General features: G+C 35.9%; 35 protein-coding genes and 1 long non-coding RNA gene across 50 annotated transcripts; 14 read left to right on the top strand and 22 right to left on the bottom strand.

Moving 5' to 3' along the window:
- Nucleotides 1–5333: 5333 nt before the first annotated feature.
- LOC124636285 lies at nucleotides 5334–8759 on the bottom strand. Of its 3 annotated transcripts, none has more exons than XM_047172317.1 (6): nucleotides 8407–8759; nucleotides 7031–7144; nucleotides 6595–6759; nucleotides 6205–6319; nucleotides 5772–5854; nucleotides 5334–5436 (listed from the first exon to the last, which is right to left on the bottom strand). In XM_047172317.1, the coding sequence occupies exons 2-6, from the start codon at nucleotides 7082–7084 to the stop codon at nucleotides 5425–5427; spliced, it is 429 nt and encodes a 142-aa protein (XP_047028273.1). In that variant the 5' UTR covers nucleotides 7085–7144; nucleotides 8407–8759; the 3' UTR covers nucleotides 5334–5424. The 3 variants fall into 3 exon arrangements, with proteins under 3 accessions (XP_047028273.1, XP_047028275.1, XP_047028272.1); XM_047172319.1 differs by lacking the exon at nucleotides 8407–8759 and adding an exon at nucleotides 7457–7615 and having other exon boundaries at nucleotides 7031–7158; XM_047172316.1 differs by lacking the exon at nucleotides 8407–8759 and adding an exon at nucleotides 7457–7615.
- A 565-nt stretch (nucleotides 8760–9324) lies between these two features.
- On the bottom strand, nucleotides 9325–12326 carry LOC124636277. Its single transcript, XM_047172308.1, has 2 exons — nucleotides 11890–12326; nucleotides 9325–10119 (listed from the first exon to the last, which is right to left on the bottom strand). The coding sequence occupies exons 1-2, from the start codon at nucleotides 12065–12067 to the stop codon at nucleotides 9416–9418; spliced, it is 882 nt and encodes a 293-aa protein (XP_047028264.1). The 5' UTR covers nucleotides 12068–12326; the 3' UTR covers nucleotides 9325–9415.
- Nucleotides 12327–12360: 34 nt separating this feature from the next.
- LOC124636660 lies at nucleotides 12361–18899 on the bottom strand. Its single transcript, XM_047172821.1, has 10 exons — nucleotides 18740–18899; nucleotides 18381–18551; nucleotides 17927–18041; nucleotides 17408–17493; nucleotides 14561–14626; nucleotides 14233–14403; nucleotides 13900–14014; nucleotides 13494–13579; nucleotides 12893–12979; nucleotides 12361–12497 (listed from the first exon to the last, which is right to left on the bottom strand). Exons 1-9 carry the CDS (start codon nucleotides 18797–18799, stop codon nucleotides 12968–12970), a joined length of 882 nt encoding a protein of 293 aa, XP_047028777.1. The 5' UTR covers nucleotides 18800–18899; the 3' UTR covers nucleotides 12361–12497; nucleotides 12893–12967.
- A 1937-nt stretch (nucleotides 18900–20836) lies between these two features.
- On the bottom strand, nucleotides 20837–26860 carry LOC124636659. The gene is made up of 9 exons (XM_047172820.1): nucleotides 26586–26860; nucleotides 26288–26458; nucleotides 25831–25945; nucleotides 25484–25569; nucleotides 21909–21977; nucleotides 21543–21713; nucleotides 21334–21448; nucleotides 21152–21237; nucleotides 20837–20931 (listed from the first exon to the last, which is right to left on the bottom strand). The coding sequence occupies exons 1-9, from the start codon at nucleotides 26643–26645 to the stop codon at nucleotides 20920–20922; spliced, it is 885 nt and encodes a 294-aa protein (XP_047028776.1). The 5' UTR covers nucleotides 26646–26860; the 3' UTR covers nucleotides 20837–20919.
- A 2269-nt stretch (nucleotides 26861–29129) lies between these two features.
- Nucleotides 29130–30812, top strand: LOC124636279 (general odorant-binding protein 69a-like). Of its 2 annotated transcripts, none has more exons than XM_047172311.1 (5): nucleotides 29130–29255; nucleotides 29544–29720; nucleotides 30062–30176; nucleotides 30433–30518; nucleotides 30640–30812. In XM_047172311.1, exons 1-5 carry the CDS (start codon nucleotides 29199–29201, stop codon nucleotides 30661–30663), a joined length of 459 nt encoding a protein of 152 aa, XP_047028267.1. In that variant the 5' UTR covers nucleotides 29130–29198; the 3' UTR covers nucleotides 30664–30812. The 2 variants fall into 2 exon arrangements, with proteins under 2 accessions (XP_047028267.1, XP_047028266.1); XM_047172310.1 differs by having other exon boundaries at nucleotides 29184–29342.
- A 1915-nt stretch (nucleotides 30813–32727) lies between these two features.
- LOC124636571 (general odorant-binding protein 69a-like) lies at nucleotides 32728–34587 on the bottom strand. Its single transcript, XM_047172709.1, has 5 exons — nucleotides 34501–34587; nucleotides 34241–34417; nucleotides 33774–33891; nucleotides 33188–33273; nucleotides 32728–32855 (listed from the first exon to the last, which is right to left on the bottom strand). Exons 1-5 carry the CDS (start codon nucleotides 34570–34572, stop codon nucleotides 32832–32834), a joined length of 477 nt encoding a protein of 158 aa, XP_047028665.1. The 5' UTR covers nucleotides 34573–34587; the 3' UTR covers nucleotides 32728–32831.
- A 774-nt stretch (nucleotides 34588–35361) lies between these two features.
- LOC124636572 lies at nucleotides 35362–36852 on the bottom strand. Of its 2 annotated transcripts, none has more exons than XM_047172710.1 (5): nucleotides 36697–36852; nucleotides 36266–36433; nucleotides 35856–35976; nucleotides 35637–35765; nucleotides 35362–35459 (listed from the first exon to the last, which is right to left on the bottom strand). In XM_047172710.1, the coding sequence occupies exons 1-4, from the start codon at nucleotides 36760–36762 to the stop codon at nucleotides 35674–35676; spliced, it is 447 nt and encodes a 148-aa protein (XP_047028666.1). In that variant the 5' UTR covers nucleotides 36763–36852; the 3' UTR covers nucleotides 35362–35459; nucleotides 35637–35673. The 2 variants fall into 2 exon arrangements, with proteins under 2 accessions (XP_047028666.1, XP_047028667.1); XM_047172711.1 differs by having other exon boundaries at nucleotides 35362–35455.
- Nucleotides 36853–38908: 2056 nt separating this feature from the next.
- On the bottom strand, nucleotides 38909–40519 carry LOC124636347. The gene is made up of 5 exons (XM_047172414.1): nucleotides 40378–40519; nucleotides 39920–40093; nucleotides 39553–39667; nucleotides 39221–39306; nucleotides 38909–39029 (listed from the first exon to the last, which is right to left on the bottom strand). The coding sequence occupies exons 1-5, from the start codon at nucleotides 40435–40437 to the stop codon at nucleotides 39018–39020; spliced, it is 447 nt and encodes a 148-aa protein (XP_047028370.1). The 5' UTR covers nucleotides 40438–40519; the 3' UTR covers nucleotides 38909–39017.
- Nucleotides 40520–43571: 3052 nt separating this feature from the next.
- Nucleotides 43572–47301, bottom strand: LOC124636334 (general odorant-binding protein 72-like). The gene is made up of 5 exons (XM_047172388.1): nucleotides 47224–47301; nucleotides 47068–47143; nucleotides 46816–46904; nucleotides 43882–43993; nucleotides 43572–43685 (listed from the first exon to the last, which is right to left on the bottom strand). Exons 1-5 carry the CDS (start codon nucleotides 47284–47286, stop codon nucleotides 43597–43599), a joined length of 429 nt encoding a protein of 142 aa, XP_047028344.1. The 5' UTR covers nucleotides 47287–47301; the 3' UTR covers nucleotides 43572–43596.
- A 1380-nt stretch (nucleotides 47302–48681) lies between these two features.
- LOC124636333 (general odorant-binding protein lush-like) lies at nucleotides 48682–51406 on the bottom strand. The gene is made up of 5 exons (XM_047172387.1): nucleotides 51203–51406; nucleotides 51043–51118; nucleotides 50857–50945; nucleotides 49136–49247; nucleotides 48682–48851 (listed from the first exon to the last, which is right to left on the bottom strand). Exons 1-5 carry the CDS (start codon nucleotides 51275–51277, stop codon nucleotides 48763–48765), a joined length of 441 nt encoding a protein of 146 aa, XP_047028343.1. The 5' UTR covers nucleotides 51278–51406; the 3' UTR covers nucleotides 48682–48762.
- A 59-nt stretch (nucleotides 51407–51465) lies between these two features.
- Nucleotides 51466–59533, bottom strand: LOC124636658. Its single transcript, XM_047172819.1, has 10 exons — nucleotides 56881–59533; nucleotides 56693–56768; nucleotides 56487–56575; nucleotides 56146–56257; nucleotides 54046–54122; nucleotides 52923–53114; nucleotides 52731–52806; nucleotides 52298–52386; nucleotides 51934–52045; nucleotides 51466–51716 (listed from the first exon to the last, which is right to left on the bottom strand). The coding sequence occupies exons 1-10, from the start codon at nucleotides 57055–57057 to the stop codon at nucleotides 51628–51630; spliced, it is 1089 nt and encodes a 362-aa protein (XP_047028775.1). The 5' UTR covers nucleotides 57058–59533; the 3' UTR covers nucleotides 51466–51627.
- On the top strand, nucleotides 57841–59636 carry LOC124636335 (general odorant-binding protein 72-like). Of its 2 annotated transcripts, none has more exons than XM_047172389.1 (5): nucleotides 57841–58133; nucleotides 58521–58596; nucleotides 58704–58792; nucleotides 59006–59117; nucleotides 59496–59636. In XM_047172389.1, exons 1-5 carry the CDS (start codon nucleotides 58080–58082, stop codon nucleotides 59582–59584), a joined length of 420 nt encoding a protein of 139 aa, XP_047028345.1. In that variant the 5' UTR covers nucleotides 57841–58079; the 3' UTR covers nucleotides 59585–59636. The 2 variants fall into 2 exon arrangements, with proteins under 2 accessions (XP_047028345.1, XP_047028347.1); XM_047172391.1 differs by lacking the exon at nucleotides 57841–58133 and adding an exon at nucleotides 58154–58298.
- Nucleotides 59637–61382: 1746 nt separating this feature from the next.
- LOC124636656 lies at nucleotides 61383–67093 on the top strand. The gene is made up of 9 exons (XM_047172818.1): nucleotides 61383–61637; nucleotides 61924–62091; nucleotides 62373–62490; nucleotides 62811–62865; nucleotides 64039–64069; nucleotides 65891–66061; nucleotides 66366–66483; nucleotides 66774–66859; nucleotides 67005–67093. The coding sequence occupies exons 1-9, from the start codon at nucleotides 61584–61586 to the stop codon at nucleotides 67023–67025; spliced, it is 822 nt and encodes a 273-aa protein (XP_047028774.1). The 5' UTR covers nucleotides 61383–61583; the 3' UTR covers nucleotides 67026–67093.
- An 11-nt stretch (nucleotides 67094–67104) lies between these two features.
- LOC124636184 lies at nucleotides 67105–74502 on the bottom strand. The gene is made up of 5 exons (XM_047172126.1): nucleotides 74074–74502; nucleotides 73208–73350; nucleotides 72654–72732; nucleotides 71020–71229; nucleotides 67105–70128 (listed from the first exon to the last, which is right to left on the bottom strand). Exons 1-5 carry the CDS (start codon nucleotides 74365–74367, stop codon nucleotides 70033–70035), a joined length of 822 nt encoding a protein of 273 aa, XP_047028082.1. The 5' UTR covers nucleotides 74368–74502; the 3' UTR covers nucleotides 67105–70032.
- A 148-nt stretch (nucleotides 74503–74650) lies between these two features.
- On the top strand, nucleotides 74651–80299 carry LOC124636183 (nonsense-mediated mRNA decay factor SMG9-like). The gene is made up of 8 exons (XM_047172125.1): nucleotides 74651–74818; nucleotides 74911–75151; nucleotides 75570–75704; nucleotides 76089–76355; nucleotides 76850–77063; nucleotides 77395–77580; nucleotides 79263–79429; nucleotides 79904–80299. Exons 1-8 carry the CDS (start codon nucleotides 74783–74785, stop codon nucleotides 80104–80106), a joined length of 1449 nt encoding a protein of 482 aa, XP_047028081.1. The 5' UTR covers nucleotides 74651–74782; the 3' UTR covers nucleotides 80107–80299.
- LOC124636185 lies at nucleotides 80201–88484 on the bottom strand. Its single transcript, XM_047172128.1, has 4 exons — nucleotides 88131–88484; nucleotides 83181–83394; nucleotides 82621–82796; nucleotides 80201–81960 (listed from the first exon to the last, which is right to left on the bottom strand). Exons 1-4 carry the CDS (start codon nucleotides 88155–88157, stop codon nucleotides 80311–80313), a joined length of 2067 nt encoding a protein of 688 aa, XP_047028084.1. The 5' UTR covers nucleotides 88158–88484; the 3' UTR covers nucleotides 80201–80310.
- A 6003-nt stretch (nucleotides 88485–94487) lies between these two features.
- On the top strand, nucleotides 94488–97124 carry LOC124636351 (helix-loop-helix protein 1). The gene is made up of 2 exons (XM_047172417.1): nucleotides 94488–94816; nucleotides 96098–97124. The coding sequence occupies exons 1-2, from the start codon at nucleotides 94698–94700 to the stop codon at nucleotides 96393–96395; spliced, it is 417 nt and encodes a 138-aa protein (XP_047028373.1). The 5' UTR covers nucleotides 94488–94697; the 3' UTR covers nucleotides 96396–97124.
- On the bottom strand, nucleotides 96795–100784 carry LOC124636350 (NPC intracellular cholesterol transporter 1 homolog 1b-like). The gene has a single exon (XM_047172416.1). The coding sequence runs from the start codon at nucleotides 100682–100684 to the stop codon at nucleotides 96962–96964; it is 3723 nt and encodes a 1240-aa protein (XP_047028372.1). The 5' UTR covers nucleotides 100685–100784; the 3' UTR covers nucleotides 96795–96961.
- Nucleotides 100785–156425: 55641 nt separating this feature from the next.
- On the bottom strand, nucleotides 156426–158509 carry LOC124636232 (probable splicing factor, arginine/serine-rich 4). Its single transcript, XM_047172214.1, has one exon. The coding sequence runs from the start codon at nucleotides 158183–158185 to the stop codon at nucleotides 157799–157801; it is 387 nt and encodes a 128-aa protein (XP_047028170.1). The 5' UTR covers nucleotides 158186–158509; the 3' UTR covers nucleotides 156426–157798.
- Nucleotides 158510–159115: 606 nt separating this feature from the next.
- Nucleotides 159116–171088, bottom strand: LOC124636231 (gamma-tubulin complex component 6). The gene is made up of 16 exons (XM_047172212.1): nucleotides 170498–171088; nucleotides 170102–170303; nucleotides 169772–169968; nucleotides 169216–169354; nucleotides 168644–168787; nucleotides 168121–168332; nucleotides 167627–167819; nucleotides 167189–167321; nucleotides 166704–166926; nucleotides 165988–166219; nucleotides 163830–164022; nucleotides 162405–163557; nucleotides 161533–162328; nucleotides 161230–161453; nucleotides 160703–161040; nucleotides 159116–160633 (listed from the first exon to the last, which is right to left on the bottom strand). The coding sequence occupies exons 1-16, from the start codon at nucleotides 170909–170911 to the stop codon at nucleotides 160381–160383; spliced, it is 5046 nt and encodes a 1681-aa protein (XP_047028168.1). The 5' UTR covers nucleotides 170912–171088; the 3' UTR covers nucleotides 159116–160380.
- A 2220-nt stretch (nucleotides 171089–173308) lies between these two features.
- Nucleotides 173309–174229, top strand: LOC124636534 (39S ribosomal protein L17, mitochondrial). Its single transcript, XM_047172662.1, has 2 exons — nucleotides 173309–173641; nucleotides 173749–174229. Exons 1-2 carry the CDS (start codon nucleotides 173444–173446, stop codon nucleotides 174157–174159), a joined length of 609 nt encoding a protein of 202 aa, XP_047028618.1. The 5' UTR covers nucleotides 173309–173443; the 3' UTR covers nucleotides 174160–174229.
- Nucleotides 174230–176756: 2527 nt separating this feature from the next.
- LOC124636155 (ribokinase-like) lies at nucleotides 176757–178714 on the top strand. Of its 2 annotated transcripts, none has more exons than XM_047172091.1 (6): nucleotides 176757–176922; nucleotides 177335–177467; nucleotides 177595–177879; nucleotides 177959–178080; nucleotides 178167–178317; nucleotides 178392–178714. In XM_047172091.1, exons 2-6 carry the CDS (start codon nucleotides 177456–177458, stop codon nucleotides 178578–178580), a joined length of 759 nt encoding a protein of 252 aa, XP_047028047.1. In that variant the 5' UTR covers nucleotides 176757–176922; nucleotides 177335–177455; the 3' UTR covers nucleotides 178581–178714. The 2 variants fall into 2 exon arrangements, with proteins under 2 accessions (XP_047028047.1, XP_047028046.1); XM_047172090.1 differs by lacking the exon at nucleotides 176757–176922 and adding an exon at nucleotides 176929–177114.
- Nucleotides 178715–179326: 612 nt separating this feature from the next.
- On the top strand, nucleotides 179327–181930 carry LOC124636153 (MFS-type transporter clz9-like). Its single transcript, XM_047172088.1, has 2 exons — nucleotides 179327–179588; nucleotides 179830–181930. Exon 2 carries the CDS (start codon nucleotides 179834–179836, stop codon nucleotides 181673–181675), a length of 1842 nt encoding a protein of 613 aa, XP_047028044.1. The 5' UTR covers nucleotides 179327–179588; nucleotides 179830–179833; the 3' UTR covers nucleotides 181676–181930.
- Nucleotides 181931–182468: 538 nt separating this feature from the next.
- LOC124636154 lies at nucleotides 182469–187282 on the bottom strand. Its single transcript, XM_047172089.1, has one exon. The coding sequence runs from the start codon at nucleotides 187004–187006 to the stop codon at nucleotides 185468–185470; it is 1539 nt and encodes a 512-aa protein (XP_047028045.1). The 5' UTR covers nucleotides 187007–187282; the 3' UTR covers nucleotides 182469–185467.
- Nucleotides 187283–192001: 4719 nt separating this feature from the next.
- Nucleotides 192002–202558, top strand: LOC124636237 (YLP motif-containing protein 1). Of its 3 annotated transcripts, none has more exons than XM_047172221.1 (9): nucleotides 192002–192370; nucleotides 192457–192697; nucleotides 195467–196117; nucleotides 198456–198604; nucleotides 198703–198891; nucleotides 198975–199199; nucleotides 199426–199480; nucleotides 199656–199765; nucleotides 201486–202558. In XM_047172221.1, the coding sequence occupies exons 1-9, from the start codon at nucleotides 192176–192178 to the stop codon at nucleotides 201642–201644; spliced, it is 1974 nt and encodes a 657-aa protein (XP_047028177.1). In that variant the 5' UTR covers nucleotides 192002–192175; the 3' UTR covers nucleotides 201645–202558. The 3 variants fall into 3 exon arrangements, with proteins under 3 accessions (XP_047028177.1, XP_047028174.1, XP_047028175.1); XM_047172218.1 differs by having other exon boundaries at nucleotides 192457–194248; XM_047172219.1 differs by lacking the exon at nucleotides 199426–199480 and having other exon boundaries at nucleotides 192457–194248; nucleotides 201486–201625.
- On the bottom strand, nucleotides 202551–205847 carry LOC124636239. The gene is made up of 3 exons (XM_047172224.1): nucleotides 205654–205847; nucleotides 205250–205333; nucleotides 202551–203059 (listed from the first exon to the last, which is right to left on the bottom strand). The coding sequence occupies exons 1-3, from the start codon at nucleotides 205710–205712 to the stop codon at nucleotides 202621–202623; spliced, it is 582 nt and encodes a 193-aa protein (XP_047028180.1). The 5' UTR covers nucleotides 205713–205847; the 3' UTR covers nucleotides 202551–202620.
- Nucleotides 205848–205940: 93 nt separating this feature from the next.
- On the bottom strand, nucleotides 205941–214252 carry LOC124636238. 2 transcript variants are annotated; one of them, XM_047172222.1, is made up of 7 exons: nucleotides 214145–214252; nucleotides 208947–209048; nucleotides 208614–208806; nucleotides 208307–208503; nucleotides 207736–207819; nucleotides 207307–207557; nucleotides 205941–206681 (listed from the first exon to the last, which is right to left on the bottom strand). In XM_047172222.1, exons 2-7 carry the CDS (start codon nucleotides 209046–209048, stop codon nucleotides 206555–206557), a joined length of 954 nt encoding a protein of 317 aa, XP_047028178.1. In that variant the 5' UTR covers nucleotides 214145–214252; the 3' UTR covers nucleotides 205941–206554. The 2 variants fall into 2 exon arrangements, with proteins under 2 accessions (XP_047028178.1, XP_047028179.1); XM_047172223.1 differs by lacking the exon at nucleotides 207736–207819.
- A 15600-nt stretch (nucleotides 214253–229852) lies between these two features.
- LOC124636520 lies at nucleotides 229853–231637 on the bottom strand. The gene is made up of 3 exons (XM_047172639.1): nucleotides 231511–231637; nucleotides 230509–230798; nucleotides 229853–230327 (listed from the first exon to the last, which is right to left on the bottom strand). The coding sequence occupies exons 1-3, from the start codon at nucleotides 231635–231637 to the stop codon at nucleotides 229929–229931; spliced, it is 816 nt and encodes a 271-aa protein (XP_047028595.1). The 3' UTR covers nucleotides 229853–229928.
- A 1457-nt stretch (nucleotides 231638–233094) lies between these two features.
- On the top strand, nucleotides 233095–233709 carry LOC124636655. Its single transcript, XM_047172817.1, has one exon. The coding sequence runs from the start codon at nucleotides 233095–233097 to the stop codon at nucleotides 233707–233709; it is 615 nt and encodes a 204-aa protein (XP_047028773.1).
- A 17515-nt stretch (nucleotides 233710–251224) lies between these two features.
- On the top strand, nucleotides 251225–258043 carry LOC124636323 (homeobox protein DBX1-B-like). The gene is made up of 3 exons (XM_047172370.1): nucleotides 251225–251517; nucleotides 255025–255239; nucleotides 257411–258043. Exons 1-3 carry the CDS (start codon nucleotides 251274–251276, stop codon nucleotides 257561–257563), a joined length of 612 nt encoding a protein of 203 aa, XP_047028326.1. The 5' UTR covers nucleotides 251225–251273; the 3' UTR covers nucleotides 257564–258043.
- A 256-nt stretch (nucleotides 258044–258299) lies between these two features.
- LOC124636312 (CLK4-associating serine/arginine rich protein) lies at nucleotides 258300–269126 on the bottom strand. Its single transcript, XM_047172353.1, has 17 exons — nucleotides 269024–269126; nucleotides 268164–268346; nucleotides 267926–268023; nucleotides 267543–267721; nucleotides 267255–267416; nucleotides 267020–267126; nucleotides 265733–265905; nucleotides 264448–264614; nucleotides 264180–264267; nucleotides 263829–264092; nucleotides 263694–263747; nucleotides 263434–263562; nucleotides 261221–261287; nucleotides 259958–260030; nucleotides 259649–259754; nucleotides 259293–259373; nucleotides 258300–259211 (listed from the first exon to the last, which is right to left on the bottom strand). Exons 2-17 carry the CDS (start codon nucleotides 268260–268262, stop codon nucleotides 258719–258721), a joined length of 2340 nt encoding a protein of 779 aa, XP_047028309.1. The 5' UTR covers nucleotides 268263–268346; nucleotides 269024–269126; the 3' UTR covers nucleotides 258300–258718.
- Nucleotides 269127–269547: 421 nt separating this feature from the next.
- On the bottom strand, nucleotides 269548–271020 carry LOC124636140. The gene is made up of 4 exons (XM_047172071.1): nucleotides 270684–271020; nucleotides 270342–270607; nucleotides 270066–270197; nucleotides 269548–269982 (listed from the first exon to the last, which is right to left on the bottom strand). The coding sequence occupies exons 1-4, from the start codon at nucleotides 270799–270801 to the stop codon at nucleotides 269563–269565; spliced, it is 936 nt and encodes a 311-aa protein (XP_047028027.1). The 5' UTR covers nucleotides 270802–271020; the 3' UTR covers nucleotides 269548–269562.
- Nucleotides 271021–271191: 171 nt separating this feature from the next.
- Nucleotides 271192–276977, top strand: LOC124636139 (inositol-tetrakisphosphate 1-kinase-like). Its single transcript, XM_047172070.1, has 5 exons — nucleotides 271192–271617; nucleotides 271946–272044; nucleotides 273031–273128; nucleotides 273468–273767; nucleotides 273953–276977. The coding sequence occupies exons 1-5, from the start codon at nucleotides 271498–271500 to the stop codon at nucleotides 274440–274442; spliced, it is 1107 nt and encodes a 368-aa protein (XP_047028026.1). The 5' UTR covers nucleotides 271192–271497; the 3' UTR covers nucleotides 274443–276977.
- Nucleotides 276978–278106: 1129 nt separating this feature from the next.
- On the top strand, nucleotides 278107–521721 carry LOC124636137 (apoptosis-stimulating of p53 protein 1). 5 transcript variants are annotated; one of them, XM_047172068.1, is made up of 18 exons: nucleotides 278107–280050; nucleotides 313557–313608; nucleotides 321672–321825; nucleotides 328065–328151; nucleotides 371156–371214; nucleotides 477073–477219; nucleotides 480974–481100; nucleotides 498943–499115; nucleotides 513852–514036; nucleotides 514345–514510; nucleotides 515982–516806; nucleotides 517246–517431; nucleotides 517635–518276; nucleotides 518498–518580; nucleotides 519021–519136; nucleotides 519852–519953; nucleotides 520325–520527; nucleotides 521402–521721. In XM_047172068.1, exons 2-18 carry the CDS (start codon nucleotides 313600–313602, stop codon nucleotides 521432–521434), a joined length of 3297 nt encoding a protein of 1098 aa, XP_047028024.1. In that variant the 5' UTR covers nucleotides 278107–280050; nucleotides 313557–313599; the 3' UTR covers nucleotides 521435–521721. The 5 variants fall into 5 exon arrangements, with proteins under 5 accessions (XP_047028024.1, XP_047028023.1, XP_047028022.1 ...); XM_047172067.1 differs by having other exon boundaries at nucleotides 517066–517431; XM_047172066.1 differs by having other exon boundaries at nucleotides 498943–499127; nucleotides 517066–517431.
- A 3776-nt stretch (nucleotides 521722–525497) lies between these two features.
- LOC124636522 (proteasome subunit alpha type-3) lies at nucleotides 525498–528246 on the bottom strand. Its single transcript, XM_047172642.1, has 5 exons — nucleotides 527979–528246; nucleotides 527562–527768; nucleotides 526975–527223; nucleotides 526472–526584; nucleotides 525498–525709 (listed from the first exon to the last, which is right to left on the bottom strand). Exons 1-5 carry the CDS (start codon nucleotides 527997–527999, stop codon nucleotides 525532–525534), a joined length of 768 nt encoding a protein of 255 aa, XP_047028598.1. The 5' UTR covers nucleotides 528000–528246; the 3' UTR covers nucleotides 525498–525531.
- A 12503-nt stretch (nucleotides 528247–540749) lies between these two features.
- LOC124636491 lies at nucleotides 540750–543833 on the top strand. Of its 2 annotated transcripts, none has more exons than XR_006985133.1 (3): nucleotides 540750–541560; nucleotides 542831–542963; nucleotides 543705–543833. It is a non-coding gene; the product is annotated as an uncharacterized LOC124636491 (long non-coding RNA). The 2 variants fall into 2 exon arrangements; XR_006985134.1 differs by lacking the exon at nucleotides 540750–541560 and adding an exon at nucleotides 541840–541855.
- Nucleotides 543834–550912: the final 7079 nt, after the last annotated feature.

The raw sequence follows: 550912 nt of genomic DNA, 5'->3' as shown, positions 1-550912 counted from the left end.
TAGTAAAGTGGCATCTTCAGTAGACTTCCCTTTTCTGAAGCCAAATTGTCTATTTGAGATGAGGTGGTTCTTTTCTAGGAAATTTATCAAACGTGTATTTACAACTTTTTCGAGGATTTTTGACAATATACTAAGAAGTGCAATCGGCCTGTAGTTTTCAGGTTTATCTGTGGGCCCTCCTTTGTGAATTGGACTCACAGCAGCGACCTTCCATTGTTCAGGAAATACACCTGTTTCTAAGCTGAGGTTGATTATATGTGTTAAGGGAGCTATAATAGAGTTTTGTATTTTTTTCAAAAGTCTCACACCAATTTTGTCGGGTCCAGGGCTGCTGTCGTTTTTTAGTTGGCTGATAAAGTGGGATATTTCTGTTTCGTCAGTGGGGTGAAGAAAGAAGGTGATAGGTGAATGTTTGTGTGGCGTATATTTGCTAGTTAGGGATTCTTGTGTTTCAGATAATCTCGTTAGTATGGTATCAGCTAAATTTTTTCCTACTGCTGTGAAGTACGAGTTGAATTTGTTGAGACAGTCGATTGGATCTGCGGAGTTTGACGTTACGTTCGATGTGGCATTTCTTTGAGCGTTGGGGTCGTAGATGGATTTTAGCACTTTCCACAGCATTTGAGGGTTTTTGTTGTTTTCTCGTATTTGTCGGCTATCGTAGTCAGTTCTCAGTTTTCTTAATATATTATTACAAAAATTTCTATAGCGAGTGTAAATTAGCTTTTTGGAAGTATTTTCTGGATCAGACCTCAGGGACAGATGCAGGTTATCACGGTGTTTAATACATCTTATGAGTCCAGGCGTCATCCAAGGTTGTAAGTTAAGTTTGCTTCGCGGTATTTTAATTTTGTGTGTGTGTTTTTCTATTAAGTCTGTGAGTGTTTTCGTGAGTAAGGTTGCTGCTGCGCTCGCGCAGTTTTGACTCATGATGTCAGACCAGTCATGTTCAGCTAATTCCAGGGCTATGTTCTCTTCGCTTATTTTAAATTTCCAGGGGTTATTTTTTTTCCTGGCGGTACTGATGGAAGGCACATGGGCCATAACCATGTCGTGATCTGTGATAGAGCTTTTACAAATGATGCCTTTCGATTTTGTGCTACATTTGATGTATATGTGGTCGATACATGATTTTTCTCTCGTCGGTTTGGTAATAGCCGGAAGCAGTGAGTGTGATGCCATAAGGCACGTGTAATCGTGATGTTTGTTGTTTGTGGTGTTACATATATCAATGTTTGTATCTCCTGTGATAATAACTGTTGAGTATATGTTAATCGTCTTGAGGAGTTCGTCCAGTGAGGCAAGGAAACTGGTTAAGTTAGAGAAGGAAGGTGAGCGGTAGAGTCCTAGAATAGCAACTTTGTTGTTTAAAACTAAGAGCAGGCTGTCAGTGTCTTGTAAGTTTGTTTCAACCAGAGTTGCGTTGTGCTTGTTTTTTATATATATGACTATTCCTCCATTCTTATTTTGTTGTGTGTTTGTTCGAAAAACGTTATACTCAGGAATATTGTCGAGTATCGTGCCTTCGTGTAGCCAACACTCGGTCAAAACAATAGCGTCAAAGTTTACGTCGAGCCTTGTTAGTGCTACAGTAAAATCGTCAAAGTTACGCTGGTAGCTTCTAATGTTCAAAGACAGTATTATTAGGCCATCTACCCGATTAATGTTCTTACAATATTCCCTACATTCGTCCAGTTGGTTAAAGTCATGACATTCCAGAGTTGTTATTTCGTCAATATTTTGGATAACGTCAATTAACGCCATCTATGTAGAAATAAGTGATATTAGTTGGTTTGACGTAAAAAACTGTGAGAGTTGTTGTCATGACTAAACTGAATGCGAATGTATATTGGAAGGAAATAATAATTTTGGCATAGATTGGATAGATTTTGAATAGAAGAATGTATTGTGCACGTCGTGTGTATGAGTGTGTTAGAGTGTTTGAATTGATGTAGGGTGTGACTTTTCTATTTTTGTTTTTTTGTATGGGATTGTTGGATAATTGTGGTGGTCTATTATTTGTATGAGTTGTTTGAGTAACATGTGGAGTGTATGTATGGAAATGATATGTGTTTATTTGTTTTGTTTTTGTTGTCAGTGTATGTGTAAGTGTTCGTTTGTGGGTGTATTTTGAGTAACAAAATATTTTTATTATACAAAGTAGGTAAGAATAATTATGAATGCAATATTCTATAGTTAAATCACAAAATGTTATTTTTAGAAAAAGCAAGATTAAAATTAAATGAGATATTTTGGCTCTTAGTGAAACATAACTAGGTACTAAAGTATAAATTGAGAGGTACGAGTAACTAAAGAAAAATAATATAAAATAAAATCGGTACTGCTTAATACCATGGTGCGGCGCCTTATTGTAGGCTTGCTGGCGCGGGGGAGCGCTCGGCCGGAGCGGCCGGTGCGCGGCCCATATGATGTTCCAGATCTTCCATGTTTTGTATGTGTATAGCGGGGTTGCCCTCTTGCTTGCGTATGAGTATTGCGCCGTTTCTGATCCAGCAGTATTTGTACCCGTGTACCTTTGCAGCGTTTCTAGCCGCACGAAATAACTGCCTATTACTGGACGTAAGTCTCTCATTCACAAAGATGTTTCTCGTAGGTCCAGCTATATCGATATCGGTAGAGGTCAATGACCTTCTCATTTTTGCCGCTTTTAAAAATTCGTCGCGTTTGTATCGTCGAACGAAACGCACTGCGAGATTGCGAGGCGGGGCGTCAGATGAGTCCGTCTTCTGGCGGCGGGGTCCCACACGAGACACGAAGTCGATGTCATGTTCCTCCACGGTTACGCCTATTTTGTGTGCCATTACATGGATAATGTGCAGCGGGCTTTCATTTTTAAGCTCGTAATTGTTTTCATCTTGACTTCTCGCACAAATTGCAGTCAACTAGGACATAGCTAAGCTAATCTATCTCAGCCTTTCTTTCAGTATGCAACTATCTTAATGCGAATCAAGATATAACATAACAAATTCCAGTTACTAAGTGCAATTGTAACCGGTTACTTTGTCGCATTAATGTGCATCTCAATCACGGCTAGGCATCTATTGACAACTGTCACAATGCTGATTCACGTGCACGCATCCATTGACGTCAAGATGACCACATAAATCGATGGTGTTCATCATCTGCCTAGCCTTTTCCTAAATTTGTTGAGGTCGGCTTCCTGTTTAACCAGATGCATCTAATTACCAGTGTCTTACATATATCGTGCTTCCTATCTAACCTTCCCAATCCTTACCTAAGCAAACCAATACTTCTTGGTAAGACTGGTTGTTATAATTCTGGCATTTGAGTACCCATAAAGAGTGCTGAAGATGTTCAAATTACAGTCTGGACCCACAAATGAAAATTTGCTTCCAAAACTTCTCTTCATTAGCCACAAACTCCTCGACGACAGCTCAATCCCTCGATGCCTTGAATAAATTAAATAATTAATTTTTCTGAAACATCAATTACCAACTATAGTTGCCAATTTCAATTGCATACTGGTGGCCAAAATCTAAAGAAGTCCCAAAATGACTTTACCACAAAAAAAAAGGTAATTGGATTTATTTCGATTACTCAACAGAGTGCTGATTCCGAGTTTTGTAAGTTTACGCACTCGATAAGTAATTATAACATGACTGAAGTAAAGAGTCGTATGCTACATGACATGATTAGAATATAGCACGTTCATTCATTTTTCAGGATAATGACGTTTACTATTTCGCAAGTGAGCGCGTTTATAGTACGACCAAGTGCCGATGACAGCCTTTATGAAATAAACATGTCAAAAATGAATACTATGTAATTAAGTTGTATGATAATTTACGCATCGAGAAAGTTAACTTGCAAAACTCGCACTAGGCACTCAGTTACCGCCTGTCATTATTCATGTCACCTACTTGATTTACATATTTGCTGCTTCATGAAATAACTTCCAGTAGCATTTTAGCAAGCGTTTAAACTTTTTAGTGAGTTGCCTAACTTCATCTAATACTTCAAAAGGGACAAAAGGGACTTTTGGTGTAAAATCATCAGATGACACTTCGTGGGTACAACGTGAGGGAGCGTCAGACTCTTGCTGACTAAAACCTGTCATGTTCTCTAATCCATGAAAAAACTGTTTTGATAACAAATCCGGGGAATTCCCATGAAAAAAAACTATAGTTGTTAGTTAGATTTATTTAGATCCAACAAAAACAAAACCGGGAAACACAATTCATCGTGACATTGCATCTCAGTTATTCTACAAACCGTTTAGATTAGTATCTAGAGGAAAAAATAGTTTTATATAAATTGTACCTAACTACTTCGCACCTATATACATACACGTAAGTAAGTCTGCGAAGCTAGATTCAATGTATGGTTAGATAAAAGTAAGGCAAATCATATTAAATTACATCAGGGGCATTTGTATCATAGTAAGGGTAAATAATACTTGTATCCCAATATTTCTAAGTACCTTTGTGAAAGTATTTACTAAATGATGATGTCCACGAGGTAAACGACTGACCCTAATAACAAAAGTTTGGTAAGTATTTATACAGGAAGCTATTATTTCTCAAACTTCTTTTTCTCACCCCTTTGTCTAGTACCTAATAGTTAAATTCGCATCTGTTCTAATATTATAAAGTTGTGCTTTAGTTGTCAGTTGTTGTTTAGTCTGTTTGTTTCAAGAACAATTTGAAAAATAAAACAATGTTAGATATCATCCAGGTTCGAGGAGAAGTTCCTACGGAACGCGGCTGGAACTGTTGGCGGAAGATAATCATTTAATAACTTAGGGACATCAAAACGATGATATAATAATGCATACTATTATTATACATATCTATACGATAGAATATCATTTACAAAGGTGACGCATTCTAGCATAACAATTACGTATAGTGACATAGATTAAGATTTCTCAGGCCTCAGTGACTGACTAAAGGGTTATTATAATTTAACACATGTTACAAGTTAAATGGCACGTGTAACAGAAACTAATTGATTCATGTATTTGATATTGATCAGACTGAAGTTAGTTAACACTTTATATATTTTAGAATATTTGACGAATCCTGTGAATTGGTGCCAATTCCTTTGAACAATTAATTATATTACCTATGTTGGAGGATATGTATATTGGTGCCAAATGCTAATTCCCCAATTAATAAAAATTGTCGTCTATAGCATTAGGGTCAAGCTCGGGACCATAGTTTTTTTTATTGGCCAAATGTGTAACCCTTCACAATTGGTCACATGAAGGTTGAAATTCCTATTGACCATGAAAACAAAGGTTTATGAATACCTGTATGTTATATCAAAAGGGACTTCAATAAAAATATATGTCTTAGGTAACAGATTTATTGCATTAAAATATAACAAAAGAATCTTGAAACAAATCTAGTACAAACGCGTGGCAACTGTAGTCCGAACAGCTTAGATGAGGATCTGGAAATAAACAGAAATATAAATCAAATATACTACAGAAAAAATCTTACATAAGGAGACTCTTATAATTAAAATTGTTGTAAATTCTGACTTATCATAATTGATTTATGATGTAAGGATGACTCATATTCCAATAATTATATTTTTATATTGTTTATCAATGTTTTTATACTAATATATTCCTCACACTTTGTCACAACTTCATCTAGTCCCAAACCTAGCATAGTAGTTTGCTAGGCATATTTAGTAGCGAAACTTCGAAACAGTGCTTTTTTTTAACTGAAGGGTAGATTTCAAAATTTTTCAAAGACCTAATGTTTTTCTTAAAAACTTACGCTAGTCTTGTGTTCCAACAAGCAAACTGCCAGATGCACTCCCTTCTCGCAGCCAGCCGCATCGCTCACGGGCTTATCCCTAACTGTAGTAAAAAATAATAGATTAATTACAGACAAATATCACATTTTGATAATGGACCTAAAATTGTACCTTGTAAAAAATAAAAAGAATGAACTGTTTTTTTATTTAATAAGTAATATTAGGAGATTTTTTCTGATTATAATATATGTAGCTTAACAATCTTAATTTAGCGTGAAAAGTAGCCTAGCTACTTTTTATCCTCCTATCTGGCCTGGGGACGGGACGCTTGTAAAACTGCGAACAGAAGCTAAGAATTTGAAGTGCGTTCCATTCTTTATAACAATCAAAACAAGAAATAAAATATCAGTCTGATTTAAGAAGAGTATGTGATGATGTGATGGTCAAACTTACTTTTGGAACAATCAGTGAAGGCATGTTCTAAGTTTTTGTATTGATCGTTGTCCTTCACAATCTGCCTCAGGTTTTTCAGACCGGTGGCCGCGTCGTATTGTCCTTTAGCATCAAACTGTTGAAACAAAACGTACACATTATTTAATAATGTCATGAAAACAAACTGATGAGATCTCGACTTATTAAATGAAACTGCAATAAAGATTGCCGTTTGTTGTAATTATAATAAGTCGGTTATGACTTTTTCGCTAGGTAATGTAAATTTGAGACGAAGTACCATATGACCTGAAGATTCCATTTATGTAGTAAGTTTAGTGCAAAAGGAAATGGAAATTTTGTACATGTGGAAATTACAAAGCCCATGTTCAGCAGTGGTAATTCGAGACTCACAATTCCAGCATTCTGGAACACGCAGAATAGGAAGCAAGGGTTGATGCCATCGGAGCTGCCTTTGGCCTTGGCTGCTTGGATGTCAGCGTCAGTCACGCCATGCTCCTTGGAGCACTTCTCTATGACTGGCTTCAGAGATTCGCTCAGAGACTCGCCGCTAGCAACCTGGAATGGAAATTAAATTTGTGATTTAGATTAAGTGCTCAATTTATTTTTTTAAGTGAAAACATTTATGATTGCCAAGTAAAAACTCAACAGCAAAATGATGGGTAATTTAACAAATCCAGTCCAATACAATGATTAACTATTGGGTATATTCGATACATGTAATATCTACACTTCAGTAAGGGTACCATACAATCAAAAATATGTCTAGTAAAATATGGTGATCAATTTACACATATAAAAATCAAAAGCCTCTTCAAAATATACTTACACTGATGAAGGTTGCAGCCACCGCGCACAAAACGAGACCAGAAAACTTAGACATGATGCACTCTTTAGTTCAGATCTCCTGATCCTTAGAAGCTTCAAATATTAATACTGTAATCTTAAATGAGCCAGCTATTTATATTAAAATCATGTCCTTTAAAAATGCCAGATCTTAATATTTCGATGAGTGCAACAAAAACTAAGCAAAAAATGAGAAGCAGCTTTTATTCAATTAATAAATTAATATAAAAACTTTTTGCTATAGAAACTGAAATTCTTCCTGTTCAGCATTGTTCAAGGACTAAGATCTAAGTAAATATTCTATAGCTATTGTAATAGCTACGTACGAGTACATATTTCTTGGTGAAAATAATTTACACATTCATTGAAAAAAATGTGTAGTGGCCCATATATTTTTTAACTAACTTACATTAGTGCTCAGAATATTGTTGCAGTTTTCGACTTTTCTATTTTGTATTGTGATTGTGTTATAATTTTAATACAATAGTATAGTAAGTTCAACTCAGTCTTGCGCGCGGCCTTATGTGTGGGTAACCCTTGTACATACACAGTGACTTTGTGTGCGTGACAAGAGGTACAGTCGGGTACAAATACAGTTATTTAGGGGTTACGGCTGTTTAAAGAAAAACAGTTATTACGTAATTTAATGTTTATTTATTTATAATGATTCTGAATCGCTACTTGAAAAATCAAATGATGAATTTTCGGATTCGCTACTCTCACCGAGGTAAATTATAAATTTTGACTCCATGTCAAAATGTCTATAGTATTTTTCTTTTTTCTTTTGTACATGTCGACAAGTATTACCCAACATCCCTTCATCAATATGACTTAAACGTTCATTTATGAGTTTCATTATTTCCGTCTTATTTTGGTCGACATTATGCGAAGCAATATTATTTTTTAAAATTCCCCACACATTTTGTTTACATTATTATACTAGATTATACGTCTTTTTACATTCTTAGTCCACACTTTTATTTATTGTTCGCGTACCCCGAGATCTAGAAAATATGTAAGGAGTATTTAATTCATCTTAGATATTTCACCTCATTTATTTCTTAGATACTGTCAACGTCAATTTGAAAAAACTTATGAGAAAATAATGAAAAACTGTAAAATGTAATAATAAAAAGCTTTGAATGTTGTTTCATTTTTTGAAACGCTACCTGACTCCTTAAACATTTTCTCCGTGAAGAACTAGACAATTTCGTAAACGACTGTACCCATAACAAAAAGCGATAAGAACACGTCATGCTCGGACGACGTCACTGTCACACGAATGAAAGTTGTATATTTACAAGCCGACGCACACAGGGCCGCGCGCAAATCTGAGTTGAACTATCTATAGATATATACCTGAGTATGTTTAGTGTGATGTTCATTTTTGTCAAGTCTATGCAGTCATATAACAAAAATCGTTCGTAACATCTTTTATAGATATGTTAATACATAATTATAATTAGCTCTCAGATGTTCCCTCGAAGTTTTTGCTGTCATGAGCTTTTGATTAATTTGACGGGTTTTTATTTCACTATTACTGGCTTTTGTTTAGTATGTAAACATGGCCTTGGTCTTAAATTGAAAATTCATAATTAATAAACGGTAGGTACCTTATTCTGGTTCGGGGTATTTTTTTATTCGTCTGATGAACAAAACCATCAGAAGTGCAACGGTGCATTATAGATTCACAGCATGTAATAATGCATGCTATAGGTAATAATTCTTAGGCCCATAGCACACGGCGTTTTTTAAACGCGCTGACGACGCGCAGAGAACGCGCGTATACACGATTCAAACGAGATTGGATCGCAACCTTGTAACTTAAGCACACGGGGCGATTATAAAACCTGCCTCTTCTGCGCGTATACGCGCAGGTACAGCGGTAAGACGCGCTGTAGTCGCTCGTACCTTTTGCGTTTTGATCAGAGACTCCTCTTCTTCAGTTGTACAATGGCGTCGGTTGAGACAACACTGCTTACTTTGGCTTTAGTACTTCTTTTAAAAAGTAAAAAACGTAAAAAAAAGCGAATTTATTGGATAGATCCATTTACGAGTGAAAAAAGATTGAGTGGTCATTATCATACAACTTTTAAAAAATTGGTAATACATAGAAGATGGAAGAAATTTTATAATTGTTATCGAATGTCATATTCGTCATTCCAAGAACTTCTTTTGATTCTAAAACCTGAGTTAACTCGTCAAAATACAGCAATGAGATCATGTATATCGGCAGAAGAACGTTTGCTCATCACATTGAGGTAAGAAAACAACTAGTATTTATTTATTTATTTATTGTTCTGTTACATTTTTAAATCAATCGTAAAATGTTATAAGTGCACTTAGATTATGAATAAGAGAAAAAGATTTATTCAATATCATCATACATGTCAGATATGATATCGGAGTCATTTGTAACCGATTCATTGCTATCTAAATTTTGAAGTGAACTGACAGATTCGTTTCTTGGCGCTGATTGATTACTTGGATATTGTGGTTGAAATTCAGACTGATATCCAGATTCAGACTGATATCCAGACTGGTATCCATACTGATGTTCATATTGAAATGCACCTTGGTATCTATTTTCATTCAATATTCTCGATGAGTGTCCCATATTTTTATATTTACGAATTAAATTTATCATATCAGCTTTGGCCTCTAACTTAAATTCCTCTTTGATAGCAGAAAAATCTTTAGCTAACGAAATTAAGAACAGTATGTCGGGATTTTCAGATAAAATTGTATTATTCGCTTCCTTAGACTGTTTGAGATTTGCTGTCAGTGCTTCATACAATTTGTCTTGTGGGTCTTCATGTTTTGGAGTCTTTTTAGACTTCTTTGGTGAATGTGGTTTTTGAAAATCACAGTCTTGGTTATTCCCCAGTGCTGCATCATCATTTTGACTTGGAGATCTTATTTCGTAAAGCGGGTCTAAAAAAGTTAGCAAATTGGAATATATGTAGGGTCTTCTAGGTTTAGCTCCAGATCCACTGGAACAGTTATTGTTCTTCGCCTTGTCTCTTTTATAAGCGTCCTTAATGCTCTTCCATTTTCTTTGAAGTTCAATGACTGAAAACAATAATAATGTAAATAGTTTAGTTATTTATTAGGTTAATTTTAATTCATTTGAAATAAGTAGTTGTAGGTTAATTTTAATTAAATATGTAAAATTTACGATAACAAGAGAAGCTTTAAAAATGTTATTCTTTTCAGGTATTTAGCTACGGGTTGCTATTTCTCAGATATTCACTATGACTTTAAGTGTGGACAAACGACGGCAGGCATCATAGTCCGTGAAACAGTGAAAATAATATGGGATAAATTAAAAAACATCTGTATGCCAGAACCAACCGAGGAATCACATCTAAAAACTGCTGAAGGATTTATGAAATACGCAAATTTTCCCAATCTACTTGGGGCTATCGATGGGAAACATATCAGAGTTATAAAACCTCAACATAGTGGATCAGAGTATTTTAATTATAAAAAATATTTTTCCATCGTATTGCTTGCAATATGTGACGCAAATTACAGATTTATCGATATAGATGTCGGATGCTATGGAAAGGCTGCAGACTCAACAATAAATGAATGTAGTGAATGGACCAAAAAGATAAGGCAAGGAAATTATAATATACCAAATGCGAGACCAATATCTAATAATGGAGTGCCAATACCATTTACGTTTGTTGGAGATGAAGGCTTTGCATTATCTCAACATTTACAGAGACCTTACGCTGGAAAAATCTTGCCACGAGAGAAAAGAATATATAATTACCGCTTGACACGTGCCAGACGATACATTGATACAGAGATCCCATGGCCACCCTCCAGCTCCATCATGAGACCTTGGAAACTGTCTGAATACAAAATACTCATCAAGACAAATGAAACGAGTCCAAACTCGATGGAAGTACATCGCTTTATTACTGAGTTCCTATGGCCACCTTCCACCTCTATCATCAGATCAGTTCTACGTCATACATCATCATAATATTCCACTGTCATGCGATTTACACATTTATGCAAAATTTCAGCTTAATTGGAAACCGACAAGTGGGTCAAATTTAACTTACAACATTATATTGCAACGGACAAATGAAACGAAATAATATTCTTATAATAAAGATTGTAAGCTATCACAGATCGGCTTTACCCGGCTCATATTATCGACAGTGTTTGCATGTGGTAGTAATGTGTATGTATGCGTGAATCGCATACATTTCAAACATTTGAATTCCCATAAATATGAGCGAGTAAAATCGGCACGCGTAAAATAATATACGTGTGCGTTTGCGCGATTCAAATACATTGCGTATTTTGTATTCAGCTTATTGAAGAATATTTTGTGAAAGCGTGTAATGCAAGGTGACCGTTTGTGGCAGGTTCCTGCCATTTTGACAGATTAATTAAGGACAAAAAAAGCCTGGCATAGATTAATAATTTATATAATTAATTTACTGAGACTCTCAGTAAATTAATTAAATAAATTCTGCCAACTGCCAGGGTTTTTTTGTCCTTAATTAATCTGTACAAAATGGCAGGAACCTGCCACAAATGGTCACCCTGGTGTAATGTAATTATATTGTTTGCGATAATTACGTAGATTAGTCGAATAGATTTTTGTAAGACTAGGGCTCAGTGAAGCTATTGTTGTAAATATAAAAAAAATACATATACCTATTAGAATCTGCCAAGGGAAGCCGATGGGAATCGTGTTGTATGGAGGCTACGCCACTGGTACCTACCTAATTACATGTTCTACTGTTTTACTGTTCTATGTACCGTCGCACTATAAACTATAATAAATTATTTTTAAATAAATATAAGAAATCTTACCTGCCAGGTTTTTTTCCTTACTGGTTTTTTCATTAAAATTGTTATAAAAAATTTGGCACAATTCATCCCAAGCATTTCTTTTTAACACTTTGTTTGAATATTCGGGCAGTAGTGAATTCCATGTAGCTGGACGATTGTTTATTTCTGTTATAAAGCGGTCGGTGTCGAAGGGTTCCATTTTAAACGAGATACACGCGCAGCACACAATAAACCATTATTGCAACTGAGGCGCGGGCGCAGTGGTGGACCCCCACCCCCTCTGCCCTACTCCGCTCCTTTGTACGCGCGTTTGTACCGCTTCAAATGCGCGTATACGCGCTTCATGCGCGCGTTTCTATTATCAATGCAAACGCAACAATTAGCGTTTACAGCGCCGAAGAAGCGCGTTCCTGAAACGCGCGTTATCAGCGCATTTAAAAAACGCCGTGTGCTATGGGCCTTAGGCAAGTTTGGAAAAAAATCGCTTAAACCTATTTTTAAAGAGAAAATAATTTCTTTATGTAAAATATTTTTTTCCACATAATATTTTAGAGATGTGGGAACAAAATGGTACACATACCAACAATTTTGAATAAAACAATAAAATTGATAAAATTCAAACAAATATACAAGCTGTTGATTTGCATCCGTGCCATAGTCAAAGACGTAATTATGCTAATGATTCTCGACCCAAATCAATAAGAAAATTGGTACGAAAATTTTTGATTTTATTTTTTTTCGGAAATTCGTCAATGCCACCTACCCGTTTTCAAACTCGGCGCGTGTGTTACTGGCCTCAAAACTGTGCTGCGCCCTCACACAAACGCAAACACAAAGCATTCGCAACGATCACTCATGAATTTCATTCATAAAATTGGATTATTTCTGAAATACTATGACATTACAATGACATAAAAAGCACCGCATATTAAGTATTTCCCGTAAACTGTAATTCCAATCGATTATTTACGTATTTTATGCCCTCCTCCTGAAGTATGGCACAAATGCAAATCAACACCTTGTATTACATTTAAAAAATAAAAAAGAACTGTATACAATCAATCAGTGCAGCCAACTTTCTCTTGAATCCGTTATCCGTTTAGACGAGTATCTGAAACAATTGAAAGTTACATTAAATATAACAATATAATTGTGTTTACTAACCTAGCCACTAAAAATTCCCATACACCACATCTAAGCACCACCACCAGCAAAATACCCAAGTACAGAATTGACTTATAAGCCTCATTTTAATATGAAAATATGGAGCGGGTAGGATAATTTACTACAGAGATTCAATTTTGTTTCTTTTAGTCGCTTATTATAAAATCCAAACGTCACAATATTAAGGCAACAATCACACTACACCGTGGACAGCCACGGTAGACGGTACTCGGTGCTATATGTGAATAACCAAAACATGAATATCGCATACTTGCATTAACACTGCAACCATTTTCAGGGTTTAATGATGGTGGTGGTGTCCCCATGGGAATAATAATGGCCTAATAGGTTTCACCTAAAATATCAGAGAGGGAAGACTGAAGTGTTAACTAGATTTAAGATTTAAGCAGAATGAATCTTATTAATGTTTGGCAAGGAATAAAATTGTATGAAAAATGTACCTCAGCTTTGTGCTCCAAGAAGCATGCTGTCAGTAGTGCGGCCCTCTCGCAACCAGCATCTCCATCACTCACGGCCTTGTCATTCACTGAAAACATTTTTATCAACTTTAGTAAATTAATATTACCTCTTAGAATTATTTATACTTTACAACTGTTTGTACAGCTAGTACGAGTTATAAAAATAACTACTTTTCCATTCTATTCCAGTAAACTTCTGCCAAATACTTTAGCAATAGCTTCCACCTCAACTGGTTTGACTGTACAAAATTGTATTCTTAAGCTCTAATGATCATCGAGTAATTACAAAATGACTATAGGCTATTAAAATGCCACTTTTGGGATACTGCTGAACATACGTTCTAACTCAACCACGGATTTTTACCAGATTCTTTATAAATTATCATACCTGCTTTGCAGGTGTTTCCAACTTCAGCGACTTTTGCTAAAACGTCTTCATCACTCACAAACTCTTTCAATTTTTCTAGAGCGTGGTCCGCATCGAATTCGCCTTTGTCATTAAGCTGTAATAAATTATATATATCTTATGAATTGTTTACCTTATTTTCAGTTTTTATATAGTTTTGGCGCTAACGTCTTCTTCATAAGTTAACGTAATGGATATCAAATTAACTAAATCGTCATTGCCAGCTATATAAACTATTTCAAAATGTTTCAAAGATTCAAGGCAAACTTAGTAATCGGTTAGAAACAAATTGTCGAGGATTTTGTTTTTACTTACAACTTCAGCTTTCTTGTACACACAAGCTAAGAAGCAGGGCTTGACTCCGTCTGCGCTTTGTGCCTCCTTGGCAGCTTTTAGGTCATCAAGACTAACTTCATGGTCCTTCATGCACTCCTCTACAAGAGGCTTCAGGGCTTCATGTAGCTTCGCTTTATCTTCATCACTGGCCTGGAATATAAACAATAGAGTTCTTTCTTTTTCCTTCTTTTCTTACTTAATTCAAAAACTCGAACGTAAAGTCGGACTCGACTATGATATAAATGACCACATTATAATTCGTATTAAAAAATACGAACATGATAATATAAAAATTTGAAGAACTTACATGAACCTTGGTTAAGCTTACAGCTACAACACACAAAACGAAAAAAGTAAACTTAGACATGTTGTACTATTAAACTGAACTCCTAATCCTCTGAAACCTGAAGTCTGTATGCCATTATTCGTAGCCCAACACCTATTTATATGAATCTCCTGTAGTAAGGTAATTTGACGAAGTAATTATCATTATCGTCTCACTACCGCGGTACTTTACGGTTTAACCGTTTCCCGCGATTGCAAAAAATCTTGCGAACAAAGGTCGCATTTTTCGTCTTTGTCTTTGCCAAAGGAGATAGCAATCAAAGAGTGCTAGCAGCTCCCCATCATTTTACCCGGGTCCCGAGAGGACCAACATCCGAATAAAAAATTGCCTATCTTCGCTCCTGGAGGATCGTTAATCTATGTGCCGAACATCTGAATGGGTTCTAATGGTTAACAGAGTTAATTTATTAAGTTCACATTGAATATGAATTTTCTCCTCGAGAACTAACTTTTTTAAGACATGGGAATATTGTAAGCATGGATTCAGTTTTTTTTAATTTTCTTAAGGCTCCTAGTTTTTTTTAACTTTCTATTGGAAGATTATGTTAATATCCCATACCTATCCCTATACCAATTGTCATCATCAGCCTATCGCAGTCCACTGCTGGACATAGGCCTCTCCAAGTGCACGCCACTGAGATCTATTTTCGGCTTGTACAATACCAATTGTATTTTAAACCAATTCTAATTGGTTTATTATGTCACGGTGCCTAATTTTGCTTGTTAGGGAAATGTTTTCAAGCATATCGGAATTAAGGCTAATCAGTGTCGGTAATCAAATCAATAATTGGCTACGCATTACATCAAGTATGTTCATGATTTATGTGAAGCGTTGAGTGAGCTATTCTCACACTGTAGTTTTAAAAACCATAGATAGAAAATCAAAAGTTTCTGTAGGATATTATATTATTCACTTTTAATAAGTACAAGTTGCTTAACAACATTGGATTTGATAGGAATTATGTACCTACTTCTATATCAGGAAATATGACTATTTCATATAATAAATAATATTATTATTTTAAATGTAAGAGTAAAATTCAGATGTCTTTATAATCAGGATCACAAAATCTGTATAAAATTACCTTTAGATACAGCTTTTTGACAGACAAATGATTAATGATGGAGGCTAGAATATTATTATAAGTCATCTATTTATAGACTTTTCTGGATTTTACGATGATTCAAATCCAACATACGGTTTACAAAATCACAGCATCGAAGAGCATGCGCGCGCATCTTTAGTAGACCGTATGAAATCAAAATCAAAAGACATTTATTCAAAGTAGGCTGAAAATCAGCACTTTTTGAACGTCAAATCTACAAAAGACAGCCCCCAAAATGCCCGCCCTTCACCACTCCCTATGTGTTTTTGCTGGGAAGAAGAAGTGGTGGAACAAACTCCCCAGCAACACAATTCTGTCTGTATGGTTTGAAGAACCGTATACAAAAAAATAAATAAAAATATCACTCAAAATTATACACATTTTGTATAAAAAAAAAACAAGTAAACATGTAATCATGTTAGCTAGTACACACCTTTCCCATACCTATTACTCAAGCAGCTACAAAAAAAAAAATGTCGGAAAAAAAAAGAGAGAACATAATGCCTCCATTCAGTGAAAATAGGTATAGTTTTAGGGCGCACTCAGCGACATGTGAAACACGACGTGTTTTTATATATATATATAAAAAAAAAAAAATTTACAACATAAACAGTGAAAACGGTGAACTAGGACTACTGTTCAAATCAAAAGTCATACACATTATATTACGAGTCAAGAAAATATGTAGTCAGCAAGACGACCTGGTACCACAAGCAGCACCCGTTCACGAGCATAACGCGAGGATCAGCCATCGCCCCCCTCGCACATTTTTGAGGGAGGGAGGCAACCCGACCACCGACGCTACCGCAAGCAATACCGTCTAAGGGAGCATGACGACTTGCAACCACATAACAAGAAAACAGTTAATACTAGTAGTTTTACAGTCGCTAGTAAACCATTTACAAAATTGCGAAACAACTCATCGTGAAAACAGTACGATGGTGATAATCTGTCTGTATACATACAAAATGGAAAATGTCACGTATAAAATAAAAGTAAATCACATCAACTATCAATGATAACTCTTGAAGCTGTCCGGTGTTTAACATGAGGACCAACTACTCTTATCGTTTATGTAATCATTTAGAGTATAGTAGGCTTTCTTCGACAGAATAGATTTGACATGTCAAGATATGTCAAGGTAGTTAAGGTTTATATTAAATTGTTGTCTTCAAATGCGCTCAGACGCGCTTCCAGCGGTATGCGCTGGGCCTTAGTGACCATTAAAATGTTTCATTGGTATATTTACACAATGATTGAATTAAAATTAATAATCCAATTACAGGATAACTGGATTATGAATGCTTAGTAAGATTGCAAGTACAGGTTAACAAGAAATAAAAAGAATAAGATTTTAAAAAGTATAACGGATTTATTACATTTCATGACAAGGAACGAACATTACAATATTATAGAGGTAAGTAATATTGGAGTTGTGTGAGCAAGCGGACAGCATCAACGTGAGTAATCTCGACGCGGCATTTAGATGATAATCTAAAACAATTGAAAGTTACGTTAGATACGTCATGCTGACAAATCGTCATGAAAAACAAAATACAAAAGTTGTAAACACTCGAGTAATGAACTTTTAATTCCAGGTTCTTTAATGACATGACAATGAATAAAATTGAACTCTATCGATTTTGTTCCTTATACTTCTAGGGACTTTCTTTTAACATGCTAAAGAAAAAATGATGTTTTACCTGAGCCCTGTGTTCTAAGAAACATGCGGTCAACAGCGCAGCCCTATCGCATCCAGCGGCTCCATCGGTCACAGGCTTGTCATTCACTGAAAACATTAGGAGAAAGCATTTTTAATATCGTTGTATTTATAGCAGCTTGTGTGGCTAAGGTAAAGCCAAACCGATCCATCGATCTTAACGTTAAGCAACGCTTGCCTCGGTCGCTCAGTATTTGGGTGATTATCTTGTCATGATGAATTTGTAAGTGTTTCGGAAGACACGAATAGGTGAGCCTAGCAGTCATCCAAATATTTTTGGCAGTCGTTTTAAATCAGATCGAAAAGTAAAAGATAACGAGTACCAACAATGGGTAGCGAGCTGCCCAGGTTGAGTGGAGGAGGTCAGATAGGGAGAGTAAAATAGTAGTACCCAACCGAATTTTGTTGGACTCGAAGCCGATCCCGAAGTTGGAAAAGGCTAAGCAGATTATAATTAATTCAAAACTACAATTTACTTTATTAGCGTAAATATTTAACATACCTGAAGCGCATGTCTTGCCAACGGCAGCAATTCTGGCGTACTCCTCATCATTGGTCACGAACTTCTGGAGCTTGGTCTTAGCGTTGGCAATGTCGTATTCACCGTTGTCGTTGAACTGTGTATATGATATAGAAATAAACCAAAGAGAAACCAAGTACTTGATCTTAGTGATCATTATAATATGTAAAGAAGGGTCAAACCTGTTCCAAACCCAGGGTCACATTGGGGCCAGAGCCTGCCGGGACTGTGGGATCGTTGGAAAGAGTTACCTCGGCCCTAGTATACAAAGAGCTTAAGAAGGAACATAGTGGGTTTTTAGTCAGCAAGATTCTGACACTCCCTTATGCTACGCCCACGGTAGGGGCACATTTGATTATTTCCCAGCAAAATTAGGAATCAAACCTTTTTTAATTAATGTATTAGTTCAAGGATATAATGATAATATTAGACTTACAATTCCAGCTTTCTTGTAGACACAGCTCTGGAAGCAGGGCTTGATGCCGTCAGCGCTGTGTGCAGCCTTAGCGGCCTTCAGGTCATCCAGGGTAACTCCGTGCTCCTTACCGCATGCTTCCATAATAGGCCTCACAGCCGCACGGATAGCCTCCTTCTCCTCTTCTGTGGCCTGGAAACCAATAATAATATTTTGAGTAATCTTTAATTTAGCGATCAAGAGCTTCACATTTAAAATCTTTATAACATTATTTTTTTTATGTAGTAGGTATATCTTTATACATATGTACTTTGAATTTTGTATATTTTTAAATTATTTCAGTAAATATGATTAAATAAAAATATCTTGTAATAACTTACATGAACTTTGCTCAAGCTCACAGCCACGACGCACAGAAGCAAGCAAGTGAACTTAGACATGTTGTACTGTTAGACTTTGTACTGTTGATCCTTCGAAGCTTCAACTGTGTATGCCACTGTTCGGGGTCCGTCGACTATTTATATCAAAAATCCTGTAGTATACTAAGACTATGGTAAGCGGAAAAATAATACAAAAAATAACCTATGGTCAAAGTTCATTTTTTTCGTACACGTAACTTTTTGAACCTTGGACATTGTTTAAATGGTATTTTTTTTTCATAATTATCATCAGTTAGTTTATTAGTCTGTTAGTGTTCTGACGTGGGTTAAAGAAATGATTTATTTCCAGTCCTCGATATTTCAGAATTAGGTTTTTTTTTTATTTTAAGTTGGGGACGACTAAGTATGCTTAGAATTGTAAATACGGATATATTTTATGACTATTTTGTTCGACAATTTAGGATAAAATGAAATAAAATGTGTTCAGGTATCGAATTTGAAAAAAATGCCTTTGTTGGTAAGTTATGTGTAAATTAAATATGTTTATGTGCAAATAAAGGATACCTCATAATGCCTCAATTTCTTAAGGAGAATTTTCGAGAAATCTTTTTTTTCTAAGGTTTTCGAAGTGTTAAAAATCTTATAAGAAATCCAAAGTGCTAATTTTGCTCCTGAACGCTGGGCTGAAGAGATCTGAATAAACATGAGAATTTGGAAAATTCTCTGTGGGTAATCAGAAATAGATCATTTGATACGACAAATTCTTTTCTTTTTCTATTTGCTAACCAGGTCTGCAGGCCAGTAATGTATTGGGGGTATGGGATAGGCTCCAAGCTGGTCTCAAATACGCACTCAAAAATCTTGCCAGCTCTCGGTTTGTCACAAGTCATTGTGTTAAACATTCATTGAATTCTTCTTCAACGTGGGATTTTACTGACTTACCTCAAACACTTATTATAAGATCTTGCTGACAGGTGTTCAAAGGTAATGGTCCCAGATGGCAAGTAAGATTGTACCAGGAGCCCTTGCCTAGAAACCAGTTGATGATGAAGATGAAAGGCTAAATACTGTATTTACAATGATAATATTATCATGTTTTCGAATATCATTTAAACATAGAAGTAAGCGTAATTAGAACCTCCTTACGTCTTGATTAAGAAATGTTTGGGGTAGCAAAGAATAATTGAAGAAAAAACGCATTTTTTGTTTTCAAATATTTAAGTAGAACTAAATTGGAAAAGTAACACTGAAAGCTCACGCAATCAGAAAATATAAATACAGACAAATAGCTTGTCTTTTTTAATATTTTACCTTAAAATAAGCATAGTACAAATTTCAGCTCCCAAAAACGGCCGGTTTTGGCTGGGAAGATGAAATGGTCGAAGAAACTCTCCAGCAACTAGGAATGTGGAGCATGACAACTTCCTGAATGAGAAAAAAATTAACACTATCAAGTTTGCAGACACTAGTAAACCATTTACATTATTGCGGTACAACTCATTGTTAAAACAACATAAAGAAAGTAATTTAACCATGAAGCTGCAGACCAATACTTTACTTGAAACTTATATTCTATTCATTTAACACCTATGAAAAAAACAGCACTCAGTAGTTGTACCAACATTTCCATAAAGTAGATCCTCAAAACCTTCAAGAAACTCCATTAACACCTTTTCAAGAATGTTTCTTCACAGTCTCGTTCATGGTCATCTGACCTCCTTAAAATATTTGCTCTTATATGCGTTTGTTTATTGCTAGTATCGACGGAGATAAACAAAATATAGATTTAAAAATTACTGATAGTTCACAATCTTCGTTGAGTCAAAAGGCATATTACATAAATGTAGGAACGCAGAAACTACGAACGAGGAAATCAAGATTTAGATGATCATTTGGTTTTCGTTAAAAACACCCAGTTTCTTATTAGGTCAAGTACATTTTTAACACTATCCCCCTGTACAGCCCTTTAAGTATCGTCCTCTGCTTCATCGTTACTGATGGTGTACATAACACTCATGTTACAAACATATGAAACATAGTCTACTAATCAAAACTATTTATCATTAGGGTAATAACCATTTCAAAAGAAAACAGAAGTTTATAAAATAAAACGGATTTATTGAACTTAATACATAGGAACAGAGATTGATGGCTGCGTGTTAGTTATCTCGCTGAGGCATTTAGATGATGATCTGAAACAATTGAAATTGACATTGATTATTGCTGGAACATTAGAATAACAAGCTGATGGAAATTGGAAACTAACACGTATCTGACACATCGGATTGCAAGAAATGATCTGTCGCTTTTAACAATTGAACGTTGCCCAAAAGGGTCTCTTATGGGGAGGGAGACCAATTGCATTAAGAAAGAATTTAAGTGAGATTGTTTTAAGTAAAGTGCAATATTTACCTCAGCCCTGTGCTCCAAGAAGCAAGCTGTCAAGAGTGCGGCCCTGTCGCATCCAGCGGCTCCATCGCTCACAGGCTTGTCATTCACTGAAATCAAAGAACGATATTATTAGTTAAACAAATATTATTAAAATATATATATGGATGATGGTTCAAGAGGGTAAAATTTACTAAGTTTCATACCTGAAGCGCATGTCTTGCCGACGGCAGCGATTCTGGCGTACTCCTCATCATTGGTCACGAACTTCTGGAGCTTGGTCTTAGCGTTGGCGATGTCATATTCACCATTGTCGTTGAACTGTAATATAAAGATATATTTATTATTAAAGTTCATGAAGTCAACTTAAATCAATTTCAAGTTCAAAGTAATAGCGATGGAAGTTCTAACTTACAATTCCAGCTTTCTTGTAGACACAACTCTGGAAGCAGGGCTTGATGCCATCAGCGCTGTGTGCAGCCTTAGCGGCCTTCAGGTCATCCAGGGTAACTCCGTGCTCCTTACCGCATGCTTGCATGATAGGCCTCACGGCCGCACGGATAGCCTCCTTCTCCTCTTCCGTGGCCTAGAACCCAAAAATAATTATTATTCGGGTCAGTATATGAACAGTCAAAAGATTGATCATTGATTAATCAACTTTCATCAAAAATTACAGAAATTTGTAAAAAAATATTTTAAATATTAGAAGATTTTATGTTTAAATAAAATATTAAAATGTATTTAAAAATAAAATTATCTACATTTTCAGCAACCAACTTACATGAACTTTGCTCAGGCTCACAGCCACGAAGCACAGAAGCAAGCAAGTGAACTTAGACATGTTGTACTGTTAGACTTTGTACTGTTGATCCTTCGAAGCTTCAAGTGTGTATGCCAGTGTTCGGAGTCCGTCGCCTATTTATATGAGACTCTTGGACTTTGGAACTCACAAATATTGGTACTTACGCAGGAAAATACCGAAAAAAACATGTGTTCAAAGGTTATCAAGCATATTATTCCTTTACGGAAGTTTATGGATGAGACTCTTTTGTCTTGTCTTGCTTTGTGTTTGTAATTTCAGCAGTTTTTGTTTTGGCATCTTTTCTAGGTAAAGGTAATTACGTTTCATAGTGCTGTTAATTCAACACACTACATTCACTGTAGGCGACACCATAAACAACCTACATAGGGAACACTAAATGTAAGTGAGTGTTACGTAGTAGTTATCCTGTAGGTATTGGTTGTCGTCAGTGTTGCTATTTCTTCTCCTTAAAAAAGCGTGACAACCATAAGCATACCTACCATGTTATTGTCTTTTAAATCAACAGTTATTGTCCCTTGCTTCCAGCGTTTGTTTATACATACCATTTTATATTTAGATTCTCGTTTATATTGGTCATTGTGGGCGAATATAATGCTTTCCATTATCAAGTCGGTCAAGTTCAGGAAACGTAGATCTGGTGGTGGATGGTGGTTTTTTATAGGATTCAAATTAGGCCCTTTGTGAAAGATCCTTTTGTTAAATCAATGGCTTGGAAGCTTTTAAGCTCTAAGTGTTTTTGGCAAGTAGAAATCTGACTGGTATGTCGAGCATATTGGACACGTGCAATGTGAACATAAAGTCTCCTTTTGAACGATTTCTGTCAAAATAGACTTTAAAACTTCACCCAATCCTCAGATAATAGAAGAAAATCAAGGAAGTTGGAGCTGGACTGACAGGCAGGCATTGGAACAATATTCATTTAACGAAATCGTTTAAAAGATCATTTAATAGCGTTAATTGGAAACGTTTTTTTGTCAAATCAATGAAACTATTTAGAAAAAAGTTTATGGTATCTCCTAGTATTTTATATCCGTAATCATAAAAATGCCAAAAAACAGATGTGTGCCATTACAGATTTTTCGGGACATTTTTTATTTTTAAACCGCTCTCAGCAACAGTCATCATAGTGGTATCATTCTAATTTTGCTGTTATTGATAGGTATATGTATGCTTCCGTTCGCGGCTTCGTCCTCGTAGTGTGTTGATAGCCTATGTGTTAATCCAGAGTATCATTCACCTATCTACATACCATATTTCAACATACATTCTCACAAACTTTCTCATATAAAACATTAGTAGGATTATCTAGAACAATTATTTAGGACTTTCTTACCACCAGTTCTTACGATCAGCTTTACCAAGGGATATTGAGTTACCCGGGTAACTGGATTGAGGAGGTCAGATAAGCAGTCGCCCCTTGTACAATACTGGAACGCAGATGCGTCCGGTTGGACTGGATGCCGAACCCGACATAGTTGGGAAAAGGCTCGGGAGATGAATGATGATTTTGCATACTCTATAAAATCTATGTTTGTTGTGTGGTTGGTCACTTTGCTAGTTTCCTATGAATCTATCCATTCCCGACGTAACTGCGTAAAATAGCTTTTTTCTATTTTTTTTTTTTTTTTCATTATACTTACCGATTAAACATACCTCTTTCATTCAACTCTGTCTTATTGATACTTAACATATCAACTGCAACTGTACTTACGTAACAATCTGCATTCAGAAGATTACTGTTACTGTTACAGCCTTTTTATCGTCCCACTGCTGGGCACAGGCCTCCTCTCACACGGAGAAGGATTGAGCATTAATCACCACGCTTGCTCAATGCGGGTTGGTGATTTCAGCTTTATAGTCCAGGTTTCCTCAAGATGTTTTTTTATCAGACATAGTCGTTTTCCCGCGGTTTCACCCGCGTCCCGTGAGAGCTACTGCCCGCACCGGGATAAAATATAGCCTACGTAACTCGCAGATAATATAGCTTTCTAATGGTGAAAGAATGTTTAAAATCGGTACAGTAGTTTTTGAGTTTATCCATTACAACCAAACAAACAAAGTTTTCCTCTTTATAATATTAGTATAGATTGGTGTCTAAGATTACTTAGAAAGTACATACAAACTTAGAAGAGTTGCATTGGTACTTGCCTGACCTGGAATCGAACCCACATCCCATATTCGAGAGGTTGGTTCTTTACCCACTAGGCCACCACGACTTACAAACAGAAGGTACCGCTTTAATAAAAACATAAATCTCCCTGATTTTGAATACAGATGTTTTATTTTTTAAATAACTTGGCGTTTTACGCAGCTTCATTAACTTCCGCCCGCGTCCCGTATTAACTTCTTCGCAAACTGACTTTTGACTTTGACAAATACATTCAGTAGTTTTGAAGCTTTTTAGCCAAACAAACACACAAAAAAAACTGTCTATAATTGAGTTTAGATAATTAATATTGATATTTATTTGAATAATTATAGATTTTTCTTAATCAAGGAATCTCTTCATCATTTGCATTTTGTTAGGGTTGCCTTCCATTTTATTTTCTCCCCTTTTCCTCTTACAGTCTTCCAGCACAGGGATATTTTTTTCGGACCGTCTATTATAAACTTATAAGTCATCATTTATATTATACACTAATTTCTTTTTTAAGTGCTAGAGATAGTCATTTTTTAAACGAGTGATTTTCTTGTGTTTTTGGCGTTAATTCAGATTAAATCTCCAAACAATTAGTATTTCTAAGAAGTTACTATTTTCTAACTGTTTACATTATTGTTTTTTTATAGATTTTGGCCGTATGGTACCTACAAAATATTTTATAAAATTTTCGACGCCCTTTATTAGTTTTAAGTATTTTTTTTTTTTTTGTAAATATAGACTTAGTTTATTTTAAAATATAATGTACAGATTTAGTTGAAAAATAAATATGGTGTTTATTAAAATTGTGTTATGTAATGCAAGGGGTTAGAAAACTTATTAGTCATTCATTCATTTTACGGACTGGCATATAATTTCCATTAATAGAAAAGCGAAGAACACTTTTTAATTTTCACCCCTTTATAGAACTTAAACCTTACTCAAATAAAACAAAAACGTTTATAAACAAAAACAGCTTTATTGAATTTATATTTACATAGGAACAAAAAAAATATGTGGATCACACTGGATGTGGGTTGAGTCGAAGGACCGTTTAGATGATGATCTGAAACGAATAAAATTTACATTGAGTACAAGCTGACATTACAATTGTTTTTTTAGAATAATAGAAAAAAGTCTACAATTAAGAGAAACAATAGGTTCGCTGTATATCATTAATTTTAAAGTGTATAACATCAAGCGAACAAACAACTAGAACTAAAAGATGAACATTTATTTCGCTTTTTTACTTCACCGACTTCTAATGTTTATAATGTTAGAAAACACAGAGCATACTTTCGTTGTGTAGAGGTACAATAAGCATGCTCTTGTCTGGTTTAAAATCACCCTTACAGGTAACGTTATTTATTAATCAGTACAAAATATAGGAAGGTACCTGAGCCCTGTGCTCCAAGAAGCAAGCTGTCAACAGCGCAGCCCTCTCACATCCAGCGGCTCCATCACTCACAGACTTGTCATTCACTGAAACAATTAGATTATAAAGTTAGTCCTAAGTTTCTTTAATTCTATAGGTTCATTTAAAAATATTATTTGGTCATGCCATCACATGTGAACGGCTGAACGGTGTAAGCTGAAAATGAGAGGGGAGGGAGGATAGCTTAGACCCTGAAGAAGGACAGGATAGTGTTTGTCACCATGCTGCTAAGGGAAGCAGCTACCTCAGGACGCGGGAGCTTGTTCAATATAATTTAGGTTATTGAAAATTAACACGAACAAAGTTACCTGCAGCGCATGTCTTGCCAACTTCAGCGATTCTTGCGTACTCGTCTTCATCGGTCACGAACTTCTGGAGCTTGGTCTTAGCGTTGGCGACGTCGTATTCACCGTTGTCATTAAACTGCAATAAGTCATTGATATGCTGATTATTGAAATAGATCCTTTATTGGGTATACCAATTTATGTATTTTTGATCTTAGTCCTAATTAAAGTAGATGACATAATGGGTGGTCTTATCGCTAAGAGCTCTCTTCCAGACAACCTTAGGATGAGTTTATGGCGCAATTTTCATTGCTGCAATATTCTTTGTACAAACATATGTTTCAGTTATAAATAACCTGACCTATCACCACCACTATACTATATATAATTGATTCCTATTATAAAGTTATTTGTATCATTAGCTGTACTTCTAATCATTGACATTATAAAAAGTGGAAAAAGAGTGTTAGAAAGAACATACGATTCCAGTTTTCTTATAGACGCAGCTCTGGAAACAGGGGTTGATACCCTCAGCGCTGTGTGAAGCCTTGGCAGCTTTCAGTTGTTCCAGGGTGACGCCGTGCTCTTTCGCACAATCCACTATTAGAGGGTACACGGCCGCACGGATAGCTGCCTTTTCCAGTGCATTGGACTAGAAAAGAAAATCATAATTGTACTATTAGTTTATCTAATTGAAATGTAATTTTGCAATATGAATATTTTTTTGAAAAATTGAAAAATAAAATTATGAAAAAAAAAATGTTTTTTAAAATACTTACGCGAACTTCGCAGAAGCTCACAGCCAAAACGCACAAAACAAAACAAGTGAATTTCGACATGTTGTATTATTAGACTTTGTACTCTTATACAGGAGGATGATAATAATGTTGATCTCTTGATCCTTCGAAGCCTGAACTGTGTATGCAAATAATCATTATCCGCCACCTATATATATATGAAAATCTTGTAATTTGATCAAAGTACAAAAGCAGGAAACAGAAAAACTAAACTCGTGAGGACAAAGGTCATAATTCGTATGTTAATAATTGTTCCAAACGTGTAGAGCGTTTACGAACAATTTAGTAGTTTTTGTGTATAACGTTATTTATATTAAATTAGACAAAATTTATTAAATGGTTTTTCCTAAGTATACTATATTTGCGTCACTTGTCTAATGTGATCTAAATGTTCAGTGATTGTGTGACGTTTGTATAATAGGGATAACAATATTACAATATTCGAAATATGGATAACATCAATGTTTTATTACGTTCCTCATTTTAAGAAAAAGATCGATATATTTTTCATAGATACAGACATTAACTTTTCACGATCTAGCAATTTGCATGGCGAAGATCTTATCAGTACAAAAATTGTTATTGATGAGTATATCCATAGGTATAATGACCAAAACAAAAATTATAGAGATATTATCAGATGATTTGCAATGACACCAACTTTCAATACGATGATGGGGGTGGTATCATTAAAATCACATTATAAGTACAGCTATAAAAACATCCCCAACTCTTCAATTTGGTACTACGATATCAACTGTTGATCCGGATTCTTTTGATCTAAATATGACCTGTCTTGTTGACCTTTGACCTTTTGCTTTTTCCAAAGTACCATAATACCTATGATTCATCTAAACACCACAATGATAAATAAATAATGTTTTACTTTACTATTTTCATATACAATTATAAAAAATTGTGCTACAAACAAACGTAATATGGAAATTCGATAAAACGGAAAATTGTCGTTTAGGCCATTCAACCTACGGACTACTCGACGCGTATATCTGACTCACACGTGTGATACTTCTTTAGAGTGTTACCTTTTGGTCACATATTCTGCCAGTATTATTATTCCAGCCCTTTTTGATTTCCAGATTTTCGTAGGGTACTTTAAACTCTAGGTCCCGGCTGTCATTTAACATCCTTGGCAGTCAGAAGCCAGTAAGTCTTACCTGTCAACTTAAAAAACAAAATACACAAATAATTTATTCCTAATCTATACCATCACAAAGTCCATGTTTAGAACTGCCTTAAATTACTCTCTTAATAATATGTTTGTTCCCCCATTGGCGTGCTAGGGGAAAACCTGCATAGTTAAAAGGATTGGCTCAAGGTTCAGAAAATCATAACAGTACAGAGTCCAATCGTTATCTTCTAAGAAAACTAAGAATAGCAAAACGGTCGAGGAAAATCCAACATGTTATAATTACACGGATACAAAGTCCATGTTTTGAGCTTCAAGCAAAAACTTCTAATAAGTGACTCAATCTCGATCGTATGATTAGCATACTGTAAACTAACCCATTTTTTATGGTTACGTAATCATTTGTGTTCAAAGTTCCTCAGTAAGCTTATGTCATAGTAAAAAACTATTCAGGAATCACTGTCGTTAACACTTTTAATTAAACAAATCTTTTTAAGTTTTAAAATGTTCTCAGCGTGTATTTTTTCTAATCGTCGATTTTTCCGCATTTTAAGGTGATAACGGCTATCAACAAATACGTCACGATCCTTAGGGAATTATGGAGCTAAATATGTTTTTAGTTACAGTTATCAGTCCAGGGACATGCAGAATTACGCGATGCATAAATGCATTATTGCCCGATACTCGTCATCATTTTGCCAAAAATTTTCTTCTTCCTCCTTAAAATAATAATACGAAATTTGGACTCATGAATATTTGACTGTGTCTTTTTCAATGAAATCACACAAAGCATGCAATAAGGTACCTAATGCTGTAGAAAAAACAATAGAACTCGCATAATTGCAATGTTTATGCGTTACAAAGTCTAAAGTGCGGGAAAAGATATTATCAGTGCAGTCTGTTATGCTAGATTTTCCGGTTTTTGTTGCTAACTACTTGCTATGATTCATAACATGCTCTAGGAGTCTAGCCATGTGAAAAAAACAACTTATGTGTATATGTAGACTTGAACTGCTCTCTCTGATAGCAATTGGACTCCATCATCATGCTACCGTGGTATTTTTCAATAGCACCCTTACCTGACAAAGATGAAAATAGAAAGATACGCCTTTCTAAAATTAGGACAACCAAACTATGATTGTTTCGAGTGGTCCTTATTATTTGTTATGTAGGTCTGTATTCAAAACTGCAATGGATAGCCAGAGTCTAACAAATAGTCACTCGAATACGCCTCATGTCATTGTTGAACGGAAACTTGTTCATTGTTAGCATTTGTATTGTAATGAAGATGTAATTGATTTGTCTCCGTATCGAAGGTCTGTCTGCTTTACAGGATATTGGGTTTGCTTGTATTCCTTTGTTTTAGTATAAAACCCACCAAACGTCTTGGTAGACATCACATTTTCAAGTTGAATTTCATTGTGAATTATCCCTTAAGACTTTTCAACATGTTTGCTCAGACTCTTGTGTCTTTCGCTGTCTTGGCTCTGTTCAAAAGCGCATTAGTAAGAAATTGTTTGCCTACTAATATTTTAAAGCTGAAGAGTTTGTTAGTTTGCTTGAACGTGCTAAGCTCAGGAATTACGAAACGGGTTTGGAAATTCATTTCAGTTTTTAAAGGCCACTTATCGAAGAGAGCTTTTTATTTGGGTGCGCAGAGTAGTTTCCACGGGACGCTTGTGAAACCGCTGACGGTTGCGAGTTTACAATAACCAAATAGTACTCATTAAAAGCAGCGTTAAAGCATTAAAAAGCAGAAAAATAAAACTATTTTTTATATCCTTTGTTTTCAGGCCATAAGTGATGACCTAAAAAGTCAAATACAAACCAAGTTTTTGACTGTGGGAGCAGAGTGTTTGAAAGATCATCCCATCTCAATTGACGATGTGGCATCTTTCAAGAGCAAAGTATTTCCTGAAGGTGAAAATGCTGGTTGCTTCACTGCTTGCATCTTCAACAAACTTGGACTGGTGAGTTGAAAAACTGAATAACGTTATAACTAATTTGATTTAGATGCATATAAGTGTTAGTTTCAAATGAATGATCAGACAGAGACACTTGAGAATAAACAAAGTGCGGGACACTTGAAACTAGTAAAAAAGAGATATATAAACCATGAATGACAAATTGTCACAGAAATTATCAAGAAAGTACCAAAATTTTGGCTTTATTGTTTCTAATACATCGATCATCACAATCTTATGAAAATAACATCACCAAAGTCTCTTTCAGTGTATGATCTCTTTCAGTGTATGATCTCTTTCTCTTTCAGACTTATCTATGTTTTTATTTATATTCATACTTTTTACAGATCGACGATGAAGGAAAATTATCACATCTAACAGCCTTGGAAAATGCTAAGAAGGTGTTTGAAGACGAAGAAGAAATAAAGAACATTGAAGCTTTTCTGACCACTTGTGCCGCCGGTAAGTCAAGTCGCTAGAATGTTAAAATTATCTTAATAGTAACTTCGAAAGAAAATTCGAAGACACCTTTCGAGTTTCGACATAATTGTATACATACTTAATTATGGAATCAGGCATTACGTTGCGGCAACCTATGACATAAAATGTTAAGAAAAAAATATATAGCGTTAATTTACTCAAGACAATAAGTCAAGGCTTGGGAGCAGGATTTTACATACTATATATTTAATACATACTTAAATAATTTATTTTACAGTAAATGACGAAGAAGTCTCTGATGGAGAAAAGGGTTGCGACCGTGCTAAATTGGCTTACAATTGCTTTATCAAGAACATTAAACAGGTGTGTAGAACATAGTTTTATTTACTGTACCTATGTGTTAATGTTTTTCTACTAACTTCTTACCATGTCGTTCATTGTTTTTCTATTGTGCACTTACCATTATAATCTCATTTTTTTATAGCTCGGATTTGACATCGACTTTTAAGAGAAGAAGATGGGCGGAGGATCGAATGTAAATTAAGGCACATTACTCCTGAATGCCGTATATTATATTATTAGTTTAGAGTGAATTGCGGACTTATTGTTAGATTTATTTAAATGTATATTTCATTATTAAAGTTATTATTCAAATAATATTGTTGTATCCTTTATTAACTATGAAATACGCTATACTTCTCAGCTAGTTTTTATTATTCTTAAAAAAGTTGATATTCTGTACAGATCATTCCTTTATGATTTTAAAGAGACAGCAAAGACTGTCAATCGGCAGAAAATAAATAATTGAATAATGAGAAAATACTGGAAGCGACTATTATGCTGAATCTTGCTTATTGCTCTTTATTAATTGTCTGTTACAATTTTATAATAATAATTTTGAATTATCATTTAGACCTTCATCAAAACAAGGCACACTTTTTCAGAAAAGCAACACAACAAGAACCACCAAAAATCATAATATAATTGTCAACATTATATAGACAGATGATGTTGGCATTTTTAGACATATCAAAATGGAACGTTGGCGAAACATCTATGCTTAATGAGACACGTTGGAATACAACTGTCTAAAAATAGAGGCAATCCTGAACCAATTTATTTTAGCTATTCTCAGAATAATATAAATAAAAAGCTTACTATACCTACCTTAAATTCTCTACGATGACTCATGAAAACAAACAACTTATAAAAAAAAAACGAAATTAAAGTCTCTAACAATACCTGTACGTTCTAGATTACCAAAATTTTTTCTTGTAAATGGACACAAGAAAATACAATATGTAGTACTTACCTAGAGTAGTTTATAGTTACATAAAAACAACTTTTTGGTTTCTCCGGGTTTTTTTACTTTTTACGCAGGTTTTTAGGCAAATTGCCTTAAAATCTCTCAGCAGCCGGAACGAGTAATTATGGTTTGAGTTTAACTCAAACTAAAGAATTAAAGTTGAAAAATTAAAGTTGAAAGAACACTATCTTTCCTCTCTGTCATAGATGCATATAGTATTTATTGTATGTATATTTATATATATGTATTTAAGTAGTTTATGTTAGTGATTATATATTGGTTATATCTTATTTCTTTTTACACTGTCTATCTGTACCTATCTCTTTTATTCTAACTCTCCCATAACGGGCCTGCTGGTAGAAATTTCTTTAGAGATAAGCTGCCCTTGTACAATTGTTTCTATTATTTATTCTTCTTTGTGTTTTTATGTGTACAAAACTATTAAATAAATAAATAAATAAATTAAATCTCACTTTTTCTAGTCAGCGAAATAGTTAAAAGCGAGCCATAGATGCAGTTGCGTATAATATGTGTAAAAAAAATTATATACCATTTGTATGTTACTTGGCAATAACTATTTTCTTTTACCAACAACTTTGGCCTGCAATAATAACATGAATAACTAGCTGTTTCCCGCATCTCGAGGAAATAACTTACCATACCTATCCGGATAAAATATAGGAAAGGGATAGTGAAGCTTCTCAACATTAAAAATATTTTAATCGGTTCAATAGTTCCAAAGCCTTTCGGGCACAAACAAATAAAAAACCTTTGTATGATATTTGTAGGTATAGAAAAATAAAACTGCAGGCGAGTATGGCGCTAGTGCAAACCTGTTACAACTGGTTCAAATAAAAATGTATTTATAATGCGCTCTTTAAAATATTGCACATTCATCGTGACTAGGGGGTAACTGCAATGGCCTTCAGATACTTTTATTATTATATTTTATTGTAACAATAACTAGTATCAATTTACGATAGATGTTGTATAGATTGGTTAGGCAATCACCTAAAATGTGCATGTGTGCCGCTCTTCATTTAATATAGAAAAATTGAGATAAGGCGTGGCGAATCCAGAGCTCCCTACAACCCTTCATATTCTTATAAAATTTTATTTTTTCATTTACATACATAATAGGCATCAATCAATATATAAACGACCATGAACTATAATACAAAATAAAATTCTCAAACCACAAACCTTCATACTATTAATTATCTAAGTTGATACAAACAAGGCGAGACTGCCAAATAAAAAAACTGGTCCGTTTCAAACGATTTATTTTTAGCTCTTAGCAACAAGTTATAAATAACACATAGATGAACAAACTTTTAACTGCCTTCGAATATTCTCGAAATTATGTTTCATCAGAAATCAAAATCGAATCCGAACTGAAAAAATCACAAAAACAAGAATTAAATCACTGGATTGATCTTCCAGAAAAAAATGCAAAAACATTGTCAGTCTAGTAAGAAACTAGAACCTGTTTTGGTTGCAAAAACGATTGGCACTTAAATTCAATGTTTCTGAAAATCTGCTGTTGTATGTCCATTTTCAAGGACAACTCAATTCTGTGTATTCCCAAGCATAGTCAAAGTGTAAGGCTGGTAAGTAACTACATTGTCGAGGTCTTAAAAATAGAAACAAAGTACTTAATATTACAGCGGATGAAGAGGAAGTATATATACACATTCATGTACATCTAGGTTATTTAAAAACTTACCTTAGGAGCATTTTCTACAAAACATCCAAATGCAAGCTTGGCTCTGTCACAGCCTTTTTGTCCGTCCCCTGTTTTTTGTTGATTTACTGTAAACAGAATTTAATTAAAATATTTATTTAAATAGTTCATGGAAATTCAAACCATAAGAAAAGTGTTAGGAGAGGTACTGATTGAAGTAATAGGCAGAAAGATAAGTACCTATATATTATTAATTATACAAGTTATTGCCAACATTATGCAATTTTATTATGTATCTACATAACGCTGTTAAGAATTTATTTGTTATTTATAATAATTAATAGCAGAAGTATGTGACATTGAATAGGAAACATTCTCATAAATTAATGATTTACAACTATGTTGTATGCTGACTGGTTTATTGAAACTGCCTAGTGATAATTCAATCTGCTCTGCTGTACATTTCCTTCATTTAATTTTTAAGCATCCAGGGTTAGAGCTTGATGAGCCTAAGAAGGATACTTTTAAATATTACATCATCAAAATTAACTTATAATGAGTACACTTATTGGTGTTACTATTCAAAACCGACTTTTAAACAAGTTTTATTCATGCGTTAGGTACTTGCCTGAGGAACATTTATTCATAATTTCATCAACGTTCTTCAGATGTTCTTCATTACCATGGAACACCTTCATGGCATTCTCCCGAGCTTTAGCTGGTGAAATCATTCCCATATCGTCCATCTAAAAGTATAAGTCTATTAAGAACAAACACACTGAATAAAGCCATTTGGAATATTTAAATTTCCATCCTTGACGTCTTGGTTGATACCAAGATAGTGTCCCTATTGTAAACAGCAATATCGTCAAGCTTTTTGCTATCATTTTCTGGGCATACGGAGAAGTAAAGAGCGTTAATCACCAACCACACTTCCTCAGAGTGGATTGCCGCTACTAGTCAAGTAGGCTAGTAGTCTAATGTCTATCAATATTCCAAACGAAAAAGACCCCTGTATAGCAATTAGCAGCTCGAAATTATTCTAAAGCTTCCAGAAGTGAGTGTTCGAGTTAGGTTAGTAAAGAAGAAACTTACCACTCCAACCTTCTTGAACAAACAGGCAGCGAAACATTTAGCATCGTTCCCATTGGGCATCATTTTATTCTTGAACGCCCTTATATCAGACAGTGATAGAGGATGATCCTTTATGCATTTTATACCAACGCTTATTAACTCTTTTTGTATGCCAGACTTTTGTGCGTCCGATATTGCCTGAAAGAAAATTATATTTTAGGGCACAGAAAAACAATTGCATGAAAATTGAGCAAAAAAGGAATAATTGTGATATTACTTACAGAAACTTGTTTAATTATAAAACAAAATAACATAACGTATGCGATACGAATAATATCCATTGATGTATGCATTATCACCAGCGAGGATTGTTGCAATCAAAATAAACAAAAAACTCCTTTATGAAAAAAGCCTTTACAGCAATACTTCAGGCACTATTCAATTTGGTAATAATTTTTCTCTTAAATATGCTATGACTTAATCGCTTAAAAATTGTGATAAAAGAACCCAAACCCAAACTCCAATGACTATTTCAAAACTATTTCCCTTATTTATACCAAATAGATACAAATCCATGATGAAACAGCTGAATTTTATGAATGACTATTTTGGCAAGCCCCAACCTTCGATTTCGTACGGAAGTCCGCCCTAAGGTTTGAACAATTGATAGTATGGCGAAGCTAGATCTGATTTCACTGTGAGACCAATTAGATAATTGGTAACTGGTTACTAGTACTTCATTTGTTATTGTATCGTGGTCATTGATAATCCTATAAGCATTGAAGATTTTATTTTTTTCACTATTTTGTCAAGAGCTTATCTGCCTTGTCTACACCTGTAGTTATTTGTGATATCATCATCATCATCTGCCTAACCTCTTCCAACTATGTTGTCATACATTTTGCAAAAACCTTGTAATTTGTTTAGATGGATATATTTTTCTAAAGGGAAATTAAATATTAATCATTTTAAGTTCTAGGTCGCTGCAACAATCAAAGTCTATGTGGTCATCACCTAATCAAATCGTAAAAATCTATCAAACTTGATAATTATTACAACACGTTAAATCGTTTAGTAAATTAAAATCTTGTGTTAAATCTGCAAGTTGATATTTCAGGCGTATTTGATGAAAATAAAAAATCTGTAATGGCATATAATAATGTATTTATAGGAAGTTACATAATAGGTAAGGATACCAATTCTGCTAGACGGTCGATACGGCTCTACTGTGTTAATCTGGCTGAAAAGAATTTTAAAAATAACTCGAACATTTTCATCAGCAGGAAGTGACTTATTATTCCTAGAGTTAGTTACGAGAATAAAAGTAGTAGACCTGCTTGCTTATAACCAGTCTATAATTTGTGCTTCTTTCATTCATTTTAATTTCATTAAGTTTTTCCTACATAGCCATACTTACGACAGCAACTGTAACAGTGGTTACACCGTTTCTTCAACTACTTCTCTTTCATATCTTGCATACATTGGAATAGGACATCTGCTCTCTTCATCTTAGCTTCTTCATCGCTACCACTATTGTCTCCTTTAGCTGCAAACAAAACATGCTTTAAATATCTCTCCTACTTTTTTCAATTCAATTTTATCAATGTATCAACACTTATAAATAACGCATGTTTACCATCAAAACACCTATCCAATTCATCTAAGAATTTCTGAGCGTCGTCTTTGTCTCCCGGATAATCTGCCTCTTCCATTGCTTTATGTAATCCTTTGCCATCGTACTTTCCTTCTTTGTCCAACTGAAAATATATGTGTCATGTTGTCAGTTTTACATCTAGTGGACCTGACTTGACTTTGCTATGCAGACTTTCCAATGGATATGGTTGATTGATGCATTTCTTAAAATTAATGCTAACTCAATGAAATGAAGAATGATTGAGTGTTTTATATAACGGAATTAACAGAATAAAGTCGTTGTTTATTATCTGTACTTCTCTCGATTTATCTGATAGTTTTTATTCCTATTGATATCACGGGAAATATTTTATATTAGTCCATCATTCAGGTTCCATCACATTTTGTACTCACAACTCCCATCTGCGTCATCAAGCAAGCTTTAAAACAGGGGTCCATGTCTGACCCATCCTCTTTGTACTTCTCGAAGTCATCGTTATCAAGTCCACATTCAGAGCCGCAGTTCTGTGCGAGGGGTGCTATCGCTGTTATGATGGCTGCTTTATCTTCCTCACTAATGCACTGAAAAGTCATTATATTTTATTCTACAACATAAAATTTTTTTAATTGTTACAGGAACTATGTTTCGTCAAAAAGTTTAATTTATTTCATCTGGTAGTAGGATAGGTAACTTAATTTATTGTGTATATAGTCTTCCGACTGAAAAATCAACAGTCTTAGTGTTTCAGATTTTTCTTTTCTCCCCGTTTCAATTGTTTGCGTTTCTTTTTACATGCACAGTAGTCAATAAATCATCACTCAATAAGTTTATCAAAAATACTTACACAAGCACTCCAAATATTGACAGCCATCACGGCTGAATATAGGAACACAACACTGAATTTGCACATTTTTTAATGTAAGTATGTAAATACTGAAAAACATTCAGTATAAAGCTTCAGGCACCGTTTTTATATATGTTTAGTTTACGTGAGGAACGTCATATAGGTAATATGTGGGCGGGTACGTAATTTCATGGCGAGATTATTACCTTTTTAATATTTTTTATATTAACAACAATAGAGGACAATGTTAGTGTGTCAAGTTCGAACCAGTGTATTTAATAGCGATTTTGTACATAGCACAAATTATGGCTGCTGTATAAAATAGATAACTGTTCTATAATAATAGTTTAAGTGTTCCTACAAAGTGCGTTTTCTTACTGTTACTGTTACAGCCTTTTTTTTTATCGTCCCACTGCTGGGCACAGGCCTCCTCTCACATGGAGAAGGATTGAGCATTAATCACCACGCTTGCTCAATGCGGGTTAGTGATTTCAGACTGTATAGTCCAGGTTTCCTCGAGATGTTTTCCTTCACCTTTTTTATCAGCCATTGGTGTCTAAGTATACTTAGAAAGTACATTGTTGTGCGTTTTCTTATTAGCTTAAAAATGGTGATTAAATAAACCTAATTGCTTGATTTGTTTACATGCTACTAGTACCAGTGCATATAACATATAACAACTCATTTAAAACAAACCTATTCTTACTATAAGTACTTTTTCTTTAATTTATTTTTTATAATGTTTGTGACGCTTTCTTTTCCTAACAGCCAGTTTCTTGATCAAACATAAAAGTCAAAGTAATGACTAAAGTAAAAGTAACGGTCAAATTCGTTTTTCGAACGTCGTTTTCTAATAGAAAAAAACGAATTTGACCGTTACTTTTACTTTAGATATTACTTTGATTTTTACTTTGGATTTTACTTTTGATGAAGAAACTGGCTGTAAGTCATTTATGCGTGATTCCGGAAAATACATTTCATATTTTCCCGTGAATATTATTTTTCATTACAAATATCTTATTTTCAAGGAACCCTGATTTTGAAATAGAAAAACAAGCTAATAACGTGCATCAATACAATACATAGCGATCATTTGCGACTTCCTCTCTCCATTATGTTCAGTCACAATGGAGCATTGCCACGCTAATTATTAATTCGTAATAACATATTTGAAACAACTAAATAAATACATAAATCACGTGTCTCTAGACTGTTTTTATTATTGTTTCGATCATCATATTAAATATTTCACAACTGAGTTACCTTTATTTAGAAATAATGGGTAATTTTTTGAAAACTTTTGTTGCCTTACGGCCAGTTTCTTCATCAAAAGTTAAAGTTAAAGTAATGTCTAAAGTAAAAGTAACGGTCAAATACGATTTTTCAAGGCTAAAGTGACAGAAAAACTAATAGAAAAATTGAATTTGACCGTTACTTTTACTTTAGACATTACTTTGACTTTTACTTTGGCTTTAACTTTTGATGAAGAAACTGGCTGTTAGTAGCGAAGTTCGATAGCCCATTAAAATCCCAGACATATAACATTAGTTTCCTTACATTTGCCTTTAAGAACAGTCATGTAATGAGTAATGGAAAGAGCCTACCTTAAAGGTTTGAAAGTTAAAGGAAACCTTTGAAATAAATAGGTGCGAAAGGCTAGGCACCATTATTGGTTTCTTTTTTGTATTGCCTTAGGTATTTTTTGTAATCATTTATAATGACTCTTTTCTTTGTTCTTATTTATTATTTAAGCACGCAGGTATATGTGTAATCATATTATACTATCTTATGAAAATTAATAAAACATGTGTTGTTTTCTGCAATTTTTGTAAGACAGAAAGAATGCACGCAGTAAAGATTACAGGTTGTCGATGTTGTACTGTTGTTACATTAATTGCAAGGTACACGCAGTGTTTGTGCTGAGAGAAACGTGACTGCATTTATTTGTATCTTCACGTGTTGGTACTATTCTGTTTTCATCTATTCAAGAGTTATAAAATAACAGATATAACCGCTCCTTTTAAAAAACTTCAAACCGTTTTTTTTGTCTTCTAGAGAAGAAAATGGGTCCGCAGTTTGTCAGGATTTTCCTGTATTTTTTGATATTTCAATTAAGGGCAATAATTTGTCTTCAGTGGTAATAGGTATTTGATTGAATTCTGCATCGCGTGCTTTAATTGCACTTGAGAATGGAAATAAAAACAAAAGAAAATTCGTTTTTTGCAGATCTTCAATCATTTATTTTAATAAAAATGAAATTCTTAATCAATCATTCAAGCGAGTACACTGTGCAAAGTATTTCAATGGTGATTCTGTAATTTTCATTCGCTCATCTGAAAATTAAAAACGAAAATTAAATTAGGTACAAGACGAAACACAATCAATATACAAACCGATTTGGGTTTCTATCATTTCCATTTGAGTTTATTATAAGAGAGAAAATAAGTTTTTTTTTTTTAGTTTAAATAGTATTTTAAAGAATACAAAAAACAAGATCATATTTCTCGAAGAATGTTTAACTTACTTTCTTCTTGAGCTCCGTCAAACAGTCGAACAGTAGCTTAGCTCTGTCGCAACCCTTATCGCCGTCACTCACGTCTTCATCATTTACTGAAATTGTCAAATACTTATTATTAAACTGGGTGTTGTGTTTATAAGCAATTAACTTGATGTTAACAGTGACATTGTTATTGGGAATGCATCACGCGATCATAAACAATATCTATTCACTATTACCTTATAACTTATAGAGTGTTGGCTTAAACGAAAAGGAGAACTCAGAAAGAAAATCTAAGTCATTGCAATCATGCAACTGTTTTTTAAAGAACAAATTTAAATAATAATATTCTTACTTACTTTTAACACATTCTCCAGCACCAGCTTCAAGGAACTTAATAGCTGACTCGCTTGTGATGTGTTCTTTGGCAAATGATATGCTCTTATCTGCATCAAACTTGCCAGCATCGTCGAACTGAAATACATTACCATTCAGCAATTGTGATATATTTCAGGAAGTACTTTAACTCTTACGTAAGCCCATTTTTTTTGAGGAGCAATTAAGTAGCTGTAAAATCAATGGTTGGCTCTATTAAGTGCATCTAACTTGAATCAATCGAAGTATAAGCTCGTAGAAATTTAAAAAAATAAAAATGTAAGAATAAATAAATAAATAAATAAAAGGAGAATATTCATTTATCTAATTACTAATCTATTTTATTAATACAAATCCAGTTTTCTTCAAGAAGCAGCTCATGAAACAAGGATCGATGTCCTCAGCACTGCCCTTCTTCTTCGCTTCCTCGAACATCTCTTCTGTCATTCCGTATTCCTCTGCGCATTCCACTACGAAGGGATGCAAAGCCTCCTTGATACTCAACTCTTCTTCTGAAGAGAGAGACTGAAAAGTTTTTATTAAGTTTATGTTTTTTTGAGTTGATTTTCTATTGCGATTATGTTCTTGTAGGGTTTACAGCACATTTTTAAAAGATTACTGTTTTTCAATGCTCAATCCTTCTCCATGTGAGAGGAGGCCTGTGCCCAGCAGTGGGACGATAAAAAGGCTGTAACAGTAACTGTTTTTCAATACTTAATATTAATTTAATGTTCTATCATCTTTCTTTATTTGTGACGCTGAATACGAAGATCTTGTGTTCGTTATTTTAACAGAAACTTATCACTTACATAAATGTTCTCCAAACAAAATATCAAAACAACGAAAGACAAGACGACAAATCGAGACATTTTTGAAAAAAATGTATTTTTCTTAGGACAGCACAGTCCTGCACTGATTTTTAATATTTGTATGAATATAATGTGTCAACTGCGTCATTTATATATAAAATGTTCTTAAAGACTTAGCACGATAATTACGACAATTTTGTAATTAAAAACTATTTCACACCCTACTCAGGGCACATATTTTATAAATACCATGATGATATGCTGATTTTATGCTTTAAAAACACAAACATAAAAATACTGTAGGTAGGTACTAAAAAGCAAAAATAGAGTACAGTAACCGGTAACTTATTTTGACCAGTAATTCAAATTCATCAGTACTAGTAGATTTCCTAAGTAAAAAGAAAACTTTGCAGTATTATACATTTTTTTATGTGGCAAATACATTATATTTGTTCAAATTCTTATATACCAGTGTGTATATTCTTTAAACGGCACGCTATCTCGATGATCCGCAGCAAATCACTCCTTCACTCCAAATTAGCAACCTAAAAGTATGGGACTATTTACTGTAGGAATAATTACTCAATACTCAATAACTTTATTGCATACCTTAATATGTACAGGCTGGTGGGTAAAATTAAAGAAACAATTATGGACCCTGTCGGGCACACAGCAGTGAATTATCACTGTCATTTATTTATTAATCAAGGACAATCGGAACAAAACATTTTTACTTCTATAGCGTTCTGTGGCAGAGATACCAGCAGGACATTCACGAAAGTTTTGACAAAGGTTTTGATCAACTGTTGGGATACCAAGTAAATGTTAAGAAGCAGTAGTTCAGACTGCTTCAATTGAAGGTCCTAACATCTTGTTCCCTGACTATTAAAATAAATATTTGAATATCAACAGAACCACGTTCAGAAAATGTTATAGATTCCTATGTATAGTCTATTATGTCCATCTTTTACGACCATTTAAACCAAACTACACGATATATTGCAATTATTCCGTAGTTCCTGTTAATTCCACTGAATGCTCACATAAGATCGCGATAACAATGAGATGTCATCAATCTTGATTGTACCGACATTTTAAGTGCACAAAGTCGTATAAAACTATTTTTGTTATGCACAGTGATAATAAAAAACATAATAAATACAGTAATTAAAGCAAAAGCGTTTGATATTTGTGTACGTATATTGTCAAGGTTCGAAGTGGCCTACTTGTAGCACCAGCCTTTACAGGAATGAGTTTGCGGGTTCGATTAAAGATCTTTTCTAAGTTATCTTCGATAGTGTCCTGATGACTGAATAAATAGTGAGGAATATTGGATTTAGACTCTGAAATCGACAACCCACTCACTCCTTCTCTGGATAAGAATAGACCTGTGCCCTGCAGTGGGATCTTAAAAAGCTAATGATGTGATGTGATCATGTATATCAAGCATCGGTTCCTAATAGTTGCATGTGGGATTGTTGAAAACCAACCGCGATCAGGTAATGTGCGAGGCATCTTTCAGTATTAGATAGAACATTTATTGATCAAAACACTAACGACCAGACTCCATTGGAGCGGGGAGAAGAAGTTTTTGAAGAACCAATAGAGTTTCAGTATTCATACGACCCACTTAATACTATTCCTGAGCAGGGAAATTCTATTGCTTGTCTTAAAACTTTTCTGCTTCGCTTTAGTGGAGCCTTCGGCTACTTTTTAGCAGGGTGCATTCCTTGCAGGAAACAGCTATTATCCTAACCGTATAGTAGGTACAAATATTTTTTTAGACGACAAATACAGTTCAATAATCAGCACCCTAATTAGATCATATCTTTGCATCGCCAATCTTTCCTTATCGTCCGCTGTAAATAAGCATGCACCCACTTAACTGCCAGTTCTGGTTATAATAACACATGATAGAGCTACAGTCGGTATTTAGCCGTACATAAGAAACATGACTTTGCATTCATCATACTAAGTTGGACCGACGGATTATCCACTATTGTTTAATTGTTCTTGTCAATGCTGGATACTTAGTTTGTGTTCAAAGTGGTCTGGTTGGCATGATTTTAACTGTGAATCAATGAGTAGGTATCCATACTGATAGCCGATAGGGACTGGGTCACTTTTTTGTAAATTGGTATGCAGGTATCATTTCCAGAACCTGATTTTAATACTTATACATACACATGATTTTAAGCAACATTTTTCGTAAGTTCAAAGGTTGTGTTGTGAACAGGAATGTGTGAACGGAAAATCCCTAACAAAAATAACGGTCGTATATTGAAGGTTTTTACATAAACATTAGTTGGTCAAAGTCCAAACCTTTGTGGTTTAACCCTGACTAATCGACTTTAGATTATACTTTGACTATTCAAAGGTCAATGCTGAAATGAATATTAGTGTTCTCTACATATCTGAATTTATTTGTTTGTTGATGAATTATGAATATTTTTTAAAAGAATATGAGTTTGGTGCCTGTCGTTTTGTTCATGCTAAGATCTACATCTTACCTGTGCTTATCGGGCTATGTCTTGTAGGTAAACCTAAAGCTTTTTACGCTTAATTTGAATCAAAAGTGTGGTTGGATTCATCTTTCGCTAGCTTAGATAGTCGTGCTTTTCTTCCAAGTTCGAATTTCACATGATGTACAAAAGCATTTGGTAAAATTACTAGCGCTATATGAACATTCGCTTTAGAATATTTTTATAAGAGCAATTCATTTTTGTGAAACTTTGACCATGACTTAGAAAAAGAAATGTCACATTACTGCAGAAGTAAGACACGTGTAAGAGAATCCGATTTAAAGTTACATAATAGAACTGACCAAAGTCCATTCTAACAAACCCAGACCCTCGTGACTACATACAAAACAAACTTGGCCTTGAAGTTAACCACAAATAAACAACTATATAAAAATAATTCTTAGAAACCGATTTGACTGGCGTAACCGATTATCTAATAGTTGTAACTATTTATAAGTAAGTTGTTACTATGATTCAGTTCGAAAAAGGTCTAAGTTATGATATGTGTTACGGCATTATAAGCCTTATGTGTAAGACGAAAAGTGCCAAATTGTAGTGACATTGTTTAACATGGTCTTTTGGACTTTCCCTAGCATTCACAGCTCAGTTCAATTGGTTGGTCAATTTGTTAATGCTAATGAAAGATATTTTTTCTCAAATTAAACACATTCAATTGCTAGAGTAGTATAATCCAAAATCACGCAAATATAAAATCTTCTGGTTTGAAATCGTACATGCATTTTGCAGTCCAATACGACGCTTCGCAGATGTCTTTGTATTTCTTTTCTGAAAAATCAGAAAGGAGAGAGTTATGTTATTTCAATTCAATTAAAAAAAAAACTATTAGACCTACAAAAGGAAAGCAATCTGTTACCTAACAAATCCTCTACAATAAGCGTAGCTATGTCACCTATGTATTTTTTTCTGGATTGGACTTTGTTATTATGAACAAATTAAAGGGATTCATTATGATTCTACTTACGAACGTCTTTACACTTCTCGACGGCAGCCTTCGCAGATTCCTTCAAATCAGGCGGATACATGAGGTCAATCTGTTTGATCGACGCGTCATAGTTCAACTTATTGTTCTTTACCTGCAATAAGTTAATGCACATGTTAAAGAAAAGCTCTACTTATGAGGTGGGATAATCAATTACGTGTTGTACTCAAGTACAAATAATTTTCACCTCTTGCTCTTTTGACTCATCTTAGGATTAAACATTTTGTATAACTACCGATCATCAAAGTAGTAGTATTTTGGATTACAGTAACAGAGTACGGCCCGTTTTGTATACAACATGTAACGTAATTAACGCACACCCTCAAACACCCCAATTAGAATATTATGTTATAATCATAATACATACACTGAATTTTTAGGGTTCCGTACCTCAAAAGGAAAAAACGGAACCCTTATAGGATCACTTTGTTGTCCGTCTGTCTGTCTGTCTGTCTGTCTGTCTGTCTGTCTGTCTGTCTGTCTGTCAAGACCCTTTATCTCAAGAACGCGTGGACGTATCAAGATGAAATTCACATGAAATGCTCAGGTCTGTTGTCCCTTTAAGCTGTGAAAATATCAAGCTTCTAAGCCAAGCCAATCAAAAGATACAACCGATTATGTCGATATTTTCAACAAATTCTCGACACTCGCAAAGGAATCAAAACCTACAGGGTACTTCCCGTAAACTCAGAGTCTTGAAATTTGGCATGAAGTATTGTCATATAATGCAAATATAGGAAAAATTACGAAAATCTCATTTTTTTAGTTATATAATATAAAAAAATATATTTTAATAAAATGAAACTTACTACCTTATTTCTCACGAACGAATAAAGGTGTCAAATTGAAATTTATACCAAATACCTAAGTCTATTGTCCCTTTAGGCAGTGAAAAAAACAAACTTCTAAGTTAACGCGATCAAAAGATACAGCAGTTATACCGACACCTTAGACGAATTTCTGTCACACGCTAGGGAATCAAAACCTACAAGGTACTTCCCGTGAACTCAGAATCTTGAAATTCGCCACGAAGCAGCGTTATATAGTACAGATAAAGGAAAAATTGCGAAAATGATTAATTTGAAGTTACATAAAATATTAAAATATTATTTTTGCTTACACGACATAAAATATTTTTTTAATAATTATAAACTTACTAACTACCCTTTTTTACATGAACGCGTAGAGATATTAAAGTTGAAATTCATATCAAACACTTCTTAAATATAATTGCCACTAAACTATGAAAAATTTTAAATCATTCAAAGGTCATTGGGCACCTTAGTATGAAAACCATACCCACGGCGGATACGAACGAAATATAGCACAGTATAATGATAAAGGCTCTGATTTACTATGGCATTAGTCGCATCTATGTGAACCGTGAGAATCTAGAGAAAATCAGGTGTAAACATCAAATATTTTCCTCATTTCAATGGGGAATTTAAACGACCAAATTTGACGGATTTGAGAAATCATTTCTTTGTAGTGAAAGAGTATACTCGCCGTTTATTTCCATTGTCATCAGGTCAGGATCTGATGATGGAAATCCTGAGAAATCGAGGGCAACTATAAAAAATTGTAGGCATGCATAGGATTAAAACTTGATTCTCAGATGTATGTCTGGTGATACTATCAAACAGTGAAAGTTTAGAGCTTACCTGATGATGGAGACGTGAGAAAGTCGAGAGAACTCTATGCATGTTTAAAAAAATAATAGATCCCATTAGTAGTGAATTCTCATCACCTAAAATAAAATAAGCTCCAACACAAGGTTACGTTATAAATTGTAAAGGAGTTCCCATAACTATATCTGATCTTTGCTATCGATCCCACAATGGCAGTTAAACCTATCTATGTGGAAAGTCTTCGCCAATACGAATAAAATAAGCCCAAACACGTGGTAGTTGCAACATACCGTTCAGGAGTTCCCTCGACTCTCTGTAGTCTCCATAATCAAATCAGCTCCAAACCTTCACTGTTTACAAGTACCCTCAAAAATACACTCACATGTCTGGTTTTGACTCGATGCGTGACTACAATATTCAAGAGTTGCCCTCGATTACTCAGGGTTTCCAGATCCTTTCTTTATGAAAAGTCTTTAACAATAAAAACTAGCATTGCAACCTGTAAAATCCTCTGAAACTGCTTGTCTATTATATTTTTCAAACGATCCTGGACATTCAAAGAAACGTCATACCATTCTCCACGATTTAAAACTACTTTGATTCATGTCCGCCACTTTTTACAAAGCGGGTCAGATATGCCCAATGACCTTTAAGACATAATTAGTTATTTTCAATCAGATTTCTGAATGATGACTATAAAATGTTGTATATAAATAACTTTAATAAAATAACTTTTACAAGGTACTGGCCTACTATTTTAGTTATATTATAAAATAAAAAATATTAGCTATTTTGACTCTCACGAAATTACCATAACTATGATTGTTCTAAACTGAACGGTTGGCGCGAGACTCACTTTTTATCTAACCAGGATTTGTACGGAACCCTCGGTGCGCGAGTCCGACTCGCACTTGGCCGGTTTATTTTTAATTTAACGTGTATATGCATTGTTATTTACTAAATTAGTTATACCAATTCTTGGAGAACTTTTTGGTCATACTACTACGCACGCAAATATCGCGCCGCGCGCCGCTCGACTCGACACAACATAACGAAACTACGGAAAAAGCCGACAATACACGAAGTCTTATTACTTTGAGTTACGGTCTATTTGAATTTGTTTTGACTGTACAGGGTTAATATGACAATAATTTCCGTAGTTTTAGTTATTTTTGGGATAAAAAATTACCTATATTAAAAATGATATAAATCGATTCAGTAAACGATTCTGAACAAACTAATTTCAGGATGTGCGTTAATTAAGTTACATGTTGTATATTTTACTCACCACATTTGTCATTTCAAAGATGCAAGCTATGTAACACATTACTTTTTTATCTTCTACGAATTTTCCTTTATCTATACTACCTATTTGGTCTGAAAAATAAAAATATGGTTACTTTAACGAAACTTAATAATTCAAACTGGCAAAGCTTAAATACAATAAGGGCTCTTTCAGGAAGTTCTGTAGCTAAAAGAATGGATCTATTGCAAAATTATTTTATCATAGGTTTGCTATTAGATAAATAATTTCATATACCTTCAGTCACCTGATTTTTGTTCATACAGTTTTTCTTTAACATTTTTCCAGAATTTTTTAATTGTTGCCTAGACATCTGTAAGAAACGTTATTCACTTATCACAAATGTTAACACCATTACTTTCCTTTTTTATATATTTTGAAGGTAGTACTTACGGCATCACTTCCTTGTGCCAAAAACATAGCAATAATCAACAAACACAATCTTTTTCGATCCATCACGGCACTGTTTTTTAGTCCCTTACAAAATTGAACTGTTTACTCAAGATCAACTTGGAACCATATATATGAAGGCCTTAAGTTCTGATTACAGGTCACACAGTATTATTGAGTGCAAGCTTGTGTATCATTACTTCTTATGCAAATACATGCATTATCTAATTAGGCCCAATTACTTCGCGATAAAGGGTAAGCAAAATGGTCTATAATAGTGATAAATTGTGGACACTGACACAATCTGTCAACAACTCAGCTGCTTATATAGAGGGTTCAAAATGTAAAAATAATAGGCCTTTTTGCAACATTAAAGTTATGGCAAAAAATAAACATCTTTTGATTTTAGATACAACATTATGCTGAAAGAAAAAAACTACATTTTTTTATTTCTGACGAGTTAAAAGTTTAAATTGTGGCACATTCACAATATACTCGTATTAACTCGTCTTAGCTATCATCATCCTCCTCCGAGCCTTTTCCCAAACTATGTTGGGGTCGGCTTCCAGTCTCACCGGATTCAGTACCAGTGCTTTACAAGAAGCGACTGCCTATCTGACCTCCTGAACCCAGTTACCCGGGCAACCCGATACCCCTTGGTTAGACTGGTGTCAGACTTACTGGCTTCTGACTACCCGTAACGACTGCCAAGGATGTTCAATGACAGCCGGGATCTACAGTTTAACGTGCCATCCGAAACACAGTCATTGGTGTCTAAGATATACTTAGAAAGTACATACAAACTTAGAAAAGTTGCATTGGTACTTGCCTGACCTGGAATCGAACCCGCGCCCTCATACTCGAGAGGTCGGTTCTTTGCCCACTAGGCCACCACGACATCGTCTTAGCTATATCTTCCAAAAATAATTATTTAATTAATTATTATATTAGTTGTTGTTGTGTAGTGCATTTAATTAATTATTATAAGAGTCGTGGTGGCCTAGTGGGTAAAGGACCAACCTCAAGTACGAGGGCGCGGGTTCGATCCCAGGTCAGGCAAGTACCAATGCAACTTTTCTAAGTTTGTATGTACTTTCTAAGTATATCTTAGACACCATTGGCTGTGTTTCGGATGGCACGTTAAACTGTAGGTCCCGGCTGTCATTGAACATCCTTGGCAGTCGTTACGGGTAATCAGAAGCCAGTAAGTCTGACACCAGTCTAACCAAGGGGTATCGGGTTGCCCGGGATACTGGGTTGAGGAGGTCAGATAGGCAGTCGCTTCTTGTAAAGCACTGGTACTCAGCTGAATCCGGTTAGACTGGAAGCCGACCCCAACATGATTGGGAAAAGGCTCGGAGGATGATAATTATTATATTAGTTTTAATGGATTATCGCCTAGTCCAAGAGAAACTAAACTTTTCCTACTTTGGTTTGCGGGTGGTGTCATCAAAAGCCAACTTTAATACATACTCATTTATTTGTTAGCACACAAATTAAAGGAGAAAAGAATGTGAAATAATAAATAAAAAATTATGTGCTTCAAGGAAACATGAAATTGGGCGGGTCGAACTCGTAAATGCATTTTGCTGTCCAATAAGATACTTCACAGACATCTTTGTATTTTTTCACTGAAATATAATAAAGATTAGAATAAGTTTTCATAACGGACGGTATTTTTTTGAAAATCCTGTTCTACTTTAGCGAAAGATCTACCAAAATAGAACGATAATCTAAATTATATTATAAATGAGAAAAAATATGACTATTTCTGCTCTAAAATCTGCCAACTAGTGAACTGATTTCAAAAATTCTTTCACTGTTGGGAAACTACACTATTAGGTATACAGGGGTAGTACAAGGGTACGAGGAAGTATTACTTAAGAAAAATATATGTGCTAATCATTAAACTCACCAACTGGTCTGCAGTGTTCAATGGCTGCTTTCATCGGAGCCTTCATTTCATTTGGAAACATCATTTCTACTTGTTTTATCATCATGTCATGGTTTACAGTGTTACCTTTTATCTAAAAGTAAAAGTCGCATTAATTAATTATTAATCTACATATATTTATCCAAACTAATATTATAAATGCGAAAGTAACTCTGTCTGTCTGTCTGTCTTTCTGTCTGTCTGTCTGTCTTTCTGTCTGTCTGTCTGTCTTTTCTTCACGCCTAAACTACTGAACCGATTTGTGTGAAATTTGGTACAGACATAGTTTGAAACTTGAGAAAGGACATAGGATAGTTTTTATTACAAAAAATAAAAATAAAAAATAAAATTTATTACGGACATACAGTGCCATCTATTGGTCAAATGTCGAGCTGTTCCTATGCTCCGTAGAAAGATGGCGTTAATCGCGCAATGGTGTCATTACACGTGTTCGGTTCATGTTATTGTTTTAATTCATCGGAAAATCCATCAGAAAAATGTAAATAAACAGTAAAAAGGTGTAAAAAAATTAATATTAATATAATAAAAGTTTTACTACAAAGAAAATGCTCTAACGGAGTATAGATAATTCTATTAGTACTACGCGCAATGGTGTCGATCGTTACACGAGTTCGGTTCATGTTGTTTTAATTCATCGGAAAAAAGTAAATAAATAGTAAAAAGGTATGAAAAAAATAATAACAATATAATACTACTTTTTTTCCGATTTTCATTTTTGCAAAGGATGCCAAAACTAAAAACGTGGTATACAGAAATGTCTTGGTATAAGAAACATTCATAATCTGTAAAGCCTAAAATAATAGAGAATTTGCCAATGGGAGAAACAGTCTTTTTTCCTTTTGAAAATGACAAATCAGTAGAATGATGGGAAAATAAGGGAAAAATAACATTTTCGCCTTTTTCGATCGGCAATAACGGCTTTAATGCCCTAAGTGAGTATACATCTCTTAAATTGAAACGCAGAGCTCATTCTGTTGATTTTTGAAGAGTTCCCTGGGATATCTTCCACATTTCAGACTGATCAAATTTATATGGGACCACACTGACACTTTACTCTTTCAAACACAAAAGAATTTCTCAAATCGGTCTATAACTGATATGCCTTAATATACATAAAAAAATACGGTCAAATTGAGAACCTCCTCCTTTTTTTGCAGTGGGTTAAAAACTTTCTGCTCAAAGTAAATTTACGGACGAAGTCGCGGACAAAACTACCCATGCTAAAAATGCGATAATAACTCTGTCTATCTGTCTTTCCGTCACGCCTAAACTACTGAACCGATTTGGATGAAATTTGGTACAGACATAGTTTGGAACTCGAGAAAGGACATAGGATAGTTTTTATCCCAAAAATCCTGCGGAATTGGGAACTTCTCAAAAATCCCGCGAGATCGGGAACTATGTGGGTAAAAATCTGCCGGAAGTCACTATTCCATGCGAACGAAGTCGCGGGCAAAAGCTAGTATATCTATAAATGAAACCCGATTGCCGTTGTCACGACATAACATGAAAACGGCTTGACCGATTTGGCTGAAAATTAGAGAGGAAGTAACTTAGACCCGGGAGAAGGTTTTAGGATAGTTTTTGTCACCATCCGGCTACGAGACGCGGGTGAAACCGTGGGCGAAAGCTAGTTTTGAATAAAAGGTCAATACCATTGCCACTTTGGAATCGACACTTACGGTTTGTCCCATTTTGTAGACGCAAGCTATGTAACACATGAACGGTTTCTCTTCTATAAATTTTCCTTTGTCCACGTCTTTCACTTGATCTATAAAAAAATGTTTATTTATTTATCATATCTACTGATATTATTTGTATTTTAAGCTTAATTATTTTTACTGTGAATAGTTAATGACAAAAGTTACCTTCAGTGACATCATTTTTTGCCATACATGTCTTTTTGATCAATTTTCCAGAGTTCTTAATTTGTTCTCTCGTCATCTATAAATGGGGACAATCAACATATTAACTTATTTTAATTAGGACATAAACATATCACAAATTCTATCTAAAATAATAACTTACCGCAGTAACAAACGACGAGTTTAATGTTACAAATAAAATAAAGGAACAAATAAAAATATTACTGAAGTACACCATATTGAACAGGAATCAGCTATGCAACAATGATAGCAAATCCTGATGCGGTTGTTTTATAAAGTACACAAATAAAATTTAATTACTAAGCGTTTACTTAAGTGTTACCCGTCAAATAAAACAACAGTGGTTAAAGTGACAAGGGGTACTAGAAATACATAGACACTACATAAAAAATAATCAATAGGTTGTTTAGGCTAGAACAGGAGTTTATATACGAATTAATGTGAATGTACCAACCATTTGATTACTGTAACAGTGAAGTAAAATGAATGAATACAGATTATTTATACATTAAAATTTATTAAATGGAAAATACATTATTGTGCTTAATGTACTGTAAACTACACACGTCAAGGAAAAATGAAGCTGGCTGGATCTTTTTCATACAAACATTTGGAAGCATGGAATACTTTTTCGCATAGGTCGTTGTAGTTGTCCTCTGAAAACAATTGAAAACCAATATTACTAATAAGAATACATACAAAAACAAATGCAAACATCTTGTATGGACAAAAGTGACTGGAATTTTACGTCAATTATTTGAATGTTAAGGACCTTCATAATAAGAAAGGATAAAATGTTAAGGAGAAAAAACACGCCTTTTTTCGAATCTATGAGAACGTGCTAAAGATACATAATTTGTTTTATTTACTTACGGCTATGTATGCACAAAGAAACGGCTTTCTTCACTGGTTCCTTCAATTCTGGAGGATATAGTGCATCGATCTGTTTTGTTATCAAACTCATGTCTAATTTGTCATTTTTCACCTGAAACAAAGTTTTTGGAGGTTTGAAAAACCCATTTATAGTCCACATTCATTAGATTTATAGAATATGATTTTTGGTGGCCGGATTTACTCTGAGTCAAGAAGGAGAGAAAAAAGGATTTGTCTACTGTGACAAAATAATCAGAAACAACATCCTATGTCCATCCACGAACATAACACTGTAAGCAAACCTAGTCATGTAATTAATGTTTCAATTGAGGAGTTTTAAAAAGGCTGATATTAAGCCACTCACCACTTGAAGATTTTTGTAGATACAAGCAACGTAGCACATGACATTACGATCTTCGAGGAATACTCCTTCTTCTATTTTACCAACTTGGTCTGGAAATAAGGATATTGTTCTATGAATTTAATAAAATAAGGATTCTAGATAAGTTTTAACACGAAAATATGTTCATTAAAACGTAGAGATTATTCGTCGTACCACAAAACCTTTTAAACATCTGTTGAACACTTGTCTAAAAATGACAGATTATGACGTTAAAATAAGGTCCGTTTTGCAGCCAAACTTTTTTTAGACAGGTGTTTAACAGATGTTTAAGTTTTTGTAGTAAGGCTTTATATTTCTCATTCAGCTGTGTAAAGTCAAGGGTTGCCCTAATTATTTCCTTGTCTTCAGAGATTCGATCAAACCATATTTTTCGATTATTAACATTCTTATGTACCTTCCGTTACAGAATTCTTCGGCATACATTGATTTTTCACTAGACTCATCGTCTTTTTTACTTGTGCTCGGCTCATCTGAAATTAATTGTGGAAATTAATAATGTTTGAAAACCATACTTCCATAAATAGGTTAAAAATATATTTTTTATCTCTTGGTATTCTAAAAAATATAAATATTTAGATATACTTACGCCATAACCAATTCCAACACACGTTGCGATTACAAGCAGCCCTAACAACTGCTTTATTTGCATTTTTTGCAGATTTGTCACACCACAACGTATCTCACACAAACTGAGCAAAACTGAAACGTATTTTATCAAAATCTTGGAATTTATGTTAAACAACTTTAAATGTAACATATGTTTAGCTTGGGAGACCATTAATTTTGTTCAAAATAACCATACATTAGCTAAACGTTCGTTGATAGTAAAGTCGTTTTATAGAGGTTTGTTACAAACATACCTCTATAGTTAAACAGTTGTAAGCAATAATTTTTATGAGTACCCATTTGAGAGGACATTTGCCTGTTTTGTCACTGTTATTGTGAATCTCATATTCGGAACAGATGAAGGTTATCTCATAAATAAAGATTGCCCCCCTTACTTATAAAATCTCTAATCACCTTCTAAGCAACATTTTAACTAATCACTACTTAAAGTCTTAAGTAGTAATTAAATGTTAGTTAAGACATGCTTAATCAACGTTTATAAGTAAGAATTTTCTTAAACAGCCGTTAAGTATTACTTATATTTAATTCACGTTTATAAGTAAGGCTGAGAATGTTTTGAATCCAGAATGAAAGCATTGTTTTATCTAATACTAGCTTCCGCTCGTGGCTTCGCCTGCGTTGTGTGTAGCCTATGTGTTGATCCAGGATTTTCAACCAAATCGGTCCAGCCATTTTTGCGTGAAAGAATAACAAACAAACATCCATACATTCTCACAAACTTTCACATTTATAATATTAGTAGGATTTAGACCCATATATGAGTCAACAGACTTATAAATATGTTCTGCTTTATTCGTTTCGGTGAGAAAAAAAAACAAAAATAGTTCTGACTAAAAGTACCTACATATGTATATTGTAGGAACACAAAACTAGTCCGAAGTTTGCGTCATTTTTATATAAAATATTGCACTGGAACTCTTTATTGCAAACATTAAACAAATGTCGAATGGCAGATTATTAAATTCTAAGGAAATATAGATAATTTTTAAAAGGACGAGCTTAAATTCTTAGAAATAAAACTAGTCATTGCATTACTGCACATTATTACATTCTTTATTACCTTTGCACGTTCAAGGAAACACGAAATTTTCTGCATCGTAATCATACATGCATTTAGCGGTCCAATATGCTGATTCGCACAAATCTTTGTATTTTTTTGCTGAAACAAAACAATAGGAACATCACGTATGGATATACATATATCTCCTTACTTATGGGGGCTTTTATTTACTGGACCAAGTATGCTCTACTTATTTAATATAACAGGAAGTATCTACCTACACGTATAAACTACATATTTCAAATCCAAAAAATGATTTCTTTTAACGGTGAAGAAGGGTTACATTCCACATCTTTCATTAACCAGGTACTACCAGAAAAAAAACATTTATGCAGGTTACAGCGGCTAGGTAAGTAATAATAAAGACACTAGTATCCCCATTCCCAGTCCATTAGCATCCCATCCCAATAGCCCTAGTAGTTTTATTCCATATTTAGCAATAGTTTAGCACAGAACCGGGGATTGTCCTTGGGTACGTTTCAATAGTGTATACAGGGATAATCGTCGGTTTTGTGTCACCATTTCATTAAAGTTGTCTCAAAAGGGCTTCAGCGTGTTGGCTTCGGCCCCACGTTCGCCTTCTAAAAATCCGGGACTCTGTAGTCCCGTGGTTGGTTAAAGACACTAGTAAAATAATCAATGATTTTGAAAGCTAAGTATCAAGTCAAGAGTTCAAGTTTCTAAATTCAACATCTTCTCCTTCATGGTCATCAAATGCCAAATACTAATGATTTTAAAGAGCCCTGACACTAAACAGTAAATTTTGCCGAATAAACTATAATTCGGCACCACAAGTACATAACGACTGTCATTTATGTAAATGGCTACATTTATCTTTGACCTTCTGATATTACCTACATTGTATATAAATAGGTAATATCATAAATATGTTGTATATAAAACTAGCTTCTGCCAGCGACTTCGTCCGCGCCTCTCTTTGAGAGAGGCTATCGAGAGTTAAACATGTTATTGTGAACCAACCATAAAAGATAGACATATACTGTCAAGGTATATTTTTTACATAATTTTAAGGAGAGCATTTCCGTCATACACTGTTTGTGTGTAGCTTTAACCATTAAGGCTGCACACGCGACGGAAGCATAAAAAATAGAGTAACTTCTCCCGTTTTCCCAACATTTACCTTCACTGCTCTGCTCCTATTGATCGTAGCGTGATGAAAATCTATATCCTATAACCTGCCCAAGAGTACGAAGAATCATTATACCAAGTTTCATTGAAATCCGTCAAGTAGTTTTCGTTTCCATAACGAACATACAGACAGACAGACAGACAGACAAAGATTTTACTGATTGCATTTTTGGCATCAGTATCGATCACTAATCTCCCCCTAATACATTCAATGTACAGAATTGACCTCTCTACAGATTTATTATAAGTATATAGATATACAATGAAATGTATACAATGTTTGCAATTGAATATTAATAACGTGGAGTAGAGTTATGATCAGAACTAGTGCCCCGACGGTCATAATAATAAGCCCTTTTAAACAGGTCTTATAACAAATTCCACATTCAGTCCAAGTCAGAGGTTGTCCGGCGCATTTGAGAAAACTCTGACAACGCTAGGAATGCAGCTGACTCGATAAGAAGAAAAAGAAGATTACAAGTGTTAATCGGTCGCCTATTTGTTACTACTTTTCGCACATTTTTTGTGAACTTCGAATTTTATGAGTTAAATATGGCTAGGTAAGAACAGAAGTAATCCAAGTAGCATTTTTTAAAAGTTGAGATATTCATAGAAATGCGTTTTTATGAATATCATAATTATGTTGAGCACATGATTTAAAATATGTTTGTTATTTGATAGATATAAACATAACTCAAACTTTCATAGCTGTTTTTCTTTAGTAAATGCAATTTTGATAAAAATATTGATTTAATTGTAGAAAATAGCAATATTTGTTGAAATACAGAAACGTAACATAAAAGAGTTTGTTTGAAAAAGTACTGAATAGCACTTGGATTACTTTTGCACAACCTCACTTCATACTCAAAAGTTCCAAAAATCGACTTAGCTCCATTTTGTCAAAAATGTTACTTGGATCACTTCTGTTCTTAACTAGCCATATAATGTTTCAAAGAATGATCAATAGACTTACTGATATCTTTACAGCTGGTGGCGGCAGCTTTGACAGCATCTCTCATCTCAGCTGGAAACATCATGTCCACTTGCTTGATGACTGCCTCGTAACTCAGCTTGTTATTCTTCACCTGTTAAAAAAAAGTTGCTTAGTATTACCCGACAAAAATGATGGTTCTGCTTGTCCAAAGATTGATGGTCTGTGTGAAAGTCGTTATGGCCAGAAAGAATGTTATTTATTAGATGACGGCAGATAGAAGAATATGGAAGAAAGAACATGGTACGCTGATCCCAAATGGAAGCTGAGTAATAATGATAAGATTCGTATCGACTGAGCTGATATTTGGTGATGATACATACCACTTGGGTCATAGTGTAAATGCAGGCAACATAGCACATGACGTTACGGCTCTCTATGAACTTCCCCTTTTCAATGTCACCGACCTCCTCTGCAATGGAATATTTTTTAACATAATCTAATCTGTGTCAAGGAACATCTAATTGTTATTTACTCTATAAGATACAAAAGCTATTGATACTGAAATTATCAATATTACTGTACTCACCTTCTGTAACATCGTTTTTGGGCATGCAAGATTTTTTCATTAGTTTGCCAGAATTTTTCAATTGCTGTCTTGTCATCTACAAGTTATAAGGTTTCCGTAAATTATGGGAATGTTGTTAAAATATCAGGAAAAACAAAACAAATTTACTTATGAGTATTGCTTAATTGGATAATGGAGAAAATACTTACCCCATTGCTGCAGCCAAACAGAAAACAAGAGATGCACAAAATGCAAAATACCGTTCTAAAGTTATGCGTATACATAATTAGACCAACTCCAGCAAAGTATTGCAAAAAACGTTTAGAACTATTTATAAGAAGGCTTTTCCTACTTAGCAAACATGAATGATTGATTACAGAGAACATTTAGACAATAAAATAACTCGTTATTTGAACGTCAACCCATTTTAAAACGTCCGTTAATGATGTCCTTAAGCTAGCTAATTTTAATGTCTATTTCCTGGTTCTTCTTATTTCTTTCTTATATTTTGTATATAAACCAGGTTTTTATGTACTTACAGTTGATCATTTTCACCATTTCACTCTATTTTGGGAGGTGTAACAGCTCCATAAAAATGAAGACACATAGATTTTGATAAGAACTAATGTCTTCGTCAAAATCTGTATTCATAATTTTAACATTGTAAGCTTGATCAGATAAAACCGTAATCTTGGCACATTACAGATCATTTAATTCAGATTGTAGTTCAAGAACTAGGAAACCTATAACTAGCAATTAACAATTACTAACACGTGCTAATGCTATTGTGTGAATAGGGTGACCAGGAAAAATAGATCACTCAGGTATAAGTTCGGTTTTGAGACGGGAACCAATCCTAAACTAAACTAAACCTGTGATCCAGAAAATTTGATTGTTAATTATCTGCTCACAAAAAAATTTCATGTCAGTCACCCGAAAACAATGGCGTTCAAACTGAATTTCTTCTACGGTGGCTGTTCTCGAAGGAGATCAGCCAGCTGCGCAGAACATATTATAGTGCACATGCATCCGCATAAACACAGGTACACTCTCTGTTCCTTGCGCCTATAGTCCGAAGAGACGGCATAAGGCATCAAGCACGACCGGAGAGAGACCACATCATGTTCATTAGAAAGTCCATGGCTGTTCCAAGTATTAGGTACTTGACTGTTTCTCAACCCTTATACACAAGTACATATTGTTTGTAAGCTGTAGCTACTTTGATGACACTGTCTAAGAATCTTGCTGAAATTATGGACACTTGCATTAATTAGGTGTAAAGCTGTTAAGTTATCATTAACACATCACCCGTCAAACTTCATATAAAGGTGTTATTGAAGATCAAGGTTTCCATTAAATTGGAGGCCATGACACCACTACACGACACTTAAAAATTAAAATAACGAATATGCTCCTCATTGAAATTGTGAAGTTCTTGACACTGGTTGCAATGTGTGAAGCGGTGAGTAATTTGTATTATATCGTAATGTAGAAAGAACATAATGGAAGGAAATCTAAGATGGATTTATAGCACTTGGCCATTTAAGAAAAGGAACCTGGTGATTGGGACATACACATAGCTTAGCGAATAATGCGAATAAACCCAACGTCGGTGAATTGCAAGGAGGTAGGGGAGGTTAGAATAATAAATGTAATATGTTCTTATAAAAAGGTCTTTCTAGGCTTCAACATGAAGCCAAATATTTTTATCAACTAGGTAAACATTTTTCACCAACATATACATACCCAGCGCTGTGAGTATGGGCAAATCCCCTCAGCTTGGGGAAGGCCTTTGTCCAGCAGTGGACGTTTTTAGACTCAAAAAAATAATACTCATTTAATATTTTAGATGACAATGAAACAAATCAGAAACACTGGAAAAATGATGAGGAAGTCATGTCAACCAAAGAATAATGTTGCCGATGGTAAGAGATTTTTCGTTTAGTTTAAATAGAAAAACGTCAACTTGTTTCAATCAACGATTTTTATATTGATTAAAATTCGAATATTGATCAAAATATTACTTTTTAAGAACAAATCGACCCTATCGCCGAAGGTGTATTTAACGAAGACAAAGAAGTTAAATGCTACATGGCTTGCATCATGAAAATGGCTAACACGGTTAGTATTGCCTCTTTTTCGTATAACATGTGTTACAGAATAGTTATTGTAGGAGCAAAGTGATAAAAGTCAAATGTGATGAGCCCTGCCAATTATCAGTCAGTTTAAAATTCACGCTACTAAAGCGAACCAGTCTTACCTACTCAGGAACTTTCAAGAACAACTCAATTCTTTTTAAGATCAGATTTAAACAAACAATAACATTTTTACCAGATAAAAAACGGAAAATTAAATTACGAAGCAGCTATAAAGCAAGCTGATTTATTACTACCCGATGATATAAAAGAGCCTGCTAAGGAGGCCATCACAGCTTGCAGAAAAGTTGGTAAGACTTTTATCCATACTAATATTATAGGTAAAGCTAAATGGTTTCTTTGTTAGCTTTCTTAAATGAGCTTATCTTACGAACTACTAGCCCCATTTGAAAAAATATTTCAGAGTTAAATGGAAAATGTATCGAGTAAGTAAGGTAACTATTTATCTGGGTGCGCGTAGTAGTTCCCATTTAACAGGTAAAACCACTGACAAAAGTTCTATTATAAAGCCATACCTAATGTTCATCATTTTAATGAAAAACCTCGTTTATTATTTGTCTACAAATTACCAACCAGAAGTCATTTGGGCGGGCCTATTATTTCGAGTACCTATGAAACCTCCCACTTCCCTAATATAGTGTAAGTTAATGACTAATTTTTTTTTTCAGCGGATGCCTACAAGGATATTTGCGACGCCTCATTTCATATTACCAAATGTATCTACACTCAGAATCCTGGAATATTTTACTTCCCTTGAAGAATTAACAGCTATTTTAAGATTTGTTATTTAATTAAAAGTAAAGAATGAATGTTTGTTCATTTATTTTTCTTGCGTATTGACACGAGTATGTACAACAAAGTCACAACTATCAATTTGTTCGTATCACCTGTGATCGTTTCATTGCTGTCTAATTACAACATTACAACAAAGAAAAAAATACACAGCGTTGTAGGCACTTGGTCGACGGGTATTACCTACTTCCGTCTAACATGAGAGACGACCATCAATTTGTAGATAATGGCCTGTTAACTTGCAATTTTTCCAACACTTATTTATGAAGGTACATGCGTTTCTTAGAGCTGCTCTTAGAAGATTGTGTTACGTCTTGTTTCAATTATGTACGTGTTGTATCAATGAAATATGGAAATGTTGGTAGGTAAGTACGTCTATGTTCCCATAATGGTGAAAATAAAAATAAATGAGTTCAATATAGCTGAAAGCTGTCGATACAAGCGTAACTCCACATCACAAAACGCACTTATTTTTTCTTGTACTAAAATAGTTTGTAACACCTTGCCCCCTTTTCCTATAGTTGACTATTCCATATTATATTTATTTACCTTTTTTTCATATTTTATTTTGTGGAGCCATTTTACTGACAACTCTACCTAAGAACTAGTTAAATAGTTATGCTATTTTTGTAAGTTCGTCTTGTTTGACAATATGACTTTTAGAAGCAGAACGCGCTTAGGCTCGTAGTAGCATATGCTTCTGGAATTCAAAATATTAACAATAAAGAAACATACATAGAGAAGTATAATATATTCACCGATATAAACTGTAAACATCAATGCATGTAACATTGTATTGACGTCAATACATAGCCAGCAGCGATATTTATCGGATGCTAGAGGAAGTTTCAGATAGCAATAGGCATAATTACGAGCAAACGGATCGTGACTAATGTTACGGAAATAGGTACCCACATCTATGTATAGTGCAGATTATACGTAACACTAATTAAGTAACCATAATTACACAAAATATATAGCTGAAGTTATAATTAATTCTGGGGACTTAATGGGTTTATAATTTTCTTTTACCTATTGAACACCAGACCGCCACCGGAAATGGTGTCACCAGCTCACCATCCTCACAACAATCGTCTTTATTAAGCTATTGCATAGCTTCTATCGCAGGCCTTGAGCGCGGGGACCAAATCCAGAAATTCCGTAACGAAAAAACCTCACGCTCCCCACTCCGACGGGCACGGAGGTGTGGCTTGAAGGCCGTGCATCGTCTAACGTCATGTTAGTTCGGCAGTCTTCGACACGGCGCTGTGTGTCGTGCGATTAGACGTATTGTACGACTTTACGGAACTCGCCCGAATCGAGACGAGCTGCTCCGAAATCGGACGAATAAATAATCAGCTGTTTGTGAGAAAGTATATAGGTGTATAAGTATTTATCTACAACAGTGAACGGCTGTACTTGTAAAATTTGTGTATAAAGTGTTTTGAATATGAATGAACAAAGTGCATTTATTATTGTATTGCATAAAAATAAAAATAAAAAATAAATAATTATAATTGCATAAGTTGATACAGAATGCTATGCAATAGCTTTACCGCGGCAGTCCCCGAGTGCCACACGTATTTTTTTTAATTAATCTAGGTCCTCTATCGAATTAAGCTAGCTTAATGATAGTTCCCATCTAACCTGTTTTATTTCCTGCCTGAATAAGCAACGCACCAACTTTGAAATTCGAGACCAACCTCAAACCTGGATGGAGCTGAAACCTCTAGGCTAGGCCTTCATAAATTGATAGGTGTGGCAGGAACATTAAACTTTACATACCGTTGGTTACTAACAATAATGATAACTATCAAATCCATCTATCCCAATGGATTTCAATACATTAATTATTTCACACAGTGATTTATTTTTAATGAGTTTAGACCAACATGGGTATCAGTATAAAAGGTTTATCCAACAATTTGGAAATAAACTAACGTTTAGCGACTCCGTACCTAACTATGATTTTCCGTTTTTTGTTGTGTCTGTGTTTTATTGGATTATATGGAGCTCATGTAAGTTCATATTTAGGCACGCAGATACCTAATTGCTTTCTAGATTTAGTTCTCTAAGTTACATATGTCTACGTAGGTAATTGCAAAGATATGGCGATGTACTTTTATAATTTCAAAAATAAGACCTTTACTTTCATACCTGTGTAAACATAAAGAAGTGATTTGATTTGGTAAAACTGTGACACTTTTGTACATTTTTGTATGTACTACAGTCAAAGGCCTCAATTTCATTAGGTAAATCACTTATATAACAGTGCAAAATTAATAGTTGTCATTTATTTATCAGGCAAGAACCGAACACGAAATTAAAGAATGGCTGTTCCGCGAAGGCGTCGCTTGCAATAAAGACTTTCCTATAACACCGGATGAGATGATGATGCTGAAAGATAACAAATTACCTGATTCTACGAACGCTAAATGTTTGATCGCTTGTATTTTTAAGAAAACTGGTATGGTAAGTAGGTACTTACGAACTTATAAATTATGTGTGTGTTGATGTCGACATTTTTTCGGCAGAATACTTACCTGTTTTTTTCAAGACGTAAATAAGTGTAAGTAGGTATACCTCAATACACGTGTAAAACGAACCTAAGTGGTTGTGTTAATGTTGTGTGTGTTATGGATGTTACTTATGCAAACTATGAATTGATTAAAATTGAAACTAACATACTTTTTCTATAACAAGCACCTAGGTATAGACATTTTCAAAAGGGCTTTGTTTATATTATGTTGCAGATCGACAGCAAAGGAATGTTTGATCCGGATAAATCAATAGCAATGACCGAAAAAGATTTCGCTGATAACCCGGAAAAACTGGCAAACTCCAAGAAGCTCATGGAAGCCTGCAGGGGTGGTAAGATACAGAAACATAGACTAGAAAATATCCTATAGTAGATTTTTCCTAGCCTGACTGGTCCCAATGCCGGACAACGGCCTTATCATTTTGTCTCCTCACCCGATCGTCCCTTCTTCCTGTCCTGTTCCTAAGTCATTATGGGTCGGCGCAATAGCTATGTATATTTCTTCCATTCCTCTCTCTCCGTTCTATAGGTACCTGTTGTTTAGGTAAAATGCTAAATAAACAAATCTAGAATGGTCTATTTAGTCTATTGACTTTTAACTTGGTACCTCTATCAGGCATATTATACCTATGTACCTAATTATATTTTGTAGTAAACGAACAAGCAGTTGCTGATGGGGAGAAAGGCTGTGATCGAGCGAAACTTCTGTTTAAATCAGTAGTTCCCAAACTTATTTATCTCGTGGACCACTTTCAAAATTTTACTGGTTTCGGTGGACCCCCTGCTGCTACATTTCTACCACATTCTTAAAGTCGCCAAAAAATAAAAATTGTGTCACTTCTGAGTTCTGTTCCTATATTCCGATATGTAAAATAAAAACGAAAAATGGTACATTTTATATCACTTTATTTATTAAAAGAATAGAATTACAAGAAAAAAATATTAAGGTAATATAGGTTCAGGTCATAATTTTAATTAATGGGAAGGATGTATCTGATGGAGTGTCAGCAAACGATCAATGTTTGGCTTTATTTTTGTGAGCAATAAACGCAAATCCCCCCGCTGTGTGATGTTTAATTTGCTCCTTTTTTTGTTAAGAGGTTTGTAACGACACTAAAACTCCTTTCGACAAGGTATGACGAGGGAAAAGCTATTAAAAATTTCCTTGCGATTTACCACAGTCCAGGATATTTTCGGGTATTTCTGCTTGCAGCCAAAATGTTGGGTAGCCTTTTCTAAATTTCACCTTCAGCTCCTCATTAGTGCTTAGCTCGAGCAGCTCCTCTTGTAATACAACATTGGCCGCTTCCGTTTCATCAAATGGATTTATGCAGGGCACTTAAATGTTGACTGTAGGTATGGATATCCTCATCAATATATTCTACCTGCGACAAGTTTGGAAATTGAGAGAATTCGCGCCGACTAATGTTTTGCTTCATAAATTTCAATTTCCCAAGAAAAGCCAAAATTATCCCCTTTGTTTTTATTAAATCCAGGCTGTCCCCTTGTAACTGCAAGTTAATATCATTAATTTTTTTAAACAAATCTGTCAAATACGCAATGTCTGCTTTGAATTTGATCAAGTTTTCTTTTAAATCTGTACACGTACTGTGCGCTTTGCAAGTCTGTACACGAAATTGTACGTAATATCGAATACGCAAGTTTGGACAAGTAACAGTCGCTTGCCTTATTAAAATATTATCTGCTTAGATAGCTTGCTATGCTTACATTTTTGCTCTTTACTATCAAAAGCAGTTAAATTTTCGTGGACCCCCATTAACATCTTATGGACCCCCATTTTTTGTTCACGCCTACGTAGACCCCCAGCAAGTCTCCCGTGGACCCCTGGGGGTCCACCTGGACCACTTTGGGAATCACTGGTTTAAATGCATCATTGATTCTTCATCTAAGGTACCTAACTAAATTAATATTTTAGTTATTTTGTCGTGTGATTTAAGACATTACACGTACCTATGCTTTTCATGAGGAGAAGTCCTGAGCAGTCTTGAAGAATAATTGATTATTTATTTATTTTTTACATAATTTCAGTTGGGTATTAAGCTGCCTTAACTTCAAGGGAAAGAAAATGCTCCACATGAATAAATTTTAAGAATAATCATAGAAGTAAGAAATAAAATAATTTGTAAAATTACCAAATAAGTCGTTTTATTTTTTTTCATTCCCTAATCTTACCACATTCACCTTCCTAGACTTCCAAACTTTGTTCAGGTTGGCTTCCAGTCTTAACTGGATGTAGTTTAGTATGTAGGTACCTACTAGGGTATTGCCTCGTTAACTGCCTCGTTGGTGTAGCTGGCGCAAGTGTGGCTGCTGAGCACGAGGTCTCGGGTTCAATTCCCTAGGTTGGCCGAAATCGCTTTGTAGGTTTTAGAAGACTTTCACAAAGCAGCCCGGAGCCTGGAAGCTGGTGATTGATACACCCGTGCATCGGAGAGCACGTAAATGTCGGTCCTGCGCCTGATCTCTCGGTCTTCGGTCGTGTCGGATTACCGTCCCATCGGGCTATGAGAGTTAAGGAATAGTGAGTGCACCTGTGTCTGCGCAAATGCTCGTGCACTATAATATGTCCTGCGTAGTTGGCTAATCTCCTTACATGAGAACAGCCGCCGTAGCCGATAATCGGCTAGGAGGAGGACAGGGTATTATTCTGGATAGACGGCTTATCTGACATCCTCCACCTAGTTACGGGCAACTCAACCCAAAAGACGTTAAGTGGTCGCTATTCAACGTAGCACATGTAGGTACATACCTACATACCTATAATTAGGGCTGCCATCTCGAATTTCGCCAAACCCGGACAAGCATTAAAAAAACTCGGACATTTAGCGTAAATCGCATTTTTTCGACGAACGGGTACGATTTTTTTTAAACAAAATAATACCTAATTTGTATTCCATTTACTATTAACATACACTTAAATTCAATGAGGTGCTTCCTTACATGAAAAGTGTCCGGGTTTTCCCCGGACACTTCTTGAAACCCCGCCCGGACGGCCCCCGGACGGCCTCCAAACGAGGACAAATCCGGGGAAACCCGGACGGATGGCAGCCCTACCTATAATGCATATTTTTTTACATGGTCTGAGATTAAATATTGAAACATCAAAAATAATATACTAGCTGGGTTCCCGCGGTTTTGCTCGCGTCCCGTGGGTACTACTGCCAGCACCCAGATACAAATCAGCCTTCGTCCTTAAGTGGACTATCTAGCTCAGAAATAGTCTTAAGTTGGTGCACTTATAGGTATCTGAGATTAGCGTAAATAAGCAAACAAACTCTTCAACTTTATAATATTAGTAGGCAAGCAAGTACCTATAGTTTTTTTTTTTCTGTAGGGCGCTTAATTATCTGCCCATTTTATGTAATTAGGATATCATTACCTATTCAGACCATAGTAGAACGAAATGGCACTTCGGTAATTATCTACAAACGCAACCACTATCATATAGGTATCTCAATTACGAATTTAATAGATTTTGGATAATAGTAATCTATACATAATGATTCTAGCCTATTATAAAAAGAGAACCTATGTTTTTGGGAACAGTGTGTGACCTACAGCAGCTTACTGAAAATGCTTTACCGTTTTCTATTATGTTTTTATTTCATCGAATTTTATGGAACTCATGTAAGTTTACAAACCCTTTATTATAAAAAAACATAGGTAGGCAGGTAGACACAAATATCGAACTAGCTTTAATTGTTCTTGAAGGCTGGCAGAACGGACTCCGAAATCAAAGAATGGTTCTTTCGAGAAGGCGCGGCGTGCAACAGCGAACATCCCATAACTGCTGAAGAAATGATGATGTTGAAAGAAAACAAATTACCCGACTCTCCTAACGCAAAATGTATGGTTGCTTGCATTTTCAAGAAAACTGGTATGGTAAGTTTAATCAATTTATTTAACGATATTATAGTATGTAAAAATAAATTCAAAAACTACTGCACCAATATTACAACGGTCGGTTTCAGCAATAGACTGCTACATTTCAACTGGCTGTTTCAGGCTAGAAACGGAAAGTAATTCCTACTGACGTGCGTGAAACCGCAAGAAACATCTGTAAGAATTTAAATCCAGATATAATTCAGCAGCATCAGGCCTTTTGTTTTTTTATCGCTCCATTTATCCCTATTTTTTTCAGAAGGTAGGTATATTTATTTCATGCCTTATGTATTTGCTATTATAGATGGACAGCAAGGGTATGTATGACGCAGCAACTACGATATCAATGATGGAAAAGGACTACGCAGACAATAAGGAAAAGCTGGAGAGTTCCAAGAAACTTTTGGAATCCTGCAAGAATGGTAACCATCAACTTTCTACTCAGCTATTTACAGAACTAATGCTGTTAGCGTGCGCCTATTTACCAGCTATCGCGTATGGACCATTCTGGCAATAGTGACAAAAAGCAAGCAGATTGAAGCTATACGTGAAGCAAATGTACCTAACAGTTGTTAGAATGCATCAGGCACCGTCAATAAGCTCTAAGCAGACCCGGTTTTCTTTTTCTATGCACCCTTACGTCCCAAAACCTGAATAGAATATTTAAGAATATATTATAGAACATTGTAATATTGTTACATATTTGTTTCAGTGAACGATCAAGCTGTTACCGATGGTGATAAAGGCTGTGACCGATCCATGTTTATATTTAAATGCTTGACAGAAACCGCTGCTAAGGTATCTACTATAATATACACAACTACTTGCATATATGTATTTTTTTATAATAAAGATGTATTAGGTAGCAAGCGATATACATATTTACATCTGTGTACGTAAGTAATGTAAGTGTCGAAAATAAATATTAACTATTTTGTTACAGATGGGTATCGAACTGCCGTAACTGGACTTAGTATTAATTACGCTCCACATAATAATATAAGAGACCTTAAAAATAAAAATATACAATAAAATTACAAGAGTGAGCAATAATAATTTTATTTATTCATTAACCTTAGAAAACATTTTAAACAACAGGGGACTCTAAAATATTAAATACAAAATATCTATTATATTCGTATTATGCCCGGTTCTTAAGATATTATGAATATCACATGATCTAAATAAAGAAAAACTACACACAAAGTAGGAATAACATTTTTCTAAGACGTCAGAACCGTTCAAAAATTATTTGATTCATCAGACCTGACACAAAACTATTGTCGAATAAATTAGTGGATTATTTAATTATTACATTCATACAAAATGGAATCATTTCGACAACAGTGGATTTAAAGTTGAATCACTTCGGTCTGACAAACTTCAATAACATTTTTTTTTTCTGTTTAATAAATCGGTGTAAATAGCACTTCAAAATCCTGTCCAAACCCTAATCGCTTGTAAAATCTACAATTTATATGAATTTACAATTTCTATACTACATTCGAGATGATCCCAATCTTTTCTTCGTTTTTGAAAATTCGATAATCACGTTCCTAACCTTATTTACGAAATCTTGACACTAAAAGATTACTTTGTCTTTGTAATTTTGAAAACATTGAAATAAGACAACCGCACGCTATGATACGCGTAGTTCTTAATTTTATGATTAATTGTCCTATTCCAATTATATAGTTTGTTCATACCTCTTCCTATGTAGCCGTACATCATTATTATATTATTTTTATCCTAACCAGTAAGGCATTCCAGAGATTCACCGATTCATTACTAGACTGACATAGATAAAGCCAATAACTATCCTTATTCAGATGTTCAAATTCAATGCTCGTGTTTGAACATAATGTCATAACAAAGTCTTTTTTTAGTAGCTAGAATATTTCAAGATAATCTTGATACTTTTGGAAATATACTTATTTCAAACAAATTCAATGTATTTTAAAAATTCTGGGAGTTAAACTGTAAGATATGTAATGTGATAACAGAGTTACGGAACTTGATTATGACCGAGTATACTAATTAATACATTAGCTAATATTTATATTATAACATTAGACATTAAAACACCAGTTGTATATTGTATAGCTAGCTGATTTACAAATAGAGGTTACATTTTTATTATGAAATTTACAACTGCATTCTATACAAACCTATGATTTTGAGTTGAATTATATATTTATGAAATGGTACACAGCATGCGTTGATTTTTATTACAGTGATAGTGAAAAACTTAACAAGCGTTGTGTATAATAGTGCGTAGTGAAACTAACAATGACTAGTGCTTATAATTATGCATTCATTCACTCCAGGGCTGAAGCAGACTAACTACTTTTAGCGGTGACGATTGCTAATCGTATATTCGAGTTTATTCACGTTTATTCGGGTTTATTCACGTTTATTCGAGTTTATTCCAGTTTATTCAAGTTTGATATTCGATATTGATCGCTATTGACGAGCCAAGTCGCATAAAGCAACAATCGTAGGTAAGCTAAATGTAGCAAGTTTGTTTCAGCCCTAAACATCTTATTTAAATGATTACAAACAGTTCCAGCAATACATTTGATTACATATTTGTTGTGTATTGTTATATTATGTAAGTAGATAATACATTTGTGCAACAGGTAATTGGTGATTATCATGAATACAAACTATAGTCTCGAAGATTCACATCTGAGTTCTTAATATCATTTATTCGGATTCCGTATAGAAATATAAACTAAGATTTTATTCAGTTAGTGACAATACAAATGATGATATATTATATAGCTACATTATCAATATAATATTTAATAAAATAAAATATTAGAAAGAGTAAGAGAAGTATGAAAATATTATATTTTTGGTCGAAATATATTTTGGAGATTCGAAAAGTCAGTATCGAAATGTTACAGTAATTAGATATACTTTTGCATAATATACATAGGAAAATATGCTGCGTAGATACATTGCCGATCAGCGCAGAGGCTACATTTATTTAGCTACTTTAATTATTTTTGTATTATGTATATTTATCAGGTGTAAAGTTGTATAAAAAGCAAGAATTCGGCAAGATGCCACGCAGCCAAAAATACACGTGAAACGGTAGATAATATTACCTGCGCTTATCATAATATTGTATATGATTTGAAAGTATACATAAAATTAAACTAAATTTGGACTAAATTGGCACAATCGAAATACTTAAAATGTCAGAAAAAATAATATGGAAGATTTTTGTTTAATGTTGGAAGAGATTCTATACTAAATCATAGGATAAAATTAAATTATTTTATATAAATATACTGAAAACAATTATCAATAGCAGCACATATTGTATGGCAAGTATCATACTCGTCACTAGCTCCATGCCAATGCAGATATAAAAAATATATTTAAATAACAAGTCATCAACATCCATTACAATAAATAGGCCTGCAGTACTTGAACCAACCACAACTGCCTCTTAAAAATATATATCGATGTGCACATATTTTCAAGTAAAACACGATTTACTTAAAATATTCTACATTTAACAATGCATCACTACTACAAATATGTGTTCACAAAAGCCTTATTATGCATTTATTATGGAAATATATGTAAGATTATTATGATTCATATGGAGATTATTCCGATATAGTATTGCACGTCTAATTTCAGAAATATTATATTTTAATATAATTACTACACAAAGTTCTTAAAAATTCGCTTGAATTGTCTGTTTAAAATAATGACTGAATTGCTAAACAGTCACACTACAGTCAGCTATAATAACATTTGCGCTGAATAAAAAAAAGTGAAATAAATATCATTCGAGTTTTAATTTGAAAGGAGGTAACATCTTAGTCTATGCACACGTAGATGTGACTACAGCTGACCGTAAAGAAAAAAAAATATTTAAATGAAGAACACAGTCAGATTGTCTATTCCACAAAGACGAGGTAACCTTCGGAGAGGTCTTCGTCTCCCTGATGTTAAATGCTGTCGTAGCTGTTGGGGTCGGGTGACACGGTGGGGCCGGCGCCTCTCGCGGGCAACTTGCAGCCGTTGCACATGAATACCCAACCATCCTGGAATTAAGTAATAAAAAGGATTTACCAAAAATGTTTTTAAGAAAAACTACATTTTTTATTTCTATAGATGCCTTCTATTTTAACCTTTAGTGCACAATTTTTTGGGGGTTCTTGTTTAAATAAATAAATAATACATGTGTAATTTCCGGGTCTGATAAAAAGAACATAATCTGCTAACTATACCAAATAAACAAAATTCTTTTAATAATTACATAATTATAATAGAAACAGGAACCAAAAAGTGTGGATTTAAATAAATAGAATAGAATTATAGAATGCATAATGTGTCTTCGTTGCTCTCGTATTATTTTGCATGCATTCACTCAGGCGCAATTTAGCCACGTGTAAACAATCTATTTTAAGACAATGCAATAATCAACCATTACTTTTAGTTTTATTGCTAGCCGCATTACTAATGCTCTCATTGTCCACTACACACATACATAAACCGCAGATTTGTTGATAAAGTAGTAAGTTTGTATTTCCCCCACTGAAGCCCCACTGGGCCACTAGGGTAAAAACCTACCGGGGTGCGGGATTCTTCGAAAGAGTTACGCGGCCCTGGTACATAAAGGACTTAAGAAGGAACATGGTGGGTTTTAATTACTAAGCACCTTATTATAAAACGTGGTTTTAAGAAGTACTCGCCTTAGTCCACTAACTTTGTTCGGGTCGGTGATTTAAACCTGGTACAAAAGCTAGTACTTTATTAAAACCACGTTTTATAATAGTTAGGTGTTAAGAGTCTGCCACTCCCTTACCCTGCACCTACAGCGAATACAAAAAAAAAGTTGTTTTGCATTTAAATGAACATTTCTAGTGTATGTTTTTTTGGTACCATAAAATACAAAATAGCAAATAAGTTTTTCTTTTTAGGACGGCACTTACTTTGACAAGGTTGGGCAACTCCGACCAGAAAGCAAGATTGGGTATAACTTCAACGCCTGTTGCTCCCATCAGGAACTTCTTAGTGCAGATTCCAAGAACCAGATAGAAGACGACAAACGAAAAGAATATGATCAAGAGTGTGGATCCAAATGACCTTCCTGCTACTTCGATTTGTTTCAGACAAGCATCTCTTGAATAGAACGCTAGAACCTAAAAAGACATGAAACATGATTAAAGATATATTAAGGTACGTGTTGAGTTCTAGCTGCCGGCTGCAACTACCGATGGCATAAATTAATTCATTCATCAATCAATTTTATTGCACTGGACATAAAAACATTGGGTGGGTTAATAGACCATTGTTTTCAGTTTTTCTAATTAAATGTTACTTTGAAGCAATAAAAACCACTTAAGACCTTTGGAAAAAGCTTGAGTCTTTAACACTTACTACTTTACTTTAGGTACTTTTGTTTTTGGCCGAATTGAGAACCTCCTCTTTTTTGGAAAGTCGGTTAATAAGAATATATTGTTCGTTGTTCCAAAGTTACATCGATTTCAGATTTGACATCCGTCAAAAAGATCAAACTATTAAATGCAGATTTTGAAGAAGTGATTAACGATTTTGCTCATCTTAAATCTAGAAGGGTACCTTTGCAATGAACATAGAGTTAATCTAAGGATTTTATGCTAAGCGAGTTACTTTTGTAGATAATTTTTTAGGTTCTATAGGTTCTAAATTTATTTATATTTAGTTTTAGAAACTAAATAAAAATAAATTTAGAAACTAAATAAAAATAAATTTAGAACCTATAAAAAACAGGATATATAAAAAATTCTCTACAAAAGTCTATTTTCTTTATAATGGCGTCCCCGGCCGATTTCGGCCACGGCGGCTGTTCTCACTTAAGGAGATCAGCCAGCTGCGCAGGACATATTATAGTGCACGAGCATTTGCGCAGACAAAGGTGTAACTCCCTATTCCTTCACTCTCATAACCCGATGGGACGGCAATCCGACACGACCGGAAAGAGATCAGGCGCAGGACCGACATTTACGTGCCCTCCGATGCACAGGTGAATCAATCACCAACTTCCAGACTTCGGGCTGCTTTGTGATAGTTTAAGAAAACCCACAAAGCGATTTCGGCCCGACCCGGGAATCGAACCCGAGACCTCGAGCACAGCAGCTGCGCTTGCGACCACTAGACCAACGAGGCAGTCCAAACAGAACTTATGATTTCTTTATTATAACTAAATAGTGTTTTCTCAAGGTCATAGGGGCCCCATGATCCTAATGTGCCCAGGGCCTCAAATAGTTTAAAGGCGGCCCTGTGTACCATTAGTATTCACTACTATTTTACATGAAACTGTACGGTTTACGATATTAAATGCTAACTGAAAATCATTGGTTGACTGGAATTTTAAAATTTTTGATGATCCCTAAAGTGTCCTGCTGTTAATTAACCTTTTACTTGCTAATACAAAACAGTAGTAAAAAGAAATGATGGATACATAAATATGCCAAAATTTACAAAATACTTGCTACTAATTGGACATTTCAAGTGACCTTGTCAAACCACATGTTTTTAATGAGTATAATTACTTAATTATAATGAGCAAACAAAAACGACTTACAATTTTATCTGGTTCCGTTAACGAATACACTTGTAACCTGTTGTCTGTCTCGGCACACTGCAATAGTACTATCGTTTCACTGTAATTACAAAAAATAATTATTTTATGAAAACACCCTTATTGAGCATACAGACAGTACATAATATTTTGCACCCATTATAAGTAATAGCAAACAGTGAAACACTGTTCTTTTTATCTGAAAACCAGTAGAATTAGATAAGAATGCTCTCCAATTCACCTACAACTTTATCTGTCTTTATGGGGCTCCTTGAATAAGTACTTGGATGTAGTAATACATAGGTTCTTAGATATTGTAATACTCCCTGGCTTTTGCTTAAATATTAGTCATATCAATTGCATTATTTACTGAAGTTTTTTATATTATAAACATTAGTTATTAAGTGCATTCGTTTAACCCAAACTAAATGTACATTTACATAAAAAAGAAATAAACTTAAAACTAATAAATATGGTATTCATCGCTGTCATAATTGCATAAAGCATATACATAGGTTTTTCTTTAATGAATATGTAATGAACTGAAGTGTACTTACGATGGACCATTCGGATATATAATAGAGTTTCCTTGATCAGAGAAATTTGATATATTAGTCCTGCCCATGAAGTTGTATGCACCATCATCAAGTGTATACGTCTTGTTTGCTAACAAACTCATTGTGTATACATGGCGACAGATCTGCAATATAACATATTTTTGGTAATATGTTGATTTGAAATATGATTATTAATTCTGGTTGTTGATAGTTTTCCTTTTATATATCATACATACAAGGTTCACATTGAGAATATTGTAAAGGTCTCTAGTTTCAACCTTTTTAGAATGCTAGATCCTACCATTTTTATCCAATCATCTAATTTTATTCTACTTGAGACTACACATAATGTGTATAGATAGCTAGCTGAAAGTTTTACTTTTACAACTGTTAAAAGTGTCAATTGCTTACAAATACCAATTCAAGATATTCAACAAAATTATACTTCCTGTATTATGTTGAAATAAAGAATGTCTTTACAAAATAGATTGTATAATATAATAGATAAAAATGTTGCAGCCAGGATATTGTAAAATATCCAATACATAAATAATGAGGGATTATAATTTAAAACAAACTATCTAAAAACTAAGCAGCATACCATGTTGAAACATTTGGCTTCATTAAAATAAGATTATGTATTGATTACGCATTTTTTATGGTAAAACTGGTTTCGTCAATGTCTCTGTGTAAACACGTTTTGATAATAGGTAACGTACAGAATGAGGCCCATGCCGAAATTTATTGATGTGGGTGTCTACATTTAAAGTAGACAAATGCAATAAAGCTAGGTTTACCCTTTTAATAAACACACAACACAGTCAAAGACAATAGTAGGTAGTATCATTACCGAAACTGAAACTTACCGACAAAGGTGATGTGCAGGTATTTTGAGGCCCAACTTGGCTGACGTTCATGCTAACATCGTAACAAGGATGATAGAAATAGGTACTCATTTCATACTGCGAACCATTCATCCTGACTGCAAATACATCCGCTGTATAAAACTCCGCTGAAACTGCGGGCGTGAGGTCAATTCCGGTGCCATTTGAAAAGACACACGAACACGGGGTCTTCTGTACACAAGTGTCTGCTTTTGTGAAAGATGATGAGCAAGTCAAATAAATCACCACAAAACTAAAAATATGTAACAAGCCCATGGTTATAATGGAAATTATTCACTTAAAACGTAAAACTTTCCGTGTAGACTATTTCATTTCACTCTTTGTGTACGAATTACGACGATATATTTATTACCCAATCACAATCAACAAAATATGAAGATAATACAGCTGGCTGTCGAATGAATAACTTTTTAAATTACTTGTAACATAGTCTTTTCATCTTTTCAAGTACACCTTACCGGGTCTGTTTGTTTTAATGATCTTCAGAGAGCCAAAAGTAGCTGGCAACACTTTTATGAACTCCAGTCCAGTCTGTCAATGTCCAATTGACACTAGTGACAGCAAATTGACATTGTTGTTGAAATAGAATTTGGTTTTCTTGAATGTTTCCCTTTGATTTATTTTTTTGTATAAACAAATATAACAGATAACCCAATATATATAGGACAGCATGGCAGATAAAAAGAAGAAAATATTCACTTCGAAGGTAAGCACAAACTAGTACAAAAAAGTTTCCCATTGTTCATAAACTCAACCAAAACAAACCTCTAAACTCTTTTCTATGAAAACATTTTTCAGGAATCTGCAACTCCTAGAAGACCAGTCATTTTGAAATCAGATCGTGAAACGGTTAAAGATCAGACCAAAGACAAGCCGGAAAAAGAAAAGCAGCCCACTATAATACTGAAGACTAGAGAACAGAGTGCTCCCAAAGAGGAACGACCCCAGAGTCCAAGGACTATTAAAAATTCTACATCTGACGATTGCCCACATCCATGCAAGATTGCTCAAAATGAAAACAAAGAGAAGAAAAATATAGGTAAAATTTAACCTCATTATAACCTAAATCTTCAGTATATATTATTATTTTGTTTGTTTGGTTAAACCATAAGCCAAAAAAAGGTTGGTAAGCTACAATATCTGCGGGTAACACAGTAAATTTTTTATCCATATACTGGGAAGTAGTTTTCGTGTTTGCCATGAGTGGATACAATGGGAAACAAATCATCATCCTCCGAGCCTTTTTCCCAACTATGTTGGGGTTGGCTTCCAGTCTAACCGGATGTAGCTGAATACCAGTGCTTTATAAGGAGCGACTGCCCTATCTGACCACCTCAACCCAGTTACCTAGGCAACCCAATACCATGGGAAACAAATAGGACTATGATAAAAAAATTATTAAAAAACCTCAGAATCTATCTCTTGTTTTAACAGAATATTATTTTTCACAATTTCAGAACAAAAGCCGAGTCCTCCACTGAAGTTTATGTCTGAACCTGTGAAGCTTCTGGATGAGAACCTGGAACTCAACACCAGTGCTTTGGAGTTCCTACATGACTCCAGCACTAATTATTTAGTAGTTGGCATTATAGGTATGTGAATATAGCACACAAAATCAATACCTTTCATAATCAAGTAATGATGCAACTGGGTTATATCCAAAATATTAAATAAGGCAGTTTCCAAAGCTCCATCTGAGATCTGTAAACTCATCATGCACCATTTTTTTTTTTATTTATTAAAAAGGTACATTCTTTTTCAGGCCCACAAAACCTTCATTGATCACTTCATATATATTTTACAGTTGCTGTTTTTATTAAAAAAAAAAATTATCCTAAATACTCAGAGCTGCATTTTTATGAAAACAGACAATATTTATTGCTAGTTTGGTGCAACTTGAGGCTTTCATTTCTTTCTTTTCCATTTTTAGAGAATAACTATACTATAATAACTTAAATTTAACTTTAACATTGCAGGCACTCAAGGTGTTGGCAAGTCCATGATAATGAACCTGATTGCTACCAATGTTCATGATCAGAATCTCTGTACACAAATATTGAATTCTCATGAAATACTGGCAGACAGTCCATTTGATAGTAATGATGTAGCCCCACTAGAGAATCAGTTAGAAGCCCTGGATTTCGCTGGAGTCCCTGAGACAAGACAGGATAAAAGTGAGAATCTGTTCAAATTCAAAATGCAAGATATTGAACAGATTGAGAGAGGTGTCCATTGCACTAAAGGTAATTTGAGACTACATATTTGTAATTTCAATGCATATTCATTTTTTAAGGTTCCTTTGGATAATTTTCTCATCCTCATTAGCCTAATACACGATTTCACTATTAGATAAAGGCTCTCCCAACAAGTTATGCTACAAGCTACAACATATGCCTATAATATAAGAAGTATTTAGCTATTTTCCACTTTGATATTATTGCCTTAGTTAAGAAACCAGGAGTAAATAATATTTTAATCTCCTAGTGAGAAATTCCATATACCAAATAACCAAATGTATATGTACCAAATAACCAATCTCAATCAGAAATGTGTTTAACTTGGTTACTGGTACTAAGGCTGGTACTTTTTTAGGACTATGTTTTATAATAAGGTAGGTAACGTTTAACTGTTCCCTGTAAATTTAATCTTGTTCAGTACTCAAATACATTTTTTTTACTAAATGTTTATCAAGCAAATCCCCAATCACACATTATCACATATTAATAAACAATTTCAGGTGTTGACATGTACATAACAAATGACAGAGTCATCCTACTAGACTGCCAAGCTCTGTGGTCGCCCTCACTCATTGAAGAGTCCAACACGACAATAACAGCCAGAAGTGCCAATGTGGTCACCGTAGACTGTTTGCAAATAGCGTCGTATCTGATGGCTATATGTCATGTCCTCATTGCTGTGCAGGACTGGTTTACTGATTATAATTTTTTGAGGTAATTTATTTTCATAGTCTGTTAGTAACTTTTTACAATTTCTACTAGAAGCTAATATTAACTGTCCATCATCATGTACAATGACTACATTATGCATCTACTATTAAGAGAGAATAGAAGACCTTTTCCCAGCTGAGGGACGGTAGAAACAAAAAAAAACTTGTAATATTATCATAGTAGTTTATTTAATTGAAGCTTATTTATCCATTATTGCATTGATAATTGATATTTTTTTGGCATGTAAAAAATATATTAACTTTTCAGAGAAACGCCTTTATTTCCTTACTTTCAGCAATATCTCATTATTTACCACTATATCCTAATTCATCAGGTACATTCAGGCAGCTGAAATGCTAAAACCCTCCCTATCAGCATCGAACACGGTTCCCGCCAACCAAGAAGGTTCAGAATCTACCGGCGGTGGAGAAAGTCATCCCCACTTACTGTTGCTACATAACCGCTGTCAGCTCGAAGACTTCCTTCCTGAATCTTTGAATATCATGCAAGAGCTTTACAGGTAAGATTTTCAAACTATTATAAGACGGTATAAAAAATACTTGGTTAAGTTTATTTGCTTACAACCCTAACTGGCTTATTACATTAGGTAGGTAGTACCACAGATTATATAATAGTTACTACGTAACAGATAAATCACTTCATACAAAAAAGTCCATACCTACTGTTATAAGCACCTACAAGTTCCCCAACTACCTACAAATTCCTAGCTGAGTTATAAAATGAATCTTAAAAGCTCGAGCGCTTGATTGTTATTCCAATGCGATAGCGCACAGTTCAGTGACCGCAACCGTGCCGTGGCCGTGCTTAGGGTTGCTTCTAACAATTTATTAATATTTAAGAAGGAAAACAAAGTTATGCTTATTTTAAGATAGCCTTTTTTAAAACTGAGTTTTTAAAGAAAAAGTAATATCAAGAATATTTTTCTTTAGTTAACTATTGTATTGCCTACTAAAATGGAGTATGGGTAGGTACATATTACTAAATATTACCTAATACGTAAGCATAGGTAAGTGCTTAAGTAAAGCTTTCGTCAAAATCAAAGGCGGTTTCCAACTATTTTTTGAGCACAAGTGCCATACCCTATATGGTACAACTCCGTCGAGTGTTGATACATAACTAAAATTGGCGACACGCGTAATGTTCCGAGTCGTCATTAAGTTGGACCAGAACTATACCTACTTACACTCGAGATGTGTTTTGAGCTACAAAACTCACAATACAGTTCATATAACTAAGTAGGTATCTAAAGTAAAATAAGTACCTAATGATCTCTGTTGTTAAAATCATAAAGTAGATAAATATTAATTTATTTAAAAAAAAATAGAATTACTAGATAAGTTCATACATATAAAATGTTTCTAAATCTTACAATAGTCGCATATAAACCAACACAACTCAAAATAATCCATCAGTTTGTGAGGTAGCTTAAAGAACCTAATAAAAACCAACAGCATAACATGCCACGAAATAAAAATAATAATATTAGAGCGCGCGCGGCGCGTGTGACTGTTGAAAGCCCTGAGCCGCGTGAGGCTACCGGTAACCCAGCGAGCGGTAGGCATTTATCGCGCGCAAGTACGTCGAGTGACAGAGGCCTGGTAGTACCCTTGCATTTATATCCTGCTAGGAATAACACTGAAGAAGGTTTTGGTTCAACGTAAATGTAGCATTGTTAGCTTCAAACTGTAGTATTTACTCCAACACATTTGTGACTATTGTACATATAAATGAAATATGGAAAATAGAATTTAACAAAATTACAATGTAATGAGGTAAAATAACCTTTCAAACATGGCGCTTCATTTTACTATCAAATATTACAAAAGGGTTACAAAGGATTAATTCAAGCTACCTGGCAACAAAAGTCTGGCTTTTATAATAATATTTTCTAGGGAGCACATAAAAGTTGAATTACGTAGGTGGTAACGAGGTTAATTAGGTAACTAGCACAACTGCTACATCGATCAGGCAGAAAAAAAGCCAAATACCAATGTATTATCAAAAAATATCCAAATTCAATTGTATATAGCTTATATCGTCAATAACAAGTCGAGCAAAAAATACTCAATCATATACCATTTGCCCCGCTAATAAGGGAAGGTGCCCTTCTTCACTCCCAAAAATCTGACCAATAAGAACTAATGACTGAGTTTATCATACCATCAATTCATTCAATTTCAGAAAAGCATTTCAAAAATCGAATCTGCAACTCAACTCGGGAATGTACATGTACAGCGACACGAACAAGAATGGCTTGAATGTGGACAGTGTTTGCAACGGTTACAGCATAGACAAGTGTGGGACGCCTATCAACCTCTTTCTACTGCCGGAAATATACAGCGACTTTGGTAAGTTCGAGGACGCTATGCCAAGGCCACTTCATTCAGTTCCCGTGCTCATTTGTCTTTGCTAAGGTTACGTCGTTAAAAGTTTTAGCATAAATCACTGTTGCGACTAACTTTTTGTAAAGGAATTAGTTTTCTTTTAATGTCTGTTTAATGTTTTGGTAATTTGTTGTGATTTATTATGGCAGATCAATTTAGATTCGTTTATAAAGTTCAGTTCCCGCATTTCATTTCATTCGCTCCCTGAGATAACTTAGGTCAACCAATTTAAAGTTTCTGGCCTCCCTCAGAATTCAGTCTTCCCCATTAGCGTATATCCGGATATCGTTTAAATATTTTCACTTTAAATTTAGTTTCAGGCCTTATGAAGGCTACAAAGTATATAGATTATCGTCTTATCTAATCCCCGAATAAATAAAGCAATGACTAATAGCAGCATTCATTGTAATATTTTATCATATCATCGTTACTTCGCAGAGAATCGGGATATATACCGCGGTCATCCAGGTTTCGAGCAACTTGCAAAACGCCTACGTTGGATGATCTTGGGAGTCAACAGACATCAAATCACGAATGTACCAAACCTCTCGGAAAAGGGGTGGTTCCACTACTGCAGCAAAGCCTGGGAAACAATAAGAAAGTGCACTTTCTTCATGGAATACGAAAGATTTTTACCGTGAACACTACGGACCTGACGTAAGAGGATTATTTCCATATCAGGGCTGATACCACGCAGGTGTCGCGCAGCTGTTATGATAACGAATCGAAAAACAATTATCGTTTTAAATATTTAATTCCAAACAGCTGACTAAAATAATTTAATGTACATTCTGTTATTGGTTATTGGACCCAATAAACGTTAATCATAAGGTGCATTTTCACTTTCACTGATAAACGCTGTCTATAAGCGGTTTACGCCTCTGCTCAGGTGGTTTGTAAGCGTGTTGATAGACGCTCGCCAACCGCCAGTGTTCGGGGTAGCCGGTCGCGTTCGCGTCACGCCAGATACTGAACGGAGGTGCTAAGGTCGGAATTGTATACGATTTCTTGCTGTATGGATGACGCATCTTAGGCATTTTCACTCCTTTAGAGTCAGTAGAACCTGTCACGCTCTGTACTGAGTTAGGGTTACCAGCTTTAAACGCAAACTTATAATCTTCCTTCTGTTTCGTGTCATGGGATAATTTAGCGCCATTACAAGACACGCAATTTTTGTGTTTAATATTTAGTTGATCGCTGTCTTTCGTTGAACGTCGCGAAAACTGCTGTGACTCATTTGGCGAGCTGTGATGCAATTTACCTTGCGCCAGTGGAGTCTTCTCGTACGACTCTAAACTATTACGATTGCGATTAACGTCATAACCAGCGTTGTTATTATTCTTATTTTTGGCGTTCCATGCATCCTTTATAGGTTGCAGTTTTTCTGGCCTTGTGTCGCCCCGACTAGACTTACGACTCATTTCACTCGGAGTACCGCATCCGTGGATTCCGTCACATTCTGGCTTCTTTCCTGACTGACCTGAACTCTTCCTGCTAGATGACGCCGATCTGGAGCCTCTTTCATTAGCAGTGGCATGTTGAGGACAATATTGAACATCACATGATTCTCTTCGTCTTTCTTTTGCCATATCCTTCTCAAAATATGGCACCGGGTGATGGCCTATGTCACCTACCACACGATTCTGATTAAAAATGGGATTGGTATGACCAATATTTATACCTTCATGTTCTTCCTTTGGTGTATGCACCATAGTGAAGACCGCTGGTGCTTTCGACCCGTTGGAGCCGTCTATATGCTTTGGTGGCCTTGGTTCCCTTTTGGGGTCTTCTGGCCTAAAATCCCAACATATTGCTAGATCCATGAGAGACATTTGTTTTGCATATTGTCCTCCTAAATCCGGTGCAGATGTTGATGGCCTTTGGCTTTCTCCTTTATCACCATCAGGCTTCTTAGGGTCGCTTGTCTTGGGCCTATGAACACGCATCTTAGTGCAACACGTAGGGCCAGATGCGCCGTATCCTTTCCACCCGATAGCGTACGGTTTAACAATGATATCAGAATCACGATGTTCCGCAACTTTCGTTAAATTTCGGTATCCTAAAGTATCAGGTAACGGCTGATGCTCCAGATTTCCGACGTGCATTTTCCTCGCAAACTGAAAGTTCTGTGCGACGTTAACATGGGGCAGTTTAGGAGTCCCACTTGTTTTAACGTCTCTCATATTATTCTGTTCTTCAACAAGATCATTTTTCTTCGCGTTTTCAGCTACTTTCCGCCAAAATTTGTCAACCTCTTCCTCTTGAGGTCCGTGTATTTGTTCAACAGCATCTTTGACTAGAGCTTCATGGCTATCGTGCCTCTTGTCCGGATCAGTCAGTGAACCAGGAACGTAAGGTCCGCGCCCATCGGACTGTATTGGTTCTTTTTTAATATTCAATTCTAACGGATCGTCGTCTTTGTCTGTGACTTTATTTTCTTGATCTTTATTGTCTTCAGTATTATTTCGTGTTTTATCAGCTTTAGTTTTAGATTCCTTATTTGTACAGACATGTAAAAATTTAGAAGAATTTCAAATTTCGCATAATTATTTAAAAATACATTAAATAAGTAATCAAAATTATAAACAGACAATCAAATATGCAACTAAACTGTGCCTCATTCAAGAAATCTTTGAATTCTTTTCTTTTTGTGCTTGTGAAACGGGCATTTGCGTGGCTGAAATAAAATAAAACAAAAGAAAATTAACAATATGATACGAAATTGTTACGGTGAGAATGAAGTTTTTGATTAGAAGTGTTAATCGTTGTATCCTTTTCAGTGTTTAATTCTAGATTTGAATAGTGCGCAAAAAAAATAAGCCATCACTTATCAATCAACTTCTAGAAGTCCATAGTTGATTTCCCCAAAGAAAGGTTTTCAATTTAAATAAGTAGGTAAGTCCGTATAAAAGTTAGTGGATATTCGTAAATATCTTCAAGACAGTAACGTAACAACAGTAATGAAATAAAAATATAAACTACAAGCAACTGTGTACGGCTATCACCAACACTGACCTACTTCGGAATGCAAAACTTTCAAAGAAACGTATGTAAGGGTGACGTCGATTCACTACCACGCTACCACAAACAAACAAGAGCACATTTCGCGCCAACCGTCCCTCAATCGAAACTCGCGTGTAACCTTATTCACTCACTTCGAACGTCTGTGCGTCGTCGTCTTCGTGCAACTCAAGCTTGCTTGGCTCCTTTTTAAGTTTGCCGCGTTTCTCGGCGCGCAGGCGCGCTGCTGCTGCAGCCTTCGGCCTTTGAACGCGAAGATTCAACCAGTCTGGAAATCTCCCATTCGGTGGCTCCTTTGCTAACTCCTCCGCTGAAAAGAGACAACGAACCACTCGATAAAACTGCATACATTCGAAGAACGGCTTTCCATAAAACGGCATCGTTCTGATAATGATTTTGACCTACACAAAATATGGCAGGATTCGCGTGCAGACACATTAATAGGTCATCGATTTTAACAAAAATCCTTATTTATGTGGCCATTGAGCAAATCGATAAGTAGCGAAATATTCAAAATCGGTCTCTTAACTACTGCGTAACACGATACTTTTGGGAAGTAGGAAGTGTTTTGCGTGTATGTTGACAAATAAATGACGAAGCTTTATGTCTTTTGCCAAGGTCGAACAATAATGATATGATTCATCAAAGTATCCTAAACGAACTTTTATTAGTGCCGTAAGGCGCATTTACGTACCAACTTTTCTTGTTATTTTCCTTGGTAGTTCCCAGGTGCCAGTATAATGGCCAAAACATCGCGAGGTGCCTCTCGGAGCCCCAGGCAAAAAATGCCCGTTGATATCGCATATGGGTTTCGGATCTGGCCGCATTTCTAACGGTCTTGCTCTTGTTGGCGCCCATCGTGGGACCTGCCAGTTACCCAAGCGCTTCGGTGTCGATTCGCTGTTAAACTGTTGAAAAGATAATAGTGTTATTACTATGTAAAAATTTCATTACTCCGGTACCTTAACCCTGAATGTAAATATCGTCCTCTTACATACAAATACATGACTGTGTTGAATTGTTAAAAACAATGATGATTATTCGAGGACGGCCGGCACGTGTCTGTGGTAATACGCACGTGTCCCTCAGACATCAAAATTAAAAAGTAATCATTCCCCCACAAAATTTAATACCATGATTGCGTTGCAACTTGGCGACATATCGTCTCTACGAATTAAAGGAAGGTTCCTTCTCCATTAACTATTTTTGTCGTAGATCACTTTGAAAATAATTTATGAATTAACTTGGGAATAACACTTTCGACTTCTTCGAATCGAGAATTAGATCAATCAGATCAACTGCTGATTTTAGCAAAGTATAATTTAAAAAATTCAACAATATAAAAAAAATTCAATAGTGCCTAGTCGAGAGATCTTCAAAAAAAACCCATAAAGTATAACAATAGCACTGCACCCGTCACCCATTGATCAGGTGTCAACTCGCCCCCCGTAAAGCGGGGCGTTATAATCATCATCCCCTCAACAAAGGGTTGCAAATTGTTATTTACCCCATACATCACGCGCCCATTTGACTAAATTATAAAATGCCCGCAATAATTTAGAATTATCTTGTCAAATATTGTAAGGCGACAAACTTGTGTAACTATAGAAGCGAGTCATCCAATCAATGCAAGTAAATGATTACAAATAAGTTCTGTTATTTCGTTACCATTGATAAAAAGACACGATATAAAAGAAATCACAAAACCAACTGCGTTTGTAATCGTAATTTGTTATTAGCATGCAAAAAGCTTTTTGCTATGACAAAACAAGGTCAAAACGTATTCCGATAAAAACGCAGTTGTTAAAAGATATAAAAAATCAATAATACGAGTTGAAATAAACAGAGTAAGGTCTTGTTTTACAACCCCACCCAATGTGCGCTTAAATACCCGTAAGTACCTGTAACTCACGCACACGGGGTAAACATAACCAAGTTTTATGAAAACAATGCCAGAGACATACCTAAACAATATGAGGATTGTGTGTATCAGCCATACGTATCATTATTTACCGAATAACAGGAACGTAAGTAAGTATCACAATTATGCCTAGAACCCAACTTTGTCATTGCACAGACCTTTTTTTTTCCGACGTCAAAAATCATCAAATGACCCCTCCCGCTGTGGGTTAGCAGCGGTGAGGGAGTGTCAGACTCTTACTGAAAACCGTCGTGTTCCGTCCTAGGCCTTTTATGTACCAGGGCCGCGGTATCTCTTTCGAACAACCCGCAGCCCCAGCAGGCCTTGGCCCTGCTGGGGCCCGCTGGGGTTGCTGACATCTCTTTGAGGAGCGCGTGGAACAACGCGCGCCGTCGACACGGGTCTGTCGTCTAAGCAGACAGAGGGACGATGAGCCACCCGAACTCACCGCCCACAGACCCACGCCTACGGTGGCCGGGAGTCATCACGCGACACCCGGCGCCCATGGTGTCTACCTGGTCCAGCGCGGCGGCCGGGATGAGAGGTGCGTATACCTACCAATATAAAAACTTTTCTTCTACATACTCATACAAAATTGAATCGCGTGGTAAACGAAATAAACTGACAATACATGCAGAATAGCCTTGCACTTAAGTGGAAGTTTCAACAAATAGGAAAATAACATAGGTGTTATTGAAGATTTGCATGTCTATTTTAGCTGCACGGCTAAAATATGGACACTTCTGTTCCACGTGCAACTTGGAAATAAAATGTGGAACAAGGTTTTTTCTATCAACTGACATATCATCGTTGGCATCTCATGTCGTCAGTTTCTCTTCCTGTAGTGCTTGAATATTTATTCTCAATATAAGTCTCCATCCCAATTAAAATTAAACCCCTTCAGTGTTGTTAATCTGGTACTACCGACTGACTAATCTCCTCGACTGACCATTTAGCATTATAATTTCAGTCCATTTACGACTTGTAGCCAACAATAGCAATTACCAGAACTCATACATTTATGAACCTCCCAAGAAATAAACGGTACCGGTTGGCAACATTTGCAGGCAATTGTAACAGATTGACTTATAGCGTGTTGCGTAAATGACATCAATTTGTCTGCACGTCCCTGAACTTGTTCATTTGTCACGGTCTTCAGTCACCCACATTTAAATAGCTCGGCTTCGAAGCTTCAAACCGCAAGTTACGTAAGAGAAAGGGTTGCTTCTACGATCGGATTTTTGCACCATCATCGTCAGCTAAATATAGAACCCTATTGGCTAAAAGTGAACCTAATTTGCGTATGTTCTTTTTGTTAGACGAATTTAGTTGCGTGCATGTATAACTACTTCAAGGCGATCGTAAATAACTACGTCAAAATGTGTTCTACATGTTTTGCATGTGAACGTTATTAGAAAATTGCTGACATTGTTAAATAATAGGTACGCTGTACTACTACCTACGTACGGCTACGTACATGTAGTTTTTTTTTAATATAGGTACCAAATACTTTCGAAATACCATTTCTATAAAATACTAAACATTAAATAAACATTAACAACTTTCGCAAGGGTTCATTCTCCACAATACATCACAACGAAATGAGTATTTACTATGGTGGTTGGTGGTTATTTTGTCAGACTAAACAGATAAAAATTAATAGATAGCTACTAGTTTAAGTTATTCATATTTTAGGTTTTATTGAACCTAAACTAAACGCTAAAATTGCATGCCTTAAAGTATTTTTCATTAATTATTATGATCAGCAATAAACGGATTGAATCTGCTAGTTTATGTTTTGTGATACCGAGATTTTGAACTTCATGGTACCTACCTAGCTTAGGCATAGTATCGCACCCTGTGTTTTTTTTTTTTTAATAAAAGATGTAAGTAGGTATTGCCGATGCAGCTCTTGGTGAATTTCCTTAACTCCCATCCAAGCAATACACATATAAGTTGACTTATTTACATTGAGGAAAGTGAGCAATTTAACTTCGTTACGTGGAATTCTCCCAAACATAAACAAATATGTAAATTGTCAAGTTATGGCAAAAGTATAAAACCCATTTCACGACAGGCTCATTTTTTCAGGCCCCGTCGATATTTCCGTTCGCGAAAACATGGTGACTTTGATAGATGTCTTGTACCTACAGATACAGCCGACTATTTTAAGTTGTAAAACTTAAGGTCGATTGTAAAACATCTTCGGTTTGAGTCACGACACGACCGACATCGGCTTCCGGCAAGAATCACGCACTCGATAACTCTCGTCAAGTTAACGAACGTGATATAGGCACATCACTATAGTATGGAAATCGGGAAATTCCAATTAGCTGCTAACGAAGGCATGATTTGTGAATGGCGTTTGGTTGGAGTCCCAATGGGACTCGGTTCTAACACCTTTAATGGGACTGTCCCATTAAAGGTGTTTAAAGAAGAGGTGAGCATCTACTTACGAGTAGTTTGTGGTTCGCTAACATTTCCACAGACCTGACTTAATTGCACATTTTGATAGGTGAACTCACTCGATTTAACGCAAACATGCCTACATAAGAATATTGAATTGATATTATTGTATTTTTGTGTATAAAAAACTGGCAGTTTATTGAACAACCTATTGAACGCTTAAACTGCAAGTCACAGTTGACTCCTACTACTGACACACAATAGCAAGTGGAACTATAGAATAAAAACACCATTTGTTTCCTTATAATCTCCAGAATTACAAATACATATTTCTATCAAAACAACAATACATAAAAACAATTTATCTCAAAAACACGAGAGCTATTAACTAAAGACTACCAGCACGATGTGTCAAACACGGATTATAACGTTGCACACAATGCTGTAAAAATTGTCATTCAGTTGCAAATAAAAAATCACCCCTCTATCCAATGATCCATTATAACCAGTAAAATACAAGCAAAATTGAACCTTATGTTATTGCAAAATAGGAGTTATAATTGGATGGTGGTGATGTGGCTAAGGATGTTTACGATGTAATTGGATGTATCTAACTGGGATTAAAGGAATTACAATTTGTAAGTAAGTAAAAAATGTCCGTGTTGCACCAGCCTAGGGGGAAGTAAAGCAAGCTGCAGGTGCAGTGGTGTTAGATTTTATGGGATTAACAGCAATGGATCTACTGGACACGATGATTTGTGGGATAAATACAATAAATGCTTAGTTGGAATCATTACCGAAAGTTAGTTCCTAGATGGGCATTGATAAAAGCCTGGTCAGAAACAATAAGGATCGTCAAACCAAGAATACGGCTGATCCTAATCACTCTGGTCCTAAGCACAAGTGTCGAATATAAGAGTCTCCTGCCGAAGTCCCCTAGTGGGGACAATATAGACCCGGAGCGAGAATATTTTAAGTGAATATGTAGGTAATGTAATTACAGGTATGATCGTGAAATGAGGTCTATGTCAGGAAAAAGAAGATTACGATTAACCAATCAATCAGATTTTATTATACCAGGATACCAGTGATTAAAGGTTCTGAAGGTATATATCGAATTAACCGATACTATGTTATCGACATGAGACTTAGCAACTAAGCTTATCAATTAGAAACCAGTATAGTATCTTATCTTAATATAACACAGGTGATAGAAGATTATATATTTTAATCCCCTAGAATATTTTCTTATCAAAGAAAATTAAAATATTCTATGAAACATATTTTAGAAGTAAAATAAAGTAATTAGCCACTTACTTGACCACTATCGAAGTTGAAGGCCATTGTCGTAGAAACTTAACACTTTTTATGATTGCAAAGAATTCAAAAACTGATTGTAAAATATCACAGACGTCTTGAGCACTTTTTAGATGTCAGAATTGAATTTATTTGTCATGATAGCTGAAGCATAGAGTAAAATGGTGAAAGGAGGTTGTTGTTTGCCGGAAAATGGGAAAGTCTATTGGCCTAACTGCGTGGTCGTTATGGCGACGGGCTTTCCACGTGTGTACAATTCACGGCGCGTAGGTTGCTTTCAAAGGTTCATTGCCTTCCCTGAATAGAAAATTCTTGCATGCACCCAGTATGTTTGGCTTTTACAGCACGGGCGCAGTAAAAGCCAAACAACGCTATGATAATCAGCCGTCCTTTTTATGCCATTATTTTGTTTTTAATCAATGTTGCACGCGTTATTTTCTGTATACCTACGATTATTACTTTGATGTAATTCACCTTTATACGATAGATTACTATGTGTCGTGTCTTACTTTAATAATAACATTATTATGCTAAATGGTACCCGGCTGGCCTAATGGGTTAATTGGTACCTACACAGTCGATTAAATGTTTTCAAGTCAATCATTTATAAGAAAACACTAACGCTGGATTTATGAACTTTTGCTGAAACTCGGAAGAGAACAAAATACACATACGTACATCGAATTAGGAGTACCTAAGTTGACTTACCTAAGTTGACTAAGTTGAATCTCTTGTCTAGCCATCACCAGCTTGGCGGCCAAGATAATTAAATACTATCGGTTTTCTATGATTAGATACCTAGCCTATTCGAACTTTGTTATCAATTAGGGTCTCCATTACGTATCTAGAAGATGATAAGCAAGAATATTTCCGTGCCCCATTTCATAGTGTCACGACCACCAGATAACTTACACCCAGATTTGTACCTAATTGCAACTTCATAATCGCGGAAAACAAAAAAATATTGCTTTATTTACATCGCGTGTTCCGTTACGAAGTCGCAATAAAGAAAATTAGCGTTTGCCGTGACCTTCGTGAAATATGTTGTCATCGTATTGTATTTGTTATGTATAACTGTTTATTATAGTATTAATACAGAATTGCGAACTGACATTAGACCGAGGATGTCGCAGAGCGGTACATGTTTCTTTGCATAAATTATATCACGTTGTAATCGAGTAAATCAATTTCTGGGCGGTAAAATGGAAATGAGTAGCCATTTAAATTCAGATAACAGACGTTTTGAATTTCGATTTTATTGCCAACTACTACAGTCGTAAAATGGATGTACCTAAGATCCTGAAACAGGATAGTCGCTGTTCTTGAAATGTAGTATCTCTAATGTGGGTTGCTTTACTTTCGGTTTTTTCAAAGATAGGTAAACAAATAAACGACAAAAAATGCCCTGGTTACTGGGTTGTAGAGATCTATATATTTTTCTAAACATAGTTCAGACAGCCAGCAGAAATGTTGACAAATGAAGAGCCTAGAGTTGGGCAACTTGTATGGAAACACAAATTGAAAATATGAACATAAGTACATATTCAGGTACAGACCATTCAGGAAACATTCAGTGTCAAGCATTGGCAGTTTTTTTTTTTTTCCGACGTTAAAAATCATCAAATGACCCCTCCCGCTGTGGGTTAGCAGCGGTGAGGGAGTGTCAGACTCTTACTGACTAAAAACCGTCGTGTTCCGTCATAGGCCTTTTATGTACCAGGGCCGCGGTATCTCTTTCGAACAACCCGCAGCCCCGGCAGGCCTTGGCCCTGCTGGGCCCCGCTGGGGAGCATTGGCAGTCAAGTCTGACAATAGCGATGCAGACTGGAAGATTGTAAAGTTTCACCATTATTTTTTTCAAATTCAATGTTCAGCCAATATTCTGACTATAAGACTAATTAGTTACCTACTAGATTTTTTATACAGAGGAAGGTACATAGTTAACCGCTTGATCAGCCTGCTCACTGAAATGTACGCCTATCGGACGCGCTGATAATATTTTTTATCTAGTCATATAATGAAATGGGACAACATTAAATTTTTTGCCTTTGGCTTAGAGCAGTCTGAGCAATATCGAGTGATGTTCTATGCCTGAAAGCACATAGGTACCCAAGGATTTTTTTTTGCAGATTCACATAACAATTACATTGCTCTGCTTTACTACTATAACCATGATTGATAAGTTCTCACACAATTTGAATCAATCGATCAGCATTACAGTTAAATTGCAGCTTACACGTGCTTCTGTAGATAAGATTGCAAAATTATGCGTGATGTTTGTTCATTAAAGGAATATATTATTTTTGAGTCAGTGTTAGTCAAACAGGGAATGAATCATCCTTGTATTAAGTACCTGAGAATGATAAAAATTATCTATGCTATCCTTTATCGGATGAATTTATTGACTACTATCTCTAGAAGGTTCTATACCCAACACAAAGTAAGCATAGATGAATACGCTACATACGTTAAAGTACGTCAAAATACAAGAGAAAAATTACTTTGTACTTGATACATAATAATTTTTAATTTTGCTCCTGTCTTCTAATGTCAAATTGTAACCAAAAATAAAAAAGATCATCTATTTAGGCATTATCTTTTAAACTTTTAAACTAACCAACGAATTTGAGTTTCGTTCTTCTTTTCTCCAAAAAAAAATACGTTAGTAAGTAGAATAAGGTTTCGTGTGGCAATATTGGCATCTTCAGGCGCCATGTAACTGGGCGGAAAATTGAAATTATTGCCAACAAAAATAGCTACCCATGATTTATTGCTGTATTGCTGAAAGTAATTTTCCTATCAAAACAATACCTCGGCGTTCTGGTATTGTAGCTCAGCTATGTAAGTAATAAACCACAATAGGCCTGAAATTCAGGGTACCTAATGTGATTTATCGTTATGATTAGAAAAGCTTTGTAGGCTTTATATATTATATGTATTGTACAGGCTGTAGGTACACCAATATACAAGCTGTTGATTTGCATCCGTGCCATAGTCAAGGACGTAATTATGCTAATGATTCTCGACCCAAATCAACAAAAAAATTGGTACGTAATTTTTTTTTTTTTTTCGGAATTCCGTTAATGTCATCTAGCCGTATTTAAACTTGGTGCGTGTGTTACTGGCCTTAAAACCGTGCAGTGCCCTCACACAAACGCAAACACAAAGCATACACAACGATTATTCATAAATTTCATTCATAAAATTGGATTACTTCTGAAATACTACGACATTGCAATGACAAAAAAAGCAGTGCATATTAGCTATTTCCCGTCTACTGTAATTCCAATCGATTATTTACGTATTTTATGTCCTCCTGAAGATGGCACAAATGCAAATCAACACCTTGTATAGAGTGTAAAGATAAGAACCATTACTAAAACACCGTCATCATCAATCAGTCGTCTGTCTCACATATGATGACGGAAAAAATATATTTTTCCAAAACAAGGTTGTCTGGTTATGGTCCCTGAATTCAGCAACTCAGTCTAGCAAAACAGACGGATAATATAACTTGAATATTGAGAAAGCTTGGCGAAACATTTTTGGGTGTTTGGGTACAATCCATTTGGTCGTCAATTACCCGGGAACACCTGTGTCCCGGGATGGCCGGGATCGATAGGCGGAGTCGGCCGGGATTGGCGCGTCTCTACGCTGGGCGGGGACGGTGACATACGGATGCTGCGGGCGGATGAATCTGCACTGAAGAATATGGCATTTTTTCTCTAGTTCTCGGAAGATGTTTTAATCTTATTGAAAGTCTAACGGCCAGTTTCTTCATCAAAAGTTAAAGTTAAAGTAATGTCTAAAGTAAAAGTAACGGTCAAATACGTTTTTTCAAGGCTAAAGTGACAGCAAAACTAATAGAAAAATTGAATTTGACCGTTACTTTTACTTTAGACATTACTTTGACTTTTACTTTGGCTTTAACTTTTGATGAAGAAACTGGCTGTATAGGAATAGGACAATTTAGTATAAAAAAAAAATAGAGTGTAAAGATCTTTCAAAACATTGACGTTTGCTTTTTCTTAAACTTTTGTGACGTCAAAATAATATACAGGTTTAAAGAATGACTTAACATTCTCTAATTATGTAGCAAGAGCCAATCAATGAGGTTAAACAAACCTTGAAAATTAGTTTTAATCGCCTAATCGGTCATTAAGATTCGTTATCACTTTTGGTCGTCATCGGCGCCAATCAAGATAGATAATTAATTAAAAAATAAAACACTGAAAGTTTTCATGTTTCAAATCCCAGTTTTATCACCTTCCATCTGAATAACCGTCAACTTAGACCAGGTAAACGAGTCCTGGCTTACCTTGAGGCGACTGACCCCCATCAACTTTCATGGAAAATTAGCTGGTTATGCAGATAGAAGAGTATGGAAGAAGAAAACATGCTGCGCCGACCCCAAATAAAATTGGGATAAGGGCAGGAGGATGACCTACTTTGTATTATCATAGGCACAGTAAGACATCGGTAGATACCTATATGCTTACTTGCTTCTATAGATATATTATTTTTACATTCAATCCGTTGCTTTTTTTTTCTTTTTTTTTTGGTTGTGTTGAGTATAAGAAACAGAAATATTTTACACGTTTGTCAATAATATTCTCCCAATGATCCTAAAATATCCGAATTATGATACTTAATTACTTGTATGTGAGTGTAAATAGGCGCCGCCCTCTCCGAGAGGGTTGGTCCATCCCCTTTCAAAGAGGATAAAAAGCTGAGGGATGCTGCGGTCCTCACTAGTTTGTATCACAGTGAGATGCAGTGCAGTGGTAACAATTTTGACACTTCTTAATATTTCTTAAGGAAAAAAAGATTCCGAAAAATTTAGAATCTTCTCCTTTTTGGGAAGTCAGTTAAAAATACCACAACGTTAAAGTGATAATTTCCTTGTGATTGCTAGCAAGTATCGAAAACCATGTTATAAAGGATTATTTTTATCGGTTCAAATAAAACGTGAGTAATGTTTATTAACCTATTATTGTTAGGTAATTGTTATAAGGATCTCATTTTACCCGTCTGCGCCAGGAGGGCCATGTTCTTCACGTGTAGCTACTAGGTATTTAGTTTAGATACATTTTTGAAGAGTTCCATAACAAAATAATTGGAGACAACTTCTTTCTATATGTTTTATGTTTGTTGTTGTTTAAAAAAATAACAAGCCGGAACACCTTAATATTTCTCACGCTATTATTTAATTCAGGTAATTTCTTTCATACTTACACATTCTGAACGAAGAACCCTTGAAGTAAATTCTGTAAAAATACCTTCACGCGGTCAAATCAAATATTAGAAGAAAAATGTGTCTCCCTTGAGATAACGTTAACAGTTTATACTATAATTATTTATTGACGAAAACTTTGAACGATATTTGTTCATGAAAGTGAGACCATAACCACTAAAATATATTGAGCATGTGGTCAGATAAAGAGGAAGAGGTCGACTAAGGAAACAATGAATGTATGAACACGGAAATAATTTTACTTGCGAGATTACGTTATATTATTATAGGGAAGTAGGGAAATTATAAGATAAAGGCATGCTGTCAAATACCTAAAAAATGGGACACGACAAGAGAATAATTGACATTCCATCAAAAAGCTTTGAGCTAAACTGTTGGGTCCATTTCGTACATAGGTATATATCGTATAATAGTCAACCCTCAGTTAGTACAAATTGGTATAATTCGAACTTTGCTATTGCACGAGTTTGCTAAGATATTTTTCTTTTAGTCTCGAGATGCGATCCTAGCATTCTCTGCACAAATATTTGTGCGCAACCCCCGAAGGCACGTATGTTTTGATTCCCGATAAAATCCAATTGACTAGCCGCAAGGGTAGAGTGCTTGAGATAAATAATACAACACTCGTCCACACCTTGCACTAAGCGAGCTCTTTAGGGGATAATAAATCCGTATTTATTCTTTTTATATCGCCCCAACCCTTCTGGAAATCGAATCATGTTCGCTAACCGTATCGAATCGATTCGTTTGATGGCGTTCTCGCTTGTTACTGAAGATTCCGCTTTAGTATTCGATTTAGTTGTGTTAATTGGTGTTAAATAACGTTGAATGAGATGAAAACATCGTTCTATATAGAAACCCTGATACGAGATTTCGTCTTATTTTTATGGGGGGAAATTATTTATTTACTACTAGCTTCTGCCTGCGGTTTCACCCGCATCCCGTGGGGACAACTTCCCGTACCGGGATAAAAAGTAGCCTATAGCCTTCCTCGATAAAATGGGCTATCTAACACTGAAAGAAATTTTCAAATCGGACCAGTAGTTCCTGAGATTAGCGCGTTCAAACAAACAAACAAACTCTTCAGCTTTATAATATTAGTATAGATTTGAGCTTTCTAACACTTACCTAATTGATCCATTATGAAAAAAAAAGCTTCATTTTACCCATTGTATGGTCCTTTAAGTACAATTACGACCTAATGTATCATGATTCTGAGTAAATAAACTTTAGGAGAGACAGGTCTTTAAAGCTTCGTCTAAGTAGATATATCATAGGTTTTACTAATCTCGGAATAATATCTTAGACTGACCATGAAGAGTTGGTTAGAGGCCAGCGGCATGGAAGATGGCTCCCTGTCCTGCATGCTGGCGGAACCACGAGAAGCCTTACTGCCAATTACCAGCAGAGAAAACTTGACTCCAAGGAAACGGTGAGTAAATTTGATCCTGTTGTGTGGTTGATTCTTCTGTGTATTGTGAAGGTAGCTAGCCCAAAATGGGTGTGTCTAATGAATGAATACTATACCATTTTGTTCAACTACAAACTCGCCCTGTTTGTCGTAGGTACTATTTATTGGACTTCCTTTATAAATTAACTAGCTTTCGCCCGCGGTTTCACCCGCGTCCCGTAGCCGGATGGTGACAAAAACTATCCTAAAACCTTCTCCCGGGTCTAAGTTACCTCCCCTCTAATTTTCAGCCAAATCGGTCAAGCCGTTTGAAAGTGGGTTTAATTTTTATATATACACCGTGACTTTTTAGTCGTCTTACAACGGCAGCCCACTTCATGTATCCAATGACTAGTAAACGTTCCTATAAAAAAAAAATATTTATGAGATTTGAATAATTTAAAAATAAAAATTAATTCATTATTATGATGCATGACGTAGATATTATGATCATGTTGTGAGCGCTGCCCGAATCTTGTATCAATGGAGCGCGGCGCGTTGGGAAGGTACCTACTTTCTACCGTTTGATACGTAAACATTTTTTTTCAGTATTTTTCTTTGCACCTATTATCTTGATTAAGAAAGGCTATAAAATTAATTATCGTGTCTAGTGGTATTTTATGTCGGATAGATTGAGTGGACCACCTTTGTAAGACGACTAAAAAGTCACGGTGTATAGATGTGTATTATCTTTAGATAGCATCCCTGTGTATGAAACTCAATAATCATTATTTAATGAACATCAGAAGAAAGCATGAAAAAAAAACATGAAAGCCACTGAAACAGTCAGAATCAGTTGCTCATTTATTTTTTGTAATTTGCTTTTTCTTGTTCAATATTACCATTTACCATTGGATTACGAATGCGTGCCGCTCACAACCAACGTAAAGAAATCAAAGTAGATTTGATAATGCAGCCATCCATCAAATCTAACAAGCATTTTATTCTGTTATTAAGCTTTGCATACTAGGTTATGCAGGTATTCTACTTTCTTCAGTTTACCTCAGATTTTAGACAGTTTGCATAATCATTCACCTACTTACCTTAGAACTTGGCACAAAGTTCTACATCAGATTATTTAACCTTTGTACCTTCTAAAAGTAGGTAAAGTAATCGCAATCAAAGGTACCTAATGATAATATCTAGGTAGATAAGTTTTATCGAGCAATATTAACTACATTTATAAATAACTACAACAGCTCATCTCTGAATCATGACTCATTTAATGAATGGCATAAAAGTAACAGCTATTTGTGTTTCTAGGGACAGAACATTAGAGCCTTGCGCTATATCCGAAGAGGCTTACCTTTCAAGTGGGGCTGGTTCTCCTTGCGCTGGTCTTTCCCGCGAAGAGAGACGTAGAAGACGCCGGGCCACTCTCAAGTACAGAACGGCCCATGCCACTAGAGAAAGGATCAGAGTCGAAGCATTTAACGCCGCCTTCGCCGCCCTTAGGAGACTCCTACCAACCTTGCCACCGGACAAAAAACTTTCGAAAATCGAAATTCTCCGATTAGCCATTTGTTATATAGCTTATCTGAATCACGTGTTGGATGCGTAAGTATTGTACTATTGATAAAGGCAAATACCTCATTTATTAGATATCGTTTTTTATCGCCATATTGTAATTGTCTCTAGCCTGTTCCATACAGGCTTAGTAGCTCTTTGCTTGAAAATGTGTGAATGTATTTTGACTTTATTTGTTAAACGAAGAAAAAGTAATGAATCAATCTCAAGGCAATATGTAATGTTGATATCGAAAAACGAATACCTTTTTTGCTCAAGGGGTCTTTATGTACCAAGATATTTGTGATGTGCGTTTCTATTTTAATACTAGATCTTATGTTGCAACATTTATCTTGCATTATCGTTATCGTCTCTATCTAGTCAGTGTCTTCCTAATCTTGTTTAAGTAGAAGCTATTTTTAGGTTTTGTAAATATAGGAAAATAATAAAAACATTAATGTTAAGAGTATTTATTTACAACTTATAATTCTAATATTATTACATAAAGAGTTGATAATTCCTATGTCATATCAATAAATGTATTCATAAATTAAGTGTCTTTTAATTTCTACACTATGTTACATTGACATTTCAAGATCTAGTAATTTTTAAAAGTCTCCATTATTTTCGTTTTAAACTGTCCAGATAGCACAATAGGACTGGGAAGAATATCATTCCGTGTAAAAATCCTAGAACTACTAAACTGAGGAACATTCTAAAGAAGAACACTTCGATTATTTCCGTATATGAAAATGCTAGTACTACGATAGGAATATTAGTAAAGGTTATACCAGTAATGATGGTCGCACCTACTTTTTGAATGGCTTCTTCTACCTTTTCCCTACCGTGACGCTGACTCGTCGAATAAGCATATGCAATATGACTGCAGAACTCCACAGATATACCAATAGACACAATCAGATTAACGTTAGAGACAGCGTTAAGGGGTATGTTCCAGATGTACATCACACCCATCATATTCAAAACCACCATGATGGTATTAAGCAGTACAGCGAACGTAGTCAATATGTTAAACCCAGAAGCTATTAGATTGAAGAATAAAGCTCCGATAAGGCAGTATCCAATAGACGAGAAGGTATCCGACCACATTGTCAAATATTGCTCGAAAAATACATAAAACAAAGAATATGGAAAAACTTCTACATCGACACCAGTATTGGCTTTAATTGCAGCAGATATATTTGAAGCGATCCTATAACCGTAATCAACAGCTGTTATATAGTCATTCGATGTACTTAAAGGGGAATGGTATGCCATGAAATTAGTGTCATAGACAGTTGCACGACCTTCAGCATCGAGTACATAATTTACAGCACTCGAATAACTCGCTAACCCAGCTTTGTTGCATACTTCAGTCGGTGGATCCCGCAAGAAGAACGGTATATACGTCTCGAAGGCATCAACATGAGGTCTCAAAAAGCCATTTGCGTAGTCTGACCTCGGAATCTCGCAAAACGCACACTCCTGTGCACTAGAACTACTCTCACAAAATCCACCGTCAGTAGAATTGTATTTGCAACAACCTCCATATAAACTTGACCAATCTATGAAATCATCTAACCAAGAGTTGGAACTTTTAGCTATGTAAGTAATATTACTATGCTGGGCAGCCAAAAATATTTGGGTCGTCAGCGAATCACTGTTACACAATTGACCACCGCAGATAGTATTCTGATGAATAGGGTTAGTGAAGTCTAAACCACCTTTGACAACGAAATACACTGGCGGGCCCATACGAATTAAATTAGCTACAGCTAGCAAATACTCGTACACATACGAATCCTTTGGAAGTGCTAATTCTTGGTCTAATCCTATCTCAAGCTCAGGAATCAACATTACGCTTATTGACACCATCGCCAAGAAAATAATGACTACTACAACTTTTACGCGAAAGCCTAATAAATATTTAGAATAGGGCTCCATCAACCTTTGAGTAACTCCTTTGTAAGGAGTTTCTGAGTGTAAAGGATTTTCGTCATCTAATACTTTTTTCTGAATACAACAGAACAAGTCCAGCCTATTTGATGACGCCCGTTTGTAATCAATGGACAATAAAGCGACAACTGTAGTTATTTGGAATACAAAAAGAAATGATAAGGAAACGGAAGCAAATATCGCAAAGGTAACAACAGCAGGGAAATTAGCAATACTACCGATCGCAAAACATGTTATTTGTGTAACTGAGGATACAAACATAGAGGGACCCACTTGACGCAACATTTTTTCAAAGACAAATTTTCTCTTTTTCTCAAAAGTGAAATCCTCTTTGTAATCATCATATGATTTCAAATTGCCTTGAACATCGTGAAGTGTGTTTACCATAAGGAACACATTGTCTATACCAATGGAAAGAACAAAAAATGGTATAACATTAATAGCAAGAAGTGTTAAGGTAACACTGGCAAATCCTAAAGCACCCATTGCACACACAATGGCCAAGATAACAACCACAATACTGCCTATAGCAACCATAATTTTACTGTCAATAAACCAAGTTTTCAAAGATCGAATGTTTCCCAGCGATAATGTTACGTAAATAAACATAAGAATGTAACTGATAACAATAGGGACTGCCTCTGCAACAGAAACTCTTTGGATCTCATCTTCAATAGATCTCTCTGTAGAAAAAGCAACATGGACAAAATCTTGTTTCCAGTTATCGCGGTAATCATGTAAAATTTCGATAAATTTTAATTCCCATTCTAATACAGGTTGTAAGTCTTCTTCCAAAAGGAAATTAGCAATTGGAAAATTAATCAAAAGGGTATTAGCGCTCAAAATATTACCAGGTTCGAAACCTCCAAAAGCAAGATCGGGTTCAGCGCCACCACCCCACGATGCCAAACAATCAAAACTGTAATGATTGTTAATACAATTTTGGATGTTAGTAAGATATGTATTAGGATTTATGTCATTTCTATCTCCTGACAAATAAGAACTAGCAGACATAGAAACACACTGATCAAGCCTCTTTTCTTCACCTCGCTGACGAAGCGGAGCATAACAAACGTCCTCCAACTTAACACCGCCATCCTCCCTACCTATATTTATAATAACATCTTCAAGTTTAACTAATTCTTCTAATGCTTCTATTCTGAAGGCGGATCCATAAGATACATTATTTGCTTCAAAACCGTCTAGATCAATTCTCAAGAAAGCCTGCGCTGGGCGATAAAATGGACCAAATCTCTCGTTGAAATAATTCAAATGTTGGCGACTTCGAGATTCTGGTGCTGACCAAAGTTCTATAGGATTAGACGTCAAATTTAAATATGCTAAACCAAAAATCATACCAAAAGTAACCCAGGATGTTAACATTATAACAAGAACTGGATTGCTCGCCGAAAATCCTCCGATTTTTGCAAACATCGATTGGAATATTCTGGTGGTTTTATTTGGGCCCGTCCCACTTTCTTTGGAGTCTGCTGATTTATTCTGTTTTGTACGTTCTTTATATGCTAATACCATAAATATGAAAACACTGATTACAAAGAAAACTACACCTACTGAAAATCCATAACAATTAACAGCCAAAACAGTACAAATATCAGGAACAACTGGTTCAGTACCAACTGGACAAGTGCTTACACAGTCTACACAACTGCACGGGAGGTCATCGCCGAAAGTTTCATTACAAGGCAGTGCTTCCACATTCATGGATTCCTCTGTATTAGGCCACATATGAAAATTGACTTGCACTGGTGCTAGAGGATTGACTGAAGTGTCGCCAGTGAACCCGAACCAAGCTTCTGCATCGCAAACTACTGCATTACCACACATCATGTTTATAGCTGGCATTCCCGTCTGAGGCACGAGGACACCGGAGCAGGACGCGTGGGCATCCAACATAAACTTTTCATAAACTCTGAAGTTTATTACATCGACATGTACCGTGCCGTCTGGAGCCGTCGTGTTAGTCGCGTTCAGGAATCGTGACTGGTCTGCCGCGCAGTTCATTTCGCAAATTTGCCTTGCAAAGTTCCTGTAGCATGTTGGACATCGGCCGAGAACACCCTCGGCGAGAGTTAAACTTTCTGCTGTCTTGATTACTTGATCGGCTGTGCAGCAAGTTAGAATCTGATCATCTGGTAATCTATTGCCTTCATCATCGACAACAAATGTCGGGCAGATGGAACTGAAAATCTCTACTACTTCTCTTGCTTTTTCTTCAGTTAATCCGTCGATTAATGGTTGTGCTTCCATATCTACATGACATGGTTTGGCCATGCCGTTCACCTCGTAGCACTCGCCACGCACGACGCATCTTGCGTTAGCACTGCACCACAGAGTCAGAAAACATAAAATTGTTGTGAGATACTTCATTTTGACGGATTCACTGAGATATTATAGAAACACTTAATTTAAAAACACATTGTTATTTTAGTCAGACTGGCATCGCCAGTCACGTCGGCGATATAAATGAACGAAATTTGACTGCGTAAATTAATCTATCTGCTTAGTGTTCCGATACCTTATCGAAAATTAACGCAGGTGTAAGATAATAGTGTCAATGATTACAACAATGTAGAAGTTTTTGGAAACTTTATTATGAAGGCGGCAATAAAATGAAACGAGTAGGTACACAGGTGCAGTGGGATCAGCCCTCGGCCCCGTCCCTCCTCCCTAAGTCTCAGGGGAGGGCCGCTTGTCCCCCGGTTCACACCACAGCTGCTTCTCGACGCGTTTTCCTATGTTCCCATGCATTTGTAATGAGCCAATAATATGCGGAAATCGTGGCGGAAACAGACGACTTCGTATTCTGCTCTATGTATTTTTAATAAGTCACAAACAAGTTACCAAGATGACATTTTAAATCTTTTGTAGGTATAGATAATACGAACCCTCATTTCACAGGGTTTTGGAATATAATTCCCAAGAATTGGCATGTCAAAGGCTATTTTTATCCAGTTTCGGGAAGATCCCTCAGGAAGCGGGTAGCACAACCACCACCTTAACACTGTGATACAATCTTCAGTACGTATCAAACATCTGTTCTCTTGTACGTCTATAGTTTTTTTGGTGCGAAGATAGTACTTCAGTAAATTGTCTCCGTCATGCTCATCATTAACACTTCGTTTTAAACAATCTAATCGGATGATAGAAGATAAGATGAAAGACAATGTAATGGCATCGTAAGTGAATTTCACGTCAATTCAAGTTTAATCAAGTCTGATGGGAACTATTGGTAGGGTGAATGGCAGATAAAATTTACAATTTGGTCAGAGATAAGTGAAGTGGTTCCTCAAAATGCACTTTGGTGTAAATGAATCTTTAAATTCATTATGATGTTCTAAAGACATGTCATTACACTTAAATTAAATAACACTGAAAGAGGCTAGTAACAGATAAGGTTAAGCAACGCTTGGTAAAAGTTTGGTAGATAGAGCATCATCTAAAATTGTGTTCATCCGTGTTTCGGAAGACACGTTTTTGTGGGTTGTCATTTGATAATTTTTGGCAGTCATTAAGAGTAGTCAGAAACGAATAAATCTGACAACCTGTCATAGAATGAGGGTATATATAAGGTTGAAAAGTAACTGGGTGGAGGAGGTCACATTGACAGTCGCTCCATGTGGCACACTGGTAACTGTATCCAGTTGGACTGAAAGCCGACCTCAACATATTTGGGAAAATACTAAACAGATGTTGTTTAAAAAAAGTTGCCCATAATAACCGCTAGTAGCAAAATTACGACAAATTATCTTTGTAATGGTCGAATGAGTAATACTAAAGATATTTAATAGCCAACAAATTTCCAGCCAGGATTGGACAAACAACATTGTTTCAGCCACCTGCTAACGAAAGCTTTATATCTGGCAATCAGTCATATTATCAAGAACACCTGAATGTAAGTAAAGGATGTGATAAAATATAACACATTGCGATCATGCAATCAACATGTAAATACTTTTAACTGATGCTTCGAATATAAAGGTATATAAAGGTACCTATTTCACTATAATTTTGATATTTGTTACAGAGAAAATGCAAAGTAAGGAAGGCTTTAGAGGCATTATGATTGAAAAATAACTTTGCTTGGTAATCTAATGATCATGTTAAAAAAATAAAGAAATCATATATCTTGGCCGGTTATTTATTGTAATAAACATAAAATGCGTATTACCTAAGTTGAACCCAAAAATCTTCTCTCCTTAATCTGAAAAATTCTATGCTAAAAACCGCATCAAAATCGGTTCAACCAAACGTGAGAGAAATGCGCACAAACATATGTACATACATATAAAAGTATACCTAAAATTACAGGTCAAACTGAGTACTACCTCCTTTTTTGAAGTCGGTGAAAAACGAGGAAAAGATCAAATCGAAATAATTCCCATAGCAAAGAAATTCGAAAACAAAATGCTCCATTCAAACAATGAGGCGTAAGTAGATGGTGACAAGTCGCGTGCTGATTAGATTGATGATCTAATTGCAGCCTGGGGAAATCTACGAGCGGAACAGTAGGTAATGCTCATGTAATTGATACTAATCACGAGGGTGACTGGTTTAGTAGCTTACAACTGCAGTTAGTTCCCACTGATGTGTTTAAATGTTCGTTTACGTTGTTTTTTTTTTCGTTGTCAATAGGCTCGCGTTTGACCACTATCTCAATTGATGTTAAGGGACGATGTGGTGGAAGAAGGAGCTGCTTGCCTAAAAGCATCTAAAGAAGTATTTTTCGTTACCATTATTTTGTTTCTCAGTGTTATTAATATCAGTAGTGGACAAAGTTCTTAAACACACCTTTAGGCTTGGCTTCCAATCGTGTACCGAAAGTTTCCCAAAAAACTTTTCTCTTTTTTTTCAAATATAATTCTGTTAACCCCTTCAGAGTCAGTTAGCGTGAAGTTCCTAATACCATTTTTTAGATTACTGCCATCTATGAAAATTTAAAGATAACTTCTAGGCAACCTACAGGCAACCAAAATGAAGCGTGCTGTCATCTATTAACCAATAGCAGTACTTCTCGACACTGACTCTAGAAGTTTTGCTACTCACTACTAGATGGCGTTAATACGACATCTGGTACATTTGTATCATTATTTTGATCTAAAAGCGTTACTTAATATTAATGGTCTATATACAACGGGCTACTTATAAATACTTTCGTGTAATCATTTATTTCATGAACTTTTTTATTAAAATCGTAAAAAATAAAGACTTTTTCAATATTTATTCATTATTTATGGGGAGTGGTATTAAAATCCTATTAATGGCAAATTCCAATGAGTCATATTTTTTTCCTTAAAAAGAGTTTCGATATGAGAATTCTTATACCTAATAGATTACAAAACGTACAGGTGTTAGCACTTGTAGAAATTTGTCTATTTTACTTCTTTTATGATAAATTGAATGCCTATGATCAAGCGATCCATTAAGTAATTGATTAGTTACTTGAAGTAGCCTGTTATCACCACCAACATCATAGGTATTTCATTATTTTTCTTTTCACATATGTAATATTGCCTATTATAGTATTACGAAGTTAGCCGGACGTCTAGCAATGAACTCTCGCATCCTACACGAATATATTCACGACTTGGGATAAACAGATTCTGTGCCAAATTATGAAGTTACAGCATGTAGGTACGAGGTAGGTACTTTCGTCACGCGGTTTTCTGCACGAATATAAATTCCAATTTCAAAATGTAATTGAATGAAAACTTTTTAATTACTGCCAACCTTATCTTTTTTTTTGGACAATGGCAGTTATAATTATAAATTGTTTAGCATAAAATATGGCATAACGTACATGTAGATAAAATATGTTTTCTAAAATTTATATTGTTTTCAATAATTTCCTCCGTGAGAGTGCACGATATTCGGCCAGAGTTTGTTTATAAAAATATTACCTACATTTTCACAGTGTGCGATTTGTGACGGATACGGGAACATGTCGGCGGATTCCTGAGCAAAGTAATTTTAAAACGACTCGTCTCGGCGACGCCTCTGACGTTGCCAATGTCACGAGCATTTTGGCAATACGCAACAACAACATTTGATTGATAAGTACTTAGGTACGTTTGATTAGAAAATGCTAAAGTTATAACTACGTAGGTATGTACTAAGTACTTCGTAAAAAATAATTTCTTCAATCGTGCTATGCATGGAAAATTCCACCGTGCGCGGTGATTCGCAGACGCGTGCCGTGGCGCAAGTGTGATTACTTTTACTTTTTTATTATTCAATCATAGATTTTTTGAAATAAGATTCGTATTAGGTGTTATTGTTTATTCCTATATGTATCTGTATCATTTATTTGCCCGCACAGTGGGAATTAATATGAGGCCAAGCGAATGGCCAATAAGGACGTTCCGTTTATAAACATATCCGAAAATATTTATACAAATATTTCATGAACGTCCGATCATGTGCGTTGAAGTTCTGATTTACAGTAGCAGACTTAACTGACAATAATTGCTAAGAATAAATAATAACTGCCCTTTTTCTAAGTATATATTTTGCAAAGGTGGACAAAAATAACTAACTACAGCATGTGAACTTTTAGCTCTTTTTTATTTATCCTTTTATTGCAGTTTTATAATTTATTGAATCTTTCCCGTGACATAATATTATTTTATCTGTCCACCCTTCATTAATAATACATCAGCAACAAACTATTTTCTAATAAACTTTCAACAAAACATCTAACCCTGCCAATAAATCGTCACAACTCAATTTATTGGCGAGCAGAGAAAAAAAACTCGAAATAAAGAAGAAATAAACGCAGAGAAACGCTTTTTCTTGCTCCCATTACTCCTTAAATGACTCAATAATTGTTTATTTATTTTCAATGTTATCTGTTGTATCAGTCGTTAACCTTTCGAGCACGTGGACGTAGTAACTATAGTATTTTGTTGGATTTGAAGCTGTAGCTCTGCATCAAGAAAACAAATTTTGCTTCATTCAAGCTCTAGAGAAAGACAGCTAACAAAAATCATTTGGCCGACGACCGAGAAGTATACATAGCAGAGAGCTATTCGTAAAATAGAACGATAAGTTGTCCGAAGTGAAAGAGATAGCCTTATAGCTGCACCTGCATGCGAGAGTGGTGCAAACCGGTTGGGTCAGAGCGCCGGCGTCGAATCCGTGCGATAGAGATGCACTTATACCAAGCGAGCCGTGTAAGAACAGCACATTCGAAGGTTACATGTTTTATCGTGGAAATTTCCACTGCAGACAATTGAAACTTGAACGTATGGGAGGGTTAGTGATGGTTTTTTTACAACAATGTCGATATTATTTATTAATAATTTTAGCCAAACTTAATTTTTACAACTTCTGTACTTACTTGTCTGTCATACACTTTTATTAAGTCACAAATAAGTAATGCTGAAACATGTAAAAATCAACAAAATACTCGTCAATAACTGCCACAAATAACAACATGATTATTTTTAGTAGATACATTAACCAAGAGCTGGTCGTGAATTAGCATTATGACGAATAAAAAATATTTTTAACATCCAAACAAAATTAAAGAACTTCCTAAATAAACGTTTGACAAATCACAAAAGTATTTAAAATTCTCAGCATAAGTCATATTAGCATAAGCGAGCATCGCACGGGTTGACAGCAATACGTTACAAAACTATTCTCCTACGATATTTGGCTCGCGACCAACAACGAAGTTGATATCTAATCTTGAAAGCTCCTGTCCTGATACCATTGTATTGTTGACATGAATTAATCACAACAAATACTAACTTATCATATTTAAATGTAAATAAAACTTGTGTTGGTTATTTTGAGGTTGAAACTCCCGGGTTTGCAGCCAAGGCTTGCTTGTTACAATAAATAGTAACTTGTGGACATTGATGGGGCTAATTTATTAATCTAATAGTTTAATCAGACCTTCAGCCTTTTATACATCCGGGAAAGAAAAGGAATTTGTGTGTAAATGCACATAACACAAATTGAGCACGTTACGATCTTTTACATGAAAAGAGCCTTCGTTAATGAAGTATCAGACCATAATCGGAGATACTGGCACTTTGAAAGCAGACATGACAAATAGCTGGATGCGTTTATATGCACTTGTAAATATTTCAATCATAGCAGTAAATAGCAACACATTATTATTTACTCTCTTCATTCACAAACAGATCATGTCGTGATCAAGATGACTGTATCAATGAAGTGCTAATGAGACTTATTTTTCAATGAATCCATATCGTTTTAAACGCTCTCGTACCAAAACACTTCTTTCTTCTCTTTAACACTTCTATGGGTCTTATCTGCGTTTTTTTGGTGGTTTTGTTATGTCCTCCTTTTAACTGTCAGTGTACTTCTAAAGCGCTCAAATATCTTGAAAACAAAAATGTTATAATTTATTATTAATTAATACTTCAATCTTAGACCACGATAACCAATTAAAAATGGTTTCCAAAAAATTAAGCCATGAAATCCCAAAACACAAAAGTATCGATATCGAATGACCTCGAAGCGTCCATCACTACCGGCGGAGCCCTCGTTCGCGGCTGCTTGGTCGTCTATTCGCCGGCGACTTGCAACTCACAGGCTTGCTTGCATAATTATTTTAACGGTCATACAACACGAATGCCTAACGCCTAGCATTATACACCTTTACGATAACTTTTTATTCCAGCTGGCAATTTGCCAAGGGAAAAAGGATTCTTTTTGGAAAGAAAAAAACTCAAATTTAAGTGTCATTATTTTTTTTAGTGGTTAAATAAACCTATCACTTAATAATGAACAAAAAAAAATAGTTAAAATAATAAAAGGTACGAAAAGGTTGAATCAATCGTTTAAATCATATCCATCAATTCGATTTGCACGTGGCGTATAATATTTAACAGTAATTACAAAACTAATGACATGCTTACGTGTCTAATTTACATAGAGTTATACATATTTATGTTTCTCACACGTACAAGGAACAAACCTATATAAAAAATACAATAGTACTGGCAGATAAAGATAGGTCAGGGCATTTCCGTCATCACTGTGAATAATGTGTGCTTAAAATAGACTACTGTGTACCTGTCTATTTGCGATTTCAGTAAGCGATCTATCCCTCGTTTTGCGATTAGAGACTGATATAAAAAAGAGGAAACATTTTTTTATTTGTAAAGGCTCCGATACAACTGATCCTTTGGAAAGCTTTCCAACAGAGAATAGATACACTAAGAGTGTGCAACTACACTCTTCCAGAATAACATAGGCTTTATTTTATCCCTTTGCGGGCAGTAGTTCCCACGGGACGCGCGTGGAACCGTTAGTAATTTATATGAAGCTCAAAATTCAGTCTCCAATAGCAAAACAACGAATCGGTTATTGAAATCCACAGTACGTATCTCACATGCATTTATACAACCTAAGGCGATAATTTGCAATGAAGCGTGAAAATGTGTACTAAAACGTAACGCATCTATGCCATGTGCAGTGATGATGCAATTTTTTATATTTAAGTAGTCATTGTTAATCCAAAATATAGCCTTCTGCGTAGAAAGTGAAGTGCGTCTGATGTAATATAATGCAATACTTGTAATAACTGCCAATTACTGACGTGTACTTTTCAGGCACAATGATTTACAGCGCATTTTTTTAAGTCGGGTAAAATTGCGATTTTTAAAGTACTTCTAAGATAAATGGTTAAACATGTCCCCAATAAAATAAGGAACTTGGACTAGAGCCAAATTATTTAGTTTGTATTTTGGATGTCCTAAATTATTTTGCGTTTCGCCCACTGTGCACGTGGCATTTTTTCTTATTTTTTTTTTAAGACCGCAGATTAAGTTTTTAACTATCCATATAACCAATAATAAATGTACTGTGTTAATTTAATATTGAAAACTAAATAATCATTCATATTTTTATAGGTGTGTCACGTCTCCATTAATTTTCCACACGGCTATTCATTGGTCAGCAGTCTTTTTTTAATCTTGGGTCGATAGTTCCTATGACATTGTGTTAGGTACCTCGCTACATCCAAGGACAAAATGATTATACGAAAATAACGGATTTTAAGTCAAGGGTAAGTAACTTTGTAATTATGGTACTTATTTTGTCTTGCAATAAGTGCATATTTTTTTCTTGTATATGATAACCAATTTTTTTAAATACTTCTTAGCCTTATTTAGTTATAGTTATTTAATCAGAATGCCGTATACTTTAGTTTGAACAAGTATGTAAGCATAGTTAGCTTCGTAGCTCCGAGGAGTGGCGCTCTTCACAAGTCAAGATCGCAGTTGAGTTAAATACGTTCGGCCTTGTGACTTTCTATTTTGTTTCATCCACACACAACTCGGAAATATTCGCGGATTCTCAAGGAAACTCGTTAATCATTGTGACGTCACAAGATATTAGATATAAATTATTTTAAGTTAGTATAATTGTTTTGCAAGGACTTTCGTTAGTTTTCCTGTCTGTTTAAATTCCTGAAAAATCTTAACAAATTACTTGTTACATATTGTTATTTAGAAAAAAGATTTTAATCGAGGAAACCGTTCCCCGAACATAAACATAAGAATAAAGTTCTTAATTCAAAACCTAATTCGTTCTTTTTTTTTCTCGTCTAATCTTAGTTATTCAGCCAGCATTATTGCCTAGACTTGCACTGCACAGGCACTAGGCAGTCAGTACGCATTCCTTAGAGCGACGAATCCTATGGAGATGGCGAGTACCGAACGGTCACAGAGTTCATTGACCCACTAGTGTTGCTTTCTATTTCGTGTGATCGCTGTACCGATGTGCGAATCTGACACGTTTATGTAATTCTTTGGTCTGGTTAAAATAAAAGAACAGCTAAATATGTCGAGACCTATTTTATTTTTATCGGAAATAGTAAGTAGCTTCAGTGTTTTCTTTTGTTTTATTTATTGTCAGCACTAAACTCGATTTATTTCTTGTAAAGTAGGTTGTTCTAATTCCCGAATTAAAAGATTTTTTTTTAAGTCTTCATTCTTAATCGCTCGCTTTTATATTGCCTACATAAAATGTTCTTCTACTTTTACTCTTTTAACTCTCCTCATTCATCGTATCTTTATCCTTGAACACAACAGGAAAAAAAAACGACGAGGGTCGCGGGTTGATCCCTTAAGCCTCTATTCATAACTTGCGAGAGCTATCTAGAACATTCTAACTAAAGCACGGACTTGTTTTGCAAAATGGTGACCTAGAAACAGGGGATGTTTTTTCTTGTATCTTTATAAATATTAAATAAAAGTTTGTGTGTTTAAAATTATTTGATACCTACTGGACTTGCTGATTGTTAATGGGGGTTTATTCTCGATAACCCTATGTTTTAAAATTCTTGCTTAAAGTTATCAAGAGGTGAAACAAATATTTGTTGACCTTATCCAAAGATAAGGATTTTATATCATCCAAGTGGGTACCTGCAGTTGTAATTTTTTTTTTGTTTTTATGAATATTAAGTTGATGGTTGTTATTTTTGAGAATAACAGATTGTTTGAAAAGGGATACCTATCTCTACTTAACATTATGAAGCTAAAGAGTTTATTAACCTACTTCTTTCAGGTAAAATTTGAAAATTTACTGCTGCATTTCAGTGTTCGATTTTCGAAGTAGGTAGTTCGAGTGAAACAGCTGGCCGAAGCTAGTAAAATAATATACCTACATAATGTTCACTAAAGACTCTTCAGAATTTATTCCTTCAAACCGCTACAAAAGATTCCGTTTCCACAAACCTACATTTCAGTGATGCCTAAGTTTCCACCAGTCATATGATTCAGCGTTTACGAATAATAATTAGTCTATCATATGATTATTTATGATCAAGTGCGCTGACACGGCTCAAACACGTGGTTGCCAAGGTCGACTCACCGTCAACTCCCGGTCTTGCCCCACTTCATTCTACCGGTACAGTTAAACACTTACAAACGAAATTCAACCTTAAAAGCACAGCTTAAGATAGGTTTGAGAATAAAAATCCTTTGTTGTTGGGTCTTTAGAAATGTGGATGCTCTTTTCTAGTTATGTAAATCGTCTGTCTGTTGTCTGAAGAGAGAATTTTGGCGCTGGCACGTTTTGCAGTTGCAAATTGCATTTTTTTCTTAATTCGCAAGTAAAATCCTCTTCTTGCGTTGTATTCCGAAATGCTGAGGGTCGTGGTCTCCTTTCTGCATCACTTTCTCACGGACCATTTTCTTCTATCTTATCCTGCCTCAGGCGGTGTGAAGGGCATAATGGACTGCAGGGTCAAGAGTGGTGCGGATCTGGTAGGCCCAGCGTTAAATAAGTAAAATCCGCAGTGAGTAAAATAAGCGCACATTCAGTTTGAGTTATGTGGAACATAAATAAATACGTAAACGTATATAATGTGGCCCCAATCTTGATCTCATCCTTTAGTATGAAAATGAACCGTTTTACACGTGCTAAATATTCAACAGGGAGGGAATTCAAAAACGTGCATAAATGTTTTTTTACCTCTTCAGATAAGAGCTAGTTTTCAAATGCTAAAAGTTAGTGTACATACATTTGCTTACGAATGTTTCATAGTATAATAAACCAATGTAAATTAGAAACTATCTATTGAAACAAGTTTATCACTCTAGAACATAAAATGTGAAGTACAAGTACTAAAAATTAGAAATATGTAAATTCGTTAGGAGATACTGAAAGTTCTTTACCAAACGCGGAGACAAACACACCAATAGATCACTGAGACAAAAAAATATGCTGATGCTACCTACCTCCAACATGACACTACACTCCAACAGCCCCTACGTGATGTGCATCAAAATCTATACATATAATAAATCTGTAAAAAAACTGTGTCTGTACATTGAATATATTTAAAAAATATTAATTGGGTGGGGTTTAGAAACAGTAATGGAGCACAAATCCAAAAAAAAATTTCTGTCTGTATGTCTGTATGTCTGTATGTCTGTATGTCTGTTTGTTTGTACACGCTAATCTTCGGAACTACTGGACGGATTTCAATGATTTTTTCTTTGTTGTATCAGTATTAAGCCTGGTCAACATATAGGCTATAATTTATCTTCGAAACTTGAAGATCTGATGCAGAACACCAACAGACCAACAAAACTATAAGAGATACCAAAATGGTGCCATAGCAAAAATTGTTTCATGTGATGAGCATTTTCAGCTGAGATAATAAATTTTAAGATCTGGAACACCTGATGTGGAACCCCAAGAGCTCAGCTTCTCTGTACCATATACAGGTATGACGTTTTAGCAAAAGTTGTTCAACTTGATAATACTTTCTATTGACTTATACAAATTGAAGATCTAAAACACCTGATGTGGAACTCCAGGGGCCCAGCTAGACTATAGCATATAGAGGTGTGACGTTTTAGCAAAAGTTGTTCAATCTGATAAGCACTCTCTGTTGACTTATAAAAATTGAAGATGTAAAACACCTGATGTGGAACCCCAGGAGCCCAGCTATACTATAGCATATAAAGATATGACGTTTTTGCAAAAGTGGTTCAATCTAATAAGCACTCTCTATTGACGTATATACATCGAAGATCTGGAACACCTGATGTGGAACTTCAAGAGCAATACTACACTTGAAATGTATAGAAACGAATGTTATGAAATAGGTATGGTGACACAAAACCGATGATTATCCCTTTATACACTATAGAAATATGAACTCAAGGACAATCCCCGGTGGACGTCGTTAAAAAAAGACAATCCCCGGTTCTGTGCTATACCATTGCTAACTGTGGATGAAAACTACTTGGGCTATTGTGATGGGATGCTAATGGACTAGGAATGGGGAAACTACGGGAACTATGGCACCTGCCGATGACAATGTATTAGATACATGTAAAAATTGCAGGTGGAGACTTCGCCAGCTCACTTACTGTACAGATCAGTCACTGAATAAAACTGAATAAAGTAAGAGGGCAACAGGGACATGAGCGGCTGAAGTGTGAGAATACCTCGGCGGATTTTAAGCGCAGATTACGCGCTCCCTGTGGGTCACTTACCACGAGGCATCCTCCGAGCAGGGCTACTAACCCTGCTCTAGCGACTCCACTCTGGACGGCTAAGCCAAGCCAGAGGCTTGAGACCTACCCCCGTCATGGTTCACTCCGACCGGCCGGAGATGGGGGCAGTATACTCTCCCTGGAGAACTCAGTATATATAGCCCCGCGGGGTAGCTACTCCCCGTCATCAGCCTCAGATGTCCTGCGGTGCTTATAGCTCATTATTATTGTCGTTATTATCTCAAGAGCCTTTATCCCAATTATGTTAGGGTCGACTTCCAGTCACGATGCAACTGAGTACCAGTGTTTTACAAGGAGCGACTGCCTATCTGACCTCCACAACCCGGTTACCCGCTCAACCCAACACCCCTTGGTAAAACTGGTCAGACTTACTGGTCTGACTACCCATAACGACTGCCAAGAATGTTCAATGACAGCCGGAACCTACAGTTTAACATGCCTTCCAAATAACGGTCATTGGTATCCAAAATATACGTAGAAAGTACATACGAACTTAGAAAAGTTGCATTGGCAGGTACTTGCCAGACCTGGAATCAAAGACGTTCTCTACCCTATAAACCACCACGACTTCCACTAAGTCACCACGACTTTGTTATCTATTTAATGTTTTTTACGTAATAATACGTGTAATATTTTTGCCACACACAACTTAAATGCGGACTAATTAGAATCACTACTTTTATCCCTATGGTCGCGTCTATTGCGGTTCAGTTCTCAGCGTTTTGTTTAGTCTGCTGTGCTTTTGCCGTTGAAGTACAAAAATAAAATTTATGTAACGTTTCTAATGCGTATTCCGTTGTTTTCAAGTCAACGGGCTCTTAAAATTCAATATCAGACGATTAAGATCTTTGATTTTGCTGACCCCGTAGTCGCTGGCATAAGGGACAGGATCCGCGTACGAAGTCGCGGGCAGAAGCTAGTATATAATAAATTGCCCAACAAAATTAAGGACGAAACAAGTGACACAAAGTTCACGAACATACTAAAACAAATTTTAATAAAAAAAGCATACTATTCAATCAACGAGTATATCACCGATAAAAAAATAACCTAAAATTAAATAAAAGCAACATATAAAGAAAAATAACTATAAAACGAAGTTATGCTACACAAAAATATATAATATTAATAAATAAATAATATAATATAAATAAATACTTAAATATTATACTTCATACTACTAACTATTATATAATCTGTGATACTACTATATTACATTAAACGCCTTCCTCTCTTCTAACTATTTTGCTGTGCCCATCAGGGTCCATAATTGTGACTACTTCTATTATTTTATATTTTCCATCAAATGTACATTGTGGAATGCAATAAATGATATGATAAAAAAGTACCTACCATAGAAAATCGACCTAAATCGAATGGGATATGATATGACGCAGGTAATTCTCAGTACATTTACACGAAGCGATAAATATGTTCACTCAATCATAACAGTCAAAAGTTAGTACCACTATGCAAGTTGTGAAGGAAATCCAATTCCATCTACATAAATGTAAACGCATAAAATGATCGGTGCACAAACAACAAACGATCGAACTCTTGATTCATTGCCAACGATGCGAGAAAATGGTCTGCATACAGAATTATTGTGTTTATACATTTTGCGAGCATGAATTCGGGTTAGTAGGAAAAATATTAAATCATATCGTAGCTTTAGATCGCACCTTACGTCACCTTTCGTATCCTATTTACGTCATATCCTTTCTTCGTGGCTTCATGTGCTGTTGGTCTAGTTCTTCGTAAGTCGGACTTAATTCTGGTTTCCGAATACGATTACCTAAAATTACAGGCACCTTAAGATAAGGAATTTTCTTAGCTACTATTTTTAAAATGAAATACTGTAATACTATAAATGGCCCGAATTTATTGCTCCCTCGTGTATGCAATTTTTTTCATAATTTATTTGCGGTTGAAGCATGAATGCAGGTTGCTAAATACGTAAATCCAGCTGGATTTGATGCAAAATGTTGGATGATCATAAAACGTTTTGTACGAAAATAATAGTCTGAACTTTTTTGTCTGCTCTTTTGTTTACCACACCAAGGATAGTATAAATATCCCTAGACTCACCTTTTTCAGCATACCCTGACAAGAAGGTACCTAAGGGTCGTACATGTCATACATACCGAGGTAAGTAATTTCACAAATAGCAAACTATGTATACTGCTTTAAAACATTTCAAACTAATTTCGTATTCCTAGATGTATTGCAACTACAAACAAGTTGGTGAAAATGGATATACAAAGTTCCTCTTTACTTAGAGAATGCTTCAGTAAGCTCACCCCTGAACTGTGAAAGCTCCCTCATAAACTATGAAGGACTTCTTTGAAAGCTACGAAAGCTTCGCTTCAAGGAGCATTTCTTACTTTATTAGGTTCTGCGACTACTCTAGCTATGTTTTCTGTGAATTTAATTCTTACTTAAGTTGCCTGTATTCTAGAAATATATTTTTCTTTATTATTAGGTGTTCGTACTCGTTATCTTTATTTTCTTTTGTAAGGTATCTTTCCGAGAAAAGTTACAATCGTAAATATAGTTTTTCAAGTTCTCTTAGATCTCGTGTTTCTATCTTCAAACGCGACATCACGTTGCGAATAATTTTCATTATCTCGGATCATTTTTCAAAAGGCGTAATGACCAAATATTAATGTACAAAATCTATATGTATGTATACAAAGAATTATTAAAAAAAAAACATTTTCCACGTTTTAAATATAATTTCGTTCCAATTTAAAAAAACTGCATCGCACAATAAATGTGTGTCTATATATATAGTAGCTGTTGTTAGATTTTCAGCGCCCACGTACTGAAAGCCACACCCTCTGTTTACAGACGTACGTGACTGAAACGTGGTCTTAGTTTATCTTTCAGTACAGGCATTTTCTCTATTGGAATATTAAATCTTATGATTATAAGATGCATGGGTATTCGTAGATGCTATATTGCTATTACCTATCTAGGAAACAAGATATCTAAGTAGGTACAAGAAAAGTATTTAAAATTGTCTTGTTTTGGAAGGAAGTGTATGGAAGGTACCTACTGGATAACTGTACGTTTTTTGCCGCATTTTTTGGCAACGAGGTTCGGTAACATAAGTCGAAAGATGTCGATAAAAACCTTATCGGCTAGATATGTTTTTGTGTTATTTTAAGAGGCTCTTAAGTTTCAATTTTTAACTCTAGTTAACTCTATTTATAACCGCAAAGTACCAATTAACAGACCAATTATATTGATATGAAAATCTTCCAGCTGACCACAGACAAGGTTAACTTTAATCAATGTTGTCAGCTCATTTATGAAGGAACACAAACATATGTTTAGAGGTTTTCAGGCTGTCATGATGACCTATCATTCAAAATGATCGGTGCGTGACGTTTCTCTTATTGCCACAACGACAAGAAAACATATTCATTGAATAAACTAACTATATGTTAGCTTGCCGCGCAATTGTTGTGTACAGATAGTATCAAAACTACATGGTCCGTTTATACTACAGTCAAAAGTGTTCTAAAATCGAATCTGAAAAAAAAATTGGAGGCGGTATTCGAAACTAGTATTTTCGTTTGAGGCCAGCCTTTTCATTTTAATGCATAAGCCAATCGTGAATCTTTATAGGAATTATTGGTACCTTTACTGATAGCGAGGTACAGTAACTTTTTTCATCCCTTTCTACCTTTTGATACCTTTAGTTAGGACCTTCAAAACATTGTACACTTCTGATGCTAACCCTACAACAAACAAAAACATTGTGTGCTGGTCAGTTCATACAGGACCGAACCAGTTTCAATGTCAATTCATTATATAATGGAGCTTCCTAACTGTTCAACCGCGACGAAGTAATGGCCGAGGAATTTACTGTAGGTCACTGGACATTTGGCAAAGCAAACGTCTTCCGTGAGGGAGTTTACCACGGTAAATATGTATTGAGATCGCCTTTTGTTTTCTAGGAAACTTTGTGTTTCGTTTTCAAGGAAATAACTTTCAGTAAAGGAATTTGAATATAGAATCATAGAACATTTTGTCTATTTTGTAGAACTCTAGCACTTGCAAGTCGTAAGTAAGTTATCGTCAGTTTTTTTTTGATGCTCCGCTGTGGCAATGTCAAGAATTACTGACTTGATCGGTTGGCTGTTATATGCCAGCTATCATGTTAAACATAGTTATGTATTTTATCGGAATTAAAGCCCTCGATATAACACCGATAAATCGCAATTTGTTGAACACCTTAAGCTTTACTTTCAATTGACCTAAATGCCCGACACACATAACACTAAAGCAATCAATACGAACTGATAAATAACTCATTCGATTGTATTGTTTCAGCAAATGGACGATTTGCTGGTGCATTTTATATGGCTTATTCTAGAGAGTGTATTCGCTAATGCCCCTAAGTTTCAAATATTTATGATGTCAATCTACAAAGTTTCAAATAATTTAATTTTTAATGGTACCAATGCTAAGGGACAAAACTTGCTTAAGTTCTCGATTCAAAAAATGTTCGTATCCTGTCTAGGCTTTTTCCAAACTTCGGATTGGCTGTCTATCCAAATGCAGTTTAGTAGGTACAAGTTTTTTACATGAATCAACAGTCAGTGGGAAGAATTTGAAACTTGTTGTAATGAAGTTATCCAAAGTATTTTCTTTCAGTTTCCAATTTTAACTTACATGTCCTGAAAATGTTCCTTCTGAGAAAATACCTTTTGCCTTTGTCACAATTTTAAATTGCTGGATGACAATCTTTTTATAATTCAGAAAGGCAAGATAAGCCTTGTAGATAATGTGTTTAGCCTTCCAACAATACATTATATACTTACTAGAAAAATCAATACAGTTCATAGCCTTCAGATTCAGCCATTAAAGGTACTGAAGAAATGTAACTAGGTAATCAGGACAAGGATATTTTCAGTGCATTCAAATCGATACTCATATGTTGCATATTTTATGTGAAAGCCTGTCTTTCCGTTTGTAACAGCCAATAGAAAAACAAATGAATGGTATTTGGTTACTGACATACCTTATATTATATTTATGGGCGATTATTGTAATTGGTTTATTTAGAATGAATTAGTTGTTCGTATCATGGACACGACCTTGGAGTATTGTAGATAAATGATTGAAGAACCAATTTACTTTTTAAAAGGACATTGTTCAATTTTGGCCTAAGAACCGATGTGAATATAAATTATACTATAATTTTTATTTATTTTTATATTGTTTGAAACATATTTTAGTATTCCACGGACACTTCAAATAAATAAATTCCAAATAAAAAGTAGGGTCACAATTATTGATGCCTTATAAAATGTTTCCGTCAGCCAGTGCTGCCAGTTTCGGAAGTTTTCGGGATTTCGGTAAATACGGATCGAATTGAGAACCTACTTTCCGAAGTCGGTTATTAAAATTAGTTGGTAACACTTTATTCATTTAAATACCTAAACTGACTAGCTAGAAAAAAGCTAGTATTCTGTATAATGTTTTAAGATGGTTTTGAGCGAATCGCGAATTTCTAGCTTGGCATTCGAGTAGGATTATAGTTTTCGTAATTGGCAACACTGGTGTACTTCAGTCAGTTTGCTAGAAGTCAGTTTGATTGGTTTGATTGCTTTGCGACTATCGTTTCTTTTGTGATTTTCTATGCGTTTCATGGTTTTATTCTAACAACTTTGGCTTGATTACGGACTCCGATTAGATTGCGTACTTGGTAGACTCGGCTTTGTGTAAAGAACTGGATTTTACTAGCATTTTCGGATATTGCTCTGTCTGTGATCGAATTTAGTTATATTATAATTACAACAATGGATGCAGAATATAGTATATTGTATAAATTGTGGATCTGCTGGAGGTTCTTTGGTATTAGAAAACGAAGATATACTTCGTTGCATACAACAATGGACTGTTCCCCGTATGGTAAGTGGTCTACGAAAGTGTTTTTCTAATTTTGATAAGAATGTTACTACCTACTTATGTTTTCATAAGCACACAATTTCTCGGTTTTCAAATCAATTGCCACAATTGCAAGTTACTTGATATTTACTAATGATTTTTTGTATTTATTATTACAGGTTGAAGCTCATGACCTTATATGTACGACGTGTTGGTCTGAAGCAGTCGAGCATAATAAGCATTCGAGCATAATGCAATGCACTGTTGGACGCAATTGTGTACTTTGTAAGAAGCTCCTACCATCAGGCATACTGTTGCAATTGTATCGTTGGGCGTAGAACAGTGGGCTGTTGTGCCCACATAATGACTATTATCTGGTATTTAAGCTGGGCGAGATACCAAAGCTCAGTTCTTAGATATATTATTGAGAAATATTGATGATTCATCATCATCATCATCATCTCAGCCATAGGACGTCCACTGCTGAACATAGGCCTCCCCCTTTGATCTCCACAGATACCTGTTGGAAGCGACCTGCATCCAGCGTCTTCCGGCGACCTTTATAAGGTCGTCTGTCCACCTCGTTGGTGGACGTCCTACGCTGCGCTTGCTAGTCCGTGGTCTCCACTCCAGCACTTTTCGGCCCCATCTGCCATCTGCTCTGCGAGCAATATGGCCTGCCCATTGCCACTTCAACTTGCTAATCCGGTGGGCTATATCGGTGACTTTGGTTCGTCTACGGATCTCCTCGTTTCGGATTCGATCACGTAGAGAAACTCCGAGCATAGCCCTCTCCATAGCTCGTTGAGCGACTTTGAGCTTTGAGATGAGGCCGATAGTGAGAGACCACGTTTCGGTGCCGTAAGTCATCACTGGTAACACACATTGGTTGAAGACTTTCGTCTTGAGGCACTGAGGTATGTCGGACGAAAAGACATTGCGCAGTTTCCCGAACGCTGCCCAGCCGAGTTGGATTCGGCGGTTGACCTCTTTCTCGAAGTTGGACCTACCTAATTGGACTACTTGTCCTAGGTAGATATATGAGTCAACAACTTCGAGTACCGAGCTTCCAACAGAGACTGGGGTGGGCTGAACATGGACATTTGACATAATTTTCGTCTTGTCCATGTTCATTTTCAGGCCCACCCGTTGTGAAACTCGGTCGAGGCCCTCGAGCATCATACTGAGTTCCTCCATCGACTTTGCCATGACTACGATGTCGTCGGCAAACCGAAGGTGAGTGATGTATTCGCCGTTGATGTTGATGCCAAGTCCTTGCCATTCCAGGAGCTTGAAGGCGTCTTCCATTGCGGCGGTAAACAGTTTCGGGGAGATAACGTCCCCCTGTCTTACGCCTCTTCTCAATGGAATCGGCTTCGTGCTATGCTCCTGTACTCGGACCGACATGGTGGCGTTATTATACAAACACTTCAGCACCTCGATGTACCGATAGTCAATATGGCATCGCTGGAGTGACTCAAGTACCGCCCATGTTTCCACCGAATCGAAGGCTTTCTCATAATCCACAAACGCTAAGCATAATGGCAAGTTATACTCCTCGGTCTTCTGTATAACTTGCCGCAGCGTATGGATGTGGTCTATGGTACTAAAGCCTCTTCGGAAACCGGCTTGTTCGGGAGGCTGGAAGTCATCAAGCCTGTGTTCGAGACGGTTCGTGATAACCCTTGAAAACAGCTTATAAACATGGCTTAGAAGTGTGATGGGTCTGTAGTTCTTCAAATGATTTGATGATTAAAAACCTTTAATTGAATATAAATATTGTTTTTATTGCACATCCTCGAAAACCTCTTTCATTGTTATTGGTAAACCTTACTTTAACTGTTAAATTATTTTGTGTGGTAATGACATTTTTAGTATGGTCTGTGCCTTCTTGGTAATAGACCGCGGGTTCGATTCCCGCCTTATGGCATGTAGATAGCTAGGTAACTGTCTAATATAAAAGTAGTAACAATCATTTAAATAAATAATTCTCTATCGTAATAATATCGATATTTTATGAATTGTGGTGAATGGAACTCTTCCATTTTGGAAACTTATGCGTTTTATCACAAATCCAAAGTGGATTCACTATATATTAAGAAACGTAACGTTGAAAGCAAAAGCGTTTAGGTAGTTGTTTTTCATAAAAATTCTAAGCATTTATGAAAACTAGTCACACGCCCCGTCTTCGCACGGTGGCAATGTAAAACCTTGGTGTAAACCTTCCTCTTGACCTACTCTATCTATTAAAAAAAATCGCACCCAAATCCATTGCGTAGTTTTAAAGATCTAAAGCATTCAAAGGGACAGACAGAAAATGCAACTTTATAAAATGATCATTGTCAAAGAATTATCTTAAACTTGACTATTTACTATCTCTTTTCCTAGTATCTAGTAGAGTAGTCTTTTCCTAGATCTAGAAGAGAACATATAGAGCTGTACATAGTATTGTTGATTTTTTGTATAGTGTAGTTTGATAATACTACTCTGATATTTCACGCAAGCTTGGTTATTTTTTATTTATAACCTCAAAATATTAACTTTTTTCGTAATTATTTTAGTTTCCTGAAGTGTCCGTTCGTGAAAACTTATTTCATAGGATTCCATATAATTTTAAGAGTTTATAGAAGTCACTTTCCATTCGAACGGTTCTTAGGCAGAACATGTATGGAGCCGGAACAATGTCCTTTTTAACTAAAAACTTAGATGCTATTTGTTAGACGATTTAAATAATAGAATGCATTTCTGCATCTTCTTTTTGTACCATGTCATTTCTACACTAGGTAATAAATAGGACATCATTTACTGAAATAATGTTCTTTACACGTCTTTTAATGAACCTCTTTAATCTTGTTTCATTCGGGCGCTATAGACCTACGTCATAGAGCATACCACCCGTGTTTACGTTGTAATTGTTTCTGAAACTGTGCCAAAAATTTATAAAACCAATATAGTATGACCCCTGACACTCCTATAGACTATGTTCAAAAGCCCCGCTGAAATAATGTTACAAGAGGAGGCACAGGTCTTATGGAACTGGTCACAAATACGTCACTACTGAATTTTATTTTAGCGACCGCAAAATAAATAGTGATAGCACATTGACTTTAACGTGACTTTTCTTTGTGTAGCTATTGTTATGTAAATATACAGATTTCATCTTGTGTGTGTGTCCTATTTAAATTGTGTCAACGAAGAATATTTCTAACATTTTGTGACTTTTTCATTGCAAATGTCAAGCGTGTGAACTCGTGCGATGGTGTACATTTGCCAAATACAAATAGTTATTATTTATTTTTATAAGATTTAGTGGAGCTTGATATGCTTCTATCTACGTAATAAGAAATCAAATCGTTTATTTTGCAAAAAATGTAAGAGGACGTTCAGATAGGAAAGTAAAAATGTGACTATATTATTTTTTAATCATTTTTTCGCATCATTTTTTGTTACCGCACAACGGACAAATGGTTTTTTAATGCGTTGCTTGACGCAATTGTCTGTGAACGAACTTTTTCATTGACGTTACCCGAAGATTGACGTTGGAAACGGCGCCAATAATGTACTTTCAAGATTATTTACACAAAGAAACCAGGAGTGCATTGATGTCTAAAAATAAGAAAGGTTATATCAAATCAAACGCTGAAACAGCGCTTCAGTAGAGTAGATACTCAATAAATAAGCAAATAAAAATAAACTCGCTGTATAAACTGAAAATTTTGTAGGAAAAAGCTCTCTGTTCCATTTCAGTGCGGGAGATGTGACCTTGGCCGGTTGACCCAAATAATATGTTGTCCTTGAGCCAGCCCGACTATACCAAAAGTCCCCACTGTACTTTATTAAGAGGACGAATTGGAATTTTTGGCGCCAAGGATCTCAATTTTTCTCAGTAAATACAAAACGGATCAAAATACAACTTGGTTACCTGAAAGTTCATGATATAAACCTTATTTTGTTAGACGTCAAAACATGATTAGGTAACTTTCATAACAGAGAAAAATATATCAAACATACCTCTTTTTAAAAAGAGATTCACTTATTATGGGCATACGGGACCGATTTAAGCCTCTTAACTTTTTTAGTAGTTGAGTATGTACATACTCTTTAAAATTGTAGAAGGAATTTTTATCAAATTATCATTTCTAAATAATAAAATTACAAAACCATTTTGTCGCTTACGACTTTTAGTTATAAGCTAGCGCGCGTATTGTTATCCTCGCCCCGCTCAGACGCTCCGACCCCTTTTGGCGCCTTAGATGCGCGTGCCGGTTATGGAATTATTGTTGACCAATTCCTCGCCTTAACCCGATAAGGGGATATGGCTGAAGGCCAAGTTGAATACAAATGGAAATGAGACTGATACAATGCGATAATATAAGTTATCTTTGTAATTGTAATGTAAATGTCTTGTTTATTTGGGTGGCTGATATCGATTTGTGTTTGTTTTGAAAGGACTTTGCTGTAAGTATATGTTTGGATGGCTGAAGTTCAGCATTAGTTGAACAAAATATTTATTATGGTTGATGCTCTTTTGCATTCCTTAGAATCAATTGGGTACCAAAAAAAATAAAAAATTTAAAACATTTGATAGATCATTTAAAAGTTCAGTTTGCATCAAAACTAAATATTTTTGTGCACTCAAAAATATTTCTACCCTGTCTATAATACTATATTATCTTTCACAGTAAAATGAAAATATCAAACGGCGTAAAGTAATAGCTCCTCTCGCTGCACTTAATAGTAGCAATTACTCTTGAAATGACGAGCTAGTCATTTGTTCTAATACATGTTGCATAACCGTGTCATAAGCATGACAAAGACAGACGTGCTAATGTTACTGTCACACTATATAACAAAGGATAGAATAGTTTTACTTATTGCCCCCCATTGCGGAATTTAACTGAAGGTGCATGACATAACAAATGCTTTCCAACTCTTTATCTAAAAAGTGCTGCTTTCATAGAAATTACACGGAATAAAACATTATTCATTCATTCAAATCAGTCGTCAGGGTTATTATCTGCAGCCCTGAAAAATGTAGCTCTGGGAGTCAATTCAAAATCAATTGAAGAATGCATTGAATATATATTTTTTACATATTTCATTGTATATTTTATATACATATTGTTTAAATATGTAATGAACACTAATTATCCCCTGAAATAAGCAAAGAACTGTTATTTTAACGGCACCAACAGTTTCCAGAAGGTCCCTTTACAATATGTTTCAGCTGAAAATAACATTAATTACGAACAGTGGGGTAATAGTTTGTTATTGTAACAGTCTCAGAAGTTCTGGATTGTTGTTTTAATCTTTAATGGTTTGGCTTTGTTTAGTGAGCAATCAATGAATCAGTTTTCGCAACACTGGGTGTTTTAAATAAATAAAGGTATATTAGTACTATAAAGAGGTATAGTTTGTGAGTCTACAATTTTTAAGACGTCGTCGTAAAATTATTTTAGGAAAATAATTTCATTTTCAAATTTTGGCTTAAAAATAATGATACATACTAAAATGTAAAGCCAAACATTCATAACTATTTCAGCTAATTGAGCGGAACGATTTCAGATTAGATTTCAACTATGATTTGTGTGAACCAGGGCCGAGCTGCCTCTGTATTCGCAATGTCTTTTTTTTTCAGTTTAGGAGGCCGTGTCCAGACTTTTTTGCAGTTTAGGAGGCCGTGTCCAGACTTTTTTGTGCGAAGTAGTGAAGTGTACAGTATTCCTACCTCTATAGCTATCGCTACTGCTAAAGCTACGCCCGGTGATAGTGTGGTGTCTCTCCTAGTGGTAGAAATGTGGCTACCGTCAATTTTGGTCGCTATCGGACGTTCGCAAGCCGTGAACGGTTTATTCCGTCTGATAATAAATCGGTATACAATAATAACAGTTCCGGCTCTTAGAGGATCTTGCAATTATGATTCAGCGAACGATTTAATACCTGTTCAGTAATTCAGGAGCATTGCTCAGCGGAATATTTCATAGTGAATTTGTATCAAGGACGCGTGCGGAAAGCGATTTCAAGCGGCGGAAAAGCGTGGGCACCTGATGTTTTTTAATGAATGGCGAAGGAAAACGATTTGAAATAAAATGATGTTTTGATTCTATTTTTTTTTTATTAAAAAATGTTATTCTTATCTAGTTTATTTTGTATTCCTAAAACTCCTTTTTGTGCTTTTTTCGATATCGATAGCGTTCTTTAGACATTTTTGTTATTGCAATTTTCAATTTGTTTTTTACAGGGTTATTATATGAAAATAATTTCCGTAGTTTAAATTATATTTTTTTAAGATGATTAAAAATGAGGGAAATCGATTCAGTAAACGATTCTGAACAAACTTCTCTTAAAATGTGCATTAATTAAGTTACATAGCTTTTTAATTTTTTTCAAAAAACTATCGCAATAAAGTTCACGTCGTTTCTTGTCATCTCACAAAAATGTTGTCCTTCATCTGATCCTAAAATTAGCTTGCCGCCTCAATTACCAATTTAGTACTTGAAGCACCTCTTATTTCAAACCAATGAGCCACTTAGATTGTAGGCGTAGTGACGCATACGCATGCTTTGTACAAAGATTTAACGCCCTGATTCACCGCAGTATTAGTGATTCATTACGATAACAGAATACCTGAGATGAAGTTAATTTTTATAAAACACGTGTTTTAGAATACCTATGTAGTGACAGCAAAAAAATCTGATTTTATTTTTAACAATATATCTGTCAGGTATCTCAGAATTATGAAAAACAAATGTTTTTGTTATTTGCATTTTCTAAATTGATAAATAGACCTCCTCCTAATTATTAAATTGGCAAAGTGAATGATTTAAGAAAGTATGGTTGCTATAAATATAACTATATGGAAAACTTTATGGTTTCAGGTTTTTGCTGACAGTACAATAATCACCTGGCAAAAGGTAAAAAGACAAACCATACCGTACAGGATTTCAACCTTTATACTGAAATATATAGAGACTAAAATAGCAAGAACGTCTAAACAAAGAAGTTTTATGCATCTAATGGTTATACTCATTACCTGTTTAATGATGATGTGTTAACCTTATCAAATTCTGAAACGTTCATTAACATCACGCTTTAGATAAACACTTAAACGATTTTCTGGATCTCTGCCTATACTTACCTTTTTTTTTTTAAACGACGTCAAAAATCATCAAATGACCCCTCCCGCTGTGGGTTAGCAGCGGCGAGGGAGTGTCAGACTCTTACTGACTAAAAACCGTCGTATTCCGTCGTAGGCCTTCTATGTGCCAGGGCCGCGGTATCCCGCAGCCATCTCTGCCTATACCTTAGTGTACTTGTCTCTTACACGGTTAAATCATAATTATTGCTGAAACTTGCTGGATATTTTTATAGAAACTAGAACTTTTAAGACTTGAAATAAACGTCGCTGATAAGGCCATCAGATCTATGCAACTTACATATTATATTATTCCAATTACAAACTATTACTATTTACTCTCTTGGGTCGTTGAAAGCACGGACAGACGCACAGTTGAAAGACTTTAATTTCGCTCAATAAAATAATTCATTTATGACAACAACACGTAATAACAATGACGATAACAAACGTCACATTCCTAACGGAAGATTTTGAAGTAGACGTATTTCTAGGCTATGAATAATCTCACTTACGTATCAATGATACCATAAAGGGAGTTGGCAGCTCTTCAAGCTATGTTGACGAAGACTTTGATAGATGAAAGATCAGAACAACAAACAGGCATGTTTAGCGCCATAGCTTAGATTTAGGTCTAATATGATCAAAATAACAGGTCTTGAAATGAATTCGTCTACATACCGTCCTCATAGCAAAGGTCGGTGCAAATTGTTTTTTCTTCTCGATATATGGGCAATTCTTCTTTTTAGGAGTTCATGTTTAATGGCTTAGTTTATAATTATATTGATAATTCTCTAATTATACCCCAAAGTTTGTACAAAATATCCACGCCTTCAAAACTTACTTTGGCTAGCTCATCTATAAATTATATCAGCTGCGATGCAAAAAATACTTTGCGATTTAATACTGAAGATTAATGAAGATTATTATTTTTCTGTGAGTAATAGTTACATTTCATTCTAGCTTTTAAAACATTTACAAAACAATATTCTATTTTTTGTCAACTACTAATTCGTCTAGCGCCATTTTCTAAACGTTTATTTTCGCAAGCGTCTTCCGCGTCATAACTCAGAGCTGTGGGAATGTGTTTGCCAACAAACACGGTGTTTACTAATTCTATTCTTAATTCCTACGTGCCGTTGCCACGTCGACGTACGAGGGAATAGAACAATGTGTCCGTGACGTCACGGCTCGTAATGCGATATGTATGATAAGGGTGATAAACAGATTGTCTGCCAAGCTCACTGTTACGTGGACAATAAAAGCTATTTGAGGACTTAAATTACAGGTGTATGTTAACTGAAATATTTCTTTGATAATGACAACTGTCTCTAACTTCTGAGTAATGAATTCCGCTCCCCCACAAAACAAAATATGGGAAAATGTGTTTCTCCTTCCTACCTAACTCTTCAGGCATTATGGGAACCACTTTCTAGTCATAATAATTTGAACATTTTCTGGCAAAGTTCGGAAGATAGAGGGAATCACCTTGTTCCTTATTATCCCGGAAAATGAAAACTATTTGCAAGAGACAAGCTCTATATAACTTTTGTTTATATACGTGGTAAGTAACTATATAAATATCAACAATCAATGCTTATATAACCTTGATGCAGGTAATTGTTAGATTTGCTTAACAAAATATATTGTTTTTTTCCTTAAACGGCTCCAGTTATCTTCGGAAACTAGTTTGACATGTCCTGTCTGCAATTAGGTGACCTGACTTGCCTCATATTAGTAATTATAACACTATGATGATGACAATCGGTTCAGTTGTTGTTTAAGAGTGTAGCACACTGTAGACTAAACAGTCGGCCAACAGTTGACAGACCAGATGATAGGCAAAAGTATTTTTTCAAAGAAAATATTGATTCGAATCAAAGTTTTTAGTCAGTCTGATACCGGCAAAATACCAGATCTTGTAATATGCGTACTACCATTCATATTCATACTGTTTTATGAGCCCTAACAAACTTTTAAACGACTAAAAGTTTGCAGTTTGCGGGTTGTCTGTATGTTTGTATCAAATGATAAGCCGTTTGAATTATGTATGGTATGAAAACGCACGATTAGACCAGTAATTGGAGTATATTTATAGATAATGCGAGCAAATATTTTCCTGTGAAAAACCCCATGTATAAAACATTATTATATGGTGATATGTCAAGATAATGTGGTGCATACCTTATCTGTATCTTTATATCTTATTTAGGAAAAAACCGTACAAAATATTTTTGTTCTTTTCCAGAATAACATAAAATATATTACGTTCACTTATACATATTGTTAAGTCTCAAAAATCTTCAGAATGCTTTATTTACTACACTATGAAAAGTAGGTATGCACTTAAATTACCAGATAGATATTTTACGCTTCTGAAACAAACCATTTCCTACGTAGAATTAATTATTTCAGTGTTTGTTTTTAAACTTGATACTTGAACGGCAAAACTGGAAATTGCATTCTGCTCTATTTTAGGAAAAGGTCAGACAAGAGTTTCTGTGATTGCATTCTCTTCATAGAATCGCTTTATTTGACTGAAAATGCTTCGCTCTTTAAGGCTCAAGTGTAGAGATTTTTTTCTTGAAAAATGTTTTAATTGGATGCTGAATGAGGATTAAAACACGAATCAAGATATTTTTAAGAATGATAAGATGTGGACATCTTATCTACTAAGTATGTACACAAAAGGTTAATATTTTTTAGACCCAAGTAACGCATTTTTTTGAAATTCAATTCAAGATCGCATAAACTATGGTTCATTCCTATTTCAAAAATAAACTGATAATAAAATGTAGAGCAAAATCAAAGTAAACTCTTTCATTGTCGATTGGGTAATGCATCTTCGTTCAAAATGTTTTGATAATACAAACAGTACATTGCATTGTGTGCTCTGAAAAGTGCGGTTATTAAAAGACTGGCTTGTCCCGAAATTCATAACATGTCTACATAATATTTTGTGTGTGTAACGAGCATTTTCAGGCGACATTGTCGTCGATTTACGGTTCTTAGCTCTCATAAATTTTTACACAAAAATTATAAACATGTTCTAAATTGCATTTGAATTTTGACTAAATTATGTTGGATTTTTAAACCTTTTTAATGAGTCTTTTCATTTTAAAGTCACTCTTTTTATAATATGCTTTTTTTTCAGACTTAGCCCGACTCTGAAGCATAACATTTCTAATATTTATTTATTAAAAAGTGCTATTTAGAATTATGTTTACTTTAAAAATCACTATCTCATACTCAAAACTTTACCTAGCAACGTGTTTTAGGGTCAAAGGACCCACAAATTTACCCTACAACATTAACTTCCTGATCTCCCACTAATGACTGAACAGTGTCGACCGAATCATTAGGCAAGTGAATTGGGTCGACTTTACCTTATCACCCGTGAAGGGCAGATATCAGAGCGGTTACAGGAGGAACGAACCCATTACGATAAAAGCCCCAAAACTCGATCGCTTCGAGCTTTCAGTTACTAAGCCGGTTTTACAGGAGCTTAGGCAAAACTCTTTTGTTTTTTTGTACATACTTATCTGAAGTATGAGTTTGTTCGAGGACTTACATACTTGCAAACCTAATCCGTTACTTACATAGCTTCAGCACATTTTGTATGAGATAAAAGTTCCTTCTGAAAATTATATTTACCTGCAAAAATGTAAAGGGAACCATAATAATACGGCATAAATAAAAATGTATGTACCTATGTGCCAACCCTATACTAAAAATTCAATAATACAACAGGAATGTTGTACGTAGGTAGTTGCATTTCAATTTCAGCCACGCACGGATGACTCGCCCATAAAACACTCGTTTCATATATTTTCCGCGCTCTAGCCAGTCAGTTAACAACCAGTCGTTTTAATAGTTTTAAAAATAATATTAACGCGAAACTAGACAGTGAAATATTAAATAAAAACAATCCCCATTTAATGTACGGAGCACTATTTGATATAATAAAATACGAATTTAATTCTAGTTTTAAAACCAAAACGCTCGTACTAAAAGAAACGGCTAACTTCAATGAATGGGTTACCCCCGGCATTTACAAGAGTAGAGCTAAGCTGTATGAGTTGTATGAAATGAAAAATTATAATTTTGATGAAAATTTTATTAGATTTGTTAGGAATTATTCTAAATTGTTTAAAAAAGTTTGTCATGCGGCAAAATCAATGTATTTCAGTAATAAAATTAAGAATAGTAAGAGTATAATAAAAGCGACGTGGAATATTATAAATAGCGAGACCGGGAAAATCAAACAGCGTGATAATCAGTATAAAATCATTAATGAGAATCAAGTTTATGAGAAAGATTCTGATGTAGCTCGCGAATTTAACACATTCTTCTCTAATATTCCAATCAAGACCACTAGCGGCTTAGACTCCTCTGCCACCAACGCCGAAAAACTTTTACGTAGTAGTGTTAGTCAATGTGAAGCCACATTTACCTTTAGTTATATTTCACCTTATGACATAGTAAGAACCTTCAAGTCATTAAATTCAAAAAAGACAGGTGATTTATGGGGTATCTCTGTTAAAGTCTTAAACTGTATTATTGACGATATTGCGCCCTATTTAGCTCGTATATTTAATGAGTGCATTGACTCAGGTACCTTTCCTGAACTTATGAAATACAGTAAAGTTATACCTCTCTTTAAATCCGGGAGCAAGAACGATCTAGGTAACTTTAGACCGATCTCAATTCTGCCCGCGTTGAGCAAAATTTTTGAAAAGCTAATTTTAAATCAACTCCTCCGGCATTTTAATTCATACAATATTTTACATGCGGAACAATACGGTTTTACAAAGGGTCGCTCCACAACGGATGCCGGAGTTGCTCTACTGAAACATATATTCAGTGCGTGGGAGAAGTCACAGAATGCTATCGGGGTGTTCTGTGATCTTTCCAAGGCGTTCGACTGCGTCCAACATGAAACGCTTACCCAGAAGCTAAAGTACTATGGTATTAGAGACAGCGCACTTAGTGTTATTAGCTCATATTTAAGCGGTGGAATGCAATGTGTTGACGTTAATGGTGTCAAATCTTCCAATCTACCCGTTCGTTTGGGCGTACCGCAAGGGTCGATTTTAGGTCCATTTTTGTTTCTTGTATACATTAATGACTTGCCATATTATTTAAAATCATTGTGTGATGTAGTATTGTTTGCTGATGACACGTCTCTAATTTTTAAAGTTGATAGGAATAGAGTAGATTTTGATGACGTGAATTCTTGTCTTTCACTAGTAACGCAATGGTTTACAGCCAATAATTTAGTTTTGAATACGAAGAAAACAAAATGTATTAAATTTGCTTTGCCCAATGTAAAAAATCTCGGTCCCGGTGTAATTTTGAACAATGAGGAACTTGAAGCGGTACATGCTACGACTTTTCTAGGGATAACAGTAGACTCCAAAATTCAATGGGGTGAGCATATAACTGGCATCACGGGTAAATTAAGCTCTGCTGCGTACGCTGTCAGGAAAGTAAGAGCTCTCACCGATGTAGCCACGGCGCGTTTAGTGTACTTTAGCTATTTTCACTGCATCATGTCCTACGGAATTCTTATGTGGGGCAATGCTGCCGATATCGAGAATGTTTTCGTACTACAGAAGCGCGCTGTCCGTGCTATATACAAACTTGGTGCTAGAGTCTCCCTTAGGGAAAGGTTTAAGGATATTGGTATTCTGACTGTGGCGTCTCAATACATTTATGCCAATATAATATACGTAAGGCAAAACCTAGATTCATATAGTAAAAACAGCGACGTACATCATTTTAATACTAGAAATAAACACAAGTTAACCGCACCTAATTATCGTTTACATAAGGTACACGGTTCATTTGTGGGGCTTTGTGTACGCATTTATAACAGAATTCCGGTTCATCTGTTGGAATTAACGGACAGTTCTTTTAAAAATAGAATTAAAGAAATTCTTGTTAAAAAGGCATATTATAATGTTAATGATTATTTCACAGATAAACGCAGATGGCAGCTCTGAAGTGGAACAAAAGTGCTTTATTTTATTTTGTATTATTCGGTGTTTTAAATTAATAATAAATAAAATTGAATTGTATAACTGTAAAATAAATTAATAATAATTAAATTGTAATAGACAGCTGTGTTGCTGGGAAGTTTGTTCTTCACCGCTTCTTCTTTCCAGCCATAACACTAGGAAGTGGTGAAAGGGGGGCGTTTTGGGGGTGCTGTCATTCTTGTAAAATTTTGACGTTAAAAAGTGCTAATCGTATTAGCCTATTTTAATAAATGATTTTGACTTTGACTTTGACTTTGACTTTGACAGTGATTTTCCGTTCGATCTGTCAAATTGCGCAAGACAGCTAAGGTCGTTGACCTCAAGCTGACGTCACCGTTGTCCTAGGACACGCATAGCCGATCGTTATGAACGTAATATGTTACAGCTTCCAGTAAATAAATAGCGAGTTTGTTGTCTGTAAATATGAAAGTGTAAACATTGGTAATGCTACTGTAAACTTGGTTTGCTGAATTTTGTCGGTTTGTGAGATAAGAATCTTTTTGTTGGTCTGTGTTTGGTGGCTTAGTTTGGTGTGTGTCAAAAATACACACCCTTTTTTTGATTTTCATCTTTTGTCTTATTAGTTATAACTATTCCTGTAAATGCAACTCATTTGGACGCATTATGTCTGCCTAACTAAGTAAAGCTTTAGCTTAGGCTGTAGACATTTTATTGAATTTCAGACGCTTCGCTTGTTGTCAAGATAAAAATGGCTATGAGCTACCGTACTTAAGATATGTAGGTCATTGCATATCTTCAAGTGATAAAACTATCTGAGATAAAGTTCAAACGGTCATCATTCGATGATCTCATATCTATCTGTCGTAATCATCAGTTTCAGTTGTTTCACAGGCCCGTGAATGAGTGTTAACCAAGACGCAGCCCGGCTTTTTCAGACTTTTTAAATGCACATTATAGAACGATGTTTTCCTTTTCCTTTTTAACTAGAAGTCATTGACATTTAGAGACACAAACATAACAACCAGCCAGCACTCTAAATCTTTCCTAAAGGCAAAAAACTTTGCGCTTGTTAAATTGGATCCCGCTCCGACTACTTTTTGCTGGCGCCGGGCGACATAGATACGTATTATTCACACCTAGTTATATCCGACTGATACAAGTTTCATAGCATACTCTGATAGACTGCTGAATATTTGAGATTTTATCGCTTGAATCTGGATTGGACATAGATTTTCATGACATATTTAGGTATCTTTTAACAGCGCCTACCTACTTTGTTTTTTACTTCCTATTTTGCAAGAATACGAGTCAGATAGGCAATCGATGTAAACTAGTGGTAGGTTCTCAGTTACATCCAACTAGACTAGAAGCCGGACTCCAACGTAGCTAAGAAAAGGCTAGGTAGATAACAAATATCATAGTAAATGAAAAGCAATTTGAAAGTTAAATATTGACACAGAAACTAAGTCCTGAAACTACTAACTGAAACTGCGAAGAGATCCAATGAAAATCGAATGAAACACTTTACAAAAGCTTTTAGACTCTATTTGAAAATCGGAATGGAGTTCTATTGACAGACCCTTTCCAACGAAATATAGGTACTGGTACAATAAAAAAAAAGAGTCTTTCATAAAATTTTAAGTAACTTGAGTACTCGCAATTTCATAACAAGATATCGCCTTAGAGCGAAAACCTCGTAAGTGTTTAATACGCATCTTTATAGGAGAAAGATAGGTAGGATATATTTTGCGACGTTATCTTCTTTGAAACGCAAAAATGCATTTCTGAGGTTTTCACTCTAAGCCAACAATATAGAGTTAAAGTGTAAGTAAGTAGGTACAAACCCATCGCGTCATAAACTATCAAAGGACGCTGATGACTCAGAATATATCAACCTTGAGATACCTATCAATGTGCTACAATTATGTCTGTCTGTAATACATTACATAATATTCGGTCCTGCGCATCCATTATTATTGTAGTTACATGATATTACTTCAAGGTGGCTGCGCTTTGCGACGCAGTTTGTATTATGCAATTCATTTCAAAGGACCGTCGCAACGAATTGGTTTGCAACGCAATTTTAAATTGGTCAATGGTAAATAAAAAGGCGTAGTTTGTAGTAATTAAAAGAAAGGAATTTGTTGTTTTTTCTCCGCAGAGATTAATTGTTGAACCAATCGCAAATAAGATTAAAAAATAAATAAATAGACCTTTACAAATATAATTGGTCACTTAGTACCTACACACTCCCTCCCCCCTTTATTTTTATAGAACAAAGAGCAATAGAAATGGCAAATATTGACATTTACTTTTCAATTTAATGAAAACGTGAGTTCCCATAGCATAAGTACAGGAGTGAAAATTTTCCATCATTTATATGGCTGTAATGAAACCTTATTTGCAGTACATTTTCCGTTATCGTATACAAAGGTAACTGGAATGGATCGATTGCTCTAGTTGCTAGGAACGTCAGCATAAGTGAGATTACTGAAAGTACTTAGGCATTATTAAACTGCCGTAATATTATTCAATAATACTTATTGAACTTACACACCTCTATTGCCTAGGGTAATATAGAAATTACATCGATTAATACCTATCATACAGTTATTCCCCTATTGCAAATACTAAAGTCGTAGAAAGAAACAGCATTCTTAGAAAAAATGCGCATTGCGTAGTAGGTAATCTTTATTAATTACGCATCTCAATTTCTTTTTCCCGGAACCTATGACCACAGGATAGTCACAAAGAAAAAAACAATAAGGTAACTTTCCACTAAGTTTCCTTAAAAGTTCTAAGGACACGTAATTTTCAACGTCAGCCTATAAACCGACTCATCAGGTGACGACTGAATCTAAAAAGTTCACAAAAACAAATGAAAAAGTAAACAATTTAATTTTCCACGCTTCTATGAGAATGGAAAATTGTGACGAACTTTTAAGGCAGTGTTACACAAGAGTGACGAAGTAGTATGAAGTGACAACCATATCTATGGACGGTAGTATGACCAAGCAATTTACGAATCCTTATCGAAGGCAAGATAAAATCGAGCCTTGAAAAACATCAATAGGAAGTATGTGATTTATAGATACGCTGCTATGAGTACTCTATAATTTCGAATAGGTTTCAAAGTCAACGGTTTTTCATTTGTATAAAACTTAGGTTCTTATGAAACGTTAAAAGCTAGGTACACCATTCTAATGAGTGGGTCTTGTGGAAAAGAACCGGCAAGAAACTTCATAGATACACTTTTCAAAATAGAGAACTTCCATGTTTTTTGTGAATTTCAAAATATTGATTATCAAATATTACATTTTCTAACAACTGAAATACGTCCGAAGAGTTTTCTTCTCACACTGTGCATAAAGCACACGTAATTTCCAAACGTTGTCTTACGTGCAAGAAATACATCAAATCTTAGTGACGTCACATTGCGAAATATTCCCACTTAGATCTTCCATGTCACGTATAGCGAGTGGAAAATAATGACTCTCGTTATGGGTAACACCGAACAGCTAGACGAGGAAAATCAAAGAAGAAGTCAAAGCTTCTACGTCCCGCAAAATAATAAGCAGTTCGTGGAAAACGTACCATTTTATCGGAGATGTATAGATACCGGCTGTCAACCCTATTATGCCCTATAATGTCAATGGTCTACGCTCTTGACATTTTCAAGCACCAACATTCATTCAACAGTTCCCATCGTTGGCGAGGCTTGCAAATAAGGGCATGACCTTTGACCAACATAGCCGTGATGAATGGGTTTACATAATGGAAGCGGGATGATATTAAACAATTGTTAGTAAATAAACAATAACTATAACAACAAGAATGACCTTTTCTTTTTATTACGTAGTGACGTTACTGTTTTCACGTAATTCCCTATGCGTCGACGTTGAAGAGTAGGTAATATGATTATGACGAATTGGTTCAACACTAGATGTATTTTTCTGACGTCTTGCAAATAATTTGGCAAAACTATGACGTTGATTAACATCATAGACGTGTTGTATATCACGTAGCAAGTAAATAAAATAAGCTGAAATATAGGATTAAATGTACCAATGTACGGTACAGTAGTTCCGTATTCATGTGATAAGATTATATGGGTAATCTTACACGAGTAGCCTTTGAGGTTGATTCAATTGATTTTATGTTCTTTCTATTGGTTTTATTTGTATGTTAGCTCGTACAGATACATAAGATAAATTCTTTCAGAAGAAACTGATAATGTTTCCAGTTAATTTCAGGATTATCTCAAGAAGTGTACCTAAATTTAAAAATGTATAGGTGTATAGAGATGCTTAGGTATACTACGCACGTTTTTAATGCGTACTTTCTGAAAGGGTGATTCATTAAATGAGACGTATTTCAAAATACGGCGTAATAGTCTAGTGTCGAGATTTTAATCTTTCAGTCTGGAACATGAACCACGCCACGGCTCGCTCGATTGTGTTTATATTGTACGTCATTTTCACGGAACACGCCTAATTTTATCAATTAATATATGAGCTTAACACAGTTTGATATCATTATCTGTTTGATGTTTTTTTTTAATTAGAGATAATATGTAGATATTAATAACACGCGCCGTCAACCTTTTGGGAAGCCCCATTTTGCCACTAATCTCTGTTTTTGTAAAATTCGATAAGAAGATTGAAAATACAATATAAATTATGAACTCACATCATGTACTCCCCTTTTATACTCGCCTTATGTACTTCTTTATAGCTTCTTTTGCGACTTTTTGATGAATAGGTATTAATATTAAGCTCAACTACTGCTAACTAACTACTAACTATTAAGCTCTACTTTTAAAGAAAAGAAAATGACACAAATACATCTTTAAGATCAAAGGTGTTTTTAAGATTTTAAAAAAATTACAAGAAATTTTCCCCAAGTTTTATTTTTATCTGATAACAGAGAAAACTAAATTATTTTCCCAATATAAATACTTCGGAAAAATTCCCCATCCTCGCGACATTAATTAGAAAGATAGCTCTAAATATCCAAAACATCAACTTTTAGCACTGTCTGACATAGTACGCAGTTTTTTATTGATCACAAGATACTGACATTTGGAACTACAAATTAACAATATTTTCCGTTACTAGTCTATTAGAGAATAAGTTATTGACTTGTACTTTGAAGCTTTTTACAGTTTAGGTACTAATTTAATTAGAGTATTTAGTCGAAGTCTGTTTTTCGGTTGTTGCTCTAAAAGTAATCTATGTAAGACTGGTTGTACTGAGTGCAATTTAACGAATAATATGACATTTAAAACACCATTTCGTTATTAAACCATGATTATGTGAAGGTATTTTAAGCATGGTAAACATAGGAATGTATTTTTGTACCACTTTCCATATATCTGAAAAGATGAATTTTCTTTGAAATATGCATTACATTTTTGCAAAGGAGATAATTAAATTATGCAGTGCGTGGGTATAAACTTTGTTATCCACTTTGTAGCATATAAATCAGGATTTCCATCTCTGAGAATTTCCCATAAGACTAAAAAAGTGATACGAATAAGACACAATCTAATAAAAATACTGACACTGCGATACTTAAAACTGGTAGCACTTTTTTTCTAATTTAGTTCGCAATATAAAGTACACTGAGGTATTTAATGTCCCTTTTTAATCGCCGTCAAAAAGAAACGACATATGGTTCGCAATTCGTTATCTTTTTTTCTGGGCTCCACACATTCCAATGAGACACTATAAAAAATCAACTTGTATTAAAACCTAATGTTAAAATCAATGATATCATGAACCACAATTTTCCAACTCAAAACAATATTTTGTTAACAACCTTCAAATACTGAATTACTCATATACCTACGGAACATTACAGGCTCGTAAAAGCCGCACTTAATATTTTTACACCGTACCAAACGATATTATAGGACATGCATACAACTAGGTATACCTATATTAGCCATACAATTCGATTAGGTGTTTCTCATGGAAATTTCCTGCAGTAAAAATGTTAGCCACATGACGCAAGAAACAATGGCTGTGTTCATAAATAGTATTATCGTTTCGGTCGCGTTCGCTTAAATTGCATTAAGTAATGCCGTTTCAGCGCGTGAGACATGTCTGTTGACGCTTCTTGTTGAACAAACTTCTAGATAGAATTGAAGATAAATAAAAGTGGAAAAAATTCGAAATCGTTTTTTGGAATTATGTTGGTATTTAAAATATGACTTTTAAAATCTGTATTTATAAACTCATCTGTTATGAATACACAATTTCGATTGTGTAAACTTAGATAAAAGGTGTGGGAAGCATTTTCCACTCATGAGCTAAAATTATAACAGTGACCTACATAATAAGCCTAAATTCGATTAAGCCCTTATAACAAACATTACGTAATTTGAGTACCAAATTTTCCATTTCGAGCCAAGAATTTTCCGCCCTAATTAAGTCTACGAGCAACAAAATATCTCATTACCCAGTTATGTGGGTTATTTTTATCCATTTTTATCACATCAGCATTTGACAGGTTGTGAAATATAGGTACACGTTATTTATAATATGGTTTATGCAAGTACGTAATAAAAATTCACGTATAAATTATTTTTATGACTAGCAGAGAAAAAGAATTCAGATCAGCAGAAGAACAATAACTGCATGGATAAATCTATATATATAAAAATGAATTGCTGTTCGTTAGTCTCGCTAAAACTCGAGAACGGCTGGGCCGATTGAGCTGATTTTAGTTTTAAAATGTTTGTCGTAGTCCAGGGTAGGTCTAAACGGTGAGCAAAGAAGGAAAAAAAAATTGCGAGTAAGATTCCCGAGACGGGAGTGATTAGACAAAAACCAACTTACGGATGCCGCAGAACCACAAAAGTAAAGTACTAGGACAGCATAATTCACCTTAGTAAAGTATACCAATAACGAAATTTCGATGCAACTGCTCACCATGTACCAGGGCAGCATAACTTATATGAGTATACCAATACCAAGTGTAGGTAGACGCTACTGCTCACCATGTACCAGAGCGGCAAAAAATACACCGGGCGCGGGTAATACCGCGGGGAACGGCTAGTACTTAATATAATTTTGTAAATTATATATTTTATGTAAATCAATGAAACATGAAGGTTATGCCGTTATTTCGGTTCAGATGAGTTGAGGTCGATGCTTCCAAAATTAAGCACAGTGTCAATGAACTGAAACACACTTAACGTTATATTGAAACAAAGTGTCAATTGAAGATGAAAGGACGTACGAGATATTATTTATGCCCAACTTTGTGACGAAATTCACCAGGATCTCTTCTCAATATAATAAAATGTTGGACTAGTAGTAAAAACTAAAGGAAAATGAAACATTTTCTAAAATCTTTGATCCTGATATTATTTGAGATATTTAACAATCCACGTGTTCCTCAGAGAGCTAGATTTTATATTTTAGCACTTTCGAACGTCGCAATAAGTAAGTGCCAATATAATTTATCGTTATTTGTGACGCAATTGTACTACGAATGCAATAGTAAAATTATGTAAACTGTTTTGGCAAACAACAAAATTTGAAATATGCTACTGCATAAATACGGCGGTATAAAGCACTTCCTTTAAACGCTTCATATTCTTTCAAACTACGCTGAAAAATTGTCATACTTCAACTGTCAAGTCTTCTCCAAGAACAGTGTTGTGTAATTATGCAAATAACCATGCGACTGTCAAGAAAAAGTATTCAGGTTATTCCCTATGTGGATATAAAATTTCTGTTCGGCAATAAAATACATTATTATTATAGTTCATTCAAGTCTACTTCGTAGATTAGAATGTCAAGGGTTCTTCAAAGTATCAAGTTTGAAATGTTATTCGAATTATCGAATTTCGACGACACAGAACCTTCTATTACATATTGTCATATACAATGAATAGTACCTACTGTCTTAATGAGGTGGCTGATATCACCGATAACAACTTGTTATTAATGACGTCTTGAATATCCTTATAGTAATCTTATCAAAATAGTACAGACATGACTGTCACTATCTTACACGCATTTTTGTTTACAAATACTCATTATGTTTGTTTCGGAATTCTGAGTATTAACACCGCAAATAATAATCACCAAGATCATCTTTTAAGGAAATTGCTGGAAATAGATACATGTTATTAAGTGAAAATGAATCTTAAAACGAAACGTATAAGTCAGAAATTGCAAGGTAATTGCATTGCCTGGATAGACATGACCTACACTTTTACTGCACTGAGTGAGTGAACATTTTCGCAAGCAGTCTATGGTGAAAAGGTGATAGTGATTTACGTATTCGGTCGTAAAATATATTTATATTCGACGCTAGCTGGCTATAATGCAACTTTTCTAAGTCTGTATGTACTTTCTAAGTATATCTTAGACACCATTGCCTGTGTTTCGGATGGCACGTTAAACTGTAGGTCCCGGCTGTCATTGAACATCCTTGGCAGTCGTTACGGGTAGTCAGAAGCCAGTAAGTCTGACACCAGTCTAACCAAGGGGTATCGGGTTGCCCGGGTAACTGGGTTAAGGAGGTCAGATAGGCAGTCGCTTCTTGTAAAGCACTGGTACTCAGCTGAATCCGGTTAGACTGGAAGCCGACCCCAACATGATTGGGAAAAAGGCTCGGAGGATGATGATAGCTAGCTGGCTATATGTTTTAAATTTGCTGGCATATTGTGTACAGATGGTTAGAAAAGCAAACTTTGACGCTAAGAAAACTCTCACATTTTTATAGCGCTCTCTGATATGTAATTTGGCTTAGATTTTATTGCAGTTTTTCTTAAGAATTTGATGATTCACATGACAACGTTTGTTAATCATAGATAGCTGAATGTTTGCTAATCATAAAGCAGGTAGTACATGAGCGGGTATTAACCAGGATTACAGTTAATCCCCGCTAATTTGTAATCGCCTTTATGATTAAACATATATTGACTTTTTACTTAATTTCTGTTTTACAATTTGTTTTCAGGATTACGTTAAATAGACGTCCACATATATTTTAGTAAAATTAAGATATGGACGTGATTATACATGTTTATTGGTTAGAGCATAAATAAATGGATTAACCTCTGAGTGTAAAACATTCGTTTGTTTTTTTTTTTTATTATGACTAAATAATGTGACTGATACAACCGGGGAGTGAGAACCAAAGTTTTTGTAAGATTTCTCAAGCTGAAAGAACTTGATACCAATAGAATTCCCTATCACGTTTTATGATAAACTTTACAACAGTCATACTGTATTGTATTGACGACTCATAATGAATTCTGATAAGAATATGAAATACGATCTAGAAGTAGGTACCTAAGTTGATAACATACATTGCAGTTCTTATAAGTAGTAGATTGTTATCGGCATTGAAAATAAATATTTAAGAAAAACATTAAAGATCTGATTAGCTATTTTATTGTTTTATGAAAACAACATTTTATGGTATAAGTTTATACTTATTGTAATAAAAAAACAGGGCAACATTTTTTTTCAATTCATAAACTAAACGATAACATGAAGTATTTCGAAATCAGAAATGTTGACTTAGTGTTGATTTGTCTTAGTGATGATGTTCTCTTAGGAAAACTACAATCATTTTTAAAGCCATAGAATCTTGAAGTACTATCGAAAGACGTTTGTGCCTGTTTATTGGTTATCCAACAAAACGTGACACCGATTGACAAAGATTTCGATCAAACATGGTTTGTGACGTCACTAGTGCAAACTGTATGCGTGTAACACATGTGTGTCGATAATTAACACTTTGACACTTATGTTAGCAGCGTTGACCCAACCATTTACTGGTAATTGTCGGTCAAGTGGTGATTACGTGGTTTTAGCTATTAAGCTATTAACATATACATAGATACAGTTGAAAGGATCATCAATCTATCTAAGAAATATAGCCTCAGTTTACAAGTAATGGTGTGAAGAAACTACAAAACCCAGGTGGGCGACTTGTGATTGTGACAAACAATTAAAATTTATAGAACACGCAAATATTATTTTCCCTCGTTCACGTGCTACGGCTGTCACATGACTATCCAAACGCCATTGCTAATATAAAACTACGATTCACGGAAATCTGAGAAGTCTGACAATAAATAAACAAAGGGTCACTACACGTGTCTACTTGATACAAATAACACAAAGACCTAAAAATACCAGAAGTGCCATCTGATACACCTCAAGGCTGCGGTCGGAGGTGTGGTCACGATGTCATCTCTTCTTGTTCACAAATAGAAGTGACACGGTAACACGTTCCAGTGCAAATGGAGATTTATATCTTTGTGCGTCATATTTTTATCAAAGTGTTTTTCAACGAGCTGGATTCATCCAGATTTTTGTGATGTTGCTTTTAAAGAATTGGTTTCAATCTAACAACCGTGTTTCTAAGCTCTTTCAGCCGGATTCTGCCTCTTGATATAAAGAATAACATGCTCAATATGACAGTTGACCTCATATTTCTACTAAGTTCTTGCTGAATTTGGGATCCTGTAACAGATTTTCGATAACATATTATCCTCAGTGGGAATAACAAATGTGTGGAGACTCAACATAAAAATGAAGTTTCAAATAGAATAAGCCAATAGGAAAACAATCCTGGATCGCTTTTCAGAAAATGTTACAAAATCTATTACATGATCCTACAAACACATTAAATTTTATGAAATGTTTGTTCAAATAAAGTTCGTCTAAATGGTTTGTTGAAATTCATGAAATTCTCTAGAAACATTTTTTTTCAGAATTTCACGTTAACCTCCTCTGATCTGAATAAACTGTTATTTCTCATGTCAATCAACATAGACGCTATAGTTAATTTTAAACTTAGAAATATTGTTTATGTTTCGGTTCGCCGAAATAGCAAATTTTCCTAAGAAAATGGGTTTGATTTAAACACAATAGTTTGTTCTATTGACCTACCAAAGTAGACTACTATTAATCTTTAACACAGCTGGGTTAAACAGGTGGGAATTTTAGATAAATATTTCCTGTACAAATTAAGACAGTGCCCCCAATAATATCCTTACCTTCCCAGCTGTGTAAATATGATTTTTCAGAGACTTACGAATTATAACAAAAAAGTTAAACAGACGATTAGCATAATTATGTGTTCAAAGAAAATTCCCATACAAAATTTCTTTACATACATATGTGTCAAATGTTGATTTAATTCCCAAAAAGGAGAAGGTTCTCAACTTCTTTTTTAACACAGTTTTCTTCATGTAATAAAATTGTATTTACTTTGCTTTCGCTTTTACTTTTAATTTGAAGTACTTATCTACCTTCTATTTTCCAAAAAGCCGCGAACACACCTACAGATTACCCACAGATCAGATAGCGTAACCCCCTTTGAAGCGCCGCGACGCGACAAATATTTGATTACGCTGCTTTGAACAACCGACGCGGCATGCAAGTGCAATTGCAGACGAATACAGTACATGCCACAAACAATAACAAATGAGTATGATGACCACGGACTTGTGTAAGTATTATTTTATAAACTTAGGTGAGTATAAGAAAATATATGAGATTTTTTTCTGAATACAAAGAGAGGGCACAGATTACTATTAGACAAGGAGACATAGAAATCTATTTCCTCAACATAAAACTTATAAAAGTATCCATAAGGTCCATATTGCTACTTTGCGAAATATAATACCAAAAATGTCTAAGGTTGGGTTGAAATCTGAATCCTAACAAAAACCAACAAACAGCTTCAAAACAACTACTTAATAAGCTCACCTCCTTAATCATATTTCGAAATCAATATGTTAATGAGTTCAGTCACGCATATCAAACCTACTTGCAAAAACAAATGAGACATGAAAAACGTTCTAAACTCAAATAAAAATACCAATAGGTAAATATTGAAACATTCTTAATTGGTCACGCAACGACCACGTGGAGCGTAACAAAACATTGATAAAAATGTTCTATAAAGTGTTCGAGTGTGGTAACTTAGCTCTGTGATAGAAGTTAGCGAATCAAACGGAATCAGTGACGGCGGCATCCGTCGATCCGGTTATAACCGGTTAGTGTTATCGAGCCAGCCAGTATTGCTCACTGGCTTCGCACGCTACCGGACAATCAAACATAATGTTAGTGGTAACTGCATACGTAGGCACGCACGATCAATTGAGAATTGTCTTCAATTGCAGTTTCGTTGTCTCTCTTGACGTAGGTACAGCTGTGCAATCTCGGGTTAAGATTTTGGGACATTCCATTGTTTCTGTTTTGTTTCATAGGTTAATAACTAGAATAAAATTAAATTGAATGAGGTTTTCCTTAATAATATTGAAAATATTTCAAAACATTAGGAACTCTCGAAACAACCATTAGGAATTAAAAATTATACATCTGTGTTAGTTAAGTAGTTGGATCTGTTTGATCGGTAGCATTAAAAAAGTCTTGCACATGAAAAAAATATAGGTGTCCCCCTGAAAAGAACGAAAAACTGTGCCAAATATTTCTGGCATTGATCATCCCGTTTTTGACGCTCAATTTATGACGTTTATTAGACGGTGATTTGTAATTATAAGTCTGGGCCAAGTTTGGCAGCAAACTCATATCGTTAGCATTAAAATATGCTGTTATGTAAGTACTTAATACCTAATAATAATGCTGTAGAAATATCTCGAAATTAATGGGACACGTCACCTGAAAGTTGAAATAACGTACCTAAGTTTAGTCGCAGTCATTCGATCATGTCGTGGGAAATGTGAGTCAAATGTCTGTAAGCCGAGATTCAGCGGTAGTGTTCGTCATAATAATCTCCAAAAGTAAGATATCAACGGCTTGCATGCATAATGTCTTACCCCGTGCCACACTATCTCACAGTTTCCCCCAACTGACTTTAGTATCTACATAGATGCACCATCCGCGTCTATGCATTCAACGAGACGACAGATACCTATAGATGTAGGCATGATGACAAATTTTTAAATTCCTTTGTATGATGAAGGTATACGTCTATTTTATATGAAAAATTATTAATTTTAAGAAAATGCGAAATTTTTTTATCAAATAATTGCATTTTTCTCTGTCCACTTTGAATCCGGCGCGAAAACGCTTGTCAGTGTCATGTTGTCACTTGTGACGTCACGACTGAAATTACAAGACGCAAGTAAACAACGCTCGTGTAATAATTAAGTTTTTTGTGTTATTAAATATGAATTCGAAAGGGCATAGGTGTTGTGGGGTCCCCCAGTGTAAGAACACATCCAAAACAACTCCTGATAAGTTATTTGTGTACGTTCCTCACAATAAAAAAATACGAAACAAGTGGCTTAAACTTGCAAGGCGAGATTCAAAAGCAATATTGCCCAGGGTTAGGGCTGCCATCTCGAATTTCGCCAAACCCGGACAAACATTAAAAAAACCCGGACATTTGGCGTAAATCGCATTTTTTTCACGAAAGAGTGCGATTTTTTTAAACAAAATAATACCTTATTTGTAATCCATTTACTATTAATTTATACTTAAATTCAATGAGGTGCTTCCTTACATGGAAAGTGTCCGGGTTTTCCCCGGACACTTTTTGGAACCCCGCCCGGACGGCCCCCGGACGGTCTCGAAACGAGGACAAATCCGGGGAAACCCGGACGGATGGCAGCCCTACCCAGGGTACAACTTTATTTTTGTGAAGATCACTTTGATGTAAGTTATTACATAGTTCTCTAGATTCTAGCATAATTTATAATGTAAATAACTATTTCGAGGTTAGGTTTCATCTCTCATTGTTTTTTTAATTAAACTAGTATACTTACATGGAAGTTTTAACATTTCTAAATTCAGCTGAACAAAAATCTTTATTTGATGCCAAAAACTTTCCCAGCATTATGATATCAATTCTAGGCAAATTAGCGCTGTTTGCCTTGATAAATCCGGGCTCCATAACTCGTGTTATAAACAATTAATTAATTAAAAACAAAGATCGCAGTGGAAGTTCACAATAACGAAATGTGACGTTCGCGCGCTTTCGCGCGAGTTGTTTTGAGAGATGACGTCACGAGCTCTGATTGGTGTTCAAGATATCATGGCGGATTGCCTTATTTCGTAATTTTATTTTATAAAAATACATATTAATCACATTATTAATAAAGAAAACAATGCGCGTTTTATATTCCAAGCTTCAAGTTTAATTTAATAAATATATTATTTTAATGATTTTTGATTACTATCATCAAGCCTATTATAGAAACCCTTCTGAGCATAGGCGCAGTCACGAGACATTTTGATTGAACTCATGGTCAATGATGAATGCTTTCAATTAATTTGGGCAAGAATACGATTTACCAAACTCAAATAGAAAGTGTCAACAGAAAATGAGTTGTTAAAAATAGCCATTTTGTTTAAACTGCCAAGGAATTAAATTAAATGTCTGTCTTTGACATAAGAAACTCCTCCAAGGCTAAAAGAATTGCCGGAAATTTGTACAATTACGCTCAAGGAAATCGTCTCCTTGGTCAAATTCGTTAGAAGTTAAATTAAAAAGTGAAATCAGTACTACAAAGTTTATAGGTTTACTAGTACATTATATTATTAAGAAAACCTCATTTAGGTCCAAAACTCCTTAGTCTTGCATTTTGACGACGAAAATAATACTGCGCGTTATTTTAAGTATTTCAAATTTAGAATCGTTATAGTTCGGCCATTCAGAGAATGCGTTCCTGACACGTCGCGATTGAACTGACGACGTAACTTTGCAATGGCGTTGCAGTTACGATAAAAATATTTTTGCTGGTTGTTTACCGTTTTAACAATTGAGGAGCATTAAAACAACATTATTATATCAATAATCAATGAATGTAGTTACGTCGTCAGTTCAATCGCGACGTGTCAGGAACGCATTCTCTGAATGGCCGAAGTGGTATTATTAGAATGACTCTTGATACATTGTAAACTACTAAAGCACAAATGCATGGTACAATTTGTAGAAAGATGTTTTGCGTCACATCTTGAACTAGATTACTTATTACGTCAATGAAAATAATTTGTGAGTCAGCATCCATTATTGTTTTGTGTATTTGCAAGAGGTTACTAAGAGCAAATAGGCATTGTTCAGCGTAAAAGTACACTAAATCACAAAATACAACAGAAGTCAATCTCAAGTACGTACTTCACTTTTCATGCCTAAACTCGGCGGTCGCGCTAGGGTTGTCAACTTTTTTATGCGCATAAAACTAACGTGGTAGTGGTACTCGTATCTAATTATTTGAATTATTGTTGAGAGTAAAACAGGAAAAATGAAATATAAACCAATAATAATAAAATATTTAATGTGGCATACAAGAGGTTAATAAACACTTTGAACGAGATACCGAACTTTTTCAGAAACCGCAATTTATAATTTTGTTATTCATACATATATACCATAAAACACAATGTAAAACAAAGTACCTACCGCTTTATTTGCGAAAAAAAAAATACTCTCGCCATGATCACAAAAATTATCAACTCCTACTAGTAATAATCTTTGAGGGTAGGTTGGGAGGTTCGCCTGGGTCGACACTAGCAAAACTTATTACGGCATTGGGCCAGAGGCCGCCGCCGGCGCCGGGGCGCTTACCTACCCACCTAACTGTACCTACCTAAGTACTGCGTTTATTAAACGAACCATCGAAATATGAGAAAATAAGTAGGGACATACTATAGGTAATACTGCAGGCTAAAAAACGACAGTTCACTGTTTATTGTTGTATTAAAACAACCGTCCACTGAACAATTATAATACGACTTTTTTTGTTGCTCCATTATTACTTTTTCTTTTGTTATTAAAATTAAAAATATTACAGTCAAATTACAGTTAGGTATCACAACGCGTGCACATTTATCTACCTTGTGTGTGACGCGCGTATCTCAAGAAAGCGGCAGCCGCGCTCGCACTGTTTTGAGTTGTTTTGAGACAGCGCGTCTGTGAACACGCACACATAAACACCTATGTCTGCGTGACTCGAACGCGCTTTATTGTAGATTGACTTCTGTTGTATTTTGTGACTAAATTGTCTTCTTCTACGAACTAAATCTTTAAACTACTAACTCCTTATCCAATTCAAGAGTATAATTTTTAAATGTGTAGATAATGTACTCGTATCAGTTTAATGTATTAGCTAGACATGCTTAAGAATATAAACAATACAAAGTAATTGGTTTCACAATTGCTTTACGAGCACAATTTACAGCACAATTGGATTGGATGCTACACAAGATATTATTCGATAATACTGGCCGGTTTCACTGCAAATAGTCTGCTTAAACCTGTTTTCATTCATCCTATTCATTTTCAAATGCTGGCCATAAATAATATAATAGATGTTCAAGAGGAAAATTAAAAAGTATTAAATAATTTTGTGGTTAGTCTCAGTCTGGTGGAGCTATTGTTTTGTAATTTTTGGAATAATTTGTGTGACGACTTTTCAACTCTGAAGATCACTGTCTCGAATAAGTTTAAGTTGTGACTCACATTTTTGTAATTTTCTATACAGACGTGCTTTTGTTCTATAAAAAATATTTCCTGAAAACTGTCTGAAACAAATTAAACTAAACTTTACCATGTTTGAAATATGTTTAGAAAAAAAATACTGTACAATGTAGCAATTAAAAGTACAAACATTAATAAGCTGTACCTAATGTTTATCCCAACACTCGTCTCGCTTTCTCAACACATCTACAAAAGAATCTAGATGGTAATCAAAACAATTCAACTATGACAACATTTGCAGAATCTAGGCAAGACAAAGACATTGGCAGACAGGTTCTATGCAGAATAATCCGGATAAGAGTTGATCATCGTTACTCATTTTACCTAGGACTTTTGTATTTAACATTTATAAAACAAATAGTAAAGGAGCAGATAAAACTGGAGAAAGCTTTATCAAAACAACTGATAGTTTGTTTAAAAAGGAAGTGTTATGATTATATTAGATAAAATAAGATTAATTGATAATACCTAATCTCTGCGGGATTGTTCGAGAAAAAGAAAGAGCCACTGCAGCCCTGGTAGGTACGTAGCCGTGCGTAGTACTTAAGCCATGTAGCTTGAGAAGGAACATGGTGGGTTGTAGTCAGTAAGAATCCAATTCCTCACGCCGCACCCACAACCAAAAAAAAAAGAATGCATAGTCTAAGCTAATACTTAGGTACTTTAATATGATATTTATGCAATGCAAAGTGATGCAAAGGTGCTGCGAAAATTTCCCGAAATATATTTGCTGAAAGAGTTTTCAGAACAATAACAGCTTTCTTAAATTCTACAGACAAGCTTTCGCCATTTCTCACTCCCTGAAAATAAGAAAACCAAATGAGCTAACACAGCTCTGAAAAGAAACATTATCAGGTCTAAATTAAAAGGAAGGGAGAATTAAGGCACCGATCACCTCAAAGACAATATGTATCAAGGAAATCATAATAAATTCTCGATCACACCGGTATCAAAACATTTAGCTATCACAATCGATGCGCCAGTAAGCCAATAAAACTATTATGATTTCCTCCGAATGTTTACATCTGCGTGTACGCAATACAATCTGCTTCAGTTTCCAATCCGGTTGAAACCGGTGCAAACTGTTGATTGGTTTTATAGTCTTCATTAAGCAGTTGTTATAACTGCCACTGTTTTATAAGTACTGCCTTATCATTGAGGCCGAGCTGTTCATGACTTATTTCAGACAATATTGCCATGGAAACTAGTATCAATGAAGATTATTTTGTTATGTTGCTCGTTTATGTCAGACGGTAATTAGTCCGAGAGGAAATTAAGTTATTTACATCTATCGTCTTGGATCAATTTAAACCATAGAACGATAAGGACCGGTTAAGCTCAGATTTTTATTTAAAGGACAATGCTCAAAAAAAACCCAAGCCCGGCGCAAACTAAAAGTAACTCAAATTATAGGTAATAATAAGTAATGAAATACTGCATATTAGGCATCATCGAAATCAATGGCTAAATGTATGAAATTGCTATTTTATTTTTTAAAGGGGTAACATGAGCAGCTGGGGCTTATAGTTTAATTAAAGTGCTATCTGGAACAACAAACAAGTAATATGGCAAGTAATAAGCTTCTCCAAAAAGATAAATCAATACCGAAGTACAGGCTGCAGCGCCAACGTCATCGCGTCATGAGCGTTTTACATTACTTAGGGTGGGCTAGACATGAGGAACAGTTCGCGCATCCCGCAACATTTTTGGATCTCCTCATGTTAGAAATAAATAATCGATGACTTTTAAGCGTTATTATTAAAATGAAAAGTACATTCATATCCTGTTTTAGTTCTATCATCCTATTATCTTGTAAAAGTAGGTAGAATAGTGGAGAAGTTGCTATAAACATGTCATTATGTACACTCTTAAACCACAACTGTATCTGTTTGCTGTTCCTTTTACTAATACATTATGTTACCTCTAAAATCTAGAGTAGCAATGTACCGCAGAAGTTAAAATTCGAATAGCAATTTCACACATATAGCCACTGATTTCGATAATGCCCACTATGTAATATTTAATTACTTATTTTTACCTATATTTTGAGTTACATTTCTTTTGCGCCGGGCCTGGGTTTTTTTCTCATACTTCATGAGCATTGTCCTTTCAATTTAATTCCTGTAGGGGAACGACAGGAAATAAGTTTTATCATGAAAATGATTATAACTCAGCTCGAGCTTCCCCTGCCCTAAGTACCTTTAATATTGTTTTCTGAGAAAAAAGTTTTATTTTTCAATTGATTTCAAAATAGCATTCTATTTCTCAATTGAAGCCAATTTTAATGAAATTTATTCTTAGTTCTGCTGTCTTATTGATCTGTTTAATAACTCTTTATCTAAAGCAATTTCTTTTCACTCTTTTCTCACTTATTTGAAACCTTCGAATTAGCTACTTTTTACATATCTATGGTACAGAGCAGGAAACAGGGCAGGAGGAAGAAGGTACAGAGCATCGGGTACCTAATTATTGAATACTTGAAAAGCAAGCAGGCAGACAAGGAAGTGCTAGTAGTAGTAATTATATTGGAGTAAATACCTATCTTTATTTACATACATAGGTAAGACTCAAGTACAGCAAGGCAAGTGCTACTGAGTCAGGAAATATTTTACATAGACAAGTTAGATCATAGATAATCACATTACTTCCTATTCTCCTTATAACGCTTAGGTTATCCATGTAAGGTATTAGGTATCCTTATTTATAGCACACTGACCTTAAAAAGGTTAGGTATTCTAAGGTAATATCCGTAATATTATACTTATTTAATTAACTTCAGACAAACAAGACTCATAGGACAACGGATAAATTTGCTATACATAGAAATCTATTGTATAAGGGCTACAGATTTCTATCATCAAAAATCTTTTTGACTGACTTAACCCACGTCCCGGGACGCCCCAACACTGAAAGAAATTTTTCAAAATGGTTCATCAATTTTTAGTTAGTCTTTAGGGTACAAACAAATAAATCCTATAACTACAGTGAATTATGGAGTGGTATTTGAATAGGTATGTAGTGGTTTAAAATAAATACAAAACAATAGTTTAGTTTCCCCTTCAACTGTTAGGCCTCGTCCCTTCAATATCATAGTTTCCTCGCGTAAATGAGATTATATAGTTTAATACAATTACAGAAGAGAAACCTTACTCAAGCGTTACTACGAATGAAATAGAACTGTCATAGCCTTGTTTGCATGTCCTTCTGTCAGTCTCTAAGAGTCGTTCCCAATATTCTATCTAACTGTGGTTTTGCTTACTAGAGATATGATGACGTCCTCCTAGCCCATTGTCGGCTACGACGGCTGTTCTCATGTAAGGAGATTAACCAACTGCGCAGGACATATTATAGTGCACAAGCATTTGCGCAGACACAGGTGCACTCACTATTCCTTCACTCTCATAGCCCGATGGGACAGCAATCCGACACGACCGGAGAGAGATCAGGCGCAGGACCGACATTTACGTGCTCTCCGATGCACGGGTGTATCAATCACCAACTTCCAGACTCCAGGCTGCTAAATCGAACCCGAGACCTCGTGCTCTGCAGCCGCGCTTGCGACAACTAGACCAACGAGGCAGAATAGAGTACTAGAGATATAGTTTTGACATAGGCTCCATCCATGTAATGTAATCAAATCAATAGATAGATTTATATCTATAATATAATATTGAAAACGCCCGTAAGACAAGTTGACTGAACATCAGTCATCAAGTTTACTTTGTACATAGGTAATTACTAAGTAATTGAAACAACGATATAGGTGTCGTGGTTTTGAACAATATTGGGAAATTTATTAAGGAAAATACTCCATTTAAAATTGGTACAATATGGGTTTGTTTATTATTTTGCTTTATTCATTCATTAACGCTATTTCAACCACATTTAAGTAAATAATATGTTTAATACTTAGGAGGCTAAGCAATACCCAACATGTTGTAAACCACATTGAAATAATATTTAAATTCTTAATGGCTAAGCAAAATGATAAGTTCTGTGATCTTATGGTATGCAGTCAGTGCGTTTCGATCATAAATAAAATGATAGATACATGCTACATACTGTGTACGTACTTAACGAAGTTTTCATTACACAATAAAATACATTTGCTTAAATATTCCATTATTATATTCGTAAAACGAAGCTGGAATTTGCCTAATTGCTCTGCGGTATGCTGAAAAATTCTATGAATTATTAATTGCACCAGACAAAGGCGCTTAATTCTCTTGAGTTCTCAAAATTAAGGTACCTTTGTTTTCTTAAATATCTACTTTAAGAACGGTTTTCTCTTAAGTTTGTTTTCAACCACTGAGAAAACAAAAGAACATTCTTAGAATCAGTGCCTATGTACATAGAACGTCTAACATTTTTAATTCATAAGTGTGTAATATATTTGTCTATCTATTTGTTTATCTGTAACTTACCTATATGGTAACTTATACTAGTATCTAGATTTCAGAATTAGCCATATGCAGCCAGTTAGGTATTAGGTCTCATTCAATCGAAATTAATGAACAGAGGACAGAATAGTTTCATAAAAGAATGACAATTAAAAAGTTTGTCAAAGGTTAAATTGCAATTTATAACAAAGTTATAAATGTTCACAGCATAGTCGAAATTATTATTTTAAGGGCATTAAAATTGCTCATTCAATTAAATTTCTGATTATAAAACCATAAAATGAGCTCATGAAATTTCTCCTTGAATTTGTTATTAAAATTTTAATTTAAACTCATACTTTATATTATATCACGAGTCTTCATAATACATGTTTAAGCTCTTATTTAATTTAATTTTATGAGTTAATGTTCGGGAGAAAAGGAAGGAGAAGTTTTTTTAAAGGATTATCTGCGAAGTGATTTAAGTAAAGCTGCATTATGCATGTAATAATAGACATACCAAAACTTAAAACCTAGCAGCCAATCGTTTGAATAAATACAAAGTAAACTTAGTTGTTAACAACAACAAATAGGAAACACCAATCGCAGAAAAACCAACAATACACAATTGAGCTAAACTTTTTACATAAACTGAGGCCCTATAGTAACTAATGGCGTGTATAAAATAAGCTTCCTTCGCAATTTAGAAATACCGCAGACGAGGTAGGTAAGCCCCGGAAGAGATGACGTGACGGTCTAGACACCTACTATCAGGACAGTTAGACTCTGTCGAAGGATCGGGAAGTGTGAAAACGAGATGGGAAGGCATTATAGACTAGTAACATTAAAAAAGACTTGAGAAAAGTAAATGAATGAAAGATATGCAAAGAATTTCAATACGAAACTACAGCTACTTGTGTGGCCATTAAACGCGTATCGGAGATGATAGTGAATTTATAAACGCTTGGAAGGTTCTAGATAGGCCGTTATGTTAGTCAGCGAAAGAAGGACTATTATACCTTGAGCTCATAGGTACAGCCAGTGTAACTTGGGTACTGACATATATCTTCTTTGAAATTAAATTAATTATAGGACTTACAGGAACCTCAATTATTTTATAATGTCATTAAGCGAATATAAAAAAATATTAAGAAATCTTTATTATAACGCTGGCAACTATTACCCAATTGCTAGCAATATTATGCAATTTTAACTATTCTTTAGTTATTAAATTATTTTTATAATCACCTCTCTTATTAATAAAATTAAAAAGCGACCTTTGAACATCACACTCATAGAAGCTCAAATTCTCACTTCAAAATTCCGTTTTCACACAGTAATGTGAACTGTGGTAGGTAAGTACTAAGTAAGTTAATTAAGTTCGTCACCTGACTCTTCAGGCGTCTGTAGGAAATTTCCACCGGTAATCAGTACCTATATTCAGGTTACTGGAAAGATTACAGCAGCTATCAGATTAATACACGTATGAATAATCTTTTATAAGAAATTACGAATAATTGTGTCATAATTTATTACGTGTTTTATCAACAATTGCACGAAATAATGCCGTAAAACTTCCCTTGTCTTAACTCCTATCTTTTATTATAGACTAGTCGATATTTTATTCATTTATTAAAAAAGATTAGTGACTCATTAATTGTTAGTCACTTGCATTACAACAAATCATGCATTTTCCTATAACTTATTACTTATTAATGAGTTTATTCGTAATTATTTAGGCACTAACTTAAATATTCCACGAACTTCAACTTAACTTAGTATTATTTCAACTTTAATTGACCCTTACTTAAAATTCCCAAATTAGAAATAATATCTCAATATAAAGTAGCTTTTTATTAATTGAAACGGGTTTTTAGAATCTTATGATATGGAGTTGCAGACTGAAAGTTTACAGCTTCAATACCGTGCAGAGACACACCTCCAAACCAAATACAAGACGCAAACTACACAGTATACAGTACACATTCGATCATAAATAACAACCAATACAAGTCTATTGACATGAATCAACCTTTAAACAAGTGTAAAGTGTGCTAACAACACTAATAAGCCCTAAACAACCATTAGTAGTTACACTTACATCTCCCCGTGGAACGTTCGAGAAGTCTATTCAGATATCGATTGGACCCCCGTCCCAGCTTGCATGCAACGTACGTAGGTACTTAGTGTCCATAATGAAGCGTCAGGTTGTTCAATGGACGAAAACAATGCTTTAGATCTGTTAACTGCGTATTGATGCTTATAGTTTCATTAGTCACAATGCTCTTTAGTTTTCAAGTAAAGGAATATTTCTTCTGAAAACTTCGTTAGTAATATTTTGGTATTCATTGGTACTGTTTTTTTATTCCTTGTATAGAATGTTCCGTGAATGTAAGCTTCAATAAAATAAGTAATGCTCGGATCGGTGAGAATACGTGCCCAGAATTGTTGACCAAAATCTTTTTACAAGCCTTGATCAACGCCCTTAAAATGGGAAAGCTTTCCCATCTAAATAATGAAAGGGCTTAGTTGTTTTGACTGTTGTTATATGAAGCTGCTGCTGAAGTATTATCTACAAAAATTTCATATGCACACGTATGGATACGGCTGGAAAAGACTATCTAGACACACGGCAGTGTGTCCGCCAAGTTCGAGCAAAAAAGGCGACACACCGGCCGTGGGTTATATTACACGAACCATTTCGGGCCAAATTCGACCCCCCTGTAACTCAAAATCTATTTTATTTACGCATATCAAATTTCTAGTATCTGTTGAGACCCCCTCACTTATCTAAAATACAAAATTTCATTAATATACCTATTGTAGGTCTTGAGATATTGACGTCAGAAAATCGCTATTTTTACTATACACTCACTGACTGACTCACTCATCAAAAACCTAGACCACTTCCAATGGTCGTATTGACTTGAAATTTGGCATGGAGGTAGGTCTTTATGTCAAGGTAAAGGAAAAAATCTGAAAATGGCCAAGTGTGAGTCGGTTTCAAAATAATGAAGGTGTTTTATACCCGGTGTAAATTTATACCCCTAAGGAACTAAAACGAACTAAATTTATCTATATTTATATAATATATCTTCGAATGGTACAAAGGTTTGTATTTAGTCAAAGTAAAGTAAAAATCTGAAAACGGCCAAGTGTGAATCACTTTAGAAAATAACGAATGTGTAACTTTGATCCACGAACATAATATATGATAACATGTCATGTCAGTCAGTTGGTAAATCTAGTCATAGTTAATCTAGTTCATTTCTTTGTAAGAAACATAGTGCATATTAAAAAATCTAAAAGATAGTATAAATGAGACATTTCTTTAACTAACTTCATCATAAGAAAAAAATAAAATAAACAACCTTACAAAAATAAATGAAATCCCACCCAAAACAAAAATGTGAAAGACTGCCAAGTTCGATAATATGGGAATGCTTTGCCTATAAAAGAAGTGAGATCTGAATAAGTACCAAGTTCCATACACATACCTCAGTTAAAAATAGTTACTTTTTAATGATGATTACTTGGCAAGTTTTAATAGAAAATTAAATACTTGATTCATTGCGTTTAGTAGGTTTATAACAAGGTGTATGAAAACTTGCCAAGTAACATCATAAAAAGTAACTATTTTTAACTGAGGTATGTGTATGGAACTTGGTACTTATTCAGATCTCACTTCTTTTATAGGCAAAGCATTCCCATATTATCGAACTTGGCAGTCTTTCACATTTTTGTTTTGGGTGGTAAATTATTACACATAGAATACAAAGATTGTAGAAGGCCAAAAAGCGTTGCATTGTTTAGCAAAGTTTAATGCTCTCATGCGGTTTGTAAACAGTAAACTGATATTCAAAAAGGAATTCAGACAGTTTAATAAGACGACATCATCAATTTATTTTGCGTTTCGGTACTCCAATTGCCTGAACACGTCCGCCAAGTTTTGCGGACGTTCCTTATTACGATAATAGACTTAAGTCGTTAAAAAGTTCTATTTTTGTTGACAGTACACGTGGCTAACCGTAGATAATGTCTTGTTTTGTTCAGTGAGAGCCAACAACGTGCCAATTCAACGGACAGATATGCGACGAACGTTAATCATTTTATTGTACCATCACATCACTCTTAACTGTTAACTATGGCAGTAAGTTACGATGAAAAAGGGTTAGATTGATAAATAAAAGAAATGTCTCATAATAAGCTTTATATTTTAGTGTTTAATAGTTTAAAATCATCAGATCAGACATCGTTGACAATACAATCATGCATTTTTTTTTTGGTAATGTTCGCAAACAATATTCAATGACAATGTAAGATTTTGAATTTGATATCGTACAAAACTAATGCATATGTCTAAAATTTAATTACCTAGGTCTACCTAACTACCAGTGGCAGTCGAATAGGCGTAAGGAACTTTAAGCAAACGAAATAAACACATCGATACATCACTCCTTGATGCCCTCTTCATAATCTCATCGAGATATGCCTTAATTTTAGAATTTAATGATACATCTTACTTTATATCACTATTATCGATTTCAGTTTCACTGATAGATAATACTATTAACAAAGCTGGTCCAATTACAGTCACAAGATAACATCATAATAAAATCAAGCGAAAATCATAACAAAGTTGTTTGTAAAACAGGGCCGAACCCCGTTCGGTATATAAATAAATTATCATTGTATTATTACATCGATGACTACAATACAACACTGCTTACAATTATCAATATCGACAGTTTGCACTACGTGTACGTGTACATTCATATAAAGTACTCTTAATACAACTACAGTACAAATACTATAACAAATGTCACATTCTCCACCGTATTGACATTCACTTGTTTTCTTTACTAATTGCCAAATAGAGCTGCTGGTTAATTTCATTGAAATCATCTACCAAAGATATCCACTAATTCTGATACAATTTTGACTAAACGAATACTTGTTGGTAAATATTACAATTATGTCATAGGTAATAAGGACTCTCACAAACAATAAAACTGAATGCAATTTCCCTTTCAGCTTAAATAAATTAAACCACATTACTTACAAATAACGAATCACAGATACCCTTCGCAAACTGCCACAAACTAACCACTAATGACCACCGGGGTGATTTTTCAAATAATACTTATCAAACCCCAGGGTGTGCTTAAACTAAACGCAGTCTTAAAAATCCATACAACGTACTTCCATATTACAACCTTAGACTGACAACCTGAACATCATGATATACGGTACGGTGACGACTAACATACATGCAACAGTTAAGGAAAGCGATTCAATGTATGACAACTAAAACTATTGCATTGTGTCGGTGTAACTTCAAACGTTAGGTTCTCAGCATCCGAAAGACCTTAGGCGGTTAGTTAGCACATTCATGAAATGTCTACTCATCTCTTCGAGTTCACTATCGGAAACAGATCACAGATAGTGTGTCGGCGCGAGCGCGGGCGCGAGCCGGCGCGGGCGGCGTCACAGGTAGGGCACGCACGCTCCGCAGCGCGAGTGCCGCTCCGGGGACTCGGCGCGCGCCCTGCACACAAGCACGCGTTAGCTCACGAGCTGCGCTCCTCGCGCCGCGACTCCGAGCGGCCCAGCGCCCGCTTCAACTTCTCCACCAACCTGCTGTGGAACTTGTCCTCGCGCGGCGCGGCGCCCGGGCTAGCCGAGCCCTTGCTGGGGCTGTCGCCGGGCGCGCGCAGCGAGGCGCGCGAGGGCGGCGCGCGGCAGTACGACAGCGAGCGCATGGCGGGCGCGCTGCGGTGCGGGCTCAGCGTGTGCGCGCGCGGCGACAGCGCCGGGCCCTCCGACCGCGACTCCGACACCTTGCGGACGCGCCCGCCGCCCAACCCCGCCTTCTCCGCTGACTCGGACGCTCGCCGAGTCCGCTGCGAGTGGTATATGTCCCAATCGTTCTTCACAACAGGCATCATGAACGCCATCTCGGCGGCGGTGACGGTGATTCTTGGGTTTTAACGTTTTTGGTAAAATATCGCCTACGATGCGACGAAAACTTAGTATGATCGTGGAAAATTGCTCTTCGATCGATAACTATAAACAATTATTAGCATTCACTTTATTCTTGAATTTCACGATTTTTCAGCTTTTTTTTTACTAAAACATGAATTTATTTCAAAATTTTCCAAGGAAATCGACAGTAGATAACAGGAAGTGCCGGCTTTCACTTCAATGTCACGAACACTGAACTGATTAGGCTAGGATGTTAACCCTAGGACGATTTGCGGTAGAATGAAGTATTCGTGAAAACACACCCTGATTATAAGGAAAATATTGGCGCCACTGTCGCGACGGATAAAATATCAAACTGTACTCTTCTAATGTTGACTTGATATCTGATTGAAAGCGCAATAAATTTAGCTGTATACCATATAAAAAATAATCGGTTAAAAATCAATAATGTGAGTAATTATTTATGTCAAAAAAGGTAGTAAGAAATCAACAATAAAGACGCCGAAAATGGTAAACAAAACTTGTGTTCATCTACTCGACCAGAGATGACAGTAAAAAAATTGTACCGCTACTCCGCGACAGATGGCGCTATCAATGCAGATTTTTATAATGGCGCCATCTAGGAATTCTGAATTGTGCTTTGAATAGTAAACACCTAGTTCGTATGAGAGCCCAGCAATGATGAGCAAAGGATGTGTCGATTTAGAGTTGAGCAGTTATTCGACCTTTGATTTTCCAGATCTCGCAACAATCTTCTCGATCTCGATCTTGCGGCCGTTTTCATTATGTAAAATAAATAATGCTTTTAGCGACACCTAGTTATAAGCAATGATACTTCTTCAAACAAAGGTTGTCTTTTCCTAGTCTTTTTTGTAGCTATCACCAGAGATTAAAATAAAATAAAAAAAATAATTATACTTTATTCAAATATAACATAAGCTGATCATTCTCTTCATAATCAAGATTAATTAGAATTAACACATTTATTTACATAACCCATAATTAACAACGGTTAGGTACTCAACATTCTTTCTAGAATCATCGACGGTGTAAAATTAAACGAAGGATAACATACACACTTTAGTATTACTAAATTAATAATTACGAGTATATCACATGATTAAAAGGTGGGAGACATTAACTAATTATTGGAAGTTTCAAAGCATTATTAAACTGATTACTACAATTACAAAGTATATAAATCATAAAGTATATTTTTTTATTACTAAATTCCTAATTAATTATTTTAATTTCTTTACAAATTCTAAGATTGTTGACGACATTACAACGTGCTGTTAAACTAGCCTACAAAAAAATTTACCGGTTAAATAACTTTTATGTTGGCCTACGTGTTTCAAATTAATATCACAATAAAATGTCATGGACTTGGCCCGATTATTTAGAAATCGATACAACAAAAGATGCTTTTTTAATAAAGCATCATATTGTGCCTAAAACTTCAGATCAAACAATATTTCGAGGAAACTTACCTAGTGCAAAAAGCATTAAAGGTCAAGATATTCTAACGCGAACAATAAAATACCAACATTCGAATAAAACTCCTTGCTAAATCGTCCTAAAAAATGACACAACGATTGGAAGCGTTTAGAACTTTGTATTATTAAACTATTCTACGTTATGAGTATTACTTTAGCGTTAATAAATATATCAATATAGGCTAAACACGATAATCTACTGAAAAAGTATGTCACAAAATACGCTACGCATCGGATGCAGATCCAGTAAAACTCGGCCTAACATCGAATAGGATATAATAATGGTACATAAAATTGCGAATAAACAATTATTTAGCCCTACTTTTGTACCGCATTACAACCATTAATTAGTAAAAAAATATCAACATTACACAATATTACATAACATTATGAAAATCTCTCTATAGTATGTAATGGACATGACATATGACGTCACCAAAAACGCGCGTAATTCATCAATTAATAGATTCAAACTGCGCACTGTATATGACGTCTTCATACTCTTGATAGTCACAACACAAGTCGTTACACTTGCGTGCAAATTATTTCTCACTTTGTTGACTGTACACTGGGATAGAGACAGTCATTACACTTGCGTGCAAATTATTTCTCACTTTGTTGACTGTACACTGGGATTGAGACACTCATTACACTCGCGTGCAAATTATTTCTCACGGTGTTGCCTGTAAACTTTGTATTGTCGTATTATTATGACCTTCTTTCGACTTGTCAGGATCGTAATACCCGTTCAAATTCACCATTGTAAGGAGTTCGACCAAATGTCTTTGGTAGCCACATTCCATTAGTTTTGTCACAACCTTATGCAAGTATTTGGCGAGTTTCTCGAACAAGTGGAATAGTTCTTCTAACTGGGGGAAGCTTGAATGTGTGAATGATCCATCGGGTTCTTTTTGCTGCCACTCCCTAGAAGAAAAAATAAAATAAGGATAGTACATTTCTTAATCTTAAGAAGAAGTGATAAACTCAACTTACCCAGCTTTCAAAACCCGGCTAAACTTCAAAATCACGGTGAAAATATCGTTCAAAAGCTTCATAACCGGGGTTGACCTATTATTGAGTAAGCATCTAAACAGCACTTTTTTGATATATACCACATGACACTCGTACAAATCATCTAGAGTTCGTGCTTTCTTCAGGTCATTCTCGAATTCCGTCCACGAAGTAAGTATGCAAGTAGTTACTATGTAGTTATCGAGAGCTCGGATCATTGAAGCCATAATGTGTCGATATATTTGCACTGATATGTATTGCGGCGAACGAAGTAGCTTGCGGGAATGCTGCCTTGATAGTTTTGCTGATAGTTTTAGAGACTGGAAAGGAAAGAATAAATATAGGGTACAACATTTTAAGCCTTTTCTCGTACTGAGAAAACTAGGTTCCGCACCCGGATAAAAATAATCTATCTCAGTCTTAACGGAACTAAATATATAATAACGAGCCAACTAACTTTTGACATAAGTCTACACGAATTTAATAAATCGATTTAGTATATTACTTACTTCAAAATCTTCACCAAGAACCCAAAATATTCGTCTCATTTTGACAAGAAACTGGAAGACTTTTGCGTATCTTAACAACGCCTCTTGAGACAATATTATATTGAGAGGCCAACTAACTGTGTACGTCAGTGATAAACATTGTAACACATCGGGTGAACTGTGCTGAAAACTTAAAGGCGATTCCGTAATCGTAAACGAAAGGTTTTCTGAGAATTTGTGTACATCTGAAAGAAAAACAATAAAAAATTAAGTAATTTTAAGAAAAATATAAGCTAATTAGGTACAAATGATTTAAATACATACGTGATATAGAAGAACCAAGCGCTTTATCCAAGATATTGTGCAAAGTAGCAAAGTTCAACAACTCCTGAGGATTTATCGTCTGCACCAATTTCGTGAACAAATTGTGACAAATACTTCTAGAAAATTCACCGTCCATCAAAAAGAAGTAATCCTTCAAACTCCTCAAATGTTCGTACATATCTTGATTCACCAAGAAATATGTTAAAATAGAGTTGTTTACCACTTCTAGTTGGTATGTTAGTGGTAACATCACAGATCTTTGGAGACAAGCCGTCAATGTGGCGATATTGTCGCAAGTAATCTTTTTCTGTTCTTCCTCGGAAGAATGAAAATGTGAGACGAAAATATTATTGTACGGCCGCTTCTTCACTTCCTCCATTATAACAGAAGGATGTGTATAGCAAGAGGTCTTCATTTCCAAATTCATTTTACTGTTAAAGTGATCTTTGGAAAAAGTTGTCAACTCTTTAATACCAAACGGATCAAATTCCTGTAAACTATAAGACCCATCTAACACGTTGAAGTATGAATATTTCGATTTCAAAGTCCTTAGTGGCAACCCTTTCGATGGTGAATTGTCAGGGGTGTCACCAGTCGGAGCTTCGCTAGTGATTTCTGATTCGACATTTTCATCGTCGATTATTATCGGGAAATTAAAACCATCTGCACTCAGGAATTCTTTGTCTTTGAGTTTTTCCAGATCCTTACTTGTGGCTTCACTTCTAGGAGAAAATATTTCGGAGGTCATCGCGCTATCGAGGGGTATATCCGCAGTTGTGGGTGTTTCCAGATCAAGCTAAAAGATAGGAAATAAATTTTAGGACCACAAAACCAATATAACATGCATAAAATTGTTAAAAAGATTATCTTACCCTCGGAAAATAATCACCCGGTGTTACAGATCCAGCGTTAGGTGTAACTCCAAGCCTAAATGAAGTCGACGAAGACTCTCCATACGGCTTCAAATTCAACGTCAACCCACACCTTTTCGCGTTGTCCCTTTTCTGACTCCGTGAGCCGTCAGACATTAAATCAGTATCAGAACTCAGAATCCTTGCTTTGTTCCTCAACGCCTCTTCTTGCGCCACATTCGCAGGGTCATTCCTAATTACAGCTTCAGCAGGAAGGTTATATTCTACTCCTAGAACTTTCTGTTTGTTCAAAACTGCCTCTTTTTGCGCATCTGTTATTGGCTCACAAACAACAGGCTTTGCTAACGGTTTGATAATATCAAACTCTGCGCCCAAAACCTTCAACTTATTACGTTTAGCTTCCGCGAATGGAGACCAATCTTGTAAGTTATTTTCTTCGTCAATCGACGCTATTTCTATCAAAGGAGGATCTTTCACTTGATTATTTTCTTTATCTGTTTGGCCAAATTCGTGGGCCATGATTTTTTGTTTGTTCAACATAGCTTCAAGTCTGGACTTCTGATATTGTAAATTATCGTAGCCATCATCTAATTTTCTGCCTATTTCTGAAGAAGATTGAGTGTGATTAGAGTTATTTTCAGTGTCTCGTTGTACGATATTCCCTTGAGCGTCTAGTGCGTTTTTATTATCGCAATTTTCAACTTCGATACTTTTGGAGACACCGAAGAAGCTTTTGGCGGCGTTACATATTGCGCTGAACACTGCACTGTGACTTTGCGCTTTAATCTTATTGTTATCGTACTCTGAATGGTCTGTTGCTTCCTCTACTTTATCGGTAGAAATGGTAGTTACTGATTCTATCTCTTTGGATTCAGGAGTGTCCACATCTGCTATATTTCCTTCTTCATTCTCATCTTTAGTATCAAGTTCATCATCAGATCTCAGCATATCGCTCTGTATCGACATCGCCATTACTTCTTCGTTTTTCTGATGTTCCAATTCTAGTTTTTCTCTCTTTAAATTTCTTTCCTCAGTTGACAGTAGCTGCATCCTGCTCTGATCTAATTGCAAACGTTTTATTTTCCATTCGGTGTGTATTTTACTCTTTTCTACTTCCATGTTTAATTTTGTATAGTACGCCATTATTTTGTTCCTAGAATTGAGACATTTTGTTTGTAAATAGGTACTACAATAAAACTCGTAACTAGACCATTTTTAAACGACTTCAAAAAAGGAGGTTTTTAGTTTTGCCTGTATGTATGAATGTATGTTTGTGCACGACTATCTCACGTTTGGTTGAACCGAGTTAGATGCGGTTTTCAGCTTAGTATTTGTCAGACTTGGTAGGAAATTTTAGATACGTTATTAAAGTCGTATTATTTAACGTTTTATTTAACAAAAAAATAAAGTTTTAAACTAACTTACTTCTCATCATCCCGGAGCCTGGAATCGACTTCTTCAGTAGCCTTTTCAGCGGCATGTTCGAGTTCATGTCGCATCCTCTCGCGTTGTTTAGCTTTAGTTTTAGCAGCCTTCGCCTCGGCCATTGCGGCTTCTAACACTCTTAGCGAGTGCTGTTTCTCAGCTATTATTAATTGAGCCAGCCTTTTGCGTTCGGCTAAAATTAGATACACGTTTTTAAAGATAAATAAAGGGGATTTTTATCAAATAACTAAATTATACCTCTCTTTAAATCCGGGAGCAAGAACGATCTAGGCAACTTTAGACCGATTTCAATTCTGCCCGCGTTGAGCAAAATTTTCGAAAAGCTAATTTTAAATCAACTCCTCCGGCATTTTAATTCATACAATATTTTACATGCGGAACAATACGGTTTTACAAAGAGTCGCTCCACAACGGATGCCGGAGTTGCTCTACTGAAACATATATTCAGTGCGTGGGAGAAGTCACAGAATGCTATCGGGGTGTTCTGTGATCTCTCTAAGGCGTTCGACTGCGTCCAACATGAAACGCTTACCAAGAAGCTAAAGTACTATGGTATTAGAGACAGCGCACTTAGTGTTATTAGCTCATATTTAAGCGGTAGAATGCAATGTGTTGATGTTAATGGTGTCAAATCTTCCAATCTACCCGTTCTTTTGGGCGTACCGCAAGGGTCGATTTTAGGTCCTTTTTTGTTTCTTGTATACATTAATGACTTGCCATATTATTTAAAATCATTGTGTGATGTAGTATTGTTTGCTGATGACACATCTCTAATTTTTAAAGTTGATAGGAATAGAGTAGATTTTGATGACGTGAATTCTTGTCTTTCACTAGTAACGCAATGGTTCACAGCCAATAATTTGGTTTTGAATGCGAAGAAAACCAAATGTATTAAATTTGCTTTGCCCAATGTAAAAAATCTCGGTCCCGGTGTAATTTTGAACAATGAGGAACTTGAAACGGTACATGCTACGACTTTTCTAGGGATAACAGTAGACTCCAAAATTCAATGGGGTGAGCATATAACTGGCATCACGGGTAAATTAAGCTCTGCTGCGTACGCTGTCAGGAAAGTAAGAGCTCTCACCGATGTAGCCACGGCGCGTTTAGTGTACTTTAGCTATTTTCACTGCATCATGTCCTACGGAATTCTTATGTGGGGCAATGCTGCCGATATCGAGAATGTTTTCGTACTACAGAAGCGCGCTGTCCGTGCTATATACAAACTTGGTGCTAGAGTCTCCCTTAGGGAAAGATTTAAGGATATTGGTATTCTGACTGTGGCGTCTCAATACATTTATGCCAATATAATATACGTAAGGCAAAACCTAGATTCATATAGTAAAAACAGCGACGTACATCATTTTAATACTAGAAATAAACATAAGTTAACCGCACCTAATTATCGTCTACATAAGGTGCACGGTTCATTTGTGGGGCTTTGTGTACGCATTTATAACAGAATTCCGGTTCATCTGTTGGAATTAACGGACAGTTCTTTTAAAAACAAAATCAAAGAAATTCTTGTTAAAAAGGCATATTATAATGTTAATGATTATTTCACAGATAAACGCAGATGGCAGCTCTGAAGTGGAACAAAAGTGCTTTATTTTATTTTGTATTTTTCTGTGTTTTAAATTAATAATTGATAAAATTGGATTGTATAATTGTAAAATAAATTAATAATAATTAAATTGTATAGACAGCTGTGTTGCTGGGAAGTTTGTTCTTCACCGCTTCTTCTTTCCAGCCATAACACTAGGAAGTGGTGAAAGGGGGGCGTTTTGGGGGTGCTGTCATTCTTGTAAAATCTTGACGTTAAAAAGTGCTAATCGTATTAGCCTATTTTAATAAATGATTTTGACTTTGACTTTAAATCATTGTCAACATATTTCTATCTGTTGTGATTTAAGTTTTTACTAATTTAAAAAAAATTGACTGCCTAAATGAAGATGTCGATTTTCTGCTGATAAAGTCTTTACAGCTATTGTAATTAAATATTGGCTGTATTATTGTTTTTATAAAGAGTAAAAATAGAACAACCCTCAATAAAGACGATTTTGCATCACAAGGTTAGGATAATTATCATCTATTAGTCAAACTAATAGTTATACAGCTACAAATAAAATATACTCACCAACAATCTTCTCCATAGTTTCAGCTTGCTTCAATGACGCCATTTCAGTGAAGGCTTTCCTCTCAGCTTCTCTCTTCAGCAGTATCTGATCGAAGGTAACGAGTTCGCCGCTGACAAACAGACATCTAGTCCTGTAGACGTCTAACACTTGTTGCTGATTCTCTAACTCTTGGAAACTGGCGCAGCAATGCACTGATGGGTGGTCCGAGGAGATTAGAAGAACTAGGGGGTCCTGAGAAGTGTTACGGATTTCAATTACTAATCCATCTATAGATTTGATTACTAGAGATAGCTTTACATTGAAGGGGCTAATGTCAAAAAATTCTATCTCTAGTACCTATGCAAAATAACAGATAGATAGGTCAAATCCGGTGTTTGTGTACAGTTTGCTTTTTGTTTGAAAAAGAGGAACGTCCGTACGCCGTACGTCTAACGCACCGCTTCGGCACCGCAGCCGGCCGTCAAGAAACGCATAAATTGAAAGCGCCCTAAAATTGTATAAAGAAGGAAACTGTTGTGACTTCAGTTATCCAAATAATTGAAAGGGTTAGCAAAAATGTGCTTCTAGAATACACATGGCCGACAACCTTATTTGTTTAAGATATAAAATAAATACTCAAACAATGGTTAAATAACAAATTTAATGTTAAAGGTATGAAAAATCAAGTTGTAGGTACTTGATTTTTTATTCAAACCAAAAATCAATTTATACTCACACTCGGATTGCATAACTTCAACAGCCTCAACGATTTGCCACAGAGCAGTATAAACTTAGCCAGTGGTTTCAAGAACTCTGGTACGGCCACACTTTGCGTTATATGGAAGCCTTTGTCCCAATATCTTTTGGAACGATTGTTCACGTACTGATTATCTTTACGTATGAAGAACTCATTGAATCTGTCATCAAGCTCCCCTTCAAATATAAATCTTTCGATGAATCTGTAAGAATGATAAAAAATATAATGATACGAAGATGCTTTATACAAGCGGTTTTTCTCACGTAGTTTTGAATGGATAAATTCTTAGGCCAGTTTCCAGTTCACGGACTACATAAAAGCCTACTTACTTGGAAAATTAAACATAAAATTTCATAGTAATCAGTTGTTTAAAAAAAACTGAGTTTTATGTTGTCGATGATCCTGGGCCTAAGTACTTCTATCTTTGATATACTTGGGGCTAAGTAGCCCGCATTCGTACTTACTTGAAGTAAACTCTGCAGATAGAGTAGAGTGAGTTGAACATTGTAAATGTTGTCTCCTTGTGAGTAATCAGTGATATTTCATTAAATAAATACGACATCAATTCGGCTCCGTGTGGGATAGTTACTTTTGAATCTAAAAATATGAAACAACAACAGTTTATAATACTTTTATTTATGAACTTAATGCCATACTACACTGGTATAATAAACAGGAAAGATTTTTGTGCGTGTGTATGTTCCTGATGAATATACTCCGAAAATAATGAACAGATTTGAAAAATCCTTCCACTGTTGGTAAGCTACACTTTCCCTGAGTGCCATGAGCTATATCATACGCGGGAATGGGAAGCAGTTGTGACCGCGACGCAGGTGAAACCGCGGAAAGCAGCTAGTATGTAATATAATATTTGTGATCTCAAAATAGCATTATTATATTACCTGTATCAATAACTTTGTAAATGCAAGCAATAGTCTCTATTTCATATTTGAGTGGTTCCATGTGGTTCAGTATTTGTAACAGTGTCGGTATGCTATTCAAATCCTCTTCACGATTGTTACAAGATTCCTCGTAAATCTCTGTAGCAGTCAGACGAAACTCTAATAAATATCGTCTTATTACGTCTCTTGCAGCCTGAAAATTAATATCTAAATTAGTGTTTGGTATAGTGTAAGAGGAAAGGTCGATAAAAAAACACTATCAAAACATAGACAATTAACATCGATTACACATAATTAAAGAAGTGTCTATATAGTTACTCGAAATTCACACTAACGGGTACACAAACAACAGTACACAAATACATTACGAATAGAGATCGAATTTCGATATTAGCTCCACATACATTTTGTATTGGGTATCGAAACCCGCAGTTACTGGATAATAATTCAAGTGCAAGGAAAATAATTCATTATCAAATCTAACTTTAGCTTACCTCAAAAACCAATCCATTAGTATGAAAATGACCTTCCAAAGTTTCATTAAAAGCAAACTTATACAATCTTCTATAATATGTTCCGACCAGCAACAAATCCGTCACATAGCCCCTGATATGTTCTTTTGATATACACTCTAGTACCAATCCTTCTTTCATATAGAAACTGTTTGTTTCTTGATTGAAAGGAAATGAACTTGTTTCTATGCCAACTGAAAACAAATTATTTTATTAGACAGGTGGACAGTGGCAGTTAATATGCCTGCTGTAAACTGATCTTAAGTTCGATTGTCATGGCAGGTAGACATTCACAAAGCAGCCGTGAGTCAGTTATATTAATCTGTTCTGCTATGATAATAAAGAGGATTTTTTGTTTGTTTGTTTTCACCCTGAATGCTCCAAAAGAACTGATTTGAAAAATTCTTCTACTGTTGGAAAGCCTTACTTTCCCAAGCAACATAGACTGTATTATATCTGGGGACAACAGCTATTAAATAATATTTCATCAAGCTATAACACTTACTTATTAAATACATGATATGTCTAATAAACTGCTTTTCTGATATGACGGTCAGATCTGTCATGTTGCCATACTTCTGTCGCCATAAACCAAGCTCTCTTGATGACGACGCTATTAGCTGCCTCTCATTTATAGGCGGGAGTTTTGCTGAAACATACAAATTTACTCCGTATTTTATTGTCATCTATATGTAAAAACTCAATCTTTTGCAACTAGGTAAGAAAATTATTTTCAGCTTGTAGAAGAGATTTTAAATAAAGGACATCAAATGAGCAAAACTATGCTTTTACCAAAAAAAATACATAGACAATGTAGATGATTCTGCTATGTATCTAAAATAACTGATATACAGTACCTATAATTCACCATACAGTTATTGTAAAAAACAATTATGAATAAAATAAATAACAGATAATCCCTACTAATATTATAAACGCGAAAGTTTATATTATGGATTTATGAACATCTTTAAAGCAAAAACTACTCAATGGACTTATTTATGGACATAAAGGCTAGTTTATATACAGACAATGTGGGTGAAAACGCGGGCAGAAGCTATCTACATTATAACTCACCAACAATTTCCCATATTTCGTTAGGAACATCTTTATCAACTTGTGTAGCCAACTCCCAAATATCCACAGAGTTATTTCTAGGCTTAGCTCTGAACACTTCCTTGACATCAGTCTTTATACTTGTACTGGCCAATGATATCTGCAAGTTTAGTATTTAATCATAAAAAATCAAGTTTAGATTTTTCCCCTGGATCCTAAATTCTGAGGTCCAAACTAAAATATTTTTATTGATTGACTAAAGTATCGAAAAACACCTACAAAAATTATTACTAAGCTTAGAAAGATAAATCATTGTTGCCTTGACCATATCCCAATTTTTTTTTGGGTTTATGCAACATGCCTTTTACTTTCATTCTTCTCTGTCTGTTATAATCTCAAGTAACACTATTTTACTATACAGTATTTGACACACTAATCTTACCTTCAGTTGTCTTGTTTCCCTTTAGGTAACCATCCACTATTGATAACCTGATTCTCATGCCACCACACAACATACCATACCAGAAAAAGAATTCAAAAACTAATCTTGACCACACTAATTACCCAAACTACTTACTTTCACATTGGCATCACTAGACCCTGACCCAGGTATCTGCAAGTCTCTAGGGGCTGTCAACCTTGGGTAGCTCAACATAGTACTCTCACAGAAAGGCGACAGGTGCGTGGATGTCAGGGAAGCTAATGACATGGGGCTCAGAAATGTTTTCAACTCCACCTGACCAGGGCTTTGAGAGTTTGTTGTGTCGGCAATAACTGTTGAATAAATGTATCAGTTACTATATGACTAGCATAAACCTTTTTCTATACTGATATTATAAGTTTAAACCATTTTATATTTCTTTTAAATAGTGTAAGCAACTTGTCTTTATGATGCATTATTGCTCACATGATCTTGAGTCAAAACTCTCCACAGTATATTCAGTGTATGTTTGTGATCTCTGGCTGTTCAACGTGGCTCCCTGCCTCTGCAGTGAGAACGGCAGCTCAAACACATGTGAGGGGTAGTAAGAATATGGTTGTGGAGAACCAAACACCTCCCTCTTGGGCTTAGGGAGCATCTCATCAAGAAGGCCAAATGTAAAGGGGTTCTGAAAGAAATAGCAAGTTATTAGAACACAAATATAGGTCATAACATCAATTTTAGGTAAGTAAATAATTGTGTCTAATAAAATTTAGTGATATCAAATAAGCTTTTTGGACATGCTCAGAAATGAAAAACTTTTTGAAGAAATAACATAATCTTAATTATGACGACTAATGACGAGTTTCGTTAAAAGCTCACCTGAAACATTTCATTTGACAAATCTTCGTTAACAGTGTTGCTAAGGCCTATTAGCAACCTCAGTACATTATGAATAACTTCTTTGTTATCACCGAAATCAGTTTGGCGAATGTTACTGATTATTTTTTTCAACTCAATAGTTCGTTTATACTCTGCAACGTTCTTCGCATTTTGTTGGTACACCAAGTAATATGACAACAAATCAACAAGAGGTTCCCCTCTTGCTGAGGAAAAGTCTTTACATGACTTTTTCAATATTATTTCATACGCATTAGATCTCATTTTTGTCATAAGCCGCTTTTGTGATATCCTATTTTGATTACAATATTTAGCGGCTGTCTTGGTACATAACTCTGTAAGAAGATCGTAAACACCCGCATCTTCCACATTAGATTTTCCTGAACTGGCCGACATGGTTAGTAGATTCTTTGAAAGTAACTAAAAGATTAAAAACTAAACAATGTGCTTTGTTTGTAAAACATATAAATAAGAGACATCGTCTGCAAACTATTAATTAAATGTAAATAAATCTTTACAACCCACAGCAACAACTATTTGGTTTTGGCCGCTATATAGTGGTGCGGGGTGCCACTGCTGACAGTGACATTGACAGATAGTCTTGAATATTGCCAAAATAATAAAAAACGTATCGACTGTAATATTTATCCCGGCCATATCCCGGCTGAATAGCTCAGCTCTTTTATGGAGTGTAGGTAGAGCATCAGTTTATAACAGTAATGGTACAGGTACAGGTTAAGCACAAAAGCTTGCACCTTTAGGCCGGCAGCACACATCCGGTTTCCTGATCCGGTTTCTTGATCAGGATTCCTGATTCGGAAACCGGAATGCTCTTTTTTCATACAAAATGTTCACAAGAGCGCACACGTTCTTACTTTTTCCGGACGGAAAAAAACCTGACATTCGGTTTAAAATTTTCTCCGTGCGTTCGGGTACTCAGAACGGAATAAAACCTGATGACGTCATTCCGAACGCAGCGCTTGCGAACAATTTGGTTTGACCGCCGCATACATACGGAAATTTTCATTCTGAATCAAGGTAGCCCTGTTCCGAATGGACGTGTATCAGAGCCCGCTTGTCACTTGCTTTTTTATATTTGTTTTTATTTTTGTATATATTTTTTTTTTTTGAGAGATGAAATCCAGTTTATTAAACAATTAACAAATCTATACTAATATTATAAAGCTGAAGAGTTTGTTTGATTGTTTGAACGCGCTAATCTCAAGTACTACTGGTCCGATTTGAAAATTTCTTTCAGTGTTAGATAGCCCATTTATCGAGGAAGGCTATAGGCTACTTATCGGCTTTTTATCCCAGTACGGGAAGTAGTTCTCACGGAATGCGGATGAAACCGCTGGCAGAAGCTAGTATATACATACATATTTGCATAGATAAAAGATAAATAGTTTAAAGAAGGCGGATCACAATCCATACAAAATTGCCCCATGTCCTATAACAAAGTGACGTATCTCAAAAAAAAAAGATAGAAATTTTAAAAACAAATGTTCATCAAATGATTTGATGGACATCCGATAGTATTTAAAAAATTCTTCGGGGTACGCCCGTAACATGGCTCTTTTAATGTAGAATTGACTTTCGGCCAATCTCCGTGTATTTAACGGGTGTACCCAGTAACGCCGCTTAATTTTTTTCTTTTTTAACGAAAGTAAGAGTGCAATCGCAATTAACTAGTCATCCTCCATGATGCATGTTTTCACGTGGCTCCAGGGGGAGGACACTCCGTACATTTTGACAGCTAAGTAAACGAAGAGTCGCCACCTTTTATTTGGCCCGGAAACTATTTACTATCTAAAAGATACCTTAAATTACCAACAGATGGCACTACACTATAATCGATTTTGTTTGTTAATATAAAATTATTTATGCAATATTAATTAGAGAAAAGTATGAGGAAAATATTAGACACTTTAAAAAAAGATATAATAGGCGAATAAATTAAATACGGTTTAAAAAAGCACAAATATCAAATTTCATCTAAAAAGACCTGGTGTGAGTATTCCAAGTAACTTAACAAAACCGATCATAATAATATCAATATGGCGGTTTTTTGCATTCCGCATACACGCGTAAATAAAAAGTAATATATAATAATTATTTGTTTTCCTTCGACCTTTTACTATATTAACGATGACATTTTCTATTAGGGTAAGTAGCACCATGTAACTATAACGATAACCAATGTTATAGTTATATGGTGCTACTTACCCTAATAGAAAATGTTATGAATATGATGCATAATTATAATATTTTTATAGCTATAGTTATGTAGGTAGTTCGGGGCCAATTTAGAGAAAGATGGCGCATTGTCAAATTGGGTTGCAAGAATAACACGTGAGTGGGCTCTCTTTTCCCTATATATTACTTTACTCTTTGAGTGGCTCTATACGTACTGGCCATGTAAATTCAGAATGAAAAAAACCGAATGTGTGCGCTAGTGTCACGGAATCCCGAATAGGAATTCCTGATCAGGAAACCGTATCCGGATACCGGATGTGTGCTGCCGGCCTTATACAACCGCGCTGATACCTAAAAATATTTTCTGGTTAGCAATTCCCTGAGATTTCAGAGAACCTATGCCGCCGGTAGTTAATTTATTTTTCATGATAAATAATTAAACATTGAAGTGGGCTATAAATAAATAAAACATAGATAATTCCGGATAATTCATGAAATAAAATATTAATTAAAAATATTGTAAAATAAAGTTGCACTACACCACAGACTGCTCCCATAACACAACTCAACACAGAATAGTTTATTGGAAATAAAAAAACTAATAATTTGACTCTATGGTGATAAAAAAAATAACATAACCTAAGTTTATCGAGCTCGATTTATGAAGTTTTATGATAATAAAATCAGATACTTGATATTTTACCATTAAAATAGCACTAAGATAAAATAAATATGAATCAAGCGGAAGTGTCTAAATTAGTTTCGAAGCTGCGTATACCGGTTCCACCGAGACATCGGAACCTAAGATGTCCTAAGGGTCCTGAAGGAAGGATAGATAAATTACGTAAAACCGTCACAGGTTTAATCAAATTTGAGAGAATTGAGTTAAACTATAACAGAGCGGATGAAGCACGCCAATATGCCGAAAGAGTACGTTTACAGAAGCCAATCATTCATAACCATAAATTATTTAATTGTTGTACCAAATTGCAAAATTGTTTTATATGTGTTTTGTAATATTTTTTCTTGTATTTTAGCTTATATCGGAAGCCATACGCAATGGAGACTGCCACAAACCTACAATGGACACAGCAGATTTTTGGCTACTGGAAAAAGAACTTATTCACAAGCTGTTCAAAGTACTAGTGCCAAGATATGAGAACACAAATTTATCATTTACTAGACTGTATCAGGCACCAAAGCCTCAAGTTGCCAGACGACTTGAAAAGGTTGTTTTAGAACTCAGAGGAAACCCTTACCCAGACCTTTTGAACAGGAACACAAATAATAAGCTTTTGATACAAAATGTATTACTTGACGCAGCAAAGAATGATTATAGACAGTCAAAAGTCAGTGAGATAGCTAAAAACATTGGTAAAGGCCAAAATACTCCAAAAGTAAAAAGTAGTACAGCTGAACCAGAAATTGAGAGCCCTAAAACCAGCTAAAATGTAGTAATGAATTTTGTTGTAAGCCTTTGTAATGTAGAAATGTTAAATATAAACTTTAAACAGCAAAGGTATTTTAATTTATAGTTCATGTACTTAACTTTTCTGTGAGACGTTACATCAAAAAAATATATATGCATTATGTAAATATGTATAAATGCTTTATATTATGTTATGTGAGGTTTCTAAGTTAAGCTGGCTTTTCACTAAGGAATATAATATATATTTTATTGCTCGTCATCATTTAACATTGTGCTATACATATATAACATTCCAAACTAGAAATATTTTTTCAACATGACAGGTGATAAAATATTATATTTCAGGATGTAATAAATACTATATTATAAACCATAGTGAAAAGCCAGCTTTAAACAAATATTTTTGTACTCATGAAATTAATTCATAGGTCAATGATAAAAGTTAAGATGAAAATGTCACTGATTGTCAAGTAATATTTGTAGGTACTTAGATCATAACAATACGATATTACTGCAGTACTCCAGTAAGTACATATTTACTTTATAACACAGTTATGTTACAAAAACCAAAGTTTGTTGGTGTTTGTGTGTACATTTATTACTGCGTAAAAGGCTGAATGGATTCTGATGAAACTTAATAGCAACGTAGCTTATACCCGATGCTTATACCACACTTTATCCGGGTGGGAGAAGTAGTTCTCTTATGAAGCGGGTGCAAGGGCTGGCGGGAGCTAGTTTGTCAATAGTAATTGAGTAGCTAATCTCATTATCCCCAAGATGTCATGCGTTCCGTAGAAACTACAAAAACTGCTGGTAGCGGGAATTTCAAAAAATATTTTTTTAATTTAACATTCGTTATGCTGCGTGATCTTATCGATTGCGACTGATGTGCGAGTCCGACTCATACTCGTCAGGTTTTTACACTTAGGTAGGTACCTACCCTCTTTTACTTTTGAGATCATACCTTCACTTTATGTAGCTCTTTTCATTTCAACTTCATACTCTTAAAACTTTTGGTAAGTAGGTGTTCCAGTCGGATGCAAATAGTTCAGTTGTAAAAATAAGTTGACAAAAGGTGCCAGACAGACCCCATGGAATGTCCACTAAAAGTTTGTTCAGTGGGTCGTCTTAGTTAATCCATGCAAAATAACAAATATAATACGGCAGGGTTTACCACCCCGCGGCGGCGCGGCGCCACCTACCTATGACGCTGATGTGTTAAGCCCACTCTACAATCAGCCCGCGGACCGCGCGCGGAGGGCGGGAAAGGGCGCGAACGCCAAGTGTGGAGCTATTTCGCATATTCTTCGAGCTTCGAAACGCATTTCGCGGATATTGCGCGCGGTCTGCGGGCTAAGTGTAGAGCGGGCTTTAGGTTTATTCCATTCCAGCGAGATGCGAGACTCCAGACGGCTGTATTTTTTTATTGTCATGACAACAATAAAAAATCGAAGATGACAACACTTTACACTTATGTTTACACTAGACGAGATGAAGGCTGATTTACATTGAGTCAGTAACTGACGTCAGTGTAGGCGCCGAAAACTGACGCGTGCTATTTACACGAAGTCAGTGTGGTGTCAGTGTCTCGTCAGTAGTACTGTACTGACTTCAAATCAATTTACACGATGGCAGTGCCGGGTCAGCACTGACTTGTCAGTGGACTGACGTCAGTTACTGACTCAATGTAAATCAGCCATTACACTAGACATGGGCAAAATGTGTCATTGAAAAGAAAAGATAGATATGCATCTTTCAATCACTGGGATATGAATCACTCTTTCATATCTTTATATCAGTAGCTCAGTATAACTCAGTAGCTCGTTTAAACTCGCAACTCGTGTGCGGCTCACTCATTCAAATAGATCATTCAGATATAGTGATAGGTTGGTTGTTGTTTGCATCTTTCTGATATATTGATTGAGCGGTTGCGATTGAACAACTTTTTTCTAATTAAAAAAAAATACTATTCTTATGACTGTAGGTACAACCTACTTCTTTTATGTTAATTAGTTCAATGAATAGTCAATCGCAATCTAGTATTGAGTATAAGCATTAGTTTAGTAAGTATTAGAAAATAAAAATAGAAATAGCCTTCTGATTTCCTTTCATACTTTACACAGGCTTAGGACTGTCTACCTACGAAATTATTTACGTGAAAATTAAATTTTAGTTCAAAATGTGTATTTCGAGTCAAAACATGTTTGTTCGGTAGGCGGTAAGTTTTCAATACATTTGACAAGATTATAATACCGAAATATTCACTAAGGACAAACAATTATAAGCCTTATGAGTGAGCAATAGAGTTAACAACTTATTATTGGGTGTCAACTTATTGTGGTCAAAGTAACGACATTCGTAATCGTATGGGTGCGAGCGAGACGGCTCGCTTGACGTTCAACCAATGGCGCGCGACGAAGCTATCCGACGCCACAGATCAGTTAGTACCCGACGCGATGACCGACGAGTGAGTGAGGTGTAAAGAAAGATATATACTGAACTACTGACACATTCGGATATGTAAAGATATGAAGAGTGATTGATTCAAATGGAATGATTCATATCATTTGTATCTATCACTCCTGAGTTACCCATCTCTACATTACACTCGAGATGACAAGGACAAGAACAGCTGATTTATGATGGCTATGTTATTTATTTATTTAAGGTTTTTGTTTCATTTATTGTTTTTAGAGATAGTGAGAGAGAGAGTAAGTTGTTATCGTCATGCAGTAATAAAACAATAACTGTGGAGTAGTTTCAATATAAAGTTAGATTGTAGGTAAGTACTTAGTATCATCAAGATTGAGTCCGTATCGGACACATTACTGGCGGACAATAATTGTTTTTGCAATATCAGTAAATTGATAACACGTGGAAGTCTAGTAGTTCATAAAATATTTTTTTTAATCGACGACACCGAAGCTATGTCGAAAATAGTAGTAATTGGATCTTGCAGTGTGGATTTTACCACGTATGTTATTATTGTCTTCTAATATCTCAATATATTCTATTATACCTACCTATTACCATCTTATACTGATTAATTATATAACTCTATGATCAATCCTAAGTAACGATTTTAATTTCCCAGAAAGATTCTATTATGTAGTTGTCAAATTTTAAAATATCTACTTGGTATTCTTACCTACCTACCTTGTTAGCATATTTATAAATGAATTTAATAATCTTAGATATGCACCAAGGCTTCCTAACCCCGGAGAGACACTCATTGGAACTAAATTTACAACTAGCTATGGAGGAAAGGGAGCCAATCAATGTGTGGCCGCTGCAAAATTGGGAGGAAACTCTTTCATGATATGTAGGGTGAGACTCACCAATTCAATTGTTCAAATTGTTAATTACTACTTTATGAATTTGTTTAACCAAACTTAATTCTTCTTCTAACCTATAAAGTAAAGATAATCAATTAGTATTTATATTTCACATTCAGCTTGGACTTGACCAATGGGGTGAAAAATACAAGAAAAACTTTGATCAACTAGGAGTTGACACTACTTACGTAGCATTAACTCCTGACGTAACAACAGGCATTGCTCAAATATCAGTTGCTGACAATGGAGAGAACCAAATAGTGATAGTGCCTGGAGCCAATAGTTACCTTAGTAAAGACGATGTTAAAAATGCTGAACAGTTGATAACAAATGCTGATATTCTCATTGGACAGTTGGAAACACCATTGGAAACTACCTTGGAAGCTTTCAAATTGAACAAAGGAGTAAGTTTTACCAGAATTTGCCTAGCCTGTTTAGATATATGAACATACCTCCTTTCATTGTTTATATTTATTTACACAGATTAAGCTGCTAAATGCAGCACCAGCTAGAAGAGGTATAGAGGAAATACTGCTTTACTGCACAATACTTTGTGTCAATGAACCTGAGGCTGCTTTACTGACCAATACTGATGTCAGTCTAAAGTAAATACTTACTCAATCAAAATATTATTTATTGCATCTTATTTATTTGCAGGAGTAGGTATGTTAATATTTCTGTTATTTTTCAGAAACGCTGTGGCTGTATTAAAGAAATTACTGGAAACTGGCTGTGAATCAGTTATTATTACTTTGGGACCTGATGGAGCTGTTTATATGTCTAAACATGATCAGGAACCAATACATATTATTTGTGATAACGTTACACCAGTGGATACAACAGTAGGTTTAGATAAGGTACTTGGCAATAACATTATAACTGGGCAACCATTTCTGATTTTAATATTTTTTTACAGGGAGCAGGTGATGCATTTGTGGGTGCATTTGCAACATACTTGGTGACTCATAAGGACAAACCCATGCATCAAATAATTGGAGCAGCCTGTCATGTGGCCTCACTGTCTGTTACAAAGGAGGGCACACAAACAAGCTACCCATCAAAGTTTGATGCTTTCAAAAGGGTATATAAATACAAAAAGCTGTAATAAATAAAAACCTTTTTCATCTTAACCATTTATATTAATATTATCGAACAAACTAAAACTAAGAAGCTCTTATACATAGTTAGCAATAAAAAGCGATGGTATTGTATTCTATTAAATGTCCATAATCTACCTAAGTGCTAATATTTTATTTCTATCAATTAGACAAAGGCTAAGCCATTTTAGTAGTAAGTATTTATGACGGTTCCCCTGTATCATCATAATGTAGATGTGGGTACTTGTATAAAACTCACGACAATATGATAAAAAATCGCTCAATTCGGCTCATAAACGATCGACATATGGACGACCAAACAAAATACATCCGAATTGAATACAATTTGTGAAGTTGGCTAAAAATAATAAATCGGTTATTTAGACAATTATATAGGTATTTGAAAAACGTAGTATTTATCAAGGTACGTTTTTGCACACTACTACTTATTAGTTTGGGGGTAGATTAAGAAAAACCGAACTTAACGAGACAAGAGTACGCGCTGATAAGTAGGTAGGTACATCGATCAATAAACAAGCGAATTTATCGGTTATCGGTAATATCTCGATAACAAGACGGGAATATTTCATTCCGCTTGTGTAACCGCAGCTTTAAGACACCTGGCAACCCTACACGTTTGTCATGTCAATGTCATTGACCGAAAAGGCATATCGTTATCGATAAATAACTTTCAACAAACTATTATTATAACTTGGAAACAGCATATTATCTAATCAAATACCGTAAAATGAGGCTACTTTGCTCCATGAAGGTAAATATGCTCCAAATTTAAAAAAAGATTATTTCGATTAAATCTCTTAATATACGGAGATGTTTAAAAATTTTTGAACGCGTCCGATATATGTTTTATAAGATTGGCAACACTGAATAAGCACTTCCGGTTTTTGACATTTCTTTTCTTCGTTAGCAGCCATTAACAACAGACGAGCGATTCTTAAAAAAAAAAATAGTCTGCAAAATCCACCTTCATCGACGAATATACTCAGATATTTGAGGTAAGGAGAGTTTAATGTAAGTAGGTATGTAATTAGCTAACAATTTCAACTAATATTTAGAAAATATGTGCATTAATTTGGATTTCTAACCTCTTTTACTTTCTTGTGCCTACTTTGCGCCATGTTTGGGGATATTTTGCTCCTGGAGCAAAGTTACAATTGAAATTGCGTTTGAATACTTGCTAATAGTAACTGTCACATAGCTCATACTAAATTCAAATAGTTTTTTTTTTTTTTATAGGAAAATGCCTCGGAATTATGTAAGGAAAATGCCTAAAAGAAATTATAAAAATTATTCACAAGAGGCTCTTCGAGATTGTCTAGCAGCAATAGAAAATAAAGAATTAACGCAAAGGAAGGCTAGTGAAATATATAGGATTCCACGAAGGACTATTATAAACCAAATTAGGCTCTTACGACGCAACGAAACACCAAGGCCGCCTGGAGCACCTACAACATTCACGGAGGAAGAAGAAAAAATTTTCGTATCGTGCATACAAAAATTGAGCGAGCATGGTTTTCCTCTTACAAGTTTCGATTTGCGTATTGTAATACAATCTTATCTGGACAAGATTGGGAGAAGAGTTCCCAAGTTTAAAAACAACTGCCCAGGCTTGGAATGGGTGTCGAGTTTTTTGAAAAGAAATGCTGAATTGTCACAGCGCCTCGCTGCTAATATAAAGCGCAGTAGAGCTGGCACTGATCGGGAAACTCTTTCAGATTATATTCAAAATTTAGCAGAGGTGTTAAAAGATGTTCCACCAGAAAATATTTGGAATTACGATGAGACGAATTTATGTGATGACCCTGGGCAAAAAAAGATTTTGACGAGAAGAGGCACCAAATACCCCGAAATTATAAGAGATACATCCAAAAGTTCTACATCGATCATGTTTGCTGGAAGTGCTGAAGGAGAATTACTTCCGCCATACGTCGTCTATAAATCTAAGCAGCTATGGAATACTTGGACAGAAAATGGGCCGAAAAATACTCGCTACAATTGTAGTCCTTCCGGATGGTTCGACATGAACATATTCAATGACTGGTTTTTCGCACTTGTACTGCCAAAGCTCAAAAAACAGGAAGGCCCTAAAGTCCTCATAGGCGACAATCTATCGTCACATATTTCGGTAGATGTTCTTAAAGCTTGCAAAGAAAATAACATACGGTTCGTGTGTCTTCCTCCGAACAGCACCCACTTGACGCAACCACTCGATGTCGCCTTCTTTCATCCAATGAAAGTTGCATGGCGGAAAATTCTAACGACATGGAAGCAGTGCGAACAAGGCATACGGGAAAAAACTGTTCAAAAGAGCAGTTTTCCAGTCTTACTTAAAAAACTTCTTGCGGATTTAGAAGAAAATAGAAAAGAAAACTTAAAATCCGGTTTCAGGAAATGTGGGATTTATCCGACCAATGCAAATGCCTTATTAGAGAGATTGCCTAAACCTGTTGATAAGACTGCGGCAGAAAATTCTTTTTTGGAAACACTTCAAGCCAAGAGAGTGGAATGGACTGGAGGCGTTAACCCGAAAAGACGACGAACGAAACTCAACATAGTTCCGGGAAGAAGTGTCACGGAGCTGATAGACAGTTCACTGGCGGACAAAGAAAACGAGGAGCCATGTCTTGAAATGGAAGCCCAGGCCTCGACTTCAGAACCTCGTCGTACAAGAATTCATAGCGACAGTACATATGCCGAGAGTGAAATATCTCTTCATGACTCTTCAAACGATGAAACAATGAATGATATGCTGGAGACAATGTCAGAAGAAGAGACAACCGTAGACAATGCCAGGGAAAGTTCTAAAACAAAAAAATTTAAACCACTCATAAAGGCCGAAGGAGAATATGTAGCTTTCACATACGAAGGGGAAGTCTTCCCAGGCATCATCACGAAAATCAATGATAAAGGACCGTACATATCCTCAATGAAAAGGTCTCTCAAATATTGGAAATGGCCAAAACCAAAGGATGAGATCCAATACACTTGGAATGAAGTTCTTGGATGTATATCTGCACCGAAGAAAATTGGTCGACGTGAATTTTATACTGTTCCTGATCTCGATCAAATTTGGGGGACCTAAGATCTCAATAATTATTAAAAATATGATTGTTCATCCTCATAAGTTTTTTTAGAAGGTATTTTTAGTTCTTTTTTTTCACGTTTCTAATGTCTAGCGTTAGAAATTCTTATTTTTATGTTATTTCTAAAAGTTTACATGTTTCTAGAGATTTATGTAGCCTTTGGTGGTTTTGATAGTTTATTAGACTTAAGAGAAAATGATTCTAAGACTGATTTATCTGAAAGTACAAATAAAAAATGTTCCTTATGTTGTTTATTTTGAGTTTTATTTCATTCAAACTACATCAGTATGACGAGAAAGACTCAAAAGTTGATGCATCGCTATTTATTTTTGGAGCAATTTAACAGCTGAGGCTGTTAACTTTGTCCCTGTTTCTTAAATGTGCCTGTTTTAGTACAAGTTAAATGTAGGAGCAATGTTTCCGAAAGGGTGGGTAACATTGCTCCACTTTTAAATAAAAAAAAATAAAATAAATAAATTAAATAATTATGTTTGTCATTTTAAATATTGGATCCAGAAGGATCAATGAGTCATGTAAAATTTTCTGAAAAGCCGTATCAAAGAGGTATTTTGCGTGAGTAACACATATTAAATTTTGGAGCAAAAACCGGAGCAAAGTAACCTCATTTTACGGTACCTAATTTCAACAAGTACTTAAACTAAATATATTAAGAGACTTCTTGGCCGCTCAGACTAATGCCTTTTCCTCACTTTCAAATGAATAGAATATTAGGTAAGTAATACATGTACCCTACCAGAAAACAGGTACAAAATATTATGCCCAGAGCAGCTGTAACTTAACAAAATATTTATTCCAAAGATTTTAAAATATAGGTAGATAATTAATTAGTAACTAATTATAATTAAAATTAAGTCGTACAGTAATGTGAACCGACAATATATTTCAAGCATTTTTTCAGGAAAGCAATTTTATAATTTTCAAATATAGGAATGGTAGGTACCTAAATCTAGAGACACTTTTTCATAATTCGACAGTTGACTATAAAATACAGTACAAAACAAAGCTAAAGGTATCAAAATAATCTTGGTCCAACTTACTAATATTAGGTCCAAAGAGGATTGATGATCACACTGTGTGGAATTCATATTCCTCCCATTTTAACCTACATACTTTGAATAGGGTACAAGACACCAAAATTGAACCGAGATATTCAATAATAAAAACACGATCCATAGGCGTTTCCTAGCTAGACGATCAATAAAATTGCGCAATATTACTTATTGTGCACATTTAGTGACTGCAGATTCTACACAATCAATAAAGACCTACACCGTACATTGTTAACATTGAAGATTGCGCAATGATTTTTAGCGACAAAAAATCTTGTTGAGCAATCTTTTCTTGAAATATTGCACAATATTATTGTAAGTCGAGGGGCCGACTCAGTAAAATATACAAATAAAGAGTAAGCAAAATTGGTTCCGGTTGAACATTAGAAAAACATATTTGACACATTTTTTCTCTTTCACAAACTAATAAGTATAACAACTGAGATACAACGCAACTTCCATGTAACGTCAATGTTTCGTACCTACTATAATGAATACTGACGTCAAAAAGCCCCACTATCGAAGTTTATTTATATTGATGTAGTAATATGATGGGCAACCTAGACGATCAATTAAATTGCGCAATGTAATTGATCATCACCCTTAAAATTAACATCGGAGAAAGCCTAGGCCCAGAAGGAGAGCCTGGGAAGACTGGACAATCGAGCGAAATAACTTATTTGCGGTTGCGTTGTATCTAAGTTTTTTTTTTTTTTGTTAAAATACGATGCCCTTTTGTGATATAATTAAAGTTATAACTTTGTAGACACTAACTCTACTGCACTTATTTTGGGAAATATATTGAAGTTTGTGGGAATTACATATGTCTTCGATTTAACGCTTGTTGGTTACATTTTAATTTAATTTAAGTAGTGTAATTCTACACAAATCCGTCGAAACTGGCCAGACACAAATTTTTGATTATCTCTGAAGTTAGTAAGTTTCGTAAGAACTCATATAGTGGCCCTTAGGATTTTTAAGTTATTTCATCGTAAGATCTTAACAATAGTTACTTGCGCATTCAATATAAAATTGAGGCTGAAGCAAAAGTTAATACAAGGTCATTTGGATTGAAGAATGTAGATATCTGTCAGAGACAAGACGGATTTTAGGGCACGAACACACAGTATATGGAGAGAACGAAGTGTTATTCTTTTTTTCAGGTTTTTACAAGGAGAAATATGATGGGGTAGCTAGCTATATTATGCAAAATTAGATTTTCCATTATTCTGTTTTGGCCCACTTTATTTTAATTCTATTTCAACTAATATAGAATCCTTTTGGGGTCATGAAGTACTGATTTTGTAGTACAATGAAGACCTCACTTTTCATTCGTCATGGATTATATGATTTATTTTATTCCCGAATGAGCATAACATATTTTAATCGTGGAAAATGACGTCATAGGTACATAAGACTGTACGTACCTGTTTAATCAACCCCACTCGAATTGAATACCCTTTTTAAATTAGTTTTCCCTTTATACGAAAATAATGGAGAACTTATGTAGCAAAACCATGCTAGGCTGAATGCAATATAATCTTTTGTATCTTCTCTAGTTTCGAAAATTGTGTGAGTATAGCTTACCGTCAAAAAAAATATCCGGCGTGGGTGATTTCGTCGTATCTTTAGCTTTTCATGGCTGATTGGCTCCTGACTATCAAAAAAGTACCTGCCCGAGTGCATTTTCCAAAAACTAACGTTTTTGTATATTTTTTACTGGCAATCCTGGTTAAAAGGGGGACAAATTAGCCAAAAAACAACCCCCGTGGCAGACAGGCAAAAATAATTCTCATGGAGCGGCTTATGGGATGACGAATAGCCTAATGTAATATTTTAAGTACTTTTTACGCGTTCGAATGCAACAGTAAATCTAGGTAATACATACCAACTATTAACTATTTATGAGCCTTAATAAACTTTGAAATCAAAACTTACTTATCGTAAATCCGAATGCATTAGGTGAAACTAAAATTACGTTCCATTTTTCATAAATTTTTAGAATGTTGCCTCACTTAAATACAAAGAAAATTTTGGTAATTTTATCAAAACAATTATTTGAAAAACTGAAACTTCAAGAGCATTGCTTTTTGTCTATATTTATGAATTATTTATAATAATATGATGCCGATTGCGGAAACAGTTCTAGGTAGATGCCATTTTAAATAACGAAAGATATCATTTGATGTCTATTTAATTTTAAAAAATGTACTAAAATACTTCAATAATTAAATTGCAATTATATTTCATGATAATTATTGATAATACATATTATTATGTAATTTTGATCAATATTTCAGTCATTATCATAATGTTATGATGCTGATTATTTTGTTTTTAAAGAGAATTTGCCATATTCTGTCAAAATTCCAGACAGGATAGTTTTGAAGGATTTTTACTGTACAGGTGAAGCCTGTATTGGCTATGCAATTTTAATGGAGCAGTGATAATGTAATTAATTTTGTACACCACGTAGGTCCACAAAAGCAAGCTATTCAATTTAACAAAATGTAACTTCTAGATTAATTCTTCAGAAATTAATGCTCTTAGCATATTTCAATGGAGTTGTATCAACAAACAGTCTTTTAATCTACACATACCAATTAAGATTTAGGCACTAAGTTTTAAAATGTTGATGGCAGCAACTCATCTAGGGGTTTTGTTATGAATAATTGTGTATTATATATAATTATATACATATTTTGTATTCTGTCGAATAACTCAATGCAATACATATAGACTATCTAATTCACTCTCATTTACAATCTGTAAAAGCACTTTTAAGTCTTCTAAGCTTGTAATAAATTTAGGTGCACCTAAAAATTCAACAGATTTATCTTCTATTTCAATACAATATTTTAAATTCTTTGGACATGTAACGGATTTAGAACATGCACCCCCTTTAGTCTTTTTAAATACAACATGTGTTATATCATCTTTCAAAGCTAACAAGTTCCTTTCTTTGCTCTTGACATCATTATTAGAGTCACTATTTTCAGTATCAATATTTGTTACCGATACCTTTATTTCAGATTCTGTTACCTTGTTTTCTGCATCCATAACTTTAATTTCTGTTTCCTTTACCTCTGTTTGAGTAACAGATGCATTTTCATCTTTCTCTTTTGTCTCTTCTTCTTCTAGACTCGGTTCAATAATAGGTTTTGCAGGTAAATGTTCTTCAATTCCTTTTTGAAGAGCTTCATCAAGTATGGATGGGCTGTGGGGGTTTTCAACTTCGTCACATACATCTAACTTTGGCAAGATATCTTCACTGACAGCTACAGATTCTTCAACATTATTTAAGGTATCTTGAATAGTATTCAGTTGAGTGACATCTTCAATCAAATTACCCATGGTAGTATTATCAACCTCCATAGGTGTTGGGACCATGGTTTCACATGTTGTATTAGGCTTACCGAGGAGCATAGCTTCAACATCACTAGATTCTAAATTAGATTTAAATTCAAGGGTACTACTTTGGTCAATAGGCTTGCTTTCACTACTGTTATCATTCAGAATATCCATTATAGATGGAAAGTCATCAACTTTGCCCTCTGTAACTTCTGGTTTTTCCTCCACTTTTGTATCCGGTTTTTCATTGTACATGAGATCTTCCAACTCAGCAGCAATTCTATCATATACTTGGTCATCCTTTGGCTCATCTTTTTTAGGAAAATAGTCAATACACCAGTCTTCAGATGGAAGTATACTTTCATCAATTTCAGCCAATAAATCACACAACATTATTTTTATATTAAAATCATTATTGCAATTGTTACTAACCAAAGGATCCTCGAATACAATGCCATAATGTTTGAGGTTATTGTTAGTCTTCTGCTTTTCATTACTGTAATTGGAGTTTTTGTCTTTTAGTACAGGTTTTTTTAACCTATTGTTTTCCTTCAATATATTGGTAGCAATTGGCGATGATTCTCTTACTCTTGTCTTTTTTGTACTATCCTTTAATGAATTCTGATTGAATGTTTTTCTTTGAATAAGGACCATACCATTCTCATTACTTTTTAATCGGGACATTGAGTTTGGTGAAGTCATTTCAGTGTTGGGTTTTGATTTCGGTGTTGTACTGCTTTCATATTGAATTTTCACTTTCGTAAATTTACCAAGTATCTTGGCAAAGTCCATACGAGTAACAACAACTGCACACTCACGGCATTTTCCTTCTTTATATAAGCGTTCTAGGTTTTTTGGGAGCTTCAAAGCTTTCATTCTTCGACTTTCTCGTATTTTATTTGGAATCATTGTGGTAAAATATAACCTTTTGCACTGTTGTCTTATTTAACAAGTAATGTATAATGTGTAACCAAATTGATATTGGGCGCAGTCACATTTCCCGCGCAGAGAATAACACCACGAATACTAAACTTTTAACGACACATTTCGGTTTAGTGCAAAACATAACTTGAAAGCATTTAGATTAAATACTATTTATGAAAATACGCATTTGTATTTGTTTATAAAATGAAATATTTTAACAGAAGACACAGAGCACAATCAAATCCAACGCGAAAATGGCGTCGCTGTAGTGATGTGCTGAACAAATTCGTGGCCTGTCACTGTCGACCATATCGATAGAATATCGCTGTACTTTACATGCATACTCAATTGAATATTCTTAATTTACATATCATATCCAGTAATAATTTCTTGAAACAATGACATTCCTTAAATTTTTGTTGTAGTTTTTTTAAGTGTTTTGAAATAAATTACTGTATAAATCTTTTTTAGGTGGAAAATCATCAAATGACCCCTCCCGCTCTGGATACAGCGTGAGGGTGTGTCAGACTTTTACTGACTAAAACCCACCATGTTCCTTATTAAGCCTTTTATATACCATGGCCACGAACGAAGTCTTTCGAACAATGCCGTAGCCCCGGCAGGATTTGGCCCTTTTGGACCGCACTGAGGTTTGCTGACTCTCTTAGAGGAGCGCCTGGATCAAAGTACTCCGTCGACACAGACCTGTTGTGTCCTATGAGACGGAAGGGCGACGAGCCACCCGAAATTCATCGCCCACAAACCCACGCCTGCGGTGGCCGAGAGTTGTTTTTTGACACCCGGGGCTCGTGGCAGTACCGGATTAAGGCAGCGCGGGGCTTGAAGCAAATTCGACCCCGGGCCCTTTGCTTGGCAGAACAAATGTCAGGCAAAGTTGGCAAAGCCCAAGCGTAGCGAGCATCTCATTAACCATGATAGCTAGACAAGAAATTGAAAGACCTGGGGCCCGATTCTCCTAAGTTAATAATGTCAAAATTGAATAGAAATCGAATCGCAATATGATCGCATTAGCAGTTTTAACCATATCGGGCATTCTGCTACTAATATAAGACCAATCGTATTCCAACGACATTCGATTGGTTTGCGGTTGGTCTGCTATTTTGGTGATTTTCGTCTAAACGATAGTTTGCTCTACAATCATATTTCAATCGTAAATCATATTTTGCATACAAAATGATTCATTATTGAATGACAGAAAAGGATAAAAACGTTTATTTCAAAGAAAAAAAAAGCGGAATGCCACATACGCTTCAATCGTAATTGAGTCGTGATTGGATCGCAGTCGAATGTGAATCGTATATCGCTTAAGTAAAATTAGGAGAATCGGGCCCCTGGTAGTCGTGTTTGGCTTGGATAAGAGGGCTCGAGTAGAGCGTGCGCATTTTTTTTTCTTTAAGTTCAATGTTAAAACATAGGGAACAAATATAATGACCACCATAAAATGCTTTGATACCCTTAGTTTTGCAACCAGAAAAATCTACTGAACACCAGAAAAATAAAGTCTAAAAATGTAATAGTACCAGCTATTTTAGTCACGACTTCACTTTAAATTGTATTCGACCACCAAATTTAGTAAATGATCACCAACTCTTGACGACCAAATTAATGTATTATTTTTGCCTAAATAAGTCACTGTGATTGCCATAAAATGTACGCTTATTACCAAATAAAGTATTATGATGCCATATTAAGTTATGTGTCCGGCTTGCAATGCATGCGTGAGTGTCAGTATGACGAGTGACAGGGGAAAATGGAAGAAAATGACATATTGCGCCGACCCCAAGTAAAATTGGGAACAGGGCAGGAGAAAGAAGAAGAAGAATGTGTTTCTCAATACACTCCTTCGAAAACACACTCTTATCGCACTGTTTAGAGGCATGCAATAGACAATTTATCACCCTAGTGCAGGAAAAGGGTCCCCATAATGTTATTACATTTATTGTATCAGGCCGAACTTATTTTTTTGGAGTCAGTTTACTTAAACAGGATAGCAAGATGTAAAAACTTTGATTATCATTTTATATTAAAACGCTGGTATAATTTTGATGATCATTCACTACTTTTGGTGATCATTTACTACTTTTGGGATAACAATGATTTATTTGGACTCATTTTGCTTAAATAGGATAGCAGAATGTAAAAACTTTGGTTATCATTTTACTTTAAAATGGTGGTTTAATTTTGGTGATCATTTACTATTTTTGGCTTGCGCATGATTTATTTTGGAGTAATTTCACTTAAATGGGATAGCAAAGTGTTAAAACTTTGGTTATCATTTTACATTAAAATGCGAGTTTCATTTTGGTGATCATTTACTATTTTTGTCTGCTATTTGTTACTATTTCTGGTGATCAGTTAAACATAAGCCTAAAACATATAGTAACGAAAAAGAGGGTGGTCGAATGGTTTTACCTTTATTACTTTAATTACATTTTATTACTCTCAGTAAGGGTAGGTATCTCCCCTACCTACGATGTTAAGAACAAAATATTTGATTAAGGAAAAGCGTAGGTTGATATGTAGAACAGGGGCCCGATTTTCCTAAGTGAATAACGTCAAAATCGAATAGAAATTGAATGGCAATATGATCGCAATAACAGTTTTTACCATATCGGGCATTCTGCTACTAATATAAGACCAATCGTATTCCAACGACATTCGATCCAAGAGAGTAGTAAACTCACTAGCACCCTACACAAACACAAACCGCGTTCGTACAAACCTCGCCGCCGAGGTCCGCCGCGCAGCCTGTTCTCTGTCCTCCCGACCCTTGCTCATCGAGCCAGCCCGCGAGCTGAGCCAGTAGCTTTAAATTCCCCATTTAATAATAATGATCATATGATCCAGCCTGTCCCTTTGCTGCCTCCCCAGCGACGCCCTAAGCCGAGGTCCGACCCCACAGGGGGTACCCTTAGCGCAGTCGCTTAGTTGATAAGTTGTTTACGCCCCTGGCTGGAGGCCTTAAATTCTAGGCATCCACAGGGAAAAGTCCGGTTAAGCAGTACACGGCCTCCTAGGCTGAACTGCGAGATGCCATACTAAAAAAAAAAAAAAAAAAAACGACATAACGACATTCGATTGGTTTGCGATTGGTCTGCTATTTTTGTGATTTTGGTCTATACGGCAGTTTGCTCTAAAATCATATTGCAATCGTAAATAATTTGCAGACAAAATGATTCATTATTGAATGACAGAAAAGGATAAAAACATTTATTTCAAAGAAAAAATAGTGGAATGCCACATACGCTTTAATCGTAATTGGACGTAGTTATGCAGAAACGTTCCAACCCACTGTACGCGTAAATGCTTATATCTCAAATTAAACTTGAATTTGAGATATAAGCATTTACGCGTTTCAGTTGTATTCTTTTTTATTCTAACTAGTAAAGGTACTAGAGGTTTTATTGTTGAATTATATTGAGTTTAGATAACCATATGCTAAATTTTAGGCTGTTCAATCACAATAACTCGATTTCGGGTGACTTGTGGGTTGGAACGTTTCTGCATAACTACGTCCAATTGAGTCGGGATAGGATCTCAGTTGAACGTAAATCGTATGTCCATTTAGTAAAATAAGGAGAATCGGGCCCCAGTAGTTTTTTGACCATCCAATAATTTTAATCGATGGCAACTTTGCGTGTTCTTTCGCAGGTATGCTGGAAGAGATTTCTTTAGAAATAAGCATTACCTTTGTAAATTCTTTCTTTCCTGTCTTATTTCTTATGATGTATGTGTACATAAAATTGTAAATAAATATATAGGGAAATTATAAGTGCGAGCGGAGCGAGCTCGAAATTTTTTGTATTACTATTACGACTAAACAACACTACTAACATGGAAAAACAGTACGAAATAACCGGAATGTGCGAGCGACGAAACGATTTTCTTTTGTTAGATTGAGGACATAATATACAGAAAAAAGGCACTTGGGGCGCGATTCTACTAATTTTCCTTAAGCGACATACGATTCACATCCGACTGAGATCCAATCACGACTCAATTGCGATTGAAGCATATGTGGCATTCCGCTATTTTTTCTTTTAAATAAACGCTTTTATCCGTTTCAGTGATTCAATAATGAATCATATTGTCTGCAAATTCTTTACGATTGCAATATGATTGTAGAGCAAACTACCGTATAGACCGAAATCTCCCCTCTAATTTTCAGCTTAAACGGATCACCCATTCTTGAATTCTTAAATGTGTAACTAACACGTCTTTCTTTTATGTATTTAGATAGATATACAATTTCAATAAACCATTTTGGCCATTTTAAAGATTCGTTATTACACATACCTACTGACTATTAAAATATATTGATAAATAAAGCCATTTTAAATAGGTACTACTATAACTTTCAGGGGCTTCTTAATCCATGATGCAGGATGAAAAACACCCGGGCGCTGAGTTGTCAGGGGGTGCTTTGGACCAGAGAATTTCAATGAAAATGCACCCGTGTGGTGAAGCCGGGTGCGTTAGGTTTGTGCAGTCAATAGGCCATGTAAGTCTATGTAAATACAATAATAGCAATTACTAGAACAATTAAAGCATTATTTTAAGAAGCATTTCAGTAACTTTGTAAATCAAACGATATTGAACTCGCGGAAGACACAGAAGTAGACGTCACTCAGTCAACGCGCCAAAGAGGCCGCGTTCGATTCGGCGGAAAATGATAGTGATTTTAAATATGTATTTATAACGTTTGTACTTTGGGTGCATTTTATTTTGAGCAATGTAATAACTAAGTAGAAACGTTTAAGAAAAATATTTGCACATTCCCTTTTCTTGCTTAATGGAATTCAAACGGGTCGCGTTATTTAAAAGTGACAATGTCCCAAAATATAATATAAACAAACACAGGTTATTAAAGTTTTTCGATGTCAGAGGATATCGACGTCGAACATCACTAGCATTTATAGAGACGCGTTTGGCGCATGTCAAGTTAACGTCAAGCAAGAAATCAATGGTACTATAATAAACCAAAATGGCCGCCGTGTAAGATAACATTGTTCATCACAATAGAGGCGATTTATGATCCAAGAATTTAATTTATTGAGACTTACCGAGGTTCCTGTTTTAAATGAAATAACTAGTACGTTTTTGATATTTGGTGACAAGCAGTAGTTTAACACTATGGCTTGGCAAATGCCTACTTCGGCTCAATGGGGCTCAGGTATGGCGAATATGGCCATAGCCCCTGATATGAATATGGCAAATATGAATACGTACACGCCCGAGCAATGGGCGGCAATGCAGCAACAAAACTGGCAGCAGTGGACCCAGTGGCAGCAGCAGTATGCTCAGTGGCAGGGCCAGTTTGGAGAAAAGGTTAGTTGTATTGTCAGCATGTCATATCAGAATGTGTTTCTGTTGGTACCTACAAGGCAAATAAAATGTACTTTATTGTTTTGTAGTATAACGAACAAATGCAAGCTATTCAAGCTATGGGTGGGATGCCGCCTCTTCCGCCGGCGAACACTGCTCCCCCGCCCGCGCCTCCGCCGCCTGACCAGCCGCCGCCGCCTCCACACGAGAACAACCAGCCGCTGTATGGAAGTGCCTCTTCTCAACCCGCACCGGTGCCTGCTCCCACAGCTAACCATCGAAATAATACCTCTGGCAATCATGCAAACATAAACACTCATCCACAAGCAGGTAATAATCAAAATTGGTCCTATGTTAAAGAAGCAGCTCAAACAAATAAAACTCCTGCAGCTCAAAGTTCAGTGAATGCTGAAGCTTTGAAGAAATTAGCTGAAGAAGAGAGGCTTTTTGACATTCAATTTCAAAAATGGGAAGAGGAAATTGAGAAGTGGAGAAGGGATAATGTCAATCACCCTGACAAACAGGCTTATAAAGAGTATGAGCAAAAATTTGAAGCATGTCGTGCTCAGCTTATGGAACGCAGGCAGCAGATGAAACAAAAAAGAGCCAGACTTCTGAGTAATACTGCACCTGTTCAACCAGCTAACACCACAGTTGCAAGCAATGTAACAACTGCTCCTCCAAATCTAAATAATACAAATGTTAATGCATTTCCTGGGAAACAATCTCAGAATTATGCAAATAGTTCTACCCAAAAATATCCAGATCATGGCAATTCCCAATATCAACAAGAACAATATAATGTGCCTAAAACAGCATACAACAGGGGTAATAATAACAAAAACATTGATCCGCAAGATAGATTTGAATCATATCAGAGCATGAGTGATAATACTTATCCAACAAATGTAAACTTTTCTGCTCCTCCGCCTAGCTTTCTGCCTACAAGTGGATCTAACAAATCTATTCCAGGCTTAGATTTAGTACCTGAGGTTGATAAGTCATATGATTCTAATGTAAACCAAGAGGTTGTAGACATCTCAGAAGAACAAACAGGAGTAACTGGCCATAACAAAGCCCCAGATTATACAACAATTTCGAAAGGAATCAATAATATTCTTGGTGATGAGAAAATTATGAATATTCTATCCATGGTTCGTGGACAATCTTCGCAAGATTACTCAGCTAGTGCTCCGAATATGAATACTCCAAATATGAATAATCCAAACATGAATGCTCCAAATATGAATGTTCCAAATAGGAACATTTCAAAGATGAATGCTCCCATGCATGGTCCAAACATGAATGCTCCAGGACATTATAATTACAATAATCAAAACAATATTCCTTATGGCCAGGGGAATAGGAATCAGAATAATCAAAATAATAGTTTCAATAATCAACAATATGATAATAGACAAAACATGCCTTTCAACCGTCAAGGACAAAATTATGGAGGGCAACTAAATCGGGAAATAGATACTAGTTATCCACCTCCAAAGAGAATGCATGATGATATGTCCCAAGATCAATATAATTATGAAGGAAATGTGCAGTTTGGTGGGAATAATATGCCACCATCGTATGACAATGGGCCTCAGCGGGCTGGGCCTCCACATGTTGGTCCTCCACGGCCCAACATGAACCCACACAGACCTCCAATTCGCCCTCTGATGCAAGAAATAACGGAACACCCAGCCATGAATGAATTTAATCAAGGCCCACCTGACTTCAATCAAGGCCCTCCTGACAGAAAAATGTTTCATGAAAGTAATGTTAACCCTGCTGCAAAACAGCCTATCCACCCCCAATGGATAGATGAACCTTTGTTCACACCGTCCCTAATTGTTGAATATGAGCACAAGCCTCTGAGATTAAAAGGTAATATCATATGTTAGCAGTCATAATGACTATTGCCACAAACTTGTAAAGGCCCTGACTCCACCACCAAAGCAGAGACAAACAAGGTGGAGTTAAGATGTGTATTGGCTATAGTGCCATCTATCACAACTGTGCAGAGGCGCATCACTGTAGGTATTCAGACAAGCAGAGGACAGTGCTGGATAGAGTAGAGCTGAAAATATGTGCAGTGAGCATTTGATATTTGAATGTTGACTAAAAAGAAATCAAAAGGAAGTTGGTCCATCTTTTAGATTAGCAAACAATTTTGCATGTTTGTACCTATGACGTTACAATGCATTTTTTCAACTGAAGTCACTGTTTCTTACAATTTTTATCTCATTGTGACAGCAAAAGGTCCCAGTCTCGAACATAAATTGATTATAATTTTGGTTACTCTAATGATTTGTTAGTCTTGCACACAGTGGCTTCTGTATAAGGCATTCTGAACTTGCCGTTATAAATCTATTGTCACCATGCATTGAACTTCGATATGAGTCCCAATCAGTTTAAGGCTGTTCGTTTCCTTTGCTAGTTTAAACAATGGACTAATTAATATTTAAATTCATCCATTTAAGGCAGTCGCTCCTTGTACACTCAGCTGTATCTGCTTAGACTGGAAGCCAATCTCAACATAGTTGGGAAAAGGCTCGGAAGATGATGACTAATTAATATTTAATATCAACGCCCCCATTTCACGCGACCTGATAAGAAAAGACAGGCTTTGCTTACTGTACGTCGCATACATCTTGTTTCTCCAGAGTACCGTGGTTAGTCTGCGAAGTTTGGCTCACATCTCCGAATCGCGTTCAGTACCAACCCAGCTCAATCTCAGTGAGAAGCAGCCCACATCTTTGCTTCGATCCCGCAATTCAAACCGCTGAGCGGTATTCACAGAAGCTGAGGGGCAATGTGTGAATTAGGAGATTTCATTCATCGTATATAATTGAGACAAGAATTATCTCCCGCTTGTGGCTTCTCAACTTTGGTGGAGTCTAGGCCTAATTTATATGAAGTTTTTTTTTGTTAAATATAAAGTCTCATTAAAATAACACTGCTTAAAGTGCTATTATACACACCATTCAATGGAAATGCATAATGGTGTGTTAATTTCATGGGACCTTATGTTATGAAATGTTATGTATCTTTGTGACTTAATTCTTATTTTTAAAATAATCTGTCATTTTTGTTCTCTTTTAGCCCGAGATTTTATTGAGCCTGTTCATATGTTTGATTATAATCATAAATCAAAGGATGGTGATGTCAAAAGGAAGGACTTTGATTTAGAAAAAGAGGTAGATGAATTATTTTCGAGAAAACCTAGAAGACCTGAGAAAGAAATTGATTATTCACGTGAGAGGTATAGTCGTGATCATTATTCAAGAGATTTTGAAAGAAGAGCACCAAGGGAAGATTTAAGAGATGACTTCCGACCACGAGTCCCTCCTAGAGATGATTATGAGGACAGAAGGCGACTGGATAGCAGGTATGACGATAGAAGACGAGATGAACGCGACGAGGACAGGAGAAGAGATGACCGCGAAAAGTACAGCAGACGTGAGGATATTTACAGAGACAGAGAGAGAGATTACAGGGACCGTGATCATGGCAAGGATGTTAGGAGAGATGAAATAAGGCATCGCAGTAGGAGTCGTGAACGAGATTCTCGTAAAAGGGGACTGAGTAGGGATAGCGAAAGTAGCATTAATCATTCAACTAAAAAATCGAAGGATAAAGATGAAAGTGTGGCAAATACTCCAGCATCATCAAAACACATTGTTATGATAGATGACTTATTAGAATCTCCTGGTCGAAGTATGAGACCAGATAAAATTGTTATTATCCTAAGAGGTGAGTGTGAGAATTATTTATTTTGGGGTAAACATTTCTGTTTCTTAGCCTTTTGGCTAGTTTTGACTACATTTACGGGCGGGTGCCAAGTAAATGCAGCGTGTAGTGTGTATGTGTGTGTTTATTGTGTGTGTTGAGGTGTTATGCCATGTTCGTCCAATTGCATGAACTTTCGTACTATGCGACACGTGTTGAGGATTGCGGCTCTTTGTAGTAAAATGTAGATGGAGTCTTTAAGTTCTATTAGTTTGAGGCTGTGGTGGAGGTGATTAGGTATGACACCCGTGGTGGAGACGACTATTGGCACTACGTATACTTTATCTTGTCTCCAAATTCTTGTGACCTCTTCTTTAAGTTCTTCATATTTGCTTATTTTTTCTACTATTGTTTTTTGTAAGTTATGAGTGTTGGGTACGGCGATATCTATAAGGTAGGTGACTTTGTTTATTTTATCCTGAAGGGTCGATTATACCTGGTCCAACCTGGACCAACCTGGTCGATTATAGTGGACAGTTCTATCTGTTAGTATTGCGCGATCGTAATAAAGTTTATGTGTATTGTTTTCTAGAACTGTTTGTGGTGTGTATTTGTAGTAGGGTGTGTTTGTGTCTTGTATTAGTTTGTGTTTGAGTGCTAGCTTTTGGTGAATGATGTTTGCGACCTGGTTGTGTCTGTGAGTGTAGTCTGTCTGTGTGAGTGTTGTGCATGCCCCTGTGATGTGTTGTATGGTCTCCGGTTGTGTGTGACATTTGCGGCATTTGTCGTTGGTGGCTGTGGGGTCTTTGATAATATATTTTCTGTAGTTTTTAGTGTTGATAATTTGATCTTGGATTGCTATGATAAATCCTTCGGTTTCTGGGAACAGGTTACCGATTTTGAGCCACTTATTCGAGGCTATCGTGTCTATGTGTGATTGTTCCAGGTCGTGTGGGTGTCGCCCGTGCAGGACTTTCTTCTTCCAGTCCTCTATTTTTTGTATTTGTGGATCAGTAGTGTTGTTGTGTTGTGTGTCTGTTTGTTCGTGTAAGTTGAGTGGAGAGTAGTTGTGATCATTTAGCGCAGTGGTTCCCAAACTTATTTTGTCTAATGCCCACTTTGAGAATAAATATTTTTTTAGCGTCCCCATTTTTTAGGGTTTCGTACCCAAAGGGTAAAACGGAACCCTATTGTTTTCGCTCTTCTGTCCGTCCGTCTGTCACCAGGCGGTATCTCATGAACCGTGATAGAGAGTTGAAATTTTCACAGATGATGTATTCAGTGCCGGTTTTAACTCTACCAGAGCCCTGGGCAAGATTCCTATGGCGCCTTCCAACTGCAATTCAAATCCTTATGAAAAACAGAGACATATGTAGTTACCGATTGCGCGAGCGAAGCGAGCGCGAATTTTTTTTGCAAAAATTATGTAAAATGTAGTCCAATCGTACATAAGTTATTGCTGGTTGGTGAATGCGTGAAAAAATGGAGCGTGAAAATTTTATATTTTAGAACTCAAAAGAAAAATTAATTAAAATGTAGCCCAAACGTACATAATAACTCTTTGTTGGTGTTGGCACCTATGTATTAAAATTTTAGGACTTAAAGTAGTACCGTAAATACAATACCATAAAATGTGATAAAAAATTCAAGCGGAAAGTAAAGAAACCGCGAGTGAAGCGAGCGCGAAAATTTTTGAGTTTTGGGACATAAAAGTAGTGTTTGTTCGAGAATTTCTCGAATTAAACACAAATTAAAAGAAACCGTGACTGGATCGACAGTCAGCTGTATGTGTTTGTTTCTTCGGTGCTCCAACTTTCCGAGTTTGAGCAATCTTTTAATTCATATTAGTTGGTGTTCACAAGTTGTTGTTGTTGAGAGTAAATAAAATTATAAATGACCCCCTAGGCCTCTACACAACGCCCCCATTTTCTTTCTGGGTCTCTTACCCTTGAGACCTGCAGCGCCCACAAGGGGGCGTTATCGCCCACTTTGGGAAAGACTGATTTAGCGTAACCGATTTATGGATGATACTGGTGTGTGATTTTGTGTGGAAGAATGTTTTCAGCCTAAGAATTTGTTTCTGCCATAGATAGTTGATGTCTATTAAGCCTCTCCCTCCGTTTTGGCGTTTGATGGTGAGTTGCTCTATTGCGGATTTCGGTGTAGATTATTGTGTTTGGTGAGTGTGGTGCGTGTTGTTCGTTCGATTTTTTGTATGTCAGTTTTGGACCATTTTATGAATTATTTATATTATTATAATGCTTATTATAAAATTTTAAAAACATATATAAAGATAAGAAAAACTTGAGGTTTTTGTAGTATAAGTATGAAGGTAAATCTGTAGGGTATAATCTTATTTAAGGTCCACCTGGAAGCGGAAAATCGTATCTGGCTAAATTAATCAGAGATAGAGAAGCAGAATATGGTGGTACTGTCCGGATCATGTCTATTGATGACTATTTCATGCAGGAGGGAGAAGTTGAAGAAAGAGACCCATCCACTGGAAAAATGGTGAGATGATAATAATAATAACCGAACTCTTAAGTAATATTTTTGTACATAATATTGATGAAAACTTTAAACTTTTACCTACCTTTTGACATTTTCAGGTTAAGAAACCAACACTAAAATATGAATATGATGAAAGCTCTGAAGAAACATATCTGAATTCATTAAAGAGAGCATTCAAGAGAAGTTTAACTGATGGCTACTTTACATTTTTGATTTATGATGCAGTGAATGATCAATTAAAGTGTTACGCTGATATATGGAACTATGCCAGGCAGAATGGTTTTCAAGTATGTAGAATATTAATCAATAAAATAAAAAAAATGACCATTCTCAGTATTTAGGTAACATCAATTAAATTGTTTTTTCATAGGTGTACATTTGTACAATGGAACTAGACCCACAAGTGTGTTTTAAGAGAAATATTCACAATAGGAAATTGGAAGATATTGAAGTTCTTTCTGCTCGATTCTTTCCTACGCCGTCACATCACATACAACTGGACGCGACAACTTTGCTGCAGAATGCAGCCATTACTGAAGTTCAGATGGAGGACGCAGATGATGAAGTCGTAATGGAGGATGCACAGGAACCGGAGGTGAGGCCTCATTACCAAGCTCCAACCAACTACGGTGTTTAATCCTCCTGATGCAACTACAACACAACCTATCATTGTGTGTTCTATGTTATTCTACAATTTAAGTATTTATTTATACCTATTTTTCTAATGGAATGTCCTATTTTGTGTTCATTTGGTTAGGGTAGGATTAATAAGTTTTATTTCAGCATTGTAACTAAACTCGTAAGATGCTGCCCCATCACAGGTTGAAAGCGTATTTACATCCAAGTGGGAGAAAATGGACGACGCCGCGCAACTAGGTAGGTTATTGGTTGAATATATTATGTCGTTATTCTTAGTTTAAGTTGAATATTGAAGTTGGTTAGGAATATTTTACTAACCCGTAACCCGTAACACCTCGCGGAGTTGTTAATCGGAGTCTGTATAAGATATTGTTATTATAATGGGACTAAAAATATTTGTGTGTTGTTTCAGCCCGCCTCGACGGCACCAGCAAGCCTCTCCGGCCATCGCAACTCTCCATGGAAGACTACCTACAACTAGACGACTGGACCCCTAACACAGCAAAACCGGGAAAGAAATCTGTAAGTATATACACGTATTTCTATATATGTTTTGCTTATCAATATCTATAAGTTTATTAACAGTACGGGTATTAAATGTTGAGAATTTTATCATCCCCTCTAACTAAGCTAAATATGGCTTTTGTTTGAAGTGGGTTTAGATGTGTAATGCTACAGGTAAAGTCCGAACTCGCGATTCTCTTTATATCATTTGGGACTTGTTTACATTTGCTTGTGATATGGTTGTGGAAATGTGCTGGGCGTCTTACGTCCGATTTCCAATTAAACACGAACGGTTCTACTTTACGAATGTTACATTAGCTGCCAAAAGGTATGCGGCGTAAATCATTATTACCTACTTACCTACCTATATTTATTAACATGACGTACGTGATTCTTTAATGGATTTTAATTGTATTATACTTCGGCCGTTCAGAGAATGCGTTCCTGACACCTATCAGTTAGTCACGACTAGTGATGGGCACAACATAACACTGAGTTCGTTACCGTTCCTTCAAAATGAACCGCCGCATTATTTTAAGATTATTTTCGTTTTAAATTGGCGGAATCATTTGTTTTATATTTTAGTTATTTAAGTGGAAACCAAAAAAAGGTAATATTCATATAATAAAATTGTTTTATTTATTCTTTGTTACAAGTACATTGAATTGAATGTGCGAACAGAATATTAATCAGACTCCGATTTGCTTGAGGAGGTGGTGTCTTCATCATCATCTTCGCCTACATGTATAATTATATTATTATCAATAACAGAATCAATCCTGATATCTCGGTCTAACAAAAGCCGGGTAATCAAATAAAAACAGATCGAAAACACTTGAAAAACGTGGTCTATGCGCACGAAACGACAACGGACGACTGTTTTAGCGTCACAAAATGGCGGCCCATAACGCCATTTGGGGTTACCATTTTTAATCTAAGTATAAAAATGCGGTTTGGTCATAGTTTTATTTTTATATTTCATAAACGTTATAATTAAGTCTTATAGTCCATTATTTTCCAATTCTTAAAAAGAAAATCAAAACGTATTATTTTATATTATAACTGTATAAGAACAGATTACGATACTTGCCTGTTATTTTTAGCACAGCACTACAAAATATAAACCGCTGACATAACCTTGTAATAGCGCAGTATAGATTTAGAAAAATATTGTTTACCAAGTTATTTGACACTCAGTTTGGCACAAAATTATAACATTCATTGATTATTGATATAATAATGTTGTTTTAATGCTCCTCAATTGTTAAAACGGTAAACAACCAGCAAAAATATTTTTATCGTAACTTCAACACCATTGCAAAGTTACGTCGTCAGTTCAATCGCGACGTGTCAGGAACGCATTCTCTGAATGGCCGAACTATAAGTTGTTATCATTATTACATTCACCGCTTGGTGATTTTCGATTCTTTACGGATCGACTTATCTTACAACAATTTTACAACCATATCTCTACTCAAAATTCTGGAGAACTTATGACTTAACTTTTTGATTGAATGCCCATTAAGTTGCGTTCTTTTCCGAAATTTTACAAAAAAAAAAACACATTTTCAAAAGTGTACTAAAGAAGTAAACGTTTTTAAGCATTTTTACAAACCAAACGTTCGTTTCTATTATTTTGTCCAACTATTCATAAGTGAAAAATTGGGAAGGTGAGTTATTTTTTAAGTGTATGTCAAACGTGTCACGGAGTGTTTTCATCATGTACTAATTAAAACAGGTACGATGGGCGGACATTGAAGAAAGAAAGCAACAAGAGAAGATGCGCGCTGTTGGATTTGTAGTAGGCCAGACTGACTGGAATCGAATGACAGACCCGACTATGGGCTCTAGTGCGCTTACACAAACAAAATACATAGAACGTGTAAGACGCAATTAAAATATTCTCTTCAGAAGCTGTTATCGCCTGACAAAGTAACTCATTCAGTCTTGAAGTATGTATAACAATAATAGTGAAATAAAAATAAATCGATATTGTAAAACAATTTGAAAACAAAAAATAGGTATCTATTGAATTAAAAGTATGTAACATCTTCCATAGTAACTGCATAAATTGAGAGTATGTATTTTACGAATCTGTATGCAGAATGTCTGTGCTTAAAGTTTATTAAACGATGAACTTAGTGTCTATCAAGATTTGTAGTACTGCCATTTTGCGCAATTATGATATGAGGAAAAAATCGAACATCAGCAACAGGAGAGCACACAACATCTGTCACAGTCATCTACGTGAGCCCTTTTGCTGTTTTAGGCAGTTTCCCCCTAATATATTGTGAAGGTGTATAAATTCCTAATTTCACAATGTATTAAAAATTAATTGTTTCTGGAATATAAAAAAAAAGTCAACTACCCTGATATGCTAATATTAGACAGCTTGCTTAAAGAACAATATCATTTCATTATGATGCTCTCTTGGCAGGAAAAACGTTGGTGTTCGGTTTTTTTTTAATATTTCCCGTATTTTCTTTCACTGCTAATTATTTGTCCTGAATAAGATAACTGTCTTTGTTCTCATATTTAGACATATGCGAATATGTTGTAAGAAATAATTAAAGTTCACCATAGTGTGTGAAGTTTTGAAATAGGTATAGTATGTGGCAAATAATAGCTAGTTATTTTTATGTTAGGTATTTTTAAAACTTAAGGAGCTTAATTCTTGGGCATAATTGGGGTTTTAATTGTGTTATTAATTGAAACTAGATATTTAGATTTCAATTAATAATATTTTCTATTCATTTTATCAAAAGTGAGAAAGTATGTACATTTTAAAATAATACTTCGTAATAAATCTTATATAGTAAAAATAATTTGTGTATATTTTATTTAACAAAATTTAAATTTTTTATAAAAGTAATTTATTCTTCATCCATTGCGCTATAAAGACCAGCAAAATAAGAACTGCGATTTGGATAACTTTTAAAAACATATTTGTTTTTCGTGTCTTCTGATTTTGTATCATCAGCGGTTTTAACCTTTGTTAATTGTTGTTTATTCGAAGAATTATTATTGTACGGATTTTTTTCACTACTCTTTTCGTTTACTTTATTTTGCATTCTGTGTGTTTCGGATGTTTCTGTCATTCCGGTTTTATCAATTTTATTAAAAGCAGCTGATTTTGTGATTGCCTGTGTGTCATCGCCTTCTCTCCCTGCAGTCATTATCATGACAGGAGGTGTACTCATTTCTGTCATGTGATCTTTAATGCATTGCTGCAAAATGTGAAGAAAAAACAAGAATGCTAGGAGCGTGAGCGCAGACATTGACGCGCCACTCTTGTGACCTCCTCCATAATTGCTGAAAGAAAAAAAAAACATTTTGTATACTAAAAAGTTTTATAATGCGCTGGAATTATTATTATAAAAGCTCTTATTATAAGAACAGATTGAAAATTATCATATAAAAAAACGATTTTAGACGTATTGAGCCATCGAGCCAGCTCTGCATTTGGCCCAAACATCGACCAAAGCTTGACAACTATTTTGCCCAGTATTACCAGGTTCGGCAAAATCAAGCACCCAAAATAAAAAAGATGTCCAAAATAATTTTCGACGTAAAATTATCTTGAATAAAAATAACAGAAAACACTAAAGCCATAAAAAGTAAAAGAGCTGCAGATGCGTCATTGTATTATTTCAGGCGTTCAAATCCATTTGAAAGACAATATTTTTAACTCCCGCAAAGTTTTCATCAACGGCGTCTTTAAGATATCGAGTGTCAAGGGGCCGTCTATTTGAACCGGACCTGGCGTTTTATCCCGATCCAAATCAACCCATTTTAGGAATTGTATTAAACCCTGCGCAGATGTAGCTCTGGTGATCATCTGCAACTTTGCATGTTCTTATTTTACCAGCGACCCTTTGACTATAATTTGAGTTCGATAGACGTCCGAAAAAAAAACAGTGAAAGGAGATGGCCAAAGGACAATGCTTAAAAAAAACCCAAGCCCGGCGCAAACGAAAAGTAACTCAAATTATAGGTAATAATAAGTAATGAAATACTGCATAGGAGGCATCATCGAAATCAATGGCTAAATGTATGAAATTGCTATTTGATTTTTTTAAGGGGTAACATGAGCAGCTGGGGCTTATAGTTTAATTAAAGTGCTATCTGAAACAACAAACAAGTAATATGGCAAGTAATAAGCTTCTCCAAAAAGATAAATCAATACCGAAGTACAGGCTGCAGCGCCCACGTCATCGCGTCATGAGCGTTTTACATTACTTAGGGTGGGCTAGACATGAGGAACAGTTCGCGCATCCCGCAACATTTTTGGATCTCGTCGTGTTAGAAATAAAGAATCGATGACTTTTAAGCGTTATTATTAAAATGAAAAGTACATTCATATCCTGTTTTAGTTCTATCATCCTATTATCTTGTAAAAGTAGGTAGAATAGTGGAGAAGTTGCTATAAACATGTCATTATGTACACTCTTAAACCACAACTGTATCTGTTTGCTGTTCCTTTTACTAATACATTATGTTACCTCTAAAATCTTGAGTAGCAATGTACCGCAGATGTTAAAATTCGAATAGCACTTTCACACATATAGCCACTGATTTCGATAATGCCCCCTATGTAATATTTAATTTCTTATTTTTACCTATATTTTGAGTTACATTTCTTTTGCGCCGGGCCTGGGTTTTTTTCACATACTACATGAGCATTGTCCAATTCAAAGTAAAAAAACCCAGAATCGACAGCAATGAAATGCTTACCAATAGGTTCATTATGATAGACCTTTGATGGTGCCAAAAACTCCAGCCTGAAATCCATGGGGTATAGGAGCTATATCATATTTTCACAAAAATAGGTCGTTGAATTTATATTGATTTTAAAGATCACACACTAAGATTATACTAGCCAACAGTAATATCCCCATAGTTACTGAGATTGCCTGGTGATTAAAAGGTCTTATATTTAACAACTCCAAACACGAAAGCACCGACCTTACTTACTTGGAGAGGTTTCGCAGTTATATGCAACCTTCACAACTGGCTATGAAACGTCTTTTTAAAAATTGTCTTTGAAAATCGCGCCATGTGACATTGTCAAATGTAACAAATGACTTAGCGATGCAAAACGGTCCAATCACGAGTCTGCATTCAACTTCTAATGAACATGAAACAGTAAAAGTAAACTTTTCTGTGAACTAAAATCATGATCGAAAAAACGTTATAAAAAGAGAACCCCATGGTTTTTAGATGATATGAAATACTTTTTTTAATCCTTACATTATACTGAATCCAATCGTACATATGAAGTTTCTGTCGACTCTGGTTGTTTTTTGGCCATCTCCTTTGTTTGCTAAAAGATTTTGTATAAAAAATATTATAATTTTTGCAGTTTTACTCTACCGTTCATCCATCTTGACATCACTAGCGGAAGCTCTCAATTCGTGTTAATTGTGAAAAAATATGAGCCTAAGGTCTCATTGTTTGTGTGCAGATTTACTTAACACTTGACTTACTTAGGAAAATACTTACTGTTTTGCAGAAGCCCCGTGTGATGGGGCAGATGGCTCGTACGCATAATATACGTGGTGGTCGTGAACTGGTATTTCTGAATATCTATACCAGAAAATACAAATCAGATGTAAATAAAAAATGTACTAAAGGCATAATATGGCAAGAGAAAAAAAAAACATTTAATTTGATTTCCTTAATTATTTGTCTCCTTTAAACAGATTAAAGCAAAGTTAAAGCCCTTGCCTACTTTGTCAACAGCTAAACGCGAGTTTAAGGGGTATACAATTAGCAAAAAATTTAAAAAAAAATTGTAAACCATTCGTCTTCCAGGGTTTAAAAAAAAATGATTTAATTTGAGGCATTTGATACTTTTAGTGACCATTATTGCTTCTTCAATCCATGCTAAAGTGCAAATCGCTCACCTGTCAGTCAGTTGCTTTGTTCCAAGTCCCACTTGGGACAGAAGATTTTCCAACGTCATCTCACTATAACACAGTGTCAACGAATGTCAAGGTTTAACTGACTGATGACGGCGGGATGTGCAAGCACCCATGATACATAATACGCTCTACTTACTTTGTGTAGCAGTTGTCTCTTATGTGAAGTTATTATAGCGGTATTTCCAAGTTAGTTTCTAGAAATCACGCTAATCTATGTCGAGAGATATGCATTTTAGAGGCAGGTAGATTAAAAAGAAAATCCAGAAATAATAATTATTTTTTATTAATTTACAATCACAAGCACACAAGGACGTCCTCAATCACTCAGTCGCACAAAATATACATAAATACTAACTATTAAGTGATATAAATATTAATTTATACCACATATAACTTTTTACATCAGTCGTCAATAATCGAGAAACTGGCGGAATATTACATCGTTTATACAATAAACAATGTGCCAATTACGCAACATTTTACAATACTCACTTCTAAGGGTTTCATGGAATGTATAACAATGTGGGACAAGTTTACCGTTTACACATTTACGCCTAAAATAAATTAAATAAATAAATAATTTAATAAATTATTTAAACACTATACTTGACGCTGTTTCAATAAGAGCGATGGGATAACTCGAGCAAAATATGCCAACGTAGTTAATTGCGTCAGTAGTTTACATAATACTTCAATGTACCCACCGACTTTAAAACGAATCCTATTTTGACTATTTAAATATCCTTCAATTATCTGCGGAAACGGAATTTAAGAAATGCCAATTCCAAGAGGTAAAACTTTGGAAACGATAAGCTACTTATTAGATTTGTTATCACTAATTCTGAAGTCGCGCAAGATGTTTTGGCGGATTTTTCTGTTGGCATTAAACTTCATTGCATTGGAGATACATTTGGCGACAATCAACGCCTGAACGGCCTCGACGACCAGCCTCATAGAAGTCATCGAAAGTGCCTCCGGATTGCCTTTCCAAAACGAAGCTTGCAGCGTAACTGTGAAAATCAAACATTTTAATTAGACTCTGTTCTTAATATACTCAATGGTGGTAAAACGTAGGTATTTAAAAATTAAATGGAAATAATTATTTGCCCAATCATCGATTCAATGTCTCACATTAACTTTAAAGACTATAGAATCGATTCATTCATTTAACGAATTGTAATGGTGTGTGCTTTCTTGGTGTGATATTTATTGTTATAACTAGCTGTCCCGGCGAACTTCGTACCGCCTAATTATTGGAGGCAAATTTAGTAAGTCACAAACACACAATACTTTTTTAATTTTCGCAATTTTTCCTTATTTGCTCACCGTTTAGACCTACCCTGGACTACGACTAACATTTTAAAACCAAAATCAGCTCAATCGGCCCAGCCGTTCTCGAGTTATAATCAGACTAACGAACAACAATTCATTTTTATTTATATAGATTTCTAACACGCACAGCTTTTCGTGAATTCGGGGAAATTAATTGCTTTAATTTTCAATGACTTCACACCATAAATGGAGGCTTGCGTAATTTCACCTGTTAGCCTTAATCCTACCGGATGAGTCAGTACCGGAATGTATGTGTTGTAGGCATTGATTGAGAATAATAAACCAAGAGAAAGGAATACTTACGTTCCGAATTGACAGAACACGCTCTTGGGGCCGATGTCATCAGAGCACTCAGTGTTAGCATCGCAGACGTATTTTTGCAGACACTTGTCATCATTGGTGCCGAATGACCTTACGTAGGTTTTGAACATGGCAATGCCGGCAAGCGCTGCGTCACTGACTGAATCTTTGCGGCCCATCGATCTCGCTGCCAATGACCTATGAGAGAATGAAGTCTTCAAGGCGTCCAAAAGATTAACGACGATGTTAATGAACTGCAAGAAAAAAAAATGAATATTTAAAACGTGATGTTTGGGTCATAGAAGCCTGAAAAAGAATCACATGATATTCTGAAGTTATATAGTTTTATATTATTTGCATTCGTCGTCACTAAAGATGATGGCTTACAGATAACTAATTGCATAAAGGGAGAAGGAAGGATGGGTAGCGTACCTCTCCAGCCTGCTTTGCCATGGAGGCGACCTGGTCGGGATCTTTTGCACCGAGCACCGTCGACAAAACCGCAGCCAATATACCCTGAAGCAAGCGAGAAGCAACACCGTCTCCATAACCAAATTTTACTATTTACATTCCAAAGATAGGAAAGACCTCAAGGAAAAAATAAATATGAATTTTGATGATTAAAAATATAATAGATAGAAGTGTATACTATGGTGATTTCTCTGAGGTGATCCCTGGACGTGAAGGTACTAGTTATTTGTAGTGAATTAAGGCTTCTATGCTACTTGACAAATGATGCCTACTACAGGTGAGGGTCAAATTACGTGGTGCTTTTTACATTATTGGAGTGATTTTAATTAACGTTCTAAATAAATATCAATCAGTATCTACAAAAAAACTATGTTAGTGGATCAGTAGGTATGGATAAATAAATTATATTTGCCATTTGTTTGTTTGTACATGAACGGCTTCTTCAGACCTGAAGCTTTCGTGATGGATATGGGTTTTATGCTTTTTCGTGTTGGAAGGAATTTTACCAAATTAATTTTATACTTTTATGTACCTGCATTGGAGATGAGCCGTTGTCTACTTTGTCAATACCATCGCTTGATGCTCCCCCTCCGAGAATGGCAGTAAGGATTTTAAGACCCATTGATAGTAAGTTGGCCCAAGGTGATGGCGAAACTGAATCGGTGTCGATGCTGTCGCTCTTGTTAGGTCCTGTCGTGCCGGGGTTGAAAATCATTTGCATAAGCATACCTGTAATAGTTATATCAATCGCATTATTAATAAATATCATTCAAGACTACACAAATAAAGTCTTCAGAGCATTATGATACCTAAAAGCGTTTTGTTTATTTGCTACTTACCGAGCATGTTTGACCAGGAGAAGCCTCCGTCGGAGATAGAGTTTGTCTGAATTTCATCAATGTCGTCCAAAGCAACCTTCTTGAGTGCGTTGGACTTCTCGGCGAATTTACGCTCTTCTGCTTGTACTTGCTGGGGAATTGGTAACGAGTTGCTGTAATATTGCGGATTATGTGTCCGCACGCTACTCGTAGCCTGAAAATATAAGTGGTAAGTCAAATGAACGATCCTTAGGTCAAAAGTTTTGATCATCCGGAGTCTGTGAACATTTTGCTTTCATTAAAGTGGACATAGGTAAGTATGAAATATTTTGGTAAGTAGAGATTAAACCATACCTGTGAAATAAGAGGGACTTGCTGAGGATAGGCCAGCGTATGGAGAATGGCCGATGAACTTATTAGCGCCAGCAGCGCCCATCCCGTTACGGTGTGATGCATCTGTTGACAAAGAAAATGCTAGTAAGTAATCTTCAAAGCATTATACTTAACGTTACTTGAACCTTAATTTCTTAACGCGTAATTGTTTCAAAATAAACGTCGGCGTCGCTGAGAATAAATTTAATTGTGCTCTCGCGCAATGGACGTCGATTAGAAAGTGTTCTGATGAGTGATTCGCGCGAATTGATTGCTGCTTTGAGACTTGCTTAGAAAGTAGCCCCTAACGTCGCCTTCTCTGTATTTTTACGAGGATGCCTGCGTCATTAATTAGAGGACGTTTGCTTTTATCTCTTTTTAAATACGTTTAATTAACCGACGCGTTTTAATTTAAATACCTTTGATGTAAGTAGGAATTCGATATTTTTTATTATCGTAATTTACAAAAGTGTTCAGCTACAAAAAAAATATGGTATAAATATCTAATAAGTATTACCGTGTTTATGGTTACGTACATGCAATAAAGTTCTGTTCTAAAATCTAAAAGAATAAAAGGTAGAACTAATTGTAAATTCCATCATTTTGGGTAGTTGTACGTTAAGGCATTAGGGCTAGCCGGCTAGTCCAAGCCTGCCATCCGGTGTAGAAGTGTGTTACTCGCATGTCCGACAGCCCTCGAATGCAGGTGACCCGGTCTTTGTAACTGTTCTTTGGATGTCACCTCTTACCATGGTGCCCACCTACTTAATAAGGTGCTAGTTATACAAATTGACGTAAATTTTAACAGTTCACCATGCACGGAATGTCAAATGGTCTACTTTCTTTGACCGATAAAAAAGCATTAGCACCTGCTACGACTTCCGGTTACACTTTACAAAAATTATATCACGGCGACGGCCAGGAAAATAGAACTTGAAGTTTCATGTTTTTACACGGGATTATTTTAGTTCTGAGTTTGTTGTTGACCAGTCAAAGACACGAGTTACATACGTATGTTTATATCGTGGTAAACACGAGCGCGGGCGCACCGGTCGCCGGTGACAGCGGGTCCGTCGAGATTCTCTCTGGAGAAATTTGCTGTCGCAAGACTTGCGCCGTCATCACTTATGTTTTATGTATGCTTTGTTGCCGCTATATGCTGGTAAACCGCTACATACATGATGCTATTTATGTAATGACTACGTCCAGACGTCGTCAATGACTATCCATATGTAGCAAGTGTCAAAACGGCATAAATCCGTTTTCAAAACTTGTCGGGAAAGTTGATTTTCTCAATGACAACTACTTTAAAAGAGATTTCGTTTTCATATTGCGTCGTTTATTGTTTTGGTGTTAAGGTATGTGATATCGATTAACTTATTGATCGTTTTGAAGGTGTCTTGACCCCTTAACCCAGTAACCCTGGGCTGGCGCAGGTTACTGAACTTAGCTTTGCAACGCACGAGAAACTCAGGCTCACTTTCGATCGTCGCGGATCTTCACGCTTGGACCGACCTACATTTGCATAAACTAATAAAGATACTCTTACACAAATAATACCTAGTTTTTTGCAGGTGTGTATCTACCTGTTATAAGTAGAACTCTATAATTAAAATCAATATGAATTTTCGTGACTTATTTTGAGTTTTTATTAATATGATGCAATACGTGTTTGTTTTTCTTATATTTTAAAGGAGTCTTAAAATCTATACCATGACAAGAATACCAGACGGCTGCCAAAACCTTTTTGCAAAAAAAAATGAGATAGGCTTGCGAATAAACTCGAAACTTGACTGTTAAATATTCTATTAAACTGTAGAATACCTATATAAATATTTCATTGAATATCAGGTAAATGATATTGTCTGGTAACGCAGAACGGCTGGCGCAAGGCGCGGCATACATGGCGATGGGTGAAAGCAACTCGGTCCGGTCGCGTGTGTTCCATTGCCGTGCAAGGTTAACGTTTTTCTAATTTCGGAGCGAGGACTCAGACCTGCTATTACGTTGTGACCAACTGGCTCCCAACTTTCATCGGAAATTCACCGTGGAAAAATGAGAATCGCAAATTTCACCAGCCGTTTGGCAATTTTCCTCTTGTGCGTGTCGCGACGTGAGATTTTCTTTTGTAATATCTTGTCGTACATACGACTATTGTTTGAAAAACTTGCATATAGTTACGTTTACTTGCTTTGTTTACCTGTTTCTATTTTTAAGAGCAAGAAAGTTTTTGCCAGAGCGTCTCTTATCCTTGTTTTCATCTTCAATGTTTTTTCGGCTTTTTCGCTGAGTGACCGCCAGCATGCAATCCGCTTTCTAAAACCATCCGTAAGTCCGTGCGTGTTCGCACGCGGATATGAGCATGGACTGAAATGTATTCAGTTGTAATAAATACGAATGAATATTACCGTTGGAACTAGGTATCTGATTGTATTTGAAATTTATATAATAGTTACGTTACGTACTATATTTTTTATTGTCGATTATTTCAAATTAAAAATGATTTTTTTTATCTACTTACTATTCGGTAGGTATGTTTAATTTATTGATGTTAGTTTTATCCTTTGAACATCAAATTAAGTTAGTAAGAAGCCTGAAAACCCCTTTTTTATAACCTTTCTAAATAGTTGAGCGTTACCTATCTCAATTATATTTTTCAAATGGGTCCATAACCGAAACGTCCGTACTTGGACAGTTATGTTTAATAACAATTTCACCAACTAACGTTACACTTGATATGATAGAGTCGCATCATCGATTCTCGCGATTGATTACTTCTAGCTGTAATGATAAAGTACTAGTGATGTTCCACAAAGTGATCCGTAGGCGCGTTACACACCGTTACCGAGTTCTCGATGCGGATCAATCGTACGGTACACCTGATTCAAGATGCACATGTTCAATTTGGGTCGACGCCTACTTTAACACTTCAAACGTGTCAATCACCGTTTCACATTTAAATCATGTAGGTAGGTACCTGTTTGGTATGTTCCGCATTGTATCGGAGTTCTAAACTAACAAGCAAAAATTTGACCCTACTCACATGGTAAATAAGAAATTGTAAAGGTACTTTATTTAAGCTCCTACTTCACCTTGTACCTAAAAATATTATGTCCAAACATTCCAAAGAATTTAATAAGAACAAAAATAATGAGAGAAAGAAATTTCTCCGCGCATCCGAAAGGGACCGCCGAAGGCCGCGGGCAAGGTGTCAGTAGGTACATAATTTACGTTTTAAAATCTTTTCGATTACCCAACGTTGCCGGTGAATGACGAGTTTGCCTCTCACGTCCGCCGAAACAACTTTCACTTTAAAGTTTTTTGGACATGAGTGTATCGAGCATTTCGGAAGTCTCGCCGCAAGATGACGACAGTGATGGTTTATGATCACGACTAGGATGTTGTTTGTAGCTTTCAGCTTTGCTATTAGGTAACGATATGAAAAAAATTGACAGCATTGGAATAACATGATAATTTGGCCGTACCTACATATTTTCTTAGTTTTCCACGTGAAGGCATATTTTAAGCGCAACATAAAATATGAAATTTCAGCCTCGGTAATGGCGGCGGTAACTAACTAATATTGAGAATTTTTCTAAATAGATAACCATCGAAATGGAAACGATATTTGCATGATGACATAACATTATCAATTTCTGGGAATACATAATTACGTTCTAGTAGGTACTCGTGTTTATGTTAGATCGAGAAACGCGGCGATGGGACCGGGCAACCGGCACGCAAGCGGATTATTGGCCATTCCGATCGCAGCAGCTTTCCTCGCCACTTTCAACACGCGCCCGCGCACGTTTCAAGACTTTTAATTACTTAAGAACCTGTCACAAGTATCATAACACTCGTCAAGCGTCAAGATCTCATCTTTTGTTTACAAACTTTTATGAAAGATGGAGAAATGTTGCTGGTTTATAAATTTTCTAATAAATTAAAAATTGGAAAAACTCCTTATACATAAATGAGAAAATATTAATCTATCATGAAATTATAATTAAAATACCCTTGCTATTCCTAAATGAACTTGAATGTTCGAGCAAAGTAAATGGATTGATTCGCTCTATTTGAAGAATAGAGCAATTAAACGAGCCACCGGATGAGAATTTAAAATTGATTATCATTAGTAACGCGACTATCTATCGTAAATCCAACATGTTACGAGCAAAAAATACCGTTACAGGCGTTGGAAAATCTCTTTGTAAAACGATATTTTTCAATGCGCCTCGCATCATTGTTACGTCAAATTAGCTGCTCAAGAATGTTTTGTCTCTCTGTATTCTTTAGATTCCCCGCGACGAATTCAGGGTTGGAACGCATTATGTGAACATTTTCACATTTTAGAAAGCGAAGGTTTATATTTACATGACTAAAGCGGACAGTGAAAATAATATGCCGTGTGGAAGTTCATAACAAGTGCGAAATATTCGTGACTGATAGATTCATTGTTCCGGCATTTGTGAATTGATTTGGTAGGTGTTTCGTTTGTTTATTTTAAATTCAAGCAGGTTCATTAACATCTTTTAATGTATTATGGTCCTCAAAAAGGTGGAAAGCTCTTGCTTCCGGTTGTTGAAGTTGCAGTAAAAAATGATACCTACCTTTGAATGATTATGTACTTTCTTAAGCCAGCACTGGCTGTTAAAAATCGTTGAATAATAATAAGTCTCAAGTTATTTCTATAAATTAATGGTTTAAAGCTAATAGCTTTACAATAATCAGTTATTTAAAAAAATAATTGAATAAATAGTCATCCTCTAATTACTACATAAATTGTTATTGAATATATTAATATGAATTGAAAAATATATACAAACTTATTCAGTTAAATTATGCCTTTTTAAAATATAAGTAAGTAGCCTCATAAGGAGGCTTCATTATTATTTAAATATATCTATCGTTCAAAAAATCTTTTACAACAATTTTGATACAATATCAATTTGTTTATTCACTACACAACTCTTGTTTCTTTTTACTGCAATCACTAAATTGAATTAAGCTTTTTATTAAAATATAAACAAACATTTTGTATCACCAAAATCACTTGTGAGACACCTTATCTATTCTATCACGTGGTCACTTGCAATCATCAGCGTCCTCCAACTTTCACACGATTCCAGACACGAACACTTCATTATTTCCACTGTCCTAAGGGACTCTTAAAACCTTACCTTATCTCGTTCTGGGAGGTATATCACTAACACTGAATCACGTTATCTTCCACGAGGTAGCTATATCGTCACCGGTGAAAGTGCGTGTTGTCTGTGCGAGAGTTAAACTTGCAATGAGTGTTGCGCCTTGAACTTCACTATATATATATGATGACCCAGTTATGGTGGCAGCGGCTAACTGTGCTAGTCGGTCCGCCTGTCCGTGTGTCCAACCTGTTCCCATCCCATTGCACGGACCGTTCCCGACTGGACCTTGTCAAGGACATTCGGTTACCGAACCTACAACACCCTACTGGCATTCAATGTTTGACATTCCTTGGTGCAACGGACATGTTAATTATCTAACGACCACAGGAGCATACCTTTGAAAATGATAGGATAAGCAAGAACGTATCTACCTACGTACTTCGATGAATTTGTTGCTAAACATTATTTTTGGTATTGTTCCAGGTAACTTGTTGGATATCAGAGCGTAAGCGACTTTTGGTCAGGTAAAATGCACTGGATGGTAAGTTCAATGTTCAAACTTTAACAAAATCTATGATTAAGAGCCTAGAAAACAACGGCAAGGCATGTAGGTACCTATCGTCAATGCTTGGGTGGTCCGTCTAGCAAAAAGGCTAATAGCACAATGAAGTTTTATGTGTGAGCCAGAATAGCAATGGTAAACGCTCTCCAATACTTCATTAAACTTCTATACAATAAGATATTATGTACCGTTAATTTATGCTTTGGGTGTTCAATGAAATGGGGAAATGTTACAAGAATAATCATCATCCGTTTTTAGGATCCCGCAAGCACTCTCGTGGCATCCTGTGTAAATAAACTTTTTTTATATTGGCACATTCTTACTAAAGAAAGGTACTTAACTAAAGAAAGGTACTTAACTAAAGAAAGGTACTTAGGTAAGATAGAATAGGAATGTCGAGAAGCTTTTTTAGTTTCCAAATGACAAGTTGCAGATCATCGCATAACATTTTAACCTCTATCACCTTGATCTCTCCACAATGCACCCCAAGATGTTGATCAACGATTGGTTCTACATATCCCTCTGGCTCGATCGATTGCGCTTCGATTTGATGGAGCACGTACCACAAACTTGAGTGCTCACTCGTCAATCGATCACATAAAATTAGGTCCAATGTCGCATCTTTCCCATCCGCTGGCTTTGTCCCCTCAGCTACCTTTCCCAGTAAAGTTGATGTGTCTCGTGGAAACTGAAGCGAATAACGCCTCGTCTCAATGGGCTACATTCTCTAGCTTCTCACGCTTGTCTTAAGTACTTAATGACACCGCGATCACTTAATTGCTTGGGCTTAGAAAAGGTATGTCTAATTTGATTTTCTTTCAATTAATGCTGGATTGAATTCTTGATTGGTTTATTGAGTTATTTTGCTTGTGCGACTGCATTGTTCGGTTTTCAACGCGAAGATATTGTGAATGAAAAATATATCATACTGAGGGAATTAAAAATGGTTTTTGCCAGTATGACATGTTAATTTATTGTTCATTAGGACCGCTTATACTTCATCCTATAGTTATTATATCAAAACTATCATTCTATAAAACGAGAGAAGAGTATTGATTAGGTACCTAACTACTGAAAATTTTCAAGTCAACTAGACTGTTTGTTAATATTTGAATATTTCCAGGTTCGTGGTCTTCTGGTGTGCATCTGAAGTTACACGTGAGTTGCTTATTTGTGCTTATTTTATTCGTGTAATAACAATAACTGATTGCATCAGATCTATACTGTTCGCTGTGTATTCTAAACAACATTTAATTTACTCGAGATATTCTAAAACGTTTTAATTGCTTACCGCTATCTATTAACACCAAATTTAATAATCCACGGATTGATAATATCAACCCGCGTCATTAGATGCAATAAATTCAAATGATCTCCAAATTGTAACGGCGCTATCATTCTATTCATAGATAAATTCAAGCATAATAAACAATGAAAGAACTGTATCAGAAACCAAACCAAGTTACAAAATGGGTAAGGTTAACAAAGATATTGCGGCCTTTATTCCATGACTAACTTAACATATTCCTGATATTCCATGTCATTATGAAAAGCTATAATATTCATATCTGGCTTTTTTATTATTCTTCCTATATATTAAAGTAAATATAGCTTGTTTAATTAAGAAGCAACAATTAATGACGCGCGGTTTGAGCTGAACATCCGTTCGCTACGGTGCATTTGATGTGAATCTATGTTGTCCGTTTGTGGAATAGTGGGCCAACAGCTTGTGCTTGTGTGTATGGCATTTATTTTTACTTTGAACAATAAATCTTGAATATTATATCGTGTTTTAATTACTCTTAAATAATTACCTTTTAAAAGATGGTTCGTTAGAGCTGGGCATAGTGAGGTAGATAAATAAAGAGTCGTTTTTTATTGTTAGTAGTAAAGGAGCATTTCTTTTGGTAACTAATTAATATTATGTGTGATATAAATGAAAAACAATAACTTATTTAGGCTGTAATAGAAACATTTGATTTAACAAAAACATTGAAGTTTTAAACTGTGGACAAGGAGTATAGTGCTAGTGGAATTAGATAAGGGGATGTTTTGTTTAGACCATAAATGTAATAAAGTAGTTCTGAAATGTGTAAAGAAATAGCAAGATGATAAAGTAGTATCAAAGTGGGTAGCTGTGTACATTGTTTTGAATTGTTAATATATTTATTCTTGTATCATTAATTAACTGGCCCAACGAATGAAAGTTGGAATGCATGGAAAAACAAGAATTTACTTTCGCTAGCTTCCTTGCTCACTAAAAAGAGGTTACCCAAAGACGAATTTACTGAAGTCAATAAAATTAAATGTTTTTGTTATTGAGGGTTTAATGTGCTGCTTAAAATCGAAAATAAATTAATGAAAGTTGGAATACGAGGAAAAAATAAAGAATTACTTTCATTAGCTTCCTCGAAGTTACTCAATGTAGGGGGTCGCAGAATCGTTCATTATGAACGGAGGACTCGAGCTAAGAGCAGTGACCTGCCGCTGACTCATTTTATCGCATTTCACTTTCTTATTCGGAAAACCCCACTTATCTGAACGAACATTCTAGACTAGCATATCCTTCTGGACTAGACTTACTACATCATAATCCTAAGACGGAACAACATCCATCCTCAATTGAGAATTAAAATAATATACTTTAATCTCACGACTTAATCGTGGAATGACTTTCTCGATGAGTAGAAAGTGACCTCGGAGTAAGTAGAGGGTTAAATATAAAACGTAAACTGACTACAATTTGTATAAATATGAGAATTGAAAACTATCTTAGACAAATATTTTTACAAGGAGCTACTGTAGCTAGCTTGTTTTTTTACTTCGTGAACGTCCTTGTTAAAGTTTTTTAGTTTTTGAATAGCAGATATAAATGGGGTCTTTGTTTGAGGTAAGGGTTGAATACATAACAATTACTTGCAAATCTGTGAGTAGCAGGAGTATGTAAAGTTTATCTTAAATATTTAGTCTATGGGGTACAAGTAGAAATCAAGTATCGGCCTTTAAATCTAATTGGTGCCCTTGGGATAAAATCATGACCTTCCGCTACGTAGAGTCAGGTCTTCATGACATTATAATGCAGCTGGACTTGAGGAATGCAAGTAGGTACCTATGATTTTAAGTACATTTTACGTTTACTTACTGAAAATGGGACGGAAGAAGATTAATATAATAAGCACCTCCATAAACATCAACAACATAGTACAGAAACGTAGATAGCTGCGTGTCCGGTAATATTTGTCAATTTGCATGTAGCTGCCACCATTTGAGGGTAACTGTAAAGTTGGAATGTGAGCTCGACTCGCCTGCCTACTTCTCTCGTCCACTGATCTAAATATGAGGAGCAGTTTCGATAATCATCGGACTTGAATGTGCATAATCTGGTTAATGTCTGCTGACGTTAAAGCTATCGATGTAGGTTTGATATCTGTAAGTATCAATCAGCTGCCTGATCACTTTATATTGAATCCGCAAGCTGAGAAGATAATGTTCAAGAGTATCGCTTCAATACTGAGGAGGAGAAGTGATGGTTCCTTGAAGGTATGTTCTCAAAACATCGGGAGTACCTAACTTTGTTCGTCATGAAGATTTCACTTGCAGAAATGAATATCTACCAAGTGCAAATGTTATCAAGCAGGCACAATACAAGTATGTCGCAGTGGATTAGGTCACTTTGATTGGCGAGAAAGCAATCATGATTAACCTATTCTTCAAACATAAGTCATAGATGATCACTTTTAGTAGCTAGCTATTCACCGAAGACGGAACTTGGGAACTAGGACACCATCATCTCGTCCCCATAGTGGTTTTATATGAACCGCAGAGGGCGGGCCCGGTACTAGAGTACTCATCGCGAAGGTATGGGGTCAAATGCGCTTGAAAGTTGCTATTTCGGTAACACGATACTCGTAGCTCGTTGAGATAATACCTGGGGCCCGATTCTCCTAAGTTAATAATGTCAAAATCGAATAGAAATCGAATCGCAATATGATCGTAATAGCAGTTTTAACCATATCGGGCATTCTGCTACTAATAAAAGACCAATCGTATTCGATTGACATTTGATTGGTGTGCGATTGGTCTGCAATTTTGGTGATTTTGGTCTATACGGTAGTTTGCTGTACAATCATTTTGCAATCGTAAATCAAATAAAGGATAAAAACGTTTATTTCAAAGAAAAAATAGCGGAATGCCACATACGCTTCAATCGTAATCGAGACGGGATTGGATCTCAGTCGAATCGAGTCGAACGTGAATCGTACGTCGCTTAAGTAAAATTAGGAGAATCGGGCTCCTGTTTGAATGAGCTGCATAATTGGCCAGCCGCAGAGTCGTAAGTATCTCGCTGAGTAAGAAGAAAAGGTAAGTGCTGTCTCTTGAGGTGATAATTAGTAGATAAGTTTAATGTTAGATTACCTTCCGAGCCCCACCTAGGTACCCAAAGATCGTATTTGGCAGATAAATTATTAATTTGGATAAAATACTTATATTTAATTCTGTTCTGAACATGAAACTGGAAAGTATGCTTTTCTGACAAATTGTCGACCTGACCTCAAAGTTACCTGTTGTTCAGTTTAAATATCACAATTCATGGTGTAGTGAGAATTACGTCGCCAGTCTCCTAATTTAATGTGTAAAGAGAATGCAGTCGGCTAGTCGCTATTTTTGAACGAATAATATCTAGGACTTGTGTCCGACAATTTCACTTCCTAGTTCCGACGCCTTATAATTTGAAACTAATTGGATACTTTGAGAATAGAGAGTTTAAACTATTAGCTTTTTTGTGTAGTGGTAATTGACGAAATTGCGTTTGTTTTTATATAAAGGTAAGACACATTATTCAGATATTAGTTTCAAATATTAGAAGGGGAAAAATGTGGATAGGCGTGTGACTCCAAATAAAGATGTGTTCAAGGTAAACAAATAATACGATATGTAAACATGGCGCGCAGTGGGGCAGTAGGGCATCAGCGAAATGGTAGCTTTCGTTGTTACTGCCAATGACAGACTATTATCAAGGCAAGGCAGCGTGACCTAGAAGGACACGCCGCATTCCGACCGTGTTAGTGGTGGCGTGCGTCTCGCCATGACTGTGGCTAAATCATTTGGCTTAGATTAAGCACTAGAACAGGTGTGGGTTTTGATGATTAATCAGGATTTGTGTAGGTTTCCAAAAGAAATAAAAGTTTTTATATTAATTTCAATCTCAAAAACTTACTTATATAAATAAAAGTTTTATCTATTCTAGGGCATTAAGATAGGGACCTTTTATTTATTTCTGAAAAATCGTGTATCATTGCTTTGCTCTAATTGTCGGAAAAACCAGGCGTGACGTTATTCTGTTGTTATTGAAAAGATCATAATGGTCATGAATGTAATTATAACAACAAAGCTTAATTGTCGTGGTTGCGAAAGCCATAAATTATGACTAAACGAGCTTGATACAGTATATTGTCGAGCTTACAAAGCGCTCATCATCAGGCCTCATAATAGCACGTATATTGAATAGAGATATTGCGGTAAATATAAGTATAATATTTTCACTCGGCATTAACAATGGCTTGGCTTTGATACAAATAACAAGTTGGCAATGTCACAGTCATAGAAAGTGAAGACTGCCCCAATGTGAAGCAGAACGGATCGCTAGTACGAAACAACAATGGGTTACGATTACGACTGTAGTATGGTCCGCCCCTAATTATAAAGTCGCGCCTACATCGACGCCCCGTGCGTAATCATGCGTTTTCTGAAGAACAACACTTTCATCTCAAGCTAATCATCAGATCACGATCTTTCTTATTATTTTCATTCGACCGATCTAAAGTCCAATGTCCATTTTGTTTATTTACCGACTATCGTCTTTCTCAGTAATCTGTCTGGTAAACATTTTTTTAATCAAAATTTCCTGGTTTAGGTAACTATTTAAAATATTCTAAAAAAAAGAGAAAGCGCTTTTTGAATATTCATGTTGTACTGCTGAAATCTAGATCCTACATGAGTCTGCATTATTACCTCTAGGTTTATTATACAAAGTTTAACGACAAAGACGTGTGGTGATACAAGTGCTATTATGGACGTTGAAAACAAGCACCTATTTTTCCTAGAATTTAGGTTATTTATTGCTGAAGCCAAAAGGACCATACCTCTAATGTTTAGTCTAATCTCAGGATACATAACCTAACAAAAATATTAGTTTTTAAGTCCTATAATTACCATTTAATAACAGTATGATTAAGAATTTATAACATGTATAAAGAAAACTTTAATTTCCTTTTACTTGCCCTGTCCTCCATAATAAATAGAAAGTTTTTATTAATGAGTTTTTAAGTCGCTGGAATAATGATTATTTTCCTTTCCCTTGAATGAAGGGCTACTGAGAAAAGATTATCTATCCTTATAGTTATCACAAAACACTGGTTTTTCATGTTATCAAAGTGGGACAAGGTTACGAAAAAATAATTTGCAAAGTCAAAGACTTCTTTTATTTAATTAGGTCATGTGAGCAATTGTAATGTGACTAAACAGTCCTTAAACACACCTCTAAGTGCCGATAAAATCTGTTTGCATTCGATTACAATGTGCAGTTTACATAAAACACTCATTAGCAACTTTGCACACATTATAATAAACGAATACATACTTAAGTTATGTAATAAGCATTAAGCTCGTTCAGTAAATTATTTCAGCCATTTCAATAACAATAGAAATGAGAACGTTACATAATTTTCATGCTGAAAACACTTAAGAGCAATATTTTTTTGAAGTGGCACTTGCATGCGTAATACCTACGTACCTAAACATTACTTTTACTTTATTATCTTAGCTACGTAGGTATACCTATTAAATGAATATGTCATAGAGTAATTTATAAGACAAAAAAGGTTTAATTTAATCCCATGAAGACGATAATTCTTCTCGTTTTCTCTTCATCAATCAAAGTTGAATGGACGCCGCGACTCCCAGGGTTCACGAAAGATGTAAGAGTGCGATATGAATGCTCATTCATTTAGACAAATTAAATTGCAATAAGAAATAGTAACTGAGAAAGTCTCGCGTAGTTTGTAGTATGCAGTTCTTTAACATACCTAGATAATTATAGAACTTCTAATTTCGAAAAAAAGGGTTTAGTTTAACATGACAAGGCATTGTAACTTCATGACTGTAGAGACACCTATGTACTTATTTCAGAAACATTAAAATGATGTTAACTACATATTCAAATGGTGGACATGTAGAACAGCAATTTCGTTAACGACCAATTTAAATCGTAAACATTTGGGACTAATTCTCGTAAACATTAAGTTACATTTAAACAATTACACTTGGTGTAGTTTCCCTCGGCAGGTGAACGTCCATAGTCTCTTACTTTTTGTCTTAAACATAATTTGGGCGCTTTTTACCGACGCTTGTGCACGTCCCCACCAACTCACTTTCTCTGGCGACTCGCTTTAACAAACCATAAAATATATTTGTACAAGTTACTACTAGTGAGAAATGATTGACCCCGATAACAGAGCTGAGTTCCATAGCCTTAATGAATGGACATCAACTAATTCTGTTCACAACATCTTTATTTGAATATTTATCTGTCAAAAATAATTATTTATATTGAATAGATACAAAAGGAGGTATTTAACGCATGTAAAAGAAATGGCCAGTGATAATTGTGTGCTCTCTTTTCAAATCTTGAATGAATACTCATCAAAAACGTATGTAATGAATGCCGCGCGAATAATATCAATAAATTAAGCGTGCATTATGAAAGAAAAGATGCACGTTTTTCCTCAACGCTTTCTACAACATCGGAAAACAGGAAAACACACGGAAATACGCGGAGAGAATTGCTTTACAGCATTTTATATAAATGTCGGCATTTAAATGCGTTGGAAACTGTGACTTGAACATCATCATTAATTTGATGCCAAAACGGAATGAAATTGTCGTTAAATTCGAATAAATGCGCGTGCGATTGCCAATACTGTTTATGTTTATTTATTCATTGTTAATGAAGAAGTGATGAGTATTTTCATGAACGTAGCAAAGGCTGAAATGTAAAGCGTGGTGGGGTATTCAGTGGGGGGATAACATAACATACTGCAGTTACGTTATAAAATAATATTGTTCGTAGATAATATATGAATGAATACTTTTACATTGTATCAAGCAAACAGTCGTGCGTTTGTGAACTGACAGCTTTTCCACATTAGCCTGTATTTTATGGATGACTTGTAACTATGAGAAATAAATAAACCGTAGCATTGTGTACAATGTTTTTATTGACTTGCGTGAGCATTCATACGAGGCAATGTCTATGCTATGACATTGGTTGTCTATTGTATTTTTTTTGCAGACACATCAGTAGACTACAATAGTGTTGTATCTCATCATCATCAGCCTTTTTATCGTCCTACTGCTGGGCACAGGGGTCCGATTCTCCTAATTTTACTTAAGCGACATACGATGCACATTCGACTGCGATCCAATCACGAAACGATTGAAGCGTATGTGGCATTCCGCTATTTTTTCTTTGAAATAAACGTTTTTATCCTTTTCTGTCATTCAATAATGAATCATTTTGTCTGCAAATGATTTACGATTGCAATATGATTGTAGAGCAAACTACCGTATAGACCAAAATAGCAGACCAATCGCAAACCAATCGAATGTCGTTGGAATACGATTGGTTATATTAGGAGCAGAATGCCCGATATGGTTAAAACTGCTATTGCGATCATATTGCGATTCGATTTCTATTCAATTTTGACATTATTAACTAAGGAAAATCGGGCCCCAGGCCTCCTGTCACTCGGAGAAGGATTGAGCGTTTATCAGGACGCTTGCTTATTTTGGGATCTTGTTTACAGACTCTATATTATATATTAAATATATATATTAAACTTCATTTATTCAAGTAACAAGACTCAAATTTGTTAGTAATACAAAATTCTTACCCTATGTTAGTAGTTATATATCCTAGGAACACAATATCACACTCAACATATTATAAACCCGAGTCATCGCTGCTCAACCCCATGCGAGACTTTACAGCAATGGCTCAGGTAAGGACAGTCCAGTCTGTCTGCAATCACGGCCAACATGCTGTTGGAGCTGGCCCGCACTCTACGCACTAAGGAGGCACAACGCTTACGCATTGTAGCGAAAAAACAATTTACATTCGCCTCCGCAAACATTCCAGAGGCACTACAAAAGCGAGGTAGCCCCAACAGCACCCTGAACGCGTTGTTGAATTGGACACGGATGGAGCTGTATGTTTTTTGAGTATATCTAGCCCACAGGCTGCTCGTATAAAAAGATGTGCAATAAGCTCTGAAAAGAGTGATTTTTACTGCTCTTGAGCATTTTGCAAACCTGCGGGCCAGCATGTTCGCTCTCACCGACAACGCCCTCCGCTCCCGTTCCACGTCTTCATCGTCCCTAAGATCGGGGGTAAGAACGTGCCCTAAGTATTTGAAATGGAATACCCTTTTTAATGGGTACCCATTGAGTAGCAGGTGTGGTATCAAATTATGGCTTTTACCCCTAGTCTCAAAAACCATGATTTCGCTCTTTTTAACATTGTAAGTCAAACCGTGACTCTGAGCATAATTTTCACAAATGCCTATAAGTTTTCTAAGACCGCAAGGCGATGCACTCAGCAGCGCCATGTCATCCGCATAACTGATATTGTTAAAACATACTCCGTCAATATGACAACCCACTTTGACGCTGCTGAGTTTATCAATGAGGTCATTAACGTAAAGGTTGAAAAGTGTAGGAGATGTTAAACCACCTTGACGAACCCCACATTCCAACCCATACGCATCCGACTGCACGCCTGCCCATCGCACGCTATTGACCTGGCCACCGTACCAATATTTAAGGATATTGATAGCTGACTTTGGCAGGATTATAGTTCAGGATTCTTCGAGATGATTTCCTTCACTTTTAATCAGTCACAGGTGTCCAAAATAAACTTAAAAAGTACACTCAAACTTAGAAAAGTTCCATTGGTACTTGCCTGGAATCGAACCCACAGTCTCATGCTTAACAGGTTGGTTCTTTACCCACTTAGCCACCACGTTTGAAACAAATGTTAGGTCTTGGTCCAATCTTTCTTCATGTAGGTAGCTAAGTTACGTAAGCCCGCTCACTGGCGGTCATCGATCTCCTAGACATTATCTAATTGTGATGTAATCGTTATTATGAAACGGCTAATTTAAATATTGACATTCGCCGATTGGGTCGCACGGTGTTGGACGCACGCGTTTGTGTTTGTGACGGCGTGTGTTTTGTGGAGTAATTGATTTTCTTTTGTTTGTGGCTAGGAGAGGCTTGTGTCCTGTCTATCTCCTGATGTTCTTTTGTTTATTATGTGGCAAGGAGAAAGGCTCCTGTCCTGCCTAGGTCCTGATTGATTTAGTACAACATATTTATTTACTTTTTTATTTATTTACTAGAAGGAGAATCAACAGCTGTAACAAAGGGATAACAATTCTATATGATATAGTAAGCCAATTATAGATTCTCACGGGTAGAAACTGAAAAAGTAACAGACAACTTAGGATCACTAACAAGCACGGTAAAAAAAATAAAAATAATAATAAGATTATAACAAAATATCACTTGGCACAATCCGCACTCTTGAAAAAGTCCGCATTCAGCTGAGTGCGCGCAGTATAAGTTTTAGTGGTAAATGGGTCAAATGAGAAGTCCTTACAAAGAACATTAAAGTCTTTACTCGCTCGCACCATGTATGAGTTTTGCCTATAGTTAGAAGAGGAATAAGGAATGGAGAAAGGCGGATTAAATCTAACTGATCTCTGGGGAACATTAAAGCATAGTTTATGCAGGAGATCAGGACAGTCAATCTCATTAGAAATATTTTTTAGTAGGAAAGTGCAATCTGCTAATCGGCGACGATTTATAAGTGGTTGTAAGTGAAACTTCTTGCAAATATTTATGTAATTATCAGAATGGTACGGTATACGCAGCCGAAAACACAGAAAACGAATAAATCTCTTCTGAACATTCTCAATACAATCAATGTATTTGCCATAACGAGGGTTCCAAATTTGTGACGCATATCGACTGCAAGCAAGCAATACCTCCTATCTGACATTTTTGTTACAAAAAACTCGTATCTTTTTTCTTTTACTATTAACTACCCTTAGACTCAAAATAAAAAGAAAAAAACTTTATTAATCGATACTATCCGTAAAAAAAGAAAACTTAGATTTTCAGTATCTCATTATACCTTGGAATAAGGATATTATTAAGTTTTATTGTTCCCCTTTAAAATCCACCCGGAGTCAGATAGGAGGTATTGCTTGCTTGCAGTCGATATTCTAGGTGACTTCTTACAAAAGAACAATAGAGAATCTTGAGAGTTTTGGCGTTTTTAAAACACCCTGCGACTCGCATTATAAAACCAAGCGACCTCGAGGCTTTTGCCATTATTTGTTCAATGTGGGTATTAAACAGAAGTTTTGAATTATGAAACACGCCTAGGTCACGCACACCATGGGATCTCTGCAGTTGCTGACCTTTAAGTTTATAAGTTGTAGGGCGAGGGATATTATACATACTTAATATTTTTAAAATGTTTGCAGATAAATATTTAGTGACCAAGCTACCTTGACTTAATACTCGATTGTTAAGCTAAGTATGGTAAACAATTTCGTATAGATCAAATCAAGTTGAATGATCATAAACCTAGTAGAATATTAAAATATATTATCTATAAATTAAATCTCACAATAAATTTTCCTTATGCATTCAGAAAAAGTAAATAATAACACTTTTGAAAGTACATATGTAGGCACCTACCAATCTGATCTTAAAAAAAGAAAGATTTAATTATTGTTTGAACGTAATTGTATATCCTACTTACATTTTAATTTAATACGTAATTATTTACTTAAATAATATCTATGAAAAATATTTTTGAGTTAGCAGTGCGTTGAAATCTTTTGTATGGATCGGACAGACGTTGAATTTCTGAGTGAAATATAATTCATAATTTATTGAGATGTCTACACTATTTAGTCTATAGAAATTATCAGAAGCCATGATCAAGTATCGTTTAATAATTTTCAGTGTGCAGCCGGCATTTAAACGACTGACGCACCAGTTAAACGGACTCGGAAAATTATATTTTATGATAACTAAAAAGCAGCAATTTTATATTATATCCAAAACAAATATAAGGAAACAGGAAATGTAATGTAACAGTTAGGCAGTAGGTACCAACGGTTGCGTCTACGCATCCACGCAATATTGCCATCTTTTGATACCGGATGCTATTACTTTATTACTTTGGTAATGAATGATGTAAGTGTGATTTATTGCGTGAATTTAGTACTAACACTAGTTTCTCAGCAATCACGATATATAATAAAGTTTATTAGTATAAAATATCATGTAAGTTATCAAGCATAGGTAACTTAGGTAACATCTATTTAAATCCCATCAATTTAAGATTCAAATCTGGAATATTTTTAAAACCAGCCAGCAACGTCGCAAGGATCATCGAAATAAAAATCAAAACTTCTTACATTCAAATTGAGAAAAAGAATATTCCATATTCAAACGCGCCGCTCATCCGCGTAAAATTGATCAATTACCAACAATAGACAAACACGTGTGCGTTACGTCATTGAGGTACAAGGATTTAATTACCACTTACCTGCACTATGGTATCGTGCGAGCGAATTGGGCAGCGGGGTCAACGACCGCCTTCACTTTCTCTCGGTGACCGCTGCCTTGTAGAACATATACAAACTTACTTATACTTTATACTTGGAGCTGTTTTCCCGCGATTTAACCCGCGTATCGTAGAAACTACTGCCTGTATCGGGATAAAATATAGCCTATGTTACTCGGGAAGAGTGTAGCTTACAAACAGTGAAAGAATTTTTCAAAACGATCCAGTAGTTTTTGAGTTTATCCACAACAAACAAATAAACAATTTTTCCTCTTTATAATATTAGTAAAGTGTAGATTTAATACTTAAGAGTTATTCATTGAAATTTGTGTTGAGTAATCCTTGGTCTGTCGTATGGATAGAAAGGTTTAAGTATTTGAGTGCGGAGAAATGCTTTCTGTGAAGAGATGGCGCCAAGAATGTTCGTTGGGTAATCTTGGTTTTTTGTAGCTATGAATAAGAGTGTTTGGGTATTTACTGTGATAATAACTTGTGAAAGTAAATATTTACTAATAGGTAATTAATTGCTATACTGTCAACTCTAATTTACTCTGGGTTTAAATGCTATATGCTACCTACATGCCTAGTTTTTGTAGCCTTATCGGTTCTGAAAACATTATTTAATTCAATAGGAGGTACGTTTGGGAAGTAGCTTGACATATACAGAAATTGATTTAGCAGTTTATTATCTAGATTAAAAACAATTGTTATGTTTATTACAGTAATAGCCTTTATGAATTCAGAATTCATAAATACACCTTCTTCCACCTACAGCTGATTCAATATGAATGAATATCCATTATTTTCTAATATGTAATTGTTTCTTGTGAATAAGCTGCTACTGGTAAGCCAGTCACGTTAGCTTACTATTTTTATTGCTAATCATTTACTTCGAATACATGTGACATTCTGAAAGTAGCACTAACAGTCTTAGAGTCTTCGTTTCTCTAGTTTAACGCCTAGCATTTAGCGTTTTGCTAATGACCTTAGCCATACTTACCGAGACTTTTAGTTCACGTTCAATAACAGCCAGTATTAGCATCGAGTGATATTATTAGCTGTGGCGTGCTTTCTCTGACTCTGTTCTATATATTTGTCCTTATTTTGTGGAGGATGTTGAATATGATTCAAATTATTTTACATAAAATATTGAAAATTATTGTGCAAATGTAGGATCCCTTTGTAATAAATTCAATCGTGAAAACTTAAGTTTAGCTTCAACTTAGCATCGTTGAGTTCTTAATTTTTATTTCACGCCCAATTTAAAAATTAAAAATACACACACATTTCGCAGTATCTTTTTCATAAGCCGATTTTTTTTTTAAACTCCTCTTTTTTGATTTCTACATCAAAGCCTTACTCATACCGGCCTGCTTTATTTACTTTCATTCTTTTATGAAATTGTTGTTATAAGTCACTTATGTAACTTATCAATGACTAATCTAGAAGCTAACATGAATCAATGAATCATAGATGCGTATTTTTTGATCTAAGTCCTGTTACCATTTCAGAACTTTATTTTCATCCATTCTTTTATTAAATTCTTATAAGTCTCTTATGTAATTTATCATTGACTAATCAAGAAGCTTAAGTATTATGAACCAAAGACTCACACATGCGTGTCTTTTGGGCTCAAGTCCTGTTACCATTTTGAAAAGGATCTGTCTGAGTAATTTTAGAGATTCTTAAGGTGACTTGCACCATATAACTTCAACGATATCCGAACCATTTTCAGTAGTCAATTTGCCGATTTGACCAGTGTGCGGTAATGTTTACTGGGTATGGTTTGATTATATTATCATTATACACAGTTAAATGTTGAAACTAGGTCTTAGTTCGAACGTGTTCTATCAAATTGTTTAATTCACGTAACAACTGAACTGCTGCGTCAGTGTCTAAATTAGTTTCCAAAACTCGCTCAGATGTGCTTTTTCGCCGCGCTGTCTGTTTCTGCAGACAAGTTATATAATCGAAATCAAAAATAGCACATATATTACATATATAACTGAATATGTTGTTTAAACGGTCATTGAACTCCTATTGCGTAATATTCGCTGGAAAGTGCTGGCTGCGCCTAGAGAGATTCTTGTCACGTCAGTTAGTATGGCAAATAAAATATATGAAAGCCCCCATCGTTTTGAGCACAGTGATATAACACCTACTTACCTACTTTGTTATGGTGCTATTTAATTGTTTGATGTGTGTTTAAATCCTTGTGACTTGCGTGGTGTCTGTTATCTAAGGACTTTCGAAGTTGCACTGACTCATCTTATATCGACCCACCCTCACGAGTAGATAAAGCTTCGTAGTATGTTGTTTGTATGATAGAACGTATAATATTTGCTGTGTTGCGTATATCCCTTAGTTATGTTATTGGCAATTAATATTGTTTGATTTTTATTCCGTCAAAGTTATAGATGGAAACAACCTTATTCAAAATAGTTTATCCAAAAGTATTAAAATGCATATCGTTTGAACTACAAAAATAAAAGTGCTTAAAAACATATCAAAAAACTTAACCGAACAAATTAGCACTGCGTCTGCGCAACATTTCATTCATTAAGATTACAATCTTTGTGTTGTTGTTCACAGATGTCGTTGCGTGCGTTAATTTCTTCCGCAGTCGGCAGATGGCGGTACATGACTGCCGAACCGCGAAGTTCTTTAGCAAACTTCTCATCTTTCAACCCCTCTTCATTTCCAAAAACAGTTTTCTGCATTTTAGAAATAAATGGAGTTACTTTGCAAACCAAGAGTCTGATACAGCTTGTTTCTTCCTCTGTACCCTGATCTTGAATTAATTCGTCAATGGTGTCAGGCAAGGATTCGTTTTTAGCTGCAGCGATAAGGTCCTGAAGACTCCTCGAGTTCTTGTTGAGGATCCAAGTTGTGGGGTCCTCAGATCGATAGGGTTTTGATGGTCTTCTTGGTGCTGAGAGAAACGTAGAAATCTGAAAGTGTAAAACATAAAAAAATCTAAATTTACAATTGCTTAAAATACGCTCTAGTTTATCTCTAGCCAGTGAGTGTCTAAACTAGTCAAGGAATCACAATGCAGTTGCGTCTTGCGCTTAAAAAAACCTCACACCGTTATAACACTCTAATCATAATAGATAGCGTATTGTTCCTAACCATTTGTGCCACAAACACTATAGCGTTCACAGCCACTGCGCTTATTTGGTTCGGCTGCAATCCAAACAGTCGCACTATTTGACGCAGAGGCGTTAAAGGACTCTGGGCTTCATTGACGTCATAATCCGGGCCTTTGTCTTGAGTATATGATTCGCTTTCACTGCTTGCTGAAGATTCCTCGCTGTGCAGATCGTTTTGAGGCCACCTCCGGTTGGTACTTGCAGGTTTGTTGGCAGTTTGGAATGCTCTGACCACGAATTCTGCTACTTTTAGTGCCACGGATTCGGAACCTGGAATTTAAATTCGGAACCTGGAATTGCGGATAGTACCTAGTCATGTTTCAAATCGTGGTGGCCTAGTGGGCAAAGAACCAGCCTCTCGAGTATGAGGGCGCGGGTTCGATGCCAGGTCAGGCAAGTACCAATGCAACTTTTCTAAGTTTGTATGTACTTTCTAAGTATATCTTAGACACCAATGACTGTGTTTCGGATGGCACGTTAAACTGTAGGTCCCGGCTGTCATTGAACATCTTTGGCAGTCGTTACGGGTAGTCAGAAGCCAGTAAGTCTGACAACAGGCTAACCAAGGGGTATCGGGTTGCCCGGGTAACTGGGTTGAGGAGGTCAGATAGGCAGTCGCTTCTTGTAAAGCAATGGTACTCAGCTGAATCCGGTTAGACTGGAAGCCGACCCCAACATAGTTGGGAAAAGGCTCGGAGGATGAGTCATGTTTTCATTTGGAACTTAAAATATCAGTACCTATGTATTTGTTAGTCTGTTGTTACCTAAACTGAGTGAATTGATTTGTCCTGAATTGTGGGGTGCAGTGCATTTGTGGGCTACCTTCATTTAATTTTTAGATTTAGGTAATAATTTACCAGAATGAATATGAGTTTGTGTAAGCTAAACAATGAAATCCTTGTTTCCAAAATTTATCTCATCCTTCTATTGATAGCCTTAGCCTGAATTATTGCAAGAAAATGTGTAATATATTTTAACGTACCAAGTAAATTCTGAGCAAACTTCATCCCGCTGCTCAATCGGTCCATCAGTCCATCATTTCTGTAAGGTTCACCAGCACAAACCACTTGGAAAGTAATGAGCAGCGCGCAAAGAACACGTAGCGCCATCTTGACGTCGCTGTGAGAACTAGATGGAGATGTACGGGGGAGCTTGCTCCATGCTTCGGTTCTTAGGGTCAATTCCCACTGAAAGAGCAGCGGCCGGCAGCGGCCGTAAGAGCACGGAAAATGTAAGAGCGCGGCGCGGTGCGGCGCCGCGCGGCGCCGCGCGGCCCGCCGCGCTCGCGCTCAATCCCTTGCAATTACGGCCGCTGCCGGCCGCTGCCGGCCGCTGCTCTTTCAGTGGGAATTGACCCTTACTGTAATGGGTGCGCGGGCGCAATTGTCGTACTAGAGCATAACATTTTATAGTAATTGTGTCTTTGTGCATGTATAGGGTGTTCAATCATTCATCAAGTGAAGGCATTATGTTAGTAGATACCTATAATAATTTTTATTTGCACATTTTCGGTAGTAAGTAACGAATAGTAAAACTTCTTAATTTGTATGTGTTTTAATAGATGGCGCCACTGATTCATCTTGAAAAGGATGCAACTGAAAGTGCAGGATGTGACTAATAAATCTCTGAGCTTAAGTTTTGTAATGATTATCTACGAATTAAAGAAAACTAACTTTTTATTTAATTCCTAATATGAATGTTATTTAGAAAAACTATGAATTAAAATGAATTAAGTGTATAATGTGTTCCTGTAAATAATTGTCTATTTAGTTGTACCTACATACTATTGTGAAGGTTCAAAACTCAAACTCAAAATATTTATTTGGTTTGTTTGGTTTTATGGTAAAATGCCAGAAACGATAGACCTTATAATGAATGATAGAGACTTGAAGATTGTTACAACTTTTTCATCCGTGTCGGTGAAGTGGTTCCCTCAAAACACAAGTGAAATCGCAGACAACAGCTAGTAGCTAAAGCATAGAATGCACACCCTCTATATAAATTTCGCGACACGTTGACAGACCGAAGACAATAGAAACGGAAATGTAGGCTATAGAAGAGCACAAAGCTTTCTTATTTGTTACAAAACATGAAATAGGAACATGCTTAAATGTGCAATTATAACTTAGTGTAAAAAGTAAAAAAAATACTTAGCTGCTTATACAAAACTATCTGCTAATGCTTGGCAAATTATTTGATGGTTCTTGCATCTTGTGCAATGGTTTGATCTTAATGGTGATCTTAATTAACCTATTGTTTTTTTTTACTGGTAGATCTTGGCCGTAAGAGAAGATACAAGACCCTATTTTGTCCTATGCTTGTGTGTGTATTTCGTACATCTTTTAACAACATCATCAAGGTACATTTTACGTTTGACACTGTAGATGTCTTTTGAACCCATCAGATAACAAAATTTACCCAGTTCAGAGATGAAATGTTGCACTGTTCCATTTATCATGACCGCTAGGCGATTGTCGCGCTTAGCAGACCATAATGATCACACCAGCCAGCGTTATGCTCAACTTTATTTCAACACCCGACATCCCATGAGCAACAGTCTCCCATCATGTTCATACTGTTCATCCTATGTTCTATATTCAAAATCTCGTCTGGTGACGTCACTTCTAGCGACGTCGCATTTCTAAACGATCTGCCTTTGGATAAGCTTTTACGGCTAAGGTCTTCACTGCAAGAACTCGTGACAGCGGAATACGAGAATGTCACAACAACTACACCGTCATACATACAAAGGTTTGGTGCAGAAGCCATGGCTATCCAAGGACCACCGCCCGTCAAGCGTGGCGACTACGAAGAGGGATTGTACAAGAAAGAAAGTTACAGCAAGATCAGCAACATATTTTCTATGTCTGTCACTACTCTTGCGTTTCTGGCGTTTGGCGGATATTTACTATGCTTGATAGTTCAAGCTGTGAAAGCGAAGCAGACGTATAATGCTGCGATTCCTACGACGCAACCGACGACATTCTTTGTGAGTGCAGGGATTAAGAAGAGGCCACAGAGCCAGTTCTCGGCTTATGGTCGGAGGAGGAGGGAGAACAGATTCAGGAGAAGTTTGAAGATGGTGGATCTACCTCCGGAGCAGCTGTTTGACGCGTTATTGCAAGTATGCGAGGGTTACGCCAAGTGGTCTGAGAGAAAAGGGGACATTGGGGATTTTTAAAAGGATTTAGTTCTGTGACTGTGTACCAGACTCTAACGTGCATTTTTACTTTTTATACGATTTTTGAAACGACCAAAATTCTTTGATGTTTATTGCATTTTGGTGTAATGGTAGGAAGTACCTGAGCAAGTGGTATTGTGTGAGTAGAATTGTATATATAGAATGATATATTCAAATACTCTTCAGTTTTCCAGGTATATTTAAGTTTTAAATGTTATTTATGCATTCCATCTTAATAGAATCAGCACATAAAGACTATGAAGATATTATTATTTTTCACTAAAAGCCGAGCGCACAAAACGCTGTTTACATTAAAAGCAGGAAGCCAGATTGCCCAGCAATATACCTACAATCTGTAAACGTTTTCAAACTGTCAAATAATCACGCTAACACCTAATAATAGCTGCATCTTCGCTTTAAAGATCCTATTGTACATTCCTCTCAAGTGAAGATTCGCTCTTAGCTTACGTCACTAAAAACTCGACTCAATAGTGTTGGTTGAGAGTCTATATTCGAATGTGGGGAGAGACTTTTTTATGATATTGTAGCATGTAGCGAGTGTTCGGTTTTGTTTGTAAGAGCTGGTAATGAGGGGGCTGCGTTCGGTCTGTCATCGCGCTCGCTCGACTGTTTATACCCCAGTACCCACATACACGGTTACTGACGCGAAATAGCCGTGTAACGTGGCTTATAAAAATAAATTTTTAATTTAACTACCGCCTATAAAACTGTTTGTAATTTAAAATAACTCTGTTTTATACTCATTAAGATTGTTGAAAATTTTCTTTGTTAAATTCTTTCTTAAACATAATAATTAATGTTGGAAACTTAAATTAGAAAGAGATATTAGTTTTTTCATTCAGTTTAAGCTTTTTTTAAATGCCTTCGTGAAAGTTTAGTTCCAATTGCTATGTAAGGAATAATACTTTTTAACGAACTTCAAGAACAAACTACAATTTTAAGAAAGTTAAAATAACATAGAAAATGTTCTTAAACGAAGTTAAACCGAGTTTACGAGAAAGTGGTGCATTCGTATTGGTTCCCAGGCGACGCGAGATAAAGACTCTTACACACCACATGCCACCGACGACGTGTAAACAAGCTCACTTCTGCATCTTAGATAATTATCTTTTTAAACGTCGCTTCTGTATTACTGCTTTTTACTGTATTTTATTTTAGTGTTCCTAATAAAAAACGTTGACGAAATAAAATGTGATTAATCCTGTATTAATGATTTGCAGAGTAATTTCAAACCTTTCATTTTCATCTAAGTACTTATTCACTTATTTATTTTAGTAAAAAATCTTTGACATTGGCTTCAGAAAAATCACCAATTTTCTGATCAAACTTAATGTAGTAGATTAAATGCAGTACCTTTGTAGGCAAGTGTACATTAATATTAACCGAGGTGTGTGCTTGAAAGTTTTTATTGCAGATAATAAAATGAGAATGTTCATTTGTAAGCATTAGGTACTGCCTACGTTTTCCGGGTAAACACCATTCACTTAGTAAAAATCAGTTTTATAATAGAGCGTAGGATGGCATCCGTGTATTGTAAAATGTCGGCTTGTAAAAAAATCACAATTAAATTTTTCAAATATAACATCTAAATATTTTTTAAGTATTCATACCTTAACGGCAAAAATTCTCAACTGCTTTGTGCCCATCTATTAACACCATGTTGTGCTTACACCTGGACAGTGAAGATTGCTTAGTTCTTTATAAGAGGTGATACATATGTATCACCAATTCATATGAATTAGAGAAAAATCACGACTTCCAGCGATTAAAGATAAATTGTTAAGGTAAAACTCAATAAGCTTTTCAGGCTAGACACTAGACAAATGAGTCAGAATTACCCATTCTGTTATTGTATTTTCAGGCTTCACTATTCCGGTGTGATTAACTATTCCTGCCAATCGAACTTTTGTTTTCAATCTTAATATATCAATGGATAGAACTAAGCGTACCTCTTTCCATAGAATTCAATGCTGAGTCACTGCCCACACCATCTAATGAGGTAATTCGAGGAATTTTGCTATACTATAGTTTCTGAAAATTAATAAATTGAAAAAGCTCTTGGAAAAACAGTGGTTTTTCCTTATCGTTGATTTTGAAAAACCGTGCACCTTCGTCTGTAAGTCCTACAATGATTCATACATAATGGGTACCAACTTATGTATGCAGATACTTTTACCTCCCCACTCAGAGACATTTAATGATTACTTAAGCCATTCCTTAATGAAGGATTTGTATGACATTCCTGCCCATTTTCACCAACAATCTCTTAATCTAAGTGCCACTTAGAATAAGGGCTCTCCCAATTTTGACATAAATAACTATGGATAAGGGATACGGGAACTTTGGTGAAAACGAAATTCTTATTAAGTGTTCCGTAAATGCTCTTAGGGGATCCCTTAATTTAGGTATTTGTTGGTGAAAATGGGCATCAGTCACTAAGGAGTGACTTAAGTACCTAATCATTAAATGTCTCTGAAGAGTGTGACTGAATGTACATTTATAATAGAGTTATTATAAGTGAAGGCAAATGCTACGATTGTCAATTACAATTTCAAACATGACACTAATCACTCAATATGCCTATTGTATCAATTTACCACAACATGTTTTATTCATTATCCAGATCATAAAATCAAAAGAAACCTCCTCAAAAGAATCACAATAGTATTATGTTTACTAAAACGATAGTGAATTGAATAATTTAACATTTTATTTAATGGCTCGATTTATTCGTGCTAATATGACTCGAATAATCGAGTGTGTTTAGGTCAAAGGTTTACGATTGGGACCCTCTAAACTAAATTGAATTCGACTCGGAATCGCATCGTAAAAGATCTCATTGCAAGACTTTACAATCGATTCGAATGTTATGGGATTTTCGACAAAGCGCTTTAAAATAAAATATGGGTACGAAGGCAACTGCACCTCGCGCTTTGTCAACGTAATGTTGTCATTATTGCATGCATACTAAACTGGGAATTTCCTGGTTAGAATTGTTCAAATCAATAAGTTATCGGTGCATTTATGTTCATCTGAGAAAAAAAACATAATGAAGTAGTATCGCTAACTTCATGCTCTACGTAGAAAAGCCTACTTACGTAGGTCTTATTTAACGCATATATCGGAGTTCTTGTTCAGAGAATTTGTGTAAAGAAATAAATGTTATTTCTTTTGTAAGTACCTTACTAGCAACGTAGGTATTCTTAAGCTTAATTTCTCTTTTTCAGTTGAACTATGATTTTGTGATATATTATGTTCAACCGTGAATTGTAAGAGTCAAAGAGCTCAAGTATGTTGTGTAATGTAATAGTGTTGGATATCCCCCAACTGCCTCAAGAATCTTTAAATCCTGATTAAGTAATTGAGAAAAATGTAATAAGTAAGTACCAAAAACCGTTTTCAAATAAGAAATAGCATTTGCCTAACTATCGACTTTTACAGTAATATTAATTTCCATAGCTATGCAAAATTAGATATATAATATAAAATTAGATATGTACTGGAACGACGCGCCCTAAGGACACATTTTGTAATCTATTGGCTATTACATAAAAGCAACTTAACGACCTACGTTTATGTTATCTGCCACCCACCTAAGGTTCAGGAATGTGTCACCAATCAATAATACTTAACTTTATAGTCTGCGGCGCCTTTGATTTACATTTATTGTTAATTGTCAAGCTAATCTAATCACTGTAAAACAAGGCTAAAAGTTTTCTGTACAGGTATAAATTGGTCGATCATGTAATCAATCAAGTTAATCTTTCGCAAATCATAAACCCACTTTCCAAGTTATATCAAAGAATCGAACCAATTGAAACTACGAAACCAGCACGATTATTGTGGAAAACACCTATCTTTGCAACATCCATGTTCACTAAGTATTTTGCTATACAGGAATGAATTTTATCCAGTGCGCAAACTTTGTGAACTTATAGTTAAATAAGTTTTATAGATACGTATATTTTTATTTTGTAGTGTTTTAGTACAAAAAAGAAAAGTTATTGATATCGAAAGATGTTTATTTTGTAACCGATAGTACGGTCACAGTCGTCATAGTATGCACGGCGGCAACGCGAAACCGGTTTACCGACGCGTGCTCCGCTCGGCGCGCGTAAGAATAGTTGGTATCCATATTTTGATGATTTTAGGGCGGACAAAAGAATGAAAAAAAAAAATTTTACTGATGATGCAGATAATGTTCTGTTAACGATTCTGGACCACCAGTTTTTTTTTGCGCACTGCTTAAAATTCATTCCTGTATTGAACTTTCTGCTATAAAGTAGAAAACAATGGATGTGATATAAAGTATGGTCCTCCTTATAGGTTCCGATAACGGCGACAAATGTACACGTACTCAATAAATAGTGATAGATAGAAATAAGAGTAAAAGAATAAGAATAGAATAAGAAGAATAAGAATCTTTATTTGCAGAGACACGGTATTAGGTACAGGTGTTTTGGTAAATTACATAACGTACATGCATATCTCACCGCTCAATCGGTATGCAAATTTCGAGTAGACACTGGTACATACTACAGATCAAAAGAACAATCTTTTGCAGAAGAATGCTTTACGTCACGCCCTATATCAAATTGCCTCTTATTCAATTCATAAACCCGTTATCAATACCAGAAACAAACGTCTCACAACACAGTTGCAGCAACCATATGGCTTAGTTTCAACAGCACACATAAATTGCTACAAACCGCATCTAACACCGGCAAATAAACACCTAGAAATAGGTAATAACAAGGTCCTATCTCATCTACATCATAATAAGGAATTATAGAGATTTGCAATTACTTCGTTACGGCGCTCATTGAGATAACTCAGGCACTTTAAAATCATTCATTAGCACACATCGGCGTCACTCGCTGATAAGTGATAAGTATGATCTACTGAGCTGTTTGGTAACCAGTTTCATAACTACTGCTAGGCATAAGTGCTGGAATAGTAAAAGATCGTAACATCGTGCCTTGGTACAGTCGTAACTAGTCGATAACGATATTGCTCAGGCGTCGCTGTATTGCTTGCTATGAAAACTTGAAGCGATATATCTAACAAGTATCTATTTAAATGGGACTTGGATAGTCTTCGGTTATTGCTTCTTAAATGTTTTGTATTTATCAATTTGTTGAGCAATTTTTACGACTTTGAGGATTTTCTAAAGATGTTAGGGAAAATAGTGAAAAGTATGCTTTACTCGCATCTATCTTAACTTATTGGATTTTACCGTGTGTATTGTCCTGTAGCTAACTGACTACATAAAATAGCTATGCCTAGCCTAATGTAAACTGTGGGAAAATCAGAGTAACTTTAGGTATTTCCTACCTAATTCACATTAAACAGATCACTAATTAGATAATATATGCAAAAACAACTATTTCAAAGTATTAATCTTTTTATAGATATGCAAATAGATACGAGCGGAGCGTCATATAATACGCCAATCGGACTATGAATTATTATTATGAACGCAGGCCCAACAAATTACCATTCAAAATGGCACGATGTTCATACAGTGAACGCATACTGGCACAGATAGTGACTAGTTGCAACACTCGTGTATGGCCACATGCCCACTTAGGCATTACATTAAGAAACTAACAATAAATATCTCAGGCAACAAAATACATCGCGCACTCTGTTGACAAATCCTGCAATAAAATATAAGCATTTACAATAAAATTAATTATTATTTACACGGTGCGGTGGGCGCGAGAATTCAAGTTGGAACACAGTGGATAAGCCAAAGGATATTTTCGGAATATGAACGATGTTCGTATGTTTATTTGAATCAAATTATTTCCTCGCGTATTCGCTAACTCCTCGTAAAATCGTCGAAATATGTGAGCTTATCATTTGTTTCACTAATGTCTGTATTGTATTCGTTAACTTGATTCGCAATGCAACGGGCCTTGATCTGAATATATGCAATTTATGACACCAAGCTTTACTGCCCCGTATCCTTAAACAACTCAGGACAATAAGTAATGATTTGACGAATATCAATTTTAACTCAAGTCGTATAGCATTCAAATTAACATTATAACATGAAGTAACTGCGGCTCGTCTGAAAATCATCTTTTACTAAGTAATATTATATAGCCTATATCTTCCGATAAGCTTGTATAGAAACACTCAAAAGTTACACATATAAGGTGACTCAGTCTGGTCCATACAAACCTTACCACCAGTTCCGCCATGCTGGAGGTCCGGGGACCCCGCGGCGCCTTGCTTTATCGCACGCTGCGCCCGCGCCGGACACCTCACGTCCCCCTCTTTACCGTGTAGGGTCACCATCTTATCCACAACATTCGTACACGCCTACGAACCGATATTGAGGAAGTGCTGACCGTTTTGTAAAGCCGTTTTTGGTGATGCTTCATTGGATCCAGTTACGAGCCTTTGTCCAAATTGTGTGTCTGTGAAAATGGAGGAAAGTCTGCGTGGGTGGGTATGGAAAGCCGGACTTGATTTGGACTGAAACTTGAAAGTTTTTGTCAGATACTTGTGCAGAAGTATGTTCGGTTTCTTTCTTTCTTTTTTTATTTAATAAATTTACAATTAAAGAAGATACAAAGGAATAGAAAAAGCTTTGATTGATTTAATCGTGATATCAGTCTATTCATTAATTAAATACCTACAACCCTAAGGACCTGCCATGTTCCGAAACAATAAAAGCAACCAACTACATCAAAAACAAAAAGCTACAACATTCAACCTTTTTAAAAAGTAATTCATCTAGCTAATAAGCAATTAAAATTCAAAAACAGGCGTTACAAGAGTATCGATCATGTCCCATTGAGCTGCTACTAAATTATTTTTATGTTGACCGCTTCCTGAGAAATTGACACGAGATACGGGAATACGGCGCCTGGGCATACACGCACTCAACAAATTACGATACCGTCACAACACTACTAATTGACAATTTAGTTTGCATAGCATTATTACACTGACCACCTATTATAATGTAGGATATAGGAGGATGTAGGCTGCTATAGACAAGTATTGGTTGTCGAACAGAGAAAGGTTTTTTAAACCTATCAATAAAAATATAATTTAAGGTCATCATGCATGTTAAAACACATTAGCACCCAGGCTCATAAAACTAAGGTGTTAATTACAAAATAGTCAACAAATAAACGCATAAATTTGCGATGAACGCGTCCAAATGAGAAACTATTCCATCGATGCCGTGCAACATGGGAGCATTTTCTCATTAATTAATTAAATACACAGTACGAAATTGAGTGCACCGTACAAACCGCTACCCGGGTGTTTTACGAGCGTCCCGCGGCAATCATAATTCGTCTCTGGGCCTCCGCCGGCCTCGCAGGCGTCTCTACGGACTTTTATTGTGATTTACACTCCAACAACCTTTGTTACTCCTTGTGCACCTTTTTTGCAATGTGCACGATCTGAATTTACGCGGGTAAATGCCGATTCCGTGGATTGTGATCCGATAGCAAAGAGGCTAGGCTCATTTTGATAGGTTGAACCATTTTGGGTAAGGATATTCGCTAAAATATTTTGGAAAAGATTGATAGAAAGTATTTTCAAATCTTCCCCGAGTTTATGATTAGCCATTACGATGACTACGTTGCACGGATCAGTATAAAATAGAACCTTTGGCCATATTAATAAAAAAAGTTGTGAAAGTTTGTGAACATTTAAGACTCTAATAATTTGGGTATCATATATGCCTATTATCGTATTTCCTAATAATTTAATTAGAAGTCATCATTTTAATAACATTCCATAGCACACTTAGTTACTAATCAACCTCCTGAGAATTAGAATTTTAGGAATAGCCGATCATTTGATATCATCAAAATTAGTTAATAGGAATCGAAGGCCTCAATAAAATTAATAACTATAAAATTAATAGCAAGTATAAAATTAACAAAAAACTCAAGATGGAGGTTGAAATTTGAAATCTCTATCCGTGTGCTATGGTATGCTTAGAATAGCAATAAAAATACAATTTCCTTTTCCCACTTAGTTAATGTGGTATCTATTCCAACGTCTATTAATAATATTTTATTGATTGGAGTTAATGATTTTGTGCATTTATTACTATAAAAAATTCATTGAATACATATATATCGAGCTAATTTCCAACATTAATAGGCTATTAATATTGAATTTCATATAGAATATTGTATTAAAATGCGATTATGCAAATATTATTAGTTCTTAATAAACAGTTTACATCTGATGGGCGCGCCACACGAGAGCGTCCGATAGCCGCGGCGCGCGGGCCCGCCCGCTCCTAATTACAATAAATACAACAACACATTAGAATCGATCACATCGGAAAGTTATTCGTGTTATTTATCGGAACTAATAAAAGTGATGTACGGTTATCGGCTTTTATATATTTTTAGGGTTCTCCCGTTAACTTGCTCGAGAAAGAACCTTAATCTGCCAAATGACACACATACTTTTAAAAGTAGGTAGTTAAATCATATTAAGAATTCTTGGAGAGACGCAAAGCAAATAACATTTAATTAAAAAACATCACACGTTTTTTTCGTATGTCTTAAATCATGTGAATAAAATATTTAAAACAAATAATTGCCACCTGGGTGTTCCGAAAATTAATTAATTTAGGTAAACTTCAATATCGCTTTAGTAATAAAATGGTTGAAACTGGTTATTTCCAAGTAGCTTTGTATCTTGCCAATATGGCAAAAACCCAAAGGGCAGAGGCTTTACTCTCTCGACGAAAAAGAACCATTAGGCAAAGCTTTGAAAGTTTTCTAAAAGAATTAAGTATTTAATTATTAAATTAGAATTAAGTATATGTAATACTTACATTAGACTTGTTATGCGTAGCGGCAATGTTAGATTTCATTGTAGTTTTTCCAATGTTACATTTTATGAGACTGTTAGATTATTTCTAAATACTCGCTCTAAATGTCCCGCCAGTTTTTACCAAACATTTTAATAAATCATAATTTAAATAAAAACGAAATAGCAAAAAATACAAAAGCGCAACACACATACAAAAAAGTGTCCTTAAAAATCCGACGACGAAAAATCAATAAACACAAAACTGTGAATACTGAACCAATTAGTTGGGAATAATGTTTTGTCAGGTTTGTTTTATTACGAACAGGAACAGATATTTAAGGCGGTTGTTATGGGATCCGTGGCGAGTCTCACACGACGCGGTATTATTTATTACATTTATTGGGCGCGAGCTTATGCCTCGATATAAAGCATTTCCCCGGGCGACATCCAAGTACACCGGCCACTAACTTGGGGGTGTATTCTCGTGTTTATAAAATTCATAAAATTTTTATATTTAATTTTTAAAAATTAGTAACGAAAAAAAATTTTGCATCTTACTGTATTTGTAAGATGATATTAAAAAAAATGATTTTAAAAAAATTATAAAAATTATGACTGGATATTTACAAAAAAAAAAAGATTGATCGTACCTCGTTTACAAAAAAAGGAATATACAGTGACATACATAGGTGATTCGCAGCAGGAAACCAAAGATTTATATTATTGATTTCTAATTACATAATTGCTGGGAGCATAAAATTTTATCGATTTTAATATCATGTTGAAAAACAAGTTTTTAAATAGGTATTTGGATAACATTTTAGAATTCTTCGAGATACTTACATTAGTGGATAGATAATTGCAGATTCCACGCGTAGTTGAGTATTCGTTTTGTTACTATGAACTTAAAAATAAAGTTAGTTATAGTAGTAGCCTTTGCTTTACTCGATATTTGCAAAATTCGTAACAACATTTAAAAAGCGAATTTCAATCTTGCAGGTATGTAAGTAGTACCAATACTTAACTATCAAAGTTGTTAAAATACGACTTTTTAATCTACCCAAATAAATTGCTTACTTGCCTCCAACAATCGACATTCGTAAACAACATGAAAATAGCCCCCCGCGATCTGAGTCTCGTTCGGCAGACTTATGAGGATAATTCAAGTCAACAATACACTTTATTAACAGTTACTTATGCGTTCCGTGATGATATCGCGCCTACAATTAAATATTAATATGTGTTCGAAAGGTCGTGGGCGATCCAAAGAGATTTATCAGCTGTTTATGTCCCCCCTACTTGGTAACAATATATGTCATAGGTGAGACGGGATTTATGGAGACTTTTTGATGAACTGCTACTTGGCTTAGAGGAAATTATGAAGATTAGTTGCGGTGTGATTTTAAGTTGTGTTTAGTGAATAGTGTAACTATGGAAGTTGGGTAATATCTGATTCAAAATAACTTATTCTGCTAGCAGTATAGGGATGTGTGTGATGGGGTCTTGCAGCGGATCCTGTCTTTTCAACAATGAAAATGCATGTAGGCAGGTACATTTCCACACGTAAGGTTAAGTGTGTTGATGTTCACATATAGATAAACTAATCCGACAGGGAACACTCGTAATTTAAACAACTGTTGATGAACAACTGAGAAAAATCGTCATCAATATTCCTGGGTACATACATAGCATACTCAATTGCCTTAATTAACCATGTAAATGAAAACAGGGACTCTTCCACACAAAATTCTATAAATTCTTAAAAGTATAGTCATAGCGCGCTGCTGTGACATGAATAGCATTTTCTAATTGGTTATGAATATTCAGTGGGATGATAGATAATACAGCCTACGTAACATCAAATACAGAGACAAGAATTATGCACAATTTATATCTCTTCAAACAATACTGTCTGCCCTTTGAATTTACGATCAAACATAAGCTACAACCAAACCCGACGGCTAGGTTCCAGTCGAGGCTGTGAATATTGTGATCTTTGAATTTCACTAAACCTTATTGATTATATCGCTTTTATTTCTATAATGGCTTCCGCCAGCGGTTTCAGCCACTTCCTGGGGGAACTACTGACTGAGTAATCTGACGTACCTACATTTTTTTTTTATTAAGTAAGTACCTGCTGTCAAGTTTTTTACACAAATTAAGATAAGTCCTGGAGGCATAATTATCTAGGTCAATAATTAAAATTTGTAACCTGTAAAACATAATTTTCATACAGGATTCAGTGCGCCAATCATAACAATATAGCATTCAGTGTTAAGAGAAAGCTCGCGTGCAAGGAAGGTGCCTATATCGTAAGGTCAGATGAAAAAAACCGAATTGATAGCCTTCCACCGTACGTAAACATGTCGACGAGCGCTCTCGTAAACTGTAAGGGGATATTTTTAACGGCGCCGATATTTAATATTTATTGCGACACAGACACCCAATATGAAACAGCGATTTGTATAAATAATTATCTCATATCAATATTTTTGATAATCTCCGATTTTTTGTTTGGTGGCGGAATGTTAAATTGCTGTTAACTTTGATTTTAGTTTTTTGAACGACTGATTGCATCACGTAGGCAAGCGTGGAGATGGTTTTTAAACAAATTTTGGCTAACTTTACTTTACAAGCTAGAACATGAATTTTATATTAGCTCCCATGTAAAGAAGGGTTACTTACTAAGTTTATATCAGTCGCAATATTCATTTATTTACTTAAAGAGTACGGTAGCCGTTCTGCGTAAAACCATAAACTTTGGATGTCACGGATCGTGTGTTTAACTTGCTAATAAGAACACGAGTCCCCAGCAATTATACCATGTTTAAACTGGTAAATTAATTATGAAACATCCGTAATAAATGATAGTGGCCTCATTAATTACGATTGAAGATTAGATTATGCTTCTAGTCACTTTATTTTCCACTTTGTATTTAAAAGTGATGACTTAGATCAGTGTTTCCCAAAGTGGGCGATAACGCCCCCTTGTGGGCGCTGCAGGTCTCAAGGGGGGTGGTAAGAGACCCAGAAAGAAAATAGGGGCGTTGTGTAGAGGCCTGGGGGGTGATTTGTAATTTTATTTAGCTAGGAGGCCTCTTAGACAACGACTTGTGAACATCAACTAATATGAATTACAAGATTGCTCAGACTCGGTTCTATATTTCTCTCCACGTAGTTCATATATCTGTCCTATTTTACTGAATATAGAAAAAATAAAAATCACGTCAATGTCAATCGGTCGCTCCGTTTCGTAATTAAAGTAGACACAAACAAACAAATAAAAAGGCAACAGACACACTTTCGCATTTTGATAGTTATTAGTACTCGTAGATATCTATCATGTTTTAACAAGTTTTTGTTAAATAACCCGAATTGTGAATTCCTGTATCAGTCGGCTGGTTCAAGTTGTACGACCAGGATGGCACGGGCAGAAGAGACGAGTCACTGAGGGTGCCATTCTAATCTGCAAAGCCTAGGTTCACTTCATTATTCAAATTTTAAACAAAACTACAACAGTGCATGCGCAAACAAGGCATGACGTCGAGGCGGCACTGGAGGGGTGCCAGTCCGGCTGTCACCCCTCTCTTTTTCGTTTATTTATGTTTTTTCCCGGTTTACTTAAATTAATTCCTCAAAGTTATAAAAAAAAAACAGTTTTTTCAACATTTCTGGTTTATTCTGCGCCCTTTGAGTCAGTCAAAAAATTTTGCGCTCGTTGCACTCGCGCCTTTCACTTAACAGTGACTATTTTCTAATTTCTTTAGGTATCATTGCGACACAAAAATCAAAAAATTTGCGCTCGCGACTTCTTCTCTTTGCAGTGTTTTTTTTTTCCACACTTGTTGAGGTACTTTTGTGCCCCAAAACTAAACAATTTGCGCGGTTTTTTTTAACTTTTTTTGGTACTTTACTTTTCCAAAACTCAAAAATTTCGCCCTCGCTGCGCTCGCGGCTTTTTCACTTGTGACTGGTTTTTATAAAACATGTTTGGGTTCTATTATGTCCCAAAACTCAAAAATTACGGGCTCGCTTCGCTAGTGCTTCAAAAGTTTGCAGTGATCTGTCTCCGGTTTCTTTATGAGGCAAAAAGCACCATGAATGACCATATTGCACCATATTTTGTCGTTTTTTTGGGGGGTGCTCAATAGGTAGTCCGCCCCGGGTGCCACCCGATGCTACGCCGCCACTGTAAGAGTCAACTTGAGACCTAAGCGCCGCGGTATGTTACCTACCTGCGCTCAGGTTCCAAGTTGCGGGTTATAGTAAAAGTTTCGTTTAGAACTCTCCGTTAATAAACATATATAGGTCACAATAATTAATTAATTTAATTTGAAGTTATAGTGGTTTTTAAATAGGTGAAAAAATGGGGGGCGCTAAAAAAAATATTTATTCTCAAAGTGGGCAGTAGACAAAATAAGTTTGGGAACCACTGACTTAGATGAAAATTGATAGTGCAAGATGTATCAAACTCATATGATTATAAAAAATACTTAAACCTTCATTTGACTATGATGAATCTGATTCGACACCATGCTGTGTTTTTGTATATTTAGTACCTATTTAATAAATATAATACAAGGGAAATTATTTCCAAGTTTATGAATAAACTTTACGTTGATTGCATTTAGCGGCATATAAAGCTAATGTTGGAATACTAAATACACGAAAATATAAAAACATAAATATGGCCACATGTATATTTATTCAGCAGGAGGATCATAAAACTCATTACCGCGATAATAACGTATCTCGATAATATAACAATCACAATCCTATAAATAAAGGATACAATGAGCGGCCATCGCTCCCCGAAGGATGCTGTGTTTGTTGACTCACTTATTCGGAATCAGATGGCCTAATTGTTCGACTACCTATCCGTCGTAACTCGCTATAGACATTTATGTCGACTTTACTATCTCACAAACAAGAGCAGACTTAATAAATCTCCCCAAGATGTGATTTCCGGAAAGTGATTGAATTAGAATGACGCTCCTATAAGGAAGTCGTTGGGAACACCCGTCACCGCATTTGATTCCCGGACTATCATGTTTTTAATCGAACTTACGATAAACAAGCGAGGCGCCACCGAGTTACACTATTAAACTTGATTTAGTATCCACTTTATTTGTACTAAGGGTTGTATAGTTTGTATACATGGTATAAATATCAGTCAAACGGACTTACACAGTTTCATAGCGGTCGCTAATGTTATTGTTATATGTATTAAAATTCCTTGCGCATAATCACTATCACATGTTACGGTTATCTGTTTATTATTTCACAACGCTGGGCTACTGAGATTCCTAAACAAAATTAAGTTATTAACGACGCCTCAATTAATCATATATTGATATGTTTTCTGAATATCAAAACTTCTTACTGTCTTAATTTTTTCTGAAGCCTGAATGCCCTTTAGTATGGAAGAAGGTATACATTCATTTTATCTTAGGCTCATGGAATTTCCTTTGTATATCTTCTAATCTCTAAGCTCTACAAACTAAATATATTTTACAAATATCATAAAAATGTTATACTACCGTAGCATCCTGAAAGATTGGTGTAAACTGTTAAGTTATTAGTTCCAGACCACGAAATAATGGAGCAAATTCTAATTTATTGCTCTAATGTAGGCGAAGAAGAGAGAAAATGCTGTAAAAAATGTAAGTTGTCTGCGTGCATCGTATTAAACTGAAACTAAAAAAGTTTCGCAAGAAAGATTAGCGGGAATTTGCAAATTATCGGATATCATAAAATATATCATGATTGGTAAATAAACCATAGCGTATGATTTAGAGCTTTCCAGCCGTTGGTATAATTCACACGTGTGCGAAGTAATACGTTCTCGCGCCAATCTTTTGATCCTATTGGCGTTGCGTTTGCCAACCGCGGGCCACTGACACCAATCTTGTTCGACTCTAAACTATATTGCTGATTTATGCTCAGCCGATATCGACCATGAAATCCTTGCAGCGCTAATGCGAATGCAGCCTGTTAATGTTACGTTTTATTGCTGGGTTATACTTGTAATGCTAATTTGAGCGTATTTTCTCGTTTATTTTTGTAGGTAATCTACATAGTGCAATTACTATACTAACAAGTAATTAACAGCCAGACCTTTTTCTTTGTGTATGGACTTTGGTAACTGAAAAAACGAAAGCGGAAAAAGTCTGACCACAACACAATTCTTGAAGGTTTTTCTGCCTAAAACATGGCCTCATAACGGAAAAATCCTGAATGGTATTCTCAACCACACGCCATTGGCGATGGGCATATTTTAAATAAAACTGTCGATTACGTCCGCATCTGGCGAGCTATAATTAGCAGCTAAGCATAGCTACTTACATGCATAATAATTTCGTTGGCCACAGATCATTGATACTTATCGAGTAAACAATGTGCGCGCGCGCAGCGAGCCGATGCTCTGTAATGATGGGATCTATATCTGTTGCCGCGGATGTAGCACAGGTGTGCTCTGACAAGCAAAATAAACTCAACCGTAATCGATTTGAGCGTTTTAGAGCTAACAGTTGTTCTTATATCGATTGATTCTGTATTATGTTTAGGTAAGTGGCTATAATCGAGTGTGGTCCAAATATTCAGTTTTATTCTTGGATCTGTTTTGTGTACTGCAACCCACATTCTTATGTGTATGTGCGGTTGAAAGCGTAAGGATTTATTAAGATTCCAATTTCGAATTTTCGAAGACTTTATTACTAACGTGAATTTTAGCAAGAATTCTAAGCACTTGGCAACTAGTCAGGAGTTGAAAGATTTCCTATTCTACATCCTATTCGTTAAAATTTAGAATATTTTTTTCTATCGGAATTTCCATCTGGCTACGCGGTTGTGTAAGTATGCCTAGAGACTTATTTTAACAATATCTTATTATTAAAAAAATATAACAAAATATTTATTTTTAAATGTTCATTAAGTACGTATATTCTTACATGTCCTAGAAGACGAATGGTTTCCAAACTGAAAATTCACACTCTGTCCTGAAAGAGTGGCTGGAGCTTAATATGTAACTTTGAATTTACTGGTTAAAAGTATTTTTTTATAGATGCTGAATATTGTTTAGTCGTACCCTATTAAGTAATTCTTTTTAATTGAATTTACTAAACCATAAAAAGCAATTTCCTTAAATTATGGCTGTATGTTTAAGCGCTCTTTTTTAAATCTTCGTAGATATTTATATTATGAAACAATCGTCGTATGTTTGCTTCCTGCGTTTAAATGCACTTTGTCGAGTAAGTCTTTCATTGGTAAATTCTTGATGATTTAATAGTTATTTGTTATACAAGCAAAGTTACTTTTTAACCGCGTGCTCAATTTTGATGACCGAGCAAGCGAAAAATTCTAAAATTGAAGCGCGATAGCGAGGGAATCAAAAGAGCACAAGGTGAAAAATCTTTGCACTCGAGTGCAACACGTAACTTTTCATCCTACCTCATCGAGGAAATTACTAAATGTAAAAAAAAACAAAATGGCGCGCACATATGAGTATCAAATTAAAAAGTACTTAGTACCTATTAAAGTTCATTTATTTGAAAACTCAGTTTAAAAATGAAACGAGGTTAAAAATATACGTAAAAACAATAATAAAAATTACTTAATTAATTGAATAATTATTTTAAGCAGTATTTTATTTGTTTAATATGTATTTGTTTGAAAAGTCTTATCAAGATTGTCACAAATGGAGTATTGCACACGATGTTCTAAATTCAAATCACTTTGCCGCTCTAGGGGATAAAAACGGCTTTTGCGCTCAGATATCAAAGGGTAAAACTACTCTTTCCGAGATGGTGGGATGAAAAATTACTTTAAAGATACGCAACACCAAACTTTTCCTACTGTAACTGTAGTCTCTTTGCATATTTTGTGGCAGATTGTTTTGTTCTAGCTTGTTTTCGTATTCAGGTCTCAACTCCATAAAACCTTCAGTATATTTGTCTACCAATTACCGGGTGGTCGTCCTTTCCAACGCAGTTGGTCATATTTTGCTGCTTTTGTATGGAAGTGCTGTCCTCACAACCCATGATGTGGCCATATCAACGAAGTCTAGTGGCTGTCTGCTATTTCGCTCATCTGAGCATCTTCATTTCATTTGTGTGTAGGAAGTTTGTATTCATGTACCTACTTTTTTCAGTTAATAATACACGGATGTTTTGTTACAGGCTTCTTTCAATAAAACGATCAGTGAATATTTTTAGTTACTAAAGACAGTCGCGCTTGAAATATTATTTTAGTACCTAACTGGATTGTTAAAAATGTCAAAGTAGAACCGAAAGCACTTCAAATGGTGACTCTCAACCAAAATATATAAAAAAAAATCTGTGTTTTATTGTTGTTAACAAAAATAAGTTTAGGTAGTCCTAGTCCGGTTAATAGTTTTAAATAACTGTAGGATGTAGCATTATTTTTGAGGAGATCCTATAAACTGAAAAATGACGTAAGTTCCTTAGCAATGAAATGAAATCTAAAGTGCAAAGTCATATAAAACACATAAAGAGGCATTTTATTGTAAACAAGTGCAGTTGTTGGGCACCATCACGATCAGTCAATGCTGGCTCACTCCATAACGCGGCCGCAACGCCCAATATCTATCGACCAATCGGAACGCTCCATTAGCATCGGCACGCCCCCAGCCTGCGCTTGCGCCGATAACAGAGGCGCGACGCTTGTCAGTTTTTCAGTTGCTTTCATAACAGAAGGTTCGTTTGTGGAGTTAAGTGAGAATGACTTCGTTGAATGGTGACGTTACGCCTGTGACGAAGCTGAAGTTTAGTGTGGACAGTATATTGGGGAACAATGATGGTGATCGGCCGAGTGGTGTGACGGAGGTGGGTCGGAGCCAGGAGCCCCCGTGCGCGGGGTGCGTGGCTGCGCTGTACCGGTGCTGCAGGGATGAGCCCCCGCTGCTGCAGCTGCCGTTGCCGCTTCCATACTCGCATTTACATCCAGCATTGAGGCCCACCACTGGTTCGTCAGTGTTTCGTTTTTTTTTGTGCTGTTTGTTGAAGTAAAAGTTTATAAAACTTAAAAGGTTTGTTAATAGTATTAGGGTTAGTTTAGGTCAGGACGGTTAGTTTTGGCTAATAGTTGACTGAATAATTTAGTTTTTTACAGAGCAGATGTCATGTTTTGTAAATGTTTATGAAAGTTATAGCTATATTTCTTTACAAGAATCATAGTTTTAAAAAAGTGTTTTATACACGTTGTTATCTGATTAATCCCTTTGTATTTTTTTTCTTCAATGATTTGCTGCTTATTTTCGCTTTTAGGTGTTGCAAATACATATTAGTGTAATAAGACGTTATAAAATTAAAAACTTAGTATCAAATACCCATGAATAAGTTTTTTAGACTAAGATGATATAGATAGGTAGTTAAATAAGGAACTTCTAGACAAACTTACAACCTCGAAGTTCTACCTAAAGTATCATTATTCTCTACGAGTCGCAAATCTAGGAGCCTTTTGCGCAAAAATCAAAACAAACTAAGAAACTATTAATTAGGTACTTACTTTAATGAACTTTTGAATATTATAAATATTTGAACTTTCTTGTTTTATTTTTGCCAAATGTTATAAAATATTTATTTCGTAATCAGAATAGCTATTCTTTGAAAATGCATACTTACCTACCTACTTAATTTAAATTAGATTTTTAAAATTTAAAACATATTTATCTGTTTTAAATCGACTTCTAATAAATCTTAATTAGGTATTATCTCGTTGTTTTGATCAGTGGAGTTCTATTTTGCTCAAAATCATAGTTGCTGGATAATTATGTATGTTTTCTGTTTAGAAATAAAGCACGTTATTTTGACCCGTTTATGTCTTTTGCTCTATGAAATTGTACATAGTAGACTGAAAAAAATGGGAAAAACAGTTATTGTCCTATTCCTAAAAATATACTTTATTTTGGGTACCCACTTATTTGCTTTGATGTCGGATAACTTTAAACACTCAACGTATTTTTCTTTCAAATCAAATATTCAAGTACTGAGTAAAATATTTCCCGTTGATGTCTTTTGCTCTATACAATTATTTTTATGAAAATAACTGTGTATATATCTTTCGCGCTTTCACGCCAAAACTGCGACCCGTGATCAAAGTAAAATTTAGACAGACAATTAATTTTTACTACTTCAGCTTTTTTCCGCATGCGGTTATAACTCCGTCGGGACTCAGGGGGAACAGTAGTTTAGAATTAAAAGTTCTCCCTGACGGAGGAAACATAATAGAGTGATTTATTTTATTTTTAAGTTACTCTAATAATTATGTTGTTTTTATTTTTGTAAATATGTAGTTTAAGTAGAATATGTAGGTTTTTTACTAGAATAGTTTTTAAGTTTAATTGTAAAGATAATAATGAATGTAATAGTGTAAATATTTATGAAACAGATCTAGAATCTCCACCGCGGTGCACGGAGAGGCTACGCACGTGTATTAAGCTTCGCTTTGTAAGAAAATGTATGTGGTTGTGTCCACTGCAACCCACGGAGAGGCTACGCATGAATTGACGTCATTGATACACGCGTGGCTTGCTCGAATAGGCGGTTACATAGCTCAACGCTGTCAACGTGGGTCTACGTTTCCACTGGAGTACTCGAATAAGACCCACGACTATGTACAGCTCGGTTATCGCAGAGCAGTTGTTGTAAGCGGTTACGTAGCTCAACGCTGTCAGCGTGGGTCTACCCGTGCGCCGTGCCACGCTATACATAGTCGTGGGTCATATTCGTGTACTTCAGTGGAAACGTAGACCCACGTTGTCAAACAAATGAATACACGCAGCTAAAATGCGCCGCGTGTCCGTGCACAGCGTGCACTGCGGTGGAGCCGCGCCTTTAGTGTTATAAATACTGTATTAATAACTAGCTGACCCAACAAACTTCGTATCGTTTCAACCATCCTTAGATCTCTCTACAAACATTCTAAAACCAAATCTGTCCAGCCATTCTGTAGTTTTAGTCAGACTAACGAACAGCAATTCATTTTTAGGGTTCCGTAGCCAAAATGGCAAAAACGGAACCCTTATAGTTTCGTCATGTCCGTCTGTCCGTCTGTCCGTCTGTCCGTCTGTCCGTCTGTCACAGCCGATTTACTCGGAAACTATAAGTACTACAGTGATGAAATTTGATGGGAATATGTGTTGTATGAACCGCTACAAAAATATGACACTAAATAGTAAAAAAAAGAATTGGGGGTGGGGCCCCCCATACATGTAACTGAGGGATGAAATTTTTTTTTTCGATGTACATACCCGTGTGGGGTATCAATGGAAAGGTCTTTTAAAATGATATAAAGTTTTCTAAAAAACATTTTTCTTAAAGTGAACGGTTTTTGAGATATCAGCTCTCAAAGTCGTAAAAAGTATGTCCCTCTATTTTTATAACTACGGGGTATAAAATTCTAAAAAAAATAGAGGTGATGCATGCTAATTAACTCTTTCAACGATTTTTGGTTTGATCAAAGTATCTCTTATAGTTTTTGAGATAGGTTGATTTAACTGTAATTTACGGAACCCTTCGTGCACGAGTCCGACTCGCACTTGGCCGGTTTTTTTTATATTATAAGTAGATAGACGATTAATTTCAGAAATAAATCAATTAACTCATTTGTTTTGTTTTGTTCAAGTCTTCAGTAAAATCCTTGCTAAAACGTTTTTCTACTTCGGTATTGATCGATCCTAGCAGTAGACCTTCCTTTTGCTTATAAAAATAAGTATTATTCTTAATAAATAAAAGTAAATATTTCAAGTGGATAAATTAATTTCATTCAAAAACGAAACAAAAAAGGGGTGCAGGTAATAATAGAATGGGTGCGAGGATTTTGCGGTTTGAGATTTTAAGACCACTCTGTATTTTTAAAATTAATGTAGGTAAATATTTCAATAAAATAAAAAAATATGGAAATATCTGTATTTCTTCAAACAAAAAAATTATTGTTCAAATCAGTTTATAAACGACGAATATCTATGAGGGAACAAACATAATAAAATACAATATATTAATGGCGTCCACGGCCGATTTCGGCCACGGTGACTGTTCTCATTTAAGGAGATCAGCCAGCTGCGCAGGACATATTATAGTGCACGAGCATTTGCGCAGACACAGGTGCACTCCCTATTCCTTCACTCTCATAACCAGATGGGACGGCAATCCGACACGACCGGAAAGAGATCAGGCGCAGGACCGACATTTACGTGCTCTCCGATGCACAGGTGAATCAATCACCAACTTCCAGACTTCGGGCTGCTTTGTGAAAGTTTAAGAAAACCCATAAGGCGATTTCGGCGGTCGACCCGACCCGGGAATCGAACCCGAGACCTCGTGCTCAGCAGCCGCGCTTGCGACCACTAAACCAACGAGGCAGTAAAAAAAAATGTTAAACTCCTCCTTTTTCGAAGTCGGTAATTTTTTTTTTGTGTCGCTAATGGTTCTAAATACACCACTTTGATTAACAACCCCAATTTTCTTCCAGTCTACCGTCTCCCTCTCCCATCATCATCACCGCCGCAGCCGTCAGCGCCTCGCTGTGATGTCACGTCCAGCGGCAAGAGGAAGCGCTCCTGGTCCCGAGCTGTCTTCAGCAACCTTCAACGCAAGGGCTTGGAGAGGCGGTTTCAAATACAGAAGTATATCACGAAACCGGATCGGAGGCAGCTGGCGGCTACGTTAGGACTTACTGATGCTCAAGTATGTTTGACTTTTTTTTTGCAGTAGCTAAAGGATAAGGGATTTCTCGGAGATGGTGGTAGAGAAATAGATGGACTTGGTCAAAGAATATGCTTAGCAGATTAATTACCATTTATTACATTTTGTTTTGTTGATACGACAAATGAACGTCTTTCTTGTTTTCCATATCATACTTGCATGCTTTAATATACCTACTCAAAAGTCCCCCTCATTTATACATAAGACTTATGTTTCTATACAGACTAAGTAATCTTATACAGCCTACTACAAAGGAAGCAATGATATAAAAAAAAAAAACTAATATTGAAGGTTTTCATTAAAGGGAAATATTTCGATAGATCGATTTTATACCGATTGTTTATACCGAGGCAAAACAAAAAACTAATAAACTTACAGAAATATAAGTTTTTGGTTTAATCAAGCAAATTTTAAATTCAACATGTAAAATTTTAAATATGAGAAACATTTTAGCACAAATTAAATCCCGTAGCTATATTGTGTAATAAATCGTCAAATAGGAACAAAAAGTTATAGAATTTAATCACCCAAAAAGAGGTTGTCAAGCATAGCGAGCTCCTCGTTGAAAACATCATTGGCTGTTTTTGCTGTAAAAAATATTGGAACGCTGTTTATTCGGAAAAAAATAAATGAAAAAAAAGAAACTTTAATGGCATCCTTCACTAATTTTGATGAAGATCAGCCAGTAGAGGTTGTAAAGATATAGGCACTATTATAATATGATTTTACATTCCTATTTTTTTTTACGAAAAGGTTGATTTTCTTAGGTAGGTTAGGTTATATTATATTTGTTGTTAAATGTACTTTACCTTCCAATAAATATGAACTCTATTTAATTCTAATAGACATGTATAATATTAATTTACCTTTTTTTTAACGACGTCAAAAATCATCAAATGACCCCTCCCGCTGTGGGTTAGCAGCGGTGAGGGGGGAGTGTCAGACTCTTACTGACTAAAAACCGTCGTGTTCCGTCATAGGCCTTTTATGTACCAGGGCCGTGGTATCTCTTTCGAACAACCCACAGCCCCGATATTAATATACCTACAATGATAGTTGTCTCTGTTTTTTTAACAAAACACGTGTACTGCGAAATATTTTGTTCAGCCTGAAGTTTTTATCAATGAAATAGCTTCCGCCAGCGGAATCACTCGCGTCCCGCTCACGTAGGATATGTTTCGCGCACCCGGCACAAAAGTAGCATTTTGCTTTGCACATGTTTATTGAGGAAGCTTGGCTATCAAACACTAAATTATACATCGACGCATTCTGCGAAAAAATCTTTTGCCCGAAACTTTAATTAATAATTTAGCTACAATTATATAGGTACATATCCCCGGGAAGTAGTTTCCACGGGACGTAAGTAAAACCAAGAGAAACATCATATAATTATATCTAGTTTTTACTTATACGGAAAGTGAAATCCAAATCCCATTTGAAGGGCCAGCAACTTCATTGATTAGAAATATCGCCAACTGCAGCCCCTGGACCGTTCACGATTAAGCTGTCCATATCGCTACAAAACATCTGAATTCGACTATGGTTTTTGACAATGTATCGCCAAGGGCTAAGCGGTTTGGTAGCGCCGAGCGCCGGCTTCGCGCTAATAAAGCGCTACGTAATTATTTCATTGCTGTAGCCTGAAAATAACGAGATCACTGAGATACAAGATCGGAGTATACCTATGACAAACCAACGACAAATATTATAGGTACCTACTCAGTTAAAACTGATGATGATACTGTTTATTTCTATAATGATTAATCTGAACGCGTAAAGAAAACTTTCTGAGAGGCCCTGAGTGAGAGTGAGGGACCTAGTATTGAAGCCGTCGGCGGGCATGTCTTCCAAAGTTAACCGTACCTAGCCGTGCTAGGCAGGCCCTGGTAACTTGTAGGTAGGTACCTATTACCCAAAAGATCCCAGTAACGAACGCCAGCTGTTTTAGTCTACTTTCTTCTTTTTTATCTAGCAATAAAGTTTGTGGGATTGTAGGGGATACCTCTCTGGACCTTTCGAACTGATTTTAGCAATTGTTTCCTCAATTTAGAAAACTATGAATTGAGTTTCGCAGGCTATACAAAAATTATCCGTGACGCGCGCGCGGTTACAACCTCTTCTACCATAATCCTGAATTGTGTTATTGTTCACAGGTAAAAGTGTGGTTTCAAAACCGTCGTATGAAATGGCGGCACACGAAAGAAGGTCGAGGTGGTATAGCAGGCACTACGGGCTTACCTGGACGAGACCCAGATTCCACCAATGATGACAATGAAGATATTGACGTGGACACACTCAGTGATTAACTGAAACTAAGGACTGAAGAGTTTTATAATTGGAAACATTTTACGAGATATCTGTCCCTACGCGAAGCAGTAGCTGCGTGGTAAGAGGGTGAGATAATTATCTTTACCTATGGAACATAGTTCAATCCTGTTATCTGAGTCAGGTTTCGACGTTTTTGGAGACGTGTAATAGAAGATTCAGAAGTTTAAACTAAGTTTTATGAACTAGGTGAGAGATGGTGACATGGGTGCAGTCAATATTTTGGCGCGGTGGTATGACTATTGTTTATAGATATCCATCAGTAAATAGTGTTTCTTGACTATTTTTACGATAAAAAATAATCATTGTAACCATCCTTTCTTTATAACAATATCTATAAGGCACTTAATAAATTAAGTACAAGCAAGAATTTTCAATATCGAAATTTTAATGGTGTTTTAGCCCGAGAAACTTTAATTGTAGGTTAAGTTTACATTTCAATACATAAGACAAAGTGTAAGATTAATTTATTTTTATAATATATCAAAAAGAATACGTAGTGGTGTGAATAAATATTTATTCTACTCCTGTTTCTTTGATCACTGATAACACACCACACACCTGAACTCTATACCGACATTATACAGAGGAACTTTTAAGTTCGTTTGTACCATAAGGATTTCGAAAGTATCGAACAGTAGAGTATATGTACTTGAGATAGTGCTAAATATATTGATTTGTGTTACCGATTATCACGTTTTAAATAAAACAAGGCAATAGTGCAATACATCATTTTATTAGGGTAAAATTAGTATACAAATGGGAAGAGCTGCTACACAAACCAGATAAGTGTTAAAATACAAATATACAGTTTATTTTGTAGAAATAGGGACAGTGACAATAAATACCATACGTCAATTAACGAAAATAAGGCCAATAAGATATTATTGGAATCAAATAAAAACGACAAGAATTACAAAAACGTATAACTACTTATTGCAAAACAGTTGCCATAAATACTCGACAATTAATTTAGGGTGTAACAAAAATCCATAAAAACAAATGGTATTTATTCCCTACGAACTTAACTAAGATATGTTGAAAGTAAACGTCTACATAACATCCTACACAGCTAACATTTGAATACCTACATAGATTTACCTATTTTGGCATTAACGCATTTGAATACCGTCTATCTAATAATCTACAAGTTTGACTTTGCTCCTTGTGTAGACATCTGAGGATTCTCTGTCGTAATCCTGTGAAGGACTTCCGTGTTCACTGTGCCTAAACCCATGACCTTTGTACCCTCCCCTATGTCCATATGGCCTCCTCCTCCCGGGAGGATAGCTTTCCTCTTTCCACCTGCCTTCACCGCTATAACTCTGATTGTCATACCGGCTATAGTTGTCATACCTAGGCCCTTGTTCGCGATTCTGATACTTATCGTATCTATTAGAATAGTGTGGGGGTCTTTCATCGTCATTTCTTCTGTCTTCTTTTGCATCAGGTTCTTGGTAACGTCTTCTGTCTGTATAGTGTGAGTTTTCTCCGTATTCTGATGGTCTAGATCTCTGTGAAGTTGATGTGGACTCTTTGGAAGTTTCCCACACTGGTATGCGAGGTGGCGGCGAAATGCTCCGCGATTTACTTTTGTCATCCCTTTTCTTGTCGTTTGATAGGGATTCCCTGCAGAAATAAATAAGTTATTATATTTGTATTTTTATACGAAATTGCTTATTGTTTGTACACAAAAAGGCAAAATATTACCTTGAAGACGACCGACTACGACTCCTATCAGAATCATCTTCGCTCGATCTTCTATTCTGCTGGTGCCGCATTTCGCGTTGCCTGTAACAAAGACCACTATTGAAGGAGACGTAACAGCAAATACATAAAGAATATTACCTCTAATTATAAGAAATTGAACTATAAATAACTTCCAATCCGACCGGCTACTAATGACTGTGCAACAGTTAAAATGTTATCAACAAAACTATTGGGCATGAGCATGGCTCATATGGTTGACTTCAAAAGCGCAAAGTTATATTTGACTTTTAGGTATTTTCCTATTAATTGTATTCTTAACACTCGATCGTGATTGTAAAATTATGCTAAATACAGACTTGCGCCTCAGTTTGATGGCGAGTTCCCTCATCTCCTCGTCGCGCCGCGCCTGGCGCCGGCTCTCGCGCTCCTGCCGCTCCGCCTCCGCTCGCTTATCCGCGCGGACTATACACAAATATAAACAAATTAATACTACAAACATTATTTCACCATGATTTATTTACCGTCTGCTTTATCGCTAGACAGTCCAATATATTAGATAAAATATTCATAAGCTTTTTAAATATGTGCATATTAAAAGATTTATACAATTTCAATGTGCAATTTATGAATGTTTGAAACGACTTCTATGCTCATATAAAACTCACGCTGCCTTGATAATTGTGCCTGCATTTTCCTCTTGAGTTTTTCCTTCAGAGAAAGTGTTTCACGCGATGGTCCCTGCAAAGTTCATCATGTTAATTTGACGATCCATTACGGAAGAATCAACTCTTTTCTGAGATTGATTCTCGTAAAAGTAACGGAAACAAAACAACTTTTACCGCTGAAAGTAACGGGGATTTTAATGAAAATTAAAATATATGTTGTATTTTAGAAACGCGTAAGTATCCCTTTTCAGTAATGTGCTGTTTGAATGTGAATGATATGCAACAGAAAAACTCTATACCGACTAGGAATGTTTGTGTTGTGGTTGTGAATCAATATTATACGAATTCGATACACGAAAAAGATAAATGAATTTTAAAGAAAAAAGTAATACGTTGTGGCGATTTCTCAGTGGTGATTTTCGACCCGATCATAACACGAAATATCGACAAGGAAACTACTCTACTACAGTACTGACTGGGCGTTCCCATCCAATTAGTCGATTAATCGGATAGTGAACTAAGGATCGTTGAGTATGCGCGTACGCGTAGTGAGATCACCTCGTCTGTACTGTACGCAGGTTAACAAGTATGAGATGCGAACTATCTTCGAAGTTTTTTGTTCGGAATCTACTTATGTTTATGATTTAAAGTGTACATATGAAACAAAATCTTCCTGAGTGGCGTAGATATTATGTGTGAAATGTAGTGTGAACTTGTTGTCGTTAGGTAAACAAAGATAATATGTAGTACAACTTAAGCACTAGTCAGATGATTATGATAAATGTACTTTTATAATAGTTTTCGATATTGTTGTTGGCTTAAAATAACATAAGATTTAATTTTTCGTCTCTTCTAAAAAACGATCAATTTGATTAATTGTATCAAAATGGAGTTAAAAAATTCAAATAAACAACCAACACTCAGGGGTAAATATAATTCGAGAAAGTTCTGCATAATAAAATGTGAACGAGATATTAATCATCACAGTTTAATGTTACACGACACGGCAGGTAAGACATTAGGTTGACAGTCAAGCAACAATCATCTCAAATAAACCGAACAAGACAACGCCATGAGTTCAATCAAATAAACATACAACCAGGAATTTAGCAGGTTTTGTCAACTTTCATGTAGTCAATAAATTTCTCATCACGGATAGTAAAAAGCGAAATAATCTGCTGTTGAACAAACTACGGCTGTAATGTCGTAAGGTGCTAAAATGAAAGCAGAACAAATGTATAAAAGCAAATGATTCTTACTGACTTTGGAGCTGGATCCAGACAATCGTAACTGATTCTGGTTTGTATTGGATTTATTGCCCACCGCCATTCTGGAATGTCAACAAATTGCATGTTTCAGTTTTGAGTTTGAGACTATAAACTTGATGAATACAGCTCAGACCAAAATTCTTCAAGTAAATTAATTTATAATTTAGTCATATAAATACTTTAGGGGATCTTCCAAGCCCAAGAAATCAGTTTCATAAATAGGATAGTACAAGATTATAAATGGTAGGATATAATGGATAGTTACCCTATTATTGTTCTTGGCTAATAAATTGCAAATTCCAATTTATAATAATTGGCTAGTTAAAATACTTATTTATAGCTGGCGCAATATTAGATTGTCAGGCAATGTTGGAGGGACATGAAATAAAGCAATTAACAATAAGTTTGACTTTATTGTAACTATAGTTCGGCCGTTCAGAGAATGCGTTCCTGACACCTATCAGTTAGTCAGGACTAGTGATGGGCACAACATAACACCGAGTTCGTTACCGTTCCCCCAAAATAAACCGCCGCATTATTTTAAGATTATTTTCGTTTTAAATTGGCGGAATCATTTAAAATTTATATTTTAGTTATTTAAGTGGAAACCAAAAAAAGGTAATATTCATATAATAAAATCGTTTTATTTATTCTTTGTTACAAAGTTACAATCTGTATTTCTATGCAATAAAGTAAGTACATTGAATTGAATGTGCGTACAGAATGTTAATCAGACTCCGATTCGCTTGAGGAGGTGGTGTCTTCATCCATCATCTTCGCCTACGTGTATATTACGTGTATATTAGGTATTATTCATAACAGAATCAATCCTGATATCTCGGTCAAAATCTTCCAAAATCAGGTTTTTAGAGCTCTACCTCACTGGGACGCCATGGCGACGTCGCCAGCGGCACAGGTCTGGCTACTTCTGGCATCCAAATGTCGCCAAGTCGAGTGGCCATGGCGCCTCGACAGTCAATTGTTTACGTCGTCGCTCAAGAAATTGCAAGCTGACTGGCGACCACATTGGCGACTGTGTGAGGGAGGTGCGCTTTACCGTGTACATTATAGTGGCTACTGTGGCCACGTCGCCAAGTTGCCACGGTAGCCAGAAGCCACATAGGGAACTGTAGCTCGTGGCCACGCCTCCAATTTGGCGACGTTACCAAACCGTCGCCAAGTGAGTTAGGTTCCATACATTTCAATACTAACTGCTTGGATACGTAGCCGGCGACGTCGCCATTGGCGTCCTAATGAGGCAGGGCACTTAGGACTATTTAGCGTCACAAAATGACGGCCCATGATGCCATTTGGGGTTACCATTTTCAACCTAAATATAAAAATGCTACTTTCTTTCGCGCGTTCAGTTTGATCATAGTTTTATTTTTATATTTCATAAAAGTTATCCTATAGTCCATTATTTTCAAATTCTTAAAAAGAAAAACAAAACGTATTATTTTATATTATAAGTATAACTGTATAAGAACCATCAACCAGAACAGATTACGATACTTGCCTGTTATTTTTAGCACAGCACTACAAATATAAAGCGCTGACATAACCTTGTAATAGCGCAGTATAGATTTAGAAAAATATTGTTTACCAAGTTATTTGACACTCAATTTGGCACAAAATTACAGCATTCATTGATTATTATTGATATAATAATGTTGTTTTAATGCTCAACAATTGTTAAAACGATAAACAACCAGCAAAAATATTTTTATCGTACTGCAACGCCATTACAAAGTTACGTCGTCAGTTCAATCGCGATGTGTCAGAAACGCATTCTCTGAGCGGCCGAACTTTAGAAGCCTTGTCTATTCTGATGCACTGGCAAACTGGGCAAGAGCATGCTATTGATATATGGAAAAACATAATGTGTTAGTATATTTGAGTACAGTGAGCGTCAAATAACTTTGTCTCTCAAATGGCTGATTTTAGAGGAGTTAACTTATGTGATTGAATGTTTTTCCATTTAAAAGGTATTGCTTACAGCAACACCACCATGTTTTCTCTATTCAACCAACAAATATATAAGGTATATAAGGCAGGCAAATAATATAATAGTATAAGGTATAGATATGTCTGTGTAGACATAGAATAATGAGTATGATATTTCCGGTATTTTTTTTTTTGCAAATTTATTTCTACCAGATCGTGCAATACTATCACTTTTATAATTTCTTACGAGCGCATAATACTTACTTGTTTTTCGCGTCGTCATCAGATTCACTGGAATCGGAGTCTATGGACAGTTCACTGGAGGAGTGGTCCTCCTTGCGCCGCCCGTAGTACCGCGGCACTGCCGGCTTGCTCTGACCACCCTTATCTCCGCTGAAACACAACACCAACATTACTTACTATCGATATTTATCTCTACTACTCGAGAAATCGATAGTTATCGATAATAACGGCTCCTTCATCTGACTCACCTCGCCATTCAATATAATTCAAAATAAGCTTACCTTTCAAACGACATCGACCTGGAGTTAATACGCTTGGCATAGCCACTAGCATGACTGGAAAATACAAACACAATTAGTCTCGACCCAAATATGAGTAAACCATTGAAGATTGAGTTATAGGTGTGAAATACAAACTTTGCTGGGCTTCGAGAATATCTGTTTCTACGATTACGTGATCTGGACCTTGACCTAGTCCGTCTGTAGGGGCTGTATGACCTTGAGCGAGACGAAGACAGGGATCGAGATCGGGACGACTTGGAACGGGATTTCCGCCAAGAGCGCGACCTTGACCGTGACCTCGACCGCGATCGAGATCGGGATCGCGAGAACGACCTCGACCTTGAGTTGGGTCCCCTCGGCCCTATTTGACGGAAGCGACGATCGTGCGGTGATGGTTGTCTAAAAGTAAAAATATACTTGTAAATACAAAACGATTAAACTTTTATCTCTATTATCTATATGACAAGAGCGCCTTCTTACACTTACCGGCCCCGAGGTTTGCGTGCTACATCAGCGTATAACATCTTCAGATTTTGTTTAACTTTATCTGCATACAATGGTTTGGCCACCGTTGCTGTGAATAAAAACAATAATTTGTCAATTATAAGTAAATAGCATGTGGTGAGGCAGACTAGGATTTCTTAACTGTATGTTTATTAGACGAAGAAGACAAAGGATGAGTCCAAATTGAAAAGGCGTCAATCTTTCCCTTCGATGTCTACAGATATCAATACTTGTTCAACTTGTAACTCACAAGGTTTCTCTTCTTCCTCTCCTCCAAAAGACGTGATGAACTGTATATTCTCTCCCGCATCAGGCGAAGGGCTCCTACTGGGCGAGCGACTGGGCGAGCGAGCCGGCATCGACGACGGCGCCGCGTAACTCGGCGGACTCACTACCCGCGTCGCGAGCTTCTTGTCACTGGAAATAAAACCTTATTATACTCCATTTGGGTAGGCACTTAGCTAAAGGGAAACAATCTTGGTAAAACTCGTTATTTAAAAACTTACTTTAAAACTAAAATGTGGCCAAAAATCAATGTAAAAACAGTTGCTTAATCAATTGTATCATTATTTTGAGCAATAGTTTATTTGTTTAGTAATTTTGTATGTACTAGCGACCCGCTCCGGCTTCGCACGGGATAACAGTATTTCCCCACTATTTAATGTATTTTATTATAAATATAGAAACCTTCCTCTTTAATCACTCTATCTCTTAAAAAAACGCACGAAAATCAGTTGCGTAGGTTTGAAGATTTAAGCGTACAAAGGGACATAGGGATATAGGGACAGAAAAAGCGACTTTGTTTTATACTATGTAGTGATTTGTCTAAAAAGATCCTAACAAGATTGTTCACCTTTAGTTAAGAGCCTACTCAAATGGAGTGTACCACAGGAATACTGGCAACACAATAACAAGGAGACGGCCTTACTTGCGTGCCTCAATAGTATAACTTCTTGCGTCAGCGTGAAATTGGAATTTTAGCTTTATTATATTTTTACCATTATTTGTTATACTTAAGTCTTATTTTAGTACTATGATGGCACATTTCTTTGGTTACAAAATCATTGATATTTTACGTTTACTAAGGACAGTTATTACGATCCTTTGTTCAACTTGAATTCATAATGTAATGAAAAAAAAAAACTCAAGGATTTTTTATAACCATTTCTTTCAAGAATAATATTGATTACTTCGCAATTCCATTTATTTCATTTACTGTCATAACTTTTCTAGCTATCCTTATTCCTTTTTCAAGAGTTTCTTACGAGGAGAGCAGATACTGAACTATAGACAGCAAAACTACTAGCAAGATCATCTATATATAAAAATGAAACCCGTTTTCCGTTGTCACGACATAACATGAAAACGGCTTGACCGATTTGGCTGAAAATTAGAGGGGAGGTAACTTAGACCCGGGAGAAGGTTTTAGGATAGTTTTTGTCACCATCCGGCTACGGGACGCGGGTGAAACCGCGGGCGAAAGCTAGTTCTTAAATAAATAAACATACTAGGAAAGTTCAAAGACTCCAACTCACCGATGCGCCCGTCTCTCTCTCCTACTCTTTCTGCCAGAGAACATAGCCTTCTCCTTCTCTTCTCGCAACAGCTGTTTTTGATGTTCGGCATCATCCGCGTCGCCCGTCAGGAACGAGAAGAGATCGCAGCCAGCCATCCCGAACTGCGGTCCCACGCCGTTCAACTCGTGAGCCTGGACTCCGCAAAACGTGACGTAAGCAAGGAATTTTAAATTATAACGTAATGCAAGCAAGGATTCATTAATTATTTCGATACAGATACATAAAAATATCATTAGTGATGAAGTCACTAACGATATTTTGGCATTTCGGGACACTGCGCGAGCTGCACAGAAATTATTTTCTTGGACAAGCAGACGTGGTACGTTAGGGGTATCAATACGCGCCATAGGTTTGCGCGAATTGCTCGGAAGTTAGTTTAACGAAAACTACCGCTGATAGGCAATTGTCTTTTCTTGAGATTTTACACGTGGCTTGAGAACACAGGTTGTTAGGTTGAGAAATTGTGACAAACTCACTGTTGCGTTCACAATATTAGGACGACGTGTCTTAATTGTATATTTAATTAGAATCATCATCATCAGTCAACCACAAATCAAATACAAATAAAATAATGATGCTAATATTGTACTGATGTTAATTATGCATTTTAATAAATTAATATAAAATAATGTAGAATAACATATTACATGCAAATATAGGTTTCAAAACCATTTATTTACTAAAGTAGGTCATGCAGATTGACTATATGTCGCAGGGATATGATAAAAACGGAGATTTGATCAATTCTCTAAGGGATTTGATCAAATCACGGAGGATGTTAAAATAACAACACGATTTTATCTTTTCCCTAAACAAATCTAGTGAATAGAACAAATCCCTAAATTGGTTTAGTGAAATGACAAAAAACATGTCAGTGACATACATTAAGGCAAGGATTACATTATTTAGCTTGATAAAAAGCCATAATTTTTCATATAAATTGCTATGATGTCATGAAAACAATCATGCAATTTTTATGACAGAAAAGGAATGGTTATTTTACTTATTTAGTGAAGGATGCTTGGATAATCGTGAACAATGGACTAGCAGTTACTGTTCATTGTGAATACACAATGGGACCTACTGGTGCATTTGCTGTGACCTTTACACCTGACATGAATTAATGTATGTTACTTGAAAGAGAAGACTAATCTTTTTGAATAGTTATTCTAGTGTAACAGTAGCAGAAAAATTAAGATTGATGAAATAAAATTAAGTTTGTATTGTAATGTGAATTGAACTCACCTGTGAAGCCTCCATTTTGTTCACATCAATGCTCAAGTCGACATCAATTATTTCCAGATCTGAATCATCGTCCGAATCTTTTTGTTCCACTTTTTTAGTCTCTGGTCCTGTAATTTAACACTGCATGCCATAAGAATACCCAGAAAAGACCGTAGAGTATACTACCCCGTGACCAGACATAAGTAGCCGTCAAGCATCACAGCACATTGAGGTATAACAGTAAAGCTGAATCTACCGTTAGAACCAGAAGGTTGTGCTCCTGGGTCATTATAATTGTATCCTATAGCAGCACCGGTTCCCTTCTTTTCATGCAGCTTTTCTTTTTGTTGCTCTTTTTCTTCTATGGTAACTCCAAACTGTTCTTCTATAGCCAGCTGTTGTAGGAACTTGTCTTCACCTGGTAAGATATACTACATTTAAGTATCTTTTCATACAACAATTTACATTATTTACATTGAGTAGACCAAATGCGATTGTTGCTGTTTTAGAACTGAAAAAAAAAGAAGTGGAGTCTAGAACTCACTTATTCCAAGAAAGACATTCTGAGCGAGGATCCTGTATCTCTCATAGTTGCACTGTCTTTCTTCTGGACTGAGCTCTTCAGGTGGTATGTCAGGGTTCCTCACTTCAGGTATGTAGTCCAAGTGGGCACGGACATCAAAACGGTCTATCATGTTGTTGGTATCTCCCTGCCATGGCATCCTGTGAAGAAAGATGAACATTATTACTAACCTATGCTGTTTCAACTTGACAATTTACTGTTTTCAGTAGTGTCAGCAATATTTTGATTGGAGGCTTTATTGCAGGGGAGGGCTTAGTTCATAAACAGGTTGATCTGCAGTATCTATTTACCAAGAGTAAGTTTAAATAAATTTAATTAAGGCAAGGATTATGACAAATACTGACATGATAGCAGGGCCTTCTCCTGCGGCAGCGATTGCCGGATCCAAGTGTACTTTGCATGGTCGTCCGTGTAGCTGAAGGAACTGCGTCGGCTCTGCTTTCTAAAACAATTACAATTTACCATTATAATAGCAGTTGATTTTGTATGGTAAGGTGTACCATTTGGTACAAATACGTCACGTTTTGAATTCGGATATGATTTTCAGCAAAATAAGTAACACATAACAAACGATTGGCTCACAATCTTTTCGTAAAAATCCTTTCGGCGCTCCGCCCTTCGCCGATAGTCAACAATCATCCCTCGGATCATTCGCTCTTGTTTTCTTGCTTCGTGCCACATTGTATTGCCTTATTTTACAGTACATATACATTAAGATGAATATAAACTACAGTCCTCCTCTACGTAATACTAAAAAGGCGTTAACAGGGGGAGGACACTCCGTACATTTTGACAGCTAAGTAAACGAAGAGTCGCCACCTTTTATTTGGCCCGGAAACTATTTACTATCTAAAAGATACCTTAAATTACCAACAGATGGCACTACACTATAATCGATTTTGTTTGTTAATATAAAATTATTTATGCAATATTAATTAGAGAAAAGTATGAGGAAAATATTAGACACTTTAAAAAAAGATATAATAGGCGAATAAATTAAATACGGTTTAAAAAAGCACAAATATCAAATTTCATCTAAAAAGACCTGGTGTCAGTATTCCAAGTAACTTAACAAAACCGATCATAATAATATCAATATGGCGGTTTTTTGCATTCCGCATACACGCGTAAATAAAAAGTAATATATAATAATTATTTGTTTTCCTTCGACCTTTTACTATATTAACGATGACATTTTCTATTAGGGTAAGTAGCACCATGTAACTATAACGATAACCAATGTTATAGTTATATGGTGCTACTTACCCTAATAGAAAATGTTATGAATATGATGCATAATTATAATATTTTTATAGCTATAGCTATGTAGGTAGTTCGGGGCCAATTTAGAGAAAGATGGCGCATTGTCAAATTGGGTTGCAAGAATAACACGTGAGTGGGCTCTCTTTTCCCTATATATTACTTTACTCTTTGGGCGTTAATTTCTTTCAGATAAAATTCACTGAATCCTCAATGTTGGAAAAAATATTTTTATCTTTTCGACGCCATTTTGATATTTCTTATAGTGATGTGGTGCAGAACGAAGCACGATGAAAAACGCCTTACTAAGCAATTTTAGTCGATTGTCAGAAACAATTAAAATTAGTTGTCAACTTTTCTTTGAAACCTCAATATTTTATTTTCATGACCCATACAATAACTATGCGTACTTGTGTGATAAATATAACTTATCTTAGTCAACAATAATAAGAAACATAGCCAATAGGAGCTTCCTCTCTCCTAACCCACTTATTTTGCTGTGCCCGACAGGGTCCATGTGAACTATTTATGAGTCACTACCTCCTAGGAATAAATGTGGAAAGCAATAAAAGTATTGAGTATTGATAGGGCTCCACACTTTAAGACCAAGTATAAAAAGTACCTAATCTGTGTTCGGACCAAAATCTTACGGAATTTTACTCTTATGACATTTAATTTTATTTGTTGGTGTACAAAAATTAGACAGTTATGTTCAAAAGTTTTAATTCACTGTATACAAGTATAATTCACTGTAATCTTCAACATCAAAAAATATTTCATTTTCTAATTGATTAGGTTTGCAAACACTTAGCCAGTCCATAAATTCTTCAAATATATCAAGATTCACTAATGTGTCAGTCATACTTCTGTTGCAGACTAGATAGCTCCCCTTTTTTATGTATTTCTTAAAGAAATGCCACATTTCTTTATGTTTTTCATTGTCTACAAAGAATTCCAGTATATTTATAACTATGATGTCAGAATTTGCGACCAGATCACTCCTTTCCATTACATCAGAATGGACAACTCTTATCCTATTAACATCCATAGTATACTGCTCAATGATTCTCTTTTGAACATCACAACATTCTTCATTCATTTCTATGCCCACAATTGTGCCTGCATTAGAGAAGTAATATGCCTGAAAAATAAAAATAATACAATATTTACCAGCCATCTAATTAAATATAAGTTGTTTTAGTCTGTAAATATATTCATACTTACACCATAAAGGACTGCACCTAGCCGAGAGCCAACATCCAAAATCTGTTTTTCTTCCAAGTCACTTGGTAACAACACTTTGAATATATATTGAAGTGCTTTACAAGACATTGAATGAGAAATGTATATCAACTCCTGTAATCATAACAGATGCAAAGTTTTAAAACCTATACATAGCATACAATAAGAACACATATTAATATATGCATTTCTTTTCTTGTGTTCCAGAATTTGTTTTTTAATGAAAGTTAGAACAGAAAAAAAAATGAAAATAATGACCTTTATGTTTCGGGAATTACAGTCAGTGCAATAATGTTTTTTTAATTTCCCTTTTTTAACGAGTTTATCAACAGCATCATCATCATACAGAAACTCGTCCACATGGCAGGTGTTTATCTTATTGCAATCTGCTTGGTCCCCAATAGTCGGAGGCTTTATTGTTTCCGATGGCAATTCTGCTTCAAAAGGCACAATTTTCTTTATAGAGTTTCCAATTTTTATAAGAGTTTTCTCTGTATTTTGCAGAGCTTTGATGCGTTCTAAATCTGTAAAAAAAAAACACATGTGTTATTTGTAGAACATAACTTATATTGAGTTTTAATAATCTGCATGTACACATACCCTTCCTGTATGAATGATTGCATATCCATTGCTCGATGTTGTCGATTTCCTCCTCATCTAATTCGGAAAACAATTCCAACATGCGGTGCTTTGCGTTTACTGAACTATCTTCAGACATGATAGTGTTTCTTGGGGTTATAATTCAATTTAGAAAATAGTTTAGTATACAGATTTCAAGAGACTGGGTAGTTCAGTCAAAAAACTTCTTAGACAGTTTATAGGAATACTGAAATAGCCAAAATAATCCTACAAAACAATGCTGAAATGAGCAGTATTTTTATATTTTGACGTTTGACAATCGACAACGACATTCACTCAGGGTGACAGGTCGTAGAGTGCACCAACCATACGGCAAAATAAGCCAACCAAAGCTACAGGCCACTGCTGCGCGCAAGCTTGCGACGAGTAGTGATGTCCTCTTTATGTGTGAAAATGGTGAAAATTTGCTTTTTGACAATCGCATTTTGACGTAGTTGGCTGACAGTGACACTGGCGCAATATAATCTGTGCGTGCTTGACTGCTTGTCTGTTTCTCGATCGCACCGTGTTATTCGTGCCGTGTATTTATTAATTTATTATTGTATTTTCTTCTTTTTTACTGTAGTTTGTAAAAGTATAATAGCTGTCGCTAAAACATGGTTTGCTGTGAATTATATTCAAGATTGAATTTTGAGTTATTGCTTATCAATTGAGCTTAAGTTATAAGATAAATAAATATTTAGAACAGTGTTTTATTCTGCGGTAACTGCGGAAAGTTTTAGTTCAAACAAAAGTGTGTAATATAAGATAAACTAGTATTTAAGAAATCATTAAAATGGATGGGGTAACTCATAATAAAACTATTGGATTGTGGATGTCCAACAAGAAAAGCCAAAAGCTTAATTGGAAAGAATTTTTTAAGGCGTGTGCTTCTCATGGATACAATTTAGTCAGAGTGAGTAATATCTGTATAAATTAGGTAATTTGTAAGATATACCTTTGTGGTGTGGGACATTGACTCACTAGAAACGAATTGCATTAACATAAATCATCTAGAATATTTCTGTGCATTCAAATCTCAATTTTACTAACTTATGTTGAATCAACATGGGTCAACTGTAAATAGGAACAAAATAATTAGTATAAAGGATCCTTTATAATTTCATACTGTTTTTTTTTTTAATACAGAGACAGAGAAGTTCAATAGTGAAGAAAAAAACAACCTAAACCAACAAATATTTTATTGAAATATATCATCATGTTTTGTCAAACTTATTTTTCAGTTGGACTTGGAAAGATCATTAGAAGACCAGGGACCAATAAATGTATTCCTCCACAAATTAACAGATGTCATTGCTGCAGCTGATCAAGGAGACCCAAAGGTAATACAATATTTTATTTGGGTATCTTGGCTTCAACTTATTTTATTTTTACTATTACTAAGAACCTTTTATTTAATACATTAAAAATACTATTTAATCTTTGTTTTTTGTGTTTAATGCTTGGACTGGCATACCAGGTTTTCTTATTGTTATTAATTTTGGCTTGGAATGTATTGTAATATCTGTGATCAGAAAACTTTTAAATATACTTATTTCTAAAAAGATATGGATCTCATTATGTAAATTAAATGTGAATGATGAGGTCACTTCTACATTAACATTTTAATAGAATATCTTAAGATCTCTGTGACTAATACTGAAAGAAAATGAGTCATGTAAAGATTTCTTTAATTTGGCCAAACGAGGAAAAAATACTTTAATTTATTTTGCATTTTCTGTATCTAAAATCTATTATTATCAATGATTTTGTTTTTAATAGGAGTTGTGTATTTAAACTTTGTATCCTTTAATCTTTGTTTTTAATATCTTATCTGTATTTATGATTTGAATTTGTTTCATGGTCAGTGTCCTTTATTAGTCACCAGTGACCTCACTGCACAGGGTCGGCAAACACAAACTGCTTACAATTGGTTTCACTTGAATGAGTAACACTTGTAAACAAAAACTAGGCTAACAATCATGATTTTCTTTCAACTTATTTTACTTGTTTGGAACAATACCAAATTGGTTTGTAATAAGGATCTGGAAATGATACTTCAAGTACAGTATTTACTGTAATTGCCTTTAATTAAGTCTATAAAGTACAATCACCACATCTGTGTTTCAGGGGAATTTTCCCTTCCATTGGTTATTATTTTTATTATTTAATTGCCTCAATAAAATTCCGCTTTGTGCTGTACCATTAAGTAGGTACTCATAGTTATTTTTAAAAACCATTTATTATCTGAAGTGGTTGATAGCAAAACGATGGTAATTTGTTGGTGATAGGTTAACCATTAATTGCTTTGTCAATCTTATGTTATCAGGCATCAATAACCATTAGTCGAGTGGAGCAGTACTTGTCAAACCATCCAAATATAACAGTTATTGATCCTTTGGACAATGTGAGGATTCTTCTTAATAGGTAAGACAAAGACTATAAACTACTAAGTGCTGTAAAGTTGCGATATTTTTTTTTATCTTGCAATCTTTGCAAAGTTCGAAGTACTGTGGCTTGTGTGGTACATTTGTAAATACAAAAATAACAGATAAAATGTGTCAATGTAAGCATTCCTCTCAAGGTTGGCAGAGTAATTACTAACAGACAATCTTAAGAAAGCGTGAGAACATTATCTTAAACTAGATAAAGTAGCTACAATAAAATCTAATAGACACTAAATAAATTAGCTTTAAAACCACATTTCAAACACTTCAACAATTTACTTCCTAACTAGCTATAATTATTCCTATATACAATTTCCAGGTACTGCTACTACTCAATTCTTCAAAATGAGCCATCACTACATCAGCAAGGGATATTCACGCCATCATTTGCCGAGTTCACGACCACCAACATAGAAATGAACATAGAGATAATGAGACAAAGGGGTGTTAAGTTCCCCGTTATTTGCAAGCCTACTATTGCCCACGGGTCCAAGTCTGCACATGATATGATTGTCATATTCAATGAGAAGGGCTTGTATGTGTGCAAGCCGCCATGTGTAGTGCAGAGCTTTGTCAACCATAATGCAGTACTACATAAAGTATTCCTAATAGGAGATAGGTTGGTATTATATGATATGATTAAATTATCTTAGTACTATTTTTATGTGTATTTATAATGACTGTTATTTAATTACGTTTATAGCAAGCGCGGTGATTAACGCTCAATCTTTGTTTGTATGAGAGGAGATGATGTTGAAGAATCTATAAGAGCATATTAAAATATGTTTTTTTATTCAATTTCAGATATCACATTTGCGAGCGTCCGAGCCTGAAAAACTTCTACGCATCAGAAGATTTAGAGCCAATATATTACAGTACGGGTGAAGTTTGCAAAGCAGATAGTCAGTCCACGCTCTCAATACTCGACCCTCACGATAAGGCTGATATCACACTTACGCTAAATGAAGATAAAATCAAAACTATCATAAGGATATTAAGAAAGAGGATTGGGTTACTCTTAGCTGGCTTCGACGTTGTCATAGACAATGTCACAGGTGGTCATGCAGTCATAGATATTAATGTCTACCCAAGCTATGATAATTTCCCTAACTTTTTTGAACATCTCTTAGATTCCATAGAGGAGGCAGAGAGTAGAAATGTGAATAAGGTATGTAACAATGGAGATTGTAATGGAGTTTACGAGGATGAATACTTAGGACATAAGATGAATGGTTTAATAAATGTTGGAATGGATCCAATTAGATTCGGTGTAACTGGTATGAATATTAATTGAATTACTATCAATGTGTTGAACACAAACGCGTATTTATAACTTTATTATTAATTAGAAATTATTGCTTCTATGAGTCATGTATAAGTAAAAATATTGTTATTTTGTTTGTTTTGATGTTAAATAATTATTTTTCTACATAAGTAATTAAAAATGTATTCACGCTTTACTATGTAATTATTTGCTACGTATGTAATATAATTATACATTTATAAATAGTGTTCTTCTAGCAAATAGAACATTTGTATTATGAGGTATAAATACTTCAGTATAGCTAAGATGCAAAAATCTCATCTTACCATAAATTGTGAATCTTTTATAGGAAGGATCGTAATATGTACCTACGATTAAAAAACTTCTTAATTTTTCAATGTTCCAAAAAAGTAATTTTAGACTGTGTAAGCACTTATAAATATTGCGTGAATAAAAATAGTCTGTCGAGTAAATGTGATAATTTATTATTCATATTATTAATTAAGTTGAAACTTTCATTAGTAAAGTATGTGTTATTATAACATTAGTATGAAAAGTATTTTTTAATTGAAAACGTATTTTATAAATGCATTTAAGCGATAGACTACAATAAAGGACACATCACAATATTCATTAATCAATGGTGCCGTTTACATTCTGAAATTACCACAGATGGCAATAATTTGTATCTAAAGAGGTCAAATGTCTGACAAATTGTTCACGCCGTGAAATAGTGACTTCATAAGTACGCACCTCGATAAACCAATTAATGTAATTGGAATGTATAGAAAATTTCCAATACTTGTCTTAATATGTAATATACTAATGTTCTGTGTGAGTAGAAATATTGTCATTTACTCACATTAGTTTTAGAGATGTCCAATATAAAGTATACACATATATTAAGATGTTACAACAGTTTTTGACTTTATTTATACTCCATTACCTATTATCTTCGGAGATTGTGATTCTAAAACTTCATTGTAAATGATTAATGTAAATATTATGTATACGTATAGTTTGATTATCCAACTATACATTACTCTGTATATTTCAACTTTTAGTGCCTAAACAAACACAGAAATATAATCTGAATGTGTTCCATATACAGTTTACATATGTGAAGTTTCGGATTCCATTACATATTGGCATTTCTGTCAACATTCCATTATCAGTTGTTATATTAAATTCTTTTCCAATTTTTATTTTATGTAGGTATTCGTGTGCACGTGAATCATGAAATTGATATAATTTTCTATAAAAAACTAGCATTGTTTTTCAATTATTTTCACACGTTACTTAATTTTGTATGTTGTAATTGTATATTGCGAGAATAATTTTGTATCAACCGCAGACTTAGGTGTTTATGATATTTATCGTAAATTATTAATAGGTATTAATAACCAGAAAGAGACCACTATCATTGATACATAATTTGCTTTATGATATACTATATATACCGACGGTTCAAGAGCGGGCTTAAGACTGACATAGTCATTTAAATAACCAACTAGGTATTATATCGCACAGACGCTTACAAAATGGAATTGAAAATTTCAATAGAACTTAGAAGAAATATTATCTCCATGTTGTTTAAAGTTTCTGAATTTTGTGATTTAAATAGTTTTAGAATCGAATATGTAATCACAAGTAATAGGTGTGTGTTAGGTCAGAATAAATTTCGCTACTTCTAGTCTAGTAGAAAAGTAAACTATGTGTGGTTTACCTTAAAAATTAAATGTCTGTATGTTTACAAGAAGCTCATTATTTTTAAGTTATATCAAAATTAAGATCCTTATAAAGCATTCTAAAATAACATAATCTTGGCAGGAGTTCAAAACATCTAATTTTAGTGTACACATAAGCTGTGTGCATATTCCTCTAAATAGAATATTTGCTTTCAGTATTTTATGTGGACATATTTGAACTTATTTGAATATGTGAATAGAATACGCTAATTGGTTAAGAAATAATTATCAAATTGTGATTGTTACTGAATTAAATAGTTCCTGGTTCTGAAATGCTTATTTTTTTTAAAGAGAATAGGCATGTGTGAAGAATATTGATTACTGTTAGAATCGTTTTACGTATTGTAGCAGCACTTTATTTTTACACGCAATAGTTAGTAGAGAACTTCACTTACGTATATTATACTGAGTAAAAAATTTAAATGGTCCTGAATTTTGTACTGTCTATTAAGTGAGATTTCAATCGGATAATGGTTTGGCCTATGAACAAAGAGTTTCTAAAAAAATTAAATTGTTATTTACTATGAAATAAAAACTCATACTCTTTAATTAGTATGCTAGATATAAGAGTTTGTGATTAAACTGTTATTGAAATACACGACTAGTGTATCATTCCAGAAATCAAATTTATCAAATGTATTTTTTTGATGGAGACTGATTGATAAATTTATGTTGTGAATAGTTGTTATATCATCCTATTTTTGTAGCACGGAGAATGTTAAGACCTGCATTGGAATACCTACTGAAGTACATATTGTTAAGGTTTATAATATGTATAATTGACCTATCTGTATTTAATTATAATAATGATATTCGATACAGGTCTTATTATTTTTCGACTTATTATCTGTCTGCACTCCGGTATAACGTGTAACCGAAATATGTAAAGCCTCTTAATTTTAGTATTCTTTTATTTCTGGAAAGTAAGCCAAGAAATTTCGGAGCTTGGTCTCATGAACAAGTAATTTTTAATTGTTCCTTTAAAGCAGTGGTTCTTAACCTTTTTGACATGAAGGACCACTTTAACTAAAGTTTGTCTTGCCGGGGACCACCTCATCGGTTAACCTAAATTAGCGCCCATTTCTTTATTAATTATAAAAAAAAACTGAATTTTTGGGTCAGTTATACTCAAAGCTAAACGCATGTCGGCAGTTGTGTAGATAAGCAAATGAAAATAAAGAAAAAGTTGCTTATGGAGTTTCCAAATGCGCGAGCGAAGCGAGCGCGAAATTTTTATCGGACCTAAACCAAATATTTTTGATCTGTTGACAAATGCAAAAATAAGGGCATGATATGTAGCTTCTGAATACGCGAGCGAAGCGAGCGCGAAATTTTTATCGGAGTTAAAACAATTACGTAAAATTTTGACCAAACGTACTTAATGTTTTGTTTGTTTACAAATGCAAAAATAAGGGCCATAATATAGTTTCTGAATACGCGAGCGAAGCGAGCGCGAAATGTTATCGCACTTCAACCAAATAATACGTAAAATTTAGCCCAAACGTACTGAACTTTTTGTTTGTTGACAAATGCCAAAATAAGGGCATATAGTTTCTGAATACGCGAGCGAAGCGAGCGCGAATTTTTTATCGGACTTCAACCAAATATTAAGTAAAATTTAACCCAAACGTACTTAACTTTTTGTTTATTGACAAATGCAAAAATAAGGGCATACAGTTTCTGAATACGCGAGCGAAGCGAGCGCGAAATTTTAATTATTTTTTAAAACTCAAAACCAAAATTACGTAAAATGTAGCCCAAACATACATTTTCACGAAAGGGGGGACTAGGTTCGACACACCCGATATACGTCCATGCGAAAACCCCCGCTCGCAATTATAAGTCGATAAAAATTAAGTTAGATAACGTATAGCAACGTCGCGGACCACTTGGAATGCCTCCAGGGACCACCAGTGGTCCGCGGACCACCGGTTAAGAACCACTGCTTTAAAGACTTTTGCAGTTTTTTCGTAAATAAGAAAGTAATCCGTAATAGCATTGGTACGAGAATAGCTCCTTGGTGTACCCCCGTAAGAATAGCTACAGCGTATGATTGTTGATCTTTTGGAATTCATTGCTCTTGTTAATTATTGTAACTTATAGGTTATTTCTCAAAAGTATTACTTTCAAAAAGTCCCCTTCTAATAATAATAAAAAAAAAACTATAAAGAGGCTGTGATGTTATCAAAAGCCTTATTTAAATCTACCTTAAATCTTAATCGTTAATGTTCTGCTATTGTCACTTCGTGTAATCGTAAAAGATGGCCGGACTACAGCCTTTATTGCTTCGTCTACAGGAATATATTCCTGTCATCATTATGCTCATGTATTTAAATGGTCCTACACGTTACCGATATTTATCTAGCAAGTGCCAGTAAGGAAAACCAGTACCATAAGTTGTTTGCTTAGAGAGCAACGGGTCAATGGCAAATACTTGTTTATATGTATTAATAAAAGGCGTAACCCGAGCCCTAAGCTTCTCTCCTACACGTTTTATGAAGTTGATTACTTAGTGAAAGTCGAAGTGCTTGGATATGTACTTAGGTAGCACCGACGAATGGGTATAATTAGGAGGTGAAAGTTTACTGCGAAGCCTATTCCCTTTGCATTGCAAAACAAAGGAGAACACTTACAGATGAACTTACCAACTTTCTTATTTACAATAAAAGAATACTAAACGTTAAGAAGGCTACTGAATCCCGAGATCTTCCAATGTAAGAAACATACCGTAATTTATAACAAATATTCATAGCAATACGTACTACATAATTAAACACCTGATGCCAATATTAAAGCTGTTTTAAATCAATCTGACGTGAAATATAGGACTTAATAACACCATTTCTTAGTTAATATCCCCGGTAAGAGCACAGTAACGGTCGCGTTCGGTTAACGTTACCATATAGGCGGTAATTGTTAATTCGACACAGTTCTGTGCATAAATCACATCTAGTTGCAGCCAGAGAGGCGAATCTGTACAATTTATTATACATTACCGTACGCAATCCCCGGCCCGTGTACGAACACACCGCTTCGTCGCATTCAAAACACAGGAAGCGATTCTAGATCGCAAATTCAATGTCATTAGTGTCCGCTACGAAACATTTCAAACTAGTCGATGGACTGGGTAATATCCTCCCAGTATTTGTTATACTCTTACACATTTGAATATACTAACGTAATACCTGCTTATGAAATATCCACTATTTATTGCGGTTCGACATTTTGAAGTCTTATTTCCTTCGGTTTGAGTAAATAATGATCTTCGCTAGCTTTTACTGTCATATGAATACATTCTGAATGCTTTACTGATTGCCTTTCCTATAATTACTTATACATTAAGCATCACTAACAATGAAAAGTAGGAGCATTATCATTTTCTATCATGAAAATGTGTCAGACGTAGCCGGCACAATGGTAAAAAGGTTGTTAGCGAAAAATTTAAGGCTTCAGCCTTGTAATTGCAGCGTTGTTTTGAATTGCGATTCAGTCAGCTGTCGGCACATGCGGACAAAGCACGCGCGTCGTGCGCGCAGGCCGCTTCGCCTCCGCCGCGCTTTTCGCGCGTATCCAAATAATTCCGAGCGATTTTAACGTCGGCTCTTTTGTTATTTACGCAAAAAATATTTCGTGGTATTACTGTTAATTGTGTTTTTGTGTGCTTTTATCTATATAGTGAATAGTTTGCGAGTGTTGCGCGATTACGATCTGATCAATCACTGCATTGTGTGGTATCGCATTGTGTTGCTAACTACCCGCCAATCTGTCAGTTGATCGACCTAAGTGATGCGTGTAATCGAAAGCACTAATTAACGAATCTGTGTCAAAGGTGTTGTTGTGTGGATGAAACGGAAGTGTTTGGACGTTAGAACTTGTTCTATTGGACGGAGGTAAGTCGGGCAACGTGTTATTGATTGGACATAATAAATGACTATGTTTTACTATCAGAAACGTGTTGGTCGCATAATACGTCCACAAACGAGTTATCTAAGATTTAATTTAAATTTTTGTCGAATAGGGTTAAGAAAAAGTTGTAACAGATTCAAACTATCGATGCTTTTTATAATATTTTTAAACAAATTTATTTAACGAGTAGAAAGAAAAACACAAACCAACTGTAATAATAGGTTTATGACAATAGCCTTTCAGGTCTCGTCGTAACCGTAACGCGCAAAAATGAATCGATCATTCATATAGTATTTATCTAAACATGTATTGTTATTTTATTATTTAATAAAAGATTTATGCAATCAAAACTTTCTCCACTTTTCTTACATCATTTTCTAGGATTATTGGCTCTGACTAATATTGCCAATTTTGCTTAAAAAATTTCTTCTACCCACAGAATGGGTGTGGGTTCGGTTCTCAAATCAAGCATTAATATCAGTTTTGGGTGGGTACCTCTTGATTTTTTCCCGAAGAGATTTCTAAAAGGAGCAGAGGCTACACAATATTCTTATCTCCTCTACAAATTGCAAAAATGTTGTTACTTTTGCAAAAAGTTAAAATAGCATTTCTGAATATTTATTTAAAAAAAAGTCGTGGTGGCCTATTGGGTAAACGACCAACCTCTCAAGTATGAGGGCGCGGGTTCGATCCCAGGTCAGGCAAGTACCAATGCAACTTTTCTAAGTTTGTATGTACTTTCTAAGTATATCTTAGACACCATTGCCTGTGTTTCGGATGGCACGTTAAACTGTAGGTCCCAGCTGTCATTGAACATCCTTGGCAGTCGTTACGGGTAGTCAGAAGCCAGTAAGTCTGACACCAGTTTAACCAAGGGGTATCGGGTTGCCCGGGTAACTGGGTTGAGGAGGTCAGATAGGCAGTCGCTTCTTGTAAAGCACTGGTACTCAGCTGAATCCGGTTAGACTGGAAGCCGACCCCAACATGATTGGGAAAAAGGCTCGGAGGATGAGCATTTCTGAATATTTGTTACACTGAACTTTGCGAAATTTCACTTAGATCCATTTACTCTACGACCAAGATTTTCAGTCGTAACTGTTTAATTAAGCCATTTTCTTCCAAGGACGCTAGGGACTAGACACTAATTATCTTTTTCAGTATATGCCGAAGGCGTACCTTCGTGCTAAGATAAGCTCGAGAAAATGTTTGGAATACGAAACTGAAATAACTAGACGTCCTTACCTACTGTTACGATTCTCACAGGATAACATTTTCTGGGCTAATTAAAAGTAAATGTACCTGCTTACTTTATTACGAGCTATTCTTCAGAGATTTTAATCTTAAGTTTCCAATGTCCTTGTGGTTACTGCGACGTAGATATAACTCGTCATGGTGTTTTCGTCTGTCAGTGCCTTAGCATTGAAGGTTTTCGGTTTCTGAGTCACCGTCAACTTGCAGAACGAATTCCGAATTGGTCCCGCCCGAGTTCCCGCGACCTTCGACTACGTATCGTTGCAGAATCGAATCGTCTCGTGGTAACTGTAAAACTAGTTTGGCTGTCGAGCGTTTCTGTAATAGGTTCGGACGCGTTCCGCACACTTTGTAGTTTTTCTTCACTTTTTCCCAAGTACGTAAGTAAGTAGGTACTCGTGTAGGTAGATAAGAGGGATGGCTTTTAGATTTTTTGAGAATAGATTAAATTTTGTTTATTTTGAATAAAAAACTGGTTACTTCGGGAAAAGTAGTTCCATTTTCGCATTCAGATAGAAGAAAGGGTGAAACAAGGTGGAAGATAATGTTTCTACCGAGAGTGGTAGGTCTACGGAGATCCTATAAAATACTGAGTCATAGGACGTACATTTTTTTACTACGCAATAACTCTTTGCGTTTACCTATACATATGTGGGTGCATATTATGAAAACATCTTTCGCTATTGATTCCAAGGAGACAGATTCGGGAGATGAGCGAAAGATTGGTGCGTAAACACTTGCAACCAAAGTCAAAAATGATATCACCCATCTTTTCCGATCCTAGGATAAATATTGGAACCCACTCGAATCGGTTACAGAAAACACGCGAAAGATCAACGAACTGTGAAGTTATTTTGTAGGTGTACCTACTTGTGCACATTATTCTGTCGTCGTTGCGGTGTCGGGTGCGATGAACCAATATCATTTGGTATCGGCAACTACGTCGCATAAATCTGTCCCATTGCGAATGCAACGCATGGGAATTTTCTAATAAGCAGCACGTTTCTGACTTTAGTTGCATGGTCAAAGCAAGTATCTTCAGACACTTTTAAATCGATTGTTTATGCTAGCTAGCGAGGAAGTGGGAGCGATAATATGCATGCAGTTTCTCTGAACATTTTATGTTCTTACAAATGTCGATAACAAAAATATGTATTGGCCTTTTGAAGTTTGATAAAAACCTATTCATATTGTAGAACTAAATGTGATTTATGGTGTATAATTATCGACATTTAGCGGCGGCTTACCTTCGTACGACATGATTTTACGTTATAAATGATTGTAAAAATATGATAATTTATCCAGAGTAGTAGTCGGATAGGTCTCAAAATGATTTTCATAGATAAATAAAATATTGATAGTAAACAAGGTGTAGCGTGGGCGTTTTAATGGTGTAGGCTTCGTGTCTCAGAGGCGCCTTTCAGGTTGGTTCTTCGGCAAACTTGGAGGTTCTTGCGACGTAGGAGACGCGAGTACTTGGCGGAAGCAAATATTGACAGTGCTCGTCGGTAGCACCGAGGTGACGAATCGTTTGGCGAAAATAAAATATTTCCCACTGTTGAGGAGTGCAGTATGTATTGCGTTATTTGTTCATGCATACAAGTTCGATACACATCTATCGATACGTATCGTGCACAATACTCACGTCTCTGCCTGTACTTCCGCATCTTTTTAATTGGACTTTATTAATTTGGTGCAGATTTTTGATCAAGGCCTAGGATCGTAGAGAGTTGAATGCACTTCCTTATGTGCTTTAATATTCTCCATGATATAATTGCAGCAATTTACCACTTAAAACGATACGGTTATTATGCATTTTATCGATTTTTCACGCTCAGTGACGATATGTAAAACTAAATTGTATTTGACGTGTATTTTTGTTCCACATTGAGTGTCGACAAGGCTGTACGAGGGTCAAGGTTACTTGGACTTACAAATTGTACATCATTCTTTTGACACGAGATGGACGCATGTCAGAAACTCAAAACCGTTGTGAGGCACGCATGACTGTGTGTAGGTTCAAACCTACATACTCGTAGGTATGATACTGAATGAAAAGTTAGTTTGGCCAAGTATTTCTAAGTGGCCACTTAAAGTTTGATTGATATGAATATTTTTTCATGAAGGAACAATTGAGCAAAATTAATTACCTCATATATTTGTTCGTGTAAATAGTTCAAGACAAAGAAAGATTAGCGGCAAGTCCTAATCCGCCAGCCTTTACTATTCGAAAACATGCAGTGATGATGTGTTAAAAGTCTATGTATATTTAACTGTATCGCCATAGCTATCGTGCAGCTATACATGAGACATAAAGTTCAGTTCAATATCGAAGTCAGTTTTGAAACTCGGTCGTAAGTGGCATGAGAGTTGTTAAATGACGCTCAGCTTCAGTTTGTCCCTATTCTGTTTTAGCTTTGACTCCCAACTCAAAACTTGGCGCAATAATTGCGTCAACTTTTGTTTTATGTTTGTTTTACCTGAAGTTTATTGGCGGTTTGGTGGTATTGATGATTTTAGCAAGGAGTGTTGGGACAGTCGAAACAATGGGGCCCATTATTTTTCTTAAATAAAATAGGTCATACTTGTAGCAACGTGATTGCATTTTTAAATTAACTTTCAAGCAATTTTTAGTAAATTCGGTTGCTCGGTGGGCATGTACCTATGGATGTTTTTGTGGTTTCCATTACTTTTACTCAAAAAGGTTCTAATTAAATACCTTTTTAATTCAGAATAACACAGAAATAAGCTAAACCTTATGATTAGACTTTTTATTTTCACAAGTAGATCCTACATCAAAGATTACACGTGGCACAAGATTCGTTCAGACATAACTTAATGATGATAGAGTCTCCTCTTTGTAACAAACACACGTGTGTTCGTCTGTGTGTTCGTCTGTGTGTCGGTAGCTCGGTACATGTAGATTACTGTTCACGAGGGCGCCATATCTGGTGCTCGCGCCTCCGCCCGCGGCCAATTGAGAAATGTTTGAACAATATCTAGGTTTTGCGCTGTAGTGTTGTAGTTTTAATATTAAAAAATGTTGTCTCAGTTGTTATATACTGGTTTAGAAATAGCTAATTGGTGGGTACGAAAATATAACCTAGATACACATTATAAAACAGTGAAAATGCAAAAGAAAACTGGGATGCGTAAGTAGCGTTGCTAAATTGAAAGCTTTATCAAGAAAAATGAAAGAACAACTGAAGAAATCAAAAGATTTGAGAATTGTTCAATTCTCCATTAGTGGTCTTGTGAGAAGGTTATCAATGTTTAGTTCAAGGTTTGCGACGATGGGTAAAACTCAACATTGAAAATAATATTCATGAAGAAAAATAGCACAAGTTTCGAAACGGACACGTTCATATTATTTATCACAGTTGTTCGTACTCAGTTTTCTCTGATGATCATCATTTATCACAATCTGATGCAAGGATGAAAAGATCACGTTTAGTCCGATGATTACGGCGTGTACAGCTAAGAATAATTTGCAATCGTTAACAATAATATGAGACGCTGACTGCGAATAATTATTACAAATTAAACTCGATTTCACGCCCTTACAAGGTCTACAGTCGTAGTACATTCAACATTTTCAAAATAATTGCATACAAAACTTTTTTTTGTTAGGTAAACAAGGAATTAGAAATATCAAATTGTCAAGAATAGATTTCTATCCCAGCTTTCTTAGAAATAATTAGAATCAATACCTAGGTTAGGTATACACCGACAGTAAGTGCCTATATTTGCTCGTTAGAGCTCAGGCACATGTGGAAATATCAAAAGTATCTAATGCCTTATCAAACGATCTTATTAGAAGGCTAAAGGGAAACGCGATAAGCATCATACATACGTAGGCACACTCATTATGTTTTCTAGAGTCATGATATTCTGATATTCTGAAGCAGGAGCAACATTTCTGCCGGGTAAGTAATCCTCAGTAATTTATTCGAGACATCCCCCGGCAATTATGCTGTAATATTTAGATGTGCTTTAGGGTTCCGCGGGATCAAAGGAGGAATTATAAAATTTTGTTCATAATTATTTACGCCTCTTATTTTTAATGAAGTATATTTTTGAATTAATTTCTGTGTTGGCAATTAAGGCATTGTTGCTTAATTGAGAGTACCTACTGCTGTTCTGAATTATTGAATTCAAACATGATAAAGAAATAATAAACTACCTACCTTAGTAAAAAATCTTAACGACACTTTAAATCAATAGCGCACGCACATAGCTGAAAATTTAAACTTCCAACTGCAGGTTTGCACGTTGCTTATTGTTCGCGCGATCGATTCGCGCTTGTCCATTTTTTGTGCATAAAGTACGTCTCGCATTGGCGCGGTTGACCGACGTCAGATGATTGTTTTTCTCGATTTAGCCATCGATGGCAACCGCCGCAGCCAGCCAGTGCACCTGCCGTGTACCTGGGAATAATTTTACGCTTAATGAGTAGTCGATGAACGCATCCAATTATATACCATTGCTACTGCTGTGATGTAATTGCTCTGCTTCATTGTTGTATTACGATTTTATTGACCATGTTTTATCTTAATACACGCAATTAATGTAGATCTAGTAATCCAGTTTATGTTAATAATTTTGTACGCTATAATATTTTGTTATTGTTGTGTAAATAATACTGGAAAGCGTTGATAAGTCTAGCCAGCTCGGTGCTCGGAGCGCGTTCCGAGATCACTCACCTTTTACCTAGTTACCTACCTACTCGCATTTCATGTATTGTGGTGCGCGGGCGCAGGCAACAGCGGAACTTCCGATATCCATGTCTTTCGACAGACTAACGCTTGAAAAATAATAGATATTAAATCGTGTCAAACGCCCTTCTATTTGAGGCGAATCTTTGTTTCAGATCTACTAGCTAAAGTTCATAACTTTAATTTAGTAAGGTATAGATAATTCGATTATTCCATCTATTCTAATTTATTCGACGATTTTTGTGTTAATACCTATTTAACCTGTTGTTAAAATGCAATAAATGTACAAAATGCCCTTTATAGAACTACTTATCGCTTATTAAAAAAATATTTCATACAAAACAGCAACTAATATTATTATAAACATAGTGAGTCAGGCTTTTAAAGCCGGTGATAGCTAAGTACTAAGTAATTAGTATATCAACAAGGAGCGCGCTTGACACGCGAAGCCTTCACTCCACTAGAGTCAATGCCTCCTAGACACACTGCCTACGCGCCGGGGAAATTATTTCGAACCGTGTAGCTAGGATAATACTAAACGAACCCATTATGTATTCACTTTATTGTTTTCTGTATACGTACCAAGAGGTTGCGAATTTGAATAAGTGGTTAGTACAATCATATCTCCTTCCTAGAATTGGTTCGTATTTTTGCCACTTAGGACTGATTTTATCTTCGTTCGTGTGAATTTGTTCAAGTTATGACTGAAAATAAGTTCCGTATGGAGGTTACAGCAATAGGCTCACATACTTTTGGAAGATTATGGAGCATATAAACTATTATCCATCCTTTTGAGGAAGACAAGCGTGATGCGACGAGTATGTTGTTCTTGATACGATTTGGCCGATCGTGTCGGCTCTACGGCCGACAAAGCTCTGAATAGCGCGTCAAATTTACATTCATCGCTCCAAGTCAGCATTGCCCTTAAGAAGTGAAAGTATGCGACCGCTACGGGCGAGGCGATACCATCTCCCCTCATTAACGTCCTCACGCTCCATCTAATGAGCATCGCGACACTTCGCCGCGAAACGCCCATTGTTGCACTTTGCCTCACTTGAGGGTTTAATTACGTGAACTGATGACCTCCGAGCCACACTGATGCTGTTCTATTGTGACACTTTAGTGCTTTCAAACCACTTCACCGTGGAGACAGGAAATTCGCAATTTAAAACTCTGTTTAAATAGCCATTGAGTTGAAAACTATTTTTCAGTATTTTGCTGAATCATTTTGAAAAAAATCTGGTTGATAATTCGCATAAATGATCTGACTTTCAATATTATAAAGTTCGTTACCCTTTAGCTGTATAAGCATTTGTTGCATAAGACCTCGTAACACTAACAAGTCTTTCAACAATAAGATGATACCTCCATCAAGTGTCTTAATAAAATCCGTCATCTTTATTCATAACTACCGCGCATGTTCATGAATACTTAGGTGTACGGACGCTTCATACTTCAGTCATAAAAATTCTATTTTCAGGCCGGGTATGCTAGTTGCTGGTCGACAATGCATGCATGCACATGACGAATGCTACATAATGTTTATGTATTCTTGAGCGCAGATCGTGCTGAACATATAGTTAATGTTTTACTCAATTTCCTGGTCGAAATTTTCTGTGCTTCCGGTGTTTTGGTGTTCTAGTCAACATTGCACGAGACTTTATGCTCTGCTTTATGTATCGACTGCTGGTTCCTTTAAAGTAGGTACGTTTTATGGTTCTGGGTTGTTATATCCATATGTCTCGAGCAATCATCAAGTATTCCTGTAGTTTATATTGTATTTGTTATAATTTGAACTTCGAATGACTCGTACCTGAATTCGCACAAATGAAGTCATCTATTGTCGAGGTGTTCCAAATTCGAATTTAATTTAATAACTTTGTTCAATTACTTTTAATGGTAGCAATATCAATAACAAATAGGGATAGTTTTGACTATTTCCTTTTATTTTTTGTTCGAGCATCGCGTGCTCTCTTCAACAGCTGTATACCGTTGTTTTATTAATTATTAACTGTAACTCGAGTAGTTTAGAGGTCAACGACTCGAGCTTGTGTACCTAGCCATTATATTTTTATGTGTAACCAATTGATTTAGCAAAGCTTCCATTACTAACATCGTTAAGTATAATAGGGGAGTATCGTGTTATTTTATTAATCTCAACACGTATTTATACTAAACGTTTGAATCGTTAACTCTATATGATTTTAATAGATTTATTGGATAAATAATTGACATGAAAAGCCAATATCAAAGTATTGTGTACATAAGTACAATTATAAGTTATTATGATCGAAGTTTTATCGTTGGAACGTGTGCGCTAATTGCCAATATTGTACAAACGATAAAAGTGGTTTTGAGATCATTAAAACGTAAGATTTGCGTTTGGAACTATGACTTTCGACCACATTATGGTGTTGCCTGACCAACCTACGGTCAAATGAGATGTTATTAAGTAAAAAGATCAAAGAGATATTTCGCATAAAAATAAAATATAGTGAGTAAAATATTTTATTGTCCGTCATCATTTGCATAAATTGTAATAGATGGCCTGACTGCCTATTTTCAGTTCAGTAACACAATGTTCTGGTAAAAGATAGCTGTCGCATCAGGTTCCCAAATCCTTATCTATACGTCTCAGATTAATACAAGCTGAGGAAAAATATCTTTCCACATAAAGGACTTATTTAAAACAGTTTGAAGTAATTAGTTTACCCAATAGAGTGTTCTGTGTAATAGTGCGTGAATAACATATGTGTACAGACGTTATTTACGTAATTACACTGCTGCTTTATGTGCAGGGGCTATTGTTTATAAGAGGGGAAAGTAATGACCTACCATTTTATGTGAAAACTTGAAGTTAAGATCGAATATTTCTGCAACAAGGTTGGAATTAAATTATTTTATTACTTTACTTAACAGTACCTATAAAATCTAAGTCGTTTACACTTATTTACCTATAGGTATAGGTCCTAACGCTAAGTTATAATGTACAATAACTATGTTGCATTTAAGTAGGTTATAAAAATAAATGTATGCAATGCAAGATTTATATCCATGTCGAGTTGGGAATGAAAGGGAATATAGATTGTATCACCTGTTTATAATGCCAGCTGTGGGAAACGGGTTACAGTTGTAAACGATGGGCTTGTAATCTATAACTCGCATACTTCTGTCGATGAATAAATATCGAGACTTGCATTAATCGGTATAGATTTAAATCGATAGCTGCATTAGTATCGAGTACATCTTGCGTGTCTTCGTAGGTCCTGCGACTTCTGAAGTGCCGATTTTCTCTACTATTGAGTTATTTGTATTACATACAGATAAGATCAAGGAATATAATCAATCTTTAAGAGACCGCCAGGGTTAAGTTATAAATATCTAAAATAAAAATAAAAAATTGTAACTTTACAGGTGCAAATACCAAACAGAACGTAAACATTTATCGAAACCATTAAAACACTATAAATTGTTTGTATTTCAAAAGAAAATCACTAACTTGCATAACATTCTCGGCCATAAATCGAAGAGAAACGCACGACTTTCAATTTTTTTGAGTCGTTAATTAAATGCTTTACTGAAAGATTTATTTCCCCATTGACCTACAAATAAAAGAGAACATGAATTGTGTCTGGTGTTTGTATTGTCAACGTTGGGAAATGGATTACCTACTGTGGGCTCGTAAGAGATCGATGGGAGAGACTTACTAGTGCACTACTGCAATTTATTTTAACTCCACCCATTTATGTTGGACACGGAACATACACATTAGGGCTTACCTGAAGACGTGAATAGTTTCTCTGATGATGTATACGATTGGTGCTACCGTTTTCCTTTAATTAAACTGAAAATTTTGTCGCTGTACCACGTACCACAAGTTCTTAGATTCCGTACTACGGATTATTGTAGGTCGTTTCATGTTATTCTTCTTAAGTTGATTATTTCATTTGACATCATTAGCATAACTTTATAAATGAGAACAACAACATAATCAAAACACGAATTCGAGTGTACCAAATTACATCATCACTACACCACGAACTTAGTAAGTAGTATCTAATCAAGCTTTCTCTACTCCCGATAGTTAAAATCTAAATCAAATGTACATATTACAACATCGGTAAACAATAGTGCTCATTCTATTGTCACAGAGCGCGTGGGTTTGACTAATGAACCGTGTTGGCTTACCATAAGTTCTTACTACGCGGCCATTTTTGTTTTGTAGGTACAATAACGTACATGTGGTCTGTCGTGAATTATGGTATGACGAACATAGTTATCAAATTGAGGTTAGCTTGCTTTTATTGATTGAATGTCGATGTTGTTTCGAGCGAAAGTAAAGGTTGTATTGGGCAACGAATAGGGAGTCGGCAATGTTATTTTGTATGATTTTGATAAGAAAATGTAGTAGCAACATTTTAGCAATCTATAAGTTATGATTCTGATGGCAAAATAAGTAACTTTTTCGTCGAAATGGTAAACTACAGAATTTATTAGATCAAGTTATTACCTCCCCATGTTCAGAGAAACGCAGGAACTCGTAGTAGTACCTTCTACCCACGTCGACCTACCACTGCCTACAACTTCTGATTCAGATAAATTTGATTATCCAGAGATACGGAAATGTCACGGGCTTCGTTTACCTATCAAAATGTTTTTGTGTTACCCCCTATAGAAATGTGAAGAGACATTAAAGGTAAGAACCTATTGAGAAAAGCAATCTTAGTTCACGATGCACCTTCCTGCATTTTGAATGAACTTTGGAACTTTAGAATGCGAAGTTCAATAATGGTCTTATAGTTTGGTGCGCGTTTTACAGAATCTTGATGAATAATGATGGAACATTTAAACGTTTTTCCTGATTGACGAAAAAGGTGATAAATGAATGGAACAGCTTATGGTCATAACTAGAGGCGTGAAAGGTTAAAGCATTTTTTTGCAATTGCCTTAAGTAACTTTTCAGCAAAAATATTGTTAACAATATAATTTATTCTTTTAAGTTGTGATGGCTATTCTAGAGGCACAATATATATATTTTGAAAAGGAAATGAGGTTTCCTTCAGTCTTCTCGTGGCGGCGCAGTCAAATGGAAAAGTTATGCATTTGACATTCTTAGAAATGGATGTTCATTCTTCTTTTTTTAGAAGTACAACAGAATAATGTTTTAAATTTTGTTGGTAGCTATAAAAATAATTAGTCAAGGTATTTCTTAGATTCGATAATTTTGTTATTATTTATTTAGAGGATTTTTAACTAAGATCAAGAGCAAATATTGTGTACCTCTCGTACTAAATATTGATGATTTAATTATTGTAAGTGTTTCTAATTCCGAACAGTTCATCAGGTATTACAGAAGTCATTAACCTATAGACAAGACAGATCATAAAACAAGCGCTAGTTGATTACCTAGAGTAGCCACAGACGTTACATGTTTATCGATGATTACCAAACGTCAAATAAAAACAAGACCTACTTACATATATCTTAACAAATGAGTTCGTACTAAAGTTTACGACTCGTTCGGAAATCGACAGGTTATGATCAAATATTGCGCATGCGTTCGAACGTTGCAGTTAATCATGATCGTAATGATGTGCACACTCGAGTAGAGAGGTAGGCTAGAACTGGTTTTGTACGGAACCGAAGGGTCTGCTTATAGTGGGAAGTCAACCGGAGAACCGGAACTATCGATGCAGTTATTAACACAGATGTTAGAGGAAAGTTCGTCACATCTCTAGTTTCAATTTAGAAGTCTCTTTGACTGTAAGTCAAGTGTATTGGTCCGAGTTCTCAGTTCGGTATGCTTGGAAGACCCTGCTAGGACTTAGCTTCGAAGTTAGATGACTGATACAGTCGAGTGAAATCGTGAAGTAGTCTACGATACATTTTAAGTATCGGGCAGGTATCTAAGCTTCTTCAAAAAAAGTCATGTGAAAATGGAAACCTTCCCCATTGTTTAAAAACAGTTCGAATGAACAAAGCTAAAAGAATAAACCGTGAACTTAATCGAGTTCTGGATAACGCACACGTTTAAGTTTCCATATCTATGGACTTGATATTGAAGGCAGAACAATAACCTCCCACGGAACTAGTGTCTCGCAAATCGTAGGCGGTTGATGGACTTGAATCGGTCTACTACGCGTTCATTCATAACACAGATGTAAAGCGTACTAGATAGGCAGGAATGCAAATTAAAAATGTTGCTATTCTATTTTTAAAGGACGTTCGTTTTGGAGACAGAATTTTGTATTTGCCTCTTCCATGAAGGCCAATTGATATATTTTTTTTTTTTATAAATTTTTAATGGCATGGCCCTCTAGCCTTTGTGCCAAGAAGGCCAATTGATTTAAAGAATTCCTACAGATTACACAACAACGATAGATTGTAAATGATCCTCATTTTAATGCGTTTGTGGCCTTGCAAATGAATAAATTACCTTTAGCAACTATAAATAAACGTGTACGAATTTTATTTCTAATAGATATTATGCTATCGAATAGACTAGATTAAGTACCCAACTTTTGATAAAACTAAAATGGGTCGCGTGGGGCCAAAGTTATAACTTCTGTTAAAAAGTTCAACGCAAAGAAGATTGAACTCGTAGTTATCAACAAGTAAAGATGTGACATTCTATTATCTCGGGGGTGACTCTCGAAGTTGTTTTAAAATTGAGAATTTTCCCACTGTTCAACTCTTTCCAATTCAACGGAAACAGCTGCCAGTGCAGATGTATGTAGTAGTTCGAAATGATACAAAAATACGCGCATTTTCTAACGGCGCAAAATGTTTTATACGGAATTCTTTTCACTCGTATAATGAGGCTCTCGGTTGCAGCTTAAATAAAACACACAGTAGAGCACTACACTGTATTTGAAAAAATATACTAAACGAAAATATGCGTGTCAAATACATAATGTACCTAAACGAACTAAACCTAAATATTACTTCGTGTTATGCAAATTACGAATAGCGTACCAAGAGTTATGTGTGTACATACTTATTGTAAGAATATAATGCAAACTCGAGAAACTTTGTCCAGTGTCGGAATATATTACAATAAATATTTGAGTCGACAATGAAACTTAACCAAGGGGCACTTAACATTGCTATGGGAAACAGTATAGTGACTAGGAAACCATATATCAGCAGAGATCGTAAACTCAACCCATGGCGAGTAGTGAAATCGACATTCAAAGCTGCCCATATAATTGGAATTTCCGAAAAAGGAATGTTAAAAGACGGTTCGCATATAATTATTGGATGGCAGACATAGTTTATTGATTTGTGTACTTAAATGTTATTTATTAGTTATAAACTTCATACAGCTGCATCTCTGTGTAGGTCTTCAATTACGGTTGTTCTGTTCGTATCTTCATCACGAGGTAAGTATGTGTTGGGTAAAAGGCTTAGTTAGTTTAAAGTAGTTGCGCATGCAAATGTTAAACAAGGGCGTTTTTCTGATGAGATAGCCTTCGATTGACAAAAATAATCAATTTCATAAAAATAATTAACTAGCCCACACTGCTAGCCCAACATTTGCTTAAGCAAAGTGGTCAACACAACATTTGTATGCACATTCTTCACCTAAAAGTAGGTGAGTAGTTACAAGAATTCTTTTGTAATTGTTAGACAAACAAATTTTAAGTCTTGTGACCTATATGAATAATGTTCGTAAAACACCTCCATATGCGTAGATACAATTAGCTTTGTATCTCATGTGGATTTATGTGATTCCGTTTGCTATGCAAATTAATCTGAGTATCGTCGATCGGTGTCACCGATTGACGATACTCAGATTAATGTTGATTTGAGTGCATCTGAATAATAGCTAGCGGGTTACGCCACTGCTCTCACGGTGTCAGCCGCGTATTTGTCAAATATCCGCCAGATAGGTAAACCCGTATTACAATCGAATTTAACCGCAAGCCTGTTTACGTACAACGATACAGCGGTGTACCCAATAGGGGTCTGTATAATCTCGGTATCTGTAATTGTGGTACACCAATACATGGCTAATGGACACACTCAGAGACATTTAATGGTTACTTAAGATGTTCCTTAGTGCAGAATTTCTATGAGAATCCGTCACTAGGGAGTGACATAAGTAATCATTAAATGTATCTGAGAGCGGGGGTCAGTATGTTTATGCGAGTAAGTGAAAGCTATCGCAAGTATTCGGAAGATTCTAAACACTTAGGATTCGTGGAAAACGTATTAGATCCTTACCTACAACACGACTGCAGTGGCCGAACATAGAAGAATAGATTCTCCAATGAGATTTTTCGAGTAAGACGATAGGATATACATAGGTAGAGGAAAGAAAAAGCTATTCTTACAGTCAGCCAGCCACGTAACTTTTCGTTAATTTTATGATATTTGGCTAAAAAAAAACTAAGAATTTGGCTACCGGTTGCTAATTGAATTATGATCTGTCTAATGCGTATCTTCCATATTTAGCATGGTTTCGGTGAATCTGAACACAATAGAACTAACATTAGGATTTAGTTCACAGCAATAAAGTCAATGACTTGTGAATAGGTGTTTTTTTCGAAGTCTTTTTGTTTCTGCAAGGTTAAAGATACTTATAACTTCGGTAGCTTGTAGCTTCAGTCATGTGTATTAAATTCCATTCGTTTTAAATAAACCTCTCATATCCTCAATAATAGTTTTGTTCATCAAAACAATTTAGACAGGTTATGTCATTAAGTTAGATCTAGCCATTGAAATCTATTAAAAATCTAAATTAACATAAAAAATTACATAGGTACAAAACGACAGTAAAACTTACCCCTATTTTCAAACTACGGTGCTCAAGCAGATTATCGGAAAGGAAGCCCATTCGCCCCTTCCGTCAACGCGTGAAGACATTATTATGTTTTCCTTCAGATGTCAAGGGGCAAGACCGGCCGGGTTGTATGTTACAGTCAGACGGATTATTTCATATTACGTACCTTTCTTTAAGGGCTTCAGCACGGCTTCACCAACTCGAAACGTAGGGGCGACCGTTTTTTTAAATTATTTTATTGCTGTTATCCTTTTGATTCTTTCTATTATTTTAATTCGTGCTATATTTAAACTGAAGTTTTCAGCTAAGTTAATCTTTATTGAAATTTAAACAAATAGTGTAGAAATACGAGTTTTATAAATGTCGCATTTCGTGCTGTCACAGTGTTACGAGCTCCAGTTTCTTAGTAAGCCTATTGAAAAATGTATTTCTTCATAATATTAGCTTTATCTTCTTTAATGTTATCGATGTTATCATTTTTGTACTCATCTACAGAAAATAAGTTGTAACGACATTCTTTTAAAGGTTTAATACTAAAACATTATCTAAGTGGCACTTTATTACATTGCCTGAGATTACTACAAAGTAAGTGACCAATAAAAATACATTTGTACGGCTTTCAAGCTCAAAAAGTACTTGCAATATAATAAAAAGGGCAGATTCACTTTAAAGGAATTCGATTCGGTCAGTAATTTTATATTAAATCTGACATACTCTTTTATCTTATTTATCTGTGGGTAATTTGTTTAATGTTCATGAATAAGCTGTTGTACAGCAAACATATTAAATACAAGTTTGCAATAAATACCAATCAGGTGTGTGAAATTCGATTGTATAAAGGACGAAGTCATAACTTCTCTAATATTATCGAACATGCAATAAAACATCTATCTAAATGTCAATATATTCGTCAGCACCGAAACCTACCTCGCTAACCGAGCCATAATGTTTTACGACTCCAACATTCTCTGTAAAGTCTACAAATAACATCTCATACATTTGTTCGAGTGACTGGCCATAAATTATGACAGCTAGGTAAATCCTTAGGCACGGAGGAAGGAAAGATAGCGGAGATGCCATAAGGAAGTTAAGGTAGGTCAAGCAACGAATGGTAGGCGTGATCAGTTACTTAATTGAACCTACGAGACGTTCGTGTTCGTGAAAGATGAAGTTGTCAAAGATTGGTTTGATTGATTCGTGATTTTATTTTAAAAATAATGGTTGGCTAAAAGGCGCGTGAGGGCTGTGCTAGAACCGTTCCTCGTCTCCGGAATATCCACATTTTGGCGCGCTACTTTCTTTGGACATTTTGCATTATGACAACTCCGTTAGTTCTTTTTTTCTCCATGTCCTTAGGCCATGCAAGCTAGCCATCGTTCACGTGCCTATGGAATAAAGACGCATTGCAATAGCAATTTGTCTGGTACGTGATACCACGCACAATCAATTTCCCGGCACGCGCCTATCAACCGTTCATAATAAAATGTTCGAATGAGAACAACCACGTTTTCATCGTACGTAAGTTGGAACGTATAGTTGCTAATACTTGGTACTGTTAGAATGGTAGCGAATTGTCGGAAATGTGTTAAATCGTGTACGGATTAGCGCCGTTTAGATACGTGTACAGAGAACAGTACAAGTTATGTAGGTACCTAGTTACTATCGGCGCTATGGTATGTTTATACTTCTCTTAATATCTGCTTTTGTAATAATGAAATGAGACCGCAAACAAACTAAATATACACCAGGTATGACTATTTACCGTAAAGGTAGGGAGGACCACACAAAAACAAATGCCGACACACGAACAAAAAACCGTAGGCCTTTATAAAAACCCACGTATCATACAATACTAGCTTCCGCATCTCAAGTATATGAGTCAAGAGAAATGTACAATGATATACCGCCATTGAACCGCGGTACTATAGCATATAATAGTATAGGATGTCGCATCTGAATAGATCAAAGTGAAATTGAGGGCGCGCGGAGGCGTTTCCGCGCTGTCTTATATTTCCTGCGAGGAGATAAATTTCCATTGAAAAGCCAGCACCTATTGCACTATAGAATGCATTAAATGCTCTGTATGTGGATAATGCGTTGCTAATGTGACGTAATTATTGAAAAGAGATTGACTATCATGTAGTGAAGTGTTTATTGCTCGCAGAGTGAAATGGCTAATAGATTTCAATTCCTGAGGAAATTGAAGTTTCTGATGTAGCGGTATCGACAAAAAGTTGATTTATTAAAAAAAAAAATGTATCACATCAAACTTACATTAAGTAAGTGCGTCATGATTTAAATGTGTTTCATTTAAATCATGACGACGACGTTTTAAAATGTAAAATACCTTGAAAATCTATTTTATACGAAATGGATTTTCAAGGTATTTTACATTGCATTGTACTAGAGCCTTTACTGTAATGACGAATCGAGTTAATATTCTGATAGGCTTCGATATTCTGCATACATTTGTCACAAGAACGCCAGAAATAATGTCTAGACTGTTTGATTTAGCATTGTAACTTTATACCATTAGACTGTAGTTAGGTACAGCCTCCGGCATCAAGGTTACAATCTTATACAGCATATATTTGGGTACATTAGACAGATATTAACTCTAATACCAAGTTCGATCGTACAAAAGTCAAGTTCATTACGCAAGTTCGTGCGTAAGTATTTTAATTTGGAAGTTACAAAGTTCTTAGGATTGCGTTATTACAAGGCATATTGTTTGCAGAAGAATTGAAAACGTGAGTTGACAGTACAATGGAGTAGTTTGAGTGAGATAGGATTGCCTTCTACCTGAATATGGCAGCGTTGCAATAGGCGTTGCAGTTTATGGCAATTTCTCTTTCGAAATGAAACTGCACGAAATTATCTAGGGCTACTGAAGTGGTGTCTGGATTGGTGGATGTTGTAATACTCAGTACCTACTACGAGTATAATTAGCTACAACTTAAGTAAAATAAAGATGCAGATTAAAAAAACGCGTTTAATAAAAATTTAATATGGACTCATGACATAACTTTTCAGAGTAATATCAAGTCCCTTCTTTACAGTAACATAAATTGACTATAAAATACTTGTAAGTAAATAGTTATATTATTTCTTATAGCGCAGACGAAAACGTAATCACAAAAGTATAACGCATACTGGTAAGTGCATCAAAAACGACGGATAATTGAAAGCACAATCACATAAAATTAAATGAACTTAAATGCGACGATCGTATCAGTCAGAAGGCATTAAAAGATTCAGTATTTCAACAGTATAATGTTACATTACACACGTAATCTCACTACGAAATAAATTAAGCATGCTCTCCATTACCGACTATGTAAGTAGCATTATCTTAATGTAAGTGCCACTTTGATAGCGTAGCTACTATCATAGTTATCAAAATGCTGTAAAATTAACGTTTAATGATCACTCTAGAAGCATTCATTCCATGTAGCTCAAGTCTACCGTTCGTAAAATATTATTATGATTGTAGCTTACATCAAATAAAATCCATTAAAGAGCTGTAACTATGAAAGGAATGGTATTTAACATAAAGCACATAGGATTATGGCTGTTGCTAGAAAATTATAGTAATGAAAGTTAGTTAGGTAAATGTTTTAGCTTCAAAATGAAACATTAACTAAGTATACTCACAGTATCAAGTTTTATTACTCAGTTCTCCTGTGGTGATGCCGCCAGTTGAAATGACAAGCTTCAGAAAGATGTAAGCATCGCGAAACATTACGTATTGTGTGTTTGTTGTGTGCCTCAAGTGATTCTCCAACCAGCGTCTTCGTGAGTGAACCGCCTTATTCTCACTATTACTCATCAATCATCAAAGCTTAACGCGTACTTCTGTCCAAGAAAGTAATAAGCAAACTTATTATATGAGCAAATAAGTTACTTATCATCATCACATAATCTCCACCCAATTTCCATGACATGTAATTTTGTACCTACCTAATAGATAAAGCCGCCGTCACTATCCGTACCACAGAATTACGGATGTACGAGTACCTAATAAACGCAATTACGGGGCCCTAAAAATAATTGTACACGGCACGTAAAATAGCTCCGTCGGACATTCACATCTCGCACAAAAGAGCTGTTAGAAATCGGCTTTTCATCGGAGGTCAACGACCCGCGACTGTTCAGGATATGCACATAGACAAAACGTAGCGCGACAAAGCCTGGCGTATCTCCGTCGCGTCGGGCCCGCTAAATACTACGCACTCTTTTTACAGAGTGTCGACTTACGTGTGTCGTATGACAAAACCGCAGCCGGTGTCGGGACTCGCAGTGATGCGACGAGTGCGGTGTCGATGTCACATCGCAAAATGTCACGCTCCATAATACAGTTTCCATCTCATTGCGCTACGTTGTTACCGATATTATTCTTTTGACACTGTTGATACTCTTATGTTGCTACGTTTTTTACCTTCGTCTGCGTTCGTAAAAGGTGCTTACATTTAAGTGCGTCTGAAAGTTTTTTCGCGTCTGCAAATAAAATGGATAGGTACATACTTAGGTAGTACGTGCATATTAAAATGTATAACCTGACACCAATAAAGTCTTATATTACGTGTATTTTGCGTCATCATAACATGTATGTAATATCATATTAGATCGTAATGGGCGATTTTGAAGTAGACCAACAAGTTAAACGAAGTTGAATAACAAGATTAACTTCCCATCAGAATAATCCGTTTACTTAAGAACTTTATTAATACTAGCTACTTTACTTACCTGTGTGCTTCGCATAGTATATTAAGATGTTTCCATGTTAATAAGGAATGCACGTACGTTGAAGTTGTCAATCTTACTATCTTAGCGGAGCGTGGTTTACTCATGCAAGATTATTCTGAAAATATTCGAAGCTAGGTATACCTAAATAAATATTTTGAGGTTAAATAAAATTGATATTCAGGAAGGGGTTTTAATGGTGAATATTTTAGCCGAAACATAAATAAACATGGGATAGGTAACAAATACAGAATCCATTTTTGAGAGTATGTTTTAATCCGGAAATGAAAAATGTGAAAAGTGTATGGCATCGCTAATCCGGGTTTACGCATGTTAAAATTCCAAACTTTTTACGTCGGACGTTAGAAGTGAATATTTCAAATTGTAAAAAAAATATTTTACCAAAATACAAAATCATTTGAAAGGGTGAGAGAAGATAGCTAATTGTTTAATCAAAATAAAAGTACCTGTGTACCGTTAAAATTAGAAACAGAGTACCAATCGAATCAGGAATTGATAATTTAAGAAAAGTTTTACAATAAATTCTAGGCTATGATTAGGCATTATTAGGCCTATGATTAGCCATTTATCGATTTATTGAAAGAACTTTCAAATTTTATTACTTCTGGTAAGTCGGTGGTTAGTCGGAAAGTGTTGAAGTAAGTAGACCGTGGCCGCTTATGTCACTTGATCCTAAGCTTAGTAATGGCTCAGCATCGAAGTGCCAGTGCCGATTACCGATATCCAAATCCAGAAATGTTAATCGCTAACTATCGCACCTCATAAATCTATCCGATTATTTTATATTTTATAAGTAAAATTGGTTAGGTTATAAATGCCGTAACAGTAGAGCTATCTAAATTATGAGTCTTGTATTAATTAATAGGTTGTTGCAAAATTAACTAACAATTTTATTCAGTAGAACATCGTGATATTTGTAAGAATTCAAGTCACATGCGTATGAATCAATGCCTTTATGAAATCTATTGATGACAATATTAGCAAAGTCTGATAGCATGTGAAACGGGATGAGTCAGTCAATATTTATTGAGTTGCTCTGACTTTCAGTTAATATTTCAGTAATTTTCGTGAAAACCACGAATCATGAATATGCTGGTATCGGAATATGCGGATAATGTTGATTTAGCGTAAACTATAAATATCTATGTGATGTGACTAGTACGCAAATGAATTCGCGTGCACTAATACAGCTTATTCAAATGGCGAATATCATGACTAGTGACTCTAATATACAGACTAATTTGTTTATCAATGAGCTCCAAATATCAGTAATTATATTCCACTGTGCCATGGACAATAGTACTTAATTTCGATTTATTTTAATATGTTGTGTATCAAAAATATATATTAAATAATTCAATAACGAATATTGTATCAGAATAGGTATGCAATTTCTTGATAACATACTACGAGTATATACCGCAAGTTCGGGACCCCGAACAAGCTAAGTTCTGGTGGAACGTCTCAAGTGTCACGTTCACGCGATTAGAAACTATATATTGAAGTTATTAAAGTTTAGTTTTCCTTATTTTCCATGGAAAACGATGTTTGTATAATGTGTTCTGTTTGACTTTACGGCTGTCACAAACAAACCAAGTTTCGACATTTGCAGTGGTCGACGATTTTATTTGTATCGTGTGCGTATCATATTAATTAGTTCTGTCAACCTCTCTAATTGTTGAGGAAAACAACGAAATCTACTGCGATCCTTGACCGATTGAAACATCGATAACTCGCAAATGTCTTTTTAACATTGACTTTTAAGACATAAGTACTTACTTATTATATTTTTTACGCCATCGCACAAAAATAGCCATCGGGTCTGCGGATTGCGTTAAAATGTTTATAAAAACAGTTGAGCTGGCAATTTAAAAACAGTTGAAATGTTTAATACTCCCATTGTTGGCCAAGTTTTTTCAATTAAGTCTCACGATAATATTTTTATATTCAGATTACGAGCACTAAGTTGCTCGCCTTGATGATGCTACTTAAATAGTAATTACGAGTGTTTTTACGTATTTCGCAGAGTTGCCAACCGCAGCACTGTCCGTACCGGTGGTAATCCGATATCGGCGGGTTCGGCTGTAAGAGACACTGGCCATCGATCCACTGGCCTCCTTGACTACCCGCCGTTCTCCAGTTTTACTTCATTTCAACAACTTTTTGTACGTATTGACAAATCATGTTTTATGCGAGTGACAAAGCCGGCCTATAATTTTGCAATGAAAGTAATTTAACACTGTCAATGATTTAATTTACGCCTACAGAGCAGTTAATTTGAAGCGATGCCGGCTTTAAATTGATAGATTAAATACAATGATTTCGATATTAAGTTAGTCGATGCCGATGCTCTTTTTGTGACGGTTCACCATTCACATTTTGGCGTTGCTCAAACGTATCCGACAATAAGTTATTTTAAGCGTGTAGGTGAGAAACAATTTAACAAAAGCTTAAGGTTTTCCCCAGTTTCATTAATATATAAAACGTACCTTTTCATTCATGTGTTTGCAGTCTCATTATGCGCTGGTATCCTAACATTACATACGTGTAACGGGTCTGCGACGCCCGCCGTCCGAGATAAATGGAAACAAAACGTGTGACGCGGATACACTGAGAATCCGCTCCATTGTTCTACAAGGGAGACAACTGATACTTATGTAGATATAGTACTTAGTAGAAAAAACTTAAACTAACCCTGCGATTCGATTCTGATACTAAATCCCTATATATTGAGGAATGGTTTGTCAACTTTATTTTCTTTCACGACCTGACTGAGTCTCGTCGACTTAAGAATGCAAATACAAATGAATCACTTTTGGTTATGTGTTACAATATATATAACTTATGTACATCTTACCAAATTCTTTTGTTAATATTTTGTAGAGTTTTGCAATTCAACGGTAAATGTACCTATTAAGTCTCTACTGTGTTGCTCCTATTGAAGCTTTTATTTAACTAAGTTTTTTTCTAAGATACGTCGTTAGGTGTAAAAGTCACTAGAGCATGGGGTGGCGACAGAGGTGGTCAACTAAACGGAATGATATAGTGAATAATGGGAGCTGTCAGGCTGTGACGTTACTCATTCACAGCGGCTCACACACTAGGCAAGCAACGTTTGTCAAAAATACCCTCGTTTGTTGGAAATATTTTCGGGAACATAGAAAATCCTATAGGCTTATGAGACTGTCTCTGTACAAGGACTTCATTCATCGTTTGTGTTATTTTGTAGAAAATTATTGTAATAGCTTTTAGTGGCTATCGCGATCTACAAAAGTTGATATTGAACCTAGAGGTATAGGTGACATTTAAAATAATATCATAGGTAATATCATAGAACTACGAAAACGTCTTAATTCCATGTAATTTATCATTTTCATTCTGCCATTTAGAGTTTAGTAACGTAAAGTAGAATGTCAGATTAACATAATTATGTAGCTCGAGTGCGGGTAAGCCGGGATGGTGCGCAAACCTAGATATTACAGATGTCACATAAGTGCAATGTGCATACATGACGCGCCCGCATACCTCCTCTGCGGTACGTAACTTAGCCTAGCTTAGCTTACATACACCCCACAAGAACAATGCCATTCATGCATCCACCACAAATCTTGATTAATAGTTAATAGTAAAACATAATTCCGTAACAGATTCGACCATAATAGAGCTGAGAAAAAAGAATACTTATTCAATTAATTTTAATTAACCCACTGTATAATAAAGTAATGAATCAGTAACTGTGTGAAACGCGTTACAGATCTGCCTATTAACTTTTAATTTGCTGTTGTTAGTTATACAACTTTATGGCTTTCACCGTTATTTATGCACGTGTGAAATAAGAGTTCTAAATGACAACTATTGTTACGTCGTCGGACACAAGTCTTAGTAAACGATGGATATCAATTTATATTGCTTATTGTAGGAACTCCTCCCGCTATACGTGTTTAGGTATTTTCATTTGAAAATGACTAATGGCTTTTTGTGAAAAGGTATTTAACTCATTCCCACATAAATGGCGTTTCACGGAAAACTTAAATGAAGATGGAAATTTCTCGAATGTATAAACTAACCAAATTTTGTTTTAACGAAATTTGCAGGCTAGCTAGCGTGTTAGTGTCAAACCCACGCTTACATGATACAAAGTTCACTGAAATTCATTTACATTGCAAGCGTCCGTTTTACAGATACAGTTTGAAAAGAGAAATGTAGAACAAGACTGATTAGAAGAAAATATAGGGAAATATCAATGCAATTTAGAATATGTGCTAAGTTATAAATATCCGTCACGAATGGGTGTTGCACGCACACACGACTTCACAAAGGGCCCTTCATGGAGTCCTCGCGTGGCTATAATTTGGCTGTTGACAGATTTACAAGCTCCATCTCTCAAGTCGGAGTTGAACGTATCGAATGCGGTCGCCGTCACACGAATAGAGTTACTGGATGGGCTTCAGATTTTACGAGAAGCGTGACCGAAGTGAAGACCTCGTTGATCGTGTTGATAACGTCCGTAAATTATAAGATAATCAATGTTTTAAATCAAAACATTTAGACAGTGGTGTTAGATGATATTCAATAGAAGCTGATTCGATAAGTAAGTGTTATTTCAAAGAAAATTACTGTTGTGTTGTGGAAATAACAACAGTATTAAATTTTAATGACAGTTTCATGACACAGTAAAATAGGTGAAAATATATGTTAATAAAGTACCTACTCATTTTCATGACTTTATTGATTTTAGAACTTCTTTATCTTGATGCCGATATACGAGTACGTCGCATGTACTCTACTTCGCTTTGTTTTAAGAATCAAACGTTTCAAGTTGAAATCGATGTCGTTCTAAACTCGTCAATCGCACTCGACCGAAGCGGAGCGTGCCTATCGACAGGCAACGATCGATTGCCCCTTAATTATGTGTCGATAGCATACCTACCGATTGATACCCATCGATCATCACTATCTGTACGATTCATTCTAATTTTAAATCAATTGACGCCTGCACTGACGCTTGTGACGTCATGATACACGTTTGTAAGTCCGTGGCTCACTGCCCTTTCTAGTGTAAATTAGATTTCTGTATTTATGGTGTACCTGACTGAAGCAATCACCACAAATGGTAGAGATCTCGGAGGCTGATAAAATGCAGTAATGTGAAAATATTATCTAGTATACACCATAAAATCTCCTTTCGAAATCTTCGGCTGCCGACTGCTTCACCGATCAGGTTTGGTTTTTATAGCGTCACCTAAGGGCACAGTGTCACGATTTATTAAGGTAATTGGTGACTGTTATAATAAATTACTCACCGCAAAATGACTGAAATATGGGACATGTTTACTAAAAGCAATTTAACATTAATTTTGTACATATTGAGGGAGCTAATTGTCTATGTTCAGTAATTAGCATTATGTCATTAACACTGAAATCTAAATATCGAATTTGTGTGTTTAAATGTGGTGGTTGAGTTATACACTCATGCCAAAACCATATATTTGTAGGTATCCGTGTTATAATGATCTAAGTATAATGAGCTTTTCACAAGCAGGAAAACACGCGATATTCTTATGATGTTTATGTATAAATCCCATGCGATTTCCATTATTCATGCGAGGGAATGTCGAGTCCATCCCATGACATAATTAACGACCACCAGATGGCTGCCATTCATGGAGTATCCAATAACTTGTTATATAGAGATATAGTATTAAAAAGAAGTAAAAATAAAACAAGCCTTCAAAATATTAACGATCTACTTATCGCGGCTTTTATGTCGTTGTCGATACATATCTTGAATGTCCGAACACTTGCATAAAGCTGCCGAGTTGTTGCCTTACAGCTACAGGTGCTACTATTGATTGTGTCCACTCCTACCTTTCGAACATAGGGTTAACAACGTGCCGACATTTCTAAATCATCAATGACAAAGAGAAATTGAAATGGGATGTTCAAATGTTAGGAAATAGGTCGACATAATATAAACCTTATGTTCGACGACCAAAGTCTACGACTTGTTATATGAATGAACAAAGTGCGTAATAAAACTTCCAAGACAAAAGCTCCTCCAGGCGTACCTAAATTTTAATGTTAGCCTCAAAACACGACGTAATTTTGCTAAAATAAAGCCATAAAAGCTGTAATGTAGCCATAAAACGTATTTTCATGTAACAATGCTTATAATATTCAGAGGAGAAAACCACATAAGTGCCGAGTCAGTGGTTTTCGATTGGATTCCAATAAATGGACGAACATTACATTAATTTTATAATGGGCGCAAAAGATAGACATTATACGTACGTTTGTAACTAATGGAGTTAATTCAATTGTAAAATGCCGTTAATATAAATCCGCTACCGCGCATTTCACGCCCATTTTGCGCACAATTTTATTTTACTGCGCAAGAAATCTAGACGACAACATAATGAGGTACGGTAGGAGTGTAGGTTGCTTGATACACTCTTAATAGGAACAATGTCAGACTTACAACTTAACCTAATAACAATAATTTTCTATAGCGGGACTTAATAAAGTCGCCCCATAAGCATATGTAGATACCTAATATGAGGCGTAAGAATTTTTTCTTGTGGTTTCATGTTATATAACCCTTGTACATTTGTGAAAAACGAATAGGTAATGTTGGCTGGACCCTTCGACATTTTCCCTTTCGTAGAACTCGTTACCATGTTTACCAATTCTTTGCCGTCCGCTATAATTGAGTGAAATTGTTACGCGCTGGCGGTTTCACTTAGGTTTGTTTGATTATTATTTCAGAACAGTTTTATGAAGTTACCTCCCTGCTGTCAACCAACGACATCGTTGTTTCAAGCGCTTCGTTTCTAACTTCATTTTTTATTGCGAAGCCCCAAAGATATCTACATACTTGAACCAGAATCAAAATGCCGATCGCTATCAAAGCTTTTTGTCTTCCGCATATCATCAATTAAAATGTTTACACGTGGCTAAATGACGCAAGGCGGATTCTTTGGAACCGGTTTCCACAATGGGTTTGTGGGAGAGTGAAGTTCGGGTAGCGCCACCAATTTACTTTGACCTTTCTTGACTTCTCCTATGTTAAGCATTTAGTAATCGAAGCGTTTTATTACTACTTACGAGAGGTCAGCTCTTGATGGTTATGGTGTGTGTAATGATCTTGTCTTCAAGGCGACATCTCGTTTCGAATACAATAAAATTAATAATGTGAGTTTTTGTGTTCCATTCAAGGATTGTGAACAATCATCGCTTTGTGGGGCTCGAGAGTGATCGATATGTACTGAGAATTGCTTGTCAGTTTTGCTGTAGAGCGAATTCGACGATGCTGCCAGTTGAAAAAGACTTGAGAAATTGCTTTTGCGACGTGTCTAAGTTCTTTGAGTAATTTAGATAAAATCTTTTCACATCAATTTGTGGGTTGTTTCCCTGATTGATGTGAAGTCTGATTTTAAATAATGTTCTTTGTTCTTGTTTTTTATCTTTTCAAATATTGTTAGTCATGTAGAGTGCCTTGAACTCATAGTTTTTGCCTTCATTTGCCAGTGTGATGGCCTTGGGCAAGACTTTGAATATTTCCTCAATTAGCAATACGAGCTACCCTGTTGTTATTCATACCCAATTTGTTCCTTAAATGTTACTAGAAAATACAAAGTTCTACGTAATTTTGAAGGAAACGGTTGTATGGTGATATGTGTTCATGAATGACTCTCACATTATTGTGTAGCATAGGCATTATTAGCAAAGAATCTGAATATATTATATAGCCAAAGAAAGGGCCAAATTAAAACAAATAGCAACGCGTTCCTTTCTTTGATACTTCCAATGAAAAAGGAAGGAAGCTCCAAAAGCTCACATTTTGCAAGCAAAAGCGTAAAATAAATGCTGCATGAAATTAACCTCAGTGCAGCCGAATGGGAACGGTTCTAGATTCAAAATGTTACGTACAGACAAAATGCGGTGTATTTTTTCATATTGTAACCCACATTGTGCTCTCAAAGGTTAGCAGAGCATTTATTTCTATTGTTAGTGTTGTACACTAAGATAATATCCTCATATCATTTAAGTATTTAGAGCGTTACATCACGACTGTTTTCTCAAAGGGTCGGGTAGACAAGTACTTAGATTGGATCTACATTTCTAGGTGAGGCCGCAGACGACCAAATTGATGGTAAAAAAATCACAATGAGATCGTTCTATATTTTATTCCTGCGTCAAATTTTTTGTTGGGTACCTACTGAAATAATTCGGATTTGGATGTTAAATTATGTTTACTTTTGTAAGTTCACCTTTACATTAACCCCTGTAGGTACCACAGCGACATACCTAAAAATAACTAACAATTAAAATGCTTGTAACTTAAATTGCATTTTTAAGACATTAAACAGAACGTACCGGCCATTTATTATTCCAATTGTTCCTAAATGTTTAATTACCAAAAAGTTCGCACGATAACACACGTTATGTTATTTGAGAATTCTTTGTGTACAAAAAAGTGAGTTGCCTTTGCCTTATCTACAGCCTTGAACATAATAACACAGTACATGGCATTGAAAATATTATAAGATGTGCGTCTTTGTATGCCTGAGAATATTTTCGGCACGAAACTTTGTAGGTACTGAAGTTAATAGCGAAGACGTAATGATGAACAACATAATAATACTCGTATGTATGTAATACTTAGCAGTAATTGTTTGATGAATGTTATTCATACGTTGCTCTACTGTTTGCATTAGAGAATATTTCTTTGTACCTACCTATATTATTGCAGAATAGGAGTAAACATTTTGTTTCTGCAAATACCATATTAAACTCATTTACACACTTAATATCTAACATGTTATGAAATAATGTTGAATATTTATTTATACATAGTTCAGTCAGTAGCTACCAGAAATGCTGTTACAGCAAAAAGTTTTGTCATCAAATCAAAATGCTGATTTCTCCATCAGACCGTGTCAAAGACACGTGTACAATATATTTATGAGCTGTCTTGTTACTAAAAATAATTACTAAATTATGCAGATACGACTCAGAATCGAAATACGCAAGATACTTAATCAACCGCTTGTCAGTCAATTAAAATTGTTATATAAGCTATTTGTCGAACAAGTGGTCTAGTTATGTTCAAATGACATGTGGACTGGTTACTGTATTGCAACTACAAATATTTTAAATCTCAGGCATAGAACTGAAGTTAAATAAAACAACTTTTGTTCCCTTTTGAACTCACATCAAAAGAAATTATAAATCAGTTGTTTACTGCGCTAATTTCGGAACGAAAATAACTCGACAAATCCGTCGTTGAACTGTTTCAAAACTGCATCACCCCATGGAGCTGCGTTGCAATTTCATTGCAATTGAACCCTTTAAAAACATGTAAAGTCCAATACTATTATCCTGTTTATCGATTGGCGGTGTTCCCACGGGCGTCCTGCCCGACGGACGGATTGACAGTATGATTGGGCGTAAGTATCGGAGATCCCGCGCCTCTGCTGCACATGCTAAATGCCGTTTCCACCAATTACATTTGGCATTCACTCACGAACTTACCCCGGACAGCCGATGACCGTGAACTATAGGGTTAAAGAAAAAAGTTCGAAAACATTGCTGCACGATTTAAAGGATTTTCAAGTTGTCTGTCAACAGTCGAGCCCAGTGAGATGAATGTGAAAGGTCATGTCTTGCGGTGAAGCAGTACTTACTGGTGTAGTTAGATTAGTTGTAGTTTCATTGTCATTTCTAATCAATTAGAACGAACTACTAAAGAGTGAATACAACATGTGTATTTACATGAAGTGGAGTGGTACTTGTAGTACGTATTCGGTATGTAAGTACATCCAAGCTCAGCGGTAGCTACAAGTAAACATGACTTTTTTCCTACAAGAGGCGTGTGCAACAAAAACACCTATTACAAGGTCTGTTTACGACATGAACGCACCGGTGGTAAGTGCGAACCTTCCAAGTCGATGCCAATAAAAAAGAGACGCCTTCATGGCCGCAATTTAAATTCGTCGTTCTTAAAGTACTCGATACTCGACGATACAAAGGATACTTGAATCACCGACAAGGAGCCATTTTGTGACGTTAATCCCTATTCGTGTAACGATAATGTCCCGTTTACAGGGTGGTCCGTTGATGAGTGGTAGGATTACTCGCGCCCGGAACTAGGGATTATCGGCTATTGGGAAACGTGATTTAATGACAATAATGATAAGCAGATAATGGGTGTCTATGAAATATGGCTGGTGAAGGATAGCTCCCGGTTCTATCATTATCATTATTTTGCAGTTGACGTCAAAAATGTTCAAAACCCAAGAGAAAAGCCCAAGTTTTAGGTAAAAAAGTAAGGTACCCAAATATTTTTTATATTTATATTTTTAGAGTTTTTTTTTGTGAAGTCGGTCTCAATTTAGAAAAAAAAAAAAATATGATCATGGTGCACTAATTTTGTATACACGGATTTTCCGATTTACACGTGAAATATTTTAACCATTTAAGCGTTGAAACGGTCTGTATCTATGTTTTAGAGCTCAATAAAGTTTTATTGAAGTGTCTGCAATATGGAACGTTTAAGCGGCAAGTTTGGTGCTCTACTATATCTAGAATCGATGGCTGCTTTTGATAATTTCAGCGGATCACGACCCAAATATTCTAAATAAAATATCGGATGCCACTAGAACGGTACTTCCGAATTGTTAGCAAGAAGGCTAAGCTTTCCATCGAGGGACCCACCCTCGATTGTGTCGGTTTATTTCATTGTATGCAAATCGGTCCACCGCGCCCGCTCGCTACCAAATATTTCACGCTGACGGCGGCCTGCGAACGACGCGTGGGACGCCCAAATTACGCGACCCCACAACTATCGAACGGTCCCATAAGCATTCCAGAAACCACGCGACCACCAATTTGTCCCTTCCGTGCCAGTGATTTTGTCATTCCCGTAGGCATCGCGCTAATAAAGAGCCGCCGGCCACTGCGACCGGTTCTGTGGAAATAGATTTCCTCTATAAGGGATTGAATCTCGGTGTCCTACTGAATATTGGAGATATCTAATTAATTTTATCTATACCACAGACCCACAGCTATGGGTACTGATTTTGCAATATTACTCCTTCGAAACTATCTACTGGGATTTCAGACTTTGTGTCTTAATCGAGCCGACGAAGTTCTTCTTACAGAAACGGTATCTGGATTCCAATTACAGAATGAATAACATAGAGCTTTTCGACCATAACTGTGAATGAAAGGTGCCGTATATTTGTATTATAATGTTATTGTGTTGCATTCGCACCACGGCTTCGCTCCGGTACGGCAAAAGACAAATTGGCCGTCAGAAATTCCTAACGTCATTGCCATTCAGATGTTGAATGTAATTTGTATCGTCACCGTCACGTCGCCCACATGGCGCCGCTGCTAACCGGAGCGGCCGCTATACCTCACTCGCGCCACGTTTCTACACCACTCACAACTATACCCACTTAACACCTCACACCTTTCCATTCAACGTTCTGACAATAAACAAATATGCGTGGCGTATGCGTCGCTGCTTGTTGTTTTGTCCAAACGTAATTACGACATGACGTGCAGGGGCCCGATTCTCCTAAGTCTCCTATGTCAAAATCTAATAGAAATCGAATCGCAATATGATCGCAATAGCAGTTTTAACCATATCGGGCATTCTGCTACTAATATAACACCAATCGTATTCCAACGACATTCGCAGGGGTTTCTACAAAACCGTTGCTCCTGTCGATGGTGAGGCCTCTCGTGCCAGACGGGATCTTTGGCGATCGAGGAGTTTACTGCCCTCCCCGTTTGTCCCGCTCTTAGAAAGTCTCCCTCCTGGACACGATCTCCCTCTAAATCGAGTCTGGTAGTCTCTAAACAGACTCCGAACACAGGTAGGCCGGAGCAAAGATAATCGATCCAGGTGGGGTTTCGCGGGCGGGGCGGACCTTGGGTGCGAGTGCGGGGCTGCCGTGCAGACGATGTCCCACCTAATCGCATGTCCACTGTGCCCTGAAACCTGCTCGCGGGAGGACTTAATGAGCGCATCCGGCCGTGCTCTCGCTGTGGCGGAATATTGGGCTGACATATTGTAGTCTCATATGACATGTCATCGACTCGAAAGAAGAAGAACGACATTCGATTGGTTTGCGATTGGTCTGCTATTTTGGTGATTTTGGTCTATACGGTAGTTTGCTATACAATCATATTGCAATCGTAAATCATTTGCAGACAAAATGATTAATTATTAAATGACAGAAAAGGATAAAAACGTTTATTTCAAAGAAAAAATAGCGGAATGCCACATACGCTTCAATCGTAATCGAGTCGGGATTGGATCTCAGTCGAACCGAGTCGAACATGAATCGTATGTCGCTTAAGTAAAATTAGGAGAATCGGGCCCCAGATATGACCCCAAAATCGTTGGTATATTCGTAAAGAAAACATAAATTCCAAATTATAACAGACGCATGCAGATTCATAGTGGAGTTGACTTCGTGCAGCGTTTGTGACTTGAATATCACTATAGTAAAAGCTTTTTGCAATAAAAATGGGACACCAAAGCGCATATCCAAACATGTCATTTTGTTGAAGAGCCAGTATGCATTCGGAATGAGACTGGATCTCATAGTGTACCCGACACTCTTCCTGCTGTCATTACTGCACTTTCATTATGACAACTATTGGTACTTTTGAACACGCCTACATCAGACCACTATTTACATAGTTCTGTAATGCCGACTTGTCTTTAGAGTTGAAATCTTAATAACGCGTTTTATGTCACACCCACACGTTCATACGGCGCGTTTGCGGTTTGAATGTATGAATATTTAGCACGCGAGATATGTTCCTTGAATTCTTATGTGCACTGAAATGTCTTCAAGTAATGCGAACTTTACACTTGAAATGAATTAGCAGAAGAACTTTAATTACTTATTTTATTTATAACTGCTATAGAAGTTTATATAAAAGAAAGACCTACATTAGTTGTAATAATTTTAAAGTTCATTAAATCCAAGTGCGTTGTCAAGTTTTTTTAAAACATGTTATGCTGCATGCCAAGGTTTGTTCAGACGAGAAAAAGGCGAGGCATTTAGATGTATGCGTGATAAACTTGTTACGATTTTAATACGGTTATTATTCAGGGGCTAGGTCGGGGACAAACAATGACTCGAGTCGACCCACGCCCGACTTGCGACTAAGCGAATATGATTCAAACACGAAAGATGTAACAATAGATGCCGAATTATTTCTTATTAATTGTATCAACCTATGTAAAGTTTAAGCTTACGAGAATGTCAAGCATTTTAATAAATAGTACTTCTAAGATTGAGAACAGCCCGTGCTAAATAAACGTAAGATTCCCCAAGGGACGATATTAGGTCCTACCCGAAGAAACCGTTAGACATAATTTCTTAAACAGTGCATAGGTAATGACAGTAGTCGACATTAACTAGGTGTAGTATGTACAACGAAAGAAAGTAGTCCAACGGTAGCCAGCTTCCTATGATTATAGATCAAGATCGGGCCACACAACCGGTTGTGCACCACAGCCACGCCACACATAACTTATAATTTGCTTAAGCATTTGCGTTTACGTCTTTATCCTTGGCTATCGGAACTTTGTAATGTAAACTATAATTTTTTGAAAATAGTAAAATAGTATTTGTAAAGAAAAATCATATATGTTTTGCGAAATATTTCAAAAAGATTATTAATATTGATTGTTGCATAGGCTTGCGGATTAATGTCGATAATATTCATGTCATAAATGTAACTTTTATTGGTTTCTGTTAGGTACAATGTTGTTCAAGCACAAAAGGAAATTTACGTCCATGTATTAATATTCACCTAATACGGATAATCTATCAAATGACATGAGTATTAAGTTTAATTAGGCGTGCGTGTGGTAAACCTCACAACCTTGAGATACCTTCTAGAGTTCTTCATTGTTTATATTTACGTAATCGTCTTATTGTTTCAGGCGTGGCGGTCACTAGAGGGGGAAACACACATGTCCCCCAAAAATGATTCCGGTGAGTACAATTTTGCGTAATTTGGTGTAATCTTGCATGTACTCGCCATATTTTTTGAAGCTGCTATAACATGAAAGGAATCTAAATATGGATGTTTATAAACAACATGTAAAAAAGGGCTTTTCTTTTTAATAACCTACAGCTTGACCTGTAAAAAACACAATCTGCACAGGCAACACCGTACACAAAAGCTAGTACTAACATATAATGAGAAATTTGCTTAACGCCAGTCACCCCTTAGAAATAATTACGCCAGCATCTGCCCCGGGCAGCTGGCAGAGTTATTGCTATCGTAATAAAGGAAGCTAGCGCTTATTGAATGCCGACAGACTAGCAGGGAAGTTTTTCTGTGTATTAAGTACTTCGCAGACACTATTTAGTTCTTCGCCTGAATTCATACGGGGACTTCGTTAAGGTAAAGTTTTTCTGCATAAGGTGTGTTGTTGCTTAGTTCTCTGTTACTAGGAATTTTAAATGGCGGTTGTTACTTTACTTGTGGTTATTAAACGTGTAGTCAAATGAATCAAGCACCGTTTTATTTACTTTTTACCTCGACGATATAAATCATGCCAGTCAAATATGAATGTTTTACATCAAAATATTTTGTAAGAATATTTGCATACTTTGCCTTCCTATTGCTGTGTAAGCTGTAACTGTTGCATCATATCGAGTCATAAATATAAGGCAATCTTATGTATTTCATATTTTAACGCCAACCATGACCAATCAATAAAAGTTCAATTTGAACTCTACTAGATCAAAACAAGAATCATTTTCATTTGGCAAATGATTAAAATGCAGAAAAGTTTTCTTCGGAGGTAATAAGTTTCTTTCAGTTTTGACTGACGGACTGATGGACAGTTGTTCATAGATGGCAGTGATTAGGTGGGACTTTACATAATACGTTAGCCTCCACCGTATAAAGAATCGCCTAGGCCTACATTATTTATTGATGTTTTAAGACAATCAACGAAGGTCTGTAACTATCGGACGGTGACGGCCCGTGACGGTTCGTAAAGTATTTGTTGTAGCTGCAATAAAACATTGTAAGAATATTTATGACTGCTTCATTGGTTAAGTGGTAGCGTGTGCGTCTTCTGATTATAAGCTTCTATGTCAATTTCTAGACGATCATTCTTATTGTGGAATAGGAGGATGATTAAGATTAAAATAAGATTTCAATATTGGTGTCATCACCTCCGAATAAAGGTGTATTTTTAACTTTAGCTTCTTCGGAAACTTTTTCTTTCATGAAGCTTTTCTTGATATTTTCGCAACAATTTCATACCATTTCCATTCTGCATACTTGCGGCGTGTGGATCAGGAAGAGTTTCTAGCGTGTCATGAATGCCACCACACCCATTGAAATTTCGCCTCAAGAATTAGTAGTTTATAGATATTTGACCGTCGTTTTATTGCATGCTTCATAGCTTTCGCTCGAAATGTTCGTGGGTTATGCCTAAAGCCTATGGTATTTGGGGATATCTACTTCCCACATGTTCCACCTACCCAGTTGCTGTTAGCATTTCCATTTCTACTTATAACGGAAACATTAACTACGGAGTTATCTTCCATTGTTTGACTTTGAAGTCATAAGGTTCGGTTCACATTTGAAAATTATTGTATAGGACTATTGATTAATGCCAGGAAGCTATGTGATTAAGATTTATTATTGAAGAAACATCTCCATCACTTAAAACTTATGCATTTAAAATTTTAAGCTTATTCCTACAGCTGTTAAATTCGTTAAAAATGTAAGACATATTAATCCGTTATTTCCTTCTGTTCGACAAATAAAGCTCTCTTTATGACTCACTGTTCTATATAATCCCCACTGGTCTTTTGAAGGGATCGCGCGCGAAATTATTAAAAAAATACAAAGGTTAAGCTGATTTTAAATGCCACAGGAAGCCTCGGGCTATTGTTTTATGCGTTTTTTTATAATCCTCAATGCACCTTTTACGATGGCTTTTGTTCTAAGTACTTATAATGTTAGAAATATCAGGTAATTAGTAGTTGATACTGATGTTTTAATAGGGTTTTTGTCTTGGAATTATTTAATAAGATAGATGGGTCTCTAGAACTTGTTTCAAGAAGGTTGTGGGCTTAGGTTAGGGCTACGGTTTTTTTTTAAGAAAATTATAGTTAAACGATAATCATTTGCTGCAAAATAATATAGTAAAAAAGCCGATTTTGACTTCGAAATGCATACTAAGTTTTGCTCTGAAGCAAATAGTAAAGCGTTGTCCAGAAATAATGATTAATTAGTTTTAACAATTAGTTGAACATTTTAGGTAAGTACAGATCTGAGGCAGGATTTGCAACGACTTTTCATACATGATTTTTTTATGAATTTAATAGCGTAAATGCATGACAATAATATTTGTATTGCACTAAATGCTGTGCCAAAATTGAGTTGTATTTAATACATGTACCTGTTAAGACGTTAATATTAGGAGTAAACAATGCATAAAATTTCCATTATCATGCAACTCTGTCGTAGAGGATCGTAAATGAAATGTTAGAACGTGGTTAGAACGCATTTACCTGTAAACTACGTATAAAATATGCACAACTGAAAGTATCTGTATTTTGTCGTAATTTTATCTTCGTAGCACTAAAATATATGCATTAGTACAATCAACTGAAAGTCTCTGTATTTTGTCGTAATTTTATCTTCGTAGCACTAAAATATATGCATAAGTACAATAAATTGTATTGTTGATTGTAATGATAATACACGGTGAGCTTACTATATAGGACATTTAATGTTGTTTGAAATATTTATCTACTTATGTACACTAAATATAACAAAAACTATTTAAGTAACTTCTTTAAGCAAGCTTACTTGATACCTACATAGGTACATTAAATATAACATAAACTTAAAACTAATAAAGTAGCTCAACTTAAGCATATTACCTAAGTTCTTACTGCCCTAATAACTATATGCATACGTACGTCTCCATTACGTATGTACATTTGGTTTGTAACCAAATGTTTGACTTGGATACTTCTTAATTGCTCAAGTAGGATGCGAGTCCTCAACTTGTACATTGGAGTGCATAAACATTTACTCTAATTACAGTCGCCAACTTTGGTAGAACACCACACATTAGGAATAGCGCACACTATAGAATTTTAATAATAAAAACTTCTAAAATTAACCAAACACAAACTAATTATTATGTTAATAAAACGGGAAATTAATTTATCTGAGACTTTAAAAGCTCAAATAATGCTGCAGTCAAAATAAATGCGTACTTGTGTTTGTTTTGTAAAATAATAAAAAAATATTTCTGTAATGTCATATTGATAAGAAATTTATCCAGGTGCGAAGTAAAACTCTTAGTACACGAGTGAAACAGCAAGAAACTGCTAGTTTCAGTTAAATGTTTAACTAAGAGTCTCTAACTACTCAAGAAGGATGCGAGTACTCAACTCAACTTGTACACTGGAGTGCATAAATATTTACTCAAATTACTGTGGCCAACTTTGGTAGCAGACCACGAGTTCTGGGTAAATTTTCTGTCACTTAAATTATTGGTGACGTTGCACTTACATATAAGGTTAGGTGTTCCAATAATGTGATTTTCCCTTAGTTCCCGTGCAGGTGGCGCTGCAGTGTAGTTCGCAACTCGTTAGCGAAGCCTCCATATCGCGCGCTCCTTGTAAATTGCCTGTCCTCCTTAGTTTCCTTCAATTTTACTTCTCATGTATAAAATTTCTTGTGATAGAACTTGGAAAGGGTTGCTGAATATTTATTGCTCGTTGGATTCGTATTTGGTTTTAACACGGGGTCTAGAGTTTAAAAATTCAATTCAATTCTAAAAGTTCTGCAGAGGCAGCTCTGAAGCCGATCATGGTAACTATTACAATTTTGTTAAAAGAAAAGAACTTTTAATCCTTTGTACAAAGTTTATTAAACTGGAAAAGGTTTCACATAATATATTATGTACTCACGGCGGCTGCGAGAGAAAGTAACTTTTATTAATATTTTAACATTTATTGCGTTTAATAACGTGCAACAGTGCACGGATCATAATTGGTTCTGGAAACCCTAACATTAATAGCGTTAAACTACAATGGACCAGCTCTTTCCTCAATTTACTTTCAGTGATAAAATAAACATGCAACTTTAGAAATAGTGTTTATTTCTATTATAGAAAAATACTTTACATTATACTAGAAATAATAAGCAATACGTATCTATGATAATAATAGGAAGGAAAAGTTTACATTGGAGTTAATTTAGGTGCTCTTTTTATTCAGTTTGTTAAATTGTCGACAAGTGTATTGACAAAATGTATGCCTTGATTACTTGCTGGCAGTGATACATGTTAGAAAAAACAAGCCATAAAACTTTCCGAAACTCAAACGAAAACTACGAAACGAACCAGACAAAATGCCTGAAACTAGAAATAGCTGGAGTTTTTGCCGAAAAAGTTTTAATTTTCCGCAATGACTAAATTTTTCGGGTCATTTGTTATGTATTCAAAACGTGGATGATAGCAAAATTTGCGGGTAAAGAGATTAATTTACTTTTGCTTAATAGCTATTTTTCTCATAACTACTTATTTATTATTTTAATGAAATGAAGGTAGTTGTAGATACATTATTCATTTAATTTTTGGTAGCGAGTTATATGTTAGTTATCTGATTCCTTGGGCCTAGAAAAGTCACGCAGATACCTAGAAATGAGAAATACATACAAAGTTTCGTCACCGTATTTTTGTTTAGTTAGTTTTTTATGAAGAGGCCGTTGAAAGCAAACTAGACTTGGGTCAATTCAATTTCTCGAATGAAGGTTAAAAAAAATTCTACCAGACCGTTCCAATTTCGATCATTCAAATGGAGCTTTTCGAAAAACATTTTCCTCTGAAATATTGTGATTTTAGGTATTCGTTGAAGTCACTTCAAATGGAACTACTTCTGTTTATGAAAAGAGGAAGTTTGAATAGCATGCAATGCTGTTGAAAGCAATCACTGAAGCAACTTCGTGCAGTTAGCAAAACTCAATTGTGTAGGTTTTGACTTGCACTAGGTATTGGGGCTTTTCTCTAGCTATGAGTTGGTAGCGTACAGATTAAAGTTTTATGTACGATTTTCGAATAATCTGACTAAAATACCTAAGACTGCCTTTAACAACTGCTGACCTATCGTCATTCACTTGTAAGATTCCCTTGCGTGTAATCGCATCGTCCCATGGAAAGTGAGCGCGGTGCTAATTACAAAAAATCTCACAAATTATCGTTGGAATGTAAATGAGTCGCTTCCTCATGTTCTTGGGATCCGTCGTAATGGATAATGTGCTCAAATAGGAAATGCACCTTCAATAGACAAGTGGTCGTTATTTACGGGAATTCCCATAGTATACAAATGTTATGTACCTATGTAAATACTTATTGTATAACTATATACTTGATTAAAAAGACCCCGAGAAAAAGTCTAGTAAAATCTTTTTTCTTTCTCATAATAAACTTAAGACTAGGGTTCCCGGCTATCTCTAATGTTACGTAAATGACCCTAATACTTTTATACTAATTAAGTACTTAGCGTACGAGCCACAAATTGCGATAAGTACTATTAGAGTATATTCCAAGTGGTCTCCCAAGAGGAAGTCATTTGTTCCAAATTGGCTTAGTAGACAAAAGGCAGATGATCCTTACATAATGAACATCTTTAGGACAATGAATGCGATTTCCCTGATCTTTTTTTAGTTGTGTATAAATAGTTCAAACTATCAGTTTTCCTTCGAGAATTTATGCTGCCATTCGTTGATGTATTTTTGTTTTTTTTTTTTAAATCATGTATCTTCAAAATGTATCATGTAAAAAAAAAGTTTATTCATGGTAAAAGACAATTTATTCATGTTATATTATTTTTACGAGACTTTTTTCTTACTTATAGCTGGTTATCTATGGAACTGCCCAAAATACATAGTTAGACTTGAAAACGTACAGATAGTACGGACGTAGTCGGTGTCGTAAGCTATTGTAATATTTCCAGGGTTGGCCGCTAACTGGGATAAAAATTCAGTGCGAAGTGGGACAGCGGGATATATCAGAATTGCAAATTCCAATTCTAAGGAAACTTGAACAGTTTACTGCAGCGGCAGAGCGTGTAGAAAATTGTAAGCACTTTTGTACTGCCATAACGCGTCCAAGTTGTTTTACAAACGGAAAAAAGTGTTTAATAAGTCCATTACATACAATATACCTACTCGATGTTTTAAAACGGCATTTCATAAAAGTCACAGCTCATTAAAGTCAGAAAAAATATTTTATAATTATATCACAAGCCATTTCATGAAATGTTGAAACGATTGGACAAGACAAGATATGTTCCACAACATTTGTAACATAACACACCGGTATTTATTTAATACAGCTCACAATAACTGTTTCTCAATACGCACTGAATTCATTACAACCACACAAGTCTTGGACTTACATTCTGAGAATTCCAAGTGCGTTTTAGACTGAATACGATCAAATTAGCCAATGAATGGGCGCTAGACAAATTGTGTTCGCAATAAGGACCGTGTTCCCTTTTAGGAGAACTTGCATCTGATAAAGGTTTTATGGTGTATCAGAATGTGAATTATCACGCACACTATTTTGCGCCTATTGTTTTGAATTGCAGTTGGGTGTTAAATTTCTCATTGTGGGGCTAATTATCATTTTAAATGCCCATAGATTAAAGTTAAACCTTAAAGTTTCTAAAAGTATATCCAGCTTGAAAATGTCGTGAAGTAAATAGATAACGGTAGGTAACACAGTTTCTCTTATTTGTCTTTCCTGTAATATCAAAAAATCTGTTCAATATTGAATTACTGTGACGAAACCACAATACAAATACATCCCCTGCTATTATAGAACTAAATTGATGTTGTATGTTGTTAATCTAATCTTAGGTAGATTACGTAGAAACGTGGGTAAAACCTACAAAGTTTTTCAATTTCTCTTTGATTACATCGCGTGTGTCCCTGCAAAGGGTTCCTGTTTCACAAGTGGTCTCGTAGAAAGTCAAATGATAGAGAAATTCCGTTTGTTACCGCCTTCGGACACTTTGCATCCTATGACTAATGTGAATGCTAATTTGTAAGGCTAGTAATGAATGAGGAAAGAGCTGGCGGCACTATTTTCTTGTCTGGGATATAGATTTTAGAACGACATTCACCCATGAATAAAGCATGTCATTTCTGTAGGCATCATACATTTGGAGCTACTTTGATAAACTGTTTTTATTCTTATCGGGTCGTTAGCATTTGTTATACTAGAAATATAAGATAATTTTCTTTAGGATTGTTTCAAGACTGATTAGTTTATTTTTATATTTCGGTACTATAAATACTAATATCTAATATATTCAAATCATTGTTCTCCATTGACAATTGGGTAATATAACAAACGATAGTAAAATAATGAATGTATTGTAATAACGTTTAATGAATGTAGGTACTGAAGTTTTATAATTCTGGAGCATATTTAGTGTCATATATATTAGACTAGAATCCAACCCCAATTAGAGAATTGGCCCCATATCTCATGTATGCCCCTAGGCACTATATCTGTGCCTTAAGGATCTGCGTGCTGCAGTAACAATAGATATGCGATGCCTTTGGGATTGCGACTAATCACTAACACTACACCAGATAGCTTTGGCATTGTACTATGTCGATTGGTATCCTAACTAAATGTTCATGTCTTCGATTCCTGTTACGAATACCTTGCTACTATTCTGCTGTGGTTAATTAGCACGATGCATCTTGCCAGCTGTCGTATGTAACCTACCCGCCCGAACTTATGTAAAATAGAGCTAAACCCACCTCAGTCTATCTATTGTTGAATAATGCTCAGTTCAGAGAAAGACTATTCTCACCAGCCTAAATAACGGCGCGTAGAAAAATAATCCTATAAAACTTTTGGCGCCATTTTCGCTACATGCCAGCGGCGTGCCGTAAGAAAACTGCGCCAAAATCTGTTGAGCAATTTTCCAGTCTATCACAGAAAGACACGAAATATAACATTGTTTAAAAATATGTTTTTCATGTGTTACAGATGATAGTGCGAGTGTGGTGCGAGAGCGGCGCCGGCTGGGCGCCGACTCACGTGCCGGTGACGCCGCACACGAGCTGTCGAGATGTGCTCGACTGCTGCCGGGAACCGGGGGACGAACCCTGCTTGCTGTTCAGCGTGCACCCCACACATGGAGGTAGATATTTCCTGATGAAAGTCTTAATAGGTCGCTCACGTTTAGTTTCATCTGCTGAGCCTAGAGGAAAGAAAGATGAGCGGAGGTTGGTCAGGAGCTTTCTTGTAGGTCAAGTAACGTACGGTAGGCGTGACCAAAACGATCAGTAACTATTAAATTATTAAAGATTGGTCTTGATTGATTGGTAACCTTTTTTGCTATTAACTTCTTAGTTCTTAGATCTTCGTCTCGCGAACACCCGCGTTTTGGCACGCTGCTTTCTTAGGAGATTTTACGTATTGACATCTCCGCTAGTAATTTTAGTCTGATAACCTATCTTATTTAGAGGTATCGTGTTGCTCGGGTAACTGGGTTAAGGATGTCTCTCTTGAGCATTGATTTTTCGAGATTATAGATTTTTAAATACAAAGAAAGCAAGTCTTGACTTAGTTTCATTAATAAAGTTGTTTTAGATAATCTAGTGTTACAAGAGCTCGTAGACAAAAGCGATTGATCGTGTCGCTCGGGTATCTGACCAGAATCGCATTTACCTAACATAAAAGTTGCCAGTAGGTAATCTAAAAGTTAGATGAGGCAAGTTTTATTAGATTAACCCACACTAAAAAGATTTCAGTAGTGCTGAATAATGGACAAATTAGTAGAACCTTTCAACATTGATAAAAAAAAATTGGATCTTATAAAACACCTAAGAATTTTCCTCATTCGGCTACTGGTACTGGCAATTGTCTCAGTCATAGATTTTTTTAAATAAAAACAGATTATTCATAACAATATGAAGAACCATATGTTACTCATAGTGTAATGTTTTGCATATCATATTGTCTTCCGTTAGATCACAAAGTGTTTCTTACAACATCCGTTTATAATGAAAACATAACGCCTTCCTTTTACCGAATAATACAGTTAATATTGCTGTAGTTAAAGGCTTTTATTACTTTAGAATTACTTCCCACATCCAGTTAAAAAGTAGGCTATCTATGTACCCTGTTTAAATCGGTTCTATAATTTTGGCGGATAGAGTTACTTTCGGGGTTATAATATTACTAGGTACAGATGTGAACCTAAGGATATAATGTAGTATCATGTACGGATGGTTACCATCGTTTGTTTTGATGCTCGTTAGCCGGGCATCAGTCAGATTGTCTGCAAACGACGTGCACTAAATCCCATGTTCGTGACAGAGATAATTGAGATGAGCAATCTTGATTATGTACCTCATCAGTTATTGTGATATGTGTAATTATGAGCTCAAATACGAAGTTTCGCAATCTACACATCATGTCTTAGGAGTATATGGCACGATGTTTATAATGAAAACAGCAATCATGAACCATTATACAAAGTTCTATTTATGGCTCATAGATTTTCTAAATTATTAGGTAGCGTATTACATTCAGAGGGTTTTTGGAGGAAACGAAAAAACTCAACTACGTTTGTTTTCCAAGATAGGACTAAAGCAGTGCTGCCTGCGGTAATTGCACACAGGATACTCACTAAGGTTCTCTTTCCTTTCCACAAATAGGCGCATACAGTGTTCAAGCATCTAACATCCCTTGACCCGTTCAAAGAAAAACGCGTAACATCCAGTTAAGTTCGCGGTATCTGGAAATCGAACCGCGGCCGGCACGCCATGCGATGCGACTCGACAAAAACGTCCCGCCCCGTTACTCCGAGATGTCACTTTAATTCGCCTTAACAGTACTTGATGGGCCTCTAACCCTGTCATGGCGACGTGGGATACCGGCCTAGTTGGCCTACTTACAGCTTCTGAGGATGTGCCAGTTTTTATGAAAGTTCGATCGCAACTCAACAGGTATGAATTTCATAGCAGTGAAATGAAACGTGACTGTCTGGGATGATATTCTCTAATCCAAATTGTGTTCAGTTGATACAACAAGCCCCACTTCTGCTCGCAGTGTTTTTTGTTATGCCGGAAAAAGTATCTAATGTCCTCATAAACATATTATGTCATGACGCGTTTCATAATGCTAAATGCGCAATTAATTCCGATCGGATTTGTTTTTTATTGGTAGGCACTAAAATGAGTTAGTTTGCCTGTTCATCCAAATATTTTACAGTAATTAATGATTGACATATACGATAACAAAACACGCTCGAATAAATTATCTTGAAAATCTAACGCCACTCTCAATTACGTCGAAACATTTCTAGTTTTTGTATTCAGCCGCATTATTTCCGTGTTACAACATTTGCATATTATATCACCGTTAGTCACTATGTCACCGCGTGGAGAATCGATGATCGCACATCTTGGAAGAAAAGGTTTCTCGATTTACGTCAATGCAAAAACTCGAGTCGGCAGTAATTGCAACCCGATCGGCCAGTCCGTGGGAAAGATATGCCCGAAATGTCATATTCACTCAGCAAGCGCGCCTCTTAAAATCGTTTTGACCTTAGGATAAATGATAAATACTTCACAGGCATAATTTCTTTATTTTTAGACCGTTTCTCTTTATCGACGTAGAAATAATAGCTGAGGGAAAAGTATAGGTTTAATCGACGTAACTCGTAATTTAGTTTATAGTGCGTAGTAATTTCCTTAATGGAGTACATTACTGTAAGTAATTTATTAATTTCGTAATGTTTCTATAATGTACAGTGTTTGAGAATAACTACTGATGCAGTAGTCGATCGAGAACACAACATTCAAATACTTAGGTAAGTATAACAAATTCCCCATTCTTGATATTAACATTGCCAAATTAATTGACAGTGAAGATTCGGCGATACGTCACAAGTTCGTATGTGAATTTGGACAGTGAAAGTGTACTTTAGCGTAATTATCCGTTCAGATGTTATCGTGGAACAGGCTCCGTGTACAATGGGCCTCATAAATATTTACTCGTCGTGCCCATGTACAGAGTAATGGTGCAAGGAGCCGCCTTATTATGCGACGCACACTGGAAGTACCCATGTCGCCACCTCCCTAACCTCTGTGAACTAGTAACTTAGGCTTTCCGCAGACGACAGACATCACCAGACGAAGTTTTTGATCCGCGGAAATAGACCAGAGTCCCAGACTTTAATGTGCATTATGTCGCAAACCTTCAGAATATCGTCGGTAAGCAGCCTAAAGGTTAGGCTTGTATAGAATAGTGAACGACGGATGTCTCAGAACTTTTATTGACATAGATAAGGTGTTACGCCCGTATTAGGATACTACGATTACGTAAACGATATGGATGGATGGTTCTGGTTTTTAAAGTCGTTTTATGGTGTCTATTTATGTTTGTTTTTGTTTTAGAAGTCATATAAGTACGTAAACACATATTTAACGAGCCGTGAACATATCTGTGTGTACTTTTGTGCAGCTGTCACAATAATCGATTTTATTGTAGTTTTAGAACTTGTTATACCTACTCATGATATATATCTCACCATGTAGACATAGCTTAGCTACGAAGTGCATGTTAATGTTGTTGTTCATCAGCGAAACATACATTCGCAAATTGCTACATAACAACCATAATTTGATATAATGAACTCGCATTCAAAGAATGGTCAAGATAAGGTTAGCACGCGACGAAATAAAGGGGTGACCTAACACAATGTGTGAGAACGACTTTACGTTGACCTGCTCGTTAGCTTTCTTTTGTTTTGACATCTGGCCTTATTTTCTGTCTTAATTGCAATTTTCATTGTTACACTAGTGACAGAAATGTTAATGCATACAGAAACATTGTAAAGCTCCTTCGTTACAGATTGACGCAATAGTTCTGTTGAGCTAATTATTGCTTGCGAAATTTTCGTAGGCGCTTGCAAAGAAAAGTTTTTAGTGTTCTTAGTTTTGAATTCTGAAAGAGTGTGCTGTGTACTTTTTGGTGGAAAATTGTTCCCTAATAACTTTTTTGGATTTTGAGTTGTATGTGCCGCAAATCTGTTGAAGTTAAACCGAATTCTGTAGGAACCTACGATAAGCGATTATGATAGTAAATTCAGGAAAATTATTAATATTTCATTAACTCACATTAACTTCATTACACTGTGAAAAGAAAGTAGGTATTTATTTATTTATTTATTTAAACTTTATGCAACAAAAATATTACATAGGCGGACTTAATGCCATAGGCATTCTTTCCAGTCAACCTTAGGGTGATGCAGAGAAAAACATGGTAGGTGCATTAGAAAATAAAACGAAAACATAATGATGAATAAAACACTAAATACTAATTAAATACAACAATATTAATACAAATAACAATAAATACATACATACATTACATAGCCAGTACCTACTTCATACGCTCAGCAAATTTTATGAGACATTTTAATACAAAAAATTCCCACTGAGCCCTTCGTTTATTGTTATTTGGTTAGGTACGCTTTTATTACACGATAATAAAACGTTTATGATGATGACAGGAATTACGGAGATCGGTTAAGACCTACACCTGTATGATAAAACCGTGACCGCAGACTTTCAGTTCGCGTACATCAATTAAAATTTAACATGTTAAGTATTCTTTGTAGAATTAATTACATAGCACCAAGTATATATATATTTTTTTTGCTGAAATATGTTTTTCAAGAGGTTTTCTTCTTTTATATAAAATATATATTTTATTTTTCCACGCCATGAATAAAAATATATTCTGAAATAAATAAATCATAATGAATTATCTCCCCACTGACCGATCACAATCGCTCACGCTGCTTTGACCAATCTTCTGTAATTATGACACGCAACACGTTAATTACTTTTAAAACTGCTTGATGGAGTTGTATATAGAAAACAATATTAGTTTTATTTTTTTTATAATTAATTTCGAAGCAAATTGTTTAGAACTTTACACGCTATCGACCGTGATTAAATGAGACAAACCGAAAAGTTATGATAAAATTAGTTGCGATTGATCAATTGATTATAAAACTTCATGGTTGACCCCCCTAGAAAGCTGTCTAAACTTAAGCCAGCTACAAGCGAGCCACTTTGTTCCGTCTCCACAACATAGCGGCTTCACTAATATTTCATGGTTGTTCATAAATTATCTTATAACTTGGGGGCTCAAGCAATTGGTTTAGTCTGGGCCGGGCCGTCTCCGCTCTTGTTCAAACAATCAAGAACTGCCGGTCGCTTTGTTTAATGCTGAGAACAATAGTTAGTAGCAGTTACATCTCGAACAACTTCGTTATATAAATCAGTAAAATTGGATATTTGATGGAGGGGGCCGGGAAAGGGTTTGTTTAATTCTTAGATCCCATTAGAATTAATTGCGGTAGTTAGTTAATGTTATAGATTGTTTGCTTTATTCTAAGATTTAATATATGGTCATATAAAGGTTATTCTGTTTTCATTATTCTACCTAAGTCTCCCGAGTTGATCGTATAATTAGGATGTATGTACATCCTAAATAAACTTAATGGTCATTCAGTATTAACAAATAAAGAAAGCCAAGAAATTACTTAAGCCATAGTCTCTATTAAACTCAGCAATCGGATCCGACAATTGGAAAGCTAATCGGAAATACGAGGTGAGCCTTAAGTGGAATATCGTAACTTCGGAAAACGCCTTCGAGTAAGTAAATTAAAGAGAAAAATGTGAACACCTGGTTTCAAAGAAAATTCTTGGAAACATTCAATGAAATTGAGGTATGTCAGTGTGCCAGCTGAAAAAGTTTGGGAAATGGGAAAAACTGATTTTTTTACAAGATATGTAATTTGCCAAAAAGTTACAGTTGTATGTTAGAATAGAATTTCTACTAGTGTGGGATAATTTTGTAATTGTTAATGTTTTGATATTTAATGAAAAGTGAAGTTCGATGACTTCTATTCATAAAATCTGTCAAAAAGAAAACAACCCCTTCAACCCCTAACGATAATTTTCTGTTAAATTCTCCAACAAAAGCGTTTTATATTTGCCGTTATATTAAGTAATATCGTTATTATCATATTTAACTGAGGTCGGTTTTAATCAAACAATCAGTCGGCGAATCTGTTTTGTGTGCCGACGTGCCCTCTTGAGACGTAATGAGTTCCATTCAAACTCTGAAAAAATCTTTACTTATTTTTTTTTCTTTGGAGATTTTAAAAGTCAGACAATCCTCGTTGTCGTAATGAAAGAGACTCGTTTGAGTGATATTCTTTTAAATTACCTGGCCATTTAACTTTGAGATGTTGTTTCTGTAATTATCTAGATATTCTCCAGCTATATTTTTCGTATTTTTGTCTTGTTTTATTCCTAAGATATAGTAGTACCTAATGTTGGTATTTGTTTACAGTGCACGTGCTACGAGACACCGAGTTACCTCTGGAAGTGGCCTCAGCTTTAGGACCCGAAGTTCAATTTGTATTGAAATACATCGACGGTGAGTACAAATGAATATCAGTAAAAAATACTATTATAAAATGAAATATACCTTACGTATATACATAACTACTTTATATATAAAAAGTGGAAAGAATGCAGACAACATTAGCGATATTCTGGAAAATACTTTAATGATTATTCGGACGAACTAAATTGTGAAATTAACAATAAATACAATTAATAAAAGAAAATCTTGGTAACACAGTTCGACACGGAAACCGAAGCAGCTTTAACCGCGACCGATGATAGAGTTAAGCAACAAACATTTGCAAAGTATTTAATTAAGCGACAATGTAAGCAACATTGTGTCGTGAGCGTTTGTTTATCGCGAGTTCTGCTCGTAATTACTAGTTCACCTTATAGACGACACCATAAAACTGTCGGCTAGGAGTGCCAATCGAATTATCAGTTTCGTGCTGTGAACATTTCATTAGCAGTGGCGGGACGAGCAGATAACTGTCGCCCTTACTTTGCGTGAATATACTGTTAGTTTTAAATTGAGTTAGTTCTTTAAGTAATGCTTGTTTTGTTCCTAGCTTACCAATTAAGGGTGAAAATCTTGGTAATTGTGTTCCAGTTTCTTACTTAAGCTTAGCACCTGTTCAAAAGGGTACTTTAACTATATCTTGATAAAATTATCATACTTATTTTCTGGTTAATCTGTCATACTCCCAAAATCTACTCATGCTATATAGAAGTTCGACTTCAGTGACCAAATAAAAACTTACATCAATCTTCTCCAAATCAAACAAAGTTACGTCTGGAACTACACACACAAAGGAACCTTCTTCCCTCATCGGAACAACATACAAAAGTAATCCATCTGCTAATAGCGTCGCCAATACCTCACGGCTCAAGATTATTGTCACTTTCGTCATCCGATATTTCTTATAAGAGCTTTCGAAATTGCTTTCTTATTTTTGCTTGATTTACTCTTTGACTGATGGACGGATAAAGATTAATGGGGGAAAACACTCCTTCTAAATTGGACTTGGCGAGAATAGATTATTAGTTTTTCTCTCAGTGTCGTCTGGTCCCCAGCAGCCCTGAGGAACCTAATTACAATATTTATTCATGAGACGACAGTCTTATTTGAAAACAATGAATACTAAGTGAATTTATGTTCGGGAGAGGACATGAATTTCGACCGGACATAATTTGTAGTTTGAATGCGTTCGAATAACTGCTTCATTGTGGTTCCTTTATTTTACATAGCATATTCGAGCGAATCGATAGTGGTTACTCTAAATAATTGGAATGGTGCTTCCAATATAATACTTCCTTTATTCGTTTATATCTGTGGGATGCTTTTGGAATACCAATATTTGTAGTTTATGTGCGAATATTATGTTACGTTTTGAATCATTTCAAGACTTCAGATTTATTGTTGGTTAATAAATAGTTCTGCCTACGTATTTGTTTATTATTCATATAATAAAATAATACTAAGCATAAGCGTCTCTCATTTGCTTAAGAAGAATAAATCTCTTCTACTTTGTTTTTCTTGACATAGGTAAATGAGACAGTAGACAAATTGTCTCTGTCCGCAGAAGGGATATTCCTCATTTAATTCAAGATGTACGTTTTACTTTTTTCAATTGGACATCTCATTCAAATTAATTGTATCTACGTACTCAAAATGTTCCGATCTCCACAAATATTTCGTAGAACTTTTATTGCCACTCGTCCAATTAATTATGGAAACCTCAAAGTGGTTTATTTACATAACATCAGTGTTCCGGAATTCATAGCATTTTTATTCGCGGGACAAGATTGATGTGTTATCTAGGCGATTTGATTTGAATTCTTCGACTGTTTTAGATGATCAAGGGAAATAAAATAAAAAGAAATGTGTTAACTCTCAAGAATTCCTGTTCATGTATTTTGAACTGTAGATAGCCGTTAGATTAATATGTTAGCTAACATAAATTTTGTAACAAGTCAAAACTTGTTTATTTGTAGTATTTAAGTATTATTAGCTACAGCCTAAAACGAATACGCTGTTAGCGCATCACATTGATAGATTTTTCAGTCCCTCCTAGTTTAACGACCTAGAAGCATTTAAATAGTCTTTAACCTTAATAAATAACACTAATTGCATACTAGTCGGATCATTACCGTAGCGGAGAACTGATAAAATAGCACCGAACAAAATACTACGTTATCATTAAACCACAATCAAGAAAGCACGCACACATCGGCAGAACGACACACGCACACATGCGCGCGATTCACCTGTTGCTATGGTTGTATTGAGAGGCTTTGCGCAGGCGCAGGTTGTAAGTTCTCCCACTATACTGCCATAGTAGTATCGCCGTCCCCGTCTGATTGGTCCGTTCTGAAAGAGACGGAGCGTTGAACTTTTCAGTGTCGGTAAAGCAGGTTCCGCTGCTTGACCGACCGCCGACTGGATCAACGGTCTTTCTCGCGTAGCGGACCTAACTTAGTTTTAAGTTAACGTTGTAACGCAGCGTTTGTTTTATTCGATTTAACGGTCGGTTTTCAGCAATGTTGTGTTCAACACGTCACAATTTGAATTAGAGGACCGTTTGTGTGGTTTTTGTGACGGCAAATGTGCATTTTATGTGTTGGCTGTGAAAGCCTGTTGTGATACAGCCTTCGTTCGGTGAATGCTTAAATCACGCCATGTACCCCAGTGCTATGTAGGTTCGTTAAAAGTGCCAGTGCAAAGTTAAATTTCGAATTTGTGGTGGAGATAAAAAAGGTTCTAACACGTTATACTTTGTGCGACTGTGTTCTGTGGATAAGTGCTACTGATAAAGGATTGGGAGATAAACTTCACACTCAAACAGGGTATGTACGTATGTACTTTAGTCCCAATACTTTCTACTATATCGATTTGTATCTATCTAGTAACGGTATCGGTAGTCGAAAACACCTTTATATGGTTGGTGTTTGATTTCATGAAGACATCGGGTCTTTCACCTCAGAGATCGATATGGAATCAAAAATCGAATACCAAAAATCAATTTTTGGTCTTAATTACTGTTTTATTCAGTAAAATCGATACAGTAATAAAAGTTTCGATAGTAGTTAGTTTAGAGCGGTGCGGCAACTCGTGTGGTCAGGAGTCGAACCTTGACACCGGTATTTACTATCGTGCTCAGTCCAGTCTGGTTATTTATCATAAAATGTGGGGTCAGCAGGAAAATTTTGTAAAAAAATCATTTAACTAGGTAGCATTTTATATAAAAGTTATTTTCTTAACTTCTCTTATGCGAATCATACCGTCATTATTGTAATATTTTGTTTTGTCATTCTACCTGCGGTTTTCTACCTTGTACTCTGAACAAAACAGAACAATATAAACCACAATAATATCAAGAAATTTAGCTCACATTCTAATCATAAATACCAAATATCCAATTCAGGGCCAACAAGAATATTATCATTACCACGAATGTATAGGATGTTATTCAATAGCATCCGATCGGCTTATTAAACCGGTGAATACCGTCAAATAACAAGTTATATGCATTCACGTAAACCGACGAAATACCTGTAAGTCATTCATTAATAACAACATGGTCGGTATTCAGGTAAACGTACAGAAAGACATTCTCATTTCTCTCTAAACATAGGTGTGTGGGCTTTTGATAATCATCTGAAGTTAAATTGCATACTGTTTATCCATGGATTTCTGATATAATTTCTGTGTGAGTACAGATCAAATGACAGTATTAATTTTCAAGGTATACTGTGCTCTAATAAAAGTAACACGTAACACTGATATTTTGAAAACGAAATCGATACCTGACTGAAAGACTCCTAGACTTGAAAAAAAAACCTTAGCAAAATAATAGAATATCGAAAGTCCTTACCACACTTCAGTATGGATATAATAAATACGAAAACACACAACTTTAATAGTGCTGCTAAAACTTATAACAAACTATGAAATACGTAGCTATAGTAGAAAAATGCAAAAGATGCGTGCCAAGCGCGTCAGCCTTTAAAAGAACATCAACGCGTCGCATAGCTAAGTAGTAGGATAGGAACATAGACTACTGCTCGTGAATGCTAATGTATATTATTAAGAAAACATTACAGTTTAATGTATGGAAAACCAATGATGTTGTTATAGATTGTTTTGGAACAAAGTTGATGAAAAAATAATGCGACCCATCTGCCAAACTGCCATACGTAGGTACATTGAAATAATTTTATTTAACTATTTTTCAATTAATCATAAGTGTATTTAATGAAACTAAATCAATGAACACTATTTTACAAATAAATATGGAATATATTTAATTGGTTTTATATTTCACATAAACAACAAATGACAGATTTTACCAATTCATTCACCTCAAAACCATTCAAAATACCCAACAATACTATAGCGTGAATCGATACCTACAATCAGCGAGAGGCAATATCGATGTCGCTATAACAATAATACCGTTATGCGTCTTCCGTAAACATTCCACGATATCCTTTTGAAATCTACACTAGTTGAACTGGAGAACAATTAACCGTAAAATATACTCATACATACATACATTGTAAACCACGCAAAATATTTGATAAACCTCATCAATTTTCTATTGCAAACATCTTAAATAAAATCTGCTACATAACTTCAAGGGAAACAGAACTTTAAGTTCTAAATGCTAGGGTGTATTTTTGATTGTGTTAATGATAAGATTCTTAAAACATCATGGGTGACAACACAGCGCATTCCTGAGATGCCTTTAATTAGAAGCAGGTAAAGTCGGGCGGCGTGTCGAGTTTAACCGTGACAGTAATGTCTTAACTTATACGGTTTCTCAACTGATTCTTAGGAAATAAATACAAAACTAATACATACGATAACGTTTGAAATACATAATATGTATAAGGTTTCACAAATTACGTATGCTTCTTTATCTGTATTATCAATTTCGGGCATAACATTATTCTAATTCTGAAATAAATATTTTAATCGTGTGTATGTAATTAATAATATTTATTACCTAAATTGACTTTCACTTTGCAATAAATTGCTTGCTTTATTTTAATGTGCATAGATAATATATAATTAAAAATAATAGACTTCCTTATACGTATTTAAGTTTGAGTCAGCTGAATACATTTGCATAAAATTAGATCAACATGTAAATAAAATAGAAAAAGTTATATAAAAGTAAAATTGATATTCACAAATGTTTTGTATAAATCTTGAACAAAAGCTCTCGTTCCAGCGGAAGGAAGCGATTAATTATTCAGTTCAGAGAAAACTATATTTAAATTGTCTATTGTGTCGTCTATTTGTTCATGAATGCAAAAGCGTGTTTTAAGTATTTACAATAAAACATGAAATGTTGAAACGAATAAATAAACCTCTGCGAACAAATGCTAAGAATATTTTACTTTCCAAATGTAGATGGTTAAGTAATCCTTCTCATGTTAAATCTCGACTAAAATACGCTACGAACATATTGTAAATTCTAATCTAATGTATTCTAACACAGCTTGTGGCAGGATATTTCAAAAACAAGTCGTGGATATTAGATAGCGATACTTTATTACCTCCTTCACAAATCGCTTGATACGCAATATAATTATATTCATTTGGTCACCGATCTCTTTTGATAAATAACATGTTTATAAACTGCGGATGTGAATAATATTGATATCTGTAAATAGTAACGAAATGATCTGTAATCCGATTACTTACAATGGTTATAAGTATAAAGTACCCTCGTCCCTCTGTATTTGTAGATAATGTTATTGCCTATTACAAAGTTAATAAAGCTATCGAATCGATATCAAATGGAAATGAAAGCTTTTCCGAAGTTTCTAAAGCACTTATGGCAAAGGAAAGCAAGTAAAGATTGAGGAAACAGGAAAAAGGGCGTCGCGGTGTTGGCGCATCGACGCTTGCCCTCGCAGCGACGTCAGATGTTCTCACGACGCCACCGAGGGCCCCGAGAGGAATCTCGTGAAAGTTGGCCAACACTCGCTCAAGATCAAGTGGATGGGTCGTCGGAACCAGTTTTGTGAATCGGCAAGTGTAGGCAACGATGAGTTAGGAATCTACGGCGAAACCGGCCCGACAACAGGTCCGAGGAAATAGATCATTAATAAATATACCAAACTAGAAAACGACACTTAAATGGTCGTTCGTGATAAAACCACGATGGGGACAGTTATGGCGAACGTAATTTTTTTTATTTAAATGCCAACCTGTTAGTACGGAATTACTGATTTAAATACCGAATTCATAATAATAGTAAAATGTCAAGAACATTATAGTTTTAGTTGAATGCGTAGTCACAACGTCTCGTGGTTCACGCTTGTAAGGCGTGCGTTTACAACGTGCTCATTTAGCCTCCCGCGGCCAGCGCCCAACAACGAACTGATACTCGTAATCTTGCGAATGTTGAAATTTATTACAATAGCTCCCATAATACATAACAATAACAAAGAATACGTAACCGTTCCGCTGTAGTTCGCCTCGGCTTAATTGCAGTTCAATAATTAGTTCTGGCATAAATGCCGCGTTAAACGCACCATATCCGTAGCCGTGAACAACTGAATACTTTATGTGACCTATTCAAATGAATGGAGAAAAAATCTCCCATGCGATTCCTCTCACGTGCCATTGTGAATTGTTCCAGCTATCTAAATGCCGGCGTTTAATTGTTGCGGACTCATTGTCACTGTTATCTCGAATCTCACGGCGGTGGTACAGTCAAAGACTGAGTCCTTAGATTAAGTTACATTTGTTTTGTGTGAAACAGCTGTCAGATTAGGCACTTTGAACACCTTTTAGCCTTCAGACTCGTACGTGTTTCTGGTATATTGTTCTGTGTTTGATTCTATCTCATGATACTTAATTCTAGGAGGACATTATACAAAAGCTTGAAAGGAAAATGAAGCTCTTAGAATGTAGTTTATACAGTAAGATTATATTCAAGAGGAAAATAAGATGAACCATCTAATGAGCGAACAAATCGTGGTAAACGCGCTAAAGTAAATGTTAGTCTTTGAACGTAGGTGTAACCTCTTTTCTCTTGAATAAGAATGACCTTTAAGTAGTATTACATATTTAATTACTAATGCTATCACAATATTGTATACAATACTTGAGTTATCAGCATTCTCATCGCTATCCACCAAAAAAGGGTATCTTACTTAGCATTGAAAAGCTAGGAAATCACTGATACGTTATAGCTTATAAGCAGCAGGTAATACTCGATAACATTAGCTATGTGTGAACTAAATACCATTTAGTGTTTGAGCAGTTGAGCTTGCTAGTTGGCTGGTCTTAGTTGAGTAAACAAAGGTGCAAATGGTTACCGGCCCAGCTTATCTCACAAATATTCAGATTTAAATAGCTATTGGTTACCGTTCGCCATCGATCTTATCGCGGTGTCTAATTATATTGAGCAATGCTGGAGTACAAACTATTTCATTGATTAACGCTTAATGCCAAACTTTAGCGATTATTCTGAGAGTTATTTCGTGTAATGGCAATTGTTTGTTGAAATATCGGAGATCGTGACATGGATAAAAATTTCAATGGACGATTGATAGGTCAGATAAAAAGTGTTTTATAACTTCTTGAAAGACTTAAGCTTAAAGAATTCAATTTCTAATATCAACAAAAGCTTGTAAAACCTTTGGCTTTTGTAACGAAATGCCAGGACAGCTTAACATTTTACAACTAAAGAGTTTCCGAGACGGGAAGTTTCTCCTAATAAAATAGTGATAATGAGTTTTAATCTATAATACACATGGGTTTCGTCCTCATTTTACCATAAGGCACCCTATAAATTCGGATCGGTAGTACTCAGTAATACTAACCGATATTTCTTAAGCGGCTTAAACCTCGAGTACCAAGCCTTGTCTCAGCGCTGACTTCTTGAAACCTGTTTTCAAGTGAACCAAGTGGTCCCATAAAATTAATAAGGTCATACAGACACCATCATAAATTTTATACAACACCCTATTATGGGCTGTTGGGGGATTACCATGGGATACAAGTTTAGTGTTGAGCCCCGAGGAGGAATTTTATCTATGGCGGTAGTACAAGTATGTTGTCTTGTAAAGAATGTACGAAAGAGGCAGCTGGTAGCTTACATAGCAGACCAGTCACTAGTTTGATTCCACTATGTCTCTAGGGCCATTCATTGGCACAAATCTGTCGAATAGGATAAAAACTTTCAAAGTTAGACTTGATATCTTCTAAAATCTCGAACGAACTTTAAATAATAAAATGTCAAAGAATAATTCTTTCTTGAAGATTCTTCAACTAAAGGCGATAAATAAAACTGATATCCGATTTAAAAAGTTTGATATCTGACATTGATAGCCATTTAAATGGTCTGAGCTTTCTTTGAGAGTTATTTACATATTTTCTTATCGCAATGTGACAGATATGAAGTATTTAATCGACTGGCCTCTACGTAATCTATGTTTACATTGATGACTGAAGTCGTTAGTTTAAAGTAGCGGCAGGTATGGGTCGCCGCATTCTATAGATATTGACATTTTATTACGGCGGAGATGATAATCTGTGTGTATTTAGAACAGTTGTAATTGTTTTTCCGTGGATTTCAATATCTATATCCATTCGGATGAGTTGTACATGATTAAATATTGAATATGCCTCGATTTGAACTGAATGTGATCCATCACTTTGCCATCGACACCACTTAATTCACAATGTAATCCCAATTAATGTAATCAGGCGATTTGTAAGCGAATTACACAAAGTTTCCCATTAAATGTTAATCGAGCTGGCTGAAAGGTGTAATAGGCTTAAAATAACAATCAATTAAGTTCTGTCATCAAACTAGGGTACCGTTAAAGGGCTGTCGAGCAAGCAACCTTTAATCGTCAAAGGTGGAACCAGCAGTTTGTCAAGGCGCGTGCCATTGCCTAACACCTGCAGTTTTTATAAACAACAGCTGTTGTAATGGGAAGGGGTTGCACGTGCCAAATCGAAGTATGTAATATAGAGGGGTATAAGTGTTTGTGGCTGTGGGTTCATTGTATGCTTGGCTTATTGCTTTTATAAGTATTGGTACCTATAAAAAGGAAATAGGACCAAGTACGAAAATTAAGATTTGTTTTATTTCTATCAATTCTGACACGAATTATGTGTTAATGCACATAGCATGTGCCTGTTTGTTTTACGACTTAGCGTTCTGTATGCCACATGTTTACTCTCTGGAGTTTATTTTATTCTCACCATTATTATTCCACAAGTATCTAAACAGCACAGAATAACATTTTTTTTTCTGAAATTCTATAAAATAACCCGATATACATACGTAGGTTAGTCACGAACACTTCTCATAAAACTCGTAGCTCCATTTACAGCAGTCGATAGAATACCAAGTGTCATGTCGACAAAAACATGCGCTGCATTTTATATGCACGTACATGCATACAGAATATGTATGTATGTGTAATACTGGCTGTTTTCCCGCGGTTTCACTCGCGTCCTGTGGGAACTTCTGCTTGTACCAGGATAAAATATAGCCTATGATAAAATATTATATAAAATATTATAGCGATATTTGGAGATAGTCTAACTTCCCAACTGTGAAAGAAAAAATCTATGAAAAGTTTTGGAGCCTGTAAGGTTTAAATAAAAAAAAAGATTCTTTTTTATTATGATTTTTTATTATTATATTAGCTTAAGGAAAATATGATATAGGTATCCTAAAAATAATAGGTAGTAGTCTTCTTCGGATATGAGGTGTATTTTGCAATTAATAGATAAATGTTTATTTTAAACACCTGCGAGGAAATCGAGTCGCAAATTATGTTTACCGATATTGAAAATTTTACGATCCCTCATTATTATTGTGTACATTGGGAACGACGATAAATTTTGTGTGAAAAGCTACACCTTAGTACCCGCCTAGGACTTAAAAACATTGTAAAATAAAAATTACTTGTCCTTGCTTGCTATTTTTTTGAATCAGTTAATGAATAGGCGCAAATTACTGCATTACATACACCACAAACAATCCTTAGTACACCAGTGACGTCGCTAAGTTTGTTTGCACCTGCACCACAGACTATATAACGTGGAACATCGATATTTTGGTCGCGTGCGAACGCGTACGTGACTCATGCAGTCTGTGACGTTTGTACCCTCGCTTTGGCGCCGCAATACAGTTTATAGTGAGTTCATTATGTTACACACCTGCGTTAATTGTACCACTGTGTTCATTATTCTGTGGGTTTGAGTGTTGCTGCAAAATCTTGATCTTGAGCGGTTTAGCAGTTTCGGGAGAAAGAAAGCAGTGATATTGAAAATTTTTAATTTGATATCGTTAGGTACGTTGCTTATTTTGATAAATATTATATAAAACACAAACATGTTAGGGAAAAATCGACTTATTCCATTTTGGAGGTGAATATATGCATATGGTAATTTTAAGGTAAATATAAATCATGATGCTATTTAGTCACGATAGTCGATAGTGACGTGTTTGAGTTATCAAACAGCAACTTGATTTGCTGCGACTGTACTTACCTATCCCGTTATTATGTTTTTTTATGAATTTTCCAATGTATTTAATTTGCTAAGTTTTAATAAATGTTAACTTTTTGCTTATTAGTAAAAAAAAATCAGGTACATGTTCATAGAAAAGTTCCCCTAATCAAAAACATTACAACTTGACTTCATACCGGTAATTGTTGTCGAACAGTCAATTCCCAAAAAAATACTTCTGTATTCGTAACTTGTGTAATGTTGGTCTGTAAGTTCTAAACGGGGAGAGCTCTGGGCACCTAATTAGTAGCATGTCTCACAAGTTGCTCTATTATTTATTTGTAGCAATACGTTACGTAGACAGCGAGTACTTAGGAGTAACATCTATTTGCACAAAACGTTGGAACATTTGTTCTGTCTAAGTGAAAAAGGACCGCTTGCAAACGTCGGTGCTGCATTTGGAAAATTTTAATTAGGTGCCAGGATTTTCTTTAATTGAACATGCTTAGCTATGTGTGAATGCATGAAAAAGTAAATGAAGAATAGAAATTGCATTCCTACCTGTATTCAATACAATTCAATGCATAAGTCAAGCTGTAATTACTTTTTATGTACCTATATAAAGTTAAAGTTTACACTATTTACATTAAAGTTGAATTTACATAGATACGTACATGTTTAAGTGAGAATCGAGGGACACGCGTGCATGTGTCGTAATCTTATGTAGGCAGTATTTGAAATAGTAGCTTATCTCCAGATAAGAATTTATTGCCTTCTACGTATTGTGTAGCGATTACATTAGAATTTTTATACCACGGCGACGTCGCGGGGAAGAAAAATGGTTTACTCGAATATTAAATCAGGCATTTTCTATATATTATTTACTTGATATTAGAATTTCAAATAACGCCAGAATCACTTTAATGTTATATTGTATTTTCAAGAACGCGCTACGGGCGCTCGTGCCGTGATGAATTTCTTTCAAAGCAGTCATTATACTTTATGCTACAATAAAATTCTACATACTTGTGAGTGTCAAGAGTATTTGAGGCGTCATTGTACGACTGAGCAGTACATGTGCTACGCCGGTCGTAGCAAAGGTCAGGCTTGTTGTATTGAGTGCTTCAAATGTTAAGTATGACATGAGTACTGACGTCTAACAACAACGATACTATTGTGCGCATGACTGATTGCAACGTGAGACGTTCACTATTCGTGAAAGAAATTGCAAAATTTTCGAGGAAACAGCAGAAATACCACCCTCCGCGGATTGAGCAAGCGAAATTCCAACAAAAACGATTTTATGCAATTACGCTTAAGTTGTCCGGAGAGTTATTACTAAACCGAGAGCGCGGTCACGCCGCCGTAATGTTCGGCGGGATCGCTCGTGCGAGTCACGAGCCTCTCACAGCCTTATTCAGCAACAGAATCCAGCCTTTTACCGTCTTTATGCCCTTTATAAAGGTTATTTTTTAAGAACGCAAAAATACACGGTCGAGATATTCGCTGTAATTTTCAGTAGTTCGTTACATGTTCGATATTGTTACACCAATTTGGGGCTAACACGTCAAAATAAACCGCAGACATACAACATTTTTCTATGAAAATCTAAATTGTTAACATTTCAAAATCATGTTCATTGAAAAATATTTAAATGAAGCAGCATGTCAATTTTCCACAAATCATGTCATAAACGCACACTGATATCGGCGATCGTAAAGGGATCACATCTCGTCAATACAAATACGTCTTCTCAATAACAGTAATAGTTTGTTACAAAACAAATCTGGACAGCGGTTCGTCCCGACGTCCGTCGCATGCCTGCACGTCGGAGCCGCTTTAGGCCGCTGCCTCGAATTTTGCGGGCAGCGGGGCGGCAGCGGCGGCGGCGCGTTCGGTCACCGTTTTGAATGGAGCTCACCGCTCGTTGCCCGCTCCCGCGCCGCTGTATTCGAGGGCCGGTCCATTTGATTATACGCGTAAGATCCTGCCGCTCCCGCGCCGCCGCCGCTGCCGCCCCGCTGCCCGCAAAATTCGAGGCAGCGGCCTTATAAGAGCAACCACACTCGCTCAGCTACATTATTAAATAGGTAGTTGCTCATGCACCTAGTATGTGATGAAATGTTTCTTGTCGGCTTCTTGTACAAGGACCACTCAAAGCGGGAATTTAAAATGTACCGCCGTATGGAGTATAAATGAGGTTAGGCTTTGTTGCCAATGTTCAAGTTGTTTGCCGTACGTTGATTAAATTCATTGAAGTTCTTCAACCTGATTGAAACATGAAACTTTACAGAATCTTCGCTCGGCTTAATGTTATGTAGTAGGTATCTATGTAAATATCATAAATAACTGTGTCAACTTCAACGTTCATTCACGTTGAAGGAACATTTCGCCATGTTTACAAAACTCCTGTTAGATAAAAATATGTAGATAAGCCTCACCTTCCGCAAACACGTGTTACAAGAAATCTGTTTTGATAACAAAGCAGCCTACATATTCTTCACAAACACAACTAACATTTGTAAAGTTATTTAAAGAGGCTACCTTAAGTGTGCGCAAAATTCCCTTTGTTCGTCTGAAAAAGGAAATGGCCGGCCTACGCTCCGAAAATGTGTTTTTCAGAGGGATAAACACGCATTACCATAGTCAGCTTTTATCATAATCTTAAAAGGAATTTATCAAACTTATCACAAACAATTTTAGTATGGGAAATGCGGCCGTAGGTTCTATATTTATAAGATTATTTCTTCTTTCTGAATCATTCTTTGATATTTATAGAATTCATTTTATTCCTCGCTAATACGGCACAAGGTTTACATGTGTATTGTGTATGGTTATGTTTGTAATGCGACAGGGTGCGACGTATTTGGCCATCGCATGCAACGGTACCAGGCTCCGACTATTACCTTCGCCATAACCATGTAGAAAAACCCTGCGGCAAACAAGCTTTCATGTTACTTTAGGAGCCTCCCAGCGACGTTATTGGAATCTATAGTTAGTTTTAATAGGCAATATCGCCATAATTAAACATTTTAATGAAAACCGCTTTATTCAGCAATATAAAGTTTATGTTCATAAAATAAGCTGGCTGCAGAAAGTTAAAACAATACATTTTATTTATATTCCAAGTAGGATATGCAATAAACGTCGGCACTAAAGCACTTTGTAAGTCGTGGGAGTCGTGTAACTATGTTGATGCAGAATTCATCTTCATTACAGCACCGGTGCGCTGACGTTCAAATGAGATAAGTTCTAGTACGCCATGCGCACCAATGTTCCCTAACGCGACTTAAATAGGCTTTCACTTTAGTTTCCTGTGGCGAAAGTATAGATGAATCTCGTGGGATACAGCGCCGATTAGGTAAAGATTGCCTCACTGATGTAATCTTTTGTGATGCCAAATTGATTATTATCGTTGATAAGGTTCTGTTGAGAATCGATTCTGTATGCGCTGAGAAATTACGGATACGATTCGTTTTAATCATTCGCCATATCTCACGGTTTCACCTATAATGTTGACTATAGCAGAAAGTTGTTATATCGATTAAGATTCAGTCCGCATGAATAATTAAAATATGAATGCATTTGGATAATGCGACTTTATTTAAAGAAAAAATTAAATGGCGAAATTATAATAATTAGATAATATATTCTCACAACATTATGCATGCATGCATTAGCGACCTGCCCGGCTATGTTGCAAAAATTGTGTAACTTAAAAATAAAATCAACAGAAAGTGAATTAAGTAGTTTAAATATAGTGAAAATAAATGCATGAATTAATGACTCTGTGACATAATGAACTGAACATTCACCTTACGTACATTCGTAGAATATTAATGAATAGAATCATTATGAAAATGACGTTCTTCGATTGTTTAATTTTATTCTTAGAAAGTTTCTGATAGTTTCCGTAAACGGTAACATAGATAGATGACCACTCATTTCAAAACCGTTGTGTTCAGTAGCTTTTCTTATAACCACATGCTGCGGTGACGGAGTATTAAACTCCCGTTGTCCATAAACCATAATGTTCTGAGTGAAATCCATCCTATTGTTTTAATTGTACTTCAGTTTATGAAGCAACTGAGCGTGGCGCAGGTATGCTTCAGTTAGCGGTATTCACATTTATACGCCAATCTACACGAACAATTGGTATCCTCTTCTCAGTACATAGAATATACGAGCTTTGATTATAACGTTTGCTCGGGCGAATTGAAAGCTAGAGTAAATATTCTCCCAATATTTGGTTCTGCAATTATTTAGTGATTTGCAAGATGAACCTGACTTAATGACTAGACCCGAACTTTCGTGTTAGAGCCAGAGGAATGGGCCTATTAACTATCGAATCAATACGACATTATATATAGATTACATATTGACTAGCTGTATCTACCAGCTTCCATCAATACCAAACCAAATTCCGTTAAGACCGGTCCAGTGAACTTTGAAATATATCAAACAGAGTAACTTTTGCTCTTAAAATATATTTGTAAAGCTTTTATACAGAACCCTGTTGATTTCTTAAATTTGATTTCTAGTAAGACGACAAGAATGATGACGTTTCTGCTTTCATTTATCATCCCCCGTTTATCCGCGGCTTGGGGGAACAAAATTGAAACTTTGCCATTTTTAAGCCGGTCCCCGGAGTTCAGAATCCACCCTTACGCAGTCTATGAAAGTGGAAATTGTATCACGCAGCGATTTTTATATTATGACCGAAATTTTGGTTGGCGCTTCTAATTTGGTGTTGAAAAGTTTGTTCGCTACAATTTTTCGTGAAAGGATGTGGCTTTTTATTATAAGTTGCTTTTATTGGTACTTTTATTTACGTTTTTTTCAATGTAATTCTATACATATTTATTCACGATTGCCGAAGGCTGAGCTTTTGTTAAAAGCTGCTTTCAATTGTCCATTTAATTCAAACGTTATCTGAACAGAGGGAACCCATTCAATAATGTATGGCCACGGTGATGGCTGGGAGATTTACCGAACGTTAATGAAACTCGTAAAATATGGAATGTAGGTGTATTGTTCCACTGGGCCGGAAGTGCGCCTCGTGGCGTCGGGGGATTCGATGACGTCATATTAATATCCGTTATAGCGGCACCCGGTTTCCGGTATCCGGTTTTGTTGCATTTCGCTGAACAGTGTAATTACTGACTAGAGATTTTAACGCTTTCGGACGGTTTTTAACATTAATTTTAACTTGGTTACGTAAGGAACGTTAGTTGTTTGGTTTTCGGCGTTTTATTATCAGACAGATGTGATGCATGAAAGTTGAAAATGAAAGTTTGCTTTCTAGAAGTGTGTGTAATTATAGCAGTTACCGTATGTGATTGTTAATAGTGACGTCGTAAAGTAGTGTAACTGTTCGGTTCGCGTGTACGTGAACTCACTAGTTCAAACGGTACCAGGAGTGATTATAGACATGTGTTTAGCTCTATTTGAACTTGATGCAAAGGTCACTTGAACTAACCTCGTGTTAAATGTTATCAGGCCATTTACCTTTTCGCCAATAAAACGCACACGAGCGGAAATGTTTCACTACGTTTGAATAATTCTCTATTGATAAACCGTGGCCGCTATAATAAGATATTTTCTGAATTAGAATTACTTAATATGGAATTTTATGAAACCTTTTTCTGGAAATATTTTTTATGAATCTAGAACGTGACCTTATAAGTTTCTTATGTCTACTTATTTTGGTTTGCTTTTAATCATAACGTTTGTTTGACAGCATTACCAATAATTATTTCAATAAACCTTGGCCATTAGAATAATATTTTCTGATCTTCCCTACATAGAATCATTTGCTCATACAGATGTAAATTACCATGAAGCAAAGGGATCGAAAAATAAATAAAAACGGATAAAGTTGCAATGAATACTTAATCCTTGAAAGTGAAACAAAATGGAAACAAAGATTTCAGTAAGCGCGATTCAGCAACATGTATTGAAAATTTGATTTTAATTTAAAATATCAAACATGCATGATTGCTTTATAAGTTCTGTATACAAGTCAGAATGGACAGATTTTTATTTTGCACCTGCAGGTAAATAAATTGAATTTGTGACGCAAAATATTCGCTTGCAGTTGATGGGTACACGACATGATTTTTTATTTAAAATGTATTGTTGTTATGTACAATAGATAGTGTAGTAGGTAGGTATTTGTACTGGTTGCACATTTGATTGAATCAGGTATCGCATATATTATCGTGATATTGGACGCATTCGGTCGTCATCGTGATTGCGTAATCGCCAGTCTCAGATTGCTTCCAGTTGACCTATTTATTGGTCAAGATGTGAAACCTATATTTTTCTTGAACAATGGAGAAATGTAGACAAAGTTATGACGAAGTATGAATTGCCATATCTTATACCTAGTCTAACTTATACAGTTAATCTTGTCGCGTAAAGCATGTTCTAGACGTATTAATCCTTTGCCCATCAGATGTCGCCTTGATGTTAACTGCCTCTCTATAAGCGATTTTTTATCGAATTTGAAGTAGATATGTTACGTGCTGTCTAGCTAGACGTGGTACGAGCAAGTTCCCATGGAACACAGGATTACATCCAACTGGAATATGTTAAAGAATCGCGACAGCTAGACAATGGGGGGTACATTTCAGTTATCAGGCAATAAAGTGTCATACATAAAAAGGCTTTCAACTATAACAGTCTGCACTCGCATACGCTCGTATTCTGGATGCTACAGTTTTAAGTATTTTTATTAGATAGTGGAAGACAAAAGCTTGGCATGAAGTACGTTATCATTGCGTAACTCCTGAACTGACGTCATTTCTGGTACCTTTAACTATGCTCAGTTTTGAAAGTGACTCACTTCCTCGTTCTAAAGGATACTTATCATAATCTGTGCCCTTTATCGAGGTGTCTTAAGTAATTTTATTTAGATAATTTCGTGAAAAAATGTAGTTCGCTTCCTCTTGGGCTTTTATCAGATAATTTACTAATTTAAAGTTAATTGCGAATGATTATACTAGAAATGGTTTTAATAAAGTCATTCTTAATTTAGCTTTACAATTTATAAGTCTAGTTTGAATATGGAAAGTGAATTCTTTCTCTACTTTCTCAGACTTTTGTTTGGTTTATTACGTAAAAGTTGGAAAGATTTTATAAAATATCTAAGTTAGAATATCACTTGAAACATAACAAAAGAGACAGAGATCCGCCAGTATAATAAGTAATTTAGTAAGTAGTGGTGCTGTTACCTGTCAGTCAGCCTCTCAGCGACGATTGTGACAAGTTTGTGGGCGGAATCTAGAAAGTATGGCTTAGTTTATGGCCGAGCTCCGCCCTTAACTACCTATTGTCTCTGGTTTGGAACAATAGTGCGGTCTAGTGTCACCTATGGTTATTTTAATTTCCCGTGGTGACCTTAAATTTCCCTCTAGTTGGCTCCGTAAGTGCCCCGTATAATGACACTGGCTTGAATAAATATTGTTACGGAAAAAGTTGGTCGTTTGAGGAAAATTACTGCTGCTTGAACACATGTTGACAGAAACACGACGATTACGAGTTTTATATCGGTGCCTTATTTTGTGAGGTTTACAAAAAATAAGGAAAGAAACAAAAGGGAGAAATTAGGAAAATCCATTTGTTTTGCGAGGATATAAAAACACAAAAATAGCATGCAGAGGTAAACATGCGTCATAACAAATGCTTGAAAAAAACGAAAAGAATGCATAACTGAAAATTCAAAAAAGCCTATTAGGTATAATCTTAGTAGCCTTTGCAAAAACTAATTATTAATTGCAAAAGTTAAAGCAACGTAGGTCACATCTAGTGTCAGAGGGAGTCAGCGGGGCTTAAGTTGTCGCTTCCTGGGACATATAAAGCCCCGTGTCACGAACCAGCCTGGAGTCCGGGGTATTACACGATAGAGTGCACTGCCGACGTCGTCCGTCGTGAATGTATTAATTCTGAGCTCATTAATGCGCTACCTTATTGCGCTTTGACGCTTTTGATGAACTACTTTCTTTTGTTTCTTTCTTTTATTTGCATAGGGAATCTAATTGGGAGTTGCCCTGGAAAATGGTCAGAGGAAGTAGGGACTAAAAATTGGTGAGTATAAAGTTTAATGATATTGCTATCTGGCAAAAGCTGTTAGTATTATAAGTTGAAGATAAATAGATCTTCCCAACTGTAAATTGAAGTATCGGTGCTGGAGAAATTTTCGGGATCTGATCTCCTTGATCTTTGGAATTATCTTTTTCAACGTAAGGAACAGCAAAAACTCCATTGACATGCTATTTAAAGAAGTGTTCTCATCTTACATCGTTTAACATAAGCACGCTTAGCTAATTTTATGCCATCATTATCGTGCACCGTCAACGTTGCTATGAATAGAAAGTAGGCGAGCGTGCGTGTTGAATGCCGCAGTCACAATCATTGCTTGTGTCATACGCATCGAAATGATCACGCTTAATTATATAGCGTAACGTTGCCATGTGCGTTACGAACACGTAATGTTTATTTGTTTATTGATTGATTACTATTCATTTGAAAGTGGCAGAGAAACTTTATGATTATAGTTGCTTAATTTCTTCAGAGTGCTATCGATAGACCCTTATCGTAACTATTAACGCAAGTAACGCAACACTTCCTTTTTATCGACACGCATTAACATCATAACTATACGAACTCCATCTACACAAGCAACGTTTTCATTAAATTTTATTAGCGATGGCTTAAGCGTACAGCCGGGCCACTCAATATCTAAACAGATAGAATACGGATAGAACCCGTCCACATAACATCCTATGTTAAATTGATACTAAACACACAAGTAAAACCTTGATAGCAGACGTGGGATAGGATTGCGTGCGTAGATTGACCTTTGTTGGATTGCTAAATTGTCGGGAACTGGTTTTGTAGCGCTATACCCAACGTTCAATAAAACGTAAACAAACGGAACATACGCACAAAATGGCCGCCTAGAGGCCTCGCATTCTACCACACATTCCTTGAGAGCTTTAAAAAAGTTTATTGGTTTCATAGTGCGGTCCTCGAAATTTGAAACGAATTCGACCCCAATCTACTATTTTGGTAAACCATATGGTTCTGTAAGACAATATGGAGTGATTCTGATACTTTTATAAAGCCATAGCTAACTTGATAGATTCTATTTTAAAGTACAGATCTAAAGCATCGATGAGAAAAGGCTGTCAGATAAAACCAATTGGAACTGAAGTGCCAATAGCGTCCCGATTTTCCGTATGTTCGGGTTTCATCATTTTCCGAATTGAAGTTGAAATATACACATGCATCGATATAGCACGATTGCCCTTATTGTTTTATCTTTTATTGAGGTGCGATGAATCGATATGAGAATGTCAGTGGTATAGATTAAATTAGACGAGGATGGAACAGACGTCGGATTAAGCTGTTGTCAATATTAGAGTTTTTTTGTTGAAAAATTATACCTATGTATGTATATACTGGTAATAAAACCACTGGTAATACTTACTGTTTTTTTTTTTGTTCAAAAATTTAAGGATACATAATTTAGAAGCAACCTAGGAAGAATGAAGTCAGTAAAGTTACTCAGACAGAATTCAAAGTTATAGATACTGGCCATACCTGCATATTTTGTACGAAATAATATCCTACTCATTGTGAAAAGCGCGGCTACTGAACCGAGCTAATTAACATAATTCCCAGGAAGATATTTAGGATATGCCCTGACGGGAGCTCTTAATGTTTTAATCAAGATCAAAATGAAGGTCAAATCATAATGAAGTCTCTAAGATCATGAGACTTAAAATACATAAAAAGATGGGTAAAAAACAAGATCGTGTTTATTGTATTTGGTAACTTATTATTTTAGTGGTTGCTTCTCGTAAATAAACATGTTAGACACATCATATTCATGTTTGCTCAGTGCGCCTCACCCGTGGGTACATAGATGCTACACTGGCTGAACTCAAACGGCTCCGAGTGGCCAAGGATTGCAGTACGCTCATTGTTCGAGAGCAGTAAACGAAACACTTAGAATGTTAATTGCACATCGCCGTATCGGATTACAGAGACGTCTTTGTTTGTCAAGCACGAACCGTAAACGACGAACGGGATTTGTTACCAGTGTTTGTTCGGGACCAGGTAAATTATTACTAAGGTTACAGAGGTCGTAATATTCTGTCTCGTTTCATACACTCAGCGCTTTTTAACAACATTTACTTGTCGTTAACATGGGCAAGTTTATGTTTTTACAGGCCTTTTTGAAGTCAGCCGTTTCTTGCGAATTTTAATTTACATTTTGGTTTTATTATTAAACCGCGGACGGTGGCTAAAAGTTGTTTTTTAGCTGATCTGTGTGACCGTGAAATATGAGCTTTCGTTACTATTTGGATAGCCAAAGACTAGGCAGGAAATTAGGTTAGGAATCAAGTTAATTCAGACCACAAGTTGATACTTTACAGTCGCACATTAAGCCTGAATAATATAAAAGTTGAAAAGATTTACATTGCGGTATTTCTGCTACTAAAAGATGCAGTTTCTCGAAGAATTTCATTAACTTATTTATAACTTTACGCTTGGTTTCCCTCAGGGGTAACTGGAAAGCGACACCAACATTAATTGCGTTGGCCCAAAACTGGTACTTGAGTGCCAAATTACAGACCGAAAAATGTGCTAGAAGTGGTACTGTGCTATTATAAAATAAAATAAATTAATAATAAATAAAATTCTTATCGTAAATATTTCATTTAAAAGGTATTCTGCATGAGTTGATATGGAATACCTAATATGAAAATTCCAGTGGCGAGGTAGTGGGTAGGTATTAAAAACACAATGGTCCACAGGACCACTCGAGCTACATCTCAACGTGCTCGCCTCGAGGGCACTTGCCGGGTCGAGTCGGTCCTGGAGAGTAATCGCGCCGTGTCTTCACCTTGTTACCTTATTGCGTAGAGGCGGCCTCTATAAACTCATGTATATCATACAAAAATATTATACTTCGGTTTTGTGCCTAGTTGGATGGAATATTAAGGTAGTTTTAGATAATAAAATAATTGGTTGCTTTTTTACACAAGTTCGCAGTGTTTATCCGTATCATTTCATGTGACTTACTTGAAGTAGGTTTGTTTTTATGTTTTGGCCAAACATCTTATTTGTTCCTTTTGTTAGGCGATAGATAGGTAGAACTAAGAAAAGTATAAAACTGATGGGCATCGATCCGATAGGGCTTAAAACAGGTTATATTACACTACTGTTACGGCTAAGAACTTTAATGGTATGCCTATCCTACGGCGGGAAACACCTGGCTACTTCATCATGGTCTTGCTTTATTCTTATAACCTGAGTAATGCGAACGATGTAATAGGTGTGAAATATTCAATATTGCCTTGGCAACTATGTAACTACAAAGTACCAGCGTCTTCGATACATAAAGAAGCGACCAACCTTTGAAGATTTCCGTTTAGTCTTCATTATTTTTAATACGCAAACACATTCAAACCAGCGACTTAAGGCTGTTCTGTTCCGTTGAAGAGCCAAAAAGCATTGAGATTTAATTTTGACAAAAATTTATGAGATATCATCATTACCTATAGTAGGCGTAGACAAAGACATATTTGAAATATTTTATTAGATTATAAAGATTATACCTTAAATAACTTAAAGAGCTAGTAAACAGTTTTTATGGATATTTCCGCATATCTTTTGTGCGACTAAATATTCAGGTGTTTGTTCAGTGGCGTAAGATCGAGCTTAAATGGTAATACCAGATTTGGTACAAGTATTGTCGACACCGCTAAACTAATACAAATGGCTTTATTTAAGCCTGTCTATTATATTTATCTCGGTGATTATGAGTCTGCTTTATGTACAAACAGTGGCAAAAGTTCGGAGTCTAAGAGTAAGCGCATACTGCAAACTTTTAGTCGGCCGACACTTTGGTTAGGGGTCATAAATGTATGAAGGTGAACAATTGTACGCACATTACAACGATCAGGAATTAAGCTGTATCAGGCCGACTGAATACTTGATTGGGATCAAAAAACAAGACAGTTTATCTGCAGAGTGCGGGACTCTAAACTGTACTTAGTTTAAATTGGGATGCAATGAAAGTTTCGAGTGAATTTACACAGCTGTAGTGACATGATTAAGCGGATTTCAGTACGAGTACTTCTTTAGTAACCTGTAGAATGTATGCACGGTAAATGTATGTATGTTTTTGTTCCACGAATTCGTGTGAACCGGCGACATGAAATTGAAAATTCCATTACCTTCATGAAGGCACATGATACAAAACGTGACATGTTTTTGTTTTGATGGTTATTACTTATTACGTGACACCGAAGCGAGTTTTTTTTATAGCACGTGAGTTCATTTGGTGAGGAAGCTTATTTTAATTAAATTTTTGATACACCTTCTGTTTATAGCAGGAACAAATTCTAAAATAAAATTGCAAGTAATAAATCTTAATCGCCTATCATACACCTTCCTTAATTTAATTAAATCATTGCTTATTTATTCCGATAATTCAACATGTTGTGGACATTGTCTCAAGACTTCAGTCAGATAGGAAATCTATCAACTAAGCTGGCTTCTTGAAAGTGTAAGCCACAGAACCAATCCCCACAAAATGATTGAGTAGGTGTGTCATTAAATAAGTGAGAGCGTGTGGTGAATTTTCCGGGTGTGTTTTTCATTATTTCCTCTATTGAAACTCAGATATTTGCTATGAAACACAAATATTATATTTGCTTTGTTAGTAAAATTGTTGCTGTCCAAATAAGATCCCAAGAAAGTAAGTCACGTAAATCCTATATGAGCATAGGTATATGATAGGTGCTCATTAGGTAATACATACATTCCCTAATTTTGTTTTACCGGCTGTACTAACATTTTACTATGAAGGTATGTTTACCAATCAGTTGATACAATTTGTATTTGTCCAAACAATCATCTCGGGCTATTCCGTCTGTTGTTAGAGATAGATAATGACAGCACAGATAGCTGATAGCTAACCAGTCGCTATACCGACTTGTTGGCTCGTGACTAGACGATTTAGTTTCTATAGGAAAGTTATTACTGGCATATTTATTTGAATACGTGGGTGCTTGCACAACAGTCGCCATTATACACCGTGCAGGGTGGGCCCGCCGATTGCTGGCGGGATTGGTCGCCAAAATAAACTTATTTGCATATGACATATCGGTTGCTACTAGATAAAGTGTGTGTAGTTACTAGTTCTGTTTCTATTATTTCTTAGAACAGAAACTATGTTTCTAGTGTTCCTTATGTATAAAACTGAATTCTAAATGCACGGTGTATAGTGTTTGTAATTCCACGCTATAATTTAATGAAGCCGTTAGCTCTCATTACGTGTCATTGTTCAAACGTCCGCGTATTAATTATGTCATTGTAATTACTATTTGCTTCGGCTGGCAATTCGTAGCTTTACCCTACTTGTCTGTACATATGTATGTAAGGGTTAGGGGGAAACTCGCCTCTGGGCCGCGGCCCAGATTACACGGTATAGTAACAGTCGGGAAAACTGGTCCGAATGTGCGGGCCAGATTACTATGTGAAAAAAGTGTCGGAGGTAAGTCGACCCATTGGGACTTAATTTCATAAAATCCGATAGTTGTGAAATTTTTCACAGCTCAAAATCGTCAGGAGGCAAAAAGACTTACATCTTTTTCATAATTTTCATCATAAATATAATACTTTGTCTAGATGTTATCTCTGTCAAAACATGAGACAATTAATAATCTCAATTTATAAGTAAAACGTAAATATAGAAACATTGTTTCTTTTTATCAAAATTTTGTTCGAGTGTTACAAGAAAAAACAAATCCCCTTTTGGCAACAAGAGTATTTTTGTAACACTCATTTATGTTGACATTGGATATATTGACATCAATATAAAATAATATAAAAATGAATCGCAAAATGTGTTGGTAAGCGCATAACTCAACAACGCCTGGACCAATTTGGCTAATTCTTTTTTTGTTGTGTTTGTTATTGTCAGGAGAAGGTTCTTATGAAACAAAATAGGGTAAAGTAGAGAAGTCAGTTGACGGGAGCGAAGCCGCGGGCAAAAGCTAGTTTTCGATAAAATTATGAAAAAGATCTTTATTTTTTTAGCTCCTGACGATTTTGCGATTATTAAATATATAGGTATAGGAACTAAATATGCAACAAAAACTTTAATGGGGTTTTTTAACATGCTGTAAGTAAATAAAAATAAATATTATATCCTACTTATACACACATATTCTACATATGTAAATATCCCACTATCTCCACTAATCTAGATATTAAAAAAAAAGTAAAAATAAAAACTATGTATCAAATATCTATAGGAACTTCATTATTTAACGAAGTTTATATTAGCTACTAGGAGTCCAGTATCTAGACAAAGTATTATATTTATGATGAAAATTATGAAAAAGATGTAAGTCTTTTTGCCTCCTGACGATTTTGAGCTGTGAAAAATTTCACAACTATCGGATTTTATGAAATTAAGTCCCAATGGGTCGACTTACCTCCGACACTTTTTTCACATAGTAATCTGGCCCGCACATTCGGACCAGTTTTCCCGACTGTTACTATACCGTGTAATCTGGGCCGCGGCCCAGAGGCGAGTTTCCCCCTAACCCGTATGTAATAGAATAGTCATGATTCAGAGAGCAATAAACTTTAGATTATGATTCATCTAGGTGATACAGGAATGTTTGTGATCTGATCGCAATTCGGATAGACTCGGGAAACCTCGGGCATTCTCGGGTCCTGTCGATAGGGTTTGACAGGGAATTTAATATAGTCTGATGTCGATTAGCTGCGCTTGCGGTTAAACTGTGAACGGACTCGAATGTCTAGCTGTTGCTTGATATTAGTCGATATTGATGAAAGATCTAATTAAGTTTATCTAGCAACATTAGTCGAGCACTGAGACATAATTGTAACGTGTGGCAAGAGACAGAATGTTGTTGGTACGGCCAGCTAATTTAAATGCATACTACATACTTATTACCTATAATTAAATTACACGAGATTTGTATCAAACATGAATACAACATAAGTCAATTATATTTGTAGGTTTCGATAACTTTGTTGGGCAACTGTAGCGGAATAAGTAATAAAAAGATAAAAAGTTATCAGCAGGCTTTATTGGACCATCGGCGGGCAAACGTTGAACAAAATAAATAAAATCTTAACTTCGTCAATCAAACGATTTCGACGGGAAGCGAGATTGTTTATTTTTCAGGCGATTCGATGTTTTAATCATAATTTTACTTTGAGGATTTTTTATTTGTGAAAATAACCCAAGTTTACACCTTTTGAAGCGTTGTTTATTTTGAGAGTAAAAATCATACATTTTATTCATCTGATATTTCTGATAGATTAATACTGCATGATAAATAGTAATCAGTAATCTCCTAGAAGGCCTAGTCGTATTTATATGGAAGGGAAGGGAAGTAATGATGTAGAGAAAAAATATTGCATCCTGCGGTACTGTTGTATGCAGACGATGTAATGACAGGAAACATCATTGTTTAATATCACCATTATCATAAACTGCGACTTTCGAATAACTGTTAATGTAGTTTGCAACAAATGTTGGTTAACACTGTTTTACTTTTATATAACAACGAATATGCGGGAGCAATAATCTGACACTTTTACGAAAGTGGGTCTTTTTTGTGTAATTTCAAAAGTAGGTACACAAGGTTTTGTAGCTATGCAATTTCTGCGTTAAAATGTTAGTTCGATGTCTGTTTTTTACAAGTTAAAAATAGACATTACGTGGGCGATCAAGCTTTAGAGCTTTATGGTACATGTAGTTAAATCTGACAAGTTGTGTAGATAACATTTTGTAGCTAGAGAGAGTACAGTTGATTTTACGATGCAAGTGCTAAACAACTTGTTGTAAACTGACAGCACATAATACTTAGGGGAATTGTTTTTACAAACATTCCAATATTTAAACAAAAGCATACAAACTCGAAAAAAATATCAGGTCAAGTTATATTGATAGATCAGCACATCGATATACAGGGTTACTGGTAAGTAGACCGCATCCTTTCAGGAGGTGATGGTATAGGTCAATACGGACAAATTTGACCCTGGGATACACTGGGCAAAAGTTAACCCGTTTCAAGATAATCGAATTTCAAGATCAGTCGTCTAGGTACACGTATAAATTTTCCTTATTAGTCAAAAGTCTCGTTTTTGTGGATTTTTGTATGTTTTTGGATAGAGGATGAATCATTTCATAATAACAAACCATAAAACTGTACAAATCACAGAGGAAATTATAGCGAACAGGAATTACTTTTTTAGTAGATATTTTCTCAAAAATATTACTCTTCATTTTTTTGTGCAGAATACTTAAAAAACATCTACATTTATCTAGCTATCCAAAAAGCCACAAAACACACAAAAATCCGCAAAAACGAGACTTTTAACTAATAATAAAAATGTATACGTGTACCTAGACGACTTGTAAAGAAAAGATCTTAAAATTCGATTATCTTGAAACGGGTTAACTTTTGCCCAGGGTATCCCAGGGTCAAATTTGTCCGTATTGACCTATACTATCACCTCCTGAAAGGATGCGGTCTACTTACCAGTAACCCTGTATATGTACTACGTACTAAAAAAGCTTACCACACTGAACTGCACTGTAGACTATGCAGTGCCCAAAATGGCAAATCAGAGCGATTTTGACACCTGCGTCAGATGGATGTCTATGAAACTACAATTATAAAATAGAAAATACATATCAAGGTATAAACTTACACATATAAACTATTCGAGAGTCAAGTTAGTATAATTACACGCTGTTCATGCTATTACAACGCTTGTATATCATACTTTTCATTTACAATTCAATTTTACAAATATGCATTAATTTGTTCCCGCCCGCCATCTTGAATTATGGATTAAGAAAATCGTGCAGAAACAGATGTGCCATAAAACTAGCAGTAGGTAAAATATCAATGAAAACAGACTTCATTTTGTCATGGTATGTTCTTACTTTCAAGAAAAAATAATTAAATTCGCGAAAATTTGTGATAGCCCTCTTAAGAAAAAAAACATCGTAATTAATATTAAAAACCCTAAAAATAAGTGCCTGGTTTTAATATATTACATGATTTTGCATTCAATTAGATATAAATAAACTTTTTGATATATTACATGATTTTGAATTCACTTAGATATAAACTTTTTGAGTAATGAAAAATGTAGGCAAAATACGAGCGACACTTCTGCAATTAACATCAATGAGGATGACTACATGTCACAATACGTCAACGAAATGTCAACAGACGACATAGCGGGTAAATTATTTGTATGGATGTTCTTGTCTATCGCTAGAATATATGTCAATGGATCAGCACTTTTCGAACGTCAAAACAAAAGACAGCCGTCAATACCCACCCTTTATCATTTCATTTGGTAGGTAATAGGTGCATACCTAATACCTACAGGTACTTATTTGAAATGGTATTAAAATGAGCATTTCAATGCACACATTGTTATCGTTACAAGAGAAAGGCTTCCGGCGTTTCTGGAACTGGTTTGAGTGCATTGTCTCGCTCTAGCATTCCTGGCGCAAAAGACAAGGCGGGGCGCGCGCGCATTGCAGTTTGTACTACAAGAAAATTGGTACAGAAGTCTTAGTTACAAGGAAAATATGGACAGATAAGAGTACCTATATGAAAGATTACTATTTCATAAAGAATGCCGATTGTGGAAGGTTTCCAGCAGCTGCTTTGGCGTGTCGTTTTCTTCGAATCTATAAAGAAATTCAGCAATATTGCTTAAATGTTTCTTCAGGCAAATTCAGTAAATTTAGGTTTTTAATACAATTAGTACAAGTAGTAGTAAGGAAAATTCACTACCTAAGTATATGTGCAAAACTTAAAAATGCGAGAATTCTATAATATTATTCGATTTACTATTCTACACTGACATACAAATTCAAAATTATATCAAATTACAGTAGTCCTTCTGTACAACCCTATGTAGTGCTAGCACTGTATATTCAATAAGGTGCAAGGTCGCCGGCGAGACTCGCCGTGGTTGAGTCAAGGCCAGGGGACCTTTACGACTGGACCAAGCTATGGGCCATAACGGACACTGGCAGGGATGAAAACTCTATGCTTAAATACGTTCAAAATAATTTGAATTTAGAATGGAACACACTTCGAAACGTCATTAATGATTCTTAAAAATTCAAATTTATTTGGAATGAAAGCATCACAGTTTAACACAATGGTTGGTTTTTTGTCAGGTATTTGTTCAAAATGATTAATCAAATATCACATCGTATTAAAAGGACAAAGACCTCAAGCTTTGATTCCGTTCATTCAGCCGTGTGACGTCATCTCCCGTCCAACTTGTGTGAAACAAATGTTTGTCCATTCAACACCTGGTTACGAAAGTGTTAGTTTTATATATCTTTGAAAATAAGGATGTATGCTAATGATTAAGTTTTTATTATATTTCTTTTGATGAACTTCTTATTTTTGCAGAAAAATGAGTGGTTTCTTTAAAGTTTAAGCTAGGAAAATAAACTTCTAACGTAGAAGATAATGAAGCAAACACTCAACCGACTAGATCCAAAATGAATATTTGCCATGTCGCAAATTATCACCAAGGAAACTTTAGAGTACATTCTTTGTACCTCATCTATACTGCAAGCTCCGACAAAAGTTCTGCGAACCATGCATTTGTGAAGATAGTGTGGTGAACTACTTTACATCAGACTGCCAAGGCGAGGCTCAATTTGCAAGTCACTTTTCCTTTTGCACAATTTAATTGCTGTTTGTCCCTCTTCACTTTTGAAGTAGAATTCTATTAAAGATCCTCTTCAACTTTCATGAATACGCCAAATAAAATTGATAGCGAAAATTCACAGAATAACGTGCCATCTATCTTATCAATCGTTTATAATGATTTCTTATAATTAAAAGTATCCTTTGAAGTGTACCTCTACCATTTGACGTCAAATATTAATTTCTTGACTAGCAACAGTGAAAGGATCAAACCTTCAATGTTGCTTTGATGTTCCCTTATTATATTTAGGGACGACAAAAGACGCCGAGAAAGCGTTTTGTCCATATCAGGGTTGACCAAGTTACCTCTACTTTTTGTTTATAACAAAACATAAGCGATGTTTTATAGCGACTATTCACCGTTACCAATTTCGGACATTTCGGTGAGATGTGCAGATAAAGTTATTTATAGGTCGTGAGTACCACATTTCTACGGCAAACAATAGCGTCTATATTCATGAATTCCCATGGAACAAAAGGACGGACCAGTAGTTTTTGCCTCGCGAAGGATAGTGACGGACGTCAACCAATGCCCCCTTCGGTAGGTTTCCTTATACGGCGCGTCTGGTCTAGCTGGCACGCTGATTGCATAGAATGGCTTCCAGAGTACTTTTCCTTCTATACCTACCCCCTACCGTGAGATCAAGGTACTTTACGACTACTGACTTCCACAGGGTAGCTTTAAAGCCCGTACGTGCTATTTACTACTTCTAATTACGTTTTACTGCAACATTACAAGCTTGCATATTAAATTAAAAGCGGATACATATCTAATCGGTCTTAGTTTTAAGTCCAGCCTCTACAGAGATAACGTTTATCGTAATCGGGTTGAAATAAAGTGCCCACTTTATCGAATAATCTAGAATTTATTAAAACGGTAGTTTAGGTTACTTTCTGAATTAATAAGATCTTTAGTATTCTAAAAGTTTTACCTATTGCATTAAATAGGCAAAAACTGCAAATGGAACCGAAACTTTATCCGTAAGAGATTGCCTTTCAAACAAACACCTTTCATCACTCTTGGCACTCGTTTTATCATTGCCTATAAATACGAACTTAATAGCTTTAGAAATAAAAATAGTAATTAATTGTTCATGTTGTTTTATTCAATAGTTTTACAAATGATTTTATGATAGGGAAATATTAAAACTAAGTATCAAAATATTCATCCGCATCGCTGTCAGCTGGGATCGTGCCCAAAAGGCTGGCTGCATTGCCACGCTGGATGGCAATGCATATCCTTTGACCGAAGTATAGGCCAGCCCTTTGGTCACGAGTGGACTCCACTAATCGCTTACTGATTAATTGTTTCGGTTTTGAATCTATTATTGGTCGAATCAACGGCAAACGAGGGAAATGACACAGAAATTCTCTAACACTAAACTAGAGGCATAAAGGTTGATAGCAAATAAATATTGGTGCAAAAGTAACAAGAATGTGGATACATTCAATCGAACTTCGCCAATCAGCGGCTGTAACAAGACAGGGAATCGTTAAGCGCAGCTTCGTTTGCACAAGTACACAGAGGCTTTAGTTCGCTGTTTACTATCCATATTACTTTGTTCTAGTTCACTAGCATTCTCGTCTCTTTTATTATGGCTTACTAAGCTTGTTACTGCTTACGATGATGGTATATGGACTTTGTAGAAAACCTATGAGACACTTCTGCAATCAAATCATGATAATTTATTTAGCAGCCTGTCTATTAATAACATAAAAATCGTGTTGTTTTCGCAGTACAAAGTCAGTACGGAGCCAAAGAAATAAATGTTTAACGGTAATACTCTCTGACGTTGTAAATAAATCGCTAAGCTCATAGAATTACTACTTTTTTCATAATTTTTATTTAGAAATTTCATTAAGGAATGACAATAGGTGTAACTGACCAACAAGTGAACTTTATTATTATTATAAAATCAGTTACATTATAGGCACCGGCTTATTACGTAGGAAAATATGTCCCCTTGAGTTCTCTGTATGCAGTCGTCGAACTAACATAAACTAACACGTCCAGTGCAGTAGTGAGTGATTCAAACGAGGCATGGGTGTTCAGGTTCCGCAATAGATTGCTTCCCGGCCCGGGGCGCTAGTTCCGCGGTCTCAGCCTTCTCTAGGCGCCTTTGGGAACAGTGCTGATGTGCTGAATCGAAATGTTTCTTTTGATTCCACGCCAAACAGCTTGTGTAGACACTTATCGGTATCAAGGAGAATGTGTATTTTGATTCCGGTTTATTTTGCATTTGCATATAAACTATGGTTTTAGGCACGTTAGAAAGGAATTTTAAAAGCATTTTAAATTGGCAAAACAGTATGAAAATGAGAATGCTTATCTAAACGTATGTCTAACCTCCGTTCACTATACAGTTCATTAACACCCTTAGCCGCTAATCTCTACTAGAATAACAGGAATCTGTTTGCAACCTACAATGTATTACAAACTTAGCTTCTTGTAAAAGATACCAGCAGCTTGCAATCTTTAAAGACTATAATTCATCTTAGAATCAGTTTCATTGCAGGCGATTAAGCTAACCGCTAATGTTTGGTTGCAAACGTTTGCGCAATAATCCAGTAATTCCAGTATGTATCTGCGAGATGGTGGTGCGTTCATCGTTGTCTTGGATGTTCACCGCGCGCACGCCTACCAGCATCGCTCTAGGGACCTATGATTCAGTACTAAAGGGTGCCATTACGGGTTTGGTCTAACGCGACAAGCTCAAGCGGGCGAACCACACAAAAACTATTAACGATTCTTTGGATACGAACTGAATTAATCGAATCAGAGTCGAATCAATGTACAAGAATCTTAATAGTGTTATTGTAATCAATAGTCTCTTTTAAATACAAAACGATTAATCATTAAACCAGTCTTAATAAAGCAAAAGGAAGTGGTACATGCGGCTGTATTCAGATGGTTATAGTGAAAAAATACCGTCTGCCCGTAACTCATGATTGAATCCAATGTTCAACTGGCAGACGGCTGGGGAGGGGGTGCCGTACAAAAACTCGAGAGTACGCCGTTTAATCACCAACTCCATATTTATGAAGCTGCGGAGCAAGATCGGCGGCATTCTTAGAGCCAGCCCGGCCAAGCGACTGACTCTATGGGTGCTTGGAAAACTGAGATTACTAGAGACTTTTTATGATATTATATTCAGTATGTGCTCGCATGCTTTGTAATTATAAGGACATTTTTATGTCGTTTTCTAGTAAGCCAGTATAAATAACTTTTAATTTGTAAATATTTCTTGCAATCAAGTGTGCTGAGTGAGATGAAAAGACGAGGTGCCTGTAAAAAACTATACGCTGGTTATTATTTGGCATCGATCAAATCACATATAAATTAATGTAAGAATCATTAGATCCACTCCATATAATGTTCTAGCTTGAACCAGTTGACGTGATTACGATGAAAAAAAAAAACCTGTCACACAAGTTGGTAATTGTACAAAAAAATCAGGGACACTTTATCTAGTGATGGGAACCAATCGATATAAATTAAGCTGTGATTGACTCATTAACGATCGAATATCGCGCAAGTGACGTGACATCCGTTTGAATTACATGTTATTATGTAAATTGTTCTTCGGAATGTTCTGTCCATTTGTAAATAAATAGCTGGCCAATCTACTCAAGAAAAGTGGTTACATGCATTTAAACTGCAACTTATCATTTCATTTAATCAAACGGATAGATAGTGTTTCGAATTTTAAACACCTCAAATTAGTGTTCCAAACTTTTTACAAAAAATACAGTAATGCATACTTGTCATTTATGTATCCATTAAGCCATACCTCAGCTAAAACTCACACTTAACTACCACTAATTTCTCATTCTATATCGAAAACATATTGAATGAGCGCAATAAGTTTCGCTATCGTACAACCATCTTATAAATAAATGAATATCGGTTTATAATACATTAGAGCTATCGTTCTCAATGTCGCTTCGTTTTAAACAAATGTCATCGATTAAGCCTATTAGCCATGTAATCTGTGCTTAAAGCTCAAAGCGTGGGTGGGCGGAATTCCTGGAGCAAGACCGAAGCCTTATTTATGAGAATATTATTATGATAGACTTATTTTGTATTTTGATTGTATAAAGGTTTTAATTTAAGTATAAGCATCACGAGATTCTTAGGATTAAGTCCACTGGTGAAAGTTTGATACGACTTTTAGATACTTTTGTTTTCATATCGGTGACACTTTCTGATTTGAATGTAGAAACGGCCAAACCAGATGCAGTAACTACACCAGATGGATACAATACAATTATCGATATATAGGTTACATACGACACAATTGTTCAAGGACGTAGTTACGGAAATAACATCGATGAGTATTATTTCGATTGTTTATTAACACAATGACATTAATGACAACTAACCCTTGTACTGCAAATACTATCCACAATATTGTTGCTTGTAAAGGTTGTCCCATCAAAGCATTAATGAAACTTTGTTATAAAATTCCTATTACTGCGAAAGACTGAACAATATTTTTTTACCAAATGAACATAGTAGCAAATTTTTATCTATTTACGCTTTTCCGATCTTTGATACTAGATCAAAACCGAAACAACTTTGCCGAAAAATATTTTCTTCCATTAAAATTAGTTTTCTAATTTGGCTACTTTTTCGAAGTTTTTAAAGATGTTATTCTACTTGATTTGTTCAATACAGCCTGTATATAGCCTTCAAAGCTCCAACAATGATCAGCGAGGCGTTCTTACCGCATAAAGGAATAATTATCCCGACCTATGGCTCCTGGCTCCCCGGGCTAGTTTACAACTGTACCCTTATGGCCAATAAAGGAAGCCGTGTATACTAAGCCTTATTAATTGGGCAATATGTTGTATGGTGAATAAAACATATTGTCGGTGTGCGTGTAAGTGGTATAAGCTTCTATGGTGGTACATTGTTGAATCGTCTCGTTGTGTGCCATTAATTGTGTTTCAGTCGATTCTAACATAGATGGTAATAAAACCATGTACCTATTTGCAAATAACTATCAATACTACCATAGGTAAATATAATGAAATATGTATTTAAACTGTGAAATCAGAATGGATTTTATGAAAATATATACATTTCTGTTCTTATTCAATTAAAACTATGCGACTACTTTAACTATTAAGACCAAGTACCCATTACATAGTTCCTACAAGTCCCACTAGGTTGTCCAGTTAAACTAACATTTACATTCATACCTACATATTAATTCAAGTCTGGGAACTTCAGATAAGTACAACTATACGACCGCAAATAAACCAACGTCCGCCATTTTAATTAAAACTTGCGTCACTTCACAATTTTAGGTCCCTTCGAATTTCCTGACCACCTTGTAGCTGTAGGTGTAAGAAACTTGAGAGAACTGAAAACTTAATTAAAAACGTATAACAACGATTCCTGAACGCTCACAAACAATGTTTTACATAGAGTTGGCTAACAACATAAAAAATGCAAAAAGTCGCTACGTGTAAATACAGGTTTTACGTGTATTCTTCCTTTTTGGTGAGGGAGGATGTGCACACACGTTTCGTTTTGTTACGTCATCCGCGTAGCTAACACGTGGATAAGATTTTTCAGACTAGAATTATATTTTTCTGACAGAGTTTTATTATTTTTAGGGTTTGAAATAACTTGCAACTTTTCCTGGAAAAGTTAAGCAGATGCTTACATTGTAGTGCAACATTTTTTTGCAGAATGTGTGTCAAGTTGCAGAAGTATTTTTTAATACTGTTTTTATAACTAAGTTCTTTATAGTTTATTAAAGGGCTTGACTTGTGGCTACGTCTCTATATTTTCTTACTTTGATACAAGACGGGACCGCACAAGTTTCCCTAATTGGAGGAAAGTGCTTCCTGTTATTAAATTCTGCTGTAACCATTTTCAAGCTTATTTATGTCGAAGAAATTAATTCTGCTCCGATTTATCAATGAGACTTTGAAATATATTTTCATTTGTAAGTCAATAAAATAACAATGAAATCATTTGACTTGGAAACAAAACTGGGGAACTGGGAATAACATTTTCATTCTACCGTAAATTTGGTTACTACCGTCGACACTGCAGAGTTAATACACAATTAGTAATTCTATTTTTATAAAGGGCTAACTATAACAATAAATTTAAAGTTCATTTCGAAAATATTTTACAGGTGTCAGGAAAATAACAATCCTGGTTTACGTGTAACTTCTCTAAACAATAACCTCTTTGTCAAGCGACGTCTAGAGCGCTGTAAGAAACGAGCTCATTATTCTCGTCTAACTGTGGGATAGGAATGGCATTTGAGGTGCTAATTGGAAAATACTACTCTGTTGTATTCAATATCCTCTTCTTCGTAATACACTCGACATGTTTCAATTTACCTCACTCCATGTGATTTCGAAATCTTGCGAACTAGGTTCAATCTATTTAAGTTGTGTGTGTAACATATGGCTCTAAAGGCAAATTAATGCCTCTCCTCGGTGCTCTGCAACACCTAGTGCAGTATTTTGCCGCTATAATTACGTACGAACACGACACAATAGCTGCTAGTAATTAAATAATTAAACAAAACACAGTTTAAAGTACCACTCGAAATGTATTCCATTTTCAAAAGATTCATGCCATATTTATTTGAACCAGTTTTCTGCTCCAAATACTTATTTATACGGACACTTATGGAAGTAAGTGGGGACGCGACGAGACGAAATCTTGGCTTCTTCGTGAACGTCGACGGTAACCTCACATCTTTCGCTTCGACAAACACGAGTCGCGTTCAGAAATTCATGTGATTAAAAATTGAATTTCTTAAAAGGTGAATCGTTGCACGCTCTCCTAAAGGTAAAAGTGTCATAAAGATTTTTTTAGGCGGCGTGGTACAAAAAATACTCACCATGAAAATAAACCAACAAGTTAAATCAAATAGGAACCAAAAGCGTACCTTCAAAACAAATAAATTCGTTTGATACATGAAATTATGAAATGCATGATTGACTCTACAAGCGCTCACTAACGAATTCTTAAAGCTTGAGTAATATTTGAGCTCACATTTTCGCCAAAGGACTAATTGGTTGCATCGTGTCAGGAACATGACGTATGGCATCGCAATATGTAATTATAGTCAATATTGACACTCCACTTACGCGGCCCATTAAAATCGTAATAACGAAAATTAACGCAGTTTTATTTGAAGCTCAAAAATATAATAAAAGTCGATTCGAATGGCGATACTTCAGTCCAGCTGCTCCATTTATCATGCACTAGGATTGCTGACTGGAGATTATTGTTATTTTAAGTGAATACTTAAATTCGATATGACTCGAACAGACACAAGAGAACACATTCAATTGATATACATAAAACTCAATGCTCCGAAACTTGGGCGAAAATTCGGATTTCTATCGAACACACGAAAGATTGAGTTCCATAATGCTGGCCGCATAATTAATAGACATTGCAGTAAAATATAGGAATAATAACTTATGCTGCAGCATGGCGCTTTATTATTTTATGATCTAAGTTATTATAGCGGAATCTACTTTATTGAGGTTTGCCGAGATTGGATTAAAGCTAGTTCAATCAATATCGCGTAGCCGGAGAAACTAAATCACTGCCACAGATAGTGTAGGTACTTACAGTGCTATGATTAATTGTACGCTGCGTCCAGTAACATTGATTGATGAGCGAGTTATGACACAATTCCGCCCCATAATAGTCTAGCTTTGACAGATGCTAAAAGTAGAAAACAATAGTGGTTTACGTAACAGAAAGTCATCGGTCACGGCGCGAAACGTGACCGGGCGTCTCGCTAAAAGCGGTAGCCGCTTTTTAATTGACGGCGAAAGTTTGAAAGCGGTTGCCATCGTCAGTTGCATAAACTATACCCGTTTTATACGTCGTGCCAATTCAGGAGGACCGACGACACATCTTTGACCCCTGATTTGTGTCGTCCCTATAACTCAACGCAAAGAATCGTACAATGTTTCCGCTTAGTGACGTAATGTTCCTGAGACCGGACGGATTTACGATTTACTGATATAAAATTGCTAGAGAACTTTCTTCAATAGAATTTCTACTTTATTAACCAGTGCTAGGGTAAGATTTTGATTGATGTTGTAGTTGTCTGTTTAATATGATATAATTTGCGTGGTCACACAACCGGGTGTTATTTCTGCGGCGAGACTAACCATGAAGTGGCGAAATTAGTATCTGTAGGCTTGGAAAGGACGTGAGATGAATAAAATACGTTTATGGTCCCATCGGTACTATAATCACTCAGCACTTTATAACTCGCTGTACGCCATTCTGCCCGGTACTTATAGGCTGGTTATAGGAAACAGGACGTGAGAAAAGGCAAATATTACCTCACACGATCTAGCTAATCGTCCATGTTTAGTGTCGTTCTTCACTTATAATGTTTCCTTCACCATCAGCCGTGAAATGCATTTTGTCTTTATTTTGATCCCATATTCTCCTCCCATATTATATGTCTTGAAATTATTTTAAGCCATCAATAGGTTACTGCTTTAACTATCGTTTAAGTCACATAATTAAAGGAGGCCTTAGAATTGCTGTTCTTCAAAAGGGAGACGATCAGGTACCACATATGTAGACTTTACCTTACTGATTCTGTAATACATATGCTTGAAATTGATTCAAAACCCTTCGCAAATATTAGGATTTACCCGTGGGAAACAACCCGAGGTTCACAGTTTATTGTACCATTGAGTTGATATTCTGACTTACGCAAGCATAATTTTATATTGTTACGATTGTTTGCAGATCAAAATTTAAATGATGTATTTCATACAATTTACGTAGTGTTCTGTACATTCTCACAAATACCGGCTTTAGCAATAGCAACGTTATTTATCGACACATCGCAGTTCCAGATTGTTTTTTGTTTTACCATATATCAGCTAATCTCTGTTTTGATGCACGTCCGTTTTGTAACTGTAATTATGTCGCAATATCATTTATATTCTGTTTGTCATAGAGTCGAAATTGAAGTGCAGCGTCAGCTACAATCGTGGATGGATCAGACCATATTGTACAGTGATGGCATTATGCCTGCTGTGCCAATAAGCGAGACAATCTGATATGACATTTGTGTAGGCTTTGCACAATTGTACGTGTCTCTAGACTTGGCTATATTTCACTTTGTTCGTAGCGCACACTGGAGTGTTTGGTCTTGTTCAAACACTATTGTCATTTATCTGGAGTCGTGGTTACGTTATCGCCATTGATTTGTAATTGTCGCGCCAGCTCTGTTATTTAAGGACTTAAGCCTGTAACGTTCATTATTCTAAAACCTAGTTGTAAGGCTCATTTCAAAGATCTTTTATTTCAAGCTTAATTGTTTCATGCCAAATTGTCGTCATTTCAGATTTCAAAACTACATAATTATTACTAACTACAACATACAACATCATTATTACTTGCATTGATAATCACACTTGAATAGGTAGGTACCTACTGTTCCTCATGTCAATAGTTTCTCCAACTGAACGTCTGTTACATAATCCATTATTTGGGTCCCTGAAAAAGCAATCCGAACTAATGTTAGCATAGACTAAGACATTCTGACTCCTGTAGGATCGGCTAACTGAACGGGCGGCGCTATCCTAGCCATTCCGTTATCTGTCTGAGAGTCCCGAGATAATCGGGTTACAGTGGTATTTGTACGCAATTGAATACCCATCTGGCACGTACCTATTATGTATCTGTATAAGCTCTAGTTTCAATAGGTACTTGTGAGTTGAAATGCTTTAATATTTACTTTATTTTTTCAACATTAAAATAGGTACAGGTGTGTAACGCAATGGAAAAGTCCACTATCAAACGCGATAACGTAACGTTTAAATATATGTATAGGTACAATAAGGTAAAATTATGTGGGTTTTATCCGATCCCAGGTGTAGGAAAGTCCATGAGGATTTTTCCAATACCAAAAAAGTTAGGTTATTGCACTCCAATTTTTATATCTATCTAGATACATAGTTGGGACAAAGTTCTCATAAATAGCTCAGATTAGGGAAAACCAGACATCGTTATTTAAATTAATGTAATTGGTATAATAGTCACAAATAATTACAGAGTTGCCAGTAACAGTTACAACATTATTACAACTATAATACTCAATATATTGGCGAACACTAATTTGCATGTTAAAATTGGAACGATAAAAGCATAGAGCTGCGATAGGGATTTTATTTTAAATTCCGAGTATATATTTATCAAACTAAACTATGGCTTTACGTAAGAATTTAATATTGAAAACACAATTTTACCTGAGAAAGCTAATAAAAATCTACGGCACAATAAGTTACGCCATTCATTTCAATCTTATTCGCAAGCAAAGCCGTGGGAAAAGCTATTGTAATATATTAATAATACATAGCTAGTATTATCGTAGTCGTATATCATTTGTGTTATTAATCATCATCCTTCATCGGAGCTTCGTGTATAGAGGGAATATTCTAGAAACGTAGAAACAAAAGCTGAATGCCTGCTATTTGGTAATTAGAGTGCAGTGAACTCGAACGCAAGCCGGGTTTAGTCTGTCAAAGGGCTAAAATTTAGACCATGATAGGTGACTGAAATGCTGACTCGTATGGAAGTGGAGAAACATGTTGTTAAAATATAAAGTCGATTCTTTGATAGGATAGTGTTAATATCATATTTATGTGAATGAAAAATCTATCATTATTTACTTAACAGTCTCAGTATCAAAGTTGAGTAGCGAAATGATTTGGTCAACCTTTTTTTCAGACACAAAAATATAGAAAACTAACTTCTGCCAGCGGTTTCACCCGCATCCCGTTGAAACTACTTCCCGTACCGGGATAAAAAGTAGCCTATAGCCTTCCTCGATAAATGGGCTATGTAACACTGAAAAAATTTTCAAATCGGACCAGTAAGTAGTTCCTGAGATTAGCGCATTCAAACAAACAAACAAAAAAACAAACAAACAAACTCTTCAGCTTTATAATATTAGTATAGATAAATAATATTGACTCAACTATCTATTTAACATGAAATCAGATGAAAACATTGGTTATAGTTATTAAATTAAAAAGCAATACGCTCAATATAAACCGTGTTATAATTTGTTAATACACAAAGGGGCTGATTGAGCCTGTGTGTGACGCAATCAATGTTGCTTCAGGGCGATGAATCGAAACAAATTAACCCCCGCTTGTTGGTGACATTAACTTTAATTTGCACAAAACTAATTTACTGGGTTTTGTGGTTCCTAGGAAGTGTTTATGCCTAGGTGGGGTGTAACTGAGAGATATCATCATCATCATCATCAGCCTATCGCAGTCCACTGCTGGACATAGGCCTCTCCAAGTGCACGCCACTGAGATCTATTTTCGGCTTCTCGCATCCAGCTCCTGCCAGCCGTCTTGCGCAAGTCATCACTCCACCGTGCCTGAGGACGTCCTACACACTGAGAGATATAACGTTTTTCATTTAATAAATGTATAATGCAATAAATAAGTCTAAGAATTAAAATGTCGTTGTTTCAATAATGGCTTCTTGTTTTAGAGCCCCCGCAGACCACAGACTTTTTATCGGCCGATAGTTTGGTCGGGCTCTTAATCAGTATAGTAAGTTCAACTCAGTTGTGCGCGCGGCCAACCCGACTAAACTATCGGCCGATAAAAAGTCTGTGGTCTGCGGGGGCTCTTACCAATAGCAACACTGTGCAGGTATTAGGAAAAATTAAAATCAGTTGTAAAAACTCAAAACTTTTTAATGTTTACGTACGTCGTAACCACACGATATTTAACCACAAAATTAGAAACATATTAAAATCCTACCAAGTAATCAAGTATTTAATATTTTTCACAATTCGTTTAGAGTAAATTCGTATCTCCCGAGATGGACGAGGCTAGAGGCTAAACGGCGCAAATGATGGCGTAGATGTCATTTCAAAACTGGTATTTAACAATTAAATAACATTCCAATCTACAGCTCAGAGATCCTTCTTTTTGATTTCACGCAAAATGTTTCAAATAAACGTAAACGTTTTTGGAACAGCAAAAGGTATTCGTCTAATATTAGTCATACATATCGCAAAGCAATAATTTAGCTGAGCTAAACGCGTTTTTAAACCGTAAAACCTATGCAACTTTAATTAAAACGACATAATTGTATTTATAATTAAGGATGTCGTTTAGTATTAAGTTTTAATAATGGTTAGGTATTAAAAGATACAAATATAATTTGCATAACAATTTAATTAATATTGATAACATCTGTGAATCATGTAGGTATGCAGCTGTGGATTATACCTAAGTCATTAAAACGATTTATGACACCTACCGATACAGAATCTAAAGTCGGTTTAGGCAACATCTTTAGACGAATTTCTCTCTGCAGGTAGATTAATTATTAAGTACCGAAGAGAAAATATGCGTCAAAATTACATAACACCGAACGGATCCACCGCCAAGCCATAATTTGGTGTAGTTAATTATTAATTCTAGTTACCGCGAGCTTATTACGCCCATAGTTTATCACGAACCACCAGAGCTCAAGCGGTACTCATTGTTCCACCAAATTGTATTACACTAATTTGCGCGCTCCGTGCCTTATTGTAGCTCTCGTGAATTAATTAATGTACGATTTTTGACGTTTCAATTAAATGTTGTACGCGGGCATTCGTATAAAATTGCATCAACAGTTTTCACATTCCCACTTTCCTCTGTGTCAGCTTTTGTGCTTTATAAAAGTATGCAAAGCTTTGGGCGTGTTAATGTATTTTAATTGGACAAAAATCCCTGCGTCAGGCAAAAGAAAAACTAGAGTGTTCTCATGTCATGCAAAACATGGCACTTTACTGAATAAGTATGTCAATGGCGTTTGCAAAGGTATGGTCATTCGCAAGCAAGCTCCAAAGGGTAAAGTTCTTTGACGGTAATAAAACACCATCCTCACGATTTTCTTTATCAGCATTCATTATTTTGTGTTTCAACTAAATCATGTATCTTGAAAAGATTTTTCTAATTATGGCCGTTAACTTTTAAAACTTTTAACAGACTGTATCTACATATTTGCATTAGAATATTATTTTATTCAAGAAAATATAATAACAACACATTTTGTACAGTTCTGTAATTTTGCTTTTAAAGTTTTTGGCGCGTCCATAGGTTGTATTTTTTATACAATGAATGATGCGGGTTTCGTCAATCTCGAAATGAATAATTATTGTTATAAAAGTAAAACATAATGGGTAATTAATATGCATCGGTAGGTGCGCACGTCATCAGTATCGAACGTGACATACATTTTTGATATTTTATATTGAAAGTTAATTAACACTTAACTGTATTAATTTTAACATTACATGTCACCACAGAACAGCGGTTATGAAACGCATGACGACATATTGACTTGTTGAGTGTAGTCGTTTGTATAAAACCTATTTACCAGGAATTTCCTTTTCATAACAGCGCAAAATTACTTGTTTCATAAATTATTTAATAACGTGTGAAAATGCTAAAAGAGCGGCGACATGCTTTTAATTTCACGCTAAATGAAAATTCTTTGTGCTGGTATTCGGAGGTAGTTATTTATAATTATTTGTTTATAACGTTTTATGGGAGCTTCAAAGGAAATGCTAAAAATAAATGTAAAATATTTACCTATTTATTTCACTCTGGCTACATAATTTAAAGTCTGGGAATATAGGATTCGGATTGGTCTTTAATAATATTGTTGTTGATTTGTTTCAGAAGCGGGGAGCACGGATAAGAGCAATGGTATGAAGGAACCGGGATCACCTGAGGAACTGGTGAGTGTTAAACTAATTCATTAATTCTACAATTTATCCAAGAATACATACGTTGAAGCTGCCCAGAGGTTTTTTCCAATATGTAGTTACGATTGTACACCGCGTATCCTAATCATTATTTTTTCTTTGGTTTGTGACTACTTACCACTATTCTAAACTCTTCTTCCTCTACTAATATCTTGTCTGAATAATACTTTAAAGGTTATCCTTCACGACGGATCAGATCCCCGCAAAGAGATCCAAAGGTATCAGAAATCACGCGATCCAGACTTTATGCGACTCGTTTGTCGATCTTATTTGGAGCGGTCCGATCGCCTTGAAGTTTTACTCTTTTTACAAACGTTTAGCCTTTTGATATCGTTATGTTTGGTTTAACGAATATCGTCGTAATGTTATATTTTATCGGCATTTTTAGAAGTTGGTCTTTATCTTTATTCTTTAGGAAGTTATAATGGGAAGATGAACTGATAAACTGCACAATGTGAATCAGATACAGTAAGTCTTTACCTTAGTGGCTACACATTACAAGATACTACTAAGTTTAGACGCATATGGCTCGTAACACCTAGCTGTAGCCATTAAACCTAGATGTAGCCACACTACGAGCTCTATCCGTACTTAACACATTGTCAAAACATAAGAACATTCATGATACCTGTACTTGTGTAACTTTTAGTAAAGTTCAAAGTTCATCGATATGCAAATCATAACCACAAAACAGCTTCCTACCATCATCTCCTCTCTACATAGGTACCAATATTTCTCCAGTTTATCAGCCATTAGCGACTATCACATGTGCCAATCAAAGTCGCGCGTTTCGATTACGATTCGGACGTTAGGGTCGTATTCAACAGATGACCTGTCCGACTGTCGATGATCGATTGCTCTCGGCCCTTTGCGATTGTTCGCTTCACTCTGACGTTTAATTGCTCCTGGTTAATTGTCGTGGATAGGTGGAAAGGTTTGGCACCTTTATGTAAGCCGCTGGGGACTTTAATTTTCATGAAATATTGGTCGGTTGATGTGATTCAGTTTTTATAAATAGGTCATCGCTTAATATTCTGAGTACAATACATTTAACATTACCTAGAAATCCTATACTGGCAAGGATCGAATTAAGTAAAGCTAAGCGTGTCGAGAACATCGCATTACTTGTAACAACTACTGACACAATAGGTATTGTAAAATAAAATCACGAATGACACAAACAAAAGTGAAAAATCTGCTTAAATCTGTTTAACCCAATTACTCGAAAGCTACACGATAACAAAAGCCAAAACGCATCTATCTATTTAAATATATATTTCTCAAAAAAACGGCAGTTGGAGGAAAGCCAAGTCTGTTGTAATATAATAATAATAATAATAAGCCCCGCAGGGCATCTGAGGCGGATGACGGGGAGTAGCGACCCCGCGGGGCTATATATCCGAGTGCTCCAGGGAGAGTATACTGTCCCCCACCTCCGGCTTGCCGGAGTGAAGCATGACGGGGGATAGGTCTCCCGCCTCTTGGCTTGCCTTCATCGGCCGGTCAGAGTGGAGTCGCTAGAGCAAGGTTAGTCCTGCTCGGAGGGTAGGTGCCTCGTGGTAAGTGGCGAGTGGGCCGGTGATGCTGGACCCACAGGGAGCGCGTGATCTGCGTTTAAAGTCCGCCGAGGTATCCTCACCCTTCTCAGCCGCTCATGTCCCTGTTGCCCTCTTGTTGCTTTTCAGTGACTGATTCCCGGGGGCCCAGTAAGTGAGTTGGCGAGTCTCCACCTGCCATTTTAACATGTATTTAATACATTGTCATCGGCAGGTGCCATAGTTCCCGTAGTTTCCCCATTCCTAGTCCATTAGCATCCCATCACAATAGCCTAAGTAGTTTTCATCCATAGTTAGCAATAGTTTAGCACAGAACCGGGGATTGTCCTTGGGTACATTTCTATAGTGTATACAGGGATAATCGTCGGTTTTGTGTTACCATTTCATTAAAGTTGTCTCAAAAGGGCTTCAGCGTGTTGGCTTCGGCCCCACGTTCGCCTTCCAAAAATCCGGGACTCTGTAGTCCCGTGGTCGGTTAGAGACATACAAATAATAATAATAAAACATTTATTTTCAGATAACACAGATCCACATTGTTAGTAGTTAATAACTTATAAACTAATGTTAGTTAACAAAATTAAAAATACATAAAAGCTAAATAAAAATCCTTACTCTACTCGCCCCCTGCCAGACCCATGGCTCGAGGTATCAATATTCATGTGAACATTAATACATCGACCCAAGTACGGGCAGTCCAACCTACTGGCTATCATACTCAAAACGCTGTTACGACTAGCCCGCACTCTGCTCAGCATTGACGCGCACCGCTTGCGCAGAGTAGCGTAGAAGCAATCGATGCGCGCCTCCGCGAACATACGTGACGCACTGCAGTGCCGGGGCAGCCGCAACATCGTTCTGAGAGCATTATTGTATTGTACCCGTAGGGCACTGTACGTCTTTTGAGTATAGACTGCCCACAGACTGCAGGTGTAAAAAGATGTACAAAAGGCTCTAAAGAGAGTTATTTTAACTTCCCTTGTACATCGTGCAAATCTGCGAGCAATCATGTTTGCTCTCACGGACAGTGCCCTACGTTCACGTTCAATATCCATGTCGTCCTTAAGGTCCTCGGTAATAAGGTGACCCAGATATTTGAATTCACGCACTCTAGCCAACTGAACTCCATTCAGCCTTATAGGGGGCACGCTAGATGGACACCTGTTACCCGCCTTAAAGACAACAAACTCACTTTTTTTCACATTATATTTCAAGCCGTGACCATCAGCATACGCTTCACAAATTTCGATAAGTTTCCTCGTACCACAAACCGAGGCGCTCAGCAGCACCATATCGTCGGCATAGCTAAGATTATTAACACAAACTCCATCTATGTGACAACCGATGTGGCTGCTGCTGAGCTCCTCGATAAGGGCATTAATATACAAATTAAAAAGACGCGGTGAGCTTAGACCACCCTGTCTTACGCCACATTCCAATTTATACGGATCTGAAAACGTATCCGCCCAGCGTACATTATTAGTCTGATTGCTGTACCAATATTTTAAAATATTAAGAAGCTCAGGCTGTACTCCTACTTCCTGTAACTTTCTCCACAAAATGTCATAACACACTAAGTCGAAAGCTTTGCTCAAATCGAGGAAACAGGCATACACAGGTGTGCCCCTGTGGGTATAGTACCTGACAGTATGCTTCATGCACAATATGGCACTTTCCGTTGACAGCTGCGGTCGAAATCCAAATTGATTGTCATGTAGAACTATAGATTCAGCCAATTGTGCATCCAGCACACTGTCAAGAACCTTAGCTACTACAGTCGCTAATGATATTGGCCTATAATTGGTTTTGTCGGAGACGTCTCCCGTTCTGTTTTTGACAATGGGCACTACAATTGTTCTCATTAACGGCTCCGGCAAATAAGAGTGGCTTATACATAAATTGTAAAACATAGCCGGTACTCGTCTAATATGAGGTCCAGCATGTTCTAGATGCTCAATACTAAGACCATCATGGCCAGGGGATTTTCCTCTTCTCATTTGACGAATAGCTCGTTCCACAACTTTAGCTGAGATCTTTAGGTTCAACCCCCCACCCTGGGACTCAGTATTGAGCATCGATACAGACGGACCTACTGGCGATTTAACAAAAAAGTGTTCTTTAAATAAATTAGCTATGTTCCTAGGGTCTGAGTGACCCTCAATACTCACGGGAAGGCCAGGCTTATAGTTCAATTTTCTAGTTTCTTTCCAAAAACTAGAGAAATTCTTATTCTTACTTAGCGTCGCTAACTTATTCATTTTTATTTGTTCTTCATGATCTTGACACCACTTTAAGCGCGATTTAAAAATCTTTCTACTTTCATACATCGCGTCATACACTGGTCCCGATTTCGGCTTCCCGTAATCGACCCAGTTCTGGAACATTAGCTTGGCCGACCCGTGAGCTTCACCCACATGTCTGTTCCACCCTACTACACACTTACGTCTGTGCTGCCTATTTCCCCGACATGTAGCTTTTGCAGATTCACGGAGGGCGGTCACTATGTTACAGTACATTTTGTCCAGTACATACATATGATCTTGGTTACAACATTTCTTGTCTCCACACCTAATAAACTCCTGAGGAAAATCAATTAGCCTCAATTGTTCATGACAATATTTCCTATATTCTTGTATTTGATTCCCATTTCTAATGCCCCATTTTACTCCGAGATTAACATCATTTTTATTTAAATCATATAAATTAGATATAGGATTAATAACGTTCAATTTACACTCAAGGAGTAGAGGAAAGTGATCAGACCACAGCGTGTCATGCATTATACGAACGTCTACGACAGCATTAAATGCAGACTTAGTGACTAAGCAATGGTCCAACCAGCTTGACGTTCCATGAGCTTCACTTATAAAAGTGTAAGAACCTGAATCCACACCCAATTTGTCCACATCTACACAAATCAATTCACGTTCGGTGCAAAAATAGTTCAACTCACTGAAAAATAGACCATTTGGGTGCGAATTAAAGTCACCTAGAACAAACACAGATTCAACATTCTCAATGTCTACAATCGCACTTACCAGTCCCAAGCACTCTGTAAATTCAACCATATTTTCAGCCCTTTCGGTAGGCATGTAAACGCTCATAACTATTATAGTCCTATTATTACATATAAGTTTGATAGCACATACCCTTGGGTTATCGGTTTTTATCACTGACACATCACTGAAAACACTTTTCCGCCACAAAATTGCTACTCCTCCAAATGGCCTACCGACCAGTATTCCCGCTGAGGTATCTATTGCAGATGTTCCAGTGCTGCCGAATTCTATATCTATATTGCCTAAGTACGAGATCTCCTCAGGCAATAGCCATGTTTCCTGTAAGGCTATAATATCACAGCTTTTGCATAGATCCTTAATACTTTCGCTTGATCGCTTGACATTTTTGCAGTTGAAACTAACCATTTTATAAGTATTATAACTATCCATTAGTTGGCTGTTTCCGTTCATTATCCACCGTAATGGTAGGCTTAAAACTTACAAAACGCCGGAATAAAATACCTTGCGGCCACAGTTTATCCGTCAGAAATTCTTGCAATTTATATTTAGGAACAAGCACCTTGTATGCATTATATTCCGTGTCGCTCCTTATATTTATTTTATGCAAAGAAACTGTCACCTGTGTCTTCTGTCGAATATACTTAATAATATCATTTTCAGTAGTATCTTTGTGAACATGGCTGATAAATAAGGGCACTTTTAAATCTGCCACTTTAAAAGGCCCGTCAGTATCACTAGACGTACCGAACACACTCGTTAATCGCTTCTTATACTTCGATTTACGACTTTCCACCGTTATCCATTGCCCATCATTATTATGCTGACTGTTACAATGCGAAAATAACACCTCCGACATCGTTGTATCATGTTGTTTACTAAACGTAACCAACTTGTCGGCGCACTGTCCCGCTATTTCGCGTGACGTCACATCAGCTGATAACGTTGCATTCATCTGGGTCCCGCTCACTTGTGAGGTTGTGGCATTGTTTATTATATCACTACTATTGCACTCCGGGCGACTGGAGATTCCATCACAAATAATTGTTGGCGATCCCTGACTTGATAATTGGGATATTCTGGATTCAGATTCGTTATTAATGTACCCACCACTTTTAGAAATTATGTTGGTGTCATTATACAACGGTACCGATTCAATTGTATGCAGTTTTTCCCTGAGCCCTTTTAAATCCTGTTGACTTGCATAATCACTTTTGATATGTTTGACCTCTGCTTGCAATAAGGTTATGTCTTTGAGCAGTTTCGTCACATCTAGATGATCAAATGTGATTGGAGGTAGTTTGTTCAGGTCTCGGGCTACAAAGACTGGTATTTTATCAGGATCCGTGCTCTTCAGAAGGGCCACTATATCTTCTAGATCACGATTTTCCTTTCCTTTGTTCTTCCTTGTGATCTTTTTTCTATCCGTCGGCACACAGTCAAACAATAACGACTTTGACTTTTTAATTTCCTCCGGCGAAAACGCAGATACACAGATTCTCGTTAAACTATCCTCATCTATCACTGAGATCTTATTACTTATGTATGTTAACATTTCATCTATCACGATGTTACAGCTATTACATTTTATAGTGTCCGTCATTATAACGATCACTCGATATCGTTGTGGCGTCGCGACACGATTATAAATAAACACAACGATAGCACTCATTTGTAATTATTTTAAAGATTTCATGGGATGTATTATATGGTGAAATTCTATTTTGTTGACACATTTACATTTCAAATATATAAATAATGTAACTTTTGAGAAATTAGAGGCAGATATATTTTTAATCAATGACTTAGAGGCAATATAAAGTCTATTCAATTTGAAATAAAATTGACAATGCAGATATTCCTCAACATACGTCGTAGCAGAACTCGAAGTATATCTCTATTTCAATCATATAATAGTGTAGGTATTATCCCACTAACACGCAATCTTGAATGGGAGTCCCGTATAATCCGCATAAAGCCCATTTTAGTTCTGTGCCCGGTCCGATCATTGTCAAAGCGATCGCTATCCGATTGTGATTCGATGAGATATCCGTAATCTGCTGTCCGTCACTCGGGGTATGCTTGTGGATATTCAAAGCTAGTCGGTAAATACCTTCGTTGTCTATAGCTACGTATGCAAAATCAGAATATTGATATCTTTCTTTGTGATTTTGTAATTTCAAGTGTGTTTTAATATATTTTTTGAAGCTCCTAGTTGGCTTTTCTAGGAATACCATTTCATCTCGTCATTAAAACACCGTTCAATTGTAGTTGTACAAAAAAATAGGGCCACAAAAACGAAAACCTCTTTATTTTCTTTCATATAATAAAAAATATAGAATCTCAGCGGAAAGTTTCAGATCGGTCCTGCCTTAATTCAGTCACCGAGCTTTAAGTCGATTTATTAGAAATATGAGATTGTACAACAAAAGGATTATCGGGACATTGATATTTCCCTAAGGCTTGTCTGGTTGTTAGGCGACGCTCATTGGTAGACAAGGAATAAATGCCGAATCAATAGTGATAAATACAACGTGTAATAAGTCCTAGGAAGATTTCCAGTTAAGACTTTCATAAGAAAGTTAATTAGATATGAAGTTTTATGGATGTAAGCTGTATGGATGTCATGAGCGTTTATGATTCTAGGAGTAAATTATAATTCAGTTTTACTTACATTCGTAAATGTAGTCGGCGTTGAATAAGTTGCCATGATGAAAATCTATGCCATGTAACTGTATGACAGATTAAAGGCATTAACTAGGGCACTCCTGGTTAATTGCTAACTTACTTAACTTAAGACAAGTACTAACGAGACCGATAGGTAATTAGAATGTTGCTGGTTTATTAAATCGTATATTTAGATATACTTATAAAAAGAAGTGTGAGCAACATAAGCTCAAACGGAAAATATTTACTCTAATTTTTATTTCTTTGCGACATACTTAAGATTTAGGTCAATTACGGGCGGTCAACAAGACGGTGCATTGAGGTTAACCCATTTGCGGCGCGGGTCCGGCCCGGTCGCCGGCCGTCGTAACGGACTGACCGACACAGTTCGCGTCACACGAGACCGGTGACGCTATTGGAGTTAGCCTCGATTACTCAATTGAAGATGGAGATCTTATATCATAACATAATAGGTACAATGTGGTGTTTAAAGTTTGAAGGATGGGTTTCTGACGTGCGAATAATAAAAAGTTGTATATTTTGAGCAATTTTTCAATGTGCAATTAAGAAAACGACAGTAATGAAATCTTCTAATTGTCATTTCAGCAATGCTATCATATCCTAAGTTCACACATATCATGCTAAAGATTCATAAACTTTCTTAACAACATTTCTCGTCAAACACGTAGTAATTATTCGTTCAACTTCTAACCGCTGTGATCAACTCCTACGCGACTCCCGGCGTTTGTTCCACAATTCCATTTAAATACGCCAACATTTGATTGCGTTAACAGGATCGGCGTGCCGTCCAACCGGATTACAGCTTTTACGTGGCTCTGACTACGCTTGTGTACACACGGCAGACGAAGGGTTATTATATTGTAGGAAGAAATATAAATGGGTTTGGTATTTACATCGATATATTTACACAATATTTACAAGATAAATTGAGACAATAAAAATATACATTTTCTTCCTACCAAAGAGAAAAAACCGACTGCCGACTGGTTTGACAAGTCTTCATTTTTACGAACGTAGCTGCCAAACCAGCCGGCCAGTACCAATAAGTGGCGAAAGAGGTAGGTCACCACATCACCCCCCCCCAGAGACCTTCAAGGGCGATAATAAGCTGGGAAGTGGACGCGACGTCCTGACCGCGTCGTTCTGATGACGCCATCGTCAGCCGAAGGTAAGCCTCGGTTATCCGCGTCAGGTGAGTAGTGATGAGTGTTATTGTCGAGTGGTGACTGTGGTGAGTTATGTGCGATAGTGTTGTGTGGTGAGCGTGCTGTGGTGTCAGGGTCACGCAGTATGAAGGCCGGCTTGATGCGGTCTATCGATACTGTGACCTGTTTACCGTTCACCAGTAGTTTGAACACCTTGTCACCTCGTTCGAGCACCTTGTGAGGTCCAGAGTATGCCGGTTTCAGACCACCACCAGCAGTGCAGTCCCTAAGGAACACGTGCGTGGCTGTAGCCAGCTCCTTGAAGACAAATGTCTTGAAGCGGCTGTTGTGTCTGACTGCTGGTGCTGGCTGCAAACTCCGGACAATACTCCGAAGCCTAGAAAGGTAATCGGTCATGTCGACCGTTTCCTCGACCTGCGGGTCGAAGAACTCGCCTGGAAGGCGCAGTGGCTGGCCGAACACTAACTCGGCAGCGGAAGCCTGTACGTCTTCCTTGAAGGCACTGCGCACTCCTAACAGCACAAGTGGAAGAGATTCCACCCAACTGCTGCCTGCGTGGCAGGTGATTGCAGCCTTCAGTTGACGGTGGAATCGCTCCACCAGTCCGTTGCAGGCTGGATGGTAGGCAGTGGTCCTACGATGCTGAAAGCCAGCAATGCCGGATAGGCACTTAAAGAGGGCCGATTCGAACTGCCTACCTCTATCGGTAACGATATCCGATGGGCAGCCGAATCGGGCAATCCATCCACCCAGTAAGGCCTTTGCCACGGTTTCTGCAGTGATGTCTGCCAGGGGTATTGCCTCAGGCCATCGCGTAAAGCGATCGACGGCGGTGAGACAATACCGGAAACCTTGACACAGCGGCAAAGGTCCTATGAGGTCAATGTGGATGAAGGCAAATCTCGCCTGGGGCAACTTAAAGGTCTGCAGTGGTGCAGAGACGTGCCGTGTGGTTTTAGAGCGCTGGCAAGCCAGACAACTCTGAGCCCAGTTACGACAGTCCTTCCTAACCCCAGGCCACACATAGCGGGCTGCAATCAGCCTGGCAGACGCCTTAGTACCAGGGTGACTCAAGGAGTGCAGGCTGAGAAAAATTGACCTGCGCAGCTCCTTGGGTACAAAAGGTCTAGGCGTGCCGCTGCTGAGGTCGCAGTACAGCTGCTGTTGTGAACCTGGGACGCTAACCAACTGCAGACGCAGTGAGTTGTCCCCGGCGAGCAGCTGCTGCAGCTCCTGGTCATCTTCTTGTGCTGCAGCGATCCTCTCGACGGGCACAGGCTGAGTAATCTCCTCAACCCGCGAAAGGGTATCCGCCACGACATTATCCTTCCCGGAGATGTGCCTGATGTCAGTAGTGAACTGAGCAATCAGGTCCAGGTGACGGAACTGTCGTGGGGAACAGTTTTCTTTACGAGAGGTGAAGGCGAATGTGAGAGGTTTGTGGTCCGTGTAGATCACGAAGTCACGAGCCTCCAGCATATGCCTGAAGTACTTCACGCTCTCGTAAATAGCGAGCAGTTCACGGTCGTAAGGAGAGTACTTAACCTGCGCGTCGCTCAGCTTCCTGGAAAAGAATGCCAGAGGCTCCCATGCTCCTCCGGTACGCTGCTGTAGAACTGCACCTATAGCCTTGTCAGACGCATCCGTGACCAGCGCCATCTTGGCGGTGCAGTCAGGATGCGCCAACAGTGCTGCTCGACACAGACTGTCCTTGCAGCCCTGGAACGCCTCACGTTGGTCCGCTGTGAAATTGACAGGGTGCGAACCCTTCACGGAGTCGGAGAGCAGGCTGTTGAGAGGTGCTTGACAGGCGGCGGCATTCGGGATGAACCTGCGGTAGAAATTTAGCATCCCGAGGAATCTGCGCAGCTCCCTGACCGTTTTTGGCTCAGGAAAATTCTGGACAGCCTCAACTTCGGCAGGCAACGGTCTCGTCCCTTTGGAAGAGATGTGATACCCTAAAAAATTAACCTCCGACGCACCAAAGACGCACTTAGCACTGTTGATGACCATACCATACTCTCGCAGTCTGGTGAACAGCTGACGCAGGTGCAGCTCGTGCGTCTTTTGGTCTTTCGAGAACACCAAAAAATCGTCAAGATATGCGTATGTAAAGTCCAAACCCCTGAGCATCTCATCCACGAAGCGCTGAAACGTCTGTGCGGCATTTCGAAGCCCGAACGTCATGAACGGAAATTCGAAAAGCCCGAACGGAGTCGTGATCGCAGTCTTCGGGATGTCATCCGGATGCACTGGAATCTGGTTATAAGCCTTAACTAGGTCAATCTGCGAGAAGATGGTACAGCCAGACAAGCTGTGCGCGAAGTCCTGGATGTGCCGGATAGGGTATTGATCCGGGACAGTGCGTGCGTTCAGCATCCTGTAGTCGCCACAAGGGCGCCATCTATTGCCCTTTTTAGGAACGAGGTGAAGAGGCGACGACCACGGTGACTCGGATAAACGGCAGATACCGGACCGCAACATGTCATCAAACTCGGCCTTCGCAATTTTTAATTTGTCCGGTGCTAATCTGCGTGGGGATGAAGATACTGGTGGCCCTGGCGTAGTACGAATGTGGTGTACTGTATTGTGTTTGGATGTGTCGTGTATGCCGCGAGGTCGAGTGATGTCGGGATATTCCCGCAGTATGTGTGTAAACGCGGAATCACCGAGACTCACCCTCACCGAAGACACATCATCAGAGCGGCGGACAGGCGACGCCGGGGTGGAGAGCGTAGTATGGTTGTCGATGAGGCGTTGGTTCCTGCAATCGACAACCAAATTATAATAAGACAAAAAATCCACACCTATTATCGCCCTTGTAACGTCTGCAACAATAAATCGCCAGGCGAAGTCGCGGCGCAACCCTAGGTTTAATGTTAAGCTCACAAAACCGTAAGTGTTTATCACAGTGCCGTTTGCTGCACGCAGTTCATACTCTGTTTTTCCTAATCGTCGCGGAATCGCCGACCGGGGGTATACACTGAGGTCGCTGCCGGTGTCAACCAAAAACTGTATCTTCAACCTTTGGTCGGTGACGAAGAGGCGACCAGCGCTCGGACAATCATCGGCCGCCATCACAGATTGCCCCGCGCATTTCCCGACGTTGTGTAGTCGCACGGTTTAATACACTTCTTAGCGTTATCACCGAACCGCTGGTGGTACCAGCACTGCGATCTTCTGGAGCTGGACCGGTGACGTGAGCGACTACGGGAACGGCTTCTGTTGCGGGATAACCTCTCGAGCTTGAGCGCCATCTTCTGCATCTGCCGGTTTAGCGCGGCGATCTCGGCGTGCAGACCGCTGGTGGACGACGACGGTGCAGTGGCGACGGCAGCTGTTGATGCCACCTGCGCGGGACCGGTGATGACGTGGATACGGTCCGCTAACTCGGCCAGCTCGGCCAAGTCCAGCTTGGATTGCGACGCCACTATGGTCTGCGTACCTGCTGGCAGACGGCTCGTCCACATCGTCCGCAGAAACTCCTCGGGAACACCTGGACCGGCGAGGTTGAGGAGGTGCCGGTAAAACTGCGACGGCTTCCGGTCGCCGAGCTCCTCGTGCATGAGAAGCTGCTTCACCTTCTCCTCGCGTGAAGCTGACTGCCTCTTGATGAGCTCGGCCTTGAGCTTTTCATACTTATCGCTGGCGGGCGGGTTGGCGATTATGTCTTCGACGACGTCGGCGTATTTCGGGTCGAGGTGACCCGTGACGTAGAAGTATTTCGTCTCGTCGGTTTTGATGTTCGCCAGCGCGAATTGCGCGTCCATCTGCGCGAACCAAAGCGCCGGCTTCTCAGGGTAAAACGGTGGAACTCGCACGCCCACGCGGCATGCCTCCGCAGCGTCGATGCCGACTTTGCTAGTCTCAGCACCGTCAACGTCGGCTTTGCTGATCGACATTGTTGTCGTGCTCAGACTGGGTCACCAAATGTAGGAAGAAATATAAATGGGTTTGGTATTTACATCGATATATTCACATAATATTTACAAGATAAATTGAGACAGTAAAAATATACATTTTCTTCCTACCAAAGAGAAAAACCAACTGCCGACTGGTTTGACAAGTCTTCATTTTTACTAACGTAGCTGCCAAACCAGCCGGCCAGTACCAATAAGTGGCGAAAGAGGTAGGTCACCACAATATAATAGTTGTCACTTGTCAGTTGTGCGACCGATTGCGACGCTGATGAAGATAAGTGGATCAATCAACTTGATGTATGAACTGAGTTAATAAGTTTTATGTTTAATCATTTATTTAATCTAGCGAAGACCTGTTGCGGGGTTAATTAAAAGTCGTTTAACTTTAATACACTCGAGGTTTGGGAAATTAATTAAAAAGTTCAAAACTTAATTTGATTAATGTTTTTTGGAATTCAATTTGCTGGTTGCAGTCGCTAGTTATAAGAGTGTGGAAGTTTATCTATGCTAGTATTGATTGGCGTTGGGCGGCCACCGGACTGTGGTCAGACATGCCGGAGGCTTGAAAAATTTCCCAGCATTTCGTTCCCAAACGAATGTCAATCCCATTGTGAAATAGGATAGGTACGTACATAGTTTGGATTAAAATTGTTCAATATACGTACTCCGAGCTGAGAGCACTGATCCGGCTTCCACGATTTTATCTCAGCAAAATGTATACCAAAAATATTTTTGTTACTTTTTTGTGCTAAATCGGTTCGCGATAAACGCTTCAATAAATATGACTCGTTGATGGACGGACTGTATGGATTATCGTTTTATCTTCACTTTCCAAACACAAATACACTGTATCATTGGAATGTTCTGGATAAATGTGGACATTAGCTTTATAGACTTTAAGTTGGCTTTACCGAGCTAAACGTAGCGAAATTCAGCTTGGAATTGATTTCAATCCAACGATAAACTTTTATCTTATTTTGGTTTCAACTTAGTATTATTTGTACATTGAACCAGCCACATTATTTTGTGGACTTAACGAACAACAGTTAGGTACTTTTAATTTGGGGTCACGAGGCACAATGCCCAAATATTTCTGGCACAAATTGTACAGAATTCAATCAATCATATTTCACAAAAAAAAATATTGTTAAAAATACCATAACATCCGTTAATTGTGACAGCGTAGGTTGGAACGACACTCATAACGGGTCGAGTGCACCGTTGCCAATCGGCCGCTCCCCGCATGCATATGCAAGTGGCAATTTACGAGCCATGTCTCGGTGTCCATCAATAAAGAGCTGATATCAACCGCAATCACCCACAATTGCACTTTACTGATACATTCCTTTATTTATGACGGTTTGATTAATCAAGCCATGAAGATGAAGTTCTAATGATTGCTTTTTATTGCTCTTTTAAAGAATTAATGGCATTTAGGTTGACATATGAACAATAACACCGCTAAGCACTCTAGAGAAGTCATTAAACTGTGTGAGGCGCCAAGTTGTTGATGTGCGAGCTTATTTTAAAATAACACGTCATTAGTTGTGTTTCATGTCATACAACTGCAATTCTCTGGCCAAGGTTAACTTTATGTAATACAATCTGTTAAAACGCAGACATCCACGCATTTCCGTCTAACACTGTCCACCCACAAAAATTTTGTTACGAACAAGTTTTTGTTAGTGGACGGCTTCCCTGACTGATGAATGGGACAGCCCATCAATAGCAGATCACTTGGATGCTTCATAAATATGTACACGCCAGTGTGACGTCAGTTTTTATGAGCTCAAAAGACCCGCTCACGTTTGATTGATGATCGGGAACCCGACGAGTGGTTTATTGATTCACATGATTTGAGTGTTACGTGTGTTGTTAATAGCGTTATTAGGTGAAACTTCGGTGTGGTCGAAATTGGCAATTGGGCTGTTTTTATTGCAGATCAGGGAAAAGGTGGGGATCAAAACATCGTGTCGTGTGAAACTCGAGGCTTTCGTGTTAAACAGGTTGCGTGTCCAGACGGGATGTTTAAGTATTTGGCAAGCCAATCTAATTTCTAACAGCTACTGTCTGGAAGCTGATGGGCGAGCATTCAAATTGGATACTCGATTAGAAAACTCACGCGAAGTTCGCATTTAGTGAATGGTTTCTATTTGGCTCCTATTAGTTCCCGCAAAGTTCGTTATCTTTAATATTACCCCAATTTTGCAACGGTTATCTGTATTGTTTGAAAGCCATCTCTTTTAATAGATTTCAAACTCAGCATTCCTCAATAATTGAAACTGGTAATATTTCCATAAAACTAGCATGAGCTAAATTGCCTATTCCCAAAATCTTGCTTTCCCTAATCAATCTTCAAAGCAAATTAATTTCACTGAACTATGGCCGTACTTCGGAATTTTGTATTAGTAATGTTCGATAACAATAATGAGTTCGTTATTTCAATTAAATTGGAACACGTGCCTATAAAATCTAGAAATAGTTTAGTCTGGAGTTAATCAAAGACTGGTAAAACGATCCAATCGATAAACATAATGCGGTAACAGCCAATAGTAATGCATCACCATTCGAAGCCAATCTGATTACAATTATGTAGAACAACAATAAGTAATTCATGCAAATACATTCCACATTTTATTTATACAATGCGAAAAGGGCAGCAATGTGTAGAATTCATGTATTTTCTTTTATAATGCTGTTCCAGATTCTTAGAATTTTTTTCTTTGTTTTTATTTTGTTTATTTCAACACTATGTTAGTAATGCAAACTTATTATGATAATATTCTTACGTAGATGATTTAGTTAGATTCCCGTCGATAATTTCTGCGAATGTTCCCAATGGGTCATAAAACCTTCTTCATCGCAGTTGTTTACTTTCGTTTGTATAAGTGGTAGTAACAAAGTTAGTTCCCAAATAAAATATTACACTGCAAATGTTTGAATTACTAACCAGTTATCTAGCGATACTTTGATGTTAGCATTGGGATGAAAGTTTGTAAACATTGTGAGAGTCTGTTAGTGTTTCAAACAAAAAAGCTATTCAGCATTAATGGTACACTTTGCACGTAATATATCATGTAAATCCGGTATAAGCTTATTTATATATCTCCGCAACATATGTGCGCGCTCGCCGCAGTCGGGATTTCGTTAGCGTTGTCACCACAAACATTTGAACAGGCGGAGGGAAACAAAAATCCCTCCCTTTGAGACACCCGTGTACGAAGAAACAATTACCTGGCTGATATACAGCCTCATTGCCCTACTTAGAACGACTTTACTAGATTCGATCCAATAATTGTGCGACTTGTCTTATCGATTTTCCTTGAACAATTTTCACTTTACGCCCATGGAAGAAACTAGTAATAGTAGCTATTACAATAGAATGCTATAAGTGCTTCGTACATAGTATGGGACCTATGACCACTTTCGCCACAGCTCCAGGGATTACAAGTGTAATAGCATAAACATGAACCTTCGGTGTCCGGTCGAACAGACTATTCAGATCAAGGTTCATTACGCACTTCGCGAGCCTCTTCGCAAGTATGAAATTTCAATAATGGATCCTCCATTATAATTTATTTTGTGAACCATTTTATTTTATGCTGATGAATGTTACGGCAGTGAGTAATTTACACAGTTAGCGGATAATACTTTGGACATATTGGGATTTGACCTGTCATGAAGATAAATTGATTAGTACTAAATTGGCAACCTCATTAGTCAGGTCAAAACGATTAGATGTTATCGACCCCGAGCTCTTTGGATTGAAAGGAAGAATATCGTCGATAATACAATTTATGAAAGTTGAAATGAAAATGATATCCCGGAGTGGAAATTGAAAGATCAAAGTGTACATTGAGAGCATATTGTGAGCTATGTTATCGTTACATTTGTCGATAAAAAAAACCTTGTCAGTGATGTAGACATGTAATATTTCACAAGTGGAGTGCTGCTGAATGTTTGATATCGGGTGCTCGAAGTTTTCGTGTGCGATATCCATAATGTTTTCGTTCGGCGCGAATGTGGTCCTGGCACGGGATCAAGACGACGGACGACGCAAGGTCGCGGTTACTAGCTAATAAAATTTACACAGATCAGACTTCATCATACTGCGGTTTAATAAACAAAAACAATGTCGATGTCCAAGGTTGTCTGCATGTTTTATGGCGACGGAAAAGTCGGGAAGAACATTCGAAAGTCAGTTAGAAGGTCAGTGACGGGCATTGCGTGTCCGTATTAAAACAATTTAGGAAATTGGTTCAGTGTTATTTATGACCATCATTCAGTTCATATTGGCCATATTATTGATGAAGGTCGTAATTATTTTAGGCCAAATAATAAAATGATAGTAAAAAACATAGTAACTTGTTACCTTGGATTTGTCTTTGTTTTAAGAAATAATGCCACGCAGGGGAGATGAATATCATGGCAACAGTCAAGGGTCAGTTCATGAAATTGAGTATAATAATATTTTCAATATACACTGTTCAGCGTTCAGTATATCAATGTTCTTCACATCATAATTTTGCTGTTATATCCTTGCTTTGATGTTTGGTTCATCATTCTTGAAAGTTTTATTATTATAAAAAATACATATTTTTAAAATCCATACGAAAATTGGGATCATTACTCCCATTAGTTAAGCTCCTGAATTATTACTATTTTGACGTTAACGACACTAAAATCACAAATTCAAGAAGCGCCAAGAAAAATCGTTTTAATAACTTCTTCACTAGCAAAAAACTAAGATTGGTGAGTCATCACGGATGTCACCGGGAGAAAACGGGAAAATACGCAATGTTATTAAACCCACTTCATTTCAAAATTAGAACGTTCAGTCTCGATTCATCCCGCGCGGCGCGTGCGCCGACTCGCGGTCCGTTGACGTTTGAATCGGAAACTATCATTCAAAAAAATATTCTAATAAATTAGGAAATTTTTAAAACCAATGTGACAAGTTCATCCGTAAATCGTTATCACGTTTGACTTTATACAAATAATTTTATTTTGTGACAAAATTGACGTTCCGTGAACTTTGCAAAAGTGTTTTGATTAAAATTGATTTTGACAATCAAAACGTTCATTTGTAGGTGACATAAATCTATGTTTTGTTACGATACACAATGTTTAAATGCTTTCTAAATTCTCTTTTCTCTAAATCCTTCGCCGTATTTTTATTTTTAATCCTTATTTTAAGAGAGGGAATATTGACTTAAGTGGTCCTCCCTTGAGAGGAGAAAAGTAAACCTTTCGAAACTTTTTAAGCGATCGTAAGCATCACACCAATCTATACGCTAAAAGGAGCCTTTCGTCGTTTGAATAGTGCATTTTATGTAGTTTGTTTTTGTTATTTTTATGTCATTAATTCTACATATTTTTGATAAACTATTGAAGTGTTTGGGTCCATGAAAATTGAAGCCAATATATTTGTTCATCAAAATTACAGTATCAATAACCATTGTCCAACCGTTGTAATGTTTGCCAATAACAGCAATCGGGACTTGTTGTCAGCCAAACGTTATATAGGCAGTATTTACTAAACAACATCTCTAACATTCAATTGGCTATTGTCATCATTAATTGTAATCGTATAGCCTTATATGAACTATTGTGTTATGAATATCAGCTCATTGTGAACTTTGATATAATATGTTACCATCTGTGCAGTTCTGGATATTGTATAATTTTTATCTGATTATTTGAAAATAGTTTAGTAGAAAGAAATAATGCAATTCAATATAATCTTATAGAATCTTATAAAAGCAATATCTATACTAGTTTGTTTTAACTACTGAGAATTTTTAACGTCAACGTCAATGAAGAAGAAAGTTTAAAAATACTTGAATCTATTTGATCAATCATTTGGATAAGAATATTTAAAACTTTTCTTGAGAAGTTCCTTTAGCATCTTAATGAAAAAGCCAAAAAATAAATGGATGCAAAAATATGGCACTAGACTGCCAGAAGGACGTTTGAAATATCGAAGCAATGGCGATGTATCGAGCGCCAAGCATTCTCGGAGCGCTGCATGACAGACTTCGTATTAGATAGTTCCAGCGAAACTGGCTATAAGTGATGATATCCCTCTTTTAGTACTTGTAGTGGCTCCTAAATAGATGGTCGGGAGCGATGACACCGCACCGCGGCTACCGACCATAGTTTTGTTGCACGACATTTACGTTTTTGGTTGTCCCGTCTGGACTGCGTCTGATTTATTTCAGATGCCTTCATAAATGGCAACGGGTACTTTGCACAAAGCACATGAGTTGATTTCAAAATGAACAACGCACTAACGTTTCCGTAGAGTCTTTTAAACACGAGACTTGAAACGTACGTGTTAGTTATATTTCACGTTTTTATTGCAAACAGGTCGTAAGAAAAGCACGTGGGAAGCTAACAACACGGTTTTAAAGTAAACAAAATTATGCTTTAACTGGTGGGAAAATTAAATATAAAGCATTTCCATAAGGCTGAATATAGCTTATATGAGATTAAAGGTAGAAACATACGCGAGGTCCCTCCGTGACCCTTATCACCCACCTTTCACCACCTGCGGACAGCCGCAGCTACAATTACCCACATCGGAATACCCATTTTTTAAACGTCAAAACATTTTCATATCGTATTCTTTAGCAATGAACAGCGTAAAAAATAATGTGCTTTGCGCATGACACCCGTGGGCAAAGACCGCAATTAAAAATACACGTAACGTAATTTTTCGAACATTACCAAACGTTTTGTTTATGTATCTGGCCAGTACCTACTAAAATTTTGTTTACATTACTTTATTTGTTAAATGCGGAGAAAAACAACCATTTTGCGTGGCGCCACAAGGCTTAATTTTCATGGTCACGTGCCTGCGTGCAGCGGTCAGATGATTGCAGATTGAAATCATATACTCTATACGCCCACTCGTCAACAGACGCAATTCATTATTCTACTTTTACTGTCACATTGAAAGTTGAACATACATATTTATGTCCCGTGAATAATAAACAAAGTTATTCAATCAGTGCAAACATAACTCTGGAAACAATGGAGTGCGGTCGTCTCAACAACGGATTGAGGTGGAGCGCATACTCTTCCGCGTCATCAGACGCAAACATGCCGCCCGTAGTGATCGAAGACGCGTACGCAGACGACCAGTGCCCGGTCAGCGATCATTATCTCATAACTTTCCCGGAAGACGATAGCGAGTGTGAATCAGCTCGTGACATCAAAAAGCGGATTTCCGATGAAATAGACATCTTAAACGAAGATTCTAAACTTCTTAATCGTTGTTATGAAAACCCTCTTTTCATCCCAGCAAGCGAAGTTTTAAAAGACGAGATAAGTGACGACGGGGACAGTGAGGAACTAATGAAGAGTGAGGCAAAAAAGTTTGAGGATTATAAGTTTTGTGAGGCAGTTAACGACTTCGATATCGAGTTGGAAGCGGGGGAGGCGGTGCCTATAGTGTACCTGTCGACGACGCGGGCCGCGCGCCTTCAGAGGGCACTGCGTCTCGGCGGATACAAAAAGGTGGGACTCTCTTTATTAATATCGCCACTGCTCCTTTATGAAAACATTTTTGACGTTTTTTCTCATTGTGCTCGACTTTATTGAAGTCAAAGTTTGTGACAGCTAATTAACATTTAATTTTCTTTTCCGTCGCAACGCTCGTTTTGATGTGTTCAATCAGATATTTTTTGTCTATTTCGACGGGATTAAATTGAAATGTCACAAAAGTAACGAGCGGTGGTGGAACAGCGTGAAAAGTTTTCAATTTGCGCCATATTGTTCCTAGGTACGTAATCCGGTGTGTCCTCATCTAGCTCGTTAATTACTGTTGTTAATATTTCATGTATTATCTGGGTTAGAGTAGTTAGTGCGGATGGATGGTACACTTTGATCCGCTGTTCGAATATGTTTACATAATATGGCTCTATTAGTGCGCTCATTGGTAGTAGCTATGTTCGGGGAAGAATGTGTTCCCAATTTACTCATGGTAATGAAGTTTAATTTGAGTGCTAATATGAAGAGTAATTGCTCTCTGCCTGAGCACTCAGTGTGAGTAAGATAAAGTTCATATTTGAACTTGCATATTGGGGCAGTGCGGTGACGTAGTGTTGTGTGTTACTCTGAAATGAATCTGGTAGGTCAGTGCTCGGCAGTAGCCGAGTACATCGTTGATATTTGCTTTCCGACTCTGTAATGCAACTTCCCTTTAATTATGACAGTCTATAGTTCGGCCATTCAGAGAATGCGTTCCTGACACGTCGCGATTGAACTGACGACGTAATAACATTCATTGATTATTGATATAATAATGTTGTTTTAATGCTCCTCAATTGTTAAAACGGTAAACAACCAGCAAAAATATTTTTATCGTAACTGCAACGCCATTGCAAAGTTACGTCGTCAGTTCAATCGCGACGTGTCAGGAACGCATTCTCTGAATGGCCGAACTATAGTTAGCAGTCGGCAGCCTTGGATATAGAACAACAATAATTTTATTTTAATTTATTGTTAGGACATAGTCTTTATTAAATAAACTCCCAATTCCAAATCTGGCTAATGAAAACATAGTGGCTTTTAAAAATAACAATCAACAGTTACAAAACAAACAGCGATCGTTTACCTACTTCACTATTGACTCTCAAACAACTATGCGCAGGATTTTTTTTTATTAAATTGATTCTGAACATTTTAGATTGAATTGCATTTAAAATTCGAATTTCATATTGGGCAAATAAAACTCAGCGTCGGGTCGCGCGTGACCACTCGATGTGGATGTACGCCACGAATTCACGGTATGCTGTACGATTTTAATTAGTACTGTCAGGAACTATACATCGTACCTACAGAATTATTCGTGTAATTTTGTATTTCGTCCTACCCACCGCTGAAGCTTAAATGTAGGTGCTTTGTTGCGAATGTGAGTAATGAAACTGGGACGAACTGATTTTTGGTACATTTTGTCACTGTTATTAGGTGAAAGCTGAAATTCAACATGCACTGAAATTTTAGAGAGATCTTGTATGTTCACATACTCACATTTTAGCGGATAACTAATTCATTTCCATTTCGTTCATCTCCTAACATATTTACTTTCGAGTAAAAACTCTCATTTATACGAGTCACGAGAAAACGAGAACAATGTAGACGAGATTGGATCGAAATCAAATAAGCCTTTTATAGTATCAACCCGAGTCTTTAACATTCATTCGGTCCGTCCGGAACGCTCTCTGCACCCTTCCATCCAATATCCAGCGTTCAGCTCTTAAAATCCCTGTAAGCCTGTTTTAAAAGAAAGATGGAACAAAAACGTGGATAGGACTTGCGTACTTAACTAGCCGATGAGAACTAAAACGGGAATGACTGGAATCGTCCCGTCTGCCACTAATAAATCGCAATCATATATCGGAGACAAACATAAATAGTCCTTAGTTCTGTGTTTTTGTCGTCCCCGTCGCTCTCTATTGGCGCTCTTAATTACTTTAGTTGAACACTCATTACGCAATAGCGAAAAGATACCTAATGGTACATGCATTGTCGCAACGATATTTCCAAGCTAGAGGAATGCTGGTGGAAAAATATAATAACTGGTTTAAATTCAAAGTTCATAAAAAACGCTCATTGTGAAGTCTAACTTTATAAATGCAGCTCACTTAGGCAAAGCGCTCTTCACCGTAATGGTTATACATTTAAACTTGCCTCATTATATGAATGGTCCGTTTACCGCCTTCAGAAAATTATAAATCATTTGCTAAAGATTTTAATTAATTTAGACGAGGCTTCAAAACCAAGGCTCGTTACGAAGGTTAAATTAATTTTCCAAACTATCGGCGATAAATTAAACGACGATGAAACTTAATTTCTGACAAATTGTTCACAAACAACTAATAGTAATTTGGCATGACAAACATAAGTTGTTGAGGCCAGAAAATACGGCTTATTGGACGATTCGCACGAATTTAACTCGCACAAAACGTGCGAATCGACTCCTTTAAAACATATTATTTTTTCTGTAGTCGATTCGCACGAATTTCATTTATTGGCGTGCGAATCGACACCCTCACAAATATGTAGTAGGCTATTCGCACACGTTTCATTTTAAGGTTTAAAAAAATTAAAGTACAGTCATATTCAGCCATCACTGAAATAATAAAAAAAAAATAATCGAAGTTTAAACAGCAGATATTTATTTGAAAGTAAGAAAGATCTGTATGGAATAAGTCGGGACACCTTTTTCACACACGGTCGGTTAGCCCCATGGTAAGTTATTTATTAACTTGTGTTATGGGTGCTAACACAACTGATAAACTACATATAGCTACATATATACATATTTATAAATACATAATAATAACGGGATAAACTGAAAATTTCAGTAGTTGCATCAGGATGGAGTTTGGTGTGGACAAATGTGCAGTCATGCATGTAAAGCGAGGGGGAATTGTGGAATCTGAGGGAGTACAACTCTCAGATTCCATAAACCTGAGATCACTCTCCGCAAACGATACATATAAATACTTGGGTATGGCGGAGGGGTTAGGCATCAATGTGGCTGTCATGAAACAGTCATTACGGGAGCGTTTCTTTGGCCGCCTGAATAAGGTCCTAAAAAGTTCCTTATCAGGCGGCAACAAGGTTCGCGCCTATAATGGTTGGGTCATGCCAGTCCTGATGTACTCCTTCGGCATACTCAAATGGACTCAAACTGAATTGGATGCCTTGGATAGGAGAGTCCGCACACTGCTGACCGCAGAACGAATGCATCACCCACGATCGTCGGTGATGAGACTGTACATCCCACGGAAATGTGGAGGCCGAGGCTTTTTAAATGCAAAGACGCTCCACAACCGTGAGGTGTGCAGTCTCAGAGAATATCTTCTCAAAAGCGACGTGGGTATGCATCGTGATATGGTAGCAGTGGACAAAGGACTCACCCCGCTATCGTTGGCAAATGAGAACTGGCGCAGACCTGTGGTACTAACTACCCATGATCGCAAGGAGGTATGGCAGAGCAAACAGCTACACGGACGCTTCTTCGGGGCTCTTCATGGCCCCGATGTAGACTTCAATGCGTCCGTATCTTGGCTACGCTTCGGTGACTTGTTTGGAGAAACCGAAGGGTTTGTATGTGCAATTATGGACGAAGTTATCCTTACGAATAACTACCGGAGATATATCGTGAAAGACGGGACGGTTGACATATGTCGGGCATGTCACCATCCGGGTGAGTCTATCAGACATATTATATCTGGTTGTTCTCGTTTGGCTAATGGTGAATATTTGCACAGACATAACCAAGTGGCCAAGATTATCCACCAGCAGCTTGCTCTGCAATACAACCTTGTAGACCTTGAGGTACCGTACTACAAGTATGCGCCCGACCCAGTTCTCGAAAAGGACCATATCACGTTGTACTGGGATCGATCTATCATCACTGACAGGACTATTGTAGCTAATAAGCCTGATATTGTGGTGATAGATCGATCAGCGCGCCGCGCGATGATAGTCGATGTCGCCGTTCCGCATGACGAGAACCTTGTGAAAGCTGAGAAAGAGAAACAAATAAAGTATCTCGACTTAGCGCACGAGGTTGTCGCCATGTGGAGTGTCGACACGGCTGTTGTTGTGCCGATTGTCGTTACGGCCAATGGTTTAATAGCCAAGAGCCTCGACGAACACCTCAGGAGGCTCTCGTTGGGCGGCTGGATCAAGGGACTGATTCAGAAGGCAGTACTCCTTGATACGGCACGTATTGTGAGGAGGTTTCTGTCTCTGGGACCCTAACCACCGGTACCTTGGACCCTGTGCCCGATATCGGTGGCAACCTATTTTTTATATTTTTAAATGTTTTTTATTTTTATATTTAATATTTAAAAATGTAAATTATATGCTTGAAAATAAATAGCATAAAAAAACGTGATAATAATAATTACTTAAAACGTGGTATATGTAAATTTTTACCTTTGGTCTTAGCATGATAATATATAGGCTATAGCCTTCCTCGATAAATGGGCTATCTAACACTGAAAGAATTTTCAAATCGGACCAGTAGTTCCTGAGATTAGCGCGTTCAAACAAACAAACAAACAAACTCTTCAGCTTTATAATATTAGTACCTATAGATTACGCGGTTAGTGGAGTAGCAGTTTGTTAGTGACACTTATTTATTATTCTGTGTTCGATATTTGCTCATTTTTAATCCTCAAACCACGAGCTTAGAAGATGTTCAGTACTTAATTCAGTAGTTTTAATTTTAATACAGATCATCATCCTCCTGCCCTTATCCCAATTTTATTTGGGGTCGGTGCAGCAAGTTTTCTCCTTCCATACTCTTCTGTCTGCCGTCTTCTCACAATTAACATTCTTTCTTACCATATCTACTTTCACACAATCCATCCATCGTTTCTTTGGTCTTCCTCTTCCACTATATCCGTCCACATTCATACTCATCATCTTTCTCACTACATGATTCTCATTCCTCCGCATCACATGCCCATACCATGACAGCCGGTTTCCACTCAGTTTTTCTGATACCGGCGCTACTTTCAAACTTCCTCTTATATACTCATTCCTCACTCTATCCATTCGCGTAACGCCACACATACATACCTCTTAATATTCTCATCTCTGCCGCATGCAATTGTCTTTCATTCGTTTTGTTGGGGGTCGGTCGTTTGGTTTGGGCCAGCACTCTGATCCATACAAGACAGCAGGTCTGACCATACTCTTGTAAATTGTTGATTATAGATTGTGTTTCTATTTTCTCTCTGTTACGAGTAAAACATATTTGACCTTACTACTTCTGTGCTCAACTGTACTTTATCGTAACTGCATTTCATAAAAAAACAACATGTGTGCGAATAGCCTACTACATATTTGTGAGGGTGTCGATTCGCACGCCAATAAATGAAATTCGTGCGAATCGACTACAGAAAAAATAATATGTTTTAAAGGAGTCGATTCGCACGTTTTGTGCGAGTTAAATTCGTGCGAATCGTCCAATAAGCCGAAAATACTTCAAACGTAAACGAGATTAGACCTTTGTCGTGAGATCTCGAGTCCATTTGTGTTCAAAGTATCATTGATGAGGTATCCGTAGATACGAGAGGTGCTCGAGGTCAAGTGATTTATGAAAAAGAAAAGAAGAAAAGATTTCTGCGAGCAATGTGTAAGCATCGCTGTCACGGTATCTTCATGGGGTGCTAAGCCGTTGTATAAATTAAACATGTTCGTGGAATATCTACCGCTTTTTCTAAGAAAAACTTTGATCAAGTACGAAACAGAAACAGAGAGAGAGTTTCTTCGTTCCGCAAACAATATAATTTGCAAACTTTAAGTTAGAGTTTGTTGTTGTTCTTGAATTCATGATTTATGCGAATACGATATCATCTCAAGCCTTAGAGGTAAATAAATCTATGTTTGGGTATATAAATACGAAGAGTTTTATTCCATTTGAAATGTAAATTATTATATGTTACTTTCTTGGTATCTTGAGTCCTGAGATTATTGATGTGCCGTCTTCGAAGTCGGTTAGTAGACTAATAGATACTTCTGAGTGATGTCCCGTGAAGCCTATACTTGATCACATAACTGTTTATAACATTTACTTACGGACTCACTACTTTACTTCTCATGTAATAACCATGTTTTAATGTAGGTATAGACTTAGTTTCTACCTACGTCTAGGGCACTAAATAAATACAAAGAAGTACCTAACATTTTCATTTGGGTTGTAAAATTTTAACAGTTCACGTTTGGCAGCAATGTTTATATCCAAATACTAAAAGTTCATTCCATTTTTAATACTGTGGGAGTAAAATACTACCAAAACCCGGTGGAAGTTTTATATGTATTTTTGTACATTTAAAGTTGGCTATAAGATAAACTAAACAAGTTACAAAAATAACTACATAAAATTGGATAACTCATTTATTTTCCAAAACTTTCAAATCTAACTTAGCAACATTGTTCTATGTTGGAACTTCGAACCTTTTGAAAATTTATGAATGTCTAGGGCATTGTAGAAGTTCTTACTGTACGATGACTTTAGACTAGATTTTCCCTAGTAAGTACTTGTTCACTCCAGTGTAGTCCAAAAGGCGTAATACTGCAAAAGACACCTACGCAAGAAACGAATCAGCAATTCCCACACCCATGTAGCTCAAAAATGATTTAGTTGGCAACATTGTCAAAGGAATTTCAAAGGCATCACAGCTCGTTTGGTGGTAGAAAAGCCGCACTACAGTTAATCCCCATTCATATAACCCACAGCCTCCTTTCACAGCCTTAATATGGTCGCGGTGGAAGTCGGCGGATGTTTTGATTAAACGAATATAAGATGCCTTGCAAGCGTAATGCACACCTTGAATCTTGAAGCCAGATTCATAAATCTTGCCGCTATATATTTTAAAACGTGCTCAAGTTGTGGTAGGTTTACGTATGTATCTTTGTTTAACTTTATTTTCTTAGGATAAAGAAGATAGGAATGAAGTGTATTTGTTTATTAAAATTAAACCTTTGTTAGACATACTTACCTAACAAATAAAAAATAAAATGCCATGATCGTTTTATGCACAAAGCAAACAAGGTTTGTTTTACGTACTTACATATTCTTACCTTAGGAATGAAGTTATTTTATTTAAGAAAATAAACCCTTTGTTTCACATACCTAATAAATAAATAAATAATTGATGTTATAATCGTTATTTACATACCTAGAATGATAACTAGATATACTTAATTGCTATTGTTTAGTTCAAGTATTAACTGACCTAGAGTTAACGAAATAATAAATGATGATGATCGAATAACCTACGCGAAATTTCACATAATTTCTGCGAACAAAGATTATTTCCATGTGTATTAGGTAAAACACCTGAAATGATGAAGATGAATATTCGATAAATATGATTGAAGTCTTTTTACTACGGTGTTTTAAGTACTTTTCTTAGAACTCCAGTGTTCCAAACTCCAGAAAACAGCCAGCACTTTACCATACCTATACTTCCAAAGTTTTTAACAGTTGTCAATAATTTCCGCAAAGATGCTTTGAGAGTTAACAATTTTACTAGCTATTTTAGCCTTTGTGGAGGTATCAAAGGAAAACTGGCTATGTCCACGTCGGTTTGAGCAGGATCTTCGTATTTTACCATGTACCACTGATAGGCCTGTCAAAATAGCGAACGTTATTTTAAATGGTTTTTTGGGACGCGAACACAGTGTTTTGTTTTTTTGGTCTTGTACTCTTGTCAATCTGGGACTAAAAATACATTGAGTGTTATCTAAGTTTAGAGTTGGGTCTGCTCAGGGGCGTGAAAAAAACACAGTAGTTTATAAAGGTTTCTCATGAAGACACGTATATTGATCTTTGTTACCTATGTGCTTATTTCCATTCATCTTCATACTGATTTACGAGTCCAAACCAACTATCGGCCCACTGAAAGTTTGTAGGGTGCCAAATACATTTGAAAACGTGCAAAATACCTTTTGACACTAACACCTATTTCACGAAAAACGATTGCATTTTAGGAAAATGGTTCATATTTTTGCTGCAACTGCCTGTAGAAGTCATCTTAGGGAGATTGTGATGGCCACAGCTTTTAGCAAAGTAGTGTCTAGTGTCATCTTAACGTCTCTGTATGTGTGTAGGTACCTAGAGAGGTCTATATAGTGATCAATATTGAAAGACTTGAGCATTTTAGAGTACCTCTTACTTTAAGAAATCATATGTAGGGAATGTTTTATAATATTGGAAGGGTCGATACAAATTGTTCTAGATACTTCTAACAACTACCTACTAAGCTAAAAGTAAAAGGCGTGATTATTATGAAATTAATTAAAAAACTATTTCTTTTGATAGCAGGTTCGCATTACCATAATTTCTGAGATAAATAACTAGTTTTTGTGCGTCATTTTTTGCTCATTATTTTTAATTTTTACAGCGGTTTAGTGACCCTAATTTGTTTCAGCGTGACGACCTCCGTTCTCGTTGTGTTCTATTAATTTTTTATCAAAATAGTTTCTGAAGTCATCTTTAAGACAACCTTATTGAAACTCTTTTCAACTATTTTCATTGACTTACATAAGCATTGATAATTACATAGCCTTGCTAAGGTTAAATAGACAAATTATATATTTCTCCAACTAAATGTTCATGGTAACTACAAACTACGCAACCGCGGTCAATGACCCCATCCAATTTAAAGGTAAGACGGCTGTCTATGTCAGTCAGCCCGCAGATGTACTTCGTAGATTTTTTTCTACATACTGGCAGACGGTTGGCTCCGTTCCACACGGGAAGTGTCTTCGCATTCCGGAGCAAGTCGCGCGAATATGGACTTGCTTAACGCTTTTTATTTTCCCACAAATATGGGAGATTAATGTAATTTTTAAGGCCACGGTCATTTTATCAGTGGTGTTTTGTAAACTGGTTGGGGAGCGTCTTCATTGCAGTTTGTTTATTCGTTCGATGACATATTTTCATTTTGAATGTAACGTAGTGCTATTTCAAAATGAGTTCGAATACCTTCCAATATTAAGGGTCCAACAGAAATTAACTTTTATTTTTATTAACAGTAACCACAACCTTTTAAAAACAAATCTAATAACATACCAACCCTCAAACTACCGAGACAGGTGATGAACTCACGTGAGCTGCAATTCGATTTGGCTGGTGTAATTTCCAAAGTTCACCCTGGCACCCCAACAATATACGTCGCAGTCGATCCAGGGCAATTTCCTAGCCGCCATCGATGCGGTGCGAAACATTACGGCACCCGACGGAAAATAGAATTCAGTTAGCGTTTCCTTCTCAAACACTTTAATTTAAACTTACCAGTAGGAGATTACTTGTGTAAGCCTCCCCCTAAGCTCGTAACAGCGTTTGTAAATTGATAGATTACTTTGAATTATGCTGCAAATTAATGTGTGATTTTGCTGTTTGGCATGTTCATTTGGTGTTTTAGTTTGGCATTTTGTGCTACATTTTTGTGGTGTGGTTTAAAATTAATAATTCTACAACCCATAATAAGTATAGGTATCTTTGTGCAGAAGTAAGGCTTTCGCTTATTAATAATGTACCAATTATAAAGGCAAAATGTCATAACCATCCAACACATTTCCAAACAAAATATAAAACAGATATTGGCAAGAGTGAGTTTGGCACACAATAGTTCACCGCAGCCTCATTGCTCCTCACGATTTTCCGTTCACTCATTCAGACACAGCTGTTGTCTAGCCTGACTATACAACATTATGACGTCACTCTCTTGTGTAAGTATTTCAATCGGTTTATAGTGCGTCAATTTGTTCCACAGAGAAAATTGCAACGCTTCAACAAACTGCAGATTTGTACTTGTTGCAATTTTCAAGAGAACATAAGTGCGTTGTAGTTTTGCTGAAAATAGAAACTGAAATTTTGTTTTGACTGCACTTGTGAAAAAGATTTCGGTGCCAATTTAAAATGAACCACTTCTGAAGCTTATTGTGTTGTCACACAATTGAGTGCTCTAACAGTGGTGCATTTTAATTTAACACCGAAATCTTTCGGTATCATAATAAATTCTTCATAGCATTATCATAGCGAATCATATTTTTTATCATAATTCACAACTGCCAATATTCCGTAGCCTGAACCATAAATAACTCGATGCTTATCGAATAGTTAGAAGAAACAACAATGGAATGATTTATCGTGCCTATCCACTTTAACCATCAATATAAAACAGCATAAGAAGTGGATACGTTACATGAATGAATATATCGCTCCCTAACTTGACACACAACTACACTAAAAACTTTATAATGAAGACAAAGTATTCGCAGTATGAGTTGAATATTCAACTTTTATAGTACATTTACTGAAACGAAAATACTGCGGTGCCAGGGCGCCAAAACTTTATTCAAGTATTTTAATCTGCGGCGCGCAAGCCAAAGTCACCAACACAAAAGTAATATTTCGTCTTCAGTTTATTCGTCGCGACGTTTAATTAGTAAGCATTAAAAAGGGAAGTTTGTTGTTTGATTATTAACATTTTATTATACAAAGAGAGACAACGTAATTAGACAAGTTCAGGACGAGCGACGTGGAAGCTGCGCGAAGCAAAATGTCTTGTTAGCAAAAGCCGATTTGTAAGCCAATCTCATTACTATACAACTCGTAGATTTACTCGAATTATTTAGACGTTGGGGGAAAATAAATGAAGATCCCTAGAATAATTACTAACATCAGCAAAAGATAGACAATAACATTATGCAGGCAGAGTATTTATTCTAGCTTTGTTATTTGAATAAAACTGTTGAGGGTGAAATAAAGGCGCAAAAGTCAAAAATAAAATGCTTTGCAAATAGCAGCATCGTGCAACACTAAAGCTAATGTTTCTTTCATATCCCAAATTATACATCAAAGAACAAAGGCAAGCACAAGACGAACAGACAGGCATTCTATTTTCAATTTGAAGCTGTCTAGGCACAAAACGTAACTAACAATGTGCATGTGTATACAATGCAGCATTTTTGTCATAACAACGCGCCACTTGGGAACAAAAGAGGCGCCCACGTGGATCAGCGCCTAATTGGACTCCACAGAGGTGAGACACACGTGTTGTTTGTCTTTGTCTACATGTTACGCAAGTGTAAATTAATATTGTTTTGCGGTTAAAGTGTATGTTCCTGTGAACTGTAAGGGTTATGCCAATGACCTGTGGTTCTGTTGTCTGTTATGGGTTAGGGGTGTGGGATTTAACAATCGTTGTTATCAATATAGATTTGGATACAGCACTTAGATGCATACCTATAACAGTATAATTTGACAGTGGGAATACAAAGAAGCTTTAGGTAGGTAATAATAATAGGGAAGCTTTTGCTCTACAGTGGGATAATAGGTATACTAAAACCACATTGATAAACATACTGGTAGCAAAATATGTCTTAACACATACATTACGTTGATGTGAAAAAACTCAATATAACAGGTTAAAAAAATGTACCGTGTTTTATACAAAACTGAATATATTTTGCTACAAAAACCTTTCTGCTGACTTACCTAGCTCTCTTCACTAGAGACGTATCTATTCAGAGTTTCTTTAGACCGTTGAGAAAGTACCCATCCGTAAGTTACAAACCTACGACAAAGCTCAGTGAGTCATCGTGCGTGGGAATATTCCAGTAATCCTTTACAATTCTCTATCTGTACCTCACTAGCTATTTTCTGCAGTTTTGTCTGCGTTCTGAAAGACTTTCTTTTCCCATTACACCGAAGTTTATCATATAATATGTATGTATAATGTGTATATAGGATTTTTTCAATTCATTATCCTGAACAAAACTTATAAACATCAGCGACAATACGTTACGCTTTGTATACGTTAAGGGGTTAAGAATCAGATTTTTATTAATTATGTTTATGCAAAAGTTAATCGCAATTGGTTCAGCTCTTTTTCCAATAACACAGACAAACTTACTAACAATATTACTGAACCCTTACAAACGACCCAAATGTAGTTTTTCCCTAAACATTTTGATCATGACATGACACAATGTATGTATGCCGAAGGCTAATGATTGCGGGTAGTCGTCATTATGATTCCGGATATTGCTAAGGTGTCCGCTCCTATTGGTGCCGGAAACTGCTGCTTTTCTGTAGACATGTTTATTAGATTTGACCTCAATACCTTCCTTACACAGCTTTTTTTTTATTTCAATTCTGCAAAGAGGTTGTTTTAAAACTTTTTTGTTGTGTTGAAATATTCCATCTTAAAAATATTTGAGCAAGCAGAAATTACGTAATATACTATAAAAAAAAAACATATTGTATTAAAGTCGCCACATATTTACTGCAAAAATGCTTCAATCAACGGTTTGAAAACGTATACTTACATACTATATACTAGTATATTTAGTAACGTCACTACTGTACTCGTATACTTCCTTCCTATATTAACCCAGTAACTTGTACAAATAGTTCTTTGAAAACTTGCTCTAACAAGCGCCCCTAATAAGATGCTATACAAATGAATTCTTGATGTTATTACTTACATTAAAATGTACTACTAACTTTTCTCCATATGAAACTTAATTGGCAACAGACTTCTCTTTCTTATTATTTGTCCAAATACCCTGTTTATATTAATTGCTGGCAATATTCATATTTTCCGAAAGGTAATTATTACCATTGGCAACAATATCATAAGTACCTTTTTCATTGAGTTTATTTTTCATTTGCCCAGACAGAGGAGCGATATTCCACGAATTTTGTTTTAATTTCGTTCCTGGCATAATTTCAAAAGATTGTAGGTATTGGCGGAATACCTGCCATTGAACTTTATTTAATCTCCGTTGATATTGGCAAGAAGGCCGAAATTATTAGCCGGTAATGAGAAATCCAATTAGTTATTCTCTCACTTTATACTATGTATCTATACTGACTGAAGGCATAAAGCTGAAGATTTTGAATATCCTCTAATCTTGATCAACATTTTAATTAATTTTGTAAATTATTTTTCTAATTAAAGCTTCGCCATGTCCAGATGATACAATGTTTAATGTTGATATGATCAAAGATGACTTCAATTAAAAATAGCAATAGAAGCAATGGATATTAACTTTTTCCACGTATCGTTCAAATATGATTCCGTAATCCAGATTTCAGAATAAGTAAGTACCTAAGTAATAGAGAATTCCTGCATTGGTACTGTAACCGCCAATCCGCCTGCCAATAACGACTCCAGGAATAATATCCGAACGCTTACTCGAAGTGACATTTACTGCCGCTCCCAATATTCAGTCTATCTTTTGATTCCCTAACTAGAGATATAATTTTGTCATCAGCCTCATACAAGTAATGTCACATTTCTATCTCTAGTTACCAAAACAATAGATAGATCGAATATTGGGAAAGATAGCGGATATCCATATCTAGTGTCGTACCGGCTGATGTGAATGTGATACGCAAACGACGAAAATCTATTAGTGTATGGCAGAGACACCTCAGCCAAGTCCCTAAATAACTCGATATTAAATTAGAACGAGGTATATTTACCTGAGTTTTGTTCTCGAAGAATCGTAGAAATATAATTATGGGTACGTCTACATTTATATGTGTATTAACGAGACCGTCTGTCTGAAAGAGAATCGTTGCGTCTTAGCTAATATTTGAGGCTAATATTTGATCAACAAGGAAATAAATTGTTATTAAATTTTCGGATTACCATTTCGAAGTTTAGAGCATCTAGTGCTACAATATAGTCAGAAACTTGATCTATCTTAGCAAACGTCAGACCGACCGGCATTCTATCTTGATGAAGTTCGGTCCCTCAACACAGTAATAAGTTTGAGATCGCTTTGAGAAACTTGCCAGTTATCTTACTAGTGACTGTCTTTGTCCAGTCTTATCGAACTGAATACTTGCGATATCTATTGATAGCTCGTTTAGTTTGGGAGATAAAGTCAGTTTTGACAAGGTGTATTGATAGTGCTGAAAGCTCGACGTGTCAATAGCCTGTCAAAGCAGGGAATACCTGTCTGAGAAGAGAAAGAAAAAATAAACATTATGCCTATTGATATTATAGTTAGTATATTATGTTTTGTTGATATCTTTTTAGTATGTGTAGTACACAGTCCAAGGGTTGTTGAAATGGGAAAAACAACCTTTGCACACTGTTTCTAATTGTATGTCACACCCTAATATCTATAGCCAAATAGGAACACATTGCGTTAATCTCGATGTTAATCTACTCTCGTTCGGAGCACCCTAAACACCATCCATCAATGACAGAGGAAAAAATTAGCGCCCTAATAAAAGGACGACACTTGCTGAATATCCAGAATGTAATGACGTCACAAATATTCGGATGTTTTGAAGAAAATTGCCAAATTTTGCTTTTGGCAGTAAGTATGTCTGGAGTTTCGAAAAGATAGTGTTGGATAAGCTTTCGTAGAAGCGAGTTTCGGAAATATACTTACTAACACGGAACGGAACGGAAATATACCAAATAAACTGTGAAAGTATATAGAACCTATGTACTTTCACAGATTATTTCCTGGAAGAGGAATGTCTTGGAGCGATCACCAGTAGTGTATTAAAACGGTTTAGCAACGACAATAAATTCAAGAATTAAGAACCATACCAAACCAGATGAAAAAGTTCCATATAAAATATTGTCATAACTCAAGAAAAGCCGAAATAATATTTTCGATTTTAATAAAATGACACAAAAGCATAAAGACTTTTAAACCTTGTTTATAATTTTATAATACGGACCATGATCGGCGTTCTCGCACCGGAGATAGCCTCGGGGCATAAAGTTGAAATTAATTACTTTTTAAATGGATATACTTAAGTCCTAATTCAGTGGAAATCCAAACGATATATTATAGCTGTATTTCTATTACGAGCCAAGTAATACAATTCTTTGCCTAAGCAAAATTAATGAAAACAAGCTTCCTCAAAATTAAATTTAAGTAGAATCTGCGAAGCATAGTAATAAAATCTAATACTGTCCGTAATAAACTTCGATCAAAGCGATTTGACCATTTATTAGGCGTGGATGTGACAATTTTAGAACTCTCTTCAAGATGGCCTAGATAAGATGTTTCCCTGGTACCGATAGACGGAATCGCTCACAAACATAGGCCAGTGAAAAATTCACCATTTTTAAAATATTATTTTTTTATTCGCCTTTTTTACAAAATAAAAAATACATAGTTTTCTGGCAAAGGTTATTCTATTGCCTGCCTATGGTGGTTTACTGTTCAATTTCTCACTCAACGAGGTCGGCAAGCACTCCCTAGGGCCCTAGCGAGCTTTCGACCATGAAACAAGTTACCCTAGCGATTTTTCATACCTTTGCTGGTCCGTTGGCCGTCTAGTGAAATTTACTGGATGTCACTTTAAGTGGAAACTTACCCTGATTTAATTTGTATGAAAAATGCTTTAATTTCGTCCTGACACTAATGACTAGATTGTCCTTACTAAGATATATAAAGAATCTGGTGAATTTACTTTTTACTATCACAGTAGACTATACATTTAGAGCGTGAAAATGAAATTAAATGTAGTAGTTGATTTATGGAACGTCAAAAATGTACTGATTTTTGCTGCTTTAAAATGTTAATCACTTTAATTTAATAAAACGTGTCTAAGTGGCGGAAACATGATCACTTTCTACAGCTATTAGAAACAGTAGCACGAAAACGAAATTAAAACATTATAAAAAAAATACAAAAGAAAGTTAGTATTAATTTCAAATGATATTCTCCTATATCACCATCATATTTTCTACACATAGGTATTCTTCCACCTAGGTAAACGTAAATAATACACGTCTATTATAATGAGTATTTGTATTCTAAGAACACCGCAGTCTCAGTTGATGCTTTCTACGTCTTAATTCAGTGAGATTACAACAGTAATACCACTCGGTACACCTAGACTGGCAACTCCTCAGCCGACAGCTGCCAACAAAGGGAATACACAGCGCTGTAATCAATCACCTTATTATTTGTAATCACAGAAAATACTCGCACATAAGTTTCTCTTTTTCCAGAGAAACGCGTAAAACAATTAAGTATCCACTAATGGCTAACAACATCAATCTAATCTTCCCCGTTTTCTTTTTCCCCCAATTATCTTTTTTCTTCTAACGTCACAGCCAACGAACCGCGGCCGAGAACAAACTAATTAATTTTTACTCATTTACAAGTCGTTTACTTTAAGTGTTCTTTGAATGGCATTGAAAAATTATGCGGCCATTTTTCTCGCTTGTACAAGATAATTGTGATCCGTGATAATTGTTCTAATTAGACCATTTTTTTGTTTCAGGTACGTAGTTAAAGGTGCTATGATATTGATTCAACCAACAAGACGAAATTATTTAAATGAAATCAGGTAATTAGTGTGTTTGTGGCTGTCATTGGTTAATTCACCTACATTTTTTGCATTGTTTTCATGGTTGCTTGCGTATTCTTTCGTTTAGAAGCATAATGAATAAATAAATAACTTACAAACACTCCCCGTTTTCTCAGACATGACATTTCAGTACTTAACAAAGTTAAGTCGTATCAATTTGTTTAATTATTGTATTCCTTTAAAACAAAGTTCATTTGCCTTCGTAAAGTGAGCAGCCAGAATATCTGAGTAAGTCCATTAGAGCGACGCTAAGCAAGGACTCGGTTGCAAGATGGAACCGCTTGGCTAAGTTTGCTACTTCGACTTACTAACTTACAACGATCTATGTGAATTAGAATGGGCCATAGTTATGCTTCAGGCATTATCGTCAGTTAATCCTTTGGGGACTGAAAGGTACCTGAAATTGTACGAAAAGGTGACTGACCCTTCATAAAGTACCTACATGAGGGTTTTAGTTAATTGGGTTGCGTTCAATCGCAGCACTTTGTGAAGTAAGTGTACGGTTGACGTGGCAACTCGTAAGTAAGTTTGTATGTGATGACAGTCACACTTTTGACGTGAAGTCGAAGTTTGAATACAGTAAGTTATTATAGTTATTAGTTGAAATTGAATTGCATTCAAATGTTTGCGTTGTGTATTAGTGACCTATATTCGTGAATACGGGCTTAATAACTTTACTCATAATAGGTTTCACAAAATATTTGTCGGTCTAACAAATCTGCGTTAAAATTGAAATTAGCATATTCAATGTAGATATTTCTTATATTCAAATACCCGCATTTACTTAGGCAACTTCAGACACTCAGTTTAATTTGTAAGGTGATAAACCCTTAATTGTTATAACAAGTTGTATTTAATCGCGCAGCTGTGTTATATCAAGATTTTATTAAGCTCATAGTGTGCTGGAGAAACTTTAATGTGCTAATTAAGGCAACTAATGTATTAAATGAGCCGTCGCCATCTTGAATGCACGGTGACTGACTTTTAATTGTAATAAAGCGCGCGCTTCACTCGTTCCTCGGCAAAGTTTCACGACGAGATGTTTAAACTCATACGTCTTACTTCGCACGTATTGAGACAACTCGATTATGTGTTAAATGTGAAGTTGTAGTGATGGCTCCGAAGTTAAGTAGCTCTCCAACTTACTTGACACCTTGCGTTCTGAATATTTTATAAACTTGAGTAGGTACTACAATATCGCGTTGTCTGATAAAAAAACTTACTGCGTTGTGTATGGTGTCAAACCGTCGTAACTGAATGTTAATATCGTTAAAATAAAGCAGGCATCTAAATTGCACAAAGTTATTTAAAACTTAATTAAGTTTTGGTACCGTCATACAGGAAAATATCCAGGTCGGCACGTCATGGCTGTGACACCCAACAATGTAGGTACCAAAAATGTCATTCCACGTATGACCGGTCCTGGATTCCACGAGCTCCCCACAGTGTTGAACATTTTCCAAGTGGAAATTCTATGCAAAACGGATCCAATAGCTACAGACATTCAGATATTTTCATATTTTTCCCTCAAGCAAGTTTGACAATTGAGTTACAGTTTGCGATTGTTATTTTTGTGTCGTTTGTTCGTAAGAGTGCATGTTTTCCAAGTTTCATTGTAAGTAGGTCAACATTACCATATTATTTTGCGTGCTAAACTGGTAATGGAGTAGAAATATGTATATTTAAAGCTGCTCGTGTGTCGCGGGTTCCGAGAACTGCAGTCGGAATAACGTTGTAAAGATTTTTAATCCTAATAACTGCCGCATAAGAAAAATCGTAATCCTAACGCATAATTATTCCGTCCTTTGTAATTAAGATTTAAATAATTTTCTTTTGTTTATGTAAAAAAGTTTGCGCGTATTTGAATATCTAAAGAGCGTAAAAGTCATTCGGGCGGCACCCAAACGCGGCGTAGATCACAATAGGGCCACCTAAACAGTGGGACCGCCATCCCTCACTTATGTTAATCTATTCTAGCGCAGATATATTTAATCCTTTACAGAGTGTCGTTTTACCAGGGATTACTGGGGATTTTGTTAATTTCGTCGTTCATTACGCCACGAAGATACACGTTCGTGCGTCGTGTGTAACGTAGATACAGATTTAATTCTCGCTTATGTTTACAGTACATACGTTATTCATATGTTGTGACGTCACTGTTAAGTGCTGTGATTATAATGTGATACGATGATTGATATTACGATGTATTTTGTTTTTATTTCACTAATGTAAAGTATGCTTGTGAACCGACGCCTTAGTGACGCTGATTTATGATTTAATGTTGTAGCATTTCCTGGCTTGCACATGCACATTTTAAATGATAAATTACGTATGTGGAAGTTATTATAATATGAATAATCAGATTTCCTTATAGATTTCTTGTACTTAACACGTTTAGTTACTTTAATTAAAAAAAAACATCGTGGTAGTTATTATTGCCTTACCATGTCCCGGTAGTATGTTAGCGGAAAACATTTTGCAAATAAATTGAAAAATATTTTTACATATCATGCAATAAAATAAAAAATATTCAACGGTTCACCGAGAACGATCAATCAATGATCGCGCGAGAGCCATTCATTCGAATGATATTCTATTTATTGAGTGTTTTATTTATGGAAATAGGTATCGGCGGCATTGAAAGGTTCAATCATAATAGACTGCCCAATATACAAAATATAAATCTATTATTTTTTATTTCAATTGAGTTGTTTTAAATCCGTGGTGAATGATTTTCTATGGCTTTGCAATATGGTAAAAATAAGCGGTAGTTAAAATTCATTTAAAATGCAGACATTTCGGAAAAAACTGACCACAATATCTACTCAATTAGAGTAAACGCAGACCCGTTGCTTTCTACGAATTCACGGCATTGAAAATCCGCCTCAAACTAAAAAAACCAGCTCTAGAAAAATGTTTATTTCACACACACCCTTTAACGTATCCCTCAACCAAAACGTTCGCGATATCCACAAAGGGTTATTAAGGTATTCGACGTTCGATTTACGTCAACCGTCATCTATCTAAACGAGAAGTGATTGTAGTCAAACACACAGCGATCAATCGTTCTCCCGCGGTTGATGTGGCTTGTAAATCACGCATATCATGGGCACACTGTGTAGGAAACAAGTATATTTGCAGTATTGGAACTGTGACAACCGATAATACCTTTTTGCCTTTGATAAAAATTGTATCGTTGCCGCTTGGTTACGTCGCTTTTTCGGGATTGGAAGAGTGAAACTTGTGTGAGTGGCAACATTGATACTGAAATATTACGAATATCTTAATTTGTTTTTTATTTGTGAGATATTTGATGTCTTAACACCCAAATACCCTTCTAATTTATTTGTTCATTATTAATATTTATTGGTTCATTTTCTGAAAATTATTGTTGCTCAAATAAAAAGTTGCTTACGAGAATCTTTACTTAAATAAATAAATAAAAAATTAGAAAAGTTATAAACTTCCCGTTGGCACTCGGGAACGACCATACTTCGAGCCGTTATGATGGATCCTTCACTGTGCGCGCTGTGAGGCTTTGGAACGCTCTGCCTCACAGTATACGTGAGAGCAAGTCGTTAGATGTCTTCAGGAGACGAACTAAAGAACATTTCCTGTCAACATGACCTTATTTGTATGTATGTATTTATTTATTTATTATATTTTATGTTTTATTTATAGGTATATATTTTATGTTATGTAGTTTCATCTTTGTTTTGTTTAATGTTGTGCACTTTAAATTTTCTCTTCCCTATCGCATCTCTCTATCGCTCTAAGGTTTGCTGTTAGAGAACCCAGTTCTGGGTTAAGCTCGCCTTTGTACATGTCTTCTCTGTGTTGTGTGTCTTTTTTTTTATATGTTTTTGTGTACAATAAAGAATAAATAAATAAATAAATAAATAGACCATACAACTTAGTTTACATTGAGTAGCAAGCATTTACTTACTGACCCGCTAAACATAATAACTATTTCCTTGGCGAGCAAACGTGATGATGAACGTTGAGATAAGAATACTGGAAACAAATGTCAAAAAGAAATAAACATTGCAGCAGATCGTACCTGCCAATAATTAACTTGGATAACTAGGTTTATAAATAAAGTAGAAGTAGTCACATATTTAAATAAAATACTTTTGTGTCTCTTTAGAAAGAAAGAAAATAAAAGTAACACATTTAAAAACAGTAAAATTAAGTACTTACAAAATATCTACCAAACAAAAGATGGATTTGTAAGCTCGTGGCAACTCAAGACTGACAGCCAATCTACACTATGACGATAACGATAGTCGATATCAATATTGAAATCTCAATACTACAAAGGGTTCAAATTCAAATAATATTAATTATAACTTAAGTTCCCAATAAGCAATAATTGCTCAAATTCATACCATGGCTTAATTAAATTACTGGTTTTAATTGCAAAATTCATAGTAGGTCAATTTTCTTCTGAATTATGGTACTTTATGAATGTTCAGAAATGGGGTGCTAAAATAGTTTCTAAAGTTAAGAAAAACTTCTTGTACGAATTTTGATAATATGTCTAACGTATAGTTTTATATACCTGACTCAATTACTATTTAATGAAAATTCATTCCTATTAAATATTAAAGTTAACTTTGACAATGAGTCATCATCCGCCTAGCTTTACCCAACTAGGTTGGGTTAGCGCCAGTCTCAGTAAATACTTACAACTGAATATCAATAATTTACATGGCGCGACTGAGGCACGCGGCGACCTCCACAATGCTAGTAATGGCTAATATTAACGATATTTATGCTCTTACAAAGTTTTAAGGATTTCCAATATCCGTTGCGAGAATAGCGGCGAAAAGCACATAATGTTAAATGTAGGCAATGATAATCCTTGAAGTAAAGTTAAACAACACCTATCCATTTAACGACCGCAGCATAACCATACGTACCCTCTGAAGTCGATCAGCAAGCATAACTGTTACTTAGCTACCTATCTAAGTTATAAGCAATGAGACTCCCTCTCTTGTTCATAACATCACTTAACCTAATTCACTGCAACTTCGCTTTAAACTAGTTTCCCCTGAAAATGACAACTTAGATAGTGTCATTTACGGTATATCCTTTGGGGAATATAACGGAGTGCGATTTCAGACATCTAAATTAGTAGGTCCCACTGCAGGAAGCTTTATGACTTGGACGGCCTTTGCCCCGGAACTATGTCGAAACTATCTCCACGGTAATGTACCTACGTCGTGTGTGAATGAGATATTAATAGCTTAAGGATCTAACAGTTTGCGGATAATTTTAGAACACATTTAATCAACGATGGGACACTTTGGAATGCGAATATAAAGGCCTTTTATTACAGCGCAGAAACCTAACTCATACAAAAGAAATAGTAGCTGAAAGAATACTTGAATACATAATGAATGAAACACTTTAAAATGAAATAACTGAACAGTAAAAAAGCTGTTCGTGTTATTAAATAACGAAGTTTTTCTACAAAAGATTTCCGCCTTTTTCGTGACACAAAAGTTTTGCTAACAAAAACTTCTCTGACGGGAATAATTGACTTTGGAAAGCCTGTAGTGCATTCTTGCTGTAGAATTACAGAGCCAACCAATTTTACGCAACTTTTTGATAGAAAAAAAATCAAGCTTTGACTGTGCTAAAAAGGAAACGTAGTCACGTTAGTGTCGAAATATAAAACATCTGTCGGCTTCACATAAAGGCCAAACCGCACATTTTCCTCATGTTGTCACTATCAGTTGCAATAAAGTCCACGTAGTGGCGCCGCGTCCAGGAAAATGTCACTTTTCATTCATTCTACCGGCTTTTACCGTCATACGTGGATAAAAACCAGAGATGTAGGGTAAAGATAGTTTACAAACACATGTTCAATTAACATTGTCTACACATATTTGCGTATTGTGCAAACAGGGGGTTGGCAGGGCACTCGCTTCCATTACAATCCATGGCACACCCACTTACAGGTCCCCGGCATCCGACATCTATATGTCACCTCATACATATTCGCAGGTTTTAATCATGTTTACGCAAATGCTTGTTCTCGTTATGCATATGTTCAAAAGTCCCGTTTCTGTTCATAATAAATGCTTTGATATAGTGCCCTTCCATATGAAGAAGAATGAGCTGTTATAAATATTGCTGGAGTACGAGGAGCCATGATATAAATTTGTTTGGAAACGCGACACGTTCGCATATTTTGTGAATCCTCGCGTGTGAAGTTTTCTTAGAGTTATTCATATTTATGGGCCGAATTTTGCTTCGCGCCTTTGATCGTACTCGCGTTAAGAATGTAATTTTTCAAAGCTGACTTCGAACAGCTGTTGATATGTCTATTATTAATACTAAATATAAATTGGTTAGATATAAATTAAGCAGTTTATGTTTTATTTTTATCACACTTCTCACAAAATATTTAACGTTTTATTTTTGATGACAGCATCCATTCATTTACAAAATGCAGGTGCGTATTTTTCCTCAATCATTTAAATGTTTAAAACTGTAACATTTATTTACCAACAGATATCATGGGATAAAATCCGTTTGAGTGACAACTTTTCTAAAAGGCGCACATCTGCTAATTAATTACTAATTTATTGTTCTGCACGACGTTGATATATGAGAGCTAGTACTGTGAGATAAATAGTTAAAGGGTGCTCAAGTTGCTCGTTATTTCTGCTATAAAACATTTTACTGCAGCCAGGTTACGCGATTATTTCAAGTGAATGTGTGCTTACAAAGAGTACAGGGATTTAATAACAGTTAAAAAGAAATATAATGTGATCTTTTGTCAAAAGAAACTGAGGTACAAGTGCGGTCAGTTTACGGATGGTTGACCCTTTGGCTGACCATAATTCAATAGGTACTTTGATATATATTCTTTCGGGTACGATGGAACTTTCTCTAAAAGAAAAAAATAACGCATATTTTTTAAGATAATCGTACTTTATACTTAATGAAATTATTTCCATTGCAAAGTCTTTACTTTTAAACTAGTAGGTAACATAGGAAAGTGCTACTTTAAATTCAACAGTCAGCATTGTAATAGGCAATTGGATGTAATAAAACTAGCTTCCCACCCGCGGTTTCACCCGCGCCCCGAGACAACTGCTTCCCGTAGCTGGATGGTGACAAAAATCTATTATATGTCCTTCTTCTTAAGCTCCGGGTCTGAGCTCTTCTCCAATTTTCAACTCAAACGGTTCAGCCATTCTTGAGTTATGAATGGAGTAATTTACACGACTTTTATTACATTATTTTACATTTACATACCAATATACATATAAACTATGTAAGTAAATAAAAACTGAATGAAAATATAAAGTTTTATTGAAGGACATTTCATGGGAAATGCGAGGGTCAGATCAAAGGGACTGCTGATGGATTATCTCTTTGATACACATGTATTGCTATCGGCTTTTGGTATTGACGTTTTTAGTGCAATCACTCTGTCATGAATAGTATCTTTTGGTAGAAATAAACGTTTCATATTTTGGGATCACTTTATTTAACGATTGCACTTTTACTATTTTTTTTAATAATGATAATATATAATTAACCTTATGTACAATTTAATAAATTCCTAGGAAAACATATCATGTACCTAAGTATTCAGTAAGTTATAATATAAAGACTTAAGAAAGAAATTCCTCGGTTTCCTGCCTGGGGACACTAACGCTAAAATACTAGACTTAACATGAAGACTTATAAATGCATTTTCAATTAACTTGACTCCCAGGTTTGTCTGGCTATCTAGAATTTAAACGTTAGTCAACTTTCTCGCACAAAAAAGCTTCAACTTCAGCCTGACCTGCCTAGCCCATTTCCGATCAATGGTTGATCAAGAAACCAACAAACGGATCCATTAACACTTTTACCTAACTTCTGAATAGGCTCACTTCAAGACCGACCCTACCATTACACGCGCATAGCTAACTTACTCCAAATTCTATTATACTAAAAAACGTGCTAAAACTTTATATTGTGTTGAGAAAAAACCTACAAAAAGCTGCTTTATCAACTGATGGTAAAGTCTTGTTCTCTTTCTTCGGCAGGATTTACTTGAAGCCCTCAGCCTTAAGATGCGTGCGAGTTTGTTTTCGAAATAATATATCACACTTAGCTAAGATTACTGTAAGCCCCGTATAAGAAGATATATTGAAGGCTTAATACAAGAGTTCAGGGTTATTTATTCTTTATTGGAGCATGTGCAAAAAGATTACTGGTGATGGTGTCAATGTTTTACTTTGATAATTAGGAAGTCTTAAAGTCATTTTATCTGCTAAGCATTGAAAGTAAAACGTATAAACAAGCTATCGTAAAAAATAAAACTATTAGCAAGTACACCCCATTATAAAAAAAATATTACACACTCACCCCGTAGCTTTTATTACAACTCAAAGCAAAAAGCGTTGACATCCGTCGTACGGCATGCCTAACCCTACAATAGGAATGGGAAAAATACGCCGATATTACCCTCAGATGAGAGCTTACTTCCATCAGGAAATGGTCATGCGACATCCTTTTGACGTCCCGAGTACTTTCGTTACGTAAAAGGGGACCTTCTGTTCTAGTCTTATTCATATATGCAAATGTAACTTCGTCCTAATGCTGTGTGTTCGCAATCAGCTGTATTTTCTACAAATATTTATCGGTCCGAATCCAGCGTCAACTTATACTGTTCGTGAATTCCTTCTATCCTTGTTGATCTGCAAATTAAATGGCATCGTCGAAAAGACGTAGACGTTAAATTTTATGGCGCTTAAATTCGGCTTTGGATCTTTGAAGAGAACATTTGTTTTTTTTTTCATTGAACTCAGTGACTCGTTTGAAGAGATGAACATTAACTTCGAATGATTACAGTTACTTATTCGTACAATCACTTAAGCAATCAAAATCGTAGATCTTTTATAACTTTTCTTGTGGTTATGATTTGTTGCAATGTACATACATATGTTCATTAGCGAGAACATCGTTTAGATAGGTAAACACTCATTTGACGGTGGCTCTCGAGTTACTTTACCTTCGTCACTAATTCAAACACGTTGAGTTTGCTCTAAGATCACGTTGCATCTAATCAGTACCCATCGCGCATATGTTACTGTTTGTGTTTCGGATCTTTCATTAGTAGGTACAAGGTTCTACTAGGACTTCGTATTTCGCGAAGTGGAAGGACCAGTCCATCGCAAATACTTAGTAGATTAGTTTACTTATTGGTGTAGGAAGTTTCGGAATATGGTTTGTGCCAATATTAAAATGAAGGTTCAAGAATTCTTTACATATTTTATACTACACATACAATCGAAGAAAATATTTCGTCGAAATATTTAAGGATATATTTTGTGCATAAAGTGTATAATTATTTACATATGTGTGTGTTTTAATGTGTTTCTTGTTGGCAACATTAAACATGAGAGGCGCTTCGATAACAACCAAAATGGAGTTCTAATGACATTTTAATAGTGGTTCAGGAAGCACTAATACCTTGATAAATACCAGTTCGATACCCGTTCGGACAAACTTCGGATTTATTTCATTTTAAACACAAAACCGTACATTTATGCACATTAATGATTCACTTGTCCGGAATAAACGACAACGCAGCGTCGAGCGTTTATTCCAAGAGTAAAATAAAAGAGATTTAAATGACGCGCATTCATGAAAGATAGTATTAAATAAATATCTGAAACATCCGACGTGAGTTTTGTTAGAGTCGCGATGTTTTATTATCTCACACTTTATGTTCATAAAGCATACCGGAGTCAGAATAGGGACATTAAATTAACCGCAGTGGTGGATACCGACTGTTCAAGCGAGTCGGTCCAAGCCAGACCGAGTGTAATCCCACGAGAATGTACGTTTAATCTAAAATTTATTAATCAGCACAATGTTAAGACTTCCTTCGTGTCTAATGGTATTGAATCGTCTTTATAATAAAGCAGCGAGTTGAAAAAAAGCTTATATTTTTAAGTCATGCTTGTGTAAAAGCACACAGTGTAAAGATGCGTGAAAAATACAGCAGGATGCACTTATAAAAGAAACTTCCTAAAAAATTGCATTCCTGGTACCTTTTTGGGATGACTTGGTATTCATAAATGCAACGACTTTAACTTAATGCATAGTTATACATTTTGAAAAATAAGCCATGATAATAAGAACCGCAATATTTTGCGTGCTGTAACTGTAGGTGTTCAATAAATAAATAAATTATAGTTCGGCCATTCAGAGAATGCGTTCCTGACACGTCGCGATTGAACTGACGACGTAACTTTGCAATGGCGTTGCAGTTACGATAAAAATATTTTTGCTGGTTGTTTACCGTTTTAACAATTGAGGAGCATTAAAACAACATTATTATATCAATAATCAATGAATGTTATTACGTCGTCAGTTCAATCGCGACGTGTCAGGAACGCATTCTCTGAATGGCCGAACTTTAATTAAAGGTATTAGAATTGGTAAGCGATTAGTGGAGTCCACTCGTGACCAAAGGGCTGGTCTATACTTCGGTCAAAGGATATGCATTGCCATCCAGCGTGGCAATGCAGCCAGCCTTTTGGGCACGATCCCAGCTGACAGCGATGCAGATGAATATTTTGATACCTAGTTTTAATATTTCCCTATAATAAGATCATTTTGTAAGAAATAATACAATAGATTTCCAGATTGAATTAATTAATTGTAAATATTTTGCCATTCAAAAATTTACCAAAACACAAATCCCTTAAAAACCACAAAGGTCTTTTTTATAAAACAGACTGGACTGAATAGGCCGTCGGCTAAGCGTGCCTTTCAAAGAAACGAGGAAGTATAAATTAGGAGGGGGCGTGAAATTCCCCAGCTTGCTGTCAATCCATACAAAGACATGTATGACGGAATTAAAATTCCATCCAAATGGGCATTTAAACAGGCGTGGTGGCGGAGGTCGCTCCCTTGTCTATGTGTGCGTTTCGCGTGTGTGCTTCTTATGTTCTTTGTGAAGCTTTGTATTGGGGAAACGATTTAAATTAAAGTCTTAGGGTAGATTAGAATTGTTTACGAGCGAGAACGTAAGAATTCTAAGGGTAGAATTTATTTTGACTGTAATCCTTGAGATTCTTGCTGGAACCCCTTAACCGTCGTTATGGTAAGCCAGATTGTGATAGGCCCACTTATTTATTTAACCTTTTCCATATACCTACATATAATATTGTTCAAGAAATGGATCCATACAAATAATATAGTACCTTTCTCCTGTCATAAATAGGTTGTAAAATATGTTCCTTTCAAATAAAATCATCAAAGAATATCTGGCATTTCCACAAGTGTCGGCCACACGTTAGGGTAAAGTATTTATCGCCAGTTTACTTGGAATCCTTTTAAGCCGGAGTGCACGTGTTATCGAGTCCTTTAAGTGGACCCGAAGACGTCTTCTTACCATAAAGTTGTTGATAAGGGATGTATGTCAAGGACCCATAGGAATGTAAGGAATTCATCTTCAAATTCTTAAGACATTTTCTCTAAAGTACTGTTATTATTTACCGGTTTTTATCACACAGGTATTTTGGTGAAACATTTTGTTTAACTCGACAGTCTTCTGTCTGTAATTTTGAGAAGTAGTTTTATTATCCCCTCGGGTGATGTGTTTTACGGTTACTTGAACATAGGTGTAACTTTAGTCTGTGAAGTTTAAATTGGGCGTGCCTACCTGTAGGCACGTTTTACTTACTAAAACTTTTATGATGTAACCGTATCCTCTAACCTGATTTTAGGCAAGTAATTTGTTTTATGTTTTGAATAATACCTTGTTTGTTACACGTGTATATATCTAATTTCCTTCTAGAGAAGTCGTGAACGGAAACTAGTCATACATAACAGCGCACAGGTCAATACGATTTGCTACAAATGTAGGTTCCGTAGTTTCCGCACAAAGGGGATTCTGCACCGCAAAGGAAATAAATCACTATGTGACTCTATAGGGGATATTCCTGTCGAGGGACTGCAGCTGTCAAATGAGTCCCAATCAATGACAAAACGTTGACCTCTCGATCTGAAATAGAAGAAATATTTTGATGGAGCTGTTTTCGATATGCCCTCAGAGATTACAAAAATATTTTGTTACAAAATATTCTTCAGCTTTGGTAACATTACTGTTTTCTCGTATAAACGCAGATTTTGCTGAACAACGTCTACGTAACTTGTAGAATTGTCAAATGTCTCAGCACTTTCTTAGAGGTTGAATTGGGATAAAGTTAAATCACAATAGCTCTCTTGGGCGCTGGACGCCAAATTCTAAAACATTTTTTGTGCCTTCAAAATACCATCTTATCAACTTTAAGCAAAAAATGGGCAAAGGAAACAGTTGTGGGTCATCGGAGGCGTGGCCAAGCTAATACGCGCTGTTGTGTGAGCCCTTTAGTCTTTGCCACCTAAAAAAAGATTCTACGTGTCTTCAAACGTAATTATTAAGAAGATTGATGATACAAGCGGAACGAATTTGTAGATCAATTTACAAACATTGGATAGATGAAAAATGCGAATATTTTTGGGTGGGTCAGGTTATAATGGACGTCACTGACAGATTAAGTAAGGCATTTGCAAGCTGAACTACACAAAAAGTATCAAAATACGACACGAGAAATCGTTGCCTTGCACATCATCACAACAGGGGTCAGAAAATTTAAGTTTTATAATTTTAACATAACCGTCATTTAAGTTTAAATATTACACCTTTCTCACTCCTTAGTTATTGTTCACATATTACCGAATATTTACATTTTTATTTGACTTTAAAGGGTCAATTTGTAACCAATTTCGAAAGGTCACTTCTTTCTAATTCTATTAGTGTTTAATGTTATACTTCTAATTACTACATTAAAAGCGCTAAAATAGAAAATGTATGACAAAATAGAGGAACAGTTACCAGGGGACCATTTGAATTTGTATAATTAAATACAGATAAAAACTTTTCGACCGTTTCATTTACATAATTACTTATAGGTATAGACCTGTCCTTTATTTAGTTCTAGAGTTCGCACTAGAATAAGGTAATTGTTTGTTAAATGTAGTTTAACTTTGTATTGCGAGGTTAAGAATACATTAAGGTAATTATTTAGATTTGCCCTATTCCTTCGAATCATTCTTTCACTCTAAGGTAGGCTATAAGAGAACCCAGCACTGGGTTTAACTCGCCGTAGTACGTAAACTCTGTTTGCAGTGCGTCAAAATGTATTTATAAATGCAATAAAAAATAACAATAAATCAGCAGCAACTAATTAATCAAAACCCCTTACCTTCTAACAAAACTAATTAAAATAAATCATATATAGTGTTCATTAATCTTACCCACCTTTAGTTAAGCTACGTCAGCTGACCAGAATTACGGGCACCTTATCTACACCTATTCGTTATCAATTACAAGACACAGCATAGTAAAAGGTCCCTTCGTAAATCGCGTGTGATATCCCCATGTTTGCAGGTCATTAGGGGACCGGTCTGATCTTTACATTTTCACGACATCCCCTCTGACGCCCTTTTGACACCGACGAATTATCCTTTGGCGTGTCAACACGTCGTGTAAACATTGCATGTTTTATGTTTATGCTAATATTGAAAGGAGTTTAAAGACGTTTGCGCTTACATTGATCGGTGTTAAGATTTCTTGAGATGTTTTTGATTTTATTGACAGTGTCAATACGGTAAATGAATCACAGGAAGAGTATGTAAAAGAAAATTAACTTGATACTAAGATATATGCTTTACATAGAAAATATTCATGGCTTATTCATACGTACTTAGGCTTCATTTAATATTGCTTTCAGAAATAGTTTATAAATGCCCTTTTCCAAGAATGATAATACTGTTGATAGCCTTACAGTTTATCATAGAATTCTAGAAGAAAATGGAAGCATGACTTTTGAATAAATTAACTGTGTGGGTTTTTTTCCTGAAGCAGAATCGTAATTGGTTGATATTCAAGTTTCATAACTCAATAACACGTATATTAAAATACTGTAAAAAATCCAGATAGATGACCTAGCTAGAAGGAGTTAAGTAATAAAGATACTGGTAAGCAACTTATGTTGATGTTCCCATGTTTTGTTTATGTAAATTAAGTAGTCTTAAAGTTGTAGTTTAGTTATCATAACACAATCAAAGTTGCTTAGCTCAAAGGGAAGCATTTCAGCCACATTTAATCCCCGGACTAGAACTACAACACTCTATATTTGCAAGGATGTGTAGAGGTGACTAGCAAAGAGTTACGATTATATTAAAAAAATCTACATATATCTCTTCTCTTTATTCAGAATAAGCACTGAATTATTGAATATAGTTACCTATCTACTTATCTACAGTAAATTGTGTGTAAATAAAGTTCGAATAGCTTTAAGAAAAAAAATTCTAAAACCTTTTTATTTGCTCTAAGTGCTTAGCAAGGACACTTCGGGACCGCCGGATATCAATATGCCAAAAAAACTACAAGAGGTACTTACCTAAAATCTAGAAAGGACCTTACATTACAATCGTTTGTATCTTTCTACGCAACAATTTCCAAGAGCTACTCGGTTTCGCTATATATTACAAACCGTGGGGAATAAACTCTACAAAGCTTACCTTTTCTATCTAAATACACTTTATTTTCCTCACCCCTATCAAAAGCATCACTACAGAGAGAAAAACAAAAGCTTGTAGTTCTAATACCTACTTCATCATCTGGCTGTTCCCTAAGTTTAACCTGATTAAAATACTACCAACAGTCTTCCTTAAGTGTAGCAGTATGTAACTCTAATCTGTATCCACCTATTGCTTGAGCAAACAAAATTAGTAACCCGGCAATTTCACGAACTACTACTGGTCCAATTTTAAAGCACAATTTAATTAAGTGTTAAATAGCCTGTGGAGAAAGACTTCAATACTAAAGGTAAATAAATATTTTATCAGGGTAAATATCAGGTAAATAAAGGTTTTATCCGGGTGCGCGGAGTAGTTCCCACGGGACACAAGTGACACCTCTGAACATAGTTAACAATATTAAGATAGGTACACTCCAAACAATTCAGTAAGCATACATCATCAGTCTGACGTCAAGCCACAAACACTATCACAGGCAATCCGAGGCTCGTACCCCGCACTAAGTATATTATATACGTTGAATTACTGCAGCCCACATTCTTGGCGACATGCCACGTGGCTCGCTGTGACATGAATACCATACTTGTGACAAGCTTTCAAAGTATGAGGCAATTATAAATTCCAGTTGAGTTCACCTTTGACTTGCATTGGATTTTTGGATTGCAATTGGAGCGTCTTGTCTTAAGATTGGTCAGAGTTTTTGAATTTCAGACGATGCGTCGTAGGTAGAGCGATTTTTATATATTTTGCTTTCGTAAATGTTGCAGCAGAACGTCAGTGATGATATAGGTTTATAACTCAATAGGATTAACAGAATATGTACACTTACAAAATATATATATGTATACGTACCATGAAGGCATAACATCCGATACAACTCTTAATGTAAACACAAACTTATACATTCACCTTTCAAACGAATGTTTTAATTTTCACGTTTTCAACTCATTCACGAAATTGAGATCTACGATGCAACAGTCCCGTGCTTTGTTTTAACTTACAATAAATCTTTTGTCGGAATTAATTACGCTAAATTGCTTAATTGAAAGAGTCTTTTCAAATCCTCATTTTTGAACTCGATAGAGAAAACGTTTTTACGTACTTGTTTTGACTGTCGGAAATAAGTTGTTTTTAAAAACCAATTAAAAGCCCTTTCTGCTTTACCTAAGATTTTCTTCTATACCAATTACAATGTTACTTTTACTATCAATAATAATTATTTCCAAGATTGACGTGTAATTAAAATATTCCCGTGCTTACAGAAACGAATTCCGTACCGTTTGATATAATCCTCTCCCGCAATCTGTCACATAAACATGTCACGGAAGGTCGCAAATTTACGACAGGTGCAAATAAAGAGATGCCACAAATACCTCAATGAATAAAGGCAACATGCTTCTTTTTGGGCGGCGGACCGCGTCTCAGAGTGGCGGCCGACCAACTTCATAATAACACATTTTATGCATCGATAAAGCCCTTATCTGGAAGCGCCCTTTTCTCAATAGCACATTCTTGACCGTCTAAAAGATACAAAGTGCAAAGTTATTTTAGTGATCTTAGACCTTCGCTTTGTGAATTTACGGTTGTTATTCGATTCCCTGTCTGCGGCGGAGGTATCTGATTTACGGCCAGGTGGGGGCTCTCGTCGCTCGCCACTCTTCCATTCAAAGCTTGCACAAAGTGGGACACCTTTAGATTGGCGGTCTCCGATGAATTCGCTCCATTTCAACGTCAACTCACAGATTCGTAATTCTTTTTGTGGACAACGGTCAAGCGTGGTGACAGTCTGTAATTTAATTTCATGCTTTTGTCTTCTTAGGTACGGAGTTTCATTAATATAATTTGCGCTATCACATTATTTAATGACATTATATATTGGTTACCTAGAATGTTACGGTTAATCAAAGGTTGATGTCAAAACATTCGATGCTTTGACCAAACCATGCGTTTGCGTAAAAATGACAAACAAATACCGACAAGTCTTCGACGGCGTGTATTATTCAAACAGATATCAAAACTTCCTTTCGTTTCTCGTATCTCGCCGATTCAGCGTCATATGAATTCAGTATTCAGTGCGAAGTTGAGTGAACGCCTACAGCACTCGGACGAGCACCGGAGACTTTTATTGGAAATCGACGCTCTACGAAAATGCATTTCAAGAGGTAATACGAAAATAGTTTTATTGTTAAAAATAGTTAATGCATTCTGTGAAAAAAACCTTTTAGAGAGACAAACGTATAGCGACTGTATTTATTCAAACCAAAGCGATACTCGCGTCCGCACACCGGAGTTAACTCTTCACCGCTAAAGTAAACCACCCAAAACAAAAATGTGAAAGACTGCCAAGTTCGATAATATGGGAATGCTTCGCCTATAAAAGAAGTGAGATCTGAATAAGTACCAAGTTCCATACACATACCTCAGTTAAAAATAGTTACTTTTTAATGATGTTACTTGGAAAGTTTTCATACACCTTGTTATAAACCTACTAAACGCAATGAATCAAGTATTTAATTTTCTATTAAAACTTGCCAAGTAACATCATTAAAAAGTAACTATTTTTAACTGAGGTATGTGTATGGAACTTGGTACTTATTCAGATCTCACTTCTTTTATAGGCGAAGCATTCCCATATTATCGAACTTGGCAGTCTTTCACATTTTTGTTTTGGGTGGGATTTCATTTATTTTTGTAAGGTTGTTTATTTTATTTTTTTCTTATGATGAAGTTAGTTAAAGGAATGTCTCATTTATACTATCTTTTAGATTTTTTAATATGCACTATGTTTCTTACAAAGAAATTAACTAGATTAACTAAATGGACTAGATTTACCAACTGACTGACATGACATGTTATCATATATTATGTTCGTGGATCAAAGTTACACATTCGTTATTTTCGAAAGTGATTCACACTTGGCCGTTTTCAGATTTTTATTTTACTTCTAACTACACTATTTTACTTCTAACTAAACTAAATACAAACCATTCGAAGATATATTATATAAATATAGATAAATTTAGTTCGTTTTAGTTCCTTAGGGGTATAAATTTACACCGGGTATAAAACACCTTCATTATTTTGAAACCGACTCACACTTGGCCATTTTCAGATTTTTCCCTTTACCTTGACATAAAGACCTACCTCCATGCCAAATTTCAAGTCAATACGACCATTGGAAGTGGTCTAGGTTTTTGATGAGTGAGTCAGTGAATCAGTCAGTCAGTGAGTGTATAGTAAAAATAGCGATTTTCTGACGTTAATATCTCAAGACCTACAATAGGTATATTAATGAAATTTTGTATTTTAGATAAGTGAGGGGGTTTCAATAGATACTAGAAATTTGATATGCGTAAATAAAATAGATTTTGAGTTACAGGGGGGTCGAATTTGGCCCGAAATGGTTCGTGTAATATAACCCACGGCCGGTGTGTCGCTTTTTTTGCTCGAACTTGGCGGACACACTGCCGTGTGTCTAGATATTTGATTCGAAATATTGGACACAAGGTCTCTATTTCTCGACCGAACTGTCAGCTGCAGCAACCACTAGTTGGAACATATTCGTGAACTTAGTAATAACATGTTGTGTTGAACGTCGGCTCAGTTATGATGAACAACGTTTAATTATCTCGGTGCTCCCAGCTCTAAATGCTAAGAACACGGAAGATAATTACGGGGGTGGCAGATAAATGAATTCCAACAAGTGCTCCAGCACAATACAGGTAGCGCATTCCGGCTGGCGGCCTCGTTTACAGCCTACATAAACAAAGGCCCAAATCTAAGGCACAAGTAATTATGGAACGTGCAACACTTTTTACATTCTTTGCTGGATTTTTTTCCTGTTAATGTGTGCATTTTTAGAATGAGGTGTTGGGGACGAGGGATGGGGGGTGCACACTAGCTTTCATTCTGTCGTCGTCCTCCGGCGAGTCCGTCTGCGTCAGTTCAGTAGCTTCGAGCCCTTGGTAAGGGGTGGTCGCGCGCTCTCCCGCGATGCCGCAATACGGCCTGTTCCGATACATCCGTGTATTTTAGTGAAGTTTTCTTTTCCCAGACATTTTTATGTTATTTGGATTATGCGTGCGTTTATAAATTGGCTGGAAACCTTGATGATTGTTTACAACGGGAACTTCTTTGACCTCTATTTTCTTATTAATTTGACTTTGAAGAAGTTATTTGTTGATAAAAGATTTTCATTAATAATCTTTTTAAATTAAATCTGTGAGGGTCCACTGGGTGGAATGTATTTAATTTGAACGATACGTTCTTTGTAAATAAAAAAAATCTAAGCATAATGTAAATAGGCGAAACTTGTAAGTATATTGTATAAGTTAAGTCATGTTTAGGTCATCATTTGCGCGTACCTCGCGTACCTGTGTTTTTTCACACCATGTGGGCCGCTTTGGTTACAGCTGTTTTTTGTTTGAACCCTTGAGTTCAAGTTTCTATGAAGTTGCGGCAGGTCAATGAGACTCTCTCATCTTGTGGCCATGTGTTTCTACTTGAATTATTTATTATCTATGAGTAAATAAGTCCATTTAAAAGGCGAATGACTTTTGACGCAGGACAGTTTGATGGCTAGGAATACTTTTCATGATACTATACACATATTTGATTTCATACATTTAGGTACTGTTACTAAAATTAAGTTTTCATAAAAAAATCCTTTTTTATTTATAATATTCACAAACAACTGACTTCCAATATGATTGACATTTGTTATGATGATTTCATACATCCAGAATTTGATCTTTTAACAAGAATTTAACAAAGTTTATTTATGTTTCACGCCGTATTCCCACGGGTTCAAACCGGTTAGGTTTACATGAAGCAAATAAATCGTTCAGAAGTTATGCTTAAGTAACATATACTCGATAGTTTATTTGTAACCGCAATTCATCGCTGTGGTTAACATAAGGATTTCATATCACGTACCAAAGACGTTTCTAGAAGGTTCAATGGCGCAGAAAATATTTGCTAAGTTCTTGAGAAGTTTGCAACTTAGGTGGAAAGTACTAAATAGTTGTTTGGTTTCAAATTGGTGCTTAAAGATAACTTTGCCTGAAGAGGCAAAGGGGTAAACGATAAGGGTAAACTGACTTCAATGTCCGCTGAAAATCAATGTTCAATACTAGGCAGAATATAAGGTTATGATTTGTTAAAAACAAGATGATTTTTTTTCGTGCCTATAAAAATGGTGACATTTCAGTCTTTGAACTTTAAAATTTTAATTGAAGTTCCCAAATATTTGTTAGGTATTTAAAATAAAAATAGCACGTTCTGGCAGATAGTATTTGTAAGTTTCTGTACTAAATGTATAGAATCTATGTATCTGAGGCGGAATCAAAATGAAAAGTCACAAAATATAATTCTCAACGCTACGGTGTCACCCAACACCAGTTTCTAAGAAAATAAAATGTTAAGAAAAACTTGTCCAAGTTTGAACTAGAAAAGCGGTATGCTCATTTCCAGCGAGAAATGTATACTTGGACGATTTGCGTGGGAATATTCACAACCGGTCTCCAATTTTGTCGTCTACCTATATTTATTTTGAGAATAGAAAATGTTTATTTATTTGAATGTCACCATGAGAATCGTATCATGGCTTATGAATAACTTACGAACCAATATAATTTATGCATTTACTACTTCAAGGCAGTTCAAGGATAATTAATTACTTTTAAAGTAATTTAATACAAGAATAGAAAGGTAAATTTTAATTTTATAGTCATCACTTTAAGCGTTAAGGTATATTAAGCTATCAGTTATTAAACTTTGTAAAAGCATTCCTATACAAAATCCATTAGAAATAACAACAAAGGATTTCCTTTAATTCTGCAGCACACAAAACCGATTTCGTATTCGCCTCTTGTCCATTCTCCCATGGACAGAGAAATGGTTCCAAATGATCTTTTAAACATACCTGAAACTTTTTACCACATTTGTCGACTTTGCTATAGTTGTGGCCAGTTAGAAAAATCGTTTTTGTGTCCAAAGAATATTGAGAAGACATCATACCATAGGGGTTGCGTGAACGCACCTGTGACAATCATGGCCCTTAATTCAGTGTTTATTTTGTATGTTATTGAGTAACCGAATTGCTATTTACGGTTATTTGTTTCGCAAAGTTTTTGTTTGCGAATGTTTATAAATAACAATGAAGTAAGAAAAGTTTTTGGTTTATGCAAACTCTTTCGAATATAGCTTTTGATTATATACTTACAGGGGTTTTAGAGAAGGAAACTCGGTGATGGGTTAATTTGCAACAGTTTTTTATCTTAATGTTTGTGTTTTAAACTTGGAGTATATACCTTCATAAGGTGAGAAGTGAAAACCCTTTACATTTTATAGAGGAAAACATCAATAAAGCTCATTAAACACAGTACCCGCGATCATAACCAACATAAACCATTAAAATTATATCACTTAATAAGTCTAAACCGCCCCAAACCATAACTTAAACTGCTATAATCCCTTTATAGTCCATCTGATAAATAGCCCATGTTAAACTTAATTAGCAAAACACAGTTTATTAATGTCCTACCATATCTTATTGGGCCTTGTGATTGCAATTTATTACTTCTATCATAGCTTGACTTGTTTCTGGTTACTGGTTTAAGCTAACTGTAACTAAACTATGGATAATAGTTGTTTACATGGAACTTGTGATCAGCATTGATTGACTAACTGTGTTGAATTAATTACTTGAAGCGATTAATGATGATCCATTGTGTGATTGTCGAGTGTTCTTGTGAGGTGAAATTGAGGACACGTTTACTATGTCACCGGAGTAATTGGGATTGCATGACGTAGAAATCTGTTCTATCTAAAGCTAGATCTAGTTCTGTATTTCCTTCAGACTACTATTAAGGCGATCATTCAGGCTTATGGTGTTCTCACGTAGACATTTGGTGTAGCCTTGCTCTGTATTCGTAGCAAGTTTCATTGCTCGTGTAACGAAAAAATGGTTTCCATTTGCTACGAATTTCGTAGTCGCTCCGTAGCACGAATGCGCTCATTATTTATTGTAGTCGATAAATATATTTGCTTCAAACATTTCATGGGTTATTCTTAGCTGACTATGACCCACCATTAATTAAAATGACGTAGCTTACTACGCCATCCTCAGTACAAGTAAGGTGATGAGACCGATCCATTTTGTTATAAGGACGGGGCAAAGTATTATGTTTCCATCGACGTTAAGGCTCATAACACCAGTTTATATTATAGCAGTTTTGCATCCGACACTCCTGTTAGCGTCTGTTAATAAACAAGCAGGGTGTTTTCATAAAGGATGGCCGTGTAAACATCTACAAACGTCTTTCCTAGATTTAATGTGCGGGACTTATTTATTTAGGATAGTGTTTGCTTACTGAAATGTCGCCCTGACCTAGCTTTCCATCTCATGGAAAAATTGCGAATGACATATCAATACAATAAATAATACTTCTAGAAATTTCTAAAAGAAGGATTACTAAACACTATGTCTACTTATATAAATCTACGTAAAAACTATGTCTATACATATAGTTACCTTTTGTTGTTAAAAAGTCTTATTACTTTAACTGCTTTTATCTAAGATATCTTAAAAACGCAATCTGCGACTCAATCATATTTTTGTGATAAAAGAAAGTAATCAAAATCTTATTAAAAATCAATAAAAACTCACTGATCCACATCATTCCAGAATATTCCAGTTTTAATATGACAAAATAAATTCCTTTGATAATAATCAAATCAGTCAAATACAAATAACTTTCATGAAAAAGTTGTCAATAAAAATCATCGTCGACAATATGAAAGCATTTCGAAAGAGCGAGTAATATTCAAATTAACTATTTTCATTGGGACTCTGTATTTCAATGAAAACGATATAAAATAAAACGGTTGAGTTAATTTTACGCGGTGTATTGAATCGCTGAAACATTTCGGGCTGAACAATCATTATGCCAAATAGGTTTGCTATGCTAAAATAGGCCATACAATTTGTATGAGCTGGCTGGCTTACATAGCTTTGTTCACAATGACTATAGAAACCTCTGTGCTGTCATAATCAATGCTCTAATAAACCTCATTTGTGATTGAATAGTCAAAAACAGATAGGTAATTTATGTAATTGGGCTAGGATTTCACGATTTTAAAACAATAGTACAGGAACAAATAGAAGAGATATACCTCCATATATTCATGTTACCCTGGTAAAAAAATAAAAAGTACGTATTTGTGCCTGAAACTGTAGCAACTGAACTTTTTCATACTGTAATATTTAGTACACTTATTTCGGATTCAAGTCATATCTAACTTGGAATAATAAATTCTACACGTGTATCAACAATACCTACTTCAGATCAACCATCCATAAACGCTGTGATAGCGTACATTGTGAAAATATATGCGGAATTATTCTCTATGTAGTTTGCTTTCCTATGTATAGAAAATCGATACCATTTTTAAAAAACACTTTTAGTGTTCCACATACGCATAATATAATCTCCAGAACAAAAGTTGTCACCGTACGAGCGAAGATAGACGAATCCTTCTTTTACCATGTAGTTGCTATACTTCACACAGTTTACTTCAGTGCTTTAGTGCTTACTCATGCGAAACGTTCGTAATGCGCAAGATGATGCAGACGTACACACTTCCTTCGCTGTTTTCATTCTATTAGGACTACGTTAAATTATGATAAGACAATTTGACACAAAATAAGATTTGAGTTTGTAAGACGTGGGTTTCCTTTTACACAACAGTCTTATTAGCTAGACTATAAAGCAAGATCCTATGTCTATCAAACTGAAACTGTGATGTAATCTCCGCTTCTGTATAAACGTTAGTATGTTTAATATTTTGAACCCCACTTATACTTCAAGTACAGGCGCGGCTTAAAGTAATTATTCTGAGTGTAGAGCTAACTACATAGAACAATGTCTGTAAGTACGTCTACTCAAACTGAGCTTTGACATAGACAATAAAATGTATAACAGCTATCGTCTAAGTTAGTATTTCCTTTAGTGAATGATGCCTCTGCTTAATTAAATTACGGACCCGAGCAAACATTAATAATTATTTCTCTAATTATGACGGCTGAATGGAGTCCAATGTTACTTAAATTGTTGTTACTACGCGAGTGTAACAAAGCAATAATACCGTTAAGTATTTATTAGGAGGAAAACGGTCATGAAGGCCTTAACTTTTTAATTACAGGACATAAAATGTCCACTATTGAAGACAGGCCTAGCGACAGAACAAACGGTCGCCGAGACACCGTTTCTGTGCGATGTTATTTTCATTTAAAGTTTTATTATTCTGTTTATGTTGAAATTAATTATGAAGCTGTGTAATTAAAGTAAGCGTTAACAAATAGGAAATAGTTTCTATTATTTTTGACGCTATAATTTTTTGCATTCCCTACGAACGAAAATATTTACCTATTACAATATCCAAAGTCAAGAATAGATATTATGAGTGCCTAAAGAGAGAGATACTTTACTATTACACAATACGGTCGTTATTTACTTACTTTGTTAGCCGTAACTTCATTTTGAGTCCAAGTCCAAAGATATAGGAATACTAAATAAATAATAACCGTCGGTATCCCAATAGCCGTGGGCTGCAATAAATTATTTTACATCAGTTCAATGTTTGGCCTTGATATTTTAGTCTAGACTAGATCTTGTAAATATATTAGATTGTCGTGTTGTCTTTGTTCTAGATATCCGGTAGATAACCGACCTAATCCTGAGGATGCGGATGCAAAGTTAATAAAGATACATTGGGATTTTTTATTTCATAAAGAGTCTTGCAATATGCATTATAAGTACATACTTGACTGACAAGAGGGCTTAACACCGCCGCCGATAGAGAAAAGTAAAAAAATAGCCCAATTAAAACTGTTTCCTAATATTATGTATGAATATTTGGCAAACATATACGAACTAAAATGTTTTATTGTACAAGTCATTCTCAGTTATGTTGGAAATTTCAATTAATTTTCAGTTAGAAATAGCCGTTGTCATTTTTAGAAAGTGCTCTGTTTGTAACTGTACCAAAAATAAAAGCGATTCGCTTCCCGTGTGGTTAAACTGATGGATTTGATCAGATGATGGAGCAATTGTAAAATGGATTGGATTTAGTAAATAATGCTTTTTGAAGCACCCATCTGTTTAAATAAACGATCTTAGTGAAGACTGTCTAAGCTACACTAGAAACAGAAAAATAGAGAACAGGATAATACATTTGGTCGGTCAGAAACTTTCATAAAACTTTCTCCGTGGTATTTACCCACAATATAAGCTAAATGACTTTAGTTTGGGGTTGCTGAGACCTAAGATCAATAAAATTTTATTGGGTCGCATAAGGTTCGCGTGACAACCCTGACCGTACCACAGGGTAGAAAGGGCTTATGTGCCAGTAGTTTAGACTTATGTAATAAATGTTGTCTGTGCCCTTCGGTGGGTTATATTTCGTAATTGACGTATCGCGAATAAATGGAAAAGAAAACATTCATAAAACATCCCTGGCCAACTACAGCAAAATAAATGTTAACAATATCGAACGGGGCTATTTGTTTTTTCAATAAATTGTATCAGTACGATATATGCGATAGCCTGGCTAAAATGAAGAGCAGTATTTTCTTATCTTTTTCGTTATTTGATATGAAGAAGTATGCGGTTTGTGCTACCGCAAAAACTAATACTTTTATAGTCCCACTTGATTTATGGGGGCCCAGACAATATGTCATCCCTTTTTTCCCCAAAGCTCTTTGTCATAAAGATAAAATGTAACCTTCTAAGAATTATATTATGTGCTAAATACCAGTTAATTGTGCCATAAACTCCTCATAACTTTTCATTATATAAGAGGTTTTAAATGGTTTAATGTGACCGTTCATTTCGACGATGTCGACGCCTAAAGGTATTAACGCAGTAACGATGTAGATGCCTACGTTTTTTATTTAATTATTATTTAATGAAAAATATTTCTATAGGTCTCTGAACTATATCATAAAATCCGTGCCGTAGATTGTTATTGTAGCCACTGAAAATAATTATTTAAACGCTTCAAAAATCATCAATACCTCAAAAGTCCATCATTATTTACGGCAGAGGCTAAAATTGGTTAATTCACTAACGTGTGAACTGGACAGTTTATCGAACGTGCGAGTACTCTCGATATTAACGCGGCTGCCGTCCAATACTGATTGCCAGATTTGGTTGACCCGGGGGGATGAACCGATGCGCCACCACAAAGTAACTATGTAAACCTACACTGAAAATGATCGTGTAACTAACTGACCTCCCGAGACTTTCCTGTACGAAGCTTTACATAATGAGATTTAAAGGTTGCCAGTTAGCTGTGAGAAAAGCCGACGTTAATCCTGCATTAAAACTTTTTGCTTAACTTATTTATAAGTGACGTGTGCAGACTGGCCGTTGCAATTGCATCGCCGTTTTTTGTAAACTTCGCTCGCGAGCGTGCATTTTCAAAGTTTTAACTTAATCGGATGAATGCTAATGGATGGGAGCCATACAAAAACGTTACTGTAATGTGACAATGAATAGAAGTTATAAATAAAATGCTGATTTTAAATTACCTATGTATGTGGTTAAAATTACTTTTATTTGCGATTTTCTCATTTTATATCTCTCTATCATTTTATTTCGCAGTTGGAACAACAACATAAACAAATTTCTTAATTCATTCATTTTAGTGCTACATATTCACACGCAGATATTATTCTTAAATACATTCCTACCATACTTTACAGTTTAGAATCTGCATCCAACGTTTCTGTTCACATCCAGTTTACCGACAATTTATTTACTCAGCAAAACATCCGTCAGTGTGCCCATAAACATCAAGTTAGCATTATTCCTTACGCTGACAGTCGCGTCGTTTTCCGTAAAGATATGGAAACAGCGTCCTATTACGTCCTATATTTGACGTGCCCCCGTGGGGAGACATACAACCGATCTATTGGATTTACATAAAAGGTTCAATGAATTCGCAACAAGCTCATATTTGCGGTGGCACGTAGGTGCGTCCTGGCTTATCATTTTCTTATTACACGTGCGCCGATATTTGCAATATCGATACCTTACATGGTCCATGTCTTAGTCCGTTCTTGTTTATATTTTTGTGCACCTGTCTCTCTGAATATTTTTAGTCAAGCTAGCTTGCATTTCCTGGTACAATCTGCACATGTTGTATTGCTATTCGTGGACGCTTGATTGCTTTGATTCAAATCACAGATTGGAGACCAGCTTGTTTCATGCTATCAAATACATAGCCATACTATACTATGTAATACGACAGTACAGGATATAGTTTGTCCATCTTCATTTGCCAGTAATGTCTTTGTCAACTTTCCTTATGGCCTTTCATAATAAATTACAGATGCATTATTACGACTACTGAGACCCCTTTAAAACTGGTTTATTTTTAGTAACATTTTACATAATATATTATTGAATTACCTAGGTCGTGAAAGTTTCCTAACTATAATATGTCTACGATATGAAGCAACATTCACATTAACATTATGTATTCTTATCGTGTCATTGAGGAAAATTGTATGTTTACAAATATTTGGTCTGCTTCACTCCCATTCAAGCTGTTTACAAACAAACAACATTTTTGAGACCCGCAAAAGATTACAAACATCCTCCTTTCACCGTCCTTTGCTTTAGTATTATTGTTTTGAAATACCGAGGAAATAGATGAAAAATAAATTCGTAGGTAAAGAATTTATGATGACTAAATTAAATACTTTTATGGAATAAGTAACATTGACCTTCACGTAAACCATTATTTTCTATTCTGCCTTGGTTTCTAGAAAAACAAATATAATTTTGTGCTATTAATATACTTTCTTCGTAAGCATTCTAGGATTTCGTACGCCTAGTAAATCTTACACAGGTACCTTTAATTTTGTTGTCTTAATCTAACGGAAGAACATTTTTGCTCAGGCCTTTCTTTATTTTCACAACAAGAGTTAAGGGTGAACTTTCAGAATTCGTTTTATGTTTATTTACTCAAAAAAGTTTTAATCAAACGCAAAGTGGAAAGAGGTGTTTAAATTAAAAATGTAAAATCTTGAATGCCGCAAATCCTTAAATATTATAATCCTTCACGGCCAGTCGTTCATTAAACTTTTTTCAAATAAATTGAAGTCATTTTTTGAATGTTTTTGGTTTTAGCGTATACTCCTTTAGTAGTAACTTATTGTTCAATTCAAGACGCAAGTATTACGAGATGAAACGCATGTCAGAAGCCGTATTGTACCAGATCTTTCTCCTTTCTAATAGCCCTTCAACTTCTTTCATCCGTCCTTGAGACAAGATAATAAATCTTCCTGAGAAAAGAGAAAAAGGCAAGGAACAAAAATGCGTCATGTAAACAACGAAGCACTTTGGGGGTCCCGCCGTAAGCCAAGTAAAAGGGGGTATTAACTTAATGATCCCTACACATCCAACAGGTATGATCTCGGTACACCACAAGCCAAATGTTTGGAAACATTCCGTTATATTTTCGAAAACTATGCTGTTGAAAGTGAAGAGTTATTATAGTAGATTATAGCGTTGGTAAATACATTAAATTTTCCAATTTAATTTTAATTTATATAAATGGTTAAATCTTCAACACATTTTCCGTAATGAGTTTTTAAAATAGAACTGAAGTTTCTTTTCAGCCACAGAAATAGGAAACAGTAAATGGTGGGCGTTTTGGTTTGGAGTCGTTTTTGTAGTCTTGTCGTTTTATAAAATACAGCTAATGTTCCTAATTTCTTCCGCATTTTAAGCATGCAATTGCCCAAATAACATAATCCGCAATATTCACAAAACCCGCAGCAGATGTCGCGTTTAACTTCATACATCCACATTAAAACTTCAGTACAACCGCTTTTGAAATCGCAACATGGCTAATCTTGCGACTTAAACTTGCAAGTATGCGGGAAGCCTGCTATTTGGGTCAGGATCAGACCATTCCATTGTCGTCCGTTGATCGCGTCAATGGATAAAAGTCGTATGTTACAGCCTTCTATAAGCACGTTTATATGAACGTTCGGATGAATGAATGCCCTTTCTCTGTTAGAAGTCGTAAACGGAGGGTGGAGTACAAACATTTGCTCTACTTTTGTAAAGTGATTTATTCTGAATGGCAATAGCGTATTGTTAAACCTCGTGTTTCATTCATGCTGTGCAGATTTACATTTTGGAGTATGCTTGCGTGTGAGCATTTTCCTTACTTAGTAAGTGAATATTTTCTGAAAATCTGCGGAGCTAGCTTAACTTCATTATATCTTCAAAGTCTAGCCAGCTGAAAATTTATTTACAAAGCAAAGGCAAAACCTCAAAGGCTTTATAAATTACATAAAAATAGGCTGCTTTCAGCCGAAAGGATTCAGGAAGATTGTCAAATAAAGCTCTTAGTTTAATATCAAAGATTTTGTTGCTGTTTACTACTAAAACAATGGATAAGATAATATTATAGCTAGAGTAAATAATTAAACAATATTCCGGGAAAATGTACAGAATTTTATGAAAAACATAATGTTGTGTAAACGAGGTTGACGGGTAGACGATTTTGGCTTGCCGCTGAGTTATAACAATTTTTCCTTGAAGGTTACAAATGGTAGATAGTGACAGTGAAATTTTATCAGTATCGATGTCTTATAAGCGAGTCGTGCCCGGCGGAGCTGCGACAGGCTCGGTAAAAGCTAGCTTCTTTGGAAAAGGGCAAGGTTCAACGTATTGAGTTATAAAAATTCGTGACCTTTAATTTCAGTAATTTTCTTATGTTTATGTTTCTCGCGTATTTCATTAAAATTGAGGACAGGCAGGATGATGTAAAGGCTAAAAATGTGTGTGTTGCTTAGAGTTCAATAGGCACATACTTACATTCGAATGAACTTGTTTTACAAAAATATAAATCTAAAGAGTAGATTTAATAATTCTGCACTCTATAGTTTTCTTCGCAACGAACCAACGTTAACTATATTTTCCTTTCCCTTTCAAGCTTTACTGTACAATAATTGTATTACTTACGTATAAAAGTTTGAAAGCTACTGGCATTATACAATTTTCCAGTAGCAAGCAACCTTTATGTCTTCACGAGCGCCAATGGAGCGGAACATTGAAGCAAAGCTCGTTGAGTTAATTCTTGCTAAAGATGATATGACTTCAAACTTCTACTATGAAATATTTTACATTGTAACCTACTAGTTTATATGTATAGGAAAATTGTGTAGACTTCCATTTCACATAACTGAATTACCCTTTTGAAAAAAAGGAAATTAAAATGTAAAAGTTAATTATTGTAACCCGAAGTGAATTTCTTCTACCAAACGAAATAAACATGAACGTATAAAAAGTCGTTAATCTAAGCATCCCGGACGTCAGCCCAAACAATGGATACCCTTAACTTCCGTATTTTCTGTCAGACAATCTCCGGTAGATAATCTTTATAAAATAAATCACGCTTCTTTAGACAATTCAGATTGGGGATAATTAATATTCAGTAATGAATCAGAGCAGCCTTCCGTTTTGTGCATTATTTAATAGCCTACATTTCGCCGTAACCGCAACCTGTATGTAGCAAAAATTCAATTTAGATTTAAGGGAAATTACCTTTAACGGATATCTTCCATCTGAATTGTTCGCGTAACTCAATTAGAGGTTTGAGCCAAAATTGATTTACGGCTGTTTAAAACTAAGCCCGTTTTCTATTAGATTATTGGGGTTTAATAGTCTTTAGATTATACATCGACCCGCACTATGCAAAGCGAATTATTTATCGAGCCTATTAGAGACTCGAAGTTATCAATAGGTGTATGCTTCGCAGAATTGTCTAAGGATAAGTAATTTATTGGCAATTGAGACTTGTTCATTGAAAGGGAATTGTTTAATATCTCACAATTGTTTTGAATTGAGAATTATTTTATTTCTCTCGGAATCTATTTCTCTGCTCGTGATAAATATCATGAAGTCTGGAATTTAATCTACCTCGCTATGTCAGGCTGCTGGGCTATTGATATCCATCGACGTAATGTGGTTCTGTTTACTACTTCTTGTGCACTTCTAGATCATAAAGGTTTTAACATATCTTTAAAGACGGGTAAAGATTAACAAAAGGGCATTTTTAAAGCTTTATATATTTTTATATTTAATAAAAATAAGTATAATATTTTTCCACAGAGAACTATTTACACAATTAAATAAGGCTCTGAAGTTTTGAACTCATAATTTCGTTAACAGATTAAAGTCATAAGTAATAAAGCAATTACGTAGATGAGTGAGAACTTGGTGCGGATTTATCTCATTACTGTGGAAGTGCCTGGCGAGATTACAGTTTAATAATAAATTGCTATTGTTTCATATGAAGTTGGAACGATGTTTCATTACTCGGCTATGGTAATATTAGGTGATGGTACCATGTATGCCGTAGGGTGAGTGCAAGGCTGCAAGTTATGGAAATATTTTATTACTGTCGGGCATTTTATTTCTTCATTATCTCTCTTAAATAAGTAGATATTATATATTACTTAGTTTTATATTTATTATCTAAACGTGCAAAAACATAGAACTTAACTTATCCAGTCTTATAGACAACAAAGTTAAATAAATAATTCAAGACCATCTTTTTACAGTGATGTTGTTAGTTACTTCAATTAATAATTAGGTATTCAGCAAAACGCTGGCTACGTTCCTTTATTATTAATTCAAGAAACCCAAGAAATGGCGAAGTGACACAAACTCAATGAAAACTCAACCCTACACGAAACCAGAGTTGTCAAAATTCACTGGTGTCGCCCGAATTCATTCACTTGAAAACTTTTTCAATCTGATTAATTTATGAAATATTCCAATTACGCGCATTCTCTGAAACAGTGTGATAAAAATTTAAACTTGCTCTCAAGAAAATATTATATTGAGATAAAGTTTTGCCTTGAACATATTATTTATGAAACTCAATTTTGGCTTCGGGATTTACGAGCCTGATCTTACTTATATGTTTTAGCTAACGTACTACATTTTTATGACAAGGAAGAAAGAATAAAGTTACTTTGAAAAGTTTCAGACTTAATATCCAATGCAACAAAGATTGCTTTTGCCTCAGGGGACTAAAATATCACAGCTTGAGCGTGATTCGTGAAGTTCCCATTAATTACATCTCCTAGTGTAAGGAAAATTGATAAATTAAACGTCCCTTCATAGAGGCAGAATCACATTCGGGCGACTCCTCAATGTGGGCGTGATAATTAAATCTGTCTCTAATTGAGCGGGAGTCGATGGCTGTTCCCGTGATCATGAACATACTTGAACATGAACATTTACACTTCGTACTGTCCCTAGAGTCTCAGTATAAACAAAAGACAGTGTGAAGTTATTCACATTTGATCACCGCTTGAGAAACACCCACTCAAGAACATTATTAAATAGCGTTAATACGATGTCATCTTTTCTAATTAATAATGTAACGGTATCTTCACATAAGTTCCTCTTGGAACGTTGTAAATATCTGTATAATTAAACCTTCAATTAAAATTATCATTTTGCTTAATTGGAATTTTATCTTACGTAAATTAAGTTTAATGACATATAAAAACTGAAGAAATGTCCTGAAGAACATAAAAGAGCACGTCTTTTTTAGACAATTAGTACGTTCACAAATTAATGTTTTCTATAATGCTGTAGAAAAATAAACTATTTCATAACTATACATAATTTCAATAGAAAAATTCAGGTCTTTCACAGGTCGGGTAACGCGGCTGTTTTGTGTTATACCTACATTGCTTAGTAATTTTATAAAATTGGATTTACGGCGTCGCTAAGCTCCACAAAATTTGTTTATTTTCAAAGACACCACGAAAGAGAGAGAAAATTAGAATTTTGTACCGAACGCGGTATAGCTGGAAATAAATTTAAAAATTTTGCGTGAAATACTGCCTCGTTTTTCCATGCAATAACTTTCAATTAACAGGCGTTGCGCCGAGGACTAACTTTTTTGTGATTGATGTCACAGTAAAAAATATTTCAGCGAAGTTACAAGCAATTTCACTAACCATTGTGTGAGAAATTCTTCTTAATTTTCCGCTAGAGCGTCGGGTTGAATAATAACGCTGTTTTAATGGGCTTTTCCTGGTCCTTTATTTCGAAAGTGAAGTGTTTCTACGAGTGAATCAATGGGATTTTCGCGAATGGACTTTTAAATAGAACTTCCAACGCATTAGTAGTCCGTCCCTGCATAGTGGAGAACTAATGAGTTTTATTTAAAAATACTTCGTATATTCTGGAAGAAGAATAAAGTGGGTAATTTCCTATTCGCGAAACTGAAACTTGTTTCGTTCAGAACTAGTTGACACTGTATGCTAGGTGATAGGGGAGGATAGGAAGTTGAGGGTGGAGGCGGGAGAATCGCTTCACTTCGACTTCCGAGCCTAGTTCCGATGTGGTAGTGTCGTGTGCCTTAAATGTGCGCACTTACTCTCGACAATATCTACGTCAGCCACGATTTTGGGAAGGTTAACAACTCTGCTCTTTATATACTTACAAATCGAAGGCACATATTCATTTCAAATATTAACTTTTATATAAAGTTTTGAAACCTTTCTTACGTCATAAAGAACGTAAAATTTTCAAGCAATGTAAGTAATTTTTTTGTTGCTTGACATATTTCATACGTGCAGAATAGTTAAATAAAAACTTAAAAAATGAATTTAAACAAAGGTATTGCAAAAATTTTACTCAATTATTCTCTTAAAGCCACTTATAGTTAAAAAAACTGCAAATACTCCTCAAAATTATTAAAATCTTCACAACTGACCCAGAATCATAGCTCTAGAGTGTATTACGAAATAAAAAGTATCCTGTGCATTTTATTTGTAACATTTTCCAGTCGTGGACATCCATTCAATATTTACATTGAAATGTACAAAATTAAAGCGGCGATGAATGTTCCGACGTGGCTGCGCTGCAATATGAATGCCTTGCCTTACACTCGTGACGATTGTCAGCACTTTCAAATTAAATTTCTCAATATTATGAAACCTGAAATCACATTTCTCGGTGACGCTGTACATATCCGGTCGACATTTTGTGCATTTTTATTTTTTTCCGCTTATAATGGCAGTCACGTTTATGTAGGATCCAGATTGCCATTATGGTGAACCAATTTAGTGCAAAATATTTGATGGAAATAAATGGAATGTTGTTTAAATATTAGACAAAGCCTTAAATACTCGTTTTTTTTTTTAATATATTGAAAAAAAAAACGGATAAGCTGATAAAAAATACAAAAGTAGTAAACAGTAGTAGTTACCTGTGTGAAAATCGTTTCCTTTTCCACGTTCAAGCTAGATCAAATAAGGCAAAAATTCTTAAATGCCTACATAGCCAGCGTAGTTCGTAGACTTATAGTTCGGCCATTCAGAGAATGCGTTCCTGACACGTCGCGATTGAACTGACGACGTAACTTTGCAATGGCGTTGCAGTTACGATAAAAATATTTTTGCTGGTTGTTTACCGTTTTAACAATTGAGGAGCATTAAAACAACATTATTATATCAATAATCAATGAATGTAGTTACGTCGTCAGTTCAATCGCGACGTGTCAGGAACGCATTCTCTGAATGGCCGAACTATAATATTAAGCATTCCGGCCACTAAAACCTGACCATACCTGGATATTTCGGCGAGCATAGAATTCTCTACGTGCAAATTTTGCATAGCACCGTCCACTTTCGTCACTCTCACTTATCTAGGAAAGTTTTTCTATTTAAAGGCGGGGAATAGTAAAAGGATGGTGTAATGCGCTTACTCCCATTTAGTGCTTACCTTGAAGTGAGCAGAAAGAGTAAAAGTTTGCACGTGCTTTTATCTGGGTAGTAAGTGGACAGACCACGACTAAGGGTATTTTATTCTACCGTACACAACCTTTTTGTTTATTAACTCAATTATTTGCATACACAATAAAACGAATATCCCATATTCTGATTATCTTTATCATTCACATTTGACAAAAATATTACGGATCATATTTTAATGGCTTTTCTGAAAAATATGAAGAATTTTATTACAATTCCATTTATTTTATACGCAAAGTTCATTTGGGGCGTAATAATGTATTCCTCATTTTTGTATAAAAAAGGTTTTATGCCGAAACACGTCAGTTTATTTTGGGAAACGTTTACTAGGGCTGGTTAAAATATGCCTGAGAGAAATAAGAAAGTTATACCTAGTATTGACAACGAAGAGCATTTTGCTTATAAATTGATTCATTTTATATCGTCAATATACGTAGCGTTTCGTCTCGAGTTACCTTTCGTCATCGTACAGAAATCGTTCGTAATAAAATGATTGAGGGAGTCATTCCAATTGTTGGTTTTTACGGTTACTCCAAGTACTGAGCATGGAGCAAAGCAAACTTGGCATTCAAATGATTCACTTTTATTGCCCTTACCTGATTGATTATTCAAATAACTATGCAAGTGGGCCGCGCTTTGGACGCTTTTAGATATGAATGCTTTTAGGAAGGGCGGAATATAACCGTTTGAACTGTACAATAAGTAAAGTTACAACGCGGCAAATATTATTCAACAATAATTGAGACAGGTATCGATAAGTTGAAAAGGAGGGCAGCCATAGTAAGAAAGTGGTGTATCGGAACCGCAACAGATCTATTCCGCGATAAATACAAACCTTGGAGACATTGTGACATGCTCGAGCAGAAAATCCGATAACGTCAACTTTTCACTCGTGCCGTAAGTACGTATACGAGTATACGTGGAATAAAGCAGTAACTGGCTTTTGAACTTTTTCCTCCCCTGGGAAAGGATTTGGAGACAAAATGTTTGCGGTTCACTTTTGGTTTATTTTGTTCTGTAAACTCTATAAATGACTTTGAATATTTTTAGACGAAAACACTATTTTGGTAGACTGAAGTTAAGCTTTGCATCAAGTCACCAGATTTTGAAGGTAAAACTCAATTGTCCCATTCCGAGTACACAATACGTTCGTTTGGATGATTTGTATGTGTTGTCTACAGAAACGAGGAAGTCTGTTGTAAGTGACGACAAATCAAGTATCCGAATGACGGCAATGATTACGCTATTCAGTTAGAAATAACATGTCTCCGCGGCGGGAAGGAAGTTTAATATACGCGTTAAACGTGTGAGATGCGTTAGGAGATACACACGAACATACATAATGTAACTTTCAAGTACACTTACAGAAACGTCTCACGTTTGTTTTATTCGTATTTAGCTTCTGCGTAAAAACAATATGACATCTGTTGTAGATTTGAACATTTTCTGAATAAATAGGTTTCCAGCCAATCATCACGCTTACAATCTATTTTAGTTAATGAGTGGTTACAATATAATAATACACCAAATATGTGAGTGATAATAGTGATAAGTAAATTAAATGAATATTGAAAATGTTAGCTTGTGTGTGTCAACCAACGGAGACGGCGTTATTATTCAAAGGAGGACCACCGATTGCTATGGGGCCACTTGGTACACACAAAATACGACATAACCCTGTTGATGCCATGAAAGCCATCAAACTGATACCCGCAGCTGTTCGCGGTTCCAGCGATGAGGGGAAGGACAGTTCTCCATCACACAATTCATCACCCACCCTCATAAACTCAACTGGAAACTTACTGAATTTAAGAAAAATAGAACGAAAAGCTAAATCAACGAAAATCCTAGTTAACCCCGTCTGTTCTGACAGCGTTGGAACGAGCGATGATAGCAATCGATCCAAAAACGTCCACTCTAAGTGGAATGGAAAGAAAAAACGTCTCAAGTCTGAGAGTGCTGCTAAGAACCTCAAGAAAGACGAACGTAAACGTGATAAAAATGATCCAATTAGTAGAAGCGATGGTAAAGCAGATAAGAAATCGATATCTTGTTTCAAAATAAAAAGTTCCGAAGATAAATCACGCTCAGCCGAAGACCGAAAATCTGGAAAAGAGAACTGTACAAATGAAAATGCCAGTAATCTGATGAGTGCCGAGAAACCCGATATTATTAACCATTCCAGGAAAAATAGCAGAGAAATTTTAGTAGACGAAAGTACCATGACCGATCAGGCGATGTTAAGTAATGACCAATTGGATAAGGGAAAGACTGATTCTACTATAGCAGTTAAGGAAATGAAGGTAAGTGAGCTGTCAGACTTACTAGCGATAATAAAGTACTTTTCAAACAAAATAGAATTAAAGTGGCGGAAAAGTAATTAAAATGCATTCAGAATGCTACAAAAGTACGACCGTAGAACTTGAAACACAATCATTCAGTTGTACATTGAATTGGGTTCATTTACCAGCATTTCGGTCGTCTCGGCGTTTGGATCAATCTGTATGCTAATGACGGACTGGAACATTCTCGGTCTGCACTCATCTCTTCCCTCTTTCATTACTAGGAAGGGAGTAATGAAAGAGGGAAGAGATGAGTGTTCAACGAGTAATGATAATATTCATTTACCAGAACCATGTTTCTGATCATGTTAAAGCATTATTCCGTATTTTCTAGCAATTTATTTTGATAATATCATCAAAAGTTTTGAGGTCGTCAGAAGTGTGAAATTCAATGTTTTATTACTAGCTCTAATTCATATATGAAAAGCTATTCATGAATACAGTGAGCACAAATGGAAAGTTAATTAATTGAAGTGCTGGTCAAAACTGAGTATTGCGATGCATTATTGGAATTATTTGCTGTGTGATTGTCCCATCTGTGTTTAATATCCGGTGGCAAAAGCCCGGATAATTTCATTGTGGTTTCGCTAAAACCTCATTGCAAATCGATTCTGTGTCGATTGCGGACCAAAAAAGGTTCTTTCAGCCGAATTTGCTTCATTGATATTCTGGTCCGTGCCGCGAATGATTTTAATATTGTCATTTGCATAAATATTAATATTAGATGCTTTGCCTAAAAGCGTCAATGCTGAATTTGTTTTTGTTACAGGCACGTTTGGCAAATGTTCGCAGCAAAATTTTGGTTATTTCATTTTATGTAATAAAAGGTTTTCATTGTTTCTAAGTTGTGTCTTTTCCGGGACAGTGCTGAAGCAACAGATGTTTTGAGTCATTGAAAATGTTTCGGTAGGAGTTCGATTTATGGAAGTCTCGCAAATGATAAAGCCTCTTGTGTGTATCCGACTGTGGCGAGACAGCCGACTGAAACATAGGCACTGAGCACTGAAGCACTACTACTCTACATACAGCTTCGTATGTACTATACATACGTATACGAGTAGATTCATGTTGGTCATTCTGTGAATATATATTTCAAACCCACTGACCAATTTAATATTCAAATTCAGTACTAAAACAGTGGGTTAATGAGATTTGGAAACTTAATGATCTATTTATTTTTATTCGAGTTTACACATTCCTCTTGTAATTGCATGTTTTGCGACCGTACCTAATTGTTATAATTTAATTTCAGTTGACATTTACGTAAACTTATTTAAGTATTATTTGATAAGACATCTCATTAAATGAAAATCTTAACGCTTAATTACTTCTGCGAATTTTAATTCATCACAAACAACAGCTTCGTAAAATTTTGAACTTGAAAATAAATTAAATGTTTCCGTTTATTTGTTTCAGGTAAGAGTTTAAATAATGGCACCCGAGTGTACGCGCCGTGTAAAAGGTATTTAATTAAGTAAAATCCGCTTCTCGCCTAACTAAGAACACGTAGACGTATGCTTATTATTATTATTTTGCATATGTGAAAATGTTAGGTAGGTTTATGTAATCAGATAATGCCTTACGGAAGAATGAACCTTAAGAACTGTTTTGTAATAGGTACAAGCGATACAGTCAGCGCTAAAAGGCATAATAACCCCGCCAAAATCACTTCCTCGCACAGTGTTTTTATTTAAAGTTCTATAATTAAATATCTTCTAAGTAGTTAAAACAAACTTAGCAGGGCAGAATACATTAATTGAATTAACAAAGAAAAAACAAGGCCCACTTATAAACAGAGCGTAATTTTCGAAGGAGTTATCAGGGCACTAAAGTTTTTGGGGTTAATTATTTTAGTACAAAAGCTAAATAAAGTCGGAGGTCGTTTGAGGTATAAACGTTGCAAAAATTCTCGGTATTCACACTAGGTGGGATAAAGGAGTTAACGTGCGGCGAGCTTCATAAACTTAGTTTGCACCATAAAATGGCCACTGTAATTATTTACACCTCTTTGTTGCGGTAAAATAGTTACGCATTTATAACTGGAACGACATCGTCTAGTTCGCTAATCTCTCTTATTGTTTGATTTGTTTTAAAATGACTTTTGCAAAGAGTAATTAAAATGAGGACTTTGACTTCATTTGGGTTCAGACTGTGATGAGATAAGTTGACTAATAGAATTGCTTCATTCACTTGAGAAAATGTATCATTTAGATGTTCTTAGATTCATTACCGAAATACCTAGTTTTGAGTGTATTTTACCCTCTCGTGATTTACAAAATCCAACACTTTTCAACTCTCTGCAATTTTTAAACAGAAAATGTTTTTGCTCGGCTCATGAAGTTGCTTTAGTAAGTCCCATTTACTCGCAAAGCTACAAAGAAAAACACGGTACAAATTATGAACGCAGCCAAAGTATTACATTATGCTTACTTATTCATTGTTTACGTTTAACTTCAAACATTTTATGGTGCGCTAACGCTTTATGTAAGTTCTATAGAAATAGGGCGACATTGAGAACTTGTTACAATGAGCGTAGTCAAATGTAAAGAAGGACTATTCTTGACTTTTTGTTAAGTGTTTATTTATTTATGGTACTGGGAAGAGGATCTTTTTCTAGAAAACGCGGAGTCACTTGTTTCTTTTTTTAAATGTGAAAAGAAAACAGGCCGTGATGAGCGGTAGTGTTGTTCAGGTTGTTAGTGGGTCGTGGCCTTGTCTATTTACAGTTGGTCAAAGGTTGCGCGGTGCGGACTTTTAGACGCGAAATGAATGGTCTGCGACTAAGACGGATGCTCCATAAACACATGGTTGGTTCTAAGTGGTTTCGTGCTTTGATACTTTTGACGGTTTCACTGCTTTAAGAGTGGGAAACAACATTTTCATACATTTTCGCAAAGGTACCTATTTATATTATGATCGACACCGTCATATCATTCTTAAACAAAACAAAGAAAACCCGTTTAGAATATAACCGTTGTTGGGAGAATTAAAAAACACCACCACTCAATTAGATACCAGCTCTCGCACTTTTATTATGAAACCTGTAAAATGACCTGCCTTTCTCTCTTGGAAATTTGTTTTTCAATTAAAACTTTCTATTTGTTTGACAAATGAAGTATTTTTTTCTTCTGAAGTTTATGCGATTCTTTTCAAAGTTTTGTAAACAGAGGTGAATAAGTGTACCATCGTGATTTTTTTTAGATTCAATATTTTTGCTACTTTAGTTAATCGGATTGGTAGTTATCATTTTGAATACCTGTAGCAGTGAAATATATTGAATTTAGACACGGATATTTAGTAACCATCCTATGCACGGAAGAGCAAATAAATGGCTTCCTCGTTACAATTTAATTCGATACAAGCGCAGAATAAAACCTCCCGCTGCTTTCTGCAGTGTTGACATAAAAATGCACAGCATTCACCCCGCAGCCACAGCTCGGCAGTTCCAATTGCCATGTCATACTAATCGACAACGCAATTGACATAATAAGATTGTCCGCCTTCCGTTCAATTTCCGGAGGAACAAACTTAAACAAGCCAGAAAATGTACGGCTTACAAATATTGGTTCTAACTTCTTGAATGGCGAACGTATAAATTAAACAACCCTATTCTCTATTTAGTACAATTAACAGGTCGATTTTGTTTGTTTGGGATGGCAACAAAAACGGCTTATCCGGACGACGGGACTTGGCGACGCTTGCCATTCAATGGACCGTATTTTCATTACCGTTTATGCTTCATTGTTCCTAATATATTGTACCGGTGCAAAAATAAATTGAAGCTGATAAAATAAAAGAATTGATAAAAAAGCTTAGTTTTTACGTAAGACAGAACTCCGTCGGAAAATTACAAATATATTCCGCCCTGCAGAAGTTGCTGTCTACGATTCATTTAATTTATTATCTTAGCCGTTGGATCGAAAAAGTTAATCTGCAAACATTATTAGCTGCTGCATCGCTACTTAAGTACGCTCAACTCACTGAGATGAAGTTTACTCGGCCAGTCGAACTACGTTGTTAGTTAAACACAAATTCGTTGGCCAGTTATGTACTTACTAAAATATTACTTTAGCTTACAGTCGTTGGAGATGCTCATTTTAAAATGGTATAAAGTATATTTTTCTTGTAAATATACTTTTTACGGCAATTTGAATACGATGATGAGGTGTCAGATAATTTTGGCCTGGACTGTAATAGCTTAAGTGTATTGACAAGTTCATTTCATTTCTTCATAAACATTTCTTTTAGATGCTGGTAGCATCAAACATTTATATATCAAACATATTTTAATTTCAGAAAATTACAAATATACTTTATACAGCTTAGCTTAGCTTAGCAAGTTTTCGAGTTGGCAAAAAACAACTGTAGTCCTAAGACTACAATAAAAAACAACTGTAGTCCTAAGACTACAATTGTTTTTTGCCAACTCGAAAACTTGTCCGTAATTGGTGTCCACATCTAGCAATAACATTGGACAGCCGCCTAGATAATAGAGTGCTGATACTTGCTTCTATCTATCCAGCACAGATACTGCATCACGACCTAACGAGTTACGGATAGGGCAACACGAATTCATTTACATAATAATGTAAGTAAACAGATTCCTTTTATAGCAGTATTAGGTTGAAAACCGCTGTATCAGTTTCGATTGACGCCCACGGAACAGATAGGATCAGTTTGATGAGGAAACCACACGGCAAAAAAGGAAATTAGTTTTGTAAGTGAATTTGAAAATGTGGAGCGAAACACAGGAGAGCTTTTGATGGAATTCAGTTATATTTTTGCTGGTGTGTTGCGTGTGTGTATTTTTGCTGATGGAGTAGCAATATATGTGGGATAATCTAAAAAGCTTGACGTCATACAATTATTGTTTGTTCATTCAATATTTAACTCAGTATTCAATTTATGGCTTTCATCTGTATTCATACATATAAACGGTAATCATAAATTGGATACCTACCTACGTAATTAAAATACGCAAAGCCGCTTAGTCAAATATCACCAGAGTTATTACAAGTTTATCTGCTCACCCAGAACTAAACTTAAACGCTAATCCTCCCTAACGCAAGTTAATTCCTTAAACCGGTGCAAAGACGAAAACAAATCCGACTATCCGACCCAGCATCCGAAACAAAATCACTATTTACGCTTATGTAGATAAGTGTTTATCTCTGACCATAAAGGCTAAAGGCGTATCCTGTACCGCTATTCCAAGGGTACCGACATTAACTGCTTCGCCAGTCTACTTACTTATTCACGGTATTAAGTCGGTTACAGATAGCCGGTACGTACAATGTTACCGAAAATCACTCTCCAATGTCCGAGCCTTACTCGCCTAACACAGTCTAAGCAACCGCGGTCAGACTGGCAAAAAGAGAATTCTAAATTTAATCTGTGTGGCCGCGGCCTTAGGTGAGTCCATACATAGTTTTGTTCACATATTTTCTTGTTAGGTTAAGGGAGTATATTTGCTTGGAAGCGATATTGCGGTGCATTAAGGAAGGAAGCGCGCTGCAAAGTTTACTCTGGCACATTAATCTAATTCCAGTGAATTGTGTGCTGTATTTTACAATAGCGTGGAAAAGCGTTTACCTGTATTATAGCTTATTGCTCGTTATCGCTAAAATGTCTACGTTGTTTACGACATTATGTGAACACAAAGTAACATGAACAGAACATCTTTTGCACTAAGTACGAAAGGCAACACAAACAACGGAGTATCTACTGAACATATTTTTATTATAAGCAAGATAAAGAAGAAATCCGCTTAAAAGGTAGTATGTTATAATAATGAGCCGTCAAGATATACAAATAATTATTAGGATTAACACGCACGGCCCGTTTGTGTAATAACAGGGAGATGCCGCGCCGTCCCTTTGCAAATAGGATTACGTGAGGCGAGAATTCGTATTATTCATTTCGTCACTGTGGAATGGAATGGGACGGGAGTGGTCACGAAGAATTATTGCTGTAGACTACGATAATTTTCTCAGTCACAGAATTTTCCCAGTTTTTTCATTTAAAAACGGGATGCTTTACATATGACAACTGTTGCATGTTTCTTACATTTAAACCTGCAAAATTATCGCAACCGAACAGAATTCAAAATATGAAAAGTGCATTTAATATTAAGCTCAATAGATTAGTTCGCTTCCATAAACTTCAATAACACAAAGTTCTGGCCAGCTTTCAATAGCTCCCATTGTAAACCACTGCAGTACCTACTCTAAATAAAGCGCATGGGTTCTGGGATCTTAGAACTAATTGTACTAAGATAAGCCTTCAATAACTTCGTAGACTGCAAATCTAGAATATATCTTTGTATATAACTTCAAAATATGCTAGGTATATCTCTATGCCATTCAGCATGGCAATGCAGCCAGCCTTTTGGGCACAATCCACGGCGACAGCGATGCGGGTGTTTTTTTTTTTTATACTTAATTGTAATTTCTTTCTTTTTTTAATGATTCGTAAATTTTCTTTTGTTATTTTTGTTTTACATAATTTAAGATTACATATATTATTTCTGTAAATATCCTGCTTATTAATAAAAGACTGAAAAGTTTCTGTACTTCAAAATAAACAGAGATATTCCTCGAACTAGTTTAAATGTGTCCGTCGTATTCAATGTATCTGCGCCGAACGGATTACGTCCAAACTAACATGCGGATGGCGGATTAACTTCTCAGAACCAATGGTTTTAACAGACACTGCTGTATGCCAATATGTTTATTAAATATTATTCTGAATATTGTGGCAATATTATGGTGATTCTTCGACTTGGCGAACCTTCTAACATTGTAGGTACTTATATGTATTAACAATTTGCATGCAATACTAATGTGCTTAAAATTTTGCCCAAACCGCCATAAATATTAACGACAATTCGCTTTATCGATTTTCTAGTCTCTGTAAGTATACACACGTTCGAGAAATAACGCTTAGCTCATTAAAACATGATGTAATATAGGCATTCATTGAAAGGAAAGATATAAAAAAGGTGTAACAACGTTTCTAACTGCACTCCGCTATCAGAGCGCCGTAGTTAATAATGTTCTCGTTAACACAAAGCCCGTTTAATCTTCGAAACACGAACAACTCGTTGACCACCTGGTAACCAGCAATATATCAAAAACTAAGTTCCTTCTTGTTTTCCTAGGAAGAGCAAACTCGCTATTTCAGATAATTCCATTGAATTGAAATCGCCGAAGTTTTCGACTGGAGTTTAGGGATCATAAATAAACTGGTACAAACTGGATTAGTATCCTTAGAAGCTAGACTTAACTCTATTTTGTAAGTTGTTTTTGGAAAACAAGCTTAAAATCTGTGATTTATTAGAACGACTTAGCAAACAAAATTCTAAATGTTTTGCAACAGTCCTTTTCAATTCCACGTCAATATTATTTCAACAATGATATTTGCCAAACTTTCTTGCATTTGTATGTTACACAGTTATTGCTCACAAAAACTATAACTATTTCTCAGTCAGCTGACTTACAAGAAACAGCCATCTCATAACACCCCACTACGGGTAAGGGTTGAAGATGAGATATAGCCCACTGTCATACATATTGTAGCCGCACTATTTTCGGCATACGATCTACTTAGCGACCTGGAAGTTAATAATTTATCACTTGGAACCTACTACACCCACGCGTGGTCGGAAATAGTTCCATGTTAGATTATGTTCTGCATATGGAATAGGTTGTACCTATTTTTGATGTAAGTAATGGATTGAGTTATAATTTCAAAATATTATGTTAAGCTCAATTCATGATGTGGGTCCATGTGAATGGAGGCCTATGCCCAGCAGTGGGACTATAAAAAGGCTGATGAGGACGAAGATGTTAAGTGTTTTTTTGTTTCTTGTTAGAACTACCATATGCAATACTATGTAGTGGAAACATAAGTAAAGGAAAAAGGAAAAAATACGGTGTAAATTAAGTACCTCTAACAAGAACTTTTCACTGACAGATTAACCATGACTAATGAGTCAGTACACTAATCTGTCAGTGAAAAGTTCTTGGTAGATGTGAATTCACTGACAAGTCATGAGACGTCCCTTCGTGTTGTTTGAAAAACAAAAGATATAAAACAAATGAACGAACACGGTCTTTCTAAACCGCCACGAGGAACGATGCTGACATCTTCTTCCTTGCTTTCATGAATATCCAAGTAGAAAATGGTAGCTGTTTCTCGATAATATTTTTATCTGAACTCAACTATGTGACATTACTTAATACTTACATAGTCTTGTTAGTAAGAAATACTTTTGTTCTAGTATTTCAAAACTCAGTCAATTCCAGCCATAAAGAATGTAGGTACCAATCAACATTTTATCACTTTCTAAGACCATTCTTTGTAATTTTTACACAATGCCGTAAAAATCGCTAACATTGTCACATCTACGTCACACAAAGGAGAATCTTCTAAATGTTTCCGCATTACTTAAGTACCTACGTAGGTACACATATGACTTGCCTTACCTTATTACGAGGCTTTCAGCCTTCACAGCTTTGCCTACCGCAAATTACAAAGCGGTACTTGAACTGCTAAATCCTGAGATTGTAATGCGCCTGCTTCGTGGCACGGAACTCTTCGGTTCGCTTCGTCAGGTGGCTAATCCATAGTGAAGGACGAAAGTAGTTTAGTAAGCGCGGTTTATGGCTTATGAATAAGGTTGAGGTTTAGCGCGCAACTTTTTTGTTTGGTACTTTTTTTGAGTCTTACTTGCAGAATAAATGTTTCACTTAGGAATCGTAATTACGTTAAATGTGCCTTTGGGTTGTGCTCTAGGAATACAGAGAGTAGGTATGGCACTGCAATTTTAGGAAACCGGATTAGTAATATTGTTTATATAGTTGATAACATTTTCATAATTTTAAAAACTTAAAACTGTTGTTGGGAGTTCATGGACGTCCTGTGTGTCTGTGGGTAATATTCAAAATTTGCCACTAATGGACAAAGTTCAGAACTAAATCGTTATTATTAAAGCGGGTTCCCCGTGGAGCCAGGCCTCTGGTTGCTCAACACTTGGCAGGTTGTGTTCGCCTGGCTGCACGAGAGAACTCGCAACGTGCTTGGGAGGAATTGCTCACCTTCCCCTATAGAATTCTGCATGTTCAGAAAAGTTTGGCAAACAAAAAGTCACTAACAAAACAAATTAAAGACAATTGTACAACTTCAGGCCATACAGATTTCGATACTAAATTACCGACTCAAAGATACTCAAATATTTCACGCCTAGTGGAATCAAAGTTGAGTGAAGGTGACATTCGGGGGGCTGCTAGAATTCTCTTCAGCAGTGATGTGGTGGCGCCGTGTTCTCCAGAGACACTCTCCGCTCTGGAGAGTAAACACCCGTCCCCAGCCGATGACCTCTCTTTTCCCGAACCTCCTGATCCGGACACAGATATCCTCACAGTTACAGGTCGACACCTGGTTACAGCCATACGCTCCTTCAGATGCGGCTCTGCAGGCGGCCTCGACGGCTTGAGTCCGCAACATCTAAAGGATCTCACCTGCCCAAGCGCCGGGGAAGCAGGTGAGTCGCTCTTGAAGGAGCTTACGGCCCTGACCAACCTTATGCTCTCCGGCAAGGTGGACGAAACCATCATCGACGTTTTGTACGGAGCCAATCTATGTGCTCTGCGCAAAAAGGATGGCGGTATTCGTCCAATTGCCGTGGGGACTACTTACCGTCGTATGGTAGCCAAAATCTGCTCTAAATTTTGTAGTGAGGAAGTTTCGGAAAAATTTCAGCCCCTGCAGCTAGGTTACGGCTCAAAAGGGGGCTGCGAGGCTGCCGTACACGCCCTGTCGACCTATCTAAATCATGGGAAAGGAGATGTCATCCTGAAGGTTGACATCAAGAACGCCTTCAACTCGGTGAATAGGGACACCTTGCTGGCAGAAGCCAAAAAAGAAATACCCAAAATTTACAGTTTTCTTTGGCAATGCTATAGATACCCAACAAAATTATTATATCGGAACAACCTATTACAATCCGCTGTTGGCTGTCAACAAGGTGATCCACTCGGGCCTGTGATTTTTAGTTTGGCGATTAACCCAATTATTCGGCAGCTAAATTCTGAATTTAACGTGTGGTATCTCGACGACGGGACCCTGGGAGGCAACAGAGATACTGTTCTTAATGATTTAGTTTTCCTAAAAGATAAATTCCACGACATTGGCCTCGACCTCAACCTTTCTAAATGTGAACTTTTTATACCCGACTCGACTGACAGACAGACTATTCTTCAAAATTTCCTCACAATAGCTCCTGAAATTAAACCGATAGACCAAAGTTCTCTTTGCCTCCTTGGATCACCTATACTGGAAGATTCATTTTCGGATTTTATTGAGAAGAAAATTCAAAAATTTTAATGATGTTTCGGAAAGGCTACTCAAAATTAATATGCATGCAGCCATCACCATCATGCGGTACTGCTGTTTTGGACCAAAATTTACGTATAACTTGCGTGCTTCCCATTTATGGAAGCACACCAACCTTTTGGACAAAATCGACGAAATTATACGACATACATTATCATCCATCTTAAATGTGGCCTTGGACGACAGAGCTTGGTCTCAAGCGACTCTTCCCATCCGAATGGGAGGACTTGGCGTCCGTAAAATTTCCAGTGTAAGTTTACCAGCCTTTATTTTCTCGGTCCATGGTACTGAGAAATTGATCAGGAAAATATTACCCACCACACTGGTCAATTTTGAGGTGCCAAGCCTGACTGAGGCTTTAAATGCTTGGAAAGTCGCATGCCCGAACACCGACTTACCCGCCAACCTGTCCTCCCAGAGACAGTGGGATGAGCCGCTCTGCAGAGTAATACGGAAAAGTTTAATCGATACGTCAATTACTTCTGCAGAGCGAGCGCGCCTACTGGCTGTGGGTGAATGGGAGTCGGGTCTATGGCTTCTTGCATTTCCGTCCTCAAACACAGGCACCATGTTTGATGACACCACCTTCAGACTCGACGTTTGCCTCCGACTAGGTGCTCCATGCTGCTCTCCTCATCGCTGCCACTGCGGGGAAGCTGTCAACAGCCTCGGGCACCACGGCCTGTCGTGCAGCCCGAGTGCCGGCCGCATACCACGACATGCCAACATAAACGACGTGATCCGTCGCGCTCTTGTTGCCGTCGGCGTGCCAGCCGTACTCGAACCAAATGGCTTGGCACGCGACGATGGCAAGAGACCAGACGGCATGTCGCTATTTCCGTGGAAGTTGGGTAGGACTTTAGTGTGGGACGCGACACGCGTCGACACTCTTGCGCCATCTCACCTTCCCGGAACTGCATGTTGTGCTGGCTCCGCCGCTGCACAAGCAGAGAACCTCAAGCGGCGCAAATCTAGTAACCTTATAGGCAATTACATGTTTGAGCCGTTTGGGGTTGAAACTCTAGGGCCGTGGGGTCCGAGCGCCCACCTTCTTGCCAGGGATATTTCCCAGCGCCTGATTGACATTTCCCGGGACCCAAAGGCTGGCTTTTATTTCGCACAGAGGTTGAGCATTGCCATCCAACGTGGCAATGCTGCCAGTCTTTTGGGTACATTACCCAGTGACAGCGATGAGGAGCAATTTTTTGATGCACTGTATTAGTTTTAAGTTGTATATATATATAAGTTTTTTTTTTTTCAATTAATGTAAATATTTTGTGAATAAAAACTAAATCGTTAATTTTCATAAAACCAATGTTCTTTTCTATTAGAAACAGAAATGAGCCTCAGGTATTTTTCTCTACTTTTTTTACTCAATAAAACCCCTTTAAATATTTATACGGAATCACCACTACATTGAAAGAAGTAGATACCTCAGTAATTACAAGGTGTAAAATTTTATTGAAGCGCTTCAGAAAAAGTCTGCACTTAAGAGAAAGCAGGAGGGCATACTAATGTCCTTTTAGATAGATAAACACTTCATCGCCTTTTAACGGTTTACTTTATAGAATCGGTAGCTAATCGACCGTTTTATCGAGTGCAATAAATGCTTACTACTTACCTAAAGTAGTCTGAGATTGACCACTAATTGCAACCAACAAGTTACACTGAGCCAGAATAAAATCTATTAATATTCGGGTACATGATATATTATTCAGAAGGTGAGCTTGGCATAGTCTAGTCCATATCATATAATAAAAATGAGCGCGTTCTTTTTTTAGCCTGAACTTCACAATATTAGGTAGGTCCTCAGGGTTCAATGACCTCTGTAGATATTCTTACAATACAATATTATAATATATAAATTGTAATTTATTACGTGAACAGTAAATACGACTTTTGTACAGATATCAAACAAAATTGAATTTAACATATATTTGCGAAATCGTTAACACAAATCCGGTAGCTTCAATTAATATGGGTTTGAACCGATACTGAGAACTGACTCATATAATTTTATGGGCAATATGCGAAAATGTAATATTCAGTAATTCATATTGAAATAATTAATTACCTGTAAATGTAGTTCCTAGTAATTATGTTAAAGTAAAGTACACGCAAAAACAAGAAAAATACGATTGCTTCAAAACCTATGTATACCTAGATCTACCCTATCCGACCGAAAACTAAAATATTTCTAGGCCCAGGATGTTTTAAAGACTCGAAGTCTATATAAATTACACTGTTACTTAAACTTAAGTCTGATTACGACTTAAAAGGTTTCTAAGTCTAATCCAGATACCCGGCGGCAAGAAATCAAAACCACGAACATAAATCAAAGTTAGTTCAAGATAAAATTCATCTGATAGTTGAGCGAAACTTTTAGAGCACTTGTTAATCGAAACCGTTATTTAAATCACAATAAATTAATCTACTAAATTATTCTCTATCCAAAATTAATCTTCCCGGAGTAATTAATAGCCACTGTAAATATAAATTTAACCAATGCCATGTAACCAAAAACGAATGGAAGCTTCTAGAGATTGATACTAACGAGAAACTGAATCCAATTTTGTAGCTTCTCATAATAATCACAGGAAAAACTGCGGACATTTTGTAAAAGGTTTTAAATTTCATTTTGTTTTTACTCGGATATTTTCGATCAACAAGTTCCAATAATTCCTATAATGTTTTATTGCTATTATACAAAGTACTGTGTATGGATAAACTTAAGCAATTTTCTTTTATCGGCAAAAGTTTTCGATGCTTATCAAGCAACTTTTATTTTGGTTGAGTTACTTCCCTACTTTTCGGTATAATCATTGAAGCAATTTTTCACGGCATGAATTTTGATGATTGAGCAATTATTGCTCTCTTTCTTTTTCTTTTCATGTTTTGTAGCGATATCATTTACTTAGATATTATCGAAATATGTGGTTATCGTTTTGTGCTTTATATTCTTGGCGACTATCCTTAAGATCCTTTTGGGCATTGGGCTCGATATTAGCTTTCTCAAGGCGCCATTGAGATCCAGTTTATGTAGCTTAGTCATGCTAAACACCAACTCGAAGTATCCTATTTTAGCAAAAGTTTCTACTGTTGTTGTACGCTTAGAAGTAGCGAGTTTTCCGAATTCTGGACTTGTGAATACAGACGCCTTTACGTCGGTTCCTAAGGGACTTATAGTACGTGACTTGTTGACTAGTTAGTGTACTACAGATTTCGTTTATATCCAGCCCTGGGAAGAAGTATTAACTTTATTATAAAAAATTGGCCTAAATGTAATCTTATCTAGGTTTTGTTCACATCCTTAGGGAGAAATAGGTACAGTTAGAAGTTTCTGCTTACAACCCAAATGTTTTATACACTTTGAAAATGACGACTTAACTAAATTAATAGGTAGATAACCATTTTACGTAAATAAAAAATGTAACTAGGAAAATATTGGAAATTTTCATGAAACCTATTTCGATTTTACGGCCTGATAGTTTGGGCAATCTATCAAAATACGTTATTTGTCAAAAACGAAACAAGGGTCGAGGAAAAATTCATAAAATATTCATGTCTACTTTCACTGTTTGAATAATTAATCTTTCTTTTAATATACATTATTTTGCAGAACTTTTTGTAGCACAGATTGCGGCTGAAATATCTACTTCATAAAATTTTGCTGATAATCAATTTCAATTTAAACAACTCCAGACTTCAGATAAATAATGTCTTCCAGCTGAGCCTTAATAAATTGAGTAAGATGATGTCTGAGGACAAGCAATTACTTACTGAAAAGATAGTGGATCTTAGCCATGACGAAGATAACGCAAAGGTAGAAGAAGTTTCAAACTTGCATCACTCCGACAACTTAATTTATTAAAACCACCGCCAGAGCTCGGCGGCTAAGATAACCGAGTTACATAACCTTGTTCAGTCTCGGAAAAACTAGTGTAGCATTCATTTGCGTTCAGAAATATTTATTGCATCATTACCGCATAAAATGGTCGTCCCATCAGTGCAGGAACTCTTATTCTAAACGAGAACGTTAATGAATTGGTAAAAAAGTAAGGCGCGCCATAAATTCGTTGGCAGTCGTCCGGCGTATTAAGGTTTCCGTAATTGTAACCAACAAGGGCTTCGTAGGCTTTGTTCCTCTGGCGCAAACTGCTAGACGCGAGACGCGCTTTTATCGCAATTTATTTTCTTGACAATAAAAGCGTTCTCATTTTTCCCGCAACGAATTGCGGTCACATAGTGGTCCGCCATACTGAGACGTATGTATCCGAGGCTAAGTGCAGAAAAGTGTCGGGACGCCTCAGTGCTCGCGGCCAAAGAATGTCCGCAATAGGGCTTTTAGATGTCGCTTTTTATTGAACGCTACTTGGCTTTCGCGATAGACCTTGTAAACTTTTGAAGTCTTAAACTAAAAGAAAATTACATTCACTCCGTTGTGACTTTGATGACATAGACGGGCGTTTTATGGAAGGCTCTTGGGCGGGTCGGGTCGCGATCCAACTTGAAGCATACAATGCCTTATTTTTCACATGTTGCAAAGGCCGTGGAAGACAATAGGGCAAGTAATAACGTCAACCAGAAGAATGAGAGTGGAACAAAACAGGCTGAAGTGGCGAGCCAGGGCCGCTATTGTTGCTCGAGATATTGCAGCACCAGCCTCACATGTGCTATGTATGGAAAGAATACGCCAGTAATTACTAAAGCTGCAGGTTTACATATTCCCTCTCCATCCGTGTTTCATCGTAATTGGACATGCCTTAATAACAATGACCTATTTATATCCCTATCCTTAGATAATTTCACAGACATCGCAAAGATGTAATTACGGTTTGCCTTTATTCAGGATTCTGAAATGTGTCAAAGTGGATGAATACGGCTTTAACAGCAATTTAAACTGTGTTAAAAATTAAGTTTCTCATTTCATATAAAGTAAATGTAATTAAATTCTTTACAATGTCAACTTCATCACAGTTTTACGTTTCCTACAAGCACATTAAAGAAACATAAATTCCGATTTCCATCCCGACCATTTCACCTAAAGACATTACATAAGTTCATTCACCTTAGAACATATTTCTTGGAGTAGTACGTTGGGGCCAGTAGTGCGAGTAAAGTTATGGGCCCAGCAAATGGCTCGAGACAATCTGAGGGGACTACAGATGTGGTTATTGGCACTCGCAATGATATTTTATCACGACCATTGTTAACCATGAGTACTCTGTCTAGATGTAGTCTACAATGGACCACTTTATAAGTAGGTAGGAGTTTTATTTAATATCCATTTTGAAAACAGAGTTCTAAACCAAGGTATCAAATTAATTATGAAACTTACAAACAAGCGGTGACAAAGTTCTTGTTCTGTGACAGAGATACCGTTTAATTTACTTTCGTTGGTTTTGTCACTCAGCGTCCTGTAACTATCTCTATGTAATAAATCCTGACCTTGTTAGATTGCCGCGTAAAAAAAGAACTAGAATTTATATTACTTATTAGTAAGTCTGTGTCTAGTGTAACCAGAATATGAATTTCATACAATTTCAATATAAAAAAAAAAAAAAAAACTGTAAGTGTACTGAACTTTTTACCAACATTATGTTTAAAAACAGTGCATTTCTGTCCACATAAACAAACGGGTCATGTCATGCCATTTATTTTAAGTACAACACCATTTATGTGTCATCGCATTCCTTCCTTTACGGCGGTCACCATTTGGATGAATTGGAGAAAATGAAGCAAAAAATATTTTTTGCGGTTGCAAATAAACATTACTTCCCTGGAGTGTCGTAACTGTGTTCTAAATGCTTATTACCAGGATGGTCAGCGTTCTGTGAACATACGTGTCGTTAATCCGATTGGGGGAATAATTATGGCGGTGTTCCCTGGAGATGTTAGCCTAGTGCAGGCTTAAGGTCAATAGTGGACAGGCCAACTGACACGGATTCTCGATTCTCTGGGGGCAACGTGACTGGTGTTGGTCATTGTTATCTTGTGTTGTGTTGTTGGGTATACATGAGATTTTACCGATTTATTTTGTAAAACCAGTTTGTTTGTAGGTGAGCTTTTTTCGTTTTACAGCTGGGTCTTACTTTTAACTAGTCGCGTGGCGGGTCAATTTTCATGCGTAGTACCTAAACGAATGAAAATTAATATTAAATATACTCGACCAAGGTACCAAGTGCTTAAACCTCTGTTGAAAATATGTAAGACAGATAACCAAACAGATTTATATTCGCATTAGTAACTTTACTAAGTGTTCTCGATGCGCACATGTGTGTGTACTAGCGTTCTCCGATACGTAAATGATGAACGATTCCGTATGCATGTGTGCGACTCATATGCAATATTGCTCAGTCTCCTCGTTCGTATTCCAAAACATTAAGCGTAACATGTAAACGTTCTCGTATTGATTTTTGTAGAAATAAAACAAGTTTATTATGCACGACAGGGATACAGGTGCGGTTGGCATAGTAAATCAATGTCGGCTCCATTTAACCGGTCTAAAACAATACCAATTCAATTACAACTTGTATTTTATGTTCGTGTGTACAAACAAAATGACTGCTGGCAATAAAAAGCATAGAGTTTATCATTTTACTGGAAGTGTCATATGCACGAAATAATGTTCCAAAATTAAACTTTTTTACAATCAAGTGAAGTACAAAGGCCAAAAATGACCAATTGTTTTTCAGTAAACTCCACAGTAATGGAAACTCTTTTTTATTTTTTTGTAAATACTGGCCATTGCTGTCAGTTGCAATATGAACTTTTTTACGTTATGGCTTTTGTTTACCAACAGTATTATATCCGCGCTCTCCTAGTGTTTGCCAGAGGTAAAACAATAGAATAACAATGCGCTAGATGACCAAATGCGCGTTGGTGTTATGTGAAGCCGAATTTATAAAAAATCTAATAGAGAAATAGACATTGAAAACATTAGAATCTTTCTTCACATTTCGAATCTTACTAGTTCATTAACTTACTAATTTCAGTATTAACTATAAATAGATAGTCACAGGTGTTTATTATAAGTAATTGGCAACCCAATTATCAGCTAATAAAACTACAATAGATTGAAACTGATTCCATTCTTAATTACAAACACAGAATCGAACACTCACATTTGCTAATTAATGTAATAGCACATTCGGTTTAATTAATCCCTGTCTGTTTTGGTTTATTAGTGCACTAATTACTTTGGCCAACTTCACGAGTAGCCATACATTATTTAGGTATTTGGCTAATTCTAGTTTCGATCCGAATTAACCCTAGAGGGATTAGGTTTGTTTCATGGAAATGACAGGACTATGGACGTCCGAATAAAATTTCCATGTTATTATGCTAGAAATAAAAAACAAAGTAATATTGTAAGCTAGTTTACCGCATGCCGGGTTGACCTTTCGTGTTATAAGTTACAACCCCCATAAATGTCACCTTGACCGACATTTGAAGCATGGCGTACTTGAATGGTCTTTTAATTTTTCATTATGTGTACAAGTATCACCGTGAAGGTTTACGTCTGAGCAAACCGATGTTTCAGAGGGAACTTCTTAAAAAGAACAGTTTCCATAGCAAGTTTTATAAATGTAATTTAAATGTAATTAGTGAGCAAAAATATTTGAATACTTCACGAAGAAATTCCAATGTATTTTTTCGTCTATTAAATTTTCGGGAGTAACCACAATTAGGCTTCACAAATTAAGACTGTCGTCTGTTCCCACAAAAAGGTTGAATCATTCTCATATTTTAAGACAAAACCTTAGTCTTTTTCTTTTGTTTTTTACTTAAATAATGTAGTAACGAATTACAAAATTAATTAACAGTTTCTGTATATCTGTGTCTTAGTTGCTGAGTTTATCACTTAAATCAAGTTAGCTCAATGTCAGGTGTTGTGTGATTAATGACGCTCATGATTATCCAAGTTGCTCTATCGATCATACTCTACACGTTTAGGTCAACTCTGTAGTACATTGTGACAGAATCCGACCTCTGTTTGTAAATTTAATTTAATTAAGTCAGGCGTAATCAAATTAAATTTATAAATAGACGTTGAATTATGTCTGTCACGAATATTTTGTACGCAAGAAACTTGAAGAAAATCAATGTTCAGAAATATTTTGCAATCTTGCATGGTGGTCTATTTTATACGTGACATACTTATATGAAATGGTATTACATGTAGTTAAAGGTACCTATTTCATGTTTGGTCTTTGTATATTTTTATTTACATGTAGGTTCTTGCACGTGCAAATGGAAATTACAATTTATAGTGAAATATTCATAGCGGTAAACTTTAGTTTTGATTTAACGTATAGAGAACTAAAATGCACTCAAAATGTTGTTTAAATATAACATGTTGCCAAAAGTAAATTAATTGTAGTTTCATAGCTTTGACTTCGTAATTAAGACAACAATTTGCAGCGTAATAATTTTAATACAATTATTTGAATGGAGTTCCGAGAGAAATAACGAAGCTACGTAACAGAACATGTTGTATCCTTCTAATTTATGCGCTCCTAACTACTAAATTAGTAATTTTGTATTCCTAAAAAATAATATTAGGCTGTCAAAACTTTAGTAATTTTGCTGTGTCGTAGTTAATATTTCAAAAATGAATAATGGTCAGGCAGGACGCAACTTAAAAATATCACGTTAAGAAATAGGTAATAAATCAATCAAGCTTAGTTTATTATAATTACTTAATAGATTCAACATTCCTTGTTTCCTATTTATGTACCATTAAAATGTATTCCGACAGTATTTAAGTTATTCCACATATTTCTTGTTAACCAGTAGGTAACCACAACAAGCGTATGTAGGTAAGAGTGTTCTCGGTAAAGCCGGTTAGTTACTTGCATGAGCAAAGGAAAGTTCACAATCCATCATACAGCACTATTAAGAGCATTAATATAAACAACATGTTTGTGTAAAGCTTTTGAGTGTAAAAGAGGATTTGCAAGTATACTTCTCTAGTAAACCTGTGCAGTTGGGTATTGTTTTCTTTTTCTAATATCATATTATGATACCTAGTAAAAAATAAACGTGTAGGTACTTATGTAGACGAAAAGAATCAGATTGAAGATGTAAAATAATATACTTCGGATAGGTACCAAATACTTTTTCTTCGAAAGTCGCTCCCGTATAGGCCTTGTTAGCCATCAGCGCAAGTGCCAAAACCAAATAGCTTGGCAGCTTGAATCAACCTTTTTTATATGATGAAAAGCCATTTATATCGAAAAAAAAAGTAATGTAAAAAATATAAACACACATTTACTTACCGCGACAAAAAGTGTTTGCGTTAACTAACGTGGTCATTACTAATCTCTAAAAAGCTTCTAACTAAACATAGGGGCGTTAGAAGCAAAGTCTTTGAACCTCACGTCAAAACTAACAAACTGTATAATTAAAACGTACACAAGAGTTTTTGCATATTAGTAAGGGGTGGTGAGAAAATTAATTGATAAAGTTCCCGTCCTCACGTAGCTCGCCGCTATAAATATTAATCAGAATTTAATGTACGCACCTACTGAAACATAAAGCCATTTTGTACCAAGTTTTGTTAAGGTTTAATTCCGTTAGCTGCTGTTATTATTTTATGTGATGCGGTTTATTTGTAGGAATTAAAGTAGAATGAAAAAGTTTATCACATTACACTAATATTATGAAGATGACTGTGTATGAAACATGGCAGTAACATAGTTTACATAAAGAGAGGGATAAACACTACCTTTGATCTAGGTACGGAAAATAGTTTCCTCATTAAACGGGTAAAACCTTTGGCGACGCTCTATCTATGAATAAAAAATATTATTCGTTACCATCTTGCGAATAATATGTTGGCAATGCCAAGGCTTCCTCAATCAATGATATCAATATGCAATGTGACCCCAACGCAGTGTAGCGTGTAGTTACAAATGAATAGGAAATCCCATCTTGATATGATATCCAAATCTAACAATATTCATTCATCTCCCTTAGAGCCGAGGGACTAGTCAGTAGATAGTCTATTATTCATCGCTCAATTCGCAATCCAAATAGCTTTGTAGAAACATTCTGCGTATATATTAGACCTCATAAATGAAATTCTCACATGAATGGACACGTTAAGCGGAAAAAAATGCGAACGTCATTCAAGGAAGAACTTTTTCACGCTTGAATACGTAGTTGTTATAAAAATCGATAGCAACTTTTTACGAATGAAGTTGAATGGGAACTTTGTTTTTTCTATCATTCGAAATGTTACAGTTGAATGTTTGTGTATTTTTTTCACGAACCGTGTAGAACAACAAATAAATTCATGAAACCAATGATCCTTGCCGAGTCCGTATTGTGATTCATTCGTGGTGCAAGTGTTAAGGTACAGCGAAATTAAGAAAGAATTCGAATATATTTCAAAATTGTTATACATTTTCTGGCACATCTGGTTATGAAACAGCCCTCTTAAATAAACAAAATGTAAATTCTTTAGCACATTACAAGAGAGATGTCTATAATAATTCTAGTTAATGACCGCGTTTTTCTTGTTCATCCTCCGAGCCTTTTCCCAAACTATGTTGGGGTCGGCTTCCAGTCTAACCGGATTCAGCTGAGTACCAGTGCTTTACAAGAAGCGACTGCCTATCTGACCTCCTCAACCCAGTTACCCAGGCAACCCGATACCCCTTGGTTAGACTGGTGTCAGACTTACTGGCTTCTGACTACCCGTAACGACTGCCAAGGATGTTCAATGACAGCCGGGACCTACAGTTTAACGTGCCATCCGAAACACAGTCATCGGTGTCTAAGATATACTTAGAAAGTACATACAAACTTAGAAAAGTTGCATTGGTACTTGCCTGACCTGGAATCGAACCCGCGCCCTCATACTCGAGAGGTTAGTTCTTTGCCCACTAGGCCACCACGACTTTTTCCCACTAGGCCACCACGACTTTTTTTTTGACGTTTTTCTTGTTGTAAACGATAATTTATTTTTATGCGACATTACTTGGTCGTATAATAACACTTCGCGCTAATATTTATTGGCTCAATTAAAGTTTATAGTTTGCGCCATACTTTTCCCGTCTAAGGGCGAACTCACACGGTTCTATGTATTATTCATTAGATAGAAGGTTCTTTGCCTCCTCACTTACACGCTCGTCCACTCAATAGCTTTAATTACCTTCTGAACAGGGGTTTTTGTACGTTGATTTTAACTTTATTAAAGTCTACGTTTAATTAGTCAACATGAATGCGATTTACGTAACGTTAAATATTTGCTATTCAAAGTTGAAGTGTCATTAATCTATTTGAGTTTGTAGTTCGTGAGCCAAATGTTAGTGAAGCTTAACTTTTAATGAATAATTAATGCATTTTTGCTTTATGAAAAGAAAACAATAAGAGCCATTTTTCTATCATTGACCTCTGTGAAGTTATTATTTATTTTTATTTGTCTTATCTACACCCAATGACGCTTTAAAAGAAACAACCAAAAATATTATTTTGGTAACAAAAATCCTGTATAACGGTACTTACACATTCTTGTTGCTATTTAATTACATTTGGAAATTAAAACACGTGTAAACCGCCACTGCGTTATAGCAGAGCGGAGCTGGTTTCCACAAGGGTCATTCCCAACTGAATTAGACTGTAGAAAGCAGCAGTTTTACTCTAAGCGAGTAATTAATTTGTGAGAGCTAGCATTGCCTTTCAAACGGCACTCGTAATGCAAGGAAAGCTGCATTTCTGAACTATTGCACAGGACCAATTTGGAGTAACCCTCACTGATATTTGACATGCGAAAGGTTGTTTGTAAGGTTCGATTTTACGAGGAAATGGTGGTGAGGAATTTTTGCACGGGGATAGTTGGTATTTTGGGGACGCTTAAAGGGAAGCTTTTCATCCGGGGTATGCAAAGGAAGCAGGCGAAATTATGTGAAAAAATATTCAATTTTACATGAATAAATTATATGTACTTGCATGTACCTACATCGATAGGCGTATATTCTACCTTCTTCGGAAATGTAATCCAATTTGCCAACAAACAGAGCTTTTAGGGAAATCTCCTGACATACAGAGTTAGTAGAGCCAGCTATCATAACCCTGGAATAATCCCTATGCCTAACGAAAGCCTCTTTAGACTAGGCTATGCTACGTTGTCGAAGCTTTAGCCATCAAAACTATTGGCTTTACGTCTTTCAGCTTAACGATTGTATATATGACATGTATATGTACAATTGTATATCCTAAATCGTATATTGTATGGTTATTCTACTTTAATAAAGTATCATAAGAATTATTAGTTTAAAAGATGGTCGGGTTTTTTTCTTTATAAATATTGTTTCACCTGAAAATCTCACTCAGAGCTATAAGCCGATTACTCAGTGCTTTATAATCTCTTAACCTTTTATTGAAAACTTTAGTCCACAAAGTTAAATCAATTAATTATTAAAGGTGTGTTTAATCACCTTCATTTGCTCTGACGCTGGTTTTCGCAACAGTAAAGTTTGATTGCAGTTCCCTGTTAGCATGTTGAATGGTACATGCAATAATTTAGTGCCTAGAGAAATAACAGACGTGTATTGAGTAGCAGATTTGCACGTAAATTGTTACTTGGTAATGGCTTTACATAACTTATTCGCTAGTCAAATTGTTCAAGCTTCGTAATGTGAAGGATAAAATGTATGTTAGATAAAATATATTGCTTCAGTGGTCATTTACTAGTAGGTTATACGGCCATAGATTAGTTGATGGTGCTTCATAAATTTCGATTATTTGTAGGTAATATATTTTACTTAATAAGACGATATTAAACGTATCATTCAAAATTAGTTTCTGTACAAAATAATCAAAGCAAGTAAACCTCAACTAAACAAACCTTCTTCAAAATGTTGTACAATTTAATATTTACATACCAGGATTTCGAAGTTATGCTTTCTAAATACATACAGTTTCTAAATACACAGTCGTTCTGTGTCCCAGCAGACGGGATCATCTTTTACAGTCAGATTACGTTTCTGACGTCATCCTTATCTCATGTTTAATTTCAACTTTAAAACCCAGTAGCTCAAATTAACAGACGAAGTTAAACAAATTAAGTTTCATGTCTTTGAACCGTTAATGAAGTCGTAATCGTAATGAAAACGCACTCAAATATGTAGTTTCTCCGTTTATTTTGTACTTATTGACACTTCTGTTTGTACACACGAAAAGGTGTGAAGTGGAGAATAAATAGAGCTATAAAAACTATTTCTGAGTTATACAATAGTTGACACTTTTATTCGGGTAAGAATATCATTATGTTGATTCCATTTTGTTTTCACGAGAATACAAAGAACTTTTATTTTGTCAGAAAATAAAATCACCACCCTGTCAAATCACATAATCATTTTTTTCTCGCGACAAAAACGTTTCGTAACTTGATAAAAAAGGGAATTCAAATTGTTTGAAGTTGATCGTTATTTCATGCACGTGAACATGTTAATACGGTACAGTGCGTACGTTTCCATTCAAAGCATACCTCGTGACTTTTCATTCAATTTATTTTAACCCAGAGCAAGAATCCATTCATAGAGCGATAACTACCCATTTTATACTTTATACTATTTGAGTAATATCTGCCAATTCCAAAACTGCACAAAGTGAAAAGTTTCTACGAAAGATTGCACTTACTCGGACTTTGTAGAAGGATTTATTTTCATCTTAATCTGTGTCCAAGATAATTCTCTCGTTGAGTATAAATTGCGGAGATTTAAAACAGCTTTTATCACCTTATAATCTTGCATACTAGACTTTATGAAAAGGAGAATATTTTGAATATGCTTTCAAAGAAGTATGGCGTAGGTAAATAAAGGTAGAAAAAGGCTACATAAAATATTTTTATCAATTAGTTACCTGCTATACGTATTCCAGTTTGTACCATATTTCATGGAAATATGCCTATATACACGGTATATTTTGTTACAAATAAGATAGGTAAAGTAATTCTACAAGCCAAGCCTTGGCTGTGGCGTAATTCCCAGCGGATTGTTCGTTATATATATGACGTGTTACTGGGGAGGTGGGAACTAGATATTTATGACCTAAATGTTTCGTTGGAGCAGCATGTTATTGTTTAGTTATGATCTCAAAAATATTGCCCCATGGATGATCCCACAGCCAAGCATCTATTCATTAGGTTAAACAATACGAATAGTTGTTTCTTTACCCAAACATGGTTTACGTGTGATGGTGATGAACTAATGGCAAAACTTGGTCGGTTATTTTATTGTTACTGCACAAATCCATGAAAAAAATCTCAAATTCATGGATTTCTGTTTTTCCTGGCCCTCGTATGTAAATCACTCAAATCTTGTCAATAAAAATGTTGGTTTGTAAAAAAACAAACCTATTGGTAACAACTATTAGTGATCCGTCAGTTTATACATTATTCATAGGTAAGGGAGCGCTCGCCGTCCACATTTTTACAATGGACCGACACAGAAATTCACTTACGTTTATATACTACTAAACTATTCAACCATTATTATACGCGGGATTCGAGTTCTCTGTTATGAGACCTAATATTTGTGTAACCTCTATATCTCGTAACGAGAGCACAATGGGAAATATTTGGCAGTAAAAGAGGTCAGAAACCCTGAAAATATGGATGATTTTTATAACTAGCTTTTTCTCTATCTATTCTGTTGACAAAAAGGTAATAACGTCACAGTGTTTTTTGTTCTGCTTTCATCAACAAAACTTAATTTTTCATGAATACATAAGAATATCAGATTAACTGAAAGACTAGATACATTTTGTAATTTTAAAACAGTATGTGCATAAACAAAGACACATTTTAATGCAAATTTTTCTAAAAGCAAACAACACAGGGTGTTGTTCTTTTTTAAATATTACTTTATGCATTTTTACAATAGTCTCTTTACGTATAAACTAATATGGAGGAGAAATATTGTTGAGTGCTGCAATTAAATTAAAAGGCAACGGCTGCTTCTGTTTTTATCACCACGACCATATATTTACGACTATCTACGTTTTGTTTTATTTTATAAGAGTTCCATACAGTTCTCTTACGTAATGTTATAAATGTTAATGTGAATATGAGGCTGTAACATCTGTGAATTTTAACATTAGTGTAATCTGTTCTGAAGGATAATTTAAGATGATTTGTAGGATACACAATTTTTTTCTACTTGAATACTTAATTACCTACAATAAAATAGTAAAGGTAGATCATAATTAATGAAAAAGCTTCGAAACTGTATTCAAAACCGCTATCAAATAAACTCAAACCACTTTAAATAAAATATATCGCGTCAACCTCATCAACCCTCCCCTTTCAGTCATTCACAACTGCAAATAAAATAAAAAATGAATGAAAGATAAATATGTTTTGGGTTTATATTTTTATCGCGCTATCCCACCATTCATCGCAAATTTCAATACAAACGGAGGTCAGCTTTATAATACCCTTTCACGGCTTGACAGTAATACAATGTATCTCTCTGCCAATACATCAGAGCTCCGGCAGGGCAGGCTATCAACAAGTGTCAAGATATATATAAATCGTGCCCGCAGACGCCCTTAAATTCTCCGATACGAAAGGGCCAAATGTAACAATTTTATATTTTCCCCGTAAAGACCAGGATGAACAGTAGGATTCCGTGAATAGTCTTGTTATGTGCTGCTCCTGTACTGTCTTGTCTGTTTTAGTTGCTGCACAGTCGTAATCTAGCTAGACGAATATAATTCGTCACAACCACAATTTATTAGGAATGTTCCTAATTTATATTAATTTTGTTCTACATTTGCTTTACACATACAGTTGGAAAAAATATCGCTAGTAAAATGACAGGGCGTCCCTAAATATCATGGTCGTACTGTAACTCCGTCGAAACGTATTTACCCACCCAAATGCTTACGACTTTAACAGCTATAAAGGTTCTATGATAAAAATAATAAATGCCAGATATAAGAGCCGCGCCCCTTCACGACGATACATTATACTGAGTTATGAAAAAGGGCGACCCCAACTGAATTATGAAGACAATTTCAAACAATCGTAGGCCACTAATGCGGTATTAAAAGCCAGATCGTTGGGCCTCTCCACACGCTGGTCGACAGCTATCTGTGAAAGACACTCATATTTGAGCACTCTCACTAATCCTGGGAGAGGGTGGAAGTAGTGGGGGGTGTACACAAAAATGCAATTACTGGATGTGAGCGGACTGATGCTGTGTGTTGTGAACTCTATTTTTAGTTCCAGTCGTATTGTACCAATCCTATGTTCTATCTGTTTCACGAAATGCGAGTACTGTTGCGTTTTTACCAGCAACATATAATAATATGAAGACAATTTTTACAAAAAAAAAATCTGCAATAAATATAACATTGATGTCTGGAAGTAAGCTAGAAAATAGAGGAAGAAGGCGCGAAGAAGTCAAAATAATTTCAGTTTATCGAAGTACTGCGTCTGCCTGTCGAAGCGTGTAGTTGTTCTATAGTACCTTTCACAAATATTCCCATATTTTCTATTCATGACGTCATTGTTGTTCATATCAAATGTCAAGGCTTTCCACTAAAATCGATAAGACCTTCATACCCATAACATGAAAGAACTCTACGGTCTTTGAATAACTTATTAGTTGTCATTTTACAAACTAAACTGTATTTACCATTCTTTTTTGTGTCACTGCTTTTCTGTGTCGTGAAATAACACTCAGACATCAGTAAACCACCTTAAATAACCTTCCGAATTTCTTTCTTTTGGTGAGGAAAACCTTAAATTTTAAATTAACAAATAAAAAAATTTCAGTATTTAACGTAGTGGGTAGAAGCTTAAAATATCACGTAATTGTAACAAACTGGGTACATGTTCTACGAGCACTGTACCACGTACATTTTATTCGAGTCAGTCGCAATATGTAAGTCTTGTAAGCGCATTATTTCCCGGCGCCTGAACGACTTGCTACTTTATACCTTCGTTGGTACACCTGTACCAGTCACTGGCAATTTTCATCTTGTAGTAAAGGGGATTTTCGCTGAATTGATTCTACGTGACGTTATTAAAAATATTGGCTTTGTTTATTACGAGAGTGAATTGTTCAATACAATAATGTAAAATCCAGTCTGTTTCCCGCGGTTTTCCCTGTATCTCTAGACTAGAGACATTTTTCATGTACTGAAATGAAAATATAGCTTAGTTACATAAGGTAAATATGTATTTCTAATTATAAAAGAAAATAGTTTGAAATCGATCGAGTATGTTCTGAGTTGAGTCGTTAAATAAAATGCTTTATTAGTGCAGTCATTGAAGCATTATTGCTACGATTTTTTTTACTGTGAACCGATTTGCATGAAATTTTGGAATTAGGTTCATCTTACCCTTAACCTTAAAAGTGAATATGATTTGAACTCCGCCACCCCCCCTGGGGGTGGTTGCCACCCCTTCTTTGGGGTGAATATTTTTTTTGCAAAATAACCTCGGATATCGATAGAAGACCTAATTTTAAGCAAAAGTTGTCTTTAAAGTTTTAAAAAAAATCCAATACTTTTCAAGTTATTGGCAATTGAAAATTCGCAATTTTTTCACGTTTTTCATCGGTTTTTTGCAAATATCTCCAAAAATATACGTTTTATCGAAAATGTATAAAGAACAAAATTGTAGCAGGTAAAACAACGAACAATTAGTTTTTTTATAAAATGTCCTAAGTGCAATATTAAGCTAGATATAAAAGATCAAAGCCGTTTTTTATTTTGTCTGAAATTTAATCGTTGTGGTCAATGCCATGTAGCGGCGAGTAGATGCATTTTATAAATTCTAATAAAAATGGGTTTTGTAGTGCTTGAAATAAGCTTTAAGATGAGCACTATTAAAAGTCTTTTGCACGTAAAATAAGTGAGCTGTATTGCAAATAAGGGGAGCATCTTATATTTTTTCTTTTAAATCAATGGGTTTCATAAGTGCCATTTCCACCAAAATTAAAATTAATCGTATTCCGCCTAGGATTAACTTTATTATGAAGAGTTTGATAGATAGTATCAGTTTGGCTGCTTTAGGACAGATATTTTTCAAAAAAGTCGCGATTAAGGAAAATAACAAAATTTCTAATTAAAGAAAAACCCACTTGTTTTTCATAATATCTCAAAAATTACGACAGATACGTATAAAAGTGTACTGATAAAAAAATTAGGTATTTTTCTGACAAACAATTAGGTTTGTTTGTTTTTTCTGTCGAACAAAAATTGACGGAGATATGATTGTTTAAAGAGCGCGTGGCAGCGCAATCACAGCCTCTCTTAAGCCCTTTAACCCTTCACCGTTTTAGAAAAAAGTTCTTTACTATATATTGCAATGATGGATGTTGTAGCTCTCTTAATTACTTTTACAGTGGTTTTTTATAAATTGTGATAGCATGAAAATTGAAGGAGTTACGGTCCAAAAACTTGTCATATTTTTTTCTACTTAGTAACTGAAAACTTCGGAGTATCAATATTTGGAGCAATGTGAAAGTAGGCAGTATAATAAAGAGTCACAACTATTGTAATGTGTTTATATGTAACCGGAAAATAATAAAACTCGTAAATTGATCAACTTACTAAAATAATAGATGGCATAAACTACGTCGATTAAATTTCAGACAAAATAAAAAACGGCTTTGATCTTTAATATCTAGCTTAATATTGCACTTAGAACAGTTTATAAAAAAAACAAATTGTTCGTTGTTTTACCTGCTACAATTTTGTTCTTTATACATTTTCGATAAAACGTATATTTTTGGAGATATTTGCAAAAAAACCGATGAAAAACGTGAAAAAATTGCGAATTTTCAATTGCCAATAACTTGGAAAGTATTGGATTTTTTTTAAACTTTAAAGACAACTTATGCTTAAAATTAGGTTTTCTATCGATATCCGAGGTTATTTTGCAAAAAAAATATTCACCCCAAAGAAGGGGTGGCAACCACCCCCAGGGGGGGTGGCGGAGTTCAAATCATATTCACTTTTGAAGTTAAGGGTAGGATGAACCTAATTCCAAAATTTCATGCAAATCGGTTCACAGTAAAAAAATTCGGAGGTTAGACCGTATTTTTCGCTTCAATGACTGCACTATATGGGTGGGGCTAAAAGGGTGTATTATGGGCAAATAAAAATACCATACAACGTAATTTCATTTCTTTACCTTCCATCAATAATATATAAAAGCAAAGTTATTTGTCGATTCAGGTGCAAGACACGTCGAACTCCAATGTATTCACGCGACTCCCATGGGATTTCCTTGTAGGTAATACAAAATGAGGATGACACGAACTTTGATCCTTGCTTCTTCTTCTTCTTTCATGTTTTTATTGAACTTTTATTGTAGGTAAGTGGTGGGTAAAATATAGAAGCCTTAGAATGGCACGAACTTAGGGATTATATATCCCACCTCGAAATACTCAAGACTCAAACTTTACTTACTTAACTCTAAATTTTACTTAAAAGTATGTACATATTTCCGTCACGGAAATGTACGACTACGTAAGTGCGACAAAGATCTAATGATGATTGCTGAAGGCAGTTATAACCGCAAAAACAGTTTCACGCCCTTAAATCTAAAGATACACGACACACGGATGTTCCTATCTGCAAGGAAAATACTGGAAGGAAACCCGTATACTAATAATTCACTCTTAATGTGTGTGAAAGCGTCGGTTGTCAATGGACATTAACTATCGGTGAGCGCATTGAACAGCGGGCTTTAGCGATGAACAGGATAAGGAGTGGTTGATTAACCTGTTATAACCATAGACACAGGAGCCTGATGGGTTGTGTTCGCTGTAGATTGTCATAGACATAATATTAGTAAACAGGACTGCGCATATAAACCCAAAAAACGAGCCGAGTGAAACAGTTAGTACGGAGGCTGTCTGTCCCTTTCTAATAGGGTGACTATGAGATTAAGCTATGTGAGACAAATCCGAATTTGCTAAGATTATTAAACACAGATTAGTATTGAAGTTTTAACTTACGCAGTTTGTGACCTTAAGATACTAATAAAGGCTTTTAATAATTAGCGGAAATTAGCAGTATAAAAGCAGGAAGATTCGAAGTGAAGACTGTTTTTTTTTGTATTTCTACTTCATATATAGACTGCTGAGCCATTTATGTCGCCTTTCTTCATTTTTTGGGAAGCTATAACAATAGTACAACAGTTTTAAAATCCATCACCCATATTTTGACTCGTTACAAGAATTCATGGGCACCCTAGTTGTTTGGTTTACGAAAATGTTATTATTAGCTAACCTGTGGAACGATATATTGCAACCACCATAGGATTCACTTTTGCAAGTAGAAACGCAACACTTTTTCACCATTTTAATAGTTTAAATTGATTTAATACAAAAAAAAAATAAACAAAATTTTAAATGCTGATTACGCGCCAAGAATGTTCAGGGTTACCGCTAGAAAATAAAAAAAAGCTAAATAAAAATTTATGTTGTTTATGTTTTAATAATAAATACGAATAAATTAATGCGATTGTTATTAATTTGTTGACTTACAATTGTTAAAATAAGATAAAAATATAAGTGATTCAATTGTTTTTGGGAAGACAAAACTTTTGATCACAACATTTTTTTATGCTGGCAAGGTGTTAGAAAGAGACAAACAGCCTCCGTTCGAACTATCCCTCTCGGCTCGGATTTGCCTCTGTGTATTATGCAACCAATTTAGTACCTTATTGCGTTAGAATAGAGTTCATTTTCGTAAATATATATTTTGAGCGTGCGCAATCTTGTTTAGTAATATTATATCTATGTAGATTGTATTTTCTACTCTGTGGATATACCTTAATTAATGTTAAACTTGGTCTATGCTGATGAAAATTGAGACCGTCGATGTTTGCGAAAGGAAAATGATGGTGGTTATTGTTATTTGATGAGATCAGATGAGCATTGTTATCTTAATTTAATTAAGTTCAAACTTTTTGATAACAAATGAATACTTAGTATGTATTTCTGTTGGGGTATTTAAAAATAAGTAGGTAATGCTGTACCATGTGCTATATCGATCGATTAAGATTATTATGACCATATTACTTACTTAGGTACGTACAGAATGACCTCATTCTGTCGCACTAATGTAAGTAGATATATCTAGCAAGAAAAAGTTTCAATTGTGTATGTCTAAAAGAGAAATTGTTAAAGTTCTCCCTTTAACAATATCGAGGTGAACTTACAATGTCTTTTTCATGATAATAAAGTGCGGATAAACCTTCTCTTCGGGATTTTCTTCTTAATATGCGTTGTCATTAAATTAAACCTACGAAGATCAGTAGGTATTACGAAAAAGAAAATTTTCTTTCAGCGCTCTGCGGCATTTTGAGTTTTCTTACATGAATATTTCAAAGAACATTAGTATTTAATTCGACAGTCTTATTGTCTTTCATAAGAAATAGTCAAAAATATACATACATGTTACAATGTTACAATTACCGACCCTATCCACCACTACAAGCTACCATCATTACATCTACATTCATTCCTAAACAGCATAAAGTTCAACACCTCTATGACAATCGTAACCAGACTCCTCACACATTTGATCCCGATGAGACTTCCACATGAAAGCTGTGAAAGTCAATCCGTCGCAACCACGGAACAAAAGAAGTTTTTTGTTTCTTCCCAGTACTAGTGCTGTGCCAACCCGGTTTCTATAATAAAGACCTCTTTTGAAAAGTGATCGAGACTTTTTCATTTCAGTTTCCGTAGAGCAAATAGTACAAAGAAATTGTAGAACAGGATGCTCTGTATTGTCTTGCTATCTTATTCTTCTGCAGACTTTATTAATGGCGTGATAGAAACATCTTTTAAATTTATAACGTTGTCTATTTTTGAAATGAGAAGAACGTCAAGCGGGTTCTTTTTTTAAGCGTTAGTAAAGTAGGTTACAAATGATTCAATATTTCTGATCGTGACCTAAGAGAAGTAGATGCAATTTTTTTATAATTTTCTTTCTACCTTTTCTTTCTTCTCACGGGTATACGCAATGTCAAAGGATTGTATTTCATATAGACCTATTCAGATGTGAGCAACACGTCAATAGTTAGTTAGGTGCACGTTTCGGAGAAGATCTTATGGAAAAGACCTCTGCTGTACTGTACTTTAACATACATACCTGTAAATGAGTCGTGTCATTTCACGACGACTGTCCTGCCTGACCTCCTCAACCCAGTTACCCAGGCAACCCAATACCCCTTGGTTAGACTGGTGTCAGACTTACTGGCTTCTGACTACCCGTAACGACTACCAAGGATGTTGAATGACAGCCGGGACCTATAGTTTAACGTGCCATCCAAACACAGTCGTGTAATGTCATACTCTAATGATATTAAAAGTGACGTCCTCTTGTCCACAGTTGGGGGAAGGGGTGGAGCTGACTTTGGGCGAGCTGCGCGCGATGGCGCTACGCCAGCAGCAGCAGATCGACACGCAGCACCAGCTGCTCTGCGCCAAGGAGCAGCGACTGCGATACCTTAAGCAGCAGGAGGCTAGGCAACATCAGGTTAGTACGACGACAGATGTAGTTCGCGCCAAACTTGTTGCCGTCACGTAAGGGCGAGATGAGAAAAATTTTGCCTTGTCATGTTGACATATCAACTTTATTGTAGATACATATTTATGTCTAATTTAATAACCATCCAATCCACCTAATAATTTGTCCCCATTTTGACCTAGTCGCATGTTTACTTTCCATAACCTAAGGGAGAAGATACCACCATTATTTGCTTAACGAAACGACGCGGCGACGGTATTATAGTCTCCACCTATTTCATTCTTAAGCACTACTACAACAACTCCGTTAAAATCAGTTTTAATTACAACAACCTAACTATCTCAGCATCATAAAGTACACGAGTATAGCAATTAGCTATTCCAAAGTCATAATGCCAAGGCAAGGATGTCTCTGAATTCATTTATAATCAAAAGCATAAGGTTGAGCAGTAACTCAGTTGACTTCCCACGGGACTAAGTAAGTGTACTTAGTACTTACTAGCAAGCCTTTTACGATGCGACTCCCCGGAGTAATGATGTCGTTAAGAACACATATAAACCTGCGATATTAGAGGAAGGTAACTACATAATCATCTGTAGCGCATCTTGCAAATGTATGTATGTCATAGAAGCACTTCAAGCGATGTCGATTCTGATTTAATATTGATTTGGGAATCGTTGCATCGGTTCATGGATCTATGGTCAAGGTGTACCGAGTCACGTTAGCCAGTACGTTTATCTAATTATGTTTGCATAGAAGGTTATGTTTGCTCGACTATGGCTTCGTGAGAATAATATAGCCCCAGAGATTTACATTATCCGATTCTATTTTAATGCTGCGCAATAGTAAATGTAACTAATTTTATTCCAGCCTTGAAAGAGAAGCCCAAAAGTACGCTTCATTTACTTACTTTACCAATTTAAAAGGGAACATAATGCCGTTCTATAGTCATACATTTTAGACGGCCAAACAAATTTCTTCTAAAAGGAATATCTATTTCTGTTGGGATATACTGGTAGATTCAATTTGTAAAAGTAAGACTGGGTTCTTGAGAAACTAATAGTCTTCAGTCTCAACGGGAATAGTTACTGGATGGCCGAGACGTCAGCGAGCTGGGTAGTTTATTGAATAAATTACGAAATAGTGTCACAGAAATGAGTTTACCTTTTTTGTCAACGCTCAATTGAAGTCTATGAATTAAGTGTCAGTTATTGACAATTTCAATGTAGGTATTACTCGTATTAATGACGAGATAATGAGAACTTTTTATCCAAAAGTCATTTTTAAAGCAAAAAATACCAACTTTCTAAACCCCACACCATTGCTAGAAATGCTGCTATTCCGTATCACATAATTCCAGGTTCCATTTAATATCCTCAACTTGACCAAAAGGAACGTTCCTAACCACGCAATAAACTCCTATTGTCTTCGAGTTCTGCGAACGTTTATTCAATTAGGCTTCTCCGTTTTACAGATTTACTGAAACCCAAAAAGTATCAGTCTTTTTCAGGATTAAACGAAAAAGATGAATACGCGTTGCGATTAATCAACCTCGGCGGATCAAAAGCTCTTTTTTTCTCTTTTATAAGTCTCAGAAATATCTAGTTTACTCTACCTTTTATACTTTCATTTCTTTTGGGTGTTATTCAGTCAAACGCTGACTTTGAAAATCATAAATCGCTTATTGTCCTTTTATTTTTCTTTTTGTTACGTTCTCGCGACATCGAGAATTCATGTTTCTTCAGTAACATTATTAAGCATGTGCGTATGATTTATTTAGCTTTCAGAAGTTTTTTCATGTCTTTTATTATGCCAGTTGAGTGAATTTACGAGGGTTTTGGGAAAGTTTACTTGTCAAACAACTTGTAATATGTCTGCTTGAGTGTTTGAATAAATCATTTAACGTTCGTTTTATATTTATGATATTGCTTATTATCAGTAAAAAAAAATGTTCAATATCATCCATAAGCAATAATAAGAGAACAACGATACCATTGATCATTTGCACGCCATTATAAGTGCCTACTTACGTAGAAATGCGAAATAGGATATTAAGTTCAGTCAACAAGGCTCAGCTGCGTATCGACAGGGTTTGCAAATAATCCACTCAGTACAGAGTCCTCGACCCACTGGCGACCTCCGTGGGGAATCTAATAAGCGAGTCTATTGTTTGCCTCTGATATACATACAAATACTATACTTATACCCTAATACCTAACTTGCAAATACGCGAAATGTGCGCAACAGACCTTCACGATTTCCACGAAATTAAGAGAGAATTAATAAAGCTTTAAACGGTGTGCGGTTCCTTGAGCGCAGTTTAGTCGAATATTTTATTTGCTGTGTGAACTTTTGCCTAGTAACTCCTTCTTGAGTTACCAATAGGTAGATTCATTGCCAGAGCCATTCATAAATTCCACACGAATACTTTGGTTCTGAATGCTTTGAATTTTTTGCTCCCTACTTCTAATTAAGTTCATATTAGAGTTTCTATGTGAATAGCTCTCATTGTCATTCATAAAGAATAACATTAAAATGGGCTCAGATTTTATTATAACTGGACTCAACAAAGGACGTCACGTATGAAAAAGGAAGGTGTACATTTTTAAAAAGGGTTTTCAGAAATCCGTAATATAAAACAAAGGATTTTAATGAAGTAAAAGGAACACAAAAAGTAAATGGAACGAAAAATCTTTGTTCTCAGTTACGGGTGTACGTCAAAGTTTTTGAATTGCTTTTGTGTTATGATAACTGTGTTATTTATAATTTAATTCTGACTTGTTTTCGCTTCGTAATTGACTCCGGCAGTTTATCATTGTAGCCGTAAGAATTGAATATCGCTAAGTTCCAGTTAGGATTGTTTATTTTACTGCCGAGATTTACAATCTTGTCGAATAATTTAAGTGGTTTCTCATGGTCATGGGATTATACAAGTATCAGTTATGTCGTGGGAATACAATTTACTATAATAACTGGTTAAATAGCTCTGTCTTGGCCTTTTGTAAAGAAATAATATAATTCAAGTTAGACCTATATTTCTTAATGAAATAAAAGGAATAAGGAAAATAATTTAGAAGTTGATTTTCTATAGCTATCCGTTTTTTGAGTGTTTTTTAATAATCTGTTAAACAATTTTATCTGCTTAGCATATTTATTGTGGCATTAAAACCGACTCAGTTATCACGGATAAAGACGTCCCGGAATCTTCTAGAGAAATTGTGAACAGATAAGCGACCAAAAAAAATAAATTTTCCCCGTTCTTAATAAATCTCTCGGGGCGGGCCGGACGCGCGTTAGCCTAATGCGATATTTATCGCCGCCTTAAAAATAAACTCTTCTCACGCAATAAGTACGCCTATAAAATAAACAAAATTGCCCGACGTCGAGCCTTTATATACAGCCAATTTTGTATTCATTATAATACTGCGACTGAATTTTATAAGCCTTCGTCTACGTCGATTTATTTCACAAAAATAGCAGCTAAGTATCTCTTGATTATTTTTAATGAAACAATATTTTAAAGAAGAACAATTGGGTGTTAATATAAATCAACTGCGATATTAAAATAAATTCCAAAACTTTTCACACGCTCTCAACAGCCCTCGTTTTGAACAACAAAACTCAACTAAGTTGTTTTAAGGTCGGAAAAGCGTGAAAAAGTGTGACGGCCTGTACTCAACTTTGAAAATGGAATTTTATTCAAAACCGCATTTTGAATAGGTTTTTGTAGCAGTTTGTAAATATTGTATGCGTTTGTTGACAGGTGGCGGTGGAAGGCGAGCGGCTACGGCGGCTACGCGAGCGCGTAGAGGCGCAAGAGTTGAAGCTACGCCGGCTACGAGCGCTACGGGGGCAGCTCGATAGAAACAAGCAAGCGAATATCGCACTAAGTGAGTACCATTTATAGTATATTTTAGCTTAAACTTTATTTTGGCACGGTACTTGTGACTGCTTACGTATCTGGCAGTAATACCTACGTTACGACTAATGCTCGTAACAGCCGGTATTACAAAACGTATTTTGTACACAAATAATTCTTATGCAATATTATTGGTTCAGGAAAACTGTTCTGATTTTCCTCGTACTAAAGACCCTTTTTCTTGGGATTACTAGGGCTCAGAACTTACAAATACGTAAAGTGGGGCCGCTTTTCGCTGTGGTTACAATATTCTTTAACATTTGCGTGTAGGTGGGTGAAAATACTTTGTACGTTTGTACTTCCAATCAAAATAGTTCTTACATTTTCATATTTACCTACTACTCACCTTATATAAGACGCATTTTACTGACGTTTTAGGTACCTACAAAATTCCTATCTAAAATCAATATTTCACCTAATTTCTTACAGTGAAAACATAATTTTAACTCCACAGCTCGTTTTAGGATCCCAGTTAATTTGTCCTCGAACATCTCCGACAAATGTATGCTAATAATGAGGATTAATACGGCGAGATAGTGTCAACAATCTCGCTCCATTTAATTACGGGCATTTGAACATCGCTATCGAACAATATTGTCGCATTAACTGGTGTTTAAGCCTAATTAATAATTATCTCAGTATTTAGTTACGATTTGTGTGAGAGATAAATTGATCTCAATGAATTGATATATTTTATACCAATTTAGAATTTAGTGGGTATATAGGTATGTAAATGTAACTTTGGGAACAAATCGGTTTTATCTGTACCCTTAGCTTTTTTGTGCTAGGATTTTCCATATTTTGGATTCCTTACGGCATAAGTCCATAGCTTTATCCTACCAAGGTGTTAATTTAAAGTATTTTAAAGTGTTTATTTAAAAAGTCGTGGTGGCCTAGTGGGTAAAGGACCAACCTCTCAAGTATGAGGGCGCGGGTTCGATCCCAGGTCAGGCAAGTACCAATGCAACTTTTCTAAGTTTGTATGTACTTTCTAAGTATATCTTAGACACCATGGATTGTGTTTCGGATGGCACGTTAAACTGTAGGTCCCGGCTGTCATTGAACATCCTTGGCAGTCGTTACGGGTAGTCAGAAGCCAGTAAGTCTGACACCAGTCTAACCAAGGGGTATCGGGTTGCCCGGGTAACTGGGTTGAGGAGGTCAGATAGGCAGTCGCTTCTTGTAAAGCACTGGTACTCAGCTGAATCCGGTTAGACTGGAAGCCGACCCCAACATGATTGGGAAAAGGCACGGAGGAGGAGGTGTTAATTTAAAGTATCCTCCTTTATGTGTAAAGTAGCTTTACCTTTAAAAAGTGTTTTTGTTTAACACAGAAGGTACTGAATATCTATAAGAATACTATAAGAACACACCATTGTCTCTAGTGGCATGAAGTTCAAAATGGCAATAGAATGTGTTTCAATGTCAGCCACTATATAGTTTTTTTTTATATACTTGTATTTTCCGAAACGTGTAAACGGTTTGCTCGGACACTTTGTTTCATAGACAATGGTTTTCATCGAAACATGTTATGAACTCTTTGTTAGTGCAGTTTGAAACAGTAACACATTGCAGTATTGTGAGAAATAAAGGTTTACTATACTGAATTTTAGTTCGGAAATTATAGTTGATATAGTTATTAATAATTTTACCTCGTTTACTACCAGGAACATTATTAATTTTGTAGCGTGTATTTTAGGTAGCAATATTTGGCCTATTTTAACTGTTTCTGATCAAAACAGTATGAGAGATGAAAATTGGCTAAAACATTACCAATTACAAACATATACTTGTACATGTACGTTTCCCAAAATCATTCTATGTAAAATACTCTCCCAATTTGAAATATCCAATCTGTAATTCAGTTTAATCATTTATTCAAATTCCACTTAAAACATTTTAAACAACTTCAACGAGGTGGTATCGATGCAACAAACGCTCGTGAACTATAATCAATACCCGTTCATTCATTATGAGACGGACAACGACCACCGATGCTCCGAAGACTTGTTTGTTAGGGTTAACTAGAAAACTTCCACACCATTGAGAATAAAATGACTAACGGAGGTGCCATAGCGGAAAATCGCCTAAGAAAGTAAAGCGACAAAATACGGGAGAGCGGGGCACGAGGAATGTTACTGTTTTCACACTTACTCCCCTTCTTTGGACCCGACAGATGTTTCAAAGAACCCGAACGCCTCATCATTTCACTCGCAACTGATCGTTTTGGTCATGCTCACCGTATGAAGAAGTTAAGAAAGCACATAGACGATGGCGCCTGACCTACCTGCATTATAGCATCTCCGCTCCTCTTTCCTTGCTCCGTGTTCCACGCAAACTGTTAAACAATGTTCCATTAAAGGGTAGATTGTTACTGCATCAAATAAGAAAGGAATTAAAAACATCGTGATCGGTGGAAGCTAGAGTTTAAATGAGGAGATAAGTGAATTTAGATTTGTTCCAAACTTTTTTTCGTTCTCCTTTTCACACGTTTTGATTTATTTTGTATTTTGAAATTGAATCGAGTTTTGTGTTTTGGTTTTTATAACTGGCTGTAAATTCATATGTACCGATAGTAGTTTCTGATTAGCTTACTACCCCACAACTTAATCGAACATCGAAGAGAATTTTATGCAGCTTTTGAACAGAAAGAACTTCAATGAGCCATGTTCCGTTTCCCTTTTAATATGCATGTCTGCATTGTAATTTTCATTTTGTAGGTAAACTACAAACTGCTCGAGTTATTCCGTTAGAAGTTACAAAAATACTTAACATTCATATCCCGAAACCAGTTCCGAGTCAAATTTCCCATTGCATGAGATTTATAAAGTTACCTAACTCAAAACCAAAACACACATAACAGTATCAAACAGCACCCAAAACCTACTAGTAAGCACTTTGTATGTGTTTTTGCTGAGCTCAAAGAGATGGAAAGTCCAAATCTCCCACAACTACCTATGGACCGTTCCCACTTACGTTGGCACAATTAAACTCCCTTGCAAAGAAAAGCAAAGAAAAGTCGTAAGCGACCATTGCCATATGAAGGATAAAAATATATTTAGAATAATTACAAATTCACGTCCAACTAGCTGAACCGTTGCAAATGGGTCAAATTATTGGATCAAGAGCGTTCTATTTGGAGTGTAGACGGGACTCTGACATTGGACTTGTAGCATTGAATGAAATGATGCGCCTGCTATTTTCATTGCAACTTATTATTTATGGTAACCCGTAAATATAGTCTGTGCTGTTTGTTGTGACAGGCCGAATACGGTTTATAAAAATAATTCCATTTTTAAAAATGGTTGAATATACAAATTTTTCCCAAATTAGGAAATGAGGCATAATGATGAAGAATGACAGGTATCCGTAGCCTCATCAATCATTATTTTTAATCAAAACTTTTCCGAAACAAAAGCTCCAAATATTACTTTCCAAAATTATTATAATATTCAATGTGGAATATAAATTAAACACGTGAGAACACTTGCAAAAATCGGATTTGCGAATACCGAATTAATGATCCCACCATGCCGCATGGGAATACGAAATAATTTAATGTTGGGAAGCCTTTATTTCCCCGTTTCAAAGAGGATTATCGAATAAATGGCATATTTTATTGATCATTTGCCGGTAAAAACACAATTGGTTGTATTTTATTCATGTGTAATTCGGCATTTTATTGCAAACTTTTGAAAGCGACCTTTTTTGAAGTGCATTTGTACAATTTTAATCACATTTGCTTTTGCTTGCAACCAATTCTTTGGACCAAGTAAAAAGGAATTCTTTTGATCCTTTAATATACCTACTCAAAAATGTACTCTGTAGAAAAACTCAGATTACTTCAATATTTTAATAAATATATAAATAAAATTCTAAGTAGGTAGACGGGAACAAAACAGTGTAAAAATAAAGTAAATGAATGGGACCACGCCTGGATTTAGTAAACGTAGCCGTCGCTAGGTGTGGCCTAATTGTCTACACGCGGTTCATTGCTAGTCTAATGAGGAAACCGTAATTTGAGTGTTTAACTTCATGGAAGGGTAGGATTTATTCTAAAAATAAGTCTAAAAGACAAAACAATACGTTCATCCAGTAGCATGTGTAATTATAATAATAACTTGTAGGGAAAACTGGGTGTAATTTTATTCCGATTTGAATCACACGACCAAGTTTGATTCTGTTATCTGAACTAAATATTATGCAACAGCAAAAACAACAATCGTCAAATGAAAATTCAATTATATTCAAAACAAATTGATAAATTATAACAGTTCCAACAAATACAATCAACCGGCAATATAAAAAAAAAGTTGCCAATAAAAAAAAAACAATGTTGACTCGCTCATCACTAAAACAAACAAACCCAATTATGCACAACATGGCGTCAACAGCATTCTATTTTCAAAAATCATAACCGTTAATAGAAACGTCAATCCTATCGTATCGCGGCTTCACAGTCGGAATGGGTCTGTGGGAGTAGTCGTTTTATCGCTCGGTGACCAGACGATGGGCCGTTTGTGCCCGTCTGAATCAACAGGGTGAACTCAACAGCTTTGTATTACGTAATGCGATCTTTGGGCGCTTATCTCTTAGTAGTTAAGATGAATGTATTCAGTTCACTAAGTTTCCAGTTTGGTTCAACTGTTTGTGGCTGACTTAGTGTTCGGAATTTAAATGAGCGAATATCGATTGTTTTAGATAAAAATGAAATAGATACTGGCCAATGTCTTACTCTAAAAGCATTACAAAATGAATGACATAGGTAGTATCCCATGATAATCTTAGAAGTATTTAATTTGATTCAAATTAAGGCCAACAAATATTGTCAGAATTAAGGCATCTCATTCTTGTATTGTGTTCATAAACGTAGATAATATCTGCGGGTAGGTATTTCATACACGTGGCACTCCAGCAAATGCCACGGGTCGATGAATATACACATGTACTTATTGGGTCGTCGTTTATAAGGTCTAAATAGATTTCCTTGGCCTTCCTAATACTGTTTGTTGTGAAAGTAGATACCTATATATCCGAAATATCAGTGAATGTTCGTGCTAATATTATGTTGAGCGGAAAATCATTGAAGCATTTTCTTTCAGTAGTTTTTTAATGTTTGTTAAATACTCTTTTTTCTAAAAAACACATTGGAATAAAACACGGTATTTTTATAAAAGCTTCATATAAAGCACTTTTTAGGGTTCCGTAGCCAAAATGGCAAAAACGGAACCCTTATAGTTTCGTCATGTCCGTCTGTCCGTCTGTCCGTCTGTCCGTCTGTCACAGCCGATTTACTCGGAAACTATAAGTACTACAGTGATGAAATTTGATGGGAATATGTGTTGTATGAACCGCTACAAAAATATGACACTAAATAGTAAAAAAAAGAATTGGGGGTGGGGCCCCCCATACATGTAACTGAGGGATGAAATTTTTTTTTTCGATGTACATACCCGTGTGGGGTATCAATGGAAAGGTCTTTTAAAATGATATAAAGTTTTCTAAAAAACATTTTTCTTAAAGTGAACGGTTTTTGAGATATCAGCTCTCAAAGTCGTAAAAAGTATGTCCCCCCCCCTCTATTTTTATAACTACGGGGTATAAAATTCTAAAAAAAATAGAGGTGATGCATGCTAATTAACTCTTTCAACGATTTTTGGTTTGATCAAAGTATCTCTTATAGTTTTTGAGATAGGTTGATTTAACTGTAATTTACGGAACCCTTCGTGCACGAGTCCGACTCGCACTTGGCCGGTTTTTTAATTATCAGCTTCAGAGAACTTTGGATTGCGAAATCCTCTTTGCTTTTCGTCAGAGTAAAATATATAGAACAAATAAATATAAAACTTATCCAAAAACAGAATAATGTACCAAGAGCACACAACAATTTCACTGGGAACTATCTAACAACCACTAAACTCCATACATCTTGTATCTTCATACTTACCAAGACAAACTATTCGTCCCATCTACTGGAATATGCCAAGTACGCCCGCTAGACATAACCGGTATAATCCGGATACTTAGGTCGAGTGACGTCTGACAATCGTAGAATGATCTAGAAGCATCCAGAATCCGATCGCCGTTAATTAAAAGCATTCCGAGTCAAAACCAGTTCGGTTCACTAAGTAATCATAACCGCACCGCACTGCGGTTGCAGTTGTATGCCAATTAATGTTTCAGTAATTGGAATCAAACGTTTGTTTTATCTAAAGAGGTCGAATGTGTTCGATATTCTGCAGTTTTCAATCTAGTATTTGGATACTAGCATTTATAGCTTACCCACCGGAGGTCAAGTACTTGCTCCAGTTTCTGACATAATAAAATAGTACGCAGGAAATATTATGTCTTCCTGATATTAAAAAGATCGTATACCTATTCCAAAAGTGGGACAATGCCTCACCCTGATTTTCTTTTCATTGGAATTATATCTATAGTCAGGTATGGAGCTTAATAATTCTTATTTGGAGGTTGACTTAGTTTACAAGTCACTAAAATGTTCAGCATTGGAAGTGCCTACTACGGCTGAAATGGTGATAATGATCTAATACTAATGAGCAGTGGTACAAGTCAGCCTTGAACGAACTTCAATAAAAACTTTCAACAAAAATCCATTGTTAAAATTAAATTAACATTTCCTAACATTACTAAGAATATCAACTTGAGAAATTGGTTTTCTGTCAAAAGTATTTTAGCATGACAAAGTTTAATTAAGTTCCTTATTCGCACGGTTCAGTACCGTTGCGTAAATAAGACGGCTTAATGTTCAACGTTCATCCCGATTTGTCAGGGCACACTACAGACCCAGGTGTGTTTTATGCCTCCGAGCCTAAATCACCCTTTGAATTTTTGAATCAATTCACCCAATAATGTTAACAAAATTTCCATATTTTAAGCCATCATTCAGCCTTCAATTATGGCAACATATTCACAAAAAAAGTTAATATCATTTTTTTATTGGCCATAAATCGTTTTATTTCTCAAATTCAGGAACCTTTCACGACGTTTAAAACTGTATTTAAATGTTTTATTGCTTAATTAAAAATCGGATTAATACCTTGTTGGACAGTTATATTTTTAGAATAGTAAGTTATAGACTCGGGCCCAAAACGGATTTCGAATTAAATAACTCGTTTGCCGCCTGAATTTATTGTGACGTTTTTATTTTTACGTTCCTCCGTTTATCAATCTGCTTTCATTTTTGAACATTTAACGACTATATTATGAAAGTAGTTCAATCCAGATGATTTGTTTTACATTTTCGTAAATTATGTTGGTATCTTAAATTCGAATTCCTCCAGCCTTGTAATGTTTATGTTAGAAATAAATAGGTATTACTTATAACTGTCACAGTCACACGCTGACTAGCAACAGAAGTTGAAGAACAGAATATCATGATATCTAGACGAGTAGTTGTTTAAGAAATTCAAAAGGGTGTTTTAGAAATTCTATGATTCTTTTTTTAATAACCTCCAGCTAATTTCATAATGGAACGTACGACGACTTATCTTAAAATAAGCTAAGTGAATAAATTCATAAGCCTTTTAAGACAAACGAGCTCACTCCCAGTCTAGAGCTATAAAATAAAATAGGATTGAAAGTGCGAGCTCCTAAATAAATAACGTCAACATTTTATGGGCCATTGATTCACCGATCGAGCGTAAAATTTGTGTTGTAACCACAATTTTTGTTGTCCTCAGAGTAGATAAAGTTCATATTTAGATCACTTGCAGGGATAAGTTGAGGGTGTGTCTGAATTTTTTCACGTTATAAATGTAGCGTGGCAATTTTCTTCGCCTGTGCGTACCTTTAGTGACGTGATAGAGATAGATTGTGTTTTACGAGCGAAAATCAAGTGATTGAGTGCACGGCTTTCTTTAGTGTTGCGTGCTGTTGGTTTATTTTATTTTTATACTCATAATCATAGCCATATTGTCAGGTATAAAAACAATAATTGATAGGATACCTAAAAGTGTATTTATTAGATACGTTGCGCAAGTAATCAAATTGCAGATTACTTGTGCAACTTTTATATCGGGAAATGGGTTACGTTAGAGACAATAAACTGTCTATCTTGCAGTTTATGTACCATTATTTTATTACATACAGAGTTATTTAAGAGCTATTAAAGTTTTCAATCAGCGCCAAATATAAATCAGCTTTATATACTGCACTTTCAAATTACGTACTGCTTTGAATTTCGTAATCATTTACACTTTCGGAATCCAAAACCAAATATCTAATTGGCGCCATCGATTAAGTAGCTCTAATCGCACTAAACATGATCGACAGCTACCGATTACCTCTATTGGAACCACTCGATGAAACAGCAGACAATCGAACAATAAAGACAATAATTATGCCTGACCTACTTATCGATAAAAACAGATGAGTATCGAGTATTCGGCCATTTTTTCAAGATAGCCAGATATCGTTGCTATTCGCACAGATTGTTCGATTTAGAAGGTTTATTCGAGTAGGCATCCCATTTTATCTCACATTCAAGTAAATATCCAATTACTTAGTGCGAGGTTTTCTAAGAAGATAAACGTTGTTAGGATGATAATAAAACGCTATCCGTTGAAGAACACTAAAAAAGAAAGTGTTGATTTCCAGTTATTTATCGCACGAAAGTTGAAATTGTTAGGAAAAAAATATAAGAAAAATATTAAAAGATATTTTAATTTACCGCTATTTTAAAGGCACTTCAATACTACACTAATACCAGGAAAACGAAAATATTTATAATTTTTCGTATTCTGTATATTGTCTTATTGTTTACGTACCTAAATCAGAACAGATAAGAAAATAAAAAGTAAACGGCCTAATGTAAAATGTTAAAGTAATAGAGCCGTATAGACTGAACGATACTGAATTGAGTATGACAGTAGACATTGTTATTGTTGGATATGTTACCGTAAGATTACAAACATCGTTAGATTACAATCTATCTCGAGAGATTGTAAACTGTCGAATTATTGTGAACCGTAACATCTGATTGCAATTTAACGCATTATTTTTCGCTATATTATAATCTATCGATGAGAAATTGTCAAATTGTCAACTGTCCGAAAGCTCTCTCTGATTGGTCAGTCTTTTTGTAAGATCGACCAATCACGACCAGCCGTTCTGTTCCCATGGAGTTCCCGTAGAGTTAGGAATGAAATAGAGGTGTCAGTTAAATAAAATAAATGCTCTTCAAAAATTCTTCAAGTATTAAATTTATATAAAAATAACTCTTATAAAAATACAGTTAGGTATTTTGTCTTCAAATACAAACTAATATTTAAAAATAAAATAAAAGGGGTGCTCATTAAACAGGCTTCTTTTTAATATCATTATTCGCCCCCAAAAATGTATGTTGCCTTCTAAATTACTAAGTCAGCCACAATTAATAAAGCGTCGAGCATCTAAATAATACTATCTTAGCCACGAGTTATCTTCCACTCTAAATACAACTCAGCATGATGGTTATTTTTTTGCATCTAAATTTGTAGCATGCATTCTAACAGTAAACTTCTTAAATACTATTAAATGACATCATAAAAATATTTATTTACCTTCTAATTTTTTAACTCGTACCTACTGAGTTTTTTGTTTAAAATATAACACATCCCATATTAATTGACCCAGCATGGAAGTAAGCATGCAACATGCAGCAAGCATAACTTCTGTCACGGCTCCGGCGCTGCGGGGCTCCGGCGGTCCCATGCGAGCTTATCGTCGCAGATGGTTTTCACGCTCACCACCGCAGCTTCGGCTTGCTGGCTGGCAGAGCCGGCCAGCCTCAGCCGCGGCGGCGAGCGCTGAAACTACCTGCGCCTCAGCTCGCAGGCCGCCTCGCCCCTCCGCGCCTACGCGGTTTTGAATTGCACTCTAGGGGTAGGGCAGACAAGACTACGTGGAGTCGGTTTTGCAGCGATTCGTTTTCGTCACTTACTTCAATTTTTAATACAATTTTTAATTGTGTGTAATTTGAGTCTTAAAAATTAAGTACAATTTTTGATTTTATAAAAAATTAAACCGTCACTTATTTTTGCACGTCAAAGAGCTGTGACACCGGGAGTTGCAAAGAACATTGTCTTTTTTGACGTTCTACCAATCAGCGCGCAAGATGCATTCCGTTCTACGCCAGTTGACAATTTGACCGCTCTACATCGCTCTCGATCTTACAAAAAGACTGACCAATCAGGGAGAGCTTTCGGACAGTTGACAATTTGACAATTTCTCATCGATAGATTATAATATAGCGAAAAATAATGCGTTAAATTGCAATCATATGTTACGGTTCACAATAATTCGACAGTTTACAATCTCTCGAGATAGATTGTAATCTAACGATGTTTGTAATCTTACGGTGACAGATACATTGTTAATAGTTATTCAGATAATTTTTCGTCGTTTTAGTTTATCTATTAAGATCTCTCGTTTTTGGTAGTCTGTGTTTTTAAACTATGTCCAATTTAGTCAGAAAATGATTTATACAGACAAAATAATACACCTTTCAACTCCTTTCAACCCGATTATTACGGGCTCATCAACTTGTATTTCATGTTGATACCTATAAAAGCAAAGCCAAGCCTTCACATTTTCGTTTTTAATTAATGGATAGTGTTTAAACTTCATAATGAAATCACGAAGAAAAAGATAAAAAACTCGAAAAACTGTTAAAACTTTTCCGAAACTTCAGCGAAAACAGTGTTTTGCCATAATTTTCCGATCATTACGGAAAATATTGCGATAAAATCACAAACTTAAACCTTCAGGTGCATATTAAAAATTCATAAGACGTTGTTCAAGAAAAACCTTTTTAATCATCGACGATAATTTTTCATGTTATCAGCCTTGCGATGTCCATAAAAATGAAATATCGTTTTAGTAACAATTGCCTTTTACATGGAGCACTAACATCGCGTTGTACCAGTCTTCAAATGACACCGTTGCGGTGACGCATCGACTAAACTTAGAAAAATCAATACCAAACGTCATGTTATATGGAAAGTAGCATGTGTTTTGAATGCCGTGCCAAAGAAATATAAAACAGTGAAGCATATAATAACATTCAGCTCCTTTATTCATAATTACGTCTTAGTTTTTTGTTAGTTCTCATAATAAGTAATCTATACATATAATAAATCTGTAGAAAAGTAATTTTTGTACATTGAAGAAATTGACAAAAAAAATAGCCAGCATTTTAAAGGATAACTAACAGAACCCATTTCCATCATTTTTGTCATTTTTGTCTGTTTGTCTGTTTGTCTGTTTGTCTGTTTATCTGTTTGTTTGTTCGGGATTCACGTAAAATCTACGAATTAAATGCAGACAATGCTTATATACAAAAATTCTACGTAACTTGGGGTATTACTTAGTTTTTGTTTTTTTTTTGTTAATTTTGTGAATTAAAGATGTAAAATATTACGACACGCAATCTATTTGTCAAAACTGTACATTTGAATGTTGTACTTATATTAGTTGATCGGCCTATTATTAATCTTTACACAGAAAATCACACCTTTATAAGTAACTTCGGAAGAAAAAAAAAATGAAAATTTTGTTTAGCCAAGGTTAAAGTAGCTCCATCTGTGGTAAATAAAATACATCAAATTTGTCAAAGGAGCGAGGTGGTAAATGACAATATTACCATACATTCTTTATAGAGGATTATTATTTCAACAGATGGAGTTGTGTATTTTCCGTAATTCACCATATTTTAACACGTAGTGTAATTTTTCGATAGACATTTCAATAGTGTTTGTCAGTTTGCCGTGCCACATCAAAATCCAACTATAATTATTACCTTGATGAAAAGAAAATTAATAGTTCTCAGCCAAATTTAAAACGGTGCCATCTAAATTATTTTTTGAACATTATGTCAAAAATGATGACTTTAGTGGAACAATTAATTATCATTTAAAGTTACAGATGGAGTTCATATCAGGATTTTTTCATAAACATAGTTTAGCTTATCTTCCACTAATGTGGTGGCCTTAAAACAAATTACTTTGAGTGAGTAGTATTAAGTAGACCTTAATTATTTTTTCTGATGCAAAATTGGTAAACTTAACCCTAGAAGAAATGAGGATCTATCTCTCGCAAGCGCTGCTAAGCGTGAGGAAGGTAATGTAGGATTCTGTAGCTTTAAAAACAAGCCCAGATACAAAGTGCAGATAAGAAATGGGAGCTCTCTCTATTTAATACCATACACACGTAAAATGCTTTATGTGTCTGAAAACGTACAAATTACGCGCCGCATACCAGAGACATGCTTACTTTCAACTTCTGATCGCAAATACACGTTCACGATTACGAACAGTCTCAGTAAGACCCGAGCCAAGTCTAAAAACCCTAAAAACACCTTTTATATAAAACTACGTTTGATGTCATTTAATCACAAAGACAAAATTGTTCTCTGTTGCAAATCCTATCCACCTATATCCTATCCTAATCCAGAATGCATTGCAGGTGTGCATTGCACAAAAACCAATGGTATCCTATTCGAGAAGTCAAAAGAGTTGACCTGCCAACGTCAGCTTCTGCGCTAAGCAAGTGTTCTTAATAGTACCATCAGAATTACATCGTTGAATGAGGTGAATAAATTTTCAGAAACCACAATAACAGTAGGAGCCAAAGCGTATTATCGCTTCATAGAGCTCTGATTGGCCCCAGGTGACCAAGTCAGGTCTGATTTGTTCGTTCATCAGATCTTTGAAAGTGTTTCGGTGGATACTTACTGTCGTCCTGTTTACGTGTGACACAAAATATGGTATATAAACGTCCTCCGCAAGAGCGAAATTTTCCCGGTGTGCGGTAGTGACGCACAGTATACAACACTTATGTTTCTTTTGATTTGCTGGCTCCACCAAGAAATGACAAATTGCGAGCGTACATTCTGAAAATCTTGGCAAAACTACAGGTTTCAAGTACGAACACATGAAGTGGACTCTCGCAGATACGTACATTTTGCCTATTCGTGAACTAATGCAAACATTTCGGTGGAGTCCCGGCTTAGGCCTCCCCCACATTAGGCTTGCGCGATCCTCGGGCGTGTGAGTAGCGCGGGCGCCGCGCGTGCGTCGCGAGCACGTCGCGTGAGCGTCGCGTTTTGCTGCCCTGCGGCATTTGCAGCGCGCTCGCGGCGCGCACGCGCCGCTCTCCTTGACGTTTAACTGCTAAGGCGTTTAGCGGGCGGCGGGGATAGCGGGCGAAGGGGTAAGAACGCAACTAGAGCGCCGCGTGCTCGCCGCGAGCGCGTCGCTTGCACTCTTCACACATGCCGCAGGGCAGCAAAACGCGACGTTCACGCAGCGCGCTCGCGACGCCCGCGCTACTCACACGCCCGAGGATCGCGCACTCCTAATGTGGGGTCAGCCTTACCATGAGTAAGTGAAGCTATCCTACCCTATGCGCCTGCTGATGATGATGACTCATTTTATCATCCATCCAGCTATTCCCCAACTATGTTGGTGTTGGCTTCCAGTCACCGAATCTGTTTGAGTACCAATATTTTGCTTGGAGCGACTACCTATCTACAATCCAGTCAACTACACAAGACGATATCCATATTATAGTAAGACTGACAGACTTTCTGGCTTCTGATTAGTCGCAGCAGCTGCAGAAAATGTACAAATGACAGCTTTGTCAGACTCAAAGCATGTAGACATAGATTATAGCTGTTTCCTGTGAAAATTACTTACGCACCATACGTAATAATTTTCCAAATTGGCTGAACAACGTCACAAACTTTACTTCTTTTGTTTAGATAAATGGTCACATCCACAACACAACCTTGATCAATGAATCTATGCGACTGCTAAGTGCTAATCCTAATTATACTGTCACGTGAAAGAATGCACCTGCGGGATAAGTAGTATTTTGACGATTCTATATTGCCCACGCAGACGAAGTTGCGGGCAACAGCTAGTACCTAATATAAAAGATAAATGCTTTGTTTTGTAATTTGGGAATTTGTTTAACAACAACTAATGTTATTTTCGAAATCATCCGTTAAAACTCGACCGGCGGGCGTATAAATGCGTGCAAAAAACGTACCCCATATTTACATGTTGCTATTTTTCATTCGACCTAATCGTTGTTAAAGTTGAAAGTTCCATTTGTTCCCGTCCCTAGACATCAGTCTGCGTCAGCAAGGAGGTTTTTGTGGTCGCACCTACATTAGCTCCGTGCGTACAAATGTGGGCTTTAGTAGGGCGGTCCGACACTCTGTTGCGGCTAATTACTTTACAAGTTTCGCCTCATTAAGCTGATTGTGACCGCTCCACTTCATAGTTCTGTATGCGGGCAATCGAACCACGACGCACGAATTTTTCCCAATCGATTTTATTCAAACATGGAACCGTGCATTTTCTTTGATTCCTTCAACAGGCACTTGACGAACATTTCCTTTTATTGCAGTACGTAGCTCCTGAGTGATTTCTGGAAACCACTTACTGTTCCGCGCTAAAGAACACTTCTGTGTACGCAATATAAAAGAAAAAACATCAAAAACATTCTTGCCTAGAAAAACCATTAAAATGCATATAAATTAAGCCATTAAGTGATTGAACCCCTCCTACAAAATTCTTGATTTTTGTACTATGTGGAAGTCATTCACTCGCAAATGGAAAACGTACTATTTCCAAAAATTTAGAAAATTTTATTCGATGCGGGATAACGAGTGCAACCCTTTGCGCGTGAATTGTTACTCAAGAAAAAAGGGGAAGAAACGTTTTGGGACAATAGATATACTAAAATAGAATACGTTCTTAGAGAGGCGTGTAGTTAAATCAATTTGGGCGGATCGCACAGATCGCGAAACATTCGCTCTGTAGAAATATTCCTTTATTCTACGCCTGGCCTTGGACGCTTTTGTTTTCGATCGCTTTACTTTTAGGGATGTGCCTTCTTGAATGGTGTTATGTGATTCGAAATACTAACTAAACCAGTACCTTTGTAAAATGAGATATTCCCTTTTCTTTGTGGTCGTCATGTCAGATACACTGCAGTTATGAGATATAGATGTTTTCTTGCAACACAATGCTTTCTCAATTTCAAATCATTTCTCAATATCATACCTAACCTGCGAATAAATATTTGATACATTGACTTCCATCAACCAAACCGACCAGAATCAGGACAATGTTCTGAACCGCTAAATCAATTTCCTCGAAGCTTTATGAAAAATCCGGGAATATTCTATTGTAGGTACATCGAAATTGCTTGTGTGCCCTCTGATAACATTATTTGCACTCTTTATTTCACGGCTAGGTACGGCCCTTTGACGGGGCAAATCAACCATTGATGTGTAGTGACGTGTTAAGCAAATCACTCATACGACTGACCACCATGAGATCCTATTCCGCACCCGGCTTTAAAGGGAATCCTTTAACATATTCAGTAAACCGTTTTAGATTGTTTTCACTCATTTCAAGAGTTTAGAGTGAGATAGGGACCCTAATAGTTTTACTCACAAAGGGACCAAGCTTGCAGCAATTAACAAGGTCCTTATAGAATAGTAGCTTAGTTTGTGACTCGAAGAATACACTATATTCAAATATTTCTCACCAATACTGGATTGCATTTATGCCAAATATTTATTACCTAGTCAAAACTGAGAAATATGTACTAATTCTACGCATTCATGTGCAAATTCACGTGAATAGTATCAAAGCGACCTCCATCTGCTAGACTGGACAAGGATAAAGATTTTAATGAAGTTGCTTGTTAGATCTTGGATTACTGCTAATATTACAATGTTTATCACAATAATCTAATTTAATCTATTGAGCAAGCAAGCCGAGCTAAGTTTATCCTTAGTCAATGAGAAGCCAGTCCATTGAATATCTCATTCAGAGACCATTCAGTGTAAAATGAGTTAGCTTATATTCAAGTGCAGTCTAATTTGCAATGTTTATGCATATTAACATGTAACCCTATATGATATGAGTACCTATTAACATATTAGTGGGACACAAACAAGGGTCTCTTTATAAACTTTCGCGAGTAGATAATGAAGTCATAATCACCATACAATTTAGCAAACTAGTAACATATAGTACCGGAGTCACAATAAACTACCTTTGGGAATACAGTTTTAGTTTAGTGAACCAGGATTACTTTTGTTCGTTCTCAAACATTTATTTGATAAATGTTAACTATAGTTTCCTTAACAGAGGGCCTATTAATTACAGGTGCCTTTGGCCAGACATGGATACCCGAGAAAATTTTCCACTATATTATTACATTTAGAAATATTTTTACCTTTCAAGGCGTATATACCAAAAAATCGTGTCGTGTACAAACGGAGGGACTCTTCATACAGATAAAGCCCTCTTTATTGTCTTCTGTAATTGAAAGGTCGGAGGTATTTCCCTCTCCGAGCTTTTAAATGTGTCTCAGCTGGCTCCGCGCTACGTAAAATAGCATTTTTGCCCCTCTATACATTAGAATTTCAGAATTGTTAACTTTATTTCGTTTATTTCGGTCCAAATTAGTTTTATTGTTGCCTTAATGGTAACTATTATATAAGCGGAATCAATGTTTATTTGCGTATAAATTGTGCGTAAAGTTGAGCACTAAAATTTGAAGTTAGGGTTAAGAACTATTATCTGACTTTGTTTCTTTTAGTTTGTTTTACGGAGTTTCTGGCTTGTTGCCAAGTACTAACACTTTGCTTAAAGAGTTCTTAGTGTTCTCATCAGTAGGGTTATTGGTTTTCACAAGTTTTGTTCCCTATTTAACAATCTTTTGAAGTTTTTGATAGATTATATTATTTTCACAGCTTACTCCCTACTAGAATATGATAAACTTATTAAAATATTTGTTCCCATACGCAATAACAATTCCACTTCTACATAGGGAGATACTGAATACTAAAAAGTCAAGCCATTAGAAGAGAATTGTTCATCTAAATTGTTACCTCATGTCTCGCCGTCTCATAGTATTACGGAAAATATTTCAAAACATTTCCACTAAGTAGGCTTACCTGGAAATGTCTAACAACCTCTGGTTTTACGTTAAACATTTGAACATTCGTATCCTTACCCACGTTATAGCATTTTTATTGTTTCAACGTGACAGGTGATAACCACATTGTCGACCTTCAGTAACTTTCAGCCATTTTATTCATGCTCCAATTTTTTCTCTTATTCGAGCACATTTTTATAGACGATAAAAGTAACGCTTACTTGGTCTAAGTAGGCACTTCTAGACAGATTCAGTAGCTATTGTATTAAACGATCCTAATCTACGCTTCGTTTACTTGACAAGTTGAAATAATACCAACTTCTGTGTTTTGCGTCGCGTTGCCGTTTCTTTTGAAAGGTAACTGATATTTTCTTGGATATCGTTTTCGTGTTTGGCACATCGTTTCCGAGGAATAGAACAATAGTGTCGATGTTTTGTATTTTTATGCACAATGTTTTTCTTTGGGGAAGGTGTAGGTGAAATAATTTCCGATAGGAAATGTCTTCATTTACTTAGGTAGAAGAATTTTCTTTACAAGAAAACTTTAATTGTAATATAATAACAGAAGTTGAAAATTCATACATAAATATTGTAAAAGATAATCATATTAAAATTACCTAAGTACGTAACTAGCGTAGGCATCATGAGTTTTCTGATGTAGGTGGTTACAAGGATTTAAGCTTAATTAAAGAGTTTCCTCTTGAGCGCAAAATTATTACATGCAGAGTTTTTTCGAAGAATGCCTCGAAACTTAATATTTTAATAACAAAATATTTTTGCCTGTCCACCTACATTGTTAAAAACTACTTCATATTCCTGTATAACTACAATATTCTCTATTTCGTCCCCAGCGAGCGACTTAGAGTCAATACGAGCGCTCTTCAATGAAAAGGAGAAGGAGTTATCAGTGGCGGTGGCCAAAGTGGAGGAGCTGACGCGGCAGCTTGAGGAGTTGAGGAGAGGGAGAGTACAGCCTGCGCCCCCCTCCGCTCATGAGCTGGACAAACTGCGCCGGGAGTTAATGGTGAGTTCCGATGTAAGCTGGACGATACTCATTTCTTTTATTTTGCTTTGTTTTTTTTCTATCCTGCTTTTGTTTTACTTTCTCCTCTGTTTTGATTTCATCATCGGCCTAGCATTTTTCTAACAATATAGGTTTAGGTTGGACTAGACTAGATCCAGACACAGATAAAAACAATATTGACCAATTGTGACTTTTCTATATTGACCAAAAACTACAAGTGATGAGACCTTAGTCGCCAGATTTGACCCATAACCACTGTCAGTATTCTGATTACCTTAATCCGTGATCAAATAGCTTAACGTACTTTTCACTAGTTAATATACTTAAAATACAAGCTGTGTATTTTCTCGGTACACAATGCATGCTGTGTCACTGTCCAGCACATAAATAATCTCTGTGTAAACACCACGGTTCTCCGCGTTAGTGCGTAAAATGAGAACATGTCAACAAGCACACTTTCCCCGCAGCTCTTACCATCTGGTGAAACGGTAGTACAACGTTACTTAAACTGTTATGATGTGGCCCTTTGTTGGAGGATTTCTATAATAAATCCATCCATCCCACTGCTGGGCACAGGCCTCCTCTCCTACGGAGAAGGATTGACCGTTGATCACCACGCTTGCTCAATGCGGGTTGGTGATTTCAGACTTTATAGTCCAGGTTTCCTCAAGATGTTTTCCTTCACCTTTTCATCAGCCATTGGTGTCTAAGATACACTTAGAAAATATATACAAACTTAGAAAAGTTGCATTAGCACTTGCCTGACCTGGAATCGAACCCACACCTTCATACTCGAGAGGTTAGTTCTTTACCCACTAGGCTACCATGACTTAATTTGACTTTAGTTCCATATAAATTATGTCCAACAGACAGATAGCTAGAAACCGACTGTAAATAGGCACATAATTAAACAGAACATCGTGTTTCCCTTGTAACGTAGATGTGTTTGCGAACACAAATCCCAGATGCACAAACACACAAAACCACAACTATCTGTGGATTGAGCAAATATTTGTTCTATGCGGAAAACGAGCCCTCTGCCCGTGGCCAATCACTTAATCACTAACCCAGGTGTCTATATAACATAGATTGTACTTACTAGCTGCTACCTATATTTATCTATACTAATATAATATAGAGGAAACATTATTTTGTTTGTTTGTACATCAAAGGCTCCAAAACTACTGACCCGAGTTGAAAATTTCTATCGCTGTTAGAAAGCTACACCCTTCCCGAGTAACTTAGCCTACATTTTATCCCGGTACGGGCAGTAGTTCCCACAGGACGCGGGTGAAATCGCGTGAAACCGGCTAGAACATAATATGAAGCAAGATTTCACAACAATATTTCGCACGGTTTCTCAGTTATATTAAAGCTGGTGTTTTCCATAATGTAATATTAAACAGGTGTTAGATACACCACATCTGCTAAACTTTACTGGTACATTCTACTTAATAACAACTCCAAACAATTTGGTCGCGAAATTATTTAGAACAATGATCTATTTATAAGGCCTTTATAAACTTGAATTATTGCTTCGAAGGGAACAGCTGAAAGTTCCGGCAGCGGTTTATTTTATCTTAATTAATAAACGCAGATAATAACCGCATGTCTTAATTTTCATGAAAAAGGTCTGATTAAAGTGCATATTTAGCAAGTTTATCGAAAGAACTGGTACAGCTGGAACAATACCTATTTATCGTGATTAAGGAAATGTCACAATTTTAGTGTCGACAAAATCGAAAAGAAAATGTGGAAATAGTTTTTGAAGAAAGCTCTTAAGATTCCGCTCTTACTGCTTAAAAATTTTGTGCTCAAAACATATAAAAATACTCATAAAATTACTGAAGCTAGAAAAAATATTTTAAGGCTCTCTCGTCACAAATCAACCCCATGTCAGTCACTGCCACCGAAGACCGATGATTGTAATTACACCAATCTAAAAATCAATAAGCCTGTGGTTAATATTTTTTTGAAGCACATTCTGTCTGTGTGTCTATCTATACCTATATTGTATTTATTTCTTCTTATTATTTTACATTCTAAAATTCTTTATATTTTTCCTTACGTGTTGTTCCTACTAGGAACATATCCTTCCCAATTTGTAGCGAGCAAAACGGCTCTGCTGTCGGCGCTCAGGAACTTTACCTAACAAATTATATGATGCGTTACTAAATAAATTCTCTATTTTCAAGAAATATAAACGTCTTACCTTATTCCAGCTTTGTCAAACAAAGGCGAGTGATAAAGCATTTTCTACGTACATTGATAGATTAAAGTATCTTGGTGGACGTTATACGAATCAATCAATCGAGCCCGAGAATAGAATAGAGGCCGACTTTTCAAAAAGGTTATGGTGATTGATTTACTGTGATTTTATTGACTAACCTTCATTTGATAATCCGACCTTTTTATATTAGCTCACCTTCTATCATTTAGGTCTTCATACTGCTGAGGTACTTCAATTTTACCTTGTTCTACCTTGTTTTTGAATCGTCAAAATTCATATTATGTAAGTAGAACAAGAGTACCATTGGGATGGCGCAATAAAAAAATCGTAAAGTTTTATAGTTTTCCAAATCTTTTCTTTGTCCATTTGTTTATTCCCAAACACGTCAAAGGAAGGTCTTTGATGGTCAATAACACCGGTGTACCCTAACGATATAATAAAGGCGATGATCCCATTCACCTGGGAGATGCCTCGGATAGCTAACGAGCTCGCTAGCACGTGGCACGTGGGACACACTGTAATATTTGTAGAGAGAGTGCCGGCCAACTAGGTTGCGGGCATTCGGCCGCTTGAACCCGCATCTTGGGCTTGATAGTTGGGCGGCTATTCCGCAAGTTTTTTTATTTATTTTTTCAGATAGGTATCTACTGTTTTTTTTTTTACCTTTTTTTTGCTCTTTACCGTGAGATAATGTTTTGTGCTTAATTAGGTAACAATGTCCAATAATATAATTTGTCTCGTTACAAATTTTGTACAGTAAACTGTTAAGTAGGGTAGACTGGGTACAGTTGTGCCAATTTTCGTTTGATCACCAATAATTTTGTTATTTTACTAATTAGCTCGCAGAAAAGGAACTTGTATCGCAATTTAGACATTTGTGTACGTAAAAACACTAATATATTGTTCCTTAATACTATGGTTTACCCATAAGATCGATAAAAAAAAAAAATGGGAAAGTGTCACAACCGGCCACATACCAAGGGCGGTTGTGACATGCATAAACATATATCAAAATGGTCTATAATATCTTTTATTGTAGAAATGTTTAACATAATAAGCTTACAAACATAGTTTTAACAATCAACAAAAAACATTTACTGTGTTAAAACTTGTAGCTGTAGAAAGGTTTGTAGCTTGAGCTACACGTACGAAATCCCTTGCTTCACTTCTTCATCTTTATATTTTTTGATATCACACTGCACTCTTTCGGTCTTCCACAAACGTATTCTGGACATCTAAAAGCAAAAAATAATAATATGAGATTTATTATATGTATAGATATTCGACACAACCGTACCCAAAAAAATTGTCACAACCGTACCCAACGCATCATTTTGAAAACAAAAAATCGCCATGATCTTGCCAAATACTTTACGTAAAATGAAATCACTTGTAATTAAATGTTAATGTTCAACATTTAAAGAAAAAAATAACAAGATAATCTTTATGTATAAAAATAACAGTAATTAGGAAAAGAAATCGAACAAAAATACTTACTTTTGATTGTTGAAAAGCAATGTGGGCTCCTGCTTACGTTAACGTCCTGCGCTGGCTAACGCAATATTGGGGAACGTGTTTAGGCTTGTGAGCCACGTCTTTCTCCCTCACACCCTCCCCCGTATTACGTATAGTTTCGTTACAATTGCGACTGTCACTACCGTACCCTGGCACAACCGTACCCAGTTTACCCTACTTGTTAACGTTACCTTTAAATAAAATAAAATGAAACTAAAGATATTTGAACAGTAAAAAGCGTGGGTACCTATTCGTTTCCGACAAAGAAAATAATCCACAACTCCTAACTAGAATAAAACTCGTCGTTGTTTAATTATTTGTTTCTCCTACCTATTTTATTTATCTTTAGATTTGCTAGGAATTCTTAGAAGGACGTAATTGTCTTCAGAAATAAGCAGAAGAAAATCTCTTAAAACAACTGTAGATACGTAGGAAGTTTTGAGAATAGCCCCTGTATATGACACGACATAAAACTCGCGCGACTGGCTCAGATGTATTGCCAAAGAAACAATATTGGATTCGACGAACTGGAATAATGAGACATGCGTCTAACAAGACTCATGGTCCCCACATTCAGGACACGCCGTATAAAAACATCCGACGCCTTACTATATTACGTAGAGAAATAATAAAGTAAGTCGGTGTTCTGTAGAGATAACAGGAAAAATAAAAGGTAATATTGGTGCAAAATATCTCCTTGTCTCGCTAGTTAATCTCGTGAACGGGTTGAATTGACAGTCGGTGCGGCGTGGCAGGTGTATAGATAGGGCAAACCAATCCAGACGTGGAAAACAAAATTGAATCATTTTGCGTTACATTGGGCACTGGTCTGTCTATCATCAGCTTCACGTGTGAGTTCTATGTGAAGAAAAACACAGTTGATCTCTAACGCTAGAGTGATCACAACAATTATGAGTTAAAGAAATAGATCTATAAATTCTGCTAATACGCAGCCGTTAATTATCAACCAGCAATTATCTAAAGATGCTTGTTGATCTATCAACACAAACACGATGAATTATTAGTAAATTAATTTAGTGGACATCTAAATAACGAGCGAAAATACTTTGACCGTGATACGAATTTATGATAGGAATAGAGTGTGGACGTTTGTATAATACGTAATTAGGTAGCTGATACGTGTTCGGGGTTCAGGGTTGTATTAGTTGCGTTACGATGCGAAGGATAAAAGGGTTTCGCATTCGAGCAGTTGTTAGACTAACAAAAAGGGACCCTTCCTTAAAGATAACATTCCAGTGCTCCTAAATGCTAAGCAGTTTGAGTGAATGAAAGAATTTAATGAATGTTCTGTTTACTATGTATTAAACATAGACATAGGCAAACCCATTTCTATCACAGTTATAATATTCACTTAATTCTTAGATGTTAGTTTAATTGCTGAAGAGTGCGTAAATTCTAGTGGGTAGATATTAATTCCACTTTCCACGATTGTTGCTCGTAGGATGTACCTAAATAACGGTGATCCGAGGTATTCTGAGGCACGTATGGCTGCTGAAAAGTTTTTCAATTACCTACAGAAGTCTATTAGAGGTTTTTGTTGAAATTAATAATTATTTTTAATTGTTGATAATAAGTTCCATTATATTATGGAGTTGTCTCTGCATAGCCTATCGATCGATTGAAACAATAATAAACGTCCTCTTGGACAGCAGTTCTAAACCGAAGTTTCCAGAAAACTTTTCGAGAACATTTACTTATGTAACTAGATCCAATAAAAAGTTAGCAACCCTGCAGGTAACTGCTAGTACAACTAGCCGACGTCACCGGACTAATTTCGCCAGTGTGTCTAATGCCAACATTTTGATTCAGTCCAATTTGACAATTTAGTTACCGACGCGGCATTCAACCGGCCTAGAGCTCACCCATTGACCTTAGAAAAAAAAAACTGTAGTGTTGTGAATCATTGACGAAGCAGTGAACGTTTAAATTAAGTGTTGTGAAGTGACTGAAATAACGATAATACAACAAGTGGGTCGAGGACGAAAGGTCGGTATTAGAGTAAATCAAGTTAGTCTGCCTGTACCCGTTTCAATTTATGTCGTTTATTTCGTAAACTGGACCTTTTTCTGCCCTTTTTCGAGTTCTATGTTATTTATGCAAGGTGGATCGGATTTCAATGAGAAGTTTCTTTGTGATAAATAGGTAATCTTTGACTTACATAAATTATTTAGTAAGGATCAAGATATACGTTCAACTTTTTACATGGTTAGGTAGGTAAAAGAGCTATGAAATTTTTATTTTGTATCAAAGAGACCCAAAGTTGTCGAAAAGAGAGCACGCTAGTATTACCTATCATTTGTATTATTGACAGAATAAATCTAATACCAACATACCTACTTAAATACAATTTACAAAACGACAGATAGGTATCAACGCAACATAGAAATAACAATCGAAACAATCATAAAACTATATTACAAAAGTACATTTAGGTACTTGATATCCCTTCGAAGTAATTACAACGGACTCCCCGAAGGCGATACCCCTGCATCAGATTAATATCCTCACTTAGGATCTTAGCTGTTTAATTCCCTCGTTGTCTCAATTTACGTTGTCAATCTACCGAATTACCTGCTTGATGAGATTTCTAGCATTAACGCCAGCTACCCAGAATTAAGGGAATAAAGACAGAATGTAACTGAGTTACTTATTTAAGAAAAAAACGTAGAATTGAAAAGAAAAATCGTGTCCACATCTCTTCGTTGAGTCAATAGAACCTGCGACGCGTATCGTCGGGATGGCCGCTTTATTCTGTAACTGTAACCACTTCGTTTTTCAAATATTGATGCTCATAATTTGAATAGAAAATTGATATTTTTTCAATCATAGCTTAGCGTAACTTTTTTTCTCTGAGTTGCCAGTCCAGCCAAACCCAGTTTTCAAATACAGAATGGTTTAAAAGAGGACAGATTTGTGCTAAAAATATCCTTAATCAATGTTATTATTTACATATACTAGGTTGACAAGAAAGATTAAAATCCTTTATTAACTTTTACATTGTTCCAAATTACTGCTGGCAGTCTCGCAGAAATGTTGGATCAGATGTATTATTAAGTCCCTAAGGAGAAGGATTCCTCTCGACTGAGACCTTAATTTTCATAAGTCATTCTATTTAAAGAACTGGAGGGTGCTTTTATAATTAGGGCATGCGATTTTTTGCCGTGTTTTGTATTAAAAGTGAGGTTGAATACTCTAGTATCTCGTCTACGAGATACGCTGGTTTTGTGCATAGTAAATCAGATTTAAAAGGGCACGATAAGTTAATTTCCTTTAAAAATCACGCTTATAATATTGATTCTGAACGCAAAAAATATATCTGCTCCTAGACAAGATCCACCTTTACCACAGGTAGGTGTACCACCTACATTTCATCGCACAAAAAATTACCCATAACGCTAACAATGGACGGGTAAAGCGAACTAATAAAAAGTAAAGCATTGTGCATCAACTGTTTATATTCCCACGCTATTCGTATCGATCGATATCGACCAGGAATTATTAATTATGTAGATGCGGATGACCTAGCTACCAAGTGTTCATAAAACATGTTGTTTAGAAAATCATTACTATCAATATTTTGTATTTCAGAAACTGTCCTGGATGTCAACTATCAGGGAACCTAGCTTCTACCAGCTACCTACAGGAATACCTACTTTATATTCAGAAATATAATGACAAAATACTTGCTTATTGAAGACTTGGTATCTACTCAAGTGATTTAATACCATCGTCGGGGTGATACCCAAAAGTTCAATGCCTAATCAACCGCGTAACTCAAAAGCCAATGAACAAAGCTTAACAAACAATAAAAGAAAAATAAAACGCACCAGCTCTTCCACGTAGTTTGCTTTTTCTTTCCGTTAAACCCTATATGAAACGAAAAATACAAATTGCTCTTAATGTTGACCAGAAAATCTATTGGCATGGAAAAAGTCATCCGCTTGGAAGTGATTCAGCTCAAGAATGGATTCGTGGATAGATAAATCAGGGGTATAATGATTCGGGATTGATCACTGTGTGAAAAAGATTGTTGTAGAACTTTTTGTTAGATTACATCTTTTGATAATCCTCTGTATGAGAAATGAAACATGATTTTCCTACGGCCGGTATATGAGTACCTTTACCGGCACTTTATCTATTCAGTTTCTCTTAAAAATATACTCATAGACTTGGAAACTGGCTTTTAGTACGTCCACATTCATTATCGTCTAAAATTGTTATGAAAGATAGCTAATGTTAAATGTATAGCCGATGAACTATGAATTTTAATTATAAAACCGCTTGAGTATCGGGGGACAGCTTTTTAAAGCAGGCAATAATAATTGTTTTGATCTTAAATTCTCCGTATCCGACTAGATATTGCAATAAGCCGGCCATACTTCCCAGGAGACCATTAACTGCTGTGCAATTTACTGGCATTTCAAATAAATACGAGCGATTTCTTTAAAATAGGTAAGGTTTACTGTTATTGAAATAAAAATTTGAACTTTTAATCAATTAGTAAATCACCTATGAGATCGTTTTTAGTTGGTTAGTTAAAACGAATAATTTTGACACAATGAATACTTAGATACCTAAATACATATACATAGTTATTCTACAATCTAGACTGGAACTCGCTGCCTGTAAGTAGTTTTATCATAGTCAACCATCGATATATATCAGTGTTTCCCAAAGTGGGCGATAACGCCCCCTTGTGGGCGCTGCAGGTCTCAAGGGGGGCGGTAAGAGACCCAGAAAGAAAATAGGGGCGTTGTGTAGAGGCCTGGGGGGTGATTTGTAATTTTATTTAGCTAGGAGGCCTCTTAGACAACGACTTGTGAACATCAACTAATATGAATTACAAGATTGCTCAGACTCGGTTCTACATATATTTTTCTCCACGTAGTTCATATATCTGTCCTATTTTACTGAATATAGAAAAAATAAAAATCATGTCAATGTCAATCGGTCGCTCCGTTTCGTAATTAAAGTAGACACAAACAAACAAATAAAAAGGCAACAGACACACTTTCGCATTTTGATAGTTATTAGTACTCGTAGATATCTATCATGTTTTAACAAGTTTTTGTTAAATAACCCGAATTGTGAATTCCTGTATCAGTCGGCTGGTTCAAGTTGTACGACCAGGATGGCACGGGCAGAAGAGACGAGTCACTGAGTTACAGCCGGACTGGCACCCCTCTCTTTTTCGTTTATTTATGTTTTTTCCCGGTTTACTTAAATTAATTCCTCAAAGTTATAAAAAAAAAAACAGTTTTTTCAACATTTCTGGTTTATTCTGCGCCCTTTGAGTCAGTCAAAAAATTTTGCGCTCGTTGCACTCGCGCCTTTCACTTAACAGTGACTATTTTCTAATTTCTTTAGGTATCATTGCGACACAAAAATCAAAAAATTTGCGCTCGCGACTTCTTCTCTTTGCAGTGTTTTTTTTTCCACACTTGTTGAGGTACTTTTGTGCCCCAAAACTAAACAATTTGCGCGGTTTTTTTAAACTTTTTTTGGTACTTTACTTTTCCAAAACTCAAAAATTTCGCCCTCGCTGCGCTCGCGGCTTTTTCACTTGTGACTGGTTTTTATAAAACATGTTTGGGTTCTATTATGTCCCAAAACTCAAAAATTACGGGCTCGCTTCGCTAGTGCTTCAAAAGTTTGCAGTGATCTGTCTCCGGTTTCTTTATGAGGCAAAAAGCACCATGAATGACCATATTGAACCATATTTTGTCGTTTTTTTGGGGGGTGCTCAATAGGTAGTCCGCCCCGGGTGCCACCCGATGCTACGCCGCCACTGTAAGAGTCAACTTGAGACCTAAGCGCCGCGGTATGTTACCTACCTGCGCTCAGGTTCCAAGTTGCGGGTTATAGTAAAAGTTTCGTTTAGAACTCTCCGTTAATAAACATATATAGGTCACAATAATTAATTAATTTTATTTGAAGTTATAGTGGTTTTTAAATAGGTGAAAAAATGGGGGGCGCTAAAAAAAATATTTATTCTCAAAGTGGGCAGTAGACAAAATAAGTTTGGGAACCACTGATATATATGTACTACGTACTAGATAGAACGTTCCGAACAAAAAGCTTACCACAGTGAAATGCACTGCAGACTATGCATTGCCCAAAACGGCAAATCAGAGCGATTTTGACACCTGCGTCAGATGGATGTCTATGAAACGACAATTAAAAAATAGAAAATACATATCAAGGTATAAACTTACACATATAAACTATTCGAGAGTCAAGTTAGTAAAATTACACGCTGTTCATGCTATTACAACGCTTGTATATCATACTTTTCATTTATAATTCAATTTTACAAATATGCATTAATTTGTTCCCGCCCGCCATCTTAAATTATGGATTAAGAAAATCGTGCAGAAACAGATGTGCCATAAAACTAGCAGTAGGTAAAATATCAATGAAAAGAGACTTCACTTTTGTCATGGTATGTTCTTACTTTCAAGAAAAAATAATATGACCTCGTATGTATTTAGCTACTGTAAAAACACTACAACATATATCAGCGCGTTTAAATTAGCGAAAATTTGTGATAGCCCTGTTAAGAAAAAAAACATCGTAATTAATATTAAAAACCCTAAAAATACATCTTGGTTTTAATATATTATATGATTTTGCGTTCACTTAGATATAAATAAACTTTTTGATATATTACATGATTTTGAATTCGCTTAGATATAAACTTTTTGAGTAATGAAAAATGTAGGCAAAATACGAGCGAAAATATTATGTCACTTCTGCAATTAACATCAATGAGGATGACTACATGCATAGACATAATATTAGTAAACAGGACTGCGCATATAAACCCAAAAAACGAGCCGAGTGAAACAGTTAGTACGGAGGCTGTCTGTCCCTTTCTAATAGGGTGACTATGAGATTAAGCTATGTGAGACAAATCCGAATTTGCTAAGATTATTAAACACAGATTAGTATTGAAGTTTTAACTTACGCAGTTTGTGACCTTAAGATACTAATAAAGGCTTTTAATAATTAGCGGAAATTAGCAGTATAAAAGCAGGAAGATTCGAAGTGAAGACTGTTTTTTTTTTTGTGCCATAGTTCAGGAGGAGGACATACAATACTTAAATAATCGATTGGAATTACAGTAGATGGGAAATAACTAATATGCACTACTTTTTTTGTCAATGTAATGTCGTGGTATTTCCAAAGTAATTCAATTTTCTGAATGAAATTTATGAGTGATCGTTGCGTATACTTTGTGTTTGCGTTTGTGTGAGGGTGCAGCACGGTTTTAATGCCAGTAACATACGCGCCAAGTTTAAATAAGGCTAGATGACATTTACGGAATTCCGAAAAAAAATTAAAGAAAAAAAATTACGTACCAATTTTTTTATTGATTTGGGTCGAGAATCATTAGCATAATTACCTCCTTGAATATGGCACGGATGCAAATCAACAGCTTGTATATTTTTCTCCACGTAGTTCATATATCTGTCCTATTTTACTGAATATAGAAAAAATAAAAATCATGTCAATGTCAATCGGTCGCTCCGTTTCGTAATTAAAGTAGACACAAACAAACAAATAAAAAGGCAACAGACACACTTTCGCATTTTGATAGTTATTAGTACTCGTAGATATCTATCATGTTTTAACAAGTTTTTGTTAAATAACCCGAATTGTGAATTCCTGTATCAGTCGGCTGGTTCAAGTTGTACGACCAGGATGGCACGGGCAGAAGAGACGAGTCACTGAGTTACAGCCGGACTGGCACCCCTCTCTTTTTCGTTTATTTATGTTTTTTCCCGGTTTACTTAAATTAATTCCTCAAAGTTATAAAAAAAAAACAGTTTTTTCAACATTTCTGGTTTATTCTGCGCCCTTTGAGTCAGTCAAAAAATTTTGCGCTCGTTGCACTCGCGCCTTTCACTTAACAGTGACTATTTTCTAATTTCTTTAGGTATCATTGCGACACAAAAATCAAAAAATTTGCGCTCGCGACTTCTTCTCTTTGCAGTGTTTTTTTTTCCACACTTGTTGAGGTACTTTTGTGCCCCAAAACTAAACAATTTGCGCGGTTTTTTTAAACTTTTTTTGGTACTTTACTTTTCCAAAACTCAAAAATTTCGCCCTCGCTGCGCTCGCGGCTTTTTCACTTGTGACTGGTTTTTATAAAACATGTTTGGGTTCTATTATGTCCCAAAACTCAAAAATTACGGGCTCGCTTCGCTAGTGCTTCAAAAGTTTGCAGTGATCTGTCTCCGGTTTCTTTATGAGGCAAAAAGCACCATGAATGACCATATTGAACCATATTTTGTCGTTTTTTTGGGGGGTGCTCAATAGGTAGTCCGCCCCGGGTGCCACCCGATGCTACGCCGCCACTGTAAGAGTCAACTTGAGACCTAAGCGCCGCGGTATGTTACCTACCTGCGCTCAGGTTCCAAGTTGCGGGTTATAGTAAAAGTTTCGTTTAGAACTCTCCGTTAATAAACATATATAGGTCACAATAATTAATTAATTTAATTTGAAGTTATAGTGGTTTTTAAATAGGTGAAAAAATGGGGGGCGCTAAAAAAAATATTTATTCTCAAAGTGGGCAGTAGACAAAATAAGTTTGGGAACCACTGATATATATGTACTACGTACTAGATAGAACGTTCCGAACAAAAAGCTTACCACAGTGAAATGCACTGCAGACTATGCATTGCCCAAAACGGCAAATCAGAGCGATTTTGACACCTGCGTCAGATGGATGTCTATGAAACGACAATTAAAAAATAGAAAATACATATCAAGGTATAAACTTACACATATAAACTATTCGAGAGTCAAGTTAGTAAAATTACACGCTGTTCATGCTATTACAACGCTTGTATATCATACTTTTCATTTATAATTCAATTTTACAAATATGCATTAATTTGTTCCCGCCCGCCATCTTAAATTATGGATTAAGAAAATCGTGCAGAAACAGATGTGCCATAAAACTAGCAGTAGGTAAAATATCAATGAAAAGAGACTTCACTTTTGTCATGGTATGTTCTTACTTTCAAGAAAAAATAATATGACCTCGTATGTATTTAGCTACTGTAAAAACACTACAACATATATCAGCGCGTTTAAATTAGCGAAAATTTGTGATAGCCCTGTTAAGAAAAAAAACATCGTAATTAATATTAAAAACCCTAAAAATACATCTTGGTTTTAATATATTATATGATTTTGCGTTCACTTAGATATAAATAAACTTTTTGATATATTACATGATTTTGAATTCGCTTAGATATAAACTTTTTGAGTAATGAAAAATGTAGGCAAAATACGAGCGAAAATATTATGTCACTTCTGCAATTAACATCAATGAGGATGACTACATGCATAGACATAATATTAGTAAACAGGACTGCGCATATAAACCCAAAAAACGAGCCGAGTGAAACAGTTAGTACGGAGGCTGTCTGTCCCTTTCTAATAGGGTGACTATGAGATTAAGCTATGTGAGACAAATCCGAATTTGCTAAGATTATTAAACACAGATTAGTATTGAAGTTTTAACTTACGCAGTTTGTGACCTTAAGATACTAATAAAGGCTTTTAATAATTAGCGGAAATTAGCAGTATAAAAGCAGGAAGATTCGAAGTGAAGACTGTTTTTTTTTTGTATTTCTACTTCATATATAGACTGCTGAGCCATTTATGTCGCCTTTCTTCATTTTTTGGGAAGCTATAACAATAGTACAACAGTTTTAAAATCCATCACCCATATTTTGACTCGTTACAAGAATTCATGGGCACCCTAGTTGTTTGGTTTACGAAAATGTTATTATTAGCTAACCTGTGGAACGATATATTGCAACCACCATAGGATTCACTTTTGCAAGTAGAAACGCAACACTTTTTCACCATTTTAATAGTTTAAATTGATTTAATACAAAAAAATATAAACAAAATTTTAAATGCTGATTACGCGCCAAGAATGTTCAGGGTTACCGCTAGAAAATAAAAAAAAGCAAAATAAAAATGTATGTTGTTTATGTTTTAATAATAAATACGAATAAATTAATGCGATTGTTATTAATTTGTTGACTTACAATTGTTAAAATAAGATAAAAATATAAGTGATTCAATTGTTTTTGGGAAGACAAAACTTTTGATCACAACATTTTTTTATGCTGGCAAGGTGTTAGAAAGAGACAAACAGCCTCCGTTCGAACTATCCCTCTCAGCTCGGATTTGCCTCTGTGTATTATGCAACCAATTTAGTACCTTATTGCGTTAGAATAGAGTTCATTTTCGTAAATATATATTTTGAGCGTGCGCAATCTTGTTTATATAGTAATATTATATCTATGACTACATGTCATAATACGTCAACAAGATGTCAACAGACGACTTATGCGGGTAAATTATTTGTATGGATGTTCTTGTCTATCGCTAGAATATTATGTCAATGTAGTCAACAATCTATGTACCTACGGTTAGGAAGGTACTTCCCATGCGGTACAGTGTAGGTACCTAACACTGTAAAGGTAAAGACCGTGACAAAGCGTAAGCACTATCTAATGATAGGCTGTTCTACCTTCATCAAAGTCATTATTATTATAGTCATTCGCGTAAATAGGAAAGTTAACTGTGGGAAAATTAACCATTGTGTAATAATGTCCTCTATGCTATTTTATGTACGTACCAAGTACATACTGGTGACGCTGAAAAATTTAATTCAACCACAATACCTACTTAAATATCAGTTTACCTCGTTTTCATTGCCCTATAATTAAATAGGATACCATATTATTTATAATTGTGTGAAACGCTCTGAAATAATTATCAGTTACCTATCACGTAAGCAAGAACGTCTGGATCCTCTTTTATTTTTCAATTATCATAATTTTCCTCTGAAAACATAAGCTGAATTTGCCGCGCCCTATATCTACCCTGATACCCTGTATACTATAAAAATAATAATTAAATCTTTCAACCTTTAATTCCAGTACCGCAACAAGCTGAACGAGCAACAGAACGGCAGACTGTCGGCTCAGAGGGCAGCGCTGGGTGCGCGGCAGGAGGAGATGCGCAGCATTGACCGCCGCGTTTCCGAACTGCAGGCGCGCCTTCTGAGGAAGAGGGCCTTGAACAGGCAGCTGGCAGCCGCACATCGACAGCCACAGCAACAGAGGTTGGTTTGAGTTTCTTGAAGCCTGTTGTATCTGAAATACACTGGACATAATTTTCATTATGAGATTCACTTATTATGATCATTATTCATGACAAAATTAGCTGGCTTAAACTGTATAGTTTTGGCTCCTTGCTGAATGCGTTTTCGTCCATTTGTCGATGCAAAACAAATGAGTCCGGAAACCTAATAGACTCTGAGCTAGTAATTATTTAAATAAAAATACTACGTATTGCTAAAATCGCTTGGTCCCCTACGATCTTAATTACTATTCAATCGTTATTTCTTTATCATTGTATGTTTATTTTTAGGGCCACGAATCCAACGCCTATGCAACAGTTACCCAGCTACTCTGCTGGTAACACTGGAGTAAATAGTCAACCAAAGAATCAACAAGCCCGCGGAAATGTTGCTGCTGTCGAGCCTTATAATCATGTGCCCCATGCTCAGAGCGTTAGCCATAATGCCAATTTCCAGGTAAGTTAATTCATCGTTTTTTTAATAATATGAACATACTTCGGCCGTTCAGAGAATGCGTTCCTGACACCTATCAGTTAGTCACGACTAGTGATGGGCACAACATAACACTGAGTTCGTTACCGTTCCTTCAAAATGAACCGCCGCATTATTTTAAGATTATTTTCGTTTTAAATTGGCGGAATCATTTGTTTTATATTTTAGTTATTTAAGTGGAAACCAAAAAAAGGTAATATTCATATAATAAAATTGTTTTATTTATTCTTTGTTACAAGTACATTGAATTGAATGTGCGAACAGAATATTAATCAGACTCCGATTTGCTTGAGGAGGTGGTGTCTTCATCATCATCTTCGCCTACATGTATAATTATATTATTATCAATAACAGAATCAATCCTGATATCTCGGTCTAACAAAAGCCGGGTAATCAAATAAAAACAGATCGAAAACACTTGAAAAACGTGGTCTATGCGCACGAAACGACAACGGACGACTGTTTTAGCGTCACAAAATGGCGGCCCATAACGCCATTTGGGGTTACCATTTTTAATCTAAGTATAAAAATGCGGTTTGGTCATAGTTTTATTTTTATTTTTCATAAAAGTTATAATTAAGTCTTATAGTCCATTATTTTCCAATTCTTAAAAAGAAAATCAAAAGGTATTATTTTATATTATAACTGTATAAGAACAGATTACGATACTTGCCTGTTATTTTTATAGTTCGGCCATTCAGAGAATGCGTTCCTGACACGTCGCGATTGAACTGACGACGTAACTACATTCATTGATTATTGATATAATAATGTTGTTTTAATGCTCCTCAATTGTTAAAACGGTAAACAACCAGCAAAAATATTTTTATCGTAACTGCAACGCCATTGCAAAGTTACGTCGTCAGTTCAATCGCGACGTGTCAGGAACGCATTCTCTGAATGGCCGAACTATAGCACAGCACTACAAAATATAAACCGCTGACATAACCTTGTAATAGCGCAGTATAGATTTAGAAAAATATTGTTTACCAAGTTATTTGACACTCAGTTTGGCACAAAATTATAACATTCATTGATTATTGATATAATAATGTTGTTTTAATGCTCCTCAATTGTTAAAACGGTAAACAACCAGCAAAAATATTTTTATCGTAACTGCAACGCCATTGCAAAGTTACGTCGTCAGTTCAATCGCGACGTGTCAGGAACGCATTCTCTGAATGGCCGAACTATAATAAAAACATTATTTTTTATACACACGCATACCAAAAAGCTTGGTCTCGAGTTGCTAAAAAAGTAATGTAAATGTCAATTTGACATTGTCATTTGTCAAAATTTATCAAACTTCAATCAAAACCTTTCAAAACAAACACAAACACCATCATTTGGCGGGAAGAAATTTAATTTAATCTCATTGTTATTGTTCAAAGTTTACCCATGATAAAATTTATGTAAATTAAATAATAACTTTCAGGCAATGAAGCAGAATGTAATACAAAACAACGTGCCATTAAAACAACACACACAAAGCGAAAATATTCAGAGTCATTTAACGCAGGAAGCGCATTATTTGCAACAAAAGCAAATGATTAATCCCCTTTTCAACGGCTACACGCATTCGCAAGGGCTACAAGATAATCAATATCAGGGGCAATATCCAAACAAGCATGAGAACTTTAGTCACGTTCAGCAAGGTATTGGCAATGCTTTCGATCAGAAGTCTATGCTTGACCAAAACAAATACATGGACTACTTGAAACAACCACAGTACAGTCCAAACAGCACGAGCAGTTCGAACAGTAATCAAACTAATAAAGATCTGAAAATAAACGAACAGGAATTCCTGCCAGAATTTGCTGCGAGCAAGTCAGATCCTAAGTATCAAACGTTGCCTTACAATACTAAATTTCCTCAAAGTACGAACGGGAAATTAAAACCTGAAGTCAATGGTAAGAACAACGAAAACCAAGACGCGAAAAATGCTATTAATGTTAATCACATGACTGTACATTCTACGCCACTGTCGGTTGTGAATAAAAGTCTAGCGACACCTCTAAGTCAAACGGAAACTACATATCAGCAAGAAAATACATATCAGTTGCAAAAATCCGACTCATCAAGTAGATGTAATCAGGAAGGGAAGGAGAACCATGCATATCCACAGAATAGGCTAAGTCAGAGTAATAGTCAGAGCAATGAAGCTTCAAAAGGCAGCGGCAAGGGTCAGCAGGGGCTGAAAGGCAGCTCACCTAGTTTGGGTTCCAGCACAACATCTGCTAGCAGTTCTATTGGATTTGGGGTGAGTTTTTACAAACATTTAAAACACCTAACACATTGTGACTAACTCTTTTTCCAAATTGTACACCACCCTGAATATCTATCTTGTGAAATCTTTGATTTCGAAACTATTTTAGAGTTGTATTGATAAAGATCTGGCAAAACATTATTGTTAATTATCATTAACCGCCATTACTTACTATGTGTCCATACAATGCTTGTATCAGTTGCTGCACCATCACACATCACCTGTAAATATCATCATCATTCATTCATTCCAGAAACCTGTATCGAGTGTAGCACCTACATCAGTTCAGGTCTCAAGCGGGAAACCGTCACCCATTTACCAGACATCCTCCACAAAGATCCAACCGGTCCAACCACAGACCGTTCAGACCCAAAGCATCAATGTATCATCATCAAATCATGTAGCTAGTAATGTGGTGACCTCCCAACCCCAGATTGTTAGGAACACGGCATCAGGACTGTCGACAAGTACGGGGAGTTCGTTCGCCGGGCAGAATGCGTCGTCTCAGAGTATCCTGTTGTCACCCCCACAAAGTGCCAGCACGCCTCTGTCGACGCCTGATGTTAGCGGTACTGACAAATCTCCCAAACCAGCCTTACCTCCAAAACCAACAATCAAGGTATGTAGATCACGTGCACTTGCTATGTGTATTCACAAACATAAGTATTTAATTATTTGTCATGACACAAACTACACAAAAAGCAGTAATACAAAATTTCAAAATGCTAGCACATTTCAACTGTAACTAATCTGTACTACACACAGATTTGTTTTTTATAAATTAAGACATGTTGTTAACAAGACATTCCTGTGTAATTGCAGACACCACCGAGACAGTCCGTGAACAATGATGTTGGCTTCAATCAATCTGCTGATAACATTACTCCTATGCCCACCATACCCTTGCCTTCAGACCTGTCAAACGACAGTGAACAACAAAGCCAGAAAGAGTCAGTCAGCAGTACAAGTAGCAATGAAATGATCATCAAAGCTCGCCCCTTAACTATAAGAAAACCACCGATGAGCGAACAGCCCAAACTTAGAAATATTAGTAACTCAAAGAATGGAATTAGTGTCAGTATGAACCGGCGCATAGAAATGCCACCTGCATTTTTGTTCCCTGAAATGGATCACTTAGTTGATTCCATGCCTAATGAGAATGGCCTAAAAGAAAAGAAGCAGAAAGATGAGGTTGACAGGGCGTTGAATAACAATAACATATCAATAGGACAGGAAGATAGTAAGGATGTGGTTGTGTCAGATATAACGGAACAGATTAGTTCGGTAGATTTGAACGGTCAGGATTCTCAGGGCACTGAGAATGTTCTGAGGCGGAAAAAGGGTAATTTGAAGCAGGGAGGCAAAGCTCCGCTAGCCAGGCGGGTTAGCTTCGATCCCCTCGCGCTGCTGTTGGATGCTAGTTTAGAAGGCGAGTTGGAACTCGTTAAGAAAACGGCAACACAGGTATGTCTAATATCTACAAAACAATAAAATTATTGCATGTCCTCAGGATGGTATCGTTATATTTAAATACTTTTTGGTATGAATTAATTATGTTTCGTGGATAAGGTATTTCTTTCTTATATTTTAATCTAAAAAGATCAAATTAATGTAACAGCGAATAATAGTAACAGTACTCAAATTATTTCTGACGTTATTGTAAATTGCTATGATGTTGATTTCAGGTGCAGAATGCAAGCGCTGCAAATGACGAAGGGATAACTGCTTTACACAACGCGATCTGCGCAGGGCACTTCGAAATCGTTAAGTAAGTTTTAGACTCGAAGAGGAGTGTTTCATATTTCCTTCTTGAATATTATTATTCTGTAGACTTCTGGGCATATTTCAGTGGCCTAGTCACACGTTAAACAGTTTGATATACCTAGGTTTTTTCATGCTATGAAAATTGAGACTATAAAACAGGAGCAGGATTATGCATAGTCAGTAATTAACCTTTTTCCTGGGAAGATTTTTAAAAAATCCGCTACGTGCAGCACCAGTGGGGGGTAAATATGTTTTGAATTCTCTATTTACGCACAAGTACTTATAAAAGGTACATTTACTGCCCGCCCAGGTATTTTCCAATATTGTTTAAATAATTAAAAGGAATTCGGCAAAAATTTATGTGTGAATAAACTTTTGTTGTTGATTCTTGAATTTTTTCGAACAATAAAACCATGCTAATTTAATTTCTTATTTCATTTTCAGATTCCTGGTAGAGTTAGGTTGCGACGTGAATGCTCAGGACTCGGACGGGTGGACGCCGCTGCACTGCGCCGCGTCCTGCAACAACCTAGCTATGGTGCGCTTCCTCGTCGATAATGGTTAGTATAACCTGGTTCATTAGAGAAAGGAATCTTAAATGGCGGAGCTTATCATGTTCTCTCGCTCGCACACTAATGCCGTCTATACTCACTCTCGTGTGTACCGTAAACAGAAAAAAAATAGTCTTGATTTGCTTCCATGCTGGCTTGACGCGCTCAGTGATCCTTTCTACGAATATCTTGTTATAGTTTTCTGTTATATTTCCGTTGTTATCTATTTTTTCGAGCGAAGCCGTTGGCAAAAGTTAGTTTGAAATTAATGTAACCTAGCCTTGCTTTTATTTTTATAAAAAAAAAAACTAACTTAAAATTTTATATGCTGACTGTACTATCTGTCAACGTAAGTACATGACGCCATTTCAGATTCCTTTTTTTAACGCACCGGCTCATATTTCATTTTATTTATACAGTAAAAACTACATTGCTTAATCGCTTATTAATATTGCAAATGATGTGGAGGTTGAACTCAAAATATGTTGTCTAAAAATGCAAATAGAAATGTAAGTGAATGCAAAATGCAACATCTGTAATTTCACCATTTTATTTAGTGTCATAAATATTTTTGATTCAACCTCGGACAACAGAGTATTAGAACGACAGTCTATCAGCTAAAATATTTTCACCACAGCAAACATAGGACAAAACTGCATCAATATTAACATAGCATGTAGTATTTAGTACAGCGCCATCTAACGAGTGTTCTTCAAACTTGCAGGCGCGTGTATATTCGCAACCACGCTGTCTGACCACGAGACGGCGGCCGAGAAGTGCGAAGAGGACGAGGAGGGCTTCGACGGCTGCTCCGAGTATCTTTACAGTGAGTACTTATTGTGGTAGTTGTTGTTACTTCCGACAGATGGCGTTTTACGCAGTAAAAAATATGCCAATAAAGCGTGAAAAGAAGAAATAAATACAGATTGGCGGTAGTTTTACTTATGGAATAAAAATTATTTAGCATTATTTTTTAATGTCCTTACAGTGACACAGTGAAGTCACCAAACAGATTTTAGTATTAACATTTTTCAAACGCCATATTAATTTTTGTGTGAAAGGTGTGGGTCACAGCACACCAGATTAGATACAAAATATAGAATAGCTGAACATAAAACTTAAGATAATTTTATGTTCATCTTTTTAACTTCAAAATAATCTTCCCTCATCACACTAACCATATATTTCCCGTTCCAGGTGTACAAGAAAAACTAGGCATAATGAACAGCGGCCTTGTCTACGCGGTGTTCTCGTACACGGCGGCGCGGAGCGACGAGCTGACGTTCGAGACGGGCGGGCGCCTGCACGTGCTGCGCAAGGGCGACGACAGCGAGCGCGAGTGGTGGTGGTGCCGCGACGACGCCGGCAACGAGGGATATGTGCCTAGGAACTTGCTTGGGGTATGTTCGCGGCGTTATTTGGCACACCATCATCTTCCGAGCCTTCCCAACTATGTTGGGATCGGCTTCTAGTCTAACCGGATGCAGCTGTGTACCAGTGTTTTCATATTTCAGTCATTTCACAGACCATATACCAAAAATTACAAGCAAAGACATCACTGTTTTTCATTGGTCTCGAAGGAGTTTCTGTAGCAAACGAGACCCCTAAGTAGTCTTAAACAGTGTATGGGACTTCTTACCAGATTATGGGGTCTGCCGATAAACTGTCAGTTTAGTGGTGATGGAGGGGCCTGCGGACAAGAGCCTCGTATATAACCTTAAACCTAGAAATGCTACTCTTGCTATATGAGTAATCCAGCAGTGGAGAGCTTACAAGTCAGCAAACTGCCTTGTGGATCTAATTGTTACAAAATGCAGCCTCTGTTAAACAAGTTTCAGGTTTAAATTAATAAAAACTGTTTGTAAAATAAATATATCTATAATACTTTATTGCATTTACCCTTCTGTAAAAATATCATGTATGTATGTACCAAAGTCATCGACATAGCCCACCGAATCAGCAAGCTGAAGTGGCAGTGGGCTGGCCATATTAGCCGAAGAACCGATAACCGTTGGGGTAAACGAGTTCTAGAGTGGAGACCACGCCTCGGCAAACGTAGTGTAGGACGTCCTCAGGCACGGTGGAGTGATGACTTGCGCAAGACGGCTGGCAGGAGCTGGATGCGAGAAGCCGAAAATCGATCTCAGTGGCGTGCACTTGGAGAGGCCTATGTCCAGCAGTGGACTGCTATAGGCTGATGATGATGATGATGATGATGATGTATGTATGTGTGTAGAAAATAATAATTCATAATTTTTTTTTTGTTTGTTTCAGTTATATCCACGAGTAACCACACAGCAAGATTAAGTCTTGAATTTATGACCTGATTAATTTGTAAATATCTATTAGTTACTTTTATTTTGTATGTATTTATATCACTAAAAGTAACGACGCTGTATACAATTTTATCAAATCTAATATTTTGTAAATATTTAACTGCGTAAGTCAAATGAATGAGATTATATTGTACATTTTATAAATATTTTGAGTCATCACTGATATTATTGGTCATAAAATTTGTATATCTTAGTTCTGCAAATGTTGTGAACTATTATTACACATAAACTGACAATACAAATAATTATGAAGAATTATTGGTGGCCTTTTTATTTCTCCTACTGGTAGATATTTCTCGCGATCTCACTACGTCGAATACGATTGGTCTTATCTTATATAAGTAGCAGAATGCCCGATATGGTTAAAACTGCTATTGCGATCATACTGCGATTCGATTTCTATTCAATTTTGACATTATTAACTTAGGAGAATCGGGCCCCAGGAAGTACCTAGTAGGCTGTCTTTTAGCTTACGTAACACTAACACATTCGTTTTTAAATTTTCGAAAGCACTAATGATCCTCGCACGTAATTCTGTAACACTTCCTCTGCGTAAACTAACCGCTTCACGGCAACGCGCGGTGATGGGGGATTCTGATCGGGAAACATTTCCTCAAACATCCGAATGGCTCCACGTAGGCTGTTTCCGCTGATGGTACATAGGCGGACCATGTCCACCAACTCGACATAAGTGTAATTGTCCGTCATCTTGCAATTTGTACCTACGTCTCAACGATATGTCCCGATAAGCAGAATTCGCAAAGCAGACGTATACTATACACCTACCTACGCGCCGGGTGCCATCAAACACATTAGTTACGGAGTGCGCGGGCGCGCGGCTTGGCGAGTGCATGGGAGACAATCCTCTCTCTATAAAATACTAGCTTCTGCCAGCGGTTTCACCCGCATCTCGTGGGAACTACTTCCCGTACCGGGATAAAAATAGTAGCCTATCTATAGCCTTCCTCGATAAATGGGCTATCTAACACTGAAAGATATTTTCGAATCGGACCAGTAGTTCCTGAGATTAGCGCGTTCAAACAAACAAACTCTTCAGCTTTATAATATTAGTATAGATTTACTTTACCCTTTTTTACCCTTTGCACTACCCGCACCGTGACTGGGTGATTTGGGGTGGGATGCCTACGATTTTATGAATGATCGTTGATCATGTGTTCGCTTTTTCGTAACCACCTAAACTTGGTCGGGTTACCACGGGCATTCACTTCCTAATGACTTTAATCGTATTATCTCATTAATTATCCAATGTACTGAGCTGAAATTTTACTGACATACACCTGATCTATATAACTAATTATTGAGATAACATTCAGTTCATATATCCAATCCTGTGGCCAAATAACACCGCGCGCATCAAGACCGTGCTCGTGAAGAACTGAATATCATCATAACTTGTTAAATACTTACAGGATGCTAATGAAACTTCACATACATTTGAAGGCAGTTACAAGCTTTAAAATAACGTTTAAAGTAAGTCTTTAGACTTCTTATTGAGAGTGCTGGGACCAATTGAAATGTTTTTCCATTTAATGAAATAACCTTTAAGATATGCATTATTTTGGTTTTATTATTGCCGAACAAATTCCTAGGAAGTCATGTACAAAATTTGATAAGAATCCGCTTAACCATTCATTTCAAAGATCTAGCAAAACCAAAAACTTTACCCCAGCAAAATCTCGAATAACTTCGCAACCGAAGAAAGAACAAATACAAAATATGGCACATTTACTTTATCTAGACAACTAATTTTATAGGTAATATTTATTTAAATATTCCCATTAGAAAGAAAAAGGTCTGGCTGGCGTAACGTTATGCCAGCAGGAAATGTTTTTGTGAAATAACTATAAGCGCAACAAATTTAAAAATGTGCGCAATAATTACAGAAGCCGCACAACTAATTATCTGTAAGATTCAAATGACCATTTTCGACAACATCTGGCCTGGGTAACGTACACGTTGATCATCGTTGCTTATGCTTTGTGTATGTATCGTTTGCGTTTGTGTGAGAGCGCAGTACCTACGGGTGTAATGCTAGTAAAGGCCCCAGTACACGTTGGCCCAAGTGCGGCCAATACACGCCATCACCAATGTGTACACGGGGTATTGATGCAGGTTGGCGGACATTTGTCAAGGTTGGCGCGCATTCGGCGAGTTGTCGGTTTTTTGGGCACACATCAAAGGAATCTTGGCCCAGCTTGGCGTGTGGTGTTTACACATTCGGCCAATGTTTAGTTCGTCACCGACCGCTGAGGATAAAATACACTTTTGTGTTGCGTGTAAAAATAAATATAGCAGTAAATATAGTCGTGTAGTATAATATAAATATATATAGTAGTGTAGTATAATATAAATATATATAGTAGTGTACAAATAAATAGCCGAAGCCTTAATTACTTCGACGTCCATCGCAAGTGGTTTGCCAGGCAGGAATGAGCCATGCGCCAATGTGTAAACACCATTTGATCGTGGCCTACATTTGTGCATTGCACAGCTTGGTCCAACACAGGCCAACGTGTACTGGGGCCTTAACACAAGCGCCAAATTTAAATACGGCTGGGTTACGATTTAGCGACTGATTCCTGGGGGCCCAGTAAGTGAGCTGGCGAGTCTCCACCTGCCATTTTTACATGTATTTAATACATTGTCATCGGCAGGTGCCATAGTTCCCGTAGTTTCCCCTTTCCTAGTCCATTAGCATCCCATCACAATAGCCCAAGTAGTTGCATCCATAGTTAGTAAATAGTTTAGCACAGAACCGGGGATTGTCCTTGGGTACATTTCTATAGTGTATACAGGGATAATCGTCGGTTTTGTGTCACCATTTCATTAAAGTTGTCTCAAAAGGGCTTTAGCGTGTTGGCTTCGGCCCCACGTTCGCCTCCCAAAAATCCGGGACTCTATAGTCCCGAGGTCTGGTAGAGACATACAAAATAAAAATAATACACGGATATAAATCAAAATCTTGTATGACAACAGCCGCCTTAGCCCGAATGATTCCATTGCCTTTAGGTCTGTTGATGAAAACCTTGAGAAATCGATAACAACTCTCGAAAATTGTAGGCTGTAGGTTGGTGTGGTGGTTGGTAGATCACCACTGGCTATACCGAAGCACCGTAGTGGGTGCGAGAAAACGAGTGAATGTAGGTGGAGGTGTACCGAGACAAAGTATGAGTGAAGCTAGGTAGTTGGTGAAGGAAAAGGGACTTATGACCTAGGTACATGTGTGTTGAAGGCGCACGTTGATGCAGGCCTGCGATGCTGTTTCCCTTATGCGTAGGTTGGGTACACTGTCACTCATGATTAGCGGTTCGAAAAATCGGAATCTAGCCGCGGAAGTTTCAGCTGCCGTTCGGCTGTAGGCGATTCTTCCTTCTCATTCTGGTATATTGTAGCTGTATAGGAGGGAAAGGGAAGGATAGCCAACTCATATCGTGCGGGTTTGGAAGACTGAGATGTAAGGTGCGTTCGGAAATTAAAGAAACTTGCGAGAGCAGTAGGCATACATAGAGTAAAAACTTGACACTCACTCAGGTCTTGTATGTATGTCTGATACTATAGAGAGCTGACTGGATAATGGAGATATAAGTCATCTGTTGAGGGAGCTCCGCAATGGTATGTATGGATGCATGAGTAAGTGACGAAATAAACATAGCTGCATCTTCTGAACAGTTTATTTTTATTTAATGTTTTTAAAAGTTGGTTAATTTTTTTTTTTTTGTTTAAAGTTTGACCTGTGTGGCTGTTGTTACTTAGTCACTAGCTCTTTAGTGTGGCCAAAAACTACGCAAGTATCTACGCTATTACCACAGATGCTCCACTGTGACTTCATGACCAACCGAGATTGAGATGTTCGTCAGGATTGAGGTGCCAGTTTATGTTCATATAACATTGAACTATTATACTACAAATTTCGGGATTGATCTCACAAAATTGTTATACTTACTACTAAATAACTATATTCCTTCATAGAGATATAGATTGAAAGAGGATAAAGAATTATACAAAATCACATGTAATATTGTAAAAATTTATTATAATCTACCACATTTACATGTCACCCTCATCAGAATCCTCAATGTCTGCCAAGGCCTGTTTGGCCAAGTTCTCGGCTTCACTGGACAGCTCCTTGGGCACAAGCTGATGTTTTCCCTTTGTGTCCTTGGAAACCCATGAGAGCTCTAACTCAAACTGCTTGTCTTTGAGTTCATCATGCACAAGGTAGATACTGAAAACAATAAAATAAGATTCATGAATTGTATTGTGTTTCATTTAACATTTTACACTATTGTTCTTATTGCAAACAATGTCTGATTGAGTTGGAAAAATTAAAGGCAGTTTTCTATGTAATTTGGTGTATTTTTCTGGTGTGATTCCAGCAGTTTGTGCCAGGTGGACAAATGTGCAGTTATTGTTCATAAAATTCTACATTTTATTTCCCCCAGGCTTGTTTGCATCAAGCACAATGAGTTAAGATAAGTAAAGTAGTAAGAGAGTAGATAGTCCAAGATAATTAAGGTACACTGATTTTAGTGGCTTTTATTTTAAAAACTCAATAATAAGAAAAAACAGCTAAAAACCAATACATAGGTTATAACAATAAATATGCATACAAACCTATCACAATTGTTTATCTTTAGTTATGTGCCCAGTCAAGTGGAGATTCTAGGAGCCGTAAAGAACTTGACTCGCACCACAAACATAAGTATTTATTTAATTTATAATTAAAGCCTTGTTATTTCCATTTCTTTACAATAGTATGTTAATTATTATTTGTTTTAATTATTGACAAAAAAAAATGGATCCCATATGGGTATAGGCCTCTAGCTATGTCATCGGCCTATCGCTTTTTAGGTCTTCCAACTCTTCTTTTGCCTTTTGGACCATTCCAGTTTGTAGTCAGGAGGGTCCACCTGTTGTCCTTGCATCTGCATATGTGGCCCGCCCTAAGTATATCTTGAATGAATATTAAAAATAAATGGTAACTTACATCCTAGCAGCTTCCTTCACCAGTTCCTTGACAGTGAGGTCAGCCAGTTTCAGTTTTTCAATTTCAGTCTTGGCAGCCTGTTTAGCTTTGCCCACTGCACATCCAAAGTAAGACTGAAATATACAAATTATATGGTTATTCATGCATAAACAGTACATATTATTATATCATACGAAATAATAGTTAATGCAAAATTGAAACAATTTGGTATAAAAATAGGTGGAACGCTTGATGATCTCAATGCAAATGCTTGACATAGGTTGCTGGTGTATTTTTGGGACATTTCTAGTTATAAATGGTACAAGAAATAAATAGAGTAAGTTTCTTAAAAGCCACGCTTAAGGTGAACATGTTTGTTCTTTTAAAGTAAATGCAATTTAAACTAAGAAATTAATCCAAGTTCAAACTAAACAATTGATTAATGCTCAATCCTACTGTGCGCTCCTAGCAGTGAGACGATAAAAAGTCTGTTAACGAAAATGAAATCTAAACTAAATACTCACAAATGACACTCCACTGGGATCAAGCATGTACATCTGGGGGCCTTCATAATCATTCCACGTTCCCATGACAACGGAACATCCATACGGACGCACAGCACTGTAAAGTGTGTATGCATGCATGTACATGGACACTCGCTCATTTAGGTACTTCAGTGGTACTTGGGCACCATACTGCGATCTGTAGTTGGATGCTTCAGAGCGAGCTGTTTCTACAATCTGTCTTGCATCAGAAATGAGACCTGCTACTGCCTGAAATAAACAACCATTGAAATTACTATACACAAAAATCTTTATAAGTATGCTTAGTGACCTACAGCATAATGAAAAAGCAACAAGGTGAAAAATGCGTATGTAAATTGATATGACAGAAAATCTTGTAGCATTGCAAGTTATGATAAAGTATGTAGATGTAGTCATTGGTCACAGATGCTACAAAGTATGATGCATTTTTACGGTTCTTCTACATAGTGACTATCAACTTTTCCTCAAAGTTGTCTGCCCTTATCAAATATTAGTAACAAATTGCTGTCAAATGGGCCTAGAATGACTCCTAGACCCATCTATTACATAAAGTAATAAGCACTTACCATGCCAACATGTTCATCAACATGAAATATCCTCTTGTTTGCACCAGGCTCATACAGCTTTGAAGTGACGAGTTTTTCCACAGCAAACACCACACCATCCTTCCCTCGTAGACCGATCACTGTTCCAGAGTTTTCTACGGCTTTAGCAGCGTACTCCACTTGGAATACTCGGCCGTCAGGGGAGAATTGTGAGGCAGAAAGATCGTACTGTAAAAACATGAAAATTGCATGTCATTCTTATGCTGATCCCGGTGTTTACCCATGTATATAAATTTCCTATATTATTAAACCAATTGAATAAGAAAAACATACATAGTTTAGAATTTAAAGACAAAATAACACATTATAAGTTTGAAAGTTTTACAAAAAAATATTATAACCTAAACATTAATTTGGATTTGTAAGATAAGTACTTACACCCGTTCCGATAGAACTCATGTTTGTGATTGCTTATTCAACCAAATGATTAATAAAACCTCGATTTAGCACTTTTACATTAATTTTCAAGTAATACTTTTAGTTTGCGGCGGCGATGACAAGCAATTCAATCGTTTACTTTGTCATTGGTTAGTTTTCTATTGCAAAATTATGAGACTCATACGGTTACGGTACGTTCTGATTCATTCTTGAAATTATTATAAATCTAAAAAAAATAACTTACAATAATTTTATGAACTAGATTCAAGGATTCATTTTTTATATTACAAAATAATCTCTTGTTATTTATAAAAGTTGCTAAGATTGCGGGAAGGGAAATTGCGGCAATAAATAGTTTTTATGTTCAATGAATTGCGTGTAGTGGAACGCATGATAACATCTTGTGTTTTAGCCAATGAAAAAACGATTTTTGAGAAACGAGAACGATCTTATTATTTTAACAAATTATGAAATAATTCCAAGCAGGGACAAAAAATATTTTAAAATTGTACCGATATAAAATAAAACAAATTCATCTTGACTTAGTTATTTAAAAGAAATAAACAAGTCGTTTCATAGCAAAGCCACACACTGGAATGGACTACTTTGCAAGAAAGGACTCATTTTCACGAAGTAGTGCAACGTTAAAACGTAAGATGGCGCTGTTATTAAGTAAGTGGGTACAGTATTTATATTTTGTTGTTACTTTTAGCGTAGTAACTATTATATAATCTGTGCTTTTAGTTCCTTACTTTCTCAGGTTACAAAACCATAGTAATCAAATATCAAAAGATAAAAATAAAGTATTAGGTACCTACTTAATTACTATACTTACCTTATTCAGAATCCAATAAAACTATGATTAAGTAGGTAGCCTACCTAGTTGACACACCGTCACCTACTCTGAAATCAGGATAGGTAGGTAAGTAAGTACCCAGGTACCCTATCTAATACCTACATACTTTTCCATACCATCATTATTACCTACTTAGGTATCATCATTACCTACCTACTTAGGTACCTAAGTACTTGCCTACTGATAGATTGCCCATGTCAGCATAAAAACAAGGAGTTTTACCTAGCTAATTTGCGCGGCTGACTAGCACTCTTGCGCCCATAGATGTAATATAAATATAGGTACTATACCTAAACAAGATTGCGCACTCTCAAAATATATATTTACGAAAATGAACTCTATTCCAACGCAATAAGGTACTAAATTGGTTGCATAATTTACAGAGGCAAATCCGAGCCGAGAGGGCTAGTTAGAACGGAGGCCGTTTATCTCTTTCTAACACCTTGCCAGCATAAAAAAATGTTGTGATCAACAGTTTTGTCTTCCCAAAAACAATTGAATCACTCATATTTTTATCTTATTTTAACAATTGTAAGTCAACAAATTAATAACAATTGCATTAATTTATTCGTATTTATTCTTAAAACATAAACAACATACATTTTTATTTTGCTTTTTTTTATTTTCTAGGGGTAACCCTGAACATTCTTGGCGCGTAATCAGCATTTAAAATTTTGTTTATATTTTTTGTATTAAATCAATTTAAACTATTCAATGGTGAAAAAGTGTTGCGTTTATACTTGTAAAAGTGAATCCTATGGTGGTTGCAATATATCGTTCCACAGGTTAGCTAATAATAACATTTTCGTAAATCAAACAACTAGGGTGCCCATGAATTCTTGTAATGAGTCAAAATATGGGTGATGGATTTTAAAACTGTTTTACTATTGTTATAGCTTCCCAAAAAATGAAGAAACGCGACATAAACTGCTCAGCAGTCTATATGTGAAGCAAAAATACAAAAAAAAAACAGTCTTCACTTCGAATCTTCCTGCTTTTATACTGCTAATTCTCGCTATTTTAAGGTCACAAACTGCGTAGGTAAGTTAAAATTTCAATACCAATCTGTGTTTAATAATCTTAGCAAATTCGGATTTGTCTCACATAGCTTTATCTCATAGTCACCCTATTAGAAAGGGACAGACGGCCTCCGTACTAACTGTTTCACTCGGCTCGTTTTTTGGGTAAAAGTGCGCAGTCCTGTCCTGTTTACTAACTATATTATGTCTATGCTGCGCCTGACTAACACTCGTATGTATCTGATTGTTACCTAGTGTATGTGTGTAGGTATGGTGTGTACCTAAATATATTTTGCGTAAGCCATAATATCCTATTCTATGTAACGTAGGTACCTACAAACAATAAGCGTATCTAACCTTAGGTACCTACCTAGTATATGACAAAACACTGCCGTTTCGTGAAGCAAGTAGCGGAATTACCATGTCAAAAGAATTTACGAGCGTGGCCCTGTTTACACGTTTTCGCCTGTCGCGTCGCATCGCCGAAAAACCTATGTGAACTTTACTATAGTGGAAGCCTTACTGCGACACTCAAGTGTGGAGGAAAGTCTGTTGGGACGACATGGGAATTTCTGAAGTGAATAGTTCGAAACTTAGTTCTTACGAACATCTGCCAAACTGCGATATCGGGTGGGTACCTACCTATACATAGTTAGATAGGTAGGTAAGTATGCAACCATAGATAGGAATGCGACATGGTGGACGAAAGCATATTGGACAAAATTGGCAAAAGATTAAGAGCAGGGCCGAACTATACTTTGGACTAAACGTGAGTATCAATGTGGATTAAGTGAAGGTATCTACATAAGTATAATAGCAGTTTCATCGTCATTATCGTCAGAGAGAAATCAGAAATATGCTGATAATATTATCAGCTGGAGGAGCAGAGGATATCCTCTTGATATAATCCCCGAGCTGTTTTTATGACACCCTGGATCCTTGAGCAGAGAGGGGCATTCTCCACAAAGAGACATAGGTACCTACTTGCTGCGCGGGTTATTATTTAATTGATCTCTGTTGTATTTTATTCCGTACCGACCTACAAATAACTTCATAAAATAAAACTGACTCTTCATGTAGTTCTGAACTGATCCCATTTATAAATAGGTATTAGGTATACCTACTACCAATGTCACTTTAAGATCAGACAGTGTTTGAGAAACCTTGTAAGGATACAAGTAAGTAGGTACCTATGTAAATAAGTTGTAGACATATCAGCGTCAGAGAATCAATAGGGGCTAGGAGCTATAAATATACCCAAGTACAAATATTAATCCTATCTTCGATGTTATTTATAGGCCTATTAAAAGCAACACTACGTTATCAGCTCAACACAAAGGACAAAGGGGGTAAGTTTAAATAGTAGCCACCCTTATATTAGGTGCGAATCTTTAGATCTTTAAACAGCAAATAGATACTCTGCCAAATCCATTCTTCAGCAACCACTCGGATTGTTTGTTTCAGCCACGATAATTGCCTACGTTCCCGCGTCTTCACTCCCACTATCTGCCATTGTGGTTCCCAAACTTTCATACGTAGACCACAGTTTGTGAAATAAGTTTCATGTTTTGATGTGTGAGGCAAAGTAAAGCAAGTAACAAATTTTTGCGGTGCGAGTTAAATTCATAAGCGAACATAATCTGATTGAAGTCTAAAATGTTGTGGACGCGGAGAATGTATACGAAACAGTTAGTTGATAGTTGGCCTTCCGACACTTTATAAAATGTAATAGGTAGGTATGTACTTGCTTACCTAGTGAGTTTCTTAATATTATGGTGAATAATGTAAATTCAACGTAAGCTTCGTGGATAGTAAAGTTACAATAAACTCCATTGTGAGTAACTGGAATTTTCTTAAAAAGTTTCGAAACTTTCTCTCTTACGTACGAAAAGTAGAAATGTTTATAAATAAGCTCTCCAGTCATTAAGAAAAACAAAACTTTTAGCTTTTAGAAAGTTAAAAAAACTTTTTGGGCGGTTGGAAAAACAGTTACAAAAAGAGTAGTTAAAGTCAAAAGTTTGAGAACAGCTGTTCTATAGCGAAATGTAAGTAAACACAGCACCCTTGAAAGGGTTCGGGCGTTCCCTTAGAGTGGTGGAATAAAACAAAATGAGCTTTTCTATTGATCCACAAGGAGCGTGCAGTTTATGTTCAGTGAACCTGCGAATATGAATGAGCTAACAAGTAGGTGATACAAACACAACAAGAATAGCTTTCTTTGTATTTGAAATATGTAAATACAAAACGAAACCAAGAAATCCAAGTCATGGTACGAAAATCTGAAACTGGCTTTTTGCAAATTTGGGTTAGTCAGAGTTACCTAAATCCATAGCTATTATACGTTTATGAAAGGGTAATTTCAAGGCACAAGGATTACCTATTCAAATTCAACGAACCTTTTAATCGTCGACTCTCTTTTGTCATTTGGGCAAATATTTAAGTACAAGCAAAGAGTATTTACAATACGGCAGAAATTATGCGGAGTAAATGACTTGCCGGTACGCGGGTAGTCGGATACCCAGTACTTAAATAATACCGTACATAATCGCCGCCGACATTTTTATGAATTTTATGAAGTCATTCCGTGCACCGAAGCCTGCTCTACAGTGTAAAGGGACCCATATAAACCATTGAGCGAAGAAAACCTTCACATATCACAGTAGACGATATATTTATTGCTTTAATAATGTCGACCTGGGCATGACCGCGCCGAATTAAAAATCCTGTCGTACATGTTTTCTGTCGGACTGTGGGCCCGCATTAAGTAAATATTCCTGTAATTGCGTTGTCTAAAAAATGCGAAGATAAATTTTTTGGCCGCGAGCCGGGGCTGCATACGAAATGAGCCAAACTGGGATTATTATTTGCGTAGCTGACATCCTAATTAACGTGACTTTTTTCTTTGTCTGCCTAGCGGAATTCTCCTCGTTCGGATAATGGACTAACAGTATGATGTAGGTAGCGAATAAATAACAAAAGAGCCCTTGCGGTAGGACGCGTTAAAATATTATAATAAAAACTTCTCATTTTAAAGTTAATTGCTCTTTTAGTACTTTTGCTCTAGAATTTCAAAGAGGTGGAAGTGATAATTTTGAAACAAATTCAGAGCTCGTGGAACAATTAAACCGCTTGAATGTCAAATGGAAAAGCTGGACAAAGTTCGAGAGCAAAAGTCTTAGAATTTAAAGACAGACTTTCACTGGCTTCATTTACGTAGAACAGTGAAGCACGTTGAACTTTGTAGGTGAGATTATGAACGCTAAGTAATATTATTATAGCTCTAGGTACCTGTATTTACGTAGGGTTTATAAAGCTTTGCAATAAAGGGTTGATGTGTGTGAACAAAGGCTGCTTTATTTTGAAATTGCTCTTACTTTTATTAGTAAGTAGTTAATATGGGCTGTAATGGTACGTTCACACGCGCGCGTTCAAATCGACATTCAACGGGCACAGTCACGTTCACGAGCGTGTAAACGGCACGCCCGAGCCCGTGAACGCGCCCGTGCCCGTGAATGCCGCGAACCGGGCGAGTGTCGGTTTTTTGGCAAAGTTCAAAGGATGAATGTGCGGGCGCCCGGCGACTGTTTACACGCGCGCGGGCAGTCAGTCTCTCCTGCGCTTTCGTGACGATTAAACGTTCTAAGAAAGTCGCTACGATCGGAGATTACAACATGGCGGAATTGTTAACGTCGTTCATCATTTTGATTCTTTTTCCAATAAAAATAAGTTAAGCCAAAGGCTATGACAGCAACAACACCGAGATCCTCGCTGCTCGCCATTCTTGCACTGACTGACACGACGGCGCGCGTGTGAACAGCTTGAATGTCCGCCTGCCCGCGACGGGCTGCACGCCGCGCTGCCCGCCAGGCAGCCCGCCGGGCTGCGCGGCGCGCGTCTGAACGTAGCATAAAGTTTTATTATGGCATGCATTTGTTGTTAGGAAATAACTACTCGGGAAAGTTTGTCAAGCTGTTTTAGCTTTAGTTAGAAAGTATTTCACATATATCGTGCTATTTTTTATATGAATAACTTTAGTTATGAAAGTTCAAACACGTTTAATTGTTTCTAAATTTAATTTCATTTACCTGTATAACTTTACCTTTTAAGATAATTGAACAGGTAGGCGTATAACGTTTACACTCGTTTCATGAAAGTTCAGGAGATTTCCTATGAATTTTGTCATATAAGGAAAATTCACGAAAATACTTGCAGAAATTTCCACAGTCGTAGCTCGATTTCTTGTTCCACAACTGTTAGGTACAAATTGTTACCTAACTTTAATGAAAGATATATAAAGCTATTGGATAAAAGTTCCAGAATTTATTACCATATACTTACATTACTAAGTTTTTTTTTATTTTCTTTTCGTTATACGATTAATGCCATTATTACTTAGTGACTAAAACTTCTAAATCGTCAAGTAGAAATTTCCTCACTCCCAAAGTATCGGCCGTCCAATTTGTGGCGCCCCGTCAACACGAATTGTCGTAAAAGGAGCTAAGCAAACGAAGGAGCAGCTATCGCCTTTATTATATTTCTGCGGCAATATTTTGTCGGCATCACGACGTATATTAACGAGTTCGTGTAACGCCCCGCCGAGTAAACAGATTGCTAATATATCTGCGGACAATTCACCGATGTATTGTCGGAGCGAGCGAGGGTTTTGAACGGAGCTAAAACTCCCTGAGGATACTGAAGTCTCATAGGGTCTGATTACATTTCTAAATGTTTCGTTCTACTATTAGCTACGTACGCGTAGGTAACTAATACCTAGCTGTATGTATCTAAAGGTCATTGTCGGTCTACCTTTATTGGAAAACCACCTACGTCCAAAGTTTGAACGTAGTCGGACCGGCTATTGAGTTGACAAGGTCATGAATGCAAACACTACAAATAGCTAGTGCCCCACAAACCTCATGCTAAAATATTTGTCACCAATATCCGGAAGATACCGTATCCACTCTGTATAGATAACTGGGGAAAATATATTACTGTATCCCCAAAGGGGAAGTGCGGCAATAAATTACCAATCAGGTGGTGTTACAATGGCGTGCACTCGCAGTCAGCCTAAACTTGGTTGAGTATGAGCCAAGTTGTACCTACTATGAAATATTCTGTTCCATTTATCCGCTCTTATGTAAAGTGCACTTACTTGCACAAATTTGAACCAGGGAAACCATTACAGAGACGCGCGGACGATTTCGTCCCGTTCAGCTGGAAAAGTGCTATGGAATCGTAATGGTGTTGCGAATAATGGCATTTGAATTTTGCTTGAGTAAACATGAAGTGGAAGAGATTTAATTTTGTTTGAACGATTCAGCTGGCAAATGCGCTGACAATGAGACGAGTTGTGGATTAACGTTTATTGTTCTTTGGAGAATAACGTCATATGCTCATAGATGATACCTACGAATTAAGGGTTCTTAAATTATTTTGTTAAAGATACTTATTTTGGAACACGTAAAATCCAGGGTCATGAGTGATGGTAGTAAAATGGACGTTTTCGAAAAGGTAACAGCCATCCTAAAAAGAAAGATCCTACCAAAGGTTACTTTTTAAAAGAATTTCCATACCCAAAAAAAAATTAGTCGTTATGTGGATCGTCAAATTGAATTTGGACCTCACTCGAAAGCTACTTTCATAAAATTTTATATGAAAACTTCACATACATTGTGGACAAAAGAGGGCATTAAGGATAATCTATGTGTCGTGAAAACCGAACTTTTCTTTTCATTACCTCTTTATACTAAAGCGAAATGAGGCAATTTTAGTTCCAGCTATTTTAAGTTTTATTTCAGCAATAAAATTAATCCGTTATTCAAAACGAGACGGACCGTTAGCAACATTATTGTAAGTAACATTTAGAAAATTATGTTGGCCAATCGAAAACTATTTTTAGATTTTGAGTGAAACACACTTTCTTTAAAAGGCTGTAAAGTTTTATGCAAGTATAATATTGAAGGAATTTAAATACGATCCACACATTCTTTTTATTTGACTGGAATAGTCAAAGAAAGGTACGAGTAGAACTTAAGAAGCATTCAATTGTTTTTATGTAAAACAAAACGTCGGATTCAATTTAATTTTGCTCTTGAAATATACATTGGAAAATCCTTTAGCAAATACTTTAGCTTATTGAATCTATTATGATGTGATCGTCTACCTATTATTTAGCTAGCGTCGCCAAATGGACACGTCGATATAAAACATTTTAGTAATATATTTGAGGGATTCAACGCATTCACGCATAATTTAACTTGTAACGCAATAAAATATCCATTAATTTTGAAGATGGCCATTTTCCGGTGGGCTGAGCACAAGACGTTAGATTCCGAGGGCAACTTTTCACTTGGAAAGGTAAATTTCGCGTCTTCATCTTACTTTCGTTTAAGTTATTTTACCTTGAGAAAAATTGGATAGAAGTCAACTTTTGAGGAAAGTCGTTTTATTATTGTTGCTTCAAATTCTGAAATATAGCGAGGTATTTATGTGAATTTATGTAGCTATTTTTGTTATCAAGTTATAGTAGAGTTTTGCCAGTGTTACTGAAACTAAACCGTTCTGACGTTCGTGTAAACAAACAATAGAACCTCTTTCCTTAATCAAAGAGGGTGTCAAAACAAATAAGTTCACACTCCAAGCCAAAATTTTTATTCTTCATATACCCACACTGTTCGTTATAATGATTTGAATGTAAATAATTCTGTATAAGTTATTACAATGTTATGTTCTAAATGATATATAGAAGGAAACACTTAAGAAGAGTACTTTTGGAGAAAACTAATATCAATGTTTGCCAACCAGTTCGCATTTACAGAATTGGGGTGACAGCATAGACAATTTAACTAATAGAGCAGACAGAAAACAATATTTGGAATAGGATTAGCCTATATACAAATGCTGCGCAGAAAGAAAAATGAATATTGGTTCAACGAAAATGTCAGCGTTGTTATAAGACAAGACTATCGCGGACAAAACTTGTACAATTGAAAAGATTCTGAAAAATTATTGAGAGTGGAAACAAAGAAGTCAGGGCAAAAACTCAATTACCAGTGCAAAGACAAACAATTAACAGAAGTGTGACAAACAGCAAATCCCTTTCTAGGACTATTTTCAGTAGGTACCATCTCCATTGACAAAATCGTAATCAAACTAACTCCTACCAACATAGTGAAGTAAATGATAAAACATAATCGAATCTATTGTTCTATGATCGAAATCGAATGCTCCATTTCTAATCGCACCCACCAAGACGTTGGAAATTCAAAATTACCGCGCATCCACCGTCAGCGAGTCTTACAAGGTTCGCACAATACCCGCTTATCGGGACGGAGCAACGTTATTAAATAAACAGGCAACTCGTATTCGTCCGATATCTGCTAGGAGCATGTAGCCAACCGGATTCACCATAGCATAAACCTCGGTGTGAAGAAGTCAACAAATATTGTCATGGGGCCCCCATGATGGGGGGTAAGACAACGCAACAAAGTAGGTAAGTGATAACTAACTTATGTATTTTCGATCGCATTGATACAAATGCAATCAACATAATTAATAAACAGAAGCATAAACTTGACGCCCATATGTACCGAGAGTATGAGCGGCGATCTTGTAGGTAGAGAAGGCGTCTCCGGTTGGTTAAAGTCTCTAACATATCTTAGGACGAAGCAGACAGAGGGATTGCTAAATTATTGAAATCTGAATTTGTCGATAGGTGCAGATGTTGCGAGCATTTGCGTGCTTTGTCATCGAGTAATAATATTGAACTGGATTTATTGTATTGATTGATAGGCATTCAAGGGTAATATTCATGACCGTTGATGTTGTTCCAGCTGTCAGTATTATTTAAAATTGGAGGATTAAATGTATGATCTTGTTTGTGATATTTTGCACCTTGAACGTTTTAGTGCTGTAAGATTTGGGTATTGAAAGTTCCACTCCCAAGAATTATAATAAGTGTAAGCTCAGCGCAAATATTTTTTAGTTCTTTTTAAAATTCGACCTGATTTTTGAGGATAAAAATACTAATGAGCTGTGCCAGTTCCTACAGTAGTAAATTCGTCTGACACAGGCAGATTGTAGAATCTCAAGTTATGTGAAATGCACAGTCGACGAGGATGAAACTGGGTTTTTCAAAGAGACGAATCCGGAACGATTCAATCTTTAGCTTCATTTAAACGGAAGGCAGAGCATTGAACTATGAGGAAACGCCTCAATAGTGGCAAATGAGGCACGCTCACCGCTCGCAGTTTTAAGAAAATTTCTTTAAAGAAGCCTTAATTCAACGTCTTTAGAAAATGCACCCGGATTTACTTTTAATGAGTTTCGAGAGTGCAACTTGGGGTTTACTTTCCAAATGAATGGCGGATCTAGCCTCTTGGGAATCTATTGCAAATCCTTATTTATTAATTTTATTCAGTGTAAAGGCATGTCTTGACTGTATCCGTACTTGAATATTCAATGGTGTAGATTTTAAAGAAAAATAAGGGCTTGTAAATATTGAAACTTGGGTAAAAAAAATAACATAAAACGTCTTACGGCACTGTTGTTTACTTGGATCAGATTCCTAATGCAATTTGGCAGGAATGGTATGCATGCCTTAAGATGTTGTTGTGCACGACAATTTCAAGATTGATTGACAGAAATCATCACGCTTGACGTACGAATACGTAAGAGCAGAATGGTCTCATAAATCTTAGAAGAGCCCGGGCTTACATGGTGCTGTGTAAAAAGAAATTCAAGTCTATCTTGCATTACACTAACTACTTCAGAGAAATAAACTCTGTTATTTATGAGTACATTAAGTAAAAATGAATACACATGTTCTCAACTTTTAAAACTTTCTTGTATTTGGAGTTGGGTGCAAAAAATGTTTTGGCAATATATCTTGCTTAAGCGCTAGTAAAGTGCATTAGATGTTATGAGCGGGGTAAATAGCAACAGATAATAAGAAGTTTTCACATAAATAACAGTTACCTACTAGCTAAACCCTGCGGTACTTTTAGATACCTACTTTAGTTTTTATTATGTGAAAGTATGTAGGAATCGTATAAGGCATAGATTAAACTAGAAAAATCAGTCAGTTATATTAGCCTATAAATGTCCAGAGCTGAACACAAATCGCCCACAAAGCCAGCGATATCCGATGCGATCAGACGGCAAAACGGATCATACGAGAAATATCACGCAGCACTTGCAAATGTGCCGTGTAAATCTTACAATATCGACGCCTTGCGACCATAATGCATCAATATTACAAGTCAAACTCCTACAGCCATGTGAGACAAGTTTAAGCAGCCAGGGGTTAAGCGTTGACGTCAATGTCAATTGAGCAGCACCCGTGATGGATGGAACTCTCAGGGGTTGAGTTCAACCCTTCGAATTACTTAATGCCCTCGAGGACGTACGCGTTTTTAAGTATTTTTTTCGTATACAGTATTAAAAATAAAACTACTTTTAAAAGTTTCTATTCATAGATTTTAACAGAATTTTCATATGATTCAATCCGTTCTGAAATAAAAAAGGTCTCGATTAATTTATGCCTTTTTTCTGCGTTGTACTCGTATCACGGTAATGGATGTCTTTAAGAATTTCGAAAGGCAAAAACAAAGACTGTCTCGATCTCCAGTCATGCTTCTAATCAGGTCGCGAGTGAACCCGTGACTCCATTAGCTAGTTATCTCGTTACCTGTCACAACTCAATCTTCGTGTGTACACAATACGATAATTGAGTTAGTAGAATTAACCCTACGAGCCAGCAAGGTGACTTGTATGGCCCAAGCTAATTGTACGTAGGTATGTGTAGGGGGATGTTTCCATAAGACAAATGACGTCAGCCTCTATACTAATACAGAAGAGAGGTATATGTTATACCTACTAGAATACATAGGAATATGTACCAGGTACAGTAACAATTTTATCCCCGACAAAAAAGTAAACAAAAAAGGATATTCATATGACTACGAATGTAACGCTGAAAAAGCCTGTGAAAATAAACCAAAAAAAAATAAAAAGCTCGTACTACAAAACTGTACAAATATAAAAACAATAAGCACACGACAAGCATATAAATACATTGTGTTAACTAACAGCTTGTTGGTATTTCAGACGATGTTCGCAAACATGCCATCTGATCCCGGGTCTGTGCGTGCTATCGACCTTGTTCGAGCAGCATTTTAGTGTTGGCTACAATCTTTTATAGTGTATCATTGTCTCCGCTTTTATCGTCTAGAACACTGATGCTACATTTGATTTTGCTTTCAGTAGTACAATAGTTTGTATCTACACAATCACTACGAGTGCCAACGTCAATATTATCAGCATTGTCATTCATCTCCTAAAGCCTTCAACCAATCACGTTATTGCAGCTCCTAGATTTCGGAACCTGTATTTCAATCAAATGCCATTACTAATTACCAGTAATGGCGTTTCGGATAATATTGATACAAATACATTTACGCTTCGGGTGTTAACGTCCATATTGCTAATTATATCGACGTCAAATATTTGCTGATTTGCATAGTAAGGAGCTAACTATGTGGAAGTGATCAATAATTTCAGTAAGTAATTACAAAGGAGAATGAGCGTTTTGGGCTACCTCTCCTCTAGCATAAAGTGATACATCAAAAGAAAGCTTGTTTTATGTTGAGTATTTTTTTTGTATTAGTGCTACTGTCATTTGTTAGTATCAAGGGAGTTAGAACGTGTTTAATGAAATAATAACTACGTCTTGAATCTGCTCTAAGTAATAATGTATTGAGAATCAGTGGAAGGTATAATATTAAGAAAAGTTGCTCTTGGACTTGTGAAATGGGGTTATAGAAGACATACATAAGAAGGTATACATGCTTGTCTGTTGAAAAGTTTCATTAAGGTTACACTAGTCGATATTTTTCCCATACAAAGTTCGGAGTGCTTTTACTCTACATTGTGACATAATACATTCAAAATTAAACTTGATATCGTTTTATATTGTTATTAAGTTTGTCTGTACGGATTTAAAAAAAAATAAAAAAATCCCAGTAAAAAGTTATGAGCCAACAAAGTTCCGTTTTTCTAGACAATTTTAACGCAACTTTGAGTGTTAAAAAGTCCCATAAAACATGTAAAATCTCCAAAACGAAGTCCGCTCCGACATAGCTCAATTACTAAAGAGTTCTATAAAATTTATTTCAAATTGATTTATACAGTAGTTTTTTCAGAAAACGCTTTTTTCTGAAGCACTCTTCGTCTTTTTTTACGTACTCGTTTTGCGATGAATTGTCGTGCATTTCACTCAATAGCATTCCCCCCGGCAGAAGCGCGGGGCGGAGCGGAGAAAGACGCTTATACACACATGCTTATTTCCACAATTTTTACGTTTTGCACGATATTTTGTCGTGCAACTGTGCAAATTTTAGTGCAACTATTTGTTTGTATTGTTTTGGGCTCAGTCTGCTGCTGCGGCCCACGTCTTTCGTATCGTATGTGTGTAGACTATTCTCCTAGCGCTTATCGTACGTAAACATTACACTGACCCCCGGCTAAAACTCTGGATTTCGATACTACCTTCTTTATCTGTTTGACTTGGCACTGAACTTTGGACTTAGTATTTTCGTTTGTGATTGGAATTGTTGGTTTGAGTGGAATAGTGGATACTATTTCAGTGAAGTGGTTTTCATTGAGTGCAAAACACGTGTGGAAAACAATAAGAAACAAGAAACAATGGGTAAGTAGTACAAGTTATCATACCTAAGCTTCCTTATTAGATAGGTTTACCTCTTACCTACTTATCATATATACCTAAATTAGGTACTATTATTATTTTTCCATAAATCAAAGTAGGTAAGTACGAGTAAAGCTAATAGGTACGTTTCTGGTTTACCGTTGAACCACACGACTTGGGACTTTGCCTCCGGTGGTGTCGATAGGTAGGTAGGATAGAAGTACACCAGTTGCTCTATAAATGATGGCACTATCGTAAATTATTTATTAGGTAGGTACCTAGCTATTATTCGCGGCACGTAAGTTGAACCAAAATGTAACCATAGAAACGATCGCCATTTTAGATCAACTTGCCGCGTATGCTATGTACCTATTCGTAATTAACGTGAACGAAGCCGCGGGTAAGTACTTACATAAAAGCTTGTAAATGAACTATTTTGATTATCGGTAGGTAAGATGGTAGGTATTATCACAAAATGTTTTGAGGTTTACGATAATTTTTATCGTAAAATCCATAAACACAGCTCAGAGACCAGTCACGGACACGATATTGTGCCTCAAGTTGAGGCCCTCAACTCTGGACTCACGGCTTGCGCGTCCAACAGTTCCCGCTCGAACGGTCAATAGTGTGTGTAAACTGTGAGTAGGTATAAAAAGTGTAGTCTACATATTTTGTGGCTGTAGGTCTGTACTGTTCAAACTTTGAGTGCGAGAGCGCCGATTGCGCCAAAACATCGTGTGATGTCCGTGTCTCTATGAGCGTTGCTCGAGCACGCTGTAGGTACCTAGGTATATTTATATTGTGGTCATCGCGCGTGGGCTCCGTGAGTAGGTACGCGACTAGGGTTGCCAACCATACTTTTTTATTATATACTTTATATTTTTATTATATATTTTTATTATATACTTTATTACGTACTTTATTTTTGGTAAACATACTTTCTAGGTACTTTTGTGACTAATATTTTATAATTAATATATTATATTTAATATTTTTTTTGACGTTCGAAAAGTGCTGTTTTGCAGCCAAGTTTGAATAAATGAGTTTTGATTTTGAATAAAATACATTTATACAAATACTGTATTTTCAAATCTTTACTTCCACCTAAAATGAAACAATAATAATTGAACAATTACAATTTGAAAAAACACGAATACGTTCTTTTTCAAATTGAATCAAGTTTGTTGCTGGCATATGCAATTTTTATTAAAAAAAAATATGATACCGTGTAATTATAACTTGGTATAATTATAATGTTATTTTTGTGGAACAGATTCAAAAACTTGGCGAATGGGGCAAAAAGGGCGTCTAAAACTAAGCGCCCGCAGGAAGAAGCTCAAAAGATCAGCGAGAGGATATTTCATGAATAAAGAAAATATTCCTCCAGTGCATGATACGTTCCAACAGTAAGTACGATTTATTTACACCGTTGCCATTTCCTCACATTCACGTAGATGAGGTAAGAGAGACTATGATAGAGCGTTTGAATGTCTTAGCAGTCTCAAAGTAGGATACAATAATGCCAAAACACAAGCGTGTCTATTCATCGCTAAAAGGAGCCCGTTCACCTTCACTCCTGCTTTTCGGAAGTATCATCACCTTTAGATGCTGAATATCTTCAAAACCACGAGGGTAGCAATTGGTAGCAACTAATGGTAGCTGGTAGCAATTAGGTAGCAACTCTCTATATGTATTTCGAGAGGATCTGAGAGTTGTGACAGGGATCCTGACGCAGACGTTCATTTCGACTAAAGTAGCTGCTAGAAAATTGTGCGTTCTTGCAAAGGCCCAGTGGTAATTCACACCGGGACATGATGTTTATACAAAGCACAACCCCGATCATGAGTGGCGGGATTGCAGTCAATAACTAGTTTATACTAAATAAATGTATGTGTTAAAAAAAATGAAGAGGTTTTATAACTATGGTAGTGTAAGGTGACTGACTAGTGGACTTAGTACTAGTGTGCTTACGGAGACGCGATGCGTTACACGGCGTTTTGGGGGTTCGTTCAGCAGCGGGCCGCGTTATCGCACATAAGGTAATGTACGACAACCTGGGTGACAACGCGCCGCGCAACGCGTCACATCTCCGTAAATAAGCACTTATAGTGGGTCTCGCTTATATAAATCCCCATTTTTTGTTTCAGATCACTTCAAGAAGCAATTTCGCCGCCTTTGTCGCATTTGCCGCAAACACCGCGGTCGGCGTTTTTGAGAATGTAAACAAACAGAAGAAAGCAACCTTATTTCTAAAGGAATAAAGTATTATTTTTATATGTTTCTGTTCCGTTCTTTGGTAAAAGCCGCTTTGCCTATTTTATTGTTTTATCTTTCATATTCGTTACAAAAATTGTGATCGAGTTACACGTCTCTACTGCTCTCTTCGTTCTTCGTATGTATAATGTCAACTAAAAAAAATGAGAAACGCTATTCGACACGAAAATAACTGTGTTACTGCTTAAAAAAATCAAAATGTTCAATAAAATCAATAAAATTGATTTCTAAATACATGTAATACATATTATAGATAAATAACACCCAGACAACATTTGTCCTGGGTGGGAATCGAACCCACGACCTACGGCATAGCAGTCAAGATCACTAAGTACTAGACCAACAGGCCAGTCAAACTGATTTTACATTGTGTTATCATAAAAAATGTTATTAGGTACCTACGCCTTGGGACAATTACTGAAATCCATGCGAGCATCACTAGTCGGTACCTCATAAAATAAGCAACTCTATGAAATCTATACTAATATTATAAAGAGGAAAACTTTGTTTGTTTGGTTGTAATGGATAAACTCAAAAACTACTGGAACGATTTTAAATATTCTTTCACCATTAGAAAGCTATATTATCTGCGAGTAACATAGGCTATATTTTATCCCGGTGCGGGCAGTAGCTCCCACGGGACGCGGGTGAAACTGCGGGAAAACGGCTAGTATAAAATGATAACAGTATCTATTATTTTAGTACGAGTTAGTAAGCGCTTGCTGACTTTTCGGTAGCGAGCAGTACACAGCAGCATGTATGTATGTGTGTCTAATGTCGTTTTGATTCGTAACGGTGTTTGTATGCGTGTTTGTTTGCACGAAACGCATTGTGCAAATAGACTAGCGTCTAACTGCTCATCACTGGGGCTATCTCTGTCGCACACGATGTCAGATGAGACAGCGCGCTTTTTGGCCACGCCCCTGAGTGAGTTCGAGCCCGCGACTAGTTTAACCTTAAGATCAAAGCTGAAAAAAGTAATATTGAGTACCTTGGAACAAGTAAAGCAAAAGTACTCTTATAGGTATCCTTTTATATATTTCTCTTATGTACTCCTTTTTTGCACTCCCCTTATATACTCCTCTTATGAACTCCCTTATCAACTGGTTTCAACACTAGAAACATAAATAAATTAACCGCATCTAAGTATCGGTAACAAAAAGTGTACAATTATTTTTATACAAACTGTCTCACATGTCGGTGGGTACGAAACTATACCTATTATCACTGAATGGAGGCATTTTTTTTGTTCTCTCATTTTAACACATTATTGTAGCTGCTTGAGTAAAATGTATGGGTAAGGTGTGTATTAGTCAACATAATTAAATATTTGATAGTTCTTTTTTTTAATACTTTAGGCCCTGATAATAATTGACTTCTGATACAAAGTATCGACAATAAAATTTGTTTCAATAGATACTTTTCCAAGTAGCAATTTCTTGAACACAAACGTAGAACAGAAACAACGTAGCCCGAACTTACAAAATTAATGCACTCCACCACACACTGCCTTTGAATTGTAAGAAGAAAGCCAACACTATGCCATTCTTATTCCACCATCGTACTCAAACTAGCGTCGGCAAGTTAATATTGGCTGAACCTTGTCTCGTTTCTACCCTGCGCCACCCCTTAGTCGGCATGCGAGGATACGTGAACGTTTGTTGTATCTTAGAAACGAAAGCAGAATGTTTAAAATCAATGGCATAGCCACAAACTGGCAGGCCTTTTAGACATTACATTTTGTAAAAAATATTTTCAAGGTTTTTGAAATAAATAAATTCACAGGTTATAAATATATCATTATATTTCTGCAGTTGACATTTCCAGTTTCTAATATGATTTAGGCTAAGCTAAAAAGTTTTAGAACAAGGTAGAGACCGATCTTTAGCAATTTTCCGTCAAAGAAAACTTTTTATACCATCGTCTCGCCTAAAAGTTGGTAAGACCGCTCGCCATTAGAGGTTACCCAACCATGTGCGTTACAGGAAAAACTTGCCCGCTAATGCCTAAGTTTCTGAGAAGCTTCAAATACAATTTCGGTCGCTCTTTAATGCTCGCTTAGTATGGCATTATCTTTACAATTTTAGTTCTCCAACTGGCGAAAGTAAATTCCTCTTTATGTTCTACTTGTTCTGAGACACTCATTAAAAATTTAGAGAGGATTCTCATTTGTCAAATGTTGTCATAAAAAGTTTAGTAGTCTAGACTTTATTACTTGTCACTGAACAGTTGGGAATGATACCCTTCAGCCCCTTTTACTTAGACGTCGGTCTCAACTAATTACAAATTGAAGCTGTAGTATCTAATTTTGGAAGGAAAATGTTTTATTTTGTACGAAGAATGGTGTAAACGGTATTTGAGAAAATATCTAGTTGTTACAACAAAATTAGATACTTACAGTAAATATTGTAACTTGATAAAACTTTAAAGGAGGGTACACTTTAGTGTAAAAGCCTTTGCTAGGGTAGCTTTTTGCTCTCACAAAATTAATAAAATATTGATCTTCTAATAGCCTAATTATTATTAACTTGTAATAATATAAAAAGGTACTTTTACAAACTTGTTTACAAGTATAAAAAGTGCGACTCCACTCAAAGCTATCAGTCAACATGTATCTGAACTTAGCAAGAAGTGTATTTCAAGTAACTTGTCTCTGATTTCGTTGTACATCCCCCTGCTTGATTGGAGTTGAGGGTACTATCTGAAATTATTGAAAAAAAAAAATAAAACAAAAAAAAAACATCACAATCATCATTGATTTTAATAGCGTTAACTTTTTTAAATTTTAAGTTTTGAATTATTGGTTCAATCTGTTTTCAAAACTGCAGTTCCGAATAACTAGGTATACCTACCTAACAACTACAGTTTGTATTGGGTATGGTAATACAGAAAGAAGTCTACAAGTCATGCCGGCAAAAAGGGTTTCGTTCGAGCAGTAAAATTTATTTCAAGTCACCTGTATTCAAGTACCCATTTAAAACGGTCTTTATTTCAACCTGTGGGAAAGGACCCAGTTATGTACCCATTCCTATCTCATTTAAATAAGTATAGGGAAAACGTAATCGAACCCTTAAACAGGATTTATGAAGCAAATATATAAAATGGGGTAGTACAATTTAATACGGGAAGTTTACCTAAATCGTCGTTGTTGAGTAAATCGAAATTGCTCCTCTTGCCGAATGTAATTGCTTTCCTTCAATGTAGCAATCCAATTATTTTTCTAAACCTTGAAAAGATTTACCCGAGTAATATCGACCAAAGTTTCCCTTCTTATCGGAAAACGATATCGGATGTAGGTATGAAGCCAACCATGCCTCTAGTGTAGGTTTAAGGTACAAGGTATAAAAACTGCTATACAATACCAATAAAGTATTGTTGCTTATTAAATAGGCATATAAAACCCTTTTTGACGACGAGTGAACGAACACTTCAAGAAAATATTGGCTATTGTCACGAGAAACGTCCTTGCTAACATTTTGGTTGCAGCTGTGAGTAACGGAAACGTTGGCGTGAAAATATTTTCCGCAGTAGCTATAAAATATCTTTGCCGTCCCTAGAACTGGGAGTTATAATTACATTTTTTACGGTCCAACTCTTTGCATTGTGAGCGATATGATCGTTAGAAATGTCGCCAGCAAGCTTGACCTACTTGTGGCTTGTTAGCACTTCCAGGTAAATGAAAAAGTTATTGGTTTTCATTCCCGGAATAACTTTTGGGAATGTGATCAGTATTCTAGGCGGATGCGAATTGTAACTTTGACCACAAACTTCTGTAGATTCGGAACGTTTGTTTCCCTAAATTCAGTGTGGCTAATTTGAATAGGACCCGCGGACTGCGTCAAAGTTTAATCTTCGTCCTAATATTGATCCAGAAGGAGTGAAGTTTTTACATTTTTCTAACGAACCATGAAAGCGTTTGGGGAGCAATGAATCAACCCCGCTGTAAGCGATGACTAGTTGCTCAACAATGATAAAGCAATTTGTTTCGGAGCTAATGAAACTTTCGGATCAAATATTATATTGGCTGAGTTATATTGTTAATATTTTATTAAGTAAAAAGTTTTATTGTGATGTAATAGACAAAGTTAAATTCGAAAAGAGTTAAGGTTCTTTGCAAGATTTCAAAGGGGAATCGTTGTGGTTTTGTTTCAAAAAAAATCTGATAGTATAAACCTAAAAATCACTATCAAAATAAACAACAAATCTTCAAGAAGAACAAAATAGCTAAAAGTATATTTACGAAGTTCAGTATGTCGGTTTTATGGCTAGGTATCTAGAACTTTTGGCGACAAAACGAGAAAATGTCACGACTAGAAGAAAAATGTGTTTGAACAATTCGGTGTTGCTACACTATGTACATAGTGGATGAAATTCAGGGAACTTGGGAAATAAAGGGGCTGCTTGGCGAGACAAAGGTAGAGCTTATTGCAAATTCCTACGCTCACCTTGCGTTGCTATTAAACCTCCTTTGCGATACTGCAATATAATGTTTGTAAATCTCTTCAGTACCGACAGCGACGAGAGGCGCACGTAAGTTTGTCTAATCAATCTTCTGTGTCTTGCGAACCCCTTACTTTGTATTATGTTATTATTTCATAAAGGAGATAATGAAAGTGGCCACAGGCTACGATACCCTCTAAAAATAAATCTCTTTTGTTATATCGCCTTACTTTATTTAATTCTGTAAAACAATACGGTTTGAAACAAAAGAAACAAATCAGGATTAAATTAAAACAGGTATTATGTGATAAATATAATTTTGTTATTATAATATTTTGATATTATGGTTTATTACTGGCATAATTATTAATTAAATACTATTACTCGTAACTACATACATGCAGTTAATAGGTACGCCAATAACTAATTTATATTATACACAATAATAATCTATTAATTAAATATTAATTAATATCGAAGCTTAATGTGAAATACTGAAACAATATGGCACGCTTACGCACGTATTGGTCGTACAGGTAATATTCCCGTGATATGCATCAAAAGCTTTTCATGGCCGCTTGAAATGAAAGTAAACTGGCTCTAAACCTTTTCATCATGGGCCAGTCAAAGTTAACGTCAGTGGGCCTGCACGAAGCGCCATTTCGTGCTATAAAAATATTCATACGAAGTATGGAAAAATTCCTACAATCAGTGAAAGCGGCCCCCTGAGGCATATTGTGGTACAGAGTTTTCATTAAACACAGAGCTCGGTTTTTGTCCAAAAAAATGCCTACACAGCCGGAGGCGTCTCCCTCGCATATAAGGAATGTTGTCTCTGGGAAATTAGTTCATAAAATTTCGCCCAACTCACACAAATAAGCTACTCTTCTCTACAATCTATGATTATGTTTTCTCTTGTTTTTGTTTATCTCGACGTAAAAAATAAATTAGGAAATATTATGGTTCTGTGACATTTTTGACCTTTTTTGTAGAAGATGAAGAATTTTATTATAGAAGCCAACCGTTATACCCTAAGTTATTCGAATATTTTGGTCCTCTATTTATACTAGGCAGCCTATTATTTGAACTAGGATACTATCAAATACATTTTATTTTCATAACAGAAGCATTAGCTACAATATCTGGTGAAACTGCCAGCAGCTTAGAAATAACAAAAGCATTATTAATAACACTCCGACGCCTTTTTATTACATTTCAATAACTGTGTAACGCGTTATTTGAACAGGGGCAACTATGGGGCAATATGGGGCGGTATTACGTACAAATAACTGGGGACACTTACGAAAATTGCTTATACAGAAAACTAATATCAGTGTTTGCCAGCCGTTCGTATGTTATGATGTAAGTTAAAAGTAAATGGGAGAATTGGACCCACGCTGATTCTGTTACAGTATTTTGGAACGTAACGTACGAGTTTTGTACCAATTTTGGCTTAGTCTAATATTGGTTTGAAGCTATGAACTTTGTAGTCGTATTTGAATTTCGATTTTGGAATAGTGAAAAATGGAACGTGTGAAAAATGTTCTTGATATTTTATGATTTTGGGTAATGTGAGTGGGAGAAACTTAACGTAAGGTGTTTTAACTCTTTAAAAATATTGCAATCACAATATTGTTAACGAAACAGTGTTTTAGTTTGAAAACATGTGCTGAGCTCAACAAATTCGATTTAGGAACCTACGTGTACTCCATTTTTAATTAAGTACGTCTGACAAAGTTCGATCGAAGTATCGTAATCTGTTTATAAAAGGTTTTTACTACGAGAGAACACAGTAAATGAACAGGATCTTAAATGGTGATCTTAAATAGTTTGTAGTGTCATATTTATTGGTATTTTGCCTGTGTCTTCAGTATTTTTTTTTATAAAATTAATAAACTTTCTGCAAAATAAAATAGGTACTTTATTTCTGTTCAGATTTTGCATTGCAAAGATGCATCACAATGCATATTTAACATACATTTCTGTTGAAGTGACTTATTCCGGTCATCGGTCACAATTGATTTAGCTGGATCCAGGAATCTGACTATCCGCGCGCGAATGTAACGTTTGTGAGAGTTCGCTGCTGAATACTGGCCTTCTACATCATGATATTTTGAAATTAGAATATATTTATTTTAAACGAAAGAGGTTTGACTGTAGGATTTCAATATTTAAACATTCGAAAATTGAAAAGAACTATATTTAAAAGCATTTAATTCGGTAACGTTCTAAATTCAAAATTGATTTCCATGTCATAATATTTGAAAGATTGGCCGTGAGCCGTCTTGCAGGCGAGCTCACTATAAACTTTTTACAAGCATTTTTCTTGCGTCCATGCGTAAGATTTGTTATTAATTTTCTCCATAAATACGAAGAAGATGCAACTTCAAAAGGAATTATGGAAGAAGTTCGTAACTTAAAGTTCATCAGTTTGTTGTACAAGTTTCTCAGAAACTGTGTCCGCTGTTTGCTTACGTAAGGAATTATGAGGATATTAATTTAGTTTCCTTTAATTATTTAGCTTAGCTCTTTGCTTTTGGGGTACCTACTTATCTCCACGTTGAACAAGTTGGCCCAAAATGTTGCTTAAGATAGCTTCAACTTTCTTCACTTAAGTTTACAAATATTTACTCACTACACA

This window comes from Helicoverpa zea, chromosome 14 (assembly GCF_022581195.2).
Source record: "Helicoverpa zea isolate HzStark_Cry1AcR chromosome 14, ilHelZeax1.1, whole genome shotgun sequence".
Lineage (NCBI taxonomy): Eukaryota > Metazoa > Arthropoda > Insecta > Lepidoptera > Noctuidae > Helicoverpa > Helicoverpa zea.
Note: the sequence above shows the minus strand (reverse complement) of the source record. Positions and strands in the feature narration are given on the sequence as shown.

Excerpts from the sequence above, each read along its gene's own strand:
- LOC124636231 (XM_047172212.1), bottom strand. The coding sequence starts at position 170,911 with ATGTCGGCCAGTTCAGGAAAATCTAATGTGGAAGATGCGGGTGTTTAC. Across the intron at positions 164,023-165,987 it reads AACTATGGAGAAGATTGTTG|CCGAACGCAAAAGGCTGGCT; the intron begins GTGAGTATATTT and ends ATCTAATTTTAG. Across the intron at positions 161,041-161,229 it reads TTCTTGGTGAAGATTTTGAA|TCTCTAAAACTATCAGCAAA; the intron begins GTAAGTAATATA and ends TTTCCTTTCCAG.
- LOC124636137 (XM_047172065.1), top strand. The coding sequence starts at position 443,536 with ATGTTAGCTTGTGTGTGTCAACCAACGGAGACGGCGTTATTATTCAAA. Across the intron at positions 514,511-515,981 it reads GCCATAATGCCAATTTCCAG|GCAATGAAGCAGAATGTAAT; the intron begins GTAAGTTAATTC and ends AATAACTTTCAG. Across the intron at positions 516,807-517,065 it reads GCAGTTCTATTGGATTTGGG|AAACCTGTATCGAGTGTAGC; the intron begins GTGAGTTTTTAC and ends CATTCATTCCAG.
- LOC124636140 (XM_047172071.1), bottom strand. The coding sequence starts at position 270,801 with ATGTCTGAAGATAGTTCAGTAAACGCAAAGCACCGCATGTTGGAATTG. Across the intron at positions 270,608-270,683 it reads CAATCATTCATACAGGAAGG|ATTTAGAACGCATCAAAGCT; the intron begins GTATGTGTACAT and ends TTTTTTTTACAG. Across the intron at positions 269,983-270,065 it reads TAGGTGCAGTCCTTTATGGT|GCATATTACTTCTCTAATGC; the intron begins GTAAGTATGAAT and ends TTTATTTTTCAG.
- LOC124636183 (XM_047172125.1), top strand. The coding sequence starts at position 74,783 with ATGGCAGATAAAAAGAAGAAAATATTCACTTCGAAG. Across the intron at positions 75,152-75,569 it reads CAAAGAGAAGAAAAATATAG|AACAAAAGCCGAGTCCTCCA; the intron begins GTAAAATTTAAC and ends TCACAATTTCAG. Across the intron at positions 75,705-76,088 it reads TTTAGTAGTTGGCATTATAG|GCACTCAAGGTGTTGGCAAG; the intron begins GTATGTGAATAT and ends TTAACATTGCAG.
- LOC124636571 (XM_047172709.1), bottom strand. The coding sequence starts at position 34,572 with ATGCATACATCAATGGATATTATTCGTATCGCATACGTTATGTTATTT. Across the intron at positions 33,892-34,240 it reads TGTTCAAGAAGGTTGGAGTG|ATGGACGATATGGGAATGAT; the intron begins GTAAGTTTCTTC and ends TTATACTTTTAG. Across the intron at positions 33,274-33,773 it reads TATGAATAAATGTTCCTCAG|TAAATCAACAAAAAACAGGG; the intron begins GCAAGTACCTAA and ends TTCTGTTTACAG.
- LOC124636334 (XM_047172388.1), bottom strand. The coding sequence starts at position 47,286 with ATGGATCGAAAAAGATTGTGTTTGTTGATTATTGCTATGTTTTTGGCA. Across the intron at positions 47,144-47,223 it reads TGGCACAAGGAAGTGATGCC|ATGTCTAGGCAACAATTAAA; the intron begins GTAAGTACTACC and ends CGTTTCTTACAG. Across the intron at positions 43,686-43,881 it reads CGAGAAGTGTAAAGACGTTC|AAAAGAAATACAAAGACATC; the intron begins GTAAGTAGAATC and ends CTGATTTTTCAG.
- LOC124636323 (XM_047172370.1), top strand. The coding sequence starts at position 251,274 with ATGACTTCGTTGAATGGTGACGTTACGCCTGTGACGAAGCTGAAGTTT. Across the intron at positions 251,518-255,024 it reads AGCATTGAGGCCCACCACTG|TCTACCGTCTCCCTCTCCCA; the intron begins GTTCGTCAGTGT and ends ATTTTCTTCCAG. Across the intron at positions 255,240-257,410 it reads TAGGACTTACTGATGCTCAA|GTAAAAGTGTGGTTTCAAAA; the intron begins GTATGTTTGACT and ends TATTGTTCACAG.
- LOC124636154 (XM_047172089.1), bottom strand. The coding sequence starts at position 187,006 with ATGATTCCAAATAAAATACGAGAAAGTCGAAGAATGAAAGCTTTGAAG.
- LOC124636534 (XM_047172662.1), top strand. The coding sequence starts at position 173,444 with ATGAATCAAGCGGAAGTGTCTAAATTAGTTTCGAAGCTGCGTATACCG. Across the intron at positions 173,642-173,748 it reads CACGCCAATATGCCGAAAGA|CTTATATCGGAAGCCATACG; the intron begins GTACGTTTACAG and ends CTTGTATTTTAG.
- LOC124636658 (XM_047172819.1), bottom strand. The coding sequence starts at position 57,057 with ATGTTCTCTGTAATCAATCATTCATGTTTGCTAAGTAGGAAAAGCCTT. Across the intron at positions 56,576-56,692 it reads CAAAAACGATGTTACAGAAG|AGGAGGTCGGTGACATTGAA; the intron begins GTGAGTACAGTA and ends ATTCCATTGCAG. Across the intron at positions 53,115-54,045 it reads ATTACGATGCAGAAAATTTC|ATGGTCTCCCAAGCTAAACA; the intron begins GTGTTTCCTTGA and ends TGAACAAAATTA.
- LOC124636285 (XM_047172317.1), bottom strand. The coding sequence starts at position 7,084 with ATGTCTAAGTTTTCTGGTCTCGTTTTGTGCGCGGTGGCTGCAACCTTC. Across the intron at positions 6,320-6,594 it reads TGTTCCAGAATGCTGGAATT|TTTGATGCTAAAGGACAATA; the intron begins GTGAGTCTCGAA and ends TTGTTTCAACAG. Across the intron at positions 5,855-6,204 it reads CTTCACTGATTGTTCCAAAA|TTAGGGATAAGCCCGTGAGC; the intron begins GTAAGTTTGACC and ends TTTTTACTACAG.
- LOC124636184 (XM_047172126.1), bottom strand. The coding sequence starts at position 74,367 with ATGGGCTTGTTACATATTTTTAGTTTTGTGGTGATTTATTTGACTTGC. Across the intron at positions 73,351-74,073 it reads CCTGCACATCACCTTTGTCG|ATCTGTCGCCATGTATACAC; the intron begins GTAAGTTTCAGT and ends GTTATATTGCAG. Across the intron at positions 72,733-73,207 it reads ATATATCCGAATGGTCCATC|TGAAACGATAGTACTATTGC; the intron begins GTAAGTACACTT and ends TTGTAATTACAG.
- LOC124636347 (XM_047172414.1), bottom strand. The coding sequence starts at position 40,437 with ATGTCTCGATTTGTCGTCTTGTCTTTCGTTGTTTTGATATTTTGTTTG. Across the intron at positions 39,668-39,919 it reads TCTTGAAGAAAACTGGATTT|TTCGACGATGCTGGCAAGTT; the intron begins GTATTAATAAAA and ends AATGTATTTCAG. Across the intron at positions 39,307-39,552 it reads TGCTGGAGAATGTGTTAAAA|TAAATGATGAAGACGTGAGT; the intron begins GTAAGTAAGAAT and ends TGACAATTTCAG.
- LOC124636660 (XM_047172821.1), bottom strand. The coding sequence starts at position 18,799 with ATGTCTAAGTTCACTTGCTTGCTTCTGTGCGTCGTGGCTGTGAGCTTG. Across the intron at positions 18,042-18,380 it reads TCTACAAGAAAGCTGGAATT|TTCAACGACAACGGTGAATA; the intron begins GTAAGTCTAATA and ends TCATATACACAG. Across the intron at positions 14,404-14,560 it reads TAAGCTTAACCAAGGTTCAT|GCCAGTGATGAAGATAAAGC; the intron begins GTAAGTTCTTCA and ends TTTATATTCCAG.
- LOC124636277 (XM_047172308.1), bottom strand. The coding sequence starts at position 12,067 with ATGGAACCCTTCGACACCGACCGCTTTATAACAGAAATAAACAATCGT. Across the intron at positions 10,120-11,889 it reads TAAGGAAAAAAACCTGGCAG|TCATTGAACTTCAAAGAAAA; the intron begins GTAAGATTTCTT and ends TATTGTTTTCAG.
- LOC124636238 (XM_047172222.1), bottom strand. The coding sequence starts at position 209,048 with ATGCATCACACCGTAACGGGATGGGCGCTGCTGGCGCTAATAAGTTCA. Across the intron at positions 207,558-207,735 it reads TGGCAAAGCAGGCTGGAGAG|TTCATTAACATCGTCGTTAA; the intron begins GTACGCTACCCA and ends TTTTTCTTGCAG. Across the intron at positions 206,682-207,306 it reads GTGTTCTGTCAATTCGGAAC|TTACGCTGCAAGCTTCGTTT; the intron begins GTAAGTATTCCT and ends TGATTTTCACAG.
- LOC124636139 (XM_047172070.1), top strand. The coding sequence starts at position 271,498 with ATGGATGGGGTAACTCATAATAAAACTATTGGATTGTGGATGTCCAAC. Across the intron at positions 272,045-273,030 it reads CTGATCAAGGAGACCCAAAG|GCATCAATAACCATTAGTCG; the intron begins GTAATACAATAT and ends TTATGTTATCAG. Across the intron at positions 273,768-273,952 it reads GTATTCCTAATAGGAGATAG|ATATCACATTTGCGAGCGTC; the intron begins GTTGGTATTATA and ends ATTCAATTTCAG.
- LOC124636185 (XM_047172128.1), bottom strand. The coding sequence starts at position 88,157 with ATGGCCTTCAACTTCGATAGTGGTCAA. Across the intron at positions 82,797-83,180 it reads GAAAATAACAAGAAAAGTTG|CGGAGGAGTTAGCAAAGGAG; the intron begins GTACGTAAATGC and ends GTCTCTTTTCAG. Across the intron at positions 81,961-82,620 it reads ACGACGCACAGACGTTCGAA|GAATCTAAAACTAAAGCTGA; the intron begins GTGAGTGAATAA and ends TGTACAAATAAG.
- LOC124636351 (XM_047172417.1), top strand. The coding sequence starts at position 94,698 with ATGAAGAGTTGGTTAGAGGCCAGCGGCATGGAAGATGGCTCCCTGTCC. Across the intron at positions 94,817-96,097 it reads AACTTGACTCCAAGGAAACG|GGACAGAACATTAGAGCCTT; the intron begins GTGAGTAAATTT and ends TTGTGTTTCTAG.
- LOC124636333 (XM_047172387.1), bottom strand. The coding sequence starts at position 51,277 with ATGGTGTACTTCAGTAATATTTTTATTTGTTCCTTTATTTTATTTGTA. Across the intron at positions 51,119-51,202 it reads ACTCGTCGTTTGTTACTGCG|ATGACGAGAGAACAAATTAA; the intron begins GTAAGTTATTAT and ends CCCCATTTATAG. Across the intron at positions 48,852-49,135 it reads TGAACACTGCAGACCAGTTG|TGAAAAAATACAAAGATGTC; the intron begins GTGAGTTTAATG and ends ATTATATTTCAG.
- LOC124636239 (XM_047172224.1), bottom strand. The coding sequence starts at position 205,712 with ATGACGTTGGAAAATCTTCTGTCCCAAGTGGGACTTGGAACAAAGCAA. Across the intron at positions 205,334-205,653 it reads ACAAAGCAACTGACTGACAG|ATATTCAGAAATACCAGTTC; the intron begins GTGAGCGATTTG and ends TTTCTGGTATAG. Across the intron at positions 203,060-205,249 it reads CACGGGGCTTCTGCAAAACA|CAATTATGGAGGAGGTCACA; the intron begins GTAAGTATTTTC and ends TTTTTCTTTCAG.
- LOC124636312 (XM_047172353.1), bottom strand. The coding sequence starts at position 268,262 with ATGTGGCACGAAGCAAGAAAACAAGAGCGAATGATCCGAGGGATGATT. Across the intron at positions 267,722-267,925 it reads GGAGAAGGCCCTGCTATCAT|GATGCCATGGCAGGGAGATA; the intron begins GTCAGTATTTGT and ends CTTTCTTCACAG. Across the intron at positions 259,212-259,292 it reads CGTAGTCGGTCGTCTTCAAG|GGAATCCCTATCAAACGACA; the intron begins GTAATATTTTGC and ends TTATTTCTGCAG.
- LOC124636237 (XM_047172218.1), top strand. The coding sequence starts at position 192,176 with ATGGCTTGGCAAATGCCTACTTCGGCTCAATGGGGCTCAGGTATGGCG. Across the intron at positions 196,118-198,455 it reads AATTGTTATTATCCTAAGAG|GTCCACCTGGAAGCGGAAAA; the intron begins GTGAGTGTGAGA and ends ATCTTATTTAAG. Across the intron at positions 199,766-201,485 it reads CAAAACCGGGAAAGAAATCT|GTACGATGGGCGGACATTGA; the intron begins GTAAGTATATAC and ends TAATTAAAACAG.
- LOC124636655 (XM_047172817.1), top strand. The coding sequence starts at position 233,095 with ATGTTCATACTGTTCATCCTATGTTCTATATTCAAAATCTCGTCTGGT.
- LOC124636335 (XM_047172389.1), top strand. The coding sequence starts at position 58,080 with ATGCTCCTCATTGAAATTGTGAAGTTCTTGACACTGGTTGCAATGTGT. Across the intron at positions 58,597-58,703 it reads AAAGAATAATGTTGCCGATG|AACAAATCGACCCTATCGCC; the intron begins GTAAGAGATTTT and ends TTACTTTTTAAG. Across the intron at positions 58,793-59,005 it reads TCATGAAAATGGCTAACACG|ATAAAAAACGGAAAATTAAA; the intron begins GTTAGTATTGCC and ends CATTTTTACCAG.
- LOC124636350 (XM_047172416.1), bottom strand. The coding sequence starts at position 100,684 with ATGAAGTATCTCACAACAATTTTATGTTTTCTGACTCTGTGGTGCAGT.
- LOC124636520 (XM_047172639.1), bottom strand. The coding sequence starts at position 231,637 with ATGGCGCTACGTGTTCTTTGCGCGCTGCTCATTACTTTCCAAGTGGTT. Across the intron at positions 230,799-231,510 it reads GTTTGCTCAGAATTTACTTG|GTTCCGAATCCGTGGCACTA; the intron begins GTACGTTAAAAT and ends TTTAAATTCCAG. Across the intron at positions 230,328-230,508 it reads TAGTGTTTGTGGCACAAATG|ATTTCTACGTTTCTCTCAGC; the intron begins GTTAGGAACAAT and ends TTACACTTTCAG.
- LOC124636232 (XM_047172214.1), bottom strand. The coding sequence starts at position 158,185 with ATGGCGTTCATGATGCCTGTTGTGAAGAACGATTGGGACATATACCAC.
- LOC124636155 (XM_047172090.1), top strand. The coding sequence starts at position 177,068 with ATGTCGAAAATAGTAGTAATTGGATCTTGCAGTGTGGATTTTACCAC. Across the intron at positions 177,115-177,334 it reads TGCAGTGTGGATTTTACCAC|ATATGCACCAAGGCTTCCTA; the intron begins GTATGTTATTAT and ends TAATAATCTTAG. Across the intron at positions 177,468-177,594 it reads ACTCTTTCATGATATGTAGG|CTTGGACTTGACCAATGGGG; the intron begins GTGAGACTCACC and ends TTTCACATTCAG.
- LOC124636572 (XM_047172710.1), bottom strand. The coding sequence starts at position 36,762 with ATGTGCAAATTCAGTGTTGTGTTCCTATATTCAGCCGTGATGGCTGTC. Across the intron at positions 36,434-36,696 it reads TCAATATTTGGAGTGCTTGT|TGCATTAGTGAGGAAGATAA; the intron begins GTAAGTATTTTT and ends ATGACTTTTCAG. Across the intron at positions 35,977-36,265 it reads TGATGACGCAGATGGGAGTT|TTGGACAAAGAAGGAAAGTA; the intron begins GTGAGTACAAAA and ends ATATATTTTCAG.
- LOC124636279 (XM_047172310.1), top strand. The coding sequence starts at position 29,199 with ATGTTTGCTCAGACTCTTGTGTCTTTCGCTGTCTTGGCTCTGTTCAAA. Across the intron at positions 29,343-29,543 it reads GCTCAGGAATTACGAAACGG|GCCATAAGTGATGACCTAAA; the intron begins GTTTGGAAATTC and ends CTTTGTTTTCAG. Across the intron at positions 30,177-30,432 it reads TCTGACCACTTGTGCCGCCG|TAAATGACGAAGAAGTCTCT; the intron begins GTAAGTCAAGTC and ends TTTATTTTACAG.
- LOC124636656 (XM_047172818.1), top strand. The coding sequence starts at position 61,584 with ATGATTTTCCGTTTTTTGTTGTGTCTGTGTTTTATTGGATTATATGGA. Across the intron at positions 64,070-65,890 it reads TCATTGATTCTTCATCTAAG|GCTGGCAGAACGGACTCCGA; the intron begins GTACCTAACTAA and ends TTGTTCTTGAAG. Across the intron at positions 66,860-67,004 it reads TGACAGAAACCGCTGCTAAG|ATGGGTATCGAACTGCCGTA; the intron begins GTATCTACTATA and ends ATTTTGTTACAG.
- LOC124636522 (XM_047172642.1), bottom strand. The coding sequence starts at position 527,999 with ATGAGTTCTATCGGAACGGGT. Across the intron at positions 527,224-527,561 it reads TTGATGAACATGTTGGCATG|GCAGTAGCAGGTCTCATTTC; the intron begins GTAAGTGCTTAT and ends TGTTTATTTCAG. Across the intron at positions 525,710-526,471 it reads GTGAAGGAAGCTGCTAGGAT|TATCTACCTTGTGCATGATG; the intron begins GTAAGTTACCAT and ends TATTGTTTTCAG.
- LOC124636153 (XM_047172088.1), top strand. The coding sequence starts at position 179,834 with ATGCCTCGGAATTATGTAAGGAAAATGCCTAAAAGAAATTATAAAAAT.
- LOC124636659 (XM_047172820.1), bottom strand. The coding sequence starts at position 26,645 with ATGTCGAAATTCACTTGTTTTGTTTTGTGCGTTTTGGCTGTGAGCTTC. Across the intron at positions 26,459-26,585 it reads TGAGCTTCTGCGAAGTTCGC|TCCAATGCACTGGAAAAGGC; the intron begins GTAAGTATTTTA and ends TTTCTTTTCTAG. Across the intron at positions 21,714-21,908 it reads TGAGCCTGAGCAAAGTTCAT|GCCACGGAAGAGGAGAAGGA; the intron begins GTAAGTTGGTTG and ends TTTGGGTTCTAG.